General features: G+C 39.5%; 7 protein-coding genes across 14 annotated transcripts in view; 3 read left to right on the forward strand and 4 right to left on the reverse strand.

Moving 5' to 3' along the window:
• Positions 1-23,495: 23,495 nt before the first annotated feature.
• RGS7 (regulator of G protein signaling 7) lies at positions 23,496-269,886 on the reverse strand. Of its 8 annotated transcripts, none has more exons than XM_054398828.1 (17): positions 269,800-269,877; positions 171,116-171,212; positions 133,407-133,457; positions 113,315-113,421; positions 103,816-103,867; positions 87,103-87,167; positions 84,562-84,638; positions 84,338-84,419; positions 69,777-69,851; positions 68,597-68,695; positions 67,808-67,869; positions 65,286-65,396; positions 64,681-64,806; positions 55,576-55,762; positions 51,975-52,064; positions 50,666-50,719; positions 40,637-40,798 (listed from the first exon to the last, which is right to left on the reverse strand). In XM_054398828.1, the coding sequence occupies exons 1-17, from the start codon at positions 269,875-269,877 to the stop codon at positions 40,637-40,639; spliced, it is 1,575 nt and encodes a 524-aa protein (XP_054254803.1). The 8 variants fall into 8 exon arrangements, with proteins under 8 accessions (XP_054254854.1, XP_054254803.1, XP_054254808.1 ...); XM_054398833.1 differs by lacking the exon at positions 40,637-40,798 and adding an exon at positions 49,761-49,835; XM_054398879.1 differs by lacking the exons at positions 40,637-40,798; positions 50,666-50,719 and adding an exon at positions 23,496-23,657 and having other exon boundaries at positions 269,800-269,886.
• A 29,667-nt stretch (positions 269,887-299,553) lies between these two features.
• Positions 299,554-300,819, forward strand: PIGM (phosphatidylinositol glycan anchor biosynthesis class M). The gene has a single exon (XM_054399215.1). It carries the CDS (start codon positions 299,554-299,556, stop codon positions 300,817-300,819), a length of 1,266 nt encoding a protein of 421 aa, XP_054255190.1.
• A 42,067-nt stretch (positions 300,820-342,886) lies between these two features.
• Positions 342,887-359,038, reverse strand: OPN3 (opsin 3). Its single transcript, XM_054398703.1, has 4 exons — positions 358,687-359,038; positions 345,221-345,540; positions 343,877-344,128; positions 342,887-343,147 (listed from the first exon to the last, which is right to left on the reverse strand). The coding sequence occupies exons 1-4, from the start codon at positions 359,036-359,038 to the stop codon at positions 342,887-342,889; spliced, it is 1,185 nt and encodes a 394-aa protein (XP_054254678.1).
• Positions 359,039-375,134: 16,096 nt separating this feature from the next.
• Positions 375,135-412,032, forward strand: LOC128978840 (protein ELYS-like). The gene is given in 34 exon segments (XM_054396868.1): positions 375,135-375,249; positions 376,434-376,687; positions 379,269-379,449; positions 380,773-380,980; positions 382,769-382,882; positions 383,565-383,649; positions 385,550-385,694; positions 391,027-391,159; positions 391,246-391,427; positions 391,871-391,932; positions 392,735-392,863; positions 394,096-394,186; positions 394,284-394,373; positions 394,528-394,668; positions 395,302-395,406; positions 395,859-395,952; positions 397,581-397,704; positions 397,829-397,885; positions 399,036-399,182; positions 399,928-400,115; positions 400,288-400,432; positions 400,528-400,660; positions 401,361-401,474; positions 401,680-401,721; positions 401,809-401,944; positions 402,478-402,585; positions 403,037-403,236; positions 405,173-405,372; positions 407,481-407,556; positions 407,644-407,837; positions 411,416-411,458; positions 411,461-411,522; positions 411,524-411,668; positions 411,671-412,032. Coding segments are annotated over 34 exon segments (4,605 nt in total).
• A 37,454-nt stretch (positions 412,033-449,486) lies between these two features.
• On the forward strand, positions 449,487-468,574 carry EXO1 (exonuclease 1). Its single transcript, XM_054397618.1, has 13 exons — positions 449,487-449,647; positions 452,456-452,575; positions 453,474-453,597; positions 454,396-454,533; positions 454,741-454,953; positions 456,687-456,874; positions 457,654-457,748; positions 458,721-458,939; positions 459,995-460,247; positions 462,090-462,567; positions 463,134-463,235; positions 466,691-466,884; positions 468,433-468,574. Exons 1-13 carry the CDS (start codon positions 449,487-449,489, stop codon positions 468,572-468,574), a joined length of 2,427 nt encoding a protein of 808 aa, XP_054253593.1.
• A 37,543-nt stretch (positions 468,575-506,117) lies between these two features.
• On the reverse strand, positions 506,118-507,745 carry MAP1LC3C (microtubule associated protein 1 light chain 3 gamma). The gene is made up of 4 exons (XM_054396881.1): positions 507,694-507,745; positions 507,558-507,613; positions 507,332-507,438; positions 506,118-506,361 (listed from the first exon to the last, which is right to left on the reverse strand). The coding sequence occupies exons 1-4, from the start codon at positions 507,743-507,745 to the stop codon at positions 506,118-506,120; spliced, it is 459 nt and encodes a 152-aa protein (XP_054252856.1).
• A 58,862-nt stretch (positions 507,746-566,607) lies between these two features.
• The window catches only part of PLD5 (phospholipase D family member 5), a 199,177-nt gene continuing 189,068 nt past the window's right edge, over positions 566,608-576,716 (reverse strand). Inside the window, 2 exon segments of the mRNA XM_054397880.1 lie at positions 566,608-566,843; positions 568,984-569,098. Coding sequence (XP_054253855.1) covers positions 566,608-566,843; positions 568,984-569,098 — 351 coding nt within the window.

Below are 576,716 nucleotides of genomic sequence, written 5' to 3' on the forward strand. Positions count from 1 at the left end.
TATGAAAACTTTCATATATATTGCATGAACTAGAAAGGGCTCAAAATTTGGTGAAAACAAGTGGAATCTGTGATTTGTTGGGAATATAGGAATATCTCAGCCTTCTGTAAAGCGAAATGTGCCAGTTTGAGTAGCACCAGGTTGGTTTTATTGAATAATTTGACTCCATGGATTGAATTATTTTTGCCAAGTTTTGTCAATCTGCCTGGCTTGTTTTATACAGTTTACACACAGTTAATTCATCATTCATCAGCTCCATGTAAATGATAGGATGTTTTTCCTTCTCTCTGCTCCTAACATGACACAATAATGCACCTCCCCGTCTCCCCTGCCAAGTTCTGATTAAATTATTTAGCTAAACTTTGAGAGATATATGCATATTAAGTAATATAGTACTTTTTTTTCATTCCTTCAGTTCCTTCTTTTTTTAGTTGTTAGTTAATAACAGATCTTTGTCAGCTGTGGGTGGATTCACCACAAAGAGTCTTTTTTAAAATAACAAAATGATTCCAGATATTGTGTACTAAGCAATGAAAACAATGTATACATTAAGATAATATTTACATATGGCAATTTTAAGAAAAGAAGAAATAAAGATTTTTCTTTTCCTCTTCTCGGAGAGGCTAGGAGCCATTCTCACAAACGCTAGGTGTGCTCTCTTCCCACTCCGGGCAAGGGGTCTTAGAGATGCTGGTTAGTGGCTGTGATTCTGTTGCTCTGACTTCCATGAGGACTGTTCACCTAATTCACCTGCTGTGTCATGGGAGGCTGAGCTGGTGCCTGAATTAATGCTTGTTTCTGTCCATTCTCAAAAAGCAACTGGCCTTGATAAATATTCAAGCAAACTATATAGGGAGTTTCTCTGATGGCCTGGGATTATTGCCAGAGTATTAAACATCAAAGGAAGGGGTGCTTCAGGTATAGGTATAGACCTAACAACTAGTCAATATCCAGTTTATATTTAATAAGATTTCTTACTGTTCACATAAATACATAGCGAAAGCACAAGCCTAAGTGTATAATTTAATCCATTTTTATAACCATAATATATAATATATGCATGTTGAATTATGCAGAGACAAGGAGAGAATCATCCATATGAAACACAAAGCAGTCAAGGCAGTACAAGAACATTTGTTATGTTACAGGGTATGCAGGTGTCATGAGTGCTTGACACTGCATTTGGAGAAGCATCGTCCTTTCTCCAAGAGAATGTATTTGACTGCAGCCAGGAATTTATCAAGCCTCCAGTTCCAAATTAGTTGAGGATTTTTAGCAAGTACCACTGTGCGTACTGTCTTTCCATGACATGCTGCATAGGACCCAAATAATCCAATTTTCTATATATGACAGTAAACCTAGGTAGGAATAAGGAGAAATTTGCATGCTAAAGAAACAAAATTAGACTGCTAATATTATACTAGAAATTAGAAGGTAAGACCTCCCATAATTGCCTTTCTTCTAGTCAATGATCAACTGTATGAGTCGTCTTGTTGAGAATGAGTGCATGTGTCATACACAAATATATTTCATAGTGTTGACTCCTATTAGGGTAACTCATATAGTCAGAAACAAACAAACAAAAAGATTTAACAAAAAAACACACAAACTTCTGAGTATATAAGCACATCTTCAGGTCTGCTTTCAATACCATCACTGTCTGCTTAAATGTTATATCAGAAGACATTTGATGCTGTTCTGTCTAACCATTAGAATTCAGAGGCAAGCTGCTGGGGTTTGATGTTCAGAGATATGGATTAAGACTTCTGCAGCTCCTGAGGTGCTGTTGGTAACACGTAGCAGCAGTATTGTTTCATGTAATGAAGTACTGTGTATATGAACTACTATATACTTCATTTAGGTGCTCTGGCCATCTGCATAGCAAAAATGCACTGCAGATAAGCAAAACTTCACCATGTAGGTAACGCAAGGTGACTTCCACAAATGCCTCCTCATTTTCACAAGTAATACACTTTTCTAAATCTAGAGTTTGTTGGGGTGGAATAACCTGGACCATGGATAACCTGGTCAGGATGGGAAGAAAATAAGCATGAGGAAAAGTCTGAGAATGTACCGGTGACAGAAGGATTTGACAATTATAAAGTTACATTGGAAAAAGAGATGGAGCAGCAATAGGTAAAAAGGGGCAGCATACCACCCAGAAAAATGATGTGTAAAAGAAAAGGAGACATTGGAATTCTCTGATATATTATACCCCTTTCCTCTGAATGTTTATTGCACTGGTGCAAAGTACTCAGAGAATATTTTTAGGACTTTAAAAAAAAATCAGTTTTGCTTATGCACTCTTTCCTGTTCTGGTTAAGTAATGAAGTTTTATTCAAGCAAACATCTTCAATCTGAATGTGCAAGTATTTGCATTGGATGCGTTAGGCCATTCATTCACTTGGGTACCATAAACAATACCAGGTAACCATTTCAATAAGAATATCAAATATAAAAAATACAAAAGGTTTCAAGTACATTTGCAGATTTTTTTTTAAATAAAATATAGCTGAATGGCTCTCAATACTGGCCAAATCTCATGAGCTTATGATTTGCAAGTAGATATTAAATAAGTGAGAAAACAAAGACTTCTAGGGTGAATTGTTTTCTGTAGTTGTTTTTTGCAGCATATCCTCTTCTCCAGCTCTTTGAACATACTTATAACTTTGGATCGTAACTGATGTCATTAGTACAAAACCAGAATTTATCTGTGTCCTGGTTTTGACTGAGATAGAGTTATTTTTCTTCCTAACATCTGACATAGTGTTGTGGTTTGGATTTAGTGTGAGAATAATGTTGATAACACATTGATACATTTAGCTGTTGCTGAACACTGTTCAGCAACAACTAAATGTATCAATGTCTTATCAACTTATAGTAAGTCAAGGATGTTTCAGCTTCTCATGCCCTGCCAGTGAGAAGCCTGGAGCACAAGAGGTTGGGAGTGGACACAGCCAGGACAGCTGACCCCAACTGACCAAAGGAATATTCCATACTATATGACATCATGCCTAGTATGTAAACTGGGGAGACTTAGCTGGGAGGGACAGATCACTGCTTGGGGACTGGCTGAGGTCAGTGGACATTGAGCCACTGTATTGTGAATCACTTGTTTTCTTGGGTTTTATTTCACTCTCTTTTGTTATCTGCCTTTTCACTACTACTATTGTTATTGTAATACTTTATTTTGATTTCTGTTATTAAACTTTTTTCTCAACCCAGGAGTTTTACTTTTTTTCAATTCTCTCCATCTCAGCAGGGCAAAAGAGGAGTGAGCAAGTAGCTGTGTGCTGCTTAGTTGCTGCCTGGGGTTGAACAAACAGTCTAAAGCTTGGCTTAGGTCTTCCTTTGTACCAACTTTCACATGCATACTCAAGAACAGAAGACATGAGGCATAAGGCTTGAAATTGACCTTACTTTTCACTGACATTGCTGCCCAAGGGGGATTCTAGGAGTCTTGCTAATTCTGGCTTCAAAGCTATAGTTCTCTTTAAGCAGAAGATGATCTTTTTTTTTTTTTTTAAACAAGATAAACCAGTCTAGATTCAAAAGTTTCCAGTGATGGAGGACCTAATAAATCCCTCTCCGCCTATGCAATTCTCATACCCCCTTACTTCTAATCTGAGTATTTCTAAACACAGCTTTCTGATACTGGATCTCGTTATGCCTTTGTCTGATGGATTAAAGAGTTCTCAAAGCATTCCTGAAGCAGTTTCCTGAATGCTTTCCAATTTTTCAAAATCCTTTTGAAGGTGTGGATGCTGGGGCTGGACCCAGTATTCCAGCTGACAGTTGAGTTTCATTACCTTGAAATAAGGATTAACTGGGAAGTCAAAACTACATAACTTAGTGTAGCGACATTTCACCTTTGGTGACCTGGGTTTAAATTTGTGTTTGGTCAGCAATGGAAATTGTTTTGCTAATCTTATCCTAGCTCCTTTGACGTTTTTCCATATCAAAAAAGAATCGCTTTCATTGGCATAACTTTATTTCCTGTCTAAGGCCAGGCCTAGCTCTGGGGTGGCTGAATAACAAATTTGAATGGCAAGGACATAGTGACAGTGCCCTATCTGTCCTGGGTGCATGCTGTTGGCTCCCATGCTTCCAGGCACAAACATGTTCTAAACAACTGCTGCGTGTACATGAACCACAGCCGCTCATTTTCCTCTGCTCTGACTTCAGGATCCTTTGTCCCTTGTGTTTGGTGGTCCTGCTTGAATAACAGTGAAGGAACCAATTTTCTTTACAGCCCTAGAATAAAATGATACTTCAGAGCTGCAAAATTATTATATAAAGACTTGAGGCTTACAAGCAGAGCAACAGGAACCCATCCAATTTTAAAATAACTTTTGCACTATAGAATATTACCTACCAATATGCAATGAAGAGAGTGAGATGTTTCCAAATGCTTTTTCTTCAAAAGTTAAAAAAACCCTATGACTGCATACCAAGTATTTAGGCAGTGATGTTTTCCAGACTATGAAGAGATAGAAAGAAATGTCAGGAAGAGGCACAAAGAAACCCTATATTAAAATAAATATAGTTGGTGCAAATTAGCACAATGCTAATTTGTTGCACCCATATGGGGGTTAGATAGATTCATTAATATTTAAATACATATGTATTAGCACATACATAGGTATATATCTGACAAAGACATTTTTAATTAACATAAAAACATTTTTGCACTAGATGATAAAGTTAAGACATAACTGTTGGGATTAAACTGACTAAACTTTAGCTTCTGTAAAATTAGATAACTACTTTAAGTTAGTGACCTAGATTCCCTTTTATGACTGACAGAGAGAGAAAAATATCTCTAGAAAGTTACTGATGCCACATGTCTTCAGAACAAATCATCTGCCCTACAAAATTGCTTCTTTCTCTCCACTGAGTACCAGCATCACTAGAGAAGTGCTTTCTATTAGATTTCCAAATTTTAGGAAATTGAAGTTAGGTAACTGTGGAGAATCCTTCCACTGATGAAGGTTAGATATGTATATGGATAGCAATGACTACACTCAAAGCAACAAATAATTGTCAGCACCTTCATACATGTTTTTAATACAGCAGTTCTCAGTTTTGTGAAGAAAATAGGGTGAGGATACATGTATGAAACATGAATGAGAACTCTGAGGGAAAAACAAAACCAACCAACCAACCAAATAAACAAAACCCCCAGCAAGCAATAGTTGCAAGAGGTATTGATGTACCTGATTTTCATAAGATATAGTATTAAACTAATATTCCAGTAGGAATGTCAAGGAAGAGAGAATTAATCCAATCACAAATTTATTAGTGAAGAACTGAAATGAACTCTTCATTTTTTGTGTCAAAATGTCCTGTAGCACTAGCTAAACTCTTCTGTACAAAGTGATTATATGCCATCTTAATCTGTTTTACAGTTTCAGTAAGAGAAATAATTTGATTGCTGAGGAATTCAGGTCCTTTGGTATCAGAAGATGTTTGTCTCACCTAAATACCCTGTAAATTCTGATGTGGTCCTCTTGGAATGAATGAGGTAACTCTCATGAAGTTTAATAAGGACAAGTGCAGGGTCCTGCGTCTGGGGAGAAATAACAACAGGCACCAGTACAGGTTAGGGGCTGCCCTGCTGGAAAGCAGCTCCACAGAGAAAGACCTTGGAGTGCTGGTGGACAGCAAGTTCTCCACGGAACAATGTGCTCTTGTAGCCAAGAGAGCCAATGGGATCCTGGGATGTATCAGGAAGGGTGTGTCCAGCAGGTCTAGGGAAGTTCTTCGGCCTCTCTACTGTGCCCTGGTGAGACCACACCTGGAGTACTGTGTCCAGTTTTGGGCTCCCCAGTTCAAAAGAGACAAAGACCTGCTGGAGAGAATCCAATGGAGAGCCATGAGGATCATTAGGGGACATGAGCATCTCCCCTATGAAGAGAGACTGAGAGCCCTGGGGCTGTTTGGTCTGGAGAAGAGAAGACTGAGAGGGGATCTCATCAATGTGTATAAATACCTGAGGGGTTGGTGTCAAGTGGAGGGGGCCAGGCTCTTTTCCGTGGTTCACAATGATAAGACAAGGAACAATGGGTTCAAACTTGAACATAGAAGATTTCACCTCAACGTGAGGAGAAACTTCTTTACAGTGAGGGTGACAGAGCACTGGAACAGACTCCCCGGGGGGGTTATGGATTCTTCTTCTCTGGAGACTTGCAAAACCCACCTGGATGCATTGCTGTGCAGACTACCCTAAGTGATCCTGCTCTGGCAGGGGCGTTGGACCTGATGATCTCTTGAGGTCCCTTCAAGGCTCTGATATACTGTGATACTGTGAAATATTAGTCAAAATCAGAGCTAATGGTAGGCCTGGGCAAATTGCTTGGGCAAGATACAACCATGGGAGACAGAGGAGGGAAAAACCCCAGAATCAGCCTATGCCAGAGGTCTAATCTGGATGTTTCAAGTACTTTGTTAAAGAGTGAGCTGGGATGTGGGAGGTTGTGGTCTTAGGCTGGAAAGAGCCCTGCTGGGCTCAGTTTTCATGTCCCCTGAAAACATCAAGACCAGCAAGCCCAAACCACTAATGCTTTACCTTGGCCTTTTCTTCATCACTTTCATGTTCCTGCCTATTCTTGCTCTCTTGTCGGTGCAGCTTTGCTTGCACAACTGAGACCTCACAAGCTTTTTGTGGCTGTTAAATCCTGACAGTATTGAAGTGTGCAGGCACAATATAGAGAGGTAAGCATTTGACATGGGAAGCTCTTTAGAAGAGACTGAATATTCTTGCATGGAGAAACCTAGATTTTATTTCAAATTGGTATCCTCTACACTGAAATGGTGACTTTTTTTGATGTCCAGATGATCTGTAATTTCCACTAATCAGTTTTAAAATCTCAAACAAAATGGTGTTTCAAGTCAAAAGATCAGTGCATATAAAATGCATTTATAATCTCTTGCTTTGTTTTACATGGTAATTTCATTGCTTTTTAAATTAAAAAAATAAAATTGCAAAAGTGACATCATAGAACATTTTAATAGATACATCATTATTTTTTGAAGTTGCTATTTTTTTTTTCCATGATCAGTTCAAAACGTCCTGGAGAAAATACAACATTATTCTTCAAACAGAAACATTCCTCGATGACATTTGCTTTTAAACAGCCCTTAATGAGATTGTTGTAGGTTAATGACTAACTGTCCCACCATAGAGATAAATTCATCCAGAGGACCAGAGAGTCCAAGAGGGCAGACAGTCTGTCCCTGAGGGAGGACAAGATATCAGAATTTGTTATTCCATCCCATAATCCTGCACCTCCCTATATAAGCAGACCTTGCAACCAGTTCACTCTCTTTCTCTCGCCTCTCTGCTCCGAGCGCATACCTGCTGTTGTCACTGTGGTTTGTGTGGGGAGTGAAGGTTTTACTGGCAAGATATTTGCTCACACAGCTAAGGTCTAGTAGGCCCAGCTTGGGCAGGGCATTGAGGCCTATGGAGTCCTGGAGGACCTGTATGTGGATAGATAGATAGATAGATAGATAGATAGATAGATAGATAGATAGATACATACATACATACATACATACATACATACATACATACATACATAAACACATACATACATGCATACATAGATACATACATACATAGATAGATACATACATGCATACATACATGCATACATATACATAGATACATACATGCATGCATACATACATACATACATAGATACATACATACATATATACATACATGCATAGATAGATAGATAGATAGATTAGATAGATAGATAGATAGATAGATAGATAGATAGATAGATAGATAGATAGATAGATAGACAGATAGATAAATAGATGTTTCCTGGAATGCCTTTTTGTACTTTTGTATGTCTTTGTAAATAGGACTTCTATTTAGCCTCCAGTTCTGTGTGAGTGTTTTTATTTTACTCCTTTGGGGCGAAATAATTTCTGTCCCAGCTCACCTCAGGACAGAAATGTGTCTGGATTTCTGACCAGCTAGCACCTTAAATAATTTTGTCACTGAATACAGTAAAAAGGATTCTCACTTGGTGGAAAAGAAATAATATTCAATCAGCCTCTTCTGGAAGAGTATTAGTGGTAGCAGAGATCTGCAAGGCTTTCTTTGGGTTAGGACATCTTCAAAGTTTGTGAAGTAGAAATATTTCCTGCTTCAGAAGGAATAAAGGTAAAAAATAGCTTATAATTAAAAATCAAGGAAGAGAATGAATGAATTGCTTACTTTCTTGCCAAACAAGATGTGATAGGAGATAAGTGTCCTCAGAACTGGCATAGATACTGAGAGGGTGGACATATACTGGAACTGGCTATCCTAGAGAGATGGTCAATACCCCAAGCTTGTCAGTATTTAAGGGACATTTGGACAATGTCCTTAATAACGTTCTGCAATTTGGTTAGCCATGACTTGCTCAGGTACTTGGACTAGATGATCATGTAGGTGCTTTCCAACTGAACTATTCTATTCTATTCTATTCTATTCTATTCTATTCTATTCTATTCTATTCTATTCTATTCTATTCTATTCTATTCTATTCTATTCTATTCTATTCTATTCTATTTCTATTCTGTTCTGTTCTGTCCTGTCCTGTCCTGTCCTGTTCTATTCTATTCTATTCTATTCTATTCTATTCTATTCTATTCTATTCTATTCTATTCTATTCTATTCTATTCTATTCTATTCTATTCTATTCTGTTCTGTTCTGTTCTATTCCCTGTTCCTGTTCCTGTTTATGTTTTTATTCCTATTCCTATTCCTATTCCTATTCCTATTCCTATTCCTATTCCTATTCCTATTCCTATTCCTACTCTTTTCTATCAACTAAGCAAAACAGTACATAAAGTGCCTTTAGACTTTCAAGAGGTTCAACAGTTTCATGTATACAAAGAATTGTCACAATTACAAAGAGAACAGTGTAAGGCACTGTTGAGCATATGTGTATGCTCACCATTCAGACTGCACTGCACTTTTCAAAACACACATCTGTATGCAGTAGATTTTCAGAAGTCATAGCTGTTATTGTCAGCTGCCTTTTAAGGAAATAGTAAAAGTCCCTTATTTGGAAACAGAACTAGGGCATTGCTGAGCACATCTGGGAATACCACCTGTGCTGTGAAAACAGTTAAAACATAACTGACCATTTACTAAGAGGAAATATTTTGTGATTTTCCCATGTATTATTAGTGTGTAATTAGTTGAACATAGGATCAGAATTTTGATGTCCACATGGACAAGTGCAAAAGGCATGCTAACAGACTGAGAGAGAAAAAGGGAAGGGGGATTATCAATAAACTCTTTCAAGGATGTCAGCACCATTAGATGTTAATGATCTGCCTTAGATGCCTAAAGATAAAACCTGTGTACCTGCACAGTCACAGTATGAGGGCTCTCTCCATAGTTTAGACTCCTTATTTACTCATTTGAATTGGGTGCTAGAAGTCAAAAAAGGTAACCAGTTTTTAAGAGTTTGACTTCAGTTCTCCAATGAACAAATTGTTAAGTCACCAAAACACAAAGAATGATAGGGGTTGGACAGAATTTCTGGAGACCATCTAGTCCAACCTCCTCTCTAAAGCAAGTTTGCCTAGATCAGGTTGCACAGAAATGTGTCCAGGTGGGTTTTGAATGTCTCCAGAAAAGGAGATTCCACAACCTCCCTGGGCCACCTGTTCTAGTTCTTCATCATCCTTAAAGAAGTCGATCCTTATGTTTAGGTGGAACCTCCTGTGTTCTAGTTTGTACCCGTTGTTCCTTCTCCTATTGTTGGGCACCACTGAAAAGAGCCCAGCCCTATCCTCTTGACACCTGCCCTTTAGATATTTACTAACATTGATAAGATCCCTTCTCAGTTTTCTCCACAGTCTCTCAACCTCATCTTGTAAGAGAGATGCTCCAGTCTCCTAATCATCTTTGTAGTCTTCCATTGGACTTTCTCCAGTAGTTCCTTGTCTCCCTTCAACTGTGAAGCCCAGAATTGACACAGTAGTCGAGACAAGGCCTCACTACAGCAGCTTAGAGGGGGAGGAGAACCTCCCTCAACATGCTGGTCATGCTTTTCTTAGTGCACCCCAAATACCCCTAGCTGCCTTTGTCACAAGAGCACACTGCTAGCTCATGGTTAGCTTATTCTCTGTGATTCCCAGATCCTTCTCAGCAGAGCTGCTTTCCAACAGGTCAACCCCTAACCTGTACTGGCACATGGGGTTATTCCTCCCCAGGTGCAAGACTCTACACTTGGCCTTGTTGAACTTCATTAGGTTTCCCTTCACCCAATTCTCCAGGCTGTCCAGATCTTACTGAATGGCTGCACAGCCTTCTGGTGTGTCAGCCACTCCTCCCAGCCCATGTGGCATGAATCCTTTGAGTGAGCACTAGTTACAAATCAGTGCATCATACTAAAATAAACAGAGCTTCTTCACTACGCCTAGAGCGACGTGGGCTTGATTTTCAGCTTAATAACTCCTTTAAGGAAAAAGCTAAACAGGAAATTGATGCATTTCCATAGCAAGAAGGATTGCATAGGCAGTTTTGGCTTTACTCTATCTAGTGGCAACTGAGCAGAAATGCTCCTTCCCCCTCTCCCCCACTCCCCCACACCTCGCCCGGCCCCCTTCCTTCCCGCCATGCAGAAGGAACAATGTGAAGAGATATAGCTAGAAGTTTGTATTGGGTGTGCTCGGCAGCTCAGCATTGTTTGGGCATGTTTGTAGTCAGTGAAGCACAGAAGAATTCGATGAATTGGCTTTGATGTGCTCACCACTGACACAACATGGTTCCCATTACACCAAACCATCCCTGATAGGGGAACTTTTAGAGAAAAGGTGGGAAGAGAAAGTGCCTGATATGAAGTAAAGGTCTGCTGAATGGATGCAACAATGGGGTGTTATATTAGAAAGGTTTGAAACAAACGCATTTATACATTCTGCTAAAGATTACTTAGGCAATAGAAATCTAATTGGGAAGACAGATTCAGTCATAGTCAAATGTGTCCTCGAGTCCTCAGTCAAAAATCTTGGACCAAATCTTGTTTTCCTGATGTGCTGGAAGCAGACTAGCTCTGTACAAAGTCTTCCACAGATTCATGCATCAGTCCTTGCTTTTGTTGAACCCCTTTTCTTGCAACCCTTGAATTTCCATGTATGTTTCCAAATAGGACAGAAATCACAAGAAGGTAAAGCACATCTCTGGCTGCATCCAGGCCCAAGCAAGGGATCCTCTCTGCGTATATCAGTTTTCATATTAACCTTCTCTAATACAGGGCTGGATTTTGTGTTGGCTTTATACACATTAAGTTGTCTGTGCAAAATGTATCTAAATCCAACACAAATGCAACACCTGAATTGTAGGAATGTTCAAATAACATCGAGATCTGTAAGCTTTAGTTAAAGATTAAAAATGGATTATGTATGTGTATGCAAGTACAAACAGACAGACACATATATCCACAGTATGTATATTACTTTCCATATATGTATAGATAATGTAGCTGTTTCTTAGACATCTTAGCCAAGGATCTGCTGTATTTTCTAAAATGGACAATTAAAAATCAATCCTTCCGAGATTTTGGATGAAAGCAGATACAAGAAGTAATTTTATATGACCCCTCTATCAATAAGGATAAGAAAAAAACCCCATTATTTGCAGTGAGAAAATGTTTGTCATTGAATCATGCCTCTGTTTTCATTCAAATCATATAGTAATTAGTAAGCAACGGCCTGTTTTAGAAGAAAGAACGTGTTGTTTTAGTACTCTCTGCTCTGCGTACTGTTTAGGCAAAATTAAATAATCAAGACAATATTTTCCTTTGATATCAGTAAATATTGGCATCAAGAAACCATTGCCCCATTATTTTTAATGGGAAGAATTCAGTCTAAATCTTTTTTTCATCAAGTTGAGGAGGTGATGTCATATGGTAAAGGCTGAATATTCAAAATAAATCACTAACAAGTTATTTTGGCCGAGCAGTATGTGTATCAGATAGGCAGCTGAACACAAGAAAATGCATTCCTGTCATAAGACATAGAGTCAGAGTCTGATGAGTTTGTATATCGTGCAAACAATTACACAAGTAACCAGACATTTCCTGCACAGCTCAATATATTTCAGGGAATGACCTAGACCTTATAGCAAATAATTGTGGATTACCCACTTAGGCCCTGATTCAGCACCCACCGCTGAGTGTTTCTCTCTTTTCCTGTAGAGCTCTGCACGACTTGCTTGTCAAATGCGCATTGTAAAATCTATTGCAACATCCAACGTGAGCCAGTAACGGAGCATCATCCATTAGCGTGTTCCGGAGCTGCCTTCCCAGAAATCTGGCAGAAGCTAACAATTACAGCCCCTTCTGTACTTTTCCTCAGTCTCTGATCCAGAGTGTCCTGAATGATTTAATGCCTAGAGAGTGGAATCCTTCCATCACCCAGAGGCAGTCTGATCCCCCATGTTCATTCCCTTCACTGCAGATGCCTGCCCCACATGGGGGTCACTCCAGCTTCACACCCAGAGTCATTTGCAGTGCAAGGGAGACATTGCTTTGTTTGCTGTTGAGTTTCAGGCTACACATAGTAGGTCATAGATGTATAGGTGTCTGACTATAGGTGTCTGGCTCCAAGGAAGATATCCTGGAGGATGAGTTAAGCTCCCTACAGGGAGCATGTGGGAGATTTAAGTGCCTCACAAGCAGTGTGTGATAGCCAAAGGTTCTGAGGGTAATTATGAAAGTTCCTGCTAATTTGATCTGCCATAAATCCTAAAAGATTTTGTCAACAGGAAGTATCTAAAATAAGCTCATTACTCTTTCTCACAAATCACCTATGCTTTTTTCCCCCTAATTTCACTACCTAGCCATATGACAGAAAACAGAATATCAGTGGACAAACTAAAACTTTTCCTGATGACAACATAGCAGAGCTCACTCCAGAAGAGGATCTATGCCAGTATAAGCTTGCTTTATGTAAGACTGTTTTTGCAGTGGGGTTACTGTGGATCTACCCTGCAGAAAATCAGAGCAGATGTGCAGTGTCTGTGTGGAAATAGGAGCCTTCCTTCCTAATCGACCCTGCAGTGATACCTCAGGCATCGATTAGACCCCAGGCAGGGCATTTCTCATGCTATAAAATCTGGAGGTGGGTGAATATTTTCACAATCAAAGTGAGGTTGGGAAAAAAGACTTAACAAAAAAAAAAAAAAAATGGCGTGTCTCCAGGAAGCTCTGTTTTTCATTTCACCTGAACTGTTTAGAATTTTTACAACTGAAAATTGCTTCTTTCCATCTGCGAAGCATTTGTTTCTTGGAAAAGATGCACAAAGCCAAGACATGAAAGACATTTGAAATAAATAAACGTATACATTCTTTGGAGAATCCATGCTGGTTTTCTACTGCTCCCCATTTTCTTATGAAGACCTCTCCACAGATGGAGGGCAGCCGCAGTCTCCTCAGCAGTAACAAGGCATGGAAAATAATTCCAGTAAGTAAGTTACAGTAGCTCATGTGTCTGCAGGCTTAATAAGTTCTGTTTCTAAAGCACAGGCTACAAACTAGTTTAGTGAGGAGAGGGCATCTTTCATAGCTATACATTCAAAAATGTTATAATTTCCAAAGAATAGTTTACCTAATAAAGCTGTGGATAGGACTGCTTGATATAAACATTTTGGGCAGGAAGACAATGGAGGAGGTCAAGTGAGACCATAGCACCCAGTTCAAAGACTATACAGGTCTGTGCTCCTGCTGACACTAAGGTAGCTGAAGACGGACTGTTTTATATGGCTTAGTGAAGACAGAGATACAACATATTTTTTTCTGGTCTCTGAACTCTCATAGAGTTTACAAATACCTGGTAAAAACAATAAAATTGCAATGGTGGCTTATCATCAGTTTCAAACTTCTTCCCCCTGCTCTACGACTATCAGCATCTCTCTTTGAAAGACGTCACAGAGAAACTTACCTAGAGACATTTCTGAACTGAAACTGTGTCAAGTAATTGAAGGATTTTCCACTGTCCTTTGATCTGAAATGATCGCACTAAATCAGGGAGAAGGATATGCAAGCAAGGACAGCAGTGAGGACAGATACTTGCCCAAAAAGAATCAAAGCCTTTCCATTGACCTTGGCTGAGTGCTGCTGGCTTATGCCAGCCACAAGACTTGCCCTAATTTTTTCTTGCTGGAAAGTAGTTGCTAAGTGTCCTTTCACATGCTCCTGGTAGTGATAAAGATCAGTTGGTGACAGCTATTAAAATCTGCCTAAACAGAGGGATCTGTATGGGCTAAGTGTTTCGCTGGACTTGGATTCAGAAAGCAAACGTTGCATTATCAGGCAACAAAAAGTTCTTGGGCTGTCCTCTCTTAAAGTGATTAATTATTCAATGGGTCTAAAGTGATTAATTATTTAATGTGATTTTTCTGCATTGTTGCTTAGCAGCTCTAAAATAGTGGCAGGAGTTATTTCAGAAAAGTGCATGCAATTCGACTGTCAGGTAAGCTGATTTGCAGCTAGATGGTGACACTAGCCTCCAAGGCCCACCAAAATGGAAAATCATGTTTCCTTCATGTTCTGCATTGCTGGAGCTACAGCTGGCTTGTATTTGAAGAATGCAGGAGAGGAGCCAGATCCAGTAAGCACCTGAGGAACCCACTTCTTATTCAGGTTGAAAGCTTGATTTGGCTGGTTATGAAGAGTGAACAGAAAATTTGCTCCTTCCTCTTTAACTACTCTGGAAAACTGAAAGCATTAGATCCAATCTCCTTTTAAGGCTCATTCACTGCTGTTAAAATAGACTCAAGAATAAATCTGTTCTAAAATATTTCCTCAGCTTACAGGAATTTTGGATATACAAACTATCAAGCTCTGAGCAAAAATGAAGGGAAAATCCATACAGGCCATGCATTTGATCCCAGCCCAGAAAGGTAGTGTGCTGTAGATGAGTTTGCAAACCCTAGTTCTATCACTCTCCAATAGCCAGAGCTATCAGACTCTCCTTAATGTGTTACACAAAGGGGCTGCAGCACACAAAGCCTGGAACACATCAGTTTACAGATCCCAAGAGGGTCCTGTGGAGTATATTACTTTGATGAACTGGTATTTAAAATTGCATTACCCAGTGGTTGTTTAACTCTCCAGATGTTGCCCCTGTGGAGTGTTTAATACAACGTGAAGTGCTGTTAGGCTGGGCCATAACCTCATGTCATCTTTTCAGCCGGTCACATCAGGCCTTGCTATCTCCTATTAAATACAGGATGAACTGACAATGCAGTTTTCCTCCTCTGATGTTCTTTTTTTCAATAGTGAGTATGGAAAAAACAAGCCAAAACAAAACAAAAATCAACCAACCAAACAAACAAAAAAAAAAAACCCAGAAACGACAACAACAACAACAAAACATAAGGAACAAACCCCAAACCAATCCAAAAGAACAGGAGGAAGGAAGGAGATTAGAAAGCCAACCTAAGAAACTTCGGTTCAACTAGGTTCGTGGTTTTCCCTGTGGCTCTTACAGCTCGGATAAAGCAGCCTGGTGCTGCCATCTGCTGTTGCTGCTGCTTTGACGTTGCTCACCCGTTTGAACGCATCAAGGAGCAACTAAAAAGAAATCAGCATCACGAATAAATAAGCACTAATTCTAAAGGGAAACAGGCAAAGAGTCTGTAACAAAACAGTTCTACTCAATTTCTAATTTCTGACAGCATTTTTTGATCTTTGTGCAACACACTAATAGTAATTCCTGTGGTCACCAAAAACACGAGGCTTGTCTGCAAACTCAGTTAATTTTCTTTCCTTGTGATCAAGCTGATTTTTAGAAACATTTAGTCAGAAACCTCATATGAATTGCAAGACAAGGATCTAATGCTCTACAGTGTTTTCAATGGTTTACATATTTGGTGGCATGTGTATTGGTTTTACAGAGCTGGCATCCAAAGTGAATTAAAACCAATGGATATCATGTTAGATCAGAGAAAACTGTCTGAAGGTTGGATGCTCTCTAAAAATTGTTTTGGGCTGCAGATCGAGGAATCAGCAACTTAGATATTGGGTCAAATCCCTGAATTCTCCAGAAGGAGTTCCATTGGCATACATAAATACTCAGGGCCACAAACATAATCAGAGGGCTGAAGCATCTCCCTTATAAGGACAGGCTGAGAAAAATTGGTTGTTCAGCCTGGAGAAGAGAAGGCTTCAGAGAAACCTTATAGCAGCCTTACAGTATTTAAAGGCATCCTGTCAAAAGGCAGGGAGGGACTATTTATCAGGGAGTGCAGGGACAGAGTGAGAGGTAACCATTTCAACCTAAAGGAGGATAGATTTAGATTAGATATTAGGAAGAAATTCTCTACTGAGGTTAGTGGCACACTGGAACAGGTTGCCCAGAGAAGTTGTGGATGCCCCCTCCTTGGAAATGCTGCTTTCAGCAACCTGATCTGGCAGGTCTCTCTGCCTATGGTAGGGTTTGGGAACTAGATTATCTTTAAGGTCTCTTGCAAGGCAAACTGTTCTAAGATTCCACATGATTTGCCTCATTACCCACCATTAAGCTGCCTGGTACCTAGCTGGGCTCTGGCTCTTCCAGCATTTGCATTAAAACATAGTCCTGTCAGGTTTTCTGTTTTGGAGGGAGAGATGGAAATGAAGAGTGAACTTTTTTGTTTCATTTCACCACAAATGAACTTTTAGGAAGTAATGGCATTGACATCCAGGATGTTAAAAAAAAATTACAATTATTACACAAAAAGCTATTTTTTCTTCTTACTTCTTTGTGTGAAAATCTATTTGCACTTGTCAACCAAAGAGTTCACCAGGGCCAAGATTTCTGCCCTTGTTGGCCAGTGTCAGCACAAATGTTATGGTGGTTACTATGATTACATCTAAAGAGAACTAGTCCTTAGGGAGAATAACAATTTACTGGCATCTCTTTTAGTGAAGATTTAGAGATTCAAGTATCAAGGATGTAGCTATGTATTGAACTCACTATTCCATCACAGATAATCTCTTGACACATGGCTGAAAAATCTGTGTAGGAATGTAAAGCAGATAGTACAGCACATGACAGCTCAGGGATGGACATCTCTCACACCAAACCCTTGATAAATGTATTTTGCATCATTTGGCTTCATTTTCTGCTATTCTATGAAAATGCTATGGAATAAAAACTTAAGTTTACAACGGCTTGTAGCATCTCCTTGCCTGATACTAACAGCAGAAGTAAAGCAACATTCAGTGTAGCAGGTACTGTTCTTTACTGCAATCAATAAAGCAGAAGCTTAGGATTTTAACCAGAATTGTGCTGTAATTTCTATCTCTGAAAAATACTCCTTCTCACCTTTGCAGGTCCATCTCCTGCACCACTTACCTCTTCCAAAAATGCAAGGCTTCAGGAGTCCTCTGGCAGCAGGAAGCACAGCTGTATCTGCATCCTTTCAGGATGAAGGAGCTAGACTGAAAAAAAAATGTTTTGTGTTTGTGTGCTTACACAAGCTAAATGAACTGGTCTGTGCCTACTTACAGTGTGGCAAACCTCATGCTGCAGGTATGATTAGTGCCAGTAGCACAGAATGTGCTCCCACCCTGGGAACTGCCCAGTTTTGATGGGCACCACTCCAGTTTTGAGACCAAAAATGTGCTGTCGAAGATTCAGTTCAGACCCAAGCTTAGAAAAACTGCTAACACAATCACACTTGTTCTTAGTCTCGCCTCAGTTCTCTCCTGTTCTTATAGTTGAGCCTAAATATCAATAGTTAATGTAGATACTTGGTGTGATGCAAAATGTAAAGTGAACTGGCAGTATTGCTAATCTGAAATTCATGTATGTGGAGATTTAAAGAGAGAGAACTTCTTCAATGTATTTCAGTTACAACTGGTACATGAGCTATGGCAAAGAAATAATATTTTCAACTCATCTTACGAGACTCCCAGGCAGCTCTGAGACCACCTGTGATGGCACTGGGCAGTAAATGTTAGCCTGGGGCTGAAGGTTATGTTCACATCCCTTAGGACCACCCAGAAAACAAAAAACACCATTATTGCTTGGTATAGACTCAATTCATGTTATTTGCTCAGTAACATTCATGTGCCTTCAATCAGTACTTTGCAAGGAGGAGAGAGCATGCATAGGGAGCAGGCAGTTTTAGGGTATATCACAGTATCACAGTATATCAGAGCCTTGAAGGGACCTCAAGAGATCATCAGGTCCAACGCCCCTGCCAGAGCAGGATCACTTAGGGTAGTCTGCACAGCAGTGCATCCAGGTGGGTTTTGAAAGCCTCCAGAGAAGGAGACTCCACAACCCCCCTGGGCAGCCTGCTCCGGTGCTCTGTCACCCTCACTGTAAAGAAGTTTCTCCTCATGTTGAGCTGAAATCTTCTGTGTTCACGTTTGAACCCATTGTTCCTTGTCTTATCACTGTGAACCACCCAAAAGAGCCTGCTCTCATCCACTTGACACCCAGCCCTCAGATATTTATACACATTGATGAGATCCCCTCTCAGTCTTCTCCAGACCAAACAGCCCCAGGGCTCTCAGTCTCTCTTCATAGGGAGATGCTCAAGTCCCCTAATGATCCTCATGGCTCTCCATTGGATTCTCTCCAGCAGGTCTCTGTTTCTCTCGAACTGGGGAGCCCAAAACTGGACACAGTACTCCAGGTGTGGTCTCACCAGGGCACAGTAGAGAGGTAGAAGAACTTCCCTAGACCTTCTGGACACACCCTTCCTGATACATCCCAGGATCCCAATGGCTCTCTTGGCCACAAGAGCACATTGCTGTTCCATGGAGAACTTGCTGTCCACCAGCCCTCCAAGGTCTTTCTCTGTGGAGCTGCTTTCCAGCAGGGCAGCTCCTAACCTGTACTGGTGCCTGTTGTTATTTCTCCCCTGGTGTAGGACCCGGCACTTGTCCTTACTAAACTTCATGAGGTTTGCCTGCACCCAGCTCTCCAGCCTGTCCAGGTCATGTTGGATGGCAGCACAGCCTGAGGGGTGTCAGCCAACCCCCCCAGTTTTTGTATCATCAGCAAACTTGCTGAGGGTACTCTCAATGCCCTCACCCAGGTCGCTGATTGTGCTGGTTGAGGCCAGACAGATCGTCTCTTGCCCCGAGAGGGACAAAAGAATGACACTCACACAGATTGGAGAGTGATGGAAAGTTTAAATGGAAAAGCAATTGGTGAAACTACAAAAGACTACAAAGCATGGTGGTAAAGAACATCCCAAAGCGTACAGAACCCCTTACGTAATACCCAAAGACTTCCCAATCCTTCCCTTCTCCCACCTGAGGGTATACCCAAAGTCCCCAGAGCTCTTTCTTCCCCCTCCCCCTGCTAGGCTAGTCTCAGGCTGGCCAGGTCTGAGACTGCCCCTCCCTCCATTCTCCTCCTGGCATTAGGCCTAGACAGGCCTAAGAAGCCTTGAGATACTGCCCCACTGTTACCCGATAAGAGAGCATCTCCCACGGGGGCAGAGAGGGAAGAGGAAGAGAATGACTTTGCAGATGGATTTATAGGGTGCAGGATTTGCAGGTAGAAATACGCTGTTTCCTGTGTCAACCTTATCGGGTTGGACACTCGGGACACCGGAGGTGTAATATATGTGGCAGTGACAGGGGGCACCCAGCCTGAACTGCCACACTGATAAAGATATTGAACAAAACTGGTCCTGGGGGACACCACTTGCCACAGACCTCCAAGCTGACTCTGTGCCACTGATGACAACCCTCTGAACTCCATTGTGGAGCCAGTTTTCAATCCACCTCACTGTCCAACCATCTATGTCACATTTCCTGAGCTTTTCTATGAAGATGTTATGGGAGATAGTATCAAAAGCTTTACTGAAGTCAAGATATATGACATCCACTGCTCTTCCCTCATCTATCCATGTGGTCATAATTTCATAGAAGGCTATCAGATTAGTTAGACAGGATCTCCCCTTAGTAAATTCATGTTGGCTACTCCTGATAACCTTCTTGTCTTCCATGGTGTTAGAGATGACCTTCAGGATGAGCTGCTCCATCGTCTTTCCAGGGATGGAGGTGAGGCTGACTGGTCTGTAGTTGCCTGGGTCCTCCTTCTTGCCTTTTTTGAAGACTGGAGTGATATTTGCTTCCTTCCAGTCATCAAGCACCTCTCCTGTTCTCCATGACTTTTCAAAGATGATGGAGAGAGGTTCAACAAGAGCATCAGCCAGCTCTCTCAGCACTCATGGATGCATCCCATTGGGGCCCATGGATTTGTGTGTTTTGAGATGGTATAAGAGATCTCTAACCTGGTCCTGAGTGACTAGTAGAAGGTCCACATCTCTCCAGTTCTGCTCCCTTGCTTCAAGAGACTGAGGTTCCTGAGAGCTGGTCTTAGGAGTAAAGACTGAGGCAAACTCTGCCATCTCTTTGTCCTCTGTTGTCATATCTCCCCTCTCATTCAGCAGTGGGCCCACCTTTTCCCTGCTCTTCCTTTTATTGTTGATATATTTGAAAAAACTCTTCTTGTTCTCTTTCACCCCTCTGGTGAGACTCAGTTCCAGGAGGGCCTTGGCTTTTCTTGTTGCATCTCTCCATTCTCTGGCTACATCTCTATAATCCTCCCAACTGATCAGTCCTTTTTTCCACATATTGTAAACATCCTTTTTGTTTTTGAGTTTTACTAAGAGTCTCTTGCTTATCCATGCAGGTCTTCTGCTTGCCTTGCTTGATTTTTTTCCAAAGGAATACATTTCTCTTGAGTTTGGAGGAGGTAATGTTTGAACATCAACCAGCTCTCTTGGGCCCCCCTTCCTTCCAGAACCCTAGTCCACTGGATATTTCTAAGTAGAGTCTTGAAGAGGGGAAAGTTGGCTCTTAAAGTCGAGGGTTGAAATTTTACTTATCACCCTGCTTCTTTGTCTACTGATATTAAACTCTAACATGTCATGGTCACTGCAACCAAGATTACCCCCAACCCTGACATCTACAACCAGTCCTTCTTTGTTTGTTAATATCAGGTCCAGCATTGCACTTCTCCTTGTTGGTTCTTCAACTACTTGCAGGAGAAAGTTGTCATCAATGCACTGCAGGAACCTTTTGGACTGTTTGTGCTTGGCTGTGTGACCTTTCCAACTAATATGGGAGTGGTTGAAGTTACCCATGAGCACCAGAGCACTTGATCTTGAGGCTACTGCCAGCTGCCTGTAGAAGGCCTTATCAGTAGCTTCTTCCTGATTGGGTAGTCTGTAGTGAACCCCCACAACTGTATCATCCATGTTTGTATGTCCCTTCACTCCTACCCATAAACTCTGAACACTTTTATCATCTCCCCTTGAGTTGAGCTCAACACATTCCAGTTGCTTATTCACATAGAGAGCAACTCCACCACCTCCCCTTGTCAGCCTGTCCTTCCTCAAAAGAACACAGCCGTCCATAACCACATTCCAGTCATGGGAGGTGTCCCACCATGTCTCTGTAATTGCAACAAGCTCATAACCCTGCGACTGCACCCAGATTTCCAGTTCATCCTGCTTATTTCCCATGCTCCTTGTGTTGGTATACACTTCAGAGACTTATTAGAGGAGTATCTGTTACCATTGTGGGTGCTGCATAATCCACTATCCCCTACAGCCCCTGGGATAGCCTCACAATTGTCCCAGGAATGTCCTCAGTGTGGCTTGTTTTTCCCTCTTCCCCCTTCAAAATTAGTTTAAAGATCTATCAATCAGCCCTGCCAGTTCTTGTCCCAGGATTCTTTTTCCTCTCAGAGACAAGCAATTTTTTTCTATAGTCAGCAGACCTGGAGTCTTGTAGAGTAGCCTGTGATCAAAGAACCCAAAATCCTGCCGTTGACACCAGTCCCGCAGACAGGCATTAATTTGCTGGATTTTCATGTTTATTCCACCAGTAGGCATAGCTAATGGTGGGACAGAAGGAAATACCACTTGTGCTCCTGACCCCTTAACCATTCATCCCAGGGCTCTGAAGTCCTTCTTCATTGATCTCAAACTTCTTTTTGAAATTTCATCATTGCCTACTTGGAAAACCAACAATGGGTTAGTAGTCAGTTGGGCGCATCACGGTAGGAAGTTTTCTTACTACGTCCTTGACCCTGGCCCCAGGTAGGCAACAGTCTTCCCTAAAGAGTGGATCAGGCCTGCATATAGGATCCTCAACACCCTCCAGAAGTGAGCCCCCGATGACAAGCACCCATCTTTTCTTCTTGACTGCAGATTTTTCTGCAGACTGTAGGTTTGCTCACTCCTAGCCTCCCTGAACGACATAAACTAAACAAGCTTTCATAGGTGCCGTTAGTTGGTTTCACTTGCTGAACATTGTTTTTGGTGAAAACAGGTTCACTAAGAATAGCAAATCTATTATTCAGGGGCACCTGAGGGGGTTCAGTGGCTTTTGGGGTGCCACACTTGGTGCACTTGGGAGGACTTTGTCTCCATTGCTCTTCAGCGTCTGAGTCACTCTGTTTGGGAAGCTGGCAAGAGAGTAGGGAGCCCTTAGTGTCCTGACTAATACAAGGCTGACGGGACTGTGTGAGGGACAGCAGGGTCTGATTCTGCTGGTCCAGCTTCTTCTTGCACTCCCTAATAGTCCACAGTCTTTCAACTTCCTCCTTTAGCTCAGCCACTAGACAGAGAAAATCACCCACTTGCTCACAGTGAATACAGGTGTATGGGAACTGTAGGCCAATATGGGAACTGTAGGCCAAGTAAGCACTCACCTTTTCAGGCCAAGCGTATTCAAATAACCAAAGCAACTAGAAGCAGGTGATCTGACCTTTTAAAATAAACAGCATCACAGTCTCCATGTCTTCCTGGGCACAAAGAGTATTTATAAAACCAGATTTTGCTGGATCATATTGTATGCTTCAGTTAGCCTTTTAGTATCAAGATCTTATTTAAATGGGTGTATATGAATTAATAATTCAGTTATTATTTTGTCAAATTTTGGTCTCATCTGATCTGATAATCCCCATTCTAAGACCTGCATTTTTGGTATAATTCTTGTCAGTGTATCACCTTCTGTACTTAAATGCTTCAAAAGGTTTGAATCGCTGTTGCTACTGTCCTGTATCCAATAGGAAAAAAAAACTTTTTACTCCAGAGGAAAATGACTTGTATTGTACTTCTCACATATTATCTTTATTAAACATTCAGACAGATATGCATCCATTTGCTATATAAGTAATCTATGGCTTCTTAGTTTGATAATGCTGGTTGAAAGTTCAGAGCAGGCTTTTCTGTGAACTTTCTGTATTTATAAGTTCAGTCACTACAATAAATCCTGAGGCAACCACCTGCTTAGCAGCATTGTGCACTGTACCTCAAAGGCTAAAACAGGGAGGCTGTGAGCTCTACATCTGAATATTTCAAAATCTCTTAACAGCTTGATTGGAGTTTGACTTTCTTCTTAAATAATGCAAGTTATTCTGAAGAGAAAGTATGATCACAATTATCTAATAGTCAAATCCTTGGTGGCTAAACATACAAAGCTCCACTACTTCTAATAGAGGCTTCATTTGAGCAAAGCTTAGGGCAGCATTTTGTAGTCGCTAGGAAAAAAGTGTTCTTTGTGCGTGCTGTAGTTCAGAGCTGTAAGGTCTTTGTGAATGGTTACTCTCAAAGCGCTACAGAAGTTCCCCGGGTCAAGGTGGCTCCTGGCTCCTCGGAAAAATGAATGTGGGGTTCCAGCCTGGGAGGAGAGAAATAAGTGAAAAAGAAGCATCCTTGGGCTAGGCAGGACAGGTCTGCCTAGTGCAGCTCTGCAGCCATGACCCTTCAGTGCTAAGCTGGTTCAGAAGGAAGAAAGATGAATGCTGACCCCATTAAATACAACAAGTATCCATGAATGCAATTTCTCAACCACAGTAAAACTTTCTCTAGCCTTATTTGTCAGAGTAGAAGGATTTTCAGATTATAAAATCAAGAGTCGTCATGTGGTCACCTAACCACATAATTTAGGACATCCTTGAATTTGATCCGGTTTAAACTTGAGTACATCTTTCAGATTAAAAACCCCAACAACATCTATTCTTGATTTTAAAATTACTAATGGTAGAAAAGCCACAGTAACCTACTAAGATCCATGCCAGTAGCAAAGTACTGGTGAAATGCATAGCATTTGTCTATCTCCAGCCACCAGATCTTTTTATATCTATATTTGCTAGATTGGAAGACCATAGTCCTGAAGTTAATACTTACCATCTGTAGCCAGTAATCCTTTAACCTTTTCTTGATATGCTCAGAAGCCTGCATACCTATAACATCTATCAGAAGGTGCTTTCCAGTCTTTTGGTTGTGCACACCCGCTCTGGTTTTCAAGCATTCTTTAGGAGTGCCTGAAGCAAACACTATGTTTCAGAGCTTGACACATGTACAGAGGAAATAAGGTCTCGCTACCAAAAATTCATATTCCAGGAGTCACATTAGTTTTCAACCAGTTTTACTCCTGGAGTTCACATCCAGCTGATGCCCTGGACATGACCTGGCATGTCCTGTTTAAGCTCACTGCTCCCTGGTGGAAGGTGCTCCCAACAACACGTGCAGAACCTTGTTCTGTTGCATCCGACTTCACTTGTTCCCACTGAATAAAAGCCTATTGCTCAGTCATCTGCCTTAAAATGACCAAACACTTCAGACTTTTTCTTCTAGAGTTCCTTTAATCCTCGTTATATATCATAACCCAAATCTTTGCAACATCTGCCAAAGTATTAAATGATGATTTTATTCTCTTACTGGTCCTTAATACTACGTCTGTAACTAATAGTAAAATTAATACCATATTTTCACAGGTCACTATCAGAAACAAAGCTGCTTACTGCTGTTCATCTGCAGAAATGTTAGCTAGTATCATCTCTATTCTGTGCAGTTTCATCTTCCTGAAGTCACACATCTTAATGTCTAAGACATTTTACAGGGTTACTGTGCTGCATGTTTGGGTCTCTCTCAAGTGAAGGAAAGAAGATTGGCAAGAAGAAGTCATTTTGTCTGTTTCTACAATGTTTTTCAGCAACAAAGTTATTTCTTATATAACAACTCCATGAACTGAAACAATATATTCTGCATGTACTAATTGTAATAACATATACATAGGTGAAATGAAAGCCACAATAAAGACAAATAAAAGTTTCACAAGAATTTAGTGACAGACCACAAAGAGAACCCTGGAAGAAACAGGGAAACAACTCTTTGTTGCCTTGCTTTATTCATAAAGGAAAACTGACTCTCTGAAATTGATTCGTACTTAGCCTCAGCTTTACAAGTCAACTCCCCCACTTTTCCCTCTTTTAAATGATAAGCATCTTTTAATATGTTTGATAAGTCTCTATTAAACAATTTCTTCAGAGTGCCCAAAAAAATCTCATGGATCTTCTTCCACAGGGATTTCTGCAAAAATAACCAAGTACAAATAATCAAGAACGCATATTTTCCATGATTCATGCTGCAGAACCCACCATAGACTACGCAACTGATGTACAAAATTTGAACTTCTATAGAAAAAAATGTTACCAGGCAGTCTGATGGTGAAGCAAGCCTTCCAAACAGGAACTGAGCATGAACCAAGTTGGGATGACTCAGATTGTTTTTGTGATTCTGCAGAGAGACAATCTGAGATAATAGCTGGGTTTTGTGTACTAGTGCTATACTTTATTATGATAAAAACTCAAAATACGATGACTTATATTGATATTATTTTTGCAAATTGGGTATTTGTTTTCACTATGCATACTAAGAACATTGTAGCACTTCTATTTATATCCCATCTGAGTGAATAAACACGTAGTTAAAAATTTTAAAATCTTCTGTATGCTTTGTAGGCAATATGTGAACATTCATCACAACAAACACAGAAACATCCCTTTTGTAGTCTTAGTGAAGTACATTTTGATAAGAAGTCACTAATGGCACAGCAAGACTGAGTTAAGGGAGGTAGGTAACTGGCCTTAGGACACCAAGAAATTGATAATTCAATTGTTACATGTTGAAGCTTGGAGCTTATGACAGAATCTAATTTCTTTTCCAGATGGTGAAAAAAACCTCAATGAACAACTGGGAAAAATCAGCTTTTGCTTAAATCTATAAATTAGACTTGTGCTGCTTTTGATACAAACAAAGAAAGAAACCAAGGCTCTTTCTGTTTCACAAAATGGAAATACTGCACAGGTGTTGTAGCTAGTGTAGTGTAGGCAGCACAAAGTGTCAGTACAGCCAAAGGACAACTCTGATGTTTGTGTGTTGTGCAGGCAGGTTAAGTAAATGGTTTTAATTTAGCCAACCAGATCCCATGACTCAAGGTGAGAAAACTTCTTCTTTAGTGCTGTACCCTATCTTTTGCCAGAAAGCTGTTCCAAATCAAAATTATTTATCCGTTATTTACCAGTTTAGTTAACTGAGGACAAGTTGTTCTCAAAATATTTGTTTAAATCGGACAGCCAGGCAGCAAGAAGAGGAAAGAAAAAATACAACAAAAACATATCTAAAATTCAAAGCAAAACCTTTCTGTTGATTTTGTCAGGATTTGGCCAAGATCTGAAGTCAATAGATGAGAACAATGACTATTAAAAAGAGACTAGAGACTCTAAAGGATAAAAGAGGCAGATACAGGAAATTTCCTCTGAGAACTTCCCAAGTTTCCATTAAAAAGGGGAAAATGGTGGTCCACCTGCAAACAAGCAATAGAAGGAAACATAGAAAGTAAAGATGTGTGACCATTAATTTTAATGGATAGAGATGTCAGGCACTGGCCTTGTCTGCAGATTTTCCTGAAGGGGTGTTAGAGCCACAAGCTAGGTTAAGTATGGTTGGGATATTGAAGTAGAAATATATCCCAACCCTGAAGAAGGAAAATGTCTGAAACTTTGGGAAGTTTACACCTGAGTAGTAGTAAAGGGGAAGATTTAGCTTTCATTTTTAATTAGGTTCTGTTTGGAAACAATTGAGGATTCTTTTGTTAGAAAATTATATTTGAGGTCCTCCCTCTGAGAGAATATTTTACTTCGTAATTTTTACTGACATATTATCTTAATAGAGCACCAGTCAGTGCAGTGGGCATGTATCAGTAATGACTTTGAAAGGAAAAACACTGCACAAGTCTTAAGGGATTCAGGAAGGTCAGAGTCTAAGTGTAACTACAAAGAAATCCAAACATGTTAAGAAATGTGTCTGAAATGAAGTGACTAGCAAATCCTCCAAAAATCAGTCTTTCTGGGGAGAGTCAATGTGGAAGGCACATTGTCTTCTTAATCCATAACAGACTGACACATCAATTGAAAAATAAACTGCAATTCTTTCTAAACTATGAAGCCTTGAAGGGAGACCAAGCATTGATTTATTAGCCAGGGAAAAGGTCCTTTAGCTGCTTTCCTCATGCCCCAGCCAGACGTCCCTGTGCTGCTCCCTTGCCTGTTTTTTAAATAAAAACATCCAGATCTGTAGATGGTAGAGAGACAAGTAGGTGACCGATAGATGGGTAGATAGTAGATAAGGCCACTTGTTCTTTTCTCACACAGTTCTGTGGTTTGTGATGCAGTAGCATTATTTTCCTTATCACATCTTCCCATTGATGATATGTCCTTCTTGAGGCAGCTTCCAGTGGAGTGAATGGTTCCCAAAATAACTTTCCATATGAATGTGGGCAAAGAGCTTGCAGTCTTGACAACCATATTATAAATGACGGAGGCACATACTGTTGATGCTTCAGCTAGTAGAAGAGTACAAGCTTCCAAAACTTTTCAGGTTTTACAACATTAGACAACCTTGTTATCCCAGTCTTACAGACAAGAATCAGGACAGAAATGATTCATCACAATAAATACCTGGTTTGTGGCCCAGATCTAATTATTTGCGGCCACTACTTTCCTGCAGCATATGAAAGTAACAGTGACTTCCTGAATTGCAGGCCATTCTCCACTTTTGGTGTTTGCCCATGCTCTGGCATGCCTCCTCCAAGGTCTACACACTGCCTTTCTTAGGCTCAGGCCACTCCACACTCACATGAGCACCATGGTCCGGTTTTCCAGATATGCACAGTGTTGGTCTTTCTCCCTCTATGTACATACAAAGGGATTCTTTGAACAAACCCAAAGAATTATTGTTTCAGAAGTTCTACAGGTTCTTGGGAAATGCTATATGGAGAGCCCACCTGACAAAAGCCACCTTTGATGTGGACAGACTGCCACCAAGTTGTTCCTTTTCCTAGGGGGGAACTGAATCTGCTAGTATACTAAACCATTACCTCCCAAGCAATAAAAGCCCCATATAGGATTGCATGGAAAGTCACAATAAAACCTTGCTGCCAAGGGGAAAGAGGAGTCAGTAGTAATCTCCCAAAGAGTACACTTCAAAAGGAGCAGCCTGTAGGAGTCACAGTAACATTCACAACTCCAAGAGCTCCCTCAGTGTGATCAGATCTTCCTCTCTCCATCAGCATCTGAGAGAGGTTTTCAGCCAACAATGTTTCCACACATTAAATGAGTAATAGTAATAGCAGTTGTAGAAATAACAACAACAATGTTAATTATACCTGCCCCTCCCTGTCACTGCTCCACATAGAAGGCTTTACAAAATAGTTTTCCAGCAGAGCTGTGCCAGTTGCACACACAGTGGGGCAGATGCAGACCATGTATGTTTCAAAGGATGTGCTGTCAGCAGTGAAGGCACTGTCACATGAAATGTCAGCATTCAAAAAGGCACCAGCAGAATTGCTGTAGGATCCTGTGGACTGGGAACCTTGTCCCTCCTACAACCAGAGACAAGACCACCCAGCCTGTGTGACAGCAGCATGCAATGTGCAGCTTCCATCCTACTGTTCCTGCTTGCCACTCCATACATGTGAGACAACACAGCTATGCCCATTCACCTCCACAATTATCAGGCTGCCAGTGACTAATATGAGCTTTTTAATTTTTCCTTGATGATGAATGTTTTTACATTCCCCAAAAGGAATATAGTGTCCATCATAAATTTTCAATTTTCTTGTCTGTTTCTATAAAGCTGGGAGGAAGGGGCAACAAAAATCACCAGGGATGAAGGATTTTGATGAAGGGATCCCAAATCCTAGCTTTGAACTGGTTCCTAATGCCCAAACAGGAGCCTTTACAAGACAGCTAGGAGCAAGCCAGAGGCAGGCATGTGTCCCTGCTCTGAAAGCTGCCCTCCCCTCTCTGCTGAATTCAGCACTGCCTTGCACCACCAGTCAGCAAGGATGAAGCCTATCTATACAGCGGTGGTGCAGACTGTAGCAGGACATAGTCACGTTTCTTACCCCCAACTACATCACACAAGCTGGAGCCCAGCAGGCAGCTCTGTTCAGAGCTACACCCCACTGAGACAAACTCTTCTTGCACCCCTGGGAAGCCAGCACCACTCCAAGCTGCAGGAAAACCATGGCCAGACCCCCATGTTTTCAGTTTCTGCTGTCTGCCCAGCTACATCATCAGACTGTCTCAGTTTTAGAAAATGATGTACACATCAGTGAATTCTCCAGATGTTAAAAGACTATCCTTCAGCCTGCTACACCACTTCTGAATGTGACCCCCCACCTAGAATGCATCCCTTCAAGTTATCCTTCATTTGTTTGTCGGTGTGCTCCCTTAGATCTGCAGATCGCTTTGATTATTTGAACATCTGGAAGTTGTCACATGCTTTTTTTGACCATGACCGTCTGAAATATTACCCAGCAGGACTTGGTAGACACAGTAAGGAAACAAAAACATCCTACTCATAAGAACATGTGGCAGGAATTATCGAATGACACCATCCCAAAGGGGAGGGCTATATATCCAAGAAAAGACAAACTTTCTCTCCATCCCCTATAGCTGGGACAATTGCTTTCCATAACATCCATTCCAGATATATTAAAAAAATTACATACAAATGCCTAATGTATTTTTCATTAACTGTTGTGAAAGTTGTCTGTGTATTACTAATAGAGAACAAGCATTTTTTTCACCCTCTGAGTTTCAAAGCCAAAGTGCAGCTCACCACACACATACTTCTCCATGGAAAAGCCTCCCCAAAACAGTTCAGCATTATTAGGGTGCATAGCCCTAGTTTGCTTGTTCTGCCAGACATAGGTGCAGGATCTTTGGTAGGGGTGGAATGGGATACACAAAAAATTGAAATGGAACAGGTTGAAATACAGAGTCAGATTTTCTCAGCAATCCCATCACATGGACAATGGGCAGCACCCACACAACATAATTTAACTAAGCAGGTGGAAGTGCATGAAATTCAAGCACAGTTTATTGCTCTTGCCAAGTGCCATACTGTACCACTGCAGTTTGGCAGTGGTTAACCAGTGATGTTTTAGCCAAGACTTTCCCTCCTAATTTTGGAATCATAAAGAAGGTTTCCTTCTGGCCAGTCTGATTGCCTATAGAGCATAGGACCTAAATTCCATCACTCTAGATGCAGGCAGGTGAACATCCAGGAGCAGTGCTCCCATGCACAACTTCAAAGCCTTTCCTCTGGGCAGTCTGCTGGAAGGGGGCTCTCTGCTGGCATTTTCTCCCAGGGACATGCCCAGACTTCCATAAGCATTTGCAGGCAAATCAGTACAACGGGTACTTCCATCAGTCCTCAGCCTCTGCCCATCTCCAGAGCTTGATGCAATGTGTTTTCCTGATGCAATGTGTTTTCCCTGTGGCTGTGCTTGTTTCTTCTTCATTTGGGGCTACTTTTCTATTCAGTGGCACAGCAGCCTGATCTTCCATTATTTAAATCAGTGCCCATAGCTACTGAAGTCAATTCAAGACAAGCCAGATGTATCATGATACAATCCTGGTGACCTACAAAGAATTCCTGTAATGCAGCAACCTTGGGTCGCGGGAACCATCTTAACGGAGATGCTGTCCTCTGGTGTGACAGAACCAAAGCATTACATGTTCTTTTCACCGGGACAAGATGACAGGTATTTGGGTTTGGGTGTTTTTTAGTAACACTGACAGTTTTTTAGCAACTACTGACAGCTGTGCCCAGCCTTTGTTTAATCAGGCAAAGCCGTCCGATGTCAGCCTCGGCACGCAGGCTGTCCCCTACTCGCCGCCTGCTCATCACTTCCAATTCACCCCGCCCCTCTTTACCTCAGCCTGTATTTGCGCTTCGGGAACCCGCTCTCCATCAGGCAACAGGGCTGCAAAGAAAGACGAGAAGGGCAGGCAGCGATCCTCTGTCTTCTCAGAAGAGGCAGAGCCCGGCCTGCGGCTGTGGCAGCGCAAGGCGGGCGGCACCCAGCCACTCGCGCCCGGCACAGGGCGTGCTCCGAGACGACCCCAGGTGGAAACAGCATCCGCGGGGGGCCCCGTGCCGCGGCAGCGCGGGGTCCTGGCTGCGAGCGGCTCGCCCGCGAGGTGTTACCGCTGCCGCGAGGTGTCACTCCCGTCCCCGCCCCGAGCCGCGTCGCGTCCCGTGCCACCGGGGACGCGGGAGAGCGGCCGTGCGGAGCACTCTGCGCTGCGCACGTCTGTCAGGTTCGCTGGTTGCTTGTGTCCAAAACAAAACTTGCAGTCGCTCGCCAGCGACTTTTGATATCAGCGTAGCTGAGGGTTTTAGGGCAGGAGAATAAAATCGGGTTAATTTGCTTCTTATAAATACCTCGGTTCTCAGCCCATAAATCAGCAAGATCCATCCAGGAAGAAAAAAAAAGATCAAATAGAAAGAAGAGGCATATGATCACTTCAGAACTATTGACAGAGGGAAATGGGGAAAAAAACCAAAAAAACAAAACCAAACTTTGATAACATCAAACTAGCTTGCTTTAATACAGTAAAGAAAGTTTTGACTTCTTTCTGATTCTATGCTGTTTAGATTCTTCAGCCAATGGGATATAATGAATATCAAGTGTCCCATTCAATACATTTCTGTAATTAATATTTTTCATCTTCAGCATTACACAAGTCAAAGTAGTACTCTTCAGATTACACAGCATTTTGCCTGTATTGTACCAGATCAGTGCTGATACTGGCCATGCTGATATTACTATCTCTGTATTAACATAAAGTAAGTGTTTCCAGGAGACAGAACTGTCAAAGGAAGCCATTTTTGCATTATGTGGTGGGCTGATACTGACAGCTGCAGATAGCTTTTCCCTAGCAGAGCATGAAGTAGGCAGCTGCCACTGCTGCTGCATGCACATGACTACGAGGACCCAGTAATGAGGAGTAATGAGTTCCATCCTAGTGCAGGAGCTCTCAGGAACTGGAAAAAGATGCATCTTCTAAAGGCACCATTAGATTTTGCCACTCTGGGCATGGAAAGGCTTTTGCTTCTTCTTGTGGTTTTTTGTTTGTTTGGTTGGTTTTTTTTACAATGGAGTTGAAGCAACGGATTCAAAATCTTTAGATGAAAAATAAAAGCAGTGGGCTTCACGTTGTTTGAAGGGTACATAGATGAAAGTCCTTCTGTCTTCCCAATACTCAACCTTTTATTTTCCAGTTCTGACCCCCCAGGTCAGGCAGTGCCAACAACTACCTGTGTGTCCTGTAGTCACTCACTCCTCTTCTGCTCACTCCTGATGGTCACATCATTCCACACATGGTGTAGGAGATTGGCAGCCACCCATGAGTGCTCTCAGGATTCACAGAAACTAAGTGATAGTCATAACAAGAGGCGGGGGGGGGGGGGGGAGGGGGGGGGAGGGGGGCTTGATGTCACTTGGTGTCATTTTTATGCACATTTTAATTTTTATCATTCCTTCCTCTCTCATTCCGTGAGGTCTTCTGGCCTCAAACCCCTTGGTTTTATTTTCTCATTAAAACACACAAAGTGATCAAAGCCACTCTTCCTAGTCCATGATGTTGGTGGAAAGAGGTTGCCTTCAAAAGATTTCTAGAGACAAAAGTGTATTCCCAGGACGATGTGGTCTGGGGCAGGAAGAGTGGCAGGAGGAGTCCAAAACATCTTTCCAAGAAGCTCCAACCCCACCTTACTGCTCCAAAAAGGTACTACAACTGACGTCCATCTGGCAAGCACAATCCTGCCTGCTGGGCAAATTCAGTCTCACAGGTTTCACATTTCTGATTTCAGTGAAAGTATGCTGAGAGTTTGGGGCAGGAATGAACAGTGGGAGATGAGAGCTAAGGCACTGAATGGTCAGCAGATGATCAGTGCTCCTTGCAGATGAGAATTCTGAAATGTAGTTCTAACACAGCAATGGTGTTTGAGCAGCATAAAGATAATTTTTTTTTTGCCTATTGTTCTACTCAGCTCTGACCAACAGCAGAGGGGGGATTTGTTTTGCTATTTTTTCCCCAATAAAATGTCTAAATGTCAATAATACACAAGTATGTAGGAAAAAATAGATGATATGGGTCAGTATGACAGGAATGGCATGGGGAAGAAGCCCTTTGGAACAAAATGAAAGTCTGACATTTCAAGTGTTCTACGTATAGAAAGAAAATAAAGATAGAAGTGAAAATGCCCCTCTGCACACCAATACAGAGGTGGGGGAACAGCTGCGGTTGTTCCCTCATGCTTGAGGTTTCCAACAATGATAGAAAACGATGAGGAAAATGAGAAGGAAAACAAGGGGAGAGATTAAGCAAGGCCTTGCTAGTCAGGGACCCAGCAAGGTTGATGATGTACTTCAGATGAGGCAAAGGAAGGAGAAATGGAGCAACTCAAACTGACTTAGAAATTACTGATTTAAGAATTGTCTATGATCACAAGCTTAACTATTCAATAAAATCAGGTTTCTGGAAACTAATTCCCTCATTAATTGAGCATTACTGATCTAATTGTCCACACTGTGTCTTCAGCATTTTACTGCTAATGTCTCCTTTTAAAACACCTCAACATTTAAAATAAAGTCTAACTACTGATGAAATTTCATATTTATGCCCCCATCCTCAATAAACTTTAGCTGTGATTTAGGTACAATATGAACGTCCATAGGCCCATTCAGGGGTTTCACTGGAGCTACATCCCAGAGCAGTATGGACCAGAACTTAAGACATATTTCCTGGTCGTGGGCTTTAAACTTTCCTGATTCATACAGACACTTTCTTTGATATGAGACTGAGAAACTCTGCATGGGTTTGTGGAGGTCCTCACCTTGCTGTTACCATGAAAGAAACTCAAGCTCCCGACTTACTTGCATTACACTGCCTGGAGTGGATGACAGGAGTACCTGCCATCCTCCTTCCCTGTCACACACCCAGGCCTCCTGTTGCCTTACCATCTCCATTCAGTGCACCTAGGCTAATGGATAATGCACCTACCTCCTCTGCTCCTCAGCCACTCCTCCCCACCAGGCAAGAAAGGATGGCCCTGTTGTGTAACGGCACACTTGCACAGACATCCTCCTCCTAGGACATCTCCTCAGGCCCCTTCTCCATCAGCCTGGAGGTCTGCTGCAAGCTCCTCAGCTATCTCTTGCCATCTCCACCAGTGGTTTGCCTGGCCCCTGCAAGCCTGCCCTGGTAACATACAGCATTTATATGCTGTTTACCAACATCGGCTTGGGCATTTGGGCTAAGTTTATTTGGGAGAGAAGAGAAAGGAAAGATTAGATGCTCCAGGTCTCCCTTTCTGTTTTGGCAGGGTCATGCTGCACAGACATCCAGACCTGTCAGGGGAATCCTGGTGAGGTGTGGAAGCCTAGCTTAACGGAGAGACTTGGAAAAGAGTTTAAACAAAGGTGGTGACGTTACTAACAGCCACTCTGTGGCCTGTTAGCCATACCGTGGCTTGCCAGACCAGCTTTTGAATGGCTACTTTAACCATTAAGACTGCTGACAATCAAAGTAACGACTTTATGAAGAGAAGGGTTGATGCACAGAGGAGTTTAGGGAAATACCTTAGGTGTTTATCAGTGTCTCTGGGGAGTTACATCTGAATCCTCACTGACATCTCCAAGAGAGGAGAATTTGGGGCAATAGTGGCTGAAGGAGGGCCGAAGAGCTGGTGGGAGCAGGGTGGGGAAGGGGAAAGGCAGGCACCCAGAGGCATGTTCTGCACCTACAGGATGGCTTATCTTTCCTTTAAGGCTTTTATTTTTTTTCAATTTTAAGAAAGACAAAACAGAGGAGGCAAGTGCATTAGTGGCACCACAGGAACATGCAGGAGGGATCAGTGGAGCGAGGATCAGAGGAACAAAGAACTATAAAATATAGAGAATCCTTAAAAAGGACATTACTGAGTGGGATGGGGAGAAAAGAAATAGTCTAAAAGAAAAGATGAGTTGTATAAAGAACAGTGTATCAGAAGAGATGAGCTCAAAAAAGGTCATCGATTTCAGGTTACACATTCCTCTTAGCAAAAAGGTAGAAAAGTCAGTTACATTAAATATACCCTTGCCACACGTATTTTCTAAAGGAAAGGGAGAAAGGAATAAAGAGGTGGATAGAAAAGTTATATGAATAATGAAATGCTTCATTTATATTATACACATGTAGAACATGCAGCCCTGGCGTTAAGAGAAAGGATGGTAAAGCATATCTCTTGAAAGTTGACATTTGTGATGAAACTGATCAGAGATTTCAAAATCCAGTCAAACCAAAAAAAGAGCCAATGCAGGTGAATGCAGCCAAATATATTTTGGGAGAAAAAGTACAATAGTTGGTACAAATGCCACTAACAAGGTAACATTTATAATTGCGTCTTAACATTGTTTGATGTTTTCTGTCCATGTCCACACTTGTAAATAAGGACTATCATCTAGCATTTGAGCAGGTTCTCAGAGTTTATTGTCATGGCAATTTCCCTTAACAATTTACACATACAGATCCCTTATGGCAAATAGTGATGATGGTACTTGCTATCATTCATGCCTTTGCGTTAAAGAATCAGGCCGGAAGATTCCTCACTCTCACCAACACATAAAGACACCCACAAATGAAAGAACTGAAAATATTTTACATGTTAGAATGAAAAGAGAAAAGTGACCTTGGGAAGAGAAGATGATCTGGAAAATGAGGATGGTACTCAATGGACAACTGAAGACACTTCACTAACCCAGGAAGAGTCAGCTATGCATGAAGAAGAAGGACCATCTGTATTTTCCTGCAAAGAATCTGGGCATCACTGTTCCACACAAGATGGCATAATTCAGTAGTGGCCATCTACTGCATAAAGGGCAAGTCCCATAGTAGTGTCTACAGGCAGAAGTACAACAGTAATCCTCTGCTCTCTCCCTGCAAAGCCTGGGTGGGAGCCCTGCAGCCTGCTCTAGGCACTGTCTTCCAAGAAAGTTGTAACAGTCCCCATCCCTGAGGAGAGCAATGAAGTCACTCAGCACTTCAGAAAATACCACTAAGAAAACCAAAGAGGCTGTAGCGTTGCACTGGCCATTTACCTATTTGAACAAAAAAAAGTAGGAAACTTTTTATTATACTGATTGTAGCAACTTTGTTAAAAATAGAGATAAATAGAAGCAAAGAAGATTTAGTTTAGGTATTAGGAAATAAACTTCACAGTGGCAGAGAAAATTACCTTCTGGAAAGACTGCAGCACTCAAGTCAATGTCTGTACAAACAAACCCCATTTCTTTACACACATCACTTGAGGACTCCACAGTCATTAACAGCATAATAAGGGTGAATCTAGCCTCAGAGGGATCATCCTCTATTTCCCTCCATCGCTTTCATATTGGGACTTCAACCTATTTTATCTTCACAGGAGACAAAAACGTGAATCTGTTTAGGAGAGTCAGATCAGAAGGCAGATTGGACTGATCCACAATCACTTAGTAACTTGCTTAAATAAATTGTGGACACAGAATATGTTCAAAGAAATTGTTAGTAATTTTCTCTCAAACATGTTGGGATTGTAACATTAATTTATACAAATCTTTACAGCTATTAACTTTCTCTTATCAAAATTCTTGTGTTTTATGCACTTAATTTAGTAAGTCCAGAGTTAGTTCTATGCACATCTTTAGCTAGAATGGACACAAAAATACAGTAATTTTAAAATCTGAATTCAAATAGCTGTTAATCATTTAGCATAAAGATAACTGCAGTAGTCACAAAGAAATCACTGATCATTCCCAACTCTACATTCCAGTTAGCTAAAGAAAAAAACCTTTGCTCACTTTTGTTTTCTGCCGTTTAAAAAAATTATTATTTTAAAGAAGAAAACATCCTGAATGCATTCCTATAGGTCTCATTTTCTAGAACTGCTTTTTGCCCTCCTATTTGTTATTTCTTGGGGGACTGTGTGGCATTTATGTCTCATGACTTCAAACAGTGTTAGAGATGCACAATGAAAAAAATATTTTATATTAATTGCTTTCTAGTTGAAAAAATGTCATTGCTGGATCTTAAAAGGGCAGTCACAGTTGATCTGGTCTGTTTTTTTTGGTTTTGATTCCAGCTCTGCACAGTCATGGCCAATAGCTGGCAATAGTCTGGCAATCCACCAGCTGCAGACAGCCTCCCTTGCTCTTAATTACTCAGTTTCCCAGTTCTCCTCCCTTGTTATTTCTGTTCTGGTCACCACAATTAATTCTCCTTTCTTACTCTTGTATTCACCTTCAGTTCATTAATTTTTACCCAGTCTCTACTACTGATTCAGCTCAGCATTTTGCAATTTCTCTTATCAATGTTTAAGGCTATTTTCATCCCTCTTTGGTTTTGTACAGTTGAAGGAAAAATTTTAATTGTACCTTTACAGGAGAATGGATGAATATTTTACTGTTGTCAGGTCACTGCTAGGGAATCTCCTGTCTCTCCCACCAGCCATTTTCCTTCCCAGGCTGGCCTGGGAGCTCAAGGGTGCAGCAGCATTGGCGAACACTTCCTTCCCCTGTAGACTTAAGAACTGCTTTATGCTCAAGCATGCATGAGGAAAGAGACTGTCTGATGAACCCTGACTTTCAGATGGAAATTCCCAGCTCCAAGTGTTTGGGTTTTTTTTAATTAATATTACAATTTTTATCCCCAATGGAGGGTGTTTCCAGCTTCCTGGGCAGAGCTAGGAGGCACTGATTGATGGCCCTTCCCCAGGGAACTAGAAATCTGTCACCTTCAGGTTGGGTTTCTGTTTTGGTCATTTTTAATTCAGCAGACTCATGGTGTCACTGAAATTCTTAGTTGTTATATCATTGTGCAACTGAAGTCATAGTTCTTCTGTTTGGTGGCTGTACAAACATGCTTCTGTCTGATCTTAATCCTTGTAAGTGGATCATCACATAAATTTGGAAACAAATATTTAGATTTTCTCTGTAGGGAAGTAAAAGGAAGTTTGTGCCTACTTGGTTGCCAGTCTCAGTATTGTATCACTGGCAGATAACAGTGATCAGGTCAAGTATCAAAAGATTGCAGAGAAACTCTTTAAAAATCAGTTGGTTGTAGGACAGATTTTGTTTGGTCCATATTCACTCATGTGTAACAGCGGAATTGTATCCCTTGAAACTAAGCTCTAATGAAATCTTAATACAGCTCCCTGACTACTCTGAAATCCTTATTAGCAATGCATATTTTTATAGACATTGTGTTAAATCCTGTGCAAATGCAGGAAAGAGCCATTCAAAAGAGACTTTGTATTTATTGAAAGGAAAGAACTAAAATAAGTACAAAATGGGTTCAGGAGTACAAACGCTCCATATCTATCTGCCAAGTTGGTGTTGCAAAGTAATTGAAAAAAATGTTCTGAGGGCAAAGATGCATTAAAATACCTAATGCAAGAGTTTGAAACACTTGTTATTTGAAGGGAGTGATTCTTCAAAGCAGACCCTGGTATCTAATTAGTTAACTCCCAAGACAAAGCAGGAAATATATCAGCTGACGCAATTGGTGGCAGCAGGCATTTGGAAATAAATCTCTCTCAGTGGCACTGAGAAGTGAAACAGAGCTCAAATTTCTGTGGATTGTCTGGCCCCAGGTTCATGCCTCTGAGCTCACATTTCTGTGGTAAAGGAAAATTAAATCTCAGAGTTTAAGATCTGGGGTTCAGTGTGGCTATTTATTAAAAATCATCTGGCCTCTCTAGACTGTGAATATTTTGAGTTGACCTAGAAGGAGGAGTTCTTGATAAAATCAAGATTTCATGGGGCATTTCCACTTTTTTCTAATAAAACCTTAGCAGAATTGTGCTAATAAAAACCAAGACACTTTAACACAGTGATTATCATCCTAGTTAGAAAATAGAAGCATAATGGCATAAGAAAAAAAAAATCCCAAACAACCAGACACCTCAACTGAGCAAAACCTGAAGAACAACCATTCACGGTGATTTATAATGTATTTTGTCTTGGGTTCATTCACTTCATTCAGACTACCTCTTTAGAGATGCTGCAGTCAAGGCTACAGCTGCACCAGGCTACTGACAGAGCCAACAGCAAAATGAGCACTTCCTGCAGAAGGCAGATCAGTATTTCTGTCCACGGCTGCTTTGTGCAGGACCCCTGTCACTAGCAGCAACATCTCAGGTAGCTATTCAGTGTTAAATGAGACGAGTCTAGCATTAATGTATTCAAACATATTTTCTGATTGTGTCTATGACTACCCCACTTTTTGTGTGTGGGAGGTTGTGCATTTTTAGCTTTGGTAGTCCCCTTTGAAACAAGATTACTCTTTCTCAATATCAAACCAAAATCAGTATGACAGATGGTGTTTGAGTTGGCTGTCCCAAGTCTACCCTGTGCACGGTTAAAAAGGTTTGTTTGTCCTCTGTACCCCAGGATCCTCTGGGGATACCAGAATTTTGTCATTTGACTCAGTTGCCACCATCGCTTTTCTGTCAGTCAAAAGTGTTGTTTCTTAGGCCAATCAGAGATTTCTGGTTCTAGCTCAGTTTAGCTGCAGAAGCTCCATATCTGCTGTCTCACAGGCAACATTCACATGCTCTCATAAACCTGCCTCTGTGTCTCTGTGTGAGTAGCCTCTGCAGCAGACAATAGAGCCCTTGAATTAAAATGGAAGTCTTGCATGTTTCTAACTAGGTTTGCTCTCCAGACAGTATACTTAGCACTCCCAAAACACTACCTTTTCAGTTCAAAATACTGCATTGTATCACAAGTGACAGCAATGAGAAAGAAACATTATCCTTCCTATTTAACAAGTATGCACTTGTGTTTTCGGTCAGCTTTTTTCACCTAAGTTCCTAAGGAAATGCAATTCAGTTGATCCAGTCTTTAATAGTGACTGAATCACTCTGCAGGATGCAGTGTTACAGAGTGGGCCTAGCTTATAGAAAGGTTTGTTGCAAGCTGGAAAGGTCTCTTTGCTGCTAGCTTGACAAAAAAGAAAAGAAAAAGTAAATTATTATCAATTAAGTGTGTTTGATTAGGTGTCACCGAGAGAAAGAAAATGCCATTTCACGTCACTTTTTAGAAAGCACAAAGTGTGTAACTTCTGAGGATGATTTTACTCTTGACTAATCTTCAGATTCAATATGAAAATCTCAAACTTCCCAAAGGAAAGAGATTCTGCATCTTTTAATGAAAGAGAAAACATCAATATAAACATACACAAATTTACAGAGAAAGGATCAACTTTAATACATCTGGAGTAAAAGGTGTTCTTTTTTAAATATGGTATAAAAATAAATGCAAGAAACATTAACAGAATATACAGACAACAGACAAAGACACAGGCTTTCTTTCTCAATGTGAATACATCAGTGAAATGAAACCTTCTGTGCTAATTTATTGTGCAATAAATGTGATGCCATGTATATTTATTAATATATGCATTTTTTACATTTCTTCCAGTTTTTGACTGACGTAATTTTTTAATAAATTGTGCCTAGCAGAAGCTTTTTGTTTTTCACTGTACTTGAGCTTGCAGAAAATAAAAAGACACAGATCCAGCTTGATATGAAGGAGGAAGTGAGCAGACAGTTTTCAAAATGGAGGCATCGAAAGGCTAGAGAGTCCCTCGGAGTCTGTAATGCCTTAGTATACACAAAAGAAAACAAGTCAGGTCCTTGCTCATGCAACATCTTGTTCTACTGTCCTCTGAGTCAGGCAATCAGTGAGCTACAAAGTATGTATAATGATTTGAGTCTGCTTCCATGCTACAAGGTGATCCTTTTAGTAGGACTGCACTAGACTGGTTAACCTCTTTGATGTGAGCGATTTCCCCTGAGGAAAAGATAAAAACAAAAAACAAAAACAGAAAACAGAGGCATGATCACTGCAAACCTGTTCATCAGCAACCACTTAGTGTTGCCACATCACTGTCAAATAACTAGGGGCACCAACTGGAGTCTGTCAAATCTTTAACCACAGGAAGCCCTTACACTTAAAACACCTGTACTGCCATCCAGCCAGATTGTTTCACAGAATAATCTAACAAATTTAAAGGCCATTTTGGAATGAAATTGGTTTTAGCTGATGAGAAACTAATGCTGAGGTTTTTGCTGTTGGTCATAACCAGAACTTGAAGGCTTGTACAAGTGATCAATGTGAAAACTGCAGTAGTTCTATCACAGAAGACAAAAAGATGTTTTAAGCTAAGAAAGTAAAAGGCAGATTGCAGATAGGCAGGAAAGCAACTTTCTCATGAGTGCAGCTATTGCTTTGATGAAATTACTGTTTGTAGAAACATTGTTCAAATGTATTACATGTGACTGTGTAACAGTGCTGTGAAGTTGTTTGAATTGGATGGTGTAGAATATGTCACCATGGTATATTTCAGGCAGATTTGAGCTTTATCTGAGCTGGACATAAGCTGTGAAACAATGTAACAGCTCTCCTAGGCTGTCCTACTGCGGCTCTGATCAACAGAGGCCAAGCTGGCACAGCAAGCTTACCTCATTCCTCAAAATACCACAGCCAGACCCTGGTAATGTAGCACAAATACCTCATAAAACATTAAATGGAAAATGGCTCTAACTTTCCTATTAGGTATTTAATTCATACATTTATTGTGCTTTTTCTGCAGTAGCTGGCAAATGAACTTATTCTGCCATATCTATGAGTTTTTAAGCAATTTGCTGTACTATAACTCAGTGGAATTCCACAATTTAGTATCTATTGTCAGTATCAATTAAAATTATGTTTACAGGGATCTGTTAATTTGGTTGTGAGCACTGCTCTAATGCAGTATATCAGAGTGGGTCTTCACAAAAGGAAGATTTTATGCTTTGAGCTGCATAATACAAGTTGAACAGACTAGGATGAATATTTCCCCAATAATATAATTTTCAAGGAAACACACAATCTGCAATGTTGGGTTAGACTACTCATCCATCAGGTTCACCATATCATCTGTCAGTATTAATACTCTTTTCTCCAAAAGATGGAAAGTGTTCTTACTGGCATACTCTCTTCCTTATGTTTAAATTTAACTCTATCACCTTCTACCTATATTAAATTCACAGATTCTTGTTAAACTGAAAGTATGTTAAGCCTGAAATTATGTTTTCCTCTAATGTAACAGGTAAGATGTTATAGTAAGACTTTTTGTTTTCTTTTTAAAATCAAAAGTGTGTCAACACCTGTGTGGCACTGGAAGGCATTTAAAACAGCATATCGAAAATTGTTTTGTTAGGCAACTCCTCAATGTCCACCTTGGACATAATCTCAGAAAATATTTAGCACATGCTAATCTTTGCCTTTTGTTAAGTTACTTGTGATTAATTGCACAGGTCTGCAGGCCTGGCTACTCTCTGTAAATATGTATGAGCTCCCTTTATTACTGACCTGTGTAAACCAGATTATTAAGACAGTTGAACCAGGAGCTCTGTTTAGTCTTCAAACAGTCTTCTCAATAACACACTAGAATGCTGAGCCACCTCTTCTCGTGGGATAAAAGATGTGAGACAAATTTTTATTCTTATCTACAACAATTGATTATTTATGAATTCTAAATTCCCTGATTTTTTTAGATGAAGCATAGCCAAATTCTATCATCTTGGGAATCAACTCTAGTAGACTAGTGTAAACTAATTAAGTTTTGACCTAAAATCAGCCCAAAACCTAGTTGCTTCTTAATTGGTCTGACTTGTATAATCTTATTCTACATATTATTTGAATTTTATCTTATAGACATGGTAAGCTATCATGACACATTTTTCCCTGCATATTGCTGGTCTTTGGATACTTTTTCTCCTAACCCCTACAGTGATAAGGGTTTCTCTGAATGGTCTTCACCTCCTCTTCCTGCCTCACAGAATATTACACTTCTTACAGATATGAATTCTCCACCTGAACAACAAGAATGCATGCTCTTTTTTTTCAGGTATTAGTAGTTCTCTTTTGTGTTGTAATTGGAAAATTGAAAGCTTAGAATATACAGCCTCTTTAAGAGATCTTCCATGTTCATTCTGAATCATACTTAGTTATCTGATTGGGAAAATAAGCTTTTAATACACAGAGTCCATAGCAGCCCAACAAACAGATTTATCCCACCTTCTTAGCCAGATCTGCAGGGATTTGTTATTTTCTGGTTTATAGAATATTTCTTTCTAACTCTGTTCCAGAGTATGCTTTTGCTTTAGCTCTGTATCGTAGGGTTTTATAATTATCACTTCTAGGAGAATTCCAGATTTACTCAATTTACAGACTGATGTAAGGATCATCCCTTGTGGGTCGTAACATTAAGAGCTGAGCTTAGCTATTTCTTTCAGATACAATGTTAATAATATTTTCACAAGCCAAACTTTGATTTGGGAAAGTACATCTAACAGGACAGATTGGAAAGAAGGGGCATGTGAGTCATCACACATAGGAAAACGTTTCTTGTGCTAACAAGATTAAAGAACAATCAGAAAACCAGTTGAAAGAAGTAGTAGATATTTGTCTGAAGAATGAATAGAAGATCTTTAATGTTTTCAATATATTGTTGCCATCAAAATTTAGAAGTTTGTGGCTAAATTCTAAACAGGATTAGGATTTTTGGCTAATTGGTGCACTTTGGACACACTAATTGAAATTGTTTAACAATTTTGCTAATAAAACTAAAAGGAAATCCTGTGCTCATACCGTGACAGGAGAAATGGAGTATGAGGAGGAAGAACAGCAGCTGAGCGAACAAGTGTATCTAAGAATACAAATTCAACTGGCCCCAGTGTTCAGTCCCTACCTTAGTGTCCTGTTCAACATAGAGTTGTCCTTCTGAGTGTACTTTTATAGAATTTAGGGGGGGGAATTACACAACCATGTGCAGATGTACGAGCTGCTAAATACAAATGTGCTGACTGACTTATTTATGCAGTGTGACACTAACATCTCAAATAATCCAGCAAACAAGTAACAACCTCAGTACATGTGTGGCTATAAGAAATCAATATGAAGTTTATATAGGGGCTGGAGCTGAAATGGATGCTAGAGGAAGATCAAGTCCCTTTCCTATTAGATTAATTCTCTTCCTTTCTGCTAAGCAAACTCACTGGTCCTATTTTCATGTTTCTTTATTGCCAGCACAGATGCTACACCCCAGGACTGACACTAGAAGAGGTAAAAATGAGAATTCCACACATCTGACCAGGTGTAACAGAGTATGAACTCTGCTGTGAGCAAAATGAGAATCAACCCTTCTTGCTCTCACCATTCCCCATCTGCTCATGCGTAACACACCTGCAACATACCAGCAGCTCAGTTGGCATAGGCAGCGAAAGCTCCCAAGTGATATTGCAGCGCATACACACACAGAGCCAGTATAATAAACAGCCCCTGACAGAAACACATCTGGAGAGGCACAGGAGCAGAAACAGTAAGTCCTTTTCCAAGATTAGTCAGCCTTTGCTCCTCTATCATAGGGGAATTGCTTTAGCAATGCCCACAGGGTTAGGATTCTGCTTAGGTTTCCACACCAGCACAGGATGCTGCTTTCACCCAACCGTGCAGGCACACTTGTCTTGTCTTTTGGACATGTGAGAAGAGGAGGAATTTAGCATTTACTGAATTTGGGCACAAGTCATCAGCACAGCTGCAGTGCTAAGTGGCTCACAGGCAAGAAAACCCTTCTGTCTGTCACAGGGATTTGCGGTCCTCTGTTCATTTCTTATTAGGGCTGTAACATTGCCTGGAGAGGTCCATAGACAGGAGGCAGCAGCTAAGCAACTGTATTCATATTTGACTCATTCTAACTTGAGTGACAATCATAGAATCATAGAATTGTTAGGGTTGGAAAGGACCTCAAGGATCATCTAGTTCCAACCCCCCTGCCATGGGCAGGGACACCTCACACTGGATCAGGTTGCTCAGAGCCACATCCAGCCTGGCCTTAAAAGCCTCTAGGGATGGGGCTTCTACCACCTCCCTGGGCAACCTGTTCCAACGTCTCACTATCCTCATGGTGAAGAATTTCCTCCTAACATCCAATCTGAATCTACCCATTTCTATTTTTTTTCCATTTCCCCTAGTCCTATCATAACTTGACACCCTAAAAAGTCCCTCACCAATTTATTTCTTTTTTTCTTACTGATCTTTGCATGTACTGATGAGCTGCTGTCATCTGTGATTAACAAACTTGCCAGATGGGGTAGTTTGAACTTGAATAACCATCTGAAGTTAATAACAGAAGATTTTCCATGGCACCAATGCACTAGACAAATATTTTTGCTATGCTTGTTCAAGGCCTCAAATTTCTTTACCTCTGCAGTTTTCTTTCCTGCAAAAATTTATGACACAGGTAAATGTTTGACAGCTGGAAAATGGCAGACACTGGCCTAATAATACATCCTAGCTCCTCACTTAGATGAATCTGTCTGTGCAAGTGCTACTACTCAGCTCTTTTCTTCTAGTACAAAGGGTAGCAGCTTAGCTCCTGTCATTGTAGAAAAGGACAAGGAGGCCAGTCCTTGATGGTGGGTCCTACAGATGCTGGGTTTAATTTTCCTCATTAGCTTGGGCATCTTTAGTCAAAAGTAAAAATTCCAATTATTTCTTCAGTTCTTTTTAGTCAGACATCAATAAGCCATCTAGTTCTTGAAATGGAAAAAGCCCTCATTTCTACAAATATGTAAAAAAAAAAAAAAGAAAAGTTTTGTATTTGTCAAATAAGAGGCCTTGCAATTTATTTTCTTTCTGACTATTTAAATTGCAGGAATAACCTGTAAGTAAACTCAAAAGTCTAATTAGGATTTCTTCCATGACTGTACACTGAATATGAGATCCCACAGCTGATACTGTATTGAAGCTCATTTGCAATACTATACTTGAGAAAAATGCAACCCTTGGCAGGATTTCAAGGCTAGATGGACTTTTTGGTCTTTTGCACATGAATTTTACCTGTACATATAGAAAAATTTCTTGATGAAATTGATATGTTATCTGCATTGTTTCTCAATAAAGGGACATAATTTTACATGGCAAGAGATTACACTGGCTTAAGCATCTAGAAAGTTTATCTCCCATTGATAACAGCTGAGGAAGCTATTTTTATGAGTTTTAATTTCCATTTCTTGACCATAATTTGCTATGTCACATTAAGTGACATTGGATTGAGCCTCTGTGAAAATGTGCTGTTCATTTGGCTTTCACATTTCACATCTCATGCATGAAATGGTCTAATGTTTCTGGTTTAGAGGCAGAAAATATTGAAGGACACTGATCATCAAGGTTTTCCAGCTCAGTGGGAGAAAACAACTGGATGGGTTATGGGTTGTAAGGCATCATGGCTTTAAATTCAGAGTTATTAAATGGAGTCTTGTTTATGAGGTTGTGAGTGATGATAATTACCGTCTGATGGCTCTCTAGTTTAATATATGAAGTGAGTTTGGACTGCTTTGTATTGGTTGTAGTACCATAAAATATTACAAAGTTGCAAAAAGCACAGGTTTTGCCTTCTCTACAATTGAGCAGCAATTAATGAATCTCTAAGACTGACAATGGCGTCTGTAGCCACGGTGGAGTGTCTCCCTCCGGACAGGTCTGATACATTCTTGCCCTCCTAATTTGGTTCCCAGTGGGACAAGAAAAATTGCATATAGTGGAAATTAACTTGGTCCACCACCCTGTGATGGTGTCAGATTTCCAGACTGGTGATTGCAGCTAAGCACCAGGCTAGTGCTCACAAAGGTGTCCTGCTCAGGCTATCAGTCTGCCACTGTCATGAATCCCACATGCACATGAGAAATTAAAGACGAAAATGTTCCGTAAAGGACTTATTCCCCAGAAACATAGGTAGAGAAAGTTTCCTGATTTTTGTAACTTTTAATTTTTATTTTTGTAATACAGATTTTTTCCCCCATGTGAATTCCTCAAACAAATGTAAATTTTCCAATGCCACTGAAACAACTGATTCCCCCATTTGTACTACTGTAACAAGCAATGGAATTCTCTTACTCCCTGATTTACACTTTTAATTGCCTATTCACTTCACTGGGATGCTGCAGTTCACTACACATTAACTATTCCCAAAGAGAAACCTGAGGGGCTGAGATGTCTGGGGAAGCACAGAGTACTCCAACATTGCTCCCCGTGTCTCTGAGTCAGGACTGTGACACTAATGATTGTCAGTGTTACTCCAAGGCAATGCACTTATCCAATGGCATCATTCCAGTAGTGCTGAAATGTATGTGCTCTGTATTTTCACACAATACCCGTGAATATGAATGAGGCAAGTCAAGAATAGCTGTGCTTACTACTCAGAGTATTCATATTGTACTTGAATGTAGACCTGTTTCTAGCACTATTCTCATTGTCTGTTGTGGACTGCCAAAGGCATTAGCAATTTTGCACTATAAAATCTACAAAGCAAGCTAAATAGCCAATGTTTCTAAGATGAGCATTTAGGGTTTTTGTAAAATGCACCAATTTATTAAAAGATTTCTGGAAAGAAAATTCTCCAGTGTCAAAGAAATGCAGAGCTGAGCCTGTGGTATTTTTTTATATATAGCCCCACTTCTTTTTCTGTTTTGTTTTTTTTCCCCTCCATCAGACTACAGTAACAACTCATTATTCTGGGTTATCTTCATTTAATTCAAGAAACAGTACAGGGGGGTTGCCCTTACAAAGTTTCTAAACTTTCCACTTTAACAAATGCTTTTCGTACAAGTACAACTTCAATTATCACTGATCAGGACCCTCTTGTAGATTCCATGTTAATGAATCAGGTTATGAATTACAAGGTCATCTCCTCAGCTTCAGTCCTGAGACACAATCAAGTTTAAAAAAACTGGGTTTTTTTAAACACTTTTGAGTAGAAAAACCTTGATATACAAAACTGTGAAGATTAGTCTACATTTTCTAAACCATCAGAGGAGGAAGAAAACTGTAATTTTCTTTTAACTAAATCTTTCAGAGATGGCAGCCTTTAGGTTGTAGAAGACCTGTTCCACCCCTATTTTCTGTATTAATCAGAAGAACAGACCTATACCACAGTCCCTCACTTTGCAGTTGAACAAGTTAATCAGTACACTGTAGGACATTCTGAAAAACATTTCCTTCATCCCTGCTGGTTGGAACCACTGTACCAAGGTAGATAATTACATATCAGCTCATCAACTGAGAATGAGAATAGAAGAACAAGGATGCCTGGTGGCAAGGGCTGCTGGGGGCAGTGATGTGAATTCTGTGGTCTTGGAGAATAGGTTTGCATTTGAGCATCCTGACATTCTGAATTAATTTGCAAGCCTCAGAACTGCCAATCTAATAAAGAATATAGATCTAGCAGTGACAAGTTTTACTTTCATACCTGCCCCGACTTGACAGACTCCACCCGGATTCACAGGTAGTAGTTTGAAGAAACACAAAACCACATTTTTTTTTGTTTTATAGCTTGCTTCATGAAAAAAAAAGAATCACTCTCTTCTACTGAAGAAGTACTGACGCTTCACATCCAGAAATCCTCGTTCCCATTTCTAGCTTGCAACTGGTTTATTGGGCCTGCCTTGCATCTCTGGCATCCTGCTGCTTGGTACTTCTGCCCTGAGGACTAGCAGGATGAAAATCAGGCATGTCTGCAGGGCACAATGCTCCAGTGTTTGTGCACAGAACTGCTGGTTTATCAGTAACACTGCTCTGAGAGGGATTATGAAGAATCATCTTAGTGCCTCCCAGTCTGTCTTCAGTTTTCCTCTTTTTGTGCTGTATTCTCCTCACATCTGTCTGCAGCTTGCTATTTTTCACCTTATAGCCACCTGTTTACATGCTCCTTACAATAACCAATTCCTGATCTGTGGGCTGTTTAAACTCCCTTGAACAAACATAGCTATTGCAGCTTGCCAGGCACAGTAACTGGGACAAGGCCTGGCTCTCAAAAGTCCCAGATGTACTACCTACTCTTTAGACTCTCTTTTAGTAACATAGGAACTTCCTATGAAAATATCATGTATAGTGTTATCATATACAACATTGGTTTATAGATTAACCTGCTTAGACAACACACAAATCACACTGCAACATGCTATGGCAACATCACCATGCAAAATATAGGGGTTTTTGTTTCAAATATCAGGATAGTTTCCTTTCAGGCTATTTATTTACTTTTTAGTGTCCTTTACAGATTTTGTCCCATTGAATCCAATTTTCTTCCTGATTAGGGTGGATTCAAAGCATATTACAGGAAAATATTACCTACAAGAAAGTAGTTAAAGAATTACAGTTTTGTTTTAATGTGTGAGATACTGCCACAGACTCACAAAAATTCATTCTTTCACTGCATTTGTTTCTTTTTTTGATTACTAGAATATGTATGTACATATATAAAAAAGACTTGAAGAAATTCTTTTAAGCCTCATTGTATGGGAGGCAGTTTCTCAGAACTGTTTCCCCTTCCCTAGAAACTAAAAAACAAAAACCATGACCTTTGCTGAAAGCTCCCATAATTTTCATTTCAATGCACACAGCTCCACTAACCAGGTCACAGAAAAAGCCACAGAGGCACACACACAGCAGCGTCACCTGCACAATTCAGCAGACAATGCAGACAAACTTGAGTATAATCCAAGATCTTTCTACCTCTTTTCATAACAGGTTAGTGCTCGCCCTCAGTGTTGGTGTACAGTTTTTATGGCATGGGAAAATAGGGATGTTTCTCCCCTACAAAAATAAACGCGTTGAATGCTTTAGTTTGAACTTTAGCCATTAAGAGAAAAAAAAAAAAATCCAAAGAAACCAGATAAGTAAAAAGAATCCCACATTATCAGGAAGTCAGTGGATCTTTTGGTAAGTGGTAAGAGAATCCCCACAGCAAATTTACCAGCCTTTATGTTTTTTACCTTTGTGAAATAGCTTTTGAAAATTAAATATTTTTTTTAAAAATAAATTAGACCTTGTAGTCCATTATCTAAATCCAATCCCAATCAAACTGTTGTGCATCATCAGCATGAATTATTGGTCCTGAAGAGCTAGACATTAAGGAGGATGGGGAACTTATTATTGTTTATTTTTCCCTATGTCTAGCTTTAAAAAAATGGGACAAACTCTTTATGAGTAAAATATAAAGGAGACAGAATAGACATCCAATGTATTTAACTATGTTAGAATCAGTATTTGGGAGGCATCAGAAAAAAGAACAACATCAAGTAAGTTTTAACAGATTTTTTACTACAATTAATTATAAAAAAAAAAAAAAAAGAAAAAAGGAAGAAAAAAAAGAATAATTTTATTTCACCCTTCCAAATGCAAAAAGCATGGCTCCCAAAGGTCCATTCTTCCATGTGTCACTACTGAGGTCAATGGGAAAAGGAGGAGCGGTTGTAATGAAAGCACATTATATAGCTGTCATTCCAAGGAAAATTCACAAACTGTGATGGAGACTCTTTTAACTGCCAGGTTAGAGAAGCAAAAGTGAAAGTAGGTATCAGTGAGAGGGAGGGGAGAAGGATGTCCCATCAAGTTTTACTTGTCTTCCAAGGCAACAAACTTACCACATTGCGTGTGAATTTCTCAAAAGATGTTCGACGATCCAGAGTGTTTTCCAACTTAAATTTAAAATAAATAAAAACGAAACAGAACAAAAAATGAGGGGGAAAAGAAAAGCAAGAAACAATGGAGTAGAAAAGAAGGACTGATGAAACAATGGACTGCAAAACCAAGTTTGTATAAATCACAAAGCAAACACAGGTATGAAATTGTAATGGGACTCTGAAAAAGAGGGGATGGGCAAAACAGATACAGTACTTGACAAAAAAAATTATGGGGATCAAATTATTTTGATTTAAAAGAAAAACTGAAAATAAAAAGAAATAATGAAGTGCACATTTTGTGTTAATGAACAGACATTCACAAACTTAAGGACTTCACACAGACAGTTGTAGCTTTCTGGTATTTTCAACATCTCTCTCTATATTGGATCTTCAGAAATGAATGTTTGAACAAAAAACAAAATCACACAGCACTTTGATATAATTTTAAGTTGTCATTATAAACAATAGAATTCTATGGTGATAATAACTACTTTGTTCCAGTAACGGCTGGGGCCCTGATTTTGCAAGGCACAGGGCTCCCAGGTGGTTCAAGGAGATTACTGTTTAGAACCCACTACTAAAATAATTTATTATTATAGAAATCTGCATTGCACAAGCTGCTCCACATATTCTGGGCTGTGTCTGTTCAGAACTCATTTCATAATCTGGATTTTTCTAAGTAAATGTTACATACCAAGACATGAGTCTCTGTTTGCCGGAGCGTGACATGATCTTACAAATCAGATTCTTGGCCTACTCAAAACTATTCGTGTAATAATAGGGAAATAAACAGAATTAAGAAGCCCCTATATTTATAGTTGAAATTAGAAGTTATTCATATGAATAAGATTGTTTCTAAACACATTCTTCAGCATGTATAGGTAGAATAAAGAGAACAACAATTATTACATAAGCAAACTTGCAAACATGAAAGACTATTCTTCTGGGATTTTATTTTATTTTTTTTAATGTATTTGTAAAGCACTTTGCCACTTAAGGTGCTTCATAACAGAGAAAACAGTACAATATGGGATGTAAAAATAAAAATAAGTTTTGCTAGATTAACTTATTGAAACATGCCCACATGCAGGATATATATACACATATATGTATATTGAACTCCTGTGTATATGTGACCCTTCAAACACGTCAAGCTGGTCACCTACCAGATATCCAGTTGCACTGGCACAGGGGAGAGAAGACTGAGTATTGTTGCAAACATAACCACCGCTTTGCACAGTGGCAAGACAAAGGCAAGATGGACCAATACCTTTTTCTTGGCCTGTAGCAGCTCCTGGTAGGCACTGGATCGTATAAAACGAGGATAAGAATCACTTTTCATCAATTTGTAAATGTGCTCCTGAAAGGGAAAGAAGGAGCTGTTATGCCCATAAAAGAAGATACCTATAAAATAGCAGGTAGTCATATGTTTTAGTGGTGGAACACATACCAGCTACCACTATTTTGAATAGGAAGTATTAAGGAATAGAAGGCTGCAGTTCTGAAGCTATGGATGAATTACTCTTTATTCATAAAGCAGAAATCACACCTGTGTGTTATGTATAAAGAACATAACACGCCATTCTTTAATTTATAGTCTCTATTTCTCCTACGGAATTATTTTCCAAGAATTTACAACTGAGTCCTAGCTTAAGGCCAGTTTCAAACTTCCCTTACATTAGTCAGTTTAGCTAAGTGACTAAATAAGGAGTTGTGGATCCTTCCATATCAGATTTTCTGAATTAGTTTCTGGAGATGATTTTCCAAATTCAGAGGATGGGAAAAGGGTACTAGGTTTCTAATTTAGCACCATAAATAAATAAGTGCCTAATTAGGAAGGATATCTCCTAGCTACTCTTGAAAACATCCTTTGACAGATTTTTAGTCTGCTATCCAAACCAAGATATAAATATATAGAGCAATATAAATTTAAATAAATTTTAGAAATACATTAATTTTATATATAAATATATAAAAATTAACCAAAATGTTACATCCCGATATAAAAAGCAATGCACATATGCAAATTGTAAATAGTTCCACGATAATCTGATTTCCAAGATATTTATTTTTTGGAAGGCCTATGAAAATTTGGAAATCCTTATCTAGAAAACAAATGGCACAGGCAGTTTATAGAGCTTTCCTTTTTGGAGCATTCTCAGTTCTGTAAAATATGAAAACCGAAAAATCTATGATGTAGGACACTTATATTTCTAGTTCTAATTATAATGTTAGGAAAGAGATTTGTAGAAAAAACAATCAGAATAAGAAACAGTCTCAAAAACATTTTTAAGAAAGCTACTGAATTGGCCCAGCTATTTTTGATTTCTTTTTTACTACAGGAAACTTGTAGCACAGTAATCAGAAAGAGCAAATAAACTGTAAATTAAACTATGTTTCTCAGCTTGGTACCACATAAAATTATTGAACAGAAAAAAAAAAAAAAAACATGCCATCTTGCTTGAAAATTATAATGAGGTAAAATTAAAGCTGATTTAAAATTTTTAGTCTATTAGAGACTCCAGAAATTATTCTAAATGACCTTCACTGTATTTCTTGCACTAAGCAGAGAAATTCTGGTGTATATTCAGAACTTAGGCTGATTCATTTGGGGAGTTTTATTCCACTCTGTTTGTATGAAAGCAGACAACGTAGTCAAAAGAGAGCAGAAAGGACATTAAAATGTTATTTCTGTCCAAAACCAACCATGTACACGCAAGAATAAATTAGGCTATATTAGACTGAATTTGGACACATTAGGAAAGAACTGAGGCTGGATGTTATTTAAAACAATTGGTCTATTTTTTGTTCAGTATGAGAAAAGCACAGGTTTGTGGCTTTATGGCCATTTAAAAACTTTGCTATTATCAGATGGCTTCATATTCTCAGAAGTTTTCACAACCTATTTCTCATTCCCAGCTCCCCAGTTTGCTGGCCCAGGCATGGATCGTTGTTTTCTGTGTGAAAAGCAGATGGAAAAACTGACCTTTGAAGGGAATATTCCAAACCTGAAAAAGGTTTTGAAAGAAATGAATGCAGGAAAGGGTAATACTGTGTTGAAGCCTTGTATTTATGTATGATTCTCATTTTCCACCTTTCAAGTCAAGAAATGCTTTTCATGACGATTTTATGTGCAATTAAATGATGTTCCAACTGCCAGAATGGCTTATAAGTGGTCACTTTCCTGGCTAGATGGCCACAAAGGCCTTGTTGCAGAGGCCCAGTCCTGCTTTTGACAAAACTTTGCTACTTCATGTGGAGCCTCTATAAAGGTGTGGTCAGAATTTCAGATCAGAACGGGGCAGGTACAATCTGCCTCCTTTTCTCAGAGAAACAGAGGCTTCTAGGTTTGAGTTCTATGCTGAATTGGATCAAATAAGCAGAAGTATGACATGAGGAAGTCCTGCTTGAATAAAGACTGAATACTCCAAATCTTTCAAAAATGAAGGCCAGGGAGACAAAAAAAAAAAAAAAGAAAAAAGAAAAAGAAAGAGAGAAGAGAGATCTGGAAGTAAAATGGGTTTGAAGTTTTATACTTATGGAAAAAAAAAAGAATACTTTCAAGGAATTCATTTTTTACTGACTCAATTGTAAAGACATTTTTAAAAAATATTTAATCTTGCTAGACTGTGTGTTTGTGTAATTTATGTCTGCTATATGCTGCATTCTTAAGTCAGCAAATGGAAGCAAAAACAATGTTTGGCTTAATGTAGAGTAGTTTAAAACAGTGGTTATGATACATCTAACGAAAACTTTACTGCATCATAGGTTGCTATTATTATAATAGCAAAACGAAAAGGTGGTAGAATTATTCTCCCTTCTATGTGGGGCAGAGGCACTTCCCCAAAAAGTAGAAAGCCCTGATAAATTCCCTTTTCTCTTTTGTGAAACTTGAAGCAGTTTCTCCTGACTCCCAAGATGATGACCTAATAATGAAGCTGTAGGAAATTCCATAGGGATATGATCTCAATCACTCCTTTTGACACCATTTCACTTTGCATTAATAATTAAATTTTCATCACTGGGCTACTGATGAAAAAGAGAGGATGGTACTAATTCTGCTACTTTTACTGAGTCTAATTCTTATCTATTGCTTTTCTCAGAAGTCTGCAAAGATGAAATATTGTTATAAGTCACATTAAGTGTTGCATTTAATATAGTAGTATTTTTTTGTTTCTTTCTTTCTTTTTTTTTTTTTTTTTGTTTGGTTTGTTTTGGTTTGTTTTGGTTTGGTTTGGGTTTTTTTGACTTTTACTTCCAATCTCATAAATATGAGTATCTTCACAAACCTATCTCTGGTCAAAAGTATCTTTTGATGATGGTATTCAAACCATGACTAAATCAAACTCCCAAAAGCCATATAAGACATTTACAGACTGTTCTTTACTGCTGTAATAATGACTGTTGAAAGGCAGATCTACAGAATCTTTGCCTAATGTTCTATAGATAGTGGTTTAGTAAGATATAACACTTTTGGCCATTCGTTGAAAGACAATGAGCCTGTATCAAGGGAAGTCTTTCAGAGAGATCTTGAGAATTAGGACTCAATGTGTGTGAGTGTGTGAAGCTTTTTTCTTAATTTAACTGAATATGAAAATTAAGAAAACAGGAACATGAAAATATCATTTTCACTGCACTATACCCTTTGCTCTATTTGAAGAGTCTATATCAGGCATAAAAGTTTCATTAAGAGCTTTACTAATTCACAGGCCTCATGAAAGAAAGAATGTTACCCATTTGTACTGCCAAAATGGTATTTTAGGAAATAGAGCATTACCATTTAATTCCCAAATATATGGGGTTTTGTTGTATATGAATGTCACTAGCCAATATCCTATTTCAAATATCCCTAAACAGGATTGCAAACTGACCTGGGCATCTTCAAATGTGTATCTTCCAGGATCCTTTACATTCTGCGTGGTTTTGTCGTAACTTTTTGAATCTAGGTTGATAGCGCTGGGTGCACCTGGAGCAAGAAATTCTTGCCAGATTTCTTGGACACGAGCAGGAACTTCACGGATAGGCCTCTTCTTCAGGTCTTCTACTGCTAACCAGAACCTGTGACACAATATTACATCTTGACTTCCAACTCAGTATAATTCACAATGAATTGCTTACACTTTTTTCCGTTCTTAAAAGACCCCGAAGTAACTGAAGTTTTCATCTAAAACATGGTAAAATCAGAAAAATTTGTGATTTTATGTTGGAGTCAGCATTCTGGTGTCCTGTCTCAGGCAATCAATCCACCTTAGGAGCAATTATCACAAGCCTCTTCATGAGACAGCTGACAAATCCTTCATTACATATATATGGGTATCTTGCTTATGAGAAGGTTTCCATGTAAATGGAATTAAACAGATTTAATTTCACCTTAACCACAAGGGTTTATATAGCTTATAAATCTATTGCTTTTTGACATTCCTTCAAAAGCTAGTACAAACTTACGTTCTTGCTATCTACATGAACCTCTCTGGGTCCTGCTAAACTATAAAATGTGTAATTTTAATTTTGTTACTATTAATCCTCAAATGATGCATAAAGTGGAAAAGCATTTGTTTTGCTTGCTATAATTTAATTTCTTTCTTCAGTATTGAATTTCTATCCATGTTTTTACTCAAATGCTTAATGGAAGTAAGTAACCATTCTCTCTTTTCTGCTGCTGAGCAAACCAACATCAGGCAGTCACATACAGTGCAGGCCAGTTCATTGTAGACCTCTCACTCAGTCTGGAGGAGGACCATCAAAAAATCTTAGCACTTTGCAATCACAGCTAAGCTAGCTATAAGCTTTTCTAATCACTTTTCATTTGCTATTATGACTGTCTTATTGTATGGGTGTTCAGATTCTCTCACTGCACAAAATAATTCTAAATTCAAATAGCATTCCATGCTTAGATATGGTGCAGACCACTTAGTTCTCCCTCCTGCAAGAGTTCAGCTATGGTTTACTATTGTTAAATATGCAATATATGCCATCACAAGTTTCCATTATTGCTTTGACACAGCTGATCCTATGAAATAGATAAGCTGAACCTTGAAGTGAGTTAACTGTGAAATAAATTGCATTTTACAAGAGTGACAGATAATGTGGACTCACTAAAATGTTCCCTCATGGCTTATACTGTGAGATCACACTGATCTCTCTTCGCTTAGTTAAACATGGGACTGGGGAGAGGAAGAGGGGTCCTGTACTCAGACCCCCCAAGAAAGTGAAATTATACCACCTCTCAGTCCAAATTCTAATATAGTTATTGCTACAACTCTCAGGAGAGGCTAATAAAGCATAGCAAAGGAAACCCTAAAGTATTCCTCTTGTAAGACATTCTTCACTTGTGATGGTTTACTTTTGGGAACCAATTAGTCCTTCATAGTCCTATTTTGAAACTCCCCTGTAGCACAGCCATTATGGTCACCTTCACTTTGTTGAGATTACTATTTTAGGTATTTCTACACACTTCAATTTCTGTAGTATCTAAGCACAATCTTTTTGTCTGTTGAGCCCTTAAGATTCTCCAAGAGGCAGAAAAGAAATATTGTCTCAGTTTTGCAAATATATTAATAATGTAGTAATGTACAATGGCTTCTCCAAGGTCACAAAGGGAGTCTGTGCCAACAAAAGAACTTTGTCTTCAAAAATTCTCTGTAGCATCACTTATCTCTATAAACTGCAATGTGAATTGAACATAGATCCTGCACAGCACCTAGGGACATATCCTGAGAATCTGATGGCAATGCAGTAATAATAGAGGCCTCATAACTCAAGTTTAGAAACTGTACAGCTCACAAACTCTAACTCAGTTCACTCTGTCAAATTTGGGCTACCCACTTTGGCTTCCTTAAACTGCTTTGATATTTGCATTTAAAAGTGTATATCCTGCAGTGCTAACCCTTCAAGTGCATCTTTTGGGAGTGATTATTCATATGTATCAAAGTCAGGTAAGGAACAGAAAAATGAAAGGCAAGGATGTTCTTTGTAAACACATATTTTCCGTCACCCTGCAGACATCCTGAGGATCTAGCTCAAAACTGTCACATTGTTGTTAGTTCCATTATGTCACTGCCAATACTTTTGGAAGTCACCACAAACATACTTTAGGAAGCTATTTTCTTTTGCAGGTAAACTTTTTCATATAGTAGATTATACTCAATCATGGATAAATAGATGGAAGATAAATCTAACTAATTTGAGATAACATTCAGCTTCCAGCATAGAATAGGCAGGTTGTATAGACATGCCCTTACAGGCTGAACATAAGCTCTTTGATAAATTAGCTTTATTCTACCCTTCTAACATCAGCATTTAAAAATCCTAGTGAAAATACGAGTTTCTAAATACAGAAACCTTTGCAAAGGTGGGAAGAAAATGCAGGTTTCTGTGGCATCTTACATCTAGGGTGCTTACTTCACAACCAGCACACATTTAAACATTTTAATCTACTTGACAAAATGGCAAAAAAATGCCTGCGCTCCTCCCACAGAGACTTAAAATACACAAACTTAAGAAATGCCAAAAATGAGGCTGCCACCTCTTGCATTTTTAAAAGTAACTTTCCTGAACATTACACGGCAAGCAATACAACAGATAAAGCTGAAATGGAGTCTGCAGGACCTCAGCATAGGGCCTGAAATCAAGACCACCCTATCCCATTTTACAGCTCTCTGCCTCATGAGCTGTGACCAGAACAAGGGAACACTCCTGTAGCAAACAGGATGCAGTGTGCAATAGTAAATATGTGCAAGGGCAGGAAAGGGGAAATCCAATTGCATTTTCTGGACAAGGATATACACAGACTTAGGGTTACTTCATGGAAGAAAGTTCAATCTCTCTGTTCTTGGATGAAACTCTATATGTAAAGTCAGTATAGGTTTACTTTGGCAATGGAGACTCTCTCTGGAAGATGCTAAATACAGTTAGAACAGAAACCCAAGGAGCTGGGTCTAAACCTTACTGCTGTCTTCTGCCCCAGCATCTGGGTTGCCACATGCCAGATGTATAGCTGAGTGTATAGCACATGATGGTTGTATATCTAGCCACATGACATGATAAGGGATGTAAAGAAAAACAAGGCTTCTACAGGTACGCTAAACAGAAAAGGAAGGTTAAAGAAAATGTACCCCCCATAATGAGCAACAGTAGGAAATTTGTATCAGACAAGGAGAAGGCTGTCTTCCCTAGCAACCTCTCTCCTCCTAGCTCTCATGTTGATGGCCCACAAGTTGGAGACCACGGTGACAAAGTCCCTCCCACTGTAAGTGAAGACAGAGTGTGTGATCATCTGAGGAATCTGAAGAGATACAAGTCCATGGGACCTGATGAAATACATCACAGAGTCCTGAGGGAATTGGCTGATGTGTTTGCCAGGCCACTCTCTGTGATATTTGAGAAGTCCTGGCAGTCAGGTGAAGTCCCTGGGGACTGGAAGAAAGGAAACACCACACTCATTTTTAAAAAGGATAGAAAGCAAGACTCTGGAAACTACTGACCTGTCATCCTCACCTCTGTGCCTGGGAGGATCATGGAACAGATCCTCCTACATGCCATGCTAGCCACATGCAGGACTGGAAGGTGAGTCAGGACAGCCAGCATGGCTTCACTAGGGGCAGGTCCTGCCTGACTAACCTTGTGGCCTTATATGATAGACTGAATATGTCAGTAGATAATGGACGACCTATGGATGTGATCTATCTGGATTTCTTCAAGGCCTTTGACACAGTCTCCCACAACATCCTACTTGCCAAGTTGGAGAGATATGGATTTGATGGGTGGACTGTTCAGTGGATAAGGAATTGGCTGGATGGTGGCATCCAGAGGGTAGTGCTCAATGGCTTGAAGTCCAGATGAAGAGCAGTGACAAGTGGTGTCCCTCAGGGGTCTGTACTGGGACCTGTGCTGTTTAATATTTTTATCAATGACATAGTGAGATTGAACGCTGAAGGAGTTGGCAGACGTGCTCAGCAAGCCACTTTCCATTACTTACCTGAAGTCCTGGCTAACTGGAGAATGGACTGGAGGGAAGCAAATGTAACACCCATCCACAAGAAAGGAGGATCCAGGAAACTATAGACCTGTCAGTCGACCTCAGTGCCAGGGAAGGTCATGGAACAGATCATCTCAAGTGCCAGTAAATACCATATAGAGAACAGCCAGAGGATCAGGCCCAGTCAGCATGGGTTTATGAAGGGCAGGTCCTGCCTGACCAGCCTGATCTCCTTCTATGACAAGATGACTGACTGTTGGATGAGGGAAAGGCTGTGGATATTGTCTACCTAGACTTTTGAAAAGCCTTTGACACTGCTCCTCACAGAATTCTTGTGGACAAACTGGCTGCTCATGGCTTGGATGAGCAGACACTCTGCTGGATAAAGCACTGGCTGGATGAAAGGGCCCAAAGAGTGGTGGTCAATGGAGTTAAATCCAGATGGTGGCTGGTCACAAGTGGTGTTCCTCAGGGCTCAGTGTTGGGACAACTTCTGTTTAACATCTTTATTGATGATCTTGATGAAGACACAGAGAGTGTCATCAGTAAGTTTGCAGATGACACCAAGTTAGGTGGCAGTGTTGATCTTCATGAGGGTAGGGAGGCTCCACAGAGGGACTTGGATAGATTGGATCAATGGGCCAACATTAATGGGATGAGCTTCAACAAGGCCAAATGCCAGGTCCTGCACTTGGGTCACAACAACCCCAAGCAATGCTATAACCTTGGGGAAGTGTGGCTGGAAAGCTGTCTGGCAGAAAGGGACCTGGGGGTTCTAATCTACAAGCAGCTGAATATGATCAAGCAGTGTGCCCAGGTGGCCAAGAAAGCAAATGGTGTCCTGGCTTGGATTAGAAATGCTGTGTCCAGCAGGAGTAGGGAGGTGATTGTCCCCTTGTACTCAGCTCTGGGGAGGCCAGACCTCAAGTATTGTGTTCAGTTTTGGGCACCTCAATACAAGAGAGATGTGGAGGTGCTGGAGTGAGTGCAGAGGAGGGAAACGAAGCTGGGGAAGGGCCTGGAGAATAAATCTTATGAAGAGCAACTGAAGAAGCTGGGGCTGTTTAGTTTGGGAATGAGGAGGTTGAAGGGAGACCTCATTGCCCTCTACAACTACCTGTAAGGACAGTGTAGATAGGTTGGTGCTGGTCTCTTCTCACAGGTAATTAGTGATAGAACAAGAGGGAATGGCCTCAAGCTATGACTGGGTAGGTTGGGACTGGACATTAGGAAAAAAAAATTCATAGAAAGAGTGGTCAGGCATTGGAATGGCTGCCCAGGGAGGTGGTTGAGTCACCAACCCTGGATGTGTTTAAAGGTTGTTTGGGATATGGTGCTTGGGGATATGATTTAGGGATGAACCTTGTAGAGCAGGGTTATCATTTGGACTTGCAGATCCCGAGGGTCTTTTCCAACCTGAATGTATCTGATTCTGTGACCAGCAAGTTTGCACCTGAGTGGTGCTGTCGATACACCAGAGGGATGGGATGTCATCCAGAGGGATCTGGACAAGCTGGAGAAGTGGTCCCAGGTGAACCTCACGAGGTTCAATAAGAGCAAGTGCAAGGTTCTGCACCTGGGCTGGAACAATCCTCACTATCAATACAGACTGGGGGATGAGGTGTTAGGAAGCAGCCCTGAGGAAAAGGACTTGGGGGTGCTGATGGATGAGAAGCTGGACATGAGCAGGCAGTGTGTGCTTGCAGCCCAGAAGGCCAATCATATCCTGGGCTGCACCAAAAGATGTGGCCAGCAGATCCAGAGAGGTGATTCTGCCACTTTACTCTGCTCTGATGAGACCTCACCTGCAGTACTGTGTGCAGGTCTGGAACCTTCAATACAGGAAGGACATGGACCTGATGGAGAGGGTCCAGAAGAGGGCCACAACAATGATCAGGGGTTTGGAGCACCTCTGCTACAAGGACAGGCTGAGGGAGCTGGGGTTAATCAGCCTGGAGAAGAGGAGGCTCTGGGGAGACCTAATAGCAGCCTTCCAGTACCTGAAGGGAGCCTACAAGAATGATGAGGAGAGACTGTTTATAAAGGCCTGCAGTGACAGGACAAGGGGCAATGGCTTTAAGCTGGAGAAGAGGAGATTTAGATTGGATGTTAGGAACAAGTTCTTTACTATGAGGTAGTGGAACACTGGAACAGGTTGCCCAGGGAGGTAGTTGAGGCTCCTTCCCTGGAGATGTTCATGGTAAGGCTCAATGAGGTTCTGGGCAGCCTGGTCCAGTTGGGATGTCCCTGCTGACTGCAGGAAGGTCAGACTGGATGACTTTTGGAGGTCCCTTCCAGCCCAGACCATTCTATGATTCTATGATAAAACACATATTGCAAGACATCTTGGGATTATGTCCTCCAGCTGGATTACTTTGAAAGTGAGGGTGGCCTGGCCAGATAAATAGTACAGCTGTAACACAGTTTATCTGCCCTAAACATCAGATGCAGCCATCAGCAGATCCCAGATACAGCTAATCAGTTACATTTAGCACATAGGAATGCAGGGAGAAACAAAGGCTATAGTGATTCTCCACAAAATGTGTGGGATTTAGGCAGAGTGTGGAGACAGTGAACTGGGAATTATGTAGGCTTTTTACCTAGTGCATGTAACACAACAGATTGAAAGACAAACTTTTCAGCATTTTCAGCAAAAGCAAACTGAAAAGTTAAATAACCAGGCAAACAAACAAAACTAAACAAAACAAAAAACCCCAACAAACTAAACCTCTAACAAATTCCATGGAGAAAATCAGCTAGCATCTTTCTAGGAGCAGAAAAGACTGCTTTCTGGTTCCCATAGTCCACCTTCTTGACAAGTACAACTTCAAGCTTCAAGACACAGTAGTGCTGAAACACTTCAAGTAACTGCAACTAATTCCTTCTTATCTAATTGGCAGAAATGGAAACATTGCTGGGACTTGGGGATAAAGCTTTATTTTATTTATTTGTTTATTTCTCAATGAGAAATACTTCAGGCAACTTCAGCCTTGAAGATTAAGTTCTGTTTAAAATACTAGCACATAAAGCACTCTGATAATCAATAGCGTGAAGTGGTGCTGTCAGGTGAGCAAAGAAACTGGTGGTCTTTTAAAATGAAGGTTAGTTCTGCAGCAATGCTTGGAATCATCAGGCTTTTCATTTCTGTTACTGAGACATTTTGACTTCTCTACCCAAAACCCTTACAAATCCATGCCTTCTAACCCACTTTTACTGTGTGAGCCTAATGGTGGACTGATTTCTGAGAATTCATAAACATAATTCTAAGCTTGTGAGACACTTTTCCTCCAGTTATTAATAATAGCAAGTTATTATTAAGACAGAACCTTTTCAGTGCAAGTTTGATCCCCTGTCTGATCCTTCCCATGGCCAGTCCTTAAATTCATATTCACTGTTGCTTAGATATTATATTTTATAAAGCAAATAGAGGAATCTAGAGAGAGAAACAGAAGAGTAGATGGCATGTCAAGGAATCAGCTCTGAAAAAAATTCTCTAGAGAATTTTTATGGATAAATCACCTGCAGTTTGCTTGTGGCTAGTGTTGTAAACAGAATTAGAAGAATGAGCTAGTGATTATTTGGGTAACAGTCTAGTTGACTGAGACACAAATGAATTACAGAAAATCATAGAAAATGCAGCACACACTGGGCTGGATAGGTTTGAACAGCTGCTCTGCATAAAAAATTGACAGGATGCTCTTCAAGTAAAAACAAACAACCCTCCTTTCTTTTTCTTGGTGTTATTTTTGGTATTTAAAATTTTGTTTTACCACTTTGATTTTTAAATAAGAAACCTGTATCTGACACTCATCAAGTTATCAACACACAAGTCAGGTCATATTTCTATGGGAAACAAATCAATTGGAAAATATCATAAAGTTTAGAGTATGTAACACAAATCTGTTTTGCAAAATTCAGTGTTTGACTATGAACATGGTCATTAGCTTAGAAAGGTGCATCTCATATTACACTGCTGATGAACTGCAATTAACAACAAGGAGGTCTGTGCAATTAGCATTTATAAACCAACACCACAAATGGCTAAATGCTACTAGCTAAATAGCTGAAATGCTACAGAAATGTAACTAATATGAATGGCTGTGCTACACCACTCTGGAATGAGAATTAGCATAGAGAAAAAAATTAGTTTAGGATTTATTTGATTTCTAGAATATGTGCAAATAGGATCTTACAGTTTTTATGTTGTTGGTGAATGGGAAGTGATGCAGAAGACATCCAACAAGATGAAATAAAGAGAAAACTATGCTGTACATGGTTTTGTACTATGTATTGACTTATCTATAGAAAGGCTGCTGTTAATACCTCTGAAATAATTCTTACTGACATATGAATTCCTTCAGTGACAACAATCATGCTATTAGCAAATGGATGAACTGTCCTCTTTTAAAACCAAATAATTGTTCTCCCTCAATTAAAAGTAAATATGTAAATATAACTAAAAAAAAAATAATTATACACTAGCACCTTTCTGTTTTGCAATCAGTGAAGTATTACAGAGCCAGCTGTCATGCTACATCTGTGGTGTCAGATGCCCAAGTACTAGAATCTAGAGGGAGATTTCCAAAAGACCAATGATTAACAGTGAAAGACTGTGAATTTTACTTTAAAAGAATTTTTCTTTTATTGATTTTGAAATGTTAGTAGTCTCATAATATTTGACTTAATAAAAGATACTGAACAGACTTTGAATTTGGTCTATGTTTTAAACCCTTTTAATAAAATGAGCTGACAGAAGAGCTCTTAGATAGGTAGTTTGACCAAGAGTTGGGCATGAATAGGAAAATATGCTTTATGTGAATCTTCCGATAACTGTATCAGTATTTCCTTCAGCCTGACTATGGGAGCAGGTGGCAATCTGCATGAAGGTATTCTGAAAGGTAAGACACATGAAAATTTTTGAAGTAATGAAAAACTGAAATGTATCAGCAAAAGAAACAAGTGTATCTTACAAGCTATGTAAAAAGTCCCTCTCATTTACCTTAAATTTTCTGAACTGAATTCTGACTCCAGGAATTTGAGAAACTGCTCTCTTCCCACAGGGTCTTTTAAAGCTTCATCCATGCCAAACCCCCATCGTTTCACCCTCTGCTGTCCTGGCTCTTTGCTAAAGAAGAAATGAACAACAAACCCACAATCACCAATGTTTCAGTGTTCTAATAGCCTGTGTTCATAATTTAAACTAAGTCCTGAAGTTCAACCACAAATTTCTCACCTTACAGATTGCTCATATCTGTGCAATGCTAAGAGATGAGCAACCAGGCTGTTAATATTTACACAGAATTAAGGTAATACACATGCATTTACACAGAAAAATAAGGACTTTCAGTCAGGAAATGTTACCAGATTTTAAAAGATGTCCTTTTCCCCCACACTGGAACCCTGGAAACTGGTTACTGTAACTTTTTACACAGATTTATTAATCCATAGCTCTTCCCATCTTATGGTACTGTAAAGGTGGAAAGACCAAAAGGACACTACATTGCCCTTCTGACTCAGTATTTTTTGCAGCACTTCATCTGAAATTTTCACATTTCAAGAAAAGCCTGATATACACCCTTCTCCAAAAGAAATAAAAATATATACCTTGCCTCCAGTTCCCAGAAAGTGGTGTCATCTGATATCCAAGGGTTTGAGGGATCAGGGGGCACAAGAAAAGGATCATATTCCAAATACTGCTCTGTGTAAGCTAATAGACTAGGAAAACAAAAGCATCAAACATTGCCATATCAGGAGGTGAGGAAATATGATCAGGTTATCCCAGTTAACAAATTACCTTGCATCAACTGAACCATGGTAACCAGGTTGTCAGAAGTCAGCTACAAGCTCAAGCTAAAAGAAGTTTGCTTGAGCCTTTTAAAAGTGGGCCTCTGAAGAAGGAGAGGTGGCTCAGACTTTATCAAGAGCTGAGATAAAATAAACTACAAACTTAATACTTTCACATAGCTCCTTCTAAGGCTCCTTTAAGCATGATAAATTAAATCAAGCAACCTCTTCCATGCACATTTGTTTTCATAAAGGAATGTGGTTTATACTCCTACGGTTTTAATTACGAGTTCCTTTAAAATCTGTTCTAAAAAAAATCTGTTCTAGAACACTGCATAGTGTTCAGGTCATATTTATTGGCCCTGCAGCTGCTAGGACTCCTATTTTCCTCTTTTAAATACAGTTAGTATTTTGTTATTTCCTAATCAAATGGCACTACTCCCAAGATATTGCTTTCCAAACATACTCTCCTTCCCCCTTTTTTTTAGCAAATTCTTTGTTATTCATGAATTGGTCCAGCTCAATTGAACATTTTGAACATTTAATTTTGAACAATTGAACAATTAAAATTTTTTATATTCTGATAATTTGCACCTCCCATGCCCTTATTTCTGCTTTCTGTTTCCTCTGCCTCATAATTATTGAAGAAAATTATTAAACAAGTGAAAAAAATATTCTTTCACAGAATAAGTTAGGTTGGAAGGGACCTCAGAGATCATCTACTCCAACCTCCCCACTGTCGGCAGGGGTGTTCCTCAACTAGAGTTGGCTGCTCAAGGCCTCATCCATCCTGGCTTTGAAGACCCCCAGGAAGGAGGCATCCACAGCCTTCCTGAGCAACCTATTCCAGAGTATCACCACCCTCGTATCAAAGAACTTCTTTCTAAAACCAAGTCTAAACCTACTCTCCCTCAGCTTAAAACCAATTCCCCTTACTACTAGACATCCTTATGTAAAGTCCCTTTCCAGACTTCCTGTAGGATCCCTTTAGGTACTGAAAGGTGTCTACAAAGTCCTCCTGGAGTCTTCTTTTCTTGAGGCTGAACAACCCCAGCTCCCTCAGCCTATCCTCACAGCAGAGGTATTCCAGCCCTTAGATCATCTTTGTGGCCCTACTCAGACTCGCTCCAACAGCTCTGTGCCCTTCTTATGATGGGGACATCAGAACTAGATGCAGTACTTGAGTTGGGATCTCACAAGAGCAATAAAGGTGAAGAATCCCCTCTCTTGATCTGATGGCCAAAATCCTCTTGATTTAGACTAGGATATGATTTGCCTTCTGGGCTGTATGATTTGACTGCCGGTTCATGTTGAGTTTCTCATTAATCAATACACCCAAGTCTCTTTCTTCAGAGCTACTCTCAACCCACTCTGCACCCAGCCTGTATTTGTGCCTGGGACTGACCCAACCCAGATGAGGACCTTGCACTTTGGCTTGTTGAACTTCATGTAGCTGGTACTGGCCCCCTCCTCAAGCCTGTCAAGATCCTTCTGGATGGCATTCCTTCCCTCAAGTGGGTCCACTGCACCACACAGCTTGGTATCATTACCAAACTTGCTGAGGGTGCACTTGATGTCACTTTCTTTTCATTCCTATTTATATTTAGTCTCTATTCCATTTTTACTGTTCAGCAAACACAAATGCTTAACCTTTTCATAAATATACATATATCTGTATGTGTATGCATACATACACATATAGAAGTAGACACACATGAACAAATGTATATGAAAGGATAAGGAACTGTTTGTATTTGGCTTAATTTCTTGTACTAAGTCTTACACAGCTCAATTTTCTACAGTTTTCACTATCTCTGTATTATAGTTCTCTACCTTTTCTCTACTAAGCTGTAGTTAGTCTTTCTGAGGGACTTTTTGTTTTATTTGCTTTCTAGCCCCTTCCTGACAAATTTTCATCTTATTTGGAGCTGTATTTCTACTAGTGTGACATCCTCTGACACAAATTAAACTCACTCACTTTGTTGAGGCACCCAGCCAGGTCTGCCAATTAGTTCCCTTGCTTTATCAGTGATTGCCCTTTTGAAATATCAAAACAGTAACCCCATACCTATTTCCATTTGTCCTCCCTAGCAATACAAGGTGAAACTTGTGACCACTTGATCACAGACTCTTTCGGTGACTCTTAGGTTTATTAGAAACATATCATGGAATATCTGGGCCATCTTTTATCAATAAAAGGACTTCATACTTCCCCCTTGAACTAAATTCTCATCAGCTATGTCTATGACACTTGAACTTCCTTGTCGCTTTCTTTGAAGCACACTATTTCCTGATAGTTCTCAGTGTCATTGAAAAGCAGGCAGATGTGACAATATACTCACCTCTCTGCAACTTTAGACATTTTTAATCTATGTCTGTCTAGTTGCATTTGCCAGTGCTTAATCTGCAAGAAAGGAAGGTAAAGAGTTTTATGAATTAACTGCTTGACTATTTCCATAACATTTTTTACTAGGACTGTAATTTAATCTTAATTTATCCTAGGGCACAGAAGAGAAATATGTATGAGCTGAAGCAACATTTCACCAGTGTAGTTCTAAAAGAAATAGAATTTTCCACCAAAGAGAAAAGATCATATAGAGACAAAAAAAAAAAAAAAGGACCCAATATAACATTTTCCCTGAGGTTCGTCAACAGAAATCCAATTAGCCATTTTTTTCCCTAGATCTTTGAAGAGAGATACCAATTCTTCAGACATTTACCTTCACCCATTTCAACACCTCAGGAAAGACTACTGAAGCATTAACAGTAGATAAATTTGTGAACCCATAAATGCATACATGGAAGGGTAAGTATATCCCCAAACCTTGAATCTGTGCTGAGAGGAAGAGCAAGCTATCTACTGCTAAAGGAGCTGATGGACTTAGCTATGCAAAGAGTCCACTAACTAGCCTGCTGCTAAATGCCTTTAGCTGTCTAATGCAAGATATAAAATTGATAGTTTTAGCAGAAATTACATACTGAAATCCACAAATCCTGAAACAAGGAGAACGTTTACTAAACATTTGCTTGACCTGCTCTAAACAACTTCCCAGTGACAATAATTTTTGGTTTAATACCCACTTTCTTAAAAAGTATATTTAGAAGTACATATTTGCAGGTGTTTTTCAAACCTCTTGGTGTAGTTCATCTTCTGTGGGAGGCTTAGTCTCTGGTACGGGTGTGTGGGTAGGGCTGTGACTTCGAATGTCATTTTGTAAGCCATAGACAGACTATACAAAAAATATGGAACATGGACAGTTGGTTTCAGGCAATACTCTAACATTACACATAGTAACTGTGATGTCTTAGTACAGTGTGCTCAATAAGTTATCAGGACCATCTTTTTTTCTAAGGAAATGGCAAATAAGCCAATAACTAAAATAAAATTGTGCTGCTGAGACCTGATGTAAAACAAAGACTCTGAAACCCCCATAATTTCACTGGATCTACTTTTATTATGTTTCTATATTAACAGCATAGTAAATATGGGGAGTGGCACTGAAAGGCAGCTATTACAGTAAGTCAAGAGGACTGGTAGGAAAAAAAGAAATAGTGTCTTGAAAGATAGCTTATCACAATGGATCATTTGGATGAACCCCAAATCTGCAATTACTGCTTGGTAAATTACAATAATCTGAATCTGGCACTACTATAAATAAGCTATGATAAAACTTTCTCTAAATCCACTTTCCTTTCTGAAACATATTTTTCAATTGGTTGCATAAAAATATATTGCAAAGGAAGTACTTTAAAGATGGAGTCAATCTACATTATTATGATACAAGAGATTTGAAAGAGTTCTCCTGGTCCATTGACACATCCCTAGAGATGCAAGGTTGGTGTCTGGGATCCTAATTTGGATGAAGCTAACTTCCTCTACAATTTCTCGTCATCTCTTTGGGGGCATAACTGTAAACTAGAGACACTCCTTTTATTAAGATCAGCACAAGAACAGCACTGCTGTTATAGTTTACACTGCATTTTCACCTTAATTGCTGACAGACACATTTTAAGATGCTTTATTCAGTGTACTATGACTTTATTCAATCTACTAAACAACATGAATAAAGCATGCAAAATTGAATTTTATTTTCATATTCTCTCTGTATTTTCCAAAGACTTTCTTAAGTGACAGTACCTACTTAGTATTAGCATTTTTTTATACTAATTCACTTAGGAGCTTACAAAATATTAACTTATGTTCATGGTTTTGTTCTTTGCAATGATAAGAAAAAATTGTTTCAAGAAACTATGAACTTCATGCTATAAATTACTCCTACAACCTGCTTTTGATATAGTAACAGTACTTACCTTTCTTGTTTTATGTGGATTTCTCATTCTTGAAGATTTTTTTATATCCACTTCAGTAGTGTTTACACATCCAGGCTGTTAAAAGAAAAAGAAAGGGAAGCACAAGGATAAAGTCTGGGGAAGAATTCTGTAATAGTTTCATTGAGATACTCTGCTTTAGTTTGCTAAGAAAATAAATAACTAGAGGCATATAATAACTTGATGTCCTTCTGCAATAGTCCCTAAAACCAAAATAATATATATTGTCTAAAGAAGCATCTCAAGTACTGTTTTGTCTGGCTTATCATAAGAAAGTTGCTTCTGTTATTCAGCCTTGTTTGCTGGATCTTATGATGGCTTTTAGGACAGGTTTTACTGTGTATCTTCATGCTGGAAGTACTGAAAGTAATGTACAGAGGAGCAGAAAACATCCATGTGCAAGACACATTGCAGGCCAGACAGATACTACTTTGAATTAAATTCCTCTTGGCTGTATTTGGGAATTTTGGAGTGAGAAATTAAAGACCACACGCCTAGAGCTCGTAACATCATGAATTTGAAATAAAATTATTCTCGATATAACAGAAACCACATGTTTCTGCTTTAGTTTTACCAATGAAGCCATACAATGTAGCTACCCCTCTAAGAAGTACAACTGACCTAATGTGACAAAATAAATAGAATTGTTCAATACCCAACTCAGCTGTGAATCCCAGACTCCCTTCAGGAGCATCTAGTTTTGAGTCACATTTTAAAATATAATTTTTGTTTAAAAAAAAGATTTTTTAGAAGTGCCAAAATGGGACCTTTTTCTTCAGAGAAAAAAAAACAAAAACAAAAACAAACCAAATCAACCAACCAAAAAAACCCCAACAACATAAAACCTCCAAACCCAGCTGGTTTCAGAAGCCTAACCAGAAGACAGAATGACTCTCAAAACATCTGATTTGGCCTTTAAAGATTCATTCTCACAATGTAGAATCTCTCTGTAGCATCCCAAAGGACACAAGTCCTCTAATTTATCCTAATTCATCTTCCTTTGAGATTTCTCTCTCAATACAAACTCTGGGCAAAAATCTGTTCCTTTCCCATTGAAGAAACCTAATGACAAGTGTTATGCTTTTAGATGTGGTTTAAGTATTGATTTTAGAGGGATTACATTTGCCATGGGGAGGGAGAAGTACAAAATCTCTTCTCTAGCTGGAGCAGATTTTTAGTGAAAGTAGGACTATTTTCTTTCTTTCTTTCTTTTTTTCTTTTTTTTTTTAATGAGAGTAGATAGAGGTAGCGTTTACTTTCCAGGTAACTGAGCTGGACTTATCACACTAATGATACACACTTTGTCTTCTTATCATAATGTAAAATTATTGATGTTGTTGTAAATCTTCACAGACAAACATTTTAAACTTTTCTTATATAGGCAGAGCCAAGAAACAAATGCATTTCATCACACACACCAATGGCACTTTGCCTCTGGAAAGGTTTTAAATAACAGATGGGGGTTTTGTCCATTTAAAAATAATTTTTAAGTTAATAAGTAAATTTTTATTTAAGGTAATACATTACTGTGTGCTTGATCATATTAAATGTGCAGTATAAACAACTTCTCATTACTAAGAATAAAACAGTCATTTAGATATTATTCTCAAGACTGCATCTGATAAGCCTCTTGAGCTAGATTTGAGTGAACAAAAACGGTAGGTTTTAAACTCAGAATAACTTGTAACTCTCAAAGACAATGACAGGTGAAAAAGGACTAAATTCTGCATGATGGTCAGTTTAAAAGCAGAAAGCAATTTCACAGGGCAATATAGTGAGATATAAAATTAAAAAGAAAACAATGCATCTACTTCATGATTAAGGCTGCAGCTATCAGTGAAGAAGACTTTAACAAAGTCTACAGCCCCTGAATGCAATTATTTGAATAGCTGTGCCTGCTTTTTAACATACAAACTGTTATTTGTTTAGTTTTCAGTTATGGTTTGTTAAAAACATGTCCCAAAAATAGAGAGGGGAAAAAAAAATAAAAGAGCATAAACTTCATAAGAAGCCTCTTATTTTCAAGGATTTCAAGTCAGCAGTAAACTGGTACAAACAGATCTAGCACCTCACTCAGGTAGCTTACACACCAGAGCTATGCAGATTGATGTGAGCAACACAACAAGAAATTCTGGAATGAAACAAAGTCAAAGCTCTTTCTAGCCAGATACGAGACCCAAACCAATCTACAGCATCTAGTGGATTCTTATTGACACGACTTTAAAATCTCTCACACTGAAGTAAAGATACTTACGGCACGGTACTGCAAGGGCACTCACAAGAGCCTGTGAGGGCAGAAACTAGACCAGTGTGACTGAGGGAAACCATATAGGAGAGGTAAATAAAGACAGGGAAGCATCAGGAAGCTTCAGTGCAAAAGCAAAGGCAGCTAAAGAGCGTATCATTACTCTGACAACCTGGGGTAGCAACAGGAGTTTAAGACATATGTGACTACCACTATATAATATTGTTATCATAATTTGCTTTAAACTACATCACTGGAAGTACCTAATGTAATCAAGGCCACAATTCATGTTTTGTCATCAATTGAAGAGTATTTGTTCAAATAATACTTGATATAAGATGGGCTTTACTATGTCTCTGCTGCTGCCACATTTCATCTGTCAGTTTTTGGGAATGAATATCAAATATCTTTTCAATTAAAACAAACACAAAAGATTGCATTATTTGAACATTTTGCTAAAATAACTGGGCCTCTTTGTGGGAAAACCTTTGCTGGACAACATCTCATTTTATTTGTATGCCCCCATTAACATAATAAGTATGTGTTTTGATACAATTGCATACAGCTGTGTTTTCTTTTTACATGGCTTTTTTAACTGGACTACCATAGTTCAAACAGTGAGATGCCTGTCAGAGTGCTCCACTGCAAGATTATAATTTAGTGTGTAGTATATAATTTGCATACTAATACTGTAAATAGTTTTCAAACACATTTCCTGGAAGACTTGAAACCTCCTCTATATGTGTAAATAGAATGCTTATTTCTTGCAGGACAAATATTCTGTATGAAAACAATTCCCCCTCTACACACACAGAGGAAAGTCTTGTGATCTTGTTGAAATCATCATACAGCAAGATAATAGGCAGGGTAGAATTTGGCCCTTATCTGTTTTTAAATAGCTGGCTGAAAAACTGTCATATATTCAAAGAAAACTTAAGTTTCTCTTTATTAATCTGTTTGCATACCCTTATCTGAAAGCACAACAGCTGCTGTGTTAATTTACAGTAATGGACATGTCAGTCCAGCTGTGATAGAATCACTGCTGAGATAAATAGATGTAGATAAATAATACAAACCCCAACATATAGAAGATTTTTTAATCCCCACTTCAATTATTGGATAAGCACTTTAGTATGAATTCCAAGCACCAAAATTTTCTACTGATGCTGTCTAGGAGGCTGCATAAAAGGAATCTGCCAAGAAATACAGTAGAAGGAGGAAGCCTCCTCTGCAAGAAAAGGAGGCCCAAGAACTCCAGGTCCAGAAACTCAAATGCTTGGATCTGGCTATAGTCAACATTTGAAAACAACAACAACTACCTGAGTGTATGTCTAGTTAAAAAAAAATCCACTTGATGTTCATATTCCTACCCTAATAAGCGTGGCAACAGTGAATTTGTTAATTAAGCCCTTGTAATAGCACTAACACTGAATTAGTTTTTTGACACCCGTAGCTACTCTTTGGAAGAATTCCTTTCTTACATCAAATGAGGTGCTTTAGCCATGGGATACTTCCATCCAAACATGCAGAATACCTAGCATTTATAGTCTGCTTGCTGTGAAATGCTGCACACTCCAAGGGCCCTTTTTGCTGCTTAGCCACATAGCCAAAATCAATTCCTATAAAGAGCCTTTTGTATAAAAATGTCTTTGCTCTGATATACTTGTAATTCTAGTACATGTGAAATCCTCAGTGAAGTCTATTAATGTTTAAAATTACATCAGTTTATGTTCTGGTGGTTTTTTATCTTTCTTAAAGAATGTGGCAATGTAACTGTGAATCTACTTAAACAGAATAATCAGAACTCTTCTTGTATCTGAGACTCCTGTATGTGGGATGGACTAAGTTTATGCATTGCAGTAGGCTGGGAACTGTCTGTATTGCTGCTCTGTAGAAAATGATCTGATGGAGTAGCAGAACAACAATCAGCAGTATGTCCTCACAGCAATGCAGATAAATCACACACTCAGCTGTATTAGCAGTAGCATAGCCAACTGGCAAAGGAAATGGTTATTTCTTTCTACTCAACATCATAAGACTACATCTTGAATACCAAGACTAGTTTTGGGCCCCACAAGCAACATAAGAAATATATTCAATACAAGTCCAGTGGAAAAGTCCAGTGGAAGAATAGACCTTTTGTGCTTGCAAAAGAGTAAAGCTACTTCTTGTCTTCTGCTGCCTAAGTGAGGCTTGCAGAGCCTTTTACAGAGGTGCACCATGAAAGGACAGGACACAATAGTCAGAAATTGCAGTAAAAAAATCCCAGTTAGCTATAAGGAAATAGTCTTAATAATAAAAGGAAGAAGTTGATTAAGAGAGGCTGTGGAACCTCCTAGGTGATTTTCAAAACTTGTTTAAACCAAGGGCTTGGAAAATCTTCAACTTTGCAGTTAGCACTGCTTGGAGCATGAGGTTGGACAAGAGGACCTCCAGAGGTCCCTCTCAGCCTACATTTCTGTGGCACAGCCTATGATCTTCCTAAGATGCAGGGACTGAAATTCAAATAAACCACCTTACAGAACACTCCAACCAAGTATTCACAGCAGTGTAAAATTCATCACCCTCTCTTTGCCCCTGACAAGAGTAGAACGGAAAGACAAGACTGGTATTTACTTCCTTACAGCTGCTTCTGCCCTCTGGCAGCTTGTGCTGTGTACTCAACATACATAATCCTAGTAATGATTTAAGGAATGTAATTTCACACCCTCTTTACCTAAAAATCCATAGGTGATATTTAAAATAATTACTTCATCTCAATATGCACACCCAGAAATTCAGGGTGCCTTAAAGAAGTAAATATTTAGGCAGAATAATTCACATCCCTTACATAATTTCATTGCATTTTGTTGTCAATACATTATGACAAAGATCTTTTTATTTGTTTTGCAAGAATGGGCTAACTTGTTAAATGCAAAATGCTAGATTTCGAGATCTCCAGGCTTTCAGTGTTTAAACACCATAAATTTAAATCATGGACATGGATACAAACATGGTGGATCTTCACTTCCATTTGGTAAAGTTGGACACAAATGTAAATAAAAGGCAGAGACTTAAAGCTGTCCTTGACATTATTTGTACTAGCAGACTATCACAAATACAGTAAACTTCAAATCTGAAAGTTCCTGCCAAATGTTAGTGTTGTTTTCTGCAACAATCTATCCTGTCATTGTTCCTATTTCTGTCATTTTTTTGGGGGAAAGGAGTCTTCTAACCCACAACAGCCACTATTTATATCACTCACTTCTAAAGGAAAAGCTAATTAGACACTGAGTGATAAGCCGAATACCAGAGTTCATTTTTATTTGTAGTTTCAATATTCCAGTTTACATGTGTAGCTAGCTGAACTGTGATTACAAGGGCAATAAAGATTACGAAAAAGAAGTGAGGCAAAGGACAAAATTTCCAGTGGTAGCCAGCTAAAGAAAACCAAAGGAGTTACTAAATTATTAGCTGGAGGAATACACACTTTGATTCTGGTTGTGTGGAAAAGTTTATTTTCTCTCACAAATTGTAGCATCACAGAAGGCATTAAAATCCTATACTAAGCTGTCAGTAATGGCTAAACCTGAGGCTCTCACAAAGAAAAACACAGGCTATATTCTCCTGCAATGCACTAATTTTTAATTTCCCAGGGATGGAAGATATTGAGTGTGCAAATACCACTAAGGCTTATAAGGAAAAGTTGAGGTTTAGTTATAGATTATTTGTGAGTTTTATCTTGGTTTACACACTTCAGGGTCAACGAGTGAAATGGCTTTGCAAGTGGAAGAGCTGGTGCAATAGAAATTCTCAGAGAAACATTTTGAATGTCCTGAGTACAAGTGGTCAGCTCTTTTAACAGGATTTGTAAAACTTAGCTGTCATGATACAGTCAAAGTCAATTCCTTCTAACAATTTCAGAAAGCTGTTTTCCTGGTGGCTATCTGATAGGATTTGAAAGCTGTTTTAATGTAGCTTGTTTTATAACTATTAGATCAGTCAATCTTAAGTAATGAAAAAAATAAACCTGGTAGCAATAGTTGCCTGAACCTGCAAATACAGTATCATAGTCTCACAGAATGTTTTGGGTTGGAAAGAACCTTTGTAAGCAATCCAGTCCAACCCCTCTGCAGTGGGCAGGAATGTCATTAACCAAATCAGGCTGCTCAGAGCCCCATCCAACAGGACCTCAAACGTTTCCATGGATGGAGCATCTACCACCTCTGTGGGAAACCTGTTTCAGTGTTTCACCAACCTCATAAAAAATGTCTTCCTTATATCTAGTATAAATCTACCTTCTTTTAGTTTAAAACCACTACCCCTTGTCCTGTCACAACAGGCCCTGCTAAAAAGAATGTCCTCTTCTTTCTCATAGGCCCCCTTCAAGTACTGAAAGGCTGCAATAAGGTCTCAGGAGCCTTTGCTTCTCCAGGCTGGACAACCCCAACTCTCTCAGGCTTTCTTTACAGGAGAGGTGTTCCAGCCTTCTGACCATTTTTGTGACTCTCCTCTGGACCTGCTCCAACAGGCCATGTCTTTCTTGTGCTGAAGACTCCATACCTGTACATAGTACTCCAGATGGAGGGGCTCACCAGAGCAGAGTAGAGGAGCGGAATCACCTCCCTCAACCTGCTGTCCATGCTTCTTTTGATGAAGTCCAGGATATGGCTGGCTTTCTGGGCTCATGTCTAGCACATAATTATGGGTTCAATTTACAATCAGCTAGGTGTATTTAATCTGAAACACTCTTACGTACTTTATTAGTGTCTCCAAAAGCTCATGCCTAATTTATAATTTCCATTCATTTCAGCAGCTCTTGAAAGTGACAGCAGATTTGGGATTGCTGGTTATAAATGCACTAACAGCAAATGATTGAGCTTGAGTTAATAAATTCTGGGTAACACCCAACAAAGTTGGAGATACAAATCTTTGCAACACCAATAGAAGTGCACAAAAGTTAAGCTGTATATTGCATGTACAGTTTTTATGAGAAGGCATCCCTGTCTTGGGTGGAGGAAAAGTGCAAAGCCCATCAACTACGCTTGTCTCTGCTAAATCCAGTCTTCTCCCCCCCCAGTCAGGTGTTCCTTCTTACCTTCTTAAGTTATTTATACCCTAGCCCTGGCTGCCTCTGCCTTCTAGATGATTTTTAGCATGATTTGGACAGAGAGTTGATTAACATAGTCATATATTTAGCATAGTCATATATTTAGCATGTACTCTGACTTATCACATTGAAGGGAGTTAACTTTAGTATTAAAATTGCAGTTAATTAGGGAAAGACCTTCACTTGGGTACTGTAGCCTTTAAAATGTTTTCAAACTCTTTTTTTTTTTTTTTTGTTATTGTTTTAGCCTTACTTCATTAGTTTTAGCTGAAATTGGACTATTTTACCTTCACAAGACTCTCCAGCTGATTGGTAGGTCAGCTTCACAGATATAGGATCTACATTCAAGTAGTATTATGGAAACAAATTAGCTGTACACATCCTAACTGCTAAAAATCTGTCTATATAAGCCGATAAAGATGTACAACCTATTGGCTTTTAATTATGCAAATGTAGCTTTCTATTTTTTCTTATTCATATATTGAACTGGTATTTCAAGCCACAGAATGTTCAATGTCAAATCTTATTCAACAGCTTCCTTCAAAGGAAGGCAATGTCTTAAATCATAAGAATTAATAAAAGCTTTGCTAGGATTAAGTATTCTTTTCTATTGAATGCTTTAGTAGAGAATAATGCAGGCAAGCATAGAATGAATTTAAATTCTCAATACATGTCCTCGATAGCTAATTTAATTCTGACTCAGTAAGGAACAGATAAATAATACAAAGTTCCAGGCTTATTAAATTGAAATGAATGAGCAATAAACCTGATTGTGTCATCCACTAGAAATACATTGATGTAGGAATAATGAAATCATGATAAACTGTTGAGAAAGGCATAAGCATTTAAGCATAAGTTAAATTTAGCTTATTGTAGACAGCCTCATGTGAAGAACAGAAAGCCTGCTATTTGGACCAATTAGTAAAATCAATATATGCTTTATTGAAAGATTTATTTGAAGATCACTGACTGATATGAAAATTGCAGAAGTTTCACTGGTGTCCTGCAATGGACTTAATCAAAACATAGCAAGTGATGCAATTAATGGATAAAAATTTAACTACACATTGTTTCTCTTGTTTGGGTGAGACCAATGGGGTCTCATGGTACTTAGGATCACTTAAAATTTCAAAGATTTGCATCATCTTAAAAAAAAAAAAAAAAAAGGAGCCTTCTAGCTTTCCAAAACTAGAATTCTGATCTGAGCAATCTTAGACACACAAGAAATTCTAGTGGGTATGCAAACTCAAGACCTACTTGGAAGAGAAAAAAAAGAACGATCAGTGACATTTTTCAAAAAATATAATACTAATAAATGAAACTATAACATCAGTTCATAGGAGACAGAGTATCTTGAATCTTGATAGAGATTCTCATCTTCTCATATAGTTGCTTGTTTATGAACAGATCTAGTGCAAAGCTGGGATTTCACCTTAAGAGAACAGGATTTTATACTGTTAAAAAAAAATCTGTGCATCAGTGAAACATATAGTATGCAAAATACATATGAAAAGTATGTTAAAATTTAGTTTTTGAGACAAGTAATAGGAAATTAAACTAGAAGGTGTGCTAAAGAATATACTACCGCATGGAAGTTATATGCTTAATTATTTTTGAAATGAATTTAATTTCTAATTACTCTTAATTTAATATAGAGTATTTTAGGTTTGTAGTGACTGGTTTTCAAATCCAGAAATTATTGTACATAAACGATGTCCATTGTTTTTATTTTAGTGGTGCTTCAATAGTATTAATTAAGTCTGTATTAGTGTGATTTTTGTGTATGTGAAGATGCCAGTATTTGCAACACTGTTGTACAAGGAAACCTATTAAACTGTTTTGTTACCTGTATGCTAAATACTTAAAATCATTATTGCTTTCTCTTTTTTTTTTTTTTTTTTACCCTAAAAGGCAGGAAACTGCTCTTTTACAGATTCCATACATAAAAATTTAGGCTATTCACTTGAAGTGACAACAGGAAAGTCTGACCACATGTCTCTGAAAACCTTGATGGCAATTATAGGTGGCATTCAGAAATTCATTATCTGCCTTTTGATTTATAGTGAGGTCCTTGACAGAATGCTTTTGATTAAAGAAGCAAATTTAATTTATGTAGAAATAAAAATCAGTGTATAAACATTGAACTTATTAAAAAAATCCCTTATCTTTATCACTTCAGTTTATTTTCCTAGTTGCTACCAGAACTGGGTCTAACTGCAAGCCATAGTGTCATCTCATTTTTCCTGTGGATTGGGAACTGGTTGCAGGAAAAACTTCAGAGAGTTGTGGTCAATGGGACAGAGTCTGGTTGGAGGCCTGTATCTAGTGGACTCCCTCAGAGGTCAGTACTGGGACCATTGCTGTTCAATATATTCATCAACAACCTGGATGAGGGAACAGAGAGCACTGTCAGCAAGTTTGCTGATGACACAAAACTGGGTGGAGTGGCTGATGCACCAGAGGGTTGTGCTGCCATTCAGTGACACTTAGACAGGCTGGAGAGTTGGGCAGGGAGAAATATTCCAGTCAGTGGGGACTTCCCCAGACTGCCAGGACTTTTGGAATATAATAGAGGGGTTTAGCAACCTCATCTGCCAGTTCTCTCAGTACCCGTGGGTGTATCCTGTCAGGTCCCATGGACTTGAACACTTTCAGGTTCTTCAGGTGATCATGAACCTGATCTTCACTTATGATAGGAAGTTCTTCCTTCCAGACGCTGCCATTATCTCCCATGACTCCAGGAGTGTGACTGGAGGCCTTTGCAGTGAAGACTGAGGTAAAGAAGTCATCGAGAACCTCAGCCTTTTCCATGTCACTTGTCACCATTTCACCTGTTTCCTTTCTGAGGGAGCCCACACCTTCCCTAGTCTTCTTTTTAAGGCCAGGCTGGATGAGGCTCTGGCCAGCCTGATCTAGTGTGAGGTGTCCCTGCCCATGGCAGGGGGTTGGAACTAGATGATCCTTGTGGTCCCTTCCAACCCTGACTGATTCTATGATTCTAATGGAGACAGAATCTCATTAAAAAAATAATACAGAGAGAAGCAAAAGGTGATGGATGTGTGAAAATGTTTGATGATTACTGTTTTCTTACCTTGCTACTAGGGAAAAATTACATGAAACCTCCAAATCCAGAAATCACACACATTTCTGAATTTTACAAAATCAGTGAATTATCCTGAATCCACACTTAATGTTGCTGCTGTCCTTACCAGATATACCCACACTGTACACTTTGTCTTACTGTATTAAATAACATAAATATTGATTTTGTTTTTCATGGAATCGTAGAATCATTTAGGCTGTAAAAGATGTTTAAATTCATTGAGTCTATTCCTTATCAATATTTGTAATTCATTTCTTTCACAGAGAAGTGAAATGATAACCATCATTCAGCAAGCCAGTTGTAGCAATGGGAAGAGAAGTCCTGTGGATGGAGTTCAACCAAACTATGAACAAGACAATGCAAGAACTGAAATCACAGCTCAACTCACGCTCATGCTTTATTAAATCACAGTCTAACTAAACCATAGCCAGAGTAAACTCTAGCACATCTTAGAAAGCTGTTGCCTATTCCCCATCTTTCTTTTTAAAGCAATTGCACAAAAACCTGCTAAATATGACTGAAAACAACATTCTATCTGAGGGCAAAGGTCAGATGCACTGGACAAAACAAAAGGCTTTTTTTTTTCAACTTATAAAACATGCAGCGAACTTTCAGGAGAAAAAGATATTTCCCCCATCATCTTCTGAATTACTCTGAATCTCAAAAGGCCTTTATTATGCATTTCATTTAAATTACATTTATGTATAACTCAGGAAGAAAAGTAAATCATTTATAACTGCAAGACATCAGCTGTCCTTGTTTGCTACCTAACAGAGTCAATTCTACAACAAGCCACAGCTGTTCTGCTCCAGCTGTATGTGATACATGTTTAAGAATGTTTACTGGTTTAGTACCTATTTATCCTTTTTTTTTTTTAACAAGTGTAAGATTATGGATTTTAAATGGAGATAATAACTCAGGACAGGTATGAGTTCTTTTATGAAGACAAATCAGGAGCATGACTTTTCATTTCAAACAAGAGCAGCTTCTTACTTTCGTTTGTTTGGAAGGACTTGGCTCCCCCAGTTTATCTGAATTTGTTATTGCATTTTGACAAATGCTCTAATGCTCAGTTCTATAGACTGTTATCAATAGAATTTTCACAGTTATGAAAATTATATACTATTGAACCAAGCAGAAAGAAAAGGAAGACGTTTAAGACATGTTTACTCTGACACCAAAAGGATAAATATGTCATTATATGTGAATAAAATTAATCTCAGACCTATGCTAAGTACCTGCTACTTTAAATAATAATGCCACAAACTTTATCTGAGGTTTGCTGTTCAGGGTCTCAAGGGATTCTATACAGCTCTCTCTGACACACATTTCCATGGTTTTACTATGATTAGTACCTGAACTAGTAAGAAAAAGAAATTGTTCAGGAATGTCTTTGCAGGGGGCAGTACCTAAAGTTGAAGCTCAGTCATGTTCCTTCTAGCTGCATACTAAAATCATTCGACATAAAGCAGCAACTGTAATTTACAGGAATGAGGAAGAGTATGCTCTACATTACATTAAAATACACACCAAAATAAAAAATTAAATACACAGCAATTAAATATATATCTGAATGGAAACTGATCAGCAAGACATGAAAAACATTCCCTTAACTGTCTCTTAAAAGAAAATTGAGGAACAGATAACTATTTGAAAGGACTCCTTTCCAAATCCACTTTCTCTCCTTATCTCTAAGCATCAGCTCAGTCTGAAAACATAACAAAAAGTTGTGGGCACTGTTCAGCTAGCTGATCAAAAGTATCAGCAATGATGACTTCCAAGAATTTGTCCGTCTCTCAGAACATGGTATAAATTTTCTAGGGCCTCTGTAACTACCTGCAGGATTGATTTTAACTTGGGACCTAGGAAATTCAGGAGCTTGGTGAAGTAAATGCTCTTTACACATCAAATCTTGTTTTTTTTTTTTTTTTTCTTGAACTTAGCAATCACAGTGATGTTTCTGGTACTCAAATCATGCTCTTTTTCTGCAGCTACACTTGCGTGGTTTCACTGTCATACAGCTTTTTTGTCAGGTCTCCTGTAGTGCACTGCTGCACTTCCCTTTTGGCCTGATGGTTTGCTTCCTTCTTCTATCCCTTTCACCACTGTAAAGTATCTTTCTTTTTTTTTTTTAAATAAAATGCAGATGTAATATGGATAGGTTACATATAAAGGTTCTGTATATAAAGGTTCTGTACCAACACTGTAGCTGGATAGGTAAGAAATAAAGCAACTAGGAACCAGAACACCCAGGAAAAAAAATGAAAAAGTATTTACTCCCCTTAAAAAGAAAAGAAAAATTTGATTCTCAAAATTCAATTACAATAAAAAACAAAAAATTATTGGGGTGGATTTTGAGTAATAAGATCACTGCCTCTATCCTCTGAATTTTTATCAAAGGATGAAAAAAATGTAAATAAGACAAGCATTAACCCCAAGATTCTTATACAAACATTACTTATGTTCCAAAATTAGCTCTTCAGAGCTGTAGCATTTCTGTGACTTTTTGGTGGGCTCTGGGGAGACTTGAAAAAATATTAGAAATTGTAATTAGCTCTAGCATCACATTTCTCTTTTCAGTCTGTTCCACTTTTACTTTTTATTCGTTTTAATGGAAGCTTCTAGCTAGTGAGAGTAGCTGCTTAGTCTAAGTATGAACCTCTCCATCCTTCTATTTATATCTCTTAAAGTCAGGAGTCTACATTGCTGACTAGTTCCTAGGTATGCTTACAGCCAGATTAAAAACATCTGCTGGACCAGTCAGATTTATCCCCACTTCATCCAAAACTCTCAGTCAGATTCAATTTCCTCTTGTCCAGGTCTCTTTAATTTTCTCCTTATTGTCTGTCTGTATCTTAACTTGAACAATTCATCTCTTCCAGACCTGGAAATAGCATCTCATTCTCAATTTCAAGACCCTTAGAACTATTTCTACAGCTAATATAAAAGCTGCCTGCACCTTCAAAGTTCTCAGCTCCATAGAAACTCCTCCATGCAGCTTCTGTCCTCCTTATTTTACGTCAGTGACTAGACAGTAATGTCCATTTTCTTGCCTGCCGTTTGAATTGTCCATTTCAAATTATTTTCTCTACCTGACATTGTAAATCCTATCCAAAAATCTGTTTCTTCTAACACTTTTAATTCCACGGTCACAAATACAAGCTGACCATGTCCAAGTTTATTTTTCTTTATTTGAAATTTACTCTATTCACTATTTCTACAGGTGCCATCATCTAAATTTACTTCCTCAGAACAATTAATTTTAGTTAAGTGTCTTTTCTCAGTGTTACAGTGGAAGACAGAGTCTATGCTTGGTTTCACTAACAATCCTACCCAAACCTGTACACAAAAAAAAAAAAAAAAATGGAAGTGTAGCTCTAGGTAAGAGAAACAGGTAGAATTCTGTAGTAAACAAAAAAAAAGTGTGATTATTGACTTCTTACAGCTTAATTGGAAGTCTTGTGCCATTTTATATTTTTTCTCCAAGTTTTAGCTATCTAATGTAGTTGATTATGTAAGATCTTTCTTTTGGTTTTTCTTGTTTGTTTTTTTTTTTTTTGGTTGTTTTTTTTTTAATTGTTTTAGATGGACTTTGACAAGGAGCTCAGACTTGTTTGGACAGCATGTGACTCCCACAGCTCAAAGCCAACAGTATCTAATATTTATGTACATTAAAAATAGCTTGGAAGCATAATCAGAGTGAAGTTGAACGGCTCTGCAAGCAAAAAAACAAACCAAAAAACAAAAACAAACAAACAAACAAAAACAGATTAAAAAAAAAGTCATATTTATTTAAAAGTTTTTTAGCTATGCTGGTAATTTTTTGTTATGTGAATCATACCCTGGGAAACTGAATCAAAGTCAGATATCTTTTATATCAAGAAATCAGACACAACATATCTACTCACTGAAAACCCTAAATTGAGTGTATGCACATCTGCAGTCTTCAATATAGCAGGATATAAACTACAGATCCTGCAAAAAAGGGAGCCAGGAGGTGGGCCTGCAGCCCTCTTTACTTTTTCCAAGGTTGCCCCAGTGCCTCACAGAGACTGGCATTTATCAGTGGTCCCACTGACAGGCGGAGTGGCGCCACTAGCACTCACCACTGGCCGGTGCACATCCCAGAAAGCACGCTCCTGGCTGTCAAGAATCTTCCTCTCTATCTTGTCTCTCTTCTTGTCGACTCTGTTGATGTTGTAGGATATTTAAAAGAAATAGTGTTAATGATAGTGTTTTAAATATCTAAAGTGTCCAATCACTTTTCCTTCCCCTTCTCTTTTCGAAAAAGAATACAAAACCCAAACTCCTTGCCTTCAAAGGAACTTACTTTGCCTGTGCTTCAGCTTGCATAAAAATAAACTCCCATTTCCGAGCAAATGCTCGCTGTAGTCTGGCCAAACTCTCCTGAAAATACATAAAAATCTTAGTCAGTTAGGTTTGATTTTGTATTTATTGGCTTTCAGCTTAGCTTTCCTACCTTGCCCCACCCTCTCCTCCCCTAGGATGCAACAGAAGTCATAATATCTGCCAGTGTAAACTTGCCTTACTTATCTAATATAATATCTTCACTTGACACCAAATAAGATGGAATGCTAAATCTACTTTTGAATCATAGAATCATTTAGGTTGGAAAAGACCTTCAAGATAATTGAGTCCAACCATTAACTCTACTGTACCAATTCCACCACTAAGACATACACCCAAGCACTATGTCTACATGGCATTTTGAAACTCTGATGATAAGTGCAGATGCATTCTTCAGCAGAATATGGGATTTCTGGAGCATTTTTATATACGGGGTGCTGGCTGAGTAGTAGAAACATTCATGTCTTGAAAACATCTAATACTGAAAGATAACAGCAGTATGTTCCATACTGGACAATCTACGTGACAGCTTCCTTCAGTCTTCTACGAAAACAATTTGCATTAAGCAATGTTAGTTTTTGAATACAATAAGCTACCAACATTTGGGTATTATAGGAATCTTCCAAGACTTTTTCTGCTATTATCATTTTTCAAAAAAATGCAGACTATAGTTCTTTACTACTGTGCAGGAAATGTATATGTCCTACAGCCTACTAATGATAACAGGAAGAAGATCTGTAAAGTTTTAGCAAAATTCTTTCCTCCAGTGATGCTGGAACAACTTCACTGTCAGTAACAGAGCTTTTCCAATCTCCCTTCAGTTTAAAAGGCAGATGTATGCCATCCATTAACATGGAGCAGGCAGAGGTTCTTCTCTTGCTAAAAAAAAACCCAACAAAACTACCTTCAAGCACTGTTTTTACTGAGACTAAGTGTAAAAACTATGTTAACTTTCTAACAGAAAAATTGTTGCTTTAACTATATTTCTATGCATTGCAAACCTATCTCTATGAGATACTGGCCTGCATCAGGAACAGTGTGTCCAGCAGGAGCAGGGAAGTCATTCTGCCTCTCTACTCAGCACTGGTTAGGCCACACCTTGAGTACTATGTCCAGTTCTGGGGCCCTCAATTCAAGAGAGAAGTTGAGTTGCTTGAACATGTCCAGAGAAGGGCAACCAAGCTGGTGAGGGGTCTGGAGCACAAGCCCTATGAGGAGCAGCTGAGGGATCTGGGGTTGTTTAGCCTGGAGAAGAGGAGGTTCAGGGGAGACCTTATTGCCATCTACAACTACCTGAAGGGTGGCTGTAGCCAGGTGGGGGTTGGTCTCTTTTCTAAGGCAACCAGCAACAGAACAAGAGGACACAGCCTCAAGCTGTGTAGGGGGAAATTTAGGCTTCATAGAAAGTGATTGCCCATTGGAAAGGGCTGCCCAGGGAGGTGGTGAGGTCGATGTCCCTGGAGGTGTTTAAAAAAGGACTGGATGAGGCACTTGGTGCCATGGTTTAGTTGATTAGTTAGGGTTGGGTGATTGGTTGGACTTGATGATCTTGGAGGTCTCTTCCAACCTGGATGATTCTGTGATTCTGTGATTGCAGAGAGGAAAGAGGAGACTTGCAAGCAATCTTGTCAATACCAATAAAGGCTGTCAGGGATCTTATAATGGAAGTGAATTTTCTAAGGCATGTAACTATAAAATTATGCACACCCCCACAGTGCAGTACACTGAAAAGCGAGCTTGTGCCAGAAGAAGCAACAGTGTGTCAGCATGGTGCTGCGGTTGGAGTATTCTGCATGTTGAGAGGCCTGGCTGACTATCCTCCTATCTTGTCACAGTAGCACAGCTGGACAGCTTTCAGTGCAGAGTCAGGGCTGTTCATGAATTTTATGTTGATATTTTCATGAAAAGTTCAGGGATTTTTGGAGGAACAGGAATGCAATTCAAAACACCTCTCTCCTTAGTGAATGCCAATCTCATCAGCTAATCAAACTTCCTCTTTTTCTGGCTTTTCCAGTCCCCTAATTTCCTTACCTTAGCTGGGGCAGAGAACACCTTCCAGGGAGTGGGAAGTGCCTCTAATTTGACCATTTTTGCTTCTTGTATAACTGATGGGACAAGGGCTCAAGCACCAGAATTACTTTAAAGAACAACATTTCTATTTCTACAGCTACTAAGTGCTTTTACAGTCATTGCCAGTGATCATTCAAAAGTCACACAGTGTAGATTACAACTGCTTTCAAACATTTGTGGTGTATCCGGGATATGTGAACTGTTAGTTCTGATCCTGGCATAGTCATCTGAGCAGAATAAGATTAGAGATGGACCAAAATCTCAGTTTTAGCCTTCAAAACAGCATTTATGTCTACTGAGCAATGTCAGACCTACATGCTGGCTCAAGTGGGTAACAAATTTTCACATATTATGCCCATAGTTCTCATGCTTAACGTTATTGCACATGCTCATTAGGCCCAGCAGAGAAATTCACATTTCCCCAAGTACTTACAGCTTCATAGTCTGCTAGCTCTAGCCTTGCTTTGTTTTGCATTGTCCGCTTGCACAGGTATACAGCTGGAACAGAATAAAATGACACAAAATTTGCTGCTATCTCACAAACACAGAGGAGCAGAAATCTAGAGGCTTCATATCTATTTTACTAGCTTTTGAAAATGATTTCTCCCTCTATTCTAGTAAGTTTTAAATAAAGGATCAATGCTACCATGCTAAAATGATGGGTCAGACACAGAGATTCATCAAATAACTATAAAATCTTCTTTATGCAACAGACATCTCATGGAAAACACATGAGATGGTTGGGGTGAGGTTGTTTAATGGCCAGGGAACTAGCAAATTGGTCAAAACATTTTAAAACTATATGTGTATAACTTATAATGTGTATGAGCTTTATCAGGAGTTGCTGGTATATTAGTCAAGTAGATTCTTATTAATATGTATACATGGTTTTGTTTATTTTTACTTTGCATTTAGAAATCACACCATTTCAGCTTAAGATTTTAGCTAAAAATTAATTTCAGGTAAAATTCAAGTCTCACAAAGATTAGTCTGCTATAACCAATATTTAAAACAAAAAAAGGAGACCAAAACATTTAAAAACACATCACGTATTATATATAATGAGAAAAAATATTCTCTCATTTATTTTCTAGATCCAAAGTCCTTCAGCAGGGCTTTCTGCCTTCATGTCATTCAAACAGAGCAGAATCTTAACTAATAAAACAGAATACTGACAGCTAAATACTGAAAGGACACAGGGATGAAAATGAAACTTAAGACTATATAAACAGCACAGTGTTTTGCATCATGTTGCTACCCTTGAATGAAGTACATTTCCAACAGGCTTTATTTAGCAACAGATACTTCACATCAACTGAATACCATACAACTTCCCCCACCAGTAAGATGAGTGCAGCACAGTTCCTTATTGTGCAACCAGTGCAGTGGTAAGAGAACACTTTGTCATTTAGATCCTTTTACAATTAAGCATTTTTGTCTTTTACTTCAAAATCGGCTATTTAATTGAACAAGGAAAAAAGAATCCCTAAACCCCTCGAAAATGTTAGGAATAGAACACATATTTAATAGAAATGTGAGAACTGAGAATTCCAGGGGTTAAATTTTATCTAGTCCAACCATCTGAACAAATCAAACTTCCTCTTCTCTTGATTAAGCCCTTATAAACCATATTCTTCTCAGCCCTGTACAGGCACCTTTAGTTAGCTCAGCATTTCCTCAAGTCTCATTGTGGGTATATTTAGGGATGAGCATCTCTTACTACGTCCAACAAAAATCATTCCTGCAGAGATGGCGACTGACCATTTGTCTTTCTGTCAGGATAGGTTTCAACACAAATTCATCTTCAGATGACATAGTTCTCAATACTGGCAAAACATTTATCAAGTCACCAGAAGCAAAAGAGAGGAATTAGCTTGCCACACAATTAATCTAACACTATGTCTAAGAAAACTCTTGTCTCCAGTATGTGACTGTACTGCAGTGTTTGCCCTGCTCCAACTCCATAGCAAATAGTCCACATAAAATGTTTGGTTATCATGAAGACCATGTTTTAGCCAAGAGTCAAAAAAAATCATGGTCAAATCTCAGACCTTCTCTCTGTGGAATATCCAGATCCCCTTCTCCTCAGGACCCTAAAGGTTATAATACATGTGGTTTGATTTTTACATATGCCAGTGTGAATAAGGCAGAATATGCCCAAGAAAGATTCATTTCTTTGGGAAATACAATATACACAATAGTGTAGAAGAAAATAGTTCTGAAGGACATTCCCATACTTTAACTCAATTTACTGCCATTGCAATGTGTTAAAAATTGCTCCTTTTTATAAAAATGAATGTTTGAGGACCTATTTGAGAGCTACTTGTAGTCACAGCAGAGACTGACAGCAGCTCAGGAATTTGAGTTCACCCGTTCACAATCTTATTATTATATTCTTTGGCTTGCAGGTAAGAAAATTCACTAGCATATTGGAAGACAAGGAAAATATCAAAATCACTCTAATTTTCAGCCAAAACATTCAAAAACTGAGAGGAATTACATCTTATTCTTCTCCCTTTTATAAAAATGAGATGAGAAATATGTATTTACACACCCTTTTTGCACCAAAACATGTATGAAGTAACTGTATGTGTCCAGTAGCCTGACCCTGAGCATCTGGTTGTCAGTCAGTTTCTCTCTCAGAGCAAAGTCATGAGCCCTCAGCATTTCAGAGATAGACTCTCTGCTTTTATAATCCCACTTTTGTATGAAATGTCAGTGTTTTTACAGCTTCATACAGAAGTACAATCTGCAGGAAGGGTTTCCAACTAAAAGCTCCTGTATTTCTCTATATAGTTCTCTATTTGTCTATCCCCCAAATGTCCTGGTAAGGGCCCTCAGCACAACGAGGAGTTCTAATTGCCCTGAGCTGTAATTGCCTCCACTGGGGCCCCCTGCATCCAGGAATTGAGCTTAAACCCAGCTACTTCCCCTTGTCCCAGCTTGAGCTACATTGTAGATATGCCCCTAGCCAGCTCTGTAATTTACCAACCCTGTCCTTGCTTTCTAGCAAAATCTTGGACCTTCCTGGTCACTCCAGGCTGTCAGTGAGACACAGCTTCTGCCTGCATTGTTGCATTCCTCAATTCTTGCTTACCTTCCCCTGCAGAGATGCTCTCTCTTGCAACTCCCTGACAGGGGTTCAGAAAAACGCTTAACATACTGATGAATGATATTCAAGGAATGGGGTCTGATTAATAACAACAATTTGCTAAATATGGACTGCCACATACACTTATTTTTAGAGCCAGTACATTCTGATGGATTTTGCAATCAACATAATTGTCTCCACAAAAGTGAATTATATATTAGATGCTATAGCTTGCACTCCAGAAGTGACTGATTATCATGAGAAAACAGATTTGACGATAATTGTAAAGACAATATCAATATGCAACATTTCATCATGAGGGAGGGTCAGTGATGTGTATAAATGAGCGTTTGAACCACAAACCAATACTAAAACGCTCTTTGGTAGCTATGCAGTAAATACAGACTACTTGGTTTTGAAAATTCTGTCAAACATTCACAAAAGTGGGCAATGTTAGCTGAAAGAGAGACTGCCGAGAGTTTTAGCAATAGTTGCACAAAGAGGGTGTCTGGGGTTTTGTTTTCTATTCTCAACTGTTCAGTTGTACTTGAAAGCTCCTATGAAACCTCTAGATTTTCATTTTCTTTAATAAGATCATAGTGATGACGATAGGTTTAATTCCAGAATCATGAAACTGGACTGAGTATAAATTATATTACATACACCTTCTGGAAATAAATAAATACATAAACAAATAGAAGATTTCACCCAAAATCTAAACTGGGGAATTTGTCTGTTGATAAACAGGGACTAAATCTTCCCTCTCACCACACAGGAAAACAAGCTTCAGCTAAATTTAATGGAATGCAACTGGGCCTTTGAAGGCTAAGGATAATGCCACCTACACATCCACCACCACGTGCACAAACTTAAACTCCTTACATAACTGTGCCAGTGGTGTTACAGCTTGATTCAGCCCAAGATGGTGGGTGTAACTTCCAGTGAACACTCATTATCTCCACCGAAGCCAGATCAAATGTATATGCTCTGTGAGTCAAAATCTGGTTTCAGAGTCAGTGTGTACATGCCCAGTCAGTATTTAAAGAGTAAAGAAAATAGAAAATACTGCAAGCTCTAAGGATTTCAAAGTGCCCTGTTGGCCATATGCGAGTGCCTGTGTCAGATGGAGAATCACAGGACAATCGGCACAGAACATAACTGTGGGATGGAGAAATTGAAATCAACTGTCTTATTTAAACATTGGGATTTCTAGGGATATCTGTATCATCTTTAGGCCACCTATTGTTTTACTCAAAAAAAAATAGTGGACAAATGGGTCCTCATATATCTATTAAGGAACTTCACTTTTTAATAAATGCAAATAACATTAAGTTAGATTGAAGATCATGATATTCTACATGCATTAAATTGCTATATGGTTAAAAATGTGAGTTCTGTAACACTTCTCCCTTTCCCTAATTTGTACACTCTGACTATACTATTTCTATAACATTTAAGGAATGCAATTTGATTATAAATTTAGATGGGTACAGGACTTTCTCACACAAACTAAGAGCAAGAAAGAGACCAAATTTCAAACTACCAGAGAACTCAAGAATAAAAAAGAAGCAAATTAATCTTCAAAATGCAGAAGTCCCCAGATGATGTTGATCTGCAGGGTGACAGAAAGAGGTATGGAAGACAGGTCACCCAAGCTACTTAAACTACAATCAGAAAAAGAATATCCTGTTGTCAAACTCAATTTAAAATCACATGCCATGAATTATTACATACTTCTTAATGCTATCAAAATGCTTTAAATTTGCGTGCAAGAACTTACAACGCTGCTTTGGGAAAAAAAAAAAAGAAAAAGAAAAAGAAAAAAAAGCTTTTCTGCCTTCTCTTAAGGCTCTCAGATTTAAGGCAAGTCAAACGCAGTTACTAAAAAGATTCTAAGAAGGGGAGGTACAACAAATTCAAATACCCTGGTTTTCTATAGCAACCACTTAGAGCATGTGCAATCCAAGGCAAGGCTGAAGATGGAAAGGATTTTCTTCTGGACTGCAAAAATCAGCTAGAGGGATGTGATGGTTTGAAACTGTCTTTTTAATTTTTCTTTGCAAAGTTCATGCAGAGAAAGCTAGAGAATGTAAATAAGTCACTATTGGGTGTAAGAAAGCAAAATAATGATTGTTCTAAACATTTCCATTGGATAGATAGAAGTGTTTAAGAACCACTACTCAAAACAAAGTGGGGCAGTCAGGGCAACTTGCTGGACTGTCTGGCTGCTGCTTCTTCTCTTCTGGCTGGAGATAACACACTGACCTTGGCAAGCTAAGTTAACAGCCTCTCTGCTTCTATCTCTCTGCCTTCTGCCAGGGGGGTCTGTGGGGGAGACACCTTGGGAGGTCGCCTCAGGGGAAGCAAAGGGAGCTTGGTTGTGCTTTTCTGTTGATTGTATATATTTGTAAATGTTGTGAATTGTGTATATTTGTACATATTCATTGCATTTCATCATAGATTGTAGATTTGTTTGTAAATACAGCTTTCATTTGCTTTCCAGACTGAGCTAACCTGGTTATTTTCGGTGTGGGGGGATTTCAGCTCACACTGATACAAGGGATGGCATCAGAAGGTTGGCATTACTTGACACAGTGGGTAATGAGTACTCATCTGACAAAAGGCTATCAGTGGCAAGACAGTGCATGACTACAGAAAAAAAATTTGTTGTCACTGTTCCCTTCACGGCTTGAAAGATAGAATTCCTATACTGACAATGAAATGGACAAGCCTATTTATTTTACTCAGCATGGTAATTTGAAAGCAATTCTGAGAATTATGAGGTATGTTTATAAATCTTGGAACTTACTCTGATAAGAAACTTTATTTCTATTTCTAGGGCACATACATGCAGACTATCAATGCTTTTAACATAATGCTTCAAAAATAATTCTGCAGAAAACATGCACTTAGAGCAACTACTTTTTCATTCACGTGTGTACGAATGCATTCACCAAACACATTTTCCATGCTTCACCTATTATAGAAATAAATTGCATATCTGTACAAAGAAAATTCAAGTGAGGAAAAAAGTTTGGAGTGGGAGCTGACTGGAAAGCATTTTCAGGACATGACTTCTGCTTACAGAGCCTTCTCTGTGGTGGTTTGTCAACGTCAGAATCAGCAAGGATCAGAACAAAATTCAGGACATGCTTGTTGAAGTGAGACTTTCTTTTCATCATTTATATGACAGAGAGCACTTCTAATAAATGCACTATGTACTTCTGCAGAGAAATATAATGGGATATGAATTCAGAGTGGAAAAAAATCTTGTAGGTCACCTCTTCCCCCTTTATACTGAAGCAAGTCTTTCCTAAAGCTCATTTGATTCGGGTCTGCCCAGACCAAATTTTATGCCCTAACCACATTTTCTTGAAGAACTATCCATGTTGATAGACTGTACTCCTCACTTAGTCCCCTTGCCAAGATCTTAGTCAATACACTATATATATTTAATTTCTTGAAGAAATGACACTTAAGGAGCTACAACCAAGCTAGTACACTGTTTGAGTCTGATGGAAAGAGCCTAGAAATCCAGCAAATTTTGAGACAGTTTGAGACAAGTCCTTAAAGGAGGTATCTCTCTTAAGGACCTCAGAGGACTACTGATGTACTCTGACAATAGCTCTTGAAAAAATGGAAACTAGGTACCAAGACCAAAGATTATAGAACTGCAGAGATCTCCAGAAGCTGTTTACACTACATTGATAAAATTCTCCTCCTTCTCACGGTATAAATTTTAATCAAAAAGAAGAAAAAAAATCATATCTTACAATATGCCCTAAGCCACTGATTAGTATTTATGGATTCATTTCCAGAAATCCTGAGCACATGCAAAGTTCAAGTAAGCAACAGAGCTTAATATTTCTCAAACAAAAAATTCTTACTAAAATGCTGTTGCTAAGGGAATCCTGCCTGAGCATTTGGCAAAAAAAAAAAAAAAAAAAAAAAAAAGTATATAATGCATCCTCTTCACAGTTCTCCTTCTAGCCAGTTACTCCATAGAAAAAAGTCTATCACAATGAATGAGAGAAAAATTCCTTAACTATTCAAATTTTTATAGGGGGATTTAAAGCAAGGTACATAAAATAAGGAGGCAACAAACTTTAGAGAGAAAATTATAAGAAAATTTTCAGTATGTGAAAAATATGACACGACTGCAATTATTTTGGTGAACTTGCATGACTGCAGGTTGAGCAGAGGGGAGGTAGATAAACCTGGTGCCACGGCTCATTGAGAATGAAGCAGCTGAGGTTAAACATGGAGAACTTCTGTCATTCTACTCTTAAGTGATAAGAAGGTATAATTAGCAAAGAACCTTTGTACAGACTGATTTGTTAGCTGATTATCAAGAAAATTTAAAAAGGACAGAATTCTGCTTTCATAAAAATGCTAGAGAACAAGAGGTATGAGACAACAGTTTTTACACAGCAAAAGTAGATGCTTTATTTATTTTGCTGTAACACAAACTGGATAGGAGAGTCATGAATATCTATAGAATTCCCACAGAAATTTATAGGCAACCCTTACCCAGAAAGGCAGCTTGTGCTTTTAAAGGAAGCAATTAATTAAAGCTTTTTTTCTAATGCCCCACCCTCCCACCCCCCACCTTTTTTTTTTTTTGTTTGTTTTCACGTGTAAGTGCTATAATTTCCTAGAAGATTGCCTTTACATCACACAATTTTACCTGGAAGGCTACTGAAAATGTGTACATTTTCAATACTTGTTCTTCTTCACACCATCACAGTTGAAGAATTTGCTTTGAATATATGGAAACAATAGCCTCATCCAACATCATTTACAGATCACAAAGTCGCACGCTCTTAAACTCCTGTTGCACTATCAGTTATTTACTGTGTTCTCTATAACTTACCTTCTCTATTACTTATCCTGTAATCCTACTCCCTTTTTAACTCCTTTGGGAGAAATGTATACACATAAAATTACAAGGCTTAAAGAGCATCCTGTATTGCTGCAGCTGACTGTCATCAGAACAGTAAGGAACCAAATTCCTCAAACTTGCAACAGCTATGAGTCACTAAATCTCCAAGAGTACTGGATGAGTCCAATGAGAACTAAGGTAAAATGAATAGAGAATAACAATTTCATATGCTGCATTCTATTTCCCCTTTGTGAGATGAAATGGACTTAACAAGTCCTCCTAGTTAATTAATTCTTAGTGATATTAAGCAGTTTGAATCTGGCAGAAAAATATTCTGCCAGTTACAGAATGACATCTGTACCAAGGAGATGATGATTACAGGTAGGTTGCAAGCTCAGTCATTACCTCTGTTAATTTCTAGAGACAGTTTTCTGAACTGAGACCCAATGCTTCTTGTTGTTGTTGTTGTTATTATTCACACTTCATTAATAAAATCCCTGGAGACCAATGGGATTCTGCATAGAATACCACATCCTACATGGGTGGACTCCAAGATATATGGCATTAAAATGGGTATCTTCAACAGATGGAACATAAGAACCTGCCTTTTGAAAAAATATTTGCAATTTGAGGCATAATTCTTAAGATTCTTAACAAAAAAAAAAAAAGAGGGAGATTTTCAGCACTTTTTGAAAATGAACAGTTTCTTAGTAGCTTCAAAATAAGGTTAATATTCTGATAGTTAAAACCAAAACCAAAGGCCACACGATTCCACTTTGACATAAATTAATCCAAGCACTGTTTTTTGTTTTTTGTTTTTTCTTGCCACTATGACATAGCACTATAGCTTTATTACGTGGTTTCTTGACATTTTAGAAGACTGTTTTCATGTTGTTTTGCTTCAAATAAATATTTGTAAGTGAAAATAATTTAGAGAAGATTGTTTAGATTGTTTAGCTCTGGTATTAAACTAGCTCACTGAGTATCTCAATCTCATTTAATTTCTAGTTTAATTATTTTCCTGTCAGTATGATACATTCTGGACAGTAGCCCAGCTATGGGTGAGTAATGGTAAGTGGTTGGGAATAATATTTTTATTTAAAATAAAATAAATTATAATGTGTTTTCAAAGACTTGTAAAATTAGGTCAATGCCAAAGAAAGTGGTCTGCTTTGTTAATAACTTGGATAAAGGAAGAATGCAGAGAAAGTCTAAAACTTCCTGGCCTTGAGGGAATCCTAATGCCTGCCACAGTCATTAATTTTAGGAGGTGCAATTTAAAGCTTATTCAGAAAAGTTCTATGAAAATAGAAGCACTGCACAGTACTATAATACATGACAAGTATGAAATGCATTTGTGTATCTGTACTAACATAAATTTGATTTATTAGATTTAACAGAAAGTAACAGAAATACTGTGAAAATCTGCTGAACATCTTTGGAACATATTTGAGATGGAATTTATTCTTTAATATCCTCCAGTTGTTTCAATTCTGTTTTTTTTTTTTATTTTTGTGTATTCCTGATGGCTATTGTATACAACAGTTCTGTGATCCTTTTTTGAACCACCTGCATTCAGTTCTTCCCTTATCTGCCCTCTCTTTACATTCACAAAAAGGTATAGGAAAAAATCCTCAGGAAAATCCTAATTTTGGGGAGTGGGAAGATGTTAACCTGAGAGTCTCAGCTTAAAATTGCTTTATTTAGCAGTGTGTTTGAAATGAAATTGTGTTTGGTGTGAAAAGGAAGAAAACATCTATTGAATCTATCCATCCCTCTGGTCCTTGGCTCCCAAGAGCTGAGATTGAATCTGTGTTACAAATGAACACACATCTAAATTTCAAAAGAGCTGTACACAGACTGTCAGAGTTTGAGTTTTTGAAAAGGAAAGCTGTCATGTTTGTGCTGAGTTACGTAGATAAGTGACCCAGTGTTCAGATGAGCTGAGCACTTACAGTCTGTATTAGAATGAACAGGAGATTGCTCATAGATAATTGGTTTTCACTAAAAATTAGGTGACTATGTGATGTACAGAGGCACCTAATTTTGGTTCTAAACTTTTATGAGTTTCAGTGTAATACTTTACTTCCTGTTATCTTCAGATTTTCTCATCTAAGCACACATCAGTAATTACAATGCATATTTTTTAAATAAAAACAAAAGAAACAGGCAAGTTGTGTCGGTGTGAGCTGAAATTCCCCCCCCACCGACAATAACCAGGCTAGCCCAGTCTGGAAGCAAATGAAAAGCTGTATTTACAAGCAGATGAAATGCAATGAATATGTACAAATATACAAAATTCACAACATTCACAAATATATACAATCAACAGAAAAAGCACAATCGATCTCCCTTTGCTTCCCCCCAAGGGGATCCTCCCAAAGGGGCCTCTCTCTCCCAGGAGCTTCCCCCCCAGACCCCCCTGGACAGAGAAGCAGAGTTAGTTAAGCAGAAAGTTGTTAACTTAGCTGCCAAGGTCAGTACGTGTTATCTTCAGCCAGAAGAGAAGAAGAAACAGCAGCCAGACAGCCCAGCAACTGCCCCCACTGCCGAACGCAGAATGTGCAGAATGCCTACTTTGTTTTGGGTAATAGTTCTTAAACATTTCTATCTATCCAATGGAAGTGTTTAGAACAATCGTTATTTTGCTTTCTTACACCCAATAGTGACTTATTTACATTCTTTCACTTTCTCTGTACTGAACTTTGCAAGGAAAAATTAAAAAGACAGTTTCAAACCATCACAGTCCACCCCTTCTAAACAATTCCATTGGCTGCTACTATCATTTATCTAATCTAAAATAATATCTACAACAATAGGTGAATAAAGACCATAGTCCATTCCGGCTATCTCAGATGTAGATGATTCAAAAGAGTCAAATCACAGGAAAAACAGCAAACAGCTTGTTTCCTCGCAGATGGAGCGAAGGAATGAACAGGGACTCTCAGGTGACTCAGGGCTCTCAGGGTTCGTGCACCGTAGATCTCATGGACTCTCCTCTTGGGCGCGATGCTGTATCTGCGCAACACTCTGAATTTAACCTCTTTCAGCCAAAGTTAGATTTCTTTGTGGAATACACTGAATTTCACCATTTTCTTGCATCACCCAATAGGTGTGACCAGGACCTTCAGCAGAAACCACCCCTCGGACAGGTTTGGCCTCTCCTGAAGGAGAAAATACCCAAACAGTTTTGCCTAACAGATTCTTTTCTCTGATAACAGGAACTCTATCACCTTCTTCCTTTCGCAACAAATCTGATTGGGCAGGTCCAGCTCGATTCACTGAACCTCTACTATTCACCAACCAGGTTGCTTGTGCTAAATGTTTCTCCCAGTTTTTCAATGATCCACCCCCCATGGCTTTGAGAGTGGTTTTCAGCAAACCGTTGTAGCGTTCGATCTTCCCTGCAGCTGGTGCATAGTAGGGAATGTGGAATATCCACTCGATGCCGTGCTCTTTGGCCCAGTTTTTTACAAGATTGTTCTTGAAATGAGTTCCGTTGTCTGACTCAATCCTCTCTGGAGTTCCGTGTCTCCACAGGATTTGTCTCTCCAGGCCAAGAATGGTGTTACGTGCAGTTGCATGAGGAACTGGATAAGTTTCCAGCCATCCAGTGCTTGCCTCTACCATAGTCAGCACATACTGCTTACCAGATGGAGAACGAGGTAGAGTGATGTAGTCAATCTGCCAGGCTTCACCATACTTGTACTTGGACCATCGGTCACCGTACCACAAGGGCTTGATCCGCTTTGCCTGCTTAATAGCAGCACAAATGTCACAGTCATGGATGACTTGTGTGATAGCATCCATGGAAATGTCAATGGATCTGTCACGAGCCCATCGGTAGGTTGCATCTCTGCCTTGATGTCCTGACGAGTCATGGGCCCACCGAGCTAAGAACAGCTCACCTCGGTGTTTCCAGTCAAGATCAGGATCAGGATCAGAGTTTGTGTCCACCTGGGAAACTCTTGCAGCTAGATCTGCCTGATGGTTGTGTTGTTGTTCCTCAGTAGCTTTGCTCTTAGGAATGTGAGCATCGATGTGTCTCACTTTCACTGGGATTCTCTCAATGCGAGCAGCAATGTCTTGCCACAGATCTGCAGCCCAGATTGGCTTTCCTTTCCTCTGCCAGCCATTCTTCTTCCAGTCTTTCAGCCAACCCCACAAGGCATTGGCTACCATCCACGAGTCGGTGTAGAGATAAAGCTTTGGCCATCTCTCACGTTCAGCTATGTTAAGAGCTAGCTGGACAGCTTTTACCTCTGCAAATTGACTGGATTCTCCTTCTCCATCTCTCGCTTTTGCAACTCTGCGCGTTGGGCTCCACACTGCAGATTTCCATCTCCGCTTGTTTCCAACCAGACGACAGGAACCGTCTGTGAACAAAGCATATCTCTTGTCATCATCAGACAGATCACTGTAAGGAGGAGCTTCCTCAGCACGAGTTACTCTCTCCTCTGGAGGTTTAGCACAGCTTGTGCCTTCTGGCCAGTTTGTGATCACCTCCACCAAACCAGGCCTTTCGAGATTTCCCATTCGAGCTCTCTGTGTTATCAGAGCCATCCACTTAGACCAGGTAGCATCTGTTGCATGATGTGGTGAAGAACCTTTGCCTTTGAACATCCAATTCAGAATTGGCAATCTAGGAGCTAGAAGAAGTTGTGACTCAGTTCCGATCACTTCAGAAGCAGCTTTCACTCCTTCATAAGCAGCTAAAATCTCATTCTCTGTTGGAGTGTAGTTTGCCTCTGAGCCTCTGTAGCCACGACCCCAGAAACCAAGAGGACGTCCTCGTGTCTCCCCTGGAGCTCTTTGCCATAAGCACCAGGTTGGACCATTGTCACTCGCGGCCGTGTACAGAATGTTCTTAATGTCTGGACCAGTTCGGACAGGTCCCAGACCCATCGCTTGGACTACCTCTCGCTTGATCTGGTCAAAGGCTGCTTGTTGCTCAGGACCCCATTGGAAACTGTTTCTCTTTCGAGTCACATCATAGAGAGGTTTCACAATCTGACTGTATCCAGGAATGTGCAGTCTCCAAAATCCCACTATGCCTAAGAAACGCAGAGTTTCTTTCTTGTTGATGGGATTTGCCATGGTGGAGACTCTGTTTATCACATCCATTGGGATGTGACGGCGACCATCTTGCCACCGCACTCCCAGAAACTGGATTTCTCTGGCAGGTCCTTTCACCTTGTCTCGCTTGATAGCGAAACCAGCTTGCAAGAGAATGTCAAGGATTTTATTACCTTTCTCAAAGACTTCTTCAGCAGTCTCACCCCAGACGATGATGTCATCGATGAACTGAATGTGTTCTGGAGCTCCACCTTTCTCCAAAGCATCATGGATCACTGCATGGCAGATGGTTGAACTGTGAATCCACCCCTGGGGCAAACGATTGAATGTGTACTGAATGCCTCTCCAGGTGAAAGCAAACTGAGGCCTGCATTCCTCTGCTATGGGAATAGAGAAGAAAGCATTAGCAATGTCTATGGTAGCATACCATTTGGCCTGCTTGGATTCCAGCTCATATTGGAGTTCCATCATGTCTGGTACAGCTGCACTCATGGGTGGAGTTACTTCATTCAAGGCACGGAAATCAACTGTCAGACGCCACTCTCCATTCTGCTTTCGCACAGGCCAGATTGGACTGTTGAAAGGTGAATGAGTTTTGCTGATGACCTTCTGACTCTCCAACTGACGAATCAAGTTTTGAATGGGCACCAAAGAGTCACGGTTGGTTCTGTATTGTCTGTGATGCACAGTTTGAGAAGCAACCGGCAGCTTTACATCCTCTATCTCATGTTGTCCCACAACTGCAGATTCATCTGAAAGCTCAGGTCTAATGGACAACTTCAATTTTCCTCCATCAATTTCTACAGTTGCTATTCCAAAAGCCCATTTGTAACCCTTAGGGTCTTTAAAACGCCCTTCTCTCAGAAAATCAATTCCCAAAATACAAGGTGCATTAGGACCTGTTACAATAGTATGTTTCTTCCACTGCTTCCCAGTTAAACTTATATCAACCTCTATCTTAAACAACTCTTGAGATCCACCAGTGACTCCCTGAATAGTTATAGATTCTCCCCCTTGATAATTTGATGGTATTATGGTGCACTGAGCTCCTGTGTCAACCAAGGCCCTGTACTTCTGAAATTTTGAAGTGCCAGGCCACTGGATGTACACATCCCAATAGATTCTGTTATCTCCATTATCCCTTACCTCCCCCTGGCAGAAGGCAGGGCACCCCTAATGGTGGGGATTACCTCCACATGTACAGCTGCCACAACGTCCATCACCAGAATTAGGATCACTGTTGGAGCTATCAGAGTTGTTCTGGGAAACTGAGGAAGCGACAGCTACCCTCCTGGTATTGCTACCTCGGGATCTGCCCCTCTGCAGCTCCCGTAACCTCTTGAAAAGATCAGAAGTTGGTTGACCATCCCATCTGTTCATGTTCTCACCAAACTGATCACGCAGAGTTATCCAGATACTGCCACGTGATTGCCTCTGCTGTCTGTTTTGGTTTGGCCTATTCTGGAATGGCCTTCTTGGAGCACGTCTGTTCCTAACAGCTGAAACTTGTATCCATCTGGAGGAAGAGGAATCAGAATCATCCCCCTTCATCAAGTTGGATATGGAGGTTTTAAGTTCCTCCTTCAGCTCTTTCATGCAATTCTCCATCTTTCCAGACAGAGTTTCAATGGCTGAAACCAAAGAAGTACGTGCAAGACTATCCTCCAACTGCCTCATTTGGTCAGAGAAATGGCCAACAGTGGGAGGCACTCCACCATAATTTCTTGCCACAATCCTGCTTGCCAGAATAGTAGCATAATTAGGAGGAGCAAGCTTAATGAGCTTTTTGGTAAGGCCTGTTCCAACAGGAATTTCATCAGGATTCAGAGTCTTATAATCTCCATACATTACTTCTCTCACAGCAAATTCTCTCAGACGCTTGATTCCCTCAGCTATTGTGGTCCAAGGCTTAGGGTTCCATGGTAAATCATCTCTGCTGGGGTACCTCAGCGAGACTGCCAGTAGGAGGCGTGCCCACAGAGAAACTTTACCAATGCACTTGCCTAGATGCCTGTCTATGCCTGTATCCTTTGAGAGCATCCCCAACTGAGAGGCCGACTTGTCGCCTACCACCAATGCTGGGGCTCCCATATCAAAACACCTGGCTAGCCAAGACAGGACTGGCTCAGTGTCTCCTCTGATGTAATCCTTCCTCACATGTCTAATTTCCTGTCAGGGTGCATTAGCTGACTGTATGTCATCCTCATCATCATCATCATCATCATCCTGAGGTTGCTGTCCCCATAATCCTGTTGTAATCCTCCGTTGAATTTCCTTGAGTTCAGAGGCTCTGCCAGCAGTTGCTAATCTACTAGGGTCTACATCCTGACCTACATCTCCATCATCCATGTGGGGTCTCAAGAGGTCTACCAGAGTTTTAAGGCTAACCCTCTCTTCCTCATCAGAAGGATCTTTCTTAACAGAGGGACCCTGAGTAGAAGGACCCTCATCTCCATCTGCACCATCTCCTGCAGCATCTGCATCTCCTCCTGCAGCTCCTTTACGCTTTCTGGTTACAGTGGCCACCAAATTTACTGGCTTGGTTTTCACATTCACAGCAGAGTTGGAAGAGAAAGTAGCCTTATGTCTTTCTTGACACAGTGCTATCAGTAGCCATATGATTATTCCAAGAAGCAACAAAATTAAGGCAAGCACAAGATATCTAGGGTACCACTGGTTCCAAAGACCCTCTGTAGTTGTAAGAGGAGTAACAAACTCATATGTGTCTGCTAGCAGATCCATAGTTGAGTTACCATAGCTTCTTAGCCCAATAAGACCACAACAGAATTCACCAACATTCAGTAACTTGTTCTTAACCCAAAGAAACGACTTATATGCCACATATCTCACAATCTTGTCTATCATGCAAGAAATGGCCCATCTGTAGACAATTGCACCGATAATAGATGAAATAGAATGACTCAGAATCCAAAACAGCTTCATTTTGCTTCCTAATCTGAGCAGAAATAAATCACAAGCAATCGAGCCCCGAGTTGGAGCGCCAAAAATAAAAAGTGTGTTGGTGTGAGCTGAAATTCCCCCCCCACCGACAATAACCAGGCTAGCCCAGTCTGGAAGCAAATGAAAAGCTGTATTTACAAGCAGATGAAATACAATGAATATGTACAAATATACAAAATTCACAACATTCACAAATATATACAATCAACAGAAAAAGCACAATCGATCTCCCTTTGCTTCCCCCCAAGGGGATCCTCCCAAAGGGGCCTCTCTCTCTCCCAGGAGCTTCCCCCCCAGACCCCCCTGGACAGAGAAGCAGAGTTAGTTAAGCAGAAAGTTGTTAACTTAGCTGCCAAGGTCAGTACGTGTTATCTTCAGCCAGAAGAGAAGAAGAAACAGCAGCCAGACAGCCCAGCAACTGCCCCCACTGCCGAACGCAGAATGTGCCGAATGCCCACTTTGTTTTGGGTAGTAGTTCTTAAACATTTCTATCTATCCAATGGAAGTGTTTAGAACAATCAGTATTTTGCTTTCTTACACCCAATAGTGACTTATTTACATTCTTTCACTTTCTCTGTACTGAACTTTGCAAGGAAAAATTAAAAAGACAGTTTCAAACCATCACACAAGTAAACAAGATATTTTCTAATACAGCTCATATTAGAACCACACTAGTCTTTGTAATAAATAATTTCCCACACAGTGTATATTAGAAATAAGAGAACTAAGCTAGGCACATCTTTAGGTCTGAATCTGAGAATAACTATTACAAAACCATCAATAGTGTTTGTCCTCTGCTTCACTGAGACTTCATCACTGTAAATAATTCTGCTGTAAAATAACTCCACTCCCAGAGCAAGCAGAAGGTGTAAATGGCAAGACAGGTTTTGATGACTTTTTAAATTTTTTTCCCCCCCTCCCCCAAATCAACTCCAAATTTAACTTTAATAAACTTTTAATCATTTTTTTAAAAGGTAGCAACACACAACACATTCATTTCAATACCAACAATTCTTGAACAGGAATTAAATGACATATAATTATGTTTTTAACAGTGGGATGATTAAACAAGACAGATGTGTTCATTCATATAATACATAACTTCTGAAAGAAATAGGAAAGATTTCTACACTGACCATAGTCTGTGTTTTCCGGCTCCCAACAATTTGATGGCCAAAAATAGGGTGTCTATAGACAAAAGAAAAATAAGGAACTCAAGTTAGACAATGCAAGCATTAAACAGTCCTTGGATTAATACTAGTTTTCAGAGTCAATTTATATTTTTGGTAATTTATTCCATTGTTACCTTGACAATATTGAAATAGGCATCATACCAGAAAACTACATTTGTATGCTTTTTATTTAAATAGTGTCAGAATGGCATTGAAAAAGAAGAACAAAGTGGTTTTTTTTAATTCTTAAAATTAAGGGAACAAAACCCCACAAGGTTAGGTAATGAGGTTGTCTGTTTCATCTTCCCTGGCAACATATCTCTCAAATGTCCTGAAAAAGCCATTTTAGAAGGTGAAAAGACAGAAGATACTTCAAGCTACATTCAGTTTTTGATTATGGAGAGTTTTCATTAGTGTATTTTAATATTCAATACTCTTTCCTAGGAGTTACTTGTTTCAAAGTGCCACTAAATGTAACCTGTTTTCACAAACTAGTACAATTTGTTTTCATTTGATGAAGTGTATTTTTTCTAATTGTTTACCCATTGTGATTTCAATTGTGATTTTTTTTTAATGGAAAGACAATAGAAGTATCAATAACTAGTTCAATACTATGCTTATTAAGACTGTGCTAAATGTATCACTAAAATAATTCACTTCTACCAAATTAAGACTATAAGACCATAAATGCATTTTCATACAAACAGCTTAATTCTTAAAATTACAATCTTTTATTAAAATGTAAAACATTATAGTGTTTTAAACATAACACTTTCATGTATGTATACATTCAGGTGCATATAGAGAATTATATATTATTTGAGCAGTTGAATTATTGTTGTTAAATATGTGACTGGTCTGAGTGGTATTTCAAAACAAAGGTGTTTCTTTAGGAAAAAATAAAAATAAAAAATCTCTTTTATCTCTGTTTTTCTTTTTCTTTTTTTTTTCTCAAAGATTTCCCAGCTCCAAAGATGGAAACCTCTCATGCTGCCCACTTCTCTCAAAATTGTTATAATATTCATCTGGAAACCAACAGGGCTGAAGGGTGACTAATTCATACCTATTGTCAGGCTAAATATATATTGTGAAAAATCTTTCTATTTGAACAGTGACCCATCAACAGTGACAGGGTAGTGTAACCACATTGGCAATCTCTGGATACCTGAAGGTGAAAAAGAGATCACAGAAAAAGAACATATTAATGCCTATGATACTGAGGATGAGTTTAAGCCTCCCTGTGCCACCATGCCTCTGGAGATATAAGCAGAAAAGTTAGAATATGAGTTTTAATTAGCAAAGCACATGATACTGCCATAGTAAAAGGTTTCAAAAACATGTTCTAAGGTAAGTCAAAAAGAAACTCCCGCAAAAGGCAGATATGACAATATGAGAAAGAAGATCAAGTAACAGCACAGATAAGTGCTGTTAAGTAAAGTGAGTAAGAAAATTAAACATCTTCTACTTTTGAGTCTCCAGAAAGAGGGAAACTGTGTTCAGATAAAGGTCTTTCTGCCCAGGGAATAACAAGCAAGCATTAGCTCTGCTTGCTGATGCTCTGAACTAGGCAGGCACAACTTCTCTGAACTGCAAGCCATGACCCCGCCTGCATGGTGCTCAGATGCATTTAATGAGACCTGCTGAGAAATACAGCTCATAAGTTCAACCAATGCAATATTGCAGGAGCTGGCCTCCAGCCAGCTAGATCCCAGTGGCAACAAAGTTCAAGTCTGCCTACAATCAGCTCTCCAAACATGCCCCAAAGTAATTTTAACATGAAGATAAGACTACAGAACAAATTACAGGAAAAAGACAAAAAAAAAAAAAAAGGCAAAAATACAAAAAGACATTTGTCAGACAGTTCAGGTTAGAGTCCTGTTAAAATTAATCACAACAAAACCTTAGGAATTATTGTGTTTTCATATTGATAAACTGTTTATTTGTGAAAAACAAAAAAGTCTCACCAAATTAAAGAATGACTCCTGGTTCCTCAGCATTGTTATATGCATATATAAATATTACAATGAAATATTTGCTGTGGTACTTCTCTTTCATATCTAACTTTCTGTAATATCTAGTATTTAACTGACCAGAGTTATCAAAAGTATTGAATTATTTGCATGATATTTAGTGCAGTGCAAATTACCTAAAGGCCAAGTAAGATATTAATTCAAGTAACCTTTGAAACAGAGGAGCCTCAGAAAACTACAGCAAGGATAAGGTCTAAGTTTTATAGAAAAGAGAAAAAGTGGAAATTTTCTGTATTCTACTCTTTGTAGATCTAGTGTCTAAATTAAACAATTATAAAACATCATTAATTTCTAAACCCTTAAAAGCTAAAGGTTACTGATATTTGGATTTTTCAAAAACTTATTAGGTCACTAACAGTGTAAGCCCCTACTAGATGACAAATAAACAGCATATGCTATGTATTTTGAATAAGGCAAAGTCTTATATTTCTTTCTTACAAGCAGGCAAAGAATTATGGTGTCACCACAAGATATGTGCTCAAAAAGCAGCTACAGCTGCTTATAAAGTTGTATTCAAAGAGCAGACAACTACCATGCACTTTCAAAGTAGGAGATGGCATTGGTGGGTACAGAGACAAGCAAAATGTTCCTAAAACCAATCACATAAAATAGTGGTAAGGAAGAGAACTAAGAGAAACAGAAAGTCAAAAAAACCAAGAAAAAATACTTAAAATGCCTAGAAACTGAAAATGAAACATGATTTTAAAATCTGTTTCTGATTAACAAATTTCTGTAATGTGATTATATGTAAAACCTCATCAACAGTAAACTCAGGTATAGTTAAAATGACTAATGCTTTCCCAAAGGCATATCCCACATTTTCTTTCCTAATACTTTGGTATTAACAGTCATAAGGCTCTGGTTTTACTCTAACTCACCATCAGTATGTATCAGGCATGCTGGATAAATTGGAATACCCCTTGATAAAATGGAACAAATAATCTCAAGCAACTTCACTCCTAGTTGAGAAAATACAGGGGGAGAAACCTCACTACAAGGTTCCCAAGGACATTACAATTAAGTTGTGACAATGATACATTAAGATTTTGGAGTAATTGGTAGCGAGGCTTCCCTTTCAGGATGCCCCTGTGTGTACCAGACTTGCCTATCTCTGTTCTTTAGGAACAGGCTCTGAATGCATTCCCACAGCTGTGGCCAGCCTCAGTGCCTCATGGGCTCCTACCTACACAGAGATTTTTTGCAACAATCTCTATAATCAAGCAAGTTAAGACTAAGCTTGTGCAATGTCTCAGCCACAAATATATACCTGGAGTATGCAAATATAGCTTGGTTTAAATGTTACATCTCATATATCTCAAATACACTGTAGAAGAATTTTCACATCCCTTGTAATATCACATATTCTGACAGCAGAAACCTTACACACTCTGTATGCCTTTTTTCATGATCTAGAAAACCTACATAAGTGAAGAATTTCCCCAGGAGAGTTACATAGTAGTATAACATGGTGTGCCTCAACACTACCATTTTCAGAGATATGATTATTGAATCTCAAAGATATTTTTTTTTTTAATGCAGAAATCCTGAAGGAATTCTCACACTTAAGAATTTAATTTTTCCTCAGAAAGAGATGTGAAGCAGTTAATCGTGAGCAAGTACTTTGTCATTTTGCCACAACATTCCACTTACGGCCGGAAGGAAAGTGGGTGGTAGAAAGGTCTGGGGAAAGTCAAGTACTGCTTATCAGCTCAGGCAGAAATAATGCAGATTTTAAACCACTTTCTTTAATTTTATCTATAATTTGAATAAGCAGCCAGGACAAGTCAGCAGCTAGAGAAATAATGCTTACCTAGCACTGCACATGTGGTTTAGAAACATTTAAACATGCAGAACAAAACAGGTTGTTACAAGGATTTCTAAACCATTGACAGAAAACTGGTTTTGCACACATAGACACATACTGGTTCTCCTGCATCATAGACTAAGATAAACCTAACCACAGAAATCCATAATCCTCCCATTGATAGACTCATATAAACCAAAATCCTGTAATATAGCACATATTTCATAGAATCATAGAATCAACCAGGTTGGAAGAGACCTCCAAGATCATCCAGTCCAACCCATCACCCGGCCCTAAGCAATCAACTAGACCATGGCACTAAGTGCCTCATCCAGTCTCCTCTTGAACGTCTCCAGCGATGGTGACTCCACCACCTTCCTGGGCAGCCCATTCCAATGGGCAATCACCCCCTCTGTGAAGAACTTCCTCCTAATATCCAGCCTATACCTCCCCTGGCACAACTTGAGACTGTGTCTCCTCCTTCTGCTGCTGGTTGCCTGGGAGAAGAGACCGACCCCCACCTGGCTACAACCTCCTTCTATGAAACCATGACCAAATGGGCAGACGAAGGAAGAGCAGTGGATGTCATATACCTTGACTTCAGTAAGGCTTTTGATACTGTCTCCCATAACATCCTCAAAGAAAACTGTCTCAACAACAGAGTTCAGAGGGTTGTGACTGGTGGTACAGAGTCAACATGAAGGCCTGTGGCCAGTGGTATTTCCCAGTACTGGGTCCAGCTTTGTTTAATATCTTTATCAATGACATGGATGAGGGGATTGAGAGTACCCTCAGCAAGTTCGCTGATGATACAAAACTGGGGAGGGGTTGGCTGACACCCCTCAGGCTGTGCAGCCGTCCAACATGACCTGGACAGGCTGGAGAGCTGGGTGCAGGAAAACCTCATGAAGTTCACTAAGGACAAGTGCAGGGTCCTGCATCTGGGGAGAAATAGCAGCAGGCACCAGTACAGGTTAGAGGCTGACCTTCTGGAAAGCAGCTCCACAGAGAAAGACCTTGGAGGGCTGGTGGACAGCAAGTTCTCCATGGAACAAAACTGTGCTCTTGTGGCCAAGAGAGCCAATGGGATCCTTGGGTGCATCAAGAAAAGTGTGTCCAGCAGGTCTAGGGAAGTTCCTCTACCCCTCTGCTCTGCGCTGGTGAGATGACACACAGAATACTGTGTCCAGTTTTGGGCTCCCCAGTTCAAGAGAGACAGGGATCTGCTAGAGAGAGTCCAAGGGAGAGCCATGAGGATGATTAGGGGACTTGAGCATGTCTTCTGTGAGGAGAGACTGAGAGACCTAAGGCTGTTTGGTCTTGAGAAGAGAAGACTGAGAGGGGATCTGATTAATGTCTATAAATGTCTGAGGGGTGGGTGTCAAGTGGAGGCAGCTAATCTCTTTTTGGTAGAGCACAGTAATAAGGCAAGAAACAATGGATACAAATTCAACATGCGGAGAAACTTCTTTACAGTGAGGGTGATGGATGCCCAGAGAGGTTGTGGAGTCTCCTCTGGAGACTTTCAAAACCTACCTAGATGCATTCCTGTGCAGACTACCCTAGGTGATCCTGCTTTTGTCAGGGGGCTTGGACTCAATGATCTTTTGAGGTCCCTCCCAACCTCTAACATTCTGTGATTCTGTGATTAGAAAGTTTGTCTGAGTTAAAAAAGAAAAAAAAGAAAAAAAAAGAAGAAGGGCACTGACAGGGCAGTCAGAAAGACACATCAATTTGAAATTTTCTTTTCTCTATTTGAAACCTAAACAGAACATGTATATGCTGAGCCCAAGCTGAAGTGTTCATGAATTAGTCCTTGCACCTTCAGCTGCTGAAGAAAATCTGCCAAATGCTGGATAAGGTTACCTGCTTATTTATTTCTAAAGTCTGGCTTCCACTAAAATCCTTCCCTCAATGTATGGTGGATAATACAGTGAGGCTGGGGAGAGTGGCTGGAGAGCTGTGATGTTCAGCCACAGCCTCAGTATTCAGAATGGCCGGGGGCTGACTGAGGACTGAGACAAGAGGTAGCTAGACAAGAAAGGATGACTCAAATTGGTGTAGGAGGTGATGTAATTCTACCTGAGACACAAGAATCCATAACTCTCAACACTCTACAATATTTTACAGTGCTTGCTGTATTATTCTATCCACAACTTAGATATGAAAAAATAAAGCCAGAGGGGGTAAATGTGTTTGTCAAGAGTGTTCCCAGTGGTAGAACAGAAGACACTACAGGCAAAACCATCTTGCCAAAATCCATGGGTTTTGCTGCTATCTTCACCAAAATCATGCTTTTTCAAGAAACTGTCCCCATTATCACTTTTTCTCAGCTATTTCTGCCTTGCATCGTAGAAGTTAGAAAACAACAGCAGAACATAAACATACCTTAAAATTAATTAACATTAAATCATTAATTAGTCCTATCACAAAATGTGAGTGTGATTATCACTAGCCTCAAGAGTCCAAGGAGTTTGGTTAAAAACAAAAGGTATTAGGAAACACTATTTTTCACTATGAATAATGAGACACTTAGTATGCATGTGCAACTTGTAGAAGAAATCAACATATTTTTCCCTAGGAGACTATTATAATTTACCAGCTGAGAGGGCAAGTTAGACACTTCTCATCAGAATGGACATATTATCACTTAAGTGGATAAACTATCTCCCTAAGTAATCCCTGAGCCCAGGAAGATTTGCTTCCTAAGGTGCACCTTGATTTTCTTATTTGGGCCCCTCATACCTATTTGCCCTCAGGTAAAGGAGGGTGGTTAGCAAGTATTCAGCTCTGACAGGCAATTTGGCTGTTCAGGATGGTTCAGAGAGTATCACTATCCCTGAATTTTCTGCTTTGCGATGTTTAGACTAATACAAAATTTTTTCTCTGGCTTAAGGCAATTAGTCTTTAGATCCATCCCTTTTGAATGAAATTATCATCACAGATACTAACTATCTTAGGGCTAAGTAGGTCAAACAATGACCAGAAATTATTTTTTTTAATTTGTAAGGACACATTATTTGTAAGGACACATTATTTAAAAAAGCAGATACCACTATGATTTTATAGCCCTCTTGATGCCAAGAGTAATAACTGAAAAGGAATAATTTTGCCTGTAATAGGGAATTTGCACTGCTTTTAGGTATTTCTATACTACAGAAGGCTGTTTAAAACAAACTGGAAGTTGTTTTACTGTTAGAAGAGAATGCATCACCCTTTGGAAAACAAAAAATGAAGTGCATGGAGAACATTATTGAGGCTAGACTGGCTTTTTGTAGGTCAGGTCTTTGTATTGCAGACAGAGATTTCTTTGCAGAGATGGCTTCTGAACTTTTCAAGGCTGTCAGGTTTTCCCTTTCTATTAAAACATCTAAAAATTTGTAAACCCTGTCCTATTCTCACAGGGTCCTACTTCCAAAGCACCTGGGCAACTATTCTAGTGCATAATTCACACACATACAGTCACACTTTTCTCCTCATTATAGTCTTCATCTCGCAATTTAACAGATTCAGTACGAAATTTTATATTAGTCTAATTTTTATGGGGAATCTGGAATTGTAAAGACATAACTTTTGTTTTTATAATTCCAGTTAATAACATAGCTCATGCTGTACATTAACAGCTAAATTTGCATTGTTTTAAAATTGTTAGCATAGGAATAGCAATGTAAAACAAAAACACTGCAGATATATACTGAGGAATGCTTGAGGAAGTTATCTTATTTCATATGTATACGGCAAATAAGTGCCAAATCCTTAACTTACATACATCAGCTGAAGTTGTCATGTCCAAATATGTAGGCTATAGATCTCTGACAAAAGCCCATGAAAGAGTAACTCTCAGTTGTTGCCCTCGGTTGTTCACAGTGCTGCTAATTCTTTCCTTGAGTTGAATTATCATGCTAGCAGTGATGGTTATTTCTCACATTTGAGATAGAAGCAGGCCAGCAGTGACATAGAGTTCAATGACCAGCGCTCCTATAAATAAGTCTTACTCTCTGCAAAATGAGGTCTTCCAATGTTTTGTCCTTATGGCTGCTGCTTATGCAGAGGGAAGCAAAGAACTGGAACCTCAGCCACTCCCTGAGTTTCTGCTTTTTACTTACCTGATAACCACACCAGTGCCTTTCCTTCAGCAGTAAGCCCCTTTACCCATGTGTCATCCTTCTCTTCTTTATACCGAACACTGAGAAGGATGAAGCACCATGAGAAGGAAATCTTTTCCTTCAAATCCTCTCCCTGGTAATAGTGAATTTGAGGGAGGAGGCCTGGAGTGACTGCTCTTTGTATTACCCATATACACATGTAACTTACTATCTTGCTAAAGGATAAGTTTTTTGCACTGTATGATTCATAGGATTGACATAAGAAAATATGCAATAATTATTTTTCTTTCCTGACAGACTGTGCTGTACATATATTCACTCTAAGATTTTTGTTTTACACCAAATATTATGAACTTCTATCTTCCCTTACATGGGTCTATAGAACACAACTCAAAATACTGTTGAAAGTATTGTATAGCAATTAACATGATACAATGTTTGAGGCTATGATTGGTCTCCAATATATCACAGTTTTCTTCTGCATTTTAAAGACCACAATCTCAGTTTTATTTTATTCCTCATGGCTTCTCATTTAGACAATATTTAAGACAATGCTTATGCTTAAGACTCTTTTCTACCAGATATTATTTTTCTTTAAGTATTTAACACAGTTAGAACTAACAGAGCAGCAATACCAAACTATGGTATTCACATCATCAGTTTCATAGTGATGATCATTATTTCAAAGCAGCAAACATCTAGGGAAGATCTCAGGGCAGCTGTTGGTGATACCTAGTAGGAAGACCACCTAGTAGGAAGAGCAATGACCAATGTCACATGGCAAGCAAAATGAATTCCTTCTTTAAAATACATGATCAGATACTATGCAATTGTATTTGTTTTGAGTCGTAGGTGGTATTGCCCTGCAAACCTGATATTCATTGTTAGAAAAGCAATACTCTTGTTTCCTAAGATCTCAGTTTGAAATCTAATATAATAAAATATAACTATATAGGTATCTGAACAACATATGTGTATAGATAGGTATACGTATCTAACCTTCCAGCTTGTTCTGAAGCATCTTCCTGTTTGTTGTATGTGATTGGACTGACAGATCAATGTGGAAATTTGTCTGTTCTTGTTTGATGACTACATGCTAGTTCAGTGCTACTCTGTTACCAATAAGGAAATCCTCAACTAAGAAAGAATATAAACATTACCAGCCATTTTTAAAATCAGACTTAATAAGTAAAATACCTCCTCCTTTCCAAACTATGTTAGGAGTAAGCGTTTAAAAGATAATTTCATTTCCTTTACTGTATTTCCAAAATACTAGATGAATTTATTTCATGATAGATTCTTCCACACCTAGCATTATCACACTTTCTCCCAAGATCAAAATGGTCACTTAATACTTTGCTGACTTAATTTCTAAATAAAATCCTTCTACCACTTTTTACTTTAACAGGAATTGCCACTATATACTCAGTTACATGAGAAAGAAAATGTGGTTAAAATCTGCTATGAACCTTGTGTAAGATCTTTAATATGAGGCTCCATTTGCACAAATCAAGAGCACTTACCTGGAACCGATAAAAGGTGCCATCATCCTTTAGTGTTAGAACATGGTCTGAGATTGGAAAGAAATAGCCATGTGCTGCCATCAGTGTTCCCAAGTGTAGGGCTTCCACTGTTTGAAGAACAAAAGAGAGAAAAAAAATTACTTCCTTTCAGCAGTTTAGTTTTCTTGCTCAGATTCACCTTACCTCTTGCAGATAACCACTTGACTCTCAGTCAAGGTCCTGCCATCAAGAAAGTGCTGTTCTTTTCTGTGTAATAGAATAATGCAAAGAAAAAAAATCCCTTTACTCTTCTTAACAAATGGCTATTAGATGTCCCATTTATAGCTGCAGTTCCAGTACTTATGTCAGCATTAACAGGTAGTTACTGCAATGTTCGCTCAGTTAGAGCTGAAACAGCTATCATTTTTGACCCTGACGGTGCAGCCTGCTTTTATTCTTCAGAACAGTGTCAGATTACATGGTGTTAAAGTAGTTGATTCCAACTGTATGATATCTTCATCAGTAGTTTTCTCAGAACTACAGTAAAGGATAGAGATTTCCTTAAAAGTTTCTTACTATGGGGAAAATAACAAAGGACAAAAGAATGGCTGTGGTTAGAAGGGACTTCTAGAGGTCATCAATCTAATCGCCATGCTTAAGCAGGGATGCCTAAACCAGTTGCTCAGGACTGTGTCCAGATGGCTTTTGAGTATCTCTGAGGAGAGAGACTCCACAACCTCTCTGGGCAACCTGTGCTTGGTCACCCCCACAGTAAAAAAAGTGTTTCCTGATATTCAGAGGGAACATAATGTGCTTCAGTTTGTGCCCACTGACTCTGGTCCTGTCACTGGGCACCACTGAAAACATCCTGGATTTGCCTCCTTTATGCACTCCCACCAGGTATTTATAAACATAGATGAGTTTCTGTCTTAGCCTTCTCCTCTTCAGACTGAACAGCATCTTTTCACATAGAAAAAATGCTCCATGACTGTGGGGATTTAAACCAACAGGATCTAAGTCCCGTTTAAGAGATGAGGCAAGTAAAAAAGAAATGTTGTGGTTCTAAGCTCAAAACTGTGGAATGAAATCTTTCTGGAATGTGTGTAAGAAAGTCAGCTATCCGAGACTGTCCTGACCTTGCAGATAAGAAAGTAAAAATAATATTGAGTAGTGAAAAGAATATGTATTTGTTAAATTAGTACAGGTTTTGTATCTTTGCCCATATGTTATATCAGCTATTTTGGGTATATATAAAGGCCCTCAGATGCATTAATAAAATGTCTTCAATTACCATATTGGAGTCCATGACAAATCTGCCGTGACAAATGGCACCCGAGCAGGGACCCAAGTCTTGCGGCATCCTAGGCAAGAATCAGGAAAGGAAGGACCAGGGGCAGAGCACAGCCAAACCGGGAGATAAAAGTGTTGACAGGAAACACAGAGCCATGCACGTTCTAATTACCTTTTTTGCTGGACAAAAGGTAAGCAGTTGTGAACTATGGGGAATCAAGGCAAGAACAGAGAAATATTTTGAGCATTTTTAGCAATATTGTTAAAGACCAGGGGAATGGTATGGCTTGGGAGCAGAAAACTATCCTGGAAGCCTTTCAGAAAATCTTTAAGCAATGTGGGAAGTCTAGCAGAACCTCTGCTCTTCAGCGGATGCTTTTTTGGCTACTAAACACCACTCCTCTATTACTAGATGGACAATGTATGATCCAGGGATCTGGGATGAGATCAGAGTTAAGTTTTGGGACTATGCTAAGAAGAATGTTAAGAATGGAGTGATTAAAGCAGTGCCTGATGCTGGAGCTGCCTTGGAGAAGCAAGTGGCGGAAATTCATTGCCAAAGAGTTTTGTGCACCTTAAGAAATCCCGCTGTGAGTGATGTGCTGACAGCCTGCATGCATCAACATGAAGAGACTTTGGCAGCAGAGGCTTTTGCAGCTTCTCCCCCAGCCTTTGGTTTTCCTTTGCATAGATCTGGCTTCAGTGAGGAGAAGCTCAGGGAAGTGGTGCCATAGCCCAAGGGATGGCTCTGGCTTTGGCTTGTCCTGCCACAGCAGAGGTAATGGCAGCTCTCGTCACTCTCATACATCAGGCAGCTTCAGTTACCAGTCCCTGATTTTTTAAAGGAACATTTTTCTATTTTTTTTCATTGCCAAGAAACTAGTGAAAAGGAAACTTTGGAGCTGAAAGCAGTATGCATGCAGCCAGAACTTTAGTTCTAAAGCATGAAAATCTGCACATTTCTGAAGACAGCAGCTTGTAAACAACGGAAGATGAGTGCTTTTTTCTACTGCTGGCTGTTTGCAGTTCCTCCCCTCCTTCACCCTCCTCCTTCTGTCTTATCTCTCTCTCTCCCTCGTTTGCAGTTATTGGCAGTCTGCAGAAGCTGTATAAGATATGATATAAGTAAGAGTGCTAAGTTTTGTTAAGAAAGATATTTTAACATTTTGTAGGTGCAAACCTGATATGGATAATGATTTTAGCATTGCTTTTTTATTATAATGGGTATTGGAGATTTGTTATTTTAATGTTTGTAGTAGTTAAGCTTTTATGGTAAGGATAATAAATAATGAGTACTTATGATAAGTATTTAGTAATTGTAATAAGTTAAGTAATAAGTAAGTATAATAAAATATAAGCAATAATGTGTAATTTTAAGTAGAATAAGTTATTCTACAAGTTCATAGGTTAAGTTTCTCTTCTGGTTTGAACCTTTTAGTGTGCCAGCATTTTAAAATAACTCTATGTAATATAAGTAAGGATTATAGCAAATAAGTTTTCATTTTAGAAGAGTGCTCTATGTAATGTAACATATTTTTTTGTTTCTGTTTTTAGAAATTAATTTAGTGATTTAATTTTAACACAGTTTTAAAATCTTTTATGGGTTTTTGGTATTAGCATAAGTTAGGAGTTTAATAGAGGGATATTATAAAATGCTTTTTGGTCTTTTCTTTATATTTGTGATAGTGTTTTAAGATAAGGATTATAAAAAATAAGAAAATAAAAAGAAAATAAAAAGAAAAAAAAAAACCACAGAGGTTTAGCCTAGGAAAATACAAATGGATTTGTTAGTGTAGGAAAGGGATGTATATTTTACACCTACAGGTTTTTAGTGATACCAGCAAGGAAAAGTCAATCCATGTCATGAGCTGAAGAGTTCTATAACTTGGTTCTGCAAACAGCTGACAATGCAAGAATTAAGGCATGGGTGAAACAGCAGTGCCCATGAAGCTGAAAATCAGCAGACCTGAGACTGATCACAGTGACTGTTATGTTACACTGAAATTGATGGCATTGATCTGAGGCTGATCAGATGTGAATGACATCAGAGGACATCTGAATTAGGACTCAATATCATGATTGCTTAATTGCTGTGTGATTAGGGAACATGTTTGTATGGATTTATATGTCAGCTCACCAGAATGTCATAGTTAAGTAATAATCTCAAATGGTTAAAGAGATGGTTAAAATGGATTATAGACATTTCAGATTTTTGTTATAAAAACAAAAAGGGGGAGTGCAGGTATTATGTCACAAGAAAGAAAAGTTAAAGTTTTTAATTTTTTTTCATTTTATATGTGGTTTTTGGTGTGGTTTAGCAAAATTTATGGAGGATTTAAAAATTTTGGCAGCTTTAGTTGGGAGAAATTTGAAAAAAAAAAAAACTTGACATTAGAATATATGGCCAAAGGTTGGAACAATTGGACTCAGTACCTTCCCTTTAATGAAACAGATCCTCAAGAGATTAGTATGTTAGGATCAGTAAAAATAGATTATTGTGTTATGTTTAATTTTACATTGGGCAGAACCACGAATATTCAGGATGTCACTCTGGCAGGGAGGAAATGTAAAACCTGAATTCACACCATCGAAGGGGTTTACTCACCCTCACTACCTGCAGGTCTTTTCCTTTCTGTGGGGACAGGGTCTGACCAGCCTTACTCTCGCGAATCAAGGGAGAACCCTGTAGCCTTGGTCATTTGACCATGTTGACACCAAATAATTCTATGAGTTTGAATCACCTCAGGAAAAGGCAGAGGCATAACATCCATGATTTTGAAGCAGATTGTGAAGACAACATTGATTTTTGGGGAAGAGGAAAAATTGTGGAAGCATCTCTCTTTTCTCCAGGAGTGGCAGCAGCTAAGACCCCAGGCACTCTAAATAAACTGGGGTGTTGGTTATAGAAACAGAATAATGCTTCTTCCCTGGCCCTCAAAGGACTTCTGTTAGACACGGATTGTATTCAACACGCTACTCTGCAGAATAGAGCAGCTACAGATTTTATGTTATTAGCCCAAGGTCATAGTTGTCAGGAGTTTGAAGGACTGTGTTGTATGAGTCCTGATACTGTGTTCTTGCTAACAAACACAGAAAGAAGGATTCATTGATACTTAACCTGTTACTATTTTGGATATGAGAAGGAAACACAAGTTTATTTATTTACCCATACTTCATCAACATCACTGAAAATTCCCTCCTTCACCCTTTTGCCCACATGGACAGATTCATTAGAGGAGGTGGAGTGGGACATTTTTAAGCTAACCCAAAGCCAGCAAATATGTGAAAGGAGCAAGAAGTGGGATCTGGACAGTACTCTGCTTACAACACATGACCCTGACAGGGTTTTTTGAAATTCAATAACCCTTGTGATCTCTGTATATAGCAAACTAGTTCCTCTCCCTTCAGCCATTACCTAAGAAAAACCAACACAGCCTTTCCAGCAGTGAGCTGTTAGAAAGTCTTCTTCAAATACCAAGCTTACAAGAAATCTAACAGGTTTTATTCCTTGTGCTTGAGATGTCTGCAAATCCCTATCTGAACCTTATACTAATTAATGTAAGTTCATATATTGCTTTTATTCAATTATTACAAGCCACTAAATTTTATCATCCCTTGGATCAGAAATTTTGACTCAACGCTTTCTGTAGTAAGTCAGTGACTGACATTCTTTTTCATTTTAGTTCACTTTGTCTACCTTTTACAATTTATTAGGTTTTTCTTTGTTCTTCATACCACAACTTATTGCCAGTTCCAAAACATTTATTTTCTCAGGTATTATTTGTATTCATAGAATGAGAGAAAAACAAAGGAAGAAATGTGCTGACATTTTTTAGAGAAAGTATTTCTTAGATAAGGGTAACAGGACTTGCCTTGGGTCTCTGACACAGACAAGAGCATTAAAAAAAACCAACAACAACCAACCAAACAAAAATACCCCAACAAACAATAACAACAACAACAAAAAACAGGGATGGTTCTGACTTCATGCAAGCAGCAGAACAGTCTTCCCATCGAGGCTGTGGAGTCTGCATCCCTGGAGGATTTCAGACCTGAAAAGATAAAGTCCTAGGCAGCATGTCTGACCTTAGAGTTGACCCTCTTTTGAGCAAGGGGTTGGATTAGAGTCCTCCTGAGCTACCTCCCAATCTGAATTATATTACAACTCCAAGACTCTAGATAGGTCAAGCAGAAGTGGAACAATGAGCATAAAAAAGAGATGGAGACAACTGAAGAAGAAATTATTCCTACCAGAACAGCCTATAATAAACCTGGCAAGGCTGGTTACAGAAGGAGTAAAGGCTTATATTTCTCTCACTGACCACTGAGTCGCATACACAAACATATAGTCACTACTAGTTCTCTGAGTAAAAAATGGAAGGAGTGACCTGGTCTTCTCCAGAATGCAATAAAGGTTATTTAAGATCTGAAAAATTCCCAGTAGGAGCCTTTATCTCTTCTTCAGTTATATATGGTGACTAAGGTGTTCTTACTGTCATGATAAGCAATCTCGTTCAGGTAGGATGAATCTACACTAAGTCAACGTGAAAGTATCTCTTTGTCCCTTTATCTAATATATATTTAATTTTCATTTTTATGGCTAACAATCCAGCAACTTATTCCAGTACTGCATAAATATAAATGCACAAATATATCTCTTTAATATTAATCTAAGATCCACTGTAGCTCACATTTGGGAATCGATCTGCTTTAATGAAGAAAAAAATATAAAATTAAAAAAAAAAGAAAATCCCCACACATAGTATAAGAATAAAGACATTCACTTGAAAGTCTAAAGTCTTCTTGACTAGTATTATCTGACAATGGGGCAAATGCATAACTAAACCATTGCCAATAATCTTTGCACAGAGATTGAATAACCTGTAAATCAAATATGGCTCTAATGGGTGAACATCCATGAAATTGTACCGGTAAATAATATCCACAAAATCATAACCCTTAACCCTGATTCACACCAGACTGGTAGGGGACTAACACTGCTGCTATCTGTGTAGCAGCAGTAAAAGTACTACACAGAAAGAAAACTCATCTGTCTGGAGATTTCTAATCTCCAAGCAAGAATTTGTCCAATGCATAAGAGGCACAATAAAGACAACACTTTGATATATCTCTCAATTTGCTAAAAATCAGACCGAAAATAAATACTTCAAAGAAGCCAGTGAAGTAGAACAGTAGGGTAGGAAACAAAATAACGAGCTTGAAAAAGAAAATTAATCCAGCAGCAGAGTAGTCCTACATGCTTAACTGCCTGGAAGTTCAATTCAGAAAGCCTCTGCATCCCCCATCTATTCCCACATGTGAAGTTAGGAAATTTTTACTTAAAGAAGCACATTTCATCTGGAAGAACAGAAGATGGAAATTAGGACTATCAGAAACTTCTATGGAGTGCACTAGCTAAGAAGAAAAAACAGAAGCCTGAAACGTTCACAGGTAGAAAGTGTAATATTTGTAAGTATTCTGAACACACATCTAAAAATTGGAGGAACACAAACTAAAAGCAAGAAAATACTTTTTTTTTTTTTTCAGATGGCAAGTGGACAAGTACACACAGAGAAATGTGTTATCTACACAACTATTATTTTCCAGTCTTCAGCCACTGTGTCTAAGAATATGCAGTGTAAGCTACACAGATAGCCTCACTGAGAACACATAATTCAAATTGTGTTCAACCGCTATACAAAGAATAAAAACTACCTCCAGAGACATCATACAAAAAATCTGAGGGAGATAAAGCTCACGGAGTTTTAACTTGGCAGAATAGAATAGAGTTAAGCTTCTGTTCTTGACTGTTTGTGTTGGAGACAACAATATGAACCAAGGTTAAAGGTGTAATTCATAGCACTCACACTACTGAAAAGTGCAAGAGCATATTCAAGAAACAAATTTACCTGGATCCAACGTTTTAATTTTTCACAATCAAAAAAGGACAGTGCTGCAGCCTATAAAAGCTAATGGAAAATAAATTCCGCAGGTATTTCTACTCAGTTGTACAATCAGTATGCTTTTAGTTCATATTTTCTGCTGGTACACCAGATCTTCATACTTTGTTCTCCTCCACTGGCTAGGCCTACAGATGTGTGACCGAATTGTTTGTCTGCAAACATTCAGTGGGGAACTAAATGATACATTCTCTACAACACATGACAGCCAAGAATTTGTGCATATCAGACAGGAAATGCTTTTTACATTATGGTTCTCTCAGGCATGGTGCTGTGTATGACAGCATGCTTCCCTGGCCACAGTACACTACCATTGCTTCTCCTTTTCTTTCTCACACTCAAGGCAAGGCACAGCTAACCACCTGCTAACTTCCCTCTCAATAAGCTGTGTTTGGATATCACAGCCACAAGAACAGTCACAACAGCACACTCCAAGCATATGATCAAGAGTCATTGCCACAGCTACATATATATCTGGGGTAGGGTTTAAAGCTTGGCAGATCTAGGGCATGTGAATAACTGGCATGGCTGGTACACCTCTTTGATTTGTGGCCAGTAGATTGAAATAGTTGGCACAGGCTCTTTCAGTGCACAAAATATTTGTTCCTAAAGGAACTACAGAAAACAATATTGCTGAATCAGAGGAATACCAGCTAATGAGTTTCTGAAGTTCAGTGAGGGTAAGCAATAGGTAGCACTAAACTCTTGCTGTGATTGCTTGACTGCTGGTTAAGAGGAATCATGACAGTTTTTCAGTCTCTAAGTGTGTTTTGATATCAGTTACTACTACATCAACCATTATTTTTTTATCATTGTCATTCTTTGCTATCATAATCATGGAACATCCAGTTATAACCAAGCAGTTCAAAGAACATGCAGCAGCTAGAAAAATAACTGCCTCTTTCACTGCACTCAATACAGTAAAGGAGAATACAATCTTCTTCATAAAAATTATCAGACCTCCAGCAAATCAAGAGCAGGAAATGCTGAAAATAATGTATTTCTTTCACTGACAAGAATGCTGTGCTCTTAAAGTCCAGCAGGAGTTTAAAACCTTTATAAGTAAATCGGTGTCATTGAGACACATATCAGGGAAAAACATCAAAGCTCAGGCAATGTAACAATGAAGACTGTGGAGGTAGCTTTCCAGAGAATAACACAGGAATACTATTCCCAGTGTGATCAGATACAGTGTGGGATGTATATATAAAAAAACCCAGGCAATTATAAATAACAGAATCACTTTCGGCCAGTGTTCTTCATCCATTATTAATAATTCATTTGACTGGCACATGAAATATATTTCATTGTCCACATCAAAATGGATGATGAAAGAGTAAACTTCCAGATGTTGTGAAACTCCATTTCATGCCATCATACCTCCCTATTGTCATACTCCACCCCCTCAGTGCTCACTTCTCCCCGTTGCACAGGATTTACACAGAGATAACTGTCAGTTCAGTCAGATAAACGCTGACATTTAAAATACAGAAATATTTACAAAGACTAGTCAGCAAAAATAGCTCAATGAAAACACAGTCATAACGTGGGGTTTTTTTCCATAAAAAGAAAAGAGGTCTCAGTGAATGATCTAAATTCTTCTCTACTAGAGAATCTAAACACAGAAAGAAGAGACAGCACTGATGACAACAGTGGTGACAAAAACTATCAAAGGCTTTAAAATAAATTGACAAAATGAACAAAAGCATCTTTGTGGGTCAACATAATGGTCACTGTTTTAAGACAGTCAAATATTAATTGATGAACTGCTAGCTGTACTGTGAAATTTATCATTTAAAGCACCCTCAGTACTAAAGGAAAAAAGCTAGAAAATGTGTCGTCAGGTTTTCACAAGACATTCAGTGGCAATGTGGGAAAAAAGATGAACACAAAAGATGCATAGAGAGATAATATGATAGGAACTCTAATAAATGGTAGAATGAATGAAACTAAAACCAGAATGTGACAGAAAATGAGGATTCAGCACTACTTTTGCTGGTGGATGCAATGTCTCACAACTCTGTCAGTGTTCTTGTGGAACTAGTGAAGATACAAGATCATGAAACCTGGTTAACATATGATCTTGGATTTCCAGAGGGCTCTTTGCATGATGTCTGCAAATGTTTTCTTAAGGAATTTAGTGGATTTGGGATAGAAAGTCATGGAAAAAGCAACAGGTAGAAAGATGGGAATAAAGATCAGTTATCACACTGAAGAGGATAACAACTGTAGCTGTGTTTACTAGATCCTGAACTATTCATTATCATCCTAAATTATCTACAGAAGGGTGAGACTGATAATAACAAAATTTGCTAAAAGCATAGCATTAATGAGGTAAGTAAAAACCAAGTTCTGAGGAAATGCAAAAGTACTTCAGGGTACTGATTCAGCAGATAACACAACAGCAGATGGAATTTAATTTTGATAAATGATGAAAATTTCAAATATGAATCATCCTTAATGTTATGGTTTTAGTGTGAGAGCAAAAAAAAAAAACCTACTTCCCCCTTTCCCCCTCCTGCCTCCTCCGTCCCCTCTTACCAAGAGATAAGAAAGGGAGGAAAAAAAAGGCATAGAGAGTTTCCCTAGTTGATTTATGCAGAATACTTTACTCCTCCAGCACCAGATCACATCAGTATATATATGAAACAGAAAGAAGGGGAAAGGAAAAATACCGTCTAGATCCTGAAAACAACCAAAGATGCACCCACATACTCAAGACCCAGAAAGCCAGAGAGCAACTGAGAATCTCCTGTCCAGGATGGTAACATTGAAAAATGGGTAAAATGTCATAAATCTGTGATTCTGATAGTGGGTAATATTCCATCAGTGTGTTTCAAACCACTGCACTTACTCAATTCACATGCTTCTACTCAAGACAAACTAGAGTCACTATGTTTCTGTGAAAATGCTTCCTCAAATCTCTAATAGAACAAAATGAATTATTAGGAAAGACAGAAAACAAACCAGAAGGCATTGGTAATATATAGCACAGCACTTCCACATTGTAATTTCAAAGCAGAGTTCTAGCAATTTCATTTCTCTCTCTCTCTGCATATAAAAATATATATAAAAATCCACAGGAAGAAGAAGAGTAGGGATTGTAAGAGATTTTATGAAGGCTTCCATACAAGATGAGAGTGGCCATAGCCATTATATCAGTCTATAAAAATCATAAATAGGCAAGACAAGGTGAATTAACAAGGAATAATTGTTACTTTTCAGAATCCGAGAACTTGGAGTTGACCAATATATCCTGTACAGAGCTCTGGTTAGGCCACACCTTGAATACTGTGTCCAGTTCTGGGCTCCTCAATTTAAGAAAGAGATTGAGACATTTGAACATGTCCAGAGAAGGGCAACAAGGCTGGTGAGAGGTCTCAAGCACAAACCCTATGAGGAGAGGCTGAGGGAGCTGGGGTTGTTTATCATGGAGAAGAAGAGGCTCAGGGGTGAGCTTATTACTCTCTACAACTACCTGAAAGGAGGTTGTAGACAGGTGGGGGTTGGTCTCTTCTCCCAGGCAACCAGCACTAGAACAAGAGGACACAGTCTCAAGCTTGCAGCAGGGGAAGTTTAGGCTCGAGGTGGGGAGAAAGTTTTTCACAGAAAGAGTGATCTGCCATTGGAATGTGCTGCCCAGGGAGGTGGTGGAGTCACTGTCCTTGGTGGCACTTGAAGCCATGGTTTAGTTAGTCATGAGATGCTGAGTGATAGGTTGGACTTGATGATCTCTGAGATCTTTTCCCACCTTGTTGATTCTATGATATCAGACATGCCTTTCAGAACAAAGGTTGTTGTACAAAATGCTTTTAATTTCAAGTATTTTGGAGCATGCATTGGATATAAACTAATTTACATTGCTACCTCTTTTTTTTTTTTCTGGCTGTACAGAAGATTTTGGCCACGCTAATTAAAAAAAAGAATTACTATTATGCTTAATTGCCCTTGGTATGCAGAGTCTCTTTGATATTAAATTTTACATTGAAATACATTTATTGGTTAATTGCTCTTCCTGGACATAGGTTTGGCATGTCAGAATATCTTCTAAATGTACTGTGAAGAAGCTTAAATACATTTTTCACTTCTAATTTATTCTCAGTCAGCCATCATTACTGGTGGCAAAAGTATGTGGATATGGTAAAAGTTACTGTGGATAGATGAATTACTTTTGATCTATTTCTTGAGTTTTTCATCAGCTTCAGATAATTCAGGGCATAAATTTGCAAACATTCACTGACATAAACTTTAATCCCCTGGGAATTTACAGGTGAAACTACCTAGAGAGTTGTCTGTATGTTTAATTTTATTATGTAGTCATAGTGGCATTCTCTATTACTAAAATTCATGTAAGTTTTAGCTGTGATGCTATAAATCCACATCCCTAACTTCCTCAAAGCAGCCTAGTCGAAAATATCCTTGTTAGGTGACAAATACATGAAGCTACCACAAGAAGTAAGTTTTCACTTTTGTTACAATGAAAAAAATCCACCATTTATCGTTTCTGTGAAAGACCTTAACCAAGACATTTAAATTTATTTATCCCACAGCTCATATGATATAATAGTTGCTTATTATAGTTTTGCTTTATTACTTGCTAGTAATTATATTTGAGGATGGATATAATTCCACAATTTCAAGATGCAATATTCCACATTTATGGTTCTGGGTAACCTTTCTAATGAGTTTAAAAGCTATTGAAAGGTTAATTTTCCCAGTTTATCTAAGGTATTAAAGTAGACAGCAATTAATAAACAAAATTCTAAAAAGGAAGTGTAAATCACTTGTTATAGTTTCTGTGTGCTTAACTGAGATGAATAGAGTCTTTTTATGGTTTGGATTTTTTTCTTAATCATGTTTTGGGGTTTTTTATTATTAATTTGTATTTCAAATTTAGTGAGAACAGTAATTTTTTAGCACCTATAAAAATTAAATTCTTTTGTCACTAGATATTTTAATTTTGTGGATTCAAGTGTTCTGAAACCAAATGAGGTCTTGCAGCTACATCAGGCTTGCAGCTGCAGGTCTTGGCACCCATTCTGCCACACAAACAGTGAAAAGCCTGAAAATCTGTGAAATTTAAGGTGACTGAATCCAAGCAGTGACAGTACAAGAACGGTGAAATGTTAGAGGGAGAACATCTGAATGGAGAACGTGTGAATTAGATCCAATCAGGAGCTCTAAGCAAATGAGAACCAGAGGATATTCTATCTAGTAAAATTGGGGAATGAAACATGGAGATAAAACAGAGGAGAAAAAGAAAAAAAAAAAAAGGAGGGGGAGGGGGGAGGCAAAGGCATATTGAAAAATGAGAGGAAATATTAAACTGCCCAAAATAAAATGGCAAGTTATGTCCTTGGTATAGTAAACCAGAGCATCCAGTGGTTTGAGTAATCTTGAATTGCCACTATGCTCCTTTGTGGACAGCAGTATCCCTCTACATGTGTCATGGGAAAACTGAAAACCTTCTTAAGGAAAACGAGTAACAAACTCAAGAGAAGGTCTTACACTAACCTTCCTTTCATCAACTGCCACTTACAGTATTATACAAAAACGTTTTTGTTTACCTGACCATAGACAGCTGCAGCAGCTGACAAGATGAAATGGGATTTCAACTACTTTTATTCAATTAAGTTGTCCATATTTAAAATCTCACTTCCACCTACTTGTGCTTTCCATTATTATGTAATGCAGTTCTCTGGGAAACGAAAGCAAAAAGCTATTGAAGTCTCTTGACAATTATTTAGCTGCTTTTAATTTATTATGCCAATATGAGTTGGTAATTAGTAAATTTTCTTCCTCTTAAACCTCCAAAACTTGGTGTGATCCAAAAGGTTCAGAAAGAGGCTGTCAAACGGTACAAAAAGCACACAAATTCCTAGTAACATTAGTAAAAATGAGATCAAATATTTTATCAGAAAGATTAGAATATTTTAACTTAGGCAATTTATTAATGAGCTTTATTGCTAAAGGTTATCGGAGTTCTCAGTAAAAGAGCATACCTTTTCTATGATTCTTTAGTTGTACTTTTGTCCTTAGTTAAGTCAATAAATATATGTTTTATTGTTATTACCAAAACCAGTAACGTAATAGTCTCTGACCATGCCAAATAATCAATTGTGGAGCTACAAGCACAGAGAATTACAATGCAAGTAGGCAAGATGGGGAATGGATAATACTTCTGAATCAGCAGGATTTGCTATCTGAAGCCAGTTATTTTGAAAATGAGGTGCATCAGTAGGAAGTTAATAATTGTCTTACATACATTTGCCTTAGGCTGTGTTATTAGTTCCATATTCTAAACAATTGCAGGAGATATCCAATTCAGCAGCACCAGTTTCTTAAACAATGTGGAGAATTTTCAATGAAAACTAAGGAGAAAAAAAAAATGTCCATTTTTGGATTAGATTCTACAAAATTATTACAAAGTTTTCCAGACTTAATAAATTGTTGGGGAGAAACCAGTATGAGTTTTTAACAGCTCATCTTATATATACTTTTATGATGAAACTGTGTACTTCAAGGTAAATTCATGGGTAAAGATTTTAGTTGTGTAATTTAGATTTCTTGTAGCTTAATTTGTCCTGTGACAGGAAGAATGAAATACATTCCTACAACTGGTGTATCAGACCATCTGGACTTCTTTCAAATTAAATTAAATTAAATTAATGTTTACCAATTTTTCAGCTTCTATTATCTGGATCTGGTAATAGTTTTATCATTAATTCTTTATCTAAGTAGGCTTCTTCTCACTTATTTTTCTAATCATTATTTTGTATTCTATTCAGTATTTTTTTCGCACTCTTCAGTCAGTAAGGTTCTCGTAGACCTCAGTGAAATAAAGCCCATGGTGTCTACTGGATTGATGGTAGTTGGTTCCAGTTTTTAAATCTAACTCTGTATCAGGTATTTTTATAAACTAGCTTTCGGATTTTAGTCTAAGATATTAAAGGCCACATTTCACCAAATTCTATTTTTAAAAGGCATCTAGTTAAATCTTGTTTCTTTTGGAGTTAATGAGAAAACCTCCAGCCTTCTGCAGGCTTGGAATTTCACCTTTAATGATTAAAAAAATGGAGAAAAGAGTAAGTATCTTGTGAAGGTATTACACTTGCCACTGAAGATAATTCTGAGTAGACCTGGGAGACTTTCAATTTTAAAGACATACATTATTTCCTATTAAGAAAATTAATAGTATTGCAGAAATTACCATGGAATTGGGGCTTGTATTAAGAAAAAAGAAATTTAAAACCTCAATTGAAGGTTTGTTTTTAACCAAAAGGAAGCAAACATCAATAGAGTTCTATTTTATATAGAAAATGTTTATGACACACAGGCCATAGCCAAATCATAGAATGATAGAATGGTTTGGATTGTTCCAGCCCTGCTGTTACAGGCAGGAGTACTTTCCACTAGATCAGGTTGCTCAAAGTCTAATTAGAATCAGCAGAGATTAAAAAAATATGAAATCCATTAAATCGGATTTATCTTGTCACAACTGAATTATATGCAGTGCACCACTGTTCACCACTTCCAAAATCCATCTAAGTGTTTAAGCAAATAAAATAACCTCTGCACGTGAAAATCTACCATTGCAGTTCTGAAACCACAGCTGTGGCTAGAAGCCCACCAAATGCCACATACAGGTAAGTGTCACCTGTGCTACACACAACTAAAGGAAAACTGACCCTTATATATTTTTGTTTTGAATATCACAACATTAGTACTATTGGTACTAAAGAGGTGCCTGTAAATTTTTATATTTTTCTATTCCCATGCAGGATCTGAATTTTACTTTCTTTCTGTTTGTTTGAAATTAGTCATTATTCCGTTTAAATGTTACAGGACACAGAAAGCTCAGATCAAATTCACCCTATAGAAGAAAGTTAAAGAAGCTAGACTCGAGGAGGTTTGCCTCTATGAAAGCAATTTGCCTAAGTTTCTGTTAGACATATGAAAGAAGTGAACGTCTTGGCATTCCTGTGTTCCTAGTATGAGGGTTACAGTATGTGTGCAGGCTGTGTAAATTACTTCTATCAGCTTTTTTTAAAAGTTAAGCTAGATTCTACTCTTTATGTATTTCCACAAGTTTTGATTAATGCAAAGACTGCAAACATAAGCATGACCTTTCAATTCCCTTCATTTTTGCTTTTTGTAAGAGACTCTCTTCTCCCTTAGCAAACTCTGGAAGAACCTTCCCTTTGCTTGCAGCTGTCTGGCACTGCCTCTCAAATGCAATCACTTAGAACATCTTGTCTGGTTCCTGCTTTTTGCTGCTACCTTACTGCATATTCATGGAGAAAGGGGCAAAAGTAACTTAGAGCTGACTAATTTTTCAAGTGCATGTTCATAAACTCAAATATATATCTAGTATTTTTCCTCTAACTCTTTAGAGCAAGTACTGTGTACTAATGCAACAGCTGCTGGAGAGAGATCTTACTACAAAGTAGAGGGAAAGGTAGAAGAAATACAAACAGATGTTGTGCTGTTGAGTTCTCCCTTTTCATTTAACTGGATCAGTGACCAGTTTATGTGGCTGCTAGTGGGCACCTAATTACACATTAGCTACATCAGTTAAGTGAGAAGACTATTATGAACTGCAGTTGAAAAATCACAAGAGGGTGCCTACTTTAAGGTACAATCTTGTTTTATAATTTACAAAGTTTGATTTGGTCACATATATTTGACTTTAGTGTAATCCTTGGTGTCCAAAAATTGTAGCAAACTCCTTCAACAGGCTGCCAAAATGTACTGGATCAAGGAGATCTGAATGCAAAGGCTGTGCATTCTGGAGCTGGCTGCATTACTGTGGCTCTGCTAAAGTAACCAACCAATACTGGAGTGCCTTCAGCCAAATTCAATTGGCTTTGCTGATACAAGTAAATTAAATTCTAATCAATAAGCAGCTGAATATGAGCAAGCAGTGTGCCCAGGTGGCCAAGAAAGCCAATGGCATCCTGGCTTGGATTACAATTACAAATGCTGTGTCCAGCCAGTAGGGAGGTGATTGTCCCCTCGTACTCAGCTCTGGTGAGGCCAGACCTCAAGTATTGTGTTCAGTTTTGGGCACCTCAATACAAAAGAGATGTGGAGGTGCTGGAGTGAGTGCAGAGGAGGGCAACAAAGCTGGTGAAGGGCCTGGAGAATAAATCTTATGATGAGTGACTGAAGGAGCTGGGGCTGTTTAGTTTGAAAAAGAAGAGGCTGAGGGGAGACCTCAATGCTGTCTACAACTACCTGAAAGGATGTCATGTAGAGAGATTGGTGCTGGTCTCTTCTCACAGGTAATTACTGATAGAACAGGAAGGAATGGCTTCAAGCTGTGGCTGGGTAGGTTTAGACTGGAAATTAGGAAGAATGTTTTCACAGAAAGAATAGTCAGGTATTGGAATGTGCGTCCAAGGAGGTGGTTGAGTCACCAACCCTGGATATGTTTAAAGGTCATTTAGATATAATGCTTGGGGATATGGTTTAGGAGTGAACCTTGTAGAGTAGGGTTATTGGTTGGACTTGGTGATCCCAAGGGTCTTTTCCAACCTGAACGTTTCTGTGATTCTGTGAAACAAGCAACACTCAGAAGCAAAGGTACTGGAAAGGAACAAGGGGATGATGGCTAAGCATATTATCAACTTTACCAGGCCCTTTCTGAGTCACTCAGATAAAAATTCTTCATTGGAGGACTTAAGGATGAAATACACATTTGTGAATAACACACATTTCGTTATGAAAATACTTGAAAATTTGCATTAATTTTCTCCTTAAAGAGACAACAGCATGATTTTCCATTAGCATGTTGCAGTGCTAGAGAACAGAGAAATCAAGTGTCTGCCCAAAGGGCATCAAAGAAGTCAGTGCAAGAACCAAGTACAGGATTCATTTATTGGAAATTCAGCTGACACCTTTAAATCAGCTAATTTTTACCTCTAAGGATTAAAAGGACTTCAGTCTATACTGTGGTCGTTCTGATAAATTTCATGACACTAATTATCACTTTACAAAAGAAAAACAACGTAGAAAAACAGTAGATTTTCCACATTAAGTTCAATTGGCACCATCAGTGAAGAGTCAGCATTTACCCTGTAATGGTCAATTCCACAAACAGATCTAAGTGCCAAACCACAAGCCTTTACAATTCTGTAAACTCAGTTAATTGCTTCACTGGGGGTCGAGATCAGGCTTATTTTTATGACTGAATTAAAATTCTACATTAAAAATAACTTAGATAATTTCTGTTCCTTACAATTTTACAGATGAGTTGTAGGCTGAAACACATACATAAGTACACGTGGGAAAGCAAACAACATAACAGCAACTGTTGTCATGCACAGTTATTCTGGGCAGAAACTCTATTCTGAGCCACTGAAATAACTTGTAGTCTGGTATAAATTACTAGCATCCATCCATAATCTCCAGTTTATTGTCTTGATTTACTTCAGTAAGCCAAAATCTTTCAAATATTCCACAGAAGATGATTTTCCATTTACGAAAAATGTGCAGGGGCTTTTTTTGTTTGTTTTGTTTTTTGACTAGCAATTTATACTTGTAATTGTTTTTTACTTGAAATTGCTCTTTGTTTTATACTTATTAACACAGTGAAAGCATATGCTGCTGTCAAACCTTCTCCTGCCCTTTATTCTCCCACGATCCATAAAGTAGTCTTCTTCATTCCCACTTAAATGGTATTGGAGTTTATTCCCTATGCAAAACAAAGAATAAAAACTGCACTACAAAATGTGACATCTAAAAATATATATATTTTTGGTAGTGCCACTTCTTTCTTACTAATTTTTTTGTTTTACTAAGTAACAAGTTGACTGAACAAGTTAAATATTTTCACTCTGCAGAACAAAAAGGGGGAATCTCATCAGTTTTGAGCTACTTACAGGGCGACTACAAAGAAGATGGCATCCTCATCATAAAAAGCCACATGGAATGAACAAGCAGCAATGGGGAGAGATCTCATCTTGATGTAAGAAAGAGATTTTAAGTGAAAACAATCAATCACTGGAACAAACTCCCTAGGGATGTGGTGGAGTCCCCATCATTGGAGGTGTTCAAGATGAAACTGGACAAGGTGCTAGATAATCTCATCTAGGCCCCCTTTCTCATGAAAGGTTAGATCAGATGACTTTTGCAGGTCTCTTCTAACCATAGCTATTCTATGATTCTGCAAATCATACTGGAAATCTAAATTATGGGTTTTTTTCCCACAGGAAATTCTAGATTGTCTTGTGTAGAACTGGAATAAAAAGTCACACTTAAAACATTTTACAAAACAGAATATTTTCAGAAGTTTTGTCATGTGAATAGCTCTTGCTCACCATCTGTCAGCTTCACTGCTATCTGGCAATTCTGAGCACTGCCCAAAGGCAGCATTTAGGGTAATTGGCTTTCTGAAGCTTTGCATCCAGCGAGCTCCAGATAGATGACTTTGGACTAGGACCAATGTGCATAATTCTGTCATTGTGCATAATTTTTTCCACCCATGCAATCTGAGAGGATTAAATCCATCTTAAATAAAATTGCCATGTTTTTCTGGTTATATAGGTTAGTAGTTTGCATGTTTGTTTAATTTTCTTTAGACATCAACATAGGGAAGCATGTTTTCCATTTAGTTTAAGGTTCCTGCTACTCCGAATTTCACAACACCAGATAATCTGAATGACAGCCTATGCCAGTATTGCAGTTCTGGTTTGTCAAATAAAGGTTAATCTTCCAGATCAGATAAACACAGAATAACAGTCCTTCAAGCTTTGACAAATAAAGATTTGTGGGTTTGTAGAGTTTTGTAGTGTTTTGTAGCTCACAACTGAAAAATACAATATCACACATAGATCTCTTGCATCCTCCACTTTATCTGCAGGAAGCAAACATAAGACACTCTGTAAAGTTACATAAAACTGGAAGCAATTAGTGATACTTTTAGTATAATGCATCGATAATATGTTAACTGGCTACCTCCAAATAGTGAATTATGTCTTTATAATTGTTATTCATGTCACAATTTTAAACACAGTGATTCTGCTTTTTGCTGGAACCGTACAAGGTTCATACTTTCATTTTTAATATGACAGAAACCCAAAATTTTAAAATAAATAAATCTTTTTTTTAAAACCATACATATATTCTGAAACAGAGAAAGGAAAAATAAGTATTTTTTGATCATGCTTTAAAGAAGGAAAATTATCTTCCCACTAGCCAAAAGACAATAGAAACTTCCACAGAATATACTATATCTGCCATTTAGCATTTTTTACTGGGAATCATTAATTTCTGGAAAACTTCAGGTCATGTAATAAGATTCCTGTAAACCAGGGAAATAATTATCAGATATTCATCACTGTGTTTGCTGCTGTCCACACAAGAAGCCTGTGTCAGAGCTCAGAACCAAAGCTATTCTTTCACATTCCAACCAGTTTACAGACAAATGAACTATTCTTCCTCACTGCACTGATTTTATTTACAGTTCACCACTATAAATGTGTCCAAACTTAGAAACTGAAATGCAGCTTTTGGTAGTAGTACAAAAGCATGTTTTGTTAATTCTATTTATTTTTTATATATTGAAAAATTTTGTTAAGAAAATAGTTAAAAACTATTTAGCATGACACTAAGTAAATCCCTCACAGAGCAGAACTTAAGCTCATTTTCTACTAATTAATGCAGCTATTATTTTCATTCTTGACCATCACCTTGTTTCCTGGTACCTGATCCAATAAAAAGGTTTGTAAAGTGACATGCTCCCTGTTCTGCTGTTGAAACTATACTGGTCTGTCCACCCCTACTATGACAAAAGACAAAGTGCAGTCCAATAACTTAGAAAGAAAAACTAGAATTTTCAAACATGAAAAAGGATAAATTACCTGGGTCTTCTATAGATAAGTTCTTTGTTAACCATTGAACAATGTCTGAACCTAGGAAATAAACAACAGGTATTTTAAATTAGTAAGTTTTCTCTTCATATTTTTCAGTTCCTTAGGCCAATTAATATTGTTCTACCATGTTAAAGAGATCTATATTTTTTTTGCTCAGTTTGTCCATATAAAAGGATAGACCATTCTACTTTTAGCAAAGAAACATACCACTAACTTTTTTCTCTAAGACAAAACTTGCATTAAGGGTGCAATCAAAGCCTGCAAAAATTACACAGAAAAACAAACATTTTGTTAAATTAATATTGTTTTCCCTACTTCCAAATTAGTTTACAAATGAAGCCTAGAAAACGTAAATCCAACATGCATCATGATTTTGCAGTATATGGGGTATATATTACAGGCTACACCAGAAGCTTAAAAACCTCCTTAGGACTAATGGCATGATGAGCTCCTCTTAGGAGCTACAGTTTGTGTTCAGCTTTGACTTCCAGATTTATTATCTTTAACTGTCACTTCTGCTGTCTGAACTTCAACCCATTTCACTGGCTACCAGCAAAAGCACATTAAGTTACCTAAATGTGTACTACCAATGTTTCAAACTCCATCTCATGGCTAAGCTCTTGAAAAAAATTATTTTTTCCCCTGATAGTAAAGCCCTTTTCTTGCCAATCTGGTCTTTATTCTTCTGTATCACTTTGTAACAGTGTGAGAGCTGAAATCCCCCCACTCTTTCCCCACCCCACCCCCCCCAACAATAACCAGGCTAGCTCAGTCTGGAAGCAAATGAAACAGTTCTAAACCATCACACCCTTCATTTACTGCCACTCTATTCTGCTCTATTTAATTTCCTGTTCTTATTTTAAGGCTCCTTGTTACTGCTGGTCTCTTAACACATTTAACACCAGATTCCCTAATATTTTTCACCGAATATCCATTTAACTCCACTTCCTAATTGCTACCCACGTCTGCTCCTTTTGGCCATGCACTTCCTAAAATAGTTTTCAAGACTGAAGCCAGTCTTGGTTTTCAGACTGAAAGTTACAGTTGGACTTCACCCGCTGTGAGTATGAATTGCAAAATAAATTACGAAGTGGTTCCCCAAACCATATTTTAAGCAACAGTCATATTTTAAGCAACTTTAAAACTGGGGGGGGTGGGTGTGTTTATGCGCATGGTCTCTGTGGTATCATCCCTCCAGTTGAGACAAGCAACACAATAAATGTGTCACATAACACTTCTGTACAGAACCAATATTTAAGTTGCTCATCCATTTCTCAGCAGATATGATAATACAGGGGTAAGCCTTACATTTAAAAAGATAATAAAAATTTATACAATCTATGGAAACATAAATAAAATCAAAACAATAAAATCTCATGAATGGACAATAATACATAACATTAGGATCATATTTCCCCTGTAATTTGGTATTTAGATTTCTTCCTGTACTCTCCATAGTGCAAAATTTCCTTTGGTCTTCTTACGACAATGAATATGATACTTTTTCAGAGCATTTCCAAGAAGAAAGAATATATGACTGTAATTTTGTAGCTGTTATTTTAACACATTTAGTGATTAGGTGCATCGTGTGTTTTACAAAGCTGAGTTGATTATATTATAACACCATGCCCAGAGATTTTCATTACTAGGTTGCATATCTCAATTTTGATGTTACCGTTTCTCATAGCATTTACTCAGAATTATTCCTTAAATGAAGCAATTTATCTTTGCATGCTGTCATGTTATATGTGTACAGAACAATTCAGACAGATATTCCCACCTGAAAATATTCTATTTTATGCACTTTTATAAATATATTTCCTGTCCTTTAGAGGAATTTAATGAGACTGTGTCATGAAAGGAGCCTATGCCTAGAATTATGCCCCAAATATTGTTAAAACCTGTCCCAACATGTTTTGGTCAAATCCTCCCTTCTCCCTCCTTTCTGGAGTGGGTGCCCATCCCAGAGCTGAGTAAACAAAGTGTCAGCCATCACCAAGCCAGGGTAAACAACCCAACCTGCCTTTTCTGGGGTAAAAGAAATCACGTGCCCACTTTGTGGGATGCTTGTTCTTCTTCAAAGTTTGGGCATAATTCCAACTACATGCTTTGTATTGGTTAAAGGTGCTTACCAAGATTGACTATTGGCTAAATCCAAGCCTCGAGCATATTATAAATATCACCCCAACTGCAAACAAGTTGCTTTTTGCTTAAGCTCTTTGTTCTTTGCTCCTAAGCTCTTTTGTGCTCTTCTGCTCTGTGCATGTGCACTGGCCTCGTATGCATTCTCTGCCTTTCTTTGCAGTCTGAGAGAAGCTATTACCTGGGAAGCACCACCGTGCCCCAGTTTACCTGGAAGCCTGCAAAGAGTCCTTCGCTTTGCTTCACTGCAGCTTAGCATCATATCAGCAGTCCCACTGGTAGGAAGAAGCTGCCAGCACGTCTTAAAGGGACTTAGACCCCGTTGGTAAGCCTCACCATTATGGGGAGATAGCTAGCCTAAATCATGTGGCATTTCTAACAGGACCTGCTGCAGCCATGAAGCCGCAGACCTGCAAGGCAAAGCCTTTGTGTGCCTGCTCGCAAAGTAAGAACCGCGCTCAGATGCATCGCGTGTACGGGTCGCTGAGTTTTGGGAGAAGGAGCTGCTGCCTGCCACTCAATAGCCCTCTAAGTCAAAGCTGACCCAGGGTGATTCAGAGCCGGGACCACCTGCGACTGTCCCAGATGCTCGCTCATTTCAAGCTGAGCTGCTCCCCTCCCACCCACCCGACTCTCCAGCAGCCCCAGGAAGGGAACCACTCCCCCAAAGTACCCTGCCGACTCCACAGAACCGCAGTACCGACGGAGCCACTCCAGAGAGTCTGTTCAGGTGAACCTGCTGGTCGGCAGAAGTCTACACCTCACCCCCTGTGCAGCCACGGGAGAAGGCTTGCCTCCACAATCCAGAAGGGGCTGCCCCACGGAAGCTAGCACCAAATCCCCACAAGCCCCTGTGCTTCGGCAGTTACCAGCTACAGCCCCACCGGGACCCCAGAGCCAGCCTCAGCAGCCAGTATAGCAGTAGCTTGGCAACCTGCATAACAACATGCTTAACAGCAGATTTGGTTCTGTTTAAAATCCCTGTGCTTTATCTCGCATGATATTGTAATTTGTGTTTTATTAAGCAGCCTCCCCAGCTGTCATAATTTGTGATCATAAATTGATTTAAGTCTCTGAAAGGTTCCTTTGATTGTACTGCCCTGCTGCGTTGTTTGTCTGTAGAAGATACCAAGCATCTTGTCGAGTCGCCATCTGGTGGACAAGCAGCAGAATTGCAACCTTGGTTCTATTACTGAATAACTATTCCGTAATTTTTCATTGGGTTCAAAATTGTTTGTTCCAGTTTATAGGGTATGTCCACGACCGTGCACTAGAATCTGCATATAAACGTTGTTTAAAGTTTATTAATATTTTAAAATATTAGTAAAATTACATTTCATATTTCATACTTTCATAAATCATAATTAATAACCTTATTCATTACAGACTGACATGAAGGAAGAACTTTAGCTTAGAATAAGCTGAAACTTCATAGACTTCAATGACACTGTTACAGGTCTATCTAGATTTTTGTGTCAGAGTGGCTAGAGCAGTTAGCCCTAAATATTTTCCTAAATCCTCAAAGCTCAAAGATAAAAAATAATTCAGAAAACAACATGACATTTTTGAATAACGATTCTTAACTTTGACTTCCGTCATATTTCTCAGGTACCATGAGGGAAGAAGGTTTCTACAGTTTTTATCTTGCCTTCAAACATTTATTTCCCCCTTTACCTCTTTTTTTTTTTTTTTTTTCTTTCCCCACAGTGACACACCATGTTCCTCAGTCCTCAACTCCTGGCATCACGTTTGCATATGTATCAACATATCAGAAATTTCACCTCCATATAATACACTACATTCTGTCTTCTTATAAATAATAGTGGGAAATGGGATTTCTTTGAGAATTGCATCATCTGACTCAGAAAGATCATTAATGCTCTATTCACATTTCACACTAAAGCCATTCCCCAGGTACCTAAAAGCCTGAAGAGCAGTTTAAGCCAGCTATCACATTTGAACACTCATGATCTCCATTGCATGACTTCAATGACAAAAGCCCAGATGAATAAACATTAACATAACACTCTCCTAGTGTGAAGACTATTCAAGTAAAACAAAGTTGCAAGGAATTTGTCAAATAACAAGTGAGATATTAAGCAGTTCATACTCCTTTGGGATGTCTTGTGGCCAACTCTAGTTCTAAAAAGAATGATAGAAATATCTTGTATAGCTTCCTCTTTGTTGTTTGCTATTTTTTTATCTGCAACTTTTAATGTCTAATCAACAAAATTATTTAATTCAGTCATTCCAGTGATGTCTTCTAAGGTTTTTTACTTATGCAAACGTGTTTCTAAAAGCAAAACCATTACTACAATTTCTTATCTCAGGAAAAGAACAAGGCAGCAAACCAGGTGAATGCCTCGCAGGAAAACAGTATTTCCTTTGAGTGCTCACTTTAAAAATCTGGTGACCAATATATTCAAGCAATTTTTCAAACACCACAATTAGCATCTATAGGAATTATTGTCCAGGAATTATGATGAAAAACAGTACAGACTTCATTCATTCAAAAAAAAATTGGGCAGGAGTGTTGGCATGCCCAAATCTGGATAGGCTGGATCAGTGGGCTGAGGTCAATTCTGTGAAGTTTAACAAGCCCAGGTGCTGGGTCCTGCACTTGGATCCCAACAACCCCATGCAATACTACAGACTTGGGTTAGAGTAGTTGGAAAGCTGCCCAGGAGAAAAGGACCTGAGAGTGCTGGTTGACTGCCAGCTGAACATGAGCAGCAGGTGTGCTCAGGTGGCCAAGAAAATCAACAACATCCTGGTCTGTACCAGGAATAGTGTGGCCAGCAGGAGTAGGAAAGTAATTATGTCACTGTACTTAGCACTGGTGAGGCCACACCTTGAATATGGTTTTCAGTTTTGGGTCCTTCACTACAAGAAAGACATTGAATTGCTGGATGATATCCAGTGAAGGGTCACTTCCAGAAGGCACCTAAAGGCAAGCTGGCTATCAGGTCTGTAAGATGCAGAAGACTGAAATTAAATTGTCAACTCAGTTTTGAAATCCCAGAAGAACCCTCAGATGTTGTTTCAATTTTTACAGAAAATAAACTGGACAAGGCATAGTGATAATTTGTAATACAAATTAAAGCTAGCACAAGCAGAAATCATTTGAGAAAAGGTGGGGTTTAGACTCAGAGCCTGAGAAACAAGTGAGATTTCATAAGTGCCAGCACCTAAGCAGATAAAGGTAATAAAATTCTTACTCAGGTCCAAAATTATGAGAGACTTTTAACTTTAAAGAACAAGGTAAAAATACATCTATAGTCATCTACAAACAAAAAAGACTTGAGTGTCTTCTTTGTAAAATGTACTTGCTGAAAAATCCACAAGTGATTAATTTTACATGAAATGCTCCAGAAATAGCAGTTGCTGAAGCCATCAGAGCATCTTAAGAAAGTATTTTTGAGGAAAGTTTCTTCTCTGAACTCTGCAATGATAATTTCAAAGTCAAAGTCATAAAAGCCAGAGCAAAACTAAGGTTAACTTTCAAGAACAAACCCATAATTTTAAACAAGCGTTTACAGAGTGCATTTCAAAAAGGTGTCGATTCTGAAATACAGAAAATTTCAAAGGAAATATACATCTTTTTTTTGCTATGCAGAGATGAAATAAGCTATGTAAAGCCTTGATCTGACAGGAAAAAGATATCTTAGCAGTTCTGCATAATAAAATAAAAATTCAAAATGCCCTATCTTTTTAAAAAAATCAATATTTAGCTGAAGGAAATTCAATCTGCAAGAAAGTATAGTTTATTAACTGGAGTCACAAATCATGAGAATACTGAGAAAATTAATGAATTCATATTTCATAAGAAGATAGGGAGATAGGTTGATAGGTTTCACCTTGCAAAAAATACTATTTTACTGGTAATATCTTGGTTTAGTAAATAAAATATGTTGGTTTTTTTTAAACTTGTAGACCTCAGACCTCAGAGTGTTTATAGACGATGAAGAGACAGGGACACAGGAAGCTCTGCCATTTCACTATGAGAGAGAGTTTTGCTGTTGACAATCCAGTAAACACTATTCACATTGAAACCTTTGTCATCTGAATTCTCAAGGCAACATAACCATTGTGACATTTATCCTGTGCAGTGAAAGCCAGGAATCTGGGCCTGTTGGATGGGTGCTTGTAAGGTGAAAGGCAGCAGCAGATCATCCAGGAGCTCCCCTGGGGGAGCCCTTAATTCAGATGGGTCACTTTCAGCTCTTCACCACCACCTGGTCATGAGAGTCTTGAGAATTTTATGCAGGACAACTCACAGTAGGGAAAACTTAATAAACGTTACTCTAGAAAGTACCAGTTTCTAAATTTAAAACAACAGGATGATCAGTAAATTAGTAAGGAAAAAGCATTAGGGTTGGCATTTACTTTGTTCCTCACTGGGAGAGGAGGCAATTGTGTCATTGCTTTGTCACCATACTTCATAGCAATACACATGGAAATTAAGTTTAGTCACTGATACATACTTCAAAATCATTGATCATGATAGTGTGAAAAAATATAATCTACAATTTCATTTCTCATTACTGATTCAGATACTAGAAAGAGAAATTGGGTGAGATGGGTGAGATGAGCAAGATTCTAAAGGTAAGTGGACTCTCCGTTTCTCAGCACCATCTGTTTTCTCACAAAAATTGCTCTCTAACAGAGAGTTGGACTCTGCAAGAAAGGGCTTTCACTTGTGAATGGGACAAGATGATCTGCATTCTCCCAGAAGTCTCCATGGTCACAAACCATAGTTATATGTTGTCACTCTGTTATTTTAGCACAGACATTTTACAGTTTCTTTTCTTTCTCTGAGAAGCATAGAAAAGTAATGGCTATACCAACTGACCTTTACTAGACTTCTGAAAGACAGTACTAATGAGAGTGCAGTTTAATTAAGGAAATTTGCATCTCAACTTTCAAACACTTTCTGCCACTTGCTTTTTAAAATTATTGATGAATGAAAATGCATAAGCTTACTCTTGTTTGACTCTCCTTATATCTCAAGGAATCTTGTACTCAGTTGCAGATTTTAAAAAAATTATCTGAATAATACTAACTGTACACTACTCAAGAAAAAAATTACAGTTTTCTACCTTTAAAACCATATATTTGTAGAAATAAAACCTTCAAATGAATCATTGTCCTGGTTTTGAGTTGGACACTTTTCTTTTATGCTGTCAGCAATCCTCAAAAATACTCAAGTCTAGAAGTGCAGAAAGGATTCACACTGGTTAGTACTGTCATGGTAGTACAAACTACCATGTTTGTACTACCCAGTACAAACCCAGACAGGCCTTAAGATGTCTAGACAAGGTCCCTTTCTCTCCCCTCCTTCCTGCAGAAAGACAGGGCAACAAGGGAAAAAGAAAAGGGGACAGGACCCCTGCATGTCTGGTAAACAAGTTGTTTACCTCAGATAAGAGCATGTAAGCTGACCACTGCTCCCCCAGGAACAAGGCCTTTGTTTCTGACTTTAATGGTTATAGCCTGGCAGAACGCCTTTCCATTGGCCAGCTACACGTTAGCTTCAGTTGCCCCACTGGACCACTTGATCTCTGGCAAGTTGTATATATATAGGTTGACTTGGTAGTCACCTTTGCCTTGCTCAAGCCTTGCTTTTGCTTTGCTTCAAACCTTGCTTAAGCCTTCCTTCAAGCTTTGCTGCCTCAAGTTGCCCTGCTCTGCCTCAAGTGCCTGGTTCAAAGCCTGGGATAAAGCCATGAGCCATACACAGCAAGCTGGAGAAGCCATGAACCTAGAAGCAGATCTGCGTAGCCTGCTTCCCCTTGCCACTTGAATCATGCCATGCCTCGGTTTACCCAGGAACCAAGCAAGCTCCCGTTGTGAGAAGCGTTGTCAACTGCCTGCCGTCCACTGAAGCCAGATCGGCCTGGGACAACGTGGCCCCCTTCTTGCCAGCAATCTGCCATGCCAGCACCCCAAAGCCTCATAGCTAACACACAGTAGCAGCAGCATCCCCCCATGTGGGTAAACCAGCTGCGAGTAATTAACTCATTGCCCTTTGTGTTTAAAGGTTCTGAGTGAGTCTTCCTCCGCTGTAACTGAGTGCTATCTGCTCTCAGGCACCTTCTCTTTCCAAGTTATTATCTCCTATTTGTATAGAATTGTTTGCATTTTGCCCAGAGACTGTACATTCCCATTGTAAACATATATTCCAAGCATACAACAATCCTATTTAACAAGTTTTGGCAATTTTCATTAATAAAGGGTTACTAATATTTTTATTAATACCCATTTGCCATATCATTTATTATTGTAAGGGTAATTTTCTTAACAACCCCTTTACAAGTACAAACTTCTGAATAAAATGTTGCTTGTTAAATAATTCTCTACTTTAGAGAGGAAAACTAATCTGCTTTTACATTGTGAACAAGATAATACAGGACATGAAAAATCTCTTCCACTTCCATATCTACATGAAATCACTCAACAGTGTGTAGTGAAGGCACCATGTGCCCAGAATTATGCCCCCAAATAGCAGCAAAATTGTCCCAACATGTTTCGGTAAGTCCCCCCTTTCCACCCTCCTTTCAGGAGAGGAGGACAAAGGCCTAGGCACCAACCTGTCTCCTAAGGGGTAAACAACTACATGCACCCATTGCATGGCATGCTCATGCTCTTTCCATCTAAGGGCATAATTCTAGCTTCACCCTTTCTATAGGTTAAAGCAGGCTGTTGACAAGTGTGCCCATTGGCCAGATCCAGCCTCGAGAAATCTATAAGTACTACTCCACTTGTCTACCAATTTGCTCTCTCCTTTTGCTTTCTCTCGAATTGCTCGAGCTACATAAGCTTGCAACCCCTAAGTCTTCTCACTCCCACATGCAAGCATATTAGAAGCCTCTGCAAAATGGAAAGAAGCCAGCTCCCGAAGCTGCTCGAGGAGCCAGCACTGGAGACCCCTTCGCTGATGCAGAAAGCCAGCATCTTAAGCCCAGTCACATCTTCGAGAGGACTGGACACCCTGAGGGTAAGCTTTGACCCAGATAGGGAGGGACTAGCCCAAGCCTGGCAGTCCAGCACAGCTGCGGCCATAAGCAGCTACGCATCTTGCATGACCCCCGCTGTTTGCGGGAGATAAGAGATGCCACCCACTGTCGCTGCTCTGTAGCCCTGTCCCATTAGGGTAATGTAACCCGGGATTTCCTGAGAGAGAGAGAGAGAAAGACATCTTCTCCTTTGAGATCAAGCCAAGGACTGCATTGTCACCTTAAATGGGAAGCAGTCGCCGAGATCGGCATAGTCAGCTCATTTTGAGCCGAGGGAAGCGGCACTTCATCGCACCCCTTCCCCGAAGCCCATCTCCGGGATCGGAGACAGCCGACCCTGCCTACTGGGAACCATGACCTCAATTGCGAGGGCCGACCCCAAAGAACCCAGCCCTGCCACGCAGGACCACTCTCCCGGACCGGCCCTGCCGGGCCGACCCTGTTCAGGGAGACCACCAATCGGCGGAAAGTTGCTCCTCCCGTGGGAGGAGAAAGAAAGTCACTAACCGGATGGACCAGCCCCGGGCAGCCAGCCAGACAGCGAGCAGCTAGCGTGATCCTGCAATTTGCCTCGTTACAAAGAAAGAAAGACACAATGTATCTTTTCATGTGTGCAACACTCAGCAACATCCATTTCAAAGCGCCCGTGCCTAGCCGTGTGATATTCTAGCTTGACTTGCCTCTTATAGTATTATAAATATGTCTGTACATAGTTACAGCCACCAAGCATCTTGTTGAGTCTACATCTAGTGGACAAGCGGCAGAACTGCATCCCTTCGTTCCCTTAATTAGAAACTAATTCTACAAATATTATAATTGGATCAAATTGCATAAACTAAACCAGTTATGGAATATATTTTTACAACCGTGCATTAGAATCAATATATAAAGGTGATTGATTTATTATTAATAATTTTAATAATTAAAAAATATAATTTTCATAATACATAAATTAATAACCATCATCCTCCACCCCTAATCACCACACAGTGCTGATCAAGACATTGCAGTGATGTAAATTCTGCAGTCACACCTTGTCTCATATCCAAGCTTCACAACACAAATCTAGTTCATAAATACTGAAAGGTTAATTACACATGGCTGTGCATCTGTGCTCAATCTTTATTGTAAAAGTGCCAATTGACAAAGGCCCCTCCAGCAAAAGGAACTGATCCTTTCCTCCAGCAACATTTAGCTCTAAAGCTTCTCAAAGACATTCTCTACTTAATCTCTTCAACAGCCACAAATGAAGTGTTTTACAGAGGACATTAGATGTGCATAATAGGCAATATACCATAAATCACAGATGGGACCCTTGTAATCCCAGATATATGGGATATATATGTTATAATAAGCACTAGAGCTTAGCATCTTGCTTTAGAACATTGCTTCACATTAAAAATTTGCAAGACAGAAATGATACATTTTAGAAAAAAAAAGTGGTACGTAAGCCCTGCACAGCCTTTCTGTTGTAAATGATGCAAAGCTGTGTGATCTTGTTTGGCTGTAATAAAATACCAGTGTTCAAGTGACATGAGTAAAGATTATTTTGTATGTTACCCTGACAGCAAAATTTTACAACTTCTTCTATGTAATTTTTTTTTTTTTTTGGGGGGGGGGGAGAAGGGAGCATTGAGGAGGAAATATGAGTAGAATTTGAACACCATAAGGTCACCAAAACCAACTTTCATTTATGGTAAAGCTTCATCTTCAAATAGGAAAACAAAAACCCAAAAATAATTGCAAAAAAAAAGACTAGAAGATAAGTGAGTTTCAGCTTTTCTCATCATTATGACCCTCCTTCTCCTCTCAATCAACATACCCTTCAAACACATGCAAACACATTTGGGTACTATTAAGAAAGAAATTTTGTCCTGTTCTCCTTCATTACCTTTGGGAACTCTTGCAGGTGAGCACCTAGCCACCAGCCACATTTTTTTCTATATCTCCTAGCAATATGTAACTTCTTTATACTCAGAATATGAAACTGATGAGCCTCTTCTGCCTGCTGATTATATTCTTTGAAGTATGAGAACTTAGTCCAAATTTCTGCTCAGATACAAGTAGTTGCAGGCATCTGAACCTCAGCATCTCCACTTTAGTCTAAAGGCTTTATCCTGCACACAGCAGTGTGCAAACGTGAAAGCAGCCTTGCTCATAAAAAGACAAGAAGGAAATGGATCTGACTTCTATCCCAAATTTGTCCTCTGGTTCCTGAAATAACATCTAAAAGGGCAACAATAACATCATTGTTGCCCACCTTAAACTCTCACTCGAAAAATTCATCCAAGATTGCTTCAAGAAAACTGACAACACATTTTTGAGGGACAAATTTGCTATATACCATAGATGTTTCACTGTATCTTGCTGACAACTTGCTATAGAAAACAGGTGGATTAATAAACACAATTTTTTTTTTTAGTTCACTGCTAAGGAAACACCACAAAATTCCACTGATCACCTCTTAAGTCTTCTTTCTTAATGAGCAAGCAGGTTTCAGATTAACAGAAGAATAATTTATTGTTAGCTTTGCGACAAAGGGCTCCTCAGTGGAAAGCATTACCAAGGCACAGGGTTTTTTCTTTTATTCTTTGTGTTTGTACGCTGAGATTTGAAAATTGTATTACTGAAATTGAGGGTTTTTTCTAGTAATTCAACAGCAGCTGAAATTCATAAATTAAGGCATTTTCTAGGTCAGTTGGATGTTTTTCTTCCTAGTACCATATGCTGGTACTAGGACTATACTGAGACCATATGCTATGTATTCTTGAGGAACATTGACAGGTGAGATGACAGAGCTAAAGGGCTGCCAAGCAGAAATGGTGTCGCAGTGGACTAGAGGGGACCAGACAACATTATTTCATGTAGATTTTGTAGATACGAGTAACCACTGCGAAAAATTTTGTACTCCTTCTTAACTACAGTAAGTATCCATGCATATATTGTAAAGTCATCTAATTTTATTATTTGCATAAATCTCAATTACCCTGGAATAGACCTGCTTAAAATATAAACTCAGATACTTCAATTTTTTTTTTTTTTGAGAATGCATACAAATACACCTTGTATCTACCTGAAGATATTACTTAGGGCATGCAGATTTCACAACTACAATATCTCAAAAAGAAAGCGAAGCTAGAAAAAAATACTAATCAGTGTAGCAGTGGCACTTTCAAAAGCAACCTTATGAACTTTCCATCCCACTGTCATCACATACTTCACATACATCACATTCTGCCCTCTTCATTTTTACAAACTTGCATATCACTAGCAGTAAAATGTATTCTTTCTCTCATACACATAACCATTAAGTGTCTGTGGGCTGCATTTTGATAAGCTTTGCAACACAGTAAAATGTGTCTGAGATTATCTCTGCCAAAATAAACAGATTTACTTTCTTAATTTTAAGGTTTTTTTATATATCAGCAGTTTGAAAATAGTGTGTACAAACAGCCACCAATTCCAACAAAAAACACTTTGTGAAAATCTTCACTGTACTATTGCTTCAAGTAATTTTCTGGGTTTTGTTGTTGTTGTTTTTTCTTTTAAAATTTCCACTTCAACATAGCTAAGAAATATGATATTTTCCTTCTGAAAATTTTCTTATAATTCTTGCCATACTACCCCCTAAAGACACCCACACACAGATGGCAATGGAAGGAAGTGAGGCAGCAGTGTAATTTTTGCTAGGCACTTCACATTTGCAGATGATTTTCACAGGGGAAAACTCTGATGTCCTGATTCAGGCATAACAGGAATAAATAGATAAATGGTACATGATTTGGCTTCTGACTTTGACTCCAGGAAGAAAGTCAGTAGAGACACAGTAACGTACAGTTTTGACATTTGCCCAGCCACAATGTCAGTGTGCTTCCTTCCTCACTATGCGTTCCTACACAACAGTTAATTTATACAGCTGGCTTGAAAATGGGTTTTTCCACCATCACTATTTCAAAACACTCTTTCAGTGACTCATGCTCTTACCATTCTCTGTGTTTAAGACTGTGAAAACTGATGTCTGAAAAAAAACCAAAAATCTTTGATCATCACAGATATTTTTAATAACCCAAGCTATTTAATTTGGTTATTTTTACTAAAATATATCCTTCAAAAATATTTAGTGATGTAAATACGACAACATAATGTCACAGTCTGCAGAAACTCTTGACAGAATTTGCAGGACTGGATATAAATAATACCAAAGTTCCCAAAGAATTTGCTCATTAGCCAGCCAGAAACAAAGCTATAGAAACATCTCTAATGGGAAACATAATCTCAGTAAAGGAAGTTCTACAACCTGGCAGTTGTGCAAAATACTTATCTTCAGAGATATCACGTAGCACGGGGATACAGGCTGTAAGAGAGAGTCCTAAAACATGAATGTCATGACAAAATGCCAAGGAATTCCAGAATAAAATTTACTTTGTTTGACCAAAGTATTCGGCTGGGTTTTTTAATGTCTTCATTTTTTAACACTGATCCCACTGCTCCAAGTCTTCCAGCACAGACCAGATATTTTTCAGCTAATAGCAATAAACACAAAGTATAAGATACAAGAAAGTTTGCTGAAGCTGCATAGAAACTTTCATCTTTATTCCTAATATTCAAATATTACAGTAGAAATATCGCTATGATCAGAACTCTGCTCAATGCTTCTTTTTCTTCTGCCTCAAATATGAAATGTTTTAATATTCAATAGACTACAGGAAGTTCAAATGAATTTCTGGTTTTGATAAAGCTGTACTGGATGGTTTTTTGCCATTTCCTCCAGATCCATGATTCTTTTATTTCTATGTCTAAGAGTTTACACATCAAAGATCTACTGCAGGGCTACATTTTCAGAAAGGAAAAGAAATGAAGTTACTCAAATTGTAAGCACTATACTTTGGAGCATTAGTCTGAATGAAAAATCTAATCCCATCCATCTTTTACCAAAATATGGGATTGTTTCAAGACTTTATTATGCTCAATTGCTTTGCATAATAAAAATCACTTAGGCCATACAGCATGGAATTAACTGTTAGAAATAAAACTGATCTTTGCTCCAACTCAATACTTCAAATTCAGTATATTTTTAATTTGCAGCTTTTTCATCGCTATTCAGAGATATGAATTAATTTATTCTAAATGCCAATAACTGTGCTACATGACTGAAGCAGATATGACTGAGTCTGTTCTCAAAGAAATACATTTCTTATGGTTCTTCTCATGATATTTCTTTACATATGCACCTCAAGCACTTTGTCACAATAAAGACAAGATCTATTAATTTCAGGGGATAATTCCCAAAGATTCACTGAAATGTAAGTTGTGATGACAGTTGAAATTCTCTAATATGATTTATCCATCAGTGGAGATTTATCAAAAATTTGCATAGACATGAACTAAAATTTTAATATGCAATCAGAAGCTCTTGGGTTTAAAATATACTTAACCATAGTAAATACTGTATTTCTGCCTAAAATTGAAAATTTAACTATGGTATATGTTCATATATATGAATATATATTCTGGCCACTGTAGAAATTACACTTCCAACAATCACAGTAAACTTAGCAAGCCAAGAAGTAAAACCTAAGAAAACAAATATCTCTCTATTTTAATTTACCACTTTCATTCTTTTGCTGCTATGTTTTATCAGGGACAATCATATGAATATTTGTGAGATATTAATTGTAGCCCTGTAGCTAGTATTGGCTTTTTGTCTGTGATATTTATATAGGACTGCAAAAGCAGCCTTTCTGCTTTTCCAAGTAACTTGGTAACATATTAATCGAATGTATCTTAATAGAAAGCATTTTGCTTTCCATCAGTATTAGTTTCTAGCAACGATCACAAGAGCCATCAATAATGTTTCCAATTTAGGAACGTGTCTTGGAGCCTGGACAAAGTAATAACCTCTGGAAAAAAACTCCCATCTTCTCCCATCCTTACCCACACATTCATTATGTCCAGAGCTACCATTTGATACATTAATCTGTTGGCTCATGGGAAGCGCTTGGATGTTAACATGACAAAGCAGGAGAGAGTAACGTTCAGCCACCTGTTATCAGGTAGAAGAATAACAAAAACTACACTATTCTGAACAATATTGGACCACCAGCCTGTAATGCAATGCTTGGTAGGTCACTGGGCTTACATTTATGTCTACAGTAAAGATAATAGTTCAGCATACTGTGATGTGGATTTTGGAGGCTAGAAAACAGAGAAGCATTTTGAAAAGATCTGCCTGTAGTTATTAGCGTAATAAATAATACTACATATCCTGGAGTCTATTCCTCATGTTATTTTTCTTTGAATTTCACTGTTTTATTTAATTTTGATGAAACAGCTGAGAATGGATGGTGTCTTACTGTGAACACAGGATGGGTCTTTTATAACTTAGACTTGTGAGTACAGAAGATCTTTGTGAGGATAAGGCTGCAAGTCATTAAGTTCATATTGTTACCTAGGAGTATGCAGTGATGTGAATACTACTTTTAGCACCTGTCACATCTTTGCTGTTTACATTGTCAGAAAAAGAATAAATAGTAACAAGATGTACAAAAACCCTCGTTAAGGGAACATGTATGCACAACCATTTGCATATCCATCCAAACAGTTCTGTCCCTCTTCCTTCCAGCCTTTGTACACAACAATTTGTATTTTGGATTTTCCATGTAACATTTTAAGACCTGTAGGTATTTTACATAAAATTGTTGATGGATACTATTTCATAGAACCATAGAATCATTCAGGCTGGAAAAGACCCCTAAGATCATCAGGTACAACCATTAACCCTACTCTACCAAATTCACCACTAAACCATATTGCTAAGTACGCATCTAAACAACCCCTAAACGCATCCAGGGATGGTGACTCAACCACCTACCTGGGCAGCCTGGAACAGTGCTTGACTACTCTTTCAGTGATTTTTTTTTCCTGATGTCTAGCTTGAACCTACTCTGGTGCAGCTTGAGGATATTTCCACTTGTTCTATCAATAATTTCTTGTAGGCCCCTTCAGAGACTAGAAGGACGCAATAAGATCTCCTTGGAGCCTTCTCTTCTTCAGACTGAATAGCCTCAACTCTCTCAGTCTTTCCTCATAGAAGAGATTCTCCAGCCCTCTAATCATCCTGATGGCCCTTCTCTAGACATGTTCCAGCACAGCCAGATCCTTCCTGTAATAGGAGCTCCAGAACTGGATGCAGTACTCCAGGTGGGGTCTCACCAGAGTAGAGTAGACGGGGAGCATCACCTCCTTCAACCTGCTAGCTATGCTTCTCTTGATGCAGCCCAGGATGTGATTTGCTTTCTAGGCTGCAAGTGGCTCATGTTGAGATTCTCATCCTCCAGTACCCCCAAGTCCTTTTCTTCAGGGCTGCGCTCAAGCCAGCCTATATTTGTGCTTGGGATTGCCGCCACCCAGATGCAGAACCTTGCATTTGGTCTTGTTGAACCTCATGAGGTTGTCTTGGGAGCACCTCTCCAGCCTGTCAAGGTCCTGCTGGATGCCATCCCTTCCCTTCAGTGTGTCTGCTGCACCACACAGCTTGGTGTTGTCAGTGGACTTGCTGAGGGTGCACTCAATTCCTCTGCCCATGTCACTGACAAAATGTTAAACAAGACTGGTTCCAGCACTGATCCCCGAGGGACTCCACTTGTCACTGGCCTCTACTGGGACATTGACGCATTGGCAGCCACACTTTGGGTGTGGCCATCAAGCCAGTTCCTTATCCACTGAATGGTCCATCCATCAAACCCAGACTTTACCAGCTTGGAGACCAGGATGTGGTGCGGGACAGTGTCAAAGGCTTTGCTCAGGTCCAGATAAATGATGGCAGTTGCTCGACCTTCATCTATTAATGTTGTGACCTTGTCATAGAAGGCTTCAGGTTTGTCAGGCAGGATTTGCCCTTGGTGAAGCTGTGCTGATTGTACCAAATCACATCTTTGTTATTCTTCTGCCTCAGCAGTGCCTCCAGGAGGATCTGCTCCATGATCTTACTGGGCAGAGAGCTGAGACTGACTGGCTTATAGTTCCCTGGGTCATCCTTCTTTCCCTTTTTGAAAACAGGAGTTATGTTTCCCCTTTTCCTGTCAGTGGGGAATTCCCCGGACTGCCATGACTTTTAGAATATAACAGAGATCAGCTTAGCAACCTCATCCGCCAGTTCCCTCAGTACCTATGGATGTATCCCATCGGGTCCCATGGACTTGAACACTTTCAGGTTCTTCAGGTGATCACGAACCTGATCCTCCCTCACATATCCCTGCCCATGGCAGGGGGGGTTGGAACTAGATGATCCTTGAGGTCCCTTCGAACCCTAACAAATCTATGGTTCTGTGAAAAGAGATTAATCAAGAGATTTAAAAATAAAACTAGCAGCCCTCTACTGCAACAGGAAATAAAAACCAATAAAACTTCCAAATTAAAAAGTTTCTTTCCATGAAATAATCTGTTGTCTACCAACAGCAATTAATACAATTCTCCTAGTACTCTATTGAAGATAAAAAAACTGATGGAGAGCAGCAAAGAGTGCTTGTGCCTGGCCTAGCAAGTAGCTTGATGATGTCAGTAGGCAGATCACTTCCCACAGCTTGATAGACGGGGAATGGAGACACTCTCCTCTCCAAAATACAGCAGAAAAGAAGTAGTGGTAACTGGTAAGAGTTTTCCTTCATGCAAAAGAGGAAAGATACAGGTCACTTAGGAGGGAAGACTTAAGTAGACTAATTTTTCCAATTTCTGCTTCACTTTCAATGGTTTATACTTAGAAACTAAGTACATGCAATGCTGCTTTAGTCCTCCCTTCTGTTATGCTAATTCTCTTTGAGCCTGTATAGAAACGAGCTGCTGTTAAACACCAATGCCTGCCATAGCACTGTTTTCAACAAGTAATTCATGGATTCATACAATGAGTTCAGAGAATGGTTTTGTTTGGAAAAGACATTAAAGATCATATAGTTCCAACCACCCTGCCATGGGCAGGGACACCTTCCACTAGAGCTGGTTGCTCAAGGCCTCATTCAACCTGGCCTTGAACACCTCCAGGGAAGGGGCATCCACAACCTCCCTGGGCAACCCAACCCAGTGTCTCACCACCTCACTGTAAAGAATTTCTTTTAAATACCTAGTCGAAATCTACCCTCCTCAATCTTAAACCCATCCCCTCTCAGGACTACAAGCCCTTATAAAAAGTCCCCTCTCATCTTTCTTTTAGGCCCCTTTCAGGTATCAGAAGGCCACTACAAGGTCTCCCTGGAGCTGCATTTTCTCCAGGTTGAACAGCCCTGACTCTCTCAGCCTGTATCCGTAGGGAAAGTGCTCCAGCCCTCTAGATCAGCTTCTTGGCCCTCCTCTGGACCTGCTCCACAGTTCCATGTCCCTCTTGTGCTCAAGGCAACAGAACTGGATGCAATACTCCAGATGGAGTCTCAAGAGAGCAGAGTAGAGGAGGAGAATCACCTACCTCTTCCTGTTGGTCACACTTCTGTTGATGCAGCCCAGGTCATGGTTGGCCTTCTGGGCTGCAAGCGCACATTGCTGGCTCACGTTGAGCTTTTCATCGACTGACACCCCCAAGTCCTTCTCCTTGAGACTGCCCTCAAGCTACTTCTCACCCAGCCTATATTTGTGGTTGGAATTGCCCTGACCAATGGATGGGAATACAGGCTCCTGTTCCCAAATAACCTCCTTTGTCTCCTCATAGCTGCCATTTTGCTGCCTTTACTGTTGCACTGTTGCCAAACTGGCATGGTTGATCCCCCCCACAGGCCCAGCAAAGCACACTGCAGTGGACAGCAGAACATTTACAGCAACAATTTGCAAATGTTTAAATCCTCCTCTGTAAGGTTTTTGGACTAGCAAATGCTTCCACTTGTCTGCTTGAGAGTTCACTAGCATCTGGAAGCAAGCCTACCCTTAGAATGCCTGACACTGCTTACAGGGCATCGTTTCCCTAGCTGTATGGCACTGGGAAGTATGGTAGTTTAAGTGCCAGCATTTCTCCCATACACTCACAGGAGAGCAGTATCTCAGAGGAGCAGGATCCTTTTTGCTAGCCACATTCACACTTAGCAAAACATCCTACTCAAAAGAGAAATGAACAGACAATTTTTCATGCAGCACACAAACACAGAAGCAATTCAAACCAGTCAGAAACTTTGTTCATCACAAACTCATTAGGACTCATCTTCTACTGACTATTGAATTGAATCTAGCCAGGGAGGTTAAAGGGAACACTAAGAATTTCTACAGGTATATTAATGGTGAAAAGAAGACTAGGGAAGGTGTGGGCCCCCTCAGAAAGGAAATAGGTGAAATGGTCACAAGTGACCTGTAAAAGGCTGAGGTTCTCAATGACTTCTTTACCTCAGTCTTCACTGCAAGGGCCTCCAGCCACACTCCTGGAATACTCATGGAAGATAATGGCAAGAACCAGAAGGAAGAACTGCCCGTCATAAGAGACGTGATCACCTGAAGAACCTGAAAGTGTTCAAGGGACCCGACAGGATACACCCATGGGTACTGAGAGAACTGGCAGATGAGGTTGCTAAACCCCTCTCTATTATATTCCAAAAGTCCTGGCAGTCTGGGGAAGTCCCCACTGACTGGAAAAGGGGAAATATTACTCCCATTTTTAAGTAGGGAAAGAAGGAAGAACCAGGGAACTACAGGCCAGGCAGTCTCACCTCTGTGCCTGGTAAGATCATGGAGCAGATTCTCTTGGAGGCACTACTGAGACAGAAGAATAGTGAAGAGGTGATTTGGTACAGTCAGCATGGCTTCACCAAGGGCAAATCCTGCCTGACAAACCTGGTGGCCTTCTATGACAAAGTCACAACATTAATAGATGAGGGGAGAGCAACTGATGTCTTTTACCTGAACCTGAGCAAAGCCTTCGACAGTGTCCCACACCACCTCCTGGTCTTCAAATTGGTGACACATGGGTTTGATGGGTGGACCATAAGATGGATAAAGAACTGGCTTGATGGCCACACCCAAAGAGTGGCTGTCAATGGCTCCATGTCCCAGTGGAGGCCAGTGACAAGCAGATTTCCTCAGGGATCAGTCCTGGGACCAGTCTTGTTCAACATCTTTGTTGGTGACATGGACAGTGGCATTGAGTGCACCCTCAGCAAGTCTGCTGACAACACCAAGCTGTGTGGTGCAGCAGAGACGCTGGAGGGAAGGGATGGCATCCAGAGGGACCTTGACAGGCTGGAGAGGTGGGCACAAGCCAACCTCATGAGGTTCAACAAGACAAAGTGCAAGGCCCTGCATCTGGGTTGAGGCAATCCCAAGCACAAATCCAGGCTGGGCAGTGACTGGATAGAAAGCAGCCCTGAGGAGAGGGACTTGGGGGTGCTGGTGGACGAGAAGCTCAAGATGAGCTGTCAATGTGCACTTGCAGCCCAGAAAGCCAATCATATCCTGGGCTGCATCAAGAGAAGTGTGGCCAGCAGGTCAAGGGAGGTGATTCTCCCCCTCTACTCCACTCTGGTGAGACCCCACCTGGACTACTGCATCCAGTTCTGGAGCCCCTATTACAAGAGAGATATGGACATGCTGGAACGTGTCCAGAGAAGGGCCACGAGGATGATCAGAGGGCTGGAGCAGCTCTCCTATGAGGACAGACTGAAAGAGTTGGGGCTGTTCAGTCTGGAGAAGAGAAGGCTCTGAGGTGACCTTATTGTGGCCTTCCAGTATCTGAAAGGGGCCTACAAGAAAGCTGGAGAGGGACTTCTGAGGGTATAAGGTAGTGACAGGACTAAGGGGAATGGAACAAAGCTGGAAGTGGGGAGATTCAGGCTGGACATGAGGAAGAAGTTCTTCACCATGAGAGTGGTGAGAGCCTGGAATGGGTTGTCCAGGGAGGTGGTTGAGGCCCCAACCCTGGAGGTGTTTAAGGCCAGGCTGGATGAGGCTCTGGCCAGCCTCATCTAGTGTGAGGTGTCCCTGCCCATGGCAGGGAGATTGGAACTAGATGATCCTTGTGGTCCCTTTGAACCCTGACTGATTCTGTGATTCTATGATTCTATGATTTCTGGAGCACAGACTTTCCATGGTTTTAAGTAATTGCTGTTGGAATATATTTATATACTACTGATTTTTTTTTAATAATAGAAAATGATTGTTTATTAATTTAGGTTAATATAGATTCAACTTTAAAATATTGATTTTCATATTTCTTAAAAACAGTAATGAGGCTGTCCTCCTCTTTTAAAAATGACAGTCACTCAAGGAAAGAAAGCAACAGGATTCATCATTGTCAATACATTCTTTAATTCAGTAATTTTCGCTTACTGCCTGGTTAAAATCACTATTTAGTGATTACACTTATGAAAGATGTACCTTCTAGTCGGTGTTTTCTCTTTAGCAAGTGAACTAACAAAAATATATGACTTTTTAATCAAACAAGAACGTGTGCACTGTGAAAATAGGAGGAAAATTGCAGCTCTGAGCACATGCTTTTAAGATGAAGCACCCACAAGTAACTCTTGCCACATATACAGCAAATACATACATGTAATCTTTTAGTGCTGCCTAAACTTGCTATACTCTAATCTTAGTAAAGATTATGATGAACACCAAGCCAAGTGTATCAGGGAAGGCAGAAGATCTGGCAGAGGCAGAAGCTACTCTGCAGTTTGGTGTCGCAGAGATCATTCAGTAATTTCAGTATGGATGCGTCTCATACTAATTAGTATTCATATTGAAACAGCAACTCCTGCTGCCAAGGACTCCACAATCAGCATTTCTGATATGGGGAGTGAGTGAGATAATGAAGATTCTTGTGTTGATCATGTTCTGTGGTTGATCAAGACAGCTTGACTTCCCTGTTACTCTTTGTGCTTCTCATCAAAAGTGCATCCTCAAAAGGATGCTTCACGCATCACAACAGAATTTGTCAGGCACCAGTTTCTACTCTTCAGAAAATTCTGAATTCTGACATTCTCAAACTTCTTTTTGTTCTGCAAACATCAAACCTTTCCACAAACTGAAAAATTCCAATATATTTTCCTTTAATGCTATCAGAATGTTTAATTCAACAAAGGCAAAGACTTTTTTTAATATAAAACAAACAGAATGTTTCATCTTCATCTTTCTAACTCATAAGACAGCTTCTAACAGAAATATAATAACAAAACACTCAAACCAAAATGCAGTTATTTCAGTACATTCAGATAATAACAAAAATATCAGGAAACTGTGACTGTGAAAACATTTTCCAGTAGAAAACTGATTTGCCATGTCAGAAAGGCTCTTAATGGGTAATTCCTCTAAATTAAGCAGACACAGAAAACTTGAACAGAACTAAGATGGATGTGCTACATTATGCTATGACAGTCTCATCTCTTTGACAAGACCAGAGGACAATGCCCTAGGATCTCCTACACAGCACTCAGGGAAAGTCAATTGATAATTTTAAACACAGGAGATGAAATAAAAGGAGAATAAAGGTCAATCTCATCTGCCTTTTTCTCTTAAGGTGTTATCTTGCCAGTGATTAACTGTATCAGAAGGAGTCAAAATTCTGAATATCTTTAATAATATGCTGCTTCTATTTTAACCTAAGCAAAATTAAAAGATAATCTTATTGTGCAATACAAACACTACAACTGTAGCAGTGTGAGCTCTGCTTAGTTCGTATCATGCTTCTCTATGGATGATGAGTCATCTCTCCTCCTACAATGTAGTAAAGAAAATGGATGAGCCTTGAAAAGCTAACACTTTGTGCAAATACTATTTTGAAAATATATGTGTAAAATCACAGCTCCTGCAACTATGATATTGGTTTCCAGACAGTGAGTTATATACAGTGGAAATGAAAACACTTCAGAACTCTCTAGAATTTAGTTTTCAGAAAGGGTTCTCTTTGAAAATAAGAGCAAGATTGAAATTATTATTTTGGCAGTTTTCATTCATGTCCTTTTAAACTTCAATTTCAGGTATATTTTCTTTCTAGTGCTATGCTTGAAAGTAATTTTTATTTATTGACAGAGAAATCAAATTACGAAATTACATCTCTGTTGTGATGGAAAAATGCAAAGTAACTCTACTATGATCACTAAAAATGCTTCAGATGTTTTGAATCAACATTTTCAGATAGTGTTTGACCAAAATACTGAGGTATATCTCACATTGTTCTCAATGTGACATATGTTGAGATGTATAGCAACAAATTGTGATTCAAAGTTGCTTAAGAAACTTTATTCTTATTTTTTTATTCTTCCTAAGATCAGTATGCATGCAAAATTTTCTTAAACCATCACCATCTGGAGGAATTTTCCTTCAAATATAAAACTATACAGTGGCTTTTATTTTTATTCTTGATTGTACTTTTGCTACCCATAATAGGTGAAAGGGATATACATAAACAAGGCTCTAACTCTTGATACTATTCAGAAAGAAACCTTGAATGCCTCTGAAGTAGCTGCCTGTGCTGTGCAAACTGAAGCAGGCATGCTCTAAAACAGACATCATCACAAGTCTCACAATCTATAAGGAAGAAGCATTCAGGTGACTTTGACATGTTTGTTTTACTGTAGCCATCCATTCATCAAAAAGATCTTTGTTTGACATGCAACTGACGCCTCCACAAGGAAAATTAGACAAATATTTGTAACTGAAGCCATAAACTTAAAACCCAGGAAAACTATCTAGCAGCTCTCTCCTCTCTGTGCACAGGGAAGGTGAGGTGGCTACGAGTCTCTGGGATATTGGACAGTGAGTGTCTTTGATGCAGGTTTGGTGTTCGCACTGAAAATGAAGCAAAAATGAAAGAAAATCGGCTATGTACAAACAGGTAGGACCACAGGCTGCTGAAAGACATGATATTTAAAGGACCTGCTGTTGCCTTTGTTTTGCTGATGTGGTCACCTGCTCTAAGCCTGGTTAGTAACAGGTATTTGACACATGGAACATATTTTGTCAGCAGAAGGATCACCGATCCACAAAGCCTTTTAGCAAGGGCTGTTTATCAAGGCAACAATGCTCAGTTTGTCCCAGATGTTTTGTCTCCTAAAGGTGCAAAACATTTCCAAGGTTGAAGCCTCCACAACTTCTCTGGACAGCCTGTTCAGTGCCTCACCACCCTCACGGCGAAGAATTTCTTCCGAACACCTAATCTAAATCTAGCATCTTCCAGGTGGAAGCCATTACACCTCATCCCTTCACTACATGAAGCAAGAGAAGCATAGCCAGCAGATTGAGGGAGGTGATTCTCCCCCTCTACTCCACTCTGGTGAGATCCCACCTGGAGTACTGCATCCAGTTCTGGAACCCCTATGACAGGAAGGATCTGGAGGTGCTGGAACATGTCCAGAGAAGGGCCATCAGGATGATCAGAGGGCTGGAGCACCTCTCCTATGGAGACAGACTGGGAGAGCTGGGGCTCTTCAGTCTGGAGAAGAGAAGGTTCTGAGGAGACCTTATTGTGGCCTTCTGGCATCTGAAGAGGGCCTACAAGAAAGCTGGTGAGGGATTTTTTTTATGGTGTCAGGTAATGATAGGACTAGGGGGAATAGAACAAAACTAGAAATGGGTAGATTCAGATTGGATGTTAGGAAGAAATTCTTCACCATGAGGTTAGTGAGACACTGGAACAGGTTGCCTGGGGAGATGGTGGAAGCCCCATCGCTGGAGGTTTTTAAGGCCAGGCTGGATGTGACCCTGAGGAACCTGATCTAGTGTGAGGTGTCCCTGCCCATGGCAGGAGGGTTGGAACTAGATGATCCTTGAGGTCCCTTCCAATCCTAAGAATTCTATGATTCTATGATTACTGGCTATATTTTTCTTAAATGCTCTTTACTTATCCTGTCTTGTAAACGAACACATATATATTCCTATAGCACTCATTTAAAGTTTTGCTTTTTTAAAACTCTTTTCTACTACTATTCTACTAGAGAAACCAGCAGCTCTTAGCTTAGACAAGTGTACTCTTTGCTGCGTTAAAAACCAACTAGATGTCCAAGCCCAGAGAGAGGTGGTGAACAGAGTTAAATCCAGTTGATAGCAAATCACAAGTGGTGTTCCCCAGGGCTCAGTTTTGAGGCCAATCTTGTTTAATATCTTTACCAATGATCTGCATGAAGTGATCGAGTGCACCCTCAATAACTTTGCAGATGGCAACAAATTTAAGTGATATTTATTGTTACAAAGTGTACATACACTGTTTGATAACAGCACCATGCAAAACTAGTTTGTGGATAACTTCATCAGCAACAGAGATCCAATTATTAGAATCATTCCTTGCTGTCCTCTTGCAAAAGACATGTCTGAAGTCTTATGATGCAATTGCAACAATAAAGTCATCTTCCTCACAGCTGGAACCAACAGAAGCAGGAGCTAAGTCACAGCCATCTTGTAAATGTCACTAACTTAATTTGTTACTTATAGGGCATGTTCTCCAGGGAAGATTTTAATTAGTCTATTTTAACTTCTGGCTAACTATATCTAACTGTAAAATTAAAGGCAGATTGAAATCTTCAAATACAGGACCACTTCATCTTTGCACACAGTAAATCCATTCCAAATGAAGCACAAATATAGGCTGGGTGGAAATTGATAGAGACCAGTCCTGAGGAGAAGGACTTGGGGGTGCTGGTTGATAAGAAGTTCAACAAGAGCTGGTAATGTCCACTTGCAGCCCAGAAAGCCAGCCGTACCCTGGGCTGCATCAGAAGAACAGTAGTCAGCAGGTTAAGGGAGGTGATACTACTCCTCTCTTCTGCTCTCATGAAACCCCACCTGGAGTGCCGTGTCCAACTCTGGAGGCCACAACACAAGGACACGGAACTCTCAGAGTGGGTCTAGAGGAGGGACTGTACTGGTTTTAGGGCTATGCCTTTAAAATTTTTCACAGATCTTGAGCAGAAAGTAGTAAGAACGTAAATAAATCACTATTGGGTGTAAAAAGGAAAGAATGATTATTGTGAACGGTTCCATTGGAGAGATAGCACCCTGAATATTTAGTTATCAAAGTAAAATTCAGTCTGGTCTGTTCTGTTGAGCAGTCTAGCAGGGTGATCTGCTTCTCTTCTTGCTTCTTTCACAGGGGACGATTTCTACCATGTCTCTGCTGGCCTTGACTGCTTGGTCTGGTATTAATCTTATCTGCTTCTCTCTCCCTCTCCTTTTGCTGGGGGGTCAGGAGGCAGAGAGGGGGAAGCAGTGGGGCCAGTTTATTTTCCTGGCTTTGGCCAGGAAGGTTTTTTGTGCTGTTTTTGTTAATTTTAAATATTGTAAATACTGTATATCCTATATATATTCATTGCATTCCATTGTAGATTGTGGTGTCGCTTGTAAATATAGCTTCATTTGCTTCCAAACTGAGCTAGTCTGGTGAAATTAATGTTGGGAGGGGAGGAAATTTCAACCCACCACAGGGACACAAAGATGATCAGAGGCCTGGAACACCTCTCCTATGGAGGCACGCTGAGAGAGTTGGAATTTTTCAACCTGGAGAAGAGAAGGCTCTGGGGAGACCCTATAGCAGCCTTCCAGTATTTGAAGGGAGTATACAGGACAAGAAAGAGGGATACTAAGGCATACAGTGATAGAACAAGGGGTAATAGACTAAAACTGGAAGAAACTAGGTTTAGATTAGATATTAGGAAGAAATTCTTCACCATGAGGGTGATGAGGCACTGGAATAGGTTGCCCAGAGGAGATGTAGAGGCTCTGACCTTGGAAATGTTCAAAACCATGTTGGATGGGGCCTTGAGCAACCTGGTCTAGTAGGAGGTGTGCCTGCCCATGTCAGGAGGGTTGGAATTAGATGATTTTTAATGTCCCTTCCAACACAACTATTCTATGATTCTATGGTTTAACTATTTCAAAACACTTCAAAACACAAAATGATACATTTAAAGAAAATAAGATATAATTTCACATACTGAAATGGTAAAACTGAAGCAGAAAAAAATAAGTTGCTTGAAAAGTCACAAAATAAGTCAATGTCAGTTGCCAGTTAAGAGGAATAGGATACTATTATCCCAGATGCATTTGTGCCATCTTAAAAAAGAAAAGTAAATCTATGTTCACACTGTATTATACCTAGCAGTATACTACTAAGTAATATATTACTCATATGTGTACCAGCAATGCTTATCACATATCTACATTTATTTGTATATGTATATAATAAATCACCAGTCAACTAAATCATGTCACACCAGACAACAGTGTACAATGCCACATAAATTAAAAAGTGGGATATCTTCCAATGAGTACAATGAAATTTATCAATATCTATTGTCTCTATTTATAAAAGAATTATAGTACCTGCCTAACTGCAGTCTTGAATACAGCTTTTCTCTGTAACTGTTTTGTTCCGTTCTGACCAAATATTCAAGATCCAAACCTACTAACATATATTCCCAGTGTTAGAATTACATTACACTCATACAAAATCACACTTATAAATCCTAGGTACTCTTGCAAAATTTAGATTTTTTGGCAAGATAATGGATACTTTTCAGACTCAAGGATTCTGACCTCAAAGGAACCAGATTTGGTTTCTTCTCTTTCTACCTTTAGATGGATGTTCACTTAGTTTACAGAGGCCATTTATCAAGCATAACGTGCCAGGACTGGAAATACATATACGGGTCAATATCGTTGCGAAAATCATTTGGGATTATCGTTTGGTATACGGGAGCTTGGCACTTGGTCCCCCGAGATCAAATAAGGGGCTCTGAACTCGGAAGACACCCTGGTGGGACTTAGGACCCTGGGGACTCCCTGGCGGCGAAGGCACCAGAGACAGGGGCAGGTTTTGAAGCCCTGGAGAGTGCTTTAGGTGCGTTTCACTGACCAGTCAGAGCAGGTGGCAACTGCTTGTCGGCAAAGTGTGAGACTGTAAAAGACTGCTTAGAGACCTGCTTAAGGACCTGCTTGGGAGACCTGCTTATGCACTGCTTGAGAACTGTCGGCTGGGAGAGGGGGCGGTTACTACCCGCCCTGAGAGAGAGACAGAGACCCCCCTCGCTGTCTCGGCGGTGTTCTGCCCCGCTTGACAGAGAAGGAAACTGCCACAGAGACATAGCTGCCGTCCCCCCGTCTCCCTCCCTCCTCTATTTGCGTTATCACCGCTCGACCACCGCGGTATTTATTTGCAGTCTGCCAAATAAACAGTTTTAGGCACTTGACTCCGTTTGAGTCTTAATTCTGTTCCCGAGAGTGTGAAGTTAGTCACATTAAAGGTCCAACCGGGCATCAATCAGGCGTTAAGCTTAGCTGCACCCAGCCGTTCTGATATATGAGGACCAGCTGGGACGCAAAGGAGTTTAACTTCCACCAAACTACTCACCAATTGGACCGAGACAACATGAAACAGATTTTGCATTGTTGTCTAAGACCACTACTAACACTCAACAAGACTTCATGCTAGGACTTAATTTGTCTTCAGCTACATACCTCCTTTCCACATTCTTAATGTGAGCAGCAAATTTGCCTCCTGTTTCAGAAATTAATGACAACAAACACAGTAGTGATTCCTTCTCAGAACACACTTCTGTTCTGTGTACCTGGAATTGCTCTGTGAAAAAATTCCAATGTGATTTAAACAAACACCTTGGTTGTCATAGAGTTACCTCATAAACTGGTGGAGTCAAGTAAGGATACTTTGTTCTGCTGCCTAATAAAAAAAGAATCACTTAAAAATAGTTGTCTGGAAAATTCTCACTGAACTTTATTTCACTAGTTCTAATCATTGCTATGCAATATCAATAGTACTTATTTCTAAGAGATTTCCAAGTGACAGTCAGAAAGGAAAACAATTTTCATAGAACCTCTGAATATTGCTGTACAGTATCCTGGGTTGCATCAAGTATGCTGGAGCATGTCCAGAGAAGGGCAACGAGGCTGGTGAGAGGCCTTGAGCACAAGCCCTATGAGGAGAGGCTGAGGGAGCTGGGACTGTTTAGCCTGGAGAAGAGGAGGCTCAGGGGTGACCTCATTGCTGTCTACAACTACCTGAAGGGAGGTTGCAGGCAGGTGGGGGTTGGTCTCTTCTCCCAGGTAACCAGCAACAGAACAAGAGGACACAGTCTCAAGCTGTGCCAGGGGAGGTTTAGGCTCGAGGTGAGGAGAAAGTTCTTCACAGAGAGAGTGGTTGGCCATTGGAATGGGCTGCCCAGGGAAGTGGTGGAGTCACCATCCCTGGAGGTGTTCAAGAGGGGATTGGACGTGGCACTTGGTGCCATGGTTTAGATAGTCATGAGGTTTAGGGTGACAGGTTGGACTCGATGATCTTTGAGGTCTCTTCCAGCCTTCTTGATTCTATGATTCTATGATTCTAAGTGAAGCATAGCCAGCAGCTTGAGGGAGGTGATTCTCCCACTCTACTCCGTTCTGGTGAGATCCCACCTGGAGTACTGTGTCCAGTTCTGGAGCCCCTATTACAAGAGGGATATGGACATGCCGGAACGTGTCCAGAGAAGGGCCACCAGGATGATCAGAGGGCTGGAGCACCTCTCCTATGGAGACAGACTGAGAGAGTTGGGGCTCTTCAGTCTGGAGAAGAGAAGGCTCTGAGGAGACCTTATTGTGGCCTTCCAGTGTCTGAAGGGGGCCTACAAGAAAGCTGGGGAGGGACGTTTTAGGGTGCCAGGTAGCAATAGGACTAGGGGGAATGGAACAAAACTAGAAATGGGTAGATTCAGATTGGATGTTAGAAAGAAATTCTTCACCATGAGGGAGGTGAGACACTGGAACAGGTTGCCCAGGGAAATGGTGGAAGCCCCATCGCTGGAGGTTTTTAAGGCCAGGCTGGATGTGGCTCTGAGCAACCTGATTTAGTGTGAGGTGTCCCTGCCCATAGCAGGGGGGTTGGAACTAGATGATCCTTGAGGTCCTTTCCAACCCTAACAATTCCATGATTCTGTGATTCTTTAGACCTACTCTAGTTTTGTCTTCCTACAAGGCCTTGATTATGCACATAACAGGTTTCAGTGAACCTATGTTATTAATCACTGCTACAGATGCTGCTTATGTCAGTGTAAAAGTGGGGTGATTTTTTAGGCTGATATATTATGCACTGGCATAGGCAAATTATATTTAGCACAAATATGCATACTATATAAGTTTCTGTGTGCATCTCTGCTTTCCATAAGTACTACTCATTGTTGCTGATATAAAACTAGCATAACAAAACACAATTATTAACTGGTGTTAAGGCAGGGAAAATGTACAAAACTACCTAAAGTGAAATTGCGATAGATTGCAGAATTCCTGCAAATTTCAGGTTGATGTGAGGCTGATTCAGGGCTTCCTTTTCACACCACCATTTCCATGAATGTTACACATCCAGTGTCCAGAGACTGGACGTCACAGGTAGCAAACTAGGTAAATTTAAATTTTTGGCCATAGTGAAGGCAGTACATTTTCCCACACTCCTCTTAAAATCATTCACATGTCAAAGGTGAAAGCTCATTCCACCAAAATCTGACATGTGAGGAAGTTAGGAAGAAAGTGTAGGAAAGAGGTGAAAGTATTTCCATGGGAAAACATCATAGTAAGAGAAGTTTGAAACAAATTTGTAGTAGAATCAACAAGCTCCACTGCTCTTTCTCTGGAAACATGGTGAGCTGCAAGGTGTTAGTGTCTGGGAAACAGGGGATCATCTAATTCAAACTGTGCATTTAATGTGGACAAACAACAAATAAGATAAATGCTCCCAGCAATCTTCCATCTCACAAGAAAACAAATTTTAAGATTTTTGCTCATCAATGCATGACTTCTAGAACCCTTTCTTTTGGAAATGGCTGCGCAAATAAGCTTTTCATATCTACTGATTTTGAGGGAACTGAAATTTATGACAATTGGTTTGTACACAGATTATTTTTAAACACTTATCAGGGGGGTTTCAGTGTATTTCAGTTTCCTACAACAATTTTTCAAAACTGCCTCAGATTTTATTCACTGCATTTTCTTCTTTTTACTAATGTTCCTAATGGCAATCCCCATTGAATTGAAAGGTAAACATATCAGTACAATTTTTTGTTATTGTTTGGTTAGGAAGAAGCAGTAACTTTTAAATGAGAATTTGTTGTTCAGTTTTAAAATAGCCAATGAAAATACTTTCACACTTTTAGAAGCTTTTAATTCTAACAGTGATTTATTAAAGGTCTGATGCTAACACATGCCTTAAAATGAAAATGTAAGAGTATAATCATCTTGGAGCATTAAAGTTATTGGAAGCCGTTCTTCATTTCTTGCATTACCTTTTCATTTGAACTGAACAAAAGCCATTTGCTCTTATTTGATCCCAGCCTACCAAAGCTTGTCACATGGCCATTCAGAGCTCCACAACTGAAATGCTTTCACTAAGCTGATTTTCCACAAATTATCAAATTTCTGTCAAGTTTTAAGCAGCTTAAGAGCACCCTTCTGTGGGCATAGTTACAATTCCAGTGATGCAGCTCAGACACACAGGCAAACAAACAGAAACAATGGCTGCCGCTGTTTATCCAAACCAGAAATTCCAGGATCTTTGTATTTACCTATAAGGTAACATTACTTCAAAGGTACCAGAAGATTAAGATGTTATGCTTTTGCACTTTTTTTGTCAATCCAAGCAGCAGAGCTTTCTCTTTTATCTTGTATTTCAGGTAGGTAATTTCCAGTCCTGAAGTGGATAAACCTATCAACTCATTTCACATGCAGCACTAAAAAGTCATCAGATGCCAGCACTTCATTACTTAGCTGAGAAAGATCAAAACTAGTGACAGATGAAACACTCTCTTTCTTGTTATTAGTCCCCTGAGTCATCCAATTCTCACTGTACTGCTCTTTATGCTTTGCTGCCTGACACTATATAACAAGCATTATTATTGTTGTAGGTAGCTCCTATGACTCATTCCTTGGGCTCACCCACCTGTGACTTGTGGGTGAGATGAGCTGCTATGACACTGCTTTCTTCTGGGCTTTCTCACTACATCTGACCAGGCTACTGAGACTACTGGTCTGATACATAAATTCCCTATTTTTACCAAGCATACTATGAGCAGTGTTTAAACAAAGACTGGTAATTAACAATTATCTGAATACATTTGATCATAAAAGTGAAACATTTCATTAATCTTAGCAATTTCTCAGGTAGAGTTGAAATAAGCATTTTCTGAGATTGGGAAAAACAATGAATAAAAATGGCATATGATGGCATTAACCTTTCTAAAAAAACCAGGAAAATGCAATGTATGGAAAAGACAATATCAGATTAATATCCAGGAATGAGAAAAAAACTAATGACTTCACATTGGGAATGGTAAATTAATCTTTTCACTTTAACTCAGAAGATGTTAAAAACACACCTTTCTGCTGATCACCTTCTCCTACTTTTGTTGGTTCAAGCTTTCCCTTTCCAAAATTATTTAGCCATGCATCAGAAACAGCCAGTAACAACTAGTATGAACATACTTTGCTTCAATACTTTTTATTCTGCTTCTGTGTGAATTCTTTCATTGGACCTACATTTCTCATACTTCTCCCTGCTCCTTCAATAAAAACACCAGTGTTCCACATACACGATTACATACCACTTAGTTGTCAAATTCTCTACAAATTTTATCAGCAAGCATACCAACTATTATATACTTTAAAAGTCCTATAAAGCACTACAATGATCTTCCATGAAGACCATAAGATACCACCATATCTGTCTTTCAGTACTAATACTGACCAGCACAGCTCTCCACTCCACAAAGACCCCCAAAGCAAACCCTTGACTACATACAGTGCTTTATCTATAAACTCTGAAGGCTGCTTTCTGCTTGAAAGTGAACAGCAAAACTTTGGCATTTACTTGCTGTCTCTTCTTAGTAAAAATAAAAATGAAATTCTAAATCTCCTTCTAATCCCTATGATTCATATGTCAGTCCGTATATTCATCATTTCAAGTAAGTTTTTTTTATCCATTTCCAGGCCTAATGGTGAACCATGTTCCAGACATTGCCTTTTTTATTATTAATGCCCTAACTGGTGTTAGCAAAAAAATGCACGTGACAACCTTCATGCAATGATTACCGTTGACTGGTAAAAAGTCTATATAAAGCTTCATTACTCCTCAAAACATAGACCATAGAGACAGCAACAGCAAGCCCTTCTTTTGTCCATCAAAATGTATAATCACATAGAAGGAGCAAACTTTCCTATTTTTTTTCTCTTGGAGCCTTTAACATTTCAAATCAAAGCCACAGCATGTATCTGATGATTAACATTATTATAATTATGTTGTAGGCATACAGGGTTCCTGCATTACTGCAGTCTAGTGAGCCATCAGCAACTCAAAGCATGTGCCTTCTGAAAACTGAATGACCATGACTGTGATCATCAGCATCAACCATAGATAGTGACTTAGATCTATAGGCAAGCATTACTAAAAGTTTGGCACTAAACAGTCAAATTTCCCAAGAGCCATATAGGAAACTTCTTTGGTGTCCTCTCCAAGCCCAGTTTTAGATGCCCAGATGTGTAACCATGCTTAAAGTTACAGGGAAAACTGATTCAGTCCCTTCTTCAAGAAACACCCAGTTCACGTGATGCATAATCTGTTTAGTTCAGAGATAGTTCAGGCTCTGCCAGAAAATACACTTTTAGAGCAATGCAATTTGTAAAACCTAACTTCTGGTGTGATTTTTACGCTGTAGATTATGTGAATGGGCATAAGGAGACTACATATTTCATAATAAAACCAGGTTATTTCATTCTCAAAGACGGGAAGCTATTACTCGAACAATGATGGTTTACACCTTGGTGTGGCTTAAACAATACAACAATTTTCAGCAGAATTTCCATTTACAGTGACTAGTGTAGGATCTAAATTATAATCTAGCAAATCTGATTTCAGCCAATTGTGTATTAGGGTACATAGGTATATTAGTCTGTTTTCTGCAAAGCTATCTATGCAAATGCATTTATTTTTTGCATCTAGTCTGAGCCTGCTTGCAAGTCAGATCGTGGATTAATCAGCTTGATGTGAACCATCACAACAAAGACCATCTGCTACAGAGCATTATACATTCTCCCTTTTCAAAGACCTAATTGTACTTATCCTCTCAAGCACTAGCTGGATGAAGTAATTCAGTGAGAATCTGTAAAGGCTAGGCTCTTTAAAAAAAAAAAGAAAAAGTCTGAAAGTGTACATCATGCAGCTACAATGTCCCCAGAGGCAGTAAGCTAGAGTCAGGATGGACCAGTACAGAACTGTGCTGAAAAAGCCACATGTAGCACTGATCTGTAACACTGAATGATGCGGATCTTGGTGAAAAATAATTTTTGAGTGAAGTAACTAAAATACAGAATAATTCTGGAGTGTTTTGTACTTATCTTAATTGTCAAGACATAGTAAAATACACTACAAATGTTCACTGATGAGTACAGTATGTTGCATGTCTGCAAGCACAAGTAAAAGGGGTAGTTTGCTCCCAGTACTGTACTTCCACTTAGTCTTTTATGCTGAATCCCATTTGGAATCAGACAAGGATGCAGTTTTTCTTCTCCAATAATTGTTTATTTCTCTGTATAATAAGCCCCATAATTTCTGTTAAAGACTTTGTAATATATGAAATTGCCCACCATATTTGCCTAAAAGGGGTATATTTTTATAGTGAGTTCTTTGTCAAAATCATAGAATCATAGAATTGTTAGGGTTGGAAGGGACCTTAAGGTTCATCTAGTTCCAACCACCCTGCCATGGGCAGAGACACCTCACACTAGATCAGGTTGCCCAGAGCCACATCCACATCCAGCCTGGCCTAAAAAACCTCCAGGGATGAGGCTTCCACCACCTCCCTGAGCAACCTGTTCCAGTGTCTCACCACCCTCATGGTGAAAAACTTCTTCCTAACATCCAATCTGAATCTACCCATTTCTATTTTCTTTTCCATTCCTTCTAGCTCTATCATTACCTGACTCAAATGAATATTATTAAGATCATTAATGCTAAACAGCTAAGAAAAATCTCTCCACATAATACAATTATGTATAAAATGGGATAGATGCAAACAGCTTTGGTTTTACCCCCTTGTTTTCAGAGATTTTTATCTGGGCATATTCAATACACTGGAGCTCACTCTAGGATTGATGTGGTTTTTTGGTCCAACAATCTATCTCACATCCAGCTAGTGGGTGACTGGAATGCTATTATCCAAATTAGTCTGCAGTTCACCATCTCCAGTGAATTTACACCATAGATGAAGTTGCTGCATAAAGACAGCCTTATACGCTCCTAAATCCAGATACAAATATGAATCAGAATCAGCATACATCTACAGGTTTGCATTCATAGTCAAATAGCTTGCAAACTCATTTTAAGCATATTTTAAACAGGGAAAGACAACTAAATGATTGACTTCTGAAAGATTTCAATAAAGTGAACAAAAATGGTGTGTTTGAATTCAAGCAGCTTGCTCACAAAAACAAATGTACAATATCAACATCAAGCAATTTATTTGCTCACTATGGCTATATGAAATATGAAGCCATGTAATTAATCTTTTTTTTTTTTTTGGTCAAAATTTCACAAGGTAAAATAATCTTTAACTTAGCGTTATTTCTCTTTGTGTTTTCCTGAAGCACAACTATGTGTATAGCCTATAGAGAATTATCTGTATTTGAAATATTTTTCTGTGTGGACATTTTACTCGTGTTTTATTTGGTGATTCACTAAATGTGGTAAAATAATCACATCATCCTATTTATCATCATATATATCATAATGTTCTATTAAAATTTTAAATTCAGATCCTATTCCCCTGGGGGACTTTGCTAATGTTGTCATCCTTAAATATATATGGTCAGTAATTCTGCAATAAAAAGTGACTGCTCTTTCAACTAATTTTTTATTTGCTGTTTTTTAAGAAGAAATACTATGAAATAAAAGTAAACAAAAATACAAATATAGTTCTTGCTTTTATAACAACATAATTAAAATGCTATCCCATAAGAACCTATTCCTACAAACAATTTATAAACATCCTTAATTTTTATAGGTTACTTGAAGGTCTCTTAATGGTCTTTTCTAAGCTCTTGCAGGAACATGACTTAACTGTATTAAACCTTCCCATTTTTGCTTCTCCTCATAAAAAAAAAAAACCTGCAAATTTCCAGTTTTTATCAGATGTAATCCTGGACAGATGGTGGCACATAATACATGCTTTGCTTTTATGCACTGATACGCAGAGAGATATATATGAACCTGTATGTATGTGTGTGTAGATAGATAGATAGTGTGATGGTTTGAAAGAGATAGATAGATAGATAGATAGATAGATAGATAGATAGATAGATAGATAGATAGATAGATAGATAGATAGGTAGGTACATTTTTTAACTGGAAAGTATATGCTCATGATTTCATAATTTTCAAGTGGATGCTTTTGTGGATAATAACAGTACTACAAACTGTTATTATATATGTTTTAATGATTATCATCATGATCTTTAGACTACAGTATTCCCATATTTTCTAGTAATCAATAGTTTTGAGTTCAAGCTGAGATTTGTTTGCTTCATATACGCAAACTCAGCACATTAAAGGAAACCCACTACGTGCAACAAAGGTTTGAAGACTTCCAATTCCTTCCAAGCTAGAGAAATGACAGGGAAGTAGCTTAACTGAACTAAAATGAAACTTGTACTGTTTTGATTTAGTCATGTGTACCAAGAATTACTACCCTAGCAGTTGAGGGAGAAAATAAAATTAATCCTAGTATGTTGAAAACTAAAGTATAAAATTCTTCTTTCTGTTCTGGACAGTATGAATTTCTATAAATACTTTATATGTAAAGATTACCTCTTCCGTTACAGAAGCTGCAACTGTTACCAGAGTATGGAAAAGGCAGGTTTGACAACAGCACCTACTTGAAAGGAACTCCATACTCATTGGTAGCAAGAAAGACACAAATACATAAACTGATATAAAAGTATGTAAGTGAATGAAGAAGTATATTATGCAAGTTAATTAATAAATGGACAGACTTTGGTGCCCAGGACAATACTGACTTGAATTAGCTATAAAGTTTACAGCTGTCTTGCAAATCACCACAGACATCTCAGTCTTAGCTTCTTGGGCAGAGACAACCATCTGTAAAAGCAGTCTGTAAATATAATAAAAGTCTACAGCCAGAATTCAGCATCAGTTGCAGAGTGAAGTGATGATTTTCCTTTTGTGCTGTTGCTATGGCAGTTCTTATCTTCATGTATTGGCCTAAACACTAAAATCATATTTGCAATGAAAACAGGTGAAAAAATAGACATGGAATGAAGAGAGACTGCAATGAAAATATTACCATTTTCAAATAACTGACTTTTTGTAGTAAACTAAGTATTCCTGTCACTTAGTATACAGGACAAAAACATCTCTGTGTAAGCCCACTACAGTATGAGGGAAACAAACAAAGTATAACTAAAGTACAGTTCAAATGATAGTCAATGTACCCTCTAGATTATTGTGAATTCCCCATAGCATTCCATTAAAAGCATTCTCCACTGCCTTACATAAAGCAGAGTAGAAACTTTAAACAGTATGAAAGTCACTGTGACTCTTACCAGAAAAGACACTGGGGATCTTGGAAAGAAAACTTTTGACTGTACGAATAGGTATTCCATTTTTTTCATCTTGCATGCGAGCTATGACGTCTTCCATCTGAACACAGAGAAAACAAATAAGAGAGAATAAATAAATAAATTCAGAATTATTTCCTAAAATAAATTCTCCAATAAATCCTAGGTCAATCTCTCAGAATGACAGATCCACTCTTACTATTTTTTTAACTTAGAATTTATGCTCCATATTTTTATTGAACAGGCTAAAAAACTGCAGTTAATTTATTTGTGGCCAATGGTAAAAAAATGTATGTGCCCAAAGTCTCTTGAGAAAGAAATACCAATGCAGAACAAAGAGATTTAGTTAAAGTTTTTAAAAGAAACAGTTTAAAAACATTGCCGGGTATGGACCTTCCTCTCTTGACTGTATTTCTAGTATTGCACCACATATAAAAGCAAAATAGATTCATACAGAATTCTAGCAGTTCTCAAAAAGTTCTCAAACTTTTTGAGAGTTCTCAAAAAGGCTGTTCAAAACAAAAATAGAGCTTTTAAGTTCAAATTGGAATACCCTTTTCTTTTGGATAGTGAAAAATATACAACATGATGCAGTTGTGAATAATAGTAGTGAAAAATATACAACATGCAGCAGGGATTTTTTTTTTTTTTTAGGTAATTGAGTAGGTATAAAATCATGTTCTTGTATTTTACTTATAATTTTACATTAGCTCATTTTTTTCCAGTTCAATTTTTTATGCTTAGTCCATACATTTTATAAATTACACCCAACCCAAAGTTTCACTTTCATGTAACTATGAACAGCAGGCTGTTTTACTGGAAAACACAAAGAATATGTGGAATCATTGGCTAATAATTCCAGTTTTCATTCTTGTACATCTTGCAATTGAAGCTTACTGTTAGATACCTTCTTTCAATAGCTAACCTATCAAAATATTCAATATTATGACAAAATACATTATATACACTTTACCATATAGCCCACATGAAAAAAAACACCTCTGTGACAAAGCATTTTATATTATTTTAGTGGTAAATCTTAAACAAAATAGTTCTGTTTCACTTCCGTCCCCTTAACAGGTTCCCAAATAAATCATTAAATGTCTGCAACTGGGCTGTGTTGAGAAAAGCCACTATCAAAGTTCTTTTATACACCTTTCTTCCACAGAAGTTAGATGACCCAGATCAGCAAAATGCAGACCAGCATTAGTTGCAGCTGTACCTTGATTGCCCCAATGGGGGAACTGTGCAGGGCCGGGAAAGGCAGCTCAGGTCATAGAATCATAGAATGAATGCACTGGCTTGGCAGGGACCTCTAGAGGTCATCTAGTCCAACCCCCCCTAAAAGAAACAGGGATATCCCCAACTAGATCATCGTCAGAGCCACATCAAGCCTGACCTTGAATGTCTCCAGGGATGTGGCCTCCACAACCTCCTTAGGCAGCCTGTTCTGGTGTTCTACCACCCTCGTATTAAAGAGCTTCTTCCAAATGTCCAATCTAGAGCTACCCTTGTCTAATTTAATATCATTGCACTTGTTCTAGCACTAGATGTCCTTATAAACAGCCCCTCCCCAGCTTTCTAGTAGGCCCCTTTAAGGAACTGGAAGGTCTCCTTGGGAGTCTCTCAGCCTGTCCTCACAGGAGAGGTGCTCCAATGCTCTGATCACTTTTGTGTCACCAGAGGTGTCACAGAAATTTTTTTTTAAAACGCTACCAAAAAATGAAAACCAAATCAATTTGTTTGACTGCTCATGAGAAAACTGTTCATACAGACAGTGTCTGGAGGCTCATGTGCTCCACATACTTATGGCTCATACATTAACAACCCAAGGAATGCTATTCCAGTGGAATAATCCAAAACAGAAAGCACACACAAGAAGCCAGTATTGTTAGCAAAATGTGTCTTCAACAGGATTAAAGAATGCATGAATGCAAGAGAAGAAAAGAACCCGTGATCTTTGTAATGACTGTCATCTGACATGGAATTTAATTCTTTAAACAGCAAAAGCTATTAATAATATTCCCAAGAAACTATCAGCCAGACAAACTGTCACCTATGAAATGGAAACAGTTACTACATTTATAATACATGTAATACATAAAGGCTGGTTTCAAACCCTTCTAAATTTGGTTGGTAAACAGTCTCAGAGAGCCTTTAAATGAAAAAGAAGTCGCTCAAATTCAAGTGAGTATCTTTGCTCTAAAGGGCCCAGTAAATTATAACCATAGGTGGCATGATTTCTGAACAGAATTAAATTTGATAAATTTCCTATATCCAGTGTAAATTTACAATAATATTGCTAGAACTTCAGAGTGAATAATAATTTATATCACACTGGGGCAAAATTTAGAAGGTGATTAATGCATGAGACATCATAATAAGGATTACTACAGATGTAGGACATAGTCCTGGAACACACTTTTGCAGGTAGTGATATGAAGTTACCTCTTCCTCAGGAATGAAGAGTTCAACCATTTAATGCCTACCATTCCTAGTGACATCAATAATCAGTCTCCTGAGAGTATATGGAATAAACTTTCAGCTGACATTCACATATGCTTTCCAAAACTTACAAGATTTAACCCAAACAGTATAAAACCTAACTCTGACAGGGACTGTAGCTCTGGTTTTGATTACCAAAGTGACCTCTAGGATGTCTACAGTGCAAAATTACACCTTCCCCTCCCTGTCTAGCTCAGATCATTGTTCTGCATCAGGAGCAAACACACCTTTTGCAAAAGGCAGCTCACACTCTAGACATTGTGAACTGCCTGGTTAATTCAGTGTACAAAGACTACTGTATAAATGAGTAGGAATGTTCTGAAACAACATACCACACAACAGCAGATTCCTAATTAGTTAACAGTTGATCTGGGATTCTGTATGTCATCTGTTAAGATCTTACTTGTCTTGTCCCTTATTGCACAGAAATCTGTCACTTTGTGTTTTGTGGTCATCTTAAGCATAAGAACTCAAGAAAATGTATGTTTGTTTGGTTGATTAGGTTCTGTTAAATGATTCAACTGAAGAGTCAAACTCATCTAATCCAACATATGCAGGTGCACAGTTTCACTTTCATTAGATGTCATCCCTATTTCTGTTTCAGATGGCTTAAATTCAGCAAATGTATAATCCCTTCCACTGAAAAACATCTCATTTAATCATATTTGCAAAATAGCACTCAAGGCACTTCTCTGTCATTCATCAGCAACAATGAAAATGGCAGAATAGTTTAAGTAGAATGATGAAAGGAAATCTTCATCTAATTTTGCTCAAGAAGTCTAATCTGGGAAACAAAATACTATGTTAGATAATAATGATGTTTCTGATGTATCATTTGCTTCTGAGTTGCTCAAAAGTGAAAATATAAGCTGCTTCTCCTTACCATAAAATTTGGCTTTCACAAGTTCCTTTCTTACCTGGCTAAACCTGACTAGCTCTGATTATGCAATGAGACCTCTTTCAATCCTAAATTTTCTCAAACAACTCAGAAAAAAACAAACCCACAAACAGCAACTACTTCCTGATCACCTGCAAATGAAGCTCAATTGTGCTTGAGAAAAGGAATGTATAAACACATTTTTTAGCTTTTCAGTCATCAGTTATACACAATTAACAGGGAAAGTGTAGCTAGAAGGAAGTTCACAGTGCAGAAGGGATTCTACAGGAGCCTTTGTCAAGGCTATACTTGACAAAAAACTACACCGTTTGCCAGTGAAGCAATTCTAACCCCAACAAAAACTCACTTAACCTTCTAATGTATTGGCAACTCAGACCAAACTTTAATATTTAAAAGTTCACTCATCTCCTTGCAAAGTCTTAATCTTGACACATAAGGATCCTGTGAAGTCTATTTCAAAGACTAATTCTATGACAACAGTGAAATTGCATCTTATATGAAGCAAAAAGAAAGATAACAATAACCTGCAATAGGAATGCTACAGAATACAGAAGCTCCAAACCTCACTAGTTGCTTGGCCTGGAGATATGCATGACTTAGCCCAGGGGCAGAATCCATAGGGAGCTAACAAACCCATGGAATCAGTCACATTTCTATTCAGAACCTCTATTTGCTGAATTACTTGGCACTATAAAAATTAAATGACAAATCAACACAAAACATAACTTTGATAGAATATATGATACTGAGTCTGCTTTGAAATCAAGAAAATGTTCTAGAAAACACTACACTAACCATATGAAAAATGGGGGAGATGGCAATTCCAGCTCCCTGTCCTTCATGAAAGTGCAAGTTCAAACAACAACAACAAAAAACCTTATTAAATAAGTGTGGTGGTTTGAAACTGTCTTTTTAACTTTTCCTTGCAAAGTTCAGAACAGAGAAAGTGAAAGAATGTAAATAAGTCACTATTGGGTGTAAGAAAGCAAAATACTGATTGTTCTAAACACTTCCATTGGATAGATAGAAATGTTTAAGAACTATTACCCAAAACAAAGTAGGCATTCGGCACATTCTGCGTTCGGCAGTGGGGGCAGTTGCTGGGCTGTCTGGCTGCTGTTTCTTCTTCTCTTCTGGCTGAAGATAACACGTACTGACCTTGGCAGCTAAGTTAACAACTTTCTGCTTAACTAACTCTGCTTCTCTGTCCAGGGGGGTCTGGGGGGGAAGCTCCTGGGAGAGAGAGAGGCCCCTTTGGGAGGGTCCCCTTTGGAGGGAAGCAAAGGGAGATCGGTTGTGCTTTTCTGTTGATTGTATATATTTGTAAATGTTGTGAATTTTGTATATTTGTACATATTCATTGCATTTCATTGTAGGTTTTAGACTCTGCTTGTAAATACAGCTTTTCATTTGCTTCCAGACTGAGCTAGCCTGGTTATTGTCGGTGGGGGGGGAATTTCAGCTCACACCGACACACTTTTTATTTTTTGGCACTCCAACTCGGGGCTCGATTGCTTGTGATTTATTTCTGCTCAGAATAAGGAAAAGGCTATTTTGTTTTTAATTAACTGCTTCAAATATTCTTTACAATTGTTTCATATTATTGATACTTCAGAATTTATTTTGTACTCTGACCTTTCCAAGGCAAGACCCATTTTCTATGTTTGTGAAATGTCACAATCACACAAATTATAAAAATCTATGCACTCATGGAAAAGTTAACACTTTAAATGAATTGCTTTTATGTTTAAATTCCAAATAGAGAAAGAAAAGCATTTCAGTTTATTTAGCTTAGAGATTATTAATCGGAATTAACCAGCACTACAACTTTCTCAAATCTTGAATGCTAATGTTACACAACAAAACCAGAGAAAGCTTATCTGAAGGACTTAAAAAACACATCCAGTTGGTGAAACTTCAAAACCACTGAAGTCAATGATAATTTTGGAAATTGTATCCCTGCTTTCAGTGAAACACTGGTTAGAATGACAGAGGAAAAGGAAGCATCACTATGGGTACTTGAGAAGGAAATAGCTTGATTAATAGCTTGGTGAAAGAGTACTTAAATTACAGGAGATATTTCTGTAAGAATATTCCATTCAGAATAAAATATAATATTTTTTTAAAGCAGCTGAAGCTATAAATAATACTTATTAATTTGTCAGGTCATGACTTGAGCTTTTAGACTGTGCTACTGGAGAGAGAAATAATGTTTCTTAGGCAAAATACATATTTTTTAAAATATGCTCTTTCAAAGCCAAGACATTTCCTGAGTTGTAGTGATTATTTGTGCTATGATGGTCCTGACATTAAAAATGGGGTCTCCTCTATATTTCAGAAACAGACAAGCTCAACTGGAAATTACCTTTGGGATTCTAGATGGAGTTTTCAAAACTACATTACAAAGTTTAAAGGTTTGGATTTTTTTCCAAGGAGGAATAAAAGAAAAACGTAAAAATTCAACAGATAAAAGTTAGAACAGATTCCAGTGCCTGGTCAGTGTATGGGTTAAGACTTTAAAGAAGAAAACACAAGCACACATTTTTGTAGGAGATGCTAAAGAAAGATTAAGCTAGTTTATACATCTCTAACTTATACAAAAGTGAAAAGTAGCTAATAGCACAATTTGCTTTCACAAGAACGCACTCATGAAAATATTAGCTATAGGATATAGGATAGCCATGATATGTTCAGCTATCTAGAAGAAAAGTTACATTCCTCAGGACAATACTTGCATCTCCCATTTCCTTGGAAATATTTTCATTTAATTCTGAAGTCCAAGAAAACAGATGATTTCTAAACTGGTACAGCTTTTTATATCATCTGTTACTAATGGTTTTAAATCTAAATTTTTCTGGTTGGAATCTCTTTCTCCTGGCTTGTCAGATGACCTCAAACATTACAAAGCTATAACACAGCAGCAGATAATTTTAGAAGCAGCTATTGCCAAGCAAGGAGGAGACCTTTGGAAAAAATGCAAAATTGTTATACTTCACAAACAATAGAGAGGGAAGAATTAATTACAAGAAATGCTTAAAATTACATTGACAAGAACAACACTTAAAGGTAAACAATATGAAAATCGAATACAAATGTAGAAAATGAGACTGCATATATTTTGAGGTTCTCTAACTTGCACTGGACAACAGCTGATGAGGAAACTGATCAAAGCACAGGATTACTTTCCCATTCACAACGAAACTGCAAGGAGGAATATTGTAGAACCATAGAACAGTTCAGGACCTCCAAGATCTAGTCCAACCTCCTTCCTCTTCCCCCCCCCATCAATCCCCCACCCTCAGCAGGAGCGCCTTCAACTAGATCAGGTCACACAGAACCCCATCCTAACCTGACCTTGAATATTACCAGGCTTCTACCACCTCTCTGGGCATCTTGTCCCATTGTTTCACCAATGTATGGAGAAGATAAAGCCTAAGCAGACTGGTGATTTCTGCATTGCTTTCTGCCCTGTGGCAGGGGAAGACTTAAGAAGGCAAGCTGGTCTTCTACTAATGTTTCAGCATCTAGGGAACTGAGATACCACATAAAAACTCTCTTGGTCCTTTAAATTTCTCTGAGGCACTAAACTCCATATCACCAACAAAGATGTTGAACAAGACTGGTCCCAGGACTGATCCCTGAGGAACTCTGCTTGTCACTGGCCTCCACTGGGACATGGACCCATTGACAGCCACTCTTTGGGTGTGGCCATCGAGCCAGTTCTTTATCCATCTTGTGGTCCACCCATCAAACCCATGTGTCACCAGTTTGAAGACCAGGAGGTGGTGTGGGACAGTGTCGAAGGCTTTGCTCAGGTTCAGGTAAATGACATCAGTTGCTCTCCCCTCATCTATTAATGTTGTGACTTTGTCATAGAAGGCCACCAGGTTTGTCAGGCAGGATTTGCCCTTGGTGAAGCCATGCTGACTGTACCAAATCACCTCTTCACTATTCTTCTGTCTCAGTAGTGCCTCCAAGAGAATCTGCTCCATGATCTTACCAGGCACAGAGGTGAGACTGCCTGGCCTGTAGTTCCCTGGTTCTTCCTTCTTTCCCTACTTAAAAATGGGAGTAATATTTCCCCTTTTCCAGCCAGTAGGGACTTCCCCAGACTGCCAGGACTTTTGGAATATAATAGAGAGGGGTTTAGCAACCTCACCTGCCAGTTCTCTCAGTACCCATGGGTGTACCCCATCGGGTCCCATGGACTTGAACACTTTCAGGTTCTTCAGCTGATCACGAACCTGATCTTCACTTATGATGGACAGTTCTTCCTTCTGGTTCTTGCCATTATCTTCCATGAGTATTCCAGGAGTGTGGCTGGAGGCCCTTGCAGTGAAGACTGAGGTAAAGAAGTCATTGAGAACCTCAGCCTTATGCAGGTCACTTGTGACCATTTCACCTATTTCCTTTCTGAGGGGGCCCACACCTTGTTGCACTATATCCTCTCTCAAGAAAAACATGAGGATGAATTAATACACTAAAATTCCTTTTATGTGCTAGACAAAGGAGAAAGGGGTGAGGAAATGGGAGAACAAAGGAAAGATCCATCTTCATTATCTTTTTATCTCTTCTGAAACTTAAAAATGCAATCCCATTTTGTGTATTTTGCATTTTAGCTTATAGTCATCATACACATTCTTCTCAGAATTTATTTTTGGAGACAGCAGTGACCTCTAACCTAGCGTAAATCAGTGAAATAATACAAATATAAACTGGTATAGCCTCTGAATATATGATATCAGGACATTTGTGATCCACTCGTTTCAAGGGAAGTCTCCTAAACATGTTAATACCTGCTGTAATCCTCTTGAGTCTACCCTCTACCCTAATGCAAAATGAATCAAAGAGACTTTTGCTTCAGGATAAGATCAGGTTCACTTTGAGTTGGTTTTGCCCTTGGTAACAACAGTAAACTCCCAGAAATTAACTTAAATTTTGGCATGGCTTCAGAAATTAATTCTAAAATATTGGTGAAAGTGAAGTAAAACACATTTTAAAACTTTATTTTAAAAAGCAGGCAGGCTGCTTATTTGTCTTTTTGCACTCATCAATCTTTATGGCATTCATGGGTGACTGTTCTAAAATTATTACCAATATTAGCCAAATTGAATTCATCTGAGACATACATACTTTTTAATTTCTTACTCAATTCATTGAATTTGGTACAATATACCTGCATAACTAGTGGTCCATTTCTGAAATCAAACTTACCTCTTCATTAAGTAGCATTTGATAAACTACCTTTACAGCCAACTGCAATGAACTGTAAATTATTTACCTTTCATGGGAAGTTTGGTTTTAACTCTTCCTGTACAACTGCCCAGTCTGCTTAAAAGAATGTGCTTTGCTACTGCTTACCAGTCCCGTTTAACACTAAATCATAGCTTTGGGATTACATGCTGGTTTCTAGTTATTGTAAAACTGGTCAAACATGTTCTAGCTACTGCAATGCCATTTTTCACATCATACACTCCTGCAGTACTTCAGCTCTGATATTCATTCCAAAGGAGTAGTCCATTCTCTGAACCCAAGTGGTTGTGTCTTGATGATGGTAATGAATCTATCATTAGACTTCATGAAGCACTGTGCTTTTTGGACCAGTAGGAATAGGTCTTCTGCACAGACAGCATTATATGAAAATTTCTTTACACAGTGCAGGTACACCTATAGATATATGTTCACACATATGCATCTCATTGTAATGTTTATTCTGTATTATAAAAAAAATTCCTTATATAATTTGATACAGAAAAGCTTGTCTGAGGATGCTGAAATATTTGGTTTGGATTTAAAAAAAACCACATCTGCTTAACATTTTAAATTTAACTGCATATTTAACTGCACTTTCCAAAAGAAATATACATAAGGCATGACACATAAGGCTCATTAGAAATGGAGATCAATTTGCAATGGTTTGCTTTATTTCCTTTTCCTTGTTATGTTAATTAGGCTTACTATCCTGTCACAGCATCCCCAGTGCATACTCTAAAGCACCTGAAGGAGATGCAACAACCAACTGGAAAGTGTGAATCAGAATTTGTTCAAAAAACATAGAGTGAAATGAGTTACTACTACCAAGGTACTAGCAAGAACAGCAGTTTTTCATCTCAGAATCTAGACTTTGCTCTAAGAAACATGTGAATCCAATGACTACATATTCCAATTCAGATCATAAAACTGTAGTTGCAAATGAAGAGCTTAAAAGAAGCACATTGCATACCCTTTGACAGCTCTCAGAACCACAGAAATTAAAAAGTTAAACCAGGTGCCAATGGATAGAATACCTGGCAACTCCCATAGGTTGTGACTACTGAATATTTTTGCTCTCAAACCAGTAGTTCTAGAAGAGTGCTGCACCAAAACATTCCGCTCACAACCACAGCAAGTTATTCTTCGCATTGGTAAAGTAGAGCAATACTGTTAAGTGTCAGCCAATACAACAGTAACAAGTAAAATTCTAGTCAATACAGAAGTGAACATCATCAGTGATGTAACGTATAAAGAAAGGAATGACTGCCTCTAAAAGTCATCCTCTTGTGGGTACAATAAGGTAAGTACTTCCACTAAAAAGCTAAATTAATATTCTCTATTTAACAGCAGTGAGATTTTCTGCTTTACCAAACCATTGTGATGCATCTGGTAAAGTGCTTTCATGTGTAGAAGGAACAGGGGTTGAAAAAGAAATCACAAAATAGCTTAAGTAGGGCCAGTAAGTACATGAAGGAGAAACAAGCCTAAGCAGGGATGCAGGCAAACTTAAAAAGGACCTAGAGATCACTGAAGCGACAGAGGAATAATTAACTTCTGCAGATAAACTGTTAATAGTGGAACATATACGGAAATGAGAATATAATGTCAGAAATCACAGTTTTAAGAAGCTGCAAACCTTCCCTGAATTTATTCTTCTGCAAAAACTGATGAGATCACAAAACAAATTCTGAAAAACACATTTCTCAAGAATTCTGCCATTTTCATTCCATACCACATTACTTTAAAAATAATTTCAAATACTTCATTTTTTCTTACATTAAAAGTACTATTCATTGTAATTTTGAGATTATATTTCCTGAAGGCATACTTTTACTATGACATTTTGAAATGTGATTGTATTGAAAAATAGAATCTCTGTAGTTAAAAAAAAAAATCTTTCCATCTTTTTCCATTATTTGTCTGAAGTTTGATATAACTTTGCCATCTCAAAGCTTCTGTTTTGTTCAGGCTCTATGACTGCCTTGAGCAGTGTGATTCAACTAGAGAATCTACAAAGGTTTCTTTCTACTTCAAATGTTCTATGATTTCATTAGGTATGTGATTAGGCTACTACTTAGCAGTAATCCCATGGTTATCTGGTGGGCCAGCATGAAGATACTTAAGTAAACCTAGGGTTAAATGATTCGTATTTTATTGCTCCATTTTTTAGCTCACTTTTTTCTTTCTGTTTTCATAAAATGACAATTATTCAATCCCCCTAGCAACAGAGAAACTAGAAATTGCCTTATTTGTAGTTTTTATTTGGAAGTAGAAAAGTGTAATATACAAACTGAGTTGCCATTCAACCTTTTCTGGCAGTTCAGGAAGCTAAATAACACTCTTAGGCATTACATACATTAACCTTTCTTGCTGGCAGTTAGTTCTGAAGTAAAGACCTGCGCACATCAAGGAGTGGCAACAAAATGAGAGACAGTGACTAACAATACCTGAATAGAAGCTTAGTATGCTACCATAAAAGCTTTTATGAAAGGTGGGCTCCAAATCCTGCAAAATAATGAGTGCTTTCATCTTTAATGGTTTCATTGAGATGGTAAAGGTGCTCAGCACTTGACTACATGGCTTCCTTACTGACAAAAGGCGGCTTTCAGGCAACTAACAGGTGAAAGCTTTACAGCAACTAACAAATTCATTTGATTGTATTTTCATGAATGGAATGGAAAATTTATTCAGATTACTCAGTGTAATCAGCAAGAAAGTATTTTGTATACAAACACCAGGGATGTAAGTTTTTTGAGACTGCAAAGAGTTTTTTAAAAATACTCATCTGATGAGTATTTTTTAATGTTTTGACTAAACTAGAAGGTATTTCTGATAGAAACGTTTTTTCAGCCCATGTAAGCAGCAAGAAACCAAAGCAAATATGAACCCAGAAGTAGGAACATATATATGTAGTCTCAAAACTCAATTGTAATGATGAAACTTCAAAAGAAAGAAAGAAAGGGGGGGGGGGAGGGGGGGAAGTATATAAAAGGGCAATCTGAATGATAAAAACCAGCCAGATGATATCTGAAAAGATCTATTCAGGCTGCTATTTTATTCCATGCATTGACATCTTAGCTATACAATAGGTTCCATCAGTGCAATGCTGACTTTATACTCATCCAATACTTGCCAGTTTGGATTTTTTCCTGAGAAGAAATAGTTTCTCCAAGAAAAAAAAAAAATCCTTTCTCCTCAGTCTGTTTAATTCAAAGTTCACATATATTTAATTTCAAGTTTAAGGATATAGAAGTGAAGGGACAACAGACAAAGGGGACAGCATTCTAAGAAGTAGCATAATCTATCACTACAGATACTCTCCCCTACAGTTCTTAGGTCTAAGAGACACTTTAGCAGTATTATTTAATTTTCATACTCTCACATAGAAGCTGAGCAAACAGTAACACCTGATCATCTCATAACATAAACTTTCCTTATAGTACCCATTTATGGAGAAATCATACAATGATTCCATTCCCATTCAAGCCATTCCATACCAAGCTGAACAGAAAATGTCAAATAGATGGCATATTAAGGATTATTTCATTAAAGGGAAATTATTTTTTAGTTACCAACTGAGAATTATTACATATGCATAAAAGCCTATTTTGAAATATATAGTCTGCTCTGTATTTCTATTCCTCTTGAAAATGATGTCAGTCATGTTTGACAGCATTCTACAAGGGCATGACTGGATGAATAGATGAAGGGATGGCAGCAGCTGTTGTCTACCTGGACTTCAGCAAGGCTTTTGACACCATCTCCCACAGCATCCTTATAGGCAAGCATAGGAAGAGTGAGTTAGGTGAATGGTCAGTGAAAGATAGAGCTCAGAGGGTTGTGGACAGAGTGGCACATTCTATTTGGAAGTTCATAACAAGTGGTATCCCCCAGGGGTTAGTAGTGAGTCCAGTACTGTTCAATATACTGTTGGTTGATGAGCTAGAATGTACTCTCAGCAAGTTTGTTAATGACACAAAACTGGGAGGGGTGGCTGATGCACTAGAAGGCTGTGCTGCCATTCAGCGAGACCAGGACAGATTGGAGAGTCAGGCAGAGAGTAACCTTATGAAGTTCAACAAGGGCAAGTGTAAGGTACAGCACCTAGGGAGAAATAACCCAATGTATCAGTACAGGCTGATGGCTAACCTGTTGGAAAGTAGCTCTGTGAAAAAAGACCTGGGAGTCCTGGTGAACAACAGGATGACTACGAGACATCAATGTACCCATGTGGCCAAGAAGGCCAATGATATTCTGTGGTACCTTAAGAAGAGCAGGGCAAGCAGGTCAGGAGATACTGTCTTCCACTATATTCTGCCCTGGTGAGGCCTCATCTGGAGTGCTGTGTCCAGTTCTGGGCTCTCCAGTTCAAGAATAACAGGGAACCGCTTGAGAGGGTACAGCAAAGAGCTACAAATATGATTAGGGGATAGAACATCAGTCTTATGAAAGGCTCAGGGACTTGGAGCTTTTTAGCCTTGAGAAGACTGAGGGGAGATCTTATCAATGCTTATAAATGGGCTGCCCAGAGAGGTGGTAGAGTCTCTGTCTCTGGAGTCATTCAAAACCCACATGGATGCTGTCCTGTGCAGCCTGCTCTAGGTGAACCTGTTCTGGCAGGGCATTTAGACTAGATGATTTCCAGAGTTCCCTTTCAGCCCCTAACCTTCTGTGATTTTGTGATCCCAGAACTCGATGGTATTCTCCTTTGCTTATTTTTCATTTGCATGTTTCTCATTTAATTTGTTTGCTTGTTTGTAACAATTTTTATCTGACATTCCATGTTAAGACTTTATTTGTATAACAGTATTTGAGGCAAAAAACTTTGTGCCCTCGAATACTTTGTCTGAAAACTATACAGGGAAGCTTTCTGTGAACTCCACTGACATTATTTATTATTTTCTGTCCACCCTTTGAGGCTTCTATTACTATGATTTAAATCTGCCAAGATTGTTAAAAGTCTCCTCTGAAGCAATTTGAGTAACTGCTGCTCAAGTCTTTTACCATTTTTTCTGGCTTTGAATCTCTACGTTTGGACTTTGGGTTTTCTTTTTTTTAATATATTGCGATAATTACTTTTTTTGCATATACTACACTTTCTCAGTTTATCCACTTAAGAGCTTATACCTGTTATTTTAAGGCTCAACCTTCAGCACATTAGGTAAGACGTTATAAACAAGACATTGTTAAATAACAGTGCAAAGAATAAAATGAAACACACTGAGAAATACTTTGCTTATACTGCAGCACATGCTATCATGGAATTAATTTTTATTTTAGTCATAACAAAAATTATTCCCCTGGCATTTAAGGGCTTACAAAATTCGTAAATTCTTTCATACTTGGAAATGTGGCAACAGAGACTCTCACCTAATGGTATGCAAATTTATTTTTTAATTTCATTTGGGTTTATAAACAACTATTTTAATCAATTAAGTGTAAACAAACCAAGCAATATGTATGACTGATAGCAATACAGGAATGACTGCTCAGTTAGGAAGTTAAATGAGATTATCAATTCCTAATACAATACGTAGCAATTCTTGCAAGGTTTTGTTTTTGTTTCACAGCTATAGTTTATTAAATATGTGGAGGATTTTTTGTCTTGCCCAATGTAATTCATCCCTAATACCATTTAAATCTTGCCTTCTCAATAGTGCCTGTAAAAAGAGAGATATTAGCAATTCTCTTTTCAATCTCTCATTACCTTATCTGCCTTCTAGCTGTTACTATACATCCTTGAACTCAGCTAAGATACCAGCACTTTTAAGCTAAACTTAAGCACAAAATTCAGGTCATGACACTGTCAGGCTCCCACATAGCAAATGTCATCAATTCCTCAGATAAAGACTATATATAACTGATATCCTCAACTCAAGTACAATAATTTGTCTGTAAACTACACATAAACATCTTCCAAGCAGCATCTTGGGATTCAGTAATCTACCAGTAGACAGATGGTCGAATTCTATTCCAGCTCAATTATTTATGATTTTGTAGCTGAGTTAAGAAGATTGATTTCTGCAGTTTCTTCTATGTGTCAGAAAAATAAAAGATATTATTGACAGATGATGAGCCAGCTAATGAACACTGTGGAGTCCTCATACTGCAGGATGTACTGCTTCAGAATGAGAGGAAAAGCACTTGCCTGACTAAAATAGAATTAAAAATTTTAGTTATTATTATTAACAATAATATCATTACTATATATTTTATATATTGTTAATATTATTAACAATAACAACAATCTAACAATATTAACAACAACCATATTATTATTAACAGTATTATTATTATTATAGGCCTCACTCTCTCCTAAATACAAAACTGAGAAAAACAGATGTGTGGGTGGGCCACTTCGAATGTGAAATTGGACTTCAACACAGCCTCAGAGAGGATTGTACTGGCATATCTGGGAGGACAAATTGTGGGGGTAGAGAATACACTGAACTAGTACTGGTGATTAATTCTCTCAGGAAACATTATCTCAGTTCAGGCCTTGAGCTACAAGTTTTCCATTTTCTTTGTGTTAATTCAGGCCTTTCAATAAATACTTGAAGACATTGTTGCCACTCATTTCTTCTGGAAATGAACTATGCCACTAGCTTCTTCTACCCAAATTTTTTAAGGCCACCTTTAAAAGAAAAGGAGACAGAGGATATGAAAAGATGGCACAGCTGGACAAAAAGATCATGCATTTAGTACGTTTCACAAAACCTGAAAATATATTTTCAAAATACTTTCAGATAGCTTGTACTTAATTACATAATGATCACCTCTTCTAATATGATCATAACAAAACACTAAACCAGTCAGTGCATATGGTAACGCTAAACCAGTAATTGCATAGGGTATTTTAAAGTCATTCTCTCAAAGACATTTAACAAATTTTACAATTTGATGTTTTTCTAGTGTAAGAGAAATATGCAACTTGATGAATAATCTCAGAGAAATCGACCCTTAAGATCAGAATGCAGTTACCAGGCTATGAGTTTTCATAAACTCAGGTCTTAATGAAAACTTTAAGTCTTGTCTAGAACCCGCTCTTATTTTCAATGGAAAGAATAGGAAATGCAAAAAGGTTTCCCTTCCATTTTTTTAATTTTGATTTTTTAAGTCTTGAATTTCACTCTATTTAAAGAAAATCAGTAGATATCAATATAAACATTAAGCATTAAAGAATGTATATATTTTACAAACTCACAATGTATTTTTCTCTTAATGCAGAATTACAGAGATGGGAGAGAAGAATATGTTTTTTCAAGTTTAGTTTTTGTTTGTAATGGTAAAATACTGTTAAAGAATTCTCAGCTTGCCAAAGTTACAACCACTTAATGACCCAGTGGTCATTTGCAACTCTTCTGAAGTAGCAGAGACAGTGTGTCCACAACAGAAGTTAAACACTGTACCAAACAGACATTATCCAAATTTTAAGAAATCTGAATTCTGCTTCTTCCACTGTCAGATAGAGACAGACACAGGATGTCCTGTCTTCCTCCCACAATCTCACAAGGTGTCAGTAGGTTATGGCTGTAAACATCATAGATAGTGATGGGGAAATGGTATCATACTTCTGACTCTATTGCAAGATTTCCAAGCTATGAAAGCATCACCAACAGGGAAGCTGATCTGGCAGGTAGCCAAACTAAGGAGGCGCACATCGTCAGCGTATAAGAATCAGAGCACTACACAGTAGAGCTACCACTGATAGATAAAATAATAAAAGAGTAGAAATTGTCTCAATTTAGAAGGTATGAAAAAAAAAGACACTTTTTTTTCTCATGCCACCCTTTCTATACTGCTGGTAATTTTCACATCCTTATCTGTGTCATATCCATCACTTTGATGTTGCATGCACTAACATAGGGGCATAAAGCTCAGTCAGTAATGATCATCAGGAAAGACTTTTGGGAAAAACTTGCATTCCTATTCAACTTTGTGTGCTTAATAGACAGATATTGTACAGACTGATAGTCCAATCCATTTAAATTACTGGTTCTGTCCAACCTAGTTATTTAATGTTAACAGGAGGATCAATCAGCAGAGATAAAACTAGAGATATTATTTTACTTCCATTTCTTTGTAATTCTGAATTTTAATGGATTTTCATTGCCTCTATTTCTCTACCTTAACAAAACCACTCAGGAACACATTTTTCTTCTATCATTGGATTATAATTTTTAATCTTCAATTTACTATTACAAGGGGGGGGAAGTCTCCAAAGTAAAAGCAGATTCAGTGAGAGTGGGCAATATCTAGGTATCAGTCCTTTCATAATTCACTAAAGAAAATCCAAAGCATGGTGTCATTTGTAATTCAATGTACAAAAAATCTTCAATGTCAAGCTCTCAAAAGAACAGATGGTAATGATGGTACAGCTATAAAAATAGAAACGTACTAATACAACTGCTTCTTGGAATTCTCACAGCCATGCTTAGATGCTTACATATGCTTACAGCATTTGTGCTGGTTTTGCTTGAAGTAGAGTTAGCTTTCTTCACAGTAGCTAGTACAGAGATTTGTGCTCTAAACAGTGGATCTCACAGGGATGTTTTTGTTACTGCTGAGCAGTGCTTACACAGTCAAGGATTTTCTTGCTTCTCACACCACTCCACCACAAGAAGTTGTGAGGCGACATAGCCAGGACAGTTGACCTCAACTGACCAAACAGATATTCCATACTGTATGATATCATGTTCAGCATATAAAGCTTATTGAAGAAGAAGGGAGGGAGTTGGCTATGTTCAGAATGATGCCACTTGTCTTCCTAAGTAACCATTAAGCATGATGGAGCCCTGCTTTCCTGGCAATGGCTGAACACCTGGCTGCCCATGGGAAGTAGTAAATTAATTCCTTGCTTTACTTTCTTGGATGTAGTTTTGCTTTACCTATTAAACTGTGTTTATCACAATCCATGAGTTTTCTTACTTTTACTTGCCCCATTCCACCAGAGGAGAGTAAGTGAGCATGCGGCTATGTGGTACTTTTTCACCAGCTGCAGTTAAACCATTGCAGCCTTTCATTAGTATGATTATGTTTTCTATGCAAACAGTGAAATCAATAGGAGCTTAGTCAGAGAGACAACATGATAAATAGACTTCCAGTGTAAACTAGTGGCACTATTGTGTCATCTATCTATTCTTACAATTACATTTGAAAATTAACTCTTCACATTTACATACACATATTGATTTATATGGACACAGTTTAATCACTATAGCTAGGGTTTGCTTATCTATGTTTTATATGCATGGCTATACAGAGCATCAAAACATAACTAAGCTGTTTTATAATACCAATTATAATACTAATTATAATCATGAGTGAAACATAGCAATCCTTTTAAACCCAGTTTACTCATAAGAACTGAAACAGGTAAAGCCTGCTTAGCTTCTACTAAAGAATATAATATTTCCAAAATAAAAAATAATGGTAATTGCTTTATTTTGATATTAAAGTAAAAACAATACCTGTTTAAAAGATGGCATACGCCACATTATAAATCCTGACTAAATCTTTATGTAACACAAGATCTTGAATCACTCCACATGGTGTTTATATACTATGCTCTGAATGAATCAGGTTGCTGTGACAAAAAGCGTACGTGAACTTGTAACAACAGGTCCCATAATGTTGTGTATATTCATAATGTGTGGGCAACTTAGCAGTGCCTTGACTTTTGAGATTTTCCTCTTATATACTTGCTATTACTGTAGTCAGTCACCATGCAGTTTCCTGTGTTTTGAACACCAACTATGCTTAACTCTTTGCTAAGCTATCAACATGGTAGGAATTCTTGATGCATTAATCATGTATCTTAAGTCTCTGTTTTACTAACTAGTAGAAAGATAGGGCACTGCCTTTCAAACTTCTCAAGGTATACAAATACAAGAGCAAAAGCAGAATCCTTAAAATAATGCATGTTTGTTTCTACAAGCACAAAAAGTTAAGAAAGCCTTCAGAATATTTTTAATAAACAATGATTTGTTTTCACTGGGTCTCTAAAAGAATATTCACAATTAGTTTAGCTATCTGAAAAATTTCACAAATTAGCACAAATTTTTCACAAATTACCAAGTTACACTAGTGGTTGAATGTAAATTTATTTTCATAACAAAATACTATTTTCTGGACTTATTTTCAAAAAAAAAAAAAAAGGAATTAATTGCCCTACCATACATAAACAGTAGCCACATCCTATTTGAAGGAAAAAATGCTAGAATTAAGACCAAAAAACCAAATAAACAGGGAAAAAAAAAAAAAAAAAAAAAAAAAAGAGAAGCCATTAGTATTCCTGAAGGAGGGGAAAATTGTGAAACCAAGTAATAGGCAACAGTACTGACAGCATCAAGAAATGACACAGATGTTACAGTGCACAAGATTTTGATGAGCCTGGATTCAAAGGGAATAATTCATAATGCCTTCTTTTTTAGTTTTTGGTCTGGCAGGAGAATGGGTAGGCAAGTTACCTGCTGAGACATAAGTTTAACAGCATTTGTTTTCTCTCCTCAACCTTTATTCAGCTTTTCCAGACCCAGAGGTAATTCATGAACTAAGCCAAATACTGCATGTATAAATACCAGTCACATGGAAATGTTTATGTTTATATTCTAATTTATCAAGCCCCCTGGTCTTTCTCTCACTACCATAAGCCCTTCAAGCCAAAACTTCAGTCCTGCTGTCCATCCATTTCAAACCTGGACATAGCTTTCTACTTGAGTTTAATCTAAGTTTTATGAAATTACACTGTATACCACTTCAGTAAATTATAACTGAAAACAGTTTTTGCTTTAATATTACAACTTGGAAATATTTCTACCATTTATTGTTATAAGGTTTTACCAGCTTCTCAGTAACTGTCATAACCAAGCTGGGCACTTTATATAGACTTTCTATTATTTCTCCTTCTTTTAAAGTTTAAGATATAATAGTTTGGTTGACAGATGAGTCATCAGTCTGTCAAATCGGAGAAAGCAGAAACAGTAGGTATGAAACTCTCTTTTTCCAAGACTCTTGGCAGTCATTCAATCTGTGGGATACTAATTAAAACAAACAAACAAACAAACAAACAAACAAACAGCATTATGTCAAAAAAATGAATTCACCTCATATAAAGCTGTCTCAAGCTCAAGAAACAATTACCCAGCACTGCAGCTATGCATGTGTTAAAAACTGCTGACCCAAGCTAAACTCAGTCAAGGTTGAGGATGGCATTCCAAAGCCCAGCACTATGCACCAGCCATCACCAACAGCCAAAGCAGAGAGTATGGGTACATCACCTTCAGCTGGCAACACCGTCCTATCCCAGCCTGCCCTTAACTGCCATGACTGAAATGGACAGTTCCTTTTTCAGTGCTGTTTCTAATAAGCATCACAGAACACAATATGAGCTGATGTTTTACCTCCTGTAGGAATACTTTGGATGTCTGTACCCAAGCAGCAGTGTAATGGGCTGCAGAGGTGCCCTTTGTGAGGAAAAGTGAGGATTGCCTAGTGCCAGGCACAGTAGATTCAGCCAGCTCCAGCAGCCCCACCACAGGACACAGCTGCTCAGCTGAGGCCTGTAGCCATCACCTCAGGTGGGTGCCTCTAGGAAAACGTGTCTCAGAAAAGGTAAAAAATGCTACAAGAGCAGAGTAAGAAGGGGAAAAACGCATGAGGAACAGCATTAGGAACATCCAGACCAGCTCAGGAAAAAGAAGAAAAAGAGCAGTTCCAGCTTGCCCAGGCAGGGATTTCTCATCAGCCTATGGAGGGTCCCAGCCAGAGCAGATGGATATTGTTGCATATTTAAACTGCCTTAAGGGAAAAAATCATCTGAGCTCGATTAAAAGGAAAATAGTACCAATTTGGGGGTAGTTCAGTGGTCTTTAATTTACTTAACTAATGTTTTTATGTTATTGCTAATCTATCTAAAACTGCCAAACAGATAAAAATGTATTGTCTTTAAGAGGATGAAGGACACCTCACATGCAGGACTATTTACATTTCTAACTGTGCCACTTTCAGTGACAAATGTTTACTTTATTCCTCTCGTAGATTTGTTTATGACAGGATAAAAGCAAGTGCATATATCAAAACTCACAACAAACCTTGGTATCCAACCCTTTCTCTTCCTTTTTTTTCCCTCTTGCATGGTGAAACAGCCTAGAAAATTATTCACATCCACGCAAAGAATTTCTCTCCAAAGACAGACTTCAGCAGCACCACATCTGAAAACTCTTCCTCTTCCACTTCCCTGTTTTGCTTGCTTTCTTATAGCCAAATGGTTTCCTGGGAGTGGCTTTCTATGTTCTCAGACTGAGACAGTGTTTAGTCAGAGCAGAGCAATGCTGATCTACACACGAAAGCAGCACTGATACTTAATTGAATCAGAAATCTCACTTTGACTTATGAAAAACAGACATGAAAGCATTTTAATTTAATGAATTGCATACTAATTCCATCATCTCAGTGACAAAGCAAAGATGATGTCATTTTGAGTACTGTGACAGATCTTTAAATATTTATACCACTTTCTATTGTTTTGCCTCTACAGTTCCTTCACTATTTTGAACCCGCACTAATTAAGCTAATTTAGAATATCATAATGTTAATGTAAAATGGAATATTCAAAAGACATATTAAGTTTGCATTTATATCAGTAGTTCGGGGTGGGGTGGGGATTAACAGAGATTTAATCACCCTTTGTGAAAATCATCACAGATTCGAAGGCTTTGTATGTAATTAAATCACTCAGACGTTTCTTCACTAGATTTTGTTATGCTTGTAACAAAATGGTTTAGTGACAGATTTTGTGCTGAAGATGATGTAATTGAAGAAGGAAAGCTTTTGTCATGGTTAAGTTCCTTTAAATGGGTTATGTCAAGGATTAGTATCTAATTCAGTATGCATGTGCTTTTGTTACAATATTTCGCCAGAGTGTTTTATAGCACCTTTCCTTTTGTCCAGTTGCATGAACTGCACATATGTGTTGCCTGTGTAACTGTGCCCTGTGCAAACAGATAGTGCAATATTAAGCAGATGTTCTGTCCAAGTTTGTAACGGTGGTATTTTTTGTAAAAGTTGAACCTGTAAGTAGTTTCTCACCCAAAATAAACAAAGAAATTTCTTTAAAAAATCTCAAAATGCATGACTGGAGAACACCAAGAATGAGTAATGCTTTCCTGTAATAGTTATGTTCAGGTTTTTCAGCACCACAAAGTAGCAAATACTGTGTTTTCTTATTCCCTTGTGTAGGTAGACTTTAGGCTTTACACATGTACTCTATGGCCTTCTATGACAAGGTCACAACATTAATAGACGAAGGTTGAGCAATTGACATCATTTACCTGGACCTGAGCAAAGCCTTCAACACTGTCCTGCATGACATCCTGGTCTCCAAGATGGTAAAATATGGGTTCCATGGATGGACCATTCAGTGGATAAAAAACTGGCTTGACAGCCACACCCAAAGAGCGGCTGCCAGTGGGTCCATGTCCCAGTGGAGGCCAGTGACAAGCGGAGTGCCTCAAGGATCAGTCCTGGGACCAGTCTTGTTTAACATCTTTCTTGGTAACATGGACAGTGTCATTGAGTGCACCCTCAGCAAGTTCACTGACAACACCAAGCTGTGCGGTGCAGCAGACACGCTGAAGGGAAGGGATGGCATCCAGAGGGACCTTGACAGGACAGAGAGGTGGGCACAAGCCAACCTCATGAAGTTCAGAAAGACCAAATGCAAGGTTCTGCATCTGGGTTGGGGCACTTGCAGCCCAGAAAGCCAATCACACCCTGGGCTCCATCAAGAGAAGCATAGCCAGCAGGTCCAGGGATGTGATTCATCCCGTCTACTCCGCTCTGGTGAAACCTCACCTGGAGTACTGCATCCAGTTCTGGAGCCCCTATTACAAGAAGGATCTGGAGGTGCTGGAACGTGTCCAGAGAAGGGCCACCAGGATGATCAGAGGGCTGGAGCACCTCTGCTATGAGGAGAGACTGAGAGAGTTGGGGCTGTTGAGTCTGGAGAAGAGAAGGCTCCAAGCTGACCTTATTGTGGCCTTCCAGTATCTGAAGGGGGCCTACAAGAAAGCTGGGGAGGGACTTTTGAGGGTGTCAGGTAGCAACAGGACTAGGGGGAATGGAGCAAAACTAGAAGTGGATAGATTCAGATTGGATGTTAGGAAGAAGTTTTTCACCATGAGAGTGGTGAGACACTGGAACAGGTTGCCCAGGGAGGTGGTAGAAGCCTCATCCCTGGAGATGTTTAAGGCCAGGCTGGATGTGGCTCGGGGCAACCTGATCTAGCGTGAGGTGTCCGTGCCCATGGCAGGGGGGTTTGGAACTAGATGATCCTTGAGGTCCCTTTCAACCCTAACAATTCTATGATTCTATACATAGTCCATTAACAAGAATCTATGTGTGGAACACTGCAGACTTTAAGGTAGGTATAAAGGTTATAGAAACTGAAAAGGCCATATTGGAAGTTCCGTTTTAAATTCCAATGAAAGCTCAATTTTTCTCACATTAATATTCCAATAATGTTCATCTTTTATTTAAAAAAAAAGTAGTTTTCAGAAAATGTATTTCAAACAAGTAAATGACATCAAATTTCTCTTCTATTGTATTGTTGTCTGAAAGACATCAATATTTACTTTGTAGATGACCTGTTGTAAGCAGATCATTTCAGAGTACAGAAACATTAAATCTCTGTACGTAAGAGCATTAGATGGGAAACACACAGGCGCTGCTAATGAGTGTTGCTTTTTCTAAAGACTGAGGGGAGTTGTCTGTTTGCCATTGTAAACATAAAAATAGAAACAAAGAGGGCTCCTTGGAGCCCTATCTAATTAAGTGTTTTACTAATTGGTACTAAAGCAGTAAAAGTATTATGGTACATATAATGACTTACCTTTGGCATGCATAAGAATGTATCCTCTGATGGGTCTATAAAGTCCTAAAAACTTGTAAAATATACCAAGTGGGTAATTACAATGTATTAGTGTCATACAAAGACGTTCACAGGCTATAGTTATTTCATCACAAATTCCTTTAAGATACTTGTGAGTTCAGGCTTGGAGACTAATGTGATTCTATAGTAGTAATGCAAATGTAATGCTTAATCAGTAAAATGAAATTAGCTTGACATGAAATGTCACATATAATCATTTGCAGCTTACTATTTGTACTTTGAGCCATCAGTATCTTTGAGACAAAATTTTGGTGTTTTTTAGCTGAAATCCGTGATAGCCGTCACAATAAGGAGCATGGCATGGAACAACAAACTGCCAATCAAAATGATATTTTTTCTTAGTGCACTGGCATCCAGACATCAGGATACAAATGCCAAACATTTCTTCAATAATTATGTAGAATTGCTTATAGCTAAATAAAGCAGCTTTTTAAGTGTACAAAATGTTTCATACTTTCAGGCTATTCTTCTGGAGTTACTGAAAAATATGAAAATTTATTTTAAAGTTCACTATGATCTTCTCAAGATCATCTTAAAATAAATAATTTGAGTATGTTTTGTTAACTTAACATTATCCTGAAAATAAGATTTCTTTCTGTTGACCTTTTCCTTTTCCCCTCCCTTTTGATTCTGCAAGGAGAATGAAATATGGACTCCTTCTGTCCGCACACAGGAATTATGTAAGAGCAACAAACAAGGTCATAGGCCCAGGACAACCTCCTGAGGTTCAACAAGACCAAATGCAAGGTCCTGCATCTGAGTCGGGGCAATCCTGAGCTCCGATATAGGCTGAGCCAAGACTGGCTTGAGAGCAGCCCTGAAGAAAAGGTCTTGGAGGTGCTGGTGGATGAGAAGCTCAACATGAGCCACCAGTGTGTACTTGCAGCCTGCAAAGCCAACCAGATCCTGGGCTGCATCAGGAGAAGTGTGGCCAGCAGGTTGAGGAAGGTGATTCTCCCCCTCTACTCCACTCTGGTGAGACTCCACCTGGAGTACTTTATCCAGTTCTGGAGCCCCTATTACAAGAAGGATCTGGAGGTGCTGGAACATGTCCAGAGAAGGGCCATCAGGATGATCAGAGGGCTGGAGCACCTCTCCTATGAGGACAGACTGAAAGAGTTGGGGCTGTTGAGTCTGGAGAAGAGAAGGCTCTGAGGAGACCTTATTGTGGCCTTCCAGTATCTGAAGGGGGCCTACAAGAAAGCTGGAGAGGGACTTTTTAGGGTGTCAGGTAGCAATAGGACTAGGGGGAATGGAATAAAGTTGGAAGTGGGGAGATTCAGATTGGATGTTAGGAAGAAGTTTTACACCATGAGAGTGGTGAGACACTGGAACAGGTTGCCCAGGGAGGTGGTAGAAGCCTCATCCCTGGAGGTTTTTAAGGCCAGGCTGGATGTGGCTCAGGGCAACCTGATCTAGTGTGAGGTGTCCCTGCCCATGGCAGGGGGGTTGGTCCCTTCCAACCCTAACAATTCTATGATTCTATATAAACTGTGAGTCCCCTTTGCCAGGGACTCATAATATGGTTTGGGGCTCTTATACTGAAATGAGGTATTATTAGCCCTTACCAACAAAGTAAGTGTTGCAGATAAGAACTGATATTTGGATTTAAGTTAATGTTATGTATAAATTGGGGACAAATTGTATGGTTACTTTGGAAGGAAGAAAAAAGTAACTTGTGGCTGCAGATTATTGATTCCACTAAAGACAAACCACTCCCATACCAAGAGGATTTGGTGAGATAGGAACTACAAAACCACTGCCTCAGAGCAGTCCAAGGTGCTGTTGACTACAGAGCTGACTGACAGAGTTCACAAGCCATTTCTTTCACTATACTCTTCCTTCTGAGCAATGAGAATAACCACTTCTAGCCAAGTAGCAAAAGCAATAGAAGCAGCTGTAGTCAATACCAGATCTCAAGAGGGGCCACAACCTAGTTATGTTTTTGCCCACGCTCCTCTTCCCAAATACGAGGAATCCCTGAATTGAAAAAAAAAACCACCCCACAAACAATAACAAAACAAAAACAAACAAAACAAACAAAGAACCCAAGTGCAGCTCCCCTACTTCAGCAGGAAGCTTTTTCAAAAAGCTGACATATCACACAGTACAGTCACTATGTGCAAACATAATAATAGTGATGAATCAGCAGGTAGGCTACAGCAGTACTTATAAGAAGGTGGACTATTCACTCAGCTCACATGAATCACTCTCCTCGTGAATCTGATTTATGTGTCCTTGAGAAAGGTGACATAGGTCACCAATTTTACTGCAGGACTATCACTCTTCTGCAATAACCCAAGCAGCATTTTGGTTTTTTTTCCCTACCCCTGACAGAACTTGCTCTTGGTCTTCTTTTTTTCATAAAAAAACCAAAGCACATTTCAAGCACTCCTCTTTGCAGGCTTTTTGTCACATTATGAAAGAACACAATGATGTTTTCAGATGCTAGTACCTGTGATCTTTTTAAGACAGGTTAGAGTATAACAGGAAATATAGTTAAATGAAAAGTTTTAAAGGTAAAGTCAATATATTCCTCTTCTGAAAGTATAAGTTATTTAACTGTGGCCAAAAGTATATGCTGGCAACTCCAAGAACTGAAGGTAGGTGTTTTTCAGGGGAAAAAAATGCAAAAAGTACCCAAACAGCTGCACACATTTAACATGTCATCAGTGAAAGATTACATTCTAAATAAACTCTTACACAATACTCTGATCAAACACAAGCAAACAACTGAACTGTCCATCATCTTAACGCCAGATACATCTTTTCTCTTCTTCCCTTAAAGAAAATAACTTTGTGCTATTTCTTGCCAGTTATATACAGCCTTTTATACTTTAAAGTGCAAAGATTTCCATTCTTTTACTATAAACTTTCACTAGAAAGTATTTGCAAAACCCTGCAAGACTTTCACACTACTAGTTTCCCAGAGATCTTAGATCAGCCAAGAATTTTCTACAATAGCATGTGGGCAGTGAAGCAAACTGCCATGAGGAAGTCGTAACGTATGTGATATTAACTCAAACTCTGGACATAATTCACAGAAAGCATCTATTAACTTTACTAAGATTTTTACTTACATAAGCAGCACTTTACAGGGGTATTATTTCTGCTCCATGAGCTGCCCACCTGAATCAAGTTAGATACAGTGTGATGACTATGAAATACAAGGTTGGCCTTAAGTGAAAGAAGATGGGTCCAAAATTTAAAAATCTTACTGTTGTTATGCTGACTATGTTCCATAGACACAATGTATGAGCAGGGGGAGATAATTATTTGTGATTTTATGTAATTTTATGTCATTTTAGGACTTTCAGCACACCAAAGTAAATCTGTGCAGTCAGTATTACTTCAGATCCTGTGATGTAACAACACATCATTCAAAGAGTTTTCGGTTTAGATGTGGATCAATGTCGAGCTCATATTTACTTTATTCTAATTTGGTTGGTTGAGTGGGTGGGGTCTTTTTTTAATTAGCAGGAAAACATTTTTTAAGAACAGTTTTAATAATATAAACTAAGTTTAAAGTTCACCTCAGGATAGTACACCAATAAGCTGAGGCCTGACAAAACACCCTTCCTGTCCCTCCAAAGAGATTTGCAAAGATATGTGGAACAGATTCTTTGTGTGACAACTCCTACTTGACTCAAAGTAAATTTTTACATCATCCTTCAAATATGTTCACTTACTGCTCATTCTTCTGATGACAGAGAACCAGTACCATTGAGACTGGAAAGGAACTTTGAAGATCATCTAGTCCAACATCCTGCTCAAAACAGGATAAAACAAACTCCAGTTGAACACAGACATCTCAGAGAACTGCAAAATCTCAGTGGTCTGCTCAGTGGTTTTAGGGGACTTGCATATAGTAGCCATACAAATTCAGTGTCATTGCCTAAAACCAATAGCCAAAACCTTTGTTATTCCTGCAAGTGTTTGTGTTAATATCTACTAGAGCACTGTGAACTTAAAATTTAAATTGTTGTATTACTGTAGAAAAAGCTAAGGTATTTTATAACCAGCATATAATTTTGCTTGGTTTAAATAATGGTCCCTTTGATTTAGAGTGAGAAAGATGTGCTATGGCAAAGCACACATTATTTAAGGTCTTACCTTTTCACTGATGAAAGAAAAAGGTAACTAAATAGTAGTAAACATTGTAAAAATACACAATAGTCAAAAATATGTTTAATGATGAACACTAAGCCAAGAACATTAAACAGATGTTAATGAATGGGAGAGTTTTGATTTCACTCTTGTAGGAGCTGAAAAAAAAAAATAAAAATCATACTTCTATTCAGACAAATGCTTTCTACTTATATTCCACAACAATTAATCATAAAAAGAAGACATTTTTATCAAACTCACTTTGAACTTCAAAATTATAATAAGCGTTGATGTAACTAGTATTTATTTTTTCTTCTTTCTACACCCAATGCCCAGAATTAGTCCAGAACTATATAATAAAGGTAATGTAAATCACACCACTAACAGTCTCCTGTATTTCCCTGATGCTGAAAGACCAGAAGACCTTTAGCCATCTCAGTGACAGCTTACTTTGCTGCTGTTCCACTTGAAGGCTCTGGGAACTTAACTAGAATAAAGTGACATCAAGTAGGGAGTTTGTAAAACATCAGTTAGGAAGTACTCTTTGAGGCAGGCAAGCTGGAATTTACTTCAGGAAAGCACAGGTGGGGAAAAATAAATGCATTCATTTATTTACCTCCCAATTCTCCAATAGTTCACGTAAAAGAAATCCAGTCAATCAAGAAAATGTAGCACATACAAAATGTTGCTAATTTGTCTGTTGTTTCCCTTTTCCTACACATTCAATGAAGACTTCTGCTCTCTTTTCTTGCGATTTGAGACTACATCTAATTGTTGCTTTGGTGATTACACAAGTTTTCCTTTTGATTCCTTAAATGTTAAGGGAAAAAAAACACTGATTGATTATGAAAAGCACACTGATGCTGTATCCTTAGAAAAATTTTAAAACATTAAATTTCACATAGAGCTTACATAAACTTGCAGGGCATATCCTGTGAGCAAAACAAGCAGTTACTAGTAATTGTGAGGCAGATCTTTGCACAGCATTTCAGTAAGCTCCTTCAGGGACTGAATGTTAGGAACAAGCTCTTTACCATGAGGGTAATGGAACACTGGAACAGGTTGCCCAGGGAGGTAGTTGAGGCACCATCCCTGGAGATATTCAAGGTGAGGCTTGACAGGGCTCTGGGCAGCCTGATCTAGTTGAGGATGCCCCTGCTTACTGCAGAGGGGTTGGACTAGAGACACCTGTTGGATAGTGCAGTGGCTCCACTGCTTCCTCAGGGGAGGCAGGGGATAATGGGCAGCGACATAAGGAAGACAAAATGTTTTATAGGTGCTTGGGGAAGGTCTCAGGCCGTTGTCTCGGGGGAGACTTTAACTTACTGGCTATCTGCTGGAAATACAGCAAACAAGAAGCAGTCCCAGAGGTTCTTGGAGTGCATGGTTGATAACTTCTTAACACAGCTGGTGAATGAGCCAACAAAGGATGGCTCACCACTAGACCTACTGCTTATAAACAGAGAAGGACTAGTAGGAGATGTAGAGGTTGGTAGATGTCTTGCACACAAGATGGTGAATTTACAATTCTTAGCGAAGTTAGGAGAGGAGACAATAGAATTACATCCTTGGACTTCTGAAGGGCAGACTTTGACTTGTTTAGGAGACTGGTTGATGGTATCCCTTGGGAGGCAATCCCGAAGGACAAAGGAGTCAAGAGGTAAATCATCAAGGCACAGGAACAAGCTGTCCCCGTGCATCGGAAGATGAGTTGGCAGGGCAGAAGACTAGAAGTTGGCTAAGCAGAGAGCTTTAGCTAGAACTCAGGAAGAAAAGAATAGTCTACTGGCTATGGAAAGAGTGGCAGGCAACTCAGGAAGAGTACAAGGCTCTTGCAAGAATATGTAGGGAGAAAATTAGAATGGCCAAAGTTCAACTAGAACTCAATCTGGCCAGTGTCATTAAAGATAATAATAAGAGCTTTTATAAGTATGTTAACAGTAAAAGAAGAGCTAGGGAGAACCTACACCCACTAGTGGATGAAGGAGGGAACCTGGTGACCAAAGCTCAGGAAAAGGCTGAGCTCCTGAACATCTACTTTGCCTCAATATTTGTCAATGACACCGGTTGCTCCATGAGAGTTCAGCCCCTGGAACTGAAAAACAGAGAGCAAAAAAGTAATCCACACAATCCAGAAGGAAATTATCAATGATCTATTGTGCTACTTAGATGTACACAAGTCTATGGGACTGGATGGGATTTAAGGAGCTGGCATATGTGCTCACCAAGCCACTCCCCAGTATTTGTCAACAGTCCTGCCTAAGCGAGGAGGTCCGGTTAGATAGAGGCTGGCAAATGTGATGCCCATCTACAAGAAGGACAGAAAGGTCGATCCATGGAACTACAGGCCTGCCAGTCTGACCTTGGTGCCAGGAAAGGTTATGGAGCAGGTCATCCTGAGTGCCATCACATGGCACTTACATGACAAACAGGGGACCAGGCCCAGTCAGCATGGGTTTACAAAAGGCAGATCCTGCCTGACTAATCTGATCTCCTACAACAAGGTGACCTGCCTAGATGGGAGAAGTGCCATGAACACTGTCTACCTGAACTTTAGAAAAGCTTTTGACAGGGTCTCCCATAGCATTCTCCTTCAGAAACTCAGGGCACAAGGCTTGGATGAGTGCACCCTGCATTGGAGTAAAAACCAGCTGGATGGCCAAGCTCAAAGAGTGGTGGTGAATGGAGTTAAGTCTGGCTAGCACCCAGGTACTAGTGGTGTCCCCCAGGGTTCAGTACTGGGTTATGTTCTCTTTAAGATCTTTATCAATGATCTGGATGAGGGAACTGAATGCACCCTCAGTAAATTTGCAGATGACACCAAGCTGGGTGGCCATGTTGATCTGGTAGAGGGGAGGGAAGATTTGTAGCACACCTCAAGTACTGTGTTCGGTTCTGGACCCCTCACAACAAGAGGTTCTGGAGTGTGTCCAGAGAAGGGCAATGAGGCTGGTGAAGGGCCTGGAGCACATGGCCTACAAGGAGCATCTGAGGGAGCTGGGGTTGTTCAGTCCAGAGAAGAAGAGGCAGAGGGGAGACCTCATCACTCTCTAAACTATCTGAAGGGAGGTTGGAGTGAGGATGGGGCCAGCCTCTTCTTGGTGGAAAGCAACTGGACTTGAGGAAATGGTTTCAAGACACACCAGGGGAGGTTCAGGCTGAATGCTAGGAAATATTTCTTCACAGAGAGGGTTACCAAACATTGCAATGGTCTGCCCTGGACAATGGCAGAGTCATCATCTGTGGAGGTGTTTAAGCAGCATGTGGACGTGGTGCTTAGGGACATGGATTGACCTGAAACTGAGTTGAAGGCTGGACTGGATGACCTTTGAGGTCTCTTCCAACTGGATGTTTTTTGTGATTCTGTAATGTGAAGCATTTGAGGAATTTACACTGTGAGAGGTAAAAGAAACAAAGAGCCATAGTAAGCCATGACAGGGCCATAACAAGCATTTGAAAAGTGTAAGTGGGACTAGTTTGCACTTTCCCAAACAGAGGCGAAAGGATTTTAATAATCAAAATAATTTGTCAGTCTGAATTAATGCTGCATGGCTGCAGAGGAAAAGTAATAAAGGGAATATTGTGCAAGAAGACATGGTGAGATTCACTCATATTCTGAAATGAAGATGCTAATATTTCTCAGCTTGTTAACAAGCTCAGTTAGTTAACAAATCTGTTTGCCAGTTAAGCTTGCAGTGGAATATGTAGGTTATACAAAGTTTGGACAAAAGAAGATTTAGTTTGAAACAGAAAAACAGATTGCCAGTTCGGCATAGTAATTGCAGCTAAAGTCATATCACAAAATTATTCTGTGACTTTATCGCTGAAGAAGAGGGTCAGGAATAGTGGCCTATGGTTCTGCACATAGGCACTGATGGAGGCATGAAGATCACATAAAGGAAGAAGGATGAGTCATGGGAGGTAAATAACAGCAATTATTACAAAGAACACAGCTTAATTTTGAAGTCAATGCTAACTTTAGAGACCAAGATATGTCTCAGTTTTGCACTTTGGCCAGTGGGAAACCATTAGAGACTTTCCAAGTAGCAGAGAACAAAACAGCTATTTCAGAGACCAAGGGAAAAAGTGGAGGAACTGCTTTAGACTGCTACATTTATTAGCTTTGACAGTAAATTGTAGCTGGTTCCCAAAAGACATCAAGTTTAAGAAGTTAATATCTATTTGACAGTTTTATGCCATTTCAGTCAGCCTTAGTAGTTTCTAGATCTCAGGGCCAATTTCAGCCCATTCTACCTAAAGGTAAAATTCCTAAACATTAAATTCCTGCAATCTTTAGGAGAGCTAGTGGCTAAAGGAAGTGACTTCTTTGAGAAAAAGGCATAGTTTAGCTATTATTCGGTCTGTGAGATGGTCTCTCAGTACTCAACAAAGCTCCAGAAATAATTCAAAAAAACGTTCTCATCAGTAAGATTAACGTAGGGAGGTGACACTGTTGCACAAGACTGGAGGATGGCAATTCTGACAGGTTTTTCCTCTGGCTCCCAAGTTTGAACAGAATTTGTTAATAAACATATGTAGTGCTAGAAAATTATGCAAGTTCAGTCCCTCACAGCTGATAGGAACAAACTAAACAGAATTGCTCCTTTTGCATGGGCAAGCAGAAGAGATGAAAAGTCGAAGTTTAAAATTAGTATAAAAAAGTTCTACAAACAGAAGCCAATAAAATAAAGAAAACTAAAATAATATTAAATAATATTAAAACAATAGTATTTAAGTCAAAAGGCCAGGATGATACATGTAAGTGAGAAGCTGTGTTTTCAGAATTTACTAGCACCACAATCAAATGTAAACCGTATTAGAGTTTGAAGATATTTGGTTTGAGGACTTGAACAGGATACATTCCAAAATTAAAGAAGTAGATGCACAATCAAATCATGAAGCTCTGCTATATGTAAATGTCTGGGCAGACCTCTAATAAATGCATGTACGAAGCAATATACTCACACAAGGTTGTTTGGATTTTTTAAATGACACTCATTACAAATTGCTGCATAGTTCTTTTGCCACAAGGCAGCTGAGCTCCACCACTGCACATTAAAAGAAGTCATGAAGTCAGAAGGCATATTAAGGAGAGAGAGCAGGCAGTAAAAGCAGGTGAATGAGAGCTAGCTGGAGAAGGAAGGCTGGCAATGTCCTGCTGCTGACAAGAGGAACACCAGCTCTGGCAGAGGGCCTATCTGAAAGCCATGTAAATGGGTACAAAAAGGTGAATTCTCACCAAGACAGCTGCTGGCTGCATGCAGTCAGCTGCAGGAGAGGTTATAACCTGAGAATATCCCTGGCATAAAAGTGAATTAAATTACACTCTCATACTATATTACTCCTGTTCAATTATATCTTTAAGCTTTCAAGTTTGGAAGAAATGCCTGAAATGTCATCCATTTTTCCTAGTACTAGTGAAGGAATTCTCTTGCACATTGTTTGTGCCTCTATGAATACACCACAAGCTGAAATAGAAGGAATCTAGTGAGGAGAGAGAAAGAAGCTCAAATTCCATTTTTCGGGTAAGTCCACAATTGTCTTAGACTATGACTCAGACTTTTGAAATTGCTTTTAGAGGAAGCAAGCAAAAGGGACTTCAAAGCTGGAAAAAAATACAATCAAACAATCAGACCATTCTAAACTGCTTGGAAACCATGTTTTACTTCTGAATGGCTCTGATGGTATTATCATGTTATACGCAGGCCCATGCCCTAAGTCGTAAGAACGTGAGTTCAACTAAACATATATTTGCTGAAAAGCATTTCCTGGGAACCCATCTTAACCTTATTCTGTCACAATAAATAAGACTCCACCTTATTACTTCTTGCTCATCATTAAAATGCAGATTACATAGTTTAAAGCTTCATGAAAGAACTATTTGAGGGCATTAAAAGAATGAAATAGTATAAAAGAAAGATCACATTTTTTGCTTATTTTGTGAGTATCTTAACCACTGACATAATTGGGAATATATACATGGATTATAGCTCTTATTCTGAGAGGTAAAACTTGAATATAATCCTTTCGAGAGTCCTAAAAAAAGCAGGATTGATACATGACATGTGTGTATATATATATATATATGTGTGTGTGTATATATATGTGTGTGTGTACACACACACACATATATATACACACACACATATATATACACATGTACAAATACACAAATAATTCCAAACAAAACAGTATGGTCAAAGCATTTAAAAAGTTGCTATTTGAAAAGTCAAGAGCTAAAAAAGCAATAAAAATGCTTATTGGAATTCATCCAGTGCTAAATAAAATCAGTTTAGTTTTATTGAGATAATATTGTTTATAATATCAGAAAAACTCATTTAATATCACAAAGTCTCTGCAGTTATCAATAACTGATTCAATATTGCACAACATTCAAATTTTGGGAAATGTGCTTTTTCTGTGCTCAATAGTTTTCTTACCAAAATTTTAAGCATTATTGTTGACTCTCAATAGGAACTAGGTTTCCCACAGAATTAACTACTCAAATGAATAGAAAAAATGAAGCTAAAACACCTTCAAATTTAATTGGAAGCAGTAAACAGAAATCTTATGTTCAGACAGCATTTTATATATATATGCAGAGATAGATAGATAGATAGATAGATAGATAGATAGATAGATAGATAGATAGATAGATTAAAAAAATCAGTTTTCTCAGTCAAGTGGTACCTGGGGGTATTTAAAAGTCAAAGATGTGGTACTTAGGAGCATGGTTTAGTGGTGGACTTGGCAGCATTAGGTTAACAGTTGGACTCAACGGTGTTAAGGGTCTTTTCCAGCATTCTATGATTTTTAAGTACTTTACAAAGTAATTTCAAGCATGAATAAACACATATATGAAAAACAATTAAATGTATGAGAATTAATAATGTTATATAATAATGGATCACTTGAATATTTACATGTAAAGTGTGAGTATATGCTAATACTGTTTTTTTCAAACTGGTGCTTGATACAAAAAAAAATATTTATAACACATTATGAAAAGCAATTGCTCATAAAGATCTCTCTTATATTCTACAGATTTTTTAAATTCAAGCAACCCACCCTAGTATTGCATTTCTATGGCACAAATGGGAGCATTTTTCAGGAAAAGCTGCAGTAACCCCCAGTAACCCCATATAATTCCATACTAACTAATGCTCATGTCAAAAAACAAACAAAAAAAAACCCAACAAAAAAAACCAACCCTGCTACAGTGATGAATAAGTAAAGCAGATTTCAATTTGTATGCATCTTTGGTGTGCTGCCATAAAACTGTGTTTCATAAATGCACATCTGTGAAAATTCTTTCAACATGTGAGCACAGCTGTCCCTCAGATCCAACTTTCTCCACATTTCCTGCTCGCGCTTTTGTCTGTTTGGCAAAATCAAGCCTCCAGTTAATATTGCATAAAATATTCTGTTACATATCTAGCATCTTTTTTCCTCCACTAAACATCTGTTAGGAAAGTTGAGTATTTGTGTGCAAATTATATTTCCTTTCAAACACATTTTTTTTAAGATATGTTAGTAGATAAATTACTTATATTCAACATGGAAGGTATTAAATTGCCTCAAGAATAAGCAAGTTCAATTTGTTAATCGACAACTCTATACAGCACTTACTTCAAAAGCAATTTTACATATCAGACAATGTATGTGGATCTATTAATACAAACGCCACCAGAAGAATTCGTGTACTTTCTAAATCTATCCTGAACAGTTTATTCTTGTTTTCTTCATTAATTCAAGAAAAGGGAAATAATTCTTGAAGTCCACTGCAATCCCTAAGTTAATTTTCTCTTCTATTCATAAATTACTATAAAGTATTTACTTGCTCATTGTACAAACACCAGTATAAAAAATTAATCCTAGCCTAGATTTTGAGCATTCATCTCCTTGTCACATGATTTGTGACCCAACAAAGTTGTATTTCCAGATTTTAGTTAATCCTTAATAAATCTCAGGCAGGGATGTAAGATTTGCAAACTGCACCCACAGGGACCTGATGTTCAATTCTGACCATCTGGCTTCCATTTTCAAGCATTCTGAACCTACAGTCACAGCACACAGCCTCCAGCACATTAGACACAACTACAGAGCAAGCAATATTGGCAATTTTAACAATTAATATAGGCAGTCATACTATGTCCAGCAAAACAGCACTGTTTCCACCAAGGAGCTGGAAAACTGTTCCCACAGGTTCCATGTTCCAATATCCGCAATCAAATAAATAACTGATTTAGATCTTCTTTTAACAAATTACTTAAAATACTTTTTTACTTTTTATTTCCTGTTGCATGCTTTAGGCCTTAGAGGCCACTGGTAATATAAAGACAAATGACTAGCAGGCTGTTCAGCAAGTTCAAGAGAACACAAAATTCTTGGTTTTCCTGGTCACCCTATGTGCATTTGCATTTAATTGCAGTGAGAATCAAAGGACAACTTCCCGCTCTTTGGTGGCTTTGCAAACCTAACAGTGGAAATAAAATACTCCTTTTTTAGTACTGCCTGTATAAAAGAATAAATTCTTAATAAATGGAAACCTAGAAATGGAAAGACTGGAAAGATCTACCAAAACAAAGTTAGAAGATGTGATACTTTAAATTTAGCTTGAAGGACCAGCATGCTTGTTTACGCCACTTAGGCTTCTAGACTGTTCTGCAAGCACATGTTTAGCAGATATCCTTGCTGAGGATCAGTTATTAATTATTTATTATATTCATGCCCTGTGATGAGGAACATTGAGACTCTGATTGTGAAGATGGGGTCACAGTACAAGTTCACCTAGAATACAAGTTATATTCAAGCTGAAAACATTTGCCTATGGACTCTAAACACATTGAAGGTCTCCTTGGAGTAAAACAGGAGAATGACCCAAACAGGCAAAGACATAATACACTAATGTGTTCTTTGGCTTATGTTAAGACCTTGCTTCACAACCCCAGAAGCTTTCCAAGTCTGAGATTGACGTTCAAATAATAGTTTAGCATAGAAGCAGCTTAGATGAATCAACTGTACCTTTGAATTAATACATGAAATAGAGAACAATTTTAACACATGATCAAACATGCTTACTACTGTGATTTTTACAAGTGGTGTTTTCCCCAGTATAAACATCACCCAAGGCATTTTAACACTTTTCTTAGTTCTAAGAATATGATTTTCCTCCTACATAATGGCTTGTGAACCATGTCACTGCCACCCAATCTTTGTGTTTCCTGCATGAAAATACTAATTACTTCAAATGCTGTCTATGAAATTGTTATTTCCACTGTTTCTTTCCCATAAAAACTGTATTTTTCATTCTGCTGCCACTTTTGGAGTTTTAAAATCTAACCTGCATCTATTATTTACTACAGTTTCACATTATTAAAGGAAATGTACAAGTACTTATCTTAATCTCTGTTGATTTATAAAGTTCTTCAAGCAAAGCAATAAATAGAAACTTTCTGAATCTAATCTGTAAGAATTTGTATTTTTGTTGGGTTTTTTTTAGAAAAAGGAGAAAAATCCTAACACCTTCAGATCATATTGTTCCAGTTGGTAAATTTAAAGTGAGTTTCCAACAGAAGATACTGGAGTAGATGAGAGCTTATTCTGAATTTATTTCTCATTCTAGAGTAAGCAAGAGATGCATTCTAGGCAGATGGGTACAGTGCATTTTTATTTTAATATCAGGATTCTCGAAACCAGATTTTTAGCACTATCTTTATAGTTGTTTCCACACTAAACAGCCCAAGGAAATGAATAAGCTATTATTTCTTAATGTGCGGCCAAAAAAAACTCAAGGCTATCCCAGGGAAAAGATTACTGTTTCTAGTATCATATACCCTGACAGCATAATATGAACAATGGAAACAAAATGCTAATATTTGTTCTGTACCTGCTATAAACAGTAAGCTTTGCTATCTTGTAACTCATAAGCACAAATTCTCATGATGACAAAAAAGTGGAAAACACTTTTGGCAGAATTTATCAATGAGCTGATAGTGTCCAATTCATTCCAAACCTTTAAGCATACCTGACATCTATCTTTGAACCTTTTTTAGGTCTAAATATAACGTGTCTCAGACAAGAAAACAAAACTGCAGAGAATATTCATGTTTTACATGAACCATGGATTTATTTCAAGGTCTAACCATTTGGGCCACATAATAGATAACATTTGAAAAGGCAGAATATGTATCACCTGCTAGTCTCAGTTTCAGGATGTGTTCACAGAATGAACATCCAGAAAAATAACTGTAAAGTCAAGAATTACAGTTGTTAATCAAACCGCCAGTTCTTCCAGCCCTCAGGAATCCCAGGCCCTGTAAGTAAGAGAAGAAGGTTGGAGGAGGGAAGACTCTCCTCTGGTCAGCAAGGACTGGGTTAGAGCTCATTTGGGTAAACTGAACATGCAGAAATCCACAGACCCCAGTGGGATGCACCCACGAGTGCTGAGAGCTGTCTTGATGTTTTTGCTCTAACACTCTCCAGCATTTTCGAAAGATCATGGAGAATGAGAGAGGTGCCTGAGGACTGGAGGTAAGCCAGTGTCACTCCAGTCTTCAAAAAGGGCAAGGAGGAGGACCCAGGAAACTACAGAGTAGTTAGCCTCACCTCTATCCCTGGAAAGGTGATGGAGCAGCTCATTCAGTGGGTCATCTCTAAGCACATGGAAGAAAAGAAAGTTGTCAGGAGCAGCCAGCATGGTTTTACCAAGGGAAATCATGTTTGACTAGTCAGATAGCTTTCTATGATGCTCTGATTGAATAGGTAGAATGCAGGGAGAACAATGGATGTTGTCTACCTTAACTTTAGCATGGCTTCTGATACGCTGTTCCATAACATCCTCATGGTAAACTCAGGAAGTGTGGGTTAGAAGAGTGAATGATGAGATGGATCTAGAACTGTCTAAATGATAGAGCTCAAAGGGTCATGACCAATGGCATAGAGTCCAGTCAGAGACCTGTAGCTAGTGGTATTTCCCAAGGGTCAGTACAGGGTTCGGTCTTGTTCAACATCATCAATGACCTGGATGAAGGGATAAAGTGTACCCTCAGCAAGTTTGCTGAAACTGAAACTGGGAAGATTGGCTGATACACCTGAAGGCTATGCTGCCATTTGGCAAGGCCTGGACAGATTGGAGAGTTGGGCAAAGGGGAACCTAATGAAGGTCAACAAGGATAAGTTTAGAGTCCTGCGACTGGGGAGAAGTAACATGAATCAGTACAGATTAGGGGTTGCCCTGGTACAAAACAGCTCCATGAAAAAGGACCTTGCCATCCTGGTTATCCATGGGACAGCAATGTGCCCTTGTGGCCAAGAAGGCCAGTGGTATCTTGGGGTGCATCAAGAAGTGTGGCCAGCAGGCCATGGGAGGTTCTCCTCCCCCTATACTCTGCCCTAATGAGACCGCATCTGAAGTACTGTGTCTAGCCCTGGGCTCCCCAATTCAAAAGCGGCAGGGAACTACTTGAGAGGGTTCACTGGAAAGCTATGAGGATGATTAAGGGATTGAAACATCTGTCTTATTAGGAAAGGATGAGAGACCTGGGGATGTTTAGTCTAGAGAAGACTGAGAGGCAATCTTAACATTGTTTACAAATATCTGCTAGGTGGGTGCCAAGAAGAAGGATTCAGCCTTTTTTTCAGTGGTACCCTGTTGTTAAACAACTTTAGAAGTACATACAAGATAACATCATGTTTACTATGGAGCTAGTAACAACATCCTCTTTCCTCCCTCTTCCCCTCTCCAGTAATTAATCCATCTTTCCTCACTTCCTTTTATATGAAACAACTCTTTAAAAAAACAATTGTGCTTTGATTTTCAGAGAGTAACATTTTAGGAATGAACTAGGTATAAAAATAAGGTGGGTTAGGAAAGAACATTTAAGCATTGGAACAGAAGTGCCAATAATCTGAAAAGCCTCTCTGAGTGGAAGTTTTTAGCAGCAAAATCTGTCAAGATTTGATCTTGCTTCCACAAGATTTCCATTTCTACAGCACAACAGTGTCTTAGAAAGAAGGGTAATCAGGATAAAATTACTGAAGGAAAGATATATAACTATGCTAAACATTCAAAGAAGAGTTAGACATTGCAAACTTGGCAGTCTGTCTATGATCTTCCTGCTGAGGACTTTGATATATTAGCCAATGCTATTTTCAGTATGCAAAGGATGATGGAGGAAACATAGATATATAACATTTGTGGACTATTTAAAACTCAGAGCAAGCCTTTCAAAGACCAGAATAAAAACTCCACTATCCAACTCCCTCCCCCTCCAGAAAAAAAAAATCTTAAATCATAAACTTAATCACACTGAAACCAGTGATGTCAAAAAAATTGTGGTATACTTTTCAAAGGGAAAACCCCTATCAAAATATATTAACACAAAAATGCAGAAGAAAAATATTCAAAACTAAAAAGTCATTGGAACCAACCATTCATGTCATTTCAGATTTCCTGTCAACAAGGTGAAAAACAAACCTAAAAATATTCTGTATCTTTTCTAAAGAAACTGTCTCAAACAAACAAACAAAAATTAGTCACTCTTGTCATTGTAGTCATCAGATGCCATCTGCCTGTGACAAAAAAAAAGTCTGATACCATCTCTGGTTGGTGACTTTGCTATTTTATTATTTGAATGAAGCCAAATTTTCAAATTGCACCAAGCTATTCTTGCAAAATTATTTTCATTAAATAATTTAGATCATTATTCCTCTCATTTGCCCACTCATTTGCCTCATAAGAGGCAACTTGTAACATTATATACTTAGTCTTGTAACACTATATACTTGGGATCCTCAACGAAAAGAGTAATTTTGCAATTTCTGGGAAGCAGTTGGTATAGTTTCCAAATTTATTGACGACACTGAAAATGCTAAAGCACTAAATATAACTTCCAGTTAGAACATCTGAAACTGTACAGAAGCATTCAAGGTAATCTCTCAGAGAATATAAGAGTTTGCTACATTAGTATTTAAAAAAAAAAAATTAAGGCATATAATCTTCTCCTTGTACAAAAAGTTTTCCCATAAAATTCCATATACTGTTCTGGATCATTGCAGAGCTTTCACATTTTCATGACTTCCCCCCCCAGAAATGGAGGTGTCTGAAGGAAATGAACTTCATTCACCCAAGACACTCCTGTTAATCTTCAGCACTTAATGAAGGAATTAATAAAAGACATTTCTTCAACATATTGTGGTTTAAAAGAAGGGGATAAAACAGAAGGAAGGCATAATTGTCAAATGTTTCCAACCAAGAACACAAATACAGATAACCTAACACATTACCCATTCTTTTGATTAATTAAAAGTGTTACTAAAATGCAACGATAAAATACATTCCATAATCTAAGCCTTTTTAATTTTAGAAGTTAGTCAATGACACATAAAACAGATTTTTTTTCCCCTAAACCAAAGCTCTTTTGGTATTAATTCCATAAAGTGTACAAAAATATTCTTAAATGTTTTTTTAAAATTAATTTTAACACACACACACACATCATCATCATTCCTAATCCTACCAATAGCCCCACTGTCTTCAGCTAGGTTAAACTTCTGTTTAAATGCACACTTAAATCAACTTCAAAGATCATGCCTGTTCAGTTTTTTGAGTCTATGCTTTCTATGGACACTCAAGATAATGAAGCAAAATCCATTACAGTCTTTGGCCAATTGTACAATTTCTATTTGTCATGTTCAAATTCACATACTTCACAAATAACATTCAAACAATCTGATGATCGAAAAACCGCTGAAGCTGCCAGCATATGTTTCTATGGGCTGGGGTGAATTTTGCTAAGTTCCATTACATTTTAAAGCATGTACAATTCGAAGTCCACAGATAAGAAAAAAGGAAGTTTATTTTATTTTCACATACACATTTTGAATTTAATATTGTTTGAGAAGAACTCAAAACCTTGGATAAATACACCTTCGTGTTTCCCAATAAATGTAGGTAAGAATGCCACATAAAACCCCGTAAATACATGGAGAATTTGAACATTACATATGCAATGTATTCATTTACTGTTAATGTATACACATCTGTCATCCAGGTCAGCCTGAAAGTCAGTGACATTACTTCCAAAAGTATTTCTCAAAATCTTTTCATTATGTTGCTGCAAGAAAATTGGATGAAGAAAAAGTGTGAAAATGAAAATAAAATAAAGGATGGTAAAATCCTGGAAAACATTCCATCTCCAATAGACAAGAAAACTATTCTCTACTGCATTTTCTGGACAATGATGTAGTGTAAAGCCCAAAAGAAGTTAAGAAACAAAACTACATGCACAATTTTTAGACATGTAACCATAGCATAGGGCATAAAGACAAAGTCTGTAATCAAAAGCTTTATTGGATCATCAGTATTTCAGATGCTGAAGCATTCACTAGAAGGATTCTGAAAAGAGCAGGTCCAAATTCAGAGACAGCGTAAGTGATTAATGTCCATGTCCCAACCGAGCAAACTAGCACTTCTCCATTCAGGGTTTGCTGATGCATAGCACAACAGGTTTGTCTGCTGGTTGTTTTTTTTTTAAAAAGGGACAAAGAACACCAAATTAACTAATTTCAAAACTTGTATTTACTGTACCAAGAATTAAACTTAATTTCAGTATCACCATTAGAACCAAACCAAAGTATTCTGCACTAGTATTTCCTTAGTCACTAATGTGTTAGCTCAAAAAAGAACAGGATTACTGAATGTAGGAACACTGCCAAAGGTTTGTTCAACCTGCAGTTGCTGGTGTAAGCAATCTCCAGAGTGCAACCTTCAGAGGATTCCCAAAGGAAAATCCAGCATGTTCTTCTGTCATGCACAGAACAACAGTGCAGTGCCTATAAACTGAGGTTTATAGGCAATGTCACAATCCAAGCAACTATGAGTTTTAATTCTAAATGGTGTGCATAGGAGAAAAATAAAGGTATAAAACCTATGGAAAAGGGAAGAAGAGTATGCCAGGACAAGTCCAGATAGAGCAAAAGGAATGTACAATTCTAAGTAAATTTTAAATAAGGTTCAATTCTTTCGATTTACATGAGTAGTCACAATGGATTCAGTGAGATCAGACTATTTATGATACCAGTAACATCTGATCTTCAGTTACATGGACTAAGAATAGTCATCTTCAAACCAGTCTCAAAAGTAGATGGGAACACATGATGATCTGCAGAATCTAACTATTCCAATAAAGCTTCTTCAAGAAAATCCTCCGAAAGCTATGTAAAATAATGAGCACTTCTTAAGCTGATATAGCTGTGTATCAGTTGATGGATGATAAAACATTTTAGTAAACTAAAGAAAAAGAAAAAAACAATACCCAAAATGGGCTACAACCTTCAAGGACCAGTATACTGAAACACCAAGTAATTTCCCATCATTTCATCGCCGTGTAGAAAATCTGCAGTAATTTCCAAAAGAAATGTTTCCATTTTAAATCATAGACTTACTCTGAGGGAAAATAAATAAATAAATAAACAAAGGAAACCAAGAGAAAAAGAACTGCGGAATTTGTTGCAATCTAAAATACCTAGAATCGGTTTTAAACAAGGAAAAACCCATGAGAGTATCTCATATTAAATGCACAGAAGTGTCTAAAATTCCGGCTGCATTCTACTTTCTTGAATTCAATTCCATACTTTTTGAATATCACATTCCATCTAGCCTGCCAATTATTCCTCTGGACAAAAAGTTTGCCACACAACTGTGACAAACAAGGCTTACTTAAGGTAATGAGCCTCAACGGGCAAAAACTAGTAATTAGTAAAGGTTTTTTTCCTCCCATTGAAATTGCCAAAAGCAAGAGAAGGCATCTGCTTTATACTTATTAAAAATAACCTCTCCTGCTAGTCATTGAAAAGCAAGTTTAAATTACAAATAACATAAAAATGGGGAACCCTACTTGCAAACAACAACCCGCAGAGCAAGTGAGATTTGCAGAAGCATTTATTTCAGCTAATGCTGGTTTAATGCAGTTGTTATTTAATATAGCTGTGCATTTCAAGACACTGCATGTGTTGTTACATAAACAACAAAACAAAAAAGGCAATAACAGCAACTTGAAGCGTTATGAAAGTTTTTAGAAAGGCTGTTTTTTTCTTCCTTATGACATGTTGCTGACATAAAGAATTAGTTTGAGAGGAGAGAGAGCATTGAAGAGGTGCTTAGCAAAACTGTCTGCTGCTTCTTTTTTTATTATTATTTTTTTTTCTGCTGCTTTGCTCTGCAAGAACCAAAAACCCTAACTCAGCCAAAATCACATGTTCCATCGCCACACAAACTGTGGGTGGAATATGTGTGGAAAAATGTAGATAAAATACAGTTCCAGTCCTGCTTCAATGCAATTGTGTTCTCCAAATTCTAATCACAGGCTCTTCATTTACTCTGGGATGCCCAATTTCAGGTACATTACAGTACATGGGAACCTGTCCAACTGATGTCATCAAGCTCTGCTTCAACTGCATCTTGAAAAGCCACTTCAAAAATATGTTAACATTAAGTGTATTCATATTGAAATTTCTATTGTATTAGCCATACTTTAGATATAAAGGGTTAAATTCCTGCCTTTAAATTAGTAAATACTGGATAAAATACTGTGGTTTCAAGTTATGAAGACATAAGCTACACCTTCCTGATAAGAAAGTTTTTTCTATTGCTATTATTACTCTTTTTTGAATCTCCCCCATTTATTCCTCAACATTTTTTTGTGAAGTACAGTATTCAAAATGCTGGCAAATCAGGGATTTCTGCAACACTGCACTGATGTTCTGCCTTGCTCTCCATTCTCTTCTGAACAACTCACATTTTATTTCCTTTTTAGACTGCTAAGATGATGTTTTCTTGACTATACCTGTAATGTTAGACTGCTATTTGTCCTTGTCACACAGTAACTCATTATTGTGTAGCAAGGACCAACTCAGAAGTCATCATTTAATGCACAAAGCAAAAGAAGCAAAAAATCCTAATATTTATATACTACAAATTGACTGCCATTTTGTTGCCCATTCAGACAGTATCTTAAGGTACCTCTGCCATTCTGTAGAGTCAGGTGTTTCCCCATAACTTTTGGTTATCAGTAAATATCCTGTGTCATTCCACTATGCCCTTTTGCAGGTCACTTAAAAATATGCTGAATAGTTCAGAACCCAGACTAAATCCCTGTAAAACTTCTCTCCCTCCCTCCCAAAACCAAGTAAGCTACTATTACCCTCAGTTTTTGTCTATCCACTGATTAGTTATCAAAGGAATCACAGAATGGTAGGGGTTGGAAGGAACCTCTGAAGATCATTGAGTCCAACGTCCCTGCCAGACCAGGATCACATAAAGCAGATCACACAGGAACATGTCCAGGCAGACACTGAAAGTCTCCAGAGACAGAGAAAATTTCCTCTTAGGTCTTGGCTGCTTTGTTTTCATAAAAACCTCTGGTAAGAGATTTTGTCAATGGACATTCAGATGTCCAAGTAGAGAACGTCATTCAAGTCACCCTCATCAACGAGGTGTGCCAAGTCCTTCAGAGAATTTCAAAAGGACTGTTATGCAAGACTTACTTCCATAAAACCCATGGCAACTATCTACTACATCTGTGTCATATTTATCCAGTCATTCACAAAGTCTAATTCAAAGTAATTCCTACCATTTTATACAGCACAGAGACTTACAGGCTTGTAGTTCTTTAGGTTTCACATCAACTCCCTTCTAAAAACTGGCGTTGTATTTGCCAGGTGCCAATTGTAAATTAAAAGTTACACATCCCCAATAGAAATACAGATACTTCCCCCTTGCGTTCCTGTAACAGACCTTGGTGAACACCATCTGTTCCAAGCAGCTTGTTATCAAGGCAGTAGGTGCCCTCCAGACACACTGAAACACTTCTCCTGTTCCATAGTTCAATGCAGTATAGCAGTCAGATATAATTAATTAGCATTTCAGTAAACTGCATGAATCAAATTCACCTGATGTATGTTATTGTTATTGTCTGGTTTTTGACAGCACCAACACAAATTACCTAACTTCCCTGTGATACCCAAAACTCAGCTGAAATATTGAGTGAAAGTACAATTTATGGAGAACTCAATGTTATGTTTAATCAAGTACATACTGCTTATAGCAAACACCTAGGAATCAGGGTTCTTACCCTCCTGAGCTGAACAAGTGAGCACAGGAAAATAAACAAGAATCATTAGCTAAAAGTAACCCATATTTCCATATTTAATATTCTCAGATGACCTTATAATATTATTTTGGCATTTTATACAACAATGACAAAACAGAAATTAAAGACATTGCTTTAAAGACCTTCCTTGCTAGCCATTTTACACTCGCAAATACAGACGAGCACATGCATTGGGACTGTTAATGTGCATGGGTAGAAAAAAGTCTAAGACAGATGTTAGATCCAAGCCATTCTGCTCTATAATAATATGAGCTTGACTGAAATATTAAATCCAAATCATAGAGTCATAGAATCATAGAATCAGTCAGGGTTGGAAGGGATCACAAGGATCTTCTAGTTCCAATCCCCCTGCCATGGGCAGGGACACCTCACACTAGATCAGGCTGGCCACAGCCTCATCCAGCCTGGCCTTAAACACCTCCAGGGATGGGGCCTCAACCACCTCCCTGGACAACCCATTCCAGGCTCTCACCACTCTCATGGTGAATGAAGAACTTCTTCCTCAAATGCCTCCATTACCTGAGCTACCTCATTTCATTTGTTATTGTGAAAGTCAGTTTTTTGCTTTCCTTCTTCTGGAAGTGCCATAATTCATAATGCTACTGCTAGAATCTTTATTATCAGTCTAAGTTAATACTGAGTGCTTTTGGAAAACTTGTTGACACACCATTAAAGCCATAGCTGCTTTGTAAGACATAGTGAACGTGTGTTATAAAAACGGAAACACTTACCATTTTTTCCTAGAACTGCCCATTGATCTCTGGTGCTTTGTCATTTATTTTTTTCAGATTTCTGAGCTTTGTCATTTGATATTTTAATAAATATATATTAAACATATATTAAATTATGTTTCTCAAAGTACAAAAGGTAGTCAAATGTGAAATTGATATTCATGAGTTTTTAGTTTGGTTTTGTTTCTGAACACCCACATCTCAGTTCCACTTTTTTCAGAAATTTTTGTGAAGGAGTTCTTGTACAATTCCAGAACTAGTGCTTCATGCTTCAGCTATGAAATTCAAAAACTATCTGGCATCCTTAAAAATAGTAATTTCAAAAAGCACTTTGTAAAACCTACCATCTCTTGTAGAAGAATGAGAAGTCTCATCCTGCCAAAAGTCTTCCTTCAACATATTCTGGGCTCTGCAAAAGTCTCATTTGCAGAGGTTGCAGGTGAAATAAAGAAGTCCATAGATGTAGGACATATATGTCAAGCAGACTGCTCATGCTATGGGATATTCAAAACTGAAGTTTCTGGGAATAGGAAAAGTGTGCCAGGCGTGTCTAACAGAGTACACCAGGAGATACAGCTTGCAATCAGGCATGTTAGGGGAGTCTACTAAGGATTTTGGCACCCTATTGCAAAGCTGTGACTCGGAACTTCAGGAACCTTTGCCTGCTCCCTCAATAACATCATTGATCAACTGTAGCACACAGAAAAATTGTAAAATTTAGAAACATTACATTTCAGTGTTTCTAGGAAAGAGAAAAGAATTTCTGGCTGTAATTAAAACCAGTACTATCTTTTAAGACCAAAGCCCATTTAAAATAATGAAACCCACAGAATTTCTTACAGATTAAAAAGCCTGCAAGCGTTGCTATCAGAAGCTGATAACACTATTAGATGCAGATTTGACCCAGAAGGTCCGTAACTTAAACTCTTTGAAATGCTCTTGCTAAGCAGTAGAAATAGTGCTACAAATGATACAGATCAAGTCTAGAGTTTAGGTACTATTTGTAAGCCATTTTGACTGTGAGCAGTAGAAGGAGGGAATGGTAACAATGAAGTCAATAACAATATTGACAAAACAATAGTTTCAGAAATTGCCTACTAGACTTTACATTTTAAAGACAAAAATCAAACATTTGCAATATTATTCTTTTAGACATCTGCTCTATGCATTCATTGCTTTCTACCAACCTCCCTTCATTTCATTTCAAAGCAGAAACTTCGAAACCCAGACAGGTTTACCGTGTACTTGCAGTAAGACTTAATTTCAGAGAATCACAGAATGCATCTGGTTGGAAGAGTCCTCAAAGATCATCCAGTCCAACCTTTGACCGAGCACTGAAGGGTCAACACTAAACCATGTCACTAAGTGCTAGGTCCACATGCTGCTTAAACACCTCAAGGGACAGTGACTCTGCCATGGCCCTGGCAAACATTCCAATGTTTGATAACCCTCTCTGTGAAGAAATATTTCCTAGCATCCAGCCTGAACCTTTCCTGGCACAGCTTGAAACCATTTCCTCTAGTCCTGTCGCTTGCCACCAAGAAGAAGACCCTGACCCCTCTCCTCACTCCAATCTCCCTCAGGTAGTTGTAGAGTGATAAGAAGATCTTGTCCTATTGTTTTCAAACATTTTCTCACATCAAATAATTCACATAGTGGACTAAAAAGGCAAAATGAGCCAGTCTTTCCATTTTCCCCTAAAAGACAGCCACAATTCCAAAATAGTAAAAATCAATTGAGCAGTTGTGCATTTAGATGACTGTGTTCAGGGAAAAGGACACAAACTAAATATACCTTTTAAACATCACCTTTAAGTTGCTTTCAAACTTTCCTAAAATAAATCATGCTGGTTTTGTACTGAGGATAGCATTCTAAAACATTTTTGGCATCCTTGCTTGAGCCTTTCCTTGCTCTCAACTTCTTTCTAGAAAAATGCATTATCATGTCAGAACATGTAGTAAGTAAACACTTTTTGTCTTACTGCCTAATCTATCTGACAGGTGAACAACCTTTTATATCCTAATTACCTCAGCATGACTTAAACCAGCACAAACTAGTTCAAAGTAGCAGAAGCATTTTTAGACATCGAAGAAACAGTTCACAGAATCAGAGAGTCAGGTTAGAAAAGACCCTTGGGATCACCAAGTCCAACCCATAGCCCTACTCTACTAGGTTCACGCCTAAACCATATCCCCAAGCATCATATTCAAACAACCTGTAAACACAACCAGGGTTGGTGACTCCACCACCTCCCTGGGCAGCCCATTCCAATGTCTGACCACTCTCTCCATGAAAAAATTTTCCCCGATGTCCAGTCTAAACCTACCCAGCTGCAGCTTGAGGCTATTCCCTCTTCTGTCACTAATTACCTGGGAGAAGAGACCAGCACCAGCCTCTCCCCAACATCCTTTCAGGCAGTTGTAGAAAGCAACGAAGTCTCCCCTCAGACCCCTGCTTTATCCAGCAGAGTATGTGCTTGTCCAAGCCATGAGCAGCCAGTTTGTCCACGAGAATTCTATGGGGAACAGTGTCAAAGGCTTTTCGAAAGTCTAGGTAGACAATATCCACAGTTAACATGTAGAAGTTAAGACAAATTGCATCTGTTTCCCATCACAGACTCCTCATGACACAAGGGTTTTTGCCTTTCTCATCTTCTTCGAATATGATATATCTGAACAACTAATGATTCTATTACAAAAGAATAAAACTCTGGACAAGGACAGTTAGAAACCACCACAAATTATTGTTTCCCAGAATGGTGTTTTCATCTAATTCATTAATAGCTACCAACACCACTTTTAAAGTTTCAACTTGCTGAGTGACAGAGCTCAGAGCACCATCCAAGAAAGCTACATAGTGGAAGCAAGGGAAGGACAAATGGCAGTTGCAATTGACCACTCCACATCAGGAGTGATGAGAAGGAAATACCAAAAAACCCAAAGTTAAGAGAAAATCAAACACTCACAGAATCCTCCTGTCGAGTAACAGCACTCATCATAGAAAGTTACAAAAATACATTGAATAAAGAATTTTCTGCAAATGTTAATTTAATATTTTACTAAATCCACTCAGAGATATTGTTTTTTATACTTTTTTTTTTTTCCAAAGTGACACAAGATAAAGTTTGCTTAACAGATATACTGAAAAATTCAACATTCCCTGGAAGGAAAACCTTATTTTTCTACAGAAAGCTTCTTATTAAGTATAGTTTTAAAGGTCTATATAGTTTTACATCAGGGGGTTACTCATACTTCACTAATTCCAAGCACTGTCTTCAAGTTGGTTAGAGGCTTGAAAAAGATTTCTTTTCTTTGGAAGAATAAAATATCATTATGAATATAAATATAATCTTAAAAATTTAAATCTGAAAATAAGTTGTATTCAACTACAAAATACAGCATAGTATCATTTTCTTAGCTGGAAATTTGTAGGAGCTAAACTGGAACAGTACATTAGGATGCCAAGAATTTGACCTTCAATGCCTCCAATGAATTGATAGCTGTAAAGAGCCTGCTCCACATGTTATGTACCACACCCAAGACTTGGTTATCTGGAGTGACATGCTCCTTGGTGGTATTTCCAAACAGGATGACTAGCTTCTCTATGAACTCATGTACATTAACACATCAGTTGAGATTACGAATTCAATTCCAAGGCAACTTTTCCAAATAACTGTTCTTTGGTTCACATTATGAAGCAGAGTCTGAGAACATCAGCTGGATTCTTTTCACATTAAGGTATACCAGAAAAATATGGTCTGAATCATTAATGGCATCATGGGACCAAGTCAGAGAGAGGCTGAAATAACATCTTTAAAATGCGTATGATGTAGGCAACACCAACATTTAATTTCACAGATCTGATCCCATTTATCTCTACTACCCTGTGTGGAGGTCTTGAATTACTCAAAGCTTTTAACATCCCTGGCTGATAAAAGCATTTTGTCTCAAGAAATTGTTTCAACTACACCCCACATGCACTCCTGCAGGGACATCCCAATGGATGCTCACATGGGACCAGTACTGACTATCCTAGAAAATAAACCTTTCCAGAGAGTCAAAGTCCTTCTTCAGACCGTACCTATGTAGTAACCAAACAGTACAACAAAATTCATGCACGAAAGAAGGGCAAGAATCTACTCGCACTCAGACAGTGACTTGATAGTCAATGCTTAATGCCATGGAAGGAAAATAAATGCTATTATAAATAAGTAAATACTGTTAGGAACATAGATGACTGTCAAAACAGCACTGCAATACAGCCTAGTTTCAAGTAAGTAGCAGAAGATATGCTCTGCTTTTACTGGCAGTTTAGAAATCTTGAGGCTTCCCACTCTTACAATAGTAGCACCAATAGTGTTTAGAATAAACCTATAATTACAAAAAATTGGTATCATTGTAGCTGCAATGTTAGTTTAAAAGGACTGCATTACAAAAATATATAAACTCTTCTCCCATGCTAATGCTGCTATTTAGTTTTCTAAAACCAACACAAGCAAAACCAAAGTGGTACAATTTTTTTACTGTAGGCAACCTCAAATGACAACAATGGATAAATAGGATCCAGCAAATTTCATTACAACCAAGTCACCAGAAGGTGGAATTTTACTTCATCTGCTCTGGGTGATCCTGCTCTGGTAGGGGGGTTGGACTAGATGATCTTTTGCGGTCCCTTCCAACCCTTAACATTCTATGATTCTGTCATTCAACAACAAATTCTTTCATTGCATGCCAAAAGAGTAAGATTGTGTTTTGAAGTACTAAAGATGGTTGTTCCTGTCAAGCCGTGTAGAAGGTACATGAGTTAATAATGTATTTCTTTCTTCTCCTCTACCTCCTTTAGATTTTCTCGCACAATATATGTGGTATTATTGAGACGGAATGGACTACCGGTGTTTAGAATCTCGGAAAGAATATTTTCTCATTCTGACCCTTCACATCACAAAGCATATTTTGAACTACAAAAAAAGGGTAATTTTATTTTTCCAGTCACCAGGAAGTTCCTCAGACCTCAGAGTGCCACTCCGCAAATGACAGCATGTCATCTGATAAAAAAAATACAAGTGGAAATAGAATAAGGCAGCTCATTATCTGCATTTTCCAGAGTATAATAGAGTTTCCCTGAGCAGTATTTTAAATTTCACTGCTCCATAATCAAAGAGCCTTACCAAACAGTTCTCACACCCTGCTTTAAAATCTCACAAAAACTGCCTGGAAGCAGCTTTGATACCCTTAGGGCTTTCACCAATAAAACAAACTCTGTCAGAGATCTGGTTTTCTCTTTATTCCATATTATGGGAAACTCCCAAGGAAATTAAAAATATCTTAGAAACAAGGGCAAAAAAATTCTATTCTTCATATATAAAAATTCCACCAGCTTTCATAAAAGCTTGACACTTAGCTGTACAATTTATGCTACCAATCATTAAGTTAATGAGTGCTGACAGAAATGCCACTCACAAGGGCAAAAGGGTATTCTTGGCACCCTCCAACTGGCCAAACATTTATTTTCAATACTTTTTTTTGGCCATTTCATAAGAAAATGCATTGAACAGCTGAAAAGTGCACTCTTCTACATGTCTTAATGTTGTTTGGGACACAGCTCACGAGAAAGACAAAGCAGCATCATGTAGCTAAGCACTACACCAGTGCATGAGAGAATAGCTAAAAAGAACTTGTGGAGTGGGTGTGTGCTCACCTTAAACAAATAGCAAGCAATTCTATGGTTCTGCAGCCTTCTCTGATGCTTTTTAGGCAGGAAAATATTTTGATGCTACAATGCATAATGAATATGCCAGCCATATTTCTGCTTCCATAAAAATATACCTTTAATAAGTTGGGTTTTTTTGAAACAGATACACTGATGATGAGCCTTTTGCTAGAAAAGTTACCTTTTTTTAAGGCTCATTATCAGAAAAATGAAAACTAACAAATGAATACAAATAAAATTCCACTTCACAAGACACAATTCCTCCTGAAAAAATAAGGATATGGCAGACTACTACATAGTTAGCATCATCTCAGAGATAGAAAGCCAGGCAACCTTTGTATTTCAGACATCTCTATGCAAGGTGTCAGAGATCGAAGGAAACAAACTATACAAATTTTCTTTGCTTATAACAAAAGTCCAGATGGGAACTACAAAAAACAAACCCACTATTTTTTTTTTTTTAGGCAGCAATATTAGACTGACTCATCTGGCAAACTGTTCCTCAATTAAAGCCTAAGATATGAAGAAATACAAAGGGAAATGTTTATTTGAGAAGCTGTAAGAACTGTATAACATGCAGTTTCATATAGTTCATGCATGTGTACTAGTATCAGAAAAAAACTCAGCTTTGGCATAAGATTAATTGATCAATACATAAAAATCCTCTCTGTTCAAAAAGTAAACTGGCATAACTTGTGTTTCTTAAAGTTAGCAGAGCTTATCTTAAAGCCTCTAGATTGCCACTAGGCACAAATTCAATCTGCTGTCTCCCATTTGTTTGCACAGGATTTAACCAATGATATGGTTATGTTACATTTGTAACTACCAGGCACAGAAAACAGTGATTTTGCCTGTGAAGTGGCATGTACAAACAGTGCATGGGGTATTTCAGTTATAACCCTACCCTGAAAACAGTTTTATTTAATACGTTGTGTTGGGGTTCATATCTTACCCGAGTTTCACTGACCACACAGACCTTCTCTATACTGCAGACTGATGTTCATTTACATTTAATTTCTCAAAACCTTCAGCAGAGATTATTTGCACCATCTGTGAAGTTCTACATAACTTTGAATGACGGAGCTTTTGAAGTAGTGCATTCCTCAAAAGCAGGAAAGGTGGCACTGCAGATCCCCTTAGATTATGACAATAAAGACTATACATCTGACAACAAGATTGATTTTAAACGTTCACATTATCTGATAGAATATAAAAACCTCCATTCTGAATTTGGTTTGTATTAGATACATTCTACTCTTCAATCTCTGAGCTAAAATTCAGTTGGAAAATAGGATTTTCATCAAGAGTGAACTTACGCACTCCTCTTTCCAAAGTCAATGCCAGTTTAAAATTCTTCAGCCTATATTTTTATCACATTTTTAATTACTATTAGTAGTGTCCACAAGTCTGGAAAAAAAAAAAAAGATAATGTTTGTATCTGTCAAAGGAAGAAAAAAATGGGTTTTTCCATCACTGGCTTTGAGTTATCAGTCTATTAACACTTTGAGGACTATCACTGTAAAAAATTTAACTTCCATTTCTTAAAAAAAACCTCGAGGAAACTGAGACAGCACTTCCTTTACTCTTTTGCAAGGCTTCCACCTAGACTGTGGTGCTCCAAGTGGCTTTTTTCCAGTGTTTTCTGTATTTCTGATACCATGTAACTAAAGACAGATGTATGTGGTTCATTTCATTCCATAAAAATTCTCTGTGTTAAAGACTTGCTAAAGAAGTTAACAGATTCTCAAAGCCTTGAAATACATCTCTCACATATGAAAAATTCTTCAGTCTGGTAGTGGATTTATTCTCTGGCTCCTCATTTCAGACTATTACGCAGTCTCTGCCTCTAAGTTCTGCTACACTGACAGGACCTGGGTGAAAAGACTAAAATTTTTGTCCCACTCTCATGAGGGATGCTTGAAGTAACACACTTATCTAGAATCTCCTAACATCTGAACAGACTTCATCAAGCAATACAGACATTTGCCTGTAAACCTGCCTTCTAAGCTCTGTTTTTAGACCAGTAGTCTCCTTCAGATTGTGATTTCCCTGTTTTAAAGGGAATGCCTACTTTGGCTGGAAAAAATAAAACCTCAAAGTATCTGTTTATCCTCATTGCCTGTAAAAACAATCTGAGAGTACTAGATGAACTGCACACTTAGGGCAATTTGAGAAGAGTCCTGGCATTGGACTGTAGCATTCTAGCAAATCCAAGATAATTCTGGCCACCGTCCAGATGCGGGATTCACCAAGTATATATAGCAGGTGGATCCCCAAGAAACTGGTTTTACATCATGCATACTCTATAACAGATCTATCTGCATGTCTGTTTAAGTTTCCTCAGGCAGAAATACAGTAATCCTAAATGTGCAACTGCAGAACGTATAATATACTCAAAAGAACATCTTCTTTGAATTAGACTTCACATAGCATTCATTTGGCCAAGTGAGATGGTACACTAGACATGACAACAGATACAAGGAGAATCAAGTACCTAGGGTTTTTCATTGATACTAAGACACCATCTCCTATTCAAGTTTATATACAAATCCCAGCTCTTACTCATCCAATAAAAGTTAACAGAAAACAGTTGTTGCCAGAGCTAGATCAAGACTTTTCTTGTCTCATGAAGATAAAGATTTCAAACATTTTCTTTCAGTCCTAAAATAGGAGGAAACACACTTCACATTTCTTTTATGCAGAAATTTAAAAGCATTTTGGAAAAAGTCTAAAATATTTGGAGTTTACCTAGATCTTTGTTTAGGTTCAAAGCCAAATTATATTATTTTAAATTAGAATGTGTTTTGCTGGATTATTCAAAAATTCTGAACTACTTGAATAAGCAGAAATTAAATGTTTCCTGTCATAATTTATGTTTAATGATTAAAAATTTCCACAGAAAAATGAATCTCAAAACACATCTATCTGACTCCAGAGGCCAGGGATGCATTTAAAGCTACTTTAGATTTCAGTCATATTATCTACTCCTCTGTATGGCAGAGGCCCAAATGCATCATCATCTTGAGACTCAAAGATGCAGGATTCTGCTCCCATCCACTGCCATGTGCTTCTCTCCACAAAAGCCTCTGTCAGTTAAGCTTTGCTTAGGTCTTCATTTGCGAGGCTGAGAAAACAGCAGTGTAGAAATAGAGGAAGAAAGTTACACTCTAGCTGGTAAAATGTCATTGAACAAGTGGATATATGCCAAATAATATGAAATTGAAAAATTTCCACAATAAACTGGATGTATAACAGAACACCAGACTGTGGAGACGGACTATCTTCAAGGCATTTTTTTCCTCACTGTAACCCATATATCTCTTAAAAAAAGACATGATACATTCTCTATTGAACTGAATGGGTTTCCAAATACTCTGTCTTAAAGGGTAACTGGCATTCCCCAAAAAGCTCAGAGATCTGCAAGTCTGACAAAAGTTTGCATGCACTGCATAAAATTAATAAAACCAGATGATTTATGATGGGGAGGTGAGCAAAAGGAATACCTAAGTGAGGTATTCTATTTTGCAAAACTATAATCAGAGAAAAACAAAGTTTAAGAAGTTCATTCAAAACTAAACCTTTTCAGGTCTGTTGAAATTTGGAGGCAACCCTACCACCCACCATTAGAACTGCTTTTAGTTGGTAAGAAAGTAGAGAGAGATGAAACCAGAACACATGGAGGACAGGTGAGGTGATTCGAGACAGCCAGCATGGCTTTACTAGGGGCAGGTCCTGCCTGACCAACCTAATGACTTTCTATGATAAAGTGATATGTCAGTAGATAGGGGATGATCTATAGATGTGATCTATCTGGACTTCTGTAAGGCCTTTCACACAGTCCCCCACAACATCCTACTTGCCAAGTTAGAGAGGGGTGGACTGTTCAGTGGATAAGGAATTGGCTGAATGGTCACATCCAGAGGGTAGTGCTCAATGGCTTGAAGTCCAGATGGAGAGCAGTGATAAGGGGTGTCCTTCAGTGGTCCATACTGGGACCTGTGATGTTTAATATTTTTATCAATGATATAGACAGTGGGACTGAGTGCACCATCAGCAGGTTTGCAGATGACACCAAGCTGAGTGGTGGTGTTGATACACCAGAGGGTTGGGATGGCATCCAGAAGGACCTAGACAAGCTGGAGAGGTGGGCTCAGGTGAATCTCATGAGGTTCAACAAGAGCAAGTGCAGGGTCCCGCATCTGGGCCAGAACAATCCTCACTATCAAAACAGACTGGGGGATAAGGTCATAGAAAGCAGCCTTGAGAAAAAGGACTTGGGGGTGTTGATGGATGAGAAGCTGGACATGAGCAGGCAGTGTGTGCTTGCAGCCCAGAAGGCCAATCACATCCTGGGCTGCATCAAGGGATGTGTGGTCAGCAGATCCAGAGAGGTGATTCTGCCACTTTGCTCTGGTGAGACCTCACCTGGAGTACTGTGTCCAGGTCTGGAGCCCTCAATATAGGAATGACATGGAACTGATGGAGTGTTGTCGAGAGAAGGGCCATGAAGATGATCAGAGGGTTGGAGCACCTCTCCTATGAGGACAGGGTGAGGGAGCTAGGGTTGTTCAGCCTGGAAAAGAAGAGGCTCTAGGGAGACCTAATAGCAGCCATCCAGTACCTAAAGGGGATCTTAAAGAAGGACAAGGAGAGACTGTTTACAAAGGCCTGCAGTGACAGAACAAGGGGCAATGGCTTTAAGCTGGAGAAGAGGAGATTTAGATTGGATGTTAGGAACAAGTTCTTTACTATGAGGTAGTAGAACACTGGAACAGGTTGCCCAGGGAGGTGGTTGAGGCCCCATCCCTGGAAATATTTAAGGTGAGGCTTGACAGGGCTCTGGGCAACCTGATCTAGTTGAGGATGCCGCTCCTTACTGCAGAGGGGGTTGGACTAGATGACCTTCAGAGGTCCCTTCCATCCCAGACCATTCTATGATTCTATGATCAAATAATCTGTGAAAAGTACATTTAAGTAATGGTCATTTTTTGAAAACTGCATCTGCTATAAACATTAAGGTATAGAACTGCTTTGATTTTACCAATAAATATGTTACATCATCTTACATAAACAGAAAGCAAAGTCTGATGAATTTCAGCATGATTTAAGTGCTACTGGACACATACAAACCTGAGGAAGGTGCCAAGTGTTAACTGCAGCCCTCTAGTTTCTGTCATAAGGAATTCCAGAAAGATAAACCAAGGAAAAGGTTTCAAAATTAAAAATGTAGGAAAGAATTTAAAGCTTTAAAATTATGAAAGTGGCAAAAATCCAGAGAAAAAAAAAGAAGCAGGGAATAGAATTAAAGAGCTGGAAATGCAGTTGAAGCATCTGGGTGAAGGGGTGGTAAAAGAAGAATTGGTGATAGCGAGTGAAGTCATGAAAGTATGGGGGAAGGTGTGGGGAAAAAAATGAGTAAGAACCTGAAGGGAGGAGAAAAATAAGGCAGAAAGACGATGTACATTTTAAACTACACATTTGAAGAAGCTTTGCATTTTTACCACCTGGCAGCATATGCAGTTTATTATGAAGTGCTGCAATGTGTTTTGTGGTGCAGGGAGAACTGATTCATGAGCTTGTCTGAGCAAGATATCCACCATGTAAGTCACCTTCTGAGATGTGGGAGAGGAACCAATGACTCAGATGATCATGTCTAATCCCATCAACAGTAAAAATTAAAAATCAAATTAGTCATGGTGATGCAAGCCTCCCTGCTGAGCTAAACTCCACAACATGACATAGCAAATCCTCCTACCTCTAAATAATGTGCAACACTGCTATCTAGGTCAAGTAACGTTTTCCAGGAAACACACTATGTGTTAGTCAGCATAGTGTTGGATGGAGTGCACCAAGCCTGATTCTATCACTATTTCAAGGATAGTTTTTATTCCACTTTTAAGTTCACACTGTTGTAAAGATAAATCTTTAATATTTATTTTAATCCTTATTCTTATATCTCAATTCTATCTGACTCTTTACAGACAGCCACACTTGGCAATGATATTTGGGAGCAGAAACTGGCAGTCTCTACTATGTCTCAATTAAAACTGAGCATATTTCACAGGTCTTCAAGGCCAGTTTCACTATCAAACCTGAATTCATGTTTCTATTTACTCTGACTCACCAGCACCCACATACACAGCACTTATTTCAAGTCAAAAGTGAAAAGAATGTGGCATTATCTCTTCAGAGTGTTTGCAATCAAATCATGGAGCAAATCTTTCTGGTTATTAGACTCACCCATTTCAAAGATTCCTCCCTGCTTATCTTTCTGATTATTAGATTCACCCATTTCAAAGATTACTCCCTGCTTACAGGTATTAATCTCTAATTGAAGATATGTTGTATCATATAAACAAAGGCATAAGAACAGTGTGGAAGAGGTATTCTAAAATTATGTTAAGACACAACTTTCTGTCATGCTGTATGAAGCTTTCACTTATCTAACTTATCAAAATACAGTTACAAATATTATGAGAGGGCCAGGGCATATGAGAGGTAGAATTCATCCTGTGGAACTAGACTCCCATGGTTACACTGGTAGGTAGGGACAGGCCACCTGAAAAAAATTGTATAAAAACTGCAGAGGGGAAAAAAAGATGGTTTGTAATCTATCAAAACATGTTACAAACTTTTAATGAAAGAATATAGGTTCAATTAGTAAACTACCAGAATTTCATAACAACCCACACTAAAACCTGTATATTTTTAAATTCTGCAGCTGCAGTGTTTGCCAGAAAATCTCTCTGGAAACTCAAGATTCTGTAGCATTAAAGTTAAAATATTCTAATGTAGCTTTTTGGTAGGAAATAAAACCCTAAAAACATAAATTGCAATTAAGCTGTGAAGTCATGTGTGCCTAAATTCGCAGAAAGCCTGACATAAGAGCTCTGAATTATGAACGCTGCAGCATCATTTCAACATCACCATTAACTATGCCATGGTTAATCAAATATACTTCTCAGACAAACCAATCTGTCTCCTGCAGCTTCTTGCATAGAATAAGCTTCTACTAGTTCAAACTCTAAGCCATTATGAAAATTTGCCTTGGAAAACTTTAGCACCTGGAAAGACTCAACATCACACTCTTCACTTCATTCAAATCTTTTAGTACCAAACTCTATTTCACATTTTAGTCTGAGATCAATGAAAGAAACTCCAGCTGTAGAACTTACTGACTTCCAGGGAAAACATAAGATTTAGTTCTCAGTATTCAACACAGCATGTTCTCACAATGTATATTTTTTCAGATATGTATCATTTTAGGAAAGCTTCTTGTTTCCCAACTGCAATTCAAAATTTTCACAACAACTATAAAAAACATGGCAAAGTCCTTGAAAACTGGTGCCAGCAGCCACTTAGCAGTCTTGGCCAAATTCAGAAGAGCCTTACATACCCACTGCAATTTTAGTATGATTGCAGAACAAAATACAACTTTGACTCTAATTCATATTGGAACTGGTGTTAAAAATTATCTGAGAGCGGAAGTGAAATTGTAAGGAACCGGATGTGTGCACTTGTTGCAAATCACGTTGAACTAACATAATCCTAATCTTGAGTTACAGTTTAAAGAGATTTGACCATTACTCTCCAAGGTTTTCAAGGCAGACAACGTTTGCTCAAATGACCCAGTGATGCCAAAAGGCAAGTCAGTTCTTAGAAGGAAAATAAAAAAAAAATCCAGAAAACAGAACATATGCTTTACATTCAGCTCTACATTCACAGGAACATTCATACCTCTCTATTTTATTGGATCTTTGTAAATAGGATAAGTCTGAAGCAAAAAATCTCAGACTCTGCATCTGATGCTGACAAGAACTATTGTGGATAGCTTGTGTTCTCCTAAGAATTCTAAGGAAAAAAGGCCAAATATAGCATACCTTATCCATGCAAGTTCTCTCAAAACTGAAGGGAATTTCCACTGAAAGAAATAATTAATATGGGATTTGACCAAGTAAAGTTCCTAAAGTCTTCAACAAGTGTAGAGACTAGAGGTCTCTTTAACTATATAGTCATGACCCCTTCCTTTAAAAAGGATTTGTTAACAGTTGCTCTAAGCAGACAATGCGTAAATATCAGTAAATCTAGACTGAAATTACAAGTGGTCTAGACACAACATGATGTGTACATTATGGAAACCTAGGTCCAGATTCATCTCTGAACTACTTCTACTGATTTTTCCGGAAGTCCAGAGTTATTTGACTTTTCACTCTGCAGGGATTATACAGCACCTAATGAGCTAAAATAAACCTCTAAAGAGCTATAGGTTTTGACTTCTTGAAGACAAATCTGAGTTCACAGCTTTTTCACAAAATGGATTTGCTGTAGTATCAAATCAGGGACAAAACTTTCATATCTTTGAGAAGACTGAGAAACAGAAAGGCTTCAGGGCTACACCACTCATGTACATAATATGATAGAAACACTACCTTTATGAGATGACAAGGTTTGATCATAGAAGGTGTGCCAAAGCCAAGAACACAACCTTGAGGTAAAGTGTTGGTGAAATTCAGGTTAGCAGCATTTTCAAAGACTTGGTTATCACAGAGTAACCAAATAAAGAAGCTTAACCAGTCTGACCTCAGTGCCAGGGAAAGCCATGGAGCAGATCATTATGAGTGACATCAAGTCTTACACATGAGACAAAAAGATTATTTGGCCCAGTCAGCATGGGTTTATGAAGGACAAGTCTTGTTTGACCAATCTGATCTCCTTCTACGACAAGGTGACATGCTTGGTGGATGAGAAAAGGCCGTTGCTGTTATCAACCTTGATTTTAGTAAGACCTTCAATATAGTTTCCTACAGCATCCTCCTGGAGAAACTGAATTCTCGTGTCTTGGTAGGCACATGCTATGTTGGGTAAAGAACTGGCTGAATGGCTGGACCCAGAGAGTTGTGGTGAGTGGAGTCAAATCCAGTTGGCCTGTGGTGTTCCCTGAGGATCAGTATTTGGGCCAGTTCTCTTTAATATCTTTATCAATGATCTGGATGAGGGAATTGAGTGCACCCTCAGTAAGTTTGCAGATGACACTAAATTGGGGGGAAGTGTTGACTTGCTTGAAGGTAGAAGGCTCTGTGGAGGGGTGTGGACAGGCTGGATTGATGAGCCAAGGTCAATTGTATGAGGTTTAACAAGGCCAAGTGCCTTGTTACACCAACCCCATAGAATGCTACAGGCTTGGGGTAAAGTGGCTGGAAAGTTGTTTGCCTGAAAAGGATTTGGGGGTGCTGGTTGACAGCCTGATGAACACAAGCTAGCAATGTCCCCAGGTGGTGAAGAAGGCCAACAGCATCCTGGCCTGTATCAGAAATAGTGTAGCCAACAGTACAGAAGCAATCATGCCCCTGTACTCACCACTGGTGAGGCTGCACCTCAAATACTGTGTTCAGTTTTAGGCCTCTCACTACAGGAAAGACATTGAGGTGCTGGAGCACTTCTAGAGAAGCACAACAAAGCTGGTGAAGGGTCTGGAGAACAAGTCTTACAAGGAGGAGCTGAGGGAACTGGGATTGTATGTCTGGATAAGAGGAGGCTGAGGGAACACCTCATTGTTCTCTACAAGGACTTAAAGGGAGGTTGTAGTGAGGTGGGTGGTCAGTCTTTTCTTCATAGTATCAGGTGATAGAACAAGAGGAAATGGCCTGAAACTGTGCCAGGGGAGGTTTAGATTGGATATTAGGAAAACTTTCTCTACTAAAAGACTGGTCAGGCATTGTGATAGGTTGCCCAGGAAGGTGATGGAGTCATCATTCCTGGAGATGTTCAAGACATATGTGGATACAGCACTTTGGGACGTGGTTTAAAGGCCACAGTGGTCTTAGACTGGTGGTTTGACTAGATGATCTTAAGAGGTCTTTTCCATCCAAAACAATTCTATGGTTCTAACTATTACTACAATGTGTTGATAACCACATATAACAATCTAACTTCAGATATTATGATGATGAAAGTCCAGAAATAGTACTAGGTCTAGATGTTCTGAAAAGTTTCATGCAATTAACAACAAAACTGAAAGCCACCGTGAACTGCCAGTAATTTGCATCCTTGTTATCAAAGCATTATCCCATTTATATTGGGAATGTAAAGGATTCTGCCACATAAGGGAGAGTAATGTTGACTGCAAAGAGATGTGGAAGAGAGGAGAGAGAACAACTGGAGGAGGCAATCAAAAGAGTATCATGGTGTCTCCTGCAGTAAAACTTGCCTAGCTAAACAGAGGAGTGAGAACACTGTTTATCAGGTCTGTCAAGGTTATGATAACAAAATTAATTTGTAGTGCTATCAAGTGGGGACAAAAGTAACCTCCACAGCTTTGACTGTTCACAAGAGATGGAATTTTATTTAAAGAAATGGAAAGATACCATTTCTGCTCCGTCCAGCAGGAAATAGTGTTCAGCAGTAAAACCTGCCTCACAGGATGGCGTGAGAGTGCCACTTATTAAAACTGACTGATATTCCCCATAATAAGAAGTTTTTTCTATTTGTCATAAAATTATACAAAATAAATCAATGAACTAAAAGGATCAAATGCCTGATGTGCTATTTTTTGAAAAAAATATTTCAGACAAAGCAAGAACTCCACATATTAAAAGTAAAGGAAAAGAATTTTGCCCATATTAAACAAATTCCTGTAACATTTGAGAGTATAGGTCTGAAACTTGGCCAGTTACAGTGGCCATTTTGCCCTGAAATTCAATTGGCTGTATTGGGCACTCCTATTCATAACTGCAGATGAATCCTTAGGCATTCAAACTAGAACACCTACTACTGATCTGGACAATGGTTCTGTTCACACTATGCAGGTTGAACTTTTTCCTGTCATAGATTGGTTTTGGGACCATCAAATCATTAAACTGCACAGACATTAGGAAATTCTGTATTTGAACAAGGACATGAATTCTTACACCTCATTCCAGTCTGTATCTCTATATTCATGTGAATAAGAGTCTGGGTATTTATTGTTTGAGTTATTACTAATATGAAAAGCATTACAAAATTATAGAAGTTTAACTCTGCTTTAGTGACAGGAGCAGTGGTTAGCAGCAGTCACGAGGAGCAGAGTATCAAGCATGTCAGATCGCAAAGAGCAAGCCTGGTCCCAGGTGTCCCTGGAGATCTTTCATTGAGGTGTTCACAAAGACAGAGCTATGCTGCTCCTCCTTTGGGGTGAGGTGGATAAGTTTCAGGAGGTGGCGAGCATCTTCCAGATTGTTTGATGTTTACCAAACGGTGGACTGCTCAGAGCAGTCACTCAAGTGAGTTGGCTCAAGCAAATATTCTTGTATAAATGTAATTCTGTAATTTCTGCCAGTTACAGAAGGAAGCTGCTACTGGTGGTGTTAATTGCCTAATCGTGCTTATCTAACCTAAAGACTAGAGGTCTTGTTTTAGACAATGAGCTACAACAAGAAAAGTAAAAATCCTTGATAATCTTACAACTTCACAATAAAATCTCCATATTTTTCAGATGTTGCATTTCATAGAACTTTAACATTATTCAATTAGAACAAAGAATGCCAGAATAAAAGAGCATATGCAGTGTAGACTAGAAAGGTACTAGCGCCACAGACATTAAAACAATTTTAGTTTCTTCTCTAATGCTTTGGAACCTTAATTTTTTTTTTTTTTACCCATGATCACAAATGAAATAAGTACTTTTATAAATGTAGGAACTAATTTAAAGAACGTCCCCATGATCCCCACAGTAGTACAACTCTCTTCTCCACGCTGTAACAAAGGAAGCCTGAACCATGTGGTAACAGTAGCATAATTTAGGTCAGATTCTTGGCTCAGATTGCTACAGAGGAGAGAAACAGGGCATGTCAGCTGATTATTATTATTATTATTATTGTTGTTCTCAAATCAGTACATGTATTACAGCACAATTTAAACCCTATTATAATACAGGACCCTCTTCATTTTGCCAGTCATGATACACAACTGAGACACTTGAAACAGCTATTGCATACTGACAGTTGTAATCAGCCATTCCATTTCTAGTCATATCTGTCTTTCAGAGAACATGCCAGAAGCAAAATGTTGTTTATAGCAGGGTTCTCCCACACCCAAAAAAACCCAAACCAAAAAAACCAAACCAAAATATCAAACAATCCAACCTCTACACGAAGAAATCAAGCAAAGTTTACACCAGAATTAGCACTTACTTGCAAAGACAAGTGTGGTACTTCTCAAAACACATACAATCAACCCTTTCAAGTCAGTGCTCTTCAAGCTTATTGCAGACAGTGAAAAATTGCTTGAGGTAGAAAAATTATTAGATTTACTAATCATGGGTAGAGCCCTGCTTAAACTGAATTAAAGAATTCAGTTCTGAATGCAGGAATACAAATGTACACAAAAAGGTTGTTTATTCCCTTACTTTTTCCACTGGAACACTATTATCCTTCTGCATCAGTTCCTCTATCTCCAGCTGTTTCATCTTTAATCTTTGATTCTTTCATTGATAAACAAAATTTTCACTATACAAAATAGACCTTGGCAGGAAAAAGGAAGGAGTGGTGGTATATCCTGTGTATTGTTTTGAGGCTCCACTTGGTTAAATTTTCTGGTTGATTTGGAAATTTAACCATTTCATACATTTATCCCAAATAAGTAGTTGGTACAACCATTACTGCTAATCTGATACATTTCTTTCCATGGACAGCAAATATAAGGAATATGTGAGACTGCTCCATAAAACTAACAATGTCAGATGGCCATGATGGCCTAGGAGTCTAATAACTTAAGTGATACAGTTTTCCTTTTTCAGGGTGATCGCCATTTCCATTAACAATTTTACTCCAGGGCAATGTTCACACACTTTACTCTGGACATTCATTTTTTTAAATACTTTTTTTATAAATAACAAAGATCAACTCTTTAAAAGTTATTTAATGTTGTAATTTCTACTAACCAATACTACTCTGTTCTATTTTCCAGTGAAACAAGAAGGGTAATAAAACTACTTACATCTCAAATTTCTTTTGCTCCTATTCATTTTCCTGCATTAAAAACTCCTGTCTGCAAAGCTAAAATAAGCTGCAGGAAAGTATAAGCTGCTTATATACAGAAAAATCAGTTGTGTGTATTGAGGAACATGTTAACAATTGATTATGACAAGGTGAAATATATGAAGACTTACATAATTATTTAATCAATTAAAATATAAACAAACAGAACTACAGGATTACATTAATTCTCAAGCATAGATTCAATTGTACAAAGGAAGCTGCAACTTGTTCCCCTAAGCTAATAAAAAAATGCATTTCAATCTTAAATACACATTCAAATATAATTAGATTTTATAGTCAGGCTTGATTAAAGTTACAGTTTCTATTATGAAAAAAAAACTTTAACTGGGTCATCTATAGCTTAGGCAAGAGTTTAATCACAGCTTGTTTCTGCTTTTAGGATAAAAGTAGGATTTTTTTGAATGGATCACTTCTTATCTTTAACTTTTTCTGGTAGCATCATCATACTCTGAATAAGTATGGAAATCCTTATTTCAGAAAAACTAATTTCTACATCATGCTAGTATTCAAGAAGGTCTCATCTTTTTCTTTTCTTTTTCCTCTCTCTTCCAGGAAAATGGAGGATTTTTTGGCATTTTGTGAAATGCTATTGAAATTGTAAGTCATCTTTTTTTCTAGTATCTTTTCTTAGTGTGTGAAAATGTTTCACAGACATTGAGAGCTGTTGAAATAATTCTTGATTTTTATAATGTTACCTGCTCTGGACAAGGTCAGATACCTCTCTTTTTAATCAGTTATTCCCGACATAGGCTGTTCTAGTAACTTCAGGACAAATTTTCCTTATGTTGTTATTCAGACTTGTAATGAGTGCAGAAGAGTAGCATAGCATTTCTGGCCAGTGCAAGCTTCAAGCTTACTCTACACTGATTAATGATGAGAACAATACAATGTGTCCAAAACCCTGAACAAACAGAAGCCACCTATGTCCATTAACCTAATGGATTACAGAAGAAGAAGAAATATTTGTCTCAGGACCAGAATGATGAAGAGCACTGAGATTCGGTAAAATATTTAGTATTTATCCTATTTGCTCTGGTGTGCTGTGGCTTTGTTCCAGTCTTTTATCTCATAAAGCTGCTCTGCCTTACAGCATTCAAGGATATGTAAATCTTAAAGACCAACAGAAACGGCTGCCTTTGAAGTCAGCCAAGTTCACCTAAAAAAAGATTTTATGAAAATGCTGATGCAAGTTGCCATTCTGAATATATGAAGTCTTCTAACTTTCAACACACAAAATACAAGCTTATTTCAATAAAGAACATGTTTCATTAGTATTCAGTGACTCGAACCAAATGATATGACTCCAATACATATGGAGTCTTGAACTATTAAAGCTAGAAATGAAATAATTATGCTTAGCAAGCAGAAGAACTTTCTCCAGTAATTTCTATCATCATCTTGATTGTACTTTCAATAAGGTATAGCAGGGAACTTTAGAGTTCATTGCAATTTACAAAATTATTTGATTACATAAAAAGGATGCTAGCTTTACCCTGCCCAAAGGAGTATCTCCTTCCAAGAAACATACTTTTATTTCACCCTAATTCTGCTCAAGACATTATCAACCCCAGGTGCCAATCTTGGCATGCATCTTCAATCATTGAGCATTGTTTCCAAGAGATTTAATGATGGTGATGATTTTGAAAATGCTACACATATGTAGGCCAATATTTAAAGGTATACTTAAAAGTAGTACTTAATAACAGGTAGAGAAAGGTACATGCCAAAAGGCAAGAGTTTTTGAAGTCTGCAAGTTTGCTAGAGCAATTATTTGGATGTTGCATTCAGCTTTCAGTGTCTGCTTTCATATGGACTTCAACTACACAGGCTAGAGGAAGTCTGCACAAATCTAATGGTAGCTCACTGCCAAGACTTGAAGACCTAGGCTATGATCTCATTATCCTACCTCATCTGTTCTTCCATTCCCAGCCAAAATCAGGTATCAAAGTAGCTCCCACTGAAGGCACCACATGCTACTCTTCTGGTTTTTCCGTTTTCATTTTAGTTCTACTATATTGACAGATTTTACAGGAAAGTAGTTTGAAATATCTATGTATCAATAACGAAAACAGGGGAAACAATCAGAGGTTCATCAGGACTTTTGCAAGACATCTGCATTTGCCATGCAATCTGAAATTATCTAAGTGGCTTGATTACCAAAACTCAAAACATCGTAATATATTTACTTCATTCGGTGATTTATTACTTCATAAATAAGTACTTTTGAATTTAAATATAGTAAGACAATTTCTCTTGTATAAGTTATGTCAATTACTGCTAATTACTTCTATGTAACAGAGAATTTCTCAAACTTAACAGCTTATACACAAATTTAACAAACTTCAGGCACTCCTTAAAAGGCAATTTTCCCCAAGTTAGTAGGGACATTTTTGAAACTCTGAGCTTGCTGCGTCATTTTGTAACATAGTAGGTTATCATACAAGGAAGCTTCTTTGTGGCAGTCAAAAGGCTTTAATTTTTTCCAGGCTCATATAGGTTGCTCTGTCTCTTTGATGAAGTTTTGTATGTACAGCTTTTCTGTATTAGTACACACACAAAAAAACCCCAAAACAATAACAAAACCCCAGACGTTTATGAAATCACTTCATTTTCCACTTGCAACTTCCATTCAGCCCTGTGGATACACTGCTTTTGGTTGCAAAGTATTTCAGAGATAAATGCATTTTTAAGGTTCAAACCCTCCTTCAAAGTCTCCAATTAAAGCTGTATGTACTCCATCTATATTTTAATAGTTCTGTTTTACATACTATAACTCAGATGTAAGAATTCAATTGGTATTGTTTTTCTGCTAACATAAAGGTGTGTAATGCTTGATTTGGGGTATGCCAAGGTCAAAGAACACTGTTCTCTTAGAACAAACATACTTACCTAGCTATTTTGATATTCATCATGCATGCACCGTTGTCACTGGTCACATTTATTTCCAGAAGCAGAGAAAATACAGTAATAACTTAATCCCACTTTTTAAAGTTACTCACCACTTTGCAAAGCTAACCACACTGTCAGTCACAGACAGATTTTATCAGATTCAGAAGCATACTACATAGTGTGGATATCGGAAGTCACTTTTTCTTGACTACATGACTACTTAAGGTATGGCAAATGAATGAGGACCAAAGATGGACAACCACAAATAAAAATAATTTAAAACCTCAAATCCTTGTGGACAAGCACAGAAAGTAAGAATGACTGAACCATTTCAGGATCTTGACTATATGCCATGTGATTCTCAAAAATTATTTATATTATATGATTGGAGTTTTTTTCCAATCCAACAAAACCAGAAGATACTCTGTCACATGTATGTTGGGTTTTCGTTTTAAGTCAAAATTTAATTTTAAATTAATTTCATTCAAGAGAAAGTCAATTGGCTTTTAAAGATGATTCTTATTCAAAGCCTTATGGAATAGCCAGAATTTCCTTTTGTTCAAAGAAAGGAAAAATTAAGGGATAAATAAAATGCATAGATGTGAGCTACATTTATTTGCTTTAGTCTTACAACACATCAAGAAATAAAGGAATGATTACTTCCTTGTTGAAAAATATAATCTTTATTTTTATTTTGTGCATCCAAACTAAGAGGGCCTATAAACCACTTAAACCAGGGAAAATTAAGTATCTGGTGTCAGCTCGTGTTTTAGTACAATGAACATCAATTCTTGCCTTGGCCGGAGCAACAAGGGCTTTGAAGGTCCTCACAGAGAAGACAATGACTCCTAAACATTTTTACTTGATCCTTATAGATGGAGTTTCTATAGAAAATACAGGAACGAAGAACTGCTCACTGATCAGCAACCTGCCTCATCCGAGTAACACAATCTGAATGAACAACGCTACCTTGGTATGAGGAGAGAGTATAGGAGAAGCTTCTGGTTACAGGGAATGGACTAAAATAGCTCAGCTTCCTTCCCTGTTCTGGTGTAGGTATCAACAAACTATTTTCATGTATGTGCCTGCCATATGTAACACATGACATATGTAACACATGACATATGTATTGATTCACATTCACAGTACAAAGAAAGATACCCACTTCACAGATACACTGCAAGGTGTCCTGGTTTAAGACAACCTGCTCTCACAAGCAAGCCCTCTACCCTGCACCAGAGTGGGAGAGAAAGCAACACAAAAAAGCCCTGGATTAAGGAATTTAATGGAAAATAATACAATGGACAATTACCTTAGCTATTTCTCAGAAAAGCACAGCAAATGCAAAAGCAGCAGCAGAAGGCAGCAATAAAACAACCTCAAAACCAGAGGCAGCAACTGGAACCAGGAAGTGTCTCATGTTACAATCTGAACTACAAGCCCCCAGTCAGCACTTTCATTTTAATGCTGGCATGATGGTAGCATGGTATTGAATATACATCTGAAGATTCAATCAGCTAACCCCATTACAAAGGTTAAATCAGTTACTGACTATAGACCTCAAAAAGTGAAGAGAAATTGCCAAAGAAAAAAGCATGTTAGTGGTAATTGTTAAGGATCACACAAACTTTTTAACTTGTATGGTATTTCGTTAAATGGGTCATTTAATTTCATCATGAACTTTCAATGGCTGTTGTACGAGTTCACTTCTCCTACAGTCAAAATTTTAACATTCATTACTACTACTACTCAGGAAAAATATTATAATCTCACCACAAGTTTTTAGAAAGAAGTAGAACACGTACCCATCCCCTTCAGCTAGTCATATTCCCTTCAGCCTATATACAAAGCCACTCCTGGAAACCAAGTCAATGAGATAATGATTTGGCTTCTCCTTAGCTAGCAGGTCTCAGGTACAAGATTGCAAGTCCTTCAAAAACAATGTTAGAATATTTTAATTAGTAAACCAGTATATTCTTCACATAAAAAAACAAACAAACACAACCCCAAAAAAAACCAAAAAAACAACAACAAAACCAACAAAAACCACCAAAACCTAAACTTTTCCCAAGAAGTTCATCTTACTTTTGTAAGCAGATTCACAATATGACATTGCATTTAATCATTTGATTGTGAGTAACACCAAACTAAGGTCTTGTTCCTTCCTATACAGTAACAAGTAACATCCTGCAAGATTTAAACTAATTAGCTGAGACCCTATACTAGATAGTTTAGGCCTTTCTTTCTCCTCTTATATTTCTAGCTGTGCCAGTCATAATAGATCTTCTGGTTTCTTGCAAAGAGATGCATAATGAACTCCTTTGTGGGTGGGCTGTAAAAATGCTGACAAACTTGACCATTTTCAATGACTTTTCTGTAAATCCCCTCACCAGAGTGCTTTGCATGTAAATTCCAGCAGCAGTAGCTGCTACTATAGCAACAGAGTTATTTAGGAAGTGACTACCACGTGATACTCAGTCTCATGAAAGAAAGCAGAGTTGGCAGAAGCATGGTAATTGGAAGAAGAAATAGAAGGTCTATGACTTTTAACTGACACATTAGTTTGTATGTTTCCCATCTACTTACCAATACATGGAAATCTGTATAAATGAATACTTACCTTATGTAAATATTGGTGCATTGGTGCTTTTATCATATTTTCTGTGTTACAGAATTAACTAATACTCATTAACAACTTCACAACTACAGCTTCATGAGATTTTAGTCAGCCTGTTTCTCCAGTCTGCCAATGACTGTGTCAGCACAACCTTCTCATGCATAAGCTACTTCCCTAATTTTGTGTCATCAGCAAACTTGGAGAGGGTGCAGAGTAGAGAGGGAGGAGAACCTTTCTCGACCTACTGACCACATCCCTTCTAATACAACCCAGGATACCATTGGTCTTCTTGGCCACAAAAGCACATTGCTGGCTCATGGTCAACCTAAATAAGAACATCTGTATAATGTACAAATTTGCATGACTTGCCACTGAATGCAGAACAGAAACATAAAGATTTCTACTTTTATCATCTTCAAAGAGAAAAAATTTAGATTTGAAGTGGAGATCAAGCTAAGTATTGTGATCATCATTGGAGAAGAGTTGAAAACTTCTTTCTTTCTTTTCTCTTAAGAGAAAACTTTGTGTGAAACAAGCACTTTTTCACTACTTACAGGCATCATTGAGCTCAAGGAGGCTGTACAGGTTGGAATCAAAACCCATTAGAAGGATCTGACTAGAACCTGTCTAGATTTCACAAGCTTCCAACACAGAGAGACTTCCTCGCTTCATCCTCACCCCCAAAACATAAAATATTGCCTTATTCTGATTGGAAAAGAGAATAATAGGAAGGGTGAACATCAAGAAATTTTAATAGCTTCTCACAAGCAATGTCAGTTACAGCATACCATAGTTCTAAGTTCATCCTTATTTGCTACACTGATATGAGATGAATTTCCATATGCATGCACTCATTGCTTTTATTGTATCACCTGTACTTCACATAGATAAACAAGTAACAGGACCTATTCCTAGACACAGTTATGGCAACTATATCTGGGTAAGTCAGTAGAGACTCATTAGCCTGCTTATTATCATGTACTCTGTCAAAGATATTCTGCATTTCTTTCAAGGTGTGACTGTTTGCAGTAATAATGTGTTTTTCTCAAATCTATTACATCACTTAGTCTTTTATATTTATATCAAAAATTAATATTTGTGTATGTACACATGACTCCAAAACCAGCCATATCAATGTTTGCTCACCTGCTGTAGAACTAATGTAAATCGATACTACTGAAAAATATCCTATTGTCTGGGAGATACTTGACAATGCTCTCCTGGGTTAGCTAGAAATGCAATGAAAGAGTGAGTCACATTTCTCATCTTTCCACCTATACCACCCTCACAACTCGGTACAAGCAATAGATTGCATGAATTGGTTCTTAAAATTACTATAAGCCAAACCTATCTTACCAGACAAAATTCTATTATTTTAAATATTGCAGATTACCATTTGAAAAGAGTGTGAAATAAAAGCACCAAAAAAAAGTCTTAAATGCATATGTTCTGAAAGGACACAGGAATTATACACCTCTAATTCTGGATGCTCTTAGAATCACAAAATCATAGAATCAACCAGGTTGGAAGAGACCTCCAAGATCATCCGATCCAATCTATCACCCAACCCTAAGCAATCAACTAGACCATGGCACCAAGTGCCTCATCCAGTCTTCTCTTGAACATCTCCAGGGACAGTGACTCCACCACCTCCCTGGGCAGCCCATTCCAATGGGCAATCCCTCTCTCTGTGAAGAACTTCCTCCTAACATCCAGCCTATACCTCCCCTGGCACAACTTGAGACTGTGTCCCCTCCTTCTGCTGCTGGTTGCCTGGGAGAAGAGACCAACCCCTACCTGACTACAACCTCCTTTCAGGTAGTTGTAGACAGCAATGAGGTTACCCCTGAGCCTCCTCTTCTCCAGGCTAAACAGTCCCAGCTCCCTCAGCCTCTCCTCATAGGGTTTGTGTTCCAGGCCCCTCACCAGCTTCATCACCCTTCTCTGGACATGTTCTAGTACCTCAACATCTCTCTTGAATTGAGGAGCCCAGAACTGGACACAGTTCTCAAGGTACAGCCTGACCAGTGCTTCCATCTTTCTATACAAGATATTCCCTAAACTGAAGTATACTGTAGTATTACTGTATATTAAAATATTGCAAGACTAGGGTGGGCAGCTGACACACAGTATCAATGCCATACTGTGTAATAAGGACTCTACCTCACAGACATGCTGTTCACATGTAATATCATGAAGGCTAGCTTCCCATGACATGATGGAGTTCAGGATCATGTGCAGTAGACCCAGAGCAACAGGCAGAATCACAACTCTCGAGTTCAGAAAGACTAACTTTGGCCTCTTCAAGGAACAGCTTGGAGAAATCCCATGGGATAAGGCACTAGAGGGTAAGCAGGTCCAAGAGAGTTGGTTAATATTCAACCATTATTTTCTCCAAGCTCAAATATGGATCATCCCAAAGAGTGAGAAATCAAATACGGGAGCAAGAAGACCTGCATGATTGAGCAGGGAGCTACTGAATAAACTTGAGTGGAAAAAGAAATTTCATAGAACATGGAAGAAGGGGCTGACTTCTTGGGAGGAATAAAAGAATGTTGACAGAGTATGCAGGGATGTAATGAGGAAAGCCAAGGCCTCCCTGGAATCAAACATTGCAAGGGAGGACAAGGACAACAAAAAATGCTTCTTCAGGTACACTGGTCTCAAAAAGAAAAAAAAAAAAAAAACAACAAGAAAAGAAAGACTAGAAGAAATGTGGGCCCACTGCTGAATGAAGTGGGTGCCCTGGTGACGGATGATACAGAGAAGGTGGAGCTACTTAATGCCTTCTTTGTCTTTACTGGTAAGGCCAGCTCTCAGTCCCAGACATTTGAGACCACAGCAAAAGTCAGGAGAAAGGAAGATTTTGCCTCAGTTGAAAAGAAGTGGGTTAGAGATCAATTTAGTAAACTGGACATCCACGAATCCATGGACCCCAATGAGATGCACTCCTGAGTGCTGAGGTAGCCGGTTTAAGTCATTGCTATGACACTGTCCATCATCTTTGACAAGTCCTATAGAGCAGAAGAGGTGCCTGAGAACTAGAGGAAAGCCAATGTCACTTCAGTCTTCAAAAAGGGCAAGGAGGAGGACCTGGGTTAACATAGGCTAGTCAGCCTCAACTATATCCTTTGCAAGGGTAAGTTAAAATTAACTTTCCTGTTGGTCTAACAGTTTCCTATAAATTTCTGTCCCCCACTTAAAAGAAAAAACACCCAACAACTATTATCTCATCAACTAACTGTATTCCTGTTCAAAAGACTATTCCAAAAGCAAGGCTGTCAAAATTCACTATTATACACCAGTATCAAAAATTATGGGCAATTCTTTTTAACTTTTTTTTCACATCATGAGTCATCTTTGCCTCCTGAGACACAGAACTTAGTTTACAGTTTTAGTATCAGAATCATTTATTGACCACAGGTTGCAATACATGCTGTGTCCATTTTTACATCTTACTGCAGCTTTTAAGCATTTTTACCCTGTTTGTACCTTTAGAAGTTAGAAAGCGAAAAATTTGGCAAATAACTAGAATTAGGGGATAAGATTTATTATCATTACCAATCAAACTTCTTCTTCATGTGTTGAAAGGCACTGTAAACAAACCTGAACCAAAGCAACACAGTTTCATATTTCTAGGTTAATCCATCTGCAAAATGGGAACATTTCCAAAAAAGCATTACCAGACATCATTAGTGAACAGTCTGCCAGTATGGAGAGGACAAAGAGAACTGATGAGAAAGGAGAGAGCAAACAGAAAAGATGAAAACACTTGAAAGGAGGCAACAGAAACATCAAATAAAAAACTGTTTAGGAAAATAAAAAATTAAGAGAAGGAGAATAGACACATTTAGATTCAAGGACCAAATTTAACCTTAAAATATGCATAGACAGACATTAACCCTATAGCAAGACCATTGCTTACTCTGTTTAAATTTGGGGTTTTTTGTTCTTTTTGTTTGTTTGTTTGGGGTTTTTTGCCTTGTGTGTGTGTGTGTGCATGAAAAAAATACAAACATATTCCTTTAGAAAAAAAAAAAATAAGAAGAAGAAGAAAAAGGGATATTTATAAAGATAAATACTTAAAATGCTTCTCAATGATGAAACTTTAGACTGGATGATATCTGTGAGAAATTATTCCAAACACCAACACAGGAGAAGCATTTGTACAAGGGACATAAATCATTTCCCATTAACCTCAAAGAATACAATGGGGGTACACAAAAATTGCCCTTTCAGCTAGGATGCAGGTAAGCAGGTAAATATTAAAATTTGTCAAGATGGATTTAGTTGCAGAGCAGCCTTTATTTCACTTGAAAAAAGTAAAATGTTGCAGCCACTGTTCTGAGGGCAGCTGCTGGACACGTGCAGAGTGCATGATTCCTTAGCTGACCAATTGCGTGCTGCAAAGAGAAAACAATAACATTCCATGTGTGTCAAGAACATCTTCATGTTGGCACCCTTTGTTTGGAACGTACTGCAGAAGTCACCTCCTTGACTCACTGGCATCTCTTACTGGGAAAAGGTTTTACCTTATATACGTGGTTGGGTGTTATGGGTTAAGTGATAACAAAGAGTACATAAACAGCCACTCTGAGATTGGGGGATTAGGGTTTATCTAAGGAGTTTGGTTAGGGATTTGGCTAAGGCTTCAATGTAGGGATGCCATTAAGGATATACTCAAGACTTCAACTTCTGTTAGCTGCTATGTCTGCTAAAGGCTTCCAGGACTATTTCTGTTAAGACTCTGTAATGCTAGGGATTCTACAATGCAGCAATAAAGGACTTCTGAGAAGACTTCAGAGAAGACTTCTGAGATTCTCTGCTCTCTGCACCCTGCATTTCTGGAATCTTGTTGCTATATGACAACAGGGTTCGTGCCTTCATTTGTCACCCAATGGCCCCAGAATCAGGAAGAACAACAGATGGTGCCCAAACATGGATGGACGACTGGCCCTTTCGAGAGGCAACAGAAAAACCACAAACAAACAAACACAAACAGAAAATCAAAACCACAAACAAAAATCCAAAACAAAACCACAAAGGAGACCAACAGTGAAGTAGGTACATTTCCATCAACAATGTGGGGTGTAATGGCCAGTGACAATGCGCATTCATTTCAGCAGCTAAAGCTGATCATCACTAGCCTTTAAAACGATGCTAGAATCCACCATGGATTGAGACATCTTGATTGCTGTCTTGTGTCATTTGCAGGCATATACAGCCCCAGACAGGAAAAATGAGAACTTCTAGAAAATATTTATTAAGTTAAATTTAAGTTTAACTTAAGTTTAAGTTAAAAGGAGGGGGGAAAAAAAATAACTTGGGAGTGCGAATTGGTGATAAGCTCAATATGAGCTGGCAGTGCACTCATGCAGCCCAGAAGGCAAACCACATCCTGGGCTGTATCAAGAGGAGCATGGCAAAATCACCTCTCTGGACCTGCTGGCCCCTTTATTCTGCTATTGTAAGACTCCACCTTGAATACTGCATCCAGTTCTGGTGTCCTCATCATAAGAAGGAATAGAACTGTTGGAGAGTCCAGAGGAGAACCACAAGGATGACTGATGGGCTGGAATACCTCTGCTTTGAGGATAGGCTGAGAGAGCTCAGCTGGGGTTGTACAGCCTGGAGACAATGCTGAGGGGACCTATAAGGTCCAACACCTGAAAGGAGCCTACAGGAAAGCTGGGGATGAACTTTTCATAAGGGTGTCTAGCAACAGGACTAGGGGGAACAGTTTTAAGCTGAGGGAGAGTAGGTTTAGACGGGATCTTAGGAAGAAATTCTTCAGTATGAGGGTGGTGAGATTCTGGAATAGGTTGCCCAGGAAGGTTGTGGGTGCCCCCTGCCTGGAGGTGTTTAAAGCCAGGTTGGACGAGGCCTTGGGCAACCAAGTCTAGTTGAGAGGCATCCCTGCCCATGGCTGGGTAGTTGGAGTAGATGATCTCTAAGGTCCTTTCCAACTTAAGCCATTCTATGATTCTATTACACCTTTTTTCCTCTCAAAAGAGCAAGGCATATTCTAGTTAAACAGAATGGTATCAATGGCACCTTGTCAACATATCTATTCTAATGTGAACAGAGGTAAAGTCCACTCCAGTTACCTAGATCAGTTAAATCATAAGTCACTTTGAACATGCACTTAAGGAAGAAATTGTTCAGGAGTATTTAGGTCACAAATCCTTTCAATCACTGGCATCTGGTATTAGAATTATGGCATCTGCCATTTATGTTTGTTCTAAAAGTAGAAACAGCTTATCCTTAATAAGTACTTAGTATACAGCATATGATTTGGCCAAAAGACTAAACTTCAGAGATGTTTATAGAATCTTTTGAATCAATGCTTTACAGCACATCTATACTAATTAGGAACATTAGTTTCTATCTAACCAGCTGCTAAGAGAGTTCATAGTCAACTTAGAATCATGACAGTACCACCAAAATGAATGTGCTATAGTGTTAGGAGAACTCCAATAGCAAAAATTTCACCACATACAAAGCTTGGACTTAAAAGGTGTCTATTATTAGGTGATTTGTAAGGCATGATTCCATTATTATATAAGGGGAAAGCACAGGTAATCTTGCCAAGTGCTTTACCATCACATCCACACAGTGTCCCTAAGTAGAGCACATATTAAGAATTGACTGGCACACCTTATGCCTGACTTCTACAGATGGTTTCCAGCACAGTGCTGGAAGCCAACTCATCAGAAACACTGTAAGAGCACATCAGCCTGATACTTCTTTGTACGAAACATGGAATACAGCAGGAAGTTTCTCTTTGACCAATATAAAACACCATCAGATTAAGACAATCAAGATTAGTCAGCATGTGAGCACAAAGTAGAGTATGTGCCAAATGATAAATGGCACAGATAATCTGCATGCAGTACTGTAGTACTCTTTAAAGTGTGTTCCACAGGATGTGTACAAGGAGCAGTTCTATTAGCTGGAGCAGATGTAAACAACCCATGACAATCATGAAACATTCAGCAAGAGAATATTAATTAACCCAATAGAAAATAAATTGGTTCCCTTCCACATGAGAAGATAGATTATGAGTTTCAGAAGAGTTATGTACAAAATAAGTTTGTTTTATAACAAAGTAACTGGCCACAGTTTTTTGTATCATCTCAGCATGTTTTGGACATTATATATATTTAAAGAGAGAGTGTGGGACATCTGCTACCTCAAATTTCTTGACAACAGCTTACATTTCTACAAAAGAGCAAGTTCCTTACCAGCAGTCTTTTGTTATGACTACACACAACCATTTATTTTGGAGCTCTAAAAGACTTTTCTTGTGCCACTCAGGAACTGTGAGGAAAGAGTGAAAAAGCTGCTATTAATCTTCCAGTAGTTTACACAGACATAACTGTTGGCTCAAAATGAACTTCGACTGGCTGAATCTTCTCACTTCACAAAGCAGACAAAACCATTAGACCTATTTGTTAGAAGATCAGAGTTGCAAGGCCCAGATGCTTAACCAGTCACTTCATTCACTCTCATAAATAAATAGGGAAAGGAAGTTGTTAATCAGAACTGGTTGCAGATTAAGCAAAGTTAAGCAGGAAAAGAAATAAGTAATTAAAGTTATACTAACAGCAGTCCCTACTTGCAACAAACATTATAATTCACAATTATGTGGGAACACACATACATACAAACTATTCAATAACAATTAAATGTGGGCTTCCTACATCAGATTTAGATTTGAATTTACAGACATGATTTCCAAAGGATTATAGTACCAGCAGGTGTACAACACAAGGGGATCCATACTAGTCTTTCAAATTAATCATCTTAGCATTGCAAAATTGATAGCTGGTTTTCCTTCAATTTTACATTATAGATATATTCTAAATGGAAGTATTATTATTGTTATGTATTTAGCTATTCCAACACAGCAGTTTCCAAATATTTTACAGTGTAGAAAAACAGTAGAATAGTAAACTATCACATTACCTCCAATTTAATGGTAAGGATCTAAGAGTGACTGTTAAGATCTGCCCATGCTTAAGCAGAAAGACCTTGCAAAATAATCAATTATAGCTAAATATCTCACAGTTTAGGCTACAAATACATCTTTCTACTGTACACCATAACAGCTTTTCTTAGATGACCTTGCCAAAAGTAAAACATATTTTATAGAATCAGTATTAGCAAACACGGATTTTTCTCTCTGAATTAAATGGATAAATTTTATTTCATTCATTGCAGTTAACATTCTATTTTCCTCCAAATAGAATTTCAATGCACTGATTGAATAAATAAAAGACATCTGATGAAGCACCTAAAAAAATGAAATGTTGAAGAAAAGCAAATCTAAATGTCCTCACATTAAAAAGATCTCAAATTTTAAACAAAAGTCAGCATTATCAATCCAAATATCTCAACAAAGAAATCTCACACAAATCTGTTGAAACCACTTTTCTTGCTTTTCTATTGCTAGAATTCAAAACTCCTCTGTAATCTTCCTTGCTGCTCACAAACATGAAAGAACTGTTAGCAGATGCAGCTGGCCTGATTTAGTTTGGAAACACTCATTCTGAGATGGAAACTGAACTAGATGTTCTCCAGAGGGTTTGTTGTTGCTTTTTTTATTTTGGTTTTTTTTTTCCAAACAATATTTTCATTGATTTCAGCAGAAGTGCTGAAATGCAAAGTATGTTATTCGTAGAACATGGCAAAATCAACCTTGTGATAAAATGTTTTGGAATTCTTCAGAACCATTAAGACAAGGATATATGGTAAAGCTTTGCATGTTTATATAGTTGCTTTACTGATTTTCAGAATCATGTCACTGAACATCCCAGTAAGCATCAGTAACAGTAATTCTTAGCCTTCTGGAAGCATATAGGCTGCGCAGTGATGGGCTTGAGAGCAGCCCTGAGGAAAAGGACTTGGGAGCGCTGCTGGATGAGAAACTCAACATGAGCCACCAGTGTCCACTTGCAGCCTGGAAAGCCAATCATATTCTGGGCTGCATCAAGAGAAGCATAGCCAACATGCTATGGTCAAGGGAGGTGATTCTCCCCCTCTACTCTTCTCTGGTGAGACCCCACCTGGAGTACTGTGTCCAGTTCTGGAGTCTCTATTACAAGAAGTATCTGGAGGTGTTGGAACGTGTCCAGAGAAGGGCCATGAGGATGATCAGAGGTCTGGAGCACCTCTCCTATAAGGACAGACTGAGAGAGTTAGGGCTGTTTAGTCTGGAGAAGAGAAGGCTCTGAGGAGACCTTATTGTGGCCTTCTGGTATCTGAAAGGAGCCTACAAGAAAGCTGGGGAGGGACTTTTTAGGGTGTCAGGCAATTATAGGACTAGGGGGAATGTAAAAACGTAGAAATGGGTAGATTCAGACTGGGTGTTAGGAAAACGTTTTTCACCATGAGGGTGGTGAGACACTGGAACAGGTTGCCCAGGGAGGTGGTAGAAGATTTTTAAGGCCAGGCTGCATGTGGCTCTGAGCAACCTGGTCTAGTGTGAGGTGTCCCATGGCAGGGAGGTTGGAACTAGATGATCCTTGAGATCCCTTCCAACCCTAACAATTCTATGATTCTATGGTTATCATGGAGCATCATCATGAACACTACTGCAAGCCACAGCCCTTTGCTTTATCCAGAAAGGGCAGGTCTTCTGTTTCACAAAGCTGTACTTCAAGAATCACATTGCCTTCTTTTATACAAACAGCAATTTTTGAATTTTAAATATAAATCTGGGCTCTCATTTCAAGACAAGATGACCTTTCTAATGTAATATTTCCTTCATTTCTAGCACATTTCCTTTTGCTTCTTCTCTTCAAAATATGTCTCCAAGCAGACTTCAACAAGAAAATGAAACAAGTGTAGAAAACCATGGAAATTTTTAACATCTTCCACACCTGTATTAGTGTGGTGCTGTCGAATGGCACATTTCAACTGACAAAGTTTCAGGTAGTTAAATATAAACACAACACAGTCTAATATCAGTACACTGACAAATCAGAATGGTATCAACCACTAATGTAAATGAGTACACCTGAAAGAAAGTAATCAAATGACAAATGTCCTCATAAGCAAAGTATATTAATGAAAATCACTATCAACAAAACTGGTTTTATGAACAATAAGCAAAGCACAATTTTATTAAAATTCCTTTTAAAAGTCAACATTAAAATACTGATTCAGAATAAAAAACAATTCTATCATCCAGTTTAGAAAACAGACATTTAATAACTGGAAAAAACAAGATGAGATTTCATGCCATTGCATGATGGACCCTCTGGGTAAACAAACAAACCAACACCTTCCCTCCCTACCCAAGAAAAACAAACAAAAAAAAAAACCCTGCAAAAGCTAGAATTCATCGACAACTTTGTATTTTATTAGCCCCAAACAAAAAAATCTGCCTCTAATGCATTCAATTTCACTACCTTTAGTGCTGAAATTGTTGCAGAAGGAAACTAATGAATCTTCAAACCCACACCCTTAGCTGTTGTACCCACTAGGAAACGGCCTGTACTTTTAAACTAGAAAACCTTGTGTTGTGTATCTTGATCCTAAGCCTAAAATTTTACAGTGCAAGAGGAGGTATTAAACAAGATCATACTAAATGTCAAATCAGCAGCACAGTCAATTGTATCTGCTAGCTGCTAGCTGCTGCATTAAGACAAATTATATAGAGTTTGCCTTCACTGAACTACAGCAAGATTCCTAAAATACAGAGCCATGTAGTCCTACTAATGAATGAATATGCCTTACATTTTGGTATCATAAATAATCTTTAACAACTTCAAGTTAGTCTCCTGCTCAGACTTAGAGTATCAGCCTTGTTAAAAACAAAATATATAAAATCAACAAATCCACCCACCCACCCCCCCAAAAATAACAACCAAAAAACCTCTAACAAACAAAAAGAACCCCACCAAATACAGCAGACCAAAGAGGGGGAAAAAACCAAAACACCAAAACCACAGCACAACCAAAAAAAAAAAACCCTTTCAGATAACTACTGAATATTAGAATAGTTTATGCTGGAAAGGGCCTCTAAGATCAAGCTTGCTATACCATGTTATTCATATTTGTCAAACTTCAGATAGTCATGGCTATACAGTCAGAAAAATGTTTTATTATTTTATACTAACTATAGTTCAGAATGCTCCCTAAAGGTATTGTGCCAAAACATTTTCCAGCACTTTAAAGACTTGACTACTCTATCATGGTCTTGTGCTTTTGAGCTGCCACTATATAAAAGTTTTTAATTTTATTCTACAGATGAGATACTCTTAAATAGTAGACCTCTTTCAAGCACACACTGGCCAGTGTATTTACAGTGATTAGTCACTTGGAGAATTATAGAAATGCTTGTTCTAACATTACCTACAGGTAATATTTACAACATTTCAAGGCTTATGATAGCCAAGAATGAAAGTGATAATTGCAAAAATTATAGAATGTATTATGAGAAATAATATAATTTTGAAACTTAAAAGCCTCCCAAACAGAACAACAGTCAAGATCTTTAGGGCAACTCCAAATAAGAATAACAACCAGCTCATTTGATTTCTCAAATCTGCTAACAAAAAGCCAAAGTTATTTTCCTAAATATTTTCTTCTCCAACATAATTTCACATCAGGAAATAATATGATAATATTGCCAAATAAGGTTTATTCATGAAGTTTCTCTTGCCCGCACATAGAAATCCATCAATTCATCCACCAGATTACTGCTTGCTATTACAGGTTAAGACTAATGTCTTAATTGTAAATAAGTTTTTCCAGAGAATTTGAGAGTCCAGCAGATGGACCATCCTGAAGGGCAGACTTTTCAAAGGGGCTGAACAAAATAATGAGGTATGTTTATCTTATTCCTACATTTCTATATGATCTAGGAACACAGCGTGTTTTGCTTTCTTGTCTTGCTTCTTTCTCTCTCTCTGCCTTTGCTCGCTTGGCTTGGCAGTTTCTGTTTAGGCTATTGGTAAGAGACAGCAGTGAGAACTAGAGATAGAGACAGTAACTTGTTAGCCAGTAACAGCCCTCTGGACCTTCATCCAGGGGATGTGGGCTTTCTTTGTGTACAAGGGGGAGTCTATACAGGGGGAGGAGGAGGTTTAGCTGGGCTATTGTTTAGTTTTATATGTAAATATATTTTTGTATATGTTTATTACCTTTTGTATTTAGTGTACTTTTGTATTTAACCTACTTTTTGTAAATAATAATTTCATTTTACTTCCAGATTCTGAGTACGTGTGGTTATTTACCCTGTTAGGGCAAATATCACATTCTATGTGATGTAAACCCACCACACTTGCAAAAAATGTGTCATTTTTTGAGGACACCTGCACTGATGCAAACCACCTTTGAGCATGTGTTTCACAAAATTATATATTAAAATGTAATAAAGTAATAGAATCTCAAAACCTATGTGTAATATTGCAAGTCAACTTTACAACTGGAATTCACTGTACTTCAAAAGGGAAAGAAATAAATATACTTCCTCTGAGGAAGTATGCCTGAAGTTAGTAATTAAATAATGTATCAAATATTCTTCTTACCTTTGCACAAATTAAAAAAAAGTCTGCTTCCTTTAAAAAAAAATTCAATCCCCAGAAAATTCAGAAACTACAAATTCTATTTGAGGAACAGTGAACAGAAATAGATGTCAGACATTACCACACTACTTCTAAGATATAAGATCTAACAGTACTCTGTAGGGAAAAAAAAAACAACAACAACAACAAAAAACCCCATACCTATCTATTTGTCACTCTGTGAGATTGAAAAATCACTTTCTCTTGCCACCTTTGTGAAGCACAAACTACCAACAGCTGCATTCACCTAAACTAAAACGTCTGGTTGATTGCTTTAAGATGTGCAAAAAATATGCACAACCTAAACTGAAAAGCCCCCTCATATATTATTATTAAAATGAGAGTTTTTCTTGTTTAGAATTTCCATTCCTATTGCCCAAAAAGTAACAACCAAGTCATTGGTTGCAGTGGTTAAGGAGATACTTGGTTTCACTTGCAACTCTTAGATGATTTACTGAGTTGTAGCTTTCACAGCAATATTGCTTGATTTTAAAACAAAATTCACTCACAATGCAGTTGGAATTCTTAGCCTTTTTTAAAAATAGTCAGTGATGACAGACCGCACTTGGAAACACAAGAAAAGTTATGTGCAAATAAAACTTCCTTTCATGTGTATCAAGATTCAAGAGTATCAATAATGTCAGCTGAGATGCTTCAATTATTATAGCCATCAACAACTGATTTCCAGGCTCTCTGATTAATACTGTAAATGCCATTAATCCAAGAGGATATTCAAATTATGCCCAAAGTAATTCTACTTGTGCTTTTTATTTAATAAGGTTTTTCAACCTGCATTCATTTAAGAAGATTGCAAAGTTCAAACTGCTGTGAAGTTTGCCATCAGTTATAAAAACTGAGTGGAAGACAGGGGTAATAATCGCTTGTTTGCTAAAGGTCATGGTTTTTAATGGGGCCTCTTAGATTACACTAACAGTCTCAGTCTGTACAAATTACTGTCTTTAGATAACAGCCATGGATAGAATTTATTCTTCAGCAGATTTGATCTCTTTTATATACCTCCTTTTTACCAGTAGGTTTTGGTCCACAGTCATGAAAATATATAGGACAAATCTTGCAGCTCTCTTATTACTTTAGAAAAGGCAAACTTCAGAAGCTTTAAACAAAGTTCTTCATATCTACAACCAGACTAATTTGCCTTTCAATGTGAAAAATGTTACAAGGTAATTATGATAACATACAAGTAAAATTAACAGCAAGTAATTACCAAACTATAAAATGTATCTATAGATACTCAGATGTTCTAATGGTTCATTGGTTTTGCACAGTGAGCAATTCAATGACCCTAATACAAGAGGGTGATAAGGATGTGCTAATAAAGTAGTATTTATGTTCAAGAAAGATATGAGTCTATAACAGAAGCTCGCAAAAGTTCGAGCATCAGATGAGAGCAGAGGCTTTGGAAAGTACTGGGACAAGATGATACCTGGGCTCCAGGGCTAAAAGTGCAAATCGTCTGTCATCAAATTCATGGTAAAGGAATGCAGCCTTGGAGTTGACTAATACACCCCATATATGGTTACACTTGGATATAAAATAAAACTTGGGCAAAACTAAAACTTGGAAAGTAACAAAGAAAGAGAAAGCAAGACCACAGTTTTAGCAAATACAAAGCAATAAACATAAGCAGATCCAAGACCAATGAGGAAGAAATACTCAATGTCAACACCATACTCTATCGGGATGCAGATCACAGATGTAATCCCTTACCACCCTTCTAGAAAATAACTTAGCACTATTGACCCTAGGACCCTAGAAAAATTGAGCCTGGCAGCAGAGAAAGAAATTGATACTAAACAATTTGTGCATATCAGTTTTAACTATACTAATATTTGGAATTAGCACCAGCTGGATTATTAAAGATATAGATATGACTGTTATCTGTGTGGAGTTTTCTAATTGGACAAATAACAACTCTGATTACATTGCTAATACTGTTATTAGACTAAGAAAAAAAATCTTGCCTTCGCATATAAGATTTGCTAAGCAAAAGAAACAAACAAGCAAGTTGTTTTGCTGTCATCATGTTTCACAAAAATATGGTGCACGAAGCTGCATAGGTTCATTCACATCATAGGTACTCATATTAAACTCACAATATTCACACGAATGGAGATTGAAAGACTTTCTGCATAGTGAATGTTAGGATATATTACTGAGAGGTACAATCACAGCATCTGTTTTCATATCATTTCAAGCATGGCGTTTATAAGCATTAAAGAAGTGAGAATAGGCTGCAATGGTTAGAAAACACAAAATGCCACTCCCTCAATAAAGGTCAGCACGTCCATCACTCATGCTTCTTTCAGCACATGAGTTTCCCCTAGACAACTTACGGGAAATGGAAGGGAAAATAACCAAACAATCGGAAAAATTGTTACAATGCCATCTGGTCTTCACAGACGGGCCTGTACTGTAGGTCATGCACACCTCCTTTCCCTCTGTCATCACTCCCCGAAGAATTTGAAGCAGGTAAAGAAACAGAAGCAATGATCCTACAAAGTCTACTATCAGGACACCACATGGAGATTCAGCCACTCTATGTCCACTTAACACTTCAGATTGGGAGTCAGATAAAGTTCTCAAGGATGATCATAGTATCACAGTATATCAGAGGTTGGAAGGGATCTCAAGAGATCATCAGGTCCAACCCCCCTGCCAGAGCAAAATCACTTAGGATAGTCTGCACAGGAATGCATCCAGGTGGGTTTTGAAAGTCTCTAGAGAAGGAGACTCCACAACCCGCCTGGGGAGCCTGTTCCAGTGCTCTGTCACCCTCACTGTAAAGTTTCTCCTCATGTTGAGGTGAAATCTTCTATGTTCTGGTTTGAACCCATTGTTCCTTGTCTTATCACTGTGAACCACCAAAAAGAGCCTGGCCCCCCTCCACTTGACACCCATCCCGCAGACATTGATCTGATCCCCTCTCAGTCTTCTCTTTTCAAGACTAAACAGCCCCAGGGATCTCAGTCTCTCTTCATCGGGGGAATGCTTAATAATCCTCATGGCTCTCCGTTGGATTCTCTCCAGCAGGTCTCTGTCTCTCTTGAACTGGGGAGCCCAAAACTGGATGCAGTATTCCAGGTGTGGTCTCACCAGGACAGAGGAGAGAGGTAGAAGAACTTCCTTAGACCTGCTGGACACACCTTTCTTGATACATCCCAGGATCCCATTGGCTCTCTTGGCCACAAGAGCACATTGCTGTTCCATGGAGAACTTGCTGTCCACCAGCCCTCCAAGGTCTTTCTCTGTGGAGCTGCTTTTCAGCAGGGCAGCCCCTAACCTGTACCAGTGTCTGTTGTTATTTCTCCCCAGATGCAGGACCCTGCACTTGTCCTTATTAAACTCCAGGAGGTTTGCCTGCACCCAGCTCTCCAGCCTGTCCAGGTCACGTTGAATGGCTGCACAGCCTGAGGGGGTGTCAGCCAACCCCCCCAGTTTTGTGTCATCAGCAAACTTGCTGAGGGTACTCTCAATGCCATCATCCACGTCGTTGATAAAGATATTGAACAAAACCGGACCCAGTACCGATCCGTGGGGGACAGCACTTGCCACAGGCCTTTTGTTTCAAAAGTGACACAAAATGTGTTAATCTGAAAGCCAAATGTTGTATCTGTGATGAATCACAGTGGAATTGTGAAAAACAATCAAAAAAATGTATATCAGAAAAATAAGGCAATATTGTTACTGTAAGACTGCCATCACTATACTATAGACTGTCCAGTTCTCTTCAAAATCCATCTGAATTATCTCCAGATTACAAATGACAAAGAGAGGCACAAAATTACTACCATTCTGTCAAACAGGACAGCAGGAGTATAATTTATACCCACATTCCCACTGCCAAACTTGCTAAATGCAGTACTTGATTTTAGGTACTCTCCTTGCTCTTAAGCAAACCGCTTTCTGGTAAAATTACAAAACTTCTCCTGCCTTGAGAAATTTACAGGTTTTACAGCACTGCACAAATGAAGAGTTCCTGTGATTCCAATCTTCCTAACTCAGAAAAGTAGGGAGGGGTTGTTTAGTTTTAAGATAAATGTTTCACATTCTTTAAAATAATGCTTACCTTTTATTTCATCCTAAGGAGTTAAATACAAAGTGCCTGTACGCCTTTCAGCTTGGTTGATACAGGCTGATCTATTCAAAACCACTGAGCAGCACAGCCTAGACTTTCTTACACTCAGAGCTTCCCTCTGTATGATCACATTCACTCTTTAACCAAGGCAATCAGCTGAGATCTGACAGATTAGAAGAATGATCTAACAGATCATTCAGCATCAATCATCCTAGCATTAGTGAAAACTATGGCTACCATTGCATTTCAATAAAACATGCCACTCTCTCCCACTGTGTTCTAATGCAGATTGTATCCCAAAACTCAATCCATCACTTCTTTCAGGAAAAAGGTGTTACACAGGCTAATGACTATCATCTCGTTTATTCTCACTTATCAGAAGTTATTCACTTCATTAATAGTTAATGTTACAATTGATATGTCAATTATGAAAACTTATTTAGCTTGTAGAAGGACAATTAATTCAAAAGTCATCATTATATTAACTTGCTTTAAAGGGAATATGTAAAATATAACCAAAACATAATGTACTATTTAATTCATACTACAATATAGCCTGCTTCAATGGAAAAAAGCTGGAATTCACACCTCTAGTGCAGCACCAACACTGCATAACAACATCTGTAGTATTTCACTGACACATGAACCATGAACTACTTTTCAGTGAATTAACCTTAATAACCTGAGTGAGAACAGCAGTTACTCTGCACGTAGGGCCGCAAAAATTAAATAAAATTTCATCCCTACTTCTACCAAAAAAAAAAAATTAAAAGGGGGAAGCATTCCCCCCTCTTAACTACATCTTCTACATGCTTCAAACATTCAAGAAGGTACCCACCTCAAAAGGATAGCTGACAATGCAATGCACAGACCTTTTCTAGTAACAATCTGAAGTCTAACTGGCTAATGAGTAAGCATGTAAATAGTCCATTTTGTTAGTATTATTCAGGACAGCCAGCAAAAGAGACAAAAATGAAATCAACAATATTCATGTCAACTGTGGACTACTCAACTAAAATCCATTTACCATGCCTGTATGGATCACATCAAAAAGGCAGAATAAGGGAGAAAAACAAGAACATACAGAAACATAGTTTCCTCTCACTAAGGCATTTTAAGACAACAAACAAAACCACTGACATCTGGACAAAATCACTTGAACAACTGTGAATTTGTAGCAAGCCTCACTTCCATTTTGGTGATCCTTAAATACTATTCTGCAGGGGATGTGAAGGCCATTACCATGCACAGAGGGAAAAAATGGAAATTATCTACTCTCACCCTCTTTTGACTAGTTTCCCCAAATCACTTCACCTTCTCTTGTTTTATACTTAAGATTGTGAATTTTATGCACAGAAACGATCCCTTCAGTTTGCCAACAGAACACTAAGCCCAGCAGCCTCCTTTGTGAAACACAAGCAATGTTTAGACTGGTTGATGAACACATGAGAGTAGAGGTTTCCCAGCCTGTAAACTGCAGAACAAGCATCAGTGACCTAAAACCACTATCAAAAGACTTTATCAACAATTTGACTGGGATGCCAAAATCAACATCTGTCATGGAAGACACCGAGAACAGCATCCCTGTGGGATGTTGGTTCACTACCCAGGGGAAAGAGCACCATCTAGTGAAACTCTGGAACCATTTTCAGAAGTGCCTGCACAGTCCTAGTGGTCTCCCTCAGTCCTGTTCCTCTTGCCCTATTTGCCAGAAAGAGCAATAGATGATACAGCTCACATGAAGGCAAACACATTGTGAGTGACAGAACGATGTGATGATAAGGATTTTTCTTTCAGTGCCTCACATGCAGCATTTTCCCCTTGAATCTACTCCATATCTTTTAAGACTGACCAAGAATAAGTCTCATAAAAATATCTACTTAGAGAAACTATTTCACAGAACACAAAGGGTCTTTTAACAGCTACAGATATATCAACACAGAAAAATACAAACATAACATGTCCACATGCTTTTCTTCTGAATGTACCTCAAAACAAAATACCAACACCTCAACATAAGAAGACAGTGTGTTTACTAAAGAGATGAACATGAATTTCAACATCTAAAATAATGCTATAGATGTGGAGTTGGTAGAGAGGAAGCAAGATCAGAATTATGGTATTTCCACTATAAATGAACCCAAGTGCTTCAGGTCACAACTGTCTGTAGAAGAGAAAAGTCGCTTAAATTTTTAAGAAGATTTTCCTATAGCAGGAAAATTCTGTATTCTCATACTACCAGTTTTTCAGAAATTATCGGAGATAAAGGAGTATACCATTTATCACTGTTTCAAACAAGCCAAAGGCATTTGTCCTCTCTTGGAAACCAGACTAATGCATTAACTTTACTGGGCATTAATATGGTTCTTCTGCTCTGATGGACACTGGTATTTGCACCAGACCACAGGACCCAAAATCCAAATATTTCATTCTGGTGATGTGATGATTGCACAGAGTAATAGACATGATTTACAAAAAGCTACTAAAAGAATTTAGCTCCTAGTGACTTGAGTTAGATTTGTCGTTGCTTAGTAATTCTTTAAAAAAACAAGTCATTTGAAAGCTAGTAATACTGTGAGCAGCTAGGTAGTTGTTTATAGTATTCTAATTGTCTAAAACTGCATTCCTATGATTGTAATACTTTACCATCTAATGTAGTACTTTGATAAATTTAAGGTAATCTGTATAAAGTAAACAGTTGACCTTGACAGAATTTTGGCAAGGCAAATTTAATTATACTGCAGACCACCTATTTTACATATCACAGAGCTAGAATAAGCTACTCAAGAACTTATTTTTAAGATCACACATATGCTTGCAGCACTAAATGTGCCAACATCAGGGATTTTGTGGTATAGCCACAAAATGTTCTATATAATCTCCCACAGACAGACAGACAAAAGTGTACAACAGGTCATTTTTTTTGTAAAATATCTGCTTCAAAGGTTTATGTCAAGGGTTAGAGCTGGGCCAGCCACTAGACAGATGACAGACACTCTCTATTAACACCTCTCCCAAAGGGGAAAAGAAAGGGAATAAGAAAGAGAGAGGCTTATGGATTGGAAAAGAAAACTTAAAACAGCTTTAATGAAGTAAATTAAGCATATACAAATATATACAAAACCAATATTGAACCCAATCCTCCTGATGGCAATTATATCACCATCACCATGGATGCTGTGGGAAGTCTGACAGTGAACTCAGTGGCAGAAAAGAACCAAACTCTGGAGTTGGATAGATTCATGGGATGGGATTGCAGAAAGATTGGACGGTCATCCTCAGACACTGGCCATCAAAGAAGAGAGCTTAATCCTTGTGAATCCACAGCTTTATACCAAATATGATGAATATTCTATTGAATGGAATACCTCACTGGTCAGTTTAGGACCACCTGTCCTGTCAGCTCCTCCCACCAGATGCAACCTCTTAATGCATCCCCGACAAGGTACATAAGACTTAGCAGTGACCCTTTCTGCATACCAGTCCTTAGTAATAACTGTAAAAATCAAGCATTAGCACTTCCAGAAGCAGACACTGTCTGCAAAAATATGCCGCTAACTTCAGAAAGCATGATCCCTTAGAAGAGACTTAGCTGAAAAGTAAAATCTCTGAACAGGGTTAGTTCTGTTTCTGCTCAAACCAGTAGAGGCTATTATTAAACATTGTTGGTATTGATTCTATATCAAATGCAATTGTATGGTTCCTGCTGATACCAAGAGATGCTGTGAATCTATATCTGAGGGCAGAATTTTGCTCACAGATTAATAATTCTAACAGTCTGCAGTTCAGAGAAATGTAGGTGTTTAAGAAGCAATAATATTTCTTTCAGAAAACATTCAGTAAACTACTTACTCATCCTAATATAAAAGTGGATCAGAAAAACTGTGGTTTCCCACTAGAATTTAGGGTGCTTTTAAATAACAGTTATTCAGAATACTTTAGCACAATTCATTTTTACAATGTGTAAGAAAAAGTACAATAGTGTACATGTACATGAGATACTGCCAAAATGTCCTCTAATATAACCTTTTGTTCATGTTTATTCAATTATGAAGCAGTAATTAGATTACAATACAAGAGAGCTTAGATGGCATACTCTTCCTTCTAAAAGAAATTCCACAGGGGCTGTATGTACAATTTCTTTTTTTCCTGTGCTTTGCTATTTAATTAACAACAAAGATTCCTGACTCTATCATAGACTCCATCATGAAAGCGGGTAGACCCTACCATCACTGCTTGTCCCAGGGCAACAGGATGGACTGCTGAGAGGGCATTTATAACTGCCAGTCCATTTGTTAGATTAGACACCTGAAGTACTGTGTGTGTATGCACATACACTCAGATTATATGACCATCCACACCATCAGGAATAACTGGAATAGAAAGAAAAAAAAATAATTCTTTGATGTTATAGGAAGCAATTTTCACTTACAGCTAGATAATCCTTGTACATCTGAACTGCATTGTGAAGAGATCCTCTGTGCTTGCTATCTATTCCTCTGTGGCACAATCCTTCCTTCTTAGAATTTCACGCTATGTCAATCAAACAAGATTCAGCACGTCATTTTGGCCCAGCAGAACTGATGCAAAAGAGTTAATAAAGTTTCAAAATTACAGCTTTACCTGATTTTGGTAAGAATGGTATGAGAATGCTTTCACTGTGAATGAGATGATTTCACTGTGATGGATAAATTTCTCTCTGGGTGGACCTTGGGGTCTATTCAGCTCAAGGTTATCCAAAACTACACCAGCACATCTTTCATATGAATACAATATGATAAATTCTTAGAAACGTCCCCAAAAGGATTTCTCATTTGAATAATACTTCAAGTTTAATTTAATGGCTGTAAAATATGTCCACAATCAAACAGAAATAGCACAGTTCTAAAAATCTTGAAAAATAGGCATCTTCACTGGAAAAATATGGATAAAATGTACATTACAGTGTCATCTCCCCAGTTCCTATTCATCAGCAATAAACTTTTAGCCCAAAATATATTTACAGCAAGAGTAGATAACAACAGTAAGAAAAGGCAAGAGTGATGTCTCTCATTTTCGATGCCCTGATCACCTTCACAGACAAAGTCAGCTTCTCTGGAGTTCAGCCTACAAAGCCATCTTTTTGGAGGTACAAACAAACTGAGAGAGATTGATAGCAGCTTCTAATAAAGTTTTTAAACACAGATATACACACATGCAAGCACAAAACTGGCCCCAAATTTGAGAACACTAAATAGTCCACATGTCAGGCTACTATCCCTATCAGTTAAGACGTCTGCATATTATCCAGTAAAAGCTTCACTTGCATATATCTGAGATAGCCAGAATGGAGGATGAACTGAAAACATGAACTTTACTACTCATTACCGTAGATATAGTTTTAGATTAGATGAATAGCACTATCAAACAATGAAATTATTTAGGAGGGGTGGATTGTAGTAGTTTTAGGCTGTGCCTAGGAAAATTTTCCACAAATTGACTAGAAAAGTGGTAGAACGTAAATAAATTACCACTGGATGTAAAAGGGAAAATATTGAAAATGTCTAAATAATCCCATTGATCTGGAAGCCAACATAAAGTTAGCTGTGTGAACTAACTTTTTCTCTTTTTGGTTTCTTTGTTCTAACTGGTGCTTCTGCTAGCTTGCTGACCTTGGCCTGTGTTCTTCTTGTGGCTAGGTACAAACCAGCTACCATCTTGTCCCATGTACAGGGGGAGGGAAGGGAACAGGGAGAGGGAAGCTGTTGGTAACCCCCTGGTTTTGTCCAGGGGGGTTCTTGTGTTGTTTATAAATTGCAAATATATGTAAATATTGTACATTTTGTACATATTCATTGCATTTCATATTTTAGATTGTAGTTTTGCTTGTAAATATAGCTTCATTTGCTTCCGTCAGAGCTAGTCCAGCAATTTTATTTTGGAGGGTAATTTCAACTTTACCTTTCTCCAACACTTTTTCTGAAAAGTTTCATAGCATGTGAAAACCAATTAAACATATTCTGCTGGTGACTCTATTCTGTTCTTTCTAGACTTGACATGGGATTTAGATTTGTAAAAGGACTTCATAAGCCAAGTTTCTTCCCTTTAGCAGCTTCTATAGACTGATTTGAAGAAGCTGTTGTAGTGCTTCTCATATTAAAAATTACAGCTATGGTTCAATTGGTTTGTGATTCCTGAATTGGGAAAATAGCCACATTTTAATAAGTTGTATTTACTCACAAGTATTTTAATTTGGACTCATTATAGTTCTTATTAGATTTGGTGGGACTCTGTCAAATGTTACCACATGATACTAAAAGTATTCCTGCAGTCCACAAAGAATGAGTCTGAAGTAAAAGAAAACAAATCTCAAAACTCGCAAACAAACAATTTCTAACATCATTATCAATAGCATCATTGTTTCCATAGCTACAAATGTAGACTGCTTCAAAAGAAAGAAGCAGAGAAACTGAAAATGACAATGAACAATCAAAACAGGCACATACAGTTTTCAGATAGCACATGTGGGATGAAGAATCAAGTAACATGGTGGCACAGAATTGTGTGCAGTTTTAGCATTTGTCAGTAATGCCAATGATCCGAACACATCAAGCACAGAACAGTGAGCAGCAGGAAGCCTCTCACTGCAGTATCATTTGATGCATTTCTATACCTAGTGGAAAGGAGAGGAGAGCAGAAAGGATGGAAAATACCAGCAGGAATCAGCAAAGCCAATACACAGGGCAGGTGCCCCTCTCACAGATCTAGCCACCTGCAGACTCAGATATATTTTCAAGCGTGTTTCCTTGGCATTTTCAGTGGTTCTGTACAGTTGTGAAAACAATGAAATCCTTTATAATGCTCTTATCACAAACGATGCCAAAACACCTAGTACTAACAGTAACCACTCCTGGAGAGGATACAGAATCAAAGTGAATCACTTCACAGGGGGTTGATACAAACATGAGGGTGAGAGCATACAGAGAAACATGCAGTCTCACCACATGAAAGGCACTCCACAGCACCTAGCAACTACACTATCCTTCAGTATTAAGTAGCTGCCCTTTAAATATTACCTGTGTAACAGCTTACTTCACTATCAACCAACTACTTGGGAACTATATGCTGATGACATTCATACAGGATAGGGAGGTAAATTCTGTTCTTCCTACAGCTGGAATTCCTGAGGTCCACAAATGTTGACCTTTCTCCCCAGCACTCAGTACTTTATACAGTGGGAGCGAGATGCCTCCATAGGTTGCAATGACATATTCAGAAATGCATAGTATCAGACCAATTCTTCCCTTACCAAAGTGAGTGACAGCACTTATCAAAAACCCACCTACCATATCCTTCCTTAGTCTCACAGGCTTTTTTTCCAATACCCGTATTTAAGGAAGAAGTTGATAAAAGCCACATGAGAATACAGTATAATCTGCACACTATGCTGGAAGTCATCTCTGCCAGAAGTAGAGGAGAGGTAAATGATTATTAGAAAATGGTGATCACTATTTCCTCAAATGTTGTCACTGCATAGCTATTTGCTCAGTACCGTGCTTTGGATGCATGGTTACTGCATAGTTAATGAATAGTTATCAGATAACGATAAACTACAAACTAACTTCAGATCACAAATTCTGACCCTGCTATACATGAGTACTGGCATATATGACCTTCAACAATTGTCACAAGAACAGAACAAACACCTCATTATCTTCATTACAGTATTGAAAGCCCCAACTGTTAGTAATTCTAATCAGCTTTGGCAAAAGCTGTTTTAACACACAAGACAGTGAGGAAGGTAAAGAATCAAAGTGTCAGTGAGAAAAATATTACTATTCAGACAAGGATAATCTTACTGCTACAAAAGAAATCTATCATCTCTCAAATGATGCTAATTCAGACACCAACACAATAACCACTAAACTTACAAATTAAAAGTCTTAATCTTTGCAACATGTTTGATTAAAAAAAGTAAACAAAGCACAGACCAGAAAGACAAAGATCTTTTCTATCACAGATAAGTAATTTTAAGTTACGCATACACTGAGTATTTATTTACCCTCTGCTGATTTTTAAATGTAGATTTCATACCTATAAGTAAAATGTAAGTAAACCCTTCTTTGTCTATGAATACAAGCTACTATGAGAATAACAGGACATCTACACTCTCCATTATTCTAGATTACAATTGATAATCTTTCTTCAACTCTTCAAATAAGTAACTAATCACAAAACAAATACATTACAAAAAATAGAAAAATACTCTTTTTAATAAAAGTTTGCAATTTACTTAAAGTGCAAAAAATCATTCTATAAAGATTCAAGCTTTAAACATTGAATTTGTAAACACAAAAACTTTATTCTATATAGAATTTTCTCTAAAATGCTCCTGACAGAATCAGGATTTAGTAAACCCAGGGCTATAACTCCATGTAGTATAGAACACACTTAGTTCAGATTGTGTCTGACTAGTAAAATTATCAAATTACAAAATTGTGGTTTATAGCCAAAGTAATGGTCCTCGATCACCACTGCCAAATTTTAGTTCTTTGTTAACATAAGCAGTAAAAGATAACTCATCTATTCCTTGCAGGTACATGTATCACAAAATGTATGCTACTTTGTGTGTTTATGTTGTATAAAATTCTGCATTTGTGGATTTCAACACGTTCAATATTCAAAATGTAAGGCTTCAAATTCAGTCTTCTTCTGAAGCCAGCCAATACCACATTTGCCTTTTTTTTCCTGACAACTATTAATACTTTTCCAATTGCCCAAAAAGAGAGTCCTTCATGAAGCTGGCAGATCCAGTTCTTTGTTCACTCTGCACAGTGCTTTCATTTCCAGCACAATGACAGACAGAGAAGTATTGTGTTTTCAAATGTATTACAAGGAATCCTGTGATTTAGTTGTTGCTATTAGAGAACTATATCCAGCGATTATATGTTCTGAACTGGAAGAATTTCCACCTAACTATGCTCCTCTTATGTTCTAGACACATAATTTATTACACATTTGATTACTGAAATACCATATTGCAGAAAAAAAGTAGGTGAGGTTTTCTTTTTCTAAAGTTCTCTTATTTTGTTCCCTATTCCTTGAATACTGCCAATACTCAACAGCAGAGTGCACGATCTTAAATTATGTTTTTGATTCACCATGCTACAAGAATAAGTTGATCTATATAAAAAATAAACATGGCACAAAATGCTGTAGAAGATCATTGCTTTTCAAAGGCTAATATTCAGTGCACCACTTGCACTTTAGAAACAAGACCATTGCTACACTGGAAGACACAAACTGATATCATCCCTTTACTGTTGATTTACAGACAACTGCAAAGGTGTTTGATGCTTTGATTTGCTGAGCATATACCTCAGGTTTCGTGTCCTATCCACACTACACAATTTCAGATTTCCCCCACATCAGCAGGATTCTCATCACCAAATATGGTGTTTCTGTTTCAATTATGAGGCTATTCAAGGGCAACGTTAAATTTTGTCATGAGGCCACACTAATTATAATGGGTCACAAGCTTGACCAGTTCCTCATACATGGGAAAAGAGAAACAGTTTCTCTGTTCCTCCTCTGTGTCATAACCCAAGAAAGGACTTCTTTCTTAGTATGGAATTACATGACAAATGTAGATTCTGTTTAGAAAGATCAAAAGAAACATAATGAACAATATAAGCTTTGGTATACTACTTCTAATATATACAGCATATTCTCACATATAAATTCATACATACAATTGCATTTTAAAACACACGTGCTGTTACTGGAAAGGTAAACCCTTATTTTTTTTAGGCACATATTCTTGCATAAATCGATAGCTAGGCTAAGTTAATAAATTCATTCACTTATGTAAAAAGAGCCTAATTTTTCAAACTAACAAATATAACCAACTAACTGAAATCAGCAACACACTTGAAAATAGGAAAAGGAAAAAAAAATGCATCAGACTTCAATTTGAGACTTTTTTTTTAATTTCTGGGAAAAGGACACTTACAACGGATACTGACAATACCTCAGTTCCCCTCAAAGGCTAAACTGACTATATATCAGATGCTTTCTATTACAGATAACTTCCAAAGGAAAAGTCAATACCTCTAACAAAGTAAAAATATTGTTTCCATCTGATAAAAACAACCACAAACAAGCAGAAAGCACTGTGTTCTAGAAATAACCAAGTATTTGCATAATCATATACTTCAGTTTGTGACAAGGAAGTTATTTTTCTCCATTATTATTATAATTTATTTTGTTATTATTTTTTTATAAATGCAACTAAAAATCTTTATTTTGAAAAATTATGTATAAATGCACTTCTAAATCCCCAAGCATTTACTGCCACTTAAATGAAAGCACGGCGGTTAAATAAGCCCCATTACTAGAGTTCAGTAAATTTGTGTATTGATGCTATTAGAATAACTACGTTAAAAATCCTTCCCAGAGAGAATCCCTGGAGTGCATGTGCTTGAGTTTTTTAAGTTGCGGTGACTGCAGATAAATAATATCTTTAATCAGTTTTTCCCCTCATATAAAATAAATTAATGGTTCTGACTCTCCTGCACTCTAGAAATCTTTGCCCAGAGACAGAAATACAAAATATTGTATTATACAGTTAATATTTACCTTTAAAATACATTAATTAATTTTAAAAATAGATTTTACAAGTGAACGTTTGAACTTAAAACATGTTCCAGTTTGGTGCACCACCACCATCGCATATCATATATATCAATGCATGAAGTGAATGGAAGATGTCAAGTATTTCAGACTGAAAACCATCTGTTTCTGAATATGATGCAAAGTGGACACATGCATATTCTACCATTTGAAACAAAAGAGCCAGTCATTTCTCAAAACAGGAGTCACCAGTAGTATCTGGGATAGAGATCTACTTTGCACATGCAATTTAAATGGCCTACATTAGGCAGCACAAATGTCAACAGATGCAAAATCTTCCAAATTAGTGGTAAGTGATCATGTTCTGAAATCAGACTGCTCTACTCAACACAAAGCACAGCAGCAGCATCTATTCATGGAATTAGAAAAAAATAATGGCCTTACTTGCTGGGCAAAAGAGTCCAGGACTTCACCATTTCCTGAAGTCCCTTCCTCAGCTTTTGAAATATACAAAGGCTTACCTTTCTGTATACCAGCATGTTTGGGGATTCATCAGCCACCCCGTTGCTGCTTTGCCCATAATTATTTCCTTGTGCCATGTCCCACAAATCTGATCTGCACTGTAAAAGGTAAAAGCAGTTTCAGTAAGACATTGCCTCAGGTGTCCTTCCTTCCTTGATGATTAATGGACCTGACTTTCTACCAGAATGTTATCAGAATCAGAGTATACTCTTACTCCAGATATTTACATTGGAGCAAAGCTGCTATTTCATCATTTACTGTCATTACTCTCTTTTGGCTGTAAATCATGAATGTAATATGTTAATCTAATTTAGATGTTAATGAATTGTCACTCTGAATATCTCCCTGACATACCACTATCCACCATATCATGCAGACACCTCATGAAGCTGCACAAGCTTCACCGAGGGACACTCCACGCTTCCAGACCACAGTTTTGGGATGACTGACTTAGCCCACGACTGTTTATTCAGCAGTGCCCTCTCCTCCCAGCTGGGGCCATCGCAACTTTCACAACCCTCAAACACACAAAAGCAAACCAGATGCTTTAAACTTCTCTTTAATTCACCAGCACGTGTGTGTTCTTACACATATGCCGGAGGAGGGAAGCAGGTGACAGGGGTGAAGGAAGAAACAAGCCAGAAAACCTTTCCTGTTGCTTTCACCTACTTTCATCGTACTTCACTGCAAAACACCGGCTCCGCCGCCAGCACTGTCTCCTCCCCGCCCTCCCCCCGGTCACACGGGAGCTGCACTAAGCAAGAGATCAGATCATGCCGTAGCTCCGGCTTTGCACGCAGGTGTAAGAATGTGCTCCATCTACAGACCACACCAGAGGTCGCGGGGAGCCCGGAGGGCTGAGCTCTACTCCACTTACCTCCAAAGCCCTCCCGTGTTCCCCAAACCTCTGGCGTGAGGGCTTCACCGCACCAGCAAGCCCTGCCCTACCCCCGCAGCGCCCGCCCATGGGTGCGCGTCTCTCGACAGCAAATGGCCGGGAGATCTGGCTCGCCCGGCGGGGAGCCAGGCGCGGCGCGGAGTCCGGCAAGGTGCCCGAGCTCTCAGCACCGCGGACAGCGGCAGCGGCACGGGCAGCGCCCCGGTGTCCCCGCGGGCGGTACGGGTCAGGGGCGCGGTGTGGAGCGGGGCTCCTGCCCGGCTCGTTTACCTCCTGGGCCAAGGTCACTGCGCGGTGGCCGCGGCTCCTCGCCTCCTGCTGCTGCTCCTGACGCGCCCCGCGCGGACAGTGTCAGCCGGCAGCGCGCGGAGGGACGCGGCGCTCGCTCATCACACACGCGCGCACACGCACTGCGGGCGGAGGCGCCGCTGTTGCTGCCGCCGCCGCCGCCGAGGCTGCGGCTCTCCCCTGCTCTGCCGGAGCGGCGGCGGCTCAGCTCCCTCCCTGCAGTGGAGCGGCCGTCACGTGGGGGACGGGCACGTCAAAGGTGCTGCTGCTGCTGCTGCTGCCGTTACTGCCGCTCCGCCACGCAGCAGCCCTCCTCCTTCTCGGCACTCTCGGACCGGTAACCGAAAACAGCGGCCAAGGAACTGCAGCTGCCAGCAGATCTGGCAGCGGCTCCTGTAAATGAGATTAAGCAGCACTGGAGGGCTGGACTAGAAGAAAATGTGGGCTAAAGGGATAGCGAATGAAGGGGGGAGTTGGGGGTGAAAGGCACTGGTGGGGAAAGTGCGTCGCCTTCTGCCTTGCTCCTTTACCGACAGCAACAGGGAATCTGTTTCTCTGCCTTATGCCGGACACTTCATGTGTTTTTTTCCGGTGAGAACTAGAGAGAGTTTACACTGTATTGGCACTGCAGATCTCTCTGAGCAGTGGCATGGAGAGAGCAAAGAGCAAGTCTGTTCCCGTCAAATAGGAAGGAGCCCTGAAGACACCTCAGAACACCCGCTGCTATGTCCCAGGCAACTGCCTAATTTGTGAACACCTAGTACTGACCACGACAAAGAAAAAGATCAGGTCTTTATGTCTTACTTCCTTATCACATAATGGACAAGAATGCTTTAATTTTCCAAAAGGGTTGAAACGCCCAGAATTCAACAGGCGCAAGAACACAAGCGGTTAAGCTTTCTGATATTCCCACCTGAAAGTGTCTTTTCTGGAAACTAACTCTTACTATAAGGATTATCCTGAGAAAGAACCCATCATCTACTCTGCACTGCACCTTGTGGTGTGTGCACTCATAGATCACACAACAATTCAAGCAAAAAGGTTTCCATACATACTGCGTCATCTCCACTCTTACTTTTGTCTACCTTTTGCAAAGAGTGAGATGAGATCAAAGTGAGATTTGAGTCAGACTCTATTCTACTAGAAGTTTGCTATTATCAGCTACTGCATATACTTTTAACTGCTCTTCCAAACTTCGCAGAGGTCTTCATAATTTCACAAATGTGATAAATTAGCTAAGACAACAGTATGGAGTCACACTGGTGACAACAACATAAAGGAGAAAGGAGTGAAAGAGCTGATCTGGACTCCTTGGAGATCCGAAGGAAGACATAGGTTTGATAATGGTCCTAGAATAAACACCAGAGTAAAGAAAGGTGATCTCTGACATAAATAAGAATGTTTTTCAGAGAATGATGAAAGATGAAATTACACAGCACAGAATAAGAATCACAACTCATTTCAATTAGATATATTGACAGCAAAGGAAAGGAGCTCTGTAAGAGACAGACACTGTAAGTCTCAACTTCTAGAGTATGTCATGAGGAAAAGGCAGTGTGTAGACAAATGGCAGGGACAAGGGAGAAATCTGGAGTTTTGAGAGGGAAGAAAGATCAGCACAAGTGAAAAAATTCAACAGTACAAGAGAAAAGTGAAGAAGTATCAATGGTGCAAACAGTGGGCAGAGAAAATTATGAAATTAAAGAATAAAAGGAGAACTAAGGAAAGACTTGTTTCCCATTAAAACCCATTTGATGTACAACTGCATCATGATGAAGCTAAGCAGTGAAATCCAAACAAAAATATTAATCTCCCAACAGATCTTGCAATTCATCTAGTCCACTGTTGAGAAACCGATACCAGCAATAAAGATCTCAGTCTGCACTGGAACTCAAGGAAAATGCCTCCAAAGATCTTTTAGGAGCCCAAATAATACCTTTGTGTTTGTATGGCGTCATAAAACCTCAAAATCAAAACTGATGTTTAAATTTCTTTTCCAGAGTAAAACTGGGAACTGCACACAATATGCTTTAAATACAATTTTACCCGGGAAAAGATATAGGAGGAAAATAATTTAAAATATTGATAATGCACATATTCCACATATTCCTTCAATTTGTTCTGCCAGCCAACACTCAACATGGCGATTGTCTTAAAAGACATAAAAATCAAACATTACCAAGTTTCCAATAAAGTCATGCATTTGTTCTCTTACTCTGCCTCATCTTGTTACTAATCCAAGTGGAAAACAGAACAAAACAACTACAATAACAACAAAAACCAACCAACCAACCAAAAAAAACAACTGAAAATGAAACTCTCTTGTTCTGTAGTTCTTGGACTACATATATGAAGTTGTTTACAGGATGACTTCAATCTACCTATTTACTACAAGCTATTCAGCTAACAGATTTTGGCAGAGATTACATGTCTTTGAAAAACTTCCAAACAAAGCTGGCTAATTTAGGCAGCAACATGTCCACACTTTTATTTTCTGAGAATCTCTTAAAAACTAAAGTCAGATGTAACCCCAGCTGAGTTAGATTTTGGCTACACTGCCTCCAATCTTGCCTTTGCTTTAACCATTCTCATTAATTTCAGAAATAAAGTAAAATAGTAGATATGTGAGAGTTATATGTTTTCTTTGAAAATAACCAAATTTCATTATCATAAATGAAGTTCTAAATCAAGTACATAGAGAGAAAAATTACTTGGACCTACTAAAGTCAGTAGTTATTTGTCCAGTAATGTCAAAAGGAACTATATTTCACATATAATGTTTAATTTTGTCCTGAGAACCAGAGGAATAATTCAAATATCCCAGTGATGTCTCATAACTACATGCCAATAATCTTCCCACTTCATCAGCATGTCTACTATCAAATTGAAATAGAAGCTATAAACTTTCCAAAGGGTTTGACAGAAAAGAAAACCAGAAACAACCCAACAGAATTTCCTTTTTGCCACTACTTTGTGGTGAATGAGACACTGGGCTGGACTATTTCCATAAATGCAAGTAAAGAGCAAAGTCTTTCTTTTAACTGGATAATCTTAATCTAATACAGTTGGATGTGTTTGTTCAACAGCCTATAAAACGCTTTAATTCATAATTACTTACACATCTTTCCCATGTTGAGACTCGCCATTTATATCATACACAACCAGCATTAGCATCCCCAGAAAGCATGGTCTGCCAGAAGAGGAATGGCCTCATTTGAAATGCAAGGCAAAACTACTCATTAATAAAACAAAGATGATGGGAAAGGCTGCCAAGGGGCAGCTTTATCTAACAAGGCAATAAAGTACACATGATTTAGCAAGGTGGTGACTACATTGTCTGTGTTTAGTTTGCATTGTCAATACAACTCATGTATTCCAATAACATCTTATGCACATAGTACATAACACACAGGCATTTTTAAGACAAAATACATCAGGACATATATGAAAATCTACCTGGATGTGAAAGAAATTGGGAAATTTATTATCTGTCCCGCTGGCCAATGCTGTAGCATTATGTCAGTATGATGCCATATATATAATAATTTATCTCATCTTATGCCTAGACCAAATGTTCCTTGTGGTGAAGACATGCTGTACAAACTCTCAGCCCTGCATGATCCTGTTTGATGACCAAGTTTTTAACATATTACAACATTATAAACAATCACATTCAAATTTATGAAAATAACACAAATATTCTGGCTAACTAACAGTGACATGATTTAATACTGCTAGCCTGGTTAAGCACAGAGATGGTCCACCTGTGTTTACTGGACTGATATATTTATGACCCTACAGAACCACAAGCAGTTCAGTGCCAGGCTCTAAATTGGTAGCTAGCGATTCCAGGCCCAATCTGTGGCCTTTCTGGGAAGATCGGAACACCTGCTTCTTCAGTCACAAAGTGCAATTAATCCATTTAATGTAATTCTTCAAATATCATTCAGATTATTATAAGTTACAGTATATATTTGCCAGAACTGAATGCATGATCGCAAACTTCATCGCTTCCGTCATGGCATTTTTTTTAAGCCGTAGACATCTGGTTTGTCAGCTACCTACCAACTCTATTGAAGCCTTAATTACCTTTTTCAATTTATGATGTTGAAGATCAAAGCTAGTTGTACCTTGGTAGATAGGGCAAGAGTTAAAATACAACAAAAAAAAAAAAGACTTCTAAAACAGAAAAGAAGGAGGTAACTAAAAAAGCAATCTAGATTTAACACCCCAAAAAAAAAAAATCTAAACTGACAGAACAACAGCAAAAATAACTAGTCATGGACAGACATAATTTCAGAAGAGTTAAAAATTATTAGAAATAAGGAAAGCCCACATTTCCATTATTTAAGTATAATATATATACACATACCCCATACAGATCACACAGTAGAATTTGCATATATTTAAAACTTCTATGCAACTGATTTCATACCTTACTAAAAATGTCAATTATTACTGTCATAGAAAATCCACAGCTACAGAGAATTTGATATCAGTATGGTGCCTCACGGCAACTATCCATGGAGATTCAACAGTTTCTACAGAAAAAGTAGAACTTCAAGTACTTGTACTGGTCTTAACAATTAAGGTAGTTCTGATGACATCCAAAAGAGGGCAGTCATTCTCAGTCGAAAAGGTTACATTCGCTATCCCACACCTAAGTAGTGTGGCTCAACGTTCCTTTTCTTTCCACAGAAAGCACTACCACAACCAGCAATACACCTTCACTTCCACATAGTGAAAGCATTTATAGAAATGACCCCTATTACACTGTATTCCTAAAAAACTACCTGGAAGAGTGAGGATTAATTACTCTTCCATGTAAATTACCAACTAGACAAACCAAGCAGGCATGTAGGACTAGAACTAATCTCCAGATAAAACTGGGGGGTTGAGTCAAATTTGGATCTCATCATACCAACATCCTAGACTCAAGCAAAGTTCTGAATCTTGGTCTCCCAGTTCCCAAAACAGCTCTTGGAGAAGCTTTTCCATTTTATGTAAAACCATTATTGACAGAACGAGCCTAGAGCCTAGAGTTTGGGGAATGGTCTCTGCTTCAAATAAGTGTGTATTGCTCTCAGCATTTCCTCTTATTGCTTGGTATTTCTGACACTCTCCTTAAAGGCAGAAATTTACAGGTTAATAATATCCACATCTTCAGATGCTGCATTCCTCTGTGTGTATATGACTTAAACAACAAAAAGCTCCAACAATACAAGTAACTGGCCGTTCCACTTCTCATGAAAATCTCTTGGGCCTGATTCGTAGAACTGCATTTGCTCAGATTAAAACAGAAGAAGCTACTTATTAAGGATTAATTAGGAATAAGTGACTGATTTAGAATCCTTTTGCATGAAAGTACTAGACAAAAGGATGACTTGGAAGCCCTGTAAAGGGAGAGGGGGAAAGTGCACCATGTATGAGAATACCATGGTTACACACCAGAACAGATTAATTGCTGAAAGACATCATAACAGAATTAACAAGAGACACTAAAAACTAGCTGGAGGAACAATTTGTGTGGCAAAGAATTGAGCTGATAAATAAAAACAATGCAGCATAATGAAAACAAGGAAAAACAAAGGGAAAATGAAGCTCCTCAGAAGAAAAGGCAGAAAGCTTAGAATGAGATATGGGACTTGGTCACATTTAGCAGGGGGCAGCTCTTGCAAACTGTTGAAATGGTTTCTGAGGAAATGGCAGATGCGTTTAAAGTATTCATAAAGTGAGATTGGGGAGAAATTGAGAGATTTTGAAAAGTAAAAAAATGTCCTTTAGTGTATCTGATCCCCTCCTGCTTACAGGAAGCCAGAACTTAGAGAAGTTTCTAACAAATACATAAATGCCAAAAATAAGAACAATGGATAATTGTGTAGGTTTTTTGTCACTTGTCAAAGATGTTTTGTTTTATTAAAAAACCCGCATTATTCTTTAACATATCTTTTTAATTGCAAGCTAAGTTTACACATACTACATAAATTATAAAAACTGTGGCATCTATTGAGTCAGGAAAAAGTTTCAGATGGTAGCACCATGGCATCACAGGTAACTTGCCAAACTGAGTTATGCAAGCTACTACTGAAATTTCCCACTTTGCTCAGTCCTTCCAGCACTCAAGGTTGATGCCACTTAATCTTATTAATTCAGTGAGCTGAATGCACTGGAGAAAAAGAAAGCTCAGCAATTTAACAGGCTTCATTCATCGGGTTTTTTTTCCTTCCCCCACCTTTACTTTGAAGTTCCTTCTATCTTTCATAAATTCCTTACCTCACATCCATGGATAATCTAATCAAACAGCTCTTTTCGCCCAAGGTTGCTTTGTTTTTCTAAAGGTTTACATCAGCCAGAATCAATTGTCTGTTAGTGCATTACAAAACGAACCAATCTACATTTATTTATATCAAAGTACACAGAATAAATACAGTTATTCCCTCAGAAAAATAAATCAAGTTTTCATTCTTGTAAAGCTCTACTTAGCATTCAGACTGACAGAAGAGCTTTTTAAAGTTAAATTCTTCAGAAACTCAAGGGACTAAAAATTACAAAAAGCAAATAGGCAGGTGTCTATGTTAATTAAAGATTTTAATTTTAACAAAACATGTAATAGAATTATAAATTAGGGTTGTGGGCTTTTTTCAAACCACTGTATAAATCCATGTCCTTCCCAGAACTCACTTCTTATCACAAAGATTTTCTCTTCAGACTACACAATTAGTGTTCAACTTTCATACAATTTCTCAGATATCAAAAGGAAACGTTCTTAAATCTCCAAAGAGCAAATATGCAGCTCAAAACAACTGGCTAAGAAAGCATATTATATTTAGAGTGGGGGAGAGGGGTGTGAATTATCTGTATTCTCTCTAAAATCATAATGAGAGGTTAGGAAGGAGAGTTTGAACAACAATAAATCTCTATGTTCAAAGTAATCAGCCAGAATAGTTTAGACAGGCAAAGTCTTAAAAAACCTTTGATATCCTAAAACTTACCTCAGCTTACAATATCTGGGAGTCAGTGGATGAACCATGTGTGCTTACTATAACATCAAGGCATTTTGCAAGCAAGAAAAGCCAAATAACCCTGACACAGAGCTCAGAGCCTGAAATCGCCAGACAGTGAGGTAAAGCAAGGAGGAGGAAATTAAAAGATGCAAGACATATGGGAAAAGAAATTTAATTTTGCATACTCTTTTTCCCAAATGTCTGATCTTTGGTACTGTGCACAGTATCCTTCTCTAGTTAACGTATATCCTACTCTAGTTAATGTATATACTTCTCTAGTTAATGTAAAGAACTACTAAACACAAGGATATACATGGTTGGCTTTGTCTTCTGGAGTAGCTTCTACTTCAGTAACATAAGCAGACAGTGAAGCCTGATAACGTATCTGACAGATAAAATGCTTAGCATGAAAAAAATGTTTTCCTCCAATATAGCAATAGTTTGCAGCTTACCTTTTGCAAGAGAATGGAGACAGAAACAAGCAGTAAAAACTGGGCTAAAGAAAGTAGACATTTGCTGTGCAAAGGCATCAGGCATCCAGCATGAGATTGGCACAATAAAGAATTGTCTTTTAGAAGAGGAGATAAAGATAGTCACAGGCCTTCGGATAACAGAAAAGATGGAGATAAGTGAATAAAGAGGCCATGATAGTAAAGGCAGCAAGGTAGCATGAATGCATCCAGACAGAAAAATGTTCCATAGTGCATGGAGGGAGGGCTGTACTATTTATTTAATAGGAAGGAAGCAGATTGAAATCAGATTCCACAATCTCAATGACTGTATGCCAAATGAAACTTGTGCATCTGCCAATGGTAGAGGATGGACTAGGATCAAATGAAGCAAGGAGGATAATTCAGAAAGCAAGGACTGATTCCATCTTCTCTGAAAACTGGTTAGACTATCAACATAAAATTAATTGAAGGATTCAAGAATATATATAAGAAAAAAAAAAAAAGCCATCCACACAACTGAGAACTATGGTAAAGAAGAATGCACTTGATTTTTTCCCCCAGTAAAGAAAAGAGAATGCAAGCAAGGTTCAGGGAACCATAGGGAACCAAAATACTTGGAGACTGGACAAAAAAAGCAAAAAGCATTACAGGTATGGAACAAAGAGTCCACTCCTACTGGGCAAGGGCAAACAGTCTTTAATTGGTAGCATCTACTTCTTGACTACAAATAATGAGGGAACAAGTTCTCAGCAAGCTTCAGACAGGGAGATTGTGTCTTAGTATCTAGGAATAAGTCTAGCTAGTAAGAAAAAAGGCTAATTGAAAAATATGAAAAACTCATTTATTAGTCTAAACCACAGTAGTTTTCAGGGATTTCTCTAAAGCAACAATAGGGACTGCAAAAAACTAAGTAAACTGCAGATATGGAGTCGTAGATACACATCCCTACCTAACCAACTTTTTAACCAACTAAATGCCACTTTAGTTTGGTGAATCATGTTCCCATATATTGTTGCTAACATAAGTGCTTACATTGCTTTGCTAGTCACAGTGCAGCTTCCAGTTGTACTTCCCAGCCTCATCCCTGAGGGCAGACACAATATCCCATTAATTTGTATTCAGGCGCCTGTGACAATGGAAGGTCAGTATTAATTAGAGCAGAATGAGGATAAAGTCACAAGCTTGAACTGATGATGAGAAATTTAACACAAAAATGCTTCAGTTCTAAATATTACCAGGCAATAGTGCTGTCATCACAGAATACTAATGCTGCATTCACAATAGTTTTCTTTACTCTGGCCTCTCCATTTCAATGACTAGCACTTGGACAATGCTACCTGGATAACCTCTCTATGCTAGCAAGTCAGAGGGCAATGAACAGGACAGATGTCATACTTCCTCCTCTTTATACACAATGCTGATTCCTGTTTCCTGCAGTCTGCAGAAAAAGCGTTAGTGTGGTCTGTGGGTGCTTTAAGGCAATGATTCCGCATGATGAAACAGCCAAACTTACACTACAGTATTCATTCTGGCATAAAAATCCTCTAAGAATAAATCCTAAATCTCCACATAAATAAGATACAGTCAGCATCAAAAGCTTAGTAAGCTAAACAGAGAGGCTCACCTCACAGGCCCTTCTTTCCTCCTCTAACCACTGCTGTCCTAAAAGTGAGAATCCTGTCATGGTATGCACTGGTATCAAATATTCATAGCATCATCTGTCAGCACAGGAAAGTGAGGGGTTTTGCTATTCCAATATTCATCCTTTCTGCAATATTCTAGATCCCTCTTTGCCCAGCTCTCTTGCCAAAAAAAAAAAAAAAGACATTATTAATTTATTTTCATAGTGGAAGCCAAGTGGCTCAAATTATCTCTAAATCAGCCTTACAGAAACTATCTCCATTTAAAAAAAAAAAAGGCACCATAATTAAGAGGCAAGAAATTGTGTATCATCTTCAGAAGTTCCAAGAGGCGGTTTAAAAGGTAGTATGTCTTCCCTTTAAAACTATGTAATCACTGGTGTCTGAAACCAGTAAAGCACTCCTACCAACAAGGGAACCTGAGCCCATAGTGAAGTCCAGCTGTCTTCACCTTAACGTCAATTAAGTATTTTTGCAGATTTTCTTGCCACAGTATATAAAACATTACAATTAAATGTGAAGGAGCAAAAAAAAGGGAATGGGAAAAGGAGCTTTATAGACCATCACAAGTGGGACATAATGCCTGTTTAAATTTTTTTCAGATCTTTTTAAAATTCAGCCAGCCTGGCTGGATGGAGAGCTTTGGCTGGAACTTGGGCAAAAGGAGGGTTTATGGCCTTTGGAAAAGGGGACAGGCCAGTCCACTCAGGAGGACTACAAAGATGCAGCGAAGCTATGCAGGGCGAAAATTAGAAGGGTCAAAGCCCAAATAGAACTTAATCCAGCTATTGCCCTAAAAGATAATATAAATGCTTCTACAAACACATTAACAGCAAAAGGGGGAATAGGGAGAATCTTCATCCTTTATTGTATACAGTGTATTGTATACATAGTGACTAAGGATGAGGAAGTGGCTGAGGTACTTAATGCTTTCTTTGCCTCAATCTTCAATATCAGGACTTTGCTAGGTTTGCTGGGTAGGTAGCCCTTCAAGCTGGAACACAGGGATGAGGAACAGGAGACATCCACAATCCAAAAGGAAATGGTGAGGGACCCGCAGAATCACCTAGACATATACAAGTCTGGGGACAGATGGGTTACACACAAGAGTACTGAAGGAGCTGGCAGATGTGCTTACCAAGCCACTCTTCACAATTTATCAGCACTCATGGCTGACTGGGGAGGCCCCAATGGACTGGAAATTAGCAAATGTGACACCCATCTACAAGAAGGGCCAGAAAGAGGATCAGAGGAACTACAGACCCATCAGTTTGACCTTGGTGCCAGGGAAGGTCATGGAACAAGTCACATTGAGTGCCATAATGCACCATTTACAGAATAATCAGGCAATCAAGCCCAGTCAGCTTGGGTTCATGAAGGACAGACCCTGCTTAATGAACTTATCTCCTTCTATGACAAGGTGGTCTGCTTAGTGGATGAGGTAAAGGCTGTGGACACTGTTTACCTGGGCTTTGGTAAAGCCTTTGATACTGTTCCCCACAGCATCCTCATGAAAAAATAAAAACAAACCAACAACAGCTATCTGCCCTGAGCCTGGCTGGATGTCCAGGCCCTGAGAGTGGTAGTGGAGTTACAATGCAGTTGGCAGATGGTCACAAGTGGTGTTCCCCAGGGCTCAGTTTTGGGGCCACTCCAGCTTAATATCTTTATCAATGAGAGCACCCTCAGTAAGTTTGCAGACAACACCAAGTTATGCAGGAACGTTGATCTGCTGGAGGGTAGGAAGGCTCTTCAGAGGGACCTGGACACGCTGGATCAATGGGCTGACGCAAATCATATTGGCTTCAATAAAGCCAAATGCTGATTCCTGTACTTGAGGCACAACAACCCCATGCAACACTACAGGCTTGGGGCTGAAAGGCTAGAAAGCTGTTTGGCAGAAAGGAATCTGGGAGTGCTGTCTGACAGCCATCTGAGCATGAGCCAGCAGTGTGCTCAGGTGGCCAACAGCATCCTGGCCTGCATCTGGAATGTTGTGGCCAGCAGCAAAAGAGAGATGATTCCCCTCCTGTACTCATCACTGATGAGGCTGCACCTTCAGCCCTGTGTTCAGTTTGGGTGCCACAGTATAAAAAGAGGCATTGAGGTGCTGGAGTGTGTCCAAAGAAAGGCAACAAAGCTGGTGAATGATCTTGAGAGTAAGTCTTCTGAGGAGTAGCTGAGGGAGCCAGGGTTGTTTAGTCTGAAGAAAAGGAGGCTGAGGAGAGACCTTATTGCTGTCTACGACTACCTGAAAGGAGGTTGGAGAGAGGTGGGTGTTGATCTCTTCTCACAAGTCACAACTGACAGGACAAGAGGAAATGGCATCAAGTTATGCCAGGGAAGATTTAGGTTAGACATTAGAAAAAAATCAAATTAGAAAAAACCCAAAAGGGTTACCAAAGACTGGAACAGCTGCCTAAGAAGTGGTTGAATTGCCATCCCTGAATGTATTTAAAAGCCCTGGTAGAGTTAGATAATGGTTGGACTTGATGATGTAAAAGGTTTTTTCCAACCATACCGATTCTATGACTCTGTGTGTTCAGTTAAAAAAAAATTGCATTACTCTCATGCAAGTTAAAGCTGTTCTAGTCACTAAAAGCTTTATGATTTGTAATTATTATCATTTTCCACTGTGCTCCTTTAGTATTTCACCTCTGTAGATTAGAATCATAGAATCATAGAATCATAGAATCATAGAATCATAGAATCATAGAATCATAGAATCAAGAAGGCTGGAAGAGACCTCAAAGATCATCGAGTCCAACCTGTCACCCTAAACCTCATGACTATCTAAACCATGGCACCAAGTGCCACGTCCAATCCCCTCTTGAACACCTCCAGGGATGGTGACTCCACCACCTCCCTGGGCAGCCCATTCCAATGGCCAACCACTCTCTCTGTGAAGAACTTTCTCCTCACCTCCAGCCTAAACCTCCCCTGGCGCAGCTTGAGACTGTGTCCTCTTGTTCTGCTGCTGGTTCCCTGGGAGAAGAGATCAAACCCCTCCTGGCTACAACCTCCCTTCAGGTAGTTGTAGACAGCAATGAGGTCTCCCCTGAGCCTCCTCTTCTCCAGGCTAAACAACCCCAGCTCCCTCAGCCTCTCCTCATAGGGCTTGTGCTCAAGGCCTCTCACCAGCCTCGTTGCCCTTCTCTGGACATGCTCCAGCAATTCAACATCTTTTCTAAAATTAAATTAGATGACTTGGAAAAAATCACTGAGCATCTCCACCATTCACTTGTTCAGCAAACACCGTGTACTGTACCGAATTTAGGCATCAATCTTAATATCATTCATATTATCCATACCACTGTTATGTAATACAGGGGTTTGTTCCAAGGGCTTGTTTGGCTGGGTCTTGTTCTAGACAAAAGACTTAATTTTCTGGAACTGCCAGAGGCTGTAGCAAAAACACCCCTTTCAGGAAGGTAAGATGGAAATTGGAAAAAATCCCTTTCTGTTTGCTCTGTTGTACTGCAATTAGTTTATGTCCAGGAGAAGCAGATAAACTGTAGCATCTTCCTGATTTATTTATCAAAAAAATGAAGAATAGATTCAAAGTAATCATGATTATCACAGAAACGTCTCCATTACGGATCCTTGGAAGGCTCTAACTCCTAGTTATGATGCTGGCAGCATAAACCAGTTCTGGGTTGCCAAGAAACAACCCTCTTTCTTTCTTGTGTTGCTTTCTCATGTTAGGAACACACTGGCTTCAGAAAGGGAGACGCTAACTGACCTGGAAAACTCATTTATTGTGTAGTGAATACAAAGTCCTGCTCACCGGAGCCTGAATTTCACCCTTCAGCTACAGTATTCCAGCAGTGAGACAGCACCAAGACCTTCCTTCCTCTGCCTAGTTTGCTTTCAATCCTACACTTTTTTTAAAAAGTGGTTTACATGCAGGCATACTAACTCTCCAGGCCAGCCAGCCAGGCAGGAGTTCAGGACCACTCAGAGTATCAGCAAGACACACCTGCCCAAAGTGCAGAAAAATCCAGAAAAGCTTCCTGAATTGTACAGCCTGAAAAGTGAGGACAGGCTGGTGGTTTCAGAGCTTTCATAGTCCTGTCTTCACATCAAAGATATTAGGAACTACAGCTCCCCAAGGCACACTAGGGAAAAGAGGTTTTGGTCTCCTGACCCTGAGGAATCTCACCTGACAACTGTTCTTCTGAACCTTCATCCCAGCAGCATCCTAAGAACCCAGGGAACTTGCTGCTGACACACAACATGAGACATTTAATACAAATGCAAGGGCTAACTATAGGAGGGAAGGGTGCAATAGCCCTGATTCACAAAAGGGAGCAGAGACAGACTTGGTAGGTTTCTTGATGAGTAGCACTAAGACAGACACTCTGGCACAGGGAGCAAAATAAGACCGAGACACTTGCAGGTATGAAGCAAGCTGATTGACTAGAGATAATATTAGGACCATGAACTTGAAGGAGAGAAACAGCAGTAAAAAGCCTTTCTGACCCATAATAAGCATAGCTAGATCAAAAACAGAGTAAAAGGACCTAAAATAGGATTGTTTGCCAAACAGAAAGGTGGGGACACAGTAAGAGAAAAACACCTTTAGCATGCATTTTTTTCCAGAGACATTAATCTTTTTTAAAAAGCTAAGGCATTCCTAGTTTTACAGAAGTATGCTTTTCATGAGGTAAAAAAACTAGAAAGGACTTGTGTAAGACCCAAACATAGGAAGACTTGAGCAATTTCAAACAGAAGACATTATTTCTGAAGCAAAAAATTGCATTTGCTTTGTATTTTGAGCCATACAGCATGTAAGGCAAGGGCTTTCACACATTTCAATAAGTGGCATTAATGACCCAGCTAAACTATTGAGCCACTGCCCTTTCTCCTCCCTCCCCATCGCAGGGTCCAGGTTTGAGGTCGAGGAGCCAATAAGCAGGCACCATTAAGGCTGCTTGGGGGGGTGGAAGCTGGACCCCGTGCCTCACGTTTTACACAGACAACTGCACGTGTCAGAGGCTAGTTGAGAATGTGTGTGCAGTTTGCCTGCCATGCAGCACTTTGAACTCACTGGCGATATTTGAAAAGGTAATCTGCCATTGGGCCGTTCAGTTTTCAAAAACGGAATTTATAGGGGATGATTCAAAAGCCTACCCCCAGTTCGTTAACAGGATTCAAGACGGCGACAAGCATCCACTTTGTGCCTGACTTCAGGGTGATTGCCTGCTATTACCTTCACAGCAGCATGCTTAGCTCCAAGTCACATCACAGCAGCATGCTCCCTTTCTCTCCCTCACTTCCTCCAATTTGGGATTTTGTCTTTGGATTATCCCTGCCCTTTGGTCTACAAGTTGTCGCTCTGTGCACCTCTTCATTTAGCAAGTTTGGTGACTAGAAGCTCAGCGGTTCGTGAGTAACTAAAGCTAATTTATGTGTTCACAGACTGTTTCTCTGTAGTTTAACTCCACAGCGAGGCCAGGAGGGTCTGTCCTGCCCCCTCCCCCCCCCCAAGGCGGCATAGTTGTTTGTTTTCACACTATAAGATTTCCAGTTTGTTACTCTGTATTCCAAGTTTCTGACTTCTCTAGACTGTTATTCCATTGTTCATTAACATCCCATCATGTGTAATCAACCTATCATCGATCGGGCAAATGAACCTGGATCAAATTAGTGTGCAAAAATAATTTTTGATATCTAATAAATCATGTTCATATTTTATCATATTTCCAGCTATAAATTTGATCATAAATCATATCAGTCACCCAGTCATAGAATGAGATTACATTGGTTAGGCAGGACCTTTCTTTCCTAAACCCATGTTGGCTGGGCCTGATTCCCAGGTTTTCTTGTACATGCCACTTGATGGCATTCAAGATAACCTGCTCCATAACCCTGCCAGGTACTGCGGTCAGGCTGACAGGCCTATAGTTTTCTGGATCCTCCTTCAATCCCTTCTTGTGGATGGGCATCACCTTGGCCAACCTCCAGTCATCTGGGACCTCCCCAGTTAGCCAGGACCAGTGATAAATTATGGAGAGCAGCTTAGCCAACTCTTGTGCCAGCTCCCTAAGCACCCTAGGATGAATCCCATCTGGACCCATAGATTTGTTAGAGTCTAAGTGGCACAGCAGGTCACTAACTACTTCCTCCTGGATTACAGGAGGGATATTCTGCTCCCCATCCCTATCTACCAACTCAAGAGCCCAGTTGCCCTGGGGATAGTCAGTCTTTTTGTTAAAGACCGAGGCAAAGAAGGAGTTAAGTACCTCAGCCTTTTCTTTGTCTTCTGTTACTATGTTCCCTCCTTCATCCAATAAGGAATGAAGATTTTCCCTGGCTCTCCTTTTGTTATTAATATAGTTATAAAAGCACTTTTTATGATCCTTGACAGAATTCGACAAATTAAGTTCAAAACTGAGCTTTTGCATCTCTAATTCTCTTTCTACATGACCTTACAATATCCTTAAATGCTTCCTGGTTCACCTGCCCCTTTTTCCAAAGTTGGTACACTCTTTTTTCCCCCTGAGTTCTTGCAAAACTCCTTGCTTAACCAGGCCAGTCTGGAGAAAAGGCAGCTCCGAGGTGACCTTCTTGTGGCCTTCCAATATCTGAAGGGGGCCTACAAGAAAGCTGGGGAGGGACTTTTTAGGATATCAGGTAGTGACAGGACTAGGGGGAATGGAATAAAGCTGGAAGTGGGGAGATTCAGACTGGACGTGAGGAAGAAGTTCTTCACCATGAGAGTGGTGAGAGCCTAGAATGGGTTGTCCAGGGAGGTGGTTGAGGCCCCATCCCTGGAGGTGTTTAAGGCCAGGCTGGATGAGGCTGTGGCCAGCCTGATCTAGTGTGAGGTGTCCCTGCCCATGGCAGGGGGGTTGGAACTAGAAGATCCTTGTGATCCCTTCCAACCCTGACTAATTCTACGATTCTATGATTCCCCGACGGCTCATTTTACAGCACATAGGGACAGCTTGCTCCTGCACCTTCATAACTTGATTCTTAAAGTAGGCCCAGCCTTCCCTGGCCCCTTTCCATCATTTACCTGAAGTCCTGGCTAACTGGGGAGGTCCCAATTGACTGGAGAGTAGCAAATGTAACACCCATCCACAAGAAAGGAAGCAAGGAGGATCCAAGAAAATATAGACCTGTCAGTCTGACCTCAGTACCAGGGAAGGTCATGGAACAGATCATCTCAAGTGCCATTAAATACCATACAGAGAACAGCCAGAGGATCAGGCCCAGTCAGCATGGGTTTATGAAGGGCAGGTCCTGCCTGATGAACCTGCTCTCCTTCTATGACAAGATGACTGACTATTGGATGAGAGAAATTTCAGCTGTGGATATTGTCTACCTAGACTTTCAAAAAAGTCTTTGACACTGTTCCCCACAGAATTCTCATGGACACACTGGCTGCTCATGGCTTGGATGAGTACACACTCTGATGGATAAAGCAGGGGCTGGGTGCAACGAGTGGTGGTCAATGGAGTTCAATCCAGCTGGCAGCTGGTCACAAGTGATGTTCCTAAGGGCTCAGGGTTGGGACAACTTCTGTTTAACATCTTTATTGATGACCCTCATGAAGACAGAGAGTGTCATCAGTAAGTTTATAGATGACACCAAGTTAGGTGGGAGTGTTGATCTGCACAAGGGTAGGGAGGCTCCACAGAGGGACTTGGGATGAGCTTCAACAAGGCCAAATGCCAGGTCCTGCACTTGGGTCACAACAACCCCAAGCAATGCTACAGGCTTGGGGAAGTGTGGCTGGAAAGCTGTCTGGCAGAAAGGGACCTGGGGGTTCTAATCAACAAGCAGCTGAATATGAGCAACCAGTGTGCCCAGGTGGCCAAGAAAGCCAATGGCATCCTGGCTTGGATTAGAAATGCTGTGTCCAGCAGGAGCAGGGGGGTGTTCGTCCCCTTGTACTCAGCTCTGGTGAGGCCACAACTTGAGTATTGTGTCCAGTTTTGTCTCTCAAGACAAGAGAGATGTGGAGGTACTGGAGACTCTCCCTGAGAGTGATACCACATCTTGTGATGTAGCAGTACAACAGTAGTAAGGTTTAAGAAAACAGCATCTTTATTCATCATAGTTACTGTGAATATTCTACTTAGAATTATTTTCAGATTATCACATTAAAGAAGTGTAACTCCTTCCCACTTCTTAAAAAAAAAATGAGGAAAGAGAAGCTGAAGTAGAACAGTTTGTGAAAATAACACATGTAGTACTGAAAAAAAAATCACACAGGCAAGAGCTACAGACTTAAAATAACCTTTTTTAGTTTAGTACACATACTCTTTCTCATTTCAGAATTTAAGCAGATATGCCTCCTATCAATTCTATAGCAAGCATTGTCATGTTGAGAAGTCCTTTGCTCTGAAATTTACATGCTATATATCTTGTTTAAATAGTTCTTGGTTGGTTTTGCTGCAAAATTATCTGTTTCAGACTATAGTTTCTTCTTTCCATGAAACCAGACCTAGCTCTGTTTTCATTAAATTCTAATGTGTTGGCAAACGTCATGACTTCTACAACATGATGTAATTGTACTGACAAGATTCACCTACCAAGGTAAAACACGCAATGGTAAAGGAATGAATAAGCAAGCATACAACAGGCTGATAATATCATCTATTAAATCTGAATTTTTCTGAAGTCTTCACCAAGATGATGAAGCCTGCCACAATCAAGCATTTCCCTGCATTTGCTGTTTTGGGTTGTTATGAGCCAAGCTAGAGTCCAGAGATCCTACATTTTGAACCACTATCTTTTTGGAAGAAGGAAATTGTGCATTTTATATGAAGGCTGAACAAGAGATGTAGAGGGGAACACATTTGGATGAAGAGCAAACAAATACTTTCCTCCTGGAAAAGCAAACTCAAAAATGTGAGGAAGTTTTAAGGGGAAAGTGATACTAGAACTCTCTGGTCTTAACAAAAGGACCAGAACTGAAAATCCAAGGTAGCCAACACTGGAACAGGAAAAGAAGCTAGAAGGGAAAGTAAGAGCTGGTGTGTAGGCAGAGAGGCAGATTGTACATGAATCTGAAGGAGAACAGATACTGTTCTACGCTGCTGAGTCACTTCTCCACAGAAATACCTTTCTCAGCTGTAAAATCAATTAAGGCATATGGAAAAAATATGACAAGTCTAAGAACAAGGAAGACAGAAGGGTGACTTTCTACATGCTTGAACTGCCTGGGTTAAGAAGCAAAGTCTTCAACCTGTTGCAGACTCCTAAAAGCCCTTCTAGAGTACTTTAGGATATCATCTCATACTTTTCAATGAGCTCTCAGGTTAGAAGTTCAAGAGAATGGGAAAGAAAAATTTAAAGAAAATAAACAGAACTATTTATCTGAAAAATAAATACTTTATTCTTAGAAACAAAAGGCAGAGTCTAAATCCTGTCTTTTCTCTCTGAACAGGAAAAATTGCTTTGTTATACACCATATATGACTGAAGGAAAAAATTAAAGACTCAAAGATGTCTTAAAGTTGCTTATACAGACAATCAAAACAGGCTTCACTATTGAAAAGTTTTGGCTGAGGTCTAATACCAAATGATTTGCTGATTAGGGATTCTTTATATCCCTTACACATATATTGCTGAAAAAGGGAAAAAAAAATGTGGTTTAGGACTATATGGGGGAGAAACTATGGGGGTTTCTGTGCAGATTGGCAATCTCAATTAGAATGGCACAAACTTTGTTACTACCTTCAACATTTTTTTCCTTAAGTAGAAACTTAAAACACAGGGCCTTTTGTCAGTAAAACTTTCTAACAGAATCTAACAGTACACTATTAGTAATCTTGTGTTAAGATCTTTTTTTCCTCCTGTGGATCCTTCATTCTTAATTATTATAAACGGGTAAATTTAGCTTATACCAATGCTTCATAAGCTGAACCGCTGAACACTGTCAGTCCCCTGGTAATGGTTCTGTGGTAAAGTAAACACACAACTGCTACAGCCTTCCTCCTACTGCTGCTCAACAAAATTCTTTACGTGTCTCTTCTCATTCTACAAAAGTTAAGGTTGTCTTTTTCCTTTTATTTTATTAATTACTTTCAACTGAGATCACAGCTAAAATGCAATTCACAAAGTAGCGTTCTTGAGTTCAATGAGATTTGTTACTTAAAAAAATACACCAGGTCATATTTAAAAACTCTGGTTTAATAAGTATTTTTAAATAAAGTTTTAAAGCTGGCAACCGTAACATTAACCAGAATGCAAGAAATACTTGAAAACATCATAGAAGAGAAGACCTCATAGGAAATATTTCCTTTTTTTTAGTAGGTTATTTGATTAAAGGTATTTCTACCCAGTTCTAACACAACAGAACATATAAAAATGTTTTAAATTAACTAGGAAAGATAGGTGGTAGGCACTATCATCTTAAAGTTTGTGAGACAATTATCAGCACCATGCCCTGCAAGACCCAAGGAAGGAATTTTGCACATCTAATGATTCACACTGTTAAGAAGAAACAAAATACTTCTCTCATCTACCTTTTTCTGTCAGTCACATTTTGGTGGACTTGCCTATTCCAGAAAAAAAGTTTATGCTACACATCTAACTATGCTACACATCTAACTTTTAGACATCATGCATTTGGAAGGTAAACCCTGGCCAGTTTCATTCAGTTCTATACGGCACAAGTAATTCTAAGCCCTTTCAAAAGCAACAGCATTCTGAAAGCTTCTCAATTCTCAAAGCTTCCTAAGGTCAGTTAGTATAGTTCAGCACTATTGACTGAGGTATCACTTACCACTACAGACTTGCTATCCTGCATTATCTTACACTAGGAAGAAAATAGAAAATTATCATGATTAATCATATTTTGTGCTGATGAACCAAAGACTGGCTGTAACATTTCTTCACCTATACAGACTTAAAATTTTAAAGGTATTTAGCAAAGGTTGAAAGAATGAAAGCTTAAGTTTACATGGTAACAGAGTTAACGACATTCAAGACTCCATAAAATTATTTGAAACAAATTAACCTCTAAAAGCTAGTAATTCAAACCTTCAAGCCTTCCCCTGCCCCATCCCCTGACATATCTCTCTCTCTATTGCTGTTCATCTTTATCTCAGTATAACTTTCAAATAGATTTGTTTAGGCCTTTTGGGAACAGAAGTTGGAGACAATCCTCAATGGCATTCAAATCAAAGTGACTCATACAATGAATTGTTAATCCTGACCTGAAGTCTTTTCATGGTAACTCAAAAAAAAATTAAAAAATAAGGTCAGACTTCCAACATTACTGATTACTACCTTCTCAATTGTTTTTTTTTTTTAACCAGTTTATACTAGCAACTGCCTGCCAAGTTCAGTTGGATTTCCTTCAGTTTTATATCACCCTGCATTTAAGCAAAAAGCACTACTGAAAAACTGAGTAACTCACACCTTAATTATTCATTGGACTTTCAGAGAATTATAGTATCAACACCACCACATATGCTGATATGTAATCAAAGATATATTAAGATGTACATGGATTAGTTTACCCCAAAAAAAATTAAAAACCAATGTAATCAGAAGTTCTTGGGAAGACTAATAATCAAGATTTTGCCTCACAATGTTGCTCACATTGGTTTCCACAATATTCATCCCTTTTTCTCTTCCCCAACATACAACAAAATATTTATCTTTCAAAAATAAATAACCCTTCAGAACAGCCTTACTGGGTGTGCTTTTATCATACAGTAGAGAAGCATGCTCCACTTATAAGTAAGTATTACCTCAGAGTAAACATCTCACACAAATACACTGACTGTATTTCGCTTCTGCTTTGTTTTGTTACAATCATGGAGGCCCGTTTGTTGACTCCTCCCCAAAGATTATACTGCAATGGAGGCCAGTCTTTTGCACTCACTATTCCAAACTTGCCACTAGCCTTCCTCATTTCTTATATCCAAAAAATCAAAAGTAGGCAAGAATGCTACAGTGAGCAAATCTATCTTATGCACAACTCACTCATATTACATTACATTACTGGTTTAATTTATATTTAAAAAAAAGTTCAGGTTTCAAATAAAAAAGATGATCTTCGAAGGTCTCTTCCAACCCCTAAAATCCTATGATCCTATGACTTTCTGTCTTTACAGAAATATTTACCTTAGAGTTTGTACAAATGCAATGTTGCAACCAAAATAAGGAAAACTACTGTTACTTTGCTTTGCATCAATATTTCAACCTAATGTACACTTTATCCAGGGGATATTTTTGTGCTGTACTTTTTGGCACAATCACCTCTTTGAAAGCTTCAAAGTGATATTACATATAGCTATCTTCTGTCTCTCAACAGACAGCCTTCCCTAATCTTCTCCTATACACAAACTAAGCAGGATCTACTCTGACACAGGATAATCACTAGTTGGTTCTCTGCTTACACTTATGCAAAGTTTATGTCAGCAGACTCAAATTCTGGCAGCAACCTGTAAAACTCAGCAATGTGACAGTCAGCAAAGACAAATATTGAAATTCAACTGTAACCAGAATGAAGAAAGCCAAACAATACTGAAACAAGTGGTATGCCTGTTGCCAGTTACACTGCAGATATAGAACACTGCATATGAATTGTCCCAAGTCTTAAAAACATGGCTTGCCCAACTTCTCTACCAGGGGCTTACTTTCCTATGATAGGAGTTTTAACATTAAAACAGTAAGCCCTCATACTGTCTGCCCTCATTTTCTGATCCAGGTGCAGCAGACCTGCAGAGCACAAGGGACCAGACAGCATCCTTGAGCATATGTGGGAAGGAGAGCATACTCCAGAACACCACATGGGGAAAGACTGACAAACAGATTGATGGTACAGCTGTCGTTTTGAATCAACAGTGAATGAGTAAGCTCTGAAGGCTGCGTTAAAAGACCCATGTACAAAAGGTTAGGGGACTGTCATCCTGTATAATAAGGAGGTGAGCAAAGGACAGAACTGTAACTGCTAAAGACAGCAGCAAAACTAGTATGAACTTCGCTACCAGGTAATTATAATCTGCAGAAGCACCACCACCAGAGATTAATACAGCAAAGGGCAGAGTCCGAAGAGAAAAACGTGTATAAGCAACTCAGCCAAGTAACTGTCAGAGCTTAAAGGAAGAGCAAACAAATAAATATCTAGGAGACAGAAAACACTACTCATCAGAAAAACAAACAAAAAGACCTGCAACAACAAAAAACCCAACAACAACAAAACAAAAAAAAAACCCAACAACACACCAACCAGTGAATTTCCTATTGAAGGTTGCATCCTTTACAGCTATGTCTCTAGGACAGTCTCTCTTTAGTATATGATTCTATAGTACAAAGTACAATTGCATTTTAGATACTATGCATAATAGAAAAGGATAGAACAAAAGGAATAAGGTAGGATTATTACTCAGGATTATTACTACTTATATTTAGAAGACCATGCCATCCCTAGAAAATAGAGAAAGGACAAAGCTTAACCTTAGTAATAGTAATACACCCTTTAAGTTCAAAAGATATTTAACCATCTATTTAACCAATTTAAAGACATTAATGATATAAGACAGGGAAGCCCTTTATTGGTTAAGGCCAAAAGCACCACAGGTAGCTAGAATAATGTTTCATTTCCTTTCCAGAGGGAGTATTTGAAGTTTTATGCAATAGAGATCTGGTTTTTGCAAAACTTTTGGAGTACATGTAAGCACAGATAATCTTCATTCACATTTCACATACACACAGAGTATACATGTTAGCAGTACCAAGCCTTATCCAAAGCATTCTTTCGTGAACAAAGCTAACACAATTTATTTTTTCCACCCAGGCCTTTTCTACTTTGGTAGACAGAGTTTAGACACACTTCAAGGCAAACTATAAACCCAGCTTTGGCAATACCAGAGAATTACCCATGTCTCCTCACAAACAGCAGCTTTGGAGCCTTTCCAGCACAATTAGCCCTGGCAGCTGGGCACTGCCTTTTCTAACAGTTGCTTCTAATCAGCTGCACAGCCACAGCTGGTTATATAGGCTACACCATATTGCCATGGGGTAAAAGGAAGCCACAAAAGAGACCTCATAAAAGAGGAAGTGGATAGGCTAAGGAATATTAAGGAGTTGGAGAAAGAGATAGACACATGGAACCACACTGTGACCTCCCTGAGACAAAAAATGTCACCACAAAAACCTCACCATCAAGATGTAGGCAGGGTCCCAAAAATAAGTAGTGAATGGAAGTTCCCATCAGAGAAGGCAAGAGAACCCTCTCCTTGCCCACCATGCCTCCCCAGGTGTCCCTATGCAATGGGTATGAGGTTCTAGAAGTGGAGGAGCAGTCAATAGACTACGTGGGTATCAGTTCAACCACACTGGAGGGTTCACAATCAGGAAGAACTACCTCCCATAGTATTCTAACTGCAGAAGAGACTTGCATGAGAAGTGCCTTACCCCAACACCTCAGTAGAATGAGCTAAAACATGGCACATGAATGGATTGACCAGCCTGGATGGGCAAGCATCTTTTGAAGAAAATAAGGGGAAAAAACAGGCCTTTGGAAAGGGAGGGAGGTAACTCGAGATATGTTTAAGGATGTTGTTAGGTCATGTAGGAGAAAAATTAGGCAAGAGCCCAGTTAGAACTTAAACTGGCCACTTCTGTGAAAGACAATAAAAATCATGTTTATAAATATATTAATGGTAAAAAGAGGGGCAAGAAGAACCTCCACTCTTTATTGAACTTGGAGGGGAATATTGTAACTAAAGATGAGGAAAAGGCAGAGGTACTAAATACCTTCTTTGCCTCTATTTTCAACAGTAAGACAGGTGGGCTTCAGGATAACTGGCCTCCTAAACTGGTTGATGGAGTCAGGGAGCAATATAGTCCCCCTGTAATCCAGGAGGAAGCAGTTAGAGACTTGCTGAGCCATTTGGATCCTCAAGTCCATGGGATCAGATGGGATACATCCCAGGGTACTGAGAAAACTGGCAGATGAGCTGGCCAAGCCACTGCCCATCATTTACCACCAGTCCTGGCTCACTGGAGAGGTCCCAGATGACTGGACGCTGGCCAATGTGATGCCCATCCACAAGAAGGGCTGGATGGAGGAGCCAGGGAATTACAGGCTTGTCAGCCTGACCTCAGTGCCAGGAGCAGATTATGGAGCAGATCATCTTGAGGGCAATCACAGTGCACCTGCAGGATGGCCAAGGGATCAGGCCCAGCCAACAGGGATTTAGGAAAGGCAGGTCCTGCCTCACCAACCTGATCTCCCTTTATGACTAGGTGACCTGCCTGGTGGATGTGGGGAAGGCTGTGGATGTAGTTTACCTGGACTTCAGCAAAGCCTTTGACACCATCCCCCATAGCAAACTCCTGACAAAGCTGTCAGCCCATGGGTTGGAAAGGAGCACTCTGTGGCAGATTAGGAACTGGCTGGAGGGCCGAGCCCAGAGAGTGGTGGTGAATGGTGCCACTTCCAGATGGCAGCCAGTCACTGGTGGTGTCCCTCAGGGATCAGTGTTGGGCCCAATCCTGTTCAATATCTTTACTGATCATCTGGATGAGGAGATTGAGTCCACCATTAGTAAATTTGCAGATGACACCAAGATGAGGACAGGTGTTGATCTGTTAGAGGGTAGGAGGGCTTTGCAGTGGGACCTTGACAGGCTGGATATCTAGATGGGCGGAGTCCAACAGGATGGCATTTAACAGGTCCAAGTGTTGGGTCCTGCACTTCGGCCACAACAACCCCATGCAGAGCTACAGGCTGGGGTCAGAGTGGCTGGAGAGCAGCCAGGCAGAAAGGGACCTGGGGGTACTGGTTAACAGTAGGCTGAACATGAGCCAGCAGTGTGCTCAGGTGGCCAAGAAAGCCAGTGGCACCCTGACCAGCATCAGAAATAGTGTGGCCAGCAGGAGCAGGCAAGTCATCCTGCCCCTATACTCAGCACTGGTCAGGTTACACCTTGAGTACTGTGTCCAGTTCTGGGCCCCTCAATTTAAGAAGGACATTGAGATACTTGAACGTTCATGTCCAGAGAAGGGCAACGAGGCTGGTGAGAGGTCTGGAGCACAAGCCCTGTGAGGAGAGGCTGAGGGAGCTGGGGTTGTTTAGCCTGGAGACGAGGCTCAGTGGAGACCTTATTGCTCTCTACAACTACCTGAAGGGAGGCTGTAGCCAGGTGGAGGTTGGTCTCTTCTCCCAGGCACCCACTGACAGAAGGAGAGGACACAGTCTCAAGCTGTACCAGGGGAGGTTTAGGCTGGATGTTAGGAAGAAATTCTTCACAGAAAGAGTGATTGGTCATTGGAATGGGCTGCCCAAGGAGGTGGAGTCACCGTCCCTGGAGGTGTTAAAAAAAGATTGGATGTGGCACTTGGAGCCATGGTTTAGTTGCCAGGTAGTGTTAGGTATTAGGTTGGACTTGACCTCTGAGGTCTTTTCCAACCTTGTTGATTCCATGATTCTGTGATCCTCCGTCTGCCTTCCTTCTATGAAGCCTCTTACTGTTCTTTCTTCCATAACTTTTCAGATATTTAAGCCTGTTTAGCCTGAATCTTAACAAGGCTCTCACCACTGCAACTGGTCTTTCCCAACCTGGTTGATTCTGTGATCCACCAGATCTAGCCATACGTTCATCTTTGTCAATGAAAGCAGCCTCAGCTCATGACCTTCTACCATACTGTAAAGCCCTGAAAGGCAAGTACAACTGACCGCTCCTGACTTACAGGGAGACAGATTGTTATTGTCCCACGCTCACCAGCAAGTCACCCTCCATCTGTACCTTGTTTTTCAGATGGGAAAAACTTCCATCAGAGCACTTAGAGCACTTTGCATATCAAGGCCTCAGTTTCACTGTCCTTGCACTGCTACTACTTAAGGAATGATAAGGTATGTAAGAGAGCTTCCCAAATATATCTCCCAGTGCTGCTGAAGAGCAATCTCTACTAGAGAAGATGAAGACATGAAAACTTAACATTTGAGATTAGGTTTATTATCATTAGGCTACACATCATGAGTATGCAACAGAAGCTCATATATACGTGACTTCAGTTTGTAAGATATCTGACAGTACCATCTTGGAGACTGTGTAAACAAAATGTATGGTAGACAATGGGAAAAAAACCCACTTATATACATATGCATATATGCATTCCTATTAATTAATATGCATGGTTATGGCCAACTTCACACTTTGCTTCATACTGTATCTTCATGTGTACCAGAATCGATTAGCTGTGATACCAGCAGTTCTATTAAGTTTAATTTCTTAGCATTTTCTAAAAGTGATTCCTGGTGGCTTGTATAAATAAAAGCAGCATGTTACAGGAACAACAGATTTATAACTTTAATAAGACTATCCTCCTTTCCGCTTTAAATCTAGAGCACACAACAGGATCAGCAAGCTGGTATCAAATCCAAAGCCAAACATGTTTTTGAGCCAAACTTTATTTCTCTGAAGAGCTTCATGTTTATTTTCAGGACATTAAATTATAAATAAGGAAAATCAACTCTTTTTCCAACTCAAGCAATTGCATACAGTCATAGTATATGCAATAACAGTTAATGCAGCTTTTCTGTTTCATTAACTTCATAACCCTTTAGAATTACCTACCTTTTCCTCTTTAGAATCCAGATAAACAGTCACTAAGGACAACTCCACAACTTCCATTAATTTCAGATGAAATAAAAAAATTCTCCAAAAACAAACTGTCAGGACCATACAAAAATCATCAGAGAAACCTACAAACTCCTAAGTTTATTAAACTAGCATTACTTCAGCAAATTAGACACTTCAACAAATAAACTGCAATTCATTCTGTTCTGACAGTTTCCTCAAAGGATATCTGAAATGATAGAGACAACAATCACAAACATGCCTGGAAGAAAGTAGGCAGATGGCAAGCACAGTTCTTCATGAGCAACATCCTTCCTGAAACAAGCTATATAAAAGAAGGGGAGAAAATTACTTTACCAATCATTCATGTTCTAAGGTAGAACAGCAGTAGTATCTAAACAATTATTTACAAAGGAACAATAACCACCTTTTTGTCCTATCCCACAAATACCAAGAACATCAGTTTTAGGACTTAATGATGTCATATGGTGAGTTCATGAAGAAGTCTCTTGAGCTGTCCTGTTTAAGATGTCCAATTTACTATGTAATAATGTATCTGATGACCTATACAGACAGAAGAAAAAGAGATTCTCCAGTTTAGTTAGTTATCATGCTTCTTCCATTGGACACCTGAACCTATACACTATGATATTACTATGCAAAGCAGAACAGTCTTAACAGGGAAAAAAAAAAAAAAAACAAAACACAAATAGCTGCATACACATGAAGTATCTTTTGTTCCCTGAATAGCCTACCAGTTAGGCCACCCTCCAAGACATCTGTGCCAAATGCAAACTTGCTCCCAGTTCTCTGATGAGTGTCTCCTGAACAGATTAAAACCACATTCTTTTCGGTAAGTGATGTGAGCCAGGAATGCTGCAACTCCTGAAACATTTTGTTGAATTGCTTCATTTGGAAAAGAGTACACTTGCAATTAACTACTAAACAAGAAAATGCAGAGTTAGAACTCTGATTTTCATGGTACCGTTTCTGATCCAAGTAAATAAAAACTACTGTGGAAGGATGCTTACCTAAGTGCTTTAGAGAGAGCTCATTTATCTAGGCAATGCACAGCCACTTGCACAAGGTAAATAACAGATGTTATTTTCCCTTCTTCTCAACTACTATTGCATATGTTGACTTTGCCTATAAAGAGCCTTACAGATTTGCACGGCACGCTGCTCTCTTTGAGAAGGGGAAAGTGCAACAGCAACGTGGACAGAGAGGCCCCGCAGCTCGCTTTACATCTTTTGACAAATGCGCTCATCTTCTAGCAAGACTCAAGACAGCGATATGAGATCGCGCTTACCGAAACAGAGTACCGCAGTCTAATGGAATAAATATAAAACACCAGTGCAACACCCCAACTCAAATGCGAACACCAGTGCAGCACCCCAACTCAACTACGGCGCGAAGCTCCGCACGCCTCCCCCATCCCGCAGGTGCGTTACACTGGCCAAGCAGGAACAACGGAAACAGTGGCACTCCCTGTTTAGGACTCGCAGCGTCAGGGAGGGAAGGACACCAGGACTTGTAGCCCTGATAGGCAGGAGCGTACCACCGGCCACTAGGAAGACCAGACCGGACAGGACCGGACCCGACCCACCCAACAAAACACTTTGGCTTCAACACCCACAACAGCGACGCCCCAGCCAGGGCAGCGGCTTCTGCGCCCGCATCACGCACGCGCCTACACCCGACAGCCGCAGCGAGCGCACGCGTGCGCGATCCCTTTTCGTCCCCCCCGCGCACAGGCGGAAGTTGAGAACGCGCGCAGCGGCTCCTTTGTGGACCCGCGTTTCCTCGCCGCCGAGCGGAATCCCTTCCGACCACTGCCCTACTTGTCCCCCCACCCCCTCTCCACGCCCAACGGTGCCGGTTGAGAGCGCTGCGGCAGCAGACGGGCCCCGAGGACGGATGGCGGGGGGACGGACGGGGGTGGGCGCGGTGCTGGGCGCGGCGCTGCTGGCGAGGCTGGGCCTGGTGCTGTACGGCCTGCACCAGGATGGGGCCATGCGGGTACGTTACACCGACGTCGATTACCGGGTCTTCACCGACGCGGCGCGGCTGGTGACCGAGGGGCAGTCCCCCTACGGACGAGCCACCTACCGCTACACCCCGCTCGTGGCCTGGCTCCTGACTCCCAACGTCTACCTCGCTGAGGTCTTCGGGAAACTGCTCTTCGTGGCGGGGGACTTGGCGGCTGCTGTCGTCGCCTACCAGACCTTGCGGCACCGTGGTGCCGCCGCTGGTCAGGCTTGCGGGTGCTGCGCCGCCGCCTGGCTCCTTAACCCTCTACCCATGGCAGTCTCCAGCCGGGGCAATGCAGAGGCTGTAGTCGCGCTGCTGGTGCTCGCCACCCTGTACTTTGTGGAGAGGGGGAACATAGGGAAAGCCGCAGTCTGCTATGGGCTGTCGGTGCACATGAAAATATACCCATTGACCTACGCGCTGCCCATAGTTCTCCATCTGCAGAGCAAACGCTGCAGCGGGCAAGGGGTAGTGGATCTGGGGAGTGATAAAAAAGCAAAATTTACATTCATAGCATATCTCTGGCAGCTTTTTGTCAAGATGCTGAGCCGCAATGTGCTGCTTTTTGGAACAGTTGCTGGATCTGTGCTGGCTGCCTTAACTGTTGCGTTTTATAACCTCTATGGCTGGGAGTTTTTGGAGCACGCCTACCTCTACCACCTGACCAGGAGGGATATCCGTCATAACTTCTCTCCCTATTTCTACATGTTGTACCTAACTGCAGAGAGCAAATGGAGTTTTGCTTTTGGGCTTGCAGCTTTCCTACCCCAGCTGCTTATGCTCCTGGTTGTGTCCTTAGCATTTTACAGAGATCTTCCTTTCTGTTGTTTCCTACACACTGCTATTTTTGTGAGTTTTAACAAAGTATGCACATCCCAGTACTTTGTCTGGTATCTCTGCCTTTTGCCCCTCATAATACCTAGTGTTAAGATGTCCTGGCAGCGTAGTACGCTGCTTGTCTTCCTGTGGTTTGTTGGGCAAGGCCTGTGGCTTGCATCTGCCTACTTTCTGGAGTTCAAAGGATATAACACTTTTTTACTTATATGGTTAGCAGGCTTGCTTTTCCTTTTTATTAATAGTGTCATAATGGTTCAAATTATTTCACATTATCAAAAAGAAGCACGAATTGCAAAAGAACTTAAACAACGGTAATAAACAACCCAAAATCCAGAAACTGCCCTACTGTCCTTGGATAAGAATTTTCATACCACCAGCATTGTTTCTAGTGTAAATGCATGTACCTTGTACGATAGCATGAATGTATGTAAATTACACTGTTTCGGACCTGTGAGGGCACTGATTGACCTTAATTGCCCTGCATATTCCCAGTGTGTGTAGCTGTACCTGTCTCCCATGTAGTCCCTGAAACTGGCTTGTAACCTCTCTAGCACTGTTGCCAGCTGAGTCTCCTGCTGCTCCTGACTGGACTGATCCATCCTAGGATAATGAGGGAACTGGCAGATGAGCTTGCCAAGCCATTCTCCATCATTTTTCAGCAGTCCTGGCACTCTGGAGAGGTCCCAGATGACTGGAAGGTGGCCCATCTACAAGAAGGGCTGGATGGAGGAGCCAGGGTATTATAGCATTGTCAGCATGACCTCAGTGCCAGGAGCAGATTATGGAGCAGATCATCTTGAAGGCAACCACAGTGCACCTGCAGGATGGCCAAGGGATCAGGCCCATCCAGCATGGATTTAGGAAGGGCAGGTCCTGCCTGACCAACCTGATCTCCTTTTATGACCAGGTGACCTGCCTGGTGGACGTGGGGAAGGCTGTGGGTGTAGTCTACCTGGACTTCAGCAAAGCCTTTGACACCGTACCCCGGTGCCAAACTCCTGACAAAGCTGTCAGCCCACAGCTTGGACAGGTGCACTCTGTTCTGGCTTAAGAACTGGCTAGAGGGCCAGGCCCAGAGAGTGGTGGTGGATATTGCTACTTCAGATGGCAGCCACTCACTAGTGCTGTACTCCAGGGATCAGTGTTGGGCCCAATCCTGTTCAATATCTTTACTGATGATCTGGATGAGGAGATTGAGTTCATCATTAGTAAGTTTGCAGATGACACCAAGTTGTGGCAGGTGTTGATCTGTTGGAGAGTAGGAGGGCTCTGTGGAGGTACCTTGACAGGCTGGATAGCTGGGCAGAGTCCAGTGGAATGTGCCGTATTCTACGCATTGGCCACAACAACCCCATGCAGTGCTATGGTCTGGGGACTGAGTAGCTGAAGAGCGACTAGGGAGAAAGGGACCTGGGGGTACTGGTTAACAGTAGGCTGAACATGAGCCAACAGTGTGCTCAAGTGGCCAAGAGGGCCAATGGCATCCTGGCCTGTATGAGAAATAGTGTGGCCAGCAGGAGCAGGGAAGTCATTGTGCCCCTATACTCAGCCTTGGTTAGGCCACACCTTGAGTACTGTGTCCAGTTCTGGGCTTCTCAGTTCAAGAAGGATGTTGAGTTGCTTGAACGTGTCTAGAGAAGGGCAATGAAGCTGGTGAGGGGTCTGCAGCACAAGCCCTAGGAGGAGAAGTTGATGGAACTGGGGTTGTTTAGCCTGGAGAAGAGGAGGCTCAGGTGAGACGTTACTGCTCTCTACAACTACCTGGGAAGGGAGGTTATTGCCAGGTGGGGGTTGGTCTCCCAGGCACCCAGTGACAGAAGGAGAGGACACAGTTTCAAGCAGTGCAGGGGGAAGTTTAGACTGGATGTTAGGAAGAAATTCTTCACAGAAAGAGTGATTTGCCATTGGAATGGGCTGCCCAGGGAGGTGGTGGAGTCACCATCCCTGGAAGTATTTAAAATAAGACTGGATGTGGAACTTACTGTCATGTTTTAGTTTATTAGATGGTGTTGGGTTGATCTCGAAGATCTTTTCCAACCTGGTTAATTCTGTGATTGTGTGACTCTGTGGAAGGATCCTGGATTGGTTCTTTACTCACCGTATCTGAGGCTTCATTACCAGTACCTGTGTCCCACTTGCCATCTTCAGACATAGTGTGACTGCACCCCGGTCAGCGAGAGTGTAGGCTGTAATGGGGTCATCCTCAGTTCTTTCTTGTACCCCTTCATGGACCAGCCCCAATATTCTCACTCCCCAGCATCCACTTCCTTGCCGTTACTTTGCTTGTTGAGGACTGTGGCCTTTTCTCTAGAAGAGTACAGGAGATTATAAAGGGATGTTGGAGATCCACAGTCCTGTACATTCCAGTAAGTGGGTGGGGTGTTCTACAAGAATGAAGGTAATGAATGCATATAAGGCAGTCACTTTGCAGGTACACTGGGGTTTATTTTTTCTTTTCACAATAACATTTTTTGGTTTTGTGCCTCATACTGGGTCTTTCTTCAGTGAAATAGGAGAAAAAGTGCTTGTTCACATACTTTTACCTTTCCAATGCTGTTTGAATTTTTGAACAGACCGATGCTTCTTGGCATGAAGGAAGACATTTCCAAATACTTGTCTTGGATCACAGAGATGTATAACACAAAAATATTTGTATTTCTTGCTTCTGCAATCTAAACTGCAGCTAAACTTCAAACTGCACTTAATTAACCAGTTATCATAGATGTTAACAGTGGCAAATGCAGAGAGTCTAAATACAGCTAGAATGGCACCTGCTTTCCAAAAGCCTTAGAGTTTATAACACAAAATAAAAGGAAATACAGTTTTTCAGTAGTTCAGTATCTCTGCTATTAAAAATAATGAAAGTGAAAAGAGTTCAAGAAGTGGAACAGTTGTCATAAGAAAAATGTTAAAATAGGAAGCTCTGCAACCTGTCAAAATGAGATACTTAGATAAGGCACATGAGAAGGTGTGGAATTGAGTGTTAAGAGGTAGTGAGAGAGGTTCAGAGCAATTTTAGACTTGGTACTCTGAAGAACATCCTGTGAGGAGTCTGGGGTACACAGCCCTTGACAGAGGTGGAAATTGGTCTTTTTTAGTAAAATCTTAAGTTTAGATAGGCATGTGCCAAACTGAAGAATTCTTATGTTTTCTGCAACTTTTAGTTAGATTTTACAGGAAAGTGAAACCCTTAGTATATAAAGTGGATTCCCAGAGATGTCAGCAGGAAAAGATGCAGGCAAGAAAGTTTGCCTTCAGAACTCATGGTTACCTGTCTCTCTAAATCCTGCAGTCTCCTGAGGCAGGCTTCTTCTCCAGGACTGGAGTGGCTCCCAGCTTTCTTACATTCAAGGTGTGCTTTCCTGGTTGTGATATACCTTAAGAGACTGAATTGCAGTGTTTTGATCTGCAAATTTTTTCACATTTCTTCTCAGACTCATTGAGGTGGTGATGTGGGAGAAGAGGAAGTCCTTGAGCCCCAGGGACCTTAGGGCATATTATCAGGAGGTATGATGGTATCCTTAAAGTATCTGCACTCATTCTTGCCTCCACACCATGAAGATCCTGCCAGCCTGTTCTTTGTAAATCCAGAAACTGGAAGATGCAGCAGATATTCTTTTGACAAACTGTATTAGTTTTTTTGGGCAGGTTTAGGTATGTGACAATGATTTCCTTGCCCCTGCTTTGCCTGGGATGAAGGAAGAAAGACAGAACCACCAGTTTGACTGTATCTCCCGCAAGGGGTTTGTCAGTCAAAAGACTGGTGGCACAAGCCACTTTCACGCATGCTTGGCTTTTATATTAATCACCAAAACCCCAAAGCAATGTTTTCTATCTCTTTAAGAGACCTAATTACACTGTTTCTAGACCTTTCCATGGCCCTGTTTTTTCCATCATGTTGGCAAAGGAGGCAAATAAAAGACAAAAGGCATTTCCAACTTCAAAAACTTTTCAGGAGAAAAGCAACACATTTTGAGTTACCATGTTCATGACAGTCTTACAATACTGGTTGTTAGATAAGAAGTCATTTCCTTATGACAAATGCATTCTTGATTCCTTAATAACTAAATAATTTTGAGGCCTTCAGAAGGCAACTTCTGTGGCAACAGGAACTGAAGAGTACTTTACCTTTGTAGGTCAATACCAACCCTTCAGCAATGATTTGAGAAAGCCATGCGTAAACAAGTCCTAAAAAGAATTTTATACAAACTTGGATTTAGAGTCATAGATTTAATTATCCAGTATGAGTTGTTCTTTTCATGGTTGTGATTTTGTAAGTAAGCCAGTCACCCCAATGTGTTTGGGATTTATAAATGGTAAACCATAAGAAGCTGAATGGGAGAAATGAGCTGAGACAAACAGGAGAGAGAATTGAGAGTTTAGATTTTGCAAATTGTTTTAGGTAGTTAAATAGAATTGAATAACTTTATTCACTGATAAAAAGCATTAAATCAAAATAATTGTAGCCAAGTGTAGAACACGGTATAATTCATGAACAAGTCATGGTGATTAATTTTAATGCCCTTTAAATTTACCAGATTCATTTCCTATGGAACATTTATTGCTTTTGATGGTTGTTCAAACTCTTTTGCTTAATTTTATGTCCATTTATCTTCCGTTAATTAGGAACTGATGTGTCTGAATACTAGCCTCCATTCTGCCATGGGCTGCAAAGTTCTAATACTGACTACTTGTATAAAAAAATGTTGAAGCACCCAATGAAATGTGTCTCATTTGCACAAGTTTTTCACATTGCATTGAAACCAGCCCTGGAATGGAATGCAAAGTGCAAGGTGAAAGACAAAATGAAATTAATGAACAACATACCGAGACACCATTTTTGCCTTGCTTTTTAACCGTAGCCTGTAGTGACTTCTATCAAAGCTTCAGCACTAACAATTATTTGCTTTAGCATTTAACAGTGATTTCCTGTAGTTTATTAATGGAATTACTCAAATAACAAAGTAAACACAAATATAATAATAAACGTTTCATTAAGTTTTAGTATGAACATGCTAATTTACCATCTGACACAATATCCATGTACCTAGTCCTTATTAACTAACTGCCCTGGCTTTACTACTGTATTGAATCCTGTAATAGTAAAGGCAGCAATTATGTGCTCTAAACTGAGCTCATCAGTTTTCTTTTTTCCAAGAAACCTTGAAGCTTTTCTATTTCACAGCAAGGAGGAAACTCCAGTATTTTTCCTAATGTTTTATAGAGAAAGCAAAGAAAAAGTAAATTATGAGCAGAATGTTTCTTACTCATTTTGTCTGAGAAGAAGGCCTCTATTTTAAAGGGACTTCAGAAATACATAGTGGACACATGAAACAAGTATATTCTTCATATATTTTTCAAAGACAGCTGCAGAATGCATATTTTAATGATAGCAGCATTGTGGTGTAGAATTATCCTGCACTTAGGACAAACCTTGTACTCAGAACTGAAACCAAATCACTTACAGAATTTTCTTGCTTAAGGGCCTGTATACGTGCATCATATGCACAAACCTAAACATTTATCTGCACATAGAGAAGCAAAAAGTTGTATCATGACACGTTTTAAGAATATGATTTTTTCAGAGTTGCTTCTGCAAAAGGGGTGTCTTAAATATTTCTTCTATTCAGCACTTTAGTGGCTCTAAAACTTGAATCACATGAATTTTGATGCATATGGAAAGTAAAAGCATATGCAGCAGGGATCTTGAATTGTGATGGACATGTTCAAGAACCACTTAATTCTGACTATATTTGACAGTGCATGTTCTACTGCTATCCTGATGTTTTTCATAACAATCTGCACTGGTCACATTATTTATGCATGAGCCTTGCTTCTGTCTTTCTACATGACAAATGAGGTCAGAGACCTACATTTTGTATTAGTAAAAGTATCAGAATTTTTTTAAAGAATTACTTTTCTGTAAACACCTTAATAAATCCATGCAATCCATGCATTTAGTAACTCTTTTTTAATTGGATGCTATCCAGTAATACAAAGAAGACCAAAATGTGTTACTTTTTAATAGCATAAATAAATAGTATCTTGTTTCAGCAAGTGATTCCTCATCACCCTCCTTTCTGGCATGTTCTGAGGCAGGCACGGGCTTCTGCAGAAATAAGAGGTTGCTTGCTAGGGGCAACCTTACTTAATGCATAGATAAAGCTTTACCTTCAGCCTCTTAGAGCTTAACTGTGAGCCTTTAACATTCTCTTCAGATAAAATATTTCATAGCTTGCATGTAAAGAAATGACAGGTAAGAGATCTGTTCTACTTTTTTCTGGAAATCAGTGGAGAAGCAGGTTAGAATATCTGTGGAAGAAATATCTAAAGGAAATGTCTCTATCTGATTATACTGGGAGAGAGAACTTCAGGCTTGGAAACCAATTGAAATGTAGGGAAACTGAGCAGTATGCCCAGATTGTGGAAGCTACATTATTTATATGAAGGGTATTTTATCAAGTATGATTTCCATTTTCACAGGAGGAAAATGGGATTTGTTAATCTAGCAATTGTCAGATTTAATTTTGCTTCCATCATGCTCTTTTAAGGGGGTCTATAGGATGTTACAGCCTACAGTAGCACTTGTAGATTTGTACAAATGTGACTGGTATAAGCTGTTAATAGACAATACTGTTGGTGTAGCAAGAGAGTATTAGTGAGCAGTCCCTCTAAAACTGCTTTTTGAAGGTTAATTCAAGTAAAACCTGATTACTGCTTCACAAGTCAGCAGTTGAGTTAATGTAGATAGTACTGTTTTGACAGCAATTTTCCAAGGAGAGTTGCACTTTGTGGCCCATGTGCTTCCATACTATGCAAAAGAACATTAATTCAAATCCCCTGGTGATCTGACAGTCAGCATTTTTTAAATCTATCCCACGTCCCTCCCACTGATCCAGTAGATTGAATTACCCAGGAAGCAGGCTTAGAAAATGAAGTGGAAAATGAAGTACGATTAAATGATTATCCTTCTTTTATTTTCCACACTATATGTGTGTGAATACATTGAATAATGAGGATCACCTTTAGGTACACAGTCCCACTTGAATGAGGTGTTAGAGTATTTTGTTAATATATTTTACCCAAATGCAGCTGAGGGAAAACTGTCAGAATGTGTGAAACATCAGACTTTTGTCAAATGTTAGCAAAGCTACTGATAATTGATGTCATCTTCAGCATTAGCACTGTCTTGCCATATCTTTCTGTTACAACAACAATATGACAATTAAAAAGTTAACAAAAATAGGAATACTTGTAAATTCTAGTTTGAAGCTGCTCTTACTCAGAAGAGTTTGGAGGACACATAGTCATAAACTCACTTCAGGAGGACAAATGCTATATCACATAGAATTAATTCATCGATAATTATTTCTTTCCCACAGATGACACATTCCTGAAGAAAGCAGCACCTTTTTGTCCTTTTTTTTTTTTTTAATATACAGTCTGGAAATTCACATGAGTAACAAGTACTTCTCTACCTTGAAACTGTAAGGTGTATTTGAAAATAGATTTTAATTACCATTAGCACTTCCAAGTTTAGTGCTAGCAACAACGAGTTTGTTAATTCCAGCAGTACAGGAACTGAAGTCATGACCGATGTTCCCTCATACACTAGCTGATTGAGAAAGTTTGTTGCTGGAAGTGAACCAAATTGTTTGTTCACCAGAAAGAAATGCTGCATGGGCAGGGCCAAAATTCACATGTGCAGGATGGAGCAAAGTGATCAAGAAACAAGGGCAAAAGTGAGGCCCTGCAGACCTTGACTATTTGTTTTGTCTCAGACAGTAGCTTATTATCAACAAGTGATTTCACTTCGTTGTTTGCCTCTGTCACTTTTAATTGCTTGATCCATTTAAATGACAACTTATTCAAGCAAGATGTGTCTCCTAATCCATTCCTGTAACATGCTGCTGTGAAGTTATTGCAGTCTTGTTTGAAACAGTTATGAGCCTGATTGTTAGTAAACCCTAAACATTTAACTACAGATATTTTGGTTAAAAAATATTCAGATTTTTTTTTCATATGTTTAAACCTTTTCTTTGAGATATGTTAGGTTCTCAGGTGCATTCCAGTGTAGCATACAGAAACACGGTAGGACAGCTGACTGGAACGTGGTCATGAATGGCTATGTCCTTCTTAGGAAAGGCAGGTCAACAAGGTGAGATGGTGGAGTTGCTCTTTACATCAGAGAGCAACTAGAATGTACTGAGCTCTGTCCAGGGGTGGATGAGGGTGAGTTGAGAGTTTGTGGGTGCAAACTAAGGGGCAGGCCGTCATGGGTTATGTGGTTGTGGGTGTCTAATACAAGCCACCTAATCAGGATGACAAAGCTGATGAGGCCTTCTATAGGCAGCTGATCGCAGCAGGCACTGTGAAGGCAAATTCAGTGATCAGATACAGACTACAGATACAAAGTGAAATCTGGACCAGATGTACTGTGCCTGAAGCAGTTACAGGGAGCTCTAAATTTGCTTCAGTCTTCTAAGCTTCTCAACAAGTACATGCTCAGTGCTGGAGGCTGTAGGTGGTGGGAATGTACAGATGTAAACTTCTCCACAGAGTGCCCAGAATAGATTTTTCCATAGTTCTTAAGAGATGTGGATTCTTAATCTATGCTATAACAGTTATAAATATCTCCTCCTTTATCTGTACATACCTAAAAGATACATATATATCCTCTATAACTATGTATATCCTCATCTATAATAGTGCAGGAGCAAATTCAGGGACTTCATGCCATTTGTTAAGAGTATAGGAAGAGACCCCTTTTGGGTTACAGGACCATAGAACCATGGAGTCATATAATTGGTAAGGGTTGGAATGGACCTCTGGAGATCATCTAGTCCAACTCCCCTGCTGATGCAGGTGTGCCTAGATCAGGTTGCACAGGAATGCATCCAGGCAGGTTTTGAAAGTCTTCAGAGGAGATTCTGCAACCTCACAGTAAAGTTTCTCGTTAAGTTAAAGTGAAACCCTCTGTATTCTAGTTTGTACCCACTGCCCCTTGTCCTATCACTGGTCACCCATGAGAAGGGCATTTATAAGATCCCCTTAGTTTTCCCTTTTCTAGGCTGAAGAGCCTCAGGTCCCTCAACCGCTCTCATAAGAGAGATGCTCTAGTCCTATATTGATCCTCGTCCAATGGATGTTGGACTCTCTTTAGTAGTTTCCTGTCCCTCTTGAGCTGTGGAGCCCAGAACTGGACACAGTACTATTGATGCAGCCTCAACAGGGCAGGGTAGAGGGGAAGGAGAACCTCCCTCAACCTGCTGGCCACACTCTTCTTAATGCTCTCCAGAATACCATTGGCCTTCTTGGCCACAAGAATACATGGCTGGCTCATGATAAACAACTCCACCAGCACTCCCAGATCCTCTCACCTCAGAGCTGGATGCAGATGGAGAAGGCTTCTCACCACCACTGATGTGAAGACTGAGTGACATTGATAGATGAGAAGGGAAGAAAAGAGGTTCTGTGCAAGCAGGTTAGAATCCCAGCAAGAGACATCAAAGGTAGACACCATGACGCACAAGATATTTGAAAATGTCTTCTTTAAACCCACCAGTGAGCAGTGACATTTGCTGAACTTTGTCTCTTCACATTTGCATAGTTTTGGCTTTGATTATGCCTCTGCAGAAAGATAAGTGAACTTCAGTTTCAGAGGCACTACAATTTACAGTACCATATATAAATATATATTGGTGTTGTATTTCATCAAGGCTAACACTATATTAATTTATTGGTCTGGAAAAATTACAAGTAATTTGACCCTTAGTGTTGAATAATAGTTGACATTCTGTCTAAAATTAATCTTCAGGATGATATAGGAGGTCTCAGATGGGGACTTAGCTGCTGGAAATTTGAGCGTTATTTGGATCTTAATTGAAGTGTATTTGCAAAAACTGGGAAAGTAACACGATTATATCTTTTTGTCAAGGCAAGGTGTTAGAACCGAGTTAGGTGTTTTGATTGCAAGCCAAATTGAAATGCTGTTTATAAAGCAATCATGCTGCATTAGTCACTGAACATGCATAGTGCTCAGCAACTTAAAGGTCAAATATATTCATGAGAACATATAATCTTATGTATGTTTGGTGTATGAATATGAAGAAAGTAGAGAATGTTAGAGGAGGATCAGAATATTGAAAGAAACAACCCAGTGGCTCACATTTAGATGGGCAATGCATGATGTTACTCCAAAAACAGATTTCTGCAAAGCAGTTTCAAGAACAGTCATGAAAACTAAACAATATACTCTAACCTTGAGAATTTGAATATATACTGTGCTGCCATATGGCAGAGCTGCTTTTAAAGAAAATGCAGGTGTTTTGCTCTTCTGAGAGATCAGATGGCAAAGAGGTTGGTATGTAGAAGCTGTCACACTTAGATTGTGAGTAGTAGTCAGTTGTATGGGACAGAAAGGAATTTTAATCTGGTAGTCTTTCAGAGGTTTATATAAAGCACAAATAATGTGTGCATTTATTTCCCAGACAAACAGAAAAATACATAGTAAGATCCTTGTCATAAATTATACTTGTGCATTATTGACAAGTTAAAATTTGATGTGCCAGAAATGTCAATTATTCCTTTGCATAAGTGATTCTTCCATCTTCAGGGACTTACATATCAGTAATTGTGCAAACCTTCCTGAGATGTAGGAAAACCCAGACTCTAGCATTGCTGACCATACACCTTCCAAAAGCATTAGAGCATTACTTAAAACAAACACCTTTTATGTTGCTGTATCAGGTGAGGAAGAACTGATAGCAATGTAGGGTATCATACAATCTAGATGATAAATGCTGCATTTGTGATTTGTCTCCTAATAAAGGCTCCAGAATAAGCTCCCACAGAAATTCCATGACAAGCTGTGACCAGATCTCAGTCCAGCTTTTAAAGTGTGTCTACATTTATGTTTTAGTTCAGAGCAGTACTGAAGTGAGTTCCCCCAGCTGTCCCCACTTACTGTGTGTTGCTTTGCATTGCAATGTGCTTTTTATAGACAAAATCTGAGCTTATTTTGGATGACGATCTGCTCCAGATGCCCACCTCATGAACACCGAGACCTCGTAGGAACAGGACGCTCTGAACCAGCAGGTGAATATGCACTGCTGCAAAATTTTATGACTTGTTTCTTCAACTGAAGCATCCCTCATCAGTATCTTCTCTCACCTTTCTGCTTTGCTGCCTTCCCTGTGCTAATGAACTCTTTTGAAGGGCGTATCTCACCCTTTTCTCTTTCGCTGTCGTCCTCTATTCAGTTTCTGCCTTTCCTGTTGGTGACAGCAGTATCTTCAGCTTCCATTCAGGCACCTTCTACCACACACAAAGTGTAATAACGCAGCACAGGTGGGCAAAACCACATCTACTTTGCACTAACCCCCCACAATGTGTTGAGGCCTCAACTCTGAATACTGCAGCCTGCCTGTCTGTTCATATTACACAGCACTGCTTGCTAGTGGTGATGTAGCCTGAAATGACTGAAAATGCTTTATTTTTTGAAACATCTGGGCATGTGTATTTCATTTAACTGAACAACAAATGTACATGAACATTTCAGTACTTGAAACACAGCCTTTCCAAGCCATGTGAAAATTAGTACAGGTAAAGAAGGGTAATTAAGAGCAGAATTTAGCAATTACACTGGAGCTTTTTCACCGTGTTTTTGCTGTGTCAAAGTGAAGGGGAATTTCCTTTCTCCCAGCAGTGGGGAGCATGGCATTTAAAGTCTAGGCCAAAGCCAGATGAGTTAAGGAAACTCCTATGGTTATATTTTTAGACCTTTGCGCTTCAAGATTAAAAACTATCACTGCACAAATTAAGCAGAAAATAAGGCAAGGCCTTTAAATTTCCATCAATTTTATAAAAAAAAGAAAAAAGTCTGTAGTAGACAGACATTCTGAAAATCATCAACTCAAAATCTCAATTCCTTTTTTCTTCTTGAAACAAACTGTTTTCTGAAGTTTCGTTTTCAGTTTTGGATTAGGCTTTCCTGGTTTGGACATTGGACATGAGAAAAAAAAAGTGCAAATACACATCAAATGTAGAGAAGCAAAAATGTCTGATCCAATTTGCTTCTGACAGTCTTAGATACCAACTTTAATTTAATTCCTCTCAGTTCTCAGAACTACATCTTATTCACATCTTGGAGAAGTTTCAGGGTTTCTGTTTGGGTATCCTACTTAAAACCCACACAGACAATAAAGAGTTTCTTGCAGGAACTGGGAATGGAGCAATGTCTTATTAACTCCTAGCTCACTTTTGTGATTGCCATGGTACAGTGGACATGTTAATGCTCATGTTGCCAGTTGGCCACTACAAAACCCAACAAGGGTTTCCACCTGAAAAAGCACAGTTAGTACATTGTTATTATCAGAATAAATTTGATTATAAGTGTTACAACTAAATGGAACATGGACAAAAAGAATTCCTGTGATATGGCAAACTGAACACTTCTGCCTTTTACTTAGCAGCCATTTAGAAAGAGAAATGTTAATCAAGTGCCTCTGACAGTTTTACCAATTCCTCATTTGCACTTTTATTTTTACTTTACCTACTATAATATATCCTTAGTCATTCTAAAAAGTCCTTCATATTTTCAGATTTGTTGTGTTGATTATTTCCTGTAATTTTATTTTCTGATTATCTGTTTATAAATTTAATGAAACACACCTAAATGGTTACTGTAGATAATGCAGTTGAAGTTCATTAAAAACTGCAGGAAATGATAATGCATTGTATTGCACCTGAGTGAAAAGACATTCTCTGGTGTTCCCTATCACTTCTTTTCTGAAAGCATACTTATTATCCAAAAGTACATCTTAAAATATCATAGCCAATTTTCATCTATGGGTATATGTTGCATTGGCAATTAATCTGTTTACATCTTTGAATTCAACCTTGTATTCAGGCTAAGCTCTATATCTAAATTAACTATCTTTAGACCCCTCAACATCCATTCTGCTTCCTTTAATTCAGATTACTTTATTGTGAAACTTCAATACTACCTACAGAATTTTACTTGAGAATTATTCAATACTCCAAATTGTGACTAAAAGGTATAATACTTGTAAAAAAACGTGTTTCTGTCTTTAAAAAGCCATTTAAGACACTGTATTTAAACTTCATCTGAATATTTTGTGTATTTAACACACATTCACTTAATGAAAGCCTCATATTCTAGTCTTTTGACATAGGCATTCTGTGGAAAGTAGCAGTGCTGTTCAGCATTGTGTTATGTGCGTCAGACACAAATGAAGCTTTTTGACTATTCCTGAAATATGAAATTACCTTTACCTAACGTGTCTGGCATCTACCTTTCTTTACATTGATTTAATATACATTCATTTACTGTGTTCAGAGGCTTTCTGTAAAAGGTTGCTCATCTTTGATGCTCTCCTTAAAAGGAAGCAGCATGTTTGTACAGAGAAAAATTAGTCTTCAAAACATATTCACCCATATACTGACAATATTCCAGGAAATGGATCCCTCCAAAACTTGCCAGAGCTTTACAAATACTTAATGCTCTCTCAGAAATCAAAGGCTCAGGCATCCTCATCAACTTTGCATTTGTCAAGGAAGCAAAGTTCAGATGCCACTGAAATTCTCAAATCTGAATCTTTACACCTGCGTCAAGGAGTATTACTTCTCCATTTTCCAGGTAGAGCAAAGCAGGAGGCAGCAGTAAGGTAAATGCAACAGACTCAGCCTCTGATTTACCTGGAGGAGCTGTGAGCAGGAAGGGGTGAGCCACACAGGATACAATAGTAACATTTCTCCATCTAGAAAAACAGACAGTGTTGGTGTCTGTTGGGGCAAAGGCGAAGCTGTCAGCTCAGTTTGGACCTGAAAAATTATGAAACCTACAAATCTGCTGAGCATCACTGACAGCTATTTCAACTGCACAAGCCAATGGGAAAAGTGGGAATTATTTATAACAGAGCTCAGTACAAATTGCATGGCACAAACCCGTGACGCATGCAGCCCTGGAGGTTTCTCACCTGAAGTCCAGGAGCCTGTCAAGACTCCAAAACTCCCTTAAGTTTGTCCCAACATGAAGGGCCACTTCTGTCCAGCATATACAGAAACGACAACATTGCTTTCCCCTAAATTTTGACCTTTGTCCTTCACATATTGGTTGGGTTTTTTTCTGTGTGACCACTGGATACTCATGAAAGAAATAGCTGCGTGACTGTCTTTCCTGACTCTGTCCAATTAAAGTCGTATTTGTGGCACTGTTATTACTAGATACTTTTTTTCTATTTTATGTAGGTTTTGTGATCAAGTAAAATCTTAGAAGATAAATCTGAAGCATACCTTTTCAGTAAACAGTACAGGTGCACTATTCATTCAAATTTATCAAATTAGATAGTGAGTTGACAATCTTTCACAGAAATTAAATACATGGTCAAGACTGTCTAAATTAGCAGCCATTCATCCTTATTTTCACTGAACTGTGCAGTGTCCTGCATAAAATTAGAAGATTTGTTTTTCAGAGAGATCCAAACATTTCATTTACTTTATAAAATGGTTTAAAAGACACAAAATTTACAATGCTTTACCATAATTTTTTATTCAATCAAGGGAAAAAGCGTTGTTTTTTTAATATATAGTATCAGTTTGGGGTATATATATTGCTCTGGTTGGGTCTAGCAAGAAAAATTTGTATAAATCAACAATAAGAGTGACATTTAGAAACTGCAAATCTGAAAGAGAAATATGTTGCTGTTCTATTAAGGAACCATGATAGTTGCCAGCTCCTGCAAAAACTGGAAAGTTGCCACTCCACATGCTTAGTGTCATACAAGCATTGAAACAACTTCTATTGCTGTTAGAAAGACCATTGAAAATGTCTCTTCTATCTCTATGTAAGCTGCGTACAAGGCCACCAAGACCTTAGGTAACAGTGAGACCACACTAAATCCTTGGGACTCTAGAAGTACAGAACAGATATCAAAACTAAAAGCTGAAAGGAATTAAGAAATCATATACCTGAAGCTTGCCCAAATAAATTAGGAAGTTCAGTCCTGAACCAAGTGTCAAAATTTCCATAATGAAGAGGTTGATAGAGTCTTTACCTGCCCCTGCTTTCATCTAAGATGGGAATAATTCTCCTTTTGAGTTAGCTGTGCATTCAAACTACAAAAGATACTCATGGCTTTGTCATGAGGAAGTAGTTCTCTCAATCTGGGCAATACCCTTTGAGCATCTGGTAAATATCTGATTTGTGTTGGGCATCTCTGAATGCAATGGACATGGAAAAAATATTCCCCACAATTAAATAGATGGCTATGTAGAGGAAAATGAAACAGGCAGCAAAATAATCTGTAGCTCGCTCTCACTGCTCTCCCCCTGCTGTTTTCTGTTCCCCATGGTGCTTGAGAAAATGACTCAAAGACAAATATTTCTTTGAGCTTTGCTGCTGATCAGATTGTTCCTATCTAAGGAATTCAAACTTGACAGCTGCTTTTGGTGCCATCCCTTCCTTTGCTCTCTTGGCAATCTGCTCTGCCTTGTAATATCCTGTGGAAGAAAGTAGGAAGGAAACAAAGGATTACTCATGACTCTGGGCTAGAAAAGCAATAGCAATCATGAAGTGCTTTTGCATGATGTTCAATCTATTGAACATTTCTGTTAGCAGATTTCACTTGATTGAAAGTATGCTTGGGTCAGGTCTTCTCTTAGCTAGTCTTGTGAAAGTTTTCTAAGGCATATAGGGTGCAGAGATGTGATTCTGGTCAGAGAGGAGCCCTTTCTTGACTGACTGGTTTTTACTGCCTCACTCAGTCCTTATACTACTGAAGACTACTTTGAAAACTAATTTTACATGGATGTTACCCATATCTCTTGTTCAGCACATTTTCATTCTTACTAGCATTGTCTAGGATGTGATAATTCTGTTTCCTGACAAATGCAGAGATTTTGATCCTAGAGTGAAACCAAAAGGAAAGATATGTCTAGGGACGTGTTAGCAGTACTGTGGGAGAGAATGAAGAAAGCACAGACAGTGCTATCTGAGGATATTCATTAATGTGGAAACCAGAGAATTCTCTTGGATATCAAAATAAAAGAAAATAACTTAGCATTTGCATATGGGAGGGAAAAAGGGGATGTGCCTGCTTTCACCATTGGACGTCGATTGCATACTGTCTCCTCCAGTCTCCTGCTCTCCCCAATGAAATCTTCTCCCTGTGATTTCTAGTTGTTCCTGACATTATTTCTTCTATGCCATATCCTGATCTGGCACCAGCATGGATGTTGCCAGGTCATTTCTTTGTCATCAGGGGAACACAGAGTCTTATAAAATCTCAGGCCAACATCATATTGGCTATTTTCTGTTCTGCTATATAAGAGCACAGAGGAGTTAGTGCTGTCACTTCTGTAAGATTCATGCATGGTCACCAGTTTAACTTCTTTATTTTTACCTACTCAGGAAATCACATGGGATCACGATGAAGTAATTTTTCCTCCCTCTCTTTGTTATTTAGAGGCTCTGTGCTGCAATTGATGTATGAGCAAGAGAGGAAAGTGAGAAAGAGAGGACAAGTATGTGCTGAAGGACACAGCCTCATGGGCACTGCTCTGTACAGTACTTCTCATCCTTGGCTGTCCAGGTGCCCTTCACTCTCCCAATGGTGGATGCAGATGTGCCCAAATTAAGTTTCTTTTTAGAGGAGCCGTGCCCGATTTCTCACACAGGCTGTCATGGCTCTGTTTGGTACTCTGGCAATATAAAGGGTCTTTTTAGTGTATCACAGAATCACGTGTGAATGTAAATTACACCCTTTAAGGCCCCTTTACACCATGGAAAAGGGCATACATGTAAATTAGAATCAGACATAACTGTTTTCAAACGGATACAGTATAACCTGCAGTAACAGCAACTCCACTGATTTTTATTGCCTAGCTTCAGAGTAGTGGAAAACTGGATGATGTAACTAGTTTATGTTTCTCTAATGCTTAATCATTTACAGGATGATGTGCATAATGTGAATCAAGGAAGCCTCTTGCTGATAATACTTCAGGATAACTATCTTTGTGTCCTCCAGATTATTTTATTAATGTGAGATCGACACCTAAGCAAGACTTTTCTGCTGTAGACAAAAATTCTGCTGAGAATGAAAGTGCTCCCCCTCCAGGATGAGAAGATAAGCCAGACACCACCACATGGGAGCTGTCTGATCCCTGACCTGGGTAGCTTCTGCTGTATAACTCAGCAGCGTATCTACATGCCCAGCAGCAGCAACGTTTCCTCAGCCACAAACTGCCCATTCCTCTTAGGAGTAGCCACAGTTTCTAGCAGTGTGTCCTCAGCATCCTTCCCCTGGCTGTGGATATCTCTGGTATGGTGCTACTCCTCACCAGGGAGCAGCTTGTGCCTTGTTCCTGTGGCACCACTCACTTATGAGCCCATGTTTTTACGGCTTCTTTTAAAAACTTAGCCTTTTTTTTCCCCCAGGCATTTTTACTATGCAACTTTCTAATGTGGTGCATGGACACTTGTTGCGATTGTTCTCCTGTCATTCTTCCTGTGTGTTTTCTTCCTCAAAATATCTTTCCACTGAGGTATTTTCTGAAAATTGTCTGAGATGTTACACTGACTCTGTGTAAGCTCAGTAACAAACCTTATCATATACTTCCCAGCACAGAAAGATACTTTTCTAATACGTATCTCTAGGAGATTTCTTTTTACCCATGTCAAGTAGCCATGGGTAGCATTTACCTTGTCCCTATCTCAAAGACAACTAACTGCTGTTAACTTTTTTTTATCTGTTTAGGTTTTTGTTCTGATGGATCCTACCTTTGCTTCCTTAGATTTCACTTTTTAATGTCCTTTTCCAGGATTCTGATGTTCATTGTTTTGTGCATGGAAATAAAATTGCAAATAAAAGTAACCTGGCTTCCAGCTAGTGCTTCTTCAGAGTAATCCGAAAACTCCACTTTCTTCTAAACTCTCTCTATGTCTTTGCCAAACTATCTTGCTTTGCAATGACTTTAGAGGTTTAACTTTTCATGAAGTCAGCCTGCTTATCTGGTTCAGCAGCTCTGACCTCAAAATGGTGTACTTGACTTCAGATCCATAAGCTCTACACAGAAAGCAAACAGTCAAGCATATAGCACCTTCCCTGGCAAACTGTAGAAACTGGAAATGGTTTTACACCTACACAGTTAAACTGCATGATTTTTATCTCACCCTGTATCCTCAACAGAACTAGGTTTGAGCTAAGTGTTTGTAAGCAGTAATGCAGAAGATTTAAAATAGTTTCCCAAACGAATGCAAGTTCCACCAGCCCCTTAATTGCTAAGTTGCTTTTGAGAATTGGCTTGAAGTGTTCCAAGCCATACATGGGCATCTCCACTGGATCCCAATGTGCATCACTGTTTAGATATGTCAGAGACTTTGCGGGGGGGGTGGGGTAGTGGCAGGGCAGAGGCATAAAAAAACCACTGATACACGTTGTGGTCATCTATTTTGGCTGATGTAGGAGGCCAGATGCAAGTAAACCCTTTTTGAAACAAACAGCTTTTCTGGGCCGACAGACCTAGAGAAAGGGAAAACTAGCTCTACTTTCCTCTTCCAGAATATCATCATTTGACTGATCGTATTAACAATAGTCTATGCAACTTTTTTATTCCTTAAACTTGTTGAAATACATACATATTTCAAAAGGAGATTCACAAGGTCATTGCCTTTTTATTTAGCTCATACAATGGATACCAAAGGTGTACTCTTTCCATCAGTGGTGTCAGGGATGTAGCAGGAACTATCAATTTATGACTTTCTCTGAACAAGTACTTTTGTTGATTGATCTTCCATTGGTACACACTGGCATCTGGTGAAACTGAGGTAGCTGCAACTTTTTTACTATACTTGTGATGAAGATATATTCATTTGTCTACTTTCCAGTCAAAGAAAGTTAGTTGTATATAGGAAGGTACATATGAATTTTCCAGTTTGCCTGGGGAGAAAATGAAACCTTCCTCCTGTCACTGGCCTGTTTTCTAAGTTCTGTACTGGTTTCCACCTAAATGACTGCAGTGACTTCAGAGTAGTACACATAATCCAAATCCAAACATCATTTTGTCTGCTAATGCATCTACTCACATCTTCCCTCACAGAATAAGGTTAGCTTGTCTCACTGATCCTAGTTATTTTATTTTGCTGATCCTTCCACCTATTAGCTGCTGAATATTCTGCCTGGCATTTTGATTCCCTGACACTGAATCAGGAAAGAAAGGGAGAGGCAGGATTAAGGGAAGAGGGCACAGACTTTCAGACCTATCAATATTATCAAAGAAAGCAGTAAGCGGTTCTTGTGATTTGGTTGCTGGGTGGGTTTCATGCCCATTGTTTCCAGAGCAGCTGAATTTAGAGAAAAATCTGATGGTGTTTCTGAATTACATTAGCTTTCTACATGGTCCTGCCCCTCTGTCATCCCAGGAGTAGAGAGAGTAGCAGTTCATGCTGGAGATGCAAGGCACCCTAAATTAAGTCAGAGAGTTGTGCTATGGGACTGAGTCTAGTTGGAGGCCTGTATCTACCAGAGTCCCTTAGGGGTCAGTACTGGGACCAGTACTATTCAATATATTCATCAACAACCTGAATGAGGGCACAGAGAGCACTGTCAGCAAGTTTGCTGATGACACAAAAGTGGGTGGAGTGGCTGATGCACCAGAGGGTTGGCTGCTGTTCGGTGAGACTTAGGCTGGAGAGCCGGGCAGGGAGAAACTGAATGAAGTTCAACAAGATCAAGTGTAGAGTCTTGCACATGGGATAGAACAACCCCATGGATCAGAATAGGTTGGGAACTGACCTGCTGGAGAGCAGTGAAGGGGGAAACGACCTGGGGGCCCTAGTGGATGGAAGGATGACCATGAGCCAGCAATGTGCTCTTGTGGCCAAGAAGGCCAGTGCCCATTATGGGCTGTACTAGAAGGGGTGTGGTCAGTAGGTCGAGAGAGGTTTTCCTCCCTCTCTACTCTGCCCTGGTGAGGCCACATCTGGAACATTGTGTCCAGTTCTGGGCCTCTCAGTTCAAGGACAGGGAACTGCTTGAAATAGTCCAGTACAGAACCACAGTGGAACATCTTCCTTACGAGGAGAGACTGAGGGAGCTGGGGCTCTTCAGCTTGGAGAGGAGGAGACTAAGGGGTGACCTCATTCATGTTTATAAATACGTAAAGGGTGAGTGCCAAGAGGATGGAGACAGGCTTTGTTGGTGATGCCAAACAAAAGAACAAGGGGCTGGAAGCTGAGGCACAGGAAGTTCCATGGAAACACAAGGAAAAAGTTTTTCACTGTGAGGGTGACAGAACACTGGAACAGGCTGCCCAGGGGGGTTGTGGAATTTCCCTCTTTGAAGATATTGAAAACCCACCTGGATGAGTTCCTGTGTGATCTGGTATAGGTGATCCTGCTCTGGCCCCTTCCACCCCTAACATTCTGTGATTCTTTGAATTAGACATTAAATGAGGGAGGTGGTAGCTGGTTATGCCAGCACTCCACACCCTGTGCTGGAGGAGTCACTGTCTGGAAGGGCCCAGTCTCTGCATATGTGACATCCTTCTGGGTTACATTGGGAACCTGACATTGTGTTAGCTCTTGGACACAAGAAAACTCTTTCTTTATGAAGGCTCATGCCAAATTTTCTTCCTCCAGGGCTAGAATTTAAAGTAAACTCTTGTGTAAGTAAATTGATCAGGCTGCTGAAGAAGACACAAGAATGGAAAATGAATGCCAGAGTGTGCTTCAGCCCTCTTCCTGAATTTCTCTGTTTTCCTTGCACCAAGGTGCTTGCCTGGCCTACTGGCTGTGTCCAGAGAATGGTGGCAGCTGAGCAGAAGGGCAGTCAGTAAGTGAGCACTGATGGCTTACTATAACCATGTAATTTTAAACACATACTGATGGAAGCAAATCTTAGTCTAAGAATATTCAACTACATCCTCCTCTTGTCCCCATGAAACAAGATAATGCAGTTGATTATGTAGCCTGAAAGCAAGACACTGAAGCCATGCTCTGAGAAGAGAAATAATGAAAAAACACACAATTCACTTTTAAAGAATATACAAAACCAAGGACATTGTTACTATCAGATCTAGCCCCAGTGCAATGCTCGATGTGTTTATTAGTGAGTGATATTTAACATACTACAAATAATGGATCAGTCCTGAGGCAGTACTTATAAGGGATAAGAAAACCAAGAATGTGACCTCTTCAGCATTTTAGAAATATGTTGCAATATGTTGGTTGAGTATTTTTATCCCCACCCCATCACAAGTGATTTTTTTTTTCTTCCTCTGCATGATACCTCTAGGAGCAGGCCTCTGTCTGTGAAAGACTTCACTTTGCTGTCAGGTGAAAGACATTGATAAAGGATCCTGAACAACATTCACTGCTTAGCCTCTTACGTTCAAATGCTTTTATGTCTTTGACATTTACCTGCATTTCTACTCTGAATAAGAATAAAGGTAACTGGGCAAGAATGGTTGGTCAGCATTCAAGCCACATGTTCATGTAAGCAAGGTGGTAAATGAAAAGGTTTCCCCGAGGAATTACTGTTCACAAGCCAAAAGGATGAGTACCACAGAGTGTCTGATACAATACAGCCTTGGCAAAGAGCACCCTTGTTGAGTTGTAAGGCAGAACAAGCAGGTACCTAGCAGGAAAGCAAAACTGCAATCTGTATGATTTTGATACACAATGTTAGTCATTATCCTGACAGCTGTAGTCTAATACTCTAGTTTAATTCTGGACAAATAGCTCTCTTCAAGCTCCTAGGCATACTGATGGCAGTCTTTACACTGTAGCTTGTACAGAGTGGGATTTTTTTTCTGTACTGTAAGTTAGGATTTGAGATCTTCAACAGGAATCACAAATATGGAAGCAATTAGCCTGTTTATTAAAGAAAGTCATCATTCCCTTTGTGATCTAACTTTTTTCTTAATACGGTGAAACTAACAACTAGTCAAGTACTGACATAAACCTCTTATCCAAATAAACACAGCAAGTGGGGAGCGGAGAGGGGAAGGAGAAAGGAGACAAGGTGAAAAGGGTTGTATCAAAGGCCAGTTTTGAACCAATTTATGATTTAGCTCACTCATGGCATGCCATGTCTTCAAAGCAGATGCTTTCTGTACGCTCAGAGTAACAGGCATTTGCCTTAGACTTCTGCCTGTATGTGCATTCAGATCTGTCATCCTCATCAAAATACTTTCTCATTAGTTTGTTGATCCCCTGTGGGCTCAGATTCTGACCACTCAGCTGTTGGTGACAAGAGATGCAAGCAGCTCCTAAGAGCTATCTAAAGAACGTGAGTGTTATCAGAAGCTGTGATTAGCACTTTTCAGGATCAAAAACATGAATTCTAATATAAAATATCTAATATAGTACAGTAACTCAATAAATACAACTCCTTAACTAAGGACCAAGTTCTACACCACCAGTTTGCCCACCTTACATGGTTTTCCTTTCATTCTGCACACACATGCACACATTCAGCTGCACATACTCGATGTTTACCGTACACCTTGAAGCTGAGCCATATCAAAGCCTAAAGAACTTTTTAATAGTATGGCTATCCAGATTAGTACACATTAGAGCATTTTGTAGACTGTGCTGAGCATAGAAACATTCCATCAGCATGCTACTAGCATCACCTTTACTAAGCAAAATGAGGATTTTAAGAATCATATGTAGGTATTTAATATTATGTGGCTTCACAATCAATAAACTAGTGCAATGAGGCTACAATATTCAGTGATCATAACACAGCAAAAACTAATGATTTCTGCAAAACTTGTCATTTTTCATCTCCTGATAGGAATATGATTATGCCTTTTCAATATGCTTATCTGATTCACACAAAGGTAATCTTGCCAAAGGCTTTTAATATGCTTCTTTAGCCATCTAGAAATACGCCTTGCTAGTTTCACTTTAATTATGCAAGAACAACCAATACAGGTTAATTAAAGCTTTTACTTGAAAGGTATTTGTTGCAGGGTTTTTTTTTAACATTTTGCTAAAACTGAAACAGTATGGGAAATGTTATCTACCACCTGAATAGAAGTCTGTGACAAAGTCTATCTTGACATTATGCGTTCTCTGCTGGTATCTCTATCTGCTGTTTTCTGTTCTAAATATGCCCATCTGCATCAGAATTTTCCCTTAAAAATCACATTTCTTTAATTTTTTCTCTCATGTCTTCTATTGTGTGAATGCTTTACTGCCACTGTTCTATTATTTTTTGGTTTTCTGCCTTTCTGCAGCCAGTTCTCCCTTTTCCCATTCCCATTTACTATTATGGAACTAGATATGAGGTGGGATTTCATGTGAAAAGAAAGTGGAGAAGCAGAGATATCTACTTTTGTTTCTTTATGCTTCTCTTCAATTTCTATTCCCAAAAATCATGTCAGAAAAATCCCAAGAGCAGATTAGTCTATTGAAAAATAGGTTTGCCAGTCAGCTTGCACAATCATTTATTTGCAAAGATGGAAATGCATCTAAGTGAAGTCTTCCAGCAATGCCCCAGCACTGAATGAATTCTGATCCTTCTCCTTCTTTGAAATCCATAAGTGAAATCTTTAAAATGTTTGCCATAACATTTTAATTCCGTTTCCTCTCATTGCCTGATTCTCTAGCTTTCAGACCTACCTCTTTTTCTGACTTCTACTTCTCCCCTTTTGATCATTATCCTCAAACCAGTCTTTTTCTGAGGCAAATTCCCTTTCCCCCTACTGCCCACTGAAAGTCACTTTCCCATTTAGCTTGAGCTATTCCAGAGGACAGTGTTGTAGATATAAATCCCAGTGGATGTCTCTATTTGAGCACCAAGTCACCTCCTGAGAAACAGATTTCTTAATGGCTCCATTGGGATGACTGTCATCTCTGCAGCAAGTCTTACAAGTCTTACAACAGTCATGTCTCCAGGACGTACAAACAAGGCCATAGCCTTTTGTAAAACCAGTAAGGAAGTTTGGGATCAGATGCCTGGATTTAAAAGGGGACTCCTTTGATATTATTTATAAAAAGCATGCATCCCACTGGGGAAATGCCTGGATCTGACAGTGAACAGGATTCCTGGTATAGCTATATTTTGAAGGCTACTTTTGAAACTGTATGTTGCTTTCTTTCACTTCCTGTGAATTCCAATTGGATGTGCATTAGTGCAGAGACCATGTCTATGGGGCAACCACCATCAAATCCAAGCATCACCAGTACCTTGTCTATATGCATAGCACTTTCTTATCTGGCATTACAAGGACAAGTATTTTTACTTTTTCCATGGTTATTTAACAAAGCAGAGATTACAAAAATGAATCAAGGTGCTGCTATGAAACCAGCTTTCTAGTGGTGGGGTCCAAGTCAGCTTTTCTTGATGTACTTACAAAGAGAGAGAGGTCCCAAATTAAGCACACACTGTCTAGCAGATGTAACATTTTAATACAGAAAATAACATTTCTTTTGGGTTGCAGGAACATACACCAGGTTACAATGATATCACTGATAAACACTTTGGGGTATGTTAATCTTAATTTAAAACATTCCAAAGAACAGTTTGTCTCAGTGTCTGTTATTTCCCAGTCTACCAAAGAGATACGGTTTTATAGAACACCTCTCTTAAATACAAGAAGGGATCAGTTACATTATGCAGATTGCAACCAGTTGTACCTCATAAATGTGAGTATACCACATAAGTTTGGTATCTATAAAATGGAGGATGAGCACTCCAGGCCTCTTTGTTTATGTACTAGTGCTCAACAAAGCCTTTGAAAACTGGCTGAAGCAAGCCTGGGGAGACATGCAGGAGCTGAGTTTTTCATGGGTAGCAGCCCTTAAAACCATCTCCTACTGTGGGTGCAAAGGATGGAATTGTGCTTACAAGTACTGAGTTATACTACACTTGCCTGCAGCACAAACCAGAGTAAGCAGCCAGCTGCCTGATCTGGACCCCTCATCTCTCTCCATGTCTGGGAGTCCCTCCAACCACTAAAAAGAAGCACCATGTGTTTTAGGATGGCATGTATCAGTGGTTGAAATGGCATGCCTGCACATCTTGGGAGGGTAGGAGGGTACTATGGGAGCTGTGGGGACAACTGGTGCAAGATCAGGAATGCTCTGAGCATCCGGTTGAAACCTATGCTTTCCAGCACTAGCTTTGACATGGATTTTTCCCTCCAGCTTTAGGCAAGCAAGCTGACCTTGCTAGCTCAGTATCTGTGCTGCCCTCTTTCCCAGACGATAATTAGAGTTAGCTCTTTGGAAATAATTTGAGAGACGTACAGTGCCCCTGTAAGTGTTATGGCCTTAATTCCTGATTACATCCGGGACCTTTTTCAATGCTTCAAGTTCCATTTACACAGCCATTGATGTAAAGGTCTTTTATCTAAGTAACAGTTGGTCCCTATATATCTGGGACACTCTTGTATCCCTGACACCTGTTACTGGAAACTGTCATAATTGGAGATTTGGCTTTCTTCTAACACAAGTGCCCCTCAACCCTCTGTGTGGTGTGGCCCAATTACCAAATGTGGACATCTTTTCTGTGAGAAATACAGTAGCACAATCCATCTTCAAAGTCAAAGCCTATTAAATGAAAACCTCTGAAGCCCCCAATCATGGGCTTGAAAACATTTAGCTTAGAGTGTCCATTTTCACCTCCTACTGTAAAATCAGCATCATTTTTTTCCCCAGTTACTCGATTTGCTGCCATGGTTACAGCTTCATGCAGAGTAGGGTCACCTTCTCGTTCAAGAAAAATCAATGTTACTCCCCATACCAGTCACTTTTTACGCCAGTTTTTATTGCCTTAATGTTCCATTCTCCAAAATTAATAAGTAAATGTGGTGTCAACAAACAGTGAGATGAGGAAAGCAGCTGTCAGGTTGATAAACAGACACAAGCACTAATTTATAAAACAGCTCTGCACATTAATGAAACCTTCAAGCAACACATCCTATCCTCTTCCTCTCTCTTGCAATTGTAAGCTTGCAGCTATCATGGAGTTCAGTATTTCTAGGAAAAAGGGGTTTTTTATAATTAAAAAGCAAGTTTTCACTCTGTAACTATGACTGAAATCTACCTCTAATGTCCTTGACATTTCCGTGCCTCCCACCACACTTAATTACAGAGGTCAAATGTGCAGGCCCAAACCCTCTTTTTCTAGCTCTTTTTATTGAAACATGTTTTCCAAACCAAGACTGCCCACACAAGAGACCACAAAAATAGGGGTTTTTTAGATCTTCCCTCTGATTCAGAGGAAAGAAGAGAGCAAGGTATAGAGGTGACCAAGAAGCCACACTTTAAAGCATGTTTGCAAATGATATTGAACCGAGAATGGCATTAGGGACTTCCAATGCCCTCAAGACCACACTAGCTTTCTTTCACCTAAGAATTCATTAATGAAGTGGGATCCTTTCACCACATGTCTCAGATGAGTTTGTTACCTCAGCCACACAAAATGACAAAATTAAGACCTGATTGTAATAAGCTAAGTGACTCTGTTACCAAGGTGACATTTTTGAGTAAACATTTGTATCATCACGACAGTCACCAGTTGATGCACAAATGCTGCAGAGAAGGTTGCTACCCTGAGACAGGCTCCAAGGTGTTGAACATTTTGGAAAACTTGTATATTTTTAACCATGTATCACATGGAAGGTGCCACACAGGCACTAACAGGCTCTGTAAAGCAGAGTAAGTAGGTCCCCCACATCAGCAGCACCATTCTGAGTCAAGGCAAAGGGTACGTGGAGAATGGCAGAACTGCTTGTCAGCACTGAAATGCCTGTGTACCCTATGCCTGTTTGCCTCACAGAAGTCCTAGCAAGCCACTGGGAGCATGTGCAACTTACTGTAAAAGGGTAATGTAAGATGGGAGGTATAGAAGGGGACCACAGGAGGACAAGTTAAAGAGGCAGAGAAGGAGAAAGAGAAGAAACCCAAGACCCACCAGTTGTTGCTGACTCGCTTCCTGATTGCCTAATTGTGAAAGAAGAAACAAAATGGTCTCTCCACAACCTTCTCCCAGCTCTGGATCCTAGCTCTGTTCCTTGTGCTGCCTCCACTACTCAGGACATGAGCAGTCAAGTCTTTGCTTACAATACGTCATGCTTAGGATTTCAAAACTTGGTTATAGCCATGTTGCTGAGCAGCACTGAGTTCAGTGAGAAAAATTCACCATGCAAGCAACTTCAATTAATGACACCACTGATGAAGTGGAAAGCAAAATACTACCTGTGAAGACTTTATATACATAACATCTCTCCACTGACAGCTGATAGCCCGTTCATCTTGGCTTAGCTGCCACATCTGCTTGACAGAAAAGAGTTGGGGGAATACCAGTACTACCACAAATGTAAAACATTTAAAAGTGGAAAAAACATAGTTTTTTAATACTGTAACCCCAAGTCAAGTAGTGCTTTCTTCCCACAGGATATTTTCAGTTGGGAGTGAAGAGACAGGCTAAACTTCCTGATGTTTTGTCACTGAAACTAAGTGCTGACCTCTTCATTAGTCTTCTGTAGTTAAATACGACCTATAGAGCACAATGCAGAATGACTGCAGGTTGATAAAAAGAACTTGAAGAATCAGAACTTTTTGATTGATCTCCCAGCAGATGTTTTTTAAACACTGGGTTCAGCACTAGTGTGTCATTAAAGAAGACAACAGGCATGAGCCTGCCCCAATTTTTGCCTCTGGGAAGTCTGTATTCCACTTGAAAGAGTATCTTCACATCTCTAACAAGCTGAACACTTAGCATGAGCCCAGAAGGCAAATGTGGATTTAAAGATACAATGTTTCATTACAGCTTTTGCAGGTTGCAAGAGGTAATTAAGATCGCAAAACATTATTTAAGTTTTCTAACTGAAGATACTCATTTGTTATACACCTTTTCAGTTTAAACCTTTCATGCTTTGTCTTTGACCAAGGTAACTATGGTTTGAGAGTATAGTCTTTCCTGACATTTTGCAGTTTGGGAAAGAAATCCAGGACTGCTAGTGCCAAAGAGAAAGCACTAACCTGGATACAAATGCAGACAGGAATGGAGGTAATGGAATAAGCTGGAGTCATTGCACCCAAAAGCTAAAAACCAAACATGCATCTTCCCTTGTGTGTTACAAACAACGTATGCCAGGAAAGTTGCTATTGCTAGTCAGGCCACACAATTTGTAGTATACTTGAAGGGCTTTACAACTGAGGTGTGTCAGACTTCTCTGTCTGAACTTGCCTTGACCTGCCTGCAGCTTTGTTTTCACTTGGTTCACTGGGATTTTTCCAGTTACCAAGTCACTATGGGTAATTTGCTTCCTTTTCTTTGCATGGCATGACTGATTTTTTTTTATATTGATAACAGCTACAAGTTAAAAAAATAACAATTTATGTAGAATAAGAGATTTTATGCCTCTAACATAATGAAGTAACATAGAGAAGTACAGGTCCAATATGACAGGAAAGGACCTGAGCAATTGTAAGGGCCATGTGCAGAGCCAGAAGCTAACATGGAGCACTGATGGCTTAGTGCTAAGGATGCTTAGAAACCCAGACAAGTAGACATCCGCTGACACTGGCCGTTTTTCTTTCTCATGCGTCATCACAGTCTGGCACCAACTTAGCATTTCCAAGTGAGCTCATAGCATCAAAGTTAGGCTTAGGGTTGCCCTGTGTTGCATTTAGTGATGGATTAGTTTGGTAAAAGATTAAGAAATTTATTAAGAGATGAACCCCCTTTGTTTTACCTGGTCCTGTAGAGACTAGAGGTGCTAGGGGCAGCTGGATTATTTCTTAATAGGTATGCCAATTATTGCCATGACTATACGCCTGACACCAGATGAGCAAACAACTTCTCTGCTGTAGGTTTGGCTGCATTCAAAGCAGCTGGGTGTGTGAATAATGCAGTTTATTTACATGCAACATATACAGATTCTTTAAGACTGACAGTGATAAATGCAGTAAACTACAGACTAGCTATACAGCTTTAAAAAATTATTGCAATTGCATACTGGATCTCCTGGGGAAGCACTCAGCATAGCCGAGGTTGCAAATCTTACCAAAAGATGTCCCTTTTGGAGAGGGAAGAGTACAAACCCATTGATCTGTCCCTGCCATTTAGCATCAAATTCTCATCCCTCCAGTTAGGTAGGTGTGCTGGTTTGAGGCCAGACAGATTCTCTCTTGCCCTGAGAAGGACAAAAGAATGACACACGATTGAAGAGTAATAGAAAGTTTAAATGGAAAAGCAATTGGTAAAACTATAAAAAAACTACAAAGCATAGTGGCAAGAATATCCCAAAGCGTAGAGAGTCCCTTACATAATACCCAAAGGCCTCCCAACTCTTCCCTTCTCCCTGCTTGAGGGTTTCCCCTAAACCCCCAGGGCTCTTTCTTCTCCCCCCCACCCTGCCACTGCTAGGCTAGTCTCAGGCTGGCCAAGTCTGAGACTGCCCCCCCCCCCCACACACACACACTTTTCTCCTCCTGGCATTAGGCCTAGACAGGCCTAAGAGGCCTTGAGATACTCCCCCACCTTTACCCGATAGGGAAGCATCTCCCATGGGAGCAGAGAGGGAAGAAAGAGAGAGGGAATGACTTTGCAGATGGATTTATAGGGCACAGGATTTTTTGGGTAGAAATACGCCGTTTCCTGTGTCCACCTTACTGGGTTGGACACTTGGAACACCAGAGGTGTACCTTATGTGGCAGTAACAGGAGGCACCCAGCCTAAACTGCCACAGTAGGAAATCAAGGTAATACTATAGTCAAGCCATTGTTCCATTATCAGTTGCCCAAACACTTCCTAATCTTGGTATGTTGTCCACAGTCTTGGTGGTGGGAATGGGACTATGCGGCTTTCACCTTTGCCACCCATTCCTGCCTGATGCCACAGGAACAAACATCACCAGATCTTCATCCAGCCTCTGCATCCTCTCTGGTCACCACGTGTTTATCAGCAATATTGTTTTGTGCTTTTCCACAGTTTTGTGCTTCCAACACCCCATGGCTCACCATTAGAAGGTACAGGAAAGGGCAGCCCTACTTCTCCTTAGTGGTAATACATTACCAGCATGGGTCTGGCTGGTTGCAGACAGCCCATGGTATTTCATATAGCTTCCTCTTGTTTGGTTTCTTTGTTACTGTGTTTAAAGCATCAAAATACATGTGTTCCTTTGCACTGTAGTTTTTCTGCCCTTGAATTCCAGTTCTATTCTTCAATATCCAAGCATTCTTAAGCATTGACATGAAACTCATACTAACTGCTTCTCAGTGCTCATGCAAATCAAAGCGAGTGGAAGTGAAGCTCCGATTCAGTGGTTTGATACACATAAGGCCCTGATTTACTTCCCAGTTAGCACTAACAGAAAATGGCAGTTGCTGGGAACCAAAAGCCCATGGACCTTTACAGCATATGCACAATGCTGTTCATAGACAACAGCTAGATAAGAGCTGACTATAAGAAACTCTGCTGGCCTGCAACTTAGATTTTCTCCTAATACCTCCTGTAAACAGCAGCTGTCAAAAACAATGCAAAGAGAGGGAGAAGGAATGGTATAACCTTGTTTAAAAGCACCCACAGATAGTCAAGGCAATTTCATCTGCTAGGCAATCATGTTTAACTCTGAAGAGCACTGCCTACACCCATCTTCCAACTTCTGTGGTAAGCAAGCACTGGAATCAGCCCACTGACCTGTGAGATATATTGTCCTCTGACTCAGCAAACTCAGCAACAACTAATTGTCATTCAGTCTACATTAGAGTTTCTTATTTTTGGTACAGATCTCAAGATTTTCTGAGTGACATCGGTGGCAAATCAGCAGCTAAAACATAGCTTCTGTATGTCATTGGCAAAGGAGCTACACTATCAGCAGCTATCCTATTTTAAGGATAGCCTGAGGGAGAAGATAGCTTTTTCTATCAGTATCAGATTCCTGTCATACTCTTTAAGTCTCCTCTGCCTGTCCATCCCTCTGCTAGAGATCTTCCCTGTTTCCTGTATCAACTTTATTCCCATGTCCCTTCTGTCCTGCCATAGCTATGACTCTGATGCTTCAGAATTCAGTGCTAACCAATGGCCTTCCCCAGGTCAAAAATCTTTTTTACAGCTACAAACAGATTTTGCTCTTTTTGTCCTTGCAATGCATTGTTTCAAGGTACGCTTATTTACCTGCTTAACTACATGCTTCCTTATCCACTCTGTATGGGCTTAAGCACTGCTCCTAGCATTACCAATAAGGCATTCCCTGATGGATTCATGTCCACAAACATCATACAGTCCTAGGCCATCTGAACAGTCTCTGTGGGGACTGGTCTTGTCTATTTGGAGTTATGACTTCATGTACGAAAACTACCTTCAGTTGGACTTCGTGCGTAATGAATGAGAGTGCTAATACCATTCTTCTCCACATGAGACCTCATGGTTTGTAATGTAAGCTGTCAAATACTTAGGGTCAGTATTAACCAGGATAGGCACAGTACAGAAATGAAAGTCCATTCCCAAAGAACTTACACTTGTTTTCTTGATTATAATTTTCCAAACCTTACTGATATTAAAGCTGCAGTGTAATATTGAGAGCCAAGTGTGAGTGACTGTAAGGAAATCAGACAGATCATGAAGTCTGACTATGACAACAAACTGTGAAGGCACTCAACCGCTGCACTCTGTTTTCACAAAATGAAAGGAATGTCTCTCTCAGACACACAAAGCTAGCTTTATCTGTTCAGTACTTTAAAGGTTTGAACTTACAATAATAACTTATTTTGTGCTGCACTACAGAAAAAGATAGCCACAATGTCTACCAGTAGCCCCCAAACTAAAGCATTAGTTGATGAAAAGAAATGTCAGCATTTCTATTACTGCTAACAACTGTATTTGAAAGGGATCCTTATATCAACTCAGTAGTTGATTGAGCCATGGAAAAATATATGTTAAATCATTATAACTTGTAATCTTCATATTTGCTAGGATAATAGAAGTAAAAACATAGCATACTTAATCCATATTATAGTCATAATACTGTTGCTTATTCTAGCAACAGACACTGAGAGGCAGTGACCTAGGAAAATTATAGTTAGAATGTTGTAATAATTTGTTTCAACAGCCTTTTAAAACAAAGATTAAAACCACAATTTAGACACTGCAATTAAATCTAACTTCCAAATGTTCTTGAATCCTAAAATAGCTGCTAAGGAGAGCAGTGTTGAAGTTTAGGATTGTAAGTTATTTAATGAAAAACAATTACTTTCACCATCAGAAAAATCAGCCTCCTGTGGCTCTCTGTGCAGGAACTGTTTTTTCCTCCTTCCTTTTTAGCAGCATTAAATATATTTTCTTACCTGGCAAGAAAAGTGGTTCAAATCTCTGTTGGAGGACTTGTCTTCTCAAAGGTAAGAAAGTTCACAAAGCACTAAATACAGGAAACCATTCCTTCTGCTGCACAGACTTTCTCATGGGGTCCATGTCATGTTAAGGTCCCCATGTCTGCCTGTCTCAGAGTCCAGGAATCTTACTGGAACTGTTTAACAAAACTAACATTTGCCTCTTCTTTTTTCAGTGCCCCAACAGGGGCTTGCACTGACACAGGTTCAGAAAGTTAATCAAATTGTTTAATTTTTTACAGTAACAGGTATAACAGATTTGGGATTGCTAGTTATAAATGCACTAACTGCAAGTGACTGATTTCAGCATTAATAAATCCTGGGTAACATCCAACAAAGTCAGAGTCTCAAATGTGTGCAACAGCTATAGTATATGATAGAAATGCAGCAAAACTGAAGCCATATATTGAAGGTGCAATTCTTGCCAAGAAGGGTGTTCTTTAATGGGTGTAGGACAAGGAGCACAGCCTGTTGTCTGTCCCTGTCTTTCCCTCCTCTCTGTGGCTGCACCTGCACACTGCCCCTGTGCACCAAGAGATGGTTCCTCTTATGGGCTTTATACCCTAGCCCTGGCTGTCTCTGCCTTCTAGGTGACATTTAGCATGTTTTGGAAGGAGAGTTGAGTAACGTAGTCATCTATGTTTAGCACATACTCAGCTTGGCTCATCAGCATTATGGGGAGGTGTTAGCTTTAATACTAAAGCTGCAGTTAATTAGGCGAAGGTCTTTGCTCAAGCACCCTGGCCCTCAAAAATCTGTTTTGAAGTTGAGTGTTCATGTTGGTTTAGCCTTGCTTCATTAGTTTTAACCAAAACAGGGTCATTTTATCTTCACAAGCCTCCCTTCTCCAGCTCTTTGGCAGGTTAGCTTCGTTGATCTTCATTTAATACAAACACTTGCTGACTGTAAATGACCTCAGTTGAGAAGCGTGCTCTATCAGCTTGCCTTCCAGGCCCACAGCAAGCTAGACAGTTAGACCACAGTCTGCCTTCAGCTTGGTTACTTACATGAGATATAGTACTGTCCTGCTGTTGAGAAATGAGAGCAATTTGGGGTGATCAGGCAGCATAGTGCTGGAACCATACATGGAGTGACACAGCCATATGGAGATACCCACTGTTTCAGGATACACAGTAGATTCTCATGGAGAAGCTTTATGTTGGGGTCCCTTTTGCCTTGGATCTCATGCAGTTAGTTTCCCCAGAATGCTAAAAGCATGCAAATCAATGTGATCTTGATTTGGCAGTATTTTGCATCTCTTCATTGCCAACAAATTGATAAAAACAAACTGAAAACTCTTTTAGATTCAGAACACTTACACAAGTATGTAGGAACAAACAGCACTGGACTTGAAAGATTCTCAGGAACAGTAAACTTGTCAGTTGACAGTACTTCATTCTTTGTGAAGAAGTAAATACTGTCTTTTTTCAGGCTAATCTATTCCTAAGGAAAGCTATTTCAGTTAGAAAAGGTTTTCAGAAGAAACATTCTCAACTCTCTGTCCATCTCTTCTGCTTTTATAGTAGCATTAACTACCTCCAGCTGAAGCCCATAATACTTCAGCAGCTGCTCGCTTTGAAACGGCAAAAAACTACAGACTTGGGATGGCATAAACATTTTAAAGACTTTATAGAAAAGACTGAAAGACCTTTGTTTGTCTCAATTTCCCAAGTAGTGCTAGGCAAAAACATTTCAAGCATGTTTTTCTGTCAAAAAACACTATTTCAAGGAAATGACACCGTTTAGTGGAATTGTACTTATTAGTGTCAGATTTATATGAGACATTAGCAATCATCATGATATACACACAGAGCATAGTCCAGACAACAGTTTTCCTCAAACTGCCAGTCACATGACATAATCAGAAAACACTGGGCCAGATCATGCATCTGGATAAAGCATTACTACACCTGATAGCCCAAATACTAGGTGATTAGCTGCTAGGGAACTAAGCTGTCCAAGTGAAGTTCACAGTATTCTGCTCAAGACAAAAAGGAAGAGACAAGAAAGAAAAAAAAAAAGAAGAAGAAAAAAAAAGAGAGGGGAAAAGCCCTCAACAAAACTCGTTTACAAAATGAAGTGACAGTCGTGTTAGAGGCAAGAGAAGGTAGATTCAAGCCCACTTCTGACTTTCACATTAAGGAATAAACTTAAGAGGCCTGGATATGAAATAAATACATGGGTTTCCATTGTACTCAGTGGAGCTCTGATTCTCTGCAACTTTGCACCCAGGTGGCCCTACTGCCACCTGAGATGTTTTGGAGTATTCAAGACATACACAGTGGCTGATAAATTTCATATAGGACCAGGTCTCCTTTCTGCACAGAGGACTCTCCACTCAGATATGAAGTTTTGACAGTTTGTACCCTTGTGAGATCTGCTGCATTTTATACAAATTAAGCACTATCTTTGGTACTCTGAAACAGGATGGACCTCTTCTCCTATCTGGTTTCATTTACAGAGAAAGTACTAAGCATGTAATTGTCACCTCCAGGAAGGACAACATTTTAAGAGAATGAATTTCTGTAAATGTAGCAAAGCCTGGAGAAAACTAAATCTGCAGGCATCCACGTAAGCTCACAACAATAAGAAAAAGAACACAGCCACAAACCAAAACAACAAAACCAACCACAAAACAAATCAAACCCACAAAATTCAAACTACAGCAGAGTGAAAATCCAAGCAATGTTTGGCTCAATAACCCAATGGCTCCCTCTGCAGGGTGATACCTTATTGGGATAACAAAAGTCTTGCTATATAATTGATGCACATCTCAAGCTGCTTCCTACAGAAGTTGAAATATCCTTAGGACCAACTATTCCATTATGTTCAGATATAACCGTGTAGTATGTACAAAATAGATATACATATTGGATTTAAACACATGCCAATGGTTATCTCATTCACTTAAACATTTCTGTAGATACCAATTTAGCGAAGTTGGTTCTTCAAAAGCCTCCTTGCAATAAGGTATGTTGCGCTTTCCTCTTTACACACTAGAATACACATATCTGAGCCCTTCTGCTAGGAAAGAACTGTTAAGGAAAGAATGCTGTAACTTGTTGAAAAATGGGGGAAAATAGGAACATGGAAAGGCCTTCGCTCAGAAAAAGCAATGTTTTGTTAGTCTAAAAATTCAACTACAAAGAACAATAAATGCCTAAAGAAAGGAAGACATGGTCACCAGATTTTCCTACATTTGATATTTTAGACAATTTCTGGTTTATCTTTCCAAGAAAGACATGCATTCCTGTGTGACCTGCCCTAGGTGATCCTGCTTTGATGAGGTTGAACTTGACGATCTCCTGAGGTCCCTCCCAATCCCTACCATTCTATGATCGTTTATATGCCTCTTTGCGGTGTTTCAAGTAACAATTAGGAGATGATGTTCAAAAGGTAATGCTTGGGGCATACTGTTCCTGGGGAACGTTCTGTCCACTTCAGGCAGCAACATGTCAATTTCTAATCACTAATTTCTCATTTCACTTTGGAAATTGGTGGTGTATGATCTCAGAAATCTCTTTTAAAAGTCAAATGTGTTTTGTAACAATACTCTGATCTGGTTATATAAAGTAGTAATAGGTACCAACAAACTATGTCCATACAGTTATCAAAGCAAACATTTCCCATAGTTTCATAGCAATTCTCTGGAAATCAGGCATGCTATTAACTTTAATAGAAGTAACTTTATGGCAAAGAAAAGAATGTCATCCTATACCTTCCCTGGGCTCCTATCCTACTATCTCCTAATTTAGAAGCTTTCAGGCAACTGAAAAACTAAACCCCATACACAGTTCTGCAATTTGTAATTTCATCGTTTTCTGATGGTTTCAAAGATAACACTTATTTTACAACTATATCTACAAAGCCATAAGCCATGATTAATAGAAGCCATCATGTGAAATGGAAGTGTAGACTGGTATTGTGTGATATATGTACATGCTGTCTGTACTCACACTATCTATTTATAACATCTTTTAAGATCAGTGCTGAAAATGGATTCAGAAGCAGACAAAATTCCTCTTCTATATTTTACCTCTAGGAGGATATTAGCATTCATGTTCAACAGCCCATCAAGCATACTTTAAGATCTCCTCAGACCCAACTGGCAGAAATGTTACTGAAAGGGTGCTAAAAAAAATGCATATTTGGCATAAACAAAGAAAATACTGCCTGATTGTGTAAACGTCTCTTTCTGAAGGCCTCAGCACGTCTTAGAAAGGAGTAATTGCAGATGGAATTTGCACAGATACTGCACATGATACCAGCCATAGCCCATCCCATGTACTCAATACACATTACACCAGCACAGCAAACCAGGTAAGAAGCAGCGTGTATTGATACAAGTCAACTAAATAAACCATGAATACCATGTGATATGTGAAGATGTGAAGAGCATTTTCTCCTTTCTGTCTCAGATCTATCCATCACAGAAATGAAAGAAAAAAAAATCACGTTTTGTGGAAGCTCATGAATGTAACAGGAACTCAGTTAAACTAAATAAAGAGGAGAGTAGCAGCAAGCCTATTAAGTAAGATTTAATAATTCTACACTATATCCTAGCCTCAGTCTCAATTGTCTATCTGTAAAGACAGACTGGTGAAAAATAGCATGGCTAACTGGTATATGTATAAACTTTATTCTCCCTCAGAGCAGACTTCAGGCTGCTTTGAGAGGTTACAGATGAAATTTAAGCTTCACTTGGGGGAAGTTCCAGCTAGGCAAAAAACTGATTTACTAACACTTTAATATGCTGCTTGAGCACCATGCCTACACAATCTCTATAACCAACGTCCTGCCTGGATGCATTCTCCAGAACCTGCAAAGACTTAAGATCCTCAAATGATCATTACAACAGACCACGTTTCCTATTATTTATAGGTATCTCTTTCCCATAATTTTTCAAAGACATAAGTATATGCAATATAAACAAAACGCAACCTTCCCATATACAGAGGAAATGTGTAATGGAAAGTTTTAAGGCGGCCATGCTCATTCTGTCAGCATGCACCGGGCCGAGCAAGCCACAAGAGGGAGTGCAAACACCCTTGAAAATGCCGCAACAAAAAGAGCCAGATCCAAGCAGTGCTTGATGCCAAGTCTGTTGCTAATAACCTGCCGTGTAATTTGTACTGCAAATCAATTTAACTTCCTCTTCAGCTTTAATGCGTAACAAGTTATTCTTCAATACTAATCTGATAAGGAGAGAGAAAGGCATTAATAATGTGCAGCTAGAGCTGGATAAATCAAATGCAGAACCAGGTCAGGCAAAGCAGCATTGGTGTCGGATAAGTGGGACTAAAAGGTTGCAGCGCTTGCTTGTAGCAGGAGAGGGAGGTCAAATGTGCAGTTCTCCCTCCTGCTTTTCATCCTGCATTCAGTGACAGTGAGGGAGGGACTGAAGCATATGCAAGTACTAGTCCAACTCAGAAGGGGCATCTACTGCCAGCATTTAATAGCAGCAGGAACACACATCACCTCCTTCCTCCTTTTATGAGACCAAAAAAACCCAAACCAAAACAAAACCCATACCAAAATCCAAAAACAACCACCAACAAAAACCCTTAGGACATGTATTTTCAACCTGAAATGGTTTGTATGTGAGTCAAATACAAGTTTGTGAAATCTTTCACCATCATGATCAGATTGTTCACATCTCTTATCTCTGAATATCACACAGACAAATTCCCTTTTAATGCTGAATAATGTTTATACAAGCCAAGTATAAATGCATTGTTAAAGGCTTTCCTTGCTGGATGGTTTAGCATGAAATCATGCTTGAATGTCCTTATCACTTAGTTATTGCAGCATTCTAGCAGGAAACAGCAAGCTGGATACTGCTGTTGCACAAAGGACAGGAGTACAAAGGAAATGCTTGTGAATACTGATCCCCTGACTGAGGCAGTCAGTGTGATAAAGTATAATGTCTTAGCAACGTAAAGCCTGACTCTTCTGCATGAAGTCAGATACATCCAGCGTAAGTGTAGCTGCTTCTGAGTGATGAAGGAGAAAGGTCACAATGCTGTGGAGCAGATTTGTACTACACATCCCATAGTTTCTTGCCTGTCTGGGATCCAGGGCAGCAGCAGAAGACCCTACACTTACCGGTCAGTGGACACAACTTCAAGATTTGACTGCCTCAAAAAACTGTGTGAGAGGGGATCTTTTCCCCAGCAGGCAGTTCAGCTCAGGCTCCTGCATTTCCATACAGCACTCTAGCTAAACCATCATATGTATTTTTCCAGTATTGCATGAAATCAATGAAACATCAGTAAGAGAAATGAATTAGCTTTGAGGCTATCATGGTACTCACCACACTTACCCATGCCCTTTGCATGGCAGGATCATTAAAGTTCTTACCAGCTAGTTTATTTAAAACCTTCATAAATAATGCACCCTTCTGATCTCTCCTTATCCTTTTGCCCTTCTGTCCTGGTTTAGAGTGGTACAGATCCTCTGTAACCCGAGAGGGGCAAAAGAATGACACTCACACAAATGGGTTGGATAGTGATGGAAAATTTAAATGGAAAAGCAATTGGTGTTCTAGAAAACTACAGAGAATAGTAATAAAGATATCCCAAAGCATACAGAGTTCCTTACACCACACCCAAAATCCCACAACACTTCCCTTCTCCCCACCTGAGGCTACACGCAAAACCCCTAGGGCCCTTTCTTCCCCCCCCCACTGCTAGCACCTGATAGGGAGCATCTCCCATGGGAGCAGAGAAGGAAGAAATAGAGAATGACTTTGCAGACAGATTATAGGGTTCAGGATTTATTTGGGTAGAATAGCTTGTTTCCTGTGCCCACCTACTGGGTGGACACTCTGTACACTGAAGGCATAACTTATGTGGCAGCCCAGGAAGCACCCAGCCTAAACTGCCACTTTTCCTTCTTTTTCTTAGTCTGCATTTCTGTTACTTTAGGAGCAGCTAATAGTCTAAACATTAATGCTAACCATCTTCCTCTTCTATTGCCTGTAATGGGAGAGAAATGTCCCTTGTAAGTCTTTGCATTTCCACTGTAATAAACTAGCCAGTTGCAACATTCCCAGGACAGACCAAAGACCAACGTGAAATTTAAAAAATAAAAAAAAGACAACACATCTGTAAAGAGCCTGGGGATACTGAAAAACTAAGTGTTACAATATTTAATTCTGCAGCAGGCTAGGAATTCTGCATCAATACTATAGTTACCCACATAAAATAGTTAAGTTTAAAATATGAGCAAACAGGGCTCCAGCATGCTAACTTCACATGGCCACACTTAGAAAGCTAAAGACACTTCATGGGCTGTAAGAACAAGCTACCTGCAATAGGCCACGGGATTTATCATTTCAGGCCACCAATTTACACAAAGTAGCCTAGAAAACAATCTTCCAACAGTTTTTAGTGCTTAGTTTTCATATATCGTTACATAACTATTAGTGTACTAAGTACTGCAGTGGTAAATATGCTGCATGTCAATTATTTTTTTAAAAAACACATACTGTTATTGTTAATTACTCAGATTTTACCCTCATAAATCTGAATAGTGGATAGTTTCTCTTTACAGACTCTCTACTTGTTCTTTACAAAGACTGGAATTCCAAAATGCTACTGTTTTCTCAGGGCCTAATGCTGCCCTTCAAGCTGTATGCAACAAGTGACAACACCCATCTCATTCTCAGTGGGAAAAAAGAAGTTTCACTGAGAACACACTGATATAAATAGGGTGCATTTAATCACTTATTGAAAGCTCAATATGCAGAAAACACTAAAATGCCAAACATTTTGATAAAAGGATGGAATTATGACATGGAATGCTAATATACACCTTTCTCCCTTTGTAAGTATAAATGTGCATAGATGTGGTGATCGCTGGCTGAAAGCTTAGCTCTTGACATTGCAATGAACATGCTTTGACATGGTGAATCACCTATTCATTTGTAGCAAAACAAAAATTACAAACACGAAAGAAACAAAGACAAGTATTTATCATCTGTTTTCTCTCAGATTATCTGATTTAATCTAGAAGCCAGAGTGGACTCCAGATGCACTTTGGGACATGACAGAGCCAGTTCACCAGTGCTAAAGCTCTAGAAAGGTGTGCATGTAAGGAATTTGCCTCTTCAAAGTACCAGGCACAAGCATAAAGTCAGTCTCTTGTTCTGAGCTGAGGGTATTCCCTACTCCCAGGAATTAACTGAAAGCTTCTGTATTTACACACTGATTTTTTTCTATGTATTTTTGAAGTTTTATTCTTGATGGCAGGGCCAATGCATATTCCCTTTATACCTCTCAGAAGATTTGTCCCTAGAGGAAGCAAGTGGTTTCTTAACTGCTTTTCTTACAGCTTTTGCAGATACGGAAAGGTGCATGTTGTAGATCTATACTGCCTCTTTAGCAGACTGAGGCACAGAAATTACACCCATGAAATGGATGCAGTAGAGAATTAGCCACTGTAACTCAAAATTAGTTTTAACATACTCACCCAATACTGACCAGAACCGATGTCTGGAGCAAGATCTTGTGACTACTTGGATCAGCAACACTTACTAAGGTGAGAGGAAGAAAATAATATTTATTTTTTTTAAATCTCTATCTCTCTGTTCTTTTACTGAGCTCCATTACTTACGCTGCAACTTAGGAAAAAGTTACCCTGCTCTCCTCTAACCAGTATTTTCAAAGTTCCAGAACAGGTTCAGGATTAATAGAGCATGATGGTTCTGGTGCACGTACAGAACAAATGGATGCAAGATACAGATACACAAAGCATGTATTGTAAACAAAAAAAAAATCCAACACAAACATCTAATTCTCCCTTTTCACTGACCTTTTTTCATTGGTGCTCTGGTTTGTATGATCTTCTTCACTATGTAACTCAAGGCTCCTACCAGGTAGCACTGAGAGAATGACTTGCAGAGTACACAGGGACAGCATTCTGAGGGCTTCTGGTTTAACCATGACCCCAGTCATTGCTGACATCACTTTTCTCATGACTGACCCTGCAAAGCACCAATTCAGATCAACAATACTGCAGCCAGTTTCAAATGCTCCTCCTTCCCTGATGATTCTGCACTTGGAATGCTGCCAGTTCAGGGCTCGCAGGATAATGGAAGTTAGAAAGAACCTCAGGAAATCTCTAGTCTGGCTTGCTCCACTGCTTGGCTGCCCTTGAGGTGAAAAAAACTTCATCTAATACCCCACCCAAATCTCTTGTTTCAGTGCTGCTCATCTGTGATTCTTCCACTCTAAATTGTCCTGAAAAGCCTGGCTCCATCTTTTTAAAAATCTCCCCATTTCAATGGGAAGGCTGCTATTAGGTTCCCATGAAGATTTTTAACCTCCAGGCTGGTCAAATGCAGCTCCTCCAGCCTCTCATTACAGGCCAAATACTACAGCTCCTGACAATTTTAGGAGACTCTACCGAACTCATCCCACTTTACAGATTTCTTTTCTGTATGGAGGTCTCCAAACTGGATGCAGTACCTAGACATGGTCTAATGACAGCTAAATCAAGGGCATAATCCTTTCAGATTACTGGCTCCAGCCCTGTCAATACAGCCTGGGATGCTGATGCCCTTCCTTGCTGCGAGGACACAGTACAGGATCACACCCTACTCACTAAGCAACAAGACGCCACATCCTTTTCCACAGAGATGCATCCCAGGCAGCCAGGGCACAGCCTGCTGTGCTGCAGCACTGCTCTTCCTTCCTTTGTACTTGCCCTTGCTGAACTTTATATTCCTCCAGCCTGATCAAGTTCCCCTGAATGGCAAGCCTACAGTATACTTGAAGAGATCTCAGAGTAACATCATCCATCACCGATTTTGGCATAGATGCAGAAACTTCAGTACTGTGACCAAAACTGAACTGCCTGCAGAGCATCAGATGCAGAATCCCTTCAGTATTTCACAGCTTAAGAACGCGGTTTTCTTTAGCGACCCACAGACACTGCCACTGAAACCAGTCTCCAATCTAAGAAGTCTACTGGCTGAAGTCCATCTCATTCTCATGTCTCTTTAGCTTGTCACTATAGTGGCTTTACTTGGATAACATTTACTTGTGCCCCACTGTGTTTATTGTTGTCATCTATTTGCTGAGTGTCATCACTAGTGATAATAAAAATGACAGAAGAGCTGAAAGTCACTTTCTTCTTTGGCCTATCCCCTGCTTTCTGAGATGTAACTATAGGTTGTATTGGCTTGTCACTCCCTGTTGTTGGTGTCTCTTTCATGGTCCTCTGGAATCTCATCAGGCGAAAGCACAGAAGTTGCAAAAGGCATTGTCGAAACTGCAAAAAAGAAGAAAAAGAAAGATGTTACAACTTCCCAAACATTCACATCACATACAATCCAGTCAAGACAGAAGTAAAACAAGTCACTCGAAATAATCAATTTCTGCATATTTCCACCTTGCTCTAAATTAGTTTCAGTGCTGTAACAAATATGGTGGATTTTTTTTTTCTCTGCCAGAGCCTAATAGGGTCAACTAGCCAGCAGAGGGCACTGAAATGCAATTCATTAGCAGCAGCCAGATCTGCAAAGAACAAAGGATGAGGCTCCAAGGTGTGCTACAGGCATTGAGCTTGTATTCAGGGAAAAAAAAAAACAAACAACAAAACAGGAAAGAAAAACGAAGAAAGAAAGGAAAAAAAGCCACACATGTGAACTAGAAAGGGAAGAATATTCTCAGAAACACTTTGCAGGAGGATGCAGAAGAAAGGAACAAGGTGTGAAAAGGGGATACGTAGCGATGGTTTCTTCCTTTTAAGTAACTCCAGGGCCTGGAGATGGACACCATATCTTCCAAATTTTCTCTGATGGAGTTCTATTGAGCTAAAGGAGTGATTCAGATGAGGTTTGCTAGTTGCAATCCATTTCATGGGTAAAGCGTCAAAACTAGACACTTAAACTTTGACACTCTTTCCTATCCCTTTCACACGAGTCCTCATGTGTGAACTCAGACACCTACAATCCAATTTCTGGTAGTATATAAATAAGAATATTCTTAACGTACTTACCTTTCTACTCATGAAGATGTAGATGACTGGATTATAAGCAGTGCTTGACTTGGCAAAGAAAGATGGGATAACAGCTACTGTTGGAGTTACAAGGTTGCTATAGCCGTATGTTACCAGGAAGGAGACCACTGCATAGGGCATCCAACAAATAAGGAACATGGAGATCATTAAGAAACACATTTTAGCCACCTTTTTTTCATATTTTAAAAGTTTGATCACTTGAACAGTCTGGAAATTTTGCACACAGTGTAGCTGTAGAAGAAAAAGAAGAGTAAACTAAAATAACTCTGTATTTTGCTTGAAACTGAATAGTTCTACATTTAACTAACTCAGTAAGTTAGTTTTAGACACTGACACCATACACCTTCTCTTCTGAACACAATTCTTATGGAACTTTACATCATGCTTCCCAGACTTTTACTGTGTATATTAAGCATAAAAATATTATTTGAGGAAAAAATAGAAAATCTACCAGAAAACAATAAATTCAGCGATGTAGCAAAACATGATGTAGTTGTTTGAAGTATTTTAGAGAACTAGCTTGCCCCTCATCCATCGGCATAAGCAAGTGCAGTTTCATTGAGTGATCCTTTATCTTAGACAGTCCTGTAGATTTGTGTCATCTTCTCTCTAAAGACTGCTCTTTAGATCTTTAGACATCTAAAGATTTCTCTGTACTGTTCTGCCACTTAGTTTGCTACCCTAAAATGATGAAATCTCTATTTAAAGCAGATTACTCAGCAGCAGGTTCCCAATGTTACCCAAGCAAGTCATAAAATGAGGAAAAGATGGGACATGTACATGAGTATTCTCTGTAAGTTATGAGGTGTGCCAGTACCATTGACCAGATGGTCCAGAGTAATTACTCATAGAATATGAAACATTTGCACTTTCTAATACTGAAAGATCTAGACTGCATTAAAATGGGTTGCCATTATATGTCAAATTGTTATAACAGCACTTAATCTCAACCTGGAAGTGTTTTACAGGGTTTCCTTCTAAAGGGTGGAGAGGAAGAGAGTCTTTTAATCAGCAGAACTGCAAACAGTTTTCTTTTTCCCCTTTTTCAAGGGAGGATATGATGTGGATTAGTGAGCATGAACAGCTCCTTAACTGATTCCTACTAAAATTAACACAAATAAGACTTTGGTAGCTCTAAGGTAGCTCTGCTCTAGTCCTCCACACTTTCTAGTGGTTCCTGACATGGATGAATATTAAACATTTAGAAGTTAGAATACGAAGCAAGAGCACAAATTTAGGCTCTGAACCAAAAAATATACAGAATCAACATTTTAGCCTGAAAAGTATTACATCAAGAGAAGTTTTTTATTTTAATTAACTTACCATTCTTATTGCATATAGAATGTGGCCATAACAATAGGCAATGATCCCAACAGGTGCTACTAGACAGCCAAGGAAAAACAGGAGCACAAAGGAGATATCATTGGGGTCTTTTGACTTCCAGTCCACTGAGCAACCTAATCCATGAATTTCCAGTGTGTATCTGTTCCAGCCCAAAAGAGGTGCTCCAGTCCAGGCTAATGAGTAGAGCCAGATGTATGTGATAGCACGCCAAGACCAAGAGAAGTCAATCACTTTTGCACGGACTACTCGAATGTAGCGTTCATAGGCAAGGACACTAAGAGTCGTAATTGAAACAATTCCTGCAGGAAAAATAAAGAAAATCAATTAAATCACTCACAAACATTGCAAACTGGTCTGAAGTCCTCTTGATGTTTCCTTTGCTGGCCAGTTTATTCAAAATTAGCTAGATCATGTTATGAATATAACACAAATAAGCTTTGGGGGCAATAAACTATTACTAACTACAAACAAAACCAGCACCACTAACTTCAGAACTATTTGGAGCAGGGTGCTGGTATCTGACCTATGATGTACAATGGCCTTTGAAGCAGGACAAGGAGAAAAAAAAAATAAAAAGTGTTGGCCTGGTCTTTTTTTCCAAGTGTTACTTACGTGAGTGATCACACTCCAAGGGTATGGGATTGTTGCTGGCAGTTGTGGAGTTTTTCTTCAAAGAAAAAGTTACCATGTTAAAAAAAGTGAGATAATCGGCAGTAACAAAAACGTTAGAAATTCTAGGGAATTCAGAATTGAGATCAAAGTCAAAGAAAGCTTTCAGCAACTGAAAGTAGAGATATTCAACTTTTATGTGAACAAAATGACTGGAAGAATTCCAACTTTTTTCAAGATTTCCTCTAAGTCTTTGTATTCCAAAGAATAATCAGGAAAGCAAAGCATTACATGGTTGAAGGAATCCTATCTGGACAACACTGGGTTATTTTGAGCGTCCTTTCCCATCTTGCTGCTCTCATAAAAGCATTCATTTCAACTATTTGTCTGTAATCAGTGGAGAGGAGGAGCAGCTCTCCTCAGGATAGCGAGTCAGAATTCATAAATTAACCTCTTGCTCTTTACCACCTTCCTTCACCCTGCAACGGTGTTCAATGATTAACACCCCTGCCTAACATTTTTTTCCTATCAGTTTTTATGTACAAGTACTGAAATCTGACCATGACAAAGTAATCAAAAGCACAGATACTCACATGAAAGTATAGGCTTTCAGAAACAATAATTTACTGAGTTCTTGACATTATCAAGTAATTGGAAGCTCAGTATCTCTAAAAATTATTACTTACACATAAATCTCAGTTTTAGATGAAAGTCCTTTCCATTTGAAACTAATGCTGCTTAAAGGGATACCTGAGTTTTTCACTTGAACTGTAAAAGTGACCTTGTTTAGCCTGTTAGACTGCATGTACTGAAATGCAAATCCTTGTTAGTTGGTATTCATGAGGTGCCTGGGAGCATGCAGGCAAGAAATGCAGCTCACAGCATACTACAGTAAATTCCTCTTTGATGTAAGATTTCTACTGTAACGAGATCATAGCTATAAGAACAGAGGCTGAAGCAGCTAACCATAAAAACAGACATTTGAAACAAACTACCTTTGCAGGGTAAGAATCATAGAATCAGTCAGGGTTCAAAGGGACCACAAGGATCATCTAGTTCCAACCCCCCTGCCATGGGCAGGGACACCTCACACTAGATCAGGCTGGCCACAGCCTCATCCAGCCTGGCCTTAAACACCTCCAGGGATGGGGCCTCAACCACCTCCCTGGACAACCCATTCCAGGCTCTCACCACTCTCATGGTGGAGAACTTCTTCCTCATGTCCAGTCTGAACCTCCCCACTTCCAGCTCTGTTCCATTCCCCCTAGTTCTGTCACTACCTGATATCCTAAAAAGTCCCTCTCCAGCTTTCTTGTAGGCCCCCTTCAGATACTGGAAGGTCACAATAAGGTCACCTCGGAGCTTTCTCTTCTTCAGACTGAATAGTCCCAACTCTTTCAGTCTGTCCTCATAGGAGAGGTGCTCCAGCCCTCTGATCATCCTCTTGGCCTCTCTCTGGACACCTTCCAGCATGTCCATATCCCTCTTGTAATAGGGGCTCCAGAACTGGATGCAGTACTCCAGGTGGGGTCTCCCCAGAGCTGAGTAGAGGGGGAGAATCACCTCCCTTGACCTGCTGGCCACACTTCTCCTGATGCAGCCCAGGATCTGGTTGGCTGCAAGTGCACACTGGTGTCTCATGTTGAGCTTCTCGTCCACCAGCATCCCCAAGTCCCTCTCCTCAGGGCTGCTCTCAAGCCAGTCTCGGTCCAGCCTATTGGTGCTCAGAATTGCCCCGACCCAGATGCAGAACCTTGCATTTGGTCTTGTTGAACCTCATGAGGTTGGCTTGTGCCCACCTTTCCAGCCTGTCAAGGTCCCTCTGGATACCATCCCTTCCCTCCAGCGTGTCTGCTGCACCACACAGTTTGGTGTCATCAGCAAACTTGCTGAGGGTGCACTCAGTGCCACTGTTCATGTCACCCCTCATCTATTAATGTTGTGACCTTGTCATAGAAGGCCACCAGGTTTGTCAGGCAGGATTTGCCCTTGGTGAACCCATGCTGACTGTACCAAAGCACCTCTTCACTATTCTTCTGTCTCAGCAGTGCCTCCATAGGATCTGCTCCATGATCTTACTGGGCACAGAGGTGAGCCTGGCCTGTAATTCCCTGGTTCTTCCTTCTTATCCTTTTTGAAAATGGGAGTTATGTTTCCCCTTTTCCAGTCAGTGGGGACTTCCCCAGACTGCCATGACTTTTGCAATATAATAGAGAGGGGTTTAGCAACCTCATCTGCCAGTTCTCTCAGTACCCATGGGTGTATCCCATCAGGTCCCATGAACACTTTCAGGTTCTTTAGGTGATCACGAACCTGATTTTCATTTATGATAGGAAGTTCTTCCTTCCAGTCCCTGCCATTATCTTCCATGACTCCAGGAGTGTTGCTGGATGTAGCAGGATCCCAGGCACAGCTTTGCTGATAAAGGGAAATACTTTGACCCTGGTGAGTCATGAACCCTGGGAATGGAATGCAGCTGTGTGGATAGAAAAGTACAGATAGCTGACTCCTAACAGTCACTGTGACCTGAGGGAGTTACGCTGGGATAACAAGTTACCTGATAATGGGAACTTGGTAAAATGAGCAGAATTGTAGAATCTTTTATTTTTTGTCTGACGTTTGTTTAAGTCTTGGTAAGATATATGTGTTCATTGTTCTGTAGCCAATCATAAGTTTACAACTGTCATTTGGGCATGTTTAATAACCAATCACAAGTTGCCTTTTGATTTTATTAACCTATATAAGGAAAAAGCTTTACACAATAAATCAACACTTTGCTTGTATCAAGCTGCATCCCATCTCAGTATTGCAGTAACTGGAGGCCTTTGTAGTGAAGACTGAAGTAAAGAAGTCATTGAGAACTTCAGCCTTTTCCATGTCATTTGTGACCATTTCACCTATTTGCTTTCTGAGGGGGCTCACACCTTCCCTAGTCTTCTTTTTACCATTAATATACCTGTAGAAATTCTGGGTGTTCCCTTTGACCTCCCTCACTAGATTCAATTCAAACTGTGCCTTGGCTTCCCTAACCAGGTCTCTTGCTGCTCAGGCAGCTTCCTTATATACCCCCCATTCTAGTTTCCTTTCTTCCACTCCTTGTTGGGTTTCCTTTTAAGTGATAGCGTATCCAGGAGCTCCTTAGTCATCCAGGCAGGTCTCCTAGCATTCTTCCCTGCTTTCCTCTTTGTTGGTATACATTGCTCCCAGACACAGAGGAGGTGATCCTTGAATACTGATCAGCTGTCCTGGGCCCCTCTTCCCTCTAGGGCTTCATCCCATGATACTTTGGCCAGCAGATCCCTGAAGCGATCAAAGTCTGCATGCCTAAAGCCTAGGGTCGTAAGCTTAGAATACTTCCTCCTGGTTGCCCTGAGGATCTTAAATTCAACTGCTTCATGGTCACTGCAGCCAAGGCTGCCCCTGAGCCTCACACTGGTCACCAGCCTTTCCCTGTTGGTGAGAACAAGGTCCAGCATAGCACCTTTTCTTGTTGGTTCCTCTACCATTTGGAGGAGGAAGTTGTCATCTATGCAATCCAGGAACATGCTGGATTGCTGGTGCCTTGCTGTGTTGTCCCTCCAGCAGACGTCAGGGTGGTAGAAATCCCCCATGAGGACCAGGGTTTGTGACCTGGAAGCTGCTTCTATTTGCCTGTGGAGGGCCTTATCTGCTTGGTTCTGCTGGTCAGGTGGCCTGTAGCAGACCCCTACAGTAACTTCTCCCTCCCCTGTCTTGCCTTTAATGTTGACCTATACACTCTCAACCAGCTCATTATCCTTCCCGAGGTGGAGCTCCACTCATTCCAGCTGGTCACTGATATAGAGGGCAATACCTCCTCCTCTCCTTCCCTGCCTATCCTTCCTAAAGAGCTTGTACCCATCTATCCCTACATTTCAGTCATGGGAATCATCCCACCAACTTTCAGTAATAGCCACTATGGCATGGCATCCCAGCAGCACAGTGGCCCTTAATTCATCCTGTTTGTCGCCCAAACTGTGTGCATTTGCATAGAGGCACTTCAGCTGGGCCGGCCCTGTTGTCCTCTTGCGCCAATTCCCCATTGATTTCCACAGAGTGTCCTGGGGCATCATCCCTGGCTTGCCTCAGGGGAGCCCTCACTAGATTTCCATACCTCTGCCTCTGGTGACCTGCTTCACTATTTGTCAACAGCCAGCAGGAGACTATTCATCCCTTCCCCCTTCAAATCTAGTTTAAAGCCCTATCAATGAGCCCTGCCAATTCCTGCCCCAGGATCCTTTCCTCCCTCTGGGACAAGTGCGTCCCGTTAGTTATTTGCAGCTCTGGTGCCTTGTAAACCAAGCCCTGATTGTAGAACCCAAACCCCTGTTGATGACACCAGTCCTGGAGCCATGAATTGACCTGTTGGCTCTTCCTATATATTCCCTTGTCCATTGTTGATGTTAGAGGGATAGAGAACACAGCTTGAGCTCCTGATCCCTTTAGCAGTTGCCCTAAGGTCCTGAAGGCTCTTTTAATTGATTGTGAGCCTCTCATTTTTGCATCATCACTACCCACCTGAAAGACCAGAGTGGGTAGTAGTCTGAAGGACTCACAAGGTTGGGAATTTTACCTACAATGTCTCTTACTTGGGCACCAGGGAGACAGCAGACCTCTCAATGAAGTGGGCTTGGTCTGCATATTGGGCCCTCTGCTCCCTTCAGTAGGGAGTCTCCTATAATAACGACCCTTCGAGGTTTCTTTTCAGGATCAGTTTTGATGGGTGGCCTGAGGCAACCTGTCTTTGGTGCAACTTCTGGCCTTTTTGGGTCCTCATCCCTGCTGACACCCTGTTCCTCCTGCAGAGCCTCACACCTATTCTGCAAGTGCACTGTAGGCAGTGCGCTTTACTTAAAGCAGCGTGCCTGCTCCGTTTGCATTTGTTCCGTCAGGCAGCGACCTGTTCCCACTGACCCTGCTCATGTGGGTTACTACATGGAGGCTGAGGGGCTTGCTGATGGGAGGATATTAAACCCCCTGCTCCACTAAGAGTTAATCCCTGTTCTGGTTTTGTAGAGATTAGATTGTGGAAATAGTCAATTTCCCTTTTGCAGTCTCTTATAGTTCTTGGTCTTTCCACCTCTTCTTTTAGTTCAACTACCATGTTCATCAGATCCCTGATCTGCTCCCACCTAACACAGGTGTTGTCCCTGCCATCCTCCATATCAAGCGCCAGGCTCCAGCACGCATTGCAGCCAGCTGCCTGAACACCTGCATCCCACAGTTTTTCTACTAGCCTTTGCCTGAGTCGTAACCATGTCTTTCAGTAACCACTCTCTCCACCCCGCCTTTTTCTCCCTCCCTCCCTCCCTCCCTCTCCCCCCCCGCCCCCTCAGTGAGAAGGCTGAGCTGAGCTAGTCCCCGCTGCCTCCTCTCCTCGCAGCCACGCGCCCGGTTCTGTTTGGGTGTCGCGCGGTTTCCGCGGCAGCCCCACCCCCCACCCCCCCCTTCTACGTCACTCCGTCAGGCACGTAGGCAACCCGAACCTGCTGCCCTCCTCCCCCCTTCAGGAGCTCCCGATTGAGTAGCTCCTTTTCGCCTGAAAAGAAAGGAAAGAAAAGCCAAAACTTCCAGGTATCTGTAACAAGATCCTAGAACTGTCTGTCAAATAACCATAGAAAGTGTTTTTAGTGAAATGAAATCAGCGCACATATCATACATTGGTAATGCAAGACGGTGGCACAGGACATCATTATTTCAGTGTGCAGAGAATAGCCTTAGATGAAGTATATTATACAGCAATAAATGGCTTTTGCTTCATTTTAAAATAGACTGTAACTGAAGTCAGGTCCACAGGACAGTCTCTGATAGTTAATCTTTACTTAAGTATTTTGTGCACATGTGTGTAAAGGGGCAGGGAGAAAATCAGCTTGCCTTAAATAAAATAACTTCAGTTGTCAACTGCAGTAAACCTGCCTACAAATTTTCCCATCCTCACACTACCGGAACACAGCACACACCTTTATCTCAATAGTTACTTGGCAGCTCATCAAGATTTAGCTGCTGAACACCAATGGTGACTTCTCCAGAAGGGTCATAACACTTTCAGTTAATTTTACATTAAAACCTGCCAGCGTTTATTTAACCTTACAAGAACAGCTTACAGTTAGGAAAAATAAAGGTCCCTAATCATAATTCTGTAACCTTAACCTTTCAATCACAAATAACTAAGGTTTAAAATGTAAAAAAAAAAAAAATTATAAATAAAAATATATAAATAAGCCCACTCTAGATTATATCCTTACTAGGCTGTCTTCGGTCAAGAGAATGCCTCAGATAGATGACTTGGGTTCCTGTTCTTCAAGACAATTTCTATTTTCAAGTTTTTCCACTCTTTTCTTCCATTGCTCAATTAAACATTTCCAAAAGTTATGTTTAGTAACATAGAACACTACTGGCAGATGGTTTAGTTACCATCACTTGTGGCTAAAATGATATATGCTCAAGAGGTACACATGTGTGTTCCATGTGATTTGACAGCTTATTTCTAAGCCCTTAGGGCTATTCTTATGTACAGAAAGCATTAAAGCAGACATTCACCTCCTGTGGATGATCAGGAGACAAATTTCTCTTGCACATATCAGGTTCTCGCTGTCATTTTAAAAAGGCTTATTTGTGAAAAAACAGCAGATTCATATATGTATCATGTCCTGAGCCTTTATTCCACAATTAAACAAGTTCTTGCTTAAGGTTAGAGGGTATCCACATCTGTTAAGGAAGGGGGTGGTGGGAGAGGGGTGGAAGGGTGGTTGGGGCAGTTGGACTAGATGAGGTCTTTCGAGGTCCCTTCCAACCCCTAACATTCTGTGGTTCTCACACATTTGAGTATTTTTAGCTGCCAGGTGTCTTCTCAAGCAATTACACACAAAAACCTATGCACTCTGTGATAGACAGCAAATCCTCCAGGCATGAGTTGTATTACTAAATCAGATAAAGAGATTACACAGATCTCTACCACTGACAGCTTGATTGACTACAGACAGGGCAACAGTAACAAGCTTTTACATTAAGGAGAGGAGGCAGAATCAGCAAGACCAGCACAGAGCTAGCTGACTCCACACCTCCATAGAAAGGTGAGCCTCACAGTTTAAATACATCACTTAATTGAAGAAGCTATCATATTCCATCAAGATATAATCACCTGTTAAAAAAAAAAAAAGAATACTGGAACTCAGTATAATTCAATTAAATGGAAATTACTGACTAAGACAATCATGCCATTGAAGCTTAGGTATTGTCACATAGCCATCTGATCTACGTCATTTTTCCCACACTAGTATATGCGACGCTAAGAATGGCTTTGTAAAGCAAAGAGAAGCTTTTTCTCATGGCCTCTGTTGTGAAGATCTATGTGCCTAAACTGTATTTTGACTTCAGAATCTAATGAGTAAAAGAAAACTGAGATTGTTACTTGTGTGACAAGGACAGATGGTCAGTAGTCAAAATGATCAGTTTTGCACTGTAGCAATCAGATTTCTGTACATTCTAACAGCTCTATTAAACACTTTCAAGACCTAGAAAAAAACAGCCAGCAGTAATACAAACAGCAAGTTCTAATCTGTACAATGCAACACAAGAAGGACATGAACTTGCTTAATGATAAAATTACAATAATGCAGAAGCAGACTACTGCAAGGAACAAAAAATAGGCATTTATTACTAGACAGATAATCTGTAGTTTTGCTGATACCTTCTCAATTGAAAAGTTTCAGAACCTGAAGATATGTATCCAGTGTCTAAGATCTGCCTTCAAACTGCTAGGCTGGCTGGGAAAGTGAGAAGCACTTTTACAAAGAGAATTTTCAGACTCTCCAGTCCAAAATTCCTAGAACTGTAAAAGGTCCTCCTCCCAGTTTTAAGGGCAAAAAAAGTTGTCATCATTACATAACAAAGATTTCTGGAAATGTAGATGCTACTAGTTCATTTTAAACACACATTCCACCTATGTATTTAATCATATTGACATTAGGAACAATGCAAAAATAACCTTGACCTTGATTTCCAAAACAGTAGGAGTAAAATCCTCATACTGACACTTGACAATTTAAAATTAAGCTACATGATTATGGTTTCTGAAGTGATTCCTGATTATTAACTACAATAATACAAACAAATGCAATTTTTAAAACTTGTTGAGAATTAACTCTGAAGTTTGTGTATATTTTTTTAAGCAACCTTAATCATGTATCCCAAATTTCTTTACTGTCAGAGGAACCTCTCATTTATAGATCAACAAATGCAGAAGACAGCTTACACCAAGTATTGGAGCTTAGGGACTATTCTTCCAAGTGAAAAATAAATTAATTACACAAGGATTCTCTTATTTGAACTTAAAACTGAACAGCCTTTGGACCTAAAGGGTTTGTACAGAAAGCTCACATAACAATATCCAAGTTCGTATTCAAGAATATGATCACATAGCTGTAAAAAAATAAGCTTTCATCATCTAATGTAAAATGACTGAGTCCAACCTCAGAACATACCCACAGCAGTGAAGTAACCTCTGTTACTATTTAATAGACTCCATATCCATGGTATCAGAACTACCATCACTTTATTCTAGAAATGTCTTTATTAGGTCACTCTGGTTCACTGAGCAGTTGAAAACTGCAAAGTTGTAACTACTGTTAATATTGATGAGAGCTTGACTTTCAAAAGCTGACAATTTTGATGTCTGCCATCCCAGAAGGTCCTGAGGGGAGGATGTGGGGGAGTGCTATTTTAAAAAGCACTGCTAGTTAATAAACATACAAGTCTTACGCTACATTAGCTTTCATACCAGCACCCTCCAAGATAATAGCTGACTTGGGCTTTTACAGAATCATAGAATCACAGAATTAATCAGGTTGGAAAAGACCTTTGAGATCATCAAGTCCAACCTATCACCCAACGCCACCTAATCAACTAAACCATGGCACTAAGTGCCACATCCAGTCTTATTTTAAATACTTCCAGGAATGGTGACTCCACCACCTCCCTGGGCAGCACAATCCAATGGCCAATCACTCTTTCTGTGAAGAATTTCTTCCTGACAACCAGCCTAAACCTCCCGTGGTGCAGCTTGAGACTCTGTCCTCTCCTTCTGTCAGTGGGTGCCTGGGAGAAGAGACCAACCCCCACCTGGCTACAGCCTCCCTTCAGGTAGTTGTAGAGAGCAATAAGGTCTCCCCTGAGCCTCCTCTTCTCCCTCATCTGCTCCTCACAGGGCTTGTGCTCCAGACCCCTCATCAGCCTTGTTGCCCTTTTCTAGACACATTTGAGCATCTCAACATCTTTCTTGAATTGAGGGGCCCAGAACTGGACACAGTACTCAAGGTGTGGCCTAACCAGTGCTGAGTACAGGAGCAGAATGACTTCCCTGCTCCTGCTGGCCACACTATTCCTGATACAGGCCAGGATGCCATTGGCCTTCTTGGCCACCTGAGCACACTGCTGGCTCATGTTCTGCCAGCTGTCGACCAGTACCCCCAGGTCCCTTTCTGCCTGGCTGCTCTCCAGCCTCTCTTCCCAGTCTGTAGTTCTGCATGGGGTTGTTGTGGTCAAAGTGTAGAACCCAGCACTTGGACTTGTTAAATCTCATGCTGTAGGACTCTGCCCAGCTATCCAGCCTGTCAAGGTCCCTCTGCAGAGCCCTCCTTCCCTCTAACAGATCAACATCTACTCTTAACTTGGTGTCATCTGCAAACTTACTAATGGTGGACTCAATGCCCTAGTCCTGATCATCAATAAAGATATTAAACAGGATTGGGCCCAACACTGATCCCTGGGGGACACCACTAAAGACTGGCCACTAACTGGACCTAAGACGTGGCCTGTCAGCTTTTCCAGGAGTTTGCTATGGGAGATGGCGTCAAAAGCTTTGCTAAAGTCCAGGCAGACTACATCCACAGCCTTTCCCACATCCACCAGGCAGGTCACCTGGTCATAAAAGGAGATCAGATTGGTCAGGCAGGACCTGTTCCCCCTAAATCCATGCTGACTGGGTCTGATCCCTTGGCCATTTTTAGGTGCCATGTGATTGCACTCAAGATTATCTGTTCCATAATCTTGCCTGGCACTGAGGTCAGGCTGACAAGCCTGTAATTTTCTGGTTCCTCCTTCTGGCCCTTCTTGTAGATGGGCATCACATTGGCCAGGTTCCAGTCATCTGGGACCTCTCCAGTGAGCCAGGTTGGCAAGCTCATCTGCCAGTTCTCTCACTACCCTAGGATGGATCCCATCCTGTCCCATAGACTTGTGAGGACCCAAGAGACTCAGCAGGTTATATACTAGAGAAATGTATTTATAAATATGGAATCTAATTACTCAATGAAATCTTTAGTCAGTATCTCCACCATCTTCAGAAAAAAAAAAATCACAACAATAACAACAAAACCCACAAAACCAGAGAAAAGCCAAACAACAAAAATAACAATAATAAATAAAAAATTGAAAAGTCCTTACAAAAAAAAAAAACCCAAACAAATATAAATAACACCAGAAACTACTAAAACTACTAAAACCCTTTTAATTACTGCTCTCTTCATAGATATACTACAAAATGAAATTAGAAGCTGTGGTGACTATAGTCCAGATGGTGTGATATTACCTCCACAGCATCTTCTGGGTTCTTTTTCTTTTCCTTTCAGTATTGAAACACCCCTGCTAGGCTGCTCAGGTGGGGAACCACTTCTCTTTACAAACAGAAAAATAAAAGAAAAACATCATCTTTCTATTTCTAGCTGAGAACACAAAACAAATACTATAAACAGAAGGGTTAGCATGCAATTATATTACAAAGTTAAATATATTATATTATTTTACATGGCAGCTGAACAAAGTAAATTCAAGAATCAGATATTTCTGAACATGAAGTTGTAGATTTACTCACTGCTTCTATATGAAAAGTTACACAGAGATGCATACTGTTCTAATACATCATCTTAAAAAAAATAAAAATAAAACCCATTTTCTTCACACTGAAACACACTGGAAAAGGAAAGTAACGTGACCAAGCAGAGAAAGATGACATTTTCCTAAGCAGTGATACTAGCATGACTACTCTGTAGATATGGCTCATGAATTTGCCTACATTTCTTTGGAAACAAATTTATTAAAGAAAGTGATACACGAAAGCATCAACACTGAATACATTTATAGTGACAAATGACATAGCACATCTCAAAATAAACAGAAATTAAAAATCATGTATAACTACATAATTTGCCTGCCAATTTATACCTCATTGTTTCTATTTGATCTGTCTTTGGAAGATAAAAGATTATTGTAGTCTGTTTTCTGACATTACTCTGCATCTTATTTTTTGACCCCGATATGGAAAATGCCATCATCAAAATGATTAAGTACAACATATAAAGGGATAAAGATAGGGACAAAACTACATTTCTCCTGTATAAGCTGCCTGGCAGAATCCATCTGGCAGATGCTAGAGTTTCTCAAGTTTCTGAACTGGCTGAGTGATGCAGACAGCCTTATGTTGGCTAGGTTCCCTGTAACTTTTCCTGACAACACTAGCAAAACAGTGTCTGAGAACTGCTCACTAACTGCAGAAATCATTCCATACTGAGCCTTGAACAAACAGCCAACTACATCCTGCACCTACCAAAGCTTTCAAGATGAGATTTTTGCTGAGCTAATCAACAGCAGTCAAATTAATAATGAGCAATCATGCACCTTTATCCCAGCAACCCACCAAATGCAGACGAGAGCGCTATGTGCAACAAAGGTTATGCAAGAAAACTACAAAACTTACTTAAGAATTTTCCCTGTTAGAGCAAATTTTCAGTACATACACACTGCAAGGATGTGTTGCAATACACTTTTAATTTATACACCTCTGCCAGAAAACAGGAGCATATTTGGCTAGCCATTAGCCAAACACGTTTTCACCATTTGAAACTCAAACCTGTTCTTTTGTAAATTCCTTTATCAGTAAAAAGAAAGCCACATTACTTTTAAGAGACTGAATATAAATATATAATAGCTGGACTGCAACCTACTCTTCTGCAGAAACCTGTAGAGGATATGTATGAACTTCAGGGAAGAAAACAATAACGTGCTTAGTTTCTTAAAACGGAAATAACAGAAGTACTCCTTCTGCAGTGCTAGAACATCTCATTTCATGTGAATCAGTGTTCCAAAAATCCAAATTTTACGCTATTAGGACTGAGACATAGTACTTGAATTCCACACACGTTGAAGACATTGAAAGCGCTTCCCCATGCTAACAGACAAGCCCGGAGAACGCGGATGCTACCCGCGAGGGCGGCAGCAGAGCACTGCCACGCGACGCGGCTGGGTTTCCACCTGTTCCCTACATGTCGTACGTGCCCCTTATCCACAGACCGCGACGCTTCCTCACATAAAAGACAACCTCCCATGCTCCCCGACACTGCCGACTTTCTTACCAAAGCTCTGGGAGAGAATCGCCCTGTCCCTGCAAACCGCTACAGCAGCGGCTTCTCGCCCGCAGCACCGCCCCACAGCGGCCCGCCGGGCTCCGGCTTCTCCGACAGAAGAGCGCCTCTTCCCGCCCGCCTGGCGCCGCGCAGCCCGGCAGGGAGGGCGGGAAGCGCTATCTGAAACGAGTAGGAAAAAAAAACGCCTGGGACGAAAACTGTGAGGAACGCAGCGACGAGTGTTTCGAGGGAGGAGGGACGTTATGGTTGGGGCAAGGAGACCTGATTTGGGACAGCTGGCGAGGGCGAATGTGATGGTGGACAGGTAGGGACAGAGAGTGGGAGACGGGGCAAGGAAAGCGAGGGCAGCCGAGAGGAGAGACCTAGGGTACTGGTGACGACTATGGCCCCATCACCCACCGAAGAGACTGTTGCTGAAGCCGTCCCAGACGCAGCCAGTGGTGTCCCACACCCAGCGGCTCTTCAGGCAGGACATGAAGGTAAGGCTTACGCCGCAGACGGACACCAGCAGGTCGCTGAGGCTGATGTTGACGAGGAAGAGGTTGGTGGGCGTGCGGAGTCGCTTGAACTTGAAGTAGAGCACCAGCACTAGCAAGTTGTTGCACAAGCCCAGCATGCCGATAGTGGCAACGAGCAGTGCCAGCATCTCGTAGGTGCCAGCGCTGAAAAGGGGCCGCTCACCCGGCACCTCCTGCTCCCCTGCCTCGGGCTCAAGTCGGTTCGTCGTGTCCGTGTTGTTACCCGAGTGCATGGCTCACGGCTCGCTGCTCATAGTCCAGCTGGAACAGAACTAAACCACTTCGTCCGCTCCTAGCCCCATGGCAGATCGCTAATCAGATAAGAAGGAGGAGGAGCCCTCCCGGCCTTCCCACCCACAGAGGGCGCTCCCCCGGGGTGATTTTGACCTTGTCTGCTCTAGGACAGGCTCTTTTCCTGCCAGTCAGGGTGATGCTCCTGCCGGCGTACGGCGTTGGTGGGTTGTGGCTCCTTCTCAACAGGTCTGTCACCTTGGCCTTTCCCTCGCTGCGATAAGCGGCCGGGACATGTTTGGGATGTGGTTGTCTCCTCTTCCTTAAAACCTTCTGTGCATTTTTGGCTCCCTGAGGATGCCTTCAGCAGCACTTCCTTTCAGGTGTCACATCTGGAGAGACCTCCTGCTCCGGGAAGAGGTGGAAACTGCTGAACTGGTGGTTAGACTTCTCCAGATACCCAGCCAATGAAACTCCTAGTATGGCAGGGGTTTTTTGTTGTGGTTTTTTTGTTTGTTTGGGTTTTTTTTTCTAAAGTGCTGCCCCACAGTGCTTAGAGGTGGCTCTAGTTGCATCCTCACAAAGCAAGTAGCAGCATCTTGACCCTGGCAAACTTGTGGCACAAGTGAACGCCTTTTTGCCAGCCACGGACCAAGTCAGATACCAAAGTTTGCACTGTCTATGCCTTTGTCTTCAGTGTCTCTGGCACAGGAATGTCCATGCAGCTCTAGCTGTCTTCAGTGAGGGTGTTGTAGTGACCCCTCAGCTATGCTAGGGGTCTTCAAATACAAGCTGTCCCTGAATGTATCCCAGAGAGTTTTGCTCATCACAGGTGTAGGCCTTAAACACCTTGCAAGACCAAGCATCAGCAAAACCTCTAGTTTCTTTGCTTTACTAGCCAACCCACATATGTGCTGCTGTGTGATAGCCTTCACAAAGGCCCAGATAAAACTTTTGGTTTCGATCTATTCTTAGTTTAGATGGGGAAAAAAAATTAAATATATCGTCTTTGGAAGCAAAGAATTTTCATTAAAATATGGCTTGGCAAACAGTACCTAGGGATTTTTTTCTTCTTTTATACTCAACGGTATTTAAAGGGCTAGACTGAGGGTGTGATTCCTTGTGGAATCAGATTGAAAACATGGGTAGTCTTTCAAAACACATATCCACATATAAATTGTGGGGTTGCCATGGCAATTATATATGACAAACTACTGCTGGTATGGAAGGATTAAAACAGAGAAAGTCAGGGGTCAGAAAAACAAAATACTGATTAAACTGGTATTATCAATGTTTATTTACAGTTTGTATTTTCAAATCCATGAAATGTGATTTAATTGATAACTGAAACTTACTTTTAAAAGCTAGTTCAGTCTGTTTCTCCATCACTACTCTGTTTTATTCTCATTATTAAAGCAGCTGCATTTCTCAAATCAATTATATTTCTTCCCCCTAAAAGCTGGATTAATAGAACACATGACCTTCCAAAATTTCCAGTAACAGACTACTAGTACTTAAGAATGGGCTTTAGGGAAAGCATACATTCTTTGTCTCTCCTGGTCTACAAAAGATATATGTTTGTGCATGACAGATCATGTGCAAAAATACATCAACACAAAATCATGGATTGCTTTAGGACCATATGCTTCATGGTGGAAGTCTAGCAATAAAACATGGCTGGGCCAGGTTAATTCATTGAGAAGGCATCTTTGTCTTCTGCCTTTAAAGGGAAATCTTAAATTATGTACCTGTTTTTATCCCTGTAAAATAAAAGGAGTGAAAAGCTGGTAAGGAAGAAGGGAGAAATATTATTTAGTGAGTAATCCATGTTAGACAATATACTGTCAATTGGCAGATTCCATTATATACATAGATTTTTTTAAGTAGGCTTTTGTTAGAGCATCTGTCAAAAATATTCCCTTTAGATATCTTTTCGATTTCCAGAAAATAAGATAAAAAGAATCCATAAATTACATTTTGCACAGATCATACCTCAGAATTCCTGGTTTTGGATTTTTCATAGCAAAATTAAATAGATCCTTGATTGTGCAGTCTTCTCAATGCTTGATTTCATAGTGGACCTATTATTAATACTGTCAAATTGCTAACATTATTCAAGTGATCTTGCATACTTCATGTGCAGAGTTCCATTTATCTTCCATGCAATGTCAGTGTTCTTATGAGGCAGTGTATGTGTGTGGCTTACTGGAAACGTGTCTCAACTCAAAGTACCAAATGTATATGTAGCTGAGCTCATGACATTAAAGCAGTATCACAAGAAGGTGGAATACAAGGTCCCCAGTCCTGTACTATAAAAACAATCCTTGAAACTCCTGAGTACTTTCTGGATCACTTCTGCAACAATCCTTTTATTATGTTGTCTGTTATGCCAGATTTACATGGGATGAAAGAGTGGATTGGCTGTAAATTTTCAGGTGGACAACGTGTGTGTATAGATGCACGTTTACATGTGTGGAAGAAAAAAACCTTTAAAGGCATCCTTGGAAATAATAATTCAGAACTGGAAACTCTCAGATGTCTGGGACTGTTTTCAAAAGTTCCCAGCCCTTGCCGTATTTAGTGATTTGAAATGTTTCAGGACATCAGAGCATTGAGTGTCACTTACAAGTCAGAGCTAAGAATCCAAAGCAGAGTAAATAAAGTACCAAAGTCTCTTCTACTCTCTAAACTTGTGTAGAAATACAAACCGCAACTCCTCTTTCTAACTATGTCATCCAAAATGTCAGGGCTTTTGCAGTGAGGACATTGTGAGGTAGAAAAATAACATTTTAAGGCATTCAAAAGACCTATTTAATTTCCCATTTGTTCATTCACTTATACGTGGCTTTTACTATTTTTCTTTCTTATTTGTCTTCTGCTTGTGTGCCTTTCAAGTAAGAGGCTCTTTCCGACATTTTATGATAAGCCAGAAAAGAAAAGAGAAGCTTTGGTCTGTACTCAATACGTTTGTTTCAGGAATCATGACATTAGGATTTTGCTGCCTGTTTTGAACTTTGTAAATATTTCAAAGGTCATGGTAGATAGCCAGAATGCAGTCCTCTGAAAGAAAGCAAAACAACCCCCCTCCAAAACTCTGTCTGCCTGTCTTCAGACTTTTAATTTGAATATTTACAGCCTTCTCATGGCAGCTGTTTTCTTATATGTTCTCTTTGCTACTCTTTAGCCTTAAAGGCAGGTTAAAGCCAAGTGATTATTCACCACATCTATATATAGCTGCACTCTGTGTCCGAAGAGCAAGGGAGAGGTTTACAGACAGAAGAAACCTTTCATCTGTTCCCAACTACTTGATATTAAAACAAGACTTTATTTTAATAAAGATTGACATCTGTCGATAACTCAATATTTAAGAAAAAAAATAGTAAATAGGAGCCTAATGCTAAAAGTTCCACATTAGGGCTTGCGTGTACAGAATTTGTAATCGTAGCTGTATAATCTAATCCATATTGGGATGTGAACTCTAAATCAGAGAGCAGGCTAAGTGGAAAAATTGCAAGAATCTGAGAGTATTTTGGATGAGATGAGTGTTTGGCTTAAACATGGTTAACTGAAGCAAGCACAAGTGTTTGCAGCAGGGAGAGGACTCTGGGATGCAATGAGATGCTGTCAGAATGTCTGTGCTACAGTTGGAACTTGGCCACAGCAGGTACCATGACATGTGAGCTCCAGTATATCTGGCGTGTATACAAATAGCTGTACTAGCTGCAGGTGTGATTCATCTCACCTAAATAATGTGTTTTAAAGTTAAGAACCTAGGACCTTAACTTTATTTTGAAGGATTAACTGTCTATAGATCAGCCCTATACTGTGGTTTCTCGTTTCACGTCATGTTTACAAATATGAAGAAGTGACTACAGACTCAATGGCCTATTGTCATTTTCCAAAGTCCAACATACAAACTGTTTTATGCAACGGTGCATAGAAAATGTGATTTTTAAAAATTGCTTATTACAGTATAACACAGCAACATGGCATCAACATTCTTTAAAGATATTGAAAAAGTGAAAAATGTGGAAAAGAATCACAAAATTTATTTTGAGGCCTGAAGGAGAGTGTTGCAGTAGGAGACAGAGAGCTCAATCTGTTTTAATTGGCAAGAGAGAAAAAATGGAGAAGTAATTGAGGTACAAAGACCTCTAGTAGAAGAATATACTCTTGCCCTAACTCAGTGAAGACATTCCAGCAATTGCTTTATGGAAGTTGAAGCCACACAGATTCATATAGGAAGCTTAAATTTTCACAATGTGAACAATTAACCTTTGAAAAAAACATGATGGATTCTCCATCTCTCAGTGTCTGGAGATTAAAAATTTGTACCTTCCCTCAAGCTATGCTTTAGAAAAAAGTTGTTTGGCTCATAGTGATAAATGGCTGATATTTAATGATTGTAACACAGAGGAAATGAAAGTAGACCTCAAGGTTTCTTCTAGACCTAAGCTTTATGAGTTCATGATACTCCTGTTAAATATGGGAACAATGACACTAATTAGGGTCAAAGGGTATATTTCTGCCTGCCTGTTCTAGTTGGATTTTCTCATCCAAAATTTAATCATCTGCTTAATAAATCACTTAATACCTTAGTGATGTCAATAAAAAGAGGGGCAAAAAATTTTCTGCTGATTTCTTCGTAAACTTTTTTATTCTTTTGAACAGAAGATACCAACCTCTACTTATTATCACTGATGTGCTTCTCTGAAGTACTTTAGAATTTTGTTGATCACAGAAATATGTGATTGCATTAATGAATAAGAATTAATGACTTCAGTAACTAGAAAATCAGTAACCACGTGTAAATGCGTGTTTGTTTAAGCATAGCTAGTGTCATGAACACTTTTGTTCACCTTCAATTACAGTTCAGTTGTATTTATTATGTCAATAATATTCATATAAATGTACATCAGACACAAGAGTAGTGTAATAAATGGAACTAGAAGTCAGCATAGTGTTGTGTTACAAAAGGAATCACAGATACCACATACATAAAATGTGGGCATTAACTTGTAAGGAGTAGTTTAATGGAACTAAATCAGGGTTGACATGTTGTTCCTGTTTTACAGGTAGATTTTAACAACCTGGTGAGTTTACCAAAAGAGAAGAAATGGCAGAGCCAAGACAAGAACATAGTTCTTCTGACCTCAGAGTAGAACACACTGCTTCACATGGCAGTGTCAAAAAAAGGGTAAGCCTTTACAATTTGCAAAATGTTGTCAAGCATAAGTGATGAGATTCAGTAAAGGGTTGCAGGAACTGGGACTTGAGGTGTAGCATAGAATCCAGAACCCTACCCTGAGAAAGAAAACTAGCTTCCATATGTAGAGAATCTGTGACTGTAATGTAATCCAAAGTAATTAACATATCAATTGCTGATACTTACAGCTTTTCTTTAAATTGCAGCTGTTCAGTCAATAAAAAACTACTAATGATGACATGTGCAAATCATATAACTCTTTTTCAAGAACCTGTTTTTTTCAGGAAAATGCTTCCTTCTAAAAATATACTGCACTGAACCATTCTCTAAAGGCAACCTTCCACAGAGTGAATGAACCTTGATTCAAGAACTGGTACTTGCCATTTTTTCAGTAATCACTGTGTTGCTATTTCAGGGAATGGGTTAGGATTTAATTCTCTTTCAGCTAGAGGGGAAATAAATTCACTTTTCCACCATTGCAATAGGATAATAAATCTTGAAGTTTGTTGGGTTTTTTTCGTTTTGTTTGGGGATTTTGCTTTTGCAAAATACTTTAGTAAATAGAGCGTGAGGAGCTAGAATGTGCATGATATTGATATTGATGTTGATGTTGATGTTGATATTGATATTGAAGGAGAAATAGAACAGGAGGTGTGGAGGATAAGCAAGGAAACTGTAACTTGCCATTTTTGCACTCTGGATATTGTTCCTCCCATACGTAAGATAGACTATAATATGTTCCATACAACCACACACTTTTTGGTCCAGAAGTCAAAGATCATAATGTTAAGGCCTTTTTCAGGAGGGTTAGCAACATCCTTGATCCAAGGACAGAAGTATGAGATAAGGATTTCTAAAACTTTATAAACAGTCAGTTTGAATCTTAAAAAGCAAGTGTTTAGCCATTGATTACATGTTGCTCATGACACTGTTGTTTGAGGGCCCCATGGCATAATGGGGCAAATGTGAGTTATCTGGGCTACCATTCATTTCCTAAAAAAAAAAAAAAATAGTTAAAATGTTTGGTTTTTTTCTTGGTTGATTTAAACAAAAACTAAACTGAACAACTGGCTTGAATCAACTTTCTTGTTGCTGTTATTGTATTCAAGAAGTGATGTTAGATTTTAACAAGTTGAGAAAGGGGCTCCATGTTTAGTGTGATAGTAAACAATTTAGAAGCTTGCATGTGTCCATTTGTTCTGTGGAAGACACTTGAAGATAGGAGGATAAAATCCATCATTGGAATTTCTCTTGTAAAATTTGAGTGATGATATCCATTCTGGTATGTGCCTTGAGAGCTGATGGATTTTGTAACGTCATAAAAATTTAGTTCTTTCTATCTTGTATTATTCTCTCCCCTGTGCTATTGTGAATTTAGTGGAAGTATGAAAAAGCCTGTGCTCCTGGTGCCAAAACCTGGAATGTGAAGCTTGAGCATCACATTCAGTGGGTGTAAATCCCAATCCCAAAGCATCACATTCACTGATAATCAGTGGGTTGTAAATATGAAAATAATCCCTAGAGCATCCCTAAACTATTTCACTGGAGTCAGGAGTTCTTTCTGGTCATCACATCAATGAAAGAATGAGTAAGGAAGAACTTTGCTGAGCCCTGCCTTTCCCCCTTTTTCATGTAGATAGACAGGTGGGTATTTTGCAAATAACAGCTTTTTGCTAAGGGATTCGCTGTACTGGATCTTCTGCTGACTATCTCTGTCTAATTTCAGAATTCTAAATATATCACACAAAGCAGCTCAACACATGGGAGAACTGATGCTACTAATTCTAGAAGAATCTTAAAATCAAGATTTGTTCATACTGTGCTGCTTGCAAAATCAGTCTAGCAATTTCAGCAAACATGAGTATTTTTTATTCCAAATATGTATGATCTTTCTTACTCCACCCTCCAACCCTGAGAGGCATTTGAGTGTATTTTAAAGGCATGCCTTTGGAGGTCTGATAAAAAAGGTTAATTATAATGAATGAGATAAAGCCTGAGTAGTTTGCATTTTTATTTGTAGGTGAAGTAATTTTCTTTCCTATCCCTATATTCAGTACATCAGCTGAACTAGAAAATCAAAATTCCTATTAATTATGCTCCTCTTGTTTACATGAGTTGAAGTTGGCCCCTGTTATCTCTGAAGCAGGATCCTTGAGCCTACTATGTAGATGCAGATTAATGCATGTTAAAGCATGACCTAATTAAATAAAAATATTTTCCCTCCTTGTTTTGTGAAAGAGCACAGACTTAATTAGTAGAATTGCTTACCTTTAAAGTTTGATGTACTAGATCCTGACAAAGGCAGCAGGATCTAGAGCAGGGAGCCTGAGTATGTCCAGTTCTTCTGATATGCACTGGCCTCAGGCTTCCTGATAAAATGCAGTTTCTTAAAACTACAGTATTCAATTTGTGCTGTGAGGTTAAATCTGTCTTTAGATAAGCCATAGGAAATACATTCTCTCCTTCCTCTCCTACCTATTCTTCCTTCTCTTCTTGTCACAGGGATAAAACTGGCTTTTATGTTAAACGTGAAGCATTAGAGGTATGGCAGCATTTTAGCAGAGCTTGTAAACAGAATTCTGTGTGTATTATTTGAGTCTGTGGATAGATGAGATCCATGTAATCCAGTTTTCTGTCTCTAATGGTGGTAAATAGCAAATCTTTGTTAAAAGAATGTGAGAATGAAGTAACTATGAAATAGTAGATCTGGTTTACCCCTCCTAGTGCCTGGCTGCACATAGCTTAAGGATTTTCTGAGCCAGAGTTACAACTGTATTGTGTTTAGTATCCCTTGATTGACTTTTAATCTATCCATTTGAAAATTACTTTTCTGAGCCAGAGTTGCAACTGTATTCTGTGTTTAGTATCCCTTGATTGACTTTTAATCTATCCATTTGTAAATTACTTCTGAATCCACGTAAAAAGAATACTCACTCAGCATCCACAGTTTTACAGATTTTGTGAAAAAGCACTTTATCTTGTTTCTTTTGAAAATGGTGCTCATTTTTCTTTTTTTTTTTCTTTTTTCCTACCTTTGTTATGAGAACACTTGCTCTAGAAAATTATGTTTTATTAAAGTATGTCCCATGAATAGTGTTTCAAGCAACCATTTATAAAAATGACTGATTTTTACATTGTTAGATCCAATCTGTATCAAGAGCATATATCATCATATGTTAAAAGATTTTGTTTGGTTGATTTTTTCACCTGAAGACATAACTGTGCAGATGGGACATTAACTTTCCTGTGATAGCACAGATGGCATTGCACATAACGCAAGGCAGTGCTGGACTTAAAGCCATAAGACAAGGCATTAACAAGTGGCATGAGCTACAAATTCATTAGCACATTTCCATTTTGCATTACACTGGAACATCACATTATTATTTGACCTTTGGAGATACCCAACACCTGTTCTTTACATGTCATCAGCAATTGCTATCAATTAATTTCCTAATACCATCCTAAAACAAGTGTGCTTGGTCCTTTCAATTTAATAAAGTTTTGCATGGGAATGTTTCTGATTAGTACCTCTCTTAACATTGTTTTTACCTAATATGTGACATTACTCCTTAACTTTCCTTATGTCAGGCATTAAAGATCTTCAGGAAGAATCTGGGGGAAATTGTGAAATAGTTAGCTCTAGAGGACATCAAACATCCCATAATGGCCTTTTAGTGGATTTGCCTATAAGCCCTCTTTATCAGATAGAACTTTAGGCCACATCCGATTCTGAAAAATATTTTTTTTTTTTAAGGCAGCAAATCTGCTTGTTTACATGCTTGAAAAGTCTGTTGAAATAGTAATTGACCTTTTAAGACTGGAAAGTATTCTGGATATTCTAGCTGAGACCAGCTGTTTGAGAGAGATGGTGAGAGAGATCGAGATGCCTCTCTTACCTGATACAATGATTCTTAAAATGTTCACTAAACTACTAGTTATATCACAGAAATCACATTTATAAACTGCAACTTGGACATATCATTAATTACAATGAACACTGTAAGCAGCCTTGATCTTGCTTAGGCTTCTTTTTTATCACTTAATTTTTCAAGTATGTTGTTGATCACAATTGCTTTCTGTAACATCCTGCATAGCCATTATGACTTCTGTGCTCCAGTTTTCTAATTATTTTTTTCCTAAAAGGCCTATATTACATCCCTGTTCTTCTGAGTTCCCCTATTGCTGCTGGCACTGCTGAGCATGCCCTCAGTCTTGAAAGGAAGGAGAACATACATCACTTTGTTCCTTTCATATTTCTCTTCCATTATCTGTCTCTCTCCCCTAGCCCCCCTTTTTGAGAATTCTCTCTGTGACCTTTTGTTCCTTTCTTCCTAGTCTAACAGATCTAACATTTTCAAATGTACCTCTCCATATCTAACCCCTCTTTAGCTTGACAAAATCTTCCAAATATATGTCCATGACCTTAAGATCGTGGCCTTGTGTGCATGTTCCTGTTTCTTTCTATTCCTGGTTCCTACTTTTCAGATACTTTGTTCAAGTACTTTTTAATGTTCAAGGGTTTCCTAAGTTTCCAGCAGTCTCTGCCACAATATATCAATGCTCAAAGGATGCACTTTTATTAAAAACCATCAAAGTCATTTCAAATATTCTCTTTAGTTAAATGAGGATCTGCTCTTAGTCATTTACAGTTTTTGAGGTGGAAAGAGTGCTAGCTGAACCCCTAAGTGACAAAAACCCAGTCAGAGGCAATTCAGTAGTGCTATATGCCAGTGATAGGTCCTGTTCAGGACTGGAGACCACACCTGGAGTACAGTGTCCAGATCTGGGCCACCTGGTACAAGAGAGATATAAAGCTACTGAAGCAAGTCCAGAGAAGGGCTATAAAGATGATCAAGGGGCTGGAACCCCTCATAGAGGGAAAAGTTGGGAGAGTTGAGACTCTAATCTGGAAATGAGAAGACTTAACCTTGTGTAATGGGGGAAGAGAATGAAAAGTGAGACAGGCCAGCTGACAGGGTGGGTTGGATGAGGCTCTGAGTAACCTGATCTAGTAGAAGATGTGCCTCATTCATTACAGGGCTGTTGGACTAGATGGCCTTTAAAGGTCCCTTCTAACCCATTCTATGATTCTATTCTATTGTATGATTCTAGGACAAGAGGTGCTGGGCACAAATTGAAGCAAGTAAAATTCCATTTGAACACAAGGGAACACCTTTTTACCATAAGGGTGATTAAACACTGGAATAGGGTGTCCATTCTTAGAGCTATCAAAACCCTAACTAGACAGGGTCCTGGACAACTTAGTGTAGCTGACCTCCTCGAACAGGAGAGTTGGACTAAATGATCCCAAGAGGTCCTTTTCAAGCTCATGACTGTGATTCAATGATTCTGTGATTCTGTAACACTGTTTTATATGTATTATAGGGGGAAATCTGCTGTAAGAAAATTAATTCATGATAGTCAAAAGAGTACATCGATGATTTTCTGAGCAAACACCCCATTATAATGTTCTAGCCACATCAATTTGAGAAAGGTTCTCCTTCTCCTCTGCTCTGCCCTGGTGAGGTCGCATCTGTAATATTGTGTCCAGTTCTGGGCCCTTCAGTTCAAGAAGGACAGGGAACTGCTTGAAAGAGTCCAGTACAGAGCCAAACGATTTATGAAGGGAGTGGAACATCTTCCTTATGTGGGAGCTGGGGCCCATTAACTTGCACAAAAGGAGACTAAGGGGTGACCTCATTAGTGTTTATAGTGAGGATGGAGTCAGGCTCTTCTCAGTGATGCCCAATGACAAGACAAGGTGCAGTGGGTGGAATTTCCATGTAAACATGAAGAAAAAATTTTTCACTTTGAGGGTGATGGAACACTGGAACAGGCTGCCCAGGGGGGTTGTGGAGTCTCCTTCTCTGGAGGTATTCAAAATCCATGTGGATGTGTTCCTGTGTGATCTGGTATAGGTCATCCTGCTCTGGCAGGGGGTTTGGACTAGATTATCTTTCAAGGTCCTTTCCAACCCCTAACATTCTGTGATTCTGTGAAAGTATCTACATTTCTTTTTTAGAAAATACAAATTAATAGAAAACATGCTGTTGGAATTAACTTCTTCAGATACAGTGGGAACCAGAGAATTAATTATTTTCTAGTGAGAATATCTTGACAGAAACTTTAATCAGTTATTTGCAAAGAAGAGTTTTTCTATAGACCAACATCTAGAAGCTTGAAAGACTTGAATTTTATGACAGTCTGCATGACATGCTTCACAGTTACTCTCCTTGTCAGCAAACTGTAAGGAGATCTGTACCATTTGCATTACAAGTTCAGGCTCGCGATGCTGTTAATGCAGAATTTGTAAATGAGTCTCTCAGATGATCATACTACTGTTTAGACATGAACTTCTACATGCTATGAGGTGCATCACACGTATTCTCATTGGTACTTTACATTTTTACAATTGTAATACAACCAGTTTATTAAAAATTGTTTAAACAATGCAGTACATTTTTAAACCAGCATGAATACTTTCTAGGGGTTTTAACTAATTGTTGTATAATGGTTATCACAGGAGTGTGTAAAGCAAGAAAGGATTCCTGTGGATTATTAAACAACAAAGCAGTACTGCAGTTCTGCTAAATACTGAAATAATTTATTTGAAAGCCTAGTTCTCTGTCCTTTAGAGAATTATCCCTTTTACATACCTACAAAAAATAATTTCACAAAGTGTAATGTTAAAAATAGCTCTCTTCCCCACCTTCTGCCTCCCCATGATGTTTTCAGATTGAATTGCTGACTCCTCATAGACTGGACTGATGTCACTTTGACATCAGTGACTGCAGTGTAAATGATTTTACAGCCAGCTGCTTAACACAGTGAAGTAGAGGCCTCAAATCCCACTTGTTCTGAAAATTACTAAGGCCTTGTAACAGCAGCCATTTACTCATGCTATGATTTCTCATCTCAGTTGACCTGAAAATTTGCTTTTGACTTCATTAGAATTGCTCTGATGTATCTTGATGCAAATGAGAGAAAACTCTAGTTCTTTAACAATGCATTCGAGTCCTGTAACTAGAACATGACTTCACAAATGCAAATATAGAGCTGACAACTTTTGCATCATTCTTCTCCTCTTAAAGGCTGAAGATTTAAAGAGACCTGGCCTTTTAAGTCTTAGCTAGTGAGTCATTTTGTCTAGTTTGGTTTTGCAGCATATTGATAAATGAATATGAAGATGCTTGCCCTGAAGATGCTGCTTGGTGGAACTCATGTTGTGGGTGGAGGGACCAAATTGTTAAACATACTGTGTTCTTGGGTGCATGTATATCCCACAGAAGTTAGTGTGTTCCATGTACATGAATCAGTAATATTTGGTCAGATGTAACCAGGGAATATAATATAATACAGATTTTAACTGTGCTGCTTCTAGTGCATGTGACTAGTAAGAAATGACCCTCTGCTGCTTCATGCTCTGCCTTGTCTTAGGAAACAGAACAACTTATCTGGCATTATTATTTAACTGTTTGCACTGAATTTATTTATTTCTTGTTCTTTCTCTAACTACTGCACAGAAACTAGAATTAAAATGGGCTTGAGATTCCTGAACTTTTTGATGGTTAAAATATTTTGATATTTTGATGCTTGCAGAACATAACATTTTAAGCTGTTTTTTCTTTAAACTGAAATTCAGTATCCTTTTCCCAAATTGCAATGAAATTAAAATCTGGATTCTTTTGAGATCATAAATTCCAGTTTACAAGTGCTTGAAATGTACAATTCTATTAAATGTATTAACTTGGGGATTCTTTGAGAGATACACCTCCAGAATTGGGTTGTAGTTTTTCTATTGTGAAGCATGCTTATTAAAATGGAAGGTTTGCATTTTAAGAGCTTTTATCTAAACACATTAAAAATAAAAGAACAATTTCTTATGGGAGTCTAAATCACCCACCCTTTACTTATTAAAGATATGGTGAACTATACTACTTGAAGACCTCAGCACCAAACGGTTAGAATCACAGAATCATTTTGGTTGAAAGACACCTATAAAATCAAGTACAACTGTTAACCTAGCACTACCAACTAACCACTAATCCATGTTCCCAAGCATCAAATCTACCAAGTCTTTGAAATCACTACAGGAACAGTGACTCAACCACTTCCCCAGACAGTCTGTTCAGTACTTCACAAGCCTTTCAACAAAGAAATTTTTCCTAACATCTGGTCTAAACCTCCCTTGTTGCAACTTAAGGCCATTTCCTCATGTCCTGCCTGTTGTTACTTGGGAGAAGAGACGAACATCCACTTCAGTACAAGTATTTATAGAGAGCAATAAGCTCTCCCCTCAGTCTCCTTTTCTCCAGCCTCGCTAAACAATCTCAGTTCCCTCAGCTCTTCCTTATAATCCCTCAGCTAATCCTTTAGACCCTTAACCATCTTCATTTGGACATGCTCCAGCATCTCAGTGACTTCTTGTAGTGGAGGACCCTGAACTGAACACAGTATTCAAGATGCAGCCTGACCACTGCTTAGTACAGGGGATGATCACTTTCTTAGTCCTGCTGGGTACAGTATTTCTAGGACGTATTCCTGGCCACCTGGGCACACTGGTGGCTAACACACCCAGGTCCTTTTTCTCCATGCACTTTTCCAGACTCTCTCAGGCTTATAGCACTGGCTTGTTGTGACACAGGTGTAAGACCTGGCACTTGACCTTTCTAAACCTCAGCCCACGGATTCAGCCTATTCCGATCCCTCTGCAGAGCCTCCCTACCTTGAAGAAGATTAGCATATCCACCTAGCTTGGTGTCATCTGCAGGGCAGATGAGGCGCCAATCTCCTGTTCGGATCATTAACAGAAATATTAAACAGAGCAGGTCCCAATGCTGAACCCTGGGGAACATCACTTGTGACTGTCTACCAACAAGATTTAACTACATTCACCACCACTCTTTGGGCCCAGCCATCCAGTTTTTCATCCAGCAAAGCATCCACCCATCCAAGCCATAAGCATCCAATTTCTCCAGGAGGATGCTGTGGGAGACAGCATTATGTTAAATCCTAAGATCATGTGGTATGATTATTTAGCAATGCTTAATTAGTCATTAATCAATAGGATGTTATGATCAATACAGTGATTTAGACAAGGATTCAATAAAGTTCTCTAAGCAAGTCATGCACACACAGATTAGATATAGATATAGAGATAGATATAGAGATAGAGGTTAACCTGGAATTAAGGTGTTTGCCTATCTGCCGATTACAGTGATTTAATCATGTTTGCCTGTGTTGGCTTTTACAAGCAGGTGATCTTCCCTGTTGATGTTTGCAGACGGACATTCTTCCCCTTCATCAGCTTTAACAGTGGATGGCCCGAATCTGGCCTGAGAGACATCCCAGCTCACAGGGAGATGCCAAGACAAAGCTCACTGTGATTCTGGAGAGCTAACTTAGGATGATAGGTTTATAGGGTTGCAAGATGATTGACTTTGATCAGTACTTTTTCATTGTGCCCATTATTCTTGTCAGGCAGTCTTGGCACTTTTCAAAGTGGGCCATGATCCAGGCAGGAGGGTTTGTGTACGTTTCCCAGGCAACACTGTGTATGTGTCTCCCCGGTTATGTATCCCAGGAGATACAGGTTCAGTAAAGGAGTGCCTCCTGGCGCTAACTCACTGTACTTATACCCAGAGCAGGAAGGGAAAGTGTTCAAGTGCTTCAGCTCATTCCTTCATTAGGTAAGATCAGAAAGTATGAGGTTGTCACAGCCCATTGGATTTTGTAATTTAACATGAATGCAAAGGCTTGCACTGACGATGCAATGAAGCCCAGGGAGGAGTGTGCCTGTACCATAACAGAAGCCACTGCCAGAAGCAACACCTGTGTGGTGGAGGGCATACTTAAACTGGTAGGGAAAAGTCACCAAAAACTTGGGCCTGCTATAAAAGCATGCTTCAAATTTAGATATTCAGAAGCTGTCTGGACAAGGTCCTGGGCAGTGTGCCTGAGCAGGGGAGTTGGATCAGATGACCTCCAACGATTTTGGAAGGCCTTTGTCTTCATTGTGATTTTGTGTGGTGAGGGACAAGTGGTGCAATGGCATACCAGTGTGGTAGGCTGGACATGTCTCCTTCTATTAGGAAGGCTGCATATGTGTTCTCTGCTGAAACGCTTCACACCTACATCTGTCTGTCCAGGTACACAAGCAGTGTATAAGAGAGCATAATTTCGGAACTGACTTCAGGAACTTCTACTAGCTTAGCCATGCTAGACAGGAACAGCAAATCTGGAATTTTCAAGAATAACCTTAGGAGGCAGCTGGGTGACCTGGCTCTAGGGCCATAGTCTGGTCTGTGTTGATTTTATTTGTTTTATCATTTAAAGGGAAATCAAATCAATGTTCTGCATCAGAAACAGGATCTTAGTTGTTAGGGGTTGTTGGAATGGAGAGCTGAAATTCCTTCTTCTCACCTTCTGCTGCAGATTTGTGCTTGCAGAACATTCACACAAACTCTGCAAGAGAACATCTAAGGCTGCACTTGAGTGAAATAAGCCTGATCGTAGAATTTGGATACAGACTGTTATACTAGTGCCTTTTTAGACTAAAATCTAGGTTTTGGATTAAATGTAGAGTTTTTGCCTAAAATATCAGGGGGAGTTTTTCTGTCTAAGTGTGAAAGAGATGGCCCAGTGATATACACTAACCTGCTAACTTGTTCACTAAATCCTTTTTCTGCAGGAGTAAGAAATGGCAAAGTGCAAATTTACTAAAAAGCTTATGCTCTGCTCTGAGATCAAAAACTGTCCTCAATGCCACTTTTTTAAAAGAAAATAACTACAGGCAATGTATAGGAGATGGTTCTGTTTCAAATCTCAGAGATATTTATGGCTGACATAAGTCTTAATTTTTGTGCTCTTTTCTTTCTTTACAGTGAAGAATGCAAACAGCTCAGGTAACAACCAGCCTGCGGCGGTTTTCAGAGGTAACTATTCAGGCACCTGGGGAAGATGAGATGACTCTGAATTTTGTGCTGAGTGGGAAGATTTCTGGAGGTGAGCATTTTCCTGTACATTTGGTCTTGGTATAAATTTTTTGCCTGGACATATTACCTGAAGCATAGGGTCATAGTATCAACTGTGTCAGGCCGACACCGTTAAGATGCATCAGGTTTCAAGAGAACAAAACCCATATTTTAACGATTAAAAATGTTAATATTAAACAGTAGTGTCCTTAAACTTTGAAATCACAACAACCTGCACCAGTCCTGTAGAATATTAAAAATATTAACAATCTTATTAAAATAATTTACTTAACATGCTGAGTAAGTGAGCTCTTCTCAAATTTTGATTAAATAAAGGGCAGCTTTCAAAAAGGTAATGTTCTTGTTTTGGGACGTATTTATTTGTACCAACTCAAACTGTGAACATCATACACAGAAACAGTTCTTACACTTTTTATTTGTAGTCTGAATAAAAGCAGAAGGAAGAGGATCCCACTGTTAAGCACTGCAGACATATTTCCAAAGTATTTAATAGGACACAGATGAGTAACCAGCGAAAGTTGCTCAGAGTGGCTAAGCAGATTAGATAGCTGACTTTCTAAGTGATCTGAAAGCAGAGCTGGGTGTCTGTATGGATGTCTAGGCTTCTGTTAAGATCAGTTCAAATTTATCTACCTGGCTGTAAATACAGTAATTAATACTTACTTTGAGTTTGGCGTGTTTCAGTGAAACAAAATGTATCAGATTCTTTCTGTGATCAGCATATGTAAAAGTTTAAATTTACTCATGCAGTGCCCGCTTTAAGATAATTTCATGTTGAAGTCCACATCCCTGCTCAAAGTAGGCATGTGTCCAGTAAAGCTAATAAACTAGAAATTAATTAATTTAGATTTGTTACATTTGAAGGACGCTGTATTTAGATGATTTCTAGAAATATTTGTAGTCAAATATGGTACAAAGACTATAGATCAGTATATTGCAACCTTTATCCCAAACAATAGAAGTTCTTGAGAGCTAGAATGGCAAGCACAAATGCAAAATAATAAGGTCATTAATTTTAAGATGTATTGCTTGAGGATTTCAATGGGTGATCTTAAATAATTGACAAGAATTAGCTAAATTGGTTTTCTTCTCTGAGGTACTTTTATTGAAGGAAAGGGCCAGTGACTGTGATATTTCAGTTGTTTTCAATCTTCTATTGGAAATTTGCTTTAGTCAGCTTTCTTTCTCTTACAGGCAGAAATGGCCTAGCGTGGCTGGCGTGTGGTCCTCAACTTGAGGTAGTGAACTCTGTGACAGGAGAGCGGCTCTCTGCATACCGTTTCAGTGGAGTAAATGAACAGCCTCCCACTGTTCGTGTGGTAAAGGAGTTTTCCTGGCAGAAGAGAACTTGGCTGCTGGTTGGGTTGGAAGAAGCAGAGGGAAGTGTTCTCTGTCTGTATGACCTCGGAATATCAAGAGAGGTTACATCAGTTGCTCTTCCAGGAAGGGTATGTACTTTTTAATCAGAGCAATGCTTTTATGTTGTTGGGATCTGCATAATCCTGTTTCAGGAAAACCTTTGGAGTGTCTCTTCGTTAGGAAGTATTTTTTCTACATTGCAATAGCATACTGTCTCATCAGAGTATCCAGTCAAGAGAGGCTTGATATAAAGTCATACCGTTATTGTTTGAGTTTACTGATAGTAACACAAGTTTTATGGGTTTATTGTCGATAACAGCGATAGTTGCCTAATTCTCCATTTCTGCAAAAAGATGCTAAAAATGCTTTTATTTTTGGCATGAAAAATTTTAAAAAAATTGAAAAAAAAAAAAGCCCTACTCTTCAAAGCGTCTGTAACATATTTTCCTAACTGGTTATTTTATGTCAGAAAATGTATTTAAAATATCTCAAACTTCCATAGTTATGTTGTAAATTATTTAGATATGTTCCCTTTCATCTCAGACAAGCAAGCAGGTAACTTTAGAGGAGAATATATTTTTATGATGAAAAGAAGAGCCTTTAGTGATTTATCTGATGGATTGTTGAAAGGCTGACTCAATCTGCAGTTCTTGAATCTCTGCTTATTGAATATTGTGCTTGTGTAGATGGGGTACACTGATGTAATGTTACTAGTATTTTCTGTCTTCTATAACCCATACACTCAAATGATATAACGTCCCCTAGCCTCATTATCTTAATGTAAAACAACAATAAGCTAAAGTTAATAGAACACTAAGATTGACTGTATTTTTATTATCTTTGAATCTGCAACAAATAAATGCTGCTTTATTACACAGTTTTCCATAACGCAATTTGATTTGACTTGCTAGTGGAGTTTTGTTTGCTTGTAATGTTGCAGTGTGATTACTAGTCATTAGGATTTGTGTTGTGATTATTTCTAAAGACATTGGTTGAGTTGGTGCTTTGCTGTGTTAGATTGTCAATCATCTTGATAAGTCCTGGAGTTTCAGATGGAAAGGCAAACTGTCTGTTGACAGAAGTGGATAATCAGTAAGCGAATTATGTTTGTGAAAAAAGGCATAGCTTTGCTAAGTTTTATTTATTAAATCTAAGTAAGCTGGGAATAGGAAAAGAAACAGTTAAGAAGGGTCATGTGCTTGGTATGAGAGAGGAAAATCACTTGGGGCTTAGGGGTTTGGTTATTTCTCTTGGGGCTTAGGGGTGGGGGAAAAAAACAACGACAAAATAAAACCCAAAACAACAACAACCACAAAAAACCAAGAGCCTCCATTGTGGTGCTCACTTCTTTAATTTATTTTCAAGTAAAACTTTGATTCTGAGTAAAGCTTCCTGTTCTTCAACATTTTGTAAGAAGGCTAAATTATAGCTTATGTTCTTTGGTTGTATAGCTTTAGTGCATGTCACAAAGGGCATATTAATAATTACCCTAACAATAATAATAAACGATATGGCAAACAGGTATTAATAAAATATTAGTAATCCTTTATTAATGAAAATTGCCAAAACTTGTTGAATAGGATCGTTGTACGGTTGGAATATGTATTTACAATGGGAATATACAGTCTTAGGGTAAATGTAAGCAATTTAATGCAAACTAGGAGGCAATAACTTGGAAAGAGAGGATCCCTGAGAGCAGATAGCGCTCAATTACAGTGGGGGGGAGGCGCAATAAGAACCTTTAAACCCAGAGGGCAATGAATTAATTACAGCTGGTTTTACCCACATGGGAGGATGCTGCTGCTGTGTTAGCTTTGGGGCGCTCTCGTACGGCGCTGGCATGGCAGATTGCCAGCAAGGAGAGTTTACCACATGGTCCCAGGCTGATCTGGCTTCAGCAGATGGCAGGCAGTTAACGACACTCTTTGCAACGGGCGCTTGCTTGGTTCCTGGGTAAACTGAGGCACGGCATGGACTCTAGTGGCAAGGGGAAGCATACTAGGCAGATCTGTTTTATAAACAAGGGAGGGCTAGGAATTTATCATTTTGCCCGCTGACCACAAATGCCTTCCAAACGCCTTGTAGAGGGCAAACGAACCTGGAGGAAGGCAATTTCTGGACAGGGGGCGCCATGACCCCAGAGCAGGCTGCGCATGTGGGCAATAGAGGATGGAGGTTATGGAACACGATTGTGTGATGGGGTGGGGCTTTTGCCCCCAGAGCCCAGCCTCCTAGGACATCTTGGCCCAACATCACAGCGTGCTGGCAGGGCAGTTTTTTAGCTGCACCAATCCTCCGGTGAGCAGCAGGGACGCCTGCTGGGATTGGGGTACTGGACACTCCCTGCCATTTTGAAATCTCCGGAGCCGTGGTAGCATGTGTCTAGCTCTTTGTTTTGTACCTAGTTTTCTGTTTGTGCCTCTCCAGGACCATAGGTAATGCGGGTCTGGTTTTCGGTTTGTGCTTTGCTGTTACATAACCTTGTCTGCCCTTTAATAAAAGCACGCTGTGCCCTCACGGCACCTGTGGTAAACTGTGCTGATTCCTGAACCAAAGAACCCACTAAAATGACATTCTTGTTTCTGATGTGCCAATTCTGGCTTCACTCTTGAATTATTTCTATTTAGATTGTCAAACATCTTAAATGCTAACTTGTAGTTTTTGCTGTAGGTAACTGCTATAGAACCCATAACGAGTCATGAAGGAGCCAGTACAAGCACTCAGCACCTGCATCAGAGTCTGCAATGCCTCTTTGGAGTGGTTGCAGTGGGTACAGATGTTGGTCATTTACTTCTAGTTGACCTTTGTTTGGATGATTTATCTTGCAATCAGAATGAAATCAAAGCATCAGGTAAGGTTGTAGTTTTTAAACTTGAATTTAAAAGTAAGAAAATTTGTCATAAATAAGCAATTATGCATGCCATGTCAAAGATACAAGTGTACAGATATAACTACTGATAACAGACAGTGGGTTTGCACTGTATAGTCCTGAACTGATTGAAAATTGGAGTGTCTTAATACTCCTAACATTATAAATGACCCTTCTCTCCCAAGGTCCCTAAGTCACTTCAATTCATACCCCTGAGGTGTGGGAATTTTACAATCTGAGTGCTGTTGCCTGATAGGAAATTGAGTTAGAGATGCCCTGTTTCAAGGGAACGTACTTCTGTTTCTGTTAATCAACTTGGTGCAAACTTTAGGCTTTTTAAAAATAAAGCCAGCTTACCAAAAATCAAACATTTGGATGAATGAAATCTCTAATCTGTGTATTCAGATTGTTTTGATTATTACAGCAATGGCTTCAGGGGTTGTGTCAGTGTAAGCTGAAATTCTCCCCCAACCAACAATAACCAGGCTAGCTCAGTCTGGAAGCAAATGAAAGCTGTATTTACAAGCAAAATCTACGATCTATGATGAAGTGCAATGAATATGTACAAATATACAAAATTCACAACGTTTACAAATACATACAATCAACAGAAAAGCACAACCAAGATCCCTTTGCTTCCCCCCCAAAGGTGACCTTTCCCAAGGGGCCTCTCTCCCAGGGGCTTCCCCCCCAGGCCCCCTGGCAGAAAGCAGAGTTAGCTAAAGCAGAAAAAGTTGTTAACTTAGCTCGCCAAGGTCAGTGTGTTATCTTCAGCCAGAAGAGAAGAAGAAACAGCAACCAGACACCCCAGCAAGCTGCCCCGACTGCAGACTGCCCCACTTTGTTTTGAGTAATAGTTCTTAAACATTTCTATCTATCCAATGGAAGTGTTTAGAACAATCATTATTTTGCTTTCTTACACCCAATAGTGACTTATTTACACTCTTTCACTTTCCCTGCTTGAACTTTGCAAAGAAAAATTAAAGAGACAGTTTCAAACCATCACAGGGGTTGATGTTACTTCAGACAGCTTTATCATGAGGCTGAAACTTGTGATTTACAGAGTCTGAGAAGACTTTGTTGCACTTTTACCTGTTTTTGAAATGCAGGTGAGAATACCTGTCCCATCAGACTTATTCTGTTCTTTGAATATATACAAAATGGCAACAGCAAACCCAAATGTTCCATAAATGGGTATTTTGCCTGGGGCAGTAGAATTAGATTGTACATGTTGTCACATTAGTATTTAAAATGCAACCTAAATGGCATAACACATTAATTTATTGTGTGGTTTTGTGTTTGTAGATCCAGAAGTTGTCGTTAGAATTCCTGATGAAGTTTCCCAACAAAGAGAAATTGTGACAAGGGAAGGGGGAAATATCTGTTTTCAATTACAGAGTCCCTCAGAAACAGGAATATCAACCCTCTGCTACATAAGCAGAAGCAATCAGCTCGTTGTGGGTTTTTCAGATGGCTACCTGTCCTTATGGAATATAAAAACTCTGATGAGAGAGTAAGTGGGGATTTTTACACTTGGCCATGCCTGGAGGTGCAGAGGTCTCAATTTTTGCTTAAGAAATTATATCAACTTAAAAAAAAGTTTCTCAGAGACTGAATTTGGAGCATAATTTTGGAACGTTTATAAATCTTCTGAAATACTTATTGAGTCATACAGGAATTAAGTGTCCCCAGTGGACTAGGGTTGTTTCCTGTATTGTGCCTGTGGATTGAGGAATTGTGGAAAGCAGGCTTCTTTAAATTATGTCAAGCAGTTAGGATGTGATAGAGCTGATTTTTATGCAGTAGTTTTCTCTGTCAGTAGTATTCAGTGAAACAAGGAAATACTTGTATTTCACAGGATCACAGGATGTTAGGGGATGGAAGGGACCTCTGGAGATCATCAAGTCCAACCCCCTTGCCAGAGCAGGACCATAGAATCCAGCACAGGTCACACAGGAATGCATCCAGATGGGTCCTGAAAGTCTCCAGAGAAGGAGACTCCACAACCTCTCTGGGGAGCCTGTTCCAGTGCTCTGTGACCCTCACAGTGAAGAAATTTCTGCTCATGTTGAAGTGCAACCTCCTGTGCTGTAATTTATATCCATTGCCCCTTGTCCTATCACAGGGTGCAACTGAGAAGTGCCTGTTCCCTTCCTCTTGACACCCAGCCCTCAGATATTTATAAACACACATTAAATCTCCTCTCAGTCTTCTCTTCTCCAGACTCAAAAGCCCCAGGGCTCTCAGCCTCTCCTCATAGGTCACATGCTCCAGTCCTTTAATCAGCCTTGTAGCCCTCCATTAGACTCTCTCAAATAGATCCCTGTCCCTCTTGAACTGGGGAGCCCAAAACTGGATGCAATATTCCAAGTGAGGTCTCACCAGGGCAGTGTAGAAGGTGAGGAGAACCTCCCTTGATCTGCTGGACACACTCCTCTTACTGCACCTCAGGATACCATTGACCCTCTTGGCTGCAAGGACACATTGCCATCCCATGGATAACTTGATATCCACCAGGACACCCAGGTCCTTCCTCATGGGGCAAAGAAACTTCAGAAATTATTTTTTGTGACCAATTTATGGAATTAGGGCATACCATGAAAGGCTAAAATATGTTGGTGTTGTGTTTTGGGTGATAATATTCTTTAAAGTGCCCTGGATAAAACTAATGACACATGAAAAATTGGTAGTTGCTCTGAAAATACATTCTTTCCTTCATTTCAGGCTTCACCAAAACAGGGCATTGACCTATTCCAAAGCAATGATGCTCATAAATGAATGTTTGCTTGGAATACTTGGTGATGAGAATAAGGGACATGCAAACTTAGAAGCAATAGAAGAATTAAGAGATAATATTTAGTCTGCCAAAAAGCAATCTCACTTGAAATATTTGACCAAATTCAGGTAGAGATTCACTTAGGCAAATCTGCAGTGACTCACCAGACATATCGAATGCATAAATAGACAGTGGAGGAATAATTAGGTGGCAAGAATAGATTGTGAAAGTACAAATGAAATCTGGGAAAAAATGATTTACATAGTCTGAGTAAAGAAATTAGAAATTACTTCTGTTTGGTTCTCTTCAGAAGATGTGCTGTATTTTAAGTTCAATATTGAAGTAGGATACAACAGTAGGAACAATCTATTGCCTGGCAGCTGAAGTAATCACCTTCTGTACTTTGAGGATAAGCATGTAAGGTGCTCTTTTCTCAGAAGATGCTTCTACCCCTCTATAAACATTTAGGACCAGTAGACTTACCTTTTTTTCTTTTTTCTTTTTTTTTTTTTTTTAAACCTGCAGGCACCACTCTCAGCTTGGAGGAAGGATTCCTGTCTATGCTGTTACTTTTCAAGAGCCTGAGAATGATCCTCGGAACTGTTGCTATTTGTGGGCTGTTCAGTCTACACAAGAAAGGTGAATAAAAACTTACTATAAGCCACTGAATTTGTATTTATTTATTTTTAAAATATTTGTTTTCAGAAAGTTGATACATGTATATTAGTTTTGTTTATTTAGTTATGCAGCAAAGTGTTCAACTTACAATGCAATTTTTGTGGGATTTAACAGATGTGAAGAGGGACCTTCTGAAGGGAGGTAAAGCAGCAGTGGCCAAATATCTTTGTATTTACATTCTTACATTATTTTCTTTGCTTCTTGATGACTGCTTCATGATTTGATATTCACATCATGGTATTAAATGTGATTAAAAGTAGTTGAGGCTGCAGATCTAGAACAGTTAGACATGCTGATACAACAGTCTGCTGCTCTAAAGGAAGGGTTGAGAGTATATCTCACTACCTTGTGCCAGCTTTGGCAGTCTTTGGAGCCTTTATAAGCCAGTTCAATTCTCTTAGCAAGCTGTCACTGTTGGGCAGAAAAGCCAATGGCATCCTGCTGGGCTAATGAATCAAAGCAAAATGTGGAAGGGTCCTTTCTATTTTTGTGGCTAAATGTGACCAGTTCTCGTGTTTTGGGAAGTGGTGTTTTTCTTTTCACCAACAGTGTTCTAATAAGAAAACCTCAACCTAGATCTAATAAAATTATAAGGACTATAAAGCAGCTTGTAATCAAATTTCACAATTTATACTTTTTTCAGTGGAGGTGATGTTGTGAGTTTACATCTGTTGCAGTTAGCATTTAGTGACAGAAAGCGCTTGGCATCAGGACAAGTTAAGTATGAGGTAAGACGTCCATGTATGTGAAAAGATGAAAATGGTAATTTTCTCTAAGCATCAGTTAGGTTGGTAGAGCTAATATTTGCTATCAAAATTCAGAGCTAACTATAAAATCAATAGTCTTTTTTTGAGTCTTACTGGGCATGGCCTTTGTCCACACTCTTTGAAAACCAGTCACAGAATTTTATGCTACAGAGTTTTGTGTTCCAACTAGATTCATCTCCAGAGTCCATAAAAACTTAGTTCCTGAAGAGGAAGCAGCTTTTAGAAAGACAAGTATTCTTAATTTAAAAAAAAAGTTACCTAGGAAGAGAAGATAGGGGTTTGAATTTGTTTAACCAAACTGCAGACTTGAACAAGCTTCTGTATTTTTAAAAAATGCAGTCATATAGCTTTATTCTTTTCTGATCTTTCATTTTACATTCTTGTTTTTCTTTTGAACTTTACCAACAGGCCATCCAATTAAATGTACCTACAGTTGGTTAAGTGTTAATCCTGAAATTTAGTAGCTATAAAGATAACTCTTTCTACTTTTTGGCTGGGTTACCTATGAAATTTACTCTTCAAGCCAGAAAATACATAAATACTTACAGTAAACAGTGGTATGATTTCCTCAGAAGAGTATGTGTAAATTTTTAGTACTGCCTCCCAAGATGTCATGTTTAAAATACAGATGAGGTATCATTGTATCTCAGATATCTAACAGGTATAAGATACATCTGTATAATGCGTAATTCTGCTTGGTAGTGTGCTTGGAGCTCTTCCAAGATCTTTTTGAGGGAAAAGTAATCTTAGCTTAGAGCAATTTTTTCTTCCTATTTTGACACTTTCTCTTACATATTCTCAAAACTCATGGAATGAAACTGGAGTGATTCTTGTCTTGTGGTGCTCTATTTTTATAGAGCTTGTGCACTTTTTTGGAATGAGTTTTAATTTTTACCTTTATCTTTTTTTCCTGTAGTGTAGGAAATCCCCTTCCTTATTTGAGTATTGCTTCTGAATATATAAAGGCTTGGTGTCTGGAAAAATTAGTGTTTATTTAAAATGCATTGTCTATCATGGTGACAAAGTAGAAATAGTTTCAAGTGATTCAGAGTGTTCTAAATATTGTTGTCATCTCTTTATCTTTGTTGACATGCAGTTTTTTATGCCATAAATATATAGTGTTCTAGAGGAACAGATGACCCTCACTGAGTTTTGTAATTTTAAAAAGGCTTTCATTTCAGTTCACTTCTGCATCTCTTGTAGAGTGCTCTAAGCATTTTGGCAGGCTGGATGTTTTGCTTTTGAACTTCTGCTTTATTTTATCCTCCTTTAAAAGTTATTCTGTTTATATCCCTTATTTGGAGAGGCTGGGAGACCTGGGGATCTTTAGCATGGAAAAGAGAAGACTGAGAAGAGATCTTATGAGGTCAAGATGATGGGGCTGGGGTCTTTTCAGTGGTGCCCAGTGACAGGACAAGGAGCAACGGCCAGAAAGTGGAACAAAGGAGGTTTCACTTAAACAGAAATATTAAATTCTTTGCTTAGGTTTCATGCTAGTTTTTCAAAGAGATGGTTTAGGTTTTTCGAAAGATGGTTTAGGTTTTTCAAAGAGATGGTTTAGCTTTTTCAAAAAGATAGTTTAGGTTTTTTCTTATCTATTTCCCATGTCTGCATGCTTCAGAAGAAATTCAAGCTAGGGAAATGTTAAATTTTAGCCTTTGCAACCAAACTTGACAATTATGACTTGACATGTAATTCTCTTGAGTGTCTCATGTAGTTTCTATTTGCCATCAGAAATAACCTCATGGAAAATACACAGTATAATTTGTATATTATATTATAGATATACATTATTTCATATTTAGGTATAATATGTGCTTTTACCTCAGAATTACCTTTTCTGTTTTTTTTTTTTCCCCAGGGTTTGGAATACTGTGTTGAAAGGTATAGTTTAGATCTCACAGGTGGAATCGTTCCCTTGAGAGGGCCAACTAGCAGCACCAAATTACTCAGCTGTCAGACTGTAGAAGAATTTCACAACCAAGTTGAGGATAGCATTAATGAAGGTTTGTTCTGATGTCTGTGTGTGGTTAATGAATGAATGAATTTGAAATCTAAACAATGGATGCTATCCTGTACCCACAGGCTGAAATTCTTAAATATCTGTACAGAGCAGCTTGTCAGGATTATTTAAAGAGCAAAATTCAGTGCTTACCTTATGTAGGACTTCTTTAAAGGAAAAAAAATGGGTTTACTTATTATTTTGCTTGCCAACATGCTATTGTGATGTGAGGTCATCTGAATAATGCTGTTCTGATTTTTTATTCTGCCAGTTCTCTTCTTTGAACATTAAGACCATTCTCTTCATTGCTTAAGAATGTTAGCTGAATTGTTTTTTCCCTGTTCAAACCTATGTCTGCATCTGCATCCAGCTGGTCTCTGGTGAGAAGTTGTGCTTCCCAGGGCTCAGTATTGGAGCCAGTTCTCTTTAATATCTTTATCAATGATCTGGATGAGGATATTGAGAGCACCCTCATTAAGTCAGCAGATGAGTACATGCACCAGCAAAGACTGCGTGTTGACCTGCTGGAAAACAGGTCCATGGAGAAGGACCTTGGAGTCCAGGTGGACAATAAGTTATCCATGGGACAGCAACGTGCCCTTGTGGCCAATAAGGCAAATAGTATCCTGGAGTGCATTAAGAAGAGTGTGGCCAGCAGGTCAAGGGAGGTTCTCCTCCCCCTCTAGTCTGTCCTAGTGAGACCACATCCAGAGTATTGTGTCCATTTCTGGGCTTCCCAGTTCAACAGGGACAGGAAAATACTAGAGAGAGTCCAATAGAGGGCTACAAGTGTGGTTAAGGAACTGGAACATCTGTCTTATGAGGAAAGGCTGAGAGACAGGGCACTGTTTAGCCCAGAGAAGAGAAGACTGGGAGGGCATCTTATTACTGTTTACAAATATCTGAAGAGTGGATGTCAAGAAGAAGGGGATAGTTTCTTTTCAATGATAGGTGTAATAGGACAAGGGGCCATGGACACAGACGGGAACGCAGGAAGTTCCACCTCAACATGAGGAAAAACTTCTGTACTGTGAGGCTGACAGAGCACTGGAACAAGCTGCCCAGAGAGATTATGGAGCCTCCTTCCCTATGCACTTTCATGACCTGCTTCAATGTGGTCCTATGTGGCCTACCATAGGTGATCCTGCTTTGATAGGGGGATTGGACTTTATGATCCTCAGAGGTCCCTTCCCATACCTATAATTCTGTGGTTCTATGAGACCAAGTTGGGTGGGAGTATTGATCTACTCAGGTGCAGGGAAACTCTACAGAGGGATCCAGACAGGCTGAATTGATGGGCCAAGGCAATTTGTAGGAGATTAAACTCAGTCCTGCACTGTGGTTGCAACAATGCCATGCAACACTACAGGCATGTAGAAGAGTGGCCCGGTGGAAAAGGACCCAGGAGTGTTGGTCAGCGGCTGCCTCAACAGAAGCTCTCAGTGTGCTCAGGTCACCAAGAAGGCCAGCAACATCCTAGCTTGTATTAGAAACAGCATGACCAGCAGGACTAGGGAAGTCATTGTCCCCTGTACTTGGCACTTATAAGGCCGTATCTTGAGTACCATGTTCAGTTTGGGGCTCATCACTACAATAAAGACATTGAGATGCTGAAGCATGTCCAAAAAAGGGCAAAAAGCTGACGAAGGATCCAGAGCACAAGTCTTATGAAGATCAGCTGAGGGAACTGGGTCTGTTTAGCCTGGAGAAAATGAATCTGAAGATAGATCTTACCAGTTTCTGTAACTACCTCCAAGAAGGTTGTAATGAGGTATGTGTTAGTGTCTTCTCCCAGGTAACAAGTAATAGGACAGGAGAAAATGGCCTCAAGTTGCACCACGAGAGGCTGAGATTGGGTGTTAGGAAAAAGCTTTTCACCAAAAGGGATGATAAACATTGGCACAGGGAAGTGATTGAGTCAGCATCCCTGGAGGTATTTAAAAGACGTAGACATGGTGTGATAGTTTTAAGACTCTGTCTTTAATTTCTTCTCACAAAGTTTGAGCAGAAAAATGAAAGAATGTAAATAAATCACTATTTGGTGTAAGAAAGCAAAATAATGATTATTCTAAACACTTCCATTGGAGAGATAAAAATGTTTAACAGTCAGTACTCAAAACAAGGTATGGGCAGTCTCTCTCAGTCTGATCTGGCTTTTCTTCTGCTGGCTGGAGATAACACACATACTCACATACTGACCTTGACAAGCTAAGTTTAACAAACCTCTTGGCTTCTTGGCTTTCTTTCTTCTGCCAGGGAGGTCTGGGGAAGGATGGGGGAAGAAGCAGAGCCCCTTTGGGGCCATGAGGCTTTGTTGTGTTTTTCTGTTAATTATACATGTTTGTAAATGTTGTGAATATTTGTACATATTCATTGCATTTCATTATAGATTGTAGTTTTGCCTGTAAATACAGCTTCATTTGCCTCCAGACTGATTTAGCCTGGTTATTGTCAGTGTGAGAAGGGGATTTCAACCCACCATACTGTAACAATCAATAGTTTGGCGCTCCAATGCGAGGCAATTGCTTGTATGATTTATTTCTTATCAGATTAGGAAGCAGAAGCATTCGATCTTCCCCGCAGCTGGTGCATAGTAGGGAATGTGGAATATCCACTCGATGCTGTGCTCTTTGGCCCAGTTCTTTACAAGATTGTTCTTGAAATGAGTTTCGTTGTCTGTCTCTCTGGAGTTCCATGTCTCCACGGGATCTGTCTTTCCAGACCAAGAATGGTGTTACACGCAGTTGCATGAGGAACTGGATAAGTTTCCAACCATCCAGTACTTGCCTCTACCATAGTCAGCACATATTGCTTACCAGATCCAGAACGAAGTAGAGTGTAGTCAATACTTATACTTGGACCACTGGACACCATACCACTAGGGCTTGATTTGCTTTGCCTGCTTAATAGCAGCACGAATGTCACAGTCATGGATGATTTGCACGATAGCATCCATGGAATTGTCAATGGATCTGTCACGAGCCCATCGGTAGGTTGCATCTCTGCCTTGATGTCCTGACGAGTCATGGGCCCACCGAGCTAAGAACAGCTCACCTCGGTGTTTCCAGTCAAGATCAAAATCAAAGTTTGTGTCTGCTTGGGAAACTCTTGCAGCTAGATCTGCCTGATGGTTGCGTTGTTGTTCCTCAGTAGCTTTGCTCTTAGGAATGTGAGCATCGATGTGTCTCACTTTCACTGGGATTCTCTCAGTGCAAGCAGCAATGTCTTGCCACAGATCTGCAGCCCAAACAGGCTTTTCTTTCTCTGCCATCCATTCTTTTTCCAGTCCTTTAGCCAACCCCACAAGGCATTGGCTACCATTCATGAGTCGGTGTAGAGATGAAGCTTTGGCCATCTCTCACGTTCAGCTACATCAAGAGCTAGCTGGACAGCTTTTACCTCTGCAAATTGACTGGATTCTCCTTCTCCATCTCTTGCTTCTGCAACTCTGCCTGTTGGACTCCACACTGCAGACTTCCATCTCCACTTGTTTCCAACAAGATGATAGGAACTGTCTGTGAACAAAGCATATCTCTTTGTCTGTTAGAGTATAGTTCGGTTCTGAGCCTCTGTAGCCACAACCCCAGAAACCAAGAGGATGTCTGTGTGTCTCACCTGGAGCTCTTTGCCAGCACCAGGTTGGACCATTGTCACTTTCAGCTGTGTACAGAATGTTCTTAATATCTGGACCAGTTCAGACAGGTCCCAGACCCATTGCTTGGACTACTTCTTGCTTTATTTGGTTGAAGGTTGCTTGTTGCTCAGGACCCCACTGGAAACTGTTTTTTTTCAAGTCACATCATAAAGAGGTTTCACAATCTGACTGTATCCAGGAATGTGCAGTCTCCAGAATCCCACTATGCCTAAGAAACGCAGAGTTTCTTTCTTATTGATGGGATTTGCCATGGTGCAGACTCTGTTTATCACATCCATTGGAATGTGATGGTGACCATCTTGCCACCGCACTCCCAGAAACTGGATTTCTCTGGCAGGTCCTTTCACCTTCTCTCACTTGATAGCGAAACCAGCTTGCAAGAGAATGTCAAGGATTTTGTTACCTTTCTCGAAGACTTCTTCAGCAGTTTCACCCCAGACGATGATGTCATCGATGAACTGAATGTGTTCTGGAGCTCCACTTTTCTCCAAAGCATCATGGATCACTGCATGGCAGATGGTTGAACTGTGAATCCACCCCTGGGGCAAACAATTGAACGTGTACTGTATGCCTCTCCAGGTGAAGGCAAACAGGCCTGCATTCCTCTGCTATGGGAATAGAGAAGAAAGCATTAGCAATGTCTATGGTAGCATACCATTTGGCCTGCTTGGATTCCAGCTCATATTGGAGTTCCATCATGTCTGGTACAGCTGCACTCATGGGTGGAGTTACCTCATTCAAGGCACGGAAATCAACTGTCAGGCACCAAATTCATTCACCTTTCACTATATGGTTTAGGTGTGGACGTGGTAATGGTAGGTTAACGATTGGACTCAATGATCTAAAGCATCTTTTCCAGTTGTTGGCACACATGAGCTTCTGTTGGATGTGTATTTAGGCTAGCAATGATGCTGTCTTCTGAATTATGAAAATTCTGGACTTTAAAGGCAGTTTTAGCAGTTAACAAAACTGAACTGGCAGAGAAGCACACAGTGGAACAGAGCTGAGTGTGAGAGGATCCCTAAAGAACAATGATAAATTCAACAGAGAAACATTTTACCAAACATGCTGTTGTCTTGTTCCTTACCCTATTAGGTTAAATATGTCACATACTTTATTGCTAGAGAATGCATTCTCCTCAAAGAAAAGAGACTGTTTCAGTTTTTGAGAGAACCAGAGGATAACATTGGGAATGTTTTATGTGATAATCTTTATTTCCTATTTAAGGGGGTCATGTATTTATTTATTCCATGTTATAATTGTATTCTTTCATTCTGAAAATACCAGAAAAGAGCTATTCTTAAAACTTTTAATTGAATTAAATCTGGAAATTTATGATGCCAGATGAGTGATACAAGTGCATATGACAATTATTTGTATGCATTCTACAAGTAGCAATGTATGTGTTCCTAGCTTAATCAGCTCCTAATGTATGAAAAACTTAATTAGCAAATAATTTTGTCTTTGATTAGACTTAGAATTGATACAATTTGAACAAGAAGAAGGGACAGTACAACTGAAACCTATCACAGAGATATTTGCTGTTCTGTAATATTTTTTTTATTATTATTCTTGATACTCCATGAATGATATAAGAGAATTAAGAGAAAATGGAAAGTGGTGTTTTAAAAATGTCAGACATATTTTCTGGAAATAGCAAACAATGTCTTATCTTCTACAGTAACATCTCCTGACACCAGTGTATCAATCTTCAGTTGGCAAGTGAACACGCATAGTCAGGGAAAACCATCTACTTACTTGGGAGTGTTTGACATTAATCGCTGGTATCATGCTCAAATGCCAGATTCAACAAGGTATATTTTTATTCAGTTGTTTTCAATATTCCTGAAAATAACTCATTTGAAAGTTGGTGTTTATCTTACACCCTTTTTTCTTTAAGGCCAGAAGAATTCCTCCGTGATTGCCCCTATTTTGCATTGTGGTCACTGGATACTGTAGTAAACATGACTGCTCCGGATCTCATTTTGGATATTCTGGTACATGAGTGGAGTCTAAGTCAGGGAGTTCCTCTTTCTCATTCACCACCTGAGCAGTTTTTCAATCCAAGCAACTACAATTTTGGTAGGTATTTCGTTGCTTTTAGTAGTGGCAAGCCTAAACTGGAGTCAAATACCCTTTACTGATTCTCTTGTTCATTGTTCGTCACTCAAAACCCAAACCAAATCAAAAAAACCCAAACCCCCACAAACTCAACTCTGATTACGTTGTACTAACAAAGTGTTTAATATTGTAAAACATATATGACAGTCTGCTGAGTTTTGAGTTTTGGTTCTTTGTAGTGTAATCTGTGAAGTGGTGATGGTCATCAAATGAATTGACTTTGAACTGAAGCTCAAAGTGCAGCACCTCAAGAGCACTAGAGATAAAATTCCTACACAAATTTGTAGATGATCTGATGAAGAAAGTGGGTACTTAGTTATATCTTTCCAGATATTGCCTTTGAAATAGGTCAAAGCATAACTGTGAGAGTGTGGAAGGTTGTCAGACATTCATTGTTTCTGCAGATGGTACATGCTTGCTGAACTCCGGAGTTGTTCATGTGACTTGCACCGGCTTCCAGAAGGAGGTAATCCTTCATTATATCTTTACTGAAAATGTCAAAATCTTTTCTGAGTTTTCTATTGCACTGCTTCCAGTGTCAGAGACCATTTTACACCCATCCTGAGCATACATATGCAATTGTATCCTGCCAGTTTTATGCAAATGGTAATGTTTTAGGTCTGCTCTTCGATCTGTAAAACTACCATTGTCTCTTGTTGAAGCATCTTCAGGGGTTGAATGACTAGAGAGAAATCCAGTGGTGCTCTAGGAACAAGAACAAAAATGTTATGAAAGTTAGGGAAGGGTGTTACTTCTTTATGACCCATCAGATGAACTGCCGGCATAGTCTTGTGTTAGGGGTTCGGTCCCTGATTAACTTGAAAAAGGAGGACAGAATGGGGAAAATGAAAAATTATTTATCTGTTTCAGAAGAAATGAAAATTGTTTTCTCCCAGACTTGGCCAAATTGTAACTTCTGAGCCACTGCACAGACTGTGGCAAATAAAGTTTCAGCTCACTAAAGCTTTCCAACATAGATCATCTTCTGCACAAATAAACATGGAAAGGGTCTTCCAAAGTGCAATTTGAAGTTGTGTGTTAGTTTTAGCTTAAACTGAATGTATGTGAATAAACTGTTTGTTTGACTGCTGTCTTTAAGACTCTATATAGCAATGTTTACTCAGATTGCTAACCTAAAATGTATTACTGATGCAAGCTTTCTGACAGTTTAAGTGAACATTTATATTAGTTCATGTAGTGGTTATCCAGAACTTTAGTGGCTGAATAATAATGCTGTCTTAATCTGTAGCTTTTGATTGATGTTTCAGACCTTGAATTTTTTGAAGAAATCTGGTCCTTCAATAAGTGAGGCCGTTCATGATAGCTACAATAGGTGTTTGGTAGCTGGCTTGCTGTCTCCAACACTAGTTGATGTCCAGCAATCCAGCATGAGTCAGGTGAGTACATACCAGGGAATCAAGGGAGAAATAGATCAATCGTATCTGACAGGACCATAGAGGCTACAGGACATGATAATCTGATTTTCATATTATTTACAAGTTTCACTGAAACACAGATATTGACTTTCGTTAACTGAAGTAATAGTATTCTGAGATCCAAACAGCTGAGTCTGACTGGGAACAGCCCTAATAGATCTGTCTTTAGAGACCCTTCTATTAATTCTGTGCCACAGATACACACAGGGAATGATACAGTCAGTGTTGGTCATGCACAGCATAAAGCACCTTTCCCTCAGAACAACTTTCATCCCTCTCAGTTCCTCAAAGTATCAGCTTATGATGAGGGTGTCTCAGTCAGATACAAGGTATTGCAAACATCAGCTTGCTGCACTGTTCATGACTATTTTCTTCCAAGGAAGCAGGCTGTGATAAACAATTACTCTTGTCAGCCCTACCTGACAATTTCATCACCACTTCCCCTCTTTTTCACTCTTTTTTGGCCTGCTACAATAGCCCAATTTACTCCTGTTAGACTGCCTTATTGTTGCTATTGCACCTTAATTACCTTTATCTCATGACATCCATTACCTTCTGTCTGCATTATCTTGTAGACAGACTTCACCTGCCTGTCATAGGTTTTCCATTTGCAGTTCAGCAATGTTTCTCTCCCATTGGAAGAGTTTCATGAGAGATGGAGCCATTGTGATGAACAGCCCATCTTCACCCAGGCAGGATCTAAGCTAAATGATCACCTACCTTGTCATTGTATATGGTGGTGTGATTTGTAGGAAGGGGTGACCCTTCATCCAACTTCTTCCATCTTCCTGTCTACTGGATTCTTCACTAGATTGATGGATTTATGTGTCCCCTCCATACATTTCTGGTGGCAAACTTACCTGCATAAAATGCATAGTGGGGGTTAGCCGAGGATGTTACTGATAATAGTTAACTAGAACTCAGTAAATTAAGAGTATACTGGGGAGGCATGCAAATAAATATCAGAATTAGCCTTCAGTAAGTTGAAATGTTAGAGGAAAAGTTTAATGTGGTCCTCAGACCAGCAAGCAGTCCAGCTTGTGGCTAGAATTAAGAAAAAGAAGGTAGAATGAGTTGCCTGTGTACTAATTGACTTTGTGATGAGTATATAGCTAGAAACAAACACTTATTGTTGATGGTTCAGTTGTTGAAAGTATGTGATATTCTTGTTTTATTTTGTGTGTTGTGTATAGGAAGAGCAGTTAGAAGCAATACTGTCAGCTGCTGTCCAGACAGGTTCTTTAGAACTTCTAACTAGGTGCATTAAACATTGGATGTCTGAAGGTATGAATACTTATGTTGTTTTTATGTAATATACATTTATAGTTTGAAATTGTTGAATCATTACCTTTTTGGTTTTTTGTTGGTTTTTTTTTTTAAGGCCTGCCGAGTTCTTCTGCTAATTTACAGTTTGTTCTTCAATGGACATGGAACAAAGTGATCTACACAAAAGATGAATTTGACCAAACATGTGAGTACTAGTGTAGCCATTCTGCAAACATATAATTATTTTTACTAATTGAGCTCCTTCAGTAATCTGCTGGTATCTGATAATGCAGGTGGTTCTTTAAGCGCTTTTGGAAATTTCTCTGGAGGCTAATGATTTCATGTTTGTTCTTGAAAAGGTGTTCCGCTGTTTGATGGCTCTTGCAACTTCCTTGACCCGCAGACACTACAGTCTCTTCAGCACTGCCAGTTGCTTTTGAGCAACCTTAGCACAGTCTTAAAATGTTTTCTGACAGAAGCACAGGAGCTTACTGAAAAAGGTTTGTAATAGTATTGCTCTATCTTTGGTGTGTTTTGTTAACATTTGGAATTATGCTTGGGTTTTAATTGTGGAAACATGAGCTTTTCTTGTTTATGATGATTGGAATATGGTCAAGTTTAGCTAGGAGAAGGGGCTGACATCTGGGACTACCACTTAATATGCCTCAAGTTCAGGGAAACTGTGGAGTACATGCAAATGGGATGGGGAGGCTACATTCAGCAAGAAGCTATGTAGGCAGAGGATTGAAAGTACAGCAACTGAAAGTCATACTGCTGAAAAGTAGGCAAATTGCTAAAAAATGTAAAAGAAGCACAAATAAGTAACTTGTAAAAAGTCATTTCAGTTTCTTTAGCTTTTTATATTATCAATTGTTCTTGGCATATTATTCCTGAGTGTGTTTACTTGTTCAGTCTTTGTATTTCATTTTAATCTTTAGTGATTTTGGTTCATTGCAGGGTTTGCTTTTTCTTTTGGTGGTGATTGTAGAGGTTTTATCCAAATAAAAAAGCGATAACAATGAAAAATGCAAAGGCAAAGATTTCTATCATGTTCCTTTTATGCTGTCTTTTTAGGATGATGGAGTTTTGCAAAAATAAAAGGAATTGCATAATAAAAATCATCTTTTTTCCAGGTTTTAGAGACTTGACAAACAAGAATGTGGTAACCGGCCTCATTTCTTTGTATGCACAAGTGGTCATCTGGTTCTGTCGATCCAGACTTCTTCCAGAGTGTTTAGGTAAGTATAAACTGTACTGCATTTGTATCAAGGAGACTGTCCAGTAAGTGATTTCTGTAAACAGGTGCTTAGCCATGTTTTTGAAAATGTTTTGTCAAGTCATATTGCTTCAGTAACAGCATTTGCTGAAGAAGTGTTGGTTTTTCAAATACATAGTTTAGAATAATGCAAGCAGTTGTGCTTTTTTTTTTTTTTTTACAGTGAACTTCATCCTACTCTACACATTCTGAATGCTACACCAACTGTAAACTTGCAATCACACTTGAAACAAGAAGGAATCAAATCTGGTGTCTTATAGTTCTTTTAGCAAAAGCAGAAACAGGACTGGCTTCTTTCAGAGTTGGAGGCTTCTTGATGCTTAGCTTGCTTGATCTTTTGTCTTTCTTGCCAAAAAGTTTAGTTTAAAAATGTGATACTACTTTTTTAACTTGCTTTGACTTTATTCCCTGCAGATGATGATATGCCTTTGTCCACACCTTCCTACAATTATCGTCTGATTCAGAGCTACTATACTGGTCATCGACAGAGACTGGGGTGCTTATCAAGGTAAGCCTTATAGGAATATAAAACTCTGCAAATCCAGAAGTGGAAGTGAATGGCTTTTGTATTGACAGTTGTATTTGTATAAATATAAATAAAGTTATGCTTAAAGCGGAATTTGTCAGCAGTACTATTGACTTCAGTGATGCATGTGTTCTGTCGAACACAGAGGTGACTTTCCTCTGTTGCAATGTTTGCATATACTTCTCCTTAGTATCAGTTCTGCTTAGTATCATCAGCACTGGTTAGACCACACCTTGAGTACTGTGTCCAGTTCTGGGCTCCTCAATTTAAGAAGGACATTGAGATACTTGAACATGTCCAGAGAAGGGCAACAAAGCTGGTGAGAAGTCTTGAGTACAAGCCCTATGAGGAGAGGTTGAGGGAGCTGGGGTTGTTTAGCCTGGAGAAGAGGAGGCTCAGGGGAGACCTTATTGCTCTCTACAACTACATGAAAGGATGTTGTAGCCAGGTGGGGTTGGTTTCTTTTCCCAGGCAACCAGAACAAGAGGACACAGTCTCAAGCTGCACCAGGGGAGGTTTAGGCTCAAGGTGAGAAGAAAGTTCTTCACAGAAAGAGTAACTGGCCAGTGGAATGGCCTGCCCAGGAAGGTGGTGGATTCACCGTGGAGGTGTTCAAAAAAAGATTGGATGTGGCACTTGGAGCCATGGTTTAGTTGTCAGGTGGTATTAGGTAATAGGTTGGACTTGGTAATCTCTGAGGTCTGGTTGATTCTGTGATTCTGTGATTTGTTGATATTATCATTTTTTTCCTAGCATACTTAATTCATTGCCTAATTGGCATAATTCTTTACTACTGAAAAAGAACTTGTGATCAGGATAGGATCAGTCATCTCCAGTTCGACAAAGCATAGCATGCACAGAACATTGTTTTGGACACAGAAGAAAGCATGTTATTTAAAAAATCATCCCTTTTATAAGCTCATAACAGATGGTAAAAATTATATTGGCCTTAATCTACTCACAAGTACATTTGTGTAATTTAATAAGATAGTCCAAGTTGCATGTGGCTGGCACACCTAGCACTATTGAAGCTATTGGATAGAAGTAACTTCCTAATGTAGATTCTCTTTCCTGGGCTAACTCACTAGCATATAGGTGGATTAGGTGATAATAGATTTTCCTTTGGAAAACTAAATAAAGACATAAAGGAAGGCAGGCTGTGTCACTGAGAACAAGGTGTACACTTTGTACTTCAAGTAATACCACACTTCCTTTGTGTTACAAGTAATACCACAACAAAGAAGAAAATCTGAAAACTAAAAGGTTATTACAACTTTTCCCTTAATAAGAGAGCTTCTAGGGTTTCTATTTTGAACTCCTTTAATAACTCAGTATGATGTAATGCATATCATTTGCCTGACTCAGAAATTTATTTCATTTGCCCTTAAAAGTTCTAACTATGCCTTTGTACATTTGTTATTTTGACTCATGGGAGATTTGGTTGGGTTTGGTGTTTTGTTTTGGGGTTGGTTTTTTGTTGGGTTTTTTGGGGTTTTTTTGGTTGGTTGGTTTTGTTGATTTGTTTTGTTTTGACTGAAGAAAATAGTTTACACTGAGAGGCTGGAATTAGTGTTTTACACTGTCCAAATCCTTCCCACCTTTTGTTGTAGAGGAAAATGGGATTCTGACTGCTTGATGATTGATGGAATGGTTTCCCAGTTAGGAGACAAAGTTGAGAAGTTGTGGCAGAGAGATGAAGAAGGAAATGGGAAATATCCACCTGCTAGTTTACATGTGAGTGTTACACTTTCACTGAAAACAACAAAATACCCTAGTCCCAACCTCCTCTTCTCATCCCCAGCCCCAAAGCCAATGATTTCTAAAAGCCAGGAGTTTTTAATTGTTCTTTTCCTTTCAGGCACTGCTGGATCTCTATTTGCTAGAAAACATTGAAGAAAGCTACAAGCATGCAATTGTATCCTTTCTAGTTATTTTTGTTACACCTTCAGTATATGGACCTACGTTTTCTCAAATGTTTGGCACCTACATGTTTTAATAACATTTTTTAAGGCATGCTTCAAATAAAATGCTAGTGAAAACACTGAGTTTAGGATTAAGTCATTAATCCTAATGACAGAAGCATTGCTTTATTTCTTTGTACTGTGGATTTTTTATGTTTTCCTTCTTTTTAATGTTTTGTTTTCAAGCTGTTTACTAAGAAATGCTGAAGAATTCCCTTGTTTTTTTCTCAACATTTAAGCACAGCTTTTAATTTTTAAATCACCCATTTCTGTAGTGAATAGCTGCTTAGTAGGATGATGCACTAGAATGAGCTGCTTTAGAGCAAAAGGATTTCTAGCAATGGTTTACCAGTACCTCATTTGTACTGAAATCATTGATTTTCCAACATAGCTAACATAGCTTTGTTCTGTTAAAGTTGCAGGCACACAGAGTAATAAGCAGAGAGAAAAGTCACTGAGTGGAAACAATTTTTAAGCTTCTGAAATATACAAAATCACTTTTGTTCTTTGTTGTCTTCACCCAAGAGGGGAGCCTAGACAGCAAGAGGTTTAAAAATATTTGTACCCTAGAGTTGTCTTATTAGAATATGTGCCTAAAAGCAGATGTCAGAAAGAGAAAATGACACTCCTATTGAGTGATCCACATACTGGTTTAAATCCAGTTTTAATCGTTCAAAGTGAAGTTGTATTGTGAGGACACCATAATTTACATTTTTGGGTGTACTCTGGAAATGAGGAAAAAACTGAGCTGTACAATTTGTTTGCATTAATAATTAACCATTATTCATTGTTCAAATATTTTGAATGATTAGCTGGTAGCTCTGCTGACTAAACAGAGAGCCTGAGTTTGCAACTGAAGTACTTAAATATCTAAACTTAACCTTTTTGGATGCCTTACAGAAATCAAAGATTATTTCTTTGTGACTACTTATTCAGAATGCAGTTTTTCGATTAGGACCTGGCTATCTTCAGGTTATAATATCTCAAAATGGAAAGACTAATACATTAGTGTTTTCTGCTTCCTACCACTTTTTTATTCTTCTCTGAATGTAATGTGATAAATTTTTGCTCTTCCAAATTTGTTAGCCTTAATTAAATTTACAGACAATTTACTTGTTGCTAGATATCATGTATTGCTTTCCAAATAAAACAGACGCTTGGATCAAATCCTTCTCAGCTGCCTTTGCTATACCTTGGAGTCATATTAAGCTTATTCAAGGTTTTTGGCTTCTAGATCACAATGATTACAAAGTAAGTATGTTGCAGTTCAGTTAGACATACATTGCTGTACAAAGTTATAATCCAAAAATGTTTTTTAAAAATTGTTGCTAACAGGTGATAAAACATTAGCATCTTTTATGTAATACTTCTGTGACATCTTCAGCAATAAATTGTGATTTGAAATGTTGTTCAAATTACTTTGACAGTAATTGATTGAAACAAAGAAGAAATCAACTTTAAAAATGCTTGATATTGGAATTTTCAAAGCCATCCTTTTAGGTTCTTTTCAGCAGACCAGTTGAGCACTGTCTCTAAAGGGGTGATTTAAGTACTTCAAATACTAAGACTCTGATCACAGAGGCCTGATTTGCTAAACAAGATCATAAAACTTACTTTTAAGCAGAATTCATTTTCTTTCTGCTGCTGAAAGTTGTTCTTCGCCTGTCACAATGCTAATATAAATCTATTATTCTGGGAGAATAGTTTATTATTTAGTCATATATTTTTTTAAAGTGGCATTTGTATACAGTGATTTGGTTAACCCAGAAAAGTGTGAATTACTCCTTTTGTAAGTTTGTCCTGTATGGCTAACTGGTGTTTTTTTCTCACAGATATCTAACAATTTTTATTTGCCTCTTGTATGTCAAGTATTCTGTTAGTTTGTCATCTAAGTTTATTTAATACACATTCACCCTCACTTAAGAAACCTTTGAATATTTTTTATTGCATGTGCATATGTATAGGTTATAATAAACCTTACCTCTAACTTCCACAGAATTCACTGGCCCTGCTTTTTCATCCAGCTACGATGAAAACTGTGTCATGGCAACATAAAAGAATTATTCAATCCCTCCTGTGTCAAGGAGAGCATAGGCAAGCCCTCAGATACATGCAGATGATGAGGCCATCAATGCTAAGCAGTAGTGAATTGCAGCTTTTCCTCACTGTGTTATTATCCAACAGGTAAAGAAATGTATCCCACCATTTTGGCATTCAAATGTTATGAAAAATGGAGAACAAATAATACAAATCACCATCCCCCTACCTTTCCTTTACACTTTGAATACAATAATTTGGGGATATCTTTTTGCTTATGCTATTAATATTCCTTTACATATCAAAAAATTTATTACAGGTGCATGATGGAGGTATGGGGTTTGTTGCAGCAACCTGCCACTACATTAAGCAGAGAAGAGCTGTTAAAACACACATTTGAAGTCTGCCAGGAGCTGGGACTAATGGAAGACTTACTGAAGCTGCCTTTCACAACTGCTGAGCTAGTAAGAGTGGACAAGACGAAAAAATCTTAATAACATATTAGAAAAGAGAAGAGACAGAATCATAACAGATTTTTTTTATGTGTTATTTCTCTTAGGAGTGTTTGGAGAAGTTCTTACAGTCTAATGCTCATTTTCAGAAACCTACATTTCATTTGGTCCACCATTTGCAGTGTGCCAACTATACCCCAGCACTACAGCTGAGTGGGTCAAAGGTTAATCTTATGGTAAGCATAAAAGTTCTGTCAGCTGTGCAAGTGTCTGTTAGGTATTACTAACAGCTTTTTGATAGCATTCAATAGAAATCCTGCATTGTTTTTATACTGTCCTATGAAGTACTAAAAATGAGTTTCTATACCTGAACTTACAGCTGAACCTAAAAATAAAACAAACTATTTCATTACTTCAAGGCTACTCTGCCAAGTCATAATTTATTCATATACAACTTATGACAGACATTCTTATTTGTTTCTGTTTCTCAAATTAGCCCAATAAAATTTTGCATTATGTGAACTTCTGTTAGGAATCTGTAACACATTTGATGTTTTCCACAACCATAGTTTATCAGGTGGTCTTGGAAGTTTTAAGTCTTGCATTTGAAAACTTTCTTCCTACCAGAGGGTATGTGTGTGTAGGTAGCTTTTTCTTTGTCATGTTTTGTAAGCCATTTGAAAATCACAGGTGATATCAGAATAAGGTTCTGCAGAGTGTCAAAATTATTTTAATGTGAAGTTGTAGGTTCTGTTATAATTTCAGTCTTTCTCCTACTTAGCTAAAATTGGAAGTTGAAATTGGTATGCGCTGATGGGTAAAACTTCCTGCCATTCTGTGCAGTGGATGTATTTTACTATATCTGTGGAGAAAATATATTCAGTAATTAGAAACAATGCTGTTAGAAACAAATTCTGGGTAATTAACATACTGTAATAAGCTAACTTTTTGCTTTATGTACAAAGACCGGTTGCCACAAATTCTGTGTTAGAATATGGAAAAATCCTTCCTGGAGTTCATAGGAAGCTGCCTGGAGAAAGAGCTAAGCCTTCCAGTTGTCCAGGGTCATGGAAATTCAATAAGCACTCAGAAGTGCAAATAGTTCTCACACTCACCTTTAAAAGCTAAGATAGTGCTACAAGGAGAATTAATTTTGTAGTGCCTTGCTTAAGGTGACACATGTAAAACTTACAAACATTGGTATCTATTCACTCCTTCTTCCTAGACCCCTCCTAGAGCTCAAAAGAAGCTTTCTTTAGAGAAGTGGCCTTACCGTTCACCTTCATCAGTCTTAAGAGGAGGTAATTTGGAGGGGGGGGAAATATAATGGGCAACTGACCATCCCTTTGATTCCACAATGCTAATGTGTTTTCCCTCTTGGTTTGCAGACTCAAGACCAAAGCCACTATCAACAGTAGCAAAAAAAGATAGAACAGCGACTACTCTAATCAGTGGTGTATTAGCCACAATTAGAGAAGTATGGGTAAGAAATGAGGAGAAAAGCAGTGTCTCACAATATGCTAGGTAAGCAGCCTTTCAACAAAGTTTAGCTTTGAGCTACATGTTGGAAGAGAGAGAGAGAGAGACAGACATCCATTTGAATTACAGTAGTATTTTGGAGGGAAGGTGCACCAGCGTAAAATCTTTGGCTTTTTTTGTGCATGCACCATGAAACACTGAAGAATCAATTCATCATAAGCAATATTTGGAGAGAGGGTTTTTTGGCTGTGATAATCTTATTTATGCAAACACACGTATTTACATTATCGTAAATGTGTTTACAGAATTTAAGATAGCTGAAACTGAAAGCATGATTACCATCAAGCTATTGGTGTACAGATATTGAAGGATTTTACTGTATGATCAAACAGTAGTCTTTTACTTCTGCTTCATTTCTGCCTTTTTTTACTTCTATCTAGGCAGAATTATGAAGCATGGAAAAGACAGTAGTATTCCAGATGATTTTCTTGCAAGTGACATGGTCAAAGGGACTTGAATTCTGGTATACTTGTACTTCAGGGGAATGAAAGTCAGTTATATTTTCCTTCTAATTCTAGTCCTAGAGCTGCAAAACCACCAGTCCTATCACACCCTCTCCCTGATGCAGAATTGCCCAATGCATTTCTTGGAAGACCAGTTACAAAATCTTCCCGAAAAGGCTTCAGGTATAGCTGGAATAGCTATTGCTTCTCATATAGAATATGTGTGTCTGTGTATATTTGTATGTGTATATTCTGTCCTGTTTGCCTTTAGTTTTATATCTGTTAAATAAAGGTCAACTGTGGGGCAGAACTAAGGGGTGAGTTTGAAATGGTCCCACCACAGAAATGTAAATTAATTTCTTTTCTCATGCTAGGATTACATCACTTGTATTACTCCTGCCTCAAAAGCAGTGTTTTAGAAAATTAAGTATGACATATAAAGCGGTAATTATAAAAAAGAATATGTCTAGAACTTGTTCATTGGTGTGATGTATCACCCAACACTGAAGGCTCACCTGTATTTCTTGTACACTGAATGTTTTTGTTGTGCATCATCTCAGATTTGTTGATCGTGTCGTGATTTCTTTTTTATTTGGTTACTTATGTTCACAGTTTTAATTTTCTGTCTTCACAGATTGCTGGGTTTTCTGGTCTATTCTGTTCCTTCATATTCTGCAGCAAAAGGTGGCAGCTGGCAGTCACCACACAGAGCTTCTACTTCTTTCATGGCATCCAGGCCATTGAAATCAAATACGCATAGCTTCATCTCACTGAAGAATTTTTCAGGAGCACCAGAGCTGAATTTACTACATACTCCTCTTGTGGTTAAGGCATGTACTTAAAAAGCCAATAAGGACCAACTAAAACAAAAGCTCAGAAACTATTAAAATGACACCATCCAAGTATTTAACACAAACATTCTTGTATTCAGTTGATGAAATATTTTCAGTATGTCTGTGGTTATTGTATATGCAGTCCTTTGGGAAGCTGTGGCAGTTTTAGGCCACCTTTAAGAGGGCAACAGAATTGAGACCTCGAGTGTCCAGAGGGTCCATCCCACTGGGTGGACAGAGGAAGTAGTGTATTTCTTCCCATAAATGCTGCATCCCTACAAAGCTGACTGCAAAGTCTGTTTCTCTCTCTTTCTTCCCTCTCTTCTCCCTGGGAGGCACCTCTCATCTTCTGGTATTTTTACTGTGTAGTTATGGCCTAGGCATGGAAGGGACAGAGGGGTGTAGTGGCCCTGATGGGTCTCGAGATACAGAAACAAGGAAGGGCAATTTGGGCCTGGTCAGCCTGAACCAGCCTAGCAATAGCAGGGGGTTGGTGGGGAAGAAAGAGCCCTGGGTGCTTATGGTAAACCCCAGGAAGGGGAACGAAGAGCACTGGGCTTTTGGTCTGAATTGGCTGGCCTGGTGTAAAGGGAGTTGTATGTAAAGCTTTAGCGTAATGAGCTTGTGTGTTAAGCCTAGACTGTGGATTTCTTTGTATTTTATATGCTTTTCTATGCTCACCACTATGTAACTGTAGCATTGTAGTTTGTGAATAGCCTTTCCATTTAAACTTTCCATTACCATCCAATCCATTGTGTGAGTGCATTTTTTTGCCCCTTTTGGAGCAATAGTTGTCCACTCATTAAACCATGACAGAAGCAATATGTTGGGAACTGTCTTAAGGAGGGAAATTTTAGTTTGAAGGTAATTGCAATCTGCATGTTGTCTCTTAGCTTCATGAAATACTTTTGTCTTTACTGCATGGAACAAAGTAAGTTAAAATTGTATTTTTCAATATACTTAGATCTGCAATTTGTAGCTTAATTATCTCATTATTTACATTTTCAATGGCTCTGTACATTTTGACTTGCATACCTACAAGCACGAAAGTATACACTTCATTTACTTAATGCAGTTAAGTGAACAACAACTAAGTGCTATCAGTAAAGTGATACCAGTCTCTGTCAAATTTAATGGTGGCTTTTTCCAGTAATTTTACTTAATTGTTTGTGTTAACTTGTATTTCCATTCACTACCCTAAATCTCTTTATCATGTGAAGAAATCATATTTGACATATTTTCTTGGTACTGTTCTTTTTTGCCTTTTGCCTACCCGAACAAGCTAGTTGTGCTCTCTGAATTAAGTTTTTTCTTCTTGTTAAATATTGTCTGTATCATTAAGCTTGTTTCATTATCCTCCTTTTAAATCTTTCAATACTGTATAATCTTTTTTGGGCTGAGGTAAAAAGACCTGGATGCTTCTAGATTAAGATGTGTAGATGTTTTTACAGCAGTGTCACTTTGTTTAGTCTAGTGTGTGACTAATTAATTAGTGAAAAAATGAGCTCTTGCTGTTGCCTTGCTGATTGTCATTTTGCACGACAGTGTTTTCAGTCTCTATATCCCAGGTAACATTTGAAGTTCTATGCTTTTTCAGAAGATCAGTATGGAAACTGCAAACATCACTGGGGTGGGAGATAACATTGCAGACAATGGGATAATATCTCCTTGTTTCTGGAGGAAATGAACTGGAAAAAATAACATTTTATGTTGTCATTAAAGAAAAATTTTAAAAGCCAGAAGAAACACAGAAAGCGTGAGGGTTTAGCATTAGGATTTTAGTACCTTTGGAAAACAGTGTAAAGGGTAAACTTTATCCACTCTGCTGGTACAAACTCAGTTTCTAATTTAAACGAATACTTTTGACAAGTAAAGTTTTCTGTTTTGAAGATTTAACTGGTTTTAAATGAAATGTTTTTATTTCCTTTCATAGACAGCTAAAGATTTGGCCACATCTACTCGTCTTTCTGGTTTCTGTGGGTTTAAGCCTCAGTCTATTCTCAAATCCAGCCTTTGCACCATGCCACTAGCAACTCCCTCTGCATCTCCAGGACAATCAGTTACTCCTCCTCTACCAGCAAAGAAAACTAGAGTATCTTTCAGTGAAGAAAACTCAAATGCAAAACAAACTGATAGGGTAAGCTGGGCTGCAGTCCATGATTTTTACAGTTAAATGCTTCATAGACTGTGATTTGATTTAGATTTTTTTTTTAAGTTTGTCTAAATGCCTTCAGTTGAGAACTGGAATTGCAAATCAGAAATGGCAGGCTTGAATTTTGTCAAAAAAGGTTAGGTTAGAACTTCTGTAACATCACATGCCTATAGGAAGATCTTCATAATGAATGTCAGTGACCCCTGCAGTTTTCACTCAAGCGCTGTTAAGAGATGTGATTTTTTTCGAAGTGCTACTTCGGCTTCCTGCTATACCTTTTTAAATGGTGGTATGGCAGGAATGATTGTCTAGATTTGTTAAGCTTTGCCAACTGGGGGGTGCTGGTGGACGAGAAGCTCAACATGAGCTGTCAATGTACACATGCAGCCCAGAAAACCAACCAGAGCCTGGGCTGCATCAAGAGAAGTGTGGCCAGCAGGTCAAGGGAGATGATTCTCCCCCTCTACTCAGCTCTGGTGAGACCCCACCTGGAGTACTGCATCAGTTCTGGAGCCCCTATTACAAGAGGGATATAGACATGCTGGAACATGTCCAGAGGAGGGCCACCAGGATGATCAGAGGGCTGGAGCACCTCTCCTATGAGGACAGACTGAGAGAGTTGGGGCTGTTCAGTCTGGAGAAGAGAAGGCTCCGAGGTGACCTTATTGTGACCTTCCAGTATCTGAAGGGGGCCTACAAGAAAGCTGGGGAGGGACTTTTTAGGCTATCAGGTAGTGACAGGACTAGGGGGAATGGAATAAAGCTGGCAGTGGGGAGATTCAGGCTGGACGTGAGGAAGAAGTTCTTCACCATGAGAGTGGTGAGAGCCTGGAATGGGTTGTCCAGGGAGGTGGTTGAGGCCCCATCCCAGGAGGTGTTTAAGGCCAGGCTGGATGAGGCTCTGGCCAGCCTGATCTAGTGTGAGGTGTCCCTGCCCATGGCAGGGGGGTTGGAATTGGATGATCCTTGTGGTCCCTTCCAACCCTGACTGATTCTATGGTTCTACGATTCTAACTGGACCCCTTTGAAAGCAAGAGAAGCCAGGAGCTGCATTTACTTTCAGTCTCTCTTTTCGCAGGGCTGGGTTTACTTAAATTATGGTAAAAATAGACTCCCAGTGAAGAGAGCTGTACTGTTGTCTGTTCTCTAGCCCTAGAGTTCTTGGGTTTGCTTCTCGCCTTGCATGAGGTACAGCATTCATATAGTTGTCAAATGAAGTTGATCCATCTGAAATTTGCCCCCTTCTGCTCCTCCTTTTGTTCTGTCGTTTGGATTGCCTGATTCAGCTTGTCATGCAGTTACTCTATTAAGATTTTGAGAACAGGGGCAGAATGGGGCATGTGCAGTACCTACATGCATGAGCTTGGACTAACAAGCTTTCATAATCTTTATTTGCCATAGCTTTTATTATCTGTTATAAACAGTTGTAACGAGAGGGTTTCTTTCCTAGATGAAATTCTTACTAATAAAGCAGTGTGGCCAAATTAATTTACTTATTCCATGCTACAGGCATAGTAAGCACTAAAATATTTCAGTTGTGCATAGATGTTGAAAAGGTAAGCATGAAAAAAGAAATCTTGAGTCAAGTTGTGCCAGGGGAATATAGGCTAGATATTAGGAGGAAGTTCTTCACAGAGAGGGTGATTGCCCATTGGAATGGGCTGCCCAGGGAGGTGGTGGAGTCACCATCACTGGAGATGTTCAAGAGAAGACTGGATGAGGCACTTAGTGCCATGGTCTAGTTGATTGGATAGGGCTGGGTGATAGGTTGGACTGGATGATCTTTGAAGGTCTCTTCCAACCTGGTTGATTCTATGATTCTATGTTTCTATGATTGTAGGTATGCAAAGCTCTTTGTTGTTGAAACTACAGTAATGAACAACCTTGAGATGACAGTATAAGCAAACACTTACAAGACCAAATTCATCTAAATTCTCCAGGAAACTGAATAAAAACTCAAAAATGATAAATTTTTACACTAATCTTTTAAAGCTAAGATAGTGCTACAAGGAGAATTAATTTTGTAGTGCCTTGCTTAAGGTGACACATGTAAAACTTACAAACATTGGTATCTATTCACTCCTTCTTCCTAGACCCCTCCTAGAGCTCAAAAGAAGCTTTCTTTAGAGAAGTGGCCTTACCGTTCACCTTCATCAGTCTTAAGAGGAGGTAATTTGGAGGGGGGGGAAATATAATGGGCAACTGACCATCCCTTTGATTCCACAATGCTAATGTGTTTTCCCTCTTGGTTTGCAGACTCAAGACCAAAGCCACTATCAACAGTAGCAAAAAAAGATAATAGAGGAATTTTGCATAGAATAGCAGCTCTCATCAGTGATGTATTTTCCAAAATTAGAGAAGTATGGGTTACAAACAGACATCCAGTTGTTCCTTCTCCAGAGGAAGAAATAACAGTTTCTAATAATCTTCCTGAAGCAGAGGAAATTAATGTAAGCAAAATATTTTCCCATTTTCTACAGAATAGAAAAGACTTTGAAGATTGAGGATAGTGCTGACTTACTGACAAATGGAAGGCACACAAAAATGTTGTGTTTTCTTGATAGGGTTAATACAATTCAAAACCTCATTATGTAAAGGCACATGCTCTTTTCTCCTATGCATTTTCTATACCTAGAATGTAGAATAGAACCTGTCAAGACTTGGGCCATTGAGAGCTGTAGTAATACAAAACAAACTGACTACATTTTTTTAATAAGTATGCTTTCATTTGGTTTACTAGATCTTAAACATTTCTTATTTGACTTTAAAAAATATAATTTTGATGTAAAGACAATAAGAAGAGTTGGGGATTGCGGCTTTTTTATACTGCCAAGTGAAAAAATGATGTGGGAACCAAACTCATTTTCAGAATGATTTAGGATTATTTAGGTGCTTAGATCCTTAGATCCTTTACAAATTCATTTACTACTTAGATCTTTTTCTAATAACATAAACATAATTCCCAGTAATGAGTTAATTTCCGTGTCAAGAATACAGCTTTGTAAAACTTTTTGTGTTCATTGTTATAAAAACACATTTTTGTAACATCTCAACTTTGTAAAATATGAATTTTAAAAGGTTGTTTTCATGGACTCAAAGTTAGAACCAGAGATTCTCCAGTGTACCTGAGTTTTTCCCCACTGTACTTACTTCTACTGGGGCTGATGAGTTATTTGGATTCATTTTGGATGTCCTCTAAATGCTGTATAGGGTATAATATAGATTTCCTTCAGGTTTGTACTCACAGAAATTACTGGAGTGAAATACAAATTGAAAGGTAGGTGTACCACATATGCATTGGTCTTATGCAATAAAAAATGCTTTCAGTGTTCCAGATTTCAGATGATGTTAAATAGGCAGTCACTTGTTTAGCTCATCTTGGCTTTGGGATTTAGGACAACACCATAGAGAAGATGATTATAGACTTGAGAATACACTTATGGGATTAAATGAAAATTTGGTGATGGGAAGAAGGGATTAACAAGTACATGGGATGGTGTCTTGAAGGCGCTCACAAATTAAACAGAGGTAGCCACCCAAAATATGGATTTATTCCTGTCAAAAATGACTCAGCGCTCCTGTAGGCCAAAGTAAATTACAGGTTCAGATGTCAGACAGGAATATACACAACTACACAACTAATTCCTAAGGTATACAAATATTCTTTCTAGAAAGATGACCCAAAAGATGTGCACACTTACTCATAAAAGGGAAAGCCTCCCACCCAAGGGTATTCAGAAAACAGGTAACTCACCCTGAAGGGGACAAGTGCTTACACACAATGCTGTTCCCCAGTGCTCAGTATTGGGGCCAGTTCTCTTTAATATCTTTATTAAAGATCTGGATGAGGGAATTGAGTGCACCCTCAGGAAATCTGCAGATGACACTAAATTAAAATGAAGTGCTGATCTTCTTGAGGGTAGGAAGGCTCTACAAAGGGAACTATACAGGGTGGATCAATGGGATCAGGCTAACTGTATGAGACTCAACAAAGCCAAGTGCTGGATCCTGCACTTCAATCACAACAACCCCATGCAATGCTATAGGCTTGGGGAAGAGAGGCTGAAAAGTTGCCTGGCAAAAAAAGACCTGGGGGGATTTGAGTGACAGCTGGCTGATTGTGAGCCAGGAGTGTGCAAAGGTGGACAAGAAGGCAGGAGCATCCTGGCCTGTATCAATAATAATGTGACAAGCAGGACCAGGGAAGTGATTGTCTCTTTGTATTCAGCGCTCACGAGGCTGCACTTAAAATACTGTGTTCAGTTTTGGGGCCCTCGCTACAAGAAAGGCATTGAGATGCTGGATCGTGCCCAGAAAAGGGCAACACAGCTGGTGAATTGTCTGGAGAACAGGTCTCATGAGGAGTGGCTGAGGGAAACTCGGGTTGTGTAGTCTGGAGAAAAGCAGGCTGAGTGAAGACTTTATTGCTCTCTACAACTGCCTGAAAGGAGGTTGTAGCAAGGTGCCTTTCACTCTCTTCTCCCTATTAACAAATGATGGGATGAGAGGAAATGGCTTCAAGTTGCACCAGTGGAGGTTTAGATTGGATATTAGAAGAAAGTTCTTCACTGAAAGGGTTGTCAAACAGTGGCATATGCTCCCCAGAGAGGTGGTTGAATCAGCATCCTTGGAGGTGTTTAAAATTTGCATAGATGTGGTGCTAAGGGACATAGTTTAGCACCAGACTTGGTAGAGTTAGATAGTAGTTGGACTTGATGATCTTAAAGGTCTTTTCCAGGTGAAACAATTCTATGATTCTATATATCCAGAAGCAGTCACTCACCAGATGGAGAAGTTTTCTCGGGAAGTATCCTGATCCAATGGGAGACTCCCAACTACAGACACACTGCTCCGATGGTGACTGACACAAATTAGCTCCCAATGGGGCTCCATATATACCCTAGCTGAGTCTGGCCTACGGTTAGTCTACTTTGTTGAGGGCAAGCACATGTCAAAAGGCAAGCTAATGAATTAAAAGAAAATAATCAAGTTTTAATGGCCATGAATATCAAATCATTATCTGGTCTTTGGCAAGCCCAAATCATTGTCAGGTCCTTGTCAGGGTGGATGCATCCTACACAGACAGTCACAAACCTTCTGCAGTCATTCATGTAGCATTGCAGTGAAGGTTTCTCTGATTTAACTGGTTGTTACTGATTTAGACATAAACAGATATTTTGGGCTTGTCTATCTGCACTGAATTTAAGACAAAGTGCTTAATGCTTTCTTGTTCATAGATTCTTAAGTATAATAGGGATATTTATGCATAGTAGTATTTCTTGAATTTAGATTTGGAGCATGGCATGTTGCTCTAGTATGATGCTTTAGAAACTTTTGACAAGGCAGCAGGCAAGAAAGTAAGCAGATTCTATGGGCACTCCTGTTAAGTGGCTTCTTCCTTCTGCCGTTGTTGGCTAGCATGGTAACCATCTGAGTCACTGGAAATACACTGAGATACTACTTTTCTTCTCCACATAAAAGCTTGAGTACAGGAAACCACAAAACATGAGATGGAACTATTTAGAATATATTTGTTGTCACATGCAATCCAAGTGTGGTGTTGAGTTGTTGGATGTGATACCTGGCAAATTTGATTGTTTCCATCACAACTATGGTGACTGAAACATTAAAGTTTGGGGACACAGCAGTTTTTGACCTTGCCTGTTAGAGGCAGAGTTGGTCACTGTGTGGATTTGTAGTTAGTCCAGAAAGTACAGCAGTGTGATGATTACTGCCAGTTGTGTATATAGTTTGTATTGTAAAACTGCTCACTTTGTTCGTGGGTGGTGGCAAATCATTAGTCATGAAGAGAAGTCTCAGAAATGAAGCAGAGGACTGCACACACTGAATACTCTGTCCCTTAAATTCTTACCTGTAGTAGGGAGTTCATCATATGTTTCTAACTTTACATTGCATGGTGATTTGAAAAGAAAATCAGCATTTCACTGTCCTCAGTTTTGTCTAGCTCAGTTTGTAGTTAGCCTGTTTGATAATTAATAATGCATTAACAGACATTTTTCACCTTTAGGTTATTGAAGATAGTGCAGTCAAGGCACAAACCTCAGAACAGCACATGAGACATCACCACATAGTGAACCCCATCCATCAGGCAGTCTTCAGTACATCTACGATGCCGGTACAGCAACAGTTTGCATGTGATGTGCCTGACGCTGGAGATGGTAAATGTGATGCAGCTGAGGAAGATGCAGAGCCTTTTATATCTCAGAGTAATTTTACATCAATCTTCGAAAGAGAAGAAGGTGAAGCAGAAACGGGAGACCTGTTTCTAAACCAACTGGTACAAAAACAGAGGAAAAACCTATGGAGAGTTTAGGAAACACCAAAAAGCAAGAACATGCTACAAACTCAGTGTCCACTGTCAGTAGTGATCAGGAATCTCAAAATACTGCAGAGTCACTCCCTGAATCCATTAAGGTACCCATTGCTGAGAACTTACTGTATGTAATCCAAGACACGAAAAGTAAAGAGTTTATATGTGAAGTCACAGAACAGTATATTCATGAAACCATAGGTGAAAAGGAAACTAGATTCCAGAACAGAAAAGCACCCTTAACAACTGTACCAGAAGGAGTGGAAGATGAAACCAAAAGATGTCAAGTAGAGTGTGTCATCAGTACTGGTTAACTTGAACAATCTCTGTCTCTGTTAAGCTCTAAACTCTGCGGTGGACATTCTCTGGAGTGTGCTATACAGGAAACCAAACTCTTCAATTATGGTGATCTCTCCAAGCCTTTTTAACTAGTGACCTTGGTGTAATTTAAGTAATTTAACTGGAATTATTAAATACAAATCGAGTGCAATTTCTCTTAGATGAGAATATTCTGTTATATACAGGAAAACACATCTGTTGCTGCCTGTTCCAGGAAACATCAGTTTCTCTGTGCTGGATCTTACTGTAACTGACAAATTCTAGTAAACTAGTGCAACAAGCACACATTTTTCTGCTTTTGCTCTATATTATCAAATATGACTGTGCCTATAAACAGTGTTTTATAACTCTGCATGAGATCAGTGCCTTGCAAAATGCCATCCTGTTGTACTGAAGCTCTTTTCTTTTTCAAACAAAAGTACAACTACTTACACACTTGAAAATTTTTGTTTGCTTGCTTTTGATTCAGGAGAGGGCTGTCCATATATATTCATTTCTCACAACCCTCAAAAATAATTTGTTGGCAGTGTTGTCTGCTTCAATTTCTCAACAGGAAAATTTCATTTAGAAAAATGATTGCTTTATTTCATTCACAGAAAAAAGTCAACAAAGTTTCATTTACAGGTTCAGTTGCACAAAACAAAAAACCAGTTTGTTCTGAGCATTGTGAAATGGATTTACTATGCAGCAGGAAAGAGGTTGTGGCTTCCTTATTTGTTCTGTATCCTTGTTAATAGGATTCCTTACTACTGTGTGATTTTTAGAAGAATTGATAGGCCAATTAAAAAATAATAGAAACACAATTTGATATGAAAAGGAACTATAAATAACACAGACTTTTTCTTTCATATATCTCAAGGCGTTGCAAATATTAGATCATATTCACAATTCCTCTGTGAAATACATCCAGAGATTAACAGATTTTTAAGTCTAGTGGCAACAATTATAATAATCTGGTTTATGTTGTTTATAACTCAGACAATAAATATTCACATAGTAATTCTTGCATCAATCCAATAACTTCAGGTTTTATGAGTATTCCATGCCTGTTGTTGTTGGGAAAGTGAAACATGAAATAATTAGAGCCAAGGTGACATAGTGTGTCAGGAGAAAAACTGATTTTTATTTTGTTGGGAGTTTGGGAAAACTAGAATTATTTTGTTGTCCAGTGATAGGACAAGGAACAAAGGGTACAAGCTAGAACAGAGGAGTTTCTACCTCAACAGAAGGAGACACTTCTTTACTGTGAGGGTGTTGGAGCAATGGAACACGCTTCCCAGAGAGGTTGTAGTGTCTCCTTCTCCAGAGAGTTTCAAACCCCACCTCGATGCATTTCTGTGATCCTGATTTGGCAGCGAGGTTGGACTCAGTGACCTCTGGAGGTCCCTTCCAACCCCTAACATTCTGATTCTGTGACTCTGTGAGGTGAAAGGAAACAAAGACTGCAGAGCAAAAAGTATACAACAGAGCTATACTGTTTGTAATACAAAACATTAACCACAATATCTTGGTAGGTCTTTTTCATTTAACACTGACCATAATTGTGTCTTCAACTGCAATAAATACATTTCTCTAAGCAGTTTCATGCAGCAGCTAAATGAAATTATATGTAGACAACTGAAAAATTATGCAGCTGTTAAAATGAAATTAATAGTCCTAAAAGTAGCTATGGATCAAATAACTTTGAAATGCTCATTCTCTAAGTCTTTGTTGTGGAAATATGTGATTTACTGGTGCTAAGATATTTCCCCAATTAACCTTGCAGCAAGCAATTTGTATTGTGCTTAGAGGGATGCAATATATCTTGTGGCCTATATGATTATTAAGCTTTTTTGTGTATAATAGCTGATGAGGAGTTACAGTCTTTTCTTGAAGAGTACCTAGGAAAAAAGGAGGCATGTATGGGATCACAGAGTGCTTTTTTTGCAATGCCATAACTCGGGCAGGACTTCACACTGCTGGAACCCCTTATTCACACTGATGTTGGAAGAATATCAAGATTGTTCATTATAGAGCCAATAGACAGTTATATAGATTAATTAAATTTAAGAATTAAGGGAAAAAAATATAACATCCTGATGAAATCTGTCAATCACATTTAAATAAATTAATTGCTATGTTATACTATCAAAATAATTAATACTTCTCTGTTAGAGCTCTGAAAAGAAAGCTTTTATCCCTCTAATTGAACAGCTTTTAGTTACACATGCCTAGGGAAAAAAAAGCTCTTTCATCAATCCTTAAAAATTTCAGAGGCTTTGATCAAATTTACTGTCATCTCCAGTTATGGTTTTCAATATTAATGACTACTCTTTAGCCTGGGATAAATGAACCACCTACTTTTTCTGGATTTCAAAGAAAACATATAAACTTTTACGCATTTAATTCTCTATGGCTTATTTACATGGATAATAATTATTTCCCGAGAGAGATGGGTGTTAGCCATGTTATTGATAAATCCGAAAATCAAGAAAAGACTCATTAGTACCAATGCATGAAACATGGAGATACAAGCAGAAGTTGCTCAAAGGATGAGTTTAGAAGGGACACCAAGTCAATGTTAGTCTGTGTTGACTTGTTTGAATTTCTTGGTTTAGCAGTAAATATAACAATCTGTTGAGTTTCAGAAGTTTGCAGTCTCTTCATTTTATTATACAACACAAAAGCACTAAATGAGACTCTACATTATACATAGGTAGCAAAAAAAGTAACTGCACTCTATTTAAAAGAGGCCACAATAGACTTCAGTGTCCAAAAAAGGCAGAGGCAGTTGTTTTGTTCTTTTAACTCAGTGATTAACTTCTTTAACATGCAGAAATGTGTGAAGGCTTACTTTGGGAATAGCTAGTATTTTAGTATTCTGTTTGGAGTATGATTGATAAAGGATTCAGCTATTCAAATCAGAGGTTGATTACTTTAAAGGAAAGCACACCCTGTTCCTGCTTTATTGATGCTAATACCACTGTAAGTCTACATGACTCTTAGTCACTGTTACAGATCAATTTGCTTTAACAAGAGACTGTATATACTATGCAAACAGCTATTTTATATACTAAACAAGAATAAAGTTAAATGACTGTAGGCTCTATTTTCCTAATGTTTTTTATCCAATTAACTGTTTTATCAATTATTATGTATCTGTAAGGGAATTTTCTGTTCCTAGAGGAGTAAATGCCGTCACATACTGTGGAAAAGCAAGTGTCATTGTCACTGGGGGTAAATATTGGGTTTATTTTCCAAGAGATTGTTCTCTTGTGACTCTTTTTTCCTCCAGTTAAATAAGATCACATAAACCTGAGTTACTATCTTAAGAATTCAAATAAGGGCTCATGTCTTAAATGACAGAAAACAGAGGTCTTGCTTTTAATTGCTGAGAGCCTCACTCTGAAAAGATGTACTTCCTGACAGGAATCTGTCAAAGGCTAAGTCTGGGGTTTATACAATCTCACGTTTGTATAAAAAAACAGGAGAAACAGTGTGTTGAACTATTCTAAGGCACCATTCCAAGTCACTGTAGTGACTGTCTTGGTGAGATTATAAACATTAATCCTTGCAGTATCAGTGGGGCTCCCATCCCTGCCTGTTATTTTTGGGCCATCCATTTCCATTTTAACCAATCACATACTTTCTGTTGCTTCTCTGTCAGATCACATTTCCACAGAGCTCCACTGTTCATTGTCTCTCCAAAAGCAGAATGCAGAAATAGCACTCTTACATCCATTTCTTCCCTGTTATCCAATAATTTTAAGAGCCTTTCTATTGCAATAGCCAGATTTCACACTGCATAAATTTGGATGGAGTATGACAGCAGTCTTGTTTGTATCTTTCTCTCTGATAGGATGTTGCCCTGGAGTGATATTGATGCTGCCTGTCTCCAAGTTTTCAGTATACAAGTCTTGCTTGAAACTTTGATAAAAATTACAATAGCAAACTTAGCAATTCCTATTTCTATATTTAACAAGAAGAGAAAAATGGTCTGCACACACCAGTATGTGCTGTGCAGACTTGATAAAATGCAAGACAGTAATACAAATTTGGGGGGAAAAAAACCAACACAAACCAACAAAAGACATAGACATGGGAGATGAGGAAATTCAAATTGAACAACCACAATAGATACCTAAATAAATATCAGGGAGTTCTATTGATTTTTCAGACACAAAAGGAAATCAATAGGGCTATAGGAAAGTTAGTTATTAGTGAAATTTTTTTATTTCAGCCTTGGGTAGATCTTATTTACATTGATTACCTTGTGAAAAAAACAAGCAGTCCTGAGAAATTTACTGAGGACATAATGTGGTTAGTATTTCCTACATGTGGAACTGCAGGGGTATATTATTGTAGTAATAAAACCAGAGTGTAGTGAGTTGTCAGAAGGTCAGTTATACAGAAAATAATAAAAGTTTCTTTTACACACTGAAAGTTCTTAGGGAAAAATCATCACTAAGGGCAAATCATGCTTGACAAATCTGATGGCCTTCTGTGATGGGCTGTGGCAGTGCACCCAAACGCCCTCCCCACCACCCCAGTGAAGGTGGGATATGGGGGGGAACAGCCTGAGATGAAGAGAGCCACAGGAGAGAGATCTTCCCCTTCCAGGCTTGTGGATCGATGGACTTCACGTGGGCCCTTCCCCCCAAGCCACGTGTCCTGCCAGGCACAGAACCTGTTCAGGGTCAACTCCAGGCATGTTTTGGGCATGTTCAAGCAGAGAACTGATCCTCATCAGTCTAGCCTTTGTCTGGTGACAATTCCAACAAAGATTAGCTGGCTGTATAAAACAGGTGACAGGAGGCTCTTCTCTCTTGGGTTTTTGCCCACCACACACATGTGGATTATAAACAGCAAAGCAGTTCAGGAGGATTTTCCAATAAAAAGAGACAAAAGAGAAATTCCCACAAGCAGCAAGCAACATTGTGAGTAATTGATGTATTCCTAAAGTCTCCGAGAAACTTTATCATATTTCCGGCTTATAAATTTGATCATAAATCATATCGAGGTCCCACGGCTGGCGGGCTGGTCCGGGGAGAAGTGAGCAAGAGCGGCGAGAGATGAGCATCCAAAGTGTCAGGGCAGAAATGAGCGGGCCCTGAAACACAGGTGAGGCGTGTGAGACTGAGATCGGCAGAAAGGGAGAGGCCCCACTGCTCTCTGCTCACCCTTTATATATTCCTACACAACCTGTCCAGGCCAAAATGTGAAATATCCCCCTTACCACACTTCCAAATCCCAGTGGGCTTCTCCCCACATTGGTAAATACCTGTGGGGCCTCCAGCCGGCAGGGACAGTAGGTGGTAATTACTGTCAGCAGGGCAGGGGAAGACCATTTCACACCTTTGCTTCCCCTATTCAGACCTCTGCTGACAGATAATGAGGGAAGGTGGGGGGGGTTTGCAGCACCCTGCAACACACTCAAGGGGTAGTCGTCAATGGCTCAACGTCTAAGCTGAGTGGTGTTCCTCAGGGGTCAGTAGAGGGACTGATGCTGTTTAACATCTTTGTCAGCAACATGGACAGTGGGACTGAGTGCAAGTCAGCAAGTTTACCGTTGACATAATGATGTGTGGTGTGGTTAATATGGTGGGGGGAGGAGATGCCATTCAGAGAGACCTTGACAGACTTGAGAAGTGGGCCAATGCTAATCTCATGAACTTCTGTCATGAGTTACTTGGTAGAAGAGACTAACAGCCACCTCACAACAACCTGCCTTCTAACTGATCTTTGAATATATCAATTAGAAGGAAAATACATTCCTTCATTATACAACCTCTTCTAGCTATTCACCACCCCCATTACAAAAAACAAAACAAACCTGTGTACCTCATTCACAATTCACTTCTCTGTTTCCAAGCACTGAATCTGGTTTTTCATATTTACGTATTTATAAGTACATGAAACTCATTCTGACATGACAGAATTAGTGTAATTGGGTCAGTCAGTGTGATTTTTACATTTCACATTCTCATCCCTAAACACAATCTCTTCTATTGATGTCGTCTTTCTGGGGTCATTATCAGGCTCACTGACTGATAGTTCCTCAGACTGCTGCTACCACACTTGTTTTTAATACTGATACAATATTATTGATATTTTTTGCCTTCTCAGACTTCATGCACAAAAACATAACGAGTCTAACAACAAAAGAAACACACTAAAGCCTGATCTGCAGGACTTTTTTTAAGCAGTTTATCACATTTCAGAAGTTAAAGTTTATACCCATTGCTATCTATTTAATCACTCTCTTCCCATTTGTACTTATGTGCATAACCATAGCAAAATAATTCTATGATTCTATGATAAAATAAATACATATAATGTACTTTTAGACAAAGCTAAAACTTTCTTTGCCAAATAAGCTCACAAGTGGTAAAAGGCCATAAAAGGCTCATTCACAATTTCCATCATTTTCTTCTTGTCATTTTCCCCAATTTTTTAAGGAAGTAGCCATTTCAAACCAGTAGAATGCTTTACTGTTTGAGATATTATATAAATATCAGAAGGGAGAGTGTAGAGAAGATGGTGCCAGGTTCTTTTCAGTGGTGCTCAGTGACAGAGCACCACTGAAAGAGGCAATTGTCCTGGTTTTGCTGGGACAGAATCACAGACCAGCTGTGGCCTCTGAACTAGCCAGAAGAGCTGATTTGAGTTATCTCACAGGTGTATCTCATACCATGAGCACCACATTTAGGGTACAGGAGGAAAGACTGTGGAGTCTCCATCTTTGGAGGTATTCCAAATCCATCAGGGCATCGTCCTGGGCAATGTGCTCTAGATGTTCCTGCTTGAATAGTGGGGTTACACAAGGTGACCTCTAGAGGTCCTTTCCATCCTCAGCTGTTCTGAGATGCTGTGTAAAATATAAAAGATTAGAACTAATTTTTAATGTACTTTTTTGGGGCTTCTCTAATTCTTACACTTATGGTACATAATATATGTGCATGCTTACAAACAGCATGCAGATAGACTGAGGAAAATATCTGTCCTAGCCATGGTTATATCTCTCCAAAATGATGTTTTGTTTCTCAGTATATCTGAGAACTCATAAATTTCCTTCACAAATGGATTGTCCTCATCTATTCTCAGCATGCTTGAAGAAAGTGATCCATTAAACGTTCTGTTTCCAGGGAAGTATTTCATGGTTAAAGTATTAAATAATCTGTATTTGCTGCACATGGAAACAAAGCAAGAGCTATATTCTGCTTGTTGAATTTTTGTATTTCTACTACCAGAAAACTGGCATCTAGGATTTAAGCTATATTTTTAAAAATCCAGACTTGTAGTTTTCTGGTTGCTTTTTTTCTCCGTGGGAATGAAGAAAATTATCTTCAAAATGTAAATGAAGTGGCATATACCCCAAAATTACTTCAAACACTAAGGTGAGAGCATCATTCTAAGACTGGCTGAAGACTGACAGGACAGCCTGAGTGGTTTTTGAGCTCTATTGATCCAGGTGTTCATGGGCAGTCATCTCTGTCCTACACATCTAGTGTCCTGTTTCTGTCCCACACACCTTCTAAGTGTCCACTGAAACTGTCTTCCAGAAGTGCTGAGGGTTATTTTATCTTTGCATAAGAGGGCAAGCAGCGTGCAGTACAGAAACAGACATACAAACCCAATAAACATGGTGCAGGCTCTTCAGTACATGGACTCACTGCTGTATATAACCCTGTCTTATTTCTTTTCTGCCTTCTTCCATGTCTAGGTAAAGGAAAGTAACTTTATATGTTACCAGGATAATGGTTCTGAGAAACTGATTTTAAATGTTCATAATTTTGAACTTTGCTAAATTGGTCTTGATAAGACACTAGTTATAGTACTATCTGCTGCACCACATCACAGCAGAACTGCTTTGAGCTAAATCCTCCTTGCTGTAGGCTCAGGAGTTAAACTCATTAATATCAATTTGTTCTTAAGTCTTCTAATAAGTACAGGGAGGTGTAGAATGCTGCAGGATCACAAGGCACACAATGCTTTCTAAACATAACTTACTCTATTAAGTAACATAGCTAGCAGAAGTGCAGTTTGACCTCTGATTCAAGCCTGGTGATTTTTTGTCTTTGAGGGCTCAGATGTTCTGTATGAATTTGTAAATATTTTCACTTAGACCATGGAACATTCAATGACCCCTTGAAACAGTTGAACACTGCAGCAGATGGGCAGATAAACTAAACAATTCATCAGGAAAATCACCTTTAATCATTGCTTACTCTTCCTGACTACACCTAATAGTGAATGCCGTGGCTACTGCATTTTTCTTCTGTCCCAAGAGGGCTTAGATTTCAGATTTTACTGCTGAGTGTTATTTTTCTAAGTTGATTTAAAGATTATTACAAAAGTAAGGAAAGTTGTCTTTTTCAAAAAACACTTTCCTTATCTTGCAAGAAATGTCATCAGGGTAAATGTCTTCTTTGTCTCCATTTATACTGCTGGAGACTGTCCTCAGGAGCCTGAGGCCCCACAGAAACAAAAGGACAAAGGAGAAATTTTCCTTGGTTGATGAGGACTGAGTTAGAGAACAGTTAAGTTACCTGGACATCCATTAATCCATGGGTCCTGGTGGGATGCACCCAAAGGTGCTGAGGGAGCTGGCAGAGGTCATTGCCAGATGACTTTCCATCATCTTTCGTAAGTCATGATGGACAGGAGAGGTGTCTGGGGACTGGAGGAGGGCAGATATCACTCCAGTCTTCAAAAAGGGTAAGAAGGAGGACCCAGGTAACTGTAGACCAGTCAGCCTCACCTCCATCCCTGGAAAGGTAATGGAGCAACTTATCCTTGGCACTGTCCTTAGGCATATCAAGGACAAGAGGGTCATTAGGAGCAGTCAACATGGATTTACCAAGGGGAAGTCATGTCTGACCAACCTGATAGCCTTTTATGAAGACATAACCAGGTGGATAGATGATGGTAGAGCAGTGGATGTGGTTTCTCTTGATTTCAGTAAAGCATTTCACACTGTCTCCCACAGCATCCTCACAGCTAAACTGAGGCAGTGTGTTCTGGATGATCAGGTAGTGAGGTGGATTGAGAACTGGTTGAAGGAAAGAAGTCAGAGAGTTGTGGTCAATGGGACGGAGTCTAGTTGGAGGCCTGCATCTACTGGAGTCCCTCAGGGGTCAGTACTGGGACCAGTACTGTTCAATATATTCATCAATGATCTGGATGAGGGCACAGAGAGCACTGTCAGCAAGTTTGCTCGTGACACAAAACTGGGTGGAGTGGCTGACACACCAGGAGGTTGTGCTGCCATTCAGTGAGACTTAGACTGGAGAGCTGGGCAGGGAGAAACTGAATGAAGTTCAACAAGAGCAAGTGTAGAATCTTGGGAAAGAGCAACCCCCATGTACTAGTGTTGGGGACTGACCTGCTGGAGAGCAGTGAAGGGGAAAAGGACCTGGGGGTCATAGTGGATGGAAGGTTGACCATGAGCCAGCAATGTGCTCTTGTGGCCAAGAAGGCAAATGGTATCCTGGGTTGTATTAGGTGTGGTCAGTAGGTTGAGAGAGGTTCTCCTCCTGGTGAGGCCCTGGTGAGGCCACATCTGGAACACTGTGTCCAGTTCTGGGCCATTCAGTTCAGGAAGGACAGGGAACTGCTTGAAAGAGTCCAGTACAGAGCCACAAAAATGACTAAGGGAGTGGAACATCTTCCTTACAGAAAGAGACTGAGGGAGCTGGGGCTCTTCAGCTTGGAGAGGAGGAGACTGAGGGTGACCTCATTAATGTTTATAAATATGTAAAGAGTGAGTGCCAAGAGGATGGAGCCAGGCTCTTGTTGGCAATGCCCAATGACAGGACAAGGGGCAATGGGTGGAGGTTCCATGGAAGTTCCATGGAAACAGAAGGAAGAATTATTTTGCTGTGAGGGTGATGGAACACTGGAACAGGCTGCCCAGGGGGGTTGTGGAGTCTCCCTTTCTGGAGATATTCAAGACCCACCTGGATGAGTTCCTGTGTGACTTGCTATAGGTGATCCTACTCTGGCAGGGGGATTGGACTAGATGGTCTCTCAGGGTCCCTTCCAGCTGCTAACATTCTGTGTTTCTGTAATCAGGATGTGAGTTTATAGGCACTTGTTGATATTTACTTTAAAGCAGTGTTTTAAGATCACTTTCTTAACTAGAAGTCATTTGAAGGCATTAGGTTTTGGAGGGTGCTGGGAGGTGAGATGAGGGTTGTGTCAGCAAATCTTGACTTCTTTAGCCCTTTCCTGTCTCAGTTAGAAACAGAAAGAGGCAGAACAGGATTCACTTCTTCCAAAGTCAAAACATGTTTCCACAGTGGCTTCCTCATAACCTAGGAGGAGATAAGTGTTCTCAAAACTCAACTTTACTGTACTAAGAGCATGTAAAATATTTACCAGTTTTGTCTTGCCCTATTTCCCATCTGTGTTCACCTCCTGCTGCTATTCCCATTGTACTAGGTAAGATGAATCTTTTTCTCTTTGTCTCTTATGTGCTTAATAAGAAAAATAGAAGAGAAGTGTTGCTGGTTTTACATGTCTATAAAGCCTAAGCTTTAGCCCAGATGGAAAAGATGATAGTTCAGTTTTTTTTCTGTGTTCTGAGCTTTAGGTCTTGAAGGAAGGTGGTGCTTGAGATGAAAGTGTTAATGTATACAAATACACACATTTAAATTTTGTAAGGCATCTCAGGAGGATTTGGTGAGAAATCCCACTGAATTCTGGAGGGATTTTGGCTCCCAAGATTTCTTAGTGTCTGTGGAAATTCCCTCTATAACTATGTGGTTTTGCCATTAGGTTGAAAAGTGTAAGACACAGGAAGAGCACTCCAGAACAGGGGAAAATTATTCAGACTGCTGTCCTGGAGAGGATAGCAGCAGTTTGCTGAAGTGTTGCAGCAACCTGGCCTTGAACACCTCAAGAGAGGGGGGCATCCATGACCTCCCTAGGCACTCTGTCCCAGTGTCTCATTCACCCTCACACTTTTTCCTAATATCTAGTCTAAATCTGTCCACCTCAAACCTAAATCCATTGCTTCTTGTCCTGCCACTGTAAGCCCTTGTAAAAATTCCCACCCCAGCTTTCTTTTAGGTCCCTTTCAGATACTGGAAGGCCATTATAAATTCTCCCCGGAGCCACCTTTTCTCCAGGCTGAACAGCCCCAACTCTCACAGCCTATTCTGGTAGAGGAGGTGCTCCACCTTTGTGATCATCTTAGTGACTCTCTTCTGGACCTGCTACAGCAGTTCAATGTCCCTCTTATGACAGGGGCACCAGAACTGGATGCAGTACTCCAGATGAGGTCTCATGAGAGCAGAGTAAGAGAATCACCCTCCTTGTCCTGTTGGTCACACTTCTTTTGATGGAGCCCATGACATGGTTGGCCTTCTGGGGTGTAAGTGCACATTGCTGGCTCATGTTGAGTTTTTCATCAACTGATACCCCCAAGTCCTTCTCCTAAAGAATGCTCTTGAGCCACTCCTCACCCAGATTGCCCCAACCCAGGCATAGGACCTTGCATTTAGCTTTTTTGAACTTTATGAGGTTGGCTTCTGTCCACATTGTTATATATATAACAAAGTGTGCCCAGTTGTTATATATATTTAGGTACTTGGTAAGCACTGTAAATATTAAGAAAGTTCAGCTACTAGGTATTATTTTTAAAATGGCCAGACTATTAATCAGTCTAAGTTTAAAATGTTTTTAATCACTAAAGGGTACAGATATGATATTCAGTTCAAGTTTAAATTAGTGAGATTTTCAAAGCTTAATAATGTACAGATTTTACGTGGATAAATCCATGACAAAAGAAAGTAACTTTGCTGTTATAAACAATGTCTGGAGCAGGGCTTAAATATCTGTAAAAACCTGGTCCTGGACTCCACTAATGATAACATTAAAAGGCTAAGTGAATGCCTCCCTGCCCCTGAAGAGGGCAAGAGACTGAGGCTGTGTGCAGGTGAATTAATTCTCATTGTTACGTACCTGGTTTTACAGAAATGTTCGGTTATTAGTTCACTAACGTCCATAAATCATGGCTCACCTTCATGCTGCATTTCAGTATTGCCATAGCTTTCCTTCTGTGCCTTTTCCAACTGCTGGCCTCTCTGCATGGACTTATGCCAAATATTAGGCAATTTGGTCCTTTGCTGCATATTCACTGCTGACTGCTGCTCCTCTTCTGGCAGAATTGTAGTAATTACTGGATAGGAGGCTGTGCACTAAGTAAGAACCTTGTCCTTTGTTTTGTCTTGCTATCTCCATCTGCCTCTCTGGCTTTTCAACCCTTCTGACCCAAGAGCATTGAAAGGTATCGGGAAAACACCATTTAGACCTGGAGTGATGTATAAGGGAAGGTACTGGAAAGACATCATCATTGCCTGCAGACAGAAATGCTTTATCTCTAAGAAAATGGATACCAGAATTTATTTTGGTGATACATCTGCCAATTAGAGTTTTATTTGAGTTCATTCCATTCCATGCCAACTCCCTCTGGGACTAGAGGCTCCTAATGATTTGGAGTCAGGTTATCAATCCCATCAACGGTGGGCAAGTGGTTAAGGCAGGTAAATACTTAGCTATTCTTTAAATGATGCATTGTGTGGAACATGTTTCTGGTTTTAGAGAGCAGATATTCTCAAGAAATGGCACTATACACAAAATATATTCTAATTCCTTTCACCCTGTGCAGGTTCAGCTGTCATTTTAAACACAGCAAAAAAAAGGAGTACCTCCTGATCTAGTTGGAGATGTCCCTGCTTACTGCAGGGGGGTTGTACAAGATGTCCCTTCCAACCTGGTACATTCTGTGGTTAATATAGGTCATTGTGGCAGAAAGCAATCACAACAGGTCAGCCCTGTAAGGTTTTAACAGGAACCCTAACAAAGGCAAGTCAAAAGGAGAAATTTTCATAAATGATGAGGGAGCTTTGCAGATGTTTTATCCAAAAACAGTAAAGTAAATGTGGGTTTTGAGTTGTGCTGTTTTCACAGTTGATACATTACTGTGCTTAGATTCCTATAGGAATCTCCAAGTTCAGATGACAGTGATGTCATTGCAGCATGAATATCATCATTATTACATGGATGTGGTGGTTTTAAGGCTATGACTTTAATTTCTTTTCACATACTTCGAGCAGAAAAGTAAAGGATGTAAATAAATCACAACTGGCTGTAAGAGAGAAAAATAATGGTTATTCTAAACACTTCCATTGGAGAGGTAGAAATGTTTAAGAGTCGGTACTCAAACCAAAGTACAGGCAGTCTGTCTGTCTGGTGTTTCTCTGCTGGGCAGTCTGCATTTCCCTTCTGCACTTTGCTTTTTTGAGATAACACATACACCCACATACTGACCTTGAAGAGCTAAGTCTAACAACCTCTCTGCTTCTTGTCTTTCTTCCTTCTGCCAGGGGGGTCTGGCAGGGAAGGGAGAGGCAGCGGGGCAGCTTTCCTGTCTTTGGCCAGGAGGGTTTTGTGTTATTTCTGTTAATTGTACATATTTGTAACTACTGTATATTTGGTATATATTCATTGCATTCATTTGTAGACTGTAGTTTTTGCTTGTAAAATGCAGCTTCATTTGCTTTCTGAACTGAGCTAATCTGGAGTAGTTAATGTGGGAGGGGAATTTCAGCCCACCACACTACAGCAATGGATGACAGTCAAGAATCTCCAAGACTCTCTCCCTCACCTCCTCCCAAACCTGAAGAGGGATTGAAGGAGAAAGTCTGTTTAGTGCTTTCTTGAAAAATATAGCAAGCTGATGGAGACATGGGCCCATTTTCAGCAAGAAACTGCATTTAGTAGCAAATGAGGTGTGCACTGATGGTATTCCACAGCAAATGAGAGGTAAATGATGAAGCAAGGTAGGGGTAGGTATAACTAGACTAAATTTTCTAAACAGCAAAATAGCTTCTTCTTTTGATAAAGAACAGACAGCAATACAGAAGAATACACTTCAGCTATCTTTGTCATTCAGTAGATTAGGAAACCACCTTTCTAGTAGCTTTCAGAATAGATCGAATCAATGACAGTCAACTTCTGATACATTGATTATTTTTTAATGTTCATATTATAAAGAAAAATATGTATGTTTATTTTAGGGAAATTTTGTGGAAGAACTTTTGCCATTTTCAAAACATCCTTCAGTTTTTCTGACAGCACTATGTACAGACATCATCGCTGAAATGCCTTTGGCAGTCAATAAGGGTGAGTAAAAGTGTTAGTCGCTCTGTTCAGGACACAGGTTCTGTAAGACCACAATATACCATGCTGAAAATGTACAATTAATGTGGAAATGAATGTCCAAATGCTGCCAGACTTTCTCCATCAAAGTTATAATGAAATACTTTAAAAAAGTATTTTCTGGTATGAAAAGATGGTGGTTAAAGCTTAGTGTTACTAGCATTATCAGTAGAATTGTTTTAATAAAATTCATTAGTTTTCTTCATTCATTCATGTACTTTCCATCTGAATTACTGTATTAATACCAAAGAGCAAAGAATACTGCTTAGAACAAGCAAAAATTTCATTTTCATGGTAATAAAACTAAATAAACTGCAGCTGTGGCTGTACCAAAAGCTACGATTTGGACACTGATATGGAGTGTACAATGATGGCTTCATCAGTATGCTGCTGTATAAGGAAGGAAAGCACTTTCAGTCTGTGCTAACATCACATTGTTGGTCTTTTATTTTACACAAACTCTGGCTTTCATTTGGCAGAAAGTCCAAGAGTTTATCTACTGCCTGATTGTCCTCCAAACCTTTAGAATCACTCTGACACTTTTAATCTTCTGTATGTGTCGTACAAGATTTTTGTCCTTAATTTTCTTCTAAAATGCGTATTAGAGCTGTTTTCCACCAGCTTTCTGCCCTTATGATGTCAGAAGCTGGATGGAGCAAGTTGGTTTGGGGTGGGTTTTTTTGTTTGGTTTTGTTTTGTTTGTTTGTTTGTTTTGCATTTTTCTCAAAACTGAGTGGTAACTTGACATTGATGCTGAAACTGAAAAGGGGTTTCCTCTTCCCACTGATTTAAAGCAGGAAATAAGTTTAGGAAAGCAGCATGCACTGAACAGTATGTAAATTAATTGTGGAAAAAGTATTCATGCTGTTACCTAGTCATCTGATACTGTCGCTTTGTCCTTTCATGTCTGTGACACTGTATATTCACTTTCATGCTTCTGGCACCTTTCTCCCTTATCTGTAGTGCTTCTACCAATTTCTTGTTCCCATTTACAGATTTTTCATTGTTAGGAGAAGGTCCAACTTTTCTGTCAAGCTCCTTGCTTGCTTTCAGATGTACAGTCCTAGAAACTAGATGTGACTAGCAAGAAAGTTGGAATTACACAGAAGATTCCTCATTCTAGTAGAAATGAGAGGCAAGAGTCAACTTCATCAGGAAAGATGGAGCCTATGCAAGAAACTGACCTGTTGTGGGTCTTAATGAAAATGGCTCTTTGATTCTACCTTACATAGGTGTACTGAAAGGTGTACTAAAAGGTTGTAAAACATTAAGCTTTCATTACATATACAATTAATCAAACTTTGTCCATTTCACAAGAACTGAAAAACAGCTTAATCCCCAGGAAGCTCTCATACCTAGTTTGTGCAATAAGTAACTGTCTTGACAAGGCTGACTCACTTTTCACTCATTTCATTTGTTGAAAAAAATGTTCATTTCAAACCTAACCACTTAATGACACGTTGCTCACAAGTATATGTATTTCTCTGGTTTTTAGTAACAGTCCAGTATTTTCTACTCTGTGCTTAACAATGAGGTAGTGACATTCACTTTAAAGTAACTTTTACTGACCTGTAATACCTGCTTCATTCTGCCCAGTGTTTACCGAGAGCACATGGTAGTAAAAAATGAATGTGTACCACCATTGAGGGAGATACTGCACACTGGAGCATTGCCTCATTCTTAGAAGATCCATAAATCAGTAAAAATGTAAGAAAAAATTGGATAGATTTTCTTAAGTTGAGCAGTATACACAAATAAACAGGAAAAATTGATTCAAAGCTCTCTAGGGACTAAAAAAAAGTTTCCTGCACATAAAGGTCAAAACCATCTCCTGAAAATAACAACTTGATGCTGTGAAAGAAAAATATAAGTAAAATGCTGTCAACATTAATCCATTCTGTTCAAAGAGGCTACTCCTTTTACTTTTTATTTATTTATTATATGTATCCATGTCCCTCAAGTGGTGCCTCTACCATGTGTGATTTGCAGGCTGTTTCACATGGGAGGATTATTTTTTCACCTCTTTTAATTTTCAGAAAGCCATGCTGATAAATCCACTAAGACAGGAATTGTGGTGGCATAGAGAACTGCCTGAAATGTGGTTCTTTTGACTTTTTCCTTCAGCAAATGAGAAAGGAGATCTGCTGGAGGGCATATTCTACTGAGGTGATTTATTTATTTCATGAAGAAGAGACAGCAGTTTAGTCAGGTACAAAAATGATTAATATGTCTTACTGCTATGACCAATCAGTTGAACTGTCTTCAAAGTTCCCTGTCTTGCTGGATTTAAATAAAATACAACATTGGGTGCATTACCTGTTCTGCACCTGAAAGAACTAAATTTTAATGCAACACTTCCAATTTCCTCAGGAAGTCAAACTTTTTGTAGACTGTCATTTTCTTTCATGAAGGTGACCTTGAATGCATAGGTAATGGACCTATTATTTTAGAAATTACCTCTTGTTCTAATCCTATTTTAGCTTTCAATACCTGTTAAATGGACATGGGTCCTAAGCTCTGCATCTAACCAATGCTTATGCAACTAAATAATTGCAGTCTGAAGATGTTTTGTAATTCCTTCTTGGCTAACAAGCACATTTGAAGGTTTGGTGTGGGGTTTTTTTTTTGTTTGATTGGTTGGGGGGTTTGTTTGGTTTTGTTTAATTATTTTTATTTTAATTATTTTTTGGGGTTGGTTGTTTGTGTGATTTGTTTTAGAAATGCACTAACATGTCACAGTAGGGAAAATCTGTTTAGTTAAGGGTTTTTTAATTAGTTTATCTGATCAATTCACTGCCTCTAAGTTTGGAGTTTTTAGCAAAATCCTGATCCTTTGTTGCACCGATTTAAATCTTAGTTCATCATATTTAAACATCAAGAGACCACTATAGGTAGATTCAGCTGATTCTATTATTTTCATCATTCCTATTATACAGTACAAACCAAGCCTAAGACATGGTAGTTGTGTTTAAAGGAAGGTCAATGTATGATTCGGGGTATAATGAAGATGTGAGTATAACAGCATCATTTTATCATTACTGTGATTCAATATGAACTCCTTACACTGAACTGCTGTAAACAAGACCAAAATTTGTAAAAGTTGTTCACAGAATCACAGAATCAACCAGCTTGGAAGAGACCTCAGAGATCAAGTCCAACCTATACCTAACACCTCCTGACAACTAAACCGTGGTTCCAAGTGCCACATCCAATCTTTTTTTGAACATCTCCAGGGATGGTGACTCCACCACCTCCTTGGGCAGCACATTCCATTGGCCGATTACTCTCTCTGTGAAGAACTTTCTCCTCACCTCAAGCATAAACTTCCCCTGTTGCAGCTTCAGACTGTGTCCTCCTGTTCTGCCACTGGTTGCCTGGGAGAAGAGATCAACCCCAACCTGTCTACAACCTCCTTTCAGGTAGTTGTAGAGAGCAATAAGGTCTCCCTTGAGACTCCTTTTCTCCAGGCTAAACAACCCCAGCTCCCTCAACCTCTCCTCATAGGGCTTGTGCTCCAGACCCCTCACGAGTTTTGTTGCCCTTCTCTGGGCACATCCAAGTATTTCAATGTCCTTCTTAAACTGAGGAGCCCAGAACTGGACACAGTACTCAAGGTGTGGCCTAACCAGTGCTGAGTACAGGGGCAGAATGACTTCCCTGCTCCTGCTGGCCACACTATTCCTGATACAGGCCATGATGCCATTGGCCTTCTTGGCCACCTGGGCACACTGCTGGCTCATGTTCAGCCTACTGTCAACCAGTACCCCCAGGTCCCTTTCTGCCTGGCTGCTCTCCAGCCACTCTGACCCCAGCCTGTAGCTCTGCATGGGCTTGTTGTGGCCAAACTGCATAATGTGGCACTTGGACTTGTTGAATGCCATCCTGTTGGACTCTGCCCATCTACCCAGCCTGTCAAGGTCTCTCTGCAGAGCCCTCCTTCCCTCCAACAGATCAACACCTGCTCCCAACTTGGTGCCATCTGCAAACTTACTAATGGTGTACTCAATCCCCTCATCCAGATCATCAATAAAGATATTGGACAGGATTGGGCCCACCACTGATCCCTGGATGACACCACTAGTGACTGGCTGCAGCTGGAGCCTCCACTCTCTGGGCTTGGCCCTCCACCCAGTTCCTAACCCAGTGCAGAGTGTTCCTGTCCAAGCCATGGTCTGACAGCTTGGCCAGGAGTTTGCTATGGGGGACGGTGTCAAAGGCCTTGCTGAAGTCCAGGTAGACTACATCCACAGCCTGCCCCACATCCACCAGATGGGTCACCTGGTCATAAAAGGAGATCAGGTTGGTCAGGCAGGACCTACCCCTCCTAAATCCGTGTTGGCTGGGCCTGATCCCTTAGCCATCCTGTAGGTGCACTGTGATTGCCCCCAAGATGATCTGCTCCATAATCTGCTCCTGGCACTGAGGTCAGGCTGACAAGCCTGTAATTCCCTGGCTCCTCCATCCAGCCCTTCTTGTGGATGGGCATCACATTGGCCAGTGTCCAGTCATCTGGGACCTCTCCAGTGAGCCAGGACTGGTGGTAAATGATGGGCAGTGGCTTGGCCAGCTCATCTGCCAGCACTCTCAATACTCTTGGATGGATCCCATCTGGTCCCATGGACTTGTGAGTATCCAAGTGGCTCAGCAACTCTCCAACTGCTTCTTCATGGATTTCTGGGGGACTGTACTGCTCCCTGACCCCATCTACTGGTTCAGGAGCCCAGTTATCCTGAAGTTCACCTGCCTTGCTGTTGAAAATGGAGGCAAAGAAGGTATTTAGTACCTCTGCCTTTTCCTCATCTTTGGTTACAATATTCCCCTCCAAGTCCAATAAAGAGTGGAGGTTCTTCTTGCCTCTCTTTTTGGCATTAATATATTTATAAAAATGCTTTTTATTGTCCTTCACAGAAGTGGCCAGTTTGAGTTCTAACTGGGCTTTTTCCTCTCTATTTTTTCCCCTACCTGATCTAACAATATCCTTAAACATATCTCGAGTTGCCTCCCCCCTTTCCAAAGGCGACACACCCTCTTTTTTTCCCTTAATTTCTTCAAGAGATGCTTGCCCGTCCAGGCCGGTTGCCTTCCCCAGCAGCTCATCTTTTGGCACATGGGCACAGCCTGTTCTGTGCCTTCAAGAGTTCCTGTTTGAAGTAGCTCCAACCATCCTGGACCCCTTTGTTCTTAAGGGCTGCTACCCAGGGTACTCTCTGGGTTAGTTGCTTAAATAAGCTGAAGTCTGCCCTCCAGAAGTCCAAAGTAAGGATTTTGTTGTTGCTCCTCCTTGTTTGTCTGCAAATTGAAAACTCCACTATTTCATGATAGCTGCACCCTAGATAGCCTCCTACCATCAGCCTACCCACCAGCCCTTCTCTATTTGAGAACAACAGGTCAAGCAGGGCCTCACCCCTGGTAGGCTCACATAACATCTGTGTCAAGAAGCTGTCCTCCATACACTCCAAGAACCTTCTGGACTGCCTCCTCTCTGCTGTGTTAAGTTTCCATCTGGCAGGTTAAAGTTACACACAAGGACTGGTGATCTTGAGACAACCTCCAGGTGTTTGTAGAATACTTCATCTACCTCTTCATCCTGATTGGGTGATCAATAACAGACTCCAACCAACACGTCAGTTTTGTTAGCCCTCCCTCTGATTTTTACCCACAGGCACTCAATCCATTCATCCTTAACCTCAAGTTCTGTGGTGTCAAGAGATTCCCTAATACACAGGGCCACCCCTCCTCCTCTTCTCCCTCGTCTGTCTTGCCTAAAGAGCTCATAACCATCCAGTGCAGTGCTCCAGTCATGAGTCATCCCACCACGTTTCTGTACAACTACATCTTATTTTTCCTGGTGTACCAAGGCTTCCAGTTCCTCTTGTCTGTTACCCATATTGTGTGCATTGGTGCACATACACTTCAGCTGGGCTGCTGAATTCACCACTGATTCTAGTTTACCTCCCTCTGTCTCCTCTCTGGAGAGACTGGTTTCAACACCCACCCCCTTCAAACCTAGTTCAGCATATTTCAGGATGATCAGAAATTATACTCCTTTTCAGCAACTGCCAGTGGCTTTTTACTGAATGACAGGCTAGCAACAATGTCATTCTGGTGGATTTTGCTTAATGGAAAGTCTTAAAATATTCCCCTCTAGGATGTGATAAAATGTACCTAACACCTTCCCTATTTTTAGAATTGGACCCTGAATACTTAATCTAAAACTAAAACTTTGGATAGTACTGGAGGAGTACTGACAACTGTTGGAAACTGATCTCCTCACCAACATTTAAGAAACCAATACATAGGTTTGTCCTTTCTTCCACAGTACAGTAAGGTCAGAAAGTTTTGCCCTTATGCCTTATTCCCTATTTTCACCTAAATTATGCTTCCTGCTTTCTTGAAGCTATTTTGAAGGCAGAAGCAATGCACAAATTATTTACTTTCTCAGAACTGCCTGTTTACTTGTAAATTACTATTTATTCATTCTTTTTACCAAACCTTTAGCACTGCTAGGATTTCATAGGTTTCTAATTTTTGAATTTTATTCTTTTTAGTCTTGCTGCCTGCTCTCTTTGGGTTTTCCTTATTAATTGCCCATGTTTTCCAAGAGCTCATTTGTACTGGTGTCTATTCATGTCACTATATTCTCCACTGTTCAGAAGAGTCCATTGATAATGTTATACTATTGCCTGTTGCAATCAAGTGTTTAATCTTATGCTGAATGAGGTCAATGGACCATCTCTCAGGAGGGAACCATGCTGTAAGGAAAACTGTCAAAAAAGCATGATATGTATGTGTTATCTTTAGCAGTCTTCCATCCAGTTACTGCCTTCCTGTTGTGCTATTTAAAATGTGACAAAATTACAGTACTATAGTAGTCTCAGATTTTTCTTTTTCATAATTCATTAACAAAACCTGAATTAGTTCAGACTGTGTGCCATTGCTCAGCATTTCAGTTTAGTAGAAGAGTTCCAACTCCTAGGGCTTTCTAAACACCAAATGGAAACTGGTCCCAGCCTCAAACATTTTACACAATTACATTATCCAACTGTCTGTCTTAAATGTGGTAAGAAAACAGAGACACTTCATTTATTTGAACAATCTGCTAAGGCACTGCACAGAATTCATTAGATGCAGAAGATGTGTTTATTATGCTCTAGAGAACAGGGATGCTATTGAAAAGAAATTAAGCACACAAAAAGTATACTGGATAAATGATACTTCCAAATAAACCCACTCATCTTCAAGTAGTCTTTCCAATGCTGGATCTAATGCAGAGCTGTGTGTTAATAAATTTGTTGGTATTAGCTGTGGATTTTCTCTACATCGATACCTCTGTATTCCTCGGCACATCACTTTCTTTCCAGCAGCACCCACCATGATAGCGCAGGCTTAAAGGATTCAGGCACATCAGTTGATCTGTTGTTCCAATTACTGTATTATGGAAAGGTATCTTAACAAGACAGCCTCCTTCAGCATGTCAGAAACTCACGGTTGTACTGGCTGCAGTAGTTAGCTTGCCAGAATTTCATTACAGCTCTTGCCAGCGCTTTACAAAATCTGTGGCGTTCTTCAGGGGCCCTCACCCATTGGGGCAGTTCAAGCTGAATTGCATCAACAGTGCCAGAACTGCGTGAACCAAAAGTCTTTGTTATGTATCCACCGCTATAATAGCTCCCGTTGTTTGGGTGAGGATTGGATGGAGAAGGCACACAAACATAGCTATTATTTTGTTCTTCAATATATTTACCCAAACTTCTGTTCCCTGCAACCAAAGCCTCAGAAGACACATTGACTAGCTGACTGGCCAGATGTCTAATTGAGGAAGACGATGCAGAAAAGGTATTTGAGTTAAGGGAAGTTTTGGAAAGTGTATAACCTAGTTCTATCCACCGCTCAGGATGTGCTTGTCCATGGATATCCAGAATCAGACCCCCTGTCATCTGTGATTTTGCAGTGGTCAAAAATCTCATATACTCCTCCCAGGCCTGTTCTGCTTGGGGAATTCCAAAAGATGCTTCTTCCTTTTCCCTGTTAGCATCCATCTTGAACCTCTGTAGGTGGTTTATAATGATATGTGGAAAGAAGCCATCAGTAATTTTGTTGATTTCTTCAGCAAGAGCCTGAGCCACCTCTATAGTATACTTATCTTGGTTGGTAGACACTTTACATTTCTCATAATTTTGAACACTTCCAGAAGGACACTCATGAGAGAAAATACAAGAGGATGTCTTTGCATCCCAACAGGCAGCCTCTCGATCAGGGATGTCTCTGGGTTCCATTGACCCACCATGTGGGACAGAGAGAATCAGATTCATGTTGCCCACTTGATATTCTGTGTAATTCTTATGACCAAATAGAGTATCTTTGGTGCCAGTGGCTTTCAAAAGCAAATATAAAATGGAAAGAAGGAACAGATACATATTCTTCATTTGCTGCTGGAAGACTCAGCGATATGGATTTTATCAGTACCTACATAAAAGCAAAAGACAGATTTTAGATTACTTATCGCTGGGAACGCATGAGAAATTGTTCAGCTGCTGCTGGAATAATTAGTTACTGATTAACCTACTTTAATTTTATTCCATATAGCACAAAGAAGAAAAGTATTTACATGAGAAACAAAAGTAAACAGGGCTCTTAGTGTAGATAGATTTAACAGATGCAGTATTTCCAAAAGAAAGAATTTTCCTAGAGTAACAGAGCAAGGATGATGGTAGCTTACTGGGCCTCCTTCATTTCTCCTGAAAGCATAAATTTGATCATTCTATCTGATCCCACCAAATCACTAGATCCCAGTAAAATAATTACACACACACCCACCCTCCCCCAAAGCCTCCTTTTTTCACCTCTGATGTGTAAGAAACTTCTAACAAAATGTGATAGAATATCTATCTCACTGGCCTGTGTGAAATATCTTTCTGTTACCACCTGGTCACAGAAATGAAACTAGAGGCTTTGTTATACCAGCATGGGGCTTTTCTAAAATAAGCAAACTGTTAAAGATTGAGTGCTACCAAGCTCCATCTCTAGCTATGGTCCAGCCTGTTAATCTGATAACATTACAGATCTGTACAACTGACTGCATCAAGGAGTGACTGTTCACTTTAGGTTTCAAGTCTCCAGTCTCTTCAAGGGAGCTAAGATCCTTTTAAAGTCCTCACTGACTGCCATTTTCTTGAGGGCTGGAATTCAGCAAGATGCTGGCAGTGCTTTCTGGTTTGAAGGCATTACAACTCCAGAAAGACCATTGTTTTGAGTGTAACTGTGTTGAAGGATGTAAAATGAGTGGGAAAAGTCAGAGCAGAATAAAAAAGGATGCTTTTCACTTTCATGAATAAAAAAGGACACTTTTCACTTTCGTGAATAAAACCCCCCTCAGCCTAGGCCAGACAAAGAGTATGTAAAATGACTTCAGATGACGCAAGCTGCTTTGTTGTGTGTCCTGTTCCTATCAGTACATCACTTGCAGAAATACAAAGGATAAGAGGAACAAAAAAGGGAGAGGAGAAGAAAGAAGATCCACAAAAATCTGTTCACAACATCTGTCATGAGGGAGTGTGTGAGAACAGCCAGTAACATTGAGAGGGCAGGATGCAGTATGGAAGCACATGCTCTAAGCCACCTACTCTAATTAAAGGAGGAGACAGTTTCACACAAATAATGCAGCAAATACTATTTTTCCACCATGAGGGAATAGTGCTGGCTTTTTAGAGACAATCTCCACATCACACTGACCTGCTCCACTGTGAGGAGCCTGTACATGAACAGCAAACATCTCTCTTCCTTATTCATTCTGGGCTGAAAGTCCCACGAAAGTCTGTGAGCTGGAATCCAATCCCAGAGAATCTAAACAACAGTTTTCCTGCCGACCATGATTTACATGCTTTTTAGTTTATTTTTAACCTTTCAGTTTAAATTAAGGCCCTTTTACTTTGAACTACTGACTTAAATCAAGCTTTTATCCAAGTCCTTGTACAGCCTGCACATCCCTAGATTTCCCTGTGACATAGACCTTCACCTGCCAATTCATTGTTTGCATTAATAGAAATCATAGAATCATAGAATGGTCTGAGTTGGAAGGGAAGTCCAAAGATCATCTAGTCCAAATCCCTTTGCAGTAAGCAGGGGCATCCTCAACTAGATCAGGTTGCCCAGAGCCCTGTTGAGCCTCACCTTGAATAGTTCCAGGGATGGGTGTTCCACTACCCTCATGGTAAAGAACCTGTTCCTAACATCCAATCTGAATCTGCTCTTCTCTAGTTTGAATCCATTGCCACTCATCCTATCACCACAGGCCTTTGTAAACAGACTCTCTCCGCCCTTCTTGTAGGCTCCCTTCAGGTAGTGGAAGGCTGCTATTAGGTTTCCCAGGAACCTCTTCTTTTCCGGGCTGAACAACCCCAGCTCCCTCAGCCTGTCGTCATAGCAGAGGTGCTCCAACTCCTTGATCATTCTTGTGGCTCTCCTCTGGACCCACTCCAGCAGGTCCACATCCTTCCTATATTGAGAGCTCCAGACCTGGATGCAGTACTCCAGGTGAGGTCTCACCAGAGTAAAGTGGCAGAATCACCTCTCTGGATCTGCTGGCCACACATCTTTTGAGGCAATCCAGGATGTGATTGGCCTTCTGGGCTGCAAGCACACACTGCCTGCTCATGTTCAGCTTTTTGTCCATCAGCACCCCCAAGTCTTTTTCCACAGGGCTGCTTCTATCACCACATCCCATAGTCTGTATTGATAGTGAGGATTGTTCCGGGGAAAGGAATAGAGGAAAGGAATATTTTCAAACATTAAATCACTTTTCCAGAAAAACAGGCTGCACATGCAGAGTGTATAAGTCCAGGAATACCTTACCTCAAGTGCAGCTGGCTCTAGAATGGAGTTAAATAAATAAATAGCAACAAATCCCAGGTGCTGCTCACTTGTCTCAGAGGACTCAGGTTTCCTTTGCCTCTGGTTCTCACCTTACATATGATGACACAGCTGTTCATTTCCCACTGCCTGGACTCAACGACCCCAGACTGGTTTTAAATGTTTTCTGGACAACATACATTCTTCTGTGTGGAGACACAGAAGAAAAATTTAAAGTCACAGGCTAGAACTGCTATTTGGGACTTCATCATACCAAAACACACACCACCCAAAGGGATAGTGTCCTGAGAACATAGAATAACTTTCAGTTAGAAGGAATAAGCTAGAAAACTCATCTGTTTGTCTTCTTCAGCACAAGAGTGAGGTCCACATGCATAAAGAACAAAATAACGAACAGGCTCCAAATCCTCTCAGATCCTAAATAAATGTACATTATCATGACATTAAAAAGCAGATAGTAAGCGTGGCATGACTAGTTTAAAGACTTACCTATAAAGAAAGAGTTGTTCCTGCTTCTGTCCTCTAAAAAGTGAAACTAAGCTGACCGTCGCATTCAGCTTCAGCTGGAGCTCACTCTGTCCCAGAGGTCCCTAGAGGCCAGGCTGAGCCTTGCAACTCCGTGGCACAGAGGCTTCATGGCATATGGATGTACAATTTCACAACAAAGGGTCACAAAAAGGGGGCAAAAAGTATACACTGGTGTTCTAGAACCTTAGCATGCTTTTGTTCTCCATCGTGACATCTGTTTCTAGCTGTTTCCAGAGATCAAAAAAACTTGCCACAAGGAGCGCTATGACAGCAAAGGTGAGCCTAGAATAGTAAATACAAATCAGTAAAGGTGGCAAAGCTGGTAAATCAGAGGGATTTGAGGTTTAATGGCAAAAATTCTGGTTTTTATTTTTGGGGGAAGTCTAGGAATTTTTCTGAGGCTTCACTGTAGGAAAGGTGAAAGGACACACTTGTACACAACCACACTTATCTATGCATTGGAAGACATCCATTGTCTCTTTCTGGCTGAGAAAATAGAATCATACAATGGTCTGGGATGGAAGGGACCTTCAAAGGTCATCCAGTCACAACGTCCCCACAGTCAGAAGGGACATCCTCAACTAGACCAGGCTGTCCAGGCCCTTGTCAAGCCTCACCTTGAACATCTGCAGGGAAGGGGCCTCGACTGTCTCCCTGGGCAATTTGTTCCAGTGTTCCACCACCATCACAGTAAAGAATTTGTTCCTAACATCCAATCTGAATCTGCTCTTCTCCAGCTTAAAGTCATTGCCCCTTGTCCTGTCACCACAGGCCTTTGTAAACAGACTTTCCTCATCCTTCTTGTAGGCTCCCTTCAGTTATTGGAAGGTCACTATTAGATTTCCCAGGAGCCTTCAATTCTCCAGGCTAAACAACCCCAGCTCCCTCAGCTTGTCCTCATAGCAGAGGTGCTCCAACTCCTTGATCATTCTCGTGGCTCTCCTCTGGACCCACTCCAGCAGTTCCATCTCCTTCCTACATTGAGGGCTCCAGACCTGTACACAGTACTCCAGGTGAGGTCTCACCAGAGCAAAGTGGCAGAATCACCTCTCTGGATCTGCTGGCAACACATCTTTTGAGGCAACCCAGGATGTGATTGGCATTCTGGGCTGCAAGCACACACTGCCTGCTCATGTCCAGCTTCTTGTCCATCGGCATCCCCAAGTCCTTTTCCACAGTGCTGCTTTCTATCCCTCATCCCCTGGTCTGAATTGATAGTGAGGATTGTTCTGGCACAGGTGCAGAATCCTGCACTTGCTCTTGTTGAATCTCATGAGGTTCATCTGGGCCCACGTCTCCAGCTTGTCCAGGTCCTTCTGGATGCCATCCCAACCCTCTGGCATATCGACAGTACCATTCATCTCAGTGTCATCTGCAAACTTGCTGATGGTGCACTTGATCCCACTGTCTATATCATTGATACAAATATTAAACAGCACAGGTCCCAGTGTGGGCCCCTGAGGGACACCACTTGTCACTGCTCTCCATCTGGACTTCAAGCCATTGAGCACCCCCCTCTGGATGCCACCATCCAGCCAATTCCTTATCCACTGAACAGTCCACCCATCAAATCTGTACCCCTCCAATCTGGCGAGCAGGATGTTGTGGGGCACCATGTCAAAGGCCTTACAGAAGTCCAGATAGATCACATCCATAGTTCATCCCTTATCTGCTTGTGGTGGGTTGAAATCACCCCCCAAAATAAAATTGCCAGACCAGATCAGTTGGAAAGCAAATGAAGCTATATTTACAATCAAAACTAAAATCTAGAAATATGAAATGCAATTAATATGTACAAAATATGCAATATTTACATATATTTACAATTTATAAACAACAGAAGGACCCCCTTGGACAAAACCAGGGGGTTACCAACAACTTCCCACTCCCTGCTCCCTTTCCCCACCCTATACAAGGAAAAGAGAAAGAGAAGTGCAGACAGTGGTGTGTAAGTACTGAGCCACAACAAGAATGCAGCTAAGGTCAGCAACAGCCAAGCAAAAGCAGCAGCTAGTGTCTGCTGTAGTGTTAGTTATCAGACCAATGGGATTATTTAGACCTTATCATTATTTTTTCCTTTTACATCCAATGGTAATTTATTTACATTCTACCACTTGCTACTCAGTCTGTGAAAAATTTTCCTAGGCATCAGTCTAAAACTGCAACACTACTAACATAGTCACTCTATCATAGAAGGCCACTAGGTTAGTCAGGCAGGACCTGCCCCCAGTAAAGCCATACTGGCTGTCCTGAATCATCTCCCTGTCCTCCATGTGCCTCAGGATGGTATCTAGGAGGATCTGTTCCATCACTTTCCCAGCCACAGAGGTGAGGCTGACAGGTCAGTAGTTTTCAAGGTCCTCCTTTCTACCCTGTTTTTAAAAATGGGTGTGATGTTTTCTTTCTTCCAGGCACCAAGAACTTCACCTGACTGTCAGGACTTTTCAAATATCATGGAGAGTGGCTTGGCAACTACATCAGCCAACTCCCTCAGGCCTCTGGGATGTATTTCATCAGGTACCATGGACTTGTATATTTTCACGTTCCTCAGTTGATCATGCACTCTGTTTTCATGTACAGTGGAAGGGACTTTGTCATCTTGGTCTCTAACTTGTGGGCCATCAACACAAGAGCTAGGAGGAGAGGGGTTGCCAGTGAAGACTGAGGCAAAAAGGTCATTGGGAATCTCAGCCTTCTCCTCGTCCGTTGATACAAGCTTCCCACTGTTGCTCATGGTGGTGGTGGGAGGATGCTTTCTTTAACCTTCTTTTTCTGGTTAATATACCTGTAGAAGCCTTTGTTTTTCTTTACATCCCTTGCCAAGTTCAGTTCCAGCTGTGCCTTGGCCTTCCTGACCTCATCCCTACTCTTCCCAGGATGCCTGTCCCTCCTTCCATTTCCTGTGTAGTCCCAACTTGCCCTTTAGTTTGACCAGCAGGTCATGGACCAACCATGGTGGTCTCTTGCCCTCCTTGGCCAATTTCTTACATGTAGGGATCGAGATCTCTTGTGCTCTGTAGAGAGCATCCTTAAAGATCTGCCAGCTCTGTTCCACCCCCTTGTTCCTGAGAGCTGTGTCCCATGAGGTCCTACTTACTAACTCCTTGAAGAGCTGGAAGTTTGCTTTCTTAAAATTTAGAGTCATAACTGCTTCTCGTGGGCTTCATATTCCTTAGGACAGTGAACTGCACTAGTACATGATCACTGCAGCCCAGGCTGCCTTCAACTTTGACATCCCTGATGATTTTGCTTGCATTTGTGGCCAACAGGTCCAACAAGGCATCTCCTCGAGTAATTTGTCTCAAGCAGTTGTCATCTAGGCACTCTAGAAGCCTCCTGGATTTCCTACAGCTAGCGGTGCTGCTTTTCTAACAGATGTTGGGGTGGTTAAAATCCCCCAGAATGAACCTGTGATTGGGATGTATCCTCCAGCTGGAGTGAGAAGGCATCATCAATAGGCTCCACTTGGTCAGGCAGCCACAAGGCTCCCTTTGTTGTCCTGATTCCTAATACCTACCTCTGAGGTTTCAACCTGCTCATGGCTACTCTTTAGTGACAACTCTTTGCACTCTATCCACTTCTTTACACAGAGGGCAACACCTCCACCCCTTCTTCCTCTCCTGTCCCTTCTGAACAGCTTGTAGCCATTGATGGCCACACTCCAGTCATAGGATTCATTCCACCAAGTTTCTGTAAATTTCCACTATGTCGTAGCTTTCCTGTAGCAGGAAAGAAAAACACATTCTTTCCATTCAGAATCATGCCAAGATATGCCTGGCACAACTGAAATAGCTAGAGATGGAGAAGCAAAAAGACCTTTGACTTGAAACAAAGACAAAGGGACAGATTGGCAGGGGTGGGGCAGGGCTTTGTCATTGGAAATACAGGAAGAAGGTGAAAGATCTCAACATGAAGAATGGAGGAAGTATGGCAATTTCTAATAAGACACAAAAGCATGAAAGAAAGGTGGAGAAAGCTGGCGCAAACTACTGTTTTTTTTTTTTCCCCACAGTGAATCACCAATTAAAGTTAAATGCAAAACACAATCCATGATCTTCCACAATGCTTATTCAGTTTTGCATCCTTGACTCAGCACAGCATGATCTCTTTTCCTGGTGTTCTCACTTTGGTGCAGATACAAGTTGCTGACTGACAGGATGCATTTTACTTCTCATCATGTTTCACTTAACATTATTTTTAGTAAGGAGTGCAGAACAACAGGTACCCAACTCACTGTCTACTGGCTGTGATAATTGAATGTACTGCCTTCCCTTTTCAATATTTTGTTAAAGATCAAATAGGCAATGCCACAGGTATATTAATCATTATAAACTGATTCAGGTGATGTAAAAGAAATACCTCTTTTTCACATCTTTTTTTGAGGCTTCTCATTGTAGATGAACCAGGTTCCTATTACTATTAAGCTTCTACAGATAGTTATGCAAAACATTAAAAATAAATTACTTATATGTGGTTATTGTAAATGGAAATTCCTTCCAAAAATTAAAAATTTACACACACCTCCACACCTCCAACAAAACAAACCCCAAACCAAACCAACCAACCAACCAACCAAAAAAAAAAAAAAAAAAAAAAAAAAAAAAAAAAGTTGGAATTTTCTGTGAAGGTAAATAGCAACGTGAAATATAATTCCTCTATGCCTCTTGTATTGTAAAGACCAAGCAAGACTCCATTCTTTTCAGTACTTCTGTAACAGAGCACAAATTATAGAGAAAAAGAACCATCGTGGGCTTGTGTGAGGATCCAAGGCTGCTGACAAACATAGGAATAGATCAGACTGAGATGATTGAAGCAGCTATTTCATGAACTTTTCTGCTTTCCTGTAAACTGTTGTTCTCTGAAGAAAAGACTCAGCTACTAGAATTGAAATACCCCTTAGCACTCTGGAAGGTTGATTGGTTACTGAATAATTGTAATGATCCATACTAATTATTTGGAGCTTCCACAGCTTTTTTTTATTCTGTTACAGTTAGTTATATGCTTTAATTTCTTTGACATAACTTAGGATTCCTGTTTAGATTACTTGAATTTTGGTAAGCTATGAATAGTAAGAAAGGAGGAACACACTCGGTGTACACTGTCAGATACATGCAGCTAATAAAGCTGAGCCCCACGAAGACTTTCAATAACTGACAGCGATTAACTCTGCTGGCCAGTATCATCGTTATGGATCAGAGTGAATGTTGTTCAGCATGTTTCTTGTGGAACAACTTATGAATCCAAATAACACAAATCTTTTACCAAACCTACATCCTGTCACTAGTATCTGCTTATAAATGGGTAAGACTAGTCTCTAAGTGGAAAATGTGTGAATTTCGTGGAGAAAATCGCTAAACACAGCAAGTTAAATGGTAACTGCAGGAGCAGAATCACAGCTTTGTAGCTCAGAGGCCTCTTCGTGGCCTAGAGGGAAAGATTAAATGTGTTAGCAGAAACATCTGAAAACAGACTTTATTATTATTGAAAATTAACTCTAATATGTGATTATTTGAAAACCTCTTTTCTTACCACTACTTGTATCTTATTTCTGAAGTGAAAATCTTTAAAGTGTAAGTAGTCACAGTGCCATTATTCCTCCTGGAATCTGCTCAGGATAATACTTCCTCCTTAAGAAAAAATTGTTACCTGGATACAAGAACAACATTCTCTTAATTCAAGTTATGTATTGATTTATTAAGAAGCAGTAGAAGGACTGTCACTTACTGAACCACTTGTGTTGCATCCAAGCACAAGTGAGTTTCCATTAAAGGTCTACAAGGCTGTTCTTTTCTGGGCTCAGTTTTCTTTATTCATGAGTTTGTTGCAGCTGTAGACAAAAAGTACCAGTGGAGTGAAAAATTAATTCTGTAACTGGCAAGTAGGGGCAGGAGAAAAGAAACAAGTGGAAACTTAAGTAGAAAAGGGTGTGCCCCCATACAGGAGAGCCAGCTGTGATCCCCTCAATGTCTCTTCACCTTGAGTCCATGCATCCCACTGTTTGAGGCCTCTGTGTACTCTGTGGGATAGAAGAAGACTCTGTATTTTAGGGTAGGGAGTACAGTCGGAGGAGTTAAGAGAGGAGTCTCCTACCTACTCTCCTGCTTCAGCCATTACTAATTTGGAAGCAAGGGCTGACTAGGGCTGAAGAAAAAAAAAAATTAAACAGCTATCCTCCTGCAAAATGGGTTGGCACTTTATTTTGAATATCTTTTAAATGTCCTTGCCCTGGATTCTCTTTTCAATCTCACCTAATGTCCAGTAGAGAAAACTAATACTGAAGCATGCAGAAGGGATGAGGATCTGAGCAGGACATGACCTTTCTTCTCCCTTTCTGGCAAAATGGCCAAAAGCAGAGGAATGTTAGAGACAGATGAGAGAGTGCTTTCTGGGGTCACATTACTGTTATTTCTCAATGATCAGCAACTAAAGAAGGTTGTTACTTCTTAATACACAGAAGTCTCCAGATTGAGAAGTCTCCAGAATGAGAAATTTTGGAATATGAACATGTGGACAGTATTCCTCCTGGAGACTGCCCTTGGGTGATCCTTCTTTAGCTGACAATTACGGCTCCAGCACTCAAAGCAAACTTGAAGTACCCATAGCAAAGGAGCAGAAAACAAAAAAAAAAATGTTGGCAACACATTGAGATGGCAGAGAGCAAGTTTACACTTGCATTAGGATGGGAAGGGATCACACAAATGATGCTTCCACCCATTTCCATGGGATTACTCATGAACAGCTTGGTTTTGCTCTTCACTGGAAACACATGGATTAGAGGTCCTTTGCCTTTACTGGAAAAACCCAGGGTACAAAGAGAAGATCAGATGATCTTGGCACCTCTAGCCAAGCATGCCATTGATGAACATCCGTTTCAAATATTACTTAGCTGGAGTTCAGCTCAACGAGCTTCACAAGATATTACTTGGCAGAGTTCCCTTCACTGCCACATTCTCATGAAAAAGCTGATGGGCATACACCTTACCAAACCAGTCAGGTTTGCACACAAAGGAAGTGCCAGAATTGTCCTCACAGATCTCCTCCCTGCAAAATGAATCCAAGCACTGTGTTCACCCAGCAGTGAACAGATATGAACTGTGAGCAGCCTAATGAGGTTACTTAGGATTCTGATGCAGGAAATTAATATGGCTTTTCTTCTGTTTTCTTCTGTACCTGCCAGGTACAGAAGCCTGCAAATGACATTAACAATCTAAAAGAATTAGTAGATAATGCTCACATAAATCATGCTCTTGACCTGGCCTGACTGAAGCAGATAGCAGTTGCAATATTAACTAGATAATCAAGGTTTTTACTGACTTTACTAGCATTATTGATGTAATGAGGTATAAGGAGCATTTAAAAACATTTCCTCTGATAGTAAATATAGTTCTAAGGATGTCTTCCTTCAGACTTCTCTCAAGTGTGTGTGAGTGTGTACATGAGTTTGCTGGTGCTATGAAGACCAGGCTTCTTATCTAAGCTAATATAAAAAGTGTGAAATGGTCCATAAATGGAAATTTCAATAAAAGGCAGACAAAGGGTGCAGCAAATGTAATACTGCTACCTATCAAAAAGAGAACAAATTTATTTTCTAACAAATTGATTAAATGGTCCATCTGCCAGCCATATTTTCTGAAATAGAAGTGATCAAATTCTTAAGCAGTGAAAATAATAATAGCACTAGTAATAAGGAACTCAATGAACTTTTGGAAAAACTAGTATAAACCAGAACGTCACCACACGAATGTCACCATAGTGGATACTCTGTGACCTTCAGCAAAGTGTCAGTTTTCATTCTGAGTATTTTAATCAACCCCTGAAGACAATTCCAGCAGTGCCAGACAATGTGGGGAAGGAAGTTTACTAAGATCTTTAAGATGCCCTTGTCCACTGTAATGCACAGGGAGGACAAAAAGAATTTTCCTTTACCTCAGCTGTGAAAACGTTAGTTATCTACATCAGACCTAGGGATCTCATTTCCTCTCTATAGTCAGTGTTGAGAAAGAAGCAGTTCTAGAGGTACTTCAGCACATTTATCTTGGGCATCTATCTTAAATTTCCATTGGGGCCAACAGGGTTATACTCTGTATAGCTCTTCTTTTTTATTAAACAACACAAAACAATTGTAAAGGAAACAAAATGTTTCCACTAGCCATTATATTTCCAGAAATATATTCTGCCAGTCACTATGACATAATTGCCCAAGAAAATTAAAAGCATACAACAGGGATTTGTCATAGTAATGTCTAATCTTCACAAATTCTTCAGATACATGAGCTACTTGTGGATTGTCTATATTATTATGTCTTGTAACAAACCACAATGTAATGCTAGTTCCCAGTTGATGAAGACTTTTGTCACAAACTGAGTATCAATGCATATTATGCTAACTCTTTGACTCTAAGGTATCCACCCTTTTAGATTAAGGAATTAAAGAGGAAAATCTAAGATGGGCAAGAATTCTGTAGCTCTAGTTTCTTTCAAGGTAACTTCCTTCGCTCCAGTGCTTCTGACACTAGAGGTTCACCTTATGAATATTTGTAATGCAATCTACAGAAAATAGTAAAAAATAAGATTTAATTGAATCACACATGATATTTTGAATGATATGGATATTTTTATGATTATTGTTCTTCCCATGAACACAGCAGTTTGAGGGACAAAAAAAAGTCAGAATTGACAAGAACATGTTCTTAACAGAAGCCATTCTATTCCAAACAGAATTCTGAGTGCAACAGAACTTAAAACTTCTGGAGCATGTCAAATGCTGAGGAAATAATTAGTAAAGAGGAATTTAATCAATATTTTCAGCTTTGAGCTATCTTATGCTGTCACCACGGCCAAGTTATTTCTGTATGTTTCTCAGTGCACATACAATATTCTAAAGAAGTTATAATTTAGATGAGCTTTTCTCAAAATGCATTGAATTCAAGTCTTGCTGTCCGCTGTCTGGAAACATTGCTTTTCTGCCCTGCTGACTGAGTCATCCATCTAATAGAGTCAAAAACTCAAAATATTGGAAAAAAACTATCCAGACATCAAAATAGCAAAGAGAAAAATAAACTATTACCTGGCAGATATCAGCCTCCATATATTTCTCACTGCAAATTTTGGTTTAAGCAAGAATACTTTTATGTTAACTAAAAAAGAAAAGAAGCTTTATTGTGTATTTTAAACTTAAAACTCCTCAATTGTTGACCATTTTACTCCAAAAAATGTATTTTTCACATGGAACTTGAAATCTTTGCAGTGGAACTGCAGTACTAACATCTCGGATGGCTTGTGCTGTGCCTAAGATGACTAGTGTTGGCCCTGCTGCGGGAAATGTCACTACATGCTCTGACCAGCCCGTTGCTAGCAGAGAAAATTTGCATAACTCAGGACAGATAATTTGCACAATTCGTGAGGACAAGAAACATCAGGAGTAAGATCAGGATGATACTGTTCTAAATTCTAGCATGCATGTTGCCAGTAGAAAGAAATTAAGTTTGCCGCTATAGAGTCCTTTATCATCCTAGTCTGTAGTCTGTGCAGACCAAATGTTGGCTGCCAAATTATGGTTTACTGTTTAACGCAGCAAGTTAGCAAAATGAGATAGCACAACAGATGGCTGCATAGAAATTCAACTCCACGCATGCGATGCCCCAAAATATTAACTAGAACTGTGAAAGAAAAATAGTGTTTGTATGGGTTTGTTTGCTTTGGTTGGTCTGTTTGCTCGTTTTTTTGGTGAAGATGTACTATTCTTGCAAAACTCCTTTGTGCACTATTTAAAATTTCATATCTGATATGGATGTTCAGGGCTTTTTAAAATGAAAGCAGTTATAGTTTTATGTAAATATTGATTTTAAATTCTAACTTTGACCATTGGTTCTTACGTTAACCCCAAGGTTTCACTACTGTAAAATCTGTCCCTCACCTTTTCCCTTGCAGTCAGTGTCCTGCTCCCACTCTTTCCATTCCCACTCACTGGAGGTTAGCTACAGGACTCAGTCCTCTGTCCTGCAAAATTTTGTGATGGCTTTTGATTAATGTAAACTCAATGTTTATAATTTTCATGTGCACTGTTATCCATGTTCTGTCTCCAAGTGCATAGCATGGATCCTTTACTGTAACTGAACCGATCTGAAGCAATCACTGTACAGAATGCTGTCAGAAATGCTTTGGACAGTATGACTGTCATCTCAAAATTACTCATTTGGAGTGAGTTGAAGCAATTGTACAAACTGACAGTTACTGTATTTAAGAGCCTTATTCGTATCTCTGCTTAGATCAGTAACTTTTACTTACCAGTGTTTATTTACATATTAAATATTGTAATGTATGCAAATGTATTCTTATTCCTAAGGTGGTTTCTCTGCTGTTTTTGTTGTGGTTGGATTTTTACATTTTTTTTTCCTTCAATTGATAAGTACCTGAAAAACTTTGCTATGTGCTACAACAGAGATGTGACTGGACAATGGGGATAAAAAGAAAGAACTGAAAATAAATGCTAAATATGACAGTCTTCCCAGGATGTTGACCATTAATTTTCTCTAGTAACAATTTAGTGGTAATAGAAAATTTGGATTAGGAGGCATTGGCAACACTAAGCTTTCCAACAAATGTCTTAGCCCCAGAGCAAGGAAGCAATATTTTCCCATTATTCAGCACTTTACCGAGAGACAGCAGCATTTAATTGAGCTCAGGATGTGTGGACTCAACGCTGCAAACTGAATCTTACTGCAGTGTATTAAACCTACTTTCATATTTTTATCCATAGATGCTTGAATTAACTGCCCTGCCTTTGCTAACAGGAAATTTCACAGCTCACCCTTTCACGTCACAGCCCCTCAGAACCCCCTTCGGCAGCATCTGTGGCTGACCGACAAACACCCTGCCCTTTAACCCTTGTCTTTCAAGCTCAGTTTGAAGTGAAAGCTCCGTGAAACCCCGAATCCAGCCCAACGACTCCTAAACGAGTACTTCCTCCAAGCCACGTTACCTGTCGGTGGCGGAGCTGGCGCCCAAACGGCACCAGAGCCCGCGCCAGGCGGACTCCGCCTGCCGGGGGCGGGGCTCGCGCCCAAACGGCACCAGGGCCCCGCGGGGCATGCTGGAACTAATAGTTACCCTTGGGGGCGGGGACAGTGCCCTGAGCGCGCGCTGCTTGAAAGCCCCGGGCGGCCGCCACGCGCCACAGCTGAAGCGGAGCGGGTGGGGGCCCGCCGGCACGCGGGCTTCTTTCCTCCCCCTGCCAGGTACGGGCGCGCGGCGTTCCGCGCCGGTTGGCCGGCGATCGCGGCGATTTGGTCTCAGCCTCATCCTGGGGCTGCGGCGGCCCGCGCCGAGGCACAGGCGCTGCTAGCGCCATGACCGGAGAGCTGCCTTAGCCCCTTTCGCCGCTGAGATGGTACAGTTCCCCGTGTCCGTACTCATGTGCCGCTGGAGGGAAGACCGTGAAGGGCAGCTCGGGGAGCGTCGGTGAGGCTCCGCCGGCCCCTGGCTGCAGCGTGGCGGAGGAGGCGGCTGTGTGTCGCGCCCCTTGTGCCCCCTCCCGACTCCGCTGTGGGGAAGCCTGTGCATAGCTACTGGCTTGTAGCTGTTCGCGTGCCTGCCGGCACTGGGCAACTTCAACCCCACGCTGGCTTAAACGTTTTGCATCTCTTCGGGCGGCGGAAATGAGCGTCGGCTGGTCAGGGTGTATGGTGGCACTTCGCGGAGCTTCTTGTGTCTCTGGTACAGCCCCGTACCCAGTCTGCAACCTGTTCTGACTTTCCTTGTGCGAAGATCGAGGCTCGAGCCTTAGGCTCACGCTTTTCATTTTCCCGGCTGCAGTTTAAGCAACAACATGGGGATTCAGGGCCTGCTTCAATTTCTCAAGGAGGCTGCTGAGCCTAGCCACGTGAAGAAATACAAAGGGCAGACGGTAGCTGTGGACACCTACTGTTGGCTGCACAAAGGCGCTTATGCTTGTGCTGAAAAGCTGGCCCGAGGAGAGCCAACAGATGTGTAAGTTGCGTTTCGGTCTCAGCCCTCTTGCAAATTAAAGTTTTGTTAGATTCTCATTTATGAACTAAAGCTTAAGTTTAAGCAGTTTCACTTTTTCCTGTTGCTTCCGAATTGTACTTTTAGAAAATGGACATGTTGACTGTAAGTAAATAGCTTTCCAAAAATAAATATTGATGTATATATTGGAGGGTAGGGGGAAATCTGACATATTTTCTATCGAAACACCAGCAGTTAAGTGAGTTCCAGCATGCTTCACTCATTGTAATCTGACCATCTTTATGGTCCTTGTCTGAACCTGCTCCAGTAGGTCCATGTTCTTCCTGTGGTTAGAACACCAGAGCTGGACACAGTACTCCAGATGAGGTCTCAGCAGAGCAGAGTGGCAGAATCACCTCTCTTGATCTGCTGGCTGTGCTTCTTTTGATGGAGCTCAGGATATGATTTGCCTTCTGGGCTGCAAGTGCATGTTGCTGGCTCATGTCCAACTTTTCATCCACTAACACCCTCAACTCCTTTTTGGCAGGGCTTCTCTTAATCTCATCATCACCCAGGCTGTGTTGATAATGAGGATTGTCCAGACTCAGGTGCAGGACCTTGCACTTTGCCTTTTTGCACCTTTTGAGGTTCTCCTGAGTTCACTTCTCGAGCCTGTCTAGATCCCCCTGGTTGACATCCCTTTCTTGTCAATTGCATTACTCAGCTTATCACCAGCAAACTTGCTGAGGGTGCATTCAATCTCATTGCCTATATCATTGATGATACAGACATTGATTGATGGTCTGCACTGGTCCCAGTGCAGACCCCTGAGGCACACTGCTTGCTTTATCTGGATATTGAGAATTTGACCTTTGTATGCAGTCATCCAACCAATTCCTTATCAGATCCAAATATCTCTGGTTTAGAAAGAAAGATACGTGGGGCTGTGTCAAAGGGTTTACAGAAGTCCAGATAGATGACAACCATTGCCCTTCCTTTGTCCATTGATGTAGTGACCCCACTGCAGGAAGCCACTAGGTTGGTGAGGCAGGATTTGCCATTCGTGAAGCCATGCTGGCTGTCTCAAATCACCTTTGTGTTCTCCATGTGCTTTACCATAGCTTTGAGAAGGAGATCCTCCTCAAAGATCTCCCCAAGCACAGAGGTGAGACTGACAGGTTAGTAATTCCCAGAGTCCTGTTTTCTGTCCTTTTAAAAACTGGGCATGATGTTTCCCTTCTTGCAGTCACTGGGTACTTCACCTCTTCATATGTTTAAAATTCTGTATTATTTTCAGGAACCTTATTTGTACGAGGTGATAGTGTGTATATAGTGCTGTGACAATGTAGCGATCCTGAGGAATTGTGATAGATGCGTTGTGCTCTGAATAAGATGCAAATTTTATTGCCTAACAATATATTTTTAGTAAGAGTAGCTTTTAGAATTAAACATGGGTTTTTCACTTACACATTTACGTTTCTTAGGAAGGAAATTAACAGGAATATCAAGTTCAGTTTTGGAGCTTAGATCAGATTTGCATAAATTCTTTCCCGTCTCTCGAAAAATGTTGAGATTTTGTTTTAGATTAATCTTTATTTAAAACTGTATTCAATCTTTATTTTTTCAGAGGTAAAGCTATGCTGATTAGGCTAGATCAAACTTCATTTAAGAATTTTATTAAATGTGTGATTGGAGGCAAGAAAGTTAATCATTTACAAAAGGGTTCAAATCCTTAACACTTGTTTTGTCGATATTAAGAACTAGAATTTCATCCAATTCATCTTTGAAGGTAGTGGAGATCCCTTATACCCCTGAGTACACTTCATATGAGAAATAAATTGGCAGGAGAAACAATAGTTTCTCCTATTCTCCTACTTCCTGAGAGGAAACTTTGGAATGGTTGAATTTAACTGTATGGATATTCTATGACCAAATCTTGTTTCTATGTACCTCTGATTGCTGATCTTGGATTGGCACTCTAATGTACAGTTTTGTGCTTTAAATTTATCTGAATTGAGGTGCTATGAAACAATAGTAGTGTTCACTCTGGTCTTTCAAAAAATTAGTTGGATTTTTGGTTTATGTTTTGCGTTTGCTTCAGTGCTCTTATCCTTAGATTCTAAGTATTCCAAAGCCCCACTCTCCCTCCCCTTCCTGCCCCCTGTTGGAAATGTTGCTTTTGCCGTTTTAAACGGTGTCCCTAAAGTAAAAAGAATACATAAACTTGATATTTATTTTTTTTTCCTGTTCAGCATCATTGTAATGCACTTAGTGTTTATAGCAGCCATTAGAATTTAGTTCTGTGCTGTTTCTGTCCATAGCAAGTATCCTCCATCTGAGTGAAGAGTGAATAGTTTCACAGAGGTTTAATGTCCCATCACTCCTCCAACTGTGCAAAAATGCATTTAGTCTGCCTTGCACAGGCCTTCAAATAGTGTTCTGGGCTTGTCTGTATCCTGTTTCCCTGGCCATTATGAACCAAGTTGCCAAAACTAAAAAAGTGATCCATTTTTAACTCATAACATTTTTGGCAGTGTTGAATTCCAACATAGCAAAACAAAACTGAATTAAATTTGAGTTCTTATTTCATTTTGTATAGAAGTAGCACTGTCAGTCCAGTTCTGAGTTGGAAGTGGAGTTCTCTTGTTCAAAAGAGCATTCAGGTGTTCTCATTCTTTTTGTGATGCTGGGAAAATATATGGCCTGTTAAGATCCTCAAACAATAGTCCTAAATTTACAGTTCTTGTTTTCTGCAAACAGAAAATATGCAATAGACTTGTGTTTAACAATAACACTTATCTCCTTTTCTTACTTTTATTATTGTCGTTACAGTTATGTAGTATTCTGTATGAAACTTGTTGATATGCTCCTCTCATTTGGAATTAAACCAGTTTTGGTGTTTGATGGATGCACCCTACCTTCTAAGAAGGAAGTGGAAAAGGCCCGACGAGAGTAAGTACTGAACTGTATTGAGTTGCAAGCAAAACAGTGTGTTTCACACTATGATTAATTTTCGAAGTTGAAAAACCTCAAACTTCAGCTTGGTAGTAATCTCTGGTAAACATTCCTGCAATGCAGTGTTATTTCATTTAATTTAAATTTTAAAATCATCCAAACCTCTTCTTAGAGGTTTTATTCCAAAAATAGAAATGCACTTTAGAAATGAAAGCACTTCTATAGAGGAAGGAAAAAAAAAATCTCTGAGCATTAGTTCCTATAATGTATTAAAGGCTTTTAGTTTACCCAACCTTGTGACCTTTGGGCAAAAATGTTTCTTCCCAATATGCTTTCAGTTAAAAATAACACTGCCTTCCTCATATTTCTCTACAAATAAGCTTATTTCAGGTTTGGATTCAGGTCCCTATTAAAATGAGGTTTCTCACTGAAGCAGTGAGAATTTTTCACTGGTGTTTTTTATTCATAAATTCTCATGGAACATGTGGTTCCTTCAGCATGGAGTGACCCATTTCTGGTATTTGAAACAAAGTAAATTATGCCTTCTGCCCTCTAAACCAATAGGTATCTAATATCAGATACTCCCAAATTCCATTAAATCTGTTTTATTGCAGCCTGAGAATGGGTGCATCTCATTTACACTACTGCTTTCAATTCCTGAGTTGTTACTGTTTTCTGAGAAACCATTATAAATTTTAATATGCCCATCTAATCATAGTCAATACAATGGCTGGGTTATTCTTGTATTTTAAAAAATTAGGCAGTTGAACAGATTTAGAAAGTGTTCATCTGCAGAATAATTCTGACTTTCCCCCTTCTATCTGTCTTAGTCCTTCTCACTACTTATTCTTTTAAGTGAAAAACAGATTGTTGGATATGTTTCTTTCTCTTTCAGGAAGCGTCAAGCCAGTCTTCTGAAGGGGAAACAATTGTTACAGGAAGGGAAACTGTCAGAAGCTAGGGAATGTTTTGGGCGCAGTGTAAATGTTACCCATGTTATGGCTCGTGAAGTTATTAAAGTAAGTGGTTGATGCTAATGATACTGACAGATTGGAAAAAAAAATCTATGCAATAAGTAGCATGCCTTACTCTGCATTTGTATGGCTACATCACTAACTCTCCTGTGTACAAGAAATAAAATTCCCTTGTAAGTTTCTAGGTGTCCTGCACACAATGGATTTTTAGGCACAATGAACAAACTTTAACTTCACTTCAAGTTTAATATTGCCCAGTTGTGTAAATTATGATGCTATGTCAATTGAAATACTTCTCTTCTTACTGCTACAAACTAACTTTTAATACAATTTTATTTTTGCTGCACGAAAACTAAACACTATTTTTAAAATTTGGGGGTTTTTTTTGGTCGCCTTGGCAAATTCCTGAGAATAGACTACAGAGAACATTTTGGCTGCTTAAAAATATTTCTAGAAACTTTTTACTACACCTGCTAGAATCTTCTACTACTAGAACCATTATTGAAGTAGTATTACATAAGTCTAGTACTGTTTCCCTTTGTCCAAAATAGAACTTGCATGAGTTTGAAGCTGGCACCTGTGGTCAGATGCTGGGAGCTCAGTGTTACAGGCCAACACAGAAAAAGTTGTATCTGTAAACTAGTCTAAACTACTTGAAATTTGATTTTTTTTTTTTTTTAATATGAAATATTGGGCTCTAATGGAGCCTTCTAATGGAAGGGATGGGGGTGTGATTAAAAATCACTTTTTTTTTTTTAATAGAGATTCTTATGCTTTTGGATGTCTTAATGTAATTACTGAAAATTTATGCAAAGTATTTGTGTGCTTCTTGTTTATGTATAGGCTGCACGAGCCCGGGGTGTTGACTGTATTGTTGCTCCTTATGAAGCTGATGCTCAGCTGGCTTATCTTAACAAGACTGGCATGGTTCAAGCTATAATCACAGAAGACTCTGATCTTTTAGCTTTTGGATGTAAAAAGGTATAGAAGAAAATACTAATAGCCTTTACCTCTCACTGATATCTTATTTGGCAACTACAAACTCTGCTTTTGTGTTTGATGTATGTATTTACTCTTCTACAGTAAAAGGATGAAACAGAAGATATGACAATAGCACTCAGTTTTTGTTTCCACCAAGTGGAACAAACTTAGCTTATTTGGGTAAAAATTATGGTTTTCATTTTCCAGGTGTTTCTGAAAATCGACAAATTTGGAAATGGATTAGAGATAGATCAAGCCCGACTAGGGAACTGCAAGCAGCTTGGAAATGTATTTACAGAAGAGAAATTCCGCTATATGTGTATTCTTTCTGGTTGTGACTACCTCTCCTCAATTCATGGAATTGGATTAGTTAAAGCATGCAAGTTACTGAAATTAGCCAACAATCCAGATATTATAAAGGTAAATGTGGATTTGTTTTTTTGTTGGCTTGTTGGGGGCCCCGACAGTATGTAGGAAATGAACATTGAATTGAAACTATAGGGGGGGGGGTTGCTCCTCCATTTTGAGGAGAATGCTAAAAGAATTGTTTTTCTCCTGTGCTTTAGAAAGATGCTGAGCTAAACTTACTCAGGTGTTGAAGCTGTTATAATTTAATGAAATGCACCGATGTAAGGAAAGATTCGTTCTAATTCTTCAGGGGAATATTATATTTCAGGAGAGACTTATTTTTTTGTAAGGCTCTGGATTATTTTCTCCTCATTACCTGTTCTTTGTTCTGCTTTTGCAGATTAGTTATTGGAACTGCTAGATGAGCTCTTTTGTATGAATATACTTTCATCTGTGTATGGGAGGGGCAAGGATTAGAAATTTCATTTGATTCCTTTTTTGCATTTAATTATATATGGGTACATTTATATATTAAAATATTACAGAAAAATTTGGTATGGTGTAAAACAAAATAAGTTGAGGTATATTTCTCATCTGCTGTGTGAGACAAAAACAAATCTAGTATTAGGAAATGCAGAGGCTAAGAGGGCAGATTAACTTCTGTGTAGATAGTAAGGGAGAAGAGAGCTTTTTAAGAGTTAGTAAGAAAAATAACCTTGTGTGGCTGTCCTGGAGGCAGGTAGATCTAATCCAGGAAAGCTTTTAAATATGCAGTCTAATTAACGTACTGTGTTATTTTCTTTCTGAAGTTACTCATATACTTTAATGTGTTTTGTTCTTGTTTTGTTAGGTTTTGTGGTGGTTTTTGTTTTTTGGTTTTTTTTTTCCCTCTCAGACTGTACACAAAGAGCTATGATTTTTTTAGTTTCAAAATATTTTGTAAAGCAGGCATGGAAGCAACTGGTTTGGTTGGATTTCGTGGAAGTAAAAAGAACTTTGAACTTTCCCTGTATGAACCATGATTTTCTTTAATGTATCTTTTGTGAGCAAAATGTCAAGGTTTAATAATTTGAAAAATTTAGTAATTTGTCATAAGTCATCACTGCTGTTTTCCAGCAGTGTTGGGAAGTCACAAGTGACTCGAAAGATAAAAAGTGGTCTGACAGTGCCTGTTCAAACTCTTGTTAATGAGTTGAGTGCATTTCCCTGTATTTAGAATGTATGGCTGTAATACAGCTAGTATTTTATTTGGGAAAGAGAAGCTCCTGCTTCTAGCAGTATGATAAACTTGATTTTCAAAAGAACATAATCTGGCTTTTGTGATAATGGAAAATATAGAGGACAAGGAATTATTAGAAACTTCTAGAGTGGTGCATTAGAAATACATAAGAGCTACCAGATTAGTATGCAGTCTTTTGTGATGAGTAATGGAGGGGGAGGGGGAATCTCAACTTTTTTTTTTTCTATCCTAAAAACACCCATGTATTGCTTAATTGTTTTGATAATCTGATGCACATTAGGTTTAAGTAAGATACTGTAAGGAGATGATCTGTATTTATTGGACAAAAAGTATTTATAAAGAGTTGAATTATGCTATTTATGTTATTGTAAACAATTTGAGAATGTGAAAATAATGTATACCACTTCTGTTTTCCTTCCCCTGTTTAAGCCTAATCTGCTTGTGGTAACAAAACACACATTCTATGTTTTGTTACAAGCAAATATACTTAATAACTGGAATGTATTTAACCTGTGTAACTTGTTTAAATGAAGCATTTAAGAATTTTTAAACTATTTTTTAACAGGTTATTAAGAAAATGGGGCAGTACTTGAAGATGAATATAACAGTACCAGAAGAATACATACAGGGTTTTACACGAGCCAATAATACATTCCTTTACCAGTTAGTTTTTGACCCTGTCAACAGAAAATTAGTTCCTCTGAATCCATATGGGGATGATACTGATCCAGAAACACTAAATTATGCAGGACGGTATCCTTTGTGTTGAAACAGCAGTGTCTTATACTTTTTCATTTGTGATATGTTTAGTATTTTCCTTGCATCTCTGCAGTTCACTAAACCCTCACTTAGAAAGTGTTAGCAGTCTTAGAAAGCGTTTCGGGTGTTTGTTTTTTTTTTTTTTTTCTTTTCTCTTTTGCTCTGCTTTTAGTTAATATTTGAAGTGCAGAGGGTAACTTAGTGACCTATCATTGACATATTAATTGGGGCAAAAATTACTGATTTCTCTTTCATTGTAGAAAACAACTTGCTAAATGCAGATTGTATTTAAACTCTTTTAGTTGTTTTATGACTATCATTAATTTGTGTTAAATGTGTTATTTCTGCTTAATTCTTGTAGTCGATGTCATTCCCTAATCTAAGCATTTCCTGTCCTCTTCCTATAGAATCAGTAGTATTTTGCCACATTCGTGTATCATAAGTTCCATCGTGGAAGATTAGGAAAATGAAGAAAAGAAGAAACTGTTGAAGTAGTTTCTAGCTTTGTATGTTCTTGAATCCACCTAGTCTCTGGCATTCCCAGAAATTATGAAGGAGACATATGTTAACTTTCCTAGTGATGACTTTTGTGATTTGTCAAGCACTGCAAGTCTATTATAATGCTCTTGCTTCAGATTGAGCTATGCTTTTGTTTAATATTCTAGAAGTGCTTTCTAGTACAAAAAGGAGGAAAGAGCTAGTCTAAATTACATGCTATGTTTATTGAAGTTTAATTAGTATTTGGTTATTTTCCTTTAATATAATGATAACAGGCATTTTGGGGATAGTACTGCTTTTCAAATTGCTGTTGGCAACATTGATATTGATACAATGGAACAAATTGATAATTATAACCCCGACACTGCACAGGTAACATCTTTGTTTTGAAGTTATATGTTAAGAATTTGACATGGGTCTGAATATTCATAGGAAAATGTGATTGAATGTTTTCTGCAACTGACTTGCCATTGCAGAAACTGTATGCTCCCACTCATTTCTCATTCTTTGTACTGCTAAAAATTGTACTTTTCATGGCATTTAACTTCAGTGCTTGTTTTACTTTCAGACATATGAAATAAGTCCTTAATCCTGTTGATAGAAATAACTAATTCAGAAAGATCTCAAGGAGATTTCATCTACATATATGACTCTGAGGAAAGTATTTTCCCAGGTTAGGTTTTCTGAACAGAAATAAAATTGAGATGAGCAGTTAGTCACTTGTGCCATACTGTCATGGCAGCACAAAAAGAATTTGCATCAAAAGTATGAGAGATGTGGGAACAAAAAAGAAAATGCTTCAGGAGAGTGTGTCACTAATTGTACAAATGTGGTGTTGTCCGTGAAAATTGTGAAAAATATAGTGGTCCCAATCCAGCCAGCTCTGTGATGGTGAGCTAAAATACAAACTGACAGACCAGTCTGTGAGGAGAGACCGTGGCTGCAAGGTGGGCCAAGTGGCCCCCCTCTGCAGAGCTGGTGGCTATGTATTAAGGTGTTCATGAATTGTACAATTCCACTTTCCCACAGTCTATCCCCCTTAAGCCCACTGTTTTATCATTATTTTAACAGGTGCTTTTCTCCCCACCTGCCTTTCCCAGCTGCTTCAAGGATGCAACACACTGTTATCTTTTACTCCCATCATTTCTCACATGGTGCAGAATACAACATCTCTTATCCCACTCCAGGGCCCCACACAGACATGAAGGCCATCTAAACATCCTGTTAGCTAATCCCTGGGTTCCCACATAAAAATGTCAAAATTACTTTATATGCAAAATCAGCAAATTGTATATAGAAAGCAAAATTATAAATCTGTCTTGTTTTAAATATTTTTTCCTATAACCTGTGCAGCAGAGAAGTAGTGGCTGGAATGACAAACATGATAATCATGCAAATAGCATTTGGAGCAGAGACTACAAGCCTGGCCCTAATGCAGATACTGCTCCTCATAAAATGCATTTAGTAGAGAAACCAACAACCAAAGGCATGGAGAAGATAATTAGCGTTAAAGGGCTAAAAGTTTCAGGCAAAGAGCTCTTGGAAAAAAGACCAAGAAGTGGTAAGTTTTTATTATAATAAGTATATAAATAACAATGGAAGGCTGTGGGGAAAGAAAGAATTTTCTCTTGGACTTGATGGCACAAGATTTTTTAGAGGCCTAACTCTGTCTATATTCTGTTTTCAAAAAGCTGTGAGACTGATGAGCCATAGTAATGGCTATGTAATGATTAAGGATGGTGACAAGCTTTCAGCAGCACTTGATTATAACTTCCTTTAGTTTGCTATAAGACTTTGTGGGTTTCAATTTTAAGTTGTCATGTTTAATACCATTTGGGGTTTTTGCCTTTTTTTTTTTTTTATTTCCATATTATAGTAGTTTTTGAAAAAATGAGAATAGCTTATTTTTCCTAGGGTTGTTACTTGGCCAGACAGGAAATGTAAAGAATGTTTTCTATACTCTTCAAATGCCCTTGTGCCTATATCCCCTTGTCAAGGGTATTCTGTACTCCAGTGTTCTCACTTTCTCTAGTAAATCTGTGCCATCTTGTTGTCTTTACCACCTAACTTATATCTGCTGAAACAAACTGTGGGCTTGCACTAGAATGAGCACTTCTTTGATCCAATTGTGCTTTATCTGATATGTTAAGTGTTTTCTTACTGTGCTGTCTTTGCTTTTTACTTTGCTACTCGGGCTCCTTTTTTTGACCTTATTACTCCTGATATCTTTTTAGTCTCTGATTTTTAGTTTTTAGTTAGTTTAATGAGTTGCCTTTAAGTCAACTTTAGTTTTGCTTTTGAAGTGTTGGAATAAAACCCAAACTAGCCAAGCAAATAACCAAATAAAACTACACAACCAAAACAAACCAACCAAACATCATTTTCATTTCATATGTTCTGTCTCCCCTCCATCTACCTTTTCATAGAAAGTTAATTTTAAGGCTGTGTACTGGAAAAATAACTGTGTTAAAGATTTCTAAACTGTAATCTGAAGCATGTTCCTACCAGACCTTACTAACACTTTTAAGTCTGTGAGTAAGTACATAATGCTTAATTCTCTCATAACTGGTTAATTCTAGAACATGATTTTTACAGTGATGCTTAAATTGTTTTTAGATATTGAAGAAGTGTCAGATGGAGATTTGTTGACCCAATATTCATTTTCAAAAGCAAAAAAATTCAAGGAGAGTGATCATGATAATCAGGTACAAAAGAGTGTCTCAGCAATACAAAGCCTTGATTCTTCAGGGAATTCCATCATCCAAGAAACCTCTGACTCCTGGCCCAGCATTAGAAATAAATTTGCTTCCTTTCTACAAAGGAAAAAGAAAGAGAAGGATGCTGTAATTGTTCCGGGAACAAAAAGCAGGTAGGCTTCCATCACATGTTTTAGTAAGTATCAAAATAAAGTTTGCTGTCATTATTGCTGAAGTAACCTAAATACTGAAAATGGGAAAAATGCTATTTCACGCCTTTTTTTATCCAACTGTATTCATGCACTTGTAGCCCTGAGCTGATATGAGAACTCTTTTGTACTAGGTATGTCATCTGTGAGAGACAAATGAGAGACTATTCACTGCAGTCTAGCCCCTGGGTATCAAAATTAATTAGGAATTGGGTTCTTTTCTGGGTGAAGGTCATATGACATATCTCACAAAATAAAATAGTTGCTTTGACAAGTATTTAAGCAAGTGCGTGAACATATTGACGTGATGACAGGGTAATTTTTTTTTTCCTTACAGTATGACTAGGTTTAGACTTTACTGAATGATAAATACCTGTTCTTATCCCATCCCATTCAGTACATGCTCCTGACTTCTGCACCAGCATTTTGAGAAGAAGGAATTTGGATTTGTTAGGTTTTAAATTGGCTGTGTTATGAGTTGTTTGGTCACATTTGACCACAGCTACTTGAATTGGTTTTACAAAGCACTATCATAATTATGTCTCTTAGTGTGTATATTTCATCTTAAACATCTTGAATATTTTTGAGCAATGTCATTTTACAGTATAGTCTTAATACTGATGTGCCTTGGCTTTAACATGTGCTTTCCTGAACTGAAAGTTTTAATGATATTGTATCAAACATTAAGAGGTGTCAGTGATTGTAGCTGTTCTTTAAAACAGCATTCAGTTTATTAAATAGCTCTGACTTGTACTTATTCTTAGGAACTGCTGCTATAGCATGGAAAAGAACTATATATTTGCTGTATACTGTATTATTACTAGATATAGGCCAACTGTATCATGGGCTGCATCAAAAGAAGCATGACCATCAAGTTGAGGGAGGTGATTCTACTCTACCCTGTGCTGATGAGACTTCACCCAGAGTACTGTGTGCAGCTCTGGAGTCCTCGCACAAGAAAGATGTGAACCTTTTGGAGTGGGTCCAGAGGAGGGCCACAGAAATGATCAGGGGGCTGGAACACCTATCCTGTGAAGAAAGGTTGAGAGAGTTGGGGTCATTCAGCATGGAAAAGTAAAGGCTCTGGGAAGACTTTATTGTGGCATTTCAATCCTTAAAGGATTCCTACAAGAAAGATAGGGACAAACTTTTTAGCAAGGCCTGTTGTAACAGGATAAGGAGTAATCATTTTAAATTAGAAGGGGAGATTTAGAGTTGATACAAGGAAGACACTTTTTTTTTTTTTTTTTTATGACAAGGATGGTGAAATACCTCAGGTTGCCTATATGGGTGGATCCTATTCCTGGAAACATTCACAGTCAGGTTGGGTAGGGCTCAGAGCAACCTGATATAGTTAAAGATGTCCTTGCTCACTGGAGGGGGGTTGTACGAGATGACCTTTAAAGTTCTGTTCCAACCTAAACCATTGTGTGAGTCTGTAGTTAGATTCCAGTTTCCTTAATGAGAGGTACTGAAGTGTTTCTCTACTGTTTAGCTTTATGATAATTAATGAATATATCCTTTGTAGGATTCCTAGATGTTTCTTTTTCAGATGAAGAGCCTTATTACTGTTTCAGTCAATGAATGACATGTTTTACAGATACCTTCTCCCCCTGCTTTTTTTTTTTTTACTGTTGGCTGTTAAATACCTCCCTGGGGGGGACTAAGAAAATTTTCCCAATGTCAAAATAATTTGTCTGTAAGTGCACTTCAAAAATAAAATCCACGGATAGAGACAATTACTGGATTTTGGAGACGTCATACTCATTTGCCTTCACCTTTTTTTAATTCTCTTTTTTTTCCTAGGTTTTTCTGCAATGATGTAATGTTTGACAATAGAGCAAAGAAAGATGACAGTGATCTGACTCACGGTGCTGAGCAGGTTTGCCAGGAACAAAAAGTAGAAGATGTAACAGAAGATGTTTCTCACTTTTCAGTTTCTGAAAACCCAACAAGTGCTATCTTTACACCTCCTGGAGAGATGCAGAAAAATTGCTTCCAATGGTTTAGCAGCTTCACAAGTAAACCGCGAAATCCTTGCCTGTCTCATACTGCATTTTCACAGCAGTTTCACCAACAGAGGAGTAACTGCATGGTATACCAGGAGGATCAGGCTAATGGGGTGGAAACAGAGAGTGAGGTGGTGTGTGGTGAAGCGGAGGAAGAATCTTCCCCCCTAACAGAACTGGAACAGTTTTCAGAGTCTCAAAGGTCTTGTGAGCTGCCAGAATACAGTTTGGAGTCTTCAGAAAGAGAAGTGTCTAAAAACAACTCCCATGCAGAAGTAAGAAAATTAGACATTGTTTCAACATTTGCTTTCACTTTAAATCATAAAAAGAATTAGTCTGCAAAGTCTTCTCTTCTAGATGGTACCCTCCAGATTACATAGCTCGTGCTAACAAACTTTGTCAGTGCTTTACATAGTTGTGTAGAATGGGTTGATATACTAGATGAAATCAAGTTTGTTCTCTGGCTTTAGTCTGTCTAAGTCTATCCATTGCTATCCCCACAGTGATAAAAAAAACCCTGTGTATAGCATTTTCCCTCTGCTTTTGTTAGTCTCTGAAAAAGACCTTTCAGAGAGTGTATGTGTGTTGCCATAGTGTTGCTTGCTGAAAAAAAACCCAAATTTTTGTATAAGTTCTTAGCTTTGTTAAGAACGTTATACCTTATAAAGTATATATACGTAGATAAAAAATGCACATTGTGGAGGGAGAAACAAACCAGCCTGCCTCCCTGCCCAAAATACCCGGTCCACAAAACAAACCCAAAAACTAGCACCCCACCAAACCAGAACACTACCACCCTTCTTTAAATGCAAATGAATTTATTAATTTTCTCTTGATGAAGGAATCTGACTCCAGTTCAAAAGTGGTTGGTGACCAAGGTACTCGATCTCCAGCATTTTCTGCTCTTCAATTTTACAGTAAAAATACAATCATAAAGACCAAGGTAAGAATTCTCTTAACTTTAGTATTAGCTCTACTAAGCTCCAAAAATCAGTTTGTGCTTTCTACTACTTCATTCTAGAAACCTTAATGAAACAATCTCTAAGCAATGCTCATGTTGGCAGAAGAAAACTGTATTCTTGTTCATCTATATATTTCATCTTAAATCTGATAATCAGTCCAACTATGATTGATAGCATAGTTGCAACATGTTTGGGGATTTTGAGCCCTTTGGTATAAAATAAGATGCCAAGCCAAGATGCCCCACTTCTTAATTTTCCTTAGGTATGCTAAATGCATAGGTTTTATGATACGAATTGCAGCCATGTTCATAATTCAGATATAGTCACAAGATACAGTCTCCTTTCATTGCTTGTCTTGATAAATCTACCAGTCTAGAATTCTCTTTCCTCTTTAACTAGAAAACATATGTTAAAATTTAAAATTCCAAAATCTGGAAAGGCTTTAGTCAACCATTCTTTAATTGTTTTAGTTAAAATCCCTGTTAGCCACTAATGAATCTGTATGGAAGAACAATCAATTGTCCTTCAGAGCATGCATTTCAGTTATTTCAGTATGACTTGGACACTCATATTTTCACTTCTATGTGGTTTCTTGGGTATCTAAGAATAAATGTGTGTCCCTTATCTTTGACATTTTTAAGAGCTTTAACTGTTTGTCTAGTTTACAAAACCTCTAAGACCTTAACAGCTAAAAGTACTTTAACTCTTTAGACATTGCCATTAGAATTGACCAAAAGATTCATAAGTCAAAGGAAGACAGTTTTTTCTTCTTACTATTGGCTTTCTTGTAGACAAGACTAAAAATCACAAGTTTCTCTGCTGAACAAGAATATTGTGTGTGTTTTGTATAATAGTGACACCTTGTGGTTGTTAGTAACTTATGTGGTGAATTGGAATTTTATTCTGGAACACCCAATTACCAAAATTAATGCTTTTTAAATTAAATCAACATTCTAGCCCCTTCTCAGTAAGGCAGAGCAATTAAATTAAACCATACCAGGATTCAAAATTGTACTTCTTTGGTTTTAAGAATGTGTTATGGTTTGCTTCATGTTTTACTCACCTTAAAGCTGTATTGAGAGAATGACTCTACTAAGGCCTTAGTAAACACAGTCTCCAGCCTTCTTGCAGGCTCCCTTCAGGTACTGGAAGGTCGTTATTGGGTCTCCCTGGAGCCTTCTCTTCTGCAGGCTGAACAACCCCAGCTCCCTCAGCTTGTCCTTGTAACAGAGGTGCTCCAACTCCTTGATCATTCTCATGGCTCTCCTCTGGACCCACTCCAGCAGGTCCACATCCTTCCTGTATTGAGGGCTCCAGACCTGGACACAGTGCTCCAGAGCAGAGTGGCAGAATCACCTCTCTGGATCTGCTGGCCATACTTCTTTTAATGCAGCCCAGGATGTGATTCATAGAATCACAGATCATCAGAGGTTGGAAGGGACCTCCAGAGATCATGTCCAATCCCCCTGCTGCAGCAGGATCACCTAGGGTAGTCTGCACAGGAATGCATCCGGATGGGTTTTTGGCAAAACCTTCTATGTTCAAGTTTGTCCCTATTGTTCCTTGTCTGATTGGTGCGCACCACTGAAAAGAGATTGGCCCCCTCCACTTGACACCCACCCCTCAGATATTTATAGACGTTGATCAGATCCCCTCTCAGTCTTCTCTTCTCAGGACTAAACAGCCCCTGGTCTCTCAGTCTCTCTTCATAGGGAAGAATGCTCAAGTTCCCTAATCATCCTCGTGGCTCTCCCTTGGACTCTCCATCGAATCCCTGTCTCTCTTGAACTAGGGAGCCCAAAATTGAGCACAGTATTCCAGGTGTGGTCTCACTAGGGCAGAGTAGAGGGGTAGAAGAACCTCCATAGCCTTGCTGGACACACTTTGATTGATGCACCCCAGGATACCATTGGCCCTCTTCACCCCAAGGGCACATTGCTGTCCCTGATTGACCTTGTGGGCTGCAAGCACATGCTGTCTGCTCATGTCCAGCTTCCTGTCCACCAGCAACCCCAAGGGCTGCTTTCTATCACCTCCTCCTCCAGCTTGTAGTGAGGGTTGTTCTGACCCAAGTGCAGGACCCTGCATTTGGCCTCATTGAACCTCATGAGGTTCACCTGGACCCACTTCTCCAGCCCGTCCAGGTCCTTCTGGATGATGTCCCATCCCTCTGGCTTATCCACAGCACCAGTCATCTGCAAACTTGCTGATGGTGCACTCGATTCCACTGTCGATATCATTGATAAAAATATTAAACAGCACAGGTCCCGGTACAGACCCCTGAGGGACACCACTTGTCACTGCTCTTCATCTGGACTTTCAGCCGTTGGTCACATACAGAGGGTAGTGCTCACCCAGGCAATTCCTTATCCACGGAACAGTCCACTCATCAAACCCATATCTCTCCATCTTAGAGTAGAATCTTGTAGGAGACCATGTCAAAGGCCTTACAGAAGTCCAGATAGGTCGGCCCTTGTCTACTGACATAGTCACTTTATCGTAGATAGCCACTAGATTGGTTAGGCAGGATTTGCCCTTACAAAAGCCCATGCTGGCTATCTTCAGTCACTCTCCCTGTCCTCCATGTTGATCTCTTCTCCCAATTAACTAGTGATAGGAAAAGAGGGAATGGCATCTAGCTGTACCAGGCTGGACATTAGGAAGAAATTTTCAGTGAAAAATTTTTCAGGCACTGGAACTGGCTGCCCAGGGAGGTGGTTGAGTCATCATCCCTGGATATGTTTAAAAGCTGTATAGATGTGATGCTTGGGAATATGGCTTAGTGGTGGACTTGATAGAGTAAAGTTAATGGGTGGACTCAATGATTTTTAAGGTCTTTTTCAACCTAAATGATTCTATCATTCTCTGAAACTTAAGACTAGTTGCATTTAAAAGATATATTCTGGCCAAGCACTACTGTTTTGAGTTCCAAGTACAGAAACTAGATAAGAAGGTATGACTAGAATTGTAGTGATCCTCAGGATAATCAAACTGGTAACTATACTCTGCTTAGGTTTCATGAAAAATGGAGCCATAGATATCCCATAGAGTGATACCAAAGCATAGCTTCTCCTAAAATTATAGAAGTTGACACTGAATAGTTTCTGTGGTGCTCTCATGTAAGCAGATGAGGAAAAAAAAAGTTCAGTAGACTTTAAAAACTGCATTCGAAGAACTGTTTGCAACTTCTTAGAATACAAAGACCTGTGGAAACTGGTTTGCCACTTCTTACAGCTGCTTTGTGTCTACTGAGTTTAAGAAGCCGTTTTCAGATTGTGGAAGCTGTCTAAATATCTTGTTGTGGCAATTCAGACTATATTATCTCAACACAAAGTGAAGTTTTTTATTTTTTTTTAATTATAATCTTTGAAGCATAATATGTTGCTTGAAAGTTGTCGTTTTAAACCATTCATTCTCTACTATTAAAATCTCACAGGTTCCTGGTTTACATAAATCCAGTTCTATACAGTCACCTAGTGTAACAAAGCTGAAGCCATTGATACCAGCTAAAGTAAGTGGACTAAGCAGGAAACAGTCACCTGCCCAGAAGAGAAATCACTGTGATGCTGAAAATCAGATGGGAGTGCAAACCGCCATTAGTGAACTCTGGAAAAACTTCCAATTTAGGAGGTGAGTACTCTCTGTATACTTTTTTTCTGAAGAAACAGTTTTCAAAACAGACTTTCCACACCTCTAGACAATTCAGTAAAGATAACAGCTTACGATAGACATTTTCTACATGCAGTTTTGAATTTCTTAATCTTGATATAACTGAAGTATGGTTTGTTGTAAGTATCCTCTTCTAATTACTTTTTTCATTCTAACTAAGAAAAACTCTTAGCTAAAATTTGTTTATTGAAGTAGTACGTTTAGTATAACATAGTTTACATGAAAATTATTGCCATTGTTTGACCTCAAATAATAAAGGATGTTCCTTAGTCTAAAGTTACCAAACTTTATTGAATACAAGGTTATTTCCATCTATGTGCCTTCCACATTTTCAGATGGCTGATTGTCAAAACCAAACCAAACAACTGAAAAAAACCTTCCCCCCCAAAACCAAAACAAAACCTTACACTGTTCTCACAGGCTCAGGTAGAAACTCCTGGTGGCAAAGCTTTCCCAGATTCAAATAGTCTCAACTTTGAATAAATAATTCTTACTTTAATTGGAAACAAAATGACAGTAGAACAAAAGTACTCTCTTTGCACTAAATAAAAATGTGAGTCAGCATAGGTTAACTCAGATAAATATATTTTAGTAACTTAGGGCCTGTGGTAGGCTATTATAAACATACAACTGATTTCTGTTAGAAATATATTACAGTATTAATATTTTTAGAAATCTTTTTATCTTCTTGATGCAGGTTAAGAATGAGTTTCAAAGAAGTGTTTGTGTGTATATTGCTTTATGTCTAGTTAGAAATGCCTGACTAGGATTATTAACAGGGATAAAATTCATATAGTTTGATTTATCAGTATATAGGCAAATGAAACAGTGAGCCTAGAAGGCACTCTATTCATTTTCTCTGCTAATGGTCACAAGGCTTGGCCTCTAACACTCATATTTTTATCCATAAAGTTTTCGTTGGTCTGTAATTTCTGGGTATACACTAAGGATATATATTTTTCTATATATAACTTATTTCTATGTAAATAAGGTATTTCCTTATTAGCTTTTCTTAATTTATTTCACAAAAAGGTTTTTCTCACTGCTAGAACTTGCTTAGCTCTGAGTTTTTTCTGGTTTTGTTTCAGATTTTAAAATGTTTCTGAATTAGCCTTATGTCTTAAGAATTTTATTGTCTAATGGCAAATAAATCATGTAGGACATTAATTTGTTCCATCATGTCAAGACTCATGGTAGATATAGGAAGCTACAGTTATTTGTCTTACAAGACTTAAATGTTAATGAAGTATGTAGAACCCAAAGTATGATGGGGTACATACAATCTTTCAGATGTGTAGCTGAGAGGTGCTACTCTGTTGCAGGTTGAAATAACTTTCAGTGAACTTGTTCAGTTTTAGTGAAATTGAAATTAAAAGTTTCTATTACAGATTTTTTGTTTGGGCTTGTTGATAGATATTTTAGCCCATATGATATTACAGGCCTATGGTTAGAAACATAAAATATCATAATGTTCTTTGGTTTTGTTTTGTCTCTTTTTTTTGTGCACAGACAGTATGAAAAACTTCCTTCTTGTAAAAAGCCAGACCCATTGTCTCCAGTCAAAGATAATATACAGCTCACTCCAGAAACAGAAGAAGAAATTTTTAATCATCTGGAACATAGTTGTGTTCAGAGAGCCATATTCCAATGAGCTGTATGCATGCACAATACGATGAGTTTTTAATCATTGCCAAAAATTTTTCTTCTGGATATTTCATCAGTGTAGAGAAGATGCTTTGAAAACCAACTATGTAGTTTAGTCTGAGCAGTGATTTGTCATCTATTTTTATAAAAATGTAAGTTGAAAGACACAGTTCTATGATGACTGGAATAAAACCTTTCAGATACCTGTGTTCTTCTTTGAAGTCCCTTGCTAAACTCTGTCCAAACCTTTTAGCTTGCCTGTGGTCATTTTATATCTCAGATGTGTCCTAGCTGCTCCTGGTAACAGGTCAGAAAGGTATTTTACCTCCAAGGGAGTAAAATAAAAACACTCACACACAATTGGAGGTTAAATTTGAATGCTATTTACAAATTTATACAGACATACAACAGGTATGCAAGGAAAAGGAATATGTATGCAAATTAAGCCAAATTTTCCCCTTGGGCTTCACTAGGTTAAAACCTTCCCCCAACTCAACTTCAGCTGGCCCAGGGGCAGGCCAAACTTCCCTCATCCCCCCAGGCTGGTTTTACCAGGCCTCAATTCCCCCAACGACTCCCCAGCCCCCCCGCACCAAGCCAAAATTGCATAGCAAGAAATTAGCCAAGGCTGCAGAGGGCCTCAGCAAGCCTGCACTGCCCTACAAACCACAAGAGATAAGCCACTGCGTTAAGAAGCAGAGAGAAAGAGCAGACTGTGAACCCCCTTTAGATAGGGAGATGCTGCATGATGGGACTGAAATAACAAAAATTGCACTTCCCTATGTCCACCTCCTTGCACTCTCTAGTACTTCTGGAGGACTTTTTCCTTTGTCATGGAACATTGAGTCCTTAATCCACACCAACATGCAATCCAAGTTGCCAACAACAGCTCTAGCTTTGCCTTTGCATAATACCAGCAGAACAAGTTTGTGTCTTCATTTTTAATAGTTGATAATTTACTTTGGCCTCTTCCTTAGTCTTGAGCTTAATTAGCTCCAACGTGGGAGTAAAACTGCTCTTCAGTATTTGAAAGAACCTTCAATGTACTTACAGCACTCTGACAAATATTTCTTTTCCCTATAAGGTAAGACCTGATTTCTCAAAAGGTATTTTGGTGTTTGACACAGTCATGTTATTGATGGGAAGAACTTGGAGACTGCAGAAAGAAAAACAGAATCATCACCAATGAAATATAATGTGTTCCTCTGTTTTACCTGCCTTTTCCACAATGGCAGTCCCAGCAAGAGACACAAAGTATCAGTTCTCATAACTAAGGCATATGAAAGATCATTGTCCTCAAAGCTTCACAGTATACCAGAGGTTGGAAGGGACCTTAAGAGATCATCAGGTCCAACCCCCCTGCCAGAGCAGGATCACTTAGGGCAGTCCGCACAGGAATGCATCCAGGTGGATTTTGAAACTCTCCAGAGAAGGAGACTCCACAATCCCCATGGGCAGCCTGTACCAGTGCTCTGTCACCCTCACTGTAAAGAAGTTTCTCCTCATGTTCAGGTGAAATCTTCTATGTTCAAGTTTGAACCCATTGTTCCTTGTCCTATCACTGTGAACCACTGAAAAGAGCCTGGCCCCCTCCACTTGACACCCACCCCTCAGATATCTATAGACATCAGATCCCCTCTCAGTCTCCTCAAGACTAAATGGCCTCAGGGATCTCAGTCTCTCTTCATAGGGCAGATCCTCAAGTCCCCTAATCATCCTCGTGGCTCTCTGTTGGATTCTCTCCAGCAGGTCTCTGCCTCTCTTGAACCAGGGAGCCCAAAACTGGACACAGTATTCCAGGTGTGGTCTCACCAGGGCAGAGGAGAGAGGTAGAAGAACTTCCCTAGACCTGCTGGACACACCCTTCCTGATACATCCCAGGATCCCATTGGCTCTCTTGGCCACAAGAGCACATTGCTGTTCCATGGAGAACTTGCTGTCCACCAGCACTCCAAGGTCTTTCTCTGTGGAGCTGCTTTCCAGCAGGGCAGCCCCTAACCTGTACTGGTGTCTGTTGTTATTTCTCCCCTGGTGTAGGACCTTGCACTTGTCCTTATTAAATTTCATGAGGTTTGCCTGCACCCAGCTCTCCAGCCTGTCCAGGTCACATTGGATGGCAGCACAGCCTGAGGGGTGTCAGCCAACCCCCCCAGTTTTGTATCATCAGTGAACTTGCTGAGGGTACTCTCAATCCCCTCATCCAGGTCGTTGATAAAGATATTGAACAAAACTGGACCCAGTACCCATCCCTGGGGGACACCACTTGCCACAGGCCTCCAAGCTAACTCTGTGCCACTGATGACAACCCTCTGAACTCTGTGGTGGAGACAGTTTTCAATCCATTTCACTGACCAGCCATCTATGCCACATCCTTTTTTGTGAGGATGTTATGGGGGGACAGTATCAAAAGCTTTACTGAAGTCAAGATATATGACATCCACTGCTCTTCTCATATCTAGCCACTTGGTCAGAACTTCATAGAAGGCTATCAGATTAGTTAGACAGAATCTCCCCTGGGTAAATCCATGTTGGCTACTCCTGATAACCTTCTTGTCGTCCACGTGGTTAAAGAGAACCTCCAGGATGAGCTGCTCCATCATCTTTCCAGGGATGGAGGTGAGGCTGACTGGTCTGTAGTTGCCTGGGTCTTCCTTCTTGCCTTTTTTGAAGACTGGAGTGACATTTGCTTTCTTCCAGTCGTCAGGCACCTCTCCTGTTCTCCATGACTTTTCAAAGATGATGGAGAGAGGTTCAGTAACAGTATCAGCCAGCTCTCTCAGCACTCGTGGATACATCCCATCAGGGCCCATGGATTTGTGTGTCTTGAGATGGCACAGTCTTCAACAGCTGATTAACAAAATGGAAACAATTCAGTCCTTGCTTTAGATGACTTAATTATGAAATAATATAATGAGAATTCATATTTCTACTTTTAAAATCAAAATTTGAGTCAATGTGAAGATAGTGTCTAAGTTTTATTCCTTTTTTTAAGAAAAGATTGTACCTCTGCAGCAAATGAAAGTAGAAAAGATTATCTTAATCTGTGAAATGTATCCTTTCCATTCCTGAGATGAATACTTTCCCTCCATCTCTGAGCTTTTTGCAAAAATGTAAAGTCTGACGTTGACCTATGAGAGGCAAGGTTGTGGGTGTTTTGTTTGGGGTTTTTTGTTTGTTTGTTTTGTTTTTGTAATTGCAATCTACATTTGTTTTTCTCTAGCAGCATTAATTTACAAAGAAGCTGCTTACAAGAGTAGGTTATGTGTATTTTTGTGGGGTCAGAGCTCCTATTTCTACATTTGTGTTAATGGTATGGGAAGGAATTGAAGTAGTGATGCTCTAGGGTAGGATTCCACTCACTAGAAAATCTTTACTGTTGAAAAACAGGGCTTTTAACATTCATTTTAAATTAGACATATCTCTTCATATGAGGTGATGAAGGCCAGGGATAATTTTTTCTGTATTTCCAGATGGAACTTTCGCCTAGAATGAATTTTTATGTGTTTCTACAAATATTAATAACAACAGAATGGCATTTGAAAGGAAAGCATAAAAATAATTTGTTTTCCTCCATCATTTATTTAGCAGTGTAGAAGTTGAAAGGTTACTTTGTACAGTCTATCTTTGCCTGTTGCCTGCCTCTTCAAAGAGCCACTTGTTCCTGCTTTAGTGGATCATCAGACAGACTACTCATGTTTGTATTTTCATGTTTGTATTTTCAAGGACAGGTCATTTTAAGGAAGTGTAGGACATCATATATGCAAGGTTCTGCTGCTTGCAAATACTGCTTTACTTCTAGTTCATTTATTCACAATACCATCGCTTGTTTTACTGTAGCTCCTCTGAAGAGAGAATAGAGGAAATAAAGTAAAATATTGTACAAACATCCACATTGACACTGTTTTGTCACCAATAGATGAAGATGGCCTTGGTTTTTTTCTGTATATTCATTGATGAACAGGAGATTAAAAATGTAATGGAAGGTGGCTTATTTTTAAAGCATTGGGCAAATAATAGCTGGCTGGAATGCTGTAAAAGTGCTTGTTGACTTTATTACATTGTGTGGTCCTGAAGTAGATTTCTTTTAAATAGTTCTGTATCATTTCTGGTTTGTGCTTTGTAGTTCTTGAGTTCTGGCTTAATATTGTAGAGAATTCCTCTCAGAAAGCAGCTAATGAAGTAGAGGCCTCTGTCACATGTAAGCTTATAATAATGTTTTATAGTTTAGTTTGGGTTTCTTGGCTTGGTATTTGTTTTATGTAAGATGTGAAAATATACATGCAAATGACTTCGTGCAAGACTATTCCTGAGTTAAAATTGACTCTGAGTCGGGTAATATTCCACAGTAAAAATTATTCAGTATCAAAATAGGAGATGTGTTATAATGAATGGCAGGTTATGATGATGTAGGGGAAGATAAAATAAAATGTGCTCAGATAAAAAGGAAAACCTCGGAGAGAAGGGTGGTTGCTTTAGAAAGCAGTTGTTTCAGTGTTGGAGGATGTGAAGGTGGTTGTAAAACGAAAGAGTAGGAGGGCATGAAAGCAGATGGCAGCTTGGAAGCATATGTCTTCATGTGCATTGTTTTCTTTTAAATATTCTTTTTACTTTTTCAGCTTCTATGAATATTCTCTAATTTTATCAGCAGAACTTCAGAATATTCTTACAAAGTGGATGGCATTGTTATGTCCTATTAAAAAGGTAAATCTGGCACAGAAAGACCATAAATTTTACTAATTATGGTCTGGTCAAACTTCACTTTTGAAAGTGCTGGTTAGCCATTCCTTCAGCAGAATGACCGTATGAACTGCAAATATTCAGTATCATGGAGAATCAATATGAGAGTCTATGGTCATCCAAATCAAGTAATGGTATGTGACTTGTCAAAATTGAAGTGAGTCTTTTTGCTTATCTTTTTGTTCTAACTGGTATTAACCACATGTTTCCTCTTACGCGAATCAAAACAGTAAACTATGTCAATGGACAAGGACTTCTGCAAAGCCTTTGATGTGGTTCCACACAACATCCTACTCTCCAAGTTGGAGAGATACGGATTTGGTGGGTGGATAAGGTCCACATGGTCACATCCAGAGGATAGTGCTGAATGGATTGAAGTCCAGATAGAGAGCAGTGACAAGTAGTGTTGCTCAGGGGTCTGTACTGGGACCTGTGCTGTTTAATATTTTTATCAATGACATAGACAGTGGGATCGAGTACACCTGGATAGGCTGGAGAGATGAGCCCAGGTGAACCTCATGACGCTCAATGAGGCCAAATTGTGGGGCCTGCACTTGGGTCAGAACAACCCTGACTGTCAATACCAGCTCAAAGAGGAGGTGATAACAAAGTAGCCCTGAGGAAAAGGACTTGGGGGTGCTGATGGATGAGAAGCTGGACATGAGCAGGCAGTGTGTGCTTGCAGCCCAGAAGGCAAATCACTTCCTTGGCTGCCTCAAAAGATGTGTAGTCAGCAGATCCAGAGAGGTGATTCTGCCACTTTGCTCTGGTGAGACCTCACCTGGAGTACTGCATCCAACTCTGGTGCCCTCAATACAGGAAGGACATGGACCTGCTGGAGTGGGTCCAGAAGGGGGCCACGAGAAGGATCAGGGGGTTGGAGCACCTCTGCTATGAGGACAAGCTGAGGGAGCTGGGGTTGTTCAGCCTGGAGAAGAGGAGGCTCTGGGGAAACCTAATAATGGCCTTCCACTACCTGAAGGGGGCTTAAAAAGAAAGATGGAAAGACACTCTTTCCAAAGGTCTGTACTGACTGGGTGAGGGGCAATGGCTTCCAACTAGAGTAGATTTAGATTGGAACAAGTTCTTTAGAATCATAGAATGGTGCAGGCCGGAAGAGACCTCCAAAGGTCATCTAGTCCAACCTCCCCGCAGTCAGCAGGGACATCCTCAACTAGATCAGGTTGCCCAGGGCCTCATGAGCCTCACCTTGAATATCGCCAGGGAAGGAGCCTCAACCACCTCCCTGGTAACCTATTCCAGTGTTCCACTACCCTCATAGTAAAGAACTTGTTCCTAACATCCAATCTAAATCTGCTCTTCTCCAGTTTGAAGCCATTGCCCCTTGTCCTGTCACTGCAGGCCTTTGTATAAAGTCTCTCCTCATCCTTCCTGTAGGCCCTCTTCAGGTACTGGAAGGCTGCTATTAGGTCTCCCTGGAGCCTCCAGGCTGAACAACCCCAACTCCCCCAGCCTATCAGGGAGTGATTTTTGTGGCCCTTCTCTGGACCCTCTCCATCACGTCCATGTCCTTCCTATATTGGGGACTCCAGACCTGTACACAGTACTCCAGATGAAGTCTCAGCAGAGCAGATTAGATGTTAGGAACAAGTTCTTTACCATGAGGGTGCTGGAACACTGGAAGAGGTGGCCCAAGGAGGTGGCTGGGGCCTCATCACTGCAGATATTCAAGGTGAGGCTCGACAGGGCTCTGGGCAACCTGATCTAGTTGAGAATGCCCCTACTTACTGCAGAGGGATTAGGACTAGATAACCTTTGGAGCTCCATTCCAACCTGGACAATTCTGTGATAGATAAATTTTAAATGAATGAAGAATATTGAAAGTTCATAGGGCTTTGTGAACATTGTAAAAATTGGTTATATTTACATAATTGTATTTTAATAGAATTTGCAATACTGTGGAATTTTTCTTTTTGACATACTGTTACTTTGTGAAGTAGTAGAAGTACACAGTAGTTTTCAGGTAGTAGTTCTTGGTAGTATTCAGGCTTTGTGTAGCAATTAGTGTTTGTTAATTTTGTTGCTAACAAAAATGGTTGCAATTCCAAGATAATGAAGTCAAGACCCAAGTATTTGCTCTTACTACTTCCATCGGAAAAATAACTACCAGCTGATTCTTTCAGCAATGTCTTGATCTAGGAATGACATGGTACCAAATTAAAATTCCTATATTGGAAGAGGAAAAAGCAAAGTAATCTTAACAGTTGAGGGCGTTTAATAGTGATAACAGGCCTGAATCTGGATGCAGCAACCCAAGATTTTGTTGTCACAGTCTAGAAACAAATATACTGGTTGCTTCCATGGTTTTCTCATGTAATTGCATACCTTTGAGTTTGGCAGTGGAAATAACAAATTGTCTGAGTACTTATACCAGCTGGATAAGTAGTGCAGAAACCAGGCAATATAGTTTGAAGAGCAGAGCCAGGAAGAGCTTTAAGGTGGTTACAAGACAACAGAAGAGAGAAGGCTGAGGAAGGGAAGACCAAAACTAGTTCCTGGATCCACTATCTCTAAAGTGCTACATAGTGATAACAGTTCAATAGTAGCTCATCCTGTAACTATTTCTTGCTGGAGTATATAGATCTAAATACGTTTAAAGAACAACCATCACAAATACAGGCTTCAAGCCTCTCTTGTAAAATACTGATGATATATCTTAAGAATTATACATGGCATAAACCAAATCATTGAGAATATTAGGACTCTAGATGATGAGGCACTGGGTCTGATGGGGCCTTTGTCTACTTTTTGGTGGCATTTGGAAAGCCACACCAGCTCCCATATCTGCAAGATAACCTATACAGCATAGAGCCTTTTTAAATTCATAGAACAGAGAGGACAGGGAACACAAGATAGACTATGACTGCTGTCACAGACTGTCTGTTCTGTGCCAGAAATGGAATAAATTCTGCACACAAAAAAGTTATACTGGATAATGAAAACTTAAAGGCGACAGGGACGCCATAATACACCAGTGTTTGAAGGATTATGCGCTAGTGAAGTCTTTCTGTCTGCTATTTCAGTGTAGGTAGCGAATGGAGACATACGGCATCCAAGATGGCACGTGCAAACAGTCAGGTAGGAATTTGGACTTCGCAGCAAAAAGGTGGTGGGACCATTAGCCAAACTGAAGTCTATTCACACTAATTCGTTCAGCATGGGCAACAAACATAAGGAGCTGGAAGTCATTGTACAGCAGGAAGACTATGATACTGTTGCCGTCCTACATGGTGGGATGTCTCACATGACAGGAGTGCTGCAATCATCAGAAGGGAGAGGCAAGGAAGGGCAGGAAGTGGGGTGGCCCTGTATGTTAGGGAGTGTTATGAATGTCTAAGAACTTAGTGGCAATAGGGTTGAGTGTTTAAGAATCGAGGAGGAAGGCCAATAAGGCAGATATCATGGGGGGGTCTGTCATAGACCACCCATCCAGAATGAAGGGACAGATAAAATATTCGATAGGCATCTGGGAGAAGTTTTATGGTCACTTGTTCTTGAATTTCCATTATGACTGCTGGAAATACAATATAGCAGACAGACAGGAAACAGTCCCGGAAGTTCCTAGAGTGTGTGGAGGATAACTTCCCAATACATTGGTGAGGGAGCCAACTAGGGAAGAGGCACTGCTGAACCTGCCATTTGTAAACAGAGAAGGAATTGTGGGTGATGTGATGGAGGCTGTCTTGAGCAACACAGCAATCACAAAATCACAAAGATTTCAATTGTTGGAGAAGTGAAAAGGGGAGTCAGCAGAACTACCACCTTGGACTTTCAGTGGGCAGACTTTAGCCTGTTTTGGAGGCTGGTTGACAGAGTCACTTAGGAAGCAGTCCCAGAGGGCCAAGGATTCCAGGAAGGCTGGACATTCTTCAAGAGGGAAATTTTAAAGGTGCAGGGACAGGCTGTCCACTTGTGCCAAAAGATGAGTCAGTGTACAAGAAAACCAGCCTGGCTGAACCTGGCAGAGATTTGGTTCAAATCAAGGTGAAAATGAGAAGTTATGGTCTTTGGATGAAGGGGCAGGCCACTCAGGAGGACTACGATGTTGTTCACAAAGCTATGCAGGGAGAAAGTATAGAGGACCAAAACCCAATTAGAAATTAATATGCCTTCAGATAAGATGAGAAATGGTTCTACAAATGTATTAGCAACAAAAGGAGGACTAAGGAGAATCTTTGTCCTTTATTGGATGCAGGGGAGAACATAGCGGTAAAGGATGAGGTACTCTATACCTTATTTGCCTCTGTCTTTAGCAGTAGAACCAGTTGCTCACTGGGTTCACAGCCCCCTGAGCTGGAAGATAGGGATGGGGAGTAGAATGAAGCCCCTGTAATCCACCAGGAGATGGTTAGTGACCTGCTGCACCACTTTAAGCATATACAAGTCTATGGGGCTGGATGACATGCACCTAAGGGGACTGAACTGTTGGAAGTGCTCACCAAGCCACTTTTCATAATTTATTAGCAGTTCTGGCTAACCAGGGAGGTCTCAATTGACTGGAGATTGGCAAATATGACATCCATGTACAAGAGGGCCAGAAGGAGGATCTAGGGAGATACAGACCTGTCAGTCTGACCCTGGTGCCAGGGAAGATCATGAAGCAGATCATCCTGAATGCCATTATGCAGCATGTGCAGTGCAACCAGATGATCAGGCCCAGTCAGCATTGGTTCATGAAGGGTAGGTCCTTCTTGACGAACCTGATCTCCTTTTATGACAAGGTGGCTCGGTGGATGAGGGAAAAGCTGTGGATGTTGTTTACCTGGACTGTAGTAAAGCTTTTAACACTGCCTTCCACAGTATCCCTCTGGAGAAACTGGCTGTTTGTGGCTTGAATGGGTGGACACCTCACTGATTAAAAAAAGTGGCAGAATGGCCAGAGCTGTAGTGAATGGAGGTAAATCCAGTTGGCAGCTGGTCACAAGTGATGTTCTCCAGGACTCAGTACTGCAGCCAGCTCTCCCTGTTTATCAATGATCTGAGTGAGGGGACTGAGTACACACTCAGTAAGTTTGCACATTATATCAGTTTAGGAGTGTTGATCTGCTTGAGGGTAGGAAGGCTCTACAGGGGGACCAGGACACTCTGGATTTATGGGCCAAGGTCAATTTTTTGATGTTTAACAAGGCCAAGTACCAGGTTCTGCACTTGGGGGTCAACAGTCCTGTGCAATGCTACAGGCTTGAGGCAGAGTGGCCAGAAAGGTGCCCAGTAAAGAAAGCATTGGGGGGTGTTGATTGGCAACCTGCTGAACATGAACCAGCAGTGTGCCCAGATGGCCAAAAAGACCAAGCAGCATCCTGATTTGTATCAGGAGTGGTGTGACCAGTGAGACCAGGGAAGCGATTGTCTCTCTGTACTCAGCACTGGTGAGGCCACACCTTCAGTACTGTGTTCAGTTTTGGGGTCCTAGCTGCAGGAAGGACATAGAGTTGCTGGAGTGGGGTCCAGAGAAAGGCAATGAAGCTGGTGAAGGGCATAGAGAACACGTCTCATGTGGAGCAGCTGAGGAAACTGGGTTTGTTTAGACTGGAGAAAAGGAGGCTGATGTTCTCTACAATTGCCTTAAAGGAGGTAGTTGCAGGGTTTGTCCTGTGTAACTTATGTAGTACAATAAAACATACAATTCCATCTATTTAAAATCCAATGCCTCATGTATAAGGCTGCATCTAAATTTCTTCTATTACAATTTTCTCATCATCTGTGATCACTTTTTAAAATTTTCACTTTAGACTGAAGAATATTGTTCAGTGCTGAATGATGAGTTACAGCCCCATTTGGAGTAAACGCTTCTTGTTTCCGATGCTAAATTCAGCCTATGCATCCCATAATACACCATCTAACAGTACTGTTCATTTCCAGTTCTCATTTATGGAAAGTGGGACTACACATTTTCTTCCTTCATATAGGAGACTGTAGGAAACATTAGGTCAGTAGGACAAAAATGCTTGTCAGAGACTTGCCCCATGTGAAGGATTAGTTTCTGTTCCAGTAGCTCTCATTCTTCCCAAACTCCTGTGATCCAGGCAAATTCTTATTTTTAACAGCTGTAAAACTCTGGATTTAGAACATGACACATACCTGTGTGAGACCCTGTTTTGGGAAGGATTCTGTAATGGCTTTGAAGCAACAGTTTAGTGTTAAAAATATATGTATGACAACCTGGAACAAAGCTGTAAATGTTAAAGGTGCATAGGCAACACACCAAAAAGAGACAAGACTGAGTTTAGGAAGATTGGAAGTTTTATTCTTTGCATTACTTTAAAAACAATAAAAGTTAGCATTAACTATTCTACAGCCTGTGTCAAACAGGAATTTAGGCTTTTGTTTAGCTTGTTTCAAGTCCAGTATCTTGAGAAGCACCCATTTTTTTCTTTAGAAAACATCCAGTTTAAGTACGTGCATGAAGAAGAACCATTGCAACGCTTGTAATAGCAGAAGTACTCAAATGATGGAATTGCTTTTTTAGTATTTTAAGTCTAGGTTGTCTCCCATCCATTGTTTTGTATTATTTTTGTTTGCTGTACTAAGGGAGGTGTATTGGGTTGGCTGAGCTGGAGTTAATTCTCCCCAGAGCATCTTTCTAGTGCTGTGTTTTGTGGTGCTGTAGCTGGGTGTTGGTAACACACGAGTGTTTTAGCTACCTCTGAGCCAAGCACCAAGGCTGTACTTTTCCAGTGTTTCCTTCCCAACAGTAGGTTGAGGGATGGGCAAGATCATGGGAGGAGTCACTGCTGGGCCAGGTGACCCAAACTGACCAAAGGGTATTCCATGCCAGGTGATGTCAGCTCAGATGTAAAAGCTAAGTGCAAGAAGGAAGTGTGGGGACATTCATTGGTGGTATCTGTCCTCTGGAGCAACTGCTATGCATGTTGAAGCCCTCCTTCCCAGGAGTGACCAAAACATCATCTGGCTTGATGGGAAGTAGAGAATAACATCTTTGTTTGCTTTTGCTTCTGCACACAGCTTTTGCTTTGGCATTGCATCCGATCAATTGCTTCTACCTTGACTCCTGCGCTTTTGTTTTATTTTCCCTCTCCCATGCCTGTCTAAGGGGAGTGATAGAGCAGCTTTGATGGGCATCTGGCCCCCAGCCAGGGCCAAACCATCACAGGAGCTCAGTTCAACAATATTTATCTGTTGGTTACCTCATCTCAGAAAAACAAATCAAGGGAGGGACTAAATATGTTTCTTCTCAGCTCATACTAGTTAGATTTAATTATGTTATTTGATTTCATATAAATTATTATAATATTTTCTCAGTAATGATTTCCATTGGTACTCAGCAGAACTCAATATTGAACTCTGAGAGAGCTCCTGAAAAATAGTAGAATTTGCTGCTTGAAGCCAAATGAATTTTATTTTTGGCAATTCTTTACAGTTGTAAGTAAATCAGAACCTCTCTGTCTGAGTACCTCACTCATTGCCAGAAGGTGTCAGTACCTCTCTAAGTAGCAAGTGAAAGAAACATGGCTTAGATATTTCAGTATTTTAGGCCAGGGGAGGAAAGGTGGTGGTGGTGGTTAATTTGTTGGTTTCTTTAAAATAAGTTACACATATTGGTAGGAAATAAAAACTGTGCAGCTTGCCTCTGCTCCCATTGTCTACATATTTATGCCAATTCAGAGCTGGCTACACATAAGATTAATGAATCAATTAGTTTTACACAGACCTCTAAACTTTTGTCAACAGCAGAGAATTTTACTATTTCATTTTTAAACTAAAGTTTTGAACAATTAATTAAAAAAAAAAAAAGTTACCATATTCCTGCTAATTGGCATTCTCCAAAAAATAACATTTAAATGCTGTCAAGTAAGAGGAAAATAAAGAGTTGGATTACACTTTAAAATACATATAATATTTTATTTAACAAAGACTTAAGGCTAATAAGACTTACTTCCTAGTAACTTAAAAACCTGCATGGTATATTTTTAATTCCTGCAGTGCTTGCTGTTAATCTTGATTTTAGAGAAGGAGGTATGCAAAAGTTATTTGTTTTCCTATACTCCAAAGTGACAGAAAGAATTGAAAGTAGTAAACAGAAAATAAATTACATCTTAATATTTCATAGTTAACTAACCAAGTGATCAAGAATATCATTGGCTAGGGTATTTTTCAAACATTTTTTCTAGATGTTTACTGCTTCTCTTCAAGCTGGATAAACTAGAACAGTTCTGTATATCAGCATATTTAAGTTGCCAATGTGTCTGCAGGAATTCCAGTGGACTTCTACTTTACTGCTGTCACCTAAGTCACCTTGGGCAAACTTCTTAATTTCTCATACTTTGCATTGTAGGTTGTAAAATAAGAATAATAAATATTCTAGTCCTATTCTCTAAGGATAAGTCTGCAGATATTTGAAGAATGTTTGTGTCTAGAGACAGAGACAAAGGATTTGAGATGTATTCCAAAACCTAGCTTGATTGTTTAATTACTTGTTTGTAACTTTTTATAATAGGGACCCTAAATTTGTTATCCAGACATGGTAATTTAGCCTTGTTCATACTACAAACAATTGAGTTGAAGGGATGCAAGAAACAATTGATGTTTTCTTTGTCTGCATGATTTCTCTGTTGTGTCCAGCTCAAAGAGAACCCGCGAGAATTAGGATACATATATGTGAAAATTACTAGAATACAGTCATGCAACTGGGAGAGTACCAGTTCAAGACTAATGCAAAGAAAAAAAAATAAAGATTATACATTTAGTAGCATGATTAGATGCCGCTGTGACTTATGTTAAAGTATGCTAAGAAAATTAATGTGTCTAAATCCATATAGGATACAGTGGAATACCCAAGGTAACTCATTGTGGTTGCTTAATGGAGAAGCCACATTTCAGGAACTCCTGTTATGGTTTACCACAAATCTCAGGACAAGGATGATTCGCTTTTCTTATTTTTTCCTTCACATCAATTCATGAGTCAAGAAATCTGTAAACTGATTTTGCTTTTCCTTAAAAAACAAACAAACAAAAGCTGTTTGGAGCCTTTTGCTACCATTTTATTTGTACAATAGCTAAAGACTGGTTTAAATGCTTATTTAGACTAATCGTGGTATTTCCTACATAACCATATTATGTTCTTGCAAAGCCAGGTGGTAAACAGTGGCAATTCTGCTGTATTTTACTTGAAATGGCACTTAGTTGTCCTGCTCACATCGGCACAGAAGTGCTCAAACATAAGGAGTTTGGAATGCTGTTACTTAGAAGGCCAAGAACCACTATCTCATGGAGGTTTAACATCTTCTAGTATTGATATCCTACAATTCATTCAGTTGGAGAGTGCACATTTATTTTGCAATAATGTAATTAGCAATTGTGATTCTTTTATAGTTGAGGGGAAAAATATATCATATTTATACCCATCAGACAAAGAGAACTATTTTCAACCTGAATAAATATACCTGCGACCAGTTCTGGAGCCCCTATTACAAGAGGGATATGGACATGCTGGAACGTGAAGAGGTGGCTCCGAGGTGACCTTATTGTGACCTTCCAGTATCTGAAGGGGGCCTACAAGAAAGCTGGGGAGGGACTTTTTAGGCTATCAGGTAGTGACAGGACTAGGGGGAATGGAATAAAGCTGGAAGTGGGGAGATTCAGGCTGGAAGTGTGGAAGAAGTTCTTCACCATGAGAGTGGTGAGAGCCTGGAATGGGTTGTCCAAGGAAGTGGTTGGGGCCCCATCGCTGGAGGTGTTTAAGGCCAGGCTGGATGAGGCTCTGGCCAGCCTGATCTAGTGTGAGGTGTCCCTGCCCATGGCAGGGGGTGATGGAACGAGATGATCCTTGTGGTCCCTTCCAACCCTGACTGATTCTATGATTCTGTGATTCTATGCTGTGTTCATAGATCTAGTGCCTTGATTTGGGAAGATTCTGTCAATCAAGAATCAGCTCCGACCACATAATCTTGTTAATTGGCATTATCACCACATCTGGAACTGCTGAAACAGTTGTTACTACATAACAGTTAGTAACACTGGCTAAAAATAGTATTAAATTTTAGTACAGAAGAGAATGTTACTGGAAATCCAGACCATAGCTGTCTTGTTCGTTCTCTTGTTCAGAATTTATGACCAAACAGAGAAATGCCTGTCGCAGAAACCATTCCTGTGACACAAATAGAAGTAGTTTTAAGTAGAATAGAATCATAGAGTATTAGCTGGCAAATATGTTTTCAGCAGATAATTGTTCACTGAAGGCATGTGAATGTGGATGTTTTGAGGTCACTTAGCAGCCACCCTTGTATCATTAGCATAAATTTTTAACAATTAGCTAATTTGTCTAAACTAAGTATTTTAGTTACCTTGCCTCAACTTTTTTCTCCAATGAAGATCACTTAAAATTAGTTAATGCTAACTTTACTATATTAGAATAGTTCTAGTAGCAAATGCAATGACCTTTGGTTTTTACCTGAATTATGGTGGACTTTGTAAAAAAACTAGCTAGGACTAAGTAATGTAAGTATTGATTATAAATCCTTTCTAGAGTAAATGTAGAGAACACTGACTTCTGAGATAAGTATAAGAAGTATAAGAAACCATAGAACATTTTGGGTTTGTTTTTCACAAGGTAAACAGTATAAAAATTATTAAAACCTTCTTCTCCTGATGTGGAGTTGCTAAGCAAAGTAGAGATTACTTAATTCTCTAAAAAGCTGATCAAAACTAAGCTGAACTGTCCTGTCTTATGAATGTTCAGAGCCTTGAAAAAATAAGCTAATATTTGTATTGGCTTAAAAATCTAGTTCTTGGAGGTCAGTCTGAGTGAGAACATCCATCTTCTTACTCAGCTATAAAAAATATTTAGTTTTGGAGGCTTCTGTGGTTTGTCTTATTTTTCTTGGTTTCCTGTGTCTGGCATGCACATTTCGCCAATGCCAGAGCCGTGAAATGATATCATCCATAATTTACCACTGGAAGATGCGTGCTCATAGGAAGCTGAACTCTATCTTTTCTCTTACCACTTTTTGACAGACTTCTTGCAGATCTGACAGCAGAACTTGATCTTAGTGGGATGGTTGCAACTCCCATTTTTAATATAAAAGGAGAGAGACTATATTAAAGTGAAACGTAAAGAGCAAAGCATGTTTTCAGTCTTCTTCAAAAATGTGTCAGTAGGGAGTGTTCCAGGTTATTGGATTGCCATTAAGTACATTTACATCCACTAGTGTACATCGCAACTAAGTAACATTTACTTTCTGTACAGTAACAGATAAAACCAGGGTATAGTTGAGAGAGATTGCAGTGGTATCTTCTACCTTTCAGTGGGCTATCAGATTTGCCTTTCAGTAGGATGTGTTGAGAGGGCAAGTAGTTTGATTCTTTTACCTCCTTCCCCTGCCTGCATAAGGACCACATTAAAAAAAAAAAAATTAACTATTTTATATTCTTAAACCATAAGATGGTGATGTGGCTCTGTCTCCTCCATTAAGACTCTCATCTTCAGCCTTTCTAATTAGGCCACCTCACTAGCGATTCAGTAGCTTTTCCTCTGACATTTTAGGGACCGTTTAGATGCAGAAAGAGGAAGCTAGGGATAACTTCTGTGGATCAAACCACACCATCCCTGCAATGGTATCATGACTCTTCTGGGCTGCTCTTACCTAGTCAAGGATGAGATAGGTGGGAAGGTGAAAGGAAGCAATGAACAGCACCATTGTGAAGAGACTCTTCTGTGGTAGGAAAGGGAAAGATCCTACCCACAGTTTTAGAAAACCAGATGTATGTGGATCTGAAGCTAATTTTTCCTCTGTAAATGAATGAGGTTCTTCACAAAGATTGTGTCAGACCTTTACAGCACTCCCAACCTTCACAGCAACTCCAGTTCCTCACATTAAATAATGTTTATTGTACTGAGTTTCTTGAGGTTTAGTCCCATTAATGACAGATGGTCTCAATTTGCCCAGAACTGTATTATTTTTTGCAGCAGCCTAAAATTATCTTGTAGCTTGACAAACCACCACCCCCACCCACCACCACTCCCAACTCAACTACAGTCCTCCTGTGGAAATCTGCTGCTATAGCCAAGGAGCATCCCTTAACAAAGGGAGCAAGGGTTAAACGATACAAAGCTATAAATGGAACAATGAGGACTTGTATTTGTGAGAGACAGTACTTATTTTGGCACTAGGTCTAAGCAGTTTCAGGTTCAAAATAAAATTAATTGTGTTTTGAGTAAATTAATTGTTTCAGAATGCATTGTTGGATGTCAGTTGTTAGTTCAATTTATCCATTGTAATGTTTCAGTATTCTTTTTATTTTCTGTGTTCCAGGATACATGAGCTGCGGTCTCTGCCCTTTCCATCCCTATAAAGTTAGTGTAGAGCAACATCAGGATGAAAAAATAATTTAAATGGAACAGAGCATCTGTGGCCTTTCTTCTGATGGGAAGGTGGCTGGGCAGGAGTGTGGATATGTTTGCAGGCAGGTGCTGCTGCTGGAGTTGCAGGGGAATGAATGTCACCACAGGTTAACAAACTGTAAGATAGGGGTCATTGCAGTTGTCCCTGTGAATGCTGGATGACTAGACAGAGGCTTCTGCTGTGTGACTCCTACTATCAAGTGCTCTTCCACAACCAACTGTCTCTTAGGAAGGGTTACAACCCATATGGAATTTGAATTGCACAAATCTGTAACAGCTAGAGACATAGACATATGAGTGTTTAAAAACTTGTGCTTAGGTCTGGGGAGAGGGTGCAATTATGTTTGGCCAAGAGGTACTGAATGCAAGTCAAGGAGTAATAAAGCCAAGCTGTGATGTGCTCTCCTTCATTCGCAATTTTGGTCTGAACTTGCTGATGCTGTGTTCCTGAATGCCCACTATCTCATGTATAACTTTAAGTGTGTGTTATAGAACAAAATCTGTGGAGATAAGTGAAAAAATAAATAGTTTGAGGTTGGTTTGTTTGCTTTTTATTAAGTCTACATTAAAACACCATACATGAAAGTAGATTTGAGGGAACAGAAGAGGCTATCTCAATGGCAACCATGTGTGATCAGCCACGTCTGTTGAGCCCTTTGTACATCATCATATTCGGGTGCATAAAGTATAGCAATGAAGTAGGGAATGAACTGTTATTTATATCTATTGGCATAAAATAAAAAGTAATGGTTTTAAGCTGAGAGAAGAATTTGCATTAAGCAACAGAATAAAGTGTTTGAGAATCCACAAGCTTTCTCAGTAAGTATCCTCCAGAAATTGTTAGCAGATATAGCCTTGTGTCTACAACATTCTGAGTCACTTCTAGTTATTGCTTCTAGCTCTATGGTATTCAGCTGTGCAAGTCTGAAGTATTTAAAATATAAAAAAGGAAATAGTTAGGAATAAGACCTTTTAGTTTTTCTTTTTTTTTTTTATTAATGTTTCTGTTCTTGAAATATTGCATGTCACATTTAACACAGAATGACTAACAATATTGCTGTTCTTCAAATATTATTCAAGGGTCAAAGGTCAAGTACACATGGTACAGGGCAAGCATGAAACATTCAGCATGTTTGGCTGGTGTTTATAAGCACTTATGTCGATTCACAGAAGTCAGTGAGTCTTGAATAAAAGGAAATGTGCTTGGACATCTGGTTTCATAGTCCTTTAGTGCTTATTATAGCTGTATGGCTTTGCATGGGAAAGTAAAAGTGGAACTGCAGGTCAAATCTGTTCTTTGCTGTAGCAGAGAAAAGCTAAACTAAGTCTTTCTAATTATTCCACTTTTATACCAGCACTACTAAGCAAGTTTACAACTTGAAAGAAAAGAGTGAACGAAAAGTGAAATTAATAGATAGAGAAGTCAACAGGCAGAGTGAGGTTTTTCACTGAAGACAAACAATAATGTCAGGGAACTAACTTCAAGCTTGAATAAATAAGATTAGAATAATAACCTATATGCTAGCAAATTACAGAAATCTTCAGTGGACTGTATTGAAGACATGCCAAACAATCATTCAATTCTGGGAAATTGCTACTGCAGGCTCCATGTAGACATGGCACTTCATGACATGTTTTAAAGGCCATGGCTGTGTTAGTTTGATGGTTGGACTCAATGATCTGAAAGGTCTTTTACAACCAAAACAATTCTATGTTCCTATTGTAACTTTTCCAGAAGATTCACAAAATTTCTTCTCTCCGCTTGTCACTACTGACTTAAAAAGGAGATAAGAAGCAAAAGAAATGCTGATGTTTTAAAACGTACACAAATTACAGTGTTGGCTTGGGCAAAGAAGGCAAGCTTTCCATGTTACTTTTGCTGAGGAAATACTATAATGGCAGCCAAATCACAAAAAAAAAAAAAAAAAAAAAAAAATTGTTTCTACTTGTGTTAAAATTTTGACCACCATAATTTATCTGTTACCTGCTTTTACACCATTGTTTTGCAAAAGAAACCGAGTAAGCATAAGTTGCACTGGTACAAATACAATGATTATTTATCCATGGTATTGATTCACTTAAGCACTGCCAGTGGGTGTGTTTTTATTTTGTTCTTGGGGTTTTTTTCTTTCTTTCTTTCAAGCCAATTAAAATTTCATTTAAAGATACTAACTGAAACACAGGAACATAATATTATTGCACCCCTGAAGCTAATCATGTCTTCAAATCAAAGTGAGTCTAATCCACTTTTTCATGAAGATAACTGACAAAGTCTCTTGGTCTTTCTCTATTGTCAGACAGAAATTTGTACAGCAGTACATGTAAGGGAATATAAAAACATTTGGTAGGAATATAAAAACATTTTTCTGAAATAACATGTGTCTCCTTGTATTTCATGAGCTAAGCCTCTTGCTCACACCATGCAAGAAATCTGGGAGAATAAGGAGTAAACTATCCATAACCATTATTGCTGTTCAATATCCTTCCTACCCTCTTTCACACCAGGAAGTAATCCTCAAGTTTTGGTAGCAAACCCCAGTATAATCTGTCTCAAATCCTTTTTGTAAAATATTACACAATTAAGGCAACACAATGACGAGTGTAATTGACTTTAATGAAACAACATTTCAGCTTAAAAGTACATAAAGGTAACAAGGCTTTATACTTTCTGGGGGTCCCAGCATAACACAGATCTGCTTGAATGGGTCCAGAGGAGGGCTACAAAGATGACAAGATGGTTGGAGCAACTTTCCTATGACGACAGGCTGAGATAGTTGGGGTTGGTCAGGCTGGAGAAGAGAAAGCTCTGAGGATACTTCATTCTGGCTTTTCCAATTCTTAAAAGGAATTTCCAATTCTTAAAGGGCATTCCTGTGGGAAAAAAGAGGAGGAACTTTTTTTAAAGGGGGTGTTGTGTTAGGAGGAGGGTAACAGTCACAAACTGAAAGAGGGTGGCTTTAGATTAGGTATTAGGAAGAAATTCTTTATTGTGAGCCTGCTAAGATACAGGTTGCCCAAAGAGGTTGCAGATGCTTCCTCCCTGGATGTGTTCAAGGCCATGTTGGATGAGCCTTTGAGCAATCTGGTTGAGTGGAAGGTGTCCCTACCCATGGCATTGGGGTTGAAACTCAATCACCTTCAAGGTCCATTCCAAACCATTCTAATTGTAACAGTGCTCTGATGTTCCTTATTAGCAAAGCTCTTCTCAACTTCAACTCACTATCTGTTTCTAGAAACACTAGCTAAGTGTTGCTATTTTAATAAAATGCAAAGTAGGATAGTTGCCATCCATCTCTGAACACTAGGTGTGCCTCTGGATCTGTAAACATAGACCTTCGGAGCTAGCTCCCAGTTTACTGGCATGCCCTGTAATAAAGTAAAAGAGATGCTTACAACTCTCTACTCTCAAGACTCTGATCACAAAACTATACCTGAGCCCAGCTCTCATAAGGAAAGATTCTCTCTGAACATAACATTTCCAGTTTAATAAAGAAGCATCCTGCAGTTACCAAGTATTACCAACTTTAAGCAAAATAAAGTGATCCTGGAGTACAAATGTTCTATGCAAAGGTGTGTATGGTAATTCTCTCCTCCTTGACACTGGAGATTGTCAAGGAGTACTGTGTTAGGGCACCATAGTTCAAGAAAAACGTAGACACGCTGGATACAATCCAGAAAGGAGTGAAAAAAATGAGCAATAGTCTGAAGAGAGCATGAGGGCGGATGGAAGGAATTGGCATTGTTTAGTCTAGAGAAAAGACGACTGTGGAATGATAGAATGTCAGCCCATAACCATGAACAATGTTTTGCAAAGGAGAGAATATAAACTGTGGATGGGAAAAAAAGTAATGAAAAAACTGAAGCACTGAAGAACCAATATCCTTGCTAATAGGATCAGTGAAGAACTTAGTGAAGTTTTCTGGCTAAGCTGCACTTTCAGTGTGAACTTCAAATTCCAGTATCTGGGAAAGATGTGAAGCACAAGTATAGTCTGTGCATTAGTTGTAGCTTCTTGGCCCTTTTTCAAAATTTAACAATGAATTCTCTTAATATTTCTTGAAGTTTTTATATTAAACAAATGTCTGCAGTAGGTCATGCTCACTTGGAATGATAGGATGCTAGCTGCTGAATGCAATTGAGTTGAAGCTGAACATAATTAATGTCAACATGATAAGTAGCAGTACCCTATTTTCATTTTGTTATAATTTAATTTTTCAGATTCACAAGAAAAAATCTCCTGGTAATGGTTCAGTCACATTTTTTTTAACTGAATTTTATTTTTCTGTGGGCCTCTTTCTTAGTCTATTAATATTTCCAGAACTGAAATGTGGCTACAAACACTTTCAAACTTTTTCTTTCTGAATCTTTCTATGCTTAATGAAGAAACTGATTTGTCCTTTTATATTAATCTTCAAGTGAGTGTTTTGAAGCTAAGTTTTCAGCCCTATCTTCCTATGCCATTCCTAGTCCTTTCTAGACGACTATCTAAATAATTCACAAGTGAGTACCCACTGTGGCTGCAAACGAGCTATAAACAATCCAGAAGTTTATGTGAAGATAGGCACCTTAGAAGTGCATACAGATCAAAGGACATTTAGACCTACCTTCTTCTGAATGGAAATTTAGAAATTTACACTTCTTATGTGAGGAGGACTTTGTAGTGGTTCTATTATTCACATTTACTTTGTGCTTGTAGACACCTGATAGCTATCTAGGAAGAGACCGTTTACTAGTGATTCACAAGTATGCTGTCAGGGAAGATGAACAAGGTGGGCTTCATTGCTTGGAGTGCTATTAGAAATCATCCAGACATGGCAGGCACTTGAAGTTACCCCACCACAACCATCTTTTAGCTAATGTTTATATTGTTTCTTACATTATTATCTCTTTACAGATGGAAGTTTTTGTATTTACCTGTTGACAATACTATAATGGTGGCACATAAAATTGTGGCAAGAGTAACTTCTGAAGTTGTAGTCAGTTCTAGCTGTTACATCAGATCTCAAAGCAACAGCAGTCATAAGTACTATCCTAATTTTGTGAAAAACAGAGGTTGGGGCTGGGAGTCAAAAATAGATACCTTGAATTCCAGTCTTGCAGTGACAAGAAGACAGCATTCCTGAAAGCACCTTGAAAGTTATATCAGCAATTAAATCTGGCTATAGGACTATTAATAGGACTGTCTGATCTGGCCACAGATGGCCAGAAAAGAATGGTATAAACTTGTAAGCCAAAACCCTTCAGTTCATAAGGATGACTATAAATTTACCATTACTCACCTTATAGAAAACTTGCCCCAGCCTTAATTCCAGAAACAAATATTAATCTCATTACCCCTCTCTCTTGCCCTGAAAGTTCTGCTTCCATGTAACTTTGGGTGATAAAACAACCTTCTTGGAAAACTTAATGTTTCAGCAGGAGACCAAAGATGCATATTTATTTTGTACAATACAAAATGAATGGATGACACACATGAATGCATCCATTTCTGTCAGTTCTATGTCTAAGCCTCCGCTGTATTCTGCACTTGAGCTGTGTACCTGGTGCTGTCCTAATAAGGCTGTGGTTGAGATTGAACATTCCTCAGCTGTGCCTGAAGGAGAATAATTGCAAAAATGTTAAATCTCCCACATTGATGTCTGTTGTGAAATGCTGGCATGCTCTAGCAATCAACATTAGTGTTTTATTTGGGTTTGTGGGTTTCTTATTTAAATGCTAGTAATTTAAATTTGGAAAACTTTGGTCTCCCTTCTGGGATATAGATTTCAGATGTGTATATGTCTGTAAGTGTAGTGGAGATGAGGATGCTGAAATAGCCTTAGGAGTGTTCTATAATTCTTAAATACCTGTAGGTCAACCTCTAAATATTACATATGTATAATTAACTTCTCCAGTGCTGCATTCCAACTACATGGATATGTAGGTACAAAATAGTTTATTCTCAATGTTTTCTATAATGCCACTGAAGTCACACCTACTGAAGATTAAACATCAAGAAAAATACTATAACTTAATTTAAATTAAAACAAAGATGACATCTGAAGTGATGTAATGAAGTGTATTTTCATATATGTGATAAACTATTTCAAAGAAATTACTAGCCAGTGAGATCACTCAATTGGCTCCACTTGTGCTTTTCCAGAAACAGATGTGGCACTGTGCATTGAGAGATCTATTCCAGTTGTGCTACAGGGGATTGCATCACTTATCATAGATCTCTTCTGGAAAAAATACATATTATTTTATTATTTTCAGGACAGATTAAATGTTTGGACTTCAGGACTGTGGGAAACCAGGCATCAGTTAGAGCAGCCACCTGTGCTTTGGTCCAGGGATTGGCTCTTCTGAGCAGTTGTGGCACCTGGGGAGAGACTCTCCATATTGTTAAAACCTACCTTGGCTCTACCCACCAGGTTTGCCTACACCTGTCTTGAACCTGACTGGACCAGAAATTCTGGCTTGCAAAGTGTCTGTCACAGTTAATGTGAGGCAGAATAATCCCTGAAATGCATAGTCAGAATGATAGATTATTGGGAGCAGGAGAAGGTGTTTGTTTGCATGCATGTGGCTCACCGAAAGCAGCCTCATTTTGCTGGACAATGACTAAATCTGGCAGATCTGTTTTCAGTCAGAAATTGTTTGCTTTGCTTTGTTTTGTTTTGATAGTGACTACATTTTTTCAAACAGCACAAAATATTTTGCTTTGAACAAGTACTTTTAAAGTGGACGCTTCAAAAATATTTAGGAAGGGTGACATCTCTTGAATAGCAAGGCAGAAAAATGCTCAAACCAATTCATTCTAGCAACATTATGTAACACTGCTACAGTGTGAGAGCTGAAATCCCCCTCCCACACTGACAATAACCAGGCTAACTCAGTCGAGAAGCAAATGAAGTTGTATTTACAGGCAAAACTAAAAATCTATGATGCAATGCAATGAATATGTGCAAATATACACTATTCACAACATTTACAAATGTGTACAGTCAACAGAAAAACACAATCAAGCCCCTTGGCTTCCCCCCTAAGGGGCCAAGCCAGAAGTACTCCCCCCAGACCCTCCTGGCAGAAGGCAGAGAGAGCCAAGAAGCAGAGAGGCTGTTAGCTTGTCAAGGTCAGTATGCAGGTGTGTGTTATCTTCAGCCAGAAAAGAAGCAGCAGGCAGACTGAGAGAAGACGGACTGTGAGAGTGCCTGACTGCCCGACCTTGTTTTTAGTTGTGATTCTTAACCTTTCTCTCTCTCCAATAGAAGCGTTTAGAATAATCATTATTTTGCTTTTTTACACCCAATAGTGATTTATTTACATTCTTTCACTTTCTCTGCTCGAACTTTGTGAGAAGAAAAGGTAAAGGCAGTCTTAAAACCATCACACACTCATGACATATGAGGGAGAGATCTACAAAAGGACCTTTTGCCTCAGCTTGACCAGACTCTAAATGTCTGGCCTCATGAATCCAGTTTTGGGGCCCTCACTACAAGAGGGACATTGAGGTTCTGGAGCATGTTCAGAGAAGGGCAATGAGGCTGGTGAAGGGCCTGGAGCACATGGCCTACAAGGAGCATCTGAACTGTTTGGTCTGGAGAAGAGGAGGCTGAGGTCAGACCTCATCGCTCTCTACAACTACCTGAAGGGAAGTTGGAGTGAGGATAGGGCCAGCCTCTTCTCCTGGGTGGCAAGCAACAGGACTAGAGGAAATGGTTTCAAGTTGTGCTGGGGGAGGTTCAGGCTTGATGTTAGGAAATATTTCTTCACAGAAAGGGTTATCAAACATTGGAGTGGTTTGCCCTGGGCAGTGGTGGAGTCACCAACCCTGGAGGTGTTTAAGCAGCGTTTGGACCTGGTGCTTAGGGACATGGTTTAGTGTTGACGCTTCAGTGTTGGGTCGAGGGTTGGACTGGGTGCTGATGAGGTTTCTTCCAAGTAGATGTTACCTGTGATTCTGTGATTCTGAAGATGCTGTGCTAGCCTTTGTTCCAAACTGCATGCACTGCCTAAGAAGGTATCCTATGCTCCTGTTATGTGGTTACTTTAATTTAGCAGATGTCTGCCCTGCTGCCAGAAAAGATTGGTCTTCTCTTCTCTGTTCCTCTCCAGTAACACACTGTTTCCCTGCTGCTTTTCATGTCCTACCTCTAGTGTGCACCTAGCAGGCCAAAGAACCTTGTCTGTCTGAAAACTAATATCGAGGAAACAACAACAACAAAACAGTTAGGGCTCTTATAAGGAAGCAGAAATGTACGAGGGTGCAAAGGTGGATAGGACTTTGTGGACCATTGTAGATTTATACTGCACTGAAGTGATCATATAATCGTGTTCTCAGGAATTCAGAAGAAATAACACCAAGAGCTGAAGAGAGATCAGCTCAGGAAATAGGAGTAGTTGTCATAAATCCCAAGTTATGCATGAAGATCATTTATGATACCTCTTCCAACATTTCACAGTTAAAGGTGGAGATGGATACCTATCATACATGGTACATCAGTAATCAGAACCCACAAAACCCCCCCACAAACAGGAAACTCATCTGCCAGCTTTTTTGAAAAAAAAGAGAGAGACTGTCCTGGAGTTGATGTAGGGAAGTCCTTCCATTTTTGCTGAAGGTGCAATAACACTGAGAAGGAAGGCATTCCAGACTGCCTGTGAGAAGGAGCATGATGCTCTTTTCAGCCATTTTGGATACTTACCTGGGAAAAGAGGCTGGAGGTCTGCTCTGGCATAAAGGTTACATGTTTCATAGTAACTAGGATGTGATGAGAGCAAGAATAAACAGTAGATGTGAAGAAAATAAAAACCTATTTAAGTTAATACTTCCAAATGCCAAAAGGCATAAAAGGAGGCACAAAAGTCTTCTTACTGCAAACTATACCTGAGATGTTATAAAATCATTTGTAGATAACATCCAGACAGCCATCTTAAGTGAGGGACAGAGATAAAGTTTTTATGGTTATTCTCAACACCACCAAAACTGGCATTGGAGCAGGAAGAGAAACAACAGTAGGTCAAAATCTTTTAGACATCAGCAGTTATATCCAGAGATGAATTTGACGCTGTCTCTGTAATTAATATGCACAAACATAGCCTAATTCTGTTATAAAGGTATGTCTTCCCCACCTCTTAGGTAATCTAGGCTGGGAAAGCTCATTCTACATCAGAATTTCTTTTAGTTTGAGTAACTATCTATCACAGCAATGCACAACTGATATGTATGATGTTATTTATGCTATGTAACCAAATTAATGTTCTTAGTACTGTGCTGCATATCCCACACCACCTTTGCAAGAAGGATGATTCATCTCGACAGGCTTAGCTAGTGAAACTCTTTAAATAACTATACGTGAAGCATATGGTTCAGGAAAGAAAATATTTTGAGAGAGGAGTAAGATCAGGAATAGCAGCTGCTGCTAATACAGTATAGTGAGATTAGATGTCTCGTAGGCAAACCAAAGCAAACTTTAATCCCCCAAAATCTTTGTATTTACAGACTAGTTAAAAAATAAAGGACATGCTACTTTTACATTAAACTGACTTGTCTTTTCTACCATGACGCTATTAAAACATTTTGCTTTGTAAGTAGGGCAAAGTTTCCCATGTGTAGGCAGAGGGAGATAGCTGGGAGTTAACCAAAAGATCCAGAAAAGAGGATAGCTGGCAGTGGGCAGCTAAGGTGTGTGACAGTATATTGACTGCAGGATTCAGAGGGACCAGGGTGTATTCTGCTGATTCATTGCTGGGGTTTAGGTTGGAAGTCATAGCAGGTGAGACTTGTGGGGTTTTTTTCACTCTAGTGACTCATTATTTTGCCCCTCACTCCACTTTGGGGAATATAGGGCCATCAAGAAATGTGTGTTTGAAAGCAGCAAGAATATCCTAGAGAAAAATCTCTAGGTGGGCACAAAACAGATATTAAGGTGAACATGTGAGGAATTGCAGTTTTAGTTGAAGAGAATTTATATCTGAGAGTGATGGACCAGGGACATCATGGGAAAAGCTGTTTCAGAGACAAAGTTTTCTTGTGTTTCCACCTGTTCAAGGTGCAAACTCTCCTTGCAACATCAATCCTGAACTGTGTGCATTAGACTGGACATAGCAGCAGTCATTCCAGTGATCGGTGCAGAAGAAAGATTAAAATTCTTTTCCCTGTACGTATGTCCAAGGATTGTATTAGCTTTTTTTGATGATCTGCAACACATAGTGGCTGCTGCAACATTCTTATTCTCTTGTTCTTTTACAATACAAGGCCCAACATAATCTCCTGTAATTATAGCTTTAGTCAGATTTACATGTGGTTGTTACCGTCGTACGTGTTCAGCTTCACATCACCCAGTAGCAGCGACCTGCCCTTCACTTTATATCAGTATTCATTGAGACATCTGCAGGCTTTATCACTGATAAATTTATGATGGGGAAGATTGATTTGTTTTTCTTCTAGATTATTGGTTAAAATAATGTGCTAAAAATAGCACAGGCCTAGAAACATGGCTATACAGAATTAAAAGTACAATTACTTGGTGCTGACTTCCAAATTGTTAGGAGGCCTTTTTTGAGACCTCCTTGTAAGGTACTGTATTTTTCTAGCTCCTTTAGTCAAAATTCGGTGTAATACTGTGATGGTTTGAAACTGTCTTTTTAATTTTTTCCATGCAAAGTTCAAAACAGAGAAAGTGAAAGAGTGTAAATAAGTCACTATTGGGTGTAAGAAAGCAAAATACTGATTGTTCTAAACACTTCCATTGGATAGATAGAAATGTTTAAGAACTATTACCCAAAACAAAGTAGGCACTCTGCACATTCTGCGTTCGGCAGTGGGGGCAGTTGCTGGGCTGTCTGGCTGCTGTTTCTTCTTCTCTTCTGGCTGAAGATAACACGTACTGACCTTGGCAGCTAAGTTAACAACTTTCTGCTTAACTAACTCTGCTTTCTGTCCAGGGGGGTCTGGAGGGGAAGCTCCTGGGAGAGAGGTGCCTTTGGGAAGGGTCCCCTTTGGGGGGAAGCAAAGGGAGCTTGGTTGTGCTTTTCTGTTGATTGTATATATTTGTAAATGTTGTGAATTTTGTATATATGTATATATTCATTGCATTTCATCACAGATTGTAGATTCTGCTTGTAAATACAGCTTCCATTCACTTATAGACTGAGCTAGCCTGGTTATTGTCGGTGTGGGGGGAATTTCAGCTCACACTGACACAAATACCAAGACAGACATTTGACAGATTAAACGGAAATCTTAACATGTTAATACCAATACCTGTTTAATCTTATACTGTAATCCTAGTGAAAACTCTGATAGACAAGATATACTTTCAGTAAGCACATTAGCATCCATGCTCATCATCTTTTAAACTCCCAGTTAATTAAGTCCCTGATATGCCCTATCAATACTGATGCCAGGCTATAAGGTGCATGTTTACTTTTGCTAATTCATTTACTCTTTCAAAATACTGTCACAATACTAGCTTTCAGCTAGTCCTTTCTGAGTTTTCAAGTGTCTTAACTGATATCAGCAATGGCCCTTTTATGGTCCAGCAGTTGTAACTGCCATTTGTCTTTTGGAAAGTCAGAGTGTAGTTTCATTCTTCAATTTGACTTCTTTAATAGGGATATAATACTTGCCTTAATCATAGGATTTACTTGCATGAGTGGCCAAGTGATCAAAGACATTTACCCAATTGTTGTAGGGGCTTTGATGACCTCATGGGGACAGCTGGATCATGGACCTGGAGCTTGTCAGGTTAGTTACAAGCATTAACACTTTCAGCAGCAGCACAGATTGAAACCACCTATTTTGAGACCACACCCGTACACTTGCATCAGTATAGACTGTCCCCAACACTAAAATCTCAGTGTGGTGGGGCTTGATTGATGCCTATCAGCATTTTAGAAGCTTTTCTGGAACAAATCTTCCCTTGTGCTAAAGTGATCTGTTGATCTTATATTTTTCTTCAGAGAAAAACCAGAATGTAAGAAGATCCCCCATGCCTGCCATTGTTCTGCATCCCCTTCATTGCGATTACACAAGTGTGTGATACAGATGTTATCTAAAAACATTCACTACCAAGAAAAATGTTTTAATAAAAAGTAGATTCAAAGGAAATAAGGACTGGGAAAGGACCTTCAGTAATCTTCCACTTACCTCATCTTTCAGGGATGGACAATCCACAACTTTCCAGGCAAGTAATCACAGCATTTCACCTCCTTTTCATTAAGAGGCTTTCCTAGGTTTTTCTTGCTGCAATTTAAGCCCATTACCTCTTGTAATAGCAAATGTAAACAACATTTCCCTCCTTCCTTTTCAAAGAGCCTCTCATTTATGAGGAATATCATTTTCCTTTTCCAACCTTGTCTTCTTGAGACTAAATCACCTCACTTCTTGCATCCTTCGTCATAGGACACAGTGTAAATCTCTGCTTATCATCATTACTCTCTGAATTCTCAAGTAGTTCGTATTCCTTTTTGCAGTGCAGTGCCTAAACTACACAGAGTATTTCAGCTGAAGCGCTACCGTTGCTCAGTACAGCAGAAGGCTTGTTTCACACATCTTGCAGGCTCTACTCTCACTTACAATTCCCAGAGTGATGTTTGCCTTTTTCACAACAGTACGATAATGTTGACTCGTGCTTAGATTGTGGTTCAGTATATCTCATGGACTTCTAAGAAGAAATATCATCAGCCACTCATTTTCTATCCTGTATTGTGTGGCTGATTATTCCTGTCCAAATGAAGTATTCTGCAGTTATCCCTCTTGAATAGTACCCAGGCAGTTATGAAGGCCCTCTTCACTCTTCCTGTAAAATCCTTGCAACATTTTTCATGTATCTTATTGCAAAACCCACAAGATACATAGGACTAGCTATCACATGGAAGATTTTTGCCTTTGTATTTATGTCTTTATTTGTTTAGAAGGCATAGGGAATAAAGGTGTCAGATGAGCACTGACCCTATGAGCAAATACTTTGTATGGGAACAAGATGATAAGAGAAGCAGCTTAATTAGTGTGGTGAATTCCATAAATTCTGATTTGTTTAACCAAATCACTTAAACCCAGATGTGAAGCAAACAGCATCAAAAAGAAAAAGGGAGGAACTGACATTGATTAAACCTTTGTAAAGTTCTATGATGTCAAGCAGATGATTAAAGTCTAAGTCAGGAGAAAAATCTCCAGCATGTGTAGATTTCTTTTGTGTTCTCTTGAAATGACTTCTGGTGCAAAATAATCAAGGAGTTAACTATGAAGAAAACGTATATTTCTAATAGTTTGTAACAACGAGTCTTTACAAAGTGCTGAGTTCACTCTTGATAAAAGATTACAAAACATAGCCTGACCAAAAGCATGTCTTATTTATATTTAACCAAAACACATCCAAAACCCCCCCATGAAACAGAACTTCCTATGCTGAGAATTAGCAGAAAGTTTCACTTCATTTTAAAATGAGGAGACATGCCTAGTACAGAGTAACCCATGTTCTGGCTTTTCAGTGTTACCCAAGTGCCTGTTCTCATACATACTGCAGATTTTTATGGCAGTCATACAGGTATAGTCAAGAGGCATTTTCTGAGATTTGGTGTTTCCCTCCCGACAAACTAGCACAAGTAAAATTAATTTGATGGGAAAAAACTACAGCAGTTTGAATCAGGAAACATGATACTTGGCAAACCTGTATTTTGAAGAAAAACTTTCCAGAAAATTAAACATAAAACTTTTCATACCTGCTACAGTGCTTGACCTTTCCTTCTTTCCACCCACTGTGGGTAAGTGCTTCCTCCTACGAACTGTAACATGGTAGCTTTAGCTCTGAAGCCTTCATGGCTGCAGGCAGTAATTTCAATGCATTGCCCAGCTTCTGCTGGAATTGTTTCATTTACTTTATAGCATTTTGCCTAAATTTTCCACTGGTAAGGCTCTCACAGATCTTGCAGTTGGACAGTTATTCTCAGAACAGAAAGGTAGGTTAGGGATCTAGTTTGGGAACTGGGTTCAAGACCCTTAGCCATATATCTCTGCTGATCACTCTAGGGTACAGAAAAGTAATTTTCTGTGATGGGTCCAGGGAGATGGGAGCTACTGGGGGTGCACACTATGGTGTTTGTGGCTGAGCTTGTTCAGGGAGAGAAAGGAATCACAGTAGGGGCTCCCACACTCTTCATCCATTCAGTTATGAAGCATGCTCCTCTGCGAAGCATATGACAGTAAGCTTGCTCAACACTTTCCTAATGGACCAGCTGCCTTGGATGACAGAGCCAAAGAAAACCTTCCTTTAAGGTCCTAACTTGGCCTAGCCTGCAGACCTATATAATCTTCAAGATCTACCTATTCCAGTAGCAGTTACCCTCCCTCTATTTCTTGTAACACCCTATCTCTGCAACAACCCCTTCCTAGAGATTGTTACTTCTTCCTAACCTGCTGCTGGATGATCTCACGTGAGGTATCCTCCTCCTTCTGTGGTAAAATCAGCTGGATGAGCTGAGACATGAAATTAAGCTCCTACATTAGCCTGCCTTCTTGTGCCTGTAGCAAAAATAGTTCAGACTGATGAGCAGGGCTAAACCACACAGCTGTTCTTCAACTGATTCAAGAAAGGACATGAAACCTTTTCTTTTTCAAATTCACTGGAAGGGAAGAGCTACCTAAATGGCAGTAGCAGCCTCAGAGATCCCATTTAAACTGCTTCTCCAGACCTGGCAGAGGCTTAGAAGCTTGAGAGAGACCAAGGCATAGCCAAATTTTGTGACTGCAACATAGTCTGAATCATAATAATGGAACAGCTGTGACTTCTGTAAGTGGCAACTAAAGGCGTATTATTTACAGTTTTCAGCAATCTTGGAATCTGTACTCAGGTTCTACAAACACAGAAGACCTGGTCCCTTTCCAGAAAAAAGAATGGGAACGAATGTCAGTGAGCATGAGGATGGCTGGTAAGAGCTGAGGAGTAGATCAAGTCCAGCTGCCTCCTAGGAAAATGCAGTATTTCTCTTGAAGCCTCTCTTGACAGTTTTGACAAGTTCATAACAGAGCCAATATAGTTTTGAATAACAAAATTATCTTCATAACTCCTGCAATGCTTGCTTGGGTTACCCTGACAGTCTAGACAACACAGATATGTCTGCAATAAGCTGGTGATTCTGCCCTCACCTGTACTGCAGCATCTTTTTCCAGTTGATGACTAATGCATCAAGCTGCTGAAAAATGAATTACTCTTCTACAGCCAGTCAGCATTCAAATACACATCTCATATTATTATCTGACTCTTAATTTTTGACCACAGGTACAGCATTTTAGGGAAGAAGGGTCAGACAGAGATCATACTCATATCCACCATTTGACATTAAGTTTTTAAGTTCTCATAGTAAGGGCCAAGCCAGCCACCTTGTGAAATAGTGCCAGCATCAAGAATAGAATTTCTTTACTTGCCATGTCTTCCTTTCAGCACTCTCCTTTGTTTTTCCAGTTGAGAGTTTGCTGCTTATTCAGGAAAAAGGCTATATCCATTCTCCATCTGTAAGCATGTATGCATATTTTCTTTCTCATAACTTCTCTCTGGGAGCTAATGGGTATAATAGTTGCTTTAGTGAGGTCACACTGAGTCTCAGGCTTTCCAGGCAGTCACAGGCTCGCTTGCAAAGAATACTGGCTGCAGCTGCCCTGCATGGAAGCACTGACACATACTTAACCCCCTGGCCCCCTCCATCACTTCTCACCCACTGGTTAGTGGACCTAAAGATTTCCCTGCAAATCCATCTGGGAGGCTGTAAAGTCTTGGCTCCGTTCTTGAGAACGGGAAATAAGAATTAGGTGTACCAGGAATGTCTTGGATCATCAGCAGTTGAAGCTGGTTCTTTCTGTCAAGACACAAATCTTAATCTCTGATTAAGATTCAGACTGTGCTGTTATAAACAGAAAGTAAAGCCAGGAGTACTTGCAAAAATAAACACTGTCAGCCAAGCCCACCCTGCAACAAATCATAAGCAGCCTCAAAAAGGCCCTTTACAGTCCCTGCCACACATGATGTAAGTGTTGAGTGGTGTAAGCAGTCCCTGCCTGCTCTGGAAAGTCATATGTACTTGGCCAGGTACTCTCACTCTCACCCAAGGGTTTGCTGCTTTCCAACTGGCATTGTTAGTTGCTGTACGTTCTTCAAAACCCACTGGACTATGCTGCTACAGCTTATTTGCTGTTGGACCCAACTGCTTTTGGATCTTGGGGACTATAGAGAGACAAGTAGCAGATAACAAAGAAACTTTTGCTCTTCAGAAGCAAACTAAAAACATAAAATCGTCAGGGAAAAGAAGTGGGAACAGCTACCATTACAAATTGTCTTAAAAAGATAAAGAAACTAAGCACATCTGTAGGCAGAACTTTGTGTGTGTGCACTAAAATATGACAGGGTGATTCAAAATTGTATGAAAAGAACAGGACATTTTAAAATTCAGGAGAGTTGTCTAGAAATCTTTCTGGACCAGTAGTCCCTAGGGGAAGAACACGTGCCATTAGGAGACTGTACAGTAACATACACGAATTTATGTTTAATTACCTCTCAGGGATCCATTGGAAGCTTTCCATATAAACCCTCCCTCTCTCCCCCTCTACTTTATAGTCCATAAGTTAAAAACCAGTATACTAAAAATAGTTTCTCTCCTGGTTGGGTCTTTTGGTTTTCTTCCCTTAGTTTCTATAACAGCTTTTTTGAAAGGCAAATACAGTGGTGTAATTTGCTGCTGAAGGTTATGCTGTCCTATTACTTCATTGGCCACCTTAATTTACTGTATCTTACACAAACAAGCCCCTGTATTTGAAGGGGAAGCTACACTCTGTCAGTATGTTTAACAGTGTATCTTTTAAAAAAATATTTTTACCCTGAAGCTACCACCATCTGGAAGTAGTTAACACAGGAAAATAATAAAGTGTCCATCTAAGTTCGTAAGACTACAGTACTTGAGTGAGGAGTATTGCCAGTTGTTCATTTATTCTACCCACACGGTGTTAAGTCATTTTAAATGCAAGCAGTTTGGAAAGCTCCTGCTGTTGCTTATGTGTTAAAACCCAAGATGAGGTTATCAAGTTTGCCTTGCAGCAAAAAAAGTAATTTTGCACTCCATAAAGTAGTGTGCAGTTTGTAGATGGCTGTAAGACATCAGCTGTAGAAAAGGAAAGTAGAGACAGCTAAATCTCTAGTCTCAGCAGGCATAGGCAAAAAAATTGAATTGCCACCCCCTTGAAATTCAAATGCTTTGGTCAGGCATCTTTGACCATACCCAAGAGCTTATCAGTGGTAGGAAGGAGGAATTTTTGCATTTGGGGTTTTTTTTTGTTTGGGTTTTTCTCCTTTGTTTGGGGTTTTTTGCTACTCTGCCTTCTCCAGCTGCTCTTATGAGCAGAGTCCATGCAACCCATAGAACGTGCTTCCAAAGAAATTTGTTCAGGTCTTGGAAACAAGAAAATAATCCTGTTCTGAGAGCAGTCATGGTGCAGGTGTACGTTACAGAGAAGAATGGCATGCTTCATGAAAATATAATTTTTGTCCAGCAAGGCTGCAGCCTCAGATTTGTATTTCTGTTTTAACAACCATAGATACTCCTGGAGTTATTAACACCAGAAAGTTTTTAGTACCTTGGTAATGCATTTTTCTGTATGATTCTACTTGGCTCTGTTAAAGTTGTAACTCCCAAGCACTCTATTTTCCACAATGCTAACAAAGACGAAAGAAAATTATCTCAACAGCAAGGGCAATTTCAGTCCTCATCCCACACTTCCATTGTGTCCTTTCACTTTGTCATAATATTTGAAGATAGGACAGTGCCTGGTCTCACAAGGGATGGAGTACCGTGGACCCAATCTAACAAGTTCTTTCAGCAAAGCACCAAGCACCTTCCAGGTTTTAGTTGGTAGGCTGTGGCAGAAAATGTTTTCTCTGATGGGTATTTTATATTGTAATCCAAAAATGAAGATATGTGCGTAAACAAGTAGCATCTTTGCCTTCTCTTTTTAGATTAGGGTTATGCTGGAAAGAACAATAAAATTTACTCACCACAGCGTGGTGTCCTTCACTGTAAAAAGTTACATACTTGTCTAATCAATGGGTATTTGCTTGAGCAAACATTAGCTCTTCAAACAGCAGCTACATTAGAAGTAGCTGCAGTCATCTCAGTTGCTTATGTCAGAGCAGTTTTTCTGTTTGCTTCTTTTCCAGTCCTTGTTCCTTGCGCTTAAGAGAGAAGGTGTTGAATCAGAAGCCTGTAGTCACACCAAAGCAACTCCACAAGCAGGAAAACTGATTTATTTTGGTATCTAACTTCTAGTTTATTATTTTAAGACTTTTTAAAAACTGGTTTTGACAGTTAGTACTATGTGCTTTAACAGCTGATAAAAAGCTAAGTCTATTACTATTATCTAACAACGAAGCTTTGCAGTTCACAAGACTTCTCTCTAGGCTTAGCAGGCTAGTTTAAACAGATTTATATGATGCTCTTTACCTGCAAATGACCTTCTCCTTGTGCAACTTTTTGGGTGACTCAGCCTGTTAGACACCATAGCCTAATGTCAGTAAATGGTGAAGGGATCAATACTTACACCTCAGCCACTACATTACAAACCAAAGAAAGCTGACTGTCAGGCATAAAATTCTTCCAGCCAGGAATCTGTAGTTCTTTTCATGTACAAAATATCACACACAACAGGAAGATAGAAGAGCTAATGAAGCAAAATATTAGACCAGCTCTTAGATTAGCAAGAGATCTTGAATGTAAACAAGACTTAGCCTTGCATCCTCCACCTCAAGGTTTCCACAGCTGTTCAACATTGCTCTATGGTACTCCTGCCAAACAGGTGTCTCTGCCTCCCTGAGGTACAGTAACAAATGGTTATTTGAGTTCAATTTGTGTAATGGAAAGTGTTTCCATTACAAACATAAGCAAAATCTATCCAAGCAACTTATTGTGGGATCCCAAATCTTGCATATTTTCATAACCTATAGCAACATAGCTTCAACCTTTCCCTTTCCTTCAACCTCTCCCTTTCCACTGAGTCAGCCAGGTTAATGATTTCTTTGTTTCTCAGCTCATGAAACATGAATTGGCAAGCACTACCTTCACTGAGGCAGGTACCACTCTAAAACCCCTGGTTTAAAGGCTTGAACCCAAGTCTGCTCAGAGCTTTAAATTCAAGAGATTATTAGTGCAAGAGAACCACTGCAAATGCTGACACACATTCCTTCCTTATGCATAATTTAAACACTGTCAGCACCTTTCTTTGCAGTCTAGTAACTCCTACATTAATCATTCTGCAAATCAGTTTGGTACTGAACAGAACTGCATCACATTGTTACAGTCTGACCATCCTAAGATGAGGCTGATAGAGGCTGATTAACTAACTGCACACTGTGACATTTTAATCATTCACAATCAGAACTTTCGCAACTTTCCAAGAAATTCCTCACGAATGGGAGGACCAGTGGAGATAACTAGAGCTATACATCAGACTAAGCCTCATGTCAAGTATTCCTTTAACATGTTTAGGAACCAGGTCTGTATAGATGAATTCTCACTACATGGCAGTTTTGACATTTTCTAGAGACACTAGTATGCCTCTTAATCGTATGTGACATAATTCTATCCATCCTTGAAAGATGGCTCACTGAAATCCTTCAAGGGAACTGATAAGCAGGTGCCTGTAGGGGATGAATATGACATTTTTACCTACACAGACCAGAGCAGCAGAATTTAGCAGTAAGAACAGACTCTTGAGCAGCTGATTACACTACAGTTCAACTCATGCTATCTGCATTGAAGTTATGCTGATTACCAATCATTTTTTTGCTTATTTAAGCAAATAGTTATGCATATCACAGTGTTTATTATAACTGCTGAAAGTAATTTCTCCAAGTGTTAAATCAAACACTGCATTTAAATACTGCTCCAGCACTAGTAGAGTCTGCTTTATCTTGCAACTCATGTCTAGTTTAATGAACTGCTTATTACGTATGATTTTGGTCCTGTGTGATATAACATAACCTTTGTAATTCCATTCAAAGCTTCAGAGTGGCTGTGCAAGCAATGCTTTAAGAGGCATTGTGCTCAAATGCTCTGAATTATTTTAGGACCTTTTCCTAGATAGACTTTTATAGCCTTTTCCCAGATTAACATTCAAATCAATACTTAAAGGATTCTTTATTTTACTTTTAGTCTTATGCTCCAAGACAACCCTAAAAATCAATTACATAAAAGATTAATATTGCAAAAAAAAGGGAGGTGCAGTTCCAAAAAAATCTTACAGTGTCTTTTAGTATAAAAATATACATCCAAATTATTATATAGGAAAAGCATACTGCCATTTCTGCCTTAAGCTGGTCCTGCCAGCTTGGGATCACAGCTCTCCACTACAAAGCTCAAGAGCTCATATTGGCAGGTGCATCTCTAAGGTTCATGCTGCATGCATGACTCAAATTGCTTTGCTGCAGCACACGGACCCAACCTGAAGTGTTTTAAGTTGTGCCATAGTTTCCCCTTCAGCTGTAGGTGAAAAACATCCAAACATCTCCTGGGAAGCATATGTCATATACACAAATCCATCTTCATCTTTGTAGTCCCTGTACACTTCTGCCATTGTCAAGGACATACTGGCTATGCTTTTGTTGTTCACCAGCAGGTAGAAAGCTTGTGTAGCAGTTAGAGCCATCCTGCTTCTAAATGAAGGGATGAAAAATAGAGGATTAAGCATTAGCAAGTTTAGTAAGGTTTCAATTTTAGTCTACGAAACACATTAAGCAGAGCAGTTGCATAAACTAGGTTCAAGAAATGCTGTGTGAAGTCATTATGGGGCTCAACATCATCATCAGGAAGTTATTGGAAACTGAAAGGCTTGTTCTCTGAGAAAAGGCTTGCACTGTTAGACCATGAGTGCTACTGAGCCTAGGCTTTGAGTTCCCAATTACTGGGGGGAAGTAATAAGTAGAAACCAAAAGCTTCTCCAGTACAGCTGTAGTAAAACATTCCAGCATGGTCTCTTTCACTTTGTTCAGTAAGTGAGCACCTTCAAAAGAAGGGTCCTTTCCAGAGACATTACATACAAAGATCAGGACCTAAGCTGTCCAAGAGCAAAAAGTATGTTTTACAGAAGTTATCATCTAGAAAGATCTTTTCCATACTTTAAAAGGCATGCTGAAAAATACATAGCTTTCCTACTTTGCCAGGGAACATCGATAAATACTTTGGGAGGCTTCTTCTCTGTTTCTTTTATACACAGTAGCAGAAGTACATTTCATCTCACTCACACCTAAGAACTGCTTTAAACTGGAGCAAATTCAGCAAGGCACAGTAAGAGAGAAAGGCAGTAACAACTGCAAGCAAAGCAGAAGCACACAGCCCCAGTAGCAAGTTCATCAAGCAGGAAGAAAGCAGAACAGGAATTTGATGTAGTCTTTACTCACTACAGTTAGGGGAAGAAAGACTTCATGAATCCGAAAAGTATAGACCTAATTTTTTTCCCCAAATGCCCCTGAAAAAACACTTGAAAGAGTAAAAGCCGTTATTAACACCTTTATCCTGTTCCCCACCAAAGATAGCGAGATGTTCCAGCACAGCATAGGACAACACCTGATTAGAAACAGCAGCAAGCCCCGGTGCAGCACAGACCCACAGGCGCTGACTACGTACCTGATAATGGTTATGAACTGTGTCATGGTCAGCTCCTCGGGAACAAGAAACTTGGTTTTGTCCAAGAGAGGAAGATACTTCTCTCTGTGGTATCTCTCAACAATTACCTGTTTTAATTAGAGTCACACTCAGTAAATCCAGGTTCCTCCCCTCTCCCTCTCCAATTCAGAAAGCCTTTCTGTTTTAAATCGCAGGAATAGCCTCCGACAACAAAACAGAGCTTTACCGGGATTTTAGTTGGAAACTTCGCCCGGATTCCTGCTACTTCTTCTAGCCGGGTGGCTGCGTGGGAGAAAGGAGAAACGTTATGCGTGCGCGCAGCCTGCCGGGGCGCAGCCCCTCCGCGCACCAGCCGCCCCTACCGAAACTCTTCCTCATCTTGAATGGCCTGGCCGGCGCCAGCGCCGCCTCCATCCTCCCTCCGCCAGGCTCCCGAGACTGCCGCCGCTACCCCGCCCCGCGCTTCTTATGGGACCCGGCGCAGGCCCCACCCAGGCGTGCGGTGCCCGGTGCAGCGAAGGGCAAAGGGCGGTCGGCGGGGTTCCCGGGTGGTCAGGGCTTCCCTCGTGCACTTTGCTCTCTTCGCCCCGCCGACAACGGGGCGCTAAAGGGAATATGGAATGTGCTGCTGGTGAGCCTGCCTCTCTAGTCTGTCCTAGCAGTGTCATTTCTGTTCTTTGCTTTTTTTGGTATAAATTATCCAAAGGGTGATATGTTTTGCGTGCAAGACGATGTAATACTTTGTGAGAGGTCTTTGACTACCTTACAGGGTGGTCAAATGGTACTGCACAAGGCTGGGCTGTTTCCACCTGCCTTCCCTTTACAGGTGGCCAGTCCAGGACATGAGTTACCTTCTTCATCTTTACAAACTGCTTTCAAACTATTTCTTTCGGTTTAGGAGTAAAAGCAAACAAAGAAACAAACAAAAGCCCCACTACCCTCACAGTTCCCATCCTAACCATCCTATGATTCTATGATTTATATTTCCTCCCCATATCCACAGCCTACCAGATTGGTTATTTTCTGAATTACTTGGGAGATGAGGATCCTGCTATGAGGATAGGCTTAGGAAGCTGGGTGTTGTTCAGCTGGAGAGCAGGAGGCTGAGGGGGGACCTAATAGCAGCCTTCCAGTATCTGAAGGGAGTCTACAGGAAGGATGGGGAGAGACTGCTTAGAAAGGCCTGCAGTGACAGGACAAGGGGCAATGGCTTCAAACTAGAGAAGGGCAAATTTAGATTGGATATTAGGGACAAGTTCTTTACTATGAGGGTGGTGGATCACTGGAACAGGTTGCCCAGGGAGGTGGTTGAGGCCCCTTCCCTGGAAATATTCAAGGTGAGACTCAAGGTGAGGCCCTGGGCAGCCTGGTCTAGTTGAAGATGTCCTTGCTGACTGTGCGGAGGTTGGACTAGGTGACCTTTGGAGGTCTCTTCTGGCCCAGACCATTCTATGATTCTATGAGTTTTAACTCTTTTTGTCTTTAACACATGGTTGTGATTTTATTTCAAGCAGTTTTCAGTTCCGTCTTTTTGCCAAATATGATGACACAGATTCCCTGCCTTTTGGATTGCTTATTCACCTGCTTTTACTGCAGCTGTCAAGACAGCCTCGCAGCAAGGCAGTGCTCAGCAAGGAGTACAGTTAACTCACAGGCTGTTGTGTCTCTAAGTCATCTCAATTCATGCCTGGAACTGATCTGCATTACTCATTTGCTTTGCGTTATGCCTTTAAACTATGTCTTTTTAAATTTTATTTGATCTACCAGGGTTTAACTGCTTTTTCAAGGCAAAACCAATATCTGTCTGACAAGACTGTTTTGAAAAGGAACATCTTTATTATTAGTGTGTGTGCACTACCCATGCATGTGCAACATCTTTCATCCAGCCTTTCCAGAACAGTTTCCAGTGGATGAAAGCCTTAGTGATGTTGATCTTTTCTTTTTTCTTGATCCGGAAGTGGTGAACTTTAGTCATAGCACAAGCTCCCCTATGTGGCATTACAAATTTAATTGCTCAGAGAACACAAGATTTTTGCAAGAGTTCTGAATTTGGAGAGACAACTTGAGTCTACACTGCATCAGGGCAGGTAAGCTCAGGGGTTTGTGTACAGTGCTGGGTCTAACTTCAGTTCTTTTGAGAAGAGGTGGGGTGACAGACTCAGGAAGCATGAGTGGAAGCATGTGCCTCAGATGGGGCATGACACCGTAACTCAGTCTGGTGATACCAGTATTTAAGAAGATGAATGAACAGAAGACTAATGGGAAGGGTAAAGAAACAGCATAGACCTACATATAGCACAGGAACAAAATGTGCAGAGGTAGAAGGATGCGTGGAGATCACAAAATGTGTCCTTGAAGTTGTGGTCACTGTGGGGCTTCCCAAAGCTGTGAACCAGTTCTTCCAAACATCCCTGATGGTTTCTGCCCAGCAGAAAGATCTGTGATCCAGGAGAGGGAACCTGAAACACTAGGGTTCCTCTTTCTGTGTCACCTGTCACTGCATATGAAGTATGAAAGTGTGTCATTGTACAGGTATCAGAGGCCCAGCTTCCAGAGAGGTGATTTCTTAACTGTAAGCTCCTACAGCAGCTGCTAGTAAGAAAAACGAGTATCTGATTGAGAAGGGGAGCCAAAGGAGAATTTTCTGATGATCAGTGATCCTGATTATCAGTTACAGCTCTAACTTCTGTTGAGAGCTAAGAGTAAGCACTGACTTAGGCTTTAGTTAACATGTGCAGCAGGCACTGAGAATGGAAGGTCTAGTGTGTGACTCCATGGCACCTGCCTTCGCTCTTGTGTTGAAATCCCCAGTTTTAGATCCAAAGGTGGAATTTATTCCTTTTTATCTCCTTTCCTTTTTAAAGTTATTCTTGTATCCACATAATTAATGAACTGTTGGAGGAGTTTTGTGCAGAGTGGAATACTCAGAGGACCCTACTGAAACAGAATTACCAAAGGGAGTCATTACTCTAGTTTTACCTGCTTGAGTGGCCCAAGACTACACTCATAGGGGTCCCATAATCCCTGAGCATTAATGCACAAGCGTGGAGTTGCATATCTTATCTAGCCTAGTTTCATTGCCACACTTACAGCCTCTCCTGCAGTCTCAGGTTTGCAGCTGTGTAATTGAATTCTGTTGTCTTTATAGGGAGATGATTCCAGCTGACCTAATCACATAGAGTCTGGCCCAAATGAAGTTAGCATAAAAGCAGCAAAGAAACAGCATGTCCTTCATGTTGACTTATTCGACCTGAAGACATTAAAAACCTCATCCAATACCCTCAAGGTGTTTTAGTTAGGAAATTGCTTTCCCTGTACTGGAGGGTGCAGTGTCCAAAATTTGAGCATACTGACTACAGAGTTCTAAAAATGAGGGAGCTCCTGTGAAAAAATGAATTATGCTATATGAAGAGAGTCTGAAACAAGCTGGTAGGTACGTTTTGGGAAATATAGACTGATTTGTCTGAGAAGTATGGCTGCAGTCTGGGTACTGCAGCAGAGGAAAATGACTGAGCAAATGACTGAAGGCTTTGCTTCTTGATCAAACGAAGAGGTACTTCTTTCATGTACTGTCTACCATATGTGAGTTGTCCATTCTAAAATTTGACTGCTTTGCCTGCCAATTCATTTTATGTGTTCAGCTTAATGTAAGACCTTTCTCTTAGACTTCTGTTTCATGCTCATGTTGCTCAGAAAAAGGTCATTATTGGTGTTAAAGGCCTGAAGATCTAGAAAAAGTACATTTAACTCAAATTGTTCTTGCTTGGTAGTTGTCATTCAAATAATACAGGTCTATATGAATATTAAAGTCTCCCCAAGCTATGCAAAATACAAGCAGCTCAGAAAAAAACCCCAAGCTTTCTCTGAAGAACTGGAAATACGGATTTCCCAGACATGATAAAATGAAGTAGAAATAACTGTCAGCTGCAAAAATCCAGAATGTGAAGAATGCATGCAACATTTAGAACACAATTTCACAGGGAAGGCTAAAGTACAAGTGATAACTCATTCCATGTTTTTGGAGTACAAATGCCTTGAGCTGGTCACAGAATCACCTGGCCTCTTAGAGAATTAAAAAACCCCTGAACCAAACCAACAACCAAACAAATACAAATCTATGCAAATAAACCTCGATATTTTTAATGTGATTGTATTTAAAAACTACAGAGCTCCTTGCCAGTTGCCTTTATACAGCTGAATGCTGCATGCTAAAATCACACTTCCAAAGAAGAAAAATGAGATAAAAAATACAGAATGCTTGAGTAGAGAGGGACAAGTTGCTTCCAAAAAGATCTAGCATTGGCAAATCACAAGGTCAGGATAACACCATAACGTTAACCTGTCCAATGTGGCTGTGTATGTATGTCCAGGGGCCATACAGTGGTTCTATAACTTAGTATTTCCTTAGAGAGAAATGCTAAACACCTCTTTGAATGGTGAATTTCTCTAGAGCTTTTTGAAGTCTGCTCTGTTCTTTCATGCTCTGAAGCATGTTTGAATGACATTACTGTAGCATGTATGAAAATTTGAAACACATCATCTGTGATTTGCAATGGCCAGGGTTGGCTACAGTAAGGTCTGTAACAACAGAAGAGGTGTAAAAGATACTGAGGTTTTTGCATCAGTATGCTGAAGTCTCTTCCTCCCCTCTGCAAGGTTTTTGAATACTCAGGCATGTTGCTTAGGCATGACAACATACCCAAAAGCAGGCATCTACTTTTCTCCAAGAAATGAACAGTGCTGGCCAAGATTTTGCCTGTTGAAGGAACCAGACAGCTAAAATCCAATAACTGCACAGCCTTCAGTGCATTGGCTTTCAGAAGCCTACCCAGTGCACTCTGGTTTTTCCATATGTTTAAAAGCCCTGTGAGGTTTAAGGAACAGGGCAGTAACATCCAGCACAATGGGGGGAAGAGGGGGGGGGGGCAGTGATGTTTTAAAGTGCCAAAATTTAATCTGACAGGGCTCAGGAAATAGGGCTCCCAGTCTGAAGCTGGGCTAAAGCTTTTTAGTCTGCTCTGCCAGAACGGCTGAACAGTGTGGTGTCTAATGGAGGGGAAATCCAAGGGTAGGATTTAGTAAAGAGAAAAACTCAATAAATGTTAAAATGTGGATGGCATCGCAAGTTATTTGTGTTCCATTGGAAGAGGTTCACTCCGCTGTTAGATGGTGAAAAGCACTGTAGTATGCCATGGAATGAGTTTAGATTTTCATCATAAATCAGTATGCAGGTGCTACTGAGTTAATTCCAGTGCAGCAAAACTTGGATGAGAAATGGGGCTTCACTCAGGCTATAAATTCCATCCAGCACTTAATAATTCTGAACACAAGTGGATATATAAGCAAGAGAAGCTGATGGATACAGTGCAGAAGGCATAAAACAGTTATGTGTAGACTAATGATTCAAATATGAATGATACAGTGCTAGAGGGACTGAGATTTATTTATTTAAGCAGCCTAACTGAGAAGGAAGAAAAAATGCAGCATGATGTTCTAGGGAAAAAATGTGACTTGGCAAAATGAAGGCTAATTTGTTGCACTGCGAAAGACTGTGACTTCTACATATTATGCATAGTTATCTTAAATATGTGCATTCATGAGGGTTGCTTGTAAGTGAAAATAAAATTGTCAAGAGCAGTTTGAAAAGGACCTGAAGCACTCAGACTCAGCCAGCCAATTTAATGGCTTTTAAAAGAGCCATCCTGAACATTTGCTTGCTTCCTGAACATGGCTAGTTACAGACAGGGAGTCCTTTGCCTCCTTCTTGCCTTCTACAACTCTGAACCTGTCTGTTTCTTCTGTGACACAGAAGCAAACCCACCTTCATGGGTAAGTCAGAAGTATGTGCCAGTCACTAATTTTCTGAATACCAACAAGCTACTGGAGTATTCTTATGTTTTAGGGGATGCTTATCCCTGTATTTCAGCTTCGTGGTCCACACTCATCTGCTAATAAGACTTGGATGATGAGCTGAGGCCCTCTCAAAATGCTGAGATAAGTAAAAAAGTCACACATGGTATTTCTGGGTTGATTTGCTAGTATTTATATATACTTCCGGTTATCTCCTGAGTTTTAACCCTTTTATTTAATCTAAATAATATCTCTGATGTTTATCTTGGTGTAGCTACAAGAGATAGGAATTACTTCTGTTTCTTTTAAATGAGAGACTGTCTATTTTTCACCAGAGCTTGGGATTCTAAGATCAAAATGCCTCTTCCACAAAAGAAATTTCAGTTAGACTCATTTAAGATTTTTTCTCATTCTTACCTTTAATTAAAGGTGTTCAGCTCATTGTGATGGAATAATTTCTTTATGGCAATTTTTGTTTTCAAGTTCACTAATTGTGCTTTTCTTGAGTGCTCTATCTTCCATTTAAAGTTTTTAAGATCTCTCTCAACATTACTTCATTACATTTTCAACCATATTGAGACCACTTGAGTAGACCAATTTATAGTGAGATATCCTCAAAAGTTTTTAAGTTGTTCCACAAAAGTGCTTTTGTTTTAACAATTTAAATTTGAGATTTTGAAACCTAGATTCTCAGCAATTTTCTGCAAGTGTTACCAAAATTGTTGATTCTAACTAGATGCAAAAGATAAAATCACTGGACTTTTTTGAGAAAACCTGGCAAGGTTATTTAGTAAAGGTCCTTAGAAGTAGATCTTTGATTTTCTGTTTCCTGGTTTACCAGCTTTCTGTCCCACAGGGGCTGAGCTCAAAGTCTAGAAAGATTCTAAAATTGGCAAACCATCATTGGGTTCTCCTTTCCCATCATTTACTCTGTTGTTCTAATTGCTTCACTGGGTTAAAAAATGGGTAGATGTCTGAGGCCAGAGAGTGGTGGTGAGCAGAGTTAAATCCAGTTGACAGCTGGTCACAAGTGGTGTTCCCTGGGGCTCTGTATTAGGGCCAGTAAGTTTGCAGATGACACCAAACTGGGCAGGAGTGTCAATCTGCTTAAAGGTAGGAAGGCTACTTAGAGGGATCAGGAGAGGCTGGATCAATGGGCTAAGGCCAATTATATGAGGCTGGATCCTGCAGCTCCATGCACCGCTACAGATTTGGGGCAGAATGGCTTGAATAATGCCCAGCTGAAAGGGACATAGGGGTACTGGTTGACAGCCACCTGAGCATGAGTCAGCAGTGTGGAGCCTGTGCTACAAGAAGGACATGGAGGTGCTGGAATGGGTCCCAAGAAGGGCAACAAACCTGGAAAAAGGTCTGGAGAACAGGTCTCGTAAGGAGTGGCTGAGGGAACTGGGATTGTTTAGTCTGGAGGGGGCTGAAAGGAGACCTTATTGCTCTCTCCAGCTACCTTAAAGGAGGTTGTAGTGAGGTGGGTTTCACTCTCTTCTCCCTAGTAACGAGTGTCAGAGGAAGAGGAAATGGCTTCAAGTTGCACCAAGGGAGGTTTAGTTTGATATTAGGAAAAAATTATTTACTGAAAGAGTGGTTAAGCATTGGAACAGATTGCCCAGGGAGGTGGTGGAGTCGTCATCCCTGGAGGTGTAAGAAAACTGTGTAGACAGAGCACTTTGGGATATGGTTTAACGGCCATGATGGTGTTAGGTGGGTGGTTGAACTTGAGGATCTTAGAGGTCTTTTCCAACTGAAATGATTCTATGATTCTACAACAACAATTCTATGACAATATGCAATTATTTTGTTTTCTGTCTTCAGAAGAAACAGAACTGGTGTTGTTCTTGTAGAAAAATTCCTTAATCATCTTTTTGAGAATCTGAAGAAATTTTCCTTTGCATGGACAAGACACTTAGTTTTAACCTGAGGTGAGCACTTCAGTTAAGGTATTTCCCTTCTGTAGTCATAGCTGCTTCACTGCTAGCAATAGCTGAATAATGTTGTTCATGTTCTCTTGATAACAAGGCCTTTTCTGTGGGACTGGGCCTGGCTAATGAGGGCTGTTACTGAATCATTGGTATTTTTAGTAGGAGAGTGTGCATATTTTCTCGTTATAAGGGATGGCTGTTACTTCACATGCATACCAACAACACATAATGCAAAGACATAATAGAAAGGGAAAAGCTCCAAACTTTCCTCTGACTATAATTTATTGCGCATCTGTTTAAATACATCTGATTTTTTTGGATGTCTGTGATGGGCTGAAATTCTGGGAGCAGAATTTCCCTCTACTGTTAATGTGTTTGCTGTTTGACTTGGTAGCACATTTGCGTTCTGTTTGGTTTTAGCAGTGTTCCAAATATGGGTCCAGACCTCAGGGCCTGTACATTGGTGGGAGGGAACAGTATTAATGAAAAAATGGATTTAATAGTTATCTTTGCCCATATAATATTGTTTTAAGAGGTTTTTGTGTTATATAGGGTTTTAAGGCATTTTTCTGCAGTGTGGCTGAATTGTTTTCAGATACAATGTCAGTAGTTTTGTGTGTCAGGCACTGCCAAAAGTAACTGTTGGAGTTTGGTTTGTAAATGCTGGAACCTGGTTTGTATTTTAACCTTCAGAAAGGGTGTTATGACTGACCAAGAGCAGAGGATTTTTAAAAATAGCTTTGGCATGTCCTTATGAAGTTGGCAGCTTTCTTGCATCTTGCAGGAAAGCCTGACAGAGGAGTTTGGAGAGTCAAACTCTTTTTTGGCATCAGAAGCATGCCTCACCAGGAGAGTAATGCATAGAGTTTTCACAAGTGACTGGTGCCTTTGAATACCTCCCTTTTTAGGTGTGTGTTAAAGAGGCCTGATCCCTACAGGGAAATTGTTACCTACAGGGAAATTATTCTGCACTTAATGTGGGAATATTAAGATGCTCATATTAGGTATTCAGAAACGGTGGCCCTCAGGACTTGAAGTCCCTTTTAAATGCTTTCAGCAGAAATATCTAAGGTTTAGATGTCTGCCATGAACAAAGTTCTACAGCAGTGCTAACGCTGTATTGAACACAAAAATGCTGACAAGTGCTTTGAACTGATAGAAGATTACTCTAAATCACAGACCAAACATGTACATCAGGAAATACTCAGAATCCTCTACTTCAGGAATCTGACTGCAAATGACTATGTCCAGAGTCTAGCCTTCTCAGGTTCTGTATGTGGTCAACTCTGTTTACAGAGGGTCCATTCAGTGTCAGTGCTCTGAACTGTATTCTGCATGAGTTCTTTCCTTTATTTTGGCCACACTGTGTGCTTGATTTGAATGTCTAAAGTGGGTACTGTGAATACTCACCAAGAGCTCAGCCTCACAGGATTGGACTTGAGTTCTGCTCTAGTCCTCTCTTTGCCTAATTTCCTTTGCCCAGTAACATGTAGGTTCACTCAGTTCCTTAGTGCTGTCAAGTGAAATTGTCACAATAGGTTATACCCATGTAATCCAGCCTTTCTGTTTTTCTTCTGTAATGTGAATTTTGGTTAAAACTGTTATAAAGAATGTCTGTATAGCTGAGAGAAAAAGAATACCTTTCTATGTGAAATGGATTTATAATGAAGCACTGGGGAATAGTATGTGTGGAATGGGAGACACTGAACAGAGGTCAGCCTGGTGAACCCAAAAGTGAAAAACTTTGTCTTGTTGCACAATTCATAGGCTTTAGTTTGTGCGACTAACGTGTATGCAGTAGATAAGTCAATTCTTCCCAACCTTTGCAGTGCTGTGGTTGCAGTAGGCAATCTTTACAAAGGGATGAATTGTTCTTAAACTACAAATGCAATATGTTGTGTTCTTGAGCAGACCTAGCTGCTTTGGAAAGCAGAAGACTTTCTTTACCTATTTTCTTTTGAGTTCCCTATCTTCTTTCAGTGTCTTGAAATGCAATACAGTGCTAGTTTCACAATATAGCAGACAAGAGCTGCAGGCAGAGTACACTTACTGGTGGTAACCATGACCATACAGCAGTCACCAGCAACAGAGAGTGGCCTTTTCCCAGACACCCCTGTGATTGTAAGGGAAGACTCTCATAAGAATCAGAATCCTGCATAGGAAATACTAATCAAGAGAATTTTTTTCTGTGTTTTAAACGAAAGATTAAGATGCAGAGATAAACTGTATAGATATGATAGATAGCAATTGTGAAGTATTGAATGGCTCCTGTTGCTAACCTCAGGGAGTCCATATGTAAGGATCAAATGATTCACAAAACTGGTGTCTAGGCTCTTCAGCAGCTGGCTTCTGATATGGATCTTGCTTACTTTCAATATCTCATATCAGTTTGTGAAGAAGACAAATGCATAGCATAGTGCCACTTTAGTTTCTGCAGTGCAGTTTCTCTTGAATTGCATCACTTTGATAGAGATGGCAAGCACCTGGTGTACATTTTCCTCTAGTTGTATAGAAGATCTCTCAAGCACACAGTTGAACTACACTTAGGAAATAGTGGTGCTTCAGAGGACACAGCCTGATCCGAAATTTCAAGAGGGAACCAATGGAGTTGCCAGTTAGTGGTTGTGAAGAAGCATTAGATCCATAAAGCCTTCTGGCAAATTTGAATCCTCTTCCCTCACAAGCTCACTTGGCTTTTTGCACCAGCATGATGGATGTTTCATGATGCTACCTAAAAGTCATATTCTGTTTGGCTCACTAGCCAGAGGTGTTCATCTTTAAAACTGGTTCTACTCGCAGGCTGTGATTTTTTTTCTTCAAATCAAACAACTCCAAGAAAACTGTGATCAGATTCTAGATCGTTGAAGTTTTAGAAATAAAAAGCCAGAATTTTCATCTTTATTTTGTTTCAATATATCCTTAATTAATTCATTGTGTGCATTAAAATATTCTCTCCTGCAAATAGATTTAACTTTTCCTTTAGTTCTTCATATACTGGCTTACTTACATTTATTTGTGAGCAGCATCATGCTACACTAAGTTGAATATTATATCACTGGAAAAAAAGAGTACTGAAGTGTATTTACAAATACCACCAGGAGGTTACTGGGAAACCAAGGTGGCTTTTTAATAGCTGATGCATTCATTTTCATCATCGTTTTACTGCAGACAATCAAAATAATTCAGACTCATTCTTGCAAATTCTCCCTGTCCTTTATGTGGGATTAGTCCCATGCAACTCTTAAGTGCAAAAGCTGAAATGGTTTTGTCCTGGTAGGGCCATGATATGGCTCAGTACAAACACAGACAGGCATTAAGATGTCTAGATAAGGTCCCTTTCTCTCCCCTCCTTCCTGAAGAAAAACAGGGCAGCACAGGAAAAAGAACAAAGGGGACAGGACTCCTGCCTGTCTGGTAAACAAGATGTTTATCTGGGGTGAGAGCGCATAAGCTGACCACTGCTCCCCCCGAGATACAAGGTCCTTGCTTCTGCCTTTTATCTTTATAGCCTGGCAGAACGCTTTTCCATCGTGCAGCTACACGTTAGCTTCAGTGCCCCATTGGACCAACCGATCTCTGGCAATTTGTATACATACAGGTGACTTGGTAGTCACCCTTGCCTTGCCTTGCTTCGAACCTTGCTTCAAGCCTACTTCGACTCATCTCATAGAAGCTGCCTCGAGTTGCCCTGCCCTGCCTCGAGTGCCTGGTCCAGAGCCTGGGATAAAGCCATGAGCCATACACATGCAAGCCGGAGAAGCCACAAGCCTAGAAGCCGAATCCGCGTAGCCTGCTTCCCCTTGCCACCAGAATCGTGCCTGCCTCAGTTTACCCAGGAACCAAGCAAGCGCCCATTGCGAAGAGTATCATTAACTGCCCGCTGTCCCCTGAAGCCAGATCAGCCTGGGACCACTAGGTAAACTCTCACACAGCAGCAGCAGCACCAGCAGCCCTGTGCAGGTAAAACTAGCTGTGAGTAATTAATTCATTGCCTTTTGGGTTTAAAGGTTCTTATCGAGCCTCCCCCGACTGTAATCAAGCACTATCTGCTCTCGGAGACCTCCTCTTTCCAAGTTATTGCCTCCTAGTTTGCATTGAAGTGTTTGTATTTTGCCCTAAGACTGCATATTCCCATTGTAAATATATCTTCCAACCGTGCAACAATCCTATTCAACGAGTTTTGGCATATTTTTATTAATAAAGGGTTACTATTTTTATTAATACCCATTTGCCATATTGTTTATTATTGTTGTGAGGGTAATTAATTAATTAGTATTCCCCCCTCAACCACAACGGTTTTGTTAATAGGAAAATGCTTCTAGAGTTTGAAATTTCGGTGTTGTCAGTGAACTGAGTTAAAATAATTCTGTTCTTGTATTTAATGTAATCACATGAGAGTCTGCAGTCTTTTGTGCATATGCTACTATACGTAAAAAATATATATAAGGATATATGATTTTAAGTATATACTTATACACAAATAACATGTGTGTTATTTCTTCTTTTTCAACCAAGGTTTGTAGTCAGATGTACACAGTGGATTAAATATAATGTTATGGATGTAAAGGATACTAAATGTTTAAATGGACCAGCTGCCTGTGGTCATATGCAGTATCTCATCAAATGCCTCTCCAAAATAAATTTTTTTTCAAGGAATGATTTATAATTTAGATTTATAGAAAGGTTTCCTGGATAGCATTTGTTTCCCATGTGTAATGTAGTTTGAAGTCTACTTTCTGATCCAATTTTCTCCAGTTGTCTCTGAAATAGGCTTGGTGATTGATGGTGGCAAACTGCCTAAGGATGACTAGATATTTTGCCTCTTTAACAAATGTCTCCAGAGTGGTGAGTTAGTGTCTAGCATCATGTTAATGTCACAAAGTAAAGGAAGTGGGGGGAGAGAGTCACTAATCAAGAATTACTTGAGCTGGACTCCCAGAAGAAGAGCCAGCTGCTCTGTCTGGACCATCTTCTTCCATGAAGCCTTAAATATCTTCTCAGAAGAAATCTTGAGCATAAGTATATATATATAAATATAATAGGTATATATATAAAATAGGTAGTTTTCAAAGAGTAAAGAGGTTGCTGGTTCAAGACAAACTAAGAGTAAAGCATTAACAACCATATATTTTGCAACCCAGACATTCAAGCAAAATTTATTTTTAGTGACTGCCCCTAACTCAACACTCTTCAAAGTCTTTTGTAGGTAGATGGTTGTTAGTTGAAAATTACTTCAAATTCAGATTGAGTGTTCAGTTAGATGGCAGAGCTGTGCCCCAGAGAGACAAAAGCACTGTCTTCAAACTCTGCTGTTATTTTCCTGCTTATATGGCTGTTACAGCACCCCTGTGAGTAAACTCCCATGGAAGGAGGATTGTTCCTTTGTGTGTTGACAGTGCAGTCTCTTAGGCAACTGTCTGTATATCAGATCTTATTGATGTAACATTTAAAAATTGTTACCCATTTCTTCTGTGCCACAAATTTGCATATTGGAGATGAAGCCCTTGATAAAGAATAAACTAATAGGCTTAGGTCTTTATTGTATTGGGTTTTTATTAGTTACAGTAAAAATAATTTTTAAAAAGCTTTGTAAAATCACTGACATTTAAACATCAACTTTTTGAAATGACAATGTCACACAAACTTTATTCAGTGTTACTTTATTCAGTGCGTAACCCAGAGTCATCTATGTAAAAGATTGGTTACTGGCCTTTAAACATCAAAAAGCTGTGAGTACTGGGGTCCTGTTTCTCTGTATGTATCATGTGATGCTCCTCCCACAACTCTGGAGGATTTTTACCTCCATCACTTTTCACTAGAGAGCACACATTCAGGCTGTCACAATGAACCCACTCAACAGAAGAGATTGAGAGAAGAAATGGTTGGTGTTTTCAAGATATAAATGCAAAACTAAGACTAACTGAGACTATTTTTTTTAACTAAATGAACAGAAGCACAATAGAAAGCACAACAAAGAGCCCACCTCACCAAATATTGGACTTTTCTAAGAGCAGTTAGAACCATTTTTCACTTTATTTTATATATTGATTCTACTGCTCTTTCTCATACTTTGAGGATTTAAAAAGACTGTTTACATTGCATTTTCTGGATGTTTTCTTTACAACTGGCATACTTGCAGAGAAAGTATCCTCTCTACAGCTAGAAAGTAGAGTTTTACTCTGGGAAACTTCACCTGAGTGATCTTGAATGCACAAGGTTTGTTTAGTGCTCTTCCCAAAAGAAGATATGGTAGCATGTGTGGTGTTCTTTAGACTTTCACACTGTGTAGAGTAGGTTTTTTCCTCCCTCTTTTTCATGGTTTTTGTAGTGCTGCATCTCTGGTTTGAATGCGTGTCCTTCTGCCTCTTCTTTGAGATCACTTCTATTGCTCTAGTTACTTTCTCTTTGGCAAAACTGGCAAAGTTTTCTGTTAAGCAAAAAAAAAAAAAAAAAAGAAGATTAATGCCTACACTCTTAGCCAACTTTTACTTACTCCATAATTTATTTGCTTTCAAAAAACAATCATCTACATTGGACAGTGTAGGAGAAAACCAAAACCTGCTTTAGGTCAAGACTATTCCTCCCCACAATGAGGTTCTGATGCTCCTCATGCAATAGGCTTGCATCTGCCAGTTGGTAGATACACTTACTGCAGTAAATAATACTAAGGCCTTAAAAATGACCCATCATCCTTGGCATCAATACAACCACAAGCTCATTATATTACTAAACTGGAGTTTTTAAAATAAACTCCAAAATTAGGGTCTTTGCAAAACCAGTAGAATAACTAAATACAACATTATTGAAGCAAGATCTGGGCTGGGATCCTGTGCTTTTACTGCTTTTACATCTGGGGATAACCTGAATGTATGTATTAGTTTAATTTCTTGTTTCCATTTCAATTGTGATAACTGTGTGCTGTTCAAGGGGACACAACTGAATCTAAGAGATGTAAGAGAATATGATGTGCCATTCTGTTTAAGATGCTATGATCTACGATCCAAATGTGTTATTTTAGAGTATTTAGGCATAATTTAATAACATCTTATTAAAATTATCAGAAGTAATTTAAAACATACATATTAAAAAGATGCACTTCATTAGGGCATGGTGCAACTAGAGAGATATGATTTATAGATGAGGAGAGCAGAGATCTCCCTCACCCTATGTGAAAAAGTGCTTTCTCATTTGAAATCCCACATACTATGGCTAAAAACTACCTTTAGCAAGATTTGTGATTTGCTATTCTTGTCAGTTTACTTAAACCTGCAGAAAATGACAGAATGTTATGAAACAAATGTAGACTACAAAAACCAGTCAGTTTCCTAACTTTCAAAGCCTTGATTGTAAAAAGTATCAGCACTGTAATTCTTCATAAACATTGCAAGGTTATCAAAAAGAAATATTTTATGATGGAGCCTGAAAGACTAAAACATTTTGAAAAGTGTACCAATGGTGTGTAATGAACACTTCAAGGTGATACATACTTTGTATGTGGACAGTTACATACCTTTGACACTCTCTTTCTGGTAGTTAATTTCCATTTAAGTGCAGAAGCTTTGCCAGTATCATATGTAAGTTCAAGGACACTTACTCTGTTGAGGTGAATTCTTACATCTTTAACAATACCAAATTTCTTTCTTAGTGCATTGTCTTCTTCATGACGTGCTTCTTTCTCACATCTTTTTTGCAAGCCTTCTTTGTATGGAAATGCAGGCTTGTTGAAGAACTGAAACAAGAAAGAGTACAACTTGACTATCCAAAAGTGCCTGTTGGATAGCCATTTTCCACTCAGCCCAGTTTAACTTCACAGCTTGTGTCTACATTATCCTTTACTTCAGAGATGTGGCTTTGCAAGAAGAATTTAATTCAGGAGAGACTTTGCAAGCTAGCCCTTCTCTCTCCTTTCACTGTTACTTTAAAATATGATGATAGCACTCATTGCCTGTTTTCAGAAATCTCACCTTTTTGCTTGGGAAATATCTTGCCATTATTCTAAATTCAGCTCTACTGTTCCCTAAACAGCAACAGGCTGCTCCCATTAAGTGCAGTGATTTTGTCCTATTCAAATATGAAAATCTTGATGTATCTCAAGATGGATTTTTTCCCCCTTCAGTATTATTATTTTTACTTTTTAAAATGGTAAAACCTTAAAGACCTCCAAGCCTTACTTTGATTTGCCCTACAGTGATTGCATGCATTGGAGGTTTTTAGGCTTCTCTCACAAAAATGAAATAAAAACCAAGTCACTTCTCTTGTGCAGCACTTTTCCTGTTTTAAATAAGATGAATAATGCACACAGCATCTACCTATAACTAAAAGGAAAGTGATTTACTGTCCATACATAGACATTCGGGAGATCACCATAGGTTACTACCTGTTGTTTGTTCCCAGTAGAAGGTGGGCACTGCTTGGGCTGTGAGATGGTAGTAACAAAGTGTGAAGAGGCTTGTGTTGCATCTGAAGTTTTATCTTGGTATGTAGGGGTAGCAACGATTATAGGAGATTTTGTGTCCTGTTTGACAACATACTGGCTTGACAGCAGTGGATGTGGAACTTCAGTCATTACCTCATGGATAGCTCTACATGTAATGAGCCAAAGTCTGGTTGTCATAACTGACATATCACGACCATGCATTTCCGTTTCTGGTGACAGAACTTCATGCTTCCTTTCATATAGAACGTAAACTTGCCCATCATATATCACTACAGCATTTCCCTTAAAGAAAGGAATTTTCAGTTGCTCTTCTATAGGACTGATAGATGAAAGTGATAACACATTCTTAAAATCCTTATTCTTGCTGTTGGTCAATAATTTTAAAATCCCTGAAACAACACTGTTACAAGACTTTACAATAAGAGTATATGATCTTGCTGTCTTTTGGTCTAGCTCTTCTTGTGAAAGCTCTTTCACTGTTTGTGAACACTTTCCATCTTCGCTTACTAAATCAGAACTAGAATTATTTCCTGTTAAGTTTGAGCTGGTTGGTACTAAAGACTTTCGAAAATTCTCCCAAAAAGGCCTGGAAGCCTCTTCCACCCTTATTACTGGCCATATATAAGTTACAGTTGGTATTTTTGTAGTTTGTCTTATTTTGGAGACATGTTTAACTCTGGACATTAGCTGTTGCATTTTAGGTGGTAAAGAAGAAAATGGTATTGATGTGGTTTTGGCTTGAGGTGGTATCTCCAGATCATGTCTTAAAATCTGTGCTTGAGATTGTTCAGCAACTTCAAGAAGTTCAGATCTTCCCGAAGCTGATGCTGTGTCTTCTTGGTCAGCATGGGTTGGTGAGAGACATCTTTGCAGAGTATGCTTTTTCATCTGAGGTTTCATTACTCTCAGCATTAAAAACTGTTGAGCACTTTCCTGTCTTGGCAGAGGTCATGCTAACATTTTCTAGGAAGTCAAAACTTCTGGTAGAAAAAATCTTTGCTGATACTCTAGCATCAGTGCAGATGTAGTGCTGGCTTCTGTCTTCAGAAAAGCATTATGGTTTAACTTCATGTATTCTGTTAAGAGAGACAGGCTACTGTGATCAGGCAGTTGTATGCATTGACAAGCTTTCCAGAGGAAAAAGAATGCAAACGGAGTTTCAGTAGGTCTCATCTATCTTCATCTCTTTCCTGAAGGGCTTCGTTTATGCAGACTAGCACTTAAAGTAAGAGTTGATATAAATTAAAATGTGATTATATATTCTTTAATGCAAAGTGACTTTATCTAAATAACTCACATTTAAAAACAGAAATATGTTTGTGAATTAACTAAAGCTTACCTAGCCAGTAGGATTTTTCTGCAATAATAATTTGTAGTATTCCCTCATGTAAAAAGATACAATGTTGAATACAGTGACATTAAAATGAATACACATTTCTAATAAAAATGGCTTGATCAAAGACATCTGGAATGAATTTTATGTTTTTCTTTCAGGTTTATTCGACTTCAGCAATCACTCCTATCTTATGCTACTCTCAGCTGTAGCAGGATTGGATCCTGCTACAGTAGCTTTGTCATGGCTTTTAATAAAGATTTTTTTTTTAAATCAAGTTCAGTTGCTTATCTGATATATATCAAAGTCTAAGCACAAAAGTAATTATAAACCACTAAACAACTATAAGCATGTGGTTGAGTTGATAGTATAAGGATATATGGCATTGTCTGCCTTGTTATGCATATTTAAAAGACTGAGATCTATTACAAATCTACTTATCCTAGCACTATGAACTTGATTTTGTAGAAAGGAAAAACCCCCAAACCTCACATTTTGCATGGCAGTCACACAACTATAAAGTATTTCTCAGCCTTCCTGAATATCAAAAACCACAGTGAATTCTCACCTCCATAACTAATTAACTTATAAAAAGAAATTTAATAAGGATGAGTTCAGTGAGCCTCTGTTCATAGAAATCAACCTTCATGAGTCCTTTTAAGTAGTAAAAATGAATAAATTGAAAATAAAATGGCATTTCCTTAACATCTAGGTTGTGCCTCATGAATTTATGATGTGTGCATCTAGATGTGAACACAACTCCAGGAAACTAAACGAGAATAATTTTTAATCAGTTGTCAACAAGTCGATTGTACATACAGGATGAGTGAGACCTTCTGTACAAGCAGAATGTCAATCCAATTGTTTTCTTTTCTCTCTTGAGTATGTATTTTGTTTTTTCATTTCTGGTTTTATGGATTCTATTTACATCCGGCATTACAAATTTATAAAGCTAGAACAGGTCTCCTGCCCCAAAAAGTCTCTTACTGGCCTCTGCATTAGCCTTTGCACCCTTTTCATTATCCCTGAGAACTGGTCTGTTAAATATTCATCTTCTGCTGTGCAACCAAAGGAATGGCTCCTCAGGAGTTATTGCTGAGTAATAAGGAATTTACTATTATCTTTCCAGCAACAGAAGAGTTTCCACAGTATCTCTAAACAGAAACACAAAAAGAATCTCAAGGACATGAATTGTTGACATGTTAAAAAAAAACATAACACAAAGTCCCAGAAGCCCATAGATAACAGAGATACAGCAATTAAACTGAAAAGTTTGTGGATTTGAGATAGAAATCCTGCATCTGGTTAAATACTCTTATTTCAACACTACTTCTGCATGGAAGGGTCACACAGGTCTATAAAATATCTATGATTCTGTGGTATATGTTACAAAATACAGACATGACAGAGGACACTAGATCTGCTGCATGATCAGGAACTGACCATGAATGGTATATGTAAATGAAAAACATCCTGGGAGTTAAAGCTTCAGTTGGCCTTCTGCCCTACCTCTGGAGGCTGTGAGGACTCTTTTCATGGTTTTATATCTCTCACAACTCTGCTGCCCTCCTGTAGCTGAGGTTCTTCTTTCTGGCTATGACTCAGTCACAGAAATTTGTGTTAATCTTCATGGCAAAAGCATGGGATGGTGGAGGAGGGGGCATCAACTCTGTCATACTTACAGGTCACTGGCATTTATCAGTACTTACAAGAGCTGAAAAATTACCTCATCAAATGCATCATTCTGCTGTATGAAGTTCACTGCTTTGCACTGGTTATGCTGTAGAGGACTAATTATGTATATGTGCTAAGGATCCTTGCATACAGACACAAAGCTTCCTCAAGCCTACAGTTCTTGGCATAAACTCTGGCCTTCCCAGTAAGAGTGATGTGGACTGGGCCAGGTTGGAATGTTTACAGGAGGCTGTTTAGTTAATGTTACAATTGGAGCTCAAGCACCATGCTAGAGGAGTAATGCTTGACTGCTGCAGCAACTGCCAGCTGTGGCTTTCAACTGCCAATTGTGGCCACCAACTGCCAGGTTTGTCCAACAGCTGCCACTGGGTGCCATGGAGCTTCAGTGGCTACTTAGACACAGGATATTCTTGGCCCCAGCTGGTGCTGCCTGAAGACACATGGTCTGTGCCCCACACTCCTCCACCTGCCCCACCAACCTGACCTTCTGTGCCCATCATCTCTCCCTGCTGTAGGGTAGGACCTTCTGTGTCATCTTCATGTTGGCATGAACACTCATGTCCCAGTACATGGGTCCACTTGGCCTCTGCCAGGCCCCACTGCCTGGGGCTGATGGCTTCCCCTGTGGCTCACCAGATGTGCCCACCAGGTCCTTAACCTTATGGGAGAGGAGTTGTCCTGGTGCCTAGGGGCCCTCCTCCAAACTCCCTGCCTGCACAGCCAGGCTGCACTTTCCCTCATGCCTGGGGCACTTCACCTCTCCCTTAAGAGGCCTTAATTCTCCAGCCAGGCCATTGCTGTGTGGAAAGGGAAGACATTACCTGGGCCAAAACTCCTTCCCAACCTTTCCTGGGGGCTGTTCCCCTGCCCCACCCCCCCCCTATTGCCAGACCATGTTCAGGAGACAGAGGAAAAGCAAACTTGCCCTGGTATGGCAGAGGCCTGTAGTGGTTCTCCTTGACAGCCCATTGACAACCCAGCCTGTGCAAGCCCTCCTTGAATTGAGGAAGTTCTTAAGGAAATGGTTGCTGCTTGTACAAGCTCCACCCATTTCTCCTTGGCTGTCAGGCCCTGGGCAAGGAGTCACTCCCACCAAGGGGCTATGACAGATGCTCTCTGGCTGTGCACTGGGGCCACCCCTGAGGCGACTCCCCCAGCCTGCGGGGGAGAGGGATCTGTGCTCTCTGCTGCTTTACCATTCTGGGAACAGCACCAGAAAATGTTTGAGTAAGTAGCCAATTTAATCTGAAATGCTTTAATTGGATATTCACAGAAGCACAGAATTAACTTGGGTTAATAGGCACCTCTTGTGACCATCTCATCCCGCCCTGCTACAGCACAGGAGTTTACACAATGAGTTGTGTTCAAGCCCTGCATGATGGGCTTTGAAACAGCCTACAGTTCCAGAAAGCTCTGGAAATAAGCTGCTTTTGTGCTCCCATCCAGTTAGTAGCTACTCTTGGAAAACTACACACAGCAGAGCTGGACATCTTATTTTCTCCTATTGAGCAGAACAAAGCTAGTGAAACATAAAGCAGAGGTATAAAGTGGCTGATGAGATGCATACAATATGAAGATAACCACCTGGTGCTCCAAATGTGAAAGTCTTAACAACTTCACTGCATTTCTCCAGCAGCTGTTACGTTAAATTTATCAACCCGAGACATGAATTTCCTGAGATTGTTCAGTCAGTTACCATCTGCCAAGCATTTTTACATTTAGTCTGAGGATGTGTTTCATACCTGTCAAGTGGGGTGAACACCTACTGCCTCTGGCTGTCCATAGCTCCAAGGTCACTGATGTTCAGTATTTGCTCTTTCTTGTTGTTTAAGGATGCCTGCAAAATCAAGGCCACTTCTTCCCAGTGAAGTAATAAAAGACAGTCCTTGCCCCAGAGAGCTTATAAGGCAGAAACTTCAGAGAGGGAATAAAGGACTTTTTACCTTCTTCCTGCTGACCTACAGAGTTTTGCTAAAATGATAGCGTGCTGTGATACAGGCAAGAGAAAGGAGCATAAAGCAATTTATACGGCTCTAACACAGATAACTGCTTTATTGTGGGCAACGTTGGCAATGACCGTGGCCTTCAGCACTGTATCTGAGCATTACAGGACATTCAATATTAGCTACTTATGTGCCTTTCAATTTATAAGCATGGGTAAGAAAAAGATGATGGAAAGGAAAGCAAGAGATGAGCTGAAGAACAAGGTAAAGAACAAACTGGATCTCTGAGAGTTCTGTTCTTCCCATTCATCTCCTGTCACCAGCTTTTTGTTTTGTTGTTGTTGGGGTGGGTTTTTTTGGTGTTTTTTTTTTTTTTTTGGTGTGTGTGTGAGCTGAGAGACAGTGGAAGTGAAGGAAAAGAAACACTCTTGTTGACTGTCTACCTACAGTGGACAGTTTTCAAAGGCTAAGAAATATTTATAGGGAAGATGGGATCTGTGGTGCAGCTACGTTGTTAACCTTAACTAGTGACATCTAACTAGAGACCATAAGGTCAGTGGTGTTCAGATTATGTATGTGTGTGTGTGCATGTGTAGGAGAGAAGAATGTAATGTGTGACAATCTCTACAGAATTCATTCCCAAAATAAGGAGTAGCTCAGCCCTTTATTGTACCAGAACTAATTCTACCACTCAGCTGGTGCATATTCCTTTAAGTAGAAACCTGCTACCTTTCTTCAGGCATTGCCTTTACCTACATCCTGCAAAACTGAATTCTGTCTTTTGGTGCTACTCAAAACTCAGTACAGTCACTCCCAAACTGTGAAGGGAGATGTGTTGTGTTCCAGGTAAAATCCTAAAGTCTGCCTGTCTCAGAGCCCCGGGACTCTTACTGAAACTGTCAAAGTTAACATTTGCCTGTTTTCCAGTGTCACAGTAATGGCTTGCATTGATTCGGAAAATTCAAATAGTAGACAGGTTTAATTTATTAAAACAACCAATACAACAGATTTGGGATTGCCAGTGGTAAATGCACTGAAGTGATTGAGCTCAAATTAATAAATCCAGGGTAACCTCCTACAAGGTCATAAATGCAAATCCTTGCAGTAGCTGTAATATGTAACAGAAATGCAGCAAAAGTTAAACTCTATATCGAATGCAATGTTCAGAAGACATTCCTGTCTTGGGTGGAGAAAGAGGAGCACAGCCCATTGATCAGCCCCATCTCTGCTAAATCTTCCATCTTTCCCTTCCTACAGAAGGGTGTTCCCCTCATCATTTTTTATATTCTAACCTCCGCTGTCTCAGCTGTCTTGTTGACATTTAGCATAATATTGAAGGAGAGCTGAGTAACAGTCTTCTGTTTGGTATGTGCCCTGGGTCATTATCATACTTAAGGGTATAAACTTCTAATATCCATTTTGCAGTTAATTGGGCAAAGTTTTTGCTCAGTCACTATTGCCTTTGAAATGGTCTTTTGAAGCTTCATGTTTTTGTTGTTTTAGCCTTGATTCATTAGTTTTAGATTAAAAATGTCCAACCCTCATAAGACTCCCACCTTCTGCTGCTTGGCAGGCCTTTCCTACAGATCTTCATTCACAGAGATAATGAAAGCATCTCTTGGTTGTAAGCACCTCAACCTTTCTCTTGAAATGCACTAAATTAGCCTGCATTCCTGTCACATGGCAAACTGGGCAGTTATCCTGCAACACGGCTGCTTGTCTAAGGATTTTTGAAAACCATTTTGCTATATTTTTGAAAACCATTTTGAAAACCACTTGGTACAATCCTGCCTCATGGATCCTCTGTCCTCACCTGCAGTGCTTTGTACCTATCATCTCCCCATGATCCCTCTAATGCCCTCACCTTTTTGCCAAAAGATTACTTTAAGAAGAAGAAAAAAGAAAATAAAAAATTCAGAGGTTTCTCTAATGAGTTCTGATGACTTTGCCTTTCTACTAAGAGGGCTGCAAAACAGAAAGCTGTGTTCCTTACCTGCACAGACCTGGAGAGAGGGGAGAAGGTTTCAAGAGCAACCCTCTATCTATCTTTTTCACATTGATTTGAGAACTTGATAATCAGTTAGAAAACAGTTTAGAGCAGTGAAGTCACTGAGTAGATGTTAGACTCAATCTTGATGTTTCATTTGTTTTCACAACTGTTTCCTTTAATTGCTTTGGGGAAATGTCCAATTTCAATTGCTTTTGGACCAAATCCTAGCATATTGAGCACTTGCTGATAATACACCCACATTTACCTATTTCAGGTGATGATCTGTGACATATAAATGCAATACATGGCACAGATTTTGAAAAGAGAGGGTCTGCATCAGATTGTGATAAATCCTGGCTGTTAACAATGCATAGCTTCAAAGTGTAAACTTGCAAAGTGGGAAAAGGCAGCTACCCCTGTACAGCCCAAGAATAAGTAAGCCCTGACCCCTTGCAGGACCAGAACAGAGAACACCACACAGATGTGATAACAGGCCTGCAAAGAATCAGATGAAACCTATGCAAACCCCAGAAAAGTAGGGGGTTTGTAGTGTTTCATTTAAGCAACTGAATCCTGCCAGTGCAGACACTGGAGTGCATAAGCTCTGTCAGATGTGAGCTCTGCTGGATACAAGCTGCCCTGCACAGCACGATGGGTCAGCACATGCTTTTGTACCTCTGCGGTCAGAATTTTTCCACTACCCTGAGCTGCACATTGCAGCCAAGAGCTGTTCCTGTTCTTGTGAAGCTGTAATTCGCGATACTTGTCAGAAGGTGGCACAAGGGATTTAATGGTCTGCCCGCTCTGCCTCTCATAAAATGGACTTCTTTCTTAAAATGTCTGACAGCGTCCGCTTAGTTCCTAGGGGCACCAAATGTGTATTCCAGAATGAACTTAGGTTCTGCAGCTTTCTTACGGCACAGTAGTAATGCATCTTTATATATACACACAATGTTTACATACGGATTAGATTGTGTCTGGGGGTAATAGAAGGTCCAGATAAAAAGGTATTGAAATGCCAGCCCTTTTGAGAACAATAGAGTGACAAAGGAACTCCTGCTCCGGTGACAGTGATTACCAAAACCCACGATCTCACACACAGGAAAGACACCCTTCCAGCAATTAAATGGGGAACACTTTATAGCATTCAATAAGAGCTCTTAAACATACAAGTGCATTAATACAGCTGTGCATATAACCTAGCAGGGTATCAAGCAAATCGTAAGCAGCTCTATCTGGTGACCCTGAATTAACTCAGTCTCATAGAATGGTAGGTGTTGGAAGGAACCTTTGAAGATCATTGAGTCGAACCCACCTGCCAAATCAGGATCACAAAGGAACACATCCAGATGGGTCTTGAAAGCCTCTGGAGAAGGAGATTCTACAACCTCTCTAGGTATCCTGCTCCAGTGATCTATCACCCATATAGTAAAGAAGCTTCTCCTCATGTTGAGGTGGTAATTCCTCTACATCTTCCACAGCTGAACAGATTGGTCACACTCAAATATCTTCCTTTTTAAGTGTTTCTGCTTATTCTAGTTCTTTGCTGATGCCTGCTCCTCAAAGATTTTATCTATCTGTAATTCTTAGGAAGCTAGATGTGTCATGGCTAGCAGCTCCACAATAAAGATGAGAATCACATCTCACACTGGTAGATCTTTTGGTCTGTGTATATCCTTGAACTGCTGAGTCACAGGAGTATCACCAGCTTTTCTTAATAGTAACTCCATCTTGTTGTGCTTGGGTACAACAGTACAGCAAGACTTAGTAGCACACATGAGCATGGATTGCTATTGTAACCTCTCCTGTAGCCCAGGACACAGATGCTTCTGCATGATATGATTTCTAATCTTGGGAACAAAGCCAGCCATGCAGAAGTCCTGAAGAAAAAGAAGAGCTGGAAAAGAAGAGAATTGAGAAAAGGGAAGGAAGGGCAGCTGAGGATGAACTAAGTACTAGTACTAGCAGTTGTGCACCCCCAGCTCTCATTATTTAACAGGCTTGGAAACCCCCAGAGTATGGGTCTGCTGGATTGTTTATCTTAGCTGTAGACACCTGCACTCACATATATGTGCTTAAACCTTTTGTATCTCCTTGACATCTGAATTCAGAAGTATTCAACCCTGAACTTACTCTTGCCTTAGTGTCTGGCTCCGAGAAAAGGCAGACTACAGCATGCAAGGAGCCGACAACGGTTATTATCAATCTGTTGTATACAGTAGCAGTGCTGACATCAAGATTATTCTGGCCTGAGGGACCACAGAGAGGTAAAGGATTATGAAACAGAGCTATAAGAATGAAGATAAAAGTCACATAAAGCTGTGCTGCCTCTTTCCGGCTTTGTTCTTAGATGAAACATGCTTTCTACTCAGCTGAAAAATAATGACTGTACACTAAGCTTGGAAAAAAAAAAACATGAGTAAGAAGAAAGTAAGGTTATGCCTAAGCATAAAGTTCAGGACTCTCCACTGAACTTGAAGAGCTGAGGGGAAGGCAGCTGGCACCAGGGTAAAGTTTCCTTGTAATATAATGCCATCTGCTGGGACTTGCTATTAGCTGATGAGGTAGTTCAAATGGGAAAAATGAGTCCAACAGGGCTAGAAAACGTGGTGGCTGGATCAAAGCCATTCTAGCACAGACTGAATGCAATCACATTTTCAGTTAACAACAATGTATGGTTTAACAGAAGCAGTTTTTAGAGACTTTTTGTTCCTTACTAATATATTGCCATAAAGTGTGACAGTGTATATACATCCTGTGCTGTGTTCAAACCGGCTATTACTGTGGAAAGTTTTTCCCTCTGGAGTGAAAAATCAAAGATGTTGTGGTGGATGAGATTGCTAAACAACTCTCTATTATATTCCAAAAGTCATGGCAGTCTGGTGAAGTCCCCACTGACAGGAAAAGGGGAAACATAATCCCCATTTTCAAAAAGGGAAAGAAGGATGACCCAGGGAACTATAGACCAGTCAGTCTCACCTCTGTGCCTGGTAAGATCATGGAACAGATCCTCCTGGAGGCACTGATGAAGGAGAAGAATAATGAAGAGGTGATTTCGTACAATCAGCATGGGTTCACCAAGGGCAAATCCTGCCTGACAAACCTGGTGGCCTTCTATGACAAGGTCACAACATTAATAGATGAGGGGAGAGCAACTGACATCATTTACCTGGACCTGAGCAAAGCCTTCAACACTGTCCTGCACCACATCCTGGTCTCCAAGCTGGTAAAGTCTGGGTTTGATGGATGGACCATTCAGTGGATAAAGAATTGGCTTGACAGCCAAAGACCGGCTGTCAATGGCTCCATGTCCCAGTGGAGACCAGTGACAAGTGGAGTCCCTCAGGGATCAGTACTGGGACCAGTCTTGTTTAACATCTTTGTTGGCGACATGGACAGTGGCATTGAGTGCACCCTCAGCAAGTTTGCTGATGACACCAAGCTGTGTGGTGCAGCAGACAGGCTGGAGGGAAGGGATGGCATCCAGAGAGACCTTGACAGGCTGGAGAGGTGGGCACAAGCCAACCTCATGAGGTTCAACGACCAAATGCAAGGTTCTGCATCTGGGTCAGGGCAATTCCAAGTGCCCATACAGGCTGGGCAGTGACTGGCTTGAGAACAGCCCTGAAGAAAAGGACTTGGGGGTGCTGGTGGATGAGAAGCTCAACATGAGCCACCAGTGTGCACTTGCAGCCTGGAAAGCCAATCACATCCTGGGCTGCATCAAGAGAAGCATAGCCAGCAGGTCAAGGGAGGTGATTCTTCCCCTTTACTCCACTCTGGTGAGACTCCACCTGGAGTACTGCATCCAGTTCTGGAGCCCTTATTACAAGAAGGATCTGGAGGCACTGGAATGTGTCCAGAGAAGGGCCACCAGGATGATCAGAGGGCTGAAGCACCTCTCCTATGAGGACAGACTGAAAGAGTTGGGGCTGTTCAGTCTGGAGAAGAGAAGATCTGAGGAGACCTTATTGTGGCCTTCCAGTGTTTTAAGGGGGCCTACAAGAAATCTGGGAAGGGACTTTTTAGGATGTCAGGTAGTGATAGGACTAGGGGGAAATCTAGAAATGGGTAGATTCAGATTGGATGTTAGGAAGAAGTTCTTCACCATGAGAGTTGTGAGACACTGGAACAGGTTGCTCAGGGAGGTGGCAGAAGCCCCATCCCTGGAGGTTTTTAGGCTGAATGTGGCTCTAAGCAACTTGATCTAGTGTGAGGTGTCCCTGTCCATGGCAGGAGGGTTGGAACTAGGTGATCCTTGAGGTCCCTTCCAACCCGAACAATTCTATGATTCTATAACAGGCAAAGGAAACTTGCATGGTGATGCTGCCTAAAGTACTACAGGTTGCCTGACAACATGCTTCCCCAAGGACTAACAGAAGCAAAAATAGAGACCACAGCACTTGCACAAGATTGTTTCTTGTACACAAAGGCTGCCGGTTGCACAGAGATGTGAAAGGGCTGGTGCTATCCCAGAACAGGGATGCTGACCCATTGCTTTGGTTCCTCCACACCCCTGCTGATGTGGGAAGAGCATCACAGGCTGTTCAGAGATGACTGATTACCTTGTCAGAGTACATGAGGTACGTAAAAGAAACCAGGAAATATCATAGAGAGCATCCACTACAAATGAACAAGCTCTAGCCAGGTTAGCTAGGTGCAGGTTAGCTTACATGTTGTAACTGTAGGGACTAGTTTAAGATGTTTGACTGAACTGGGGAATCCCTGCACTGTTTCATGCAAACCTGCAGACCTAGGAGAAGAGTGTAGCTCCATTCTTGTCTCACGGGTTGGACGTGGCATTTGCCTAGACGTTTACATTTGCTTCTCCTTGTATTCGTCACCTAACCAGATACAGTCAAATGATTCAAGAAAAAAAATAGTATGCCGTAAAGGGATTGCTACAAGGTCCCAGAAACTTTTAGATAAGCATGAATCAGGTGCTGGGTTCATTGCTGTGTCACTTTTAAGTCAAGGACATATTTGTTATTCTTATATCGTCCTTGCAGTGGATAGAAAGTGCTAAGGATAGACTTTGTCCATAAATTGGGATTTCCTACTCACAGTGATTACCAAAGGTACGATCTTGCAGTACCTCATGGTTGGTTGTAATCTGGGTTTGCTGATTGAATTGAGATAATTTATATTACTGGGAATATAAGATGCTGGTGCCAGTCTTGTCTGAGCTCAAATCTTATCCTAACATGTGTGTTAGCATGTGGATGTGGACAGATGTGGAGCTAGGAATTTTTTAATGAGAGACTTTTGTTCGTACAGACTGTGTTTAATGACAAAAAACTAGGAAGAAACTATGCTGAAAGTAGGCTTTGGGGCAACTTTCTGCCTTTAGTTCTTTTGGTCCCTGGGGAGGCATAGAGATGCAAGCTGGATGTTTGGGTTTTGAGAGGTTTTTTTGAGTGTTCCACTGCTTCAGGTCGGTTGACTGCGTAGGTTTGGTTTGTGCCCCATCGCTCATGTGTAGTACTTACACAGCAGTGTATGACCTGGAAGTCTCACTGCACTGGGCACATTATGCTGGATCTTCTTTGATAACAGCCTTAACTGTATCACCAGCCTCTTTCCTTTTTTTGAATATCTTTATGTTGGCTTGAGGCTTAAATTCTGTTTCATGTATTGAAGTAGGAGGCACCTTTGCAAATACATATTTGAGTCCTACTTTGAGGGATAGAAATCTGGCTTGAAACTGTAAAGAATATTCTGATAAATTGTTTTCTACAGTGGTTCTTGGGGAAGGAATTGCCTTGCTCTGATACGTTCTTTTTCCTGTTTTGGAATATCCTTTCACATTGGTGTGGTCCATGATACTCATACTGGTGGTGACCTGGGTGATGCTGAGTGCCTCGGAGGCATTAACTTGATTGTGAGAGAGTGACTGAATAGTCTAATATGGAAAGAGGTTTCAGTCTCTTTCAAAAACAGGGCTTTGAATCCTATTCCTGTCATGTGAGACCTATTATATTTAGATATACATAACATTTACGGGCAGCATATGCTAGAAAAAAATGTTTCAGTCCTGTAATTGATATGTTAATATTGACTGTGAAGATGACTGTGCATCCTTCTTTTGAAATATTTTGATACCCTGCAAATCACATGGGAAGCTTTAGTGACTTGTCATGCTGGATACTTCAGGTTGATTAGATTTGTTGATTCAGGATGGTTAATACATTTCTTGGTGATGGCCTCATATAGGTTAAAATTATTAAGTAAAAAAATACTCTTACAACATGTGGTCCATCTATGTTTCTGTGGCATAGTTACAGCATCCTTACAGGTGTGCATTTAAATTTCTCCATTGTTACAAATGTTAAATTAGAAGACTCTATTTATTTATGGGTATCCAATGTTGAACTGATACAGAATACTGTTTAATCCATGACAGCATTTGTGTAAGAATATTATTGCTGTCATGACTACATCTGTCTCATGAGTGAAGACTCAGTGTGCTTTAGTGAATTTCACAGTATCACAGTATATCAGAGGTTGGAAGGGACCTCAAGAGATCATTGGGTCCAACCCCCCGACCAGAGCAGGATCACTTAGGGTAGTTCACACAGGAATGCATCCAGGTGGGTTTTGAAAGTCTCCAGGTAAGGAGAATCCCCCTGAGCAGCCTGTTCCAGTGCTCTGTCACCCTCACTGTAAAGAAGTTTCTCCTCATGTTGAGGTGAAATATTCTATGTTCAAGTTTGAACCCATTGTTCCTTGTCTTATGACTGTGAACCACCGTAAAGAGCCTGGTCCGCTCTGCTTGACACCAACCCCTCAAATATTTATACACATTGATGAGATCCCTTCTCAGTCTTCTCCAGACTAAATAGCCCCAGGGATCTCAGTCTCTCTTCATAGGGAGATGCTCAAGTCCCCTAATCATCCTCGTGGCTCTCCATTGGATTCTCTCCAGCAGCTCTCTGTCTTTCTGGAACCGGGGAGCCCAAAACTGGACACAGTATTCCAGGTGTGGTCTCACCAAGGCAGAGCAGAGAGGTAGAAGAACTTCCCTAGACCTGCTGGACACACCCTTCCTGATACATCCCAGGATCCCATTGGCTCTCTTGGCCACAAGAGCACATTGTTGTTCCATGGAGAACTTGCTGTCCACCAGCCCTCCAAGGTCTTTCTCTGTGGAGCTGCTTTCCAGCAGGGCAGCTCCTAACCTGTACTGGTGCCTGTTGTTATTCCTCCCCAGATGTAGGACCTTGCACTTGTCCTTATCAAACTTCATGAGGTTTTAGACTGCGATTTTTTTTTTTTTGTTCTAGGGTATTTATTCCCCTGGAGTGCTGATATCTACCACACACTCTGGTCCTGCCTAGGCAAATATGTTTTGAGTATGCTAAGACACAGACAGAGCAGTTTTTTTGAAGTACTCCTCATTTGTTTCATCAAGGTGCACAGTGAATGTATACTTCTTTAACTTCCATTTTTGTGGCCAAGCAGAGACAAAGAAATTAATACATGACGTTTAGTTGGCATAACAGCTAAGGGTCAACGTTAACATATGACAATGTATAAGGCCACATTTGTTAGTGCCAATTTGTTTAAGATTTCCAAGGTTTAGGTTTCAGAGTCATGGCAAAAAAAAAAAAAAAACAAAACAAAACAAACAACTTACAGATTTTTCTTTAAACAATGCTGTTTTAATTCTCTGTCAAGTATGATGGGAACCAGCAAAGAGCAGGGCCTAATATACAGGTGATCCCCTCCAAAGAAGCATATTTCACCAGCATTTGGGATCATGATAATTTTCCTTGGGTCTTGATGAAAGGCACCTCTTCCCCACTTAATTCGGCAGTACTTGCAAGCGGTAGGATGATATTTACAAAAGGATATAGAAGGCAAAAAATTAGCTTCTTGTACAAATTGTGTGCAGTCAGAAATAACTGTAGAATCTTGGGAGCAATTCATACCCTTGAGCTGTTTCTTACTGTCCCTCAACTATTAAATCAGCAGGGATTAAGCTGAGCTGTTTTACATGCCCTGGAGCAGTTTGCACAGAGCCAGCAGGGCACTGTGGAGGGCTGAAGACATAGCAGTTTTAAAAAGTGTATAATTTTTTGTTGTGGGAACAGTTTGCTCCAAGAATATGATCCTCAGAATGTCTGACATGCCCACTCTGAAAGCACCTATAAAGTTTTCTGGGATTATAAATTCAGGTTTTGTGTTGCCTCAGGCTGCCTAAGTTTTGTAAAAGGTATAATTTAGTCATTACTGCACAAGTGCAAACATCTCACACTAGGTGCTCTTCCTCCTCAGAGGTCTGACCTAGAAAGGATGCTCAGATTACACCAAGCATATATGGCTTCAGAGAGCTCCTACTGATTCTGTTAACTGCTGGAAAGGTAACCTGAAGATATACAAGTCCATGGGACCTGATGAGATGCATCCCAGAGTCCTGAGGGAATTGGCTGATGTAGTTGCAGTCAGACAAAGTCTGTGGTGACTGGAAGAAAGGGAACATCACACCCATTTTCAAAAAGGGTAGAAAGGAGGACCCTGGGAACTACTGACCTGTCAGTCTCACCTCTGTGCCTGGGAATATCATGGAACAGATCCTCCTAGATGCCATGCTGAGCCACATACAGGACAGGGAAGTGATTCAGGACAGCCAGCATGGCTTTACCTAGGGGCAGGTCCTGCTTGAACAACCTAGTGGCTTTCTATGACAAAGTGACTGTGATAAAGGACGACCTACGGATGTGACCTATCTGGACTTCTGCAAGGCCTTTGACACAGTCCCCACAACATCCTACTTGCCAAGTTGGAGAGATATGGATTTGATGGGTGGACTGTTTAGTGGATAAGGAATTGGCTGGATGGTTGCATTCAGAGGGTAGTGCTCAATGGCTTGAAGTCCAGATGGAGAGCAGTGACAAGTGGTGTCCCTAAGGGGTCCATACTGGGACCTGTGCTATTTAGTACTTGTATCAATGATATAGACAGTGGGATCAAGTGCACCATCAACAAGTTTGCAGGTGACACCAAGCTGAGTGGTGCTGTCAATATGCCAGAGGGATGGGATGGCATCCAGAGGGACCTAGACAAGCTGGAGAGGTGGGCCCAGGTGAACCTCATGAGGTTCAACAACAGCAAGCGCAGGGTCCCACACCTGGGCTGGAACAATCTTCACTATCAAAACAGACTGGGGGGTGAGGGATAGAAAGCAGCTCTGTGGAAAGGGACTTGGGGGTGCTGATGGATGAGAAGCTGGACATGAGTAGGCAGTGTGTGCTTGCAGCCCAGAAGGCCAATCACATCCTGGACTGCATCAAAAGATGTGTGGCCAGCAGATCCAGAGAGGTGATTCTGCCACTTTGCTCTGGTGAGACCTCACCTGGCATACTGCATCCAGGTCTGGAGCCCTCAATACAGGAAGGACATGGACCTGCTGGACTGGGTCCAGAGAAGGGCCATGAAAATGATCAGAGGCTTGGAGCACCTCTGTTACAAGGACAGGCTGAGGGAGCTGGGGTTGTTCAGCCTGAAGAAGAGAATGTTCTGGGAAGACCTAATAACGACCTTGCAGTATCTGAAGGGGGCCTATACGAAGGATGGAGAAAGATAGGCCTGTAGTAATAGGATGAGTGCAAATGGCTTCAAACTAGAGAAGAGTAGATTTAGACTGGATGTTGGGAAGAAGTTATTAACCTTGAGGGTAGTGGAACACTGAAACAGGTTGCCCAGGGAGGTGATTTGGGGCCCAGCCCTGGAGATACTCAAGGTGAGGCCCTACAGGTCTCTGGGCAACCTGATCTATTTGAGGATACCCCTGCTTACTGCAGAGAGGGTTGACTAGATGACCTTTGGAGGTCCCTTCCAACCCAGACTGTTCTGTGATTCTGTGATTCCATGATTAATGATGCCTCCCTCTGACACTGTAGTTCAATAGTTTGTTGTGCAGAGAGCACTGTCAACAGAGAAGAGCTGGCGAGAACCCTTGCTTCAACAATTCACATCACAGCTCCTGCCTCCAAGCTATAGCTGGACTTCCAAGCTGATGCATTATGAAGACAAAGCAGCTTTGTGTTCATTTTTCACGAAGAAGGGAAACAAGACAACACCAAACAGCCCACAGACTCAATCTGCAACAAAAGCAAGAAGGTCCAATGTTTGTCCACCTACAGCAGAAGCTTCCTATGGCCATGGGAAATGTGGAAAGGGACTGCGGACAACATGTTGCATGTGGTTTAGGAGCTGCTGCTCTAGAAGTTCTAGCCATATTGGACCTGAAACAGCACATGGCATGCTACTTCCATTGTATTAAGCCTGCCTGTGCTGAAAATTCTGCATGAGATCTTCTGGGGTTCTTACAATGATTCATTTGCTTTCTTCTTAAGAACAGCCACACTTGTCATGAGAAGACAGTTTCCTAAAGATACTCACTTTGAATTGTGTGATACTTTTGATCTGACATTCAAATTGCTATGGTAAAGGACAGGTAGTCATCCTTACTTAACTGCAGTAGCTGTTGTTCCTGGCTTTTATTACCTGCAGTTAACTGTTAAAAACAGCTGTGCCATTTTAATGACCTTTTAAAAAAAAGTACAAGAGCTCATTATTTCTGTTTTCCAAACAGGCCCATTTTAGAGGCCCTCACTTAGCAGATCTTCTAATTCATGCCCAATGGAACTAATTTCCATGATAGGAGCATTTGTGGAGTGTTTGGTGTAACATAGTGCAGGTTTCCAGTGAAGCCTTTCTGAAAGCTCATTTTTCTGCTGGCAATGGTCTTGTATCACAGCAGCCTCAGAACCATCTGTGGGTCTCCCTGCATCTGTGTGAACAGAAGCACTGTGTAAAACTGAAAAGGTTAAATAAGAAGATCTGATGCCAAGAGAAATGTCCAATTTATTAAGAGCAGCTTTCTTCTTTTTGATGTGTTAACTCTGACTCTAAATTGCATAATTTTAGGAGCTTTTGCTTTGCCCCTTATAGGACATGCACACATACATCCCACATAGGAAAGCCATTTCAGATGCTTGAGGAGGATGTAATGTGAGTTGGAGAGCATTTTGTTCTGAAATTGAAAAATGGCACAATCTCATGTTTAATTCTCCAAATACCCTATGTGAAGCTATTTTCAAGGGGGACCACATATATATGTGAAAAAGCATTCTGGGCTTCTAGGCTTCCTTCTCAGAATAGCAAAGAGGGTGTTCAGTTCTATTCTTGCACAGGGCAGAGCTGCCATCCAGACTCTTATGCTGTAACTCTCCCCAGACTGGGGTGCATGTGACAGAAAGGTTCTACCTAGTTAACAGCAATGTGTGAGGATTCATCATTTCTGCAGCCCTCATTCTTTGGTTTGAGGCATACACTGCACATACTTCAGCCTCATCTGGAGGCAAGGCACTCTGCATTTAAACTATAAGCAAAGCTGGTATGTCAAGCCAGCACTGCAATAAGGAGATTATTAGCATCATTAAAGGGATTTACAAACTCAGACAGAACTTTGTGCAATTATTTAATGAAACAAATCAACCCCAGTTTTTATTAAATCTCTCAGACTGCCTCAATCAAGTCTCTGAGGGGGTATGAATAAGCAGGGATTACCTTGATCACTGTTGTGGTATAAGTAGTAGTGAGACCCGACCCTTTACATGTAAATTACAGGGACTTACTTTTAATCCTGCAAAGGAGAAGCATGATCTGGATATCCTGTTGAGCTCCCTTCCAGATTTACTCTCGTTGTCCAAAATCTGGATTCTTTGTATCGTTTGTAAATGCCAGTCAACACACAGAGTCAAGATATTTGTTTTGTTCCAGCTCTGCACAAAAAAAGGTGCTAGGTGATAATCCCACAAAGCTAGCACACCAATTGAAATGTGTGGTGGATATTTATGTAGTAAAATATATTGGCTGTGCCTCATGCCAACACCTACTAACTAGCTATTGGCTGCTTTCTTGCTTCATCTTAAAGATACAACTACCTTTAAATTCACTGCACATGCTCAGAGGGTAAGGGGCTTATAGCTGTAGAGGGCTACTCTAGCTAGGAGGTGTGTTTTTTCACATTATAATGATATTACAATGAGCTAAGTTTAACATCAGGGCACCATTGTGCTGGAGTTTGCTGACTTTACCAAACAATGGTAATCTTCAAGGATGCATGTCTGGTGTTCTGGGAATCTCTGGCCTTTCAACCTTGATAAGGTTAGCTTGGAAACAGTTCTCCCAGTATACTTTTATCTTAAGGTAGACAGCATTACCATAACTTTGTCAGTTCCTCTTCCTTATCCTAAGGCAAGCATGTCAGTGTAACTTCTGAACATCAGTCATCACAGTGATGTTATCCCCTAAGCATACGGACTGAATGCAGGCCACAGGTGCAAATGACATATGGTATTATCTTGGCCAACAAAGACTTTTTCCTATGCCTTGTTTGTCTTTTGCTATGTTTCTCCTGAGCCTCCTGCTTGTTGTAATAACCATCAGCAGTGCCAGTTTTTCATTAAACTCTCCCATAGTCTAATCTGTTGCCCAGAGCAATAGCCTGAGCAAGCCTGGGGACTGAAATGAGATCTAAAATTAAATCCCTGTAGAGAAATTGCCTTTGTTCTCTCCCAGAGAAATGAAATATGAGTATATCCTTGCCAGAAACAAAGTCACCTGTACCACAGAGAAATAACATTTCTATTGCTCCTAGCCCAGGGGGGCACAAGAAGGTGTAATGCTGCTCCAGGCAACAAGACACCCTGTTATGAAAAGCAAACTGACCGTGCCCTACTCTTTGCTTCCTTGCTAGGCACTGAAGGGAGAGTGAGAGACATTAACCTTATCCTTGGGACGTCAAGCAGAAAGCACTACTAGCATTTTGAAGCATAGATTTATATAGGCTTCTCCTTTCTCTACATTTCTAATTTGTCTCTCAAGCTCTTCTATAGCAGGGATTTCTTTATTACAATGATGTGTGTACCTAAGCTGGTGAACTGCATGGCAAATATCTCTTTGTGAAACATTCATTTTCCACATTTCTGCTAGAAAAACATTTTTCAACAGATTGGCAGGGGAAGGGCCAGCAGAAGGGTGAGGCCAGCCCATTTTTTTCCTCTGCCTTGAAAACTACCTTTCAGAAGGCATGCATTTTCTGACAGGAAGTAACTGAGAAGCCAAACAAAGCATCCCTGCTTTTCCTCTGGGAGCTGTGTAACTGTGACTGAAAAACACCCTTGTGTGACAAGGACACAGCCATTAGACTTGCCCATCGCATTTTCAGTGCCTGTGTGCAGGGAGATGCTGATTTGGGCTGCATAACTCTGTTCACTGTCGTTACGGTCTGATTGGAGCAGCAAAGCTGAAAAATGTACAACTGTGAGAAATGTCTCCAGGTATGAACTTGTGTGGGTCTCTGCAGAGACATTACTGGGATCCAGCGGTGCTCATCTGTTCAGTGCCTAAACTGTGAGCTTTGGTCCTACTTGGTAATATTGCAAGTGATTTGATATTGTTTAGTCAATGTCCAGAAGTAACATCACGTGGCCTTTTGCCCTTCTGGTTGTTTCGGAAGAATTAGGAATGTATTGCTGGTGTCTGGGAAGCAGTGAATTTCACATGCAAACAAAATAGCTTTGTGTATCCTGTACAGTTTCACACCCAAGCTTCCACAATTCTGACAACTTAAATTTTGTAAGATAACCAGGTATCTCTGTGAATATAAAGTGATTGCACAGCTGTGAGTGTCAGTTATGTTTCCTGCAAAGATACCAATGTGGTTGCCGCCTTAATAGCACAAGTTACTTTCCTGGAACCTCACTTTCTGACAGGAATGTGGCTGCCATGCAGTGGAGATACTGTCAGGTGGTTTGAAATTGAAAAATCCCAGTTTTTTTTCTCATTTGGCTTTATTGCCTTACTTCTGGAGTCTTCTGCTACTTCTGACTTCAGGTTAGGTCTCTGCTGCCCTTATTGATGCATTAGAAAATAAGGGAGAACCTTAACTGATCTGTACAAGGACAGGCTGCAGTGAAAATTAAAGGTTGACACATTTTGCACAATGTTTAGAGAACTTGTTGAGGAACTGAGACCTTCATATTAGCCTTCTGTTTAGAACAGTATCATAATTCCATTATTTCAGGCTGCTTTGTGAGTTTGGCACCTCTTCTAGAGCTTTTTTTTTTTTTTTCAAATGGGTATGAAATCAAATGAAATGCTAAAACCCTTCCATGTGCAGAGATCAATGATACATGGACTGTCTTCCAGCCTTTTTTTAATTTTGTAGGCACATTCCACCTCATAGCCTTATGTAACATGGTAAATGTGATCAGAAAATGTCTTGCGTCAGAACAGAACTAACAAGTATAAACCTTTGAGGGAGAGCAATAATGAAGATTGTTTCTTTCTGATATTGTCCCTAGCCCTTAAGCAGGCCTGCAGAAATATGCTGACAGTTGCTACTTGGTGTAGCAGTTGAAAATTACGATGCTGACAAGTATATTTTTTTTTCATTCACTTAAGCTTGAACATTGTACAATACGAAGTGCCTCAGGGGTCTGGGGCTCCTGAGGACAGTCTCCAGCGGTATAGATGGAGATGAAGAAGGCATTTAGTAACTCTACCTTCTTTGTGTCCTCCGCCACCAAGGCACCCACCTTATTCAGCAGTGGGCCTGCATTGCTTCTGGTGTTAGTTTTTCCTGCAATGTATTTGAAGAGGCCCTTTTTGTTGTCCTTAAGCTGCCTTGCAAGGTTGAGTTCCAAAGAGGCTTTAGCCTTCCTAGTTGCCTCCCTGCATCCTCTGACAACAGTCGTATACTCCCACCAAGTGGCCAGCCCCTCCTTTCCTGATCTGTAAACTCGCTTCTTCCACTTGAGTTTGCTCAGCAGTTCCCTACTTAACCATGCAGGTCTCCTGGCTCTCTTTCTTGATTTCCTACTTGTTGGGATGCTCTGATCTTGAGCTTGGAAGAAGAGGTCCTATCATGGGCCCCTTTGCCTCCTAGTACCCTGTCCTGTGAGATTTCCCCTAGTATTTGCTTGAAAATGCCAAAATTGGCCCTGCTGAAATCCAAGGTTGTGATCTTGCTCAATATTCTAAGACAAGATCCTGGACTCCACCATCTCATGATCACTGCAACCAAGGCTGCCCTCAGCCTTCACCACTTCAATCAAACCCTCTTTGTTAGTGAGTATCAGGTCCAGTAATGCTCCTCTCTTAGTTGGCTCATCCACCATTTGCATCAAGAAGTTATCATAGATGCACTGGAGGAACCTCCTGGACTGTGGCTGGCTGGCTGAGTAGGCCTTCCAGCAAATATCTGAATGGTTAATCACATGCCCCATGAGAATCAGGGCATGTGATTGCGAGGCTGCTGTCAGCTGCCTGAAGAAGGCCTCATCAACTTCCTCATCCTGATCAGGTGGTCTGTAATAAACACCCACAACAGTGTCACCCATGCTAGCCTGCCCCTTAATTCGCACCCACAAACTCTCAACTCTCCTCTCATTCACCCCTGGACAGAACTCAATACATTCTAGTTGCTCCCTCACATAAGGAGCAACTCTACCACCTCACTGTGTTGACCTGTCTTTCCTAAAAAAGACATAGCCATCCATGACCACATTCCAGCTATGTGAGCTGTCCCACCACATCTCTGTAATTGCCACCAGATCATAACCCCTTGACCGCACACGGATTTCTAACTCCTCCTGCTTGTTCCCCATGCTGTGTGTGTTGGTGCACAGGCATTGCAGGGAGAGAGCTGAGCGTGATGATTCTACCCTGGTGGGAGGCCTTCTAGTCTACATTAATGCTGGAACGCTGCCCCACTGGTGCAAACCCAGCAAGAACCCCATCCCCCTTCCATTCTAGTTTAAAGCTCTATGAATGAGCCCTAGCAGGATCTTGGTCTTGTAGTTCTTGTCCTAGAATCCTTTTCCCCCTGTGAATTAAGCCTTTCCCACATACTACCATTGGTCCTTGTGTCCTATAAAACCAGCCACTATCAAAGTACCCAAAGCCCTGCCTGTAGCACCAGTCTCGGAGCCAGGTATTTACAGAATAAATTCTTCTACTCCCTTCCATATCATGACCAGGTACTGGAAGTAAGGAGGAAAAAATAACTTGAGTCCCAGACTATTTCACCACCCATCCCAAAACTTTGAAGTCTCTCTTCATTCCCCTCAGAATATGGGATGCAGCTTCTTCTCCAGCTGTCTGAAAGATCAGTAATGGCTAACAGTCATGTGACTGTGTATTGGGCCCTCTGTTCCTGCCAGGAACAACCAGAACTCTTCTCTTCTTCCTTGTGGAAGAGGTTGCTATGTGGAAGAGGTTGCTACGTGCACTCGACCCCTGCCACAGCCATGAACCTGCCACTGTTCACCCCTTCTGTGGCAGGTTAGGCTGGGTGCTTCCAGGGCTGCCACCCAAGTTACAGCTTAGGTGTCCAGTGTCCACCCAGTAGGTGGACACAGGAAACAATGTATTTCTACCCATAAATCCTGCACACTATAAATCTGTCTGCAAAGTCATTCTCTTTCTCTCTCTTCCCTCTCTGCTCCCATGGGAGATGCTTCCCTATCAGGTAAACAGTGGGGGAGTATCTCAGGCCTCTTAGGCCTCTTTAGGCCTAATGCCAGGATAAGAAGCCGAGGGGGTGGGGGTGCAGTCTTGGGCCTGGCCAGCCTGGGACTAGCCTAGCAGCGTGGGAGGAAGAAAGAGCTCTCAGGGTTTTGGGTGTGCTCTCAGGTGGGGAGAAGGGAAGTGTTGGGGGGCTTTTGGGGTGTGGTGCAAGGAACTCTGTAAGCTTTGGTATATCTCTGCCACTATGCTTTGCAGTTTCTTTTCCATTTAAACTTTCCATCAGTATCCAATCCATTTGTGTGAGCGTCATTCTTTTGCCCCTCTTGGGGCAATACAGAATCTGTCCCACTTTAAACCAGGACACCCTCCATTTAAGCTTCTGTCTTCCACCTGACAGGACACAGGGGCCTCTCGATCCTGGCTCTCAAATTCCAGTGATCCGTATCTGTTGTGTAGAGGTAACTGGGAAGGTGAGGGTGGCTGGGAGGGGTATGCCTACCTTCCCCGAGAAGGGACCTCTATCTAATCCCCTTGTTTTCTTAGGCCACTTCCTTCTACCCGGTGACCTCCTCTTTTTGCCTGATAAGTAGCATGGGGCTCCTCTGACTCCTGGTGTCTCTCAGAGATGGAAGGGTATAACCCCACCAATCTATTTCCCTTTCACTTTCCTGAATGATCCTTAGTCTTTCCACCTGTTCCTTAAGCTCTGCCACCCCGAACGGGTCACTGACCTGCTCACATAGTGTGCAAATGGTTTTGGGTTTGTTTGTTTGTTTGTTTTTACGCCGTGCCCTGGACGCTGCCGGCTCTTTAAATGACTGCCGTGAGCTGTTCCTTGCCTCTTTAAAGTTCCCATGGCAACGCCCCCAAACTGAGTCTCTGGAGAGCAGCACCTGAGAGCAGTGACCCTGCCCCCTCCCCTGCCTCCATCCGACTCCCCCATCAGCTAAAGCTTACCTGCTTAGCTAAAATTAAAGCCAATATAAAGTGCTCCCAGATAGAGCTTTGGAGTGCTGGCAGCCATTGTTGCCTTCTCTTTTGAGACAATTCCCACTGATAGGGAAACATGTTGGGAAAAGATGATTTAAAAATGTGTTTGGAAACTAAAAGTAATTTAGCAAATCTTGAAGGTTTATGAATTGAAGCTCTGATGAGGAAGGAGGTAGTCATTCTCCTCTGTGGAGGAAAGCAAAAGACCTGTTAAAAGCTACATTACCTTTTAGGTAATCTATATTTCATGGATTTACCAGCTTTCTACCTTTTTATGCTCATTACCCACAGTGCTGCTGGTACAAATTAATTCTGGTTAGATGTAGGTTTGCTCCTACTGGGAATCTGAGGGCCATCAAATTTGAGGACAAGAGCTTTACCAGTTATGTATAAATCTAGAATAGCAGGCAGGAAATTGGAGGATCATGAGAGAGTGAAATAGGATAGCAAAGTATGTAAAAATATCTTTGTGCCACCTGAAGGTACCTGAATAATTGAGCATGCTAGACTGCTCAGTTTGGACTGGACATGACATGTTGACAGTTCTTACATGCAATGCTGTTACAACAAAAGTTGATTCTTTTCTGATGGTACTATCTTACAATTCCTTTTTCACGGTGTTCAACTGTGTCATTTTATTATTCGAAAGAAGAGACTTGAAGTATTTTTGAGAGCTGAAAGAAGCAGTAAAAGATTGCTCTCTGCTTCAGTCTGTCTAATTAGAATCAGATCTTTAATGACTGGTACCATGAGATTTAGTCACTTTTGTTCAGGTTCTGATCTTATGCTTTTATCACCTTCTGTAGCCCAAAAATGACACAGATATATGAATTGACAGATGTGCTGTGAATTTATTCAGACTTTGTAACTGAATACTCTTGTGATGACAAAGCAACTGGCAAATTCCTGATGTGAGCTGTTGCACCTTTGAGCTGTGACAATACTGATCTTTGGCAATTTCTCAAGTGCTGGTCTTCAGGGCAAACAATTCCTAATCTAGCAGGATGGTATACAGTCTCACTGGGGCCTGGATCTACTGTGCACATTGTCTAGATCATTTGGGCAACTGGGACTTGTTTCAGATCAACTAATTTTTCAGAGAGCTCAGAGCTGAGCTAAAATGTTGAAATGATTGGTTTTGGTAAAAAAATTAATAGCCATGAGTTCAGAGTATCCTGGGCATGATGTCTGTGAAGTCAGGAAGCCTGTATGGAGTTCTGAGAAAAAACATTGCTAAGTCAGAGGGATATTAAGTCTGTGGAGTATCTCACTCGTTTAAGACCACATTACCAGGCACTTTCTCTGCAGGAGGATAGGGTTCTGCCTCTGGAGGGGGCTGTTACTGACTTCCACGTGTCCTCCAGCCACTGCCTCTGAGGAAACGTGTCTAATGGGATTCTGATCACTTGACACTACAAACTAATTTTTCGGACACCAGCCAGACTGCAACGTATCTCATGGGGCTTAAGGTTTAACTGTGTGGTTCCTTTCAAGGACCCATCAGAACTGCACTGTGATGTGTGACTCTGGTAGGTGAAATTAATCTGGCTTCAGCTGTTGAAGACATGAAGAAATGTTTCTACACATGTATTAGCAATAAGAGGAGGACTAAGGGGAATCTTTGTCCTTTGTTGGATGCAGAGGGGAACACAGCAATAAAGGATAAGGAAAAGGCTTAGATACTGTATACCTTCTTTGCCTTAGTCTTCAGTAGTGAGACCAGTTGTTTGCTGGGTACCCAGCCTTGTGAGCTGGAAGGTCCACTGTCCAGGGAGGTGGTTGAGGCCCTGTCCCTGGAGGTGTTTAAGGCCAGGCTGGATGAGGATCTGGCCAGCTTCATCTAGTGTGAGGTGTTGGAACTAGATGATCCTTGTGGTCCCTTCCAACCCTGACTGATTCTATGATTCTACGAAGATAGGGATGAGGAGCAGAATGAAGCCTCCATAATAAAGGAAGAGATGGTTAGTGACCTGCTTCACCATTTAGACATATACAGGTCTATGGGGCCAGATGTCATACACCCAAGAGGGCTGAGGGATCTGGTGGAAGTGCTCACCAAGCCACTTCCTGTCATTTATCAGCAGTTCTGGCTAACTGGAGAGGTCCTGGTTGACTGGAAATTGGTGAATTCCAGCCTACAAGAAGGGCTGGAAAAATGATCCAAGGAACTACAGACCTGTCAGTCTGACCTTGGTGCCAGGGAAGGTCATGGAGCAGATCATCTTAAATGCCATTACGCAGCATGATGTCCTATGACAAGGTGAACTGCTTAGTGGATGAGGGAAAGGCTGTGGATGTTGTTACTTAGCGTTCAGTAAAGCATTTGACCTGTTTCCCACAGTAGTTCTCCTGGACAAACTGGCTGCTTTTGTCTTGGATGGGTGGATGCTTTGCTAGGTATAAAAAACAGGCTGGATGACTGGGCCTGGAGAGTTGTGGTGAATGGAGTGACCATTGGTGGCAGGTCACTAAGTGGCATTCCCTAGGGCTCAGAATTGGGGCCTACTCTCTTTAATAATTTTATCAGTGATCTGGATGAGGGGACTGAGTACATCCTCAGTAAGTCTGCAGAAGACACCAAATTGGGAATGGCAATCTGCTTGAGGTTTGGAAGGCTCTACAGAGGGACCTGGACAGGCTGGAACAATGGCTGGGGCCAGTGGTATGAGGTTAAACAAGGCCAATTGCCAGGTTCTCGCTTGAGTCAAAACAAGTCCATGCAGTGCCACAGGCTTGTGGCAGAGTGACTGGAAAGTTATCCATCAGAGAAAGCCCTGGGGGTGCTGAATGACAGCCTGCTGAACATGAGCCAGCAGTGTGACCAGGTGGCCAAAAAGGCCAACAGCATCCTGGCATGTATCAGGAATAATGTGGCCAGCAGAACCAGGGAAGTGATTGTCCCTCTGTACTCAGCCCCCATGAGGCTGCACCTAAAATACTGTGTTCAGATTTGGGCTCCTAACTACAAGAAAGACATTGAGGTGCTCAAGTGGGTCCAGCAAAGGACAATGAAGCCGGTGAAGGGCCTGAAGAACAGGTCTCATAAGGAGTGGCTGAGGCAGCTGGGTTTGTTTAGACTGGAGAAAATGAAGCTGAAGGGAGACGTCATCACTCTCTACAGTTATTTTAAGGATGTTTTAGCAAGGTGAGTGTTCTCTTCTCCCTAGTAGCAAGTGATCGAATGAGAAGAAATATGGCTGCAAGTTGCACCAGGGGAGGTTTAGATAGGATATTAGAAGAAACTTCTTCACTGAAAGGGTTATCAAACACTGGCTTAGGCTCCCCAGGGAGCTGGTTGAATCACTCCCTGAAGGTGTTTAAAGGTTGCATAGATGCAGTGCTAAGGACCATCATTTAACACCAGACTTGGCAGAGATAGATAATGGCTGGACTTGATGATCTTAAAAGTCTTTTCCAACCAAAATGATTTTATGATAATATCATGTAGGGCAGAAGGCCAAGAGGGAAAACTTAGGCAGTATCTTTATATTAACACTTCCTTGCTTCCAGATGGTCACTCCTAATTATCTCATTAATTGCTTTACTATTAATATAAATCCTGTTCAATTCCTATACACATTCCAAAAGGCATAATGATAGTAACCCCTTCTCCCACGTTATTCATCTAACCAAATGCAAAGCAGTCTAACAAAACTTGGTGGAATTGCAAATAAACAGGTTTACAGGAGATTTAATAAAACTTGTGACAAGTGACTTTTCTGTTTCTTCCTTATAAAAATGTCAATGGAAGAAGTTCCATCTTGTTAGAATTTCTAGTCCTGTGATGTGTCTGGCCATAATGTGCTAGAGGCAGCGGTCAAAGTTGCTTATTATCTATAAACAGAGATTTTGTTTCTTATTTCTTAGGATTTCTATGAAGCTGCATATGTCAAAAGAGTTCCTAGATGCAGATTTTTGGTTGTAAGTGTATATTGCATTATCTCTGAAAATGGGCAATAAAATAATAATCAAGTAAAATAATTCTCTTGTAAAAAATATGAGAAATACCAAAGTGAGGTGCTCTGATACTGCTAAAGTAAGTAGCTTTGGAACTAAGGTAAAGCTTCTCTTCATGGAGATTGCTCCTTTCTCTTTGTTCTGAACTCATCACTGCTGTTGCATTCAGTGAAGAAATCTGTTGAAGTGTTATTTGTGAAACACTGTGGCTTGAAGGCTAGCCAGATATTGCTTACCTCATTGTGACCCATGAAGTCAAAAGCTTTCTTTCTAGTAAAATATAAAACCAGCTCTGATAAGAGCACATGCTACTGAAAGCAGGGGTTACCTCAGGAATTTCTGCTTTTTCTCATGACCTGCCAGTCTTTAACATTTCCATGTAAATGTTATCTGCTACTTAATGCTCTCATTTTCAAATTACAGGGAACATGAGTGTCTCTCCATGGAGAAATTACTTAGCAGTAGACCTGGTTAAAAGTTTTTTAGATAGAAATTGGAGGGGATTTGTGTTCTTTTGTTTAGGACTCCTGTAGTCTTACGGGTTTGTGAGATCAGTTCCTGCAACAAAAAAAAAAAATCCCAGTGACTATGGCAGTCCCCTGGGACATGAGCAATCGGTTGCTTTCCCAGATTCAAACTAGGATGTTAATCTGAATCTATTAGAAAAGAGGAGCATATTGCACTAGTCATAATGGGTTGGGTAAGTACTGATTGTTGATCAATCTTCTTGTCAGGAGAATAGGGAGTTGCAGCAATATGGAAGTGAAAAAGGGGCCTACTGGATAAAGAGTTAGTGTAATAAACTTTGGACATCTTAGAATTTATTTACAGGATACTCCAAATGGTGTAATACTTATCTGAAGTGTTTGAAATGTTTGGAGTCAGCTTCCTTACTGTTTTTTTTTTTTTTTTAAGTCCTCATTTTGTTTTTACCATAGTCTGTGTAGCCCACACTTTGGTAGGAAGCAGACTGGGCTGTTACACAGCTCCCACTTTCATAACCAACATTTTCTGCCTCTATGCATATATCCCTTCTGTCCTTCATAGCACACTGCTTTGTCCACAACAGCACCTCTTTGTGAAAAAGGGTTTCTCCTTTTAAGCATCAGCGTCTTTATGCTGAGATTTGTTTGCATTATTGCTGTAACTCAGTTCTTGGGACGTGTGAGAGGACCTAGGCTATCATGTGCTACAAATATTTCTCCTTTTGTATGTTAAGTTTTCCAAGTTGTACTGCAGTTCAGATCTGGTGGGAGGTTTGAAACCTTACTTCATACTGAGTTATGACAGCAAATAAAATTCTGGGCCATGTAACATACTACTGCTATATGCTAACTCTGTCTGTGTTGGCATTTATGGCCCTATCCAGAGCTACTTGGGTGATTGAGGAAAAAACCTATGGGTGAGGCATTGAGACTGAAAGTATGGGTGAGAGGAGGAGAAATAGGAAAACAAGCCTCATTATTCTGTAATAACCAAAGAAATTAATAAACATGAGAGAAGAAACTGTGCTTCCTTTTAAATCACTCTATGCAAACGTCTAAGTGTGAAGTTTCTATATGTTTTTTACACTTAATGTTTCTTGCCTGTATCAAAAGTCAGTCTATGCACACATGATTTTGTAGGACAGAAATTATTCTGTACAAGACTAATTACTTGTTAATAGAAGAACTTTATTACTTCTGAGTTACAAAAGCAGCTACTTTCAAATGAATTGTACAAGAAATAAATAAACCTGAAGATTTGTAAGCCATGTGAATGTCTCCTTTACTGATATCAGCTACTAAGCTGAGCTAGTCATGTAACTTATTGCAGCACCTTGCAATCACAGAATCCTAGAATTGTTTGGAAAGGGACTTTTAAAGATCACTTAGACCTTGCCATAGGCAGGGACATATTTCACTAGATCAGGTTGCTCAAAGCCGTGTCCAACCTGACCTTGAATGCTTCTTGTGTCCTCAGGTTCTCTGGGCAACCTGTTCCAGTGTGTTGCCACTAGCATCATAAACAATTTTATTTTAATTTTTTTTTTGCATTCCAGGGCATGATGAGCTTTTGGGACTGCAAGAGCACATTGCCAGCTCATGCCCATTTTTTTACCCACTGGTACCCCCAAGTTCTTCTTAGCAGAGCTATTCTCAATCCATTCAATCTCCAGTGTGCTTTCATCTTGGGGACTGCCCCTATGCAGGTATGGTGCTTTGTACTTGGCCTTGTTGTACTTCAAGAGGCTTGCATGAGCCCACCTCAAGCCTGCCCAAGTCCCTCTGTGTATGGCCTCCTTTTCTTCTCACGCATCACCTGCACCTCTCATCTCGGTGTAGTCTACAAACTTGCTGAGGGTGCAATAAATCCCACTATGCCTATGTCATTGATAAAGATCCCAGTGCAGACTCTTGACTGACACTACTAGGTGATCCTGTTTTGGTAGGGGGTTGGACTCAATGATCTCTGGAGATGCCTTTCAGCCCCTAACATTCTGTGATTACTGGTTTCCACATCAACATGGACTTGGACTGTAATATTTTTGAACACGACCATTCCTTCTCTTTCTGTCATCCATCAGACTCTTCTCTCTCCAGTGTATAGAAAACCATGTTGCAGAGGTCCATAGCAAGGGCCTTACAGAAATTCAGGAAGACATCTTTACTTTCTCCCCTTTCACTGATGCAGTCATCCATTGTAGGCTGCTGGATTAATTAGGCTTCAGGTTTTCCAATTTTTTTACTGTACATAATTTTTTTTTCTTCAGGGTTTCTACTTGGCCTTCTGCCTACAATCCCAGGAATAGGTTTGGGCTCAAAGTGCAGAGTGAGGCTTTATGGCTTTGATTTTGGCAGAGCTCAGACTTACTATTTTAGAATTTTAGCAGATACTGCTAAGGTCCCTTGTTTTTTTTTTTTTCCTATAATTATTTTTCTAGTATTATAGGATCTACTCTGATAAATGCTGTTTTCTCTCCTCTGAAAAACAGGGCAGTGCTTCCAATAGCAATTGGTCCCCTTCGTTTGGGGAAGAATTATAAATGCAGAGATGGATGGAGTTCCCTCCTAGGTTCAAGTGTTCACAAAAAACTGTATGCTGGCACGGAGACTTGATGCTAAACTTTGAATTTGGAGTGTGACAGTTTTTGGAGTATGAATAGCTTGTGCATAAATAACAAAAGAAGCCAGGAGAAGTCCCTTGGCTGTACAGCTGTCCTTTTCCTCTTTTCTTCACAGGGCTAGACTGTGAGACTGTGTTACTAAGACAGTTACCTTGCCCCATGGTGCTGCACCTGGGCACTGTCTGGGAGAATGATGGTTGTTGTGGGCCAGCAGAAAGGACAACCATACTAACAAAATATTTATGCCATAGTAGGTACTGTCCAAGCTTGTACCACGCCCCTGTTTTATTTACAAACGTAGTCAGCAAGCCTGCTTTATAGCCAGACAGCACGTTTAAGGTGACCGTGCAAGATGGATACAGGCTGAGCAACACAGAGACTGATGTGCCTAAAAGAAGGATTTAAGCTTAATGTGTCTGGAATCTAAACTGGCATATCTAAAGATCTGTGTTCCAATAGCCATGAAGTTTGCTAGATGTTCACAGTCCCTCAGTGGCAGTGTTGCTCAGACTTCACAGTCTTACTTGGAGGCAGTCTGTCTGTGTAGCTGAGTATGCCTTTGGTGCGTGCAGGCCGGGAGCTAGGGTCTAGTATCCGTGATTTAATGTCCATAGAAACAAACATTGATGGAGACAGACCAGAAAGAATAAGAAAAGCATTATGTACTGAAACAAGACTTTTTTATTTCAGTGCAGTACAAAGAAATAAGAGTAAATTTGCTTTGAATCAAAGTACTGAAACTAAAAAAATGAAGCAGATGAAATACATTCGTGTAGAACTAGGAATCCTTGGATATCAAAGCACTGAAAAACAAAAGCTGTGATGCTGCAGCATTAGAACAGATATTTACATGGTTTTAAACTAATGCATTGCTTCCTTGATTTAGTGTTATATCGTTGGTAACCTAGTTTTCAGCAGTGTAAGTTATTACCACTGACAGTGCTATCTTAGCCATCAGTCCTTTAAGTCAGTCATTTCCTTACATTTAAAAAACACTAGTACAGCAGCAGCACTCCATTACCAAAACACCTCTCCAGAAACTCAGCAAAACCAAACCCAGCCTCTTTTTCCCGTTTTCTTCTGAAAGAATGGATCTACTCAATTCTGTTAATTACACTCAACTTTGGTTACATGTAAGTAACACTGCAAATACTGGGCCTAGTTCACAATCCAATAACACAAACTCATTGGAATAAGGTAATTGGAAAGTATTGTTTGAAGGGAAAAAAAAAAAAAGAGAGAGAGAGAGAGAGAAATAAAAGATCGCTATATTGTCATCCTGCAGCACCAAACACAACAGGTGCTAATTTTTAAACTTTTTCAAGCTGAGCACTATTTTTCATCTTGAATCAAGACCAGTAATGTTTTCCCAGTTACATTTTCAAAGGTATCAAAACATACTGCCATAGTGGTTGCAGCAGTCAGTAGCCCCAATTAGAGACTCAATGATTAAATCTTTTCAGTAAGTAAACATTAATTACAGAGGTATTGCTGTGAACCAAGCCCATTGTCTAAAGGAAGCACGTGTCTTGCCAAATTAAAAGTCTTTGCATAAGAACATATTTTTATAATGGATTTGAATTGCTGCCATGTAAGTTATTAAAATCATGTCTTCCTGCTTCAAGTTTGTACCAACACACAAAAAAAATGATAAACATGCAGTATTATGTAGCATCATTTAGAAAATAATGTGTAAAAAACCCATTCAGTATCTTATATTAAAGCATTTACACTGCATAGGCATTCATATAAGGATATAGTGTAATAAAACTCATCAAATATACAAGCATGCAGTAGTTGCCTTATATTCATAGTTCTAGAAATGACCACATATTGATTTCCTCAAATATAAACTGGATTATCCAAAATAGATTTTGCAGCCACTCCTCTTGGCAGTGGCAAACTATGTTGTCATGTGCATTGCAGATACTGACCTATATAACAGGCCTAAGCTATGCCGCTGTATTGTACACATCTGTGATAAATACTGTGTTTTGAAATAGGAAGGATAATGAGAAGTTATCCATTCTTCTCACAGTAGAACTTAGAGACTACGCAGTGCTTGGACAAAATATATAAGCATATTTATTTGTATTCTCCTTAGAGAGTAACACTGCAACCTTGCCACATATCTAGCTACTGCATAAGCTGGCCATGCAGTTTTCAAAATAAGTTTAGACATATTTTTCTATTTAATATTTTATTCCTTCAGAAGAGGTATAGTAGTAAACTTACACAATAGATGTTCTTTTTATTCTGCAAACTTTATGAAAGACTCTTGCTACTTTTAGACTGTGTAGGGAAGTAGAATGCAGTGCCAAAGTCACACTCAGAGATTTAAAATGTCTTTGCAGACAGGTCTTCTTTCTTCATTTTCTCTTTTGAAAGTGGTGGTGTTGTATACGATGGCAGCTTGGACCATCTTAACCGTCACAAGACGACAGTGCTCAGATTAGACCTTCTCTGTGGCCGAATGCCACCTGAAGGGTAACGTTGAGGTCAGGTGGCTTGAAGTTTTCTGCAGTTTTGATGTTCTTGTTATTGCCTAGCTCAGCAGCTTAACCTGGTGTGCAACTCCAGGACAACAGTGAACAAAATACCTGGAGGCAAGTGTTGTCTTAGCTGTGTAAGGTTTGCAAAATTTGGCTGCAGAACTTGATACAGGTTTTGGATACGCCAAGGCAAAATTGGATTGAGGAGAGTGACTTAAAACCCTTTCCCCGTTTCTCCAGTAGAGCCTGCATTCTGTTTTTGCCCTGACTCCCCTTGTCCTCATACATAGTAATTTGTGTGTCTTTAAACAACATGTGCATGTACTTCCTTCTGAGCATTTCAGGTAAAGCTAGTGGAAACAACCTTGTAGGATGTTACAGCACCAATGATGAAAGTTGCAGGGATTCATCCCAGCGTACAAGGCAGCAAGGGATTCAGAAACAGCATGAAGGAAATAGCTTGAAAAGGAAAAAGACAAGAGGTAGGGGGTATATAACAGAAACATTTGCCAGTGAAAAAGGGGAATGAGGAAAGAGACAATTGAGGCAGTGGTTGCTGTTCAGAGAGAAACGTTGCCCTTTGTTTTTTAAAAAAAGTGAGCTTTGGCACTATGTGGAAATGAGAAGGCGAGTAGATGGCTTTGGTATGTGCTATCAGAAACTGTTACATTAATATACTTCTGTGCTGTGGCCAGGAGCTTACTTTAGTATTTCATTATTCTGAGTCTCTTTATGCATGTGTATTCCTGTTTTCTAGTAAAGGCTGTGTGTCCCTTTCCAGAAAGAGCTGTACTATCTCCCGTCAGTTTTATTTAACAGTGGGACAGCAGTGGAACAAGTCACTGTACTCTGGCACAAGCTCTTCTGGCACAGATACTCATTTTTCCTTTCAGTCTGTGTCATTGTGTGCATGTCTGAGAAGCCTCTGTATTTGGAATGTGATATAAGGACATTTTGCATCTGAAATGGATATGGGGGCATGTGATTGCTTTTATTGTTTAAACTGACACTTGGAAAATGGCCTTACAGTTTCTTTTAGTAGGCTTGCTTTGCTGCCACAGATACTGCTTTTCTGCCTTTCTCCAGATTTGTTCACTAAGATTTCTGTGGTGACATCTGAAGACACGAATGCTATGAGAAGTGACTATTTTTTTATGATTATTTGGCAATAGGGTCTGTATAAATATACACAGAACCCCGTTCTTTTTTCCTACCTTTTAAGCTGTATACATCCATAGCTGGACATAAAACTTTCAATGCTGAAACCTTTGTACAACACATCAAAGCTAGTGGTTCACATTTCTGTTGTATTAAGAGGAGCAGTTTAGATGTGGGGACTAATGTAACAGTGTTTTGGTTTATAAACATAAACTTCATTAATCTGAGTTATTGTGCTAGCCTCTCATTCTTTTTCCAATTACATATATATTTTAGTGGTGTTTTTTTTTTTTTATGTTGTCAAAATAAGAATGTGTTCTGGTTTTGGCCGTGACTTTTTTAATATTTGTACTAGGTTCTTTGAGTTCCTCACTGAATCTGTCATTCATTTTTCTTTACACATGGAAAATTCTTCTAATCTAGTTTGCAAATGTCTTTGAAGAATATGGAAATTGTTAAAAGCAGATGTCACAGCTGTTGAGTATAGTGAGAAGGTGGAAAACATTTCTCTTGAGAAGTCTGACAGTTTGCCACAAACAATGTAGTACTAAGCTATGAGCCCCAAGCTCCCACATGTATGCACAACCTTTTGAGAATTAATAGAAGTTGAATGCCTAAGATCTTTGCCTTTTCTAAAAACCTTATAAGCTCTATTTCTAGTAGCAACCTGGGCTATTCCTTGAAAAGAGGAGACAGTGCATTTTCCATTTTTACCTGCCTCTTCCACCACTCTGTGCTGTGGCCAGGAGCTTACTTCAGTATTTCATTATTCTGAGTCTCTTTATGCATGCGTATTCCTGTTTTCTAGTAAAGGCTGTGTGTCCCTTCCCAGAAAGAGAAGTGAAGAAGTGAATTGAATTCCTAAAGAAAAAGAGTGCTTGACCACTCACATTTTCAAGCTATCACATTTCAGTCATTACAAATCTGCTTGTATGGTAAAGAATGGTTTACACTAGAACAAGGCTGGCAGAAGACGTATTTATATCACTAGAAGAACTTCTGTCTCATTTAAATTTTGCTAAATGTTCTCCTCTCTGCTATTTTTTCTTCCAGATTTTGTATGTCGCTCCAGGTGAAAAATTATGTGAGGCACCAGGAATTATGTGTTTGACCTCCTTTATTATGCTTTCTCTCATAACATAATAGGTGAGGGATCTCTTAAAAGGCAAAAGCATATTGAGTGGCCAGCAGTTTTCAGCAGCAACTAAAAGTATTTTGTTTTCTTTGCTCCTCAGGTAATGACAAGTGAAAACCTGGACTGGGTTGCTGAAGAAGCAGGAGATGGTTAGGAGAACAGCCCTCTGACTTTTAGAAAGAGACAGCTGTTTCCTCCAGAAGTATCTGGTTTCTCTGTCAAGTTTCAAGAAAAATATCAAATACATGTACAGTGTCAGCTGAAGAAATACAAATAAGGAATAGTGTGGAGTAATTGAATACTGAAGAAATCCATTTGGAAAGATTTGTCAGCAAACAACATATTTGCAAATGGATTTCAACAAAATTATGTTCCACACACTTCCATTTGAAGAGTTTATAATTTTATAGGTTACATGTTGTCTGGCTTAAGTAACACTATGTATAATGGTGCATGCATTTAATTTTAAAAATGAAGATTCCTCCCCCCCATTAAATTCCCCATTAAGTCACTCAAAGTTATATATGAAAGCAATTCTAGCTTTTAAGTAATTTATGAACTCTATATAATTAGCAGATTTTGGTTTTGGTTTTTTTTGAGTGTGAATAATTTGTCAATTTTGATTGCTTGATACTTGTACCTAGTTTATTAGGAGTTCAGAATGGTATCTGACAGACTGGACTGTATTTGTATATTGAGATATCATATGCAAATGCTGTATATGACATGAAATGTGCAGGCATGGGCTATGTTGTAAATCCTAATACTGCACTAGAAACTTCTAATGTACAAAGAAGGACCTCGTTTCAAATACAGCTTTACTTTTCAGTACCTGCTGCATAGATAACTGATGGGCTTTTATTCATGGTGATTTTTCTCTGTTAAGTTGGTAATTCACTCATACAAAGGAGAGCAAGGGGGATGCATAAGAAAGACAGGATTTTGTGAGGGAAGGAACAAATTGAGAAAGTAGCTCAGAGCATTTGGGTCAGCATCCCATCCATTAACTCAGTCTGATTCAAATTTTCATGTCTGTAGCAATTTTTGCTCCTTCTTTTCTACCCTTGTTACATTTTATGTTGATGCAGGAGGGACAGATACTACTATGTGTGATGCAATGCCCGCTGGATGTTCCCACAACATCACTGCAACACATAAAATCTCTATTATTCACATTTGTGGCCATGCAAGGCCACAAGGAACATAAAACAATCCTCTCAGTCATTTTATTATATTTTGTTCTATTTTCTAGCCTGAATCAGCCATCAGCCTTATATCTATTCTTAAAGGGAAAATTATCATATTCATTTTGCAGGATTAAAAAGGTTTATTGAGTCGTCCTGTAAAATTGCAGTGTAGACTTTGTTGTGAACAAAACAGAGCTCTCATCTGACTATAGCAAAATAATTTACAGAGAGGAATTGAGTTGTGCTCTTAAAATACTGATTTTTAACAAGATTTTCAGAACAGGTTCCAGTAGTTCGATTTTTGTCCTATGTGTATTTTGAATTTATAGAAAACCTAACAGTGTTTTAATGCACTTGTAGCATATATGTATGGAACAGAAGTAGGTTTTTGTGAAAATCCAATTTAAGTTATGGTGTTGAACCATTCAATACAGCTGTATTCTTCATTCAGATTCTTTGTAAAATCCTTTCAAACACACGATTCTAACAGACTTTTTCTTTGAAGCCTAGGCAGAGCTAATCCAAACAGGGGATGCAATAGAACACTCCACTGTATTCTGAGACTGCGATTTATCTGCTGACTGGCATCCACAGAGTGTAAAGCATGTGAGTTCTTTTTTTCTTGTCTAAACTATTTTGAACGAGGTCTCTTTTACATGCTAGTTTGGCAAGCTTCTAAGGCATTTGTGCAAAGTGATGATGCAAGAGCAAGATTCAACATTGAAAAATTCACAAATAACATCCGGTAGTAATTAAGTGAAAAACTACAGCTAAGAAAAGCAATCAGCCTACAGTATCAGCTGGGCTACTATACTCTGCAGTGTTAAAAGTGAAATATTTTTACTGGTGCCTTCAACTCAGAGGTATCATTGTGAAGTTTAAATACACCAAGGATTCATTCCGTTTTTTTACATAGATTGAATTGGCTGAACAGTGATTAAAACACCGTGGATGTATATGTAGAGGAAAGACAGCAGTGGAAGAAAAATGCAGTGCCAGTAATTTCCATCTGGAAACATACGATACACGTAGTCAGTATTTCTCTATTAAAACTAAGAGTTAATTTTGAAGTCCAAGCCAGTTTTAAGATAATTTAGCACTCTATAAGTCTATTCTCAGGAATTAAGTGCATGATAGCGATATTTATAAAGGACTTCAGTTTGAAGAACTGGAATAGCCAGCTGATGTCTGTGATATTTTCAATATGGACACACTAAAGTCACAAAAAAACCCTTATAAATTCTTTGTCTGGGTTTCTGCTTAGATTAGGGTTAAATAGCAGGTAACATTCCCACAGAACTTAGTTGTTCTTAGTTTTTCTGTATGTAAAACTCAACAAAGTAGTAGAATTTAGGTAGTACAGTCAATAATGGGTAGGCCGTAAAAGCAGTATCTTAAGACCCTTTTAATTTGTTTCTCAAGCTCTTCTCTGAACCACCACCACCACCAGAGCCTGGATTTATTGGAAGGGACATGTGGCCCTGTATTGTGTAAAATATTGTACAGCACAACCTCAGTTTCAAAGATGGCATTTTTTGTTTCCCCCCAGAAAAAGCTGAGGAGGAAAACATTGGTCAAAACCTTAAATCTGTTCCTGTCAAGCCACAGCTATGGCTGTTGTACTGTGTTACATATTGCATGCTTTCCTGGTATTCAAGTAGAAGGTGAGAGCAGCTGTAGGTACTAGGTCATGCTTCAGGCAGAAAAAATGTTAGCTGGCCCAAAGCAACTTGAAACTTTACATAAAAGATTTGTAAAGTAGTTACTGCATGATTTTTAAGCTTCACCCTATATTTACAGGAATTTCTGTGGTTATGCTTTTGATATCAGCCAGGTCTTCAAGAAATTCAGATTTTATTTATTTTTACATGTTGGTAGTACAGAATAATTCAACTACCCTGTGGATTAGTTGATAAGGAAGACAGGAGAAACTTGTGAAATTTAGTTCTAGAACTGGGCTTGGATAAAAATGCTCAGGTTTAGATGTCCCTGTGGTTTGATCTAATATATCCCATTCAATTTTTGTCTTTTTGTGACTCTAGTTTTAGGTACTAATCTGTAAACATCACAATAGGTAGTCTTCTTACTCAGGAAGTTTGCTGTATGCCTCAGTACTAGATCCAAGATCTTTAGCAGGACTTCACATGAGGAACAGTTAAACAAAATCTTATACGAATAAGGCACTAGTAAATGTTTGCAGCAAACAACAATTACAGTCTACATTCTTTAAGAATAAAGCTGTCCTGTTTAGGAAATTGCCTTTAATATGACAGAGTTACCGCCAGTTAGAAGGGGGTTAGAGAAAGTGCATCTTTTGGATTATGTCTGTGAGAAACCACTCAATGCAAATCCTTGTTAAGCCTGGAAATAGCCTGTGCAATGGTGATACTCTGGAGAGCTAAAGCAAGAGGAAACTGGTCTAGATTCTGATCCCTACTAAACCAATGTGAAATCACTGTAATACATTTGCTCCAGGCTTACTAACATTGGTGGAGGGATCTGAAGCAGGAATTGAGGCTACTATGGCAAATCTAGTTAAACAGTGACAGTAATTCAAACCAAATAATTGGCTGTAATCCCCTTATACAGCTTCAAGCAGAATCTGATATTTTTTGATTTCCTACTTAATGAAGTCCAAAGATGCACTTTGTCTTTTGGCTAGTGGGACAGACCAAAGCCTTCTGTACTACTTTGGAGCTGCTGCCATTCTAAACAGTTATTAAAATATCAATCCATACTTTATACCAAATGAAACTTGAGTCTGCCAGTCCATTTGTAGTATGGCTGACTGCTATTTAACATTAGAAGTTGTTCAAAAACCCCTGAAACTCCTCCATTTATACAACAAGAACATACTGCTACTTCTAAAATTAATATTACATATCAGCTCTTTCGAGGGGGTCATTGAAGCACCCTAATTTGTTTTCCAAGCCAATAAGAATGCATTTGTAAACTCATTAATCTGGATAATACTCATGACACTATTTCCCTTGGATCTGTCCAGTAATACTATTACATCTGAATCATTCATGTGGCATATTAAATGGAAGGGCAGTGGTAATTCCACAGTCTGATTTCATCACTAACTCTTGCTTTGTAAACAGACATGTTAGCTTTATCATCTGACAAATTTCTGTTCTACTCAGATCCTCCAATATTTGTACTAGATGTCATTTAAAAAACTTAACACATTTCAACTATTCATGATGCAAGTGGGAAAATTTACACCGATCCATTCTTGTATATTATTGCCATCAGGTGCTACAATTAATAGCTCTGGACAGTGGGGTTTTTTTGTTTGTTTGAGTTTTTTTGGATCTTGTGTAGGGACCTCAGAAAATTTCAAATATCTCAACTAATCTTTAAAAATGTGGTTAGTTTTTTGTTTGATTGTTTTTTTTTTTTAGCTTCCACTCATAAGACTTAATGCACTGGTAGCATAATTTGTCTGAAATTTACACCACAGATTAATATGGACTAATATTTATTTCTTTAACAAAACAAAAAAACCCCAGTAAGTAAGTTAAATGCTAAGGATCTCTGTCCCATACTTGCTATATATATTCTAAATTATATACAGAAGCAAGAAAGTACATAAAGTTCTCTTCACAAATATATTTCCTTCATAGCAACTTGGGATTTTTTTTTTTTTAAGATATTTCTTTCTTGTATGACTGTCAGAATACATGCTTTCATATATGTGTGAGGGGAGGATAATAAATGACGTATGTTCATCTGATTATTAGAAAATACCTAGCATTTGAGATGTGCACAATTTTATCTGTAAAACCTGACAAATTTTTGGTTACGTCATTAGGGTGATGCAAATCTTGGCAACTGCAAAAAAACCAAACATTCTTTGTCAAAAGTGTGCCTTTTGCAGTCATAACTAGTTTTGTGGTGTGCCTCTAGCTGGCAATTTGAAATTGTGCATGTGTTATACCTGATTAGAATTTCCTAAGCTGTGCTTACTTCAAATGAAATGTTAATTTTTTTTTTGAAGTTGTAAATGAAACCTGTGGTTTGAAAGTCAAGGTGGGTTTTCAGCTTGTTCTTAAAGCAGTACATTTGGAGATGGTTGGTTTTCCATGCCTTTTTGCCCACTGCTTTTGAAGTGTGCCTTCATTAATGTACAGCCAGGTGAGAGAAGTCTGCATTTTGGAAAAAAGTTCTGTGAATATTTAACAAAATGCAGAATGCAGCTTGCTTTCATGGTCATATTTCTTCAAAAGAAGCAGAGGGATGGTAGTGAAACATTTTTATTATGAAACTAATCTATTACAGCTCTAACTGGAGAAAATTCTATTGTCAAACATTTATTTTTTCAAAGAGCAAATTCACACTTGTATAAAACAGTTGCCTGTTTGCGCAACTGAATTGTGTTTGTAGAGGCACACCAATAACACCAACTGAAACTGTAGTCTAAATGAAGACATCACATTTCTGGTTGTGCTGATGTACTCACCTACATGAATGACATTTTAACAAAAATGGCCATTTCTCTATTATTTTTTTCAAATAAGAGTTAGGAAAGAAAAAACGTCCAAGTGTAAAATAAAACAAAATTTCTATGCCACCATTTGACAATAATTATTACATGAATTGGCATAACTCAACCTTCCTAAAAAGCAACATTTGATTTTTATGGAAGCATTGGTTTGATAATAAGTCATCACACAATTACTGATTCAGATTTGCTAAATGTTTAACTTGAGGAAGAAATTTTCTGGAAAAAAAAATGAAAAAAAAAAAAGTCAGTCCTAGGTCAGAATTTTTTCATTGTTAGCTGAAATATCTATAATTAGAAAGAACTGTTGTGTTGAAAGGAATCCACAATACTTTGATAAAAAAATCCATTTATCTGGGAGACTTTAGGGATTCTGATTAATCTGATGAGGCCAACCCCAATCCCTTAAAACCTTCACATACTTTTAGGAGATGAATTAATTACCAGTCATGTAACTCTAATGTATTTTAAGGCTAGTTAGAAGACATGGAATAGTGATAGTCAAACTAATGGCTCAAAACTAGAAAGTATTTGCATGACTGAGTATTTATTTAAAGGAAATGATTTATACGGGTGAAATTTTACTTATTCCTTTATGTTTTCTAGTACAGTAAACCTACCATATACTTGTATGTCACTAGTAAGTGATCATAGAATGCCATTTCACAGCCTGAACCTTGGTTTTGCATCAACGTTCCTTCTAGCCAGGATGGCAATTAGGGAAAGTCTTAAAATTGAAATAGAAAAATTGACATATGCTGTTAAATTCAAACAGGGAACATTAAAATTAACATGGAAGAGAGAAATGACATTCAGTGTCAGAAGTAAAAATTTGAAAGTCTTAAATAGTTCAATATAGAGAACATAGGTTAGACAGTTTTTATATAAGTGTGCTTTTTCCTAAAAACAACCCCCAAACTTTTTTCTTTTTCTGTAAGTCTTTTGTTTTTAAATATGAAAGAAGGCTACACTCCAATGTAATTCTTCATTGCCATACTAAACAGTAAGATAGTCTTTCTAATTCACGTTGCTCATGGCAGTCTTATTTGATGTTGCTTTATTAAGTTTGTGATTAAAGCAGTTTGGGATTTTTGTTGGTTGTAAACTTTTGGCATAATGTGAATACCAGTCCCTTTCAAAAACAGCTTTGAGTTGCTTAATGATGCTTGTTCTGTTCCCCACGTCTGCTTGGTTGATTACGAGGCCAGCTCCAGCATTCTGCGTAAAAGCATTTCCTACCCAATCAAAATTACCTACAAGTAAAGGCAGGAATATACAATGAGTTTCTAACTTAAAAAGATCCCACAAACAATGATCCCTCTAAAAGCAAACATGCATGACACAGCATCATTTTCCCACAGCCTACCTGGGCAATGACAGAAGAGGTTTTCTATACTAGCAGGAATGAAAAAACTCCAGTACATACCAGCGTGTAGTACGGATAATTTCATAAAATATATTTTTTTATATATTCAAAACTAACTTGATCTTCCTTTTGCGCATATTGTATTATTACTACATTTACTTTCCTCGTTGGCCTTTTTAGTGCCGAGAATGTTTATACAGAAAAACCGTAAGTATTTCAATTTAAAGTATATGCAATGGAGAGTGCTTTCTCCTTAAATGCAGAGCCAAACCAGCAGATCTTCTACAGGTTACCTGTTAATACATACTATTTCAGGAAAGAAGCAGGTTTTACTTGTTTATGTCACTTATTATCACCTCTGCTGAAATCTAAGGTAATGAATGAGCATTTCAAATCCTGGTGACTGAAAGGCAAAGAGGATAAATTGGATTGATGGAAAATAGGTAAACCAAAGTGCTTTCGTGTTTTTGGTTTGTTTGTTTGTTTGTTTGTTTTTGTTTTTGTTTTTGTTTTTTTACCAGGACTATATCTATTTAAGTTGTACAACATATGCAGTACTTCAATACTTTGGAAAAAAGATGCTGTTATGAGAGGTCATCTTTTAAAATAGTATCTTAACATACAAAAAATATGAAGGTATCTGAGAAATTACTACCCTTCCTTTCAGCATCATTTCAGCTACTTCAGCAGAAAATGTTAAGAATACCAAACTTATACAGAATGATAAATTAAAGCCTCACCATAAAGGACATTTCCTTCTATGCTTTCAAGTAAAAGATATAACAGGTCCTTAACATGCATTTGCATTATTTTCACACAGTTTTGATGATTTCTTTCTCTTAATTACATATATATATATGTATCTATAGATAGATAGATAGATAGATAGATAGATAGATAGATAGATATGTATCTATGAATGTAAGGAAAGGAAAAAAACCAAACAACTCAGCTGAGAACCATGCTGTGTAGAAAAGCTGTAGGTTACTGAAATTTGAGCTGGATAAAGGAAGGAGTTTAAAATGAAGTGAGAAAAAAACATTGGAGGGACACTCATAAAATATTTGGGAGATGAGAGAGGAACAAGGTACACTGTGAAATGAAAAATAAGATTTGGATTGATTAAGAGAGGTGTGAATGTTTAGAGCCCATCAAGGTGGGCTTTTCAGAGTAGCTCTTGGTTGTATCTCTGTGCTGTTTGGGATTCTCCATTATTTGTGTGCATGGGCATGCTTCTGGGTTGCAGTCTTTGTCCTCCCTCACTGCCTCTGCAATCATAGGCTTTAAGCTCTTTGAATTAATTCAAGGTGAGGAAATAAGCGACTACAGCATCAAGCTGCAACATATTACAATGAAGGTTTTCTATCTTGACTTTATAAATTCTCATGAGGTACTTTTTCATTTGGTAGTGTTTTTCTGATCCTGCAGCTCATGTATAGCTCAAGCAGTCAGATTTTTTTCAAAAGGTAGTTTTCAGCCTGAATTCAATGAGCATTGGACGGATCATGAACTTCTGTTCTGCTAGATGCCATGTAGTGACTTCAATTAAATACACCTTTAACTGAAAATACCAATTAGATATGTACCTAATGTTAGGAAGGTGTCAGAAATGTCATTACAGCAAATGGAATAAGACTTCAAAGGCGAAGATGAAAGGCATTTGCAGTTATTTACCAGGACTTTAGTACTAACATGGGAAATGGAGAAGAGTCTATCTTCATTGGATTACAGGAACAAGAGAATGTGTAAATAGTCCAATTTATTCCTGTTTTCATGAAATATGTTACATTTGTGGGTTTGGTCTGTTTTTAAATACTGAAAGCTGGACATTGCTTTTGAAAAACTGATTCATAGGGAAAGAAAGAGTTTTTAAATGAGGCTCAAAGCTCAAGCTTTCTCCAGATTCCCAAAGCGGTGTGATTGTTTTAATTTAACAAGCATATCAGCTGTAGATTCTTCATTTACAAATGGATGTTATTTCAGGCTTTTGGCTACAAACTAAAGTTTTTTGAGATGTTGTTACTTACCAATGTATGCAGCTCCATCAGTCACCATATATTTGTTACGATTTAATTTGGGAAGGGAAGTGTTCTTCTGTTCTTTAAGAAAGCATGCACTCTCTTCCTCAAGATCAAAAAATTTCTGCCATAAAATCAAATGGAGTGCAGGTTAATGAGAACTGTTTTGTAACAGACAGAAAAAATGTGGTCTATTCTCTACTCTTTATTGAAAATGAGTTAGTGCTACAGAACAGCTTGAGGTTTTTAAAGCCAAGCATTAATTTTAATAAAACACCACACAGTATATCTTACTACATTCTCATAGTTTGGGATGTTGACTATGCCATTTGGAACTATACGAAGCATATGGCTACTGCATATTAAAAGCAATACAGTGCTAGGTAGTAAAGGATGGGAAACGAACAAACACACACACTCCCCTCCACCAGGCAATGTGCTCTGCATTATAAGAGACAGGACCTTCTCTCTAGCTCATTTCCTCATTCATCAAGGAACACTGGAGTTTGGAATGTGCTTCAGAATCCAGATTGGCATTACACACTGCATAGTTTCCAAAAGGAAATTTCCTGATTTCAGGAAGTTAGAGACTTCTCAGAATTAAATCTGATATGGTGAGGTCAGATTTACCAGACAACAAGAGGAAAATGCATCTGTTTTACCCTAATGGGTGAAATCTGAGTTAGATCTTATAATATTTTTATTTTTAAATTTTGGGGCTATATGCACTCTTTGTCTGTTTCAATGCCAGAAAAAAAAAAAAAAGAAAAGATTCCTAGTACAATGGTTTGAAGTAAACCACTTGACTGTTGCAAAATGTGTTGATAGTGATTACCAGGAACAGAAGCTTTAGGGTTTATACCTAAAAGCACTTCTTCCTTCTTAAGTGTGTATAAATACAAAAATATCTCCTCTTAATGATCTGTCTTAATCATTACAGTTTGGGTTTCCATGGAGAACTCTCCTCTCAGTTCTAAACAGGCTTATCTGCAGTTAGCATTACCAAGCCTAATTAAAATGGTAGAGTAGCCTAGAGCTACTCTAACATATTATTGCTGTGGGCTGTGTCAGAACTTCTCTTTTCCTCATTGGAAAATATATTTGGGTAAGTTTTATGTTGTACCAAAACTACCCGGAAGACCTCCATGTCAAATATCAAGGCTAGTTCGGGCTCCTAGTGATTCCAGCACTGAGGAGAGTCTCTGTTCTTGGACTTAAAGCCCCTGCTCCTGGTGATGAAAATTTATTTGAGCTGAAGCTGGTTTTTAGTTGATTGGAAATAAAATTCAGAGGGCTTGTGTTTTTTCAGTGCCCCAGGACTGGATGGTACTGCAGTGCAGTTTTATGGTTGATAACTATCACAAAGTTGTTCCCTTAAGCAGTATCTGAATTTTGTATGTCATTGCATAGTTGCTTACCTGTACCCAGCATTGCTATCTTTATTGTTATCAAATTATTTTTTTTAATGAGTAGCAGAATGCCAAAGACAGGGTTTGGTGCTATGTTGTGGGTTTTTTGTTTTCTTTTTTTTTTTTAATTTAAAAACAAGAACAACCCAAACTGTTTGACCCATTGCTTTATCAAGGCATTAAAAAAATTATTTTATGTAAAACTGTAGCATCTGTCCTTTAAATATGATTTATGATGTATGTTCCTGTCTAAGTTGCATGGAGAAATCATACCTTTAATTACAGATTTTTAACGTCACTACCAATTACAGGTTTTAAATTAGAACAAATCATCTTAGCATCTGTAAAGGAAACTTTACTAGACATTAGGGGACTTGATCTTAGACAAGACCAAGACTACAGCTGTGTGCTGAGGAACTGCTCTACGAACATGGACCCACAACAGCAAGTATTCACTTAGCAAGCCAGAGATGGATCTGAGTCTTTCTAAAAGGGCATTGAATTTTTGGGTGTCCATCAAGGGTACTCACAGTAACTCTTCACAGGGATGTCGAAGATACTGTGTGACTAATACTGTACAGAATAGTCTAAAATTGGCAAATTATCACAGAATCATAGAATTGTTTTGATCATTGAGTCCAACTGTCAACCTAAGACCATTATGGCCATTAAACCATGTCCTGAAGTGCCATGTCCACACATTTCTTGAACACCCTCAGGGATGGTGACTCCAACGCCTGACCAGTCTTTCCATAAGGAAATTTTACCTAATATCCAATCTAAACCTTCTTGGCACAATTTCAGGCCATTTCCTCTTGTCCTATCAAGAAGAGACTGACCCCCACCCCACTTCAACCTCCTTTCAGGTAGTTGTGGAGAGCCTCCTCTTCTCCAGACTAAACAATCCCAGTTCCCTCAGCTGCTCCTCAGAAGACCTGTTCTCTACACTCTTCACCAGCTTTATTCTTCTCTGGACACAGTCCAGCACCTCAATGTTGCTCTTGTAGTGAGAAGCCCAATACTGAACACAGTACTCAAGGTGTGGCCTCACCAGTGCTGAGTACAGGGACATGATCAGTTCCTACTCCTGGCTATACTGTTTCTGATTCAGGCCAGGATCCTGTTGGCCTTCTGGGCCACCTGGGCACACAGAATCACAGAATTAACCAGGTTGGAAAAGACCTTCAAGATCATCAAGTCCAACCTATCATTCAACACCATCTAATCAACTAAACCACGGCACTAAGTGCCACATCCAGTCTTATTTGAAACACTTCCAGGGACAGTGACTCCACCACCTCGCTGGCCAATCACTCATTCTGTGAAGAATTTCTTCCTAACATCCAGCCCAAACCTCCCCTGGTGCAGCTTGAGACTGTGTCCTCTCCTTCTGTCACTGGGTGCCTGGGAGAGGAGACCAACCCCCACCTGGCTACAGCCTCCCTTCAAGCCTTCAGTTGTAGACAGCAATAAGGTCTCCCTTGAGCCTCCCCCTCTCCAGGCTAAACCACCCCAGCTCCCTCAGCCGCTCTCACAAGGCTTGTGCTCCAGACCCCTCACCAGCTTTGTTGCCCTTCTCTGGACACATTCAAGCATCTCAACATCTTTTTTAAACTGAGGGTCCCAGAACTGGACACAGTACTCAAGTTGTGGCCTAACCACTGCTGAGTACAGGGGCAGAATGACTTCCCTGCTCCTGCTGGCCACACTATTCCTGATACAGGCCAGGATGCCATTGGCCTTCTTGGCCACCTGGGCACACTACTGGCTCAGGTTCTGCCAGCTGTCAACCAGTACCCCCAGGTCCCTTTCTGCCTGGCTGCTCTCCAGCCACTCTGTCCCCAGCCTGTAGCACTGCATGGGGTTGTTGTGGCCAACATGTAGAACCTGGCACTTGGACTTGTTAAATCTCATGCTGTAGGACTCTGCCCATCTGTCCAGCCTGTCAAGGTCCCTCTGCAGAGCCCTCCTACCCTCCAACAGATCAACACCTGCCCCTAGCTTGGTGTCATCTGCAAACTTACTGATGATGGAATCAATCCCCTTGTCCAGATCATCAATAAAGATATCGAACAGGATCAGGCCCAGCACTGATCCCTGGGGGACACCACTAGTGACAGGCTGCCAGCTGGATGTGGCACCATTCACCACCACTCTCTGGGCTCAGCCCTCCAGCCAGTTCCTAACCCAGCACAGAGTGCTGCTGTCCAAGCCACAGGCTGACAGCTTGGCCAGGAGTTTGCTGTGGGGGACAGTGTCAAAGGCCTTGCTGAAGTCCAGGCAGACTACATCCACAGCCTTCCCCACATCCACCAGATGGGTCACCTGGTCATAGAAGGAGATCAGGTTGATCAGGCAGGACCTGCCCCTCCTAAATCCGTGTTGCCTGGGCCTGATCCCATAGCCATCCTGTAGGTGCGCTGTGATTGCACTCAAGATGACCTGTTTCATAATCTTGCCTGGCACTGAGGTCATGCTGACAGGCCTGTAATTCCCTGGCTCCTCCTTCTGGCCCTTCTTGTGAATGGGCATCACATTGGCCACCTTCCAGTCACCTGGGACCTCACCAGTGGGCCAGGACTGTGGAAAAAATGATGGAGGGCAGTTTAGCTAGCTGATCTGCCAGCTCTCTCATTACCCTGGGATGGATCCCATCTGGTCCCATAGACTTGTGGGGATTCAAGTGGCTCAGCAGGTCTCTAACTTCTTCCTCCTGGACTACAGGGCTTCTGTACTGCTCCCTGACTCCATTTGCCAGCTCAGGAGGCCAGATGGCCAGAAGAAAACCTATCCTACTATTGAAAATTGAGGCAAAGAAGGCATTAAGTACCTTTTCCTCATGTTTTGTTACTGTATTCCCCTCCATGTCCATTAAGGAGTGAGGTTGTCCTTGCCCCTCTTTTTGCCATTAATATATTTATAAAAACATTTTTTCTTGTCCTTCACAGCAATGGCCAGTCTAAGTTATAAATGGGCCTTTGCCTCTCTAATTTTTTTCCTACATGACCTAGAAACATGTTTAAACATTTCATGGGTTACCTCTCCTTTTTTTTCCAAAGGTGACACACTCTGTTTTTTTCCCCTTAATTTGTCCAGAAGCTCATTGTCCATCCAGGCCGGCTGCCTACCCCATCGGCTCCTCTTCCAGCATAGACTGCTGGCTCATGTTCTGCAGGCTGTCAACCAGCACCCCCAGATCCTTTTCTGCCTGGCAGCTCTCCAGCCGCTCTGCCCTAAGCTTGCAGCATTGCTTGGAGTTGTTGCGACTCAAGTGCAGGACCTAGCACTTGGCTTTGTTAAACATCATGAAGCAATCAATGCTAGGAGACAAACATAACTAGCTGGTCTCTTCCCAGTGTTATGGGATTTAACAAAAAGTTATGTACCTTGATGTAAAAATAGTCACGCACAATGATCATATAAGCTTAGAGGTGTCAAATTGTGATAGATTCAGCAGACGTGGTTAATTGAAAAATCACAAGTTAGTGTTCTGTTTTTTGTAAGAGACAAAGTTTCAGATTCAGGCAGGAAAAGATAGAAGTCTTGAAAATGTAACATGCTGTCCAGCAATAGCAGAAAAGCTAATAGCTCCCTGACAATACAGGTATAAGTAGGGAGCCCCATCTGCCCTCACACACAATACACAGATGTAGCTTAGATGAGGAAGTGAATCAGCACTGGCATTAAGTAGCACAGCCTCACATTCTGTGACACACGCCCTCAGCAATACTGTGTTAATAACACATCATCTTCTGCTAACATTTCATTAATCTTTTCCATCCTTGTTTTAGGAGCTTAAAGCTTTAAAATTAAATTAATGCTTAGAAGCAAAGGTTTCATAGTTAATTCATAACATTTTGTTTACTTGTAGAGAATTTCTGGCTTTCTGACAATTAGGGAAAAGTTCTGTGGGTTTTTTTTCATTTCTCTTACCTTATCAGGAACACACCTGTACAACTCAAAAATAGCTACATGAAGAGGTTCAAGAACATGTGTTATAGATAAGTCTGTTCCGTACCACTCCTTCCTGGTCTCTGGTTGCCTAATGACACTTTTTTTTCTAGTTCATACTTTCTGTGTGTCCTGAGCTGCAGTTTGGTATGCAGTTTACTCCTTAACATTTGGCTTTTTCCTCCCGAGTTCTTCTTTTTCAGACTACATGTATTGAGTTTGCACTCTCAAAGCACTTTCAGTTGAATCCAGTAATTATTAATGCTTATGTGATCTGGACTCTGAGTGAGATGCTGAGGAATGCATTTTTCTAACTGTATTGATAATTTTAATTGTGGCAAAAGAGGAAGAACTTGTTTTAGATAGAGCATGCTGTTACAATTCAGTGTTCATAAGTGGAAAATTGTGTCTTCCAGTCTATGCCTTCCTAACCTCTACAGCACACTGAAAAACTACATGCACAGCCATTGATGGCTGGTTTTGACTGGGACACTGCTAGGTGTAGCAGGTGTGCAGTGCCATGTTTTTAACTATATTCTTGCAGTTAGGCAATATTAAAACTTCCATTAGCCTGGTCAGAGACCAGAGGAAATCAGAAAGAGATTCCCATTTAACACAGAAATTCTATCTGCACAGCCTTCTCTAAGATAAGTGTGTACCTCAGGCTGCTGCCATTGCAAAACAGTGCACCCTGCAGAGTGCCTGTCATTGGCACTTGCTAGGAACTCCCTAGCAAATTAGTTTTTACATAGGCATTAAAAATAAGGCAAACAATCATGACAAGGGATATCACAGGGATCAAATGCTAAATCAAAGAAAAAAGTAACTGAATATGCTTCATAGGACTCAGGTATTTTATCCTGAAGAGAACAGAAGACTTGTGCATGCAGGGCTCTTGTGCCATTTCTGTCAGAACTGTATTGAGGTATTGGGACGGCTTAGCAATTTTAAGTATAATTGCAACCAGAATTTGTACCTTAAGAGAACCTTAAAATTTCAGTGTTATTGTTTGTTCTCTCATACAGAAAACAGAAGGAAAAAGTAGAATTTTTAAATAATTCTGAAGGTTTAATTTCATTTTTTACCTTGTTAGCCTATTCCTTCTCCCCCACACACAGTTTTGGGTCACTTTGGTCCTGGCTAGAACAGTGAATACAACAGGCAGGCAATTTAAGAAAACCAGGGCTCCTCTGACATGCTTTGTGAAGTAAAGGAGTGTCATGATGGAGCCTGTGACACAGTTTAGGCCAAAATTTAATAGATAACAACAAACTCTGAGCCTTGGGCTATTACTTGTACCCAGGCTTATTCACGGCAGTGACATACCCAGTGTGTGGAACGCGTGATGCACAGCACTGCTGTCTTGCACCTTTACAACTATTTAAATCTGAGGCAGTCTCATTTCATTTTTTTTAGTGGAGGTTTAACTTGTATTTTCTAGCCAGCCTATCTACCTAGAATAGATTTCTAGAAATAATTTTATTTTCTCCTTTTAGCATTTTATTCTTGATGAGACAAATTCTGTACTGAAGATTTTACCTGCTGTAAATAGATGGAAATGGATAGGAGTATGTAGAACATTAGGTGCCACTTAAAAATAATTGTGAATACAGAAATAGAATTATGATGATAAATGTGGAACAAGCTACACATTACTTGATACTGAAGTGGCTTAAGTCGTGTCAGACACAAAGGGACTTTTTCACTTAAAAACACACTTTATGCTGCTCCTTACCTGTCAAACTTGGAATAACAGGGTACCTTATAACAAAAATCCCTGCTATCTAGATATGCATAAATACCACTTCATGTGTATAGTACAAATAGTACTTTGTTTCCACAATAGTTGTTGTTTTTAAACAGCCAAAAATATTTAGTGGATTATTAATTTAAGAAGTTAAAATAATTCAGCAGATTAAGACAGTTATCTCAAAAACCCTCAAAGTTAATTCAAGATGAAGTGATTCAGGAGGTTTTCTTTCTAGTTTGCCTCAATTTCCTAAAAACAAACTGCATCAAACTGAAAGCAGAACTTACCACAGACTCTGTTCTCTAACACAAATATAACATAGATAGCGGTTTTCACCTGTGTTGTATGTCTAATATAGTCACATAATGCTCATTCTGAATTTGTAGCTGGATTTAATGTAAAATCTTCATTATTTTTTTTTGTACTTTGTACTTGCCTAAAGGAGCATCATATGCTTATGCAGCTGAACAGTAAGATTACATGACTCCAGACTAAAACACATTCTTGTGCTGCCAGATTTATTCTTCTCAACCAGTATATACAAGACATATGGCTATGGTTCACGCTGTTAGCTTTGCTGTGAAAGCCCTGATGTAGTGTCTGTCTTTTGGCATTGTTCTGTTTTTCTGTCT

The sequence above is a fragment of the Indicator indicator genome, chromosome 2 (genome assembly GCF_027791375.1).
Source record: "Indicator indicator isolate 239-I01 chromosome 2, UM_Iind_1.1, whole genome shotgun sequence".
NCBI classification, from domain to species: domain Eukaryota; kingdom Metazoa; phylum Chordata; class Aves; order Piciformes; family Indicatoridae; genus Indicator; species Indicator indicator.

Excerpts from the sequence above, each read along its gene's own strand:
- RGS7 (XM_054398828.1), bottom strand. The coding sequence starts at position 269,877 with ATGGCACAAGGAAATAATTATGGGCAAAGCAGCAACGGGGTGGCTGAT. Across the intron at positions 68,696-69,776 it reads ATCCACATAAAACAAGAAAG|TCTGTCTATGGCTTACAAAA; the intron begins GTAAGTACTGTT and ends TTTTTTGTATAG. Across the intron at positions 52,065-55,575 it reads ACACATTTGAAGATGCCCAG|GAGCACATTTACAAATTGAT; the intron begins GTCAGTTTGCAA and ends TTTCCCTTTCAG.
- PIGM (XM_054399215.1), top strand. The coding sequence starts at position 299,554 with ATGGCGGGGGGACGGACGGGGGTGGGCGCGGTGCTGGGCGCGGCGCTG.
- OPN3 (XM_054398703.1), bottom strand. The coding sequence starts at position 359,038 with ATGCACTCGGGTAACAACACGGACACGACGAACCGACTTGAGCCCGAG. Across the intron at positions 345,541-358,686 it reads CTTCAGCAACAGTCTCTTCG|GAATTGTTTCAATTACGACT; the intron begins GTGGGTGATGGG and ends TTTTTCCTGCAG. Across the intron at positions 344,129-345,220 it reads TTCTATATGCAATAAGAATG|CTACACTGTGTGCAAAATTT; the intron begins GTAAGTTAATTA and ends TTTCTTCTACAG.
- EXO1 (XM_054397618.1), top strand. The coding sequence starts at position 449,487 with ATGGGGATTCAGGGCCTGCTTCAATTTCTCAAGGAGGCTGCTGAGCCT. Across the intron at positions 452,576-453,473 it reads GTGGAAAAGGCCCGACGAGA|GAAGCGTCAAGCCAGTCTTC; the intron begins GTAAGTACTGAA and ends TTTCTCTTTCAG. Across the intron at positions 454,954-456,686 it reads ACAATCCAGATATTATAAAG|GTTATTAAGAAAATGGGGCA; the intron begins GTAAATGTGGAT and ends ATTTTTTAACAG.
- MAP1LC3C (XM_054396881.1), bottom strand. The coding sequence starts at position 507,745 with ATGGAGGCGGCGCTGGCGCCGGCCAGGCCATTCAAGATGAGGAAGAGT. Across the intron at positions 507,439-507,557 it reads AGTTTCCAACTAAAATCCCG|GTAATTGTTGAGAGATACCA; the intron begins GTAAAGCTCTGT and ends TAATTAAAACAG. Across the intron at positions 506,362-507,331 it reads CAGTTCATAACCATTATCAG|AAGCAGGATGGCTCTAACTG; the intron begins GTACGTAGTCAG and ends CCCTTCATTTAG.